Source organism: Triturus cristatus, chromosome 2_2 (genome assembly GCF_964204655.1).
Source record: "Triturus cristatus chromosome 2_2, aTriCri1.1, whole genome shotgun sequence".
NCBI lineage: Eukaryota > Metazoa > Chordata > Amphibia > Caudata > Salamandridae > Triturus > Triturus cristatus.
The window spans coordinates 70798910-71375625 of record NC_140582.1 but is presented as its reverse complement, the minus strand read 5'-3'; the positions used below and the strand labels follow the sequence as shown (position 1 = coordinate 71375625).

Genomic DNA, 576716 nt, shown 5'->3' with positions numbered 1-576716 from the left:
CAGACCTATTGGGAAAGCTCAATAGAATTAACTCCCATTAGCCACACTTAGGTAAGCTACAACTCTCTCAGCTTGCCTATGCAGTTGACATCGTCCTCTTAAGTCCAAGTAAGGTTGGTCTGACCAGACTATTAATCAAACTTTCTGAGTTTCTGTCCGCAAACAAGTTGGAAATCAACATATCCAAATCAAAAATAATGCTTTTTACCAACCGGTTAGCCCCACAACACAACATCTGGCTAGAAGGCAAACTATTGGAGAACGTATCCAGCTACAAGTATTTGGGACATTATATAGATAACAAGTTATCCTATTGTGAGCAGAAAAACTACATGACACAGCGAGCAAGTGCCTTAACATTTGCCTTCAGGTTGTTGGAAAAGAAACTGGGGGGGGCCATCACTAAGGCCGCTGCTCTCGGTTATAGCCGCCAAAACAGGCCAACCCTAACTTACGTCAGCGCTACTATGCATGGGAAAGAATCTGTGATTCTTAATAACCTAATAACAAGCATTTACAAAAAGGTTTTTCTCCTTCCCAGGACCGCCTCACCAGCGCAAATGCGCCTAGTATTCGGGTTAATAAACAAATCATTGGGTAGGCTTTATAAGTATATAAAGGTCTGGTACTAGATAAAACAAAACCCGGAGGAAAATAGCCTCAACGAATCACTATGGTTAGAACTGGAAAAGGATTAAAAAAATCACCGGACAACCAATTTCTGAACCATGCACTTAAAGCAACTCATACCGATGATCTCTAAAATAAAAATATGCCTTTTCCAACAGTCAAGTAAGCAATAAACAAAGCAGCAAAAATGTCATTCTTTGATATTGGATAAAAGCATTTTCTCCCAAATATCTCACTCATTGACGGTGATTAACAACTACAAAGTCCTTAAACCGGCAGCCTATATAAATTCTACATTCTCTTTCCAATTAAAAAGACAACTAATGGCACTGCGGTTCGGGAAGTTCCCTACGCTGGCAGATGCATCGCACTGGAAGCACAATGATTCAAAGGAGTGCCGTCTTTGTGGTAGTCAAAAAGAGGACCTTATTCATCATATATGTCACTGTAAGAAATTACAACCAGCACAAGTCACTTTCTTAAAGAGAGCTTTCTTGGATAGAGGAATAAGCTCCTGTAGAACCTCTGTCATTAGAGGATTAGCTCCATCCGACCCCCAAATGAACTGCAAACTGATAAAGTTTCCACATGCTCATGACCAAGCAGTGAAAGCAGAAGCACCTCAATGAGAAGCTATTCCCACCTCCTCGTGCAAAATCACTACTATAAAGAGAAGGAGATGACACAGTCGGTCATCACCGATTGCCTGAATTACCAAATTGGACTCCCTTCAGTGGTATTGCCAGTACAATTTTGTTAGTTAAGGGACTAAGAGACCTACACACGTAACTCACAGGCTGGAAGTAAATAATCAGACTGACACTGCAAATGTTCAGGGGACACTCACCTTTGGATTCCATCAGTTGCACCACCGGGGGTCTAGGACTACGGGTCCCAGCACTCTTTGCGGCTCCTCTGCCTGCAGCCAACGACGCTCCGCTGCACGTGGAGGTGCTTAAAAGCAGCGCGCCCTCCCGCAGCATGGGACGCTCATGGGCGTGCCAGGGCAGCGCCCGGAAGAGGCTGGGCTACCCCCTTGATATCCTGCCTTCCTGGAGGTTTGCACCTGCTTTCAGGTGACTTTTTCATGTACTTGTGTGGTGGTCATAGTCTGTAACTGCCTCAAAGGTCTGGTTCCTTGACTAAAAAATAACCTGGACTTTTTGACACTTGTGTTTTTCCTGTGTTCTCATTGTAAAAATGTCTTCTTGTCTATTCTTTAATCGATATTTAGGTCTAATGGGCAAGAGGAAAGCATGTGAGGGAGGATTGGATAAAGGATACAAAAAGAAGGCTAAGAAGGGCTAGAAAAAAGACCATCACGTTAACCAAGATACAGGGAGTGAGGTATTGGATAGAATTGATAATCTTTTGGTTGAGTGTGAAGGCATTCTTGATAGCACCCTTACCGACACTGTATTAAATAATAGTAACAGCCCCAGGCAAGCTGTGGGAAGTAACACTCCTAAAAAAAAGCGTATCCCTGATATGTTAAAAAAATTAACTGGGTGGGTTCCATCTCTAGAATCCCCAGGGGCCGCCTCTGTAAGTCAAAATGTTGTATAAGTTCCTTCACCCTCCTCTCAAAATGTTTTGACTGCCTTTCCTTGCAATAATAGATATGCCACTCTTTCAGAGCCCATAGTCTCAGTATCTAGCTCCCCAAGGACAGGGATTCAAGAACACAGGGAGATTGTAGTGATCAATCCTGGCTGTATCGTCTAGGAATTAGTTGCGACTGTTGAGGCCCAGCATATCCGGAATGATAAATGTCTCAGAAATCAGCAGACCTCAAAATACCCTACACACTCTTCCCAAGGGTCTATATCTACGCAGCTATTCAATCGAATGAGCCAAATTCAAGCCCTTAAAACCTCTGTTCTCAATCTTACTGATTCCTTATTCAAAGTATATTCAGCTGTCCAACAGGTTAAATCACAACTAAGAGACCATCCCACAAGTCAACCCCATTTAACGCAAGGTTTGGGACAAGTCAGGCAGCCCCCAATGCACATAACTGATCAGGACCTACATGGCCAGATGAGTCCAGCACTGATTCCCCAGACAACTAGCACTAGTATGGGGCATACTCACCCTGGTAGGGAGACCAAAAATGTGATCACTAATTAGAAACCTTTACATTTACCCAAGGCTCTCCCATTTCCTGTTACCCCTATTACCTCTGGTTATAATAGAACTATCCTACCACAGGGGACACATGGGGCTTCCAGTGCACTCGTAATACTGTGAACATGATAAATGTGCCAAAATGCCCAGCCGACCGATACACTGAGGATGAGAACTCGCTACGAAATAACAGCACTCAATGGAATCACCACGTAAGGGGCTGTCGGTCAGAAATCAGGGATTATATTATCAGGGCTAAACGATACACATTCCCTGAAGCCCCTTTGGATTACATTGCCCTAACACTCCCTCATTTCCGCCTAGCCGAGAACCTTGTGGACTTTGATATTCGCACCCAAGAACTCTCTTGTTCCAAAATTCACTTTAAATTTACCCCCCCTGATCAAATCACACGCCCAAGCTCATCACCTCTTAAGGAGATAGATTGAAGGTTGCTCCCACTCTGGTGACACAGGACACCCGTCTGTGAGGGCGTCATTATAGCTGACCCAACTTTGCCTCCCCCAGTACCAACTATAAAATCCATAACCCCGCTTAGTGTAGTGGGAGGGCCGAGCATCTTGGGAAATATGACCTCCAGGGGTAATGAGCATTCTGAGCATCATCTTATGACTTCCACATTAGAAGTAATGTCTTGGAACATAGCAGGACTTAGATCTAGGGGCGTATCATTCGAGTGGCAAACCTTTATTGAGCAGCAAGATATTTGCCTCTTCCAAGACACGTGGCTAGTGGATCCCCTTTTCCACCCAGGGTATTTAAATTATCATATTCCAGTCAGAAGGGGGGGCAAGGGTCATCCATCTGGGGGGCTCACAACCTGGGTTAGACAGGAGATCTGTTATAAAATCCGGGAGCTTCCAACCCAGAATACCGACATTCTCGCTATTCGGCTACAGGGGGGATCCCTTGGGAATATGGATGTTTACAACGTCTATGTTAGGGGGCTTAGTGGGGGGGAAGAGATCAGAAGTATTAGCAACTCTTGATGTCCTTTTAGATCAATGGTCTTGAGATTGTTTACTGATAGTTGCAGGGGACTTCAACTCGACATTTTAGCCCCTTGGCAGCAAGGATCAGGAACTTGCGATAGAGGGAGATGTCCAGTGGGGAATTTCTAGCTTTTAATTAGCACCCATCAGACAATGGTCAGATGTCGCAATCCAAATTAAAGCTATCGCCCTAGAGAAAGGATTGAGGGCGGCCAATGGAAGTACTCCCTCTGATAGGCATGGGGCTAATACCTTTAATAATGGCTGTTATGCTAGTCACATAGACTATTTGCTAATTCATCTAAAATTATGGCATGCCCTTCTAGTCATAGTAGTGAGGGATCGCATGGAAAGTGATCACAATCCATTAGATTCCACCTTTAAACTACTGACTCAACAAGAATATTTGCTGCCTGAGAATCATCTAATTACCCGTGACCTGGTTCCTACAAATGACCTGAGGCACCTCAAGTGGGAAATGGTTCAGAAGAAACCGGGTATTTTAGCTTTAATGGCGGTAGAAACTGAGCATACTCTGGCTAAACTAGAGGCCCTTTCCACTAGTCCTGACCCTCTATCATTGTACCAAATAACTGCACTACATCGCAATTTTTTACCAAGCTGCATTCTTATTTCACAAAAAAATGCAGGCCCAGGAGTACCTCTCAAAAACAGATGGCAGGATCTTAGATTGGCTTGTGCCAATAATTCCCAACGGTTCTGGAATCTGGTCAAATGGGGCAGGGGGGGCTACCGTCCCCAGCCACAGAATCATGTAGCTCAGGACCAATGGGTAGCTTATGTTGAATCCCAGTACGCAAACAGGCCTGAAGAAGCCAACACCATAGCACTCCCTCACAATTAGTACCTTGTCAAGGTCTTTACTGCAGCTGACGTTGATGTGGCCCTTAGTACAATCATGGAGGCAGGATGCCGGGGATTGACGGCATTCCTGCTGATATTTTCCTCAACAATAAGCCCTGGTGGAATAGGTACATCTTGAAATTGCTAATGCGATTGCCCTTGGGGCTCCTGTCCCTGATTCTTGGAGAGGGACAGAGATTATTCCATTATACAAAAAGGGTGACAAGTCCCTCTCAGGGAACTATAGGCCTATCAGCCTAATCGATTCTATCCAAAAGATGGATAAAGGAACATGAAATGTTCACCCCGCTACAGGCGGGCTTTCAGAACCACATCAGCAAGATCGACCAAGTATTTTGGTTCAGGCTATTACATTGGCGAACCGTGGTCTTAGGCAAGGGTAGCATGTATGCTGCCTTTGTCGACCTTAAGTCAGCTTTTGACCTAGTTTCGCGGAGTAGGCTTTGAGTTGGTTTGCAGGACCTAGGAATACCTCCTGAACTGATCTCCCTAATAGCGCACCTTCATGAAGACAACTTTGCCCAAATACGTTAAGGTAGACAGGGTAATGTCACGAGTACCTTTGCCGTAGCGAAGGAGGTATGCCAAGGATGTGTATTGGCCCCTACCTTATTTTCCCTTTTTATTAATGGGATTGCTGAGTTTTTATTATCGATTCCTACAGATGCTCCAGTCCTTGCAGGTTCTGCAATTCCCATTTTAATGTTCGCTGATGATACATTGATCATTTCTAAAACCCCTAGTGAATTACAGCGAGCTCTAACTCTCTTTGAAAACTTTTGCTCCCTACGGGGCCTAGAAATCAATGTGGTGAAAACAAAATTCATGACTTTTAACCAACATAGATCTTTTAAAGGAAGCATATTTTTAGACAAGAGGCCATTGGAACAAGTGAATGCATTCACCTATCTACGGGTTATCCTGCAAAAAGATATGAGATGGGGGCGCCAGATTGACACTGCTTCGTTAAAACACTGGCAATTATCAGGGGCTATAGACAGTGAGTTTAATGCCTCCCTGACTAAGCCAGTTAGCCCGATCTTACAAATTTATAATATGAAAGTGGTCAGCTCAGTGCTATACGGAGCAGAACTCTGGGGGTTCGAAAACCTATCTAAGTTATCACTCGCTGAAAACAGGTTCCTGAGAAACATCACCAACCTCCCCCAAAGAACCCCGGCCTTCCACTGTTACAAGATCCGGGCAGGAAAGCATTGGCGGATCTAGCTAGGCTGTGTCCCATCTTGTACTGGCGGAGAATATGGTGTTCTTTAGAACTGTCACCATACGCCGCAGGACTTAAAGTTGTAATCACGTCAGATTGGTTTCATAAAATCAGTTGTCTGAGAGCAATTAGAGCTTCCCTGGCGAGTATTGGTATGTCTGAGTTGTGGGAAAATCCATTGTGTTGCCAATTCCCCTCTAAAGAGATTATAAAAGAAAGATATTGGGAATTGGTTTACCACAACAGTCTCAGAGTTAGTGATAGTTCATAGGGCTTTTTTAACGGTCAAACCTTGGCCAAATCTAGAACGGTACTGGGACGTCATATCCAATCCCCTCGATCAGAGGTTGTACTTCCAATTCAGAGTGGGAACTTTGCCTTTAAGAACATACCCAGCAAAATTGGCCAAATCAGGCAATAGTAAATGAGCAAATGTCACTTTTGCAATGCACTGGATGAGTTTTTATGCCCACTGTTGGATTTAGCCCTTTTTTCAGGGTCATCCCTGAACTTTTTGCCTTCCTCCTAGCATTTTTTCTGACATGTTGTTGATGGTTTTAGGGATCTGGGCACTTTAGCACTGCTGTCCAGTGTAAAGTACGTATGCTCTCTGTGGTAAACATGGTAAGATAGCTCTACAACTGTTTGACATATCTAATTTACCTGTCAGTCCCTTGTAAAGTGGTATCTCAGATACCCAGGGCCGGTAAATTAAATGCTACTGGTGGGCTTGCAGCGCTGATTGCTCCACCCACCAAAGTAGCCTTTCAAACCTTTCTCACACCTCTGCCATTGCAGGGCCTGTGCGCGCAGTGTTACTGCTGCTGTGACATGGCATCTAAAGTGTGTGCCATGTCTGTGACCCCCCTTTTATTGCATGTCGGTCACCCCTAAGGTAGGCCCTAGCTAGCCCTATGGGCAGGGTGCATTGTAGGTAGAAGGTAGGACATGTACCTTAAGCGTGTGCAGGAAACTGCCACTAAAGCGGCAATAATGGGCTTGATAATATGCCCTTGTGAATTCCCATAGAAGCCCAGGTTCACACCAGAACCTGGGCTTCTATGGGAATTCTCACAGGCATATTATCAAGCCCATTATCGCCGCTTTAGCGGCAGTTTCCTGCTGCTAAATCGGCGATAATGTTATCGCCGTTCCTTGATAATATGGCCCCAGGAGACCTACAGATGTAACTCAAAGCCAGGCTGGAAGTAAATAAGCAGACTGACACCGCAACTGTTCAGTTTTATCACAAATGCACTTTACTTGTATTTTAGCATGCTCAGTTAGTAAAACAAGGAAGGAAGAGCAAAGTTTAATGTAAGTTCGACACATGTTGTATTTTGACTTTTAAATCAGATTCGTTTATACCCGTTGTTTTTTACACACTCCATTTATTAATTTTTATCTTGTAAAATGTTGAAATCCTTCTAAATTGTTGAGTGAAGGATTTTGACTTATGTAAAATCGTTATCGTTTTATCTAATTATACCATACACTTATATACATTATGCCTGGTTATGGCTGTTTCTTGCTCAGGATCGCATGAAAACCCATTATTGGGTGAGGCAGCCTTTTGTTGGGTGAAGCACTTAGTTATACATTACTAGGTCCAGTCTTTTAGTGACCTGTTGCTGGACAAGGCTACATTACAACCATCATATTACAGCAAACAAACGGGAAAAGTCTGTAGTGAATAATTAACACTATTTGTGAACAGATCACAGGTTGTGTATACTGTTCTCTGCAAAAAAAACAACTTAGCACTATCATATTGTTATGACAATTGGCACACTGTCAAATCTCCTTAGGCCTTAAAGACTTGTACACCAAGAGGCAATTAGTATGGGCATTTAGTGAGGCACTAAACCTTATAATATGAATTTTCATATAACAAGCAATGATGACATAACAAGGTGCTCATGAGGGAAGAAATCCCTTCCGAGAGTGTTGTATTAAGCCTGCAATAAAAAGCACCTAACCCTCATCCTGCTCATCAGATTCCATCCCTCCCACTTTTGCTAAACAACAAGCAAATTCTCTCTCAAAAAGGACATCTTGAGACAAGCGCACAAGGACTAGGTGTTCAAGTCTGCCACCAGGCCAGGGAGATGGCCCCTTTCAGCACAGCTTGCACCTGGGCCTCAGAGGAGCGCTATAAAGGACATTTCAAAGCACCACTGCATGGGAGACAAGCTCACCAGAACCACATTTCCCAGATGTCATGGGACCAGGGAGATGGACCCTTTCCTCACCGCTCGCACCTTGGCCTCAAAGGAGTGCTGTAAAGGACATTCCAGAGCACAGCTACGCGGGATGCGCAAGGGCCAAGGGGGGCCCATCCTGCGATAGGAAGAGGCAGGGCCACCCCATTGTCTCTATATAAAGGAATAAGCTTGGTAAGAGTTTTATGTCTACTTTTGAGGCCTAAAGGAAATACTCATCATATACTGTGACAAAATCCTAACTTTACTACTACTAAATGCTTTCTGTGAATACCAAAAGTAGTAAATTTAGGATTTTGTCTCAGATTATTTCTGTGAATCGAGCCCCCTATTCTGAATCAAGCGCCCGTAACCCTGACCCGCTACAGCCCGATTTAAAATCTTTAGAAAATCACACAAAAACCCTAGATGAGAACGTTCTCAGGATATTTTCGTGGAACATTGCAGGAGAATGTCAAAAATCTTAAATCCAGACTGGATTCGATTTAAAAAAAATTAGTAAAATTATAGTAAAATTTATCTTGATGAATCTTTAGGGGACTTTTACTTAAAAAAACAACCGTATTGCCTATATTATTTGGGTCAAAGATTTTAATATTACTTTATGTACGTTTTCGGGTACACTGGGTAATGGTTTTATCGGCAAACAAATGAAAAATGTAACACATTTTCCTCATTCTGTCTATGGCGAGGGACTGAATTAATTGCTGTAAAGTATAACCTAGTTTTTCCAAGTGATTTATGTGGTACTAGAAATGCATTTGTCCCAACTCTTATGGGGAATCAAGCAGGAAGTACTATCGATTATATATTCGTATTAGTTGAGTTATCTTCCCATTTAACTGAATTTGTGTATCTAGCAGCTGTGTAAGTGCTCATAAACCACTTTTTATCTATTGGATTCCATTATTAAAATGCCAAAGCCTCAAAGACCTGATAATATGAAGATTTCTAGGAACAAAGGATGAAAATTAAAATGGGAGAAAGTAGATCCAGGTGCTTTCAGCCAAACAATTGTTAAAGATTACATGGTTCCTATTATGGCAGCCCAGATCCAATCTCAATTTGCAGGTCCATTCTGAAAAATCTTATGTCTCCTGCTTCCCCCATCAGAAGTTGCTCTTTTGATGGTTTAATGCAGCACATTTGGCTTCCCATAGCAAACTGATGGTTGTGCTGAAAGGCCGCTCACGGGTAGTTTGTGAGGCCAAGAATGCCAGAACGATTTATGAACAGGCTTTCAAGGAAAGGAAATCCAAGATTAGGAATAAAGCATGGGACGATCGCATAATGGCGGGGAAATTAAGGCACAGTTCAAAATTTGTATGCCCATAGTATTGAGACTGTAATATCAGTGGATGCATGGATCTCTCACTTTACACATTTGTTTTTACTAGGACACACGTCCAAGTTACAAGGGTCTAATTGTATCTCAGCTTTTGAGTCCCCCTACAACATCCAAAATCCAGTTGAAATCCATGAGGTAATTGAAGCTATAAATCAGTGTATCCCAGGCAAGACTCCGGGACTGGACGGTGTTCCGTTTGATATTTTCAAGTCAAATATTTATTTGTGGGTCCCACTACTCACAAATGTATTTAGATCAATAATTCCTGCATCCTGGAAGACTGCCACTGTAGTCCCTATATTTAAAAAAGTGGACCAGTCCCAGTCAACTTTTTATGGACCGTTCTCCTTAATGGATTCTATAGCCAAGATCCTAGGCAGATTATTACTGTTCCACATTGAAGATTGGGCCCCTGCTAATAATAAGTTTCTGTTTGATGTCCAACTCAATTTCAGACCTGGCATAGGGTCAATCGAACAATGCCTAAATCTTTATTTAATAATGGGGAAGTATGCCAAGGCAAAAAAAGATTCTGTGCACTTTTTTGCTTTTATTGACCAAACAAGTGCCTTCAACCTTGTGAATCACTCTAAGCTATTGGAACTGATCAGTGAAATGGGAGTGGAGATTGAACTCCTAACTCTCATTAAGCGATTGCACAAAGATCTCATGGTAAGGGTGCATAATGACCCCTCAGGTGAATTCTCTCCCCACATTAATTCTACCCGGGGTGTTAGGCAAGGTTGCATCCTGCCCTTTTTACCTCTTCCTGCTATATATTAATGGGTTTAACAATCTTTTGGTGGAAAATAGAAAGCATGTGCCAAGTATGGAGAATTCGTCTAGACCCATTTAATTATACGCAGATGATGCAGTGTTGATTGCCCGCACAGCAAATGTCTATCACATCCTTTTAGACTTGTATTTTACATATATGAATAACATAAATCTTCAAACATACGATTCAAAGCATTATAAAAGACCTGTGACCACCCAAGCACTCAGTCAAATCACTTTAAAATGGGGATTCCTATTTAGCAAAGGTGAAGTATTTTAATTATGTAGGGATTCTTTTTAATTAGTCACTCAGTTGGACATCTCTTTTAATCCTTAGACTTCAGACTTTTAGTAGGAATAACGAGGCCATTTTTAGATTTGCCCATAAGTTAAAAAACAAACTAAATATAAAAATATTCAGTCTGCTGCCACCATCAGGATCCTGGATCCTGACGGGGCGGCGGTGGGGAAAGCAGTGATCAATAACGGCGGTGCCAATCCCGGCACCACTGTGCTGATCTTGACCTGCCTTTACTCCGACCTTTTCATGGCAGGAACCCCATCATGAAAAGGTCAGCGGAAAGGCAGGGAAGATGCACCAAACAGGGCCCCATGGCGAATTTGCCCATGAGGAGTTATCCATGGGGGAATACTTTGTCCCCTCCTCTGTGTGAACTGTTGTGAGTGCACTGTGTGCCATGCACGACATGGTGCATGGTACACAGTGCACTGATGTGCATATGGTGCTGCCACAATGGCAACATAAGCTTCATACTCTTTCAATGAGTCGAAGCATGCTGCCACCATAGCACCGCCAAAACAACACCTCCAGCCCGGCGGTGTACTCATAACATGATGGTCGAATTGCCATCATCTTGGCGACATTCTCCTGACCGCTGCAAAGGTGGTCTGGCAGTTGGACCACCAATCTCGGAATCGGCCCCCTATGTGTATCACAGTGGAAGCAAATGGTGCTGGTTTATGGGCTGGTACCCAGCCACAGCCTGGGCAAGTTAGAGCGGTGGGGGGCATTTCGACGGACGATGACGAGGGAAAATTAAATAAATGAATTTCCCCTCGTTGTCATCTGTCAAAATCCCCCCCACCCTGCCCCACTGCTTCATCGCTCTTACCTGTACGGGCTGGCTGCAGCTGCTGGTACCCTCCAACAAGCAGAAAACTGCTTCATTACTATCAATTTTGTGCTGTAAATCTACTCTTATATGTCATGAGGAACTTGGGATGTCATACTTGGAAGACTGGATCTGGTTAGCCCCTCTACTACTCTGGATCAAAATCTGGGGATCACCTGAGGTTGGCCTGACCAGAATCTGCATCACCGACTGCCTGTCACTTGCCAGGGTAGATCAAATATCATGGCTCTCATATCTGAAGGAATCATTTAAGAATTTAGGCCTACTGGATTTATATGAAAAGCCTCACAAGATCGGTCCAGAACAAAAGTCATGCGTCAAAGGACACTATTTGGAATACTGCATGAATATATATTTAGAAATGGCCCAGGCAAAATAAATAATTGTTAAATATGCCCAAGTGTCAACAACACGCAGTATAGAGACTTATTTAGGGTGCATTGTAAATTCCACACGTTTTTATTGGCTCACTCTTTTCAAGCTGTCCCCGCTGCTTTTCAAATATGCTTTTCCTACGCCTGGGGCCTAGAAACAGGACTTACCGCCTTGTGGGTGCAGTAATGTTTCAACGTGAAGTACTAGTCACTTAATTCCTTTTGCAGTTTGAAGTCAGCACCTAAATGTTCTTTCCTGGCCTCAATATTGTATAAATTAAATTTGAGACATTACAAGGAAAGGTTAATATTCCTGCAGTTCCTAGGATCCCTAGAAATGTGCTACCTGCTATAGAATTTTTAAAAATCAGCTTTTTACATCAGGAAAAGGTATTTATCCCACTAACGTATGATTCAACAGATGATTTTAAGTTTTACATGTGCACCTGAAACCTGATATCAGATATCCAACGTTATTAAAACTAATTTTATGGAAAATGTATGGATCCCAATACAGTATAACCTAACAGATGATTTTAAGTCATGTATGTGCACCTTTTTTCTAACGGACAAGCCCTTCATATCGTGAAAATGATATCTGCTGTGGCTTCCTGAGCTATCAAAGTAACTTTGCTTTCATTTTCTCGTGAACATCATTTCTTAAAACTGTACTTTAAGGAAATCAACTCAAATTGTGTTACATGGATATTGATTGCTGGAATTTTAATGTATGTTTTTTTTTTGCTTTTCGTGCTTTATGGCTCTGGCCGAATAAAGACTTGAATGACTTGACTTGACATCTTGAGACACACTGCTGTGGGGGTTTGTTTACTAATTACCTTGCCTTTGACTATTGCAAGAGAAACCAGATGACCCTCAGTTACATAGCTTCCTTTTAAGAATGTCAGGAGTTGAAAAAATATTTTGAGATAAGAAAGTAAAGTTCTTCTACAACCCTTCACTTTAAATAAAATATCATTTGTTTATTTCCTCAAAAAAGATGTGTGTGCTCCTTACACTGTTCAAGGACACCACAAAATTATTGAAACTGTGGGAATTTGTTTTTGTCCCTTGAAATCCCCCAAATTAACATGATGGCTGAGAATACTCATAAATGTGATCAACATGGATTTTTTGTTATCGTGAGTTGTGTAAATGTGGTTTCCTGGGTTTTTAATGACTTTAATGGCTGGCATAAGCGTTACCGTAAACAAGGGACAAATTAGTCTAATGAAATGAATTATTATTTTTCTCATTTCGCTTCTCCTGCACAGGTCCGAGCCAAGAGAATAAATAGACAAAGACCAGTGGGTCCTGTGTATGTCAAACATTTGAATATATGATTGAAGAAACATGTTCCATCCAAATCTTAAATTCTGCACAGAAAATCCTTGCTGGGAGTGATTTTCAAGAGTGGCGCATTGTGATGCAATATGCCCCACACCTACTTTGAAACTCTATCTTGATGGATTAAACCAGGCACGTAACCAAGAATATATGAGAGTTCTCATCTAAGGCAATAGTGATTTATTTTCTTCATTTTTTTTACATTTTCTGCCAAGGGCCCCTAAAAAATATTAAATGTGAAAAAAGTACAATTGTTACATTCAGTGAGTCTGGACAAGAGCATTTGCAATGCAAATATTGAACAAAATCAGATTTACATTAGAAGAGTAGACAATTTTAATGCAATCATCTTTATTCAATCAAACACAGGTAGATCATAAAAGATAGACACATTTAAAAAAATAAAATATTAAAAAGACAATAAATAAGCTATAGATTTAGCAAAGAAAGTATAAATACTAAAAAGATTTAAAACATTGCCACAGTATTTACTAAATCTGTGAAAAACAGTTCCACAATATAAATCTATTTAAAAACAATATCCCCAATGAATATACAAAAATACATTTGTTACTAAGAAACAGGTAGGCGATTTCAAATTCATCATGGCTCTGCAATATGTATTTAACAACTGCTTAATATTGCTCAAGTTATGATGAACCAATGTGTCATGGCTAATATTGATGAATTAATTGATGTACGAGCGCCAGACCAGAGGAAGCAATAGTTCACTGTAATTCTAGGTGATCACCGGCCGTACTCCTGTGATGCAGCCATCATCCATCGCCAAAACACTAAAGTCATATCTTCAGGTTTCTCCATAGCTGGTGACGCTTTACTGTTCAACGATTTCTAATGTACTCTGTTGGGATATGGTGCTTTAGCACTGAATGTTTATCAGAAAGGAAGATGGTGAGGGATCCTCCAAAAATGTTGTCAGTGATATCAGCCAAAGTGGTCAGAATCAAAGGCCAAAGAGATGGCACTTCAACTGGAACCTGAAAGGTGAGAGATACAAGGTCAGGTAGGTCAAGTAGGCAATTGGCCATTCTCACAATCTAGCAAGCAACGTGGAGGCACTGTGAGCTCATAGAACATCTTTTGCCTTGTTTCAAATGCTGGCTTGCAAATAATTTTAAGAACTTTAACCAAGGTGAAGGGGGAGTCAGCAGTGAAGAGATGATGCCTCTTCAAACACTGCAAGAGGTAAGGCAGTTCATAGAAATGTGCTGCCATTCAATATTGTATTCCAGCAGTTGCATTTTGTCTTCTGCAGTGACACACCCTCTCCTACAGAAGCTGCTTCACATAATTATCCCTTGAGTCCATAAAAAGGCAGTAGGTGTTTTGTAACCATACAGATTATTTTTAACAATGTGAGCCTGACCTGATAAACACCAGTCTTAGATTCAAAGGGACAAATACCGATACTTACTAATGAGCCCCGCTTGCATCTAAACCAGTTTTGCAGAATTATTTTGCTCTTCCCTTGAAATAACAAAGCATCCATAGTGAGATTAAAGCCAAACTCTTGGAGCCCTATTCTCACATGATGCTTCTCTGAGTTCATAAAAACAAAGTCCTTTTCTTCTAAAAAGGTACCACCCCTAATTTTCCCCCACATAGAAGCATTTCTTTGATGATGATCACTGCTTTGGACAACCCTTACCCGGACTCGCTCCTCCTCCAGCTCTCAGTATCTCCAGTGTCAGCTGGTGGGGCGTAAATACTGCACTGTGGCGGGCAAGCGTAGCGAGTGAGCCCGAACCACCTACGGGGGTTCGGGGGGGGTTCTCCTCCCACGAAACGTTTGAAAACAAGTGGGCAAATGGTGCATTTTCTGGCAAATTTGAGAGAGGTGGCTTGGCGAACACATCTCTGGGAGTAGCCAGACAAGTCTCTTTACACTTGCACAGATACATCACTCTCACTGCATTCACATAGGCACAATACTCACCCTGCACTCATAGACCCATTACTCACCCTTCCCTGACACATCACTAAGCCTGCATTCACCTCACACACACACACCTTTAACACATCCAGACTCCCTGCTCTTGCGAAGCACCTCACACATTCTTCTTTCAGAGTCAGGCATCTCACGCATCCGTGTTTCCTACATATGACCTTGATGTGCACCCATCTCTCACGTGCACCCATCTCACATACCCACCCACACGTGTCTCTTTCGCGGGTCCACGTCCGCTATTACCACACCATATTTCAAAACACACAAGCCTCACAAGAACACGTACAAACATATATCTCATAAATTCCACAACATCCCATCCATCTCTCTTTCACATATCCACGTACTTAAAAAATTTGCCATTTTGCACATCCGCGTAACACAAGCACCCCTTCACAACTGAGAGACCCCGCAACTTCCTTCTTTCACATATATATTACGCTTGCATACTTGGCACATTCAAACTCCCCAGAAGCACATACTTCATACATTCATAGAAACAATATCTATTAAGGGAATACAGTGACACATACGATTGATATAGTCAGATTCGCACATATCTGACACTGAATTGGCTCGCACAATTTAATTTACCTGCCAAGACACAGGCGCACATTCTGACCACCTCAGCCCCCCTTGTTGTGTACTCCCCATCACGCAATACCGGTTAAAAAACCGCAATGGGTAAATTCGAATCAGTGTGAATTGGAATTTGTGAAAGCCAGGCGCAAGTCCCTTTCCTGACACAGCAGCCTGCACAGCATTAAATGAACAAGAAAAGGGGGACTACTAGGGAAAAGTGTATCTGTACCCCCAAACTGGCAACCCCCAATCTAGTTACTTTATAGTATCATGAGACACCCTCAGCAACCCACCCTGGCCTCTGTGTTCATTTCAACCATCAGAACTTGGACCCTATTCCCAGCTCCACTCTCATGCCCTGTATGGTCTTTGGCACGTCTGTTTCTTATTCACAATACCCCAGCCCAAAATGCACATGCCATTTACCACCTTTGTTCGATCATCTTTTACAAGTGAAAGGTGGACGCGTTTTACTCACATGCCAGATGACGAAGAAGATGAGGGAGGTGCACAGCACCAGTTTCAGCATGTAGCAGAAGGCTGCAAAGGTGAAGGCCATGACGGTGGCTGCCAGCCCGCCGACGGGGGTGCGGGCATGGCCAGCGCAGACCCACAGCGGAAAAACTGCCCTCTGTGCCACTGTCCGACTCCACGCCCCGCTGCCAGATCCCACAGGTATCCTTCTTTGCTGGCAAAGCTCCCGTGGTGCACTTACTGTACAGATGCTGTAAGGGCTTCATTCACCTCAGTGCCCCTCCAGGTCCATCAGACCACAGTCCTCTGTTTGCAGACCCCGATAAATACTCTTTGGCCCACTCCTACCTCTGGCAGGAAAATAATTACCTTTCTATGTCTGCCTTCTCTTTCTTCTCTTCGTGCAGTCCAAGAATGGCTGGTGAGCGGGAGGTAGCCCTTTCGTTTGGAACATTCCCTTCTAGTCAGTAACTCCCACCAGGGCCGCCGTACCTCCTCTCGTTGCTGCGCAGTCCTGCACGATAATGCGGAGGGCTGCTATCTCTATTACTTCTGCTCACATCCCACCGCCACCAATTAGGCTTCATTTTCCTCACAGGGCAGGCCGGGAGCGCAGGCCTGGCCAGCCACGGCTGTGAGAAGAGGAGGAAGCCCTCTTAAACTAAGTGAGAAATGACCGGCAAAAGTTTCATTCCGAGCTGGTCAGCAGTAAAGCGCGCTGGAAGGTTCAAATTATATAACCACCTCAATTGACGAAGGGTAAAGGGTTATTCACATCAGCAAGTTAATTAACGCACTTCCAAGACACCTGTGGAAGGGAAACAAGCCCCAGTGAGTGCGTGGTCTCACTCTCAGCCAATCCAGACGCTGCATTAGCAGCACCAGGATTGGCTAGAGCAGGGATATTCCCCGCCCATAGGAGACCGGAGGCTGCCGCGCCTTGCTTGCTCTCCTAAGGGCAGGGAACTTCAACTCTTGGATTAAGGCAAGGGGAAGGCTAGTTACAGTGCGCATGTTCGGGCTGGTCATAAAAATGACCAGCCCAAAACCATGCCTGCGCACTGTATTGCTGGTGCTGGTGCTGGTGCTGCGGTGCGCTTGGCCTGGCTGTCACTCAAACACAGGAGTGCTGCAGCAGCCCTACCCCCTTCACGTCCGATTGCCTCATTGTGAGCCACTTTAGTGAGCCGCGGCCCGGTCGCGAATTAATTAAGATTACAGGCAATAACCGGAGCTGAGAACAATGAATGGGGCTGCATTAGTGAGGCAACGCCCCCTGCGCCCCAATGGACGCACCGCCACTGAGTATCTCCATGTCCATTGCTGGTTTCATGTTTTCCTAGATTTATTTTGCTCCTTTTCAACACAACCAACTGCAATGTAATTTAAAACAATAATCAAAGTTCTTCCGTCAGAAGTGTCTCTAGAATTATGAGACTATGAAGAGCCGATTGTACTCTTGAATGCCTAGTACAAAAATATTTTGGGACACTAATACCATGGACAAAATAGGGAGGGACAAAATATTAAATGGTAAATGCACAGAGGGACAGATACATTTACCTTTCATAACTCCGCATAAAAGAAGATATGTATATAGATTTTTGGTAAACATACGAGGAATTAGGTACAGAAAATCTATACATACTAACCTTTTGATATTTTGTCTCTTGTTACTTTGTCAATGATATCAGTGTCCCACAATAGCAATATTCAGGGGACATACTTAGAAGGCCAAATTAAGTGACACAGTGAAAAGTATGCCGCATAATGTAGTACATTCTGTGACACTACTATTTTGCTGTTTTATCTAACATTAATGCTATTTTGCAAAATGTTTTGCCTCTCTTGTGCCAGTATAGCACTTGGGAGAAGCAATCAGTTGAGAACTTAACGTTTGCCATGGCGAAGCACCATGTGTGATTTTTGATCATTCTAAACTAGCAATACATTTATTTGGGGAAATCTGCAATTTATGCAGCATAGGGTAGATTGTTTGACAAGTACAGCAAACCCCCAATTGTATGGAAGAAGCGCCTGGATACCTCCACGAGTGACAAGCAGCACTCTACAAATCCACCTTACATTTACATTACATTCCAGTGACCCCATCGATTAGTGATGGTTGGTTATGTGATCCTTTCAATCTGATAGTACTCACACTCTCACTCACATTGACAGAAAACAAAGCATCAAAATCTTACCTTATCCTACTTAGAAAGTATGTGGTCGCACAACTTGAGAGTGGTTTTCATAATTTGGATCATGTCCCTGAGCTGGTAGATAAAGAGATTGGAAACGAGAAGACTATTTAGACGTGACAACATGCATAACTTTTGACTTATCTTTCTAAAAAATGGCAAACTGTGGGCATTGCCAGTAAGTGACTGATCCCAGTGAATAGGATTTTTTTTCTCTGTTGCTCAAAGCCAATGCCAGGCAAATCATTTGCCTGGTTTGGAAGTTAAGATAGAAAAAGCTAAATTTTCTCCTAGGGTGAAAGGGAATTTTTGATCCAATAGTTTCTTGCTCGTCCTCAAATAGGATCAACCCCAGTGTACTTTGTTCTCTTCTCTCACAGAAGAGGTTAGTCTAGTAGTCAGAAGGGTGATTGTTTTAATTCATTCCTGTTTCCAGCAGGAGATAGCTTCCACCTCTGTTTATTTACACTGTGCACTAAAACCAGCTTTGAAGTTACAAAATCAGTTTTAGCTCTCAAAGGGTACCAATGGATGAGAGACAGGTTGAGTTCTACACCATTCCCTTCCTTGTGTTTCTGAGAATGGAGAGCAATTTCCATGGGTAGTTATTCCTGTGATATCTTGTGGATTTACTTTGATTTGTGAAGATGGAATGGAAGAGACAGAGTTTGAGAGAGCGGGCACATGAACTTGATGGAATAGAATTTTAAAGAAGACTCATGTTTCTCAGCTCTAAAGGTGTGTTACAGTGGTGTTACTTCTTCAAGCATATATGGATAATAAAAATGTAATAAGAAATATCAGCATTACCAAGACCATTGTCAACAAATGTGGCCTCTCATGAGTCTCGCAGAGATGGTAGTCACTAAAGGCTGCACGCCTCAAGAAACTAAAAAAACTTTAAAAAAAAGAATTTGTACAAGAAACAGCATACTATGTTCACTTTCTATTTTGGCATTTCACATCCTTAGCACCTTGTGTTTGCCTCCTTTAAAAGCAGAACTTTTGCTTTTGTGAGTAATGGATCAAAGATGCAGAAACAGTGAATAATGCAAAGCTGGCAGTGTACAAGTGTGCTGCTACCAGAAGTGTTCACTCTGCTCTTTACCCAAGAAATTGTGTATGTCTCTTTCTAAAGAATAGAGTTCCTACCTTATCTGATAAATACCATCCTGGCTCCCAAAGTTCTCATCTACCATTGACAGATCACTCACCTCCACTACATTGTAAAGAGCATCAAGAAAGATATTCCTGGGGGGAACTGCCAAGCAGCGTAAGATGGTGACCGCATTTTAAGCAAGCTCCGGGCCACTTCAGAGAATCCTGCTGAATCCGAACCTTAGGCTAACTTTTTTCATCCGTAAGCACCCATGCTGTGGCCCATATACTAACCCCCTTTGGCCCACCTGAGCCCATCCAGGGAGCCCAGGATGAGAGAGATAACTTTGGCGATCAACAGCCTGGGTGTGTGTACGACCTGCCTGGAGACGGCCTGCCAGTGACAAACATCACTTGAAGCTATGAACCCACAGTGGCGAACCCTCCTCTGCATTGAATCCTGGGGCAAGGAGAGAAGACAGCTGAGTGGCTGGGGTGTGGCACGAAGCCGCTTTCATTCCAATCGGTGGCCCAAATCAGTGAAACGGGTACCTTAGAGTAGAAGAGACGGACTGGGCACCACGTGTGGCCAGGGCTCCAAATGCAGCCTGGGCAAGCCGACTACGTGGTGACCTTTTCTCGATGCAAAACATCCATGTTGTGCCACCAATGCTTGTACCCATAGGCCTACCCATGCCCACGCAGGGATCCGGAGATCAGACAGAAAAGCTTTAGGCAAACAATGACCTGCCGGAAGACTGGCCTGCTGCCAATGTGCACAACCTGGAGCTGCAATCCCACAGCGGCGACCCACCTTTACCTCTGCATTGACTTTTGAGGACAGCGAGGGAGAGGAAACAGCCATATGGGAGGGGAGTGGTAGAAACCCCTTTCACTTTTAGGCAGCCACATCTGCTTATGACAGCCCAGCCGAATTGGTGGCTCAGAGTAGATAAGAAGGGATGGGCAGCATGAGCATCCAGGACTAAGATTGACGCTTAGGTGTGCCAGGACCCACATAAGATGTCTCGCCCCAAAGGTAGGAGATTGGGCACACAGCTTCACCCTCAGGATGTGATCTCCCTCTAGGAGCCGAGAATTCCTGGGAGACTGCTGCGGCCAATGGGGGGCAGGGATGGTCACACAAGCCCAGCCTTACTCCTCCCCTGATCGCTCTGGTGTCTCACGAGGACACCTCGATAGAGGAGTGGAGAGAGGGGGTGGCCCCAGCCCTTGGCCCACAAGATATGGCCTCACAGAGACAAGCACGGGCTGATGTCCCCTGCATTGGTTGTAGGGGGGACCCTCCTGTGCCCTTCCATCTGGTGTACCTGCCAGAGGGCATGGAGGACCAGTACCCCGAGAAATTCTCATGGTATAGTTCAGAACCTGGGTCCGGAATGGTGAGCTATCCGGTGAGAAAACCGGGGGGTCCTGAGCTTACCTGAGGCAGCGCCGGTGTGTGGTGAAAGCAACCTTCTGGTCTCGACATCGCTGTGGGCTGTTCCTGGCCTGCGTCTCCCTCCCGCCGCCGCGTTGGGCACTCTCGCGGCCGCGGTCGGAAGGGACTACAATTCCCGGCGTCCATCCCTTCACGGAAGATACCGCCCTCAGCCCGCCAACAGCGCCTGGAGGCGCTACAAAAACCCAGCTCACCCTCGGCGGAGCGGGGGTCCTGAGCTTACCTGAGGCAGCGCCGGTGTGTGGTGAAAGCAACCTTCTGGTCTCGACATCGCTGTGGGCTGTTCCTGGCCTGCGTCTCCCTCCCGCCGCCGCGTTGGGCACTCTCGCGGCCGCGGTCGGAAGGGACTACAATTCCCGGCGTCCATCCCTTCACGGAAGATACCGCCCTCAGCCCGCCAACAGCGCCTGGAGGCGCTACAAAAACCCAGCTCACCCTCGGCGGAGCGGGGGTCCTGAGCTTACCTGAGGCAGCGCCGGTGTGTGGTGAAAGCAACCTTCTGGTCTCGACATCGCTGTGGGCTGTTCCTGGCCTGCGTCTCCCTCCCGCCGCCGCGTTGGGCACTCTCGCGGCCGCGGTCGGAAGGGACTACAATTCCCGGCGTCCATCCCTTCACGGAAGATACCGCCCTCAGCCCGCCAACAGCGCCTGGAGGCGCTACAAAAACCCAGCTCACCCTCCGCCTCGCGGACGCGCGCGGGCGTCGCCGGGCAGAGCCCGGGCAGAGGGCGGGCCGTCTGTGGCCGTCAGGGGCCACAAGAGGCCGGGCCGGGCTACCCCACTGACATTTTCGCAACTGGATATATCAGCACTCAAGGTACTGTGACACAAGTCTGATATACATTTTAAATTCCTGACTTATCTTATGTGTCTGAATCGGTCGCCATTCTGAACTACAAGCTTATCGGTTATCCCCCCTCACAGCTCTGTGTCAACTAACACTTAAGGGATCAACTGTAAAATATTGCGCAATTGTGTGTACTTACACTTTGGTTGTAACTATGAAACGCAATGGTAAAAATGTTAGTCTATCTACCTCACGCCCAACAACTAGGCAACAGACTACAACTGCGCAACCCCTCCCAAGCTTGACAGCTATTGATAAAATGCTGCAGCAGACAATTGGAGCCGTGGCCTCGGCCATAGAAAATACAGAGCGGCGTTTATCAATTACCCCTGCAATTCCCCCTTCTTCTCAAATAGTGGAGGAAGTGTCAATTGCCACAACTAACGCCCTTGATCTTAATTCCTCTTTTATTTGTTCCTTCGCTGATCTACCCTGCGCACAGCCCATTATTAGTGATACGCACGCCTTCCAGGTTCCCAACTCCCCGCGTCACTCTCCTCCTAGTGGGGCTCCTGTGACTCGTAATTTAGTCAAGAAACCTAGGGTTAGGAAGAACAAAACACTAAGGAAGAATAAGCTTCTAATTAATTCCTCTGCACCGATCGATAGTTCTCCTACCCTGCCCCCCACGCAGGCTCCTCTGTGGGCCACTCATATGATTTTAGATCTCCAGGCCCATATCGAACATCTACTTGGTTCCCATTTTAAATCCCTCCTGTCTAGGTTGGATAGATTGGTCTCCACCATTAACAACGCCGGCTTTGGCAAAACCAAGCAGCCTACAGACTCCACAAACTCCCCCCCTTGTCCTGTTCTCGCCGACAACAACGTTTCCGCCGCCACTGAAACCTTCCCTGCTCCCACTCAAATAGTTGACATGATTGCCCCCGCTGCAACTATTTCTCTGACTAGGACTACAGACCCAGAAAATTCCAGAACACAGAGGGAGATTACCAATGTGGGGGAAAAATATCCAGACAGTCGAGCTAGAGATCATAGAAATACTCTTACTGAGGGACCTAACACTGCATTACCCTGTATTGACTTGCCACCTGAATCTCTCCCGTATGTTGTTGTGCTTGCTGGTGTTCCCCCCCTACCTAAAGGGAAGAACGAGGATTTCTCGGATCTAAAAAATAAATGTATACACTGGTTTAATTTAAACAGCCCCCTCCCCTACAACATCTCTGGAGAAATTTTGGGTGTTCGGAGACTAGATTGGATAGGGCCTACTCCTAAGTCCATCATAGGGAATTGTGTCATTGTCAATTTCAGACATCCACTTGCTGTAAATTACATCTGCAACAGGACACCCTTTAGACCTAACACTCAAATTATCCCACTACATCTGTCATATTTCTATCCAGCCCCACAGCACAGAGTAGGACAGATCAGGGGTATGAGCTGGGCAGGGGGCCAAAATAAATTGTACGCTAGATCAGTGGAAGAGACCCAGAATATGCCCTTGTTGTCGTTTTTTGCTCAAAAAATAGATTCAGTGTGTTGGAGGAGGTGGACTGACCAGTCGTGTACTCGAGACCTGTACCCCAACCTGACAAAGCTATGGGTGCCCAATCAGTTGTAGAAAAGGATAGATATGTGAGTGTAATTCCTGAATCTCTGCCAGTATCTTTTCCCCTGACCGCAAGAGTGGAAATAAAACAAACCACCCATGAAGACTTGGTTGTTCCCCCTGATGATCTTCTGTGTAATGTTAACCTTCTGGGCACCACAACAGCAACAAACCCTCAAACAACTGAAGTCTGCACAGATTCTACGCCTGGCGACCCAGTAAATAGGAATAGAGCACTAGGCGAGGGAATAAAAATATTGTCTTGGAATGTGGCAGGGATAAAAAACAAGTTATCTAACTTAGAATGGAGTGATTTTGTAGGTACTCATGACATCTGCCTTATGCAAGAAACGTGGGCCACCGAAGAAAATTCAAGGATTGGTTATGCCACTTTCGACACCTTGGCAACCACAAGTGGCAGAGGGAGGCCATCGGGTGGTCTTTCAACTTGGATAGGGACCCATTTGGGAGCCCAGGCAACCGTGATTCCAACTAACTCCCTGGATGTTCAATGCGTCCTCCTAACCCTAAAAGACAAACCATCGGTTGCTTTAATAAACGTCTATTCAAGGCCAGTCAAGAATGGCCAAGAATCTGGTGTAATAGATGCATTAAAGCATTTTATATTATCTCTAGACCCCCCACCGCAATTAATAATAGGAGGCGACCTTAACTGCCAATTTGAACCCCTTGAATCTCATAATACGGGCGAGCTAGACGAAGAAGACCAGTTCTGGCATATACGTGAACCACAGATGTCTCCTGTCAGAGCCTGGACTCCGCTCGTCCTTCAAATTAAATCTCTAACTCTTGCACTATCCCTAAGGGCCTGTAATGGGAGATTGGAACCCGATTGCCCAGGCCATCCCACGTTCAACAGACTAGGCCAAAAATCTAATATCGACTATATATTAATGGAAGCAAGACATTGGGGCAATTTATTAGAGTTTGAAATCCACCCCAGGCAAGATAGCGACCACAACGCCCTTGTTCTGACTCTGAAACCGGGTAGTTTTGGTCTAACTAACTCTCCTCCCAATTCAAATAGCCCTATACTCCCGGTACTCCTTTCTAATAATAGGAGGAGAATAAAATGGCCCTATTTTTGGAAATCCCCTGCTAAACTTGCGCAAGTATATCAGACAGCTTTGCCATCTCTTTCCGCAATGGGGGATGTAGGTATAGACAACTTGAGTGACCCAACTAAGATCCATACTCACTTAGTTAATAATCTGAGGGGCCTATTTAACCCAGTGGGAAATAAACATCACCAGCCTAGATCACACCCCTGGTATAAGGAACCTTGCAGAAAAGCAAAAAAGGACTTGCTCGCGGCAATCAAAGGTAACGACAGGACCAACATAAAGAAACTTCGTCTAGGCTATAAGAAGGCTATCGCCAGGGGGAAGATGGATTGGGAGGAGCAAAGATGGGAGGATCTAAGATTAGCTCTTATATGTAGAGATCCTAAGGCGTTTTGGGCCACTGTTAACTCTGACGGGAATGGGGTAGTACCATCCCTTGTTACTAACATAGCTCCACAAGTCTGGGAATCCCATTTTGGGGAACTGTATGGGGATTCGGAGGACCTTTCTGCTACAGACATGTCTCTCGAGTCTAGTTTGGTCAGAGGAATTGATTCTAGCATATCTAATGTTGAGATCCATCCACGCCCTTTTATTCCAGCACCTTCACATGTTTGCCAGCCTCAACCATCTTTGATGGGTGTAGCCACTCCTGTGACAGAACTTCCTGTGGCTATCACTCTTAAAGAAGTTGAAATCGCAATAAACAAGCTCCTTCCTAACAAAGCACCTGGCCTGGATAAATTACCACCGGACTTATTCCGCTCCCAACCAAAAATCTGGGCCCCGTATTTGGTGGTACTATTCAATTCCATTTTGACGGGGGCCGTTTTGCCAGACACTTGGTTGGGCGCGGAGATAGTTCCCATATTTAAAAAAGGCTGCCCATTGAAGCCGGCTAATTATAGACCAATTAGCCTTATCGACACCACCCAGAAACTAATGGGCAGGATTATCCTGGATAGAATACAGGAATGGTTGGACGATAACAACATCTTGACTACATTACAGGCAGGGTTCAGATCTGGGATTTCCACCATTGACCAGATCTTCCGGCTCCAGGTTCTATATTGGAAAAGTGTGAGAGTAGAGGGTGGCAGTCTCTACCTCATCTTTGTGGACCTGCGAGCTGCCTTTGATCTTGTCCCAAGAGAAAAACTATGGGAAGTCCTGGCAGAAATGGGTCTCCCACCCTACCTGTTGGATATCTTGACTAGATTTCACAGTGGTAATTACGCCCAGGTTAGATGCGGGAGACACGGCGATTTATCCTCACGTTTTCCCGTAAGGAAGGGAGTGCGCCAAGGATGCGTTTTGGCCCCAACATTGTTCAGCCTATACATTAATGGTCTTGTTACTCACCTGGCTGATGTCCCTAATAATGACGCCCCAAGATTGGCTACTGGTAGAGTGCCCGCTCTGATGTTTGCCGATGATACTTTGCTGATATCTAAAACATCATCGGGCATCCAGCGCATCTTGGATGGTTTCCTGGCATTCTGTACTTCCAGAGGCTTGGAGATTAATTTAGAAAAGACTAAATTCATGATCTTCAATCCTCCCAAACAGACTCGACCAAATCCTACCTTAAATGGCTCCCCCCTTGAGAGAGTCAGGACTTTTGTCTACCTTGGAATTACGTTGACCGAGAACTTTGATTGGGGACCTCAAATTGCTAAATCATGGCTGAGGCTGTCTCAAATAGCAGGGGGCCTTTGCAAAGTCCAGCAAGCCTCGGTATATAAACCAGCAGCTCCAGTAGCTGAAATATACCGATTGCAAGCTAGAACAGCTTCATTGTACGGGGCGGAGTTATGGGGTCATAAAAACATTGCCAAATTAACCCTGGCTGAGCAGGGCTTTATGAGAAGAATCGTTGGCCTTCCTGTAAGCACACCGCTCATCCCCCTACGCCTCGACCTGGGGCTAGAACCAATTGAAGACTTGGCAATTCTCCGACCCTTACTCTACTGGAAAAGGCTCTGGACGGTGCATGAACTGGCACCTTTCAGAGAAGAATTCCTAGAGGTCTGGCCATTAATTAAAAGTAAGAACATTCCATGGCTATCCCATATTAAGGCTTTCAGCATAAAGATCGGCAGGACCGATCTCTGGGAATTTCCGGAGGTAGCCTGCACACGGATTTCTAAATCTGATCTAAGAGGCCACATAAGGGAGCTGAGATTAGCAACCCTACATGGTTCAAGCTCTTTGGGGAAACTCACTAATGAGTTTCTCCTAGTAAAACTAGAAACAAGAGCAGAGGCCTTTCTTGATGTAATTTATCCGTCTCTTGCTAGGAAGCTTTATTTGCAGTTGAGGTATGGTACCTTACCACTTAGAGCATTTACTTGCAAATGGACAAGATCGGAAAATGCAGTCTGCCCGGCATGTAATCATAGCAGTGAAGATATATGTCATGTCTTGTTTTTCTGTCCTGCATACCACTCAATAAGGAAAAAGTGGCTCATTCCCATTTGCAAGAACTTAGGGTTTAGACACTGCATGCTCGCATGCAGGGTCTTAAGATATGATACTCACCCCCCAATTGTTTTTGCTATGTCTCGTTTTTTACATGGGTTCTGGCGCAGAAGGAAAAGTTTTCTTTAAACACTTTTGTCTTTTACCAAATGAGTCTTTTGATAACACTAGTTTAATACGTTTTTTAACTATTGTATTAACTTGACATTATTTATTGTTTTAAATGAAATGTGCAATTTTCTTGTTATTTATTCAGTGCTTTTATGGTCTCCGACCGAAATAAAGTTATCAAAATGAATGGTGAGCTATCCCCTTACTCCTGTTGGAATAAAAATTATTTTTCTGTATTGTTTTAGGTAAGTTAGCATTCGCTGCGCCATTTTGTGTGTAGGTGCCATTTTATATTTAGATCGAAAGTAATTTTAGCTATTTACGAGAAATGGCCTTCTCTAGGTTATGTTTCTTCAGAGTTGGGTTCTGTCACACTAATGAATGCACTGTTCTTATTAGTATATACCTTTCCTTTAGACATAAGCCTTCTCCCACTTGTCTAATGGCGGGCACAGGCAGATTAACCTTGAGAGATAGATAATGTGTGCCCGGCCTCGGAATCGAAACTTACTCCTTTGTAATTTACTGTCCAGCTGCATCTCTCTGGAAAATTCCTTGGTGGGCGTGTTTTTAGTCATTCTGAAATGTACATAATGTATTGTTATGCTTGCTGATGTCAGACTGTCTCTGCAACACTCTTAGCGACTGGGCAGACAGGGCTCCGCTCTGAGCGACCTCTGAATAAACTATTATTGGTTTGTATTCTCTACTGTCTGAAGGGCTCTTAATTTGTATTGCAGGCTGAGAGGTGGTCGTGAGTGACCCAAGTGACCCTAATCAGGCCACTTCCTTAATTTCATTCCGGAAAGAACACACAGGGCACTGGCCCACGGCCTCTGCCGGTGGCAACGCCTAGAGCCATTATCATTAGGGTACTGAACTTTGTGGGCAGAGACTCTATCCTGCAGCAGGCACACCACCATCCAGACATCCGTTGCACCGACTCCAGGGTTATACTCTTCCCAGATTACACAGCTAAAGTGCAGCTCCTTCGTAAATGTTTTTTAGAGGTGAAGTGGAAAGTCAGGGCTATGTACATTGAATATTTGCTGATGTACTTTGCCAAATTGAAAGTAATGTATCAGTGGGGAACCATTTTTTTTTTAGATCCCAGAAGAGGCCTGGGACTGTGCGGCAGAGAGCAAACAACTGTCCATATCAACAAAGGAGCCAATTACATCTCAGGAGACCGAAGGGGGTCAACCGCAGGAAATGCAGCAGACTGATAGGAGGCCAACTCTGATTATGACCGAAGGCAAACATAGAGCAGCATCCTCCAGAGCTCTGGTGATTACCGGGGAGGGGACCCTACTAGTCAATGATGAGACATTATTCAGCGGTATAGAGGAGGAGTTTGGTCCCCCTCCTTCCTTTCCTCCATGTAGAGCTACAAGTTCATTCTCATTCAATGATGGAGAAGAGACACATTGCCTCCCCGCTACACAGGATTATTGTGATTACTTTATTTTGATGTAGTATTACATTATATTGTATGTTGTTTCTATTGGGGTTTTTTGTTTTAGAGGTGGCAAATGCTTCTAATTTAGAAGTGTGGATTAGAGGGTTGTTGGGGGTAAAGTTGGGTACTTTAGGGTTGATTTTGGTCACAATACTACGCCTCAAGCAAGACACATTGCGGGGCCCCAGGCAAATGGGCTCAATGACCTGCCATGACCTCTGACAACAACACCATCCTCTACAAGCTATTGCCTTGGAATTTCAGTGGGTGGCTGGATAAAATAAAATGCACAACAGTCCTTCAACAGGTCCACAATCTGGGCACGATGGTTTCATTGTTGCAAGAGACACATTTTCTTGGGAATAGGGGTGACTTTTTGGAACACTATGGCTTTAATCATGCAGGGTTCACTAGGGGCTCCAGATGAGTTTCTTTTCCCCTGATGGTCGCCAACGCTATCTTATATGCCATGGATAGATATGTGGTGGTTACGGGCTTCCTTTATGGCATCCCATTGACAGTGGTGTCTGTGTATATTCTACCAACCCTGCAGGAAAACACAATGAAAGATCTGATGACAGTTATCACCTTGGGCCCGGATGAGGAGCTCATCGTAGGGGGGATTTCAATGATGTCATGTATCTACAACTTGATGTGAATAGAGGGGCTAGACCCTTGCACCATGGGCGGAGTCTCTGCGGCTTTGTAATCCATGGAGAGCAAAGAACCAGTCAGCATGTGAGTTCAGGTATTATTCCCACTACCATAGGTCACATTCAAGACTAGACTACTTCTTCCTACAGCTGCTGGACTCCAATAGCCTCCAGGAGCTACAATTCATGCAGGGGTACTGTTGGGCCAATCACTGATTGAATTAAAAATGGGGCTGGGGATGTGTAGGTCTAACAAGCACTTGAGCCTTCAGGCTGGGGTGGCTGAAGGATGTTAGGTTATAGGAACACATGAAGAAAAAGATAGAACTCAACTTAAGAGCAAACTCCACAACAGAGGTCTCCCTAATCATATTGTGGGAGGCGATGAAAGCAGGTCTTTGGGGGTAATAATAGCATACCCTGTGGGAGCAGAAAGAAAAGTACAGCACAGACAAGGCAGTCTGTGCAATTCTAATATCACCTTACCTAAATGAGAGACGATGAAAAACTTTGTCGTCTAGAGGCTACTAAGGAGGCCCTTTAACAGAAACTGATGACTCATATCAGGCACCAGTGTCTTATTTTTAAAAACAGAGAGTACGGATTTGGGGCAAGATGGGAAAATTGCTATACAGGCTTGCTACCATCTCTGGCAGACAGACTGTCCCATTGACGCGAGGGCTTGACGGTGAGGTGACTCATGGCAATACCTTCCGCCGGGCAGGGTGTAGCAAGAAACCCATAGCTGCGAACCTGGTCATGCTGAGGCTCTCCAGCAGTGGGAGGGTGAATTTGAAAGCTCACCTGTTGAAGTTGGAATTATTTGCAGCCTTGCAGGAGATGCAATCTGAGAAGGTGCCTCACTTTCTCATGATGGGTGAAGCTGCGGGGACAGCTTTGATACTTTGCTAAGATATCTGGAATGCCTCAGTGGTAGTCCTCCCCAAACCATATAGGCCACCTACAGACTGATCTCCCTCAGAAATATTTTAGTCAAAATAGTTACAAAGGCCTTAGTAACCAGGCTACTAAAATAGGTGAGAGCCCTAGTGCATTGCAATGAAAATGGTTTTATGCCAATCAGATGCACCAAGTCTTGTCTTAGAAGGCTACATATGGCCTTGGACCACATACATTGTCATTCTGACCACACAGACATGAGGCAACTGGACTTTGCTATCCTGGAAAAGATTCATTTTGGCCGTAAATTCCTTCAGTATGTGAGGCTGCTATACACGGAGCTATGGGCTAGGGTCAAAATGAACAGCATTTACTCACAGCTGTTCCAGATAGGCAGAGGCCAGCTGTCTCCTCTCCTGCTCACTCTTGCAATTGAACCACAGGCCAAATAGATTGTGGGGACGTGCAGGTGTGGGGCTTGAGGAAACGCGAAAAATTAGAGGACCGCATCTCTTTGTATGCAGACAATGTCCTCCTTTTTATCCAGCACCTAAACCAACCGATCCTACAGCTGATTTGCATTCTAAAAATCTACAAAGAAGTGTCAGTCCTGAGGGTGAACTGGGGGAATCAGCCACAATCCCTGTGATGAGTGCTCCTCCAGAGATACTTCCAGACTCCACGGCGATCTGGAGCATTTAAATACTTGGGGGCAGATTTATGTTTCCTGGCGCATCCCTGCAAATCAGCAGGGATGCGCCAGGAAAGATGCGTCACGCAAGTTTACCCTTGCGCCACCACAGATGCGCCGCATTTACAATGCAGCACATCATGGCGCAATGATAAACAGATGCGTGACGCATCTGATGGCGTAAGGGCGGCGCATTGCTGGAGTCGTGTCGCAAGCACGACGCAACCCCAGCAATGTTTAGGGGCTGCCCATACCTTACATGCTGCGTCATGCCTTACGCCTGCTTCAAGCAGGCGCAAGGTTTTGACGCAGCAGCATCGGAAAAGTGACTGAGTGAAATCTTGTAGATTTCACTGCGTCACTTTTCCGAAGCTTTTTCCGCTGGAACGCCCACCCTGCATACATTAAACCTGACACAGGTTTAATGTGGCGCAGGGCTTTACACCGTGACGCATCTCCATAGATGCGTCACGATGTAAATAGGGCGCAACGTGGCGCAGGGTTTACGCCGCCGCTGCGTCACAAAAGTGACGCAACGGCGGCGTAAAAGTGGCGCAACTCTAACATAAATCTGCCCTTTGGTGTTAGACCTGTCAGCCTTAGGGTGGTCTTTCCCCTATCTTTTTGCCTCCACATTCTGCTGAATCTTTTGTTGGCCGTAGGAATTTAAGCACTTTACCAATGCTAATCAGTGCTAAAAGGCATGTGCTTCTTCCCTAAACGGGCGTGCAAGTGCCATATACTCACATGACCAATTTAATTGACTTGTATGTCCCTTGTAAGGTGGTATACCATATACCTAGGTTCTGTAAATTTGTAGCTACTAGTGGGCTGCAACTCTGAATGCGCCAACAACAGAAGAAGCCTTTGAGACCTGTCAAAGGCCTGTCACTACAGTGCCTGTGCTTGCAGTTTACTGCCACTTAGACTTGGCATTTAAAACTACTTTCCAAGCCTTAAACTCCCCTTTTATCACATATAAGTCACCCCTAAGGTAGGCCCTAGGTAGGCCTAAGGGCAGGGTGTTATGTAAGTGAAAGGTAGGACATGTACTTTTATGGTTTGCATGTCTTGGTAGTGACAAACAGCATATTTCATTTTTCACTACTGTCTAAATTATGCAAATGGCACCTTTGCATCTCAGAAAAAGGTGATTAGGGCTAAAGCCCATGGCAATTATTATGGATTTTCAACACTGGCTAGATCCATAAAAGGTCAAGATCTGAAACCTATGGGAGCAGTTATGAAAGTCAAATTGTTGCCAACCCTTGTATATGGATTGGAGATAATGCTAGGTGATGAGGCTCCTCTGCTTGACAAATTGGCAATAAGAGCTTATAAACAAACCATCAGGCTACCTAGGTCGGCCTCACCTGCTCAACCCCGGTTAGAATTTTCACTTACAAAATAGTCACTTACCTAGCCGGCGGCATTTGTAAGGCTTTGTCATAAATTGTGTGATTAATTTACAACAGGGAAATGGCTCCCACAAAAAACATCTTGATAATAATATCAGGTCTTTGGAGTTGGGCGACCTTTGGAATTCTATGATCTCCGGTCAAAGTTTTAAAAGAGTTGTAAATAAGTTGACCAGATTGCAAAGCTGATCTGCGGATAAGGAAAAGCTGTCCAAACATCGTCATTGGTGGTTTGTGTTGAAATCTTATTCAATCCCAGTAGAATCGCTCCTGCTGACAGCACCTTTTAACAGGAAGGTCAAACAGTCATTTCTGGCCCTCAGATTTGGAGAGATACATACACTAGACCTCATGCCAAAATGGAGGATGTGTACCCTACCCGAAGTCCGGACCTGTTGTCTGTGTCATCAGGAGACGCAGACTTTGCTCCACATTATATGCATCTGCCCAATGCAGATGGACCAACGTAGAAGCCTATTAGGGTGAGCATTTCTTGACCTGGGAATCAGATCCTGTAGGACTGCACTTGTGGAGTCAATGGACCCAATTAATACAATGTTGATCATTAGATTAGTGCAGGTTTTTGGCTATAATTTAAAATCTTTAAACTGAGAAATTTTGAGTACTGAGTGAACTTGGGGAGTAGGAGGTCCTGGAACCTGATCCTAGGCCACGACAACCCCGGCTGTCTTTTAGGCAAATTTACATGAGCAGGTAAACTGCAAGGTCGGGCTGCTAGAGTCCCCCCTAGTGGCCATTCCCTATCCCGTCTTCCTAAGGAAATAATTTACTCAACCTGGCACTTTTGTCTTGCGCATTGGTACCTTAATAAAGCACTGTTTTGTCTTTAGGTACCATATTTGGCTGAAAACCATTGTCCACTTAGCAGAGTACCTACTGTCACTGCTTGAAGTTGTACACACGCACTTTAGCACCTATAGTGGTATATTTAGGAGTACGATAATTGGCAACGCCGCAAACTTTTAAACCTTATCCTAACCAGGGATATTGACGGTCCTTGATCAAGCCATCTCAACTTTTTTATCATCTGTATTTGGCATTTTCATCCCTATAGATAGGAAGGGTTGACGGAAAATGTAAAGACCCATAATATGATGTTTTATGGTTGAATGCTTTGTATTGTGTACTGTGCTGTGTTTATAGTTTCAATTGCCTACTAAACAATGTATATTCCACCCCCACTACTGTAGGGCCTACTCCTCTCATAGATTAGCATCAGGATTTCCTTAATATACTTTTTAAGCTATAATTCCTGTTGCTTTGATGTTACCCCCCATATCAATGGCAATTTTGGGTATGAGTACTAGGTTTCTGACCCAGCTCTCCAAAATTAGACACTTCTGGATCTTGAACTGAATCTCTGTTAGAAGGACTGCTGTGCTGCTTAAATTACTAATCTTTGGACTGTAGGTTTGGAAGGTCTGCCTTTCTCTTGTGTTGCCCTGCTGTCTGCTGCTCTGTGCTGAAGGAGAGCTGGACTCTGCCTTCCCTCCAAGTGATCTCCAAGGGCTTCTTGGCTTGCCTCCTGTTGCTTGAGACTCTGGGATATCAAAGTCTCTACTCCTACTAGTGCGCCTGAACCTACTGGAAGTGGACCAGATACTTGCAGCATAGAATTTGAAGCACCTTATGTTTGTGTGTAACAGAACCGGTGCATCAATCCGGTTTCTGGAGTAAAATCAGGACATCACATCGGAACCAGCACTTTGCCTCAAGAGATCGGCGCGTCAGGCAGCGTATCACCACCGCAGAAGCTTGGTGAAATTGATGCATCCCCTCCACTGCGTGGCAGAATCCGGTGCGACATATTGTTGGACACCTCTTGACTCCAGCACCCGTCTTCGGTACTGGCACATCGTCTTCACTACATGGAGCAGATCCTGAAATCTCACTAATTGCGATCAGGAAAGGTGCTTTGTTCACTGGGTCCTGCATGGGTTCTTCAGCTGGCCTGCGCTTCCATGTGATCAGCCTGAACTTTGACTTTGACCCAGCCCAGCTCAACTTAAAGTAACCTTTTTAGTGCTACTTGCTTCTAAGCACTTTACTGCATTTATGGCTTTAAAATTCAATATCTCAATGTCTGTACATTGAATTTTTATCATTTTGGTTTTGTTTTGTTTATGATATAATAGCCTATTTTTCCTCAACCTGTTTGGAGTCTTTTTGTAGTGTATTCATTGTGTTACTGTGTATGTGTGTGTTTTGCACAAATACGTTACACATTGCCTCTTTAGATAAGCCTCACTGCTCTGTGTAAACCTACCAGCGGGTGACCATAGGTTATCTTTTAGTGTGAATCTAGCTTACCCTGACAAGTATTATGGCTTCTGCTTGGACAGGGTGCATACATCTGCCAACCAGAAACTCAATTTCTAACACTTGAGCATGCGCATCTAAAGAGACCCACAGGAACGCTGGGACAGGAATATCATCCCTTTGACACACAAATTTAAGGGATATATGGTGAGATGGAGCTCCCTCCCTCGATCATGATGGGGTGTAAAGTCAGGGATATAGAGTTCTCAACTTTAATGTATCATCAGGTATCCTGTCAAGCAGTCATGCCGGAGGGGGGGGTGGGTGTAGGGGGGGGCGGTTGGGGGAAGGGTCATAGTAGGGGGTGGTTGTTTGAAGTTTGAACTTTGTTTGGCTGCTCCAATTTCACGGGGGTACTATCTGTGTGGGGACCCCGCGCCCTGCGAGTCTATACTATGCCTACGGGGGGCCGCCAGGGGGCGGGCCTCTAAGGATTATCCTGCAGGGTGACTGGGGGGAGCAACGATTTACCCATGTACTGTGGACTCATAGCTGGGAAATTTATGCGATGGAAATTGTATTTTGACATGCCCAGGCGGGGGATAGTAGTTGATTGTATTGTTTTCTGAGTGTTTAAATGCCAATAAAAATATTCAACAAAAAAAAAAATGATGGGGTGTAAAGTCCTCTTCAAAATGCTGGCCTTGCCAAAGCTGTTATATGTTTTGCAACACTACCCCCACAAAATCCCTACCCATTGGTTTACAACTCTACAGGCAAACATCAATAGCTACAAGTAGGGAGGATCGACGCTGTAAATCTCCCATAATAAGTGCATACAATCCCCTTATGATGGCAGACTAGGGGCAGTAGACATCATATTGTATTAGTGGGCAGTCCAGCTGCTTGCAGTTAATGAATGGATCTTTGGGATCAGGCGGATCCACCTACGATATTCAAGCAGACTTTCTTTACCAGGCAGGCAACAGAGTTTTGGGTGTATCGGAAGGCTCTCCTGCCCACTCTCCTGGCCATTTCAGTTATTCCTATGATTAGCTGGAAAGAGGCACTACAGTGGATACGATAGTGCAGGGTGCCCACTAGGAAGAAGCCACTGTGGATGAGTACATGGCTGTCGGAAACGGTAGGGCTCCCGGGCACAGAGATAAGTTGGGAATCCCTAAATTGGGAGATGTCTGGCAGACACACCATATGATGTTCTATGACGCACTCAAAGCTGAATAAACTTAACACAGATCCCAGTTCTTTCTTTACTTACAGAGCTAACATGCACTGGTTAGGTTTCTAGACACACAACAACTAGAATCGGCAAACAAATAAAAATACCTGGGTGTTCTACTAGATAACAATGGCTCCTTCAACCCTCACATGGAAGCACTTAAATTAAAAGGCAATGCAATAGCCTTACCCATTAAAACTTTTAAGAAAGTGATTGCCAGGCCCTCTCTGGGCCCTGTATTAGAGGTTATCCAAGCCAAACTCCTTCCAACGATAACCTACGGGACGAGGCAATGAGAGGAAGAGACGCCACTACTGTGGAAAAAATAATCACCAGTTTATTTAGAACAATCTTCAGCCTCCCAAAATACACCCCCCTCCCAAATAAGGATAGTGTTTGGGTTACAGAAGCAATCACTGGTCAGAAGGGGCATATTTATCAAATGCTGGAGGAAGATCAGAGGGGAAGAGCAAGATAAACTGAACTGGCAACTTTGGGTTGATCTATAACTCAGAAGGAACTCACCGGCAGGAACATATCTTATAGACTCCCTAAGTCAACTTGGCTTGGACAACTTATGGGCGACATCAGCGTCCCACACCAGCTTCAAGAAAGCAGTTACCAAGACCATCAAAGCACTGTCATTGGAAGAATATAAGGCTGCACTTTCAAAGGGAGCACACTGCTGGTACGTACTAAACAACTCTGTAGCAGCCACACCACAAAAATATGTTAGCGAAAGATTTACTATCCCTCTGAAAGAGAACATTTTAAAATACAGGATGGGTATAATGCTGATCTTACTATGTCTTTGCATAGCCGGCAAAATAAACAGAGTCACCTTTCTATCATTGAATGTCCAACATATGGGAGACCAATAAACCGACCCAGGTGCTTATTCCATCATAATGTCCTCATGTGTAAATATTCTATTCACCAATCTGCTTTACCTATGGGGCACTTTCCTATATCTCTCTTCACGGACTTATTTGGTGAAATCTTCTGCATGTTCATCTTTAGTGTATACTTTGACTGTTGCTCATCTTATGTTCCTTTGTGTCGCTACTGGACATGCGACACGTATACACAATATAATTTCATTGTATTAAAGAGAAAGTAAAGTCCTTATATCTTATGTTACTTGACTCCAACAATAGCATGCAATTGATAGCTGTCACGCTCTGTGGTTGATATGTGACTGGGTCACAGTTTCTGCTTTTTAGCGGGGAAAATTGGTTTTAGTAACCTTTAATCATTGAATATTAGTTTTTTGTCCCATGTAATTGGCCAGTTTGATTCAAACATATGTTTTATAATTTCTTCAGATTTACCCCACCCAACACATTTTTGCATTGCTATTGAATTATAAGTGGTCCTGATGAAGATGGTTTTATTTGATGACCCACCGAAACGTGTGTTGACCTACCTTTTACAGACGGGAATTTAGTTTGAGACACAAATCAAAGAAGAAACTGCTGTGATGTATCAGCATAGCGTAGTCACATTGTGAAGGGTTTTCATCTGACTTACTGGATCCCTTATATGTTTTCAAAGAGTTATTTGTATTATCTGTTGATGCAGTATGTATGATAGTATGGATGAGGCATGTGATGGGTATGAATGCATATTTGGTGATTGAGTGCGGGGTTATTCTCAGGCTAATGTTATGTTGGAATTGTTTCTTTCCCATGTGTATTATATATTTGTTCATATTGATACTGTGTTGTCTGTCCTATTCAGTCATGCTAGATTAACTGAGATACCAAGTCATTAATGAAACTTAGTACATGAAATATATTGAAGTATTGGCATTCTTGGACTATTCTATCTGTCTGTTGTTATGTTCTGTGTTTATTAATAAAAATGAACTTTCTGAAAAAGAGAAAAAGCAAAAACATTTTTTATAAATAATAAATACTGTTTTATGAAATCACTCCGGTCAAGTGAATATTTTGGGGACATGTTCTATGTATGGGCCTTAGTGGCCAGCCATATAAGCCCTGGAACAGAACTCCTTTCGTACATAATTTGCAAATGCAAAAACCTAGTAAAAGAATAACATCTACTCTTGCGCCCTCTTTTTATTCTATATGGGATCAATTCCTGCAGACAGGCAGCACTGATTTATCAAATCTGTCAACATGCAATTGACCTGTAGATTTACAAAATGTCTGAATATTGTAGAGAAGAGACTGAAGTTAGAACCATTCTAGCCCTGCACATCACACAACTCTAATAAGCATTACAATACAACCACACACAACAAAAGACTGCTTAGCAGAACGACCATCATAGGGGACACTCGTTCCCATGAATCTCATAAGCCTATTCTGCATAGCGGTACTTCGCACAAGACTTATCGATTTTTAGCCAAAGACTCACTAAATGGACATAATTGGACAAATAAGGCCCTTTTAACCTTCATTTTAACCTTGCTATTTAACACAATCAATCTTATTTAATCACTTATGCTATGTGTAGGCAACAGTTTTAATTAATCATGCATTATAACAACTACCAATTGACGGTTAGGCACAAGGCACACATATCAGTGCCCACAGAGCACAGCCCATTAGAAATCTGACTCATGATGACAGCTATTGTAGAAATTTTTATCTCTGAAATCGTGATCATCGGGTATCTTGGGACCAAGTACCCAACTGACAATATTTGGACAAAATCTGATTATAGACTCTACATCGAGGATTGCAGTTATTTTTCAGACATGTCAGGCCGTACAAGTAACCCTGAAGAAACTTTGGCTTCCCAGATTTCTATGTACCAGATTTATCATTTAAAGAGAATTAGTCTTTCCTTTTAGCGTCCCTTTGCGGCATACCCTTGAGTATAAGATATGGGTATGTCTAGGAACTAAAGTGGCATTCCTGAAGAAGGCATCTAGCACGCCAAAACGCGCATAGGGCAAATCAAGATTTTTTTTACAGCCACTTTTTTAGATTCATAATATTGTTTTTTGATTTATGCTTTTTTCCGCTATATCAAAATATTGGTATTTGTTGTTTGTTAAATGTTAATATTAATCATGTATTAATGTTTGCAATTATAAAGTGTCTCTCATGATACATCGTGGTCGTTGTAGTGATTTGTGTTTATTTCAAGAAAGGAATTTTTAACCGTTACATATAAATATATTTAATAAAATGAAAGTTTTAATCTTTTTGTGTTGTACACTGGTTCTCAATGTATATCAAATGGTTCTACAAATATAGGGCTTGAGATGTTCATTTAGCCTCTTAGTAGCCTAGGATTGTTATTGTTCATAATTGTATTTTCCCTGTCCTGGGTACTTTCAGTATTTTCGGGGGGTCCCTGTTTTTGACTTTAGCTATTGTAGGAAGGACAGATCTTGCTTATACAGAACTCTGGTGATAAACGTGCCAGACCTGCTAAACAAAATGAAGGAAAAATAGGAGTCAGAACTGTGGCCCTTGAACAACAGCAAATCGATTGAGGCAAACACTGGCAACTGGAGAATTGGAAATATTGCCTCACCTGAGATTAGACCAGGTTAAATACTTTCACAGAATGTATCACATCCCTGACAGGCTGTGGAGGATGCGGTGGGATAGCGGCCCTGAATGTGGCATGGGAATGCCGGGTGATTCAGGTGTATTGGAACCTACTTTTCTCCAACCTAGAAATGGTATGTCGATTTCTGATAGAACGCAACCCCATATTGCGAATCATAAAAGTATTCCCTGGATGGGATGGGTAAGGGGACACAAACTGATGGGTAGGATAGGTTGTGTGTTGGCTAAACATCACATAGCGGGCCATTGGAGATCCAGGGGCCCAAAATCTCAAAGTGGCTAAGAGGGATGGATTACCACTCTTTAGCTAAGGAAGCAGTGTATAGGTCCAGAGGATGCCCACAAAAGTATGATAGAATCTGGGGACAGTGAAAAATACTCAGAGCAGACAGCCCATAGGAGGGTCTTTGGGGAAAGTGCACAGTAGTCTGGGCCACAGACCCATCTATAGTTCACCGGACCGGTTGCAGTGGACTTAAGTGGGGCTACTTCATGTTATTCTAGAACTAAATCAGTTGTTGAGCAAGGGGAGCATGGGATGGATGACAATGCTGTCTTACAGTATTGTGATCTTAAAATTGTTAAAAACTCAAACAAAAGAATTTTAAAAAAGGAAGAAATTACTATCCAGCTACAGGACAAATCAACAAGAATTGCCTCTTGCCCAATAGCGGCTCATGAATCAGGGTGAAATGCAGCAATGAAACGCTACTAATCTGTTCACTTCACTGGCAAGGTAGCTGCGTGAGCGCTCTGCGCGCATGTGCTCTTACCTCTGTGATTTTTAATAACTTTTGTGTCTTATTTGTTTGTTTATCTGTTTTTAGATAGCGCCCCTTACCTGCACTTTAATTGGCCCCCGCACTGCCGTTTTGGCGGATTTGGCTCTGGGGTGGGTGACCTGTTCGTTTTGGCAGCCATCTTGGAGTGGGGTGTGTGGATAGAGGTGTCTCTACCCTCCAGCGCTTCAGTGCGCAGGAGCAGCCTGGGAACACCTACTTAAGGCGAGTCCCTCCTGAAACCGCCCCTGACAAGGTAGCTGCGTGAGCGCTCTGCGCGCATGTGCTCTTACCTCTGTGATTTTTAATAACTTTTGTGTCTTATTTGTTTGTTTATCTGTTTTTAGATAGCGCCCCTTACCTGCACTTTAATTGGCCCCCGCACTGCCGTTTTGGCGGATTTGGCTCTGGGGTGGGTGACCTGTTCGTTTTGGCAGCCATCTTGGAGTGGGGTGTGTGGATAGAGGTGTCTCTACCCTCCAGCGCTTCAGTGCGCAGGAGCAGCCTGGGAACACCTACTTAAGGCGAGTCCCTCCTGAAACCGCCCCTGACAAGGTAGCTGCGTGAGCGCTCTGCGCGCATGTGCTCTTACCTCTGTGATTTTTAATAACTTTTGTGTCTTATTTGTTTGTTTATCTGTTTTTAGATAGCGCCCCTTACCTGCACTTTAATTGGCCCCCGCACTGCCGTTTTGGCGGATTTGGCTCTGGGGTGGGTGACCTGTTCGTTTTGGCAGCCATCTTGGAGTGGGGTGTGTGGATAGAGGTGTCTCTACCCTCCAGCGCTTCAGTGCGCAGGAGCAGCCTGGGAACACCTACTTAAGGCGAGTCCCTCCTGAAACCGCCCCTGACAAGGTAGCTGCGTGAGCGCTCTGCGCGCATGTGCTCTTACCTCTGTGATTTTTAATAACTTTTGTGTCTTATTTGTTTGTTTATCTGTTTTTAGATAGCGCCCCTTACCTGCACTTTAATTGGCCCCCGCACTGCCGTTTTGGCGGATTTGGCTCTGGGGTGGGTGACCTGTTCGTTTTGGCAGCCATCTTGGAGTGGGGTGTGTGGATAGAGGTGTCTCTACCCTCCAGCGCTTCAGTGCGCAGGAGCAGCCTGGGAACACCTACTTAAAGCTCCTCCCCTAGCGCAGCGGGATCGCGCAGCGGGCGTGTCCTCGCGTGGCCGGAGTCGTGCCAGAGTCCTGCCCGTCTGCGCCCGTCCGCGCTAAGGACGCGCTGGACGTCGCGGTACTCTGTGCAAGGACTATCATACCATTCTGGGTCCACCATGCTGACGTACTCGCGGGATTGCCTGTTTGCCATCGGTCAGGTAAGCCGCTGCTGCACCCTTCTACCGGTACACCCATTGCGTGGCCCATATCATTGCCCTTGTAATGGGTGGGCTCTCGATTCTCCGCATCCTCTTCCAAGGTTTATTTCTTCGGAGACCCGCCGTACTACAGACACTCGCACTACTCTGAAGATCTTGAATTTAAACGTTAGGTCTGTGCTGAAACACTATCAGCATATTTATGACCTCATTAAGGAGGAAGCTCCAGACGTATTTGCCATGACGGAAACATGGCTACAGGACGCTGATACCGCTATTACTAATCTAGCCTGCCCACCCGGCTATTCTATGTATACTCTGAATAGGCTGTCTAGGGGTGGAGGTATCGCGTTAGTGGTAAAATCTATCTACCCTTGCGTCTGGGGTGCCCTAAACATCTCCGGGTGTGAAAGCGCCATGTTCAAGGTCTCTGTCAGCCCTGAGTTTACCCTGTCCGGGATGGTCGTCTATCGCCCACCCGGCAGTGATGTGGCGTTTAGAAATGCTTTCCCTGACACTGTTGGCCCTTTGGTCGCCGACTGTGCCAACTTCTCTATCATGGGTGACCTAAACCTACATTTCGACACCCTCTCCGGCCTGACAGTGCGTTCCATCTCTTCTGACCTGGAGGCCTTTCAACTTCCCCAGATGGTTTCCCAGCCTACCCATCTGGGGGGGCATATTTTGGATCCCCTGTTTACCAATCTGTTGGGGATTCAAACTACCTCTGTCTCTCCGGTGGAATGGACAGACCACTTTTTGGTGTCCATCCTCTGCCCGGTCTCGGCCACTCCTTCCATCTCTACGGCTAGAAGGGTCCAGAAGAGGGCTTGGAAAAAGCTTCGGCTAGAGGACTTTCATCGTCTTCTATTAGAGGAGCCGCTGGGTCCTTTGACGGATGTGGAAAGGGGGTATGACCTCTTCTGTTCATGGATAACTAGGGCCTTGGACTCTCTGATACCCATCGTTTCAACTAAAATCAATTCCGAGAGTCGAGTCCCTGGTACGATGGCACTCTTCGGGCCCTAAAGGGTGCCTGTAGACGAGCAGAGAGGGCTTGGAGGAAAACCTATGGGGCTGATCTAAAAGCTGCATACGCCAAGTCCGTTAAGCTTTACCATCGAGCTATCTGCCGAGCCCGTGCGGCTTTTTATGCCATCGAATTCCGGAACAGTCCGAATCCGTCAAAAGCTATCTTTAAGGCCGTAAAAGATCTCACAGCGAAGCGGACTACCTCTACGACCGTGAGCTCTCTTTCCCATTGTGAATCCCTTGCATCTTACTTCTTGGGGAAGGTCCAAGCTATATATAGGACATTCCCTAGCATAGGGTTCACTGAGGAAAGTATAAATGGGGTCCATCATCAGGCTACACTGCTTGTTTCCCCCCCCCCTTACCTTGGATGGTTTTGACAAACTTGCGCTGCAAGTCAAATCTGGGTCCCCATCCGATCCAGTAAGGCCTGCTCTCTTCCGAGATCAGGCTTTTATGGGGCGTACAGCCGTATGCTCCCTTGTCAACCTCTCCTTGGAAACGGGAACCGTTCCATCTAAGTGGAAACAAGCTGTGGTGTCCCCGATCATTAAAAAGCCCACCCTGGACCCTTCCAAGCCTGAGAGCTATCGCCCCATCTCGTTGTTACCCTGGCCAGCCAAAATCACGGAGGCCCACGTTAACCTGGCCCTGTCTGAACATCTGACTCGGACCAATGCCCTCGACCCCACACAAAACGGATTCCGTGCTGGGCACAGTACGGAAACTGCGCTACTTGTGATGGTGGAACACCTCCGGGCAAGGTTGGATGCTGGTCAAACGGCGGCGCTTATTTTGTTAGATCTTAGCGCCGCCTTTGATACGGTAGACCACAGCATCCTCCTGCGTCGGCTCGAGGAGACTGGCATTGGCGGTCAGGTGTTGCAATGGTTCCGCTCCTTTTTAGATGACCGCTCCTTCTGTGTTGCCATCCCTCCCTTCAAGTCCAACTACCAACCACTGGCCATGGGGGTTCCGCAAGGGTCCTCGCTGAGTCCCACGTTGTTTAATCTTTACGTGAGACCGCTGGCGGATGTCGCTAGGCAGTGGGGCCTTACTTTGGTCTCATATGCTGACAACACTCAGCTGGCGGTTACTCTCAGCGGGGATGCGGAGATTGAGGCCCCCAGGTTTCAGTCCGGACTGAAGGCGGTGGCTAGTTGGCTGACAGGCAACTGCCTTCAGCTAAACGCCACTAAAACAGAGGTGATGGTCGTTGGGAAGGGAATGGAGCTGTGGGGTGACCACTGGTGGCCCTCAGAGTTGGGACCTACTCCGATCCCGGTATCGGAAGTGAAAAATCTGGGGGTATGGCTGGATGCGGGCCTCTCCTTTGTAGGCCATACTAAAAGAACCGCGGCCTGTTGTTTCGGTCTCCTGAGGGGCTTGAGACCTGTTCTCAAGTTCTTTGACGCCCCGACCAGGCAGCTGGTGATCCAGGCTACTATCATCTCCCGCCTGGATTATGCCAGCTCTCTCCTGGCTGGGGCTAACCAGGCTGAACTAACCCGCTTACAACGGGTTCAGAATGCTGCGGCGAGGGCGATCGTTGGCTTGCCTAGATTTTGCTCAGTTACAGGTGTCCTTCGCTCCCTACACTGGCTTCCGGTTAGGAAGCGCATCCTCTTCAAGGTATTGTGCCTTGCTTTTAAAATCTTGCGAGGTACAGGCCCGGAAATCCTGTCGAGTTGTCTGTCTTTCTATGTCCCTGCCCGTAGCCTTCGCTCTCAGGGTCTGGCCCTTGCGGTGGTTCCCAGATTCAGGCTTAGCCGCATGGGAGGACGCTCGTTTAGGGTAATGGCTGCGTCAGCATGGAACTCCTTGCCTGTTGAAATCCGCTTGCTGGAGGACCTTCTGACTTTTCGGAGGGCCATAAAAACCTTTTTGTTTTAGCTGGCTCTTAGCATCTGTTTTTAGCCTGTGGTTGTGTTACGTGCTACCTTGTCTCTGCGCCGGGACGCTCCTTGGCTGGAGTATCTGTGCGCACAATAAATAGTCGTAACATAACATAACATAACATAACATAACTGTCAAAGTCAATCCTGCAGTTGTGCCAGCTGGAATTTCCCACAACTTTCGTTTTTATTGACTCACGTTCTACAAACTAGCATGGGATTTTCAGGCTGGCAGAAATACCTCAATATGGTGGGCTGTATGTCTGCCAGGGCAGTGGAGTACGTGACTCCACTGCCCTGTCCGAATGGAGTACATTATTGGATGGGCTGGCACATCCATCAACACTCCAATATTTCTGATGTTCAGTTTATAGAAATATCTATTCATACATATGTGCAATACCAGTGCAGAGTGTTATATTAACTAGTAAGAGCTGGGACTGCTGTTATGACTAACGTATTCTGAGAGAATCATGTTACATGATTCTGGATCGACAACTATTGGTTAAGGTAGGCACCTCTCTTCTACCTTTTTTGGTGCTGTTGCATTTCTTTAATCTATTCATCTAATCTGAGCATTTCATTGCCTTGCTTTTGTTAGCCAATAGTCATCTTCATCACCCCTGTTATAACCCACATTCAATGAGCAGAGACCTACACAGTTATTGGATTGCATAATTTAACAAACATTTGCAATACAATAGGTCTCTGTTTTGCAAGAGTTAAAGCTATTGACATTGTAAATGACAATGTCTTTTAGCTATGTGTTTTGGTTAGGAGTGTAGGAGATGTATGTGGTGTGGAGATGAATTTTGTGGGTTATATTCGAATTGTTAGTTGTGGAATTGTGTGGGATGGAATTGTGTGGTGTATTTGTGTAGTGGAATTATGTGGCATGGTGAATAGATAGGGGAGAGAAGGCCACAGATGCATAAAGAGGGAGCACATGTGTACGCAGGAGACACCAGAAGAAGAAGAGGAGAGCGTGGCTTTGAGGTACGAAATGTTTTAAAAGACACGGGAAAGAAACTGTGCTTGAAGAGTTGAAGTGAACCATATGAGAGAAGCAGTAACGGTGCATGAGAGAGCGAGAGAGAAGGGTGAGAGAGAGTATGAGAGGAAGAGAGATAGAGGTACGAGAAGAAGGGGTACCCATGGAGGGGAGGCAAGAGTTGTACCAGTGCAGAGTTTGAGGAGGTACAGGAAGGTAGCGTGTGAGAGCAGGCAGTATAGAGAGGAGACAGGGAGTGTGAGGGACGGATGTGAGAGGCGGTGGTATTGTGAGATGAGAGGGGGTAATGGAAGTGTGAGGGAGAGATGAGAGGAGCAGTGGGTGTGGGGGGAGAGATGACAGGGTTGGCGAAAGGGCAAGAGAGAGATGTAGTCGATTGGTATTGTTTGTTGTGGAATTGTGTGGCCTGGTGTGAAGTTGTGTAGTGGCATGGTGTGCTTTGGAATTATGTGGATAAAATTGAAGAGTGACGTTGGTGGCAGCAAATGGGAAGCCTATGGACAGACTGGAGCCCATGTAGTAGATGCATCATGTCTCGATTTAAGACAGCGCATGTGCTCCATCTAGAGCTGAGACCAAAAAAACATGACTTCATCCAGCTGTGTAGTTTACCATCTGGGAGATACCTGAATAGTGCTGCAATGCTTTGCTTGTACCGGCGCAAATGTGTTCTCTTCCGCATTCTCAGAGTGAGGCAAAGAGCAAGATAGAGTGACCAAGCAGATATTGTGGTTTATGAATCGGTGGTAGCAGTATGCCCGACAAAGAAAATGGCTGTGTGTACTTTCGCCACGATATAGGGGCAGTGGACAAAATTGTAGACGCAGAAATTATGAGTGTTAATAAATGTGCAACATGCCACCCTGCCCTTGGGAGAATGCCCATGAAAGCAGCACACATGTACAAATGTAATCCTAGGAAAATCAACTGTACATGTATTTATGGTATAATCCAATATAATAAAAGAAACACAGGTAGCAGGTGTTTTCAGATCAGATAACTTCGACGGTTACCAAAATGTTTATAGTGTAGTGCGTACAGTTTGCCACTCATTTCATACACATATGAACCTTTTGACCCACATTTACTTTCTAAGAAAAGTAGCTGATGTTCACATTTTATTGAACAGACGGCACACGGAGTGAGAGGCTGTTTCAGTGTGGGTCAGGCTATGCACTGAAAGTCCCTACCTGCAGATAGCCCAGGTGGGCAGTGGCCAGAGACAAATAATCGCTCACACTTTAAGTTCTACTGCAGTGTGAGGGGTTCAAGGCCACAGGAGTTAGAATCAGAGAATAATGAACAAGATCAGCCACAAAATAATTGAAACAAAACCCCCAGTAATGTGTGGCACCCCCAGCTGCCAGGGTGCATTATGCAGCTATCCAACACGATATCACTGTGATTTACCCAGCTGCGGTTAATGCTGAATTACGAGGCGCATAAACGGTTACCACAGTTGCCAGTTCATCACGCTCAGAAAGAAAAAGAATGGAATGTAGCAAGTTACTGTTTGGAGCATGCTTTGTGAAATAAACCCTGGCCTGTGACGAAGGGCCTATGTAGGATTAAAACACTGGTGGGTCTCTTAAAGGGGCGAGGAACCAAGTTCGCTCTATATAAACTGCCAGAAAAAAAAAGAAAACACCATAACTTGGCCTTGGAGTGCCCTGCCTGGGGAATATGTCCTTTTGTGTAACAACAGCATGTAAGTATCATAATTGCCTTGATTGTAAAATTATACAAGCCCATGAAGGGTAGAAACCTTTTCTAGTAGAGGACAATAAAAGTTAATGTCATTTGTGGTGAACACTGTAATGATGTACTCCGCATTATATTAGATAGTGCCTTGCTGTTATGCACAGTGTGCTGCACTGGAAAAAGAGCCACGCTTCCCAGCAACAATGAACATTATTGCTTCAAGCAGTGGGATCAGAGCAGACATTCCAGTGAAAACAGGAGTCAGACAAAACTGAGGTCTCTGCCCGGAGGGTGTGGGCAAATAGAGAGCCGGATAGGGAGCTGCCTCAGCACCTGCTTTTTAGAACTGATGGTGGACCGGTAAGACCCAGCCCACTTAAAGCCCTGGTTCTACATGATATTTATTTGTGCCTAGTATCTTCAAGAGTTGTAGCACCACTATGAAATGACAAAAATACAGCTACAAGAGCTATATATTAAAACACAAATTATTATTATTACGGTGTTCACGCTGTTAAACATGAACATGTGCGCAAAGTAAGAAGGAGGAGACCAGAAAGAGAGTACACGAGTAAACTGAATGTTCCTGCCGGGTGAGGATAAAACCTGCAGAGGAGAATGCAGCCCTGTGCAGCTTATACCCCAAGTTTCCCCATCTTGCTTGCAGCCCCTCTTAGTCCCATCTAAGATCTCACTGCCGTGTCTTATAGGCAGGCTTGCTTCCAATGAGATATGACTGAGCGCTTCTATTTGCTTTTAACAACTTGGAAGTAGTGTTTAAGCCAACATAGCATTGGGCGCTATCATAACTATGCTCTCCCTACAGAAAAAGTGTTTTTTAAACAACAGGACAACAGGCAGCGTGCTGTTGCAATTCCAATTTGTTTGTGAAACCGCTTACATCAATGAAGCAGCTGCAGTGAAGGAGCACACAGTAAACAACGGAAATGCCGCAAATGGAAATAAAGCCCCTGTGCCAGCAGAGTGTCAAGATAAAAGCACATGACAACAATAAAAAAACAAGCAGTTTCAAGATCCACGAGAAAGCGCGCCTGCACTCACTGTGTACAGCAGTGTTAACCAATGAAAAAAGTAGTCCCGAAATGAGTACCTAAAATGGCTGCTGTGTAAAGACATAAGTAATTGGGCTGTTCTCTCGGGAGGGTTCAGCACAGGAAGAGACGTGACATTTTAATGCAGTATAAATATTTGAAACTTATTTCAGAGGATCTGACTTTTGTTGTTTGGTATACGAACTCCAAATCCTATGCCTAACGATAACGCTATGCCCATCACTTGCCCACGACTGTTCTGTACTATAACCCAAACCCAATGCCCCTAATACTAACAGCATAATTTACCCACCCCTTTTCATAAACCTAAACCTAGTTCTAGCCAGCAAATGATTATTTAACCTTAATAATATCCTTTACCCTAACTCAGTATCATACCCATACTTTATCTCAGCCCTAAAGTTATCCCTAAGACTAACATTAAACAACAGCTGTTCCCTAACTTGCTAGATATACACAACCTAAAGTCTATCTCTATCCTTTATACTTACCTTAACCCTACACCTAAATTTAATGTATACCATAACTCTTATTCACACACACACAATGCATACACATACACACACACACATCTTCCCCAACCCCATCAGGTCCAGAAAGGCCACAAAGAATATGCCCAGCAATACCAATGACCAATGAAAATGGCCTTATCCACCATGGCCTCAGTATCACTCTGTCCCTAAATACAATGATCCTCACTGGCCTTGTCCTAGGCATAGAGTGGTATGTGTTGTTCTCTGCCCCTACAATGCAATCACACTGACTTACCCATGTTTCAGGGTGGGTTATTCACGTTGACCTCATGAAGGCCCCTCCACCTTGCGGAAAGAGAGGACAGGTAGTCCTGTGACACAACACACCAGGGCCAGTACCAGTTGCCTCCTGGCCAGGGACAGTCACTATTTCAGCAGCAGTTTTGAACACTGTAAGCTGTGTGCTATGGAATATGCATGCAGCCCTGTCCCTTTCCTCAATGTAACTATATTCTGTATTTTGTGGATGCAGAGCCCAGCCTTTACCCATGCCTGATGTTTGATCCTGAGCACCCCTCCACCCTTGAGTCCAGGGCCTGGTCTTAGACCCGGTATTATATTGAACATCCACATTCCTTAAGGTGAGTTGTGCTTCATCACTTTTATAGTCATGGGTAGTGCAAAGGAGGAATTAAAGGTTGAATTACTTGTCATTTATGGTGAATTTAAGAGGTTGTTGCATTTGGTATCATAAGCGCCTTCAAAAAAAAATTCCAAAACAAATTTCAACATTTCTTTGACAAATGTTATATACACATCAGGCACGAGAGGCTGCACTGCCCATCTATTTGATACATTTTTGTTTTCGGTGTTGTAGACTGCATAAGCATTAGACATATTTTTGCTTTTCTTTCTTGTAAACTTTTATCTAATTGTAAAACACACTTTTGTAAATGTGAACCGCTGGTGCTGAGGAAAGTTTGAAATATGAGACAGAAAGAGATACATGGTTCTTATCAGCTCAATAGCAAAAAGAGAACCCGTGTACTCTTCAAGCACTTGACGACATTCAAATGCATGAACTTTGGCACATGTTTGGAAGCCGATTACAATATCCTGCAAAGAGGGAGAGACAACTCACAGCATCAGGGAGACATTAACCAAACACAGCTATTTAGGACAAGAGATTCCATATTAGAAAGAAAGGCAAAAGATGGGGTTCGTGATTGGACCTTCAGTGTTTACAGCTGGCATTGGCCAATGACTCTCCACTACTAAAGTAAATATGTTCAGTGCCCAGAAATCATGATTTAAGGATACTCTTATACAACTATGCTGCAGTGTCCTTACCATGCGACTGAAGAAGCATTTTTGGACAATAAGATGATAGTTCAGTCAATATTTACTTTCCGTCACTAGTTTTCTCTCTAGCGTACACATGGAGGAACTGCAAGGACAGTTCAGTACCCAAGCCTTCTTTGAGACGAAGGAGTGAGATTTCTTCAGAAGAGGGCCTTATCCTTTCTTGCTCAAGTCCACTGTGCTGGGATTACACCAGATTCTGTTTTGTCCTTCAATCCTTGAGAACCCCCCCTGACATCAGGTAGAAACAGACAGCTCTGTTGTCTATTTAGTAGGCCTCTCTGAGTCATTTCAAAGACTTCACATAACTTTAAACCTTCCTCTGGTTTATCTGCTACATTGATTAAGCTTGAATTATCTTATTCAATCACTTGCATCTATCAGGAGAGATCACCTAAAGAGGCGCCTAACTATCCCTGATGAAATGCAGCAGTGGTCACCTGTACAAAGGAGCTATTTGTCTAGTTTCAGCTAACTTAGTCCTATTCTACTATGTGGAAGGCTTTCACTCTGATATGATTTGACTATCCATGGAGTAGATATTACACTTTTGGGTGGGAGGATGTGCTGAGTGAGCAATATTTCACCTGTCATCATTAATTTACTGTCAAGCTCCTTTAATTAAGTTACAAACCTAAACAGTGTACACTCAGATTCTCCTGAGTCCCATAGGATTTCCTTCTGAACATGTGTTTGTTCTGGTCGTACCGGGTGACATCTTACCTTAGGGTAATAGCTCCATGATTATTGTAAGGAATACACTTTATACTTACTGAATGGTTAGGAGTCAAGATGAACCGAGCAGATTCAAACATGCTTCGAAGGCAGGGCAAGATCAGCGCAGTATCATCACAGCTGGTCAGGCACTTACCAAGGCACCGGAAAATAAAACCCTAATATGGGAGTGAATTAAAGACAGTCCGAGTTAATAATAACCAGCAACTCCTGCCCACTCTATGAGAGTCTTACTTATAGAGGAGTATTCGTCTTTGATTCACTATACACACGTTTTCTTCTCCCACTTTGAAATAGCACTTAATGATTTGAGCGAAATGTTTGTTATGTTATGTTATGGTATATCTTCTGGACAGTGTAGAGATTTGTACTGGCCATGAATATGACTCAAAACAATGCAAAGGGGGGTGGTCGGAGCCAATAAAAGTCCAGTGCCTGGGCTCAGAAAGACTAATGCAAAAAGCAATGGAAGTACTGTTCCTTTCAGAAAGCAAAGAAGAAAAAAAGGTGGGCAAAGAAGGAGGAATCCTAAAGGATTATTTCTTGGTTACTTCACACATCCGTGAGGATATAACATATCAACGTTGGGTATTCTCCATGTAGGGCTAGCGCTGCAATGCGCTACGGGTCCCACAAAGGGTCGCTTTAGTGGAGACCTAGAGAATACCTTGTTCAAAAAGTTTAAAATTGGTTATCCAACCTAGAAAATAAATGAGAAAATAGAGAGACCACACGGTAAACAAATGTTTTGCATGCATGGTCCAATTTGTCACCCAACCAGGTTCGCTTTTCCAGCACACTGTATCATAGTGTCTCCAAAGGTAGATATGCACATGCTATTGTTGTCGCTGATCAGTTGCCACAATGTGAAAGAAGTGAAGCACAGGCTAGTGCATAGAATATAACAGCACAGGCAAGTAGACTTTGGTGTTACAGACAACATAAAACCAATCTGTGTTGGTTTTACACAGTGTATCATAAGTGATTAGTTACACTCAGGTGGGAGTGAAGGGTCTTACCCTTTGGATCAATCAATAATGCCCCACAGGTCAAAATCAGAGGGTAGCGCTCAGCTGCTAACTGTGAAAAGAGCAATGATACTCAGCATAAAGAAATAGTAAATCAAAGGGACCCAAATGTCCTTGGGGTGAAAAGAAAAAGAAAAACTGGGAGTTTTCAAGAGAAGCAACCGTACTCATGTGGTTTCTGCGCAGAGAGTGCAAAAGACGCACCTTCCTCAGATCACCTGGATAGAGACTGAGCAGAGGAGAAGAGACGCCTTTTAAAATGCAGGTAATTGGAGTTATTGTTCTCAGGTGGGGTGCATGCAGCCACGGGTAGGAATGATGACCAAATGGCCAATGAGGACAGGTGACAAGGGGCGATATTGATCCAATTGGAGCAAGCACCTCACGTGCTGGTGTAAGAGAGGTATCATCCCTCAGTGGTGGCAATCTCCGAATGTGTAGTGCTCAAATGCAGGTCAGCCAAAAGCCAACAAGGGTTTTTGAAAGGAGGCATCTTAGCAGTAAACTAAGTCAGTTAAATGTTTTCATAATGGACGGTAACGGTGGTAGAAAACTATGGTGCACCTAATTGCTCTCGCATATATTAACCATATCACCTGAATTTCAGCTCTTACCACAGGATTTTATCGTTCCCACCTTATTGTTGGTGGAGAGGCGGAAAATCCACTCCTGCTCCCTTCTGAAAAGGTTAACAGAGCTCCATGAGCTAGTTGATTCCCAAATCGTCCACCTGAGGTCATCTGGAAATTGGTTTGAGTCACAAAAGTGATTGCACATTTTTATAGTGCTGTGTCTGCAGCAAATATTGCTCCGATGCTCCATGATTCTTGTTTCAATAGCCCTCATGCTCATTCCACATAATGAAAGCCAGACAGGCAGGTGATCAGGGAAACACCGTTTTTTGTATTGCAGTTAGTGTGACATTTCTGCATCCAGGTGAATTTGGGACACAACTTGACCTCTTTGGAATGTTTAGTGCGTGGGTATACCCCATAGAACCTACAGGGATAGTGTCCTGTGACAGGCGGTGAGGCCCAAAAGCTTTTCTGCATGTGGGACTGTTGAACATGGGGTCTCATGTGTTCCAGAAGGTCCTTCAGGTATCTCTGGGTACACTTAAAAGTGAATTGTGGCTGTGGAATCTCTAGGGAGCCAGGGGCAGATTAAGAAGCCCCTGGCACCGCCGGTGCATCATGTTGCGTGATGCACCGGTGGCACAGCCTGCTAAGTGATATTTACAAAAACAGGTAAAGTTACCCTGTGTGACATAACCTGTGCTCGTAAATATCGCTCTTGTTCACGCAACTCTTTGCGTGTTAGGGGTGTAACATGGGTGTTGCTGTGGGTGTTCCCACGTAACACCCATGTCCACTGATGCATTTCCTGATTTACGAGAAATTGTAAATCTGGAAATGCGTCATAAAGCTATGCCACCCTAGGGGTAGCGAGGTACAATGAGGAGAAATGTATTAATTTCTACTCGTTTTTCCTCTTTCAATGTGTGCTGCATTCTACAGCACACATTGGAAAAGGAAATCACCTCAATTGATTGTTTTTGTGCTGGAAGGTACCCCTTCCTGCACAGAAACAATCTCTCCATGACGCAGGCATCCTTGCACCATGGTGCAAGGGTGCCTGCGCCGGTGCATGGCAGCAGTTTGTGCGCCATCGCAGGGGGAAGCACAGAGATGCGACAAATTGTTATAAATGTGTTGCATGCCTGTGCTTCGAAACTAATGCAACGCGGTACAGCAAAATGACTTGCGGCACTTTATTGTGTTCGTTTCTTGTAGGTCTGCCCCACAGTGCGTAAAATACCACAATGTTTCATGATTGAGCATTTGATCCGATTGGAGTTGGAGATGAAGGTGGTCACACAAGTGAGGACATCTTCAGTGGGGCTTGTGTTAGTCTCCAAGGGAACTTTCCTGTGATTGTTTTGTGCCATTTTCTCGGCTAATTTGATAATTCTGGATTTTAAAAACGTCATCCTAATTAGGGGCAGACGGTAGCACACCGACAAGGAACAACTAAGATGATTAGAATTCCATCACAGCCCTAAAGAAGCAATAAGTCCAGATAGCCAAGTATGGGGACATCTTAAAAGAGTACCTTAGAGCCAATATAGCACCCAACGGGCTCTTAGTGACTGCAGCACCACCCCTGTTTCTTGATGATATGATGTTCAGAGGAGAATAGTCACAAATTGCATGGAAATACACACATCACTGGCTCATTTTTATCATCAACATGGCCAAATTCCTGTCTGATGTACTCATCATCAAAATCAACATTGCCGGGATTGCACTGAAAGCTGGGATCAATAGCTCAGCATTCAATTCACGGCTCTCTGAGATCAATGCCCAGATGAACGACCAAAAGGATTACCTCATGCAGCAGAAGCTATCCAAGCTGCAGAAAGATATCCAGAGTTTTGACAAAGAGAAGGTGTTCCCCTATACAAGGGAAGATTGCTAACCTCCTGGAGGTGATCTCTCATCAGACGAAGGTTCTATCACATCTCCCAGGACACATCATTCTTCAAATAGCATTTTGAGTAAAGACAGTTGGGGCAGCAATGAGAACCGAAGGAGAAAGGTTCCCCTCACCATCCTTATATGGATATACAATGCTCCCCTTTTCACGACACCCACCAATGAGGCAGTCTGGATTCAGATGCCCCACCAACCACCACAGCCCTTCTTCCAACACCCCTTTCCCCAGGGCAGAGGAAGAAAAAGAGGAGGAAACACACAAGTGCATTGGAAGCAGCAAGAAACCAAGATGCAGAACAGGAGTCAGTCAGCCAAGGAAGACTAGTCATTAACCTCTCAAAGAAGTCTCTGACCGAAGACGAGATTTCAGTACTGCGCAAAGGCCTTGTATTCATGTCCACCTCTCTGGAAGACCAATTCAGCCTTGTAAGCAAACTTCACCAGTTCTTCCGCAAGATTCGCCTTCAGGCATTTTTTCAGGACAGGGCAATTCCTGACAGTGAGGACTCAGGACTACGGATTCCATTTAAGTTCACACCTACTGCAGCCCTTCAACAATATGTCATGCAGACAACGCAAATCGGTTAAAGCCTTGACTGAGGATCCTTTGATCATGATCAAATCAGCAGGGCGGAGCGATTGTTGTGATGGACACCACCGATTACAACCAAGAATGCCTACACCAGTTAGTGAATGGGAGATACTACCGCTCTATAAGCTCAGATCCAACTGAGACCTTGATGAAACAAATTCAATCCATGGTCATAATGGCGGAGGCACAAGATTGGATCACCAAACATTAAGCAGTGTTTCTGGTGAATACCCCACCAAGGATTCCTTACTTTTACATATTGCCCACAATACACAAGGAAAACAGCCCCCATACAGGAAGGCCAATCCTCTCCGGCATTGGATCTCTATTGAAACCTTTGAGTAAGTTCTGCGACCACTACCTTAAACCACTGGTCTCTAGGACCACCTTGTTCCTCAAAGACACCAGGGACATGCTGAACCTGATTGCTGACACCGTGATCGACAGGAAATCAACCTCCTTTTGACCATAGATGTAGAGGCGATGTACACCAACATCCCTCAAGACGCCACCAAAGAGGTCATTGAAGCCTGCCTCAGAACACAAACTTTGACAGCAGCAGCGTCGATCAACTTTATCACGAATGTGCCACAATAGCGTTGAGGATTAATTTTTTTAATTCAAGAACCAGATCTATCATCAGATACAAGGGACATCAATGGGCAGCACATTTGCTTCGAGCCTGGTCTGTCTATAAATGGCCCATTTTGAAGAACACATCTTTACTGACATGAATCCCTTTAATGCCAACATTTTAATGTGGCAACAATACACAGATAGCTTTCTGGTCTTCTGGAAAGGGGATAGCACCACATGCCAAGAATTTGGATGCTTGATCGGTGCTCTCAACCCGTACCTGAGACTCACCCAGTCTGCCTCAACAAGGCAGATATCATCCCTAGATTTGCGAATCTCCATTAAGGAAGGGAACCTATGCACTTAGACGTATAAAAAGACCACTCATTTCAACAGTCTTCTGTAATTTGATAGCCACCGTCTAAAAGCCCTACAGGAGAACTTGCCATATGGGCGTTTCTCTGTCTCCAGTGAAATTGCAGATCTTTGAAAGACTATGACACTCAAGCCAAAACTCTGAGTAGGAATCTGTCCTCCTGGAACTACCCATCCAGAGTTATCAAACGAGCTGAGAAAAGTACACAATACAATTAATGGGAGTCTCTTTTGGAGACCAACACAAGACCCACTAAATATGAACTTACTTGTGTCCTTATCTTCACCCCCAACAGCAATCGGATCAAATGCACAATCACGAAACATTGGGCTATTTTATACATTGGGTCCCTTGAGATTCCACAGCCACTGTTCCCTTTTAAGTGTACCCAGAACCTGAAGGACGTCCTGGTACACGCCAGACCCCGCATTCAACAGTCTTACATGCAGAACACCTTGTGGGCCTGACCACCTGTCACAAGACATTATCCCTGTGTGTCCCACAAGGTATGTCCACTCTTATAAACACTCCAAAGAGGTCAAGTTGGGTCCCCAGTTCACCTGGATTCGGAAAAGCCACACTAACTGCAATACAAAAAATTGCATCTACCTGATCACCTGCTAGTGTGGCCTTCATTGCGAGGTAATGACCACAAGAGCCATGGAACCAAGAATAATGGAGCACTGGAGCTTCATCCGCTGCAGACACAGCACTACAAAAATGAACTATCACTTTTGCGACTCCAATCACTCTCCAGATGACCTCCGGTGGACAATTTTGGAAGCACCTATCTCATGGAGCCCTGTTGACCTATCAGAAGGGAGCAACAGTGAATTTTCTGCCTCTCCACCAACAGTAAAGGTCTGAACAATTAAAACCCCTAGTGCAAGGTGTAATTCCCCAGTTAGCCCCCTGCAAAATCAGATACTCTCTTACTATGGATGTACTGACATTCTCTTCATACGTGGGATCTGATCCACCATATCACCACTGACACCATGTCACATATAGAACGTCCTGTTATGGAGTCTCACACACCACACTAAGCAGTGCTTATGATTCACATTTTGTGACTTGGAATGGGTGTCTTCTTCATTAACACAAATGTTGCTGTTGATACCAATGAGGCGGTACCCTCCAATAAGAAACATTTTACTGTCTTAGTCTACTGCTTTAGACGGCAGCTTACTAATACCATTGATGACTTTGGGCCAGCCTGCATCTGACCGCTACACACTCCAAGATGGCCACCACTGATGGATAATACTTCCGCTACACTAGCACGCAAGGGATTTACCCCTATTGGCTCCAGCGTACCCCTTCTCTTTTGCTCTTCTCCTCATTAGCCATTTGCCCAATAGCCATTTGATCATTCCTCCTTCTCACGGCCGAACACCCCACACCTGGGGCCATATTACTTCAATTACCCGTTCCACATATGTCCGCTTGCCTATTCTGTTATATTGTATGTACTAGTGTGTTTTTCACTTCTTTCACGTTGTGACGACTGATCAGCGCCAACAATAGCTTGCAAATGTCTACCTTTGGAGACACTATGATACAGTGATCTGGAAAAGAGATTCTGGTGGTGTATTGGATTGGACATGCAAAACATTTATTTACTGTGTGTTTTCTTTATTTTAGTCATTTATTTTCTAGGTTGGACGATCAATTTTAAACATTTTGAATCAGGTATTTTCTTCTAAGGGAATACCTACATTGCATATCACATCTTAGTTGTTGGGAATGGTTTCCATCCTTGTTTTAGGTCCGGAAGAAGCGTTGTGGATCCCTTTTAGGCCATTTGGAGCAAAAGATGTCAACCTGACCACACTCACAGATTTAGGTTACTTGGATACATCACACCCCTGTAGAAGCCCCTACCAAATTATGTTTTTTTAATCCTTTCAAGGGAACCATTACAATTAAAGTAAAGTTTGGTATCTCTTAGACAGTTTTAGTCTCCCTTCACTTCATTGCACATATTCACTTCACTCCTCACATTCAAAATGGCCTCACACAGGCACTTCGTGGGGTTGATAGGGCATTGCAGGGCCGGCCCTACGAGGAGCACGCCCACTATGATGCCTGACATTCTCATGGATGTGTGAGGGCACCAGGAAATAATCCTTAGGATTCCCTCTTCTTTGTCCGCCTTTCTTTGTTCTTTGCTTTTTGAGAGGAACAATACCTCAACTGCTTTTTGCATGAATATGACCTCACATCCACTGAATGGGGAGTAGCTCTAACGTGAAGAATACATTTTGGCTAAAGAATATCCATTGGGGCAATGAGTATAACCCTGACATGCAGCGGCTTCTAACGAGTCAGGTGGAGAGGAATTACCTTATGGAGTACATCTATGTCTGATTCTTAGTAGGTTGACTTTTACAGGGAGTAGGAGAACCATACCTGATTTTCCCAACTGGCTAATTCCAGTCCTGTGTACCCATAGTATAAAAAATAACTTTACTAATCACAGTGCAATTGGAATACGCAGTTCTATCCTTTTCTGACTTTGTGTTAAATTGACTTCCCCAGTGGTTCAATGCTGACCCTTGAGAGCACTAACCTCCACATTCTCTTGATGGTCGAAACCGGGAATCAGGAGGGCGAACTCCTCCCTTAAGGAGATGTGCCATTCTCTGTATGGGACTTGCTTCAGGATAGTCCCCAGGAACTGCAGAGAAAACAGTGAGAAACTTTAATGCAGTAATATAAACTTAAATGCAGTATCTACAGCTGACGTCTGGGTTCATTGACTTTGAGAAGAAGATAATGGTGTTCAAACTATGGCTAACAACAACCTCAGTAATGATGAACTAATATGAGGGCAGAAAACCCAGAGAACACATCCAGTGACGTTTAAATAGTGTGGTGTGAAATCAGTGGTCAGAAGAAACAGGAGATCTTCACAGTGTCCATGATTTACAAAAAACACACGCAACAAAAGCACGGTGCCCAGAAATTACTGTGAAAAGAGCAACATGCAGCCATCCAGACAGAAAGCAAATTGGGACTGTGCAACAATATCACATACTTGGTAGCAGAATGCAAATATATAGACTCTTCGATCACCAGTGTGGAGGCAGAATGTAAATTTAGTGTTAACAAAGGGGAAGACTGAACACAAAGAACAGAAATTGCATCTCAGGATCACAATAATAGCACAGTGGATTGTGATGACCTGGTCAAAAATACATAGTTATTGTGACTATCTGGGAATTAATAAGGAACCATGTAGGAGTGGGATAACCAAGGGATGAAAAGAGAAAGTCATAATGTGACCATCACAAGGTTGAACTGGAACAGTGACAGAGTGACAATTCAGATGAAGATAGGGAGCACTGATCATGTGCCAAGCCGACCGCAGAATATGAACATACTGATAATGTGAAAAGCAGTGGGCAGAGCAGGAAGATAAATATTGGGACAATCCATGGAAAAAAGAACTTTGTGCTAGTGTGACTATCCTGGGGACAAAGCAAACCAGAGTACCAGATTATCAGTGTGGGGCTACATTTGTAGCCCTGTGCAAGAACAGTCACATTTATGAGTAATGTATTAATCACTGCAGAGCCTGTAATTTACCTGGATAAAACATGGGTATAAAGCCTGATACATGCGGGACTAGGTGCAGTAAATACGTAATTCTTTATTTTCTGAGTGTCAACTTGGGCCAAAGAGGTTTTAATGCTGTTGGTAAATATTGTATCCTAGGGAAATGTCATGTACCAAGTTAAGCTTCTCCCTCTCTATGCCCAATCATAATCAAGGCATAGAAAGGATCATAATCCAGAGAAACAATAGGAATATTGTGAAAACATTGCAACAACGTAGCAGACCAGCACTATGAAGGGTCAATTTTATATCTGCATATATTCACTCTGAATGAGTGTTTATGCAAAACAATGAGTCAAGTGTCATGTGTGACATTCATTAGCAAATAATCCTTACTGAAACAGACTTGCATTTCCACTGTGCCAAGTCAAAGGTTCTTTCCGTTGAAGCTGAAATAGCAGTTGGCAAAAAGATATATATGTAAGTAGTGGCAAACAGCAAGACATATATCAAAGGCCATGGGCTTATATACCAAGCACTGGCAGAAGTAGAATCACACAATTAAAATGTGCAAAATGTGTCTCTTGGCTCAGTCTGACCTAGGAATTGATTTCAAGTTCATCGCTTATTCATGTGCCCTTGATGTTACTCTTAACTCCTTAAATAAGTTTACTACAGAGCTTCTGCCCTTCAGCATTTCGGCTGTCAGACGCAGCCTTGATCACATAGGGGATCACCATCATAATTTGGAGTTAAAAAGTGCATAAGTGCTCTAAAATTACATATACATAGAAAAATACTCCTTTACTTTATCGAAGACCAAAATGATTTAAAAAAATCATAACTCACCTAAATGAAATTATAGTTAGTAATTAAATCTAGCTAAAAACATATTAAAACACTTCGACATGATATTTGGTATACAAAGACTGAAATATGTCTTGTGTTTCAGAAAACAAGGGTGTCTAACCTAACAGTAATATGTATCAATTCATTTATTAACAGCGTAATATCACCAACTCTTCTAAATATCCCTCACTGTAAAATTTTCACATAGTAGGATGCAATTATGCAACATTTAAAACATTACTTTAAACTGCAACATATGGTTGGACCAGTGTCCTAATGTTTTCTTTCATATTAATTGCTATGAAATAAACTGTTCAGCCTTACTCATCATACAAACAATGTTATGCCCAAGTAGGCTAATCTAACCTACCGTGTACCCTAATACCTGCTTCTAATACAAAAGTAGAAAGAGCGTTTGGTGTTCATAAATTCTCTTCCGCATTGAGGCCACCTGGGGGATTTGTTTCAAGCTCAATAACTTACTTATTTTAACAATGCAGTATCACCACTTCCTCTAAAAGACCTGTTGCGGAAATAGGAAGTGTTATAATCGTGATGGCCTTGGATATATTGAAGAAGTATTTTTTCTATATTTATGGAATTTTTGAGCAAATATGCACTCTAAAACACTGACTCAAGATGCTGCTTCCTTAAGTGATCAAGCCTGCGTCTGACAGCTGAAGCACTTCATTGCAGAAGCTTTGTAATTAACTAATTTTTGTCTAACCAATGGTGTCAACGACTGTTAGAAATGGGTGTCTCTAGTTGGCACTGGCTGGCGCCACTGTCCAAATAGGGACCCTTCTTCCTAAATCAGGGTAACTGGGTCACCCCCTTTGACAGTCCCTGCTCAACCCTGCGTTAACGTAGCACGAGCAGTTAGGCCTATCTCAGAGGCAGTGTGTGAAGCGTTTATGGCCACATACAATAAGGCAGTAATGACACCACAAAAGGACACAACTCAGGTAGATATAGAAAAATAATATCTTTATCTCACAGTTTAACTCAAAACTCTCAAAGCGTTTCAAAAACTACAAGTCACGCCAACCCGTAGGGACTCAAAGAGACAACAACGTATTCACCCAAAGCGTGACACTGACTGAGTTCAGGGGCTGGGCCTACGCAACCCGTTGCGCACCAGATACCTGTCATTGGAAGGGAATACAGCACACAGCTTCTGGAAGAAGTGGAGACGGTGACAGGCGGACTCCCAGCGACCACAAGTCTTGGGGGGCTGAGGTCCGCAGCGTGCACTCACAGTGGTTCGGGCACTCAGGGACAGGTGGGCCCACAGTGGCAGCAGCGCGCGGCTGCGGCGGCCCGGGCTGGTGGTGGCGATGACTCTTGTCGTGCAGCTCCGTGGTGGGCTCCCAGCGGCAGCAGCTCTCTCTTAGCTGTGGCGGCCCACAGGAGAAATCCCAAGGATGCAAAGTTGTCAATGATGCGGGTGCTCACAGGCCACAGCTCCCTCTTAGCTGCGACAGCCCGCGGGGCAAATTATGAGGATGCAAAAATAGCACAGGGTGTGGGCACTCAGCGGCTACAGCTCTCTCTTGACAGCGGCGGCCCACGGGACAAATCACGATGATGCACAGTAGCAAAGGGTGTGGGCACTCAGCGGCTACAGCTCTCTCTTGGCTGCGGCGGCCCACAGGACAAATCACGATGATGCACAGTAGCAAAGGGTGTGGGCACTCACTGGCTACAGCTCTCTCTTGGCTAAGGCGGCCCACGGGACAAATCACGATGATGCACAGTAGCCAAGGGTGTAGGCACTCAGCGGCTACAGCTCTCTTTTGCCTGCGGCGGCCCACGGGACAAATCCCGAAGAGGCAAAGTGGCAAAAGGTGCGGGCACTCAGTGGCAGCAGCTCTCTCTCAGCTGCGGCGGTCCGCACAACAAAGGATGGTCTCGACCAGGCAGGCACAACGGTGGACGCTCAGCGGCCACAAATCTCTCTCAACTGCAGCGGTCCACGCAGATTCAGCTGAAGGTCCGAAGGTGCAGATTCAGGTGAGCGCTCAGCGGCGGCAGCTCTCTCTTAGCTGCAGCGGCCCACACGGATCCAGCGAAAGGTTTGAAGATACAGATGTAGGCGGGCTCCCAGCAGCGGCAGCTTTCTTTTGAGCTGCAGTGGCCCACACAGGTTTAGCCAAAAGTTTCAAAGGGTCAGAGTCAGGCAGGCGCTCAGCAGCGGCAGCTCTCTCGTAGCTGCAGCGGCCCGCACAGGTTCAGCAAAAGTTTAGAAAGTCTCAATTCCGATTCAGGCGGGCTCTCAGCGGCGGCAGCTCTCTCTTAGCTGCAACGGCCCGCGCAGGTTTAGCAAAAGTTCAGAAGTTCAGAAGTACCCAGTCCGCGGTCCTCACAGTAGAACTAGAGACTCCAGATTACTCGATGGAGGCCTCACCTGCAAGCAGAACACCACGCACAGGAATTCCGATGGCTGACAGGGTGAAGTCTAATGTCCCTGAGACTTCTGCAGGAGGCGCTCTCAATTTAGGCCCTCAGGCAGTTTCTTCGGCAAGCTTGATGAAAGTTGCAAAGTCCTTTCCTCTGTTCACTCGGACAGAGTTTCGTCTTGACATCCAGAAGGAACACTCCTGGACAAGGTTCCAGCGCAGCATTTTATACCTAAAAAGTCTTTGTTCTCTAAAGTCACAAATCACTCAGTCCAGTTAGAATCAGTTCAGTGCCCTTTCAGAATGAGGGGGTCTGCTATCAGACACCCAGTGGGAGGTGGAGCCATCATTCACCTTGCCAGTCACGGCCCTGTTCAGATCAAAGAGTCACCCCTCCCCATGCACTGAATACCGATCTCTTCTCTCCAGCCAGGTCTTACCCAGCTGGCCCTGCTGCTCCAAAACCAGACAGCCAATAGACATACTCGCAACAGCCTACAGTAAAGCTTAGGCAAGAAACTACCACGTTTTCAGGAAAGGTATATCAAAACATGTAATATATAAATGGTCCTTACTAGAAGGTGCCCCTCAATGTCCTCAGCATACACATATCAAACTCGAGGCTCCTATCAAGTTTTTAGGGCCCGATAGGATGATAGAAAGCAATCTTTAACCGGCCCATCCTGGCCTATGAGAATGGATCATTTTGCAGGAGCGACAGTGAAATGGAGGGTAACTCACTATTGAAACAGGCTACACTGATGTAGTTATTACAGTTATCCTTATTCATATAGTCATTTATATACAGGGAGCATTTGCGCTGTGGCACTGAGTAGCAGTGGCACGGCGCCCAGAACATCTAAATCCAGCCAATATAAAAGATAGGGAGAGTAGAGAGGAAGGGAGACCCACGCCAATGATGCCAGTTATAAGACGCGTCCCCTCCAGCTGAAATGTGGGTAGAACTAACCATCCCCTTGGGGGTTCGCATCACTAAGGCGGAAAAATCTGGACAGACCGTCAGCATTGGTGTGTTCTGTAACAGGTCGGTGTTCCACCGTCAAATCCATACCCTGTAGGGAAATGGACCACCTCAACAACTTAGGATTCTCACCCCTCATCTGCATCAACCATCTAAGGGACCTGTGGTCTGTTTGAACATGAAAGTGAGCCCCAAACAGGTATGGTCTCAACTTCTTCAGCGTTCAGACCACAGAAAATGCCTCAAGCTCAATAGCATTCCACTTCTGTTCCCGGGAAAGTAACCTCCTGCTTAGGAAGGCTACCGGTTGGTCCAGTCCCCCCTCCTTGATCTGTGACAGAACAGCCCCTATACCATGCTCTGAGGCGTCTGTCTGGACAAGAAATTCCTTTGAAACGTTGGGCGCCGGAAGCACAGGTGCGGTGCACATGGCAGTCTTCAGGGCGTCAAAAGCTTTCTGACAGGTGTCAGTCCAGTTAACCTTCTTTGGCTGCTTCTTAGAAGTCAGCTCAGTCAAGGGCGCAACAATGTTGCCATATCACTTGACAAACCTCATGTAGTACCCCGTGAGTCCTAAGAAGGCCCTCACCTGCGTCTGAGTCTTGGGGGGGTTCCCACGCCAGGATAATTTCAATTTTGGGCTGCAGGGGTGCCACCTGGCCGCTCCCCACCTGGTGCCCCAAACATGCTACAGAACCCTGCCCAATCTGGCACTTACTGGCTTTGATTGTGAGGCCTGCCCTCCGTAGTGCCATCAATATCTCCCAGAGGTGGCGCAGGTGGTCCTCCCAGGAGGAGCTAAACACCGCAATGTCATCTAGGTAGGCGGCACTGAAGTCTTCCAGCCCAACCAACACTGGGTTGACCAACCTCTGAAAGGTGGCAGGGGCATTCTTCATCCCACAGAGCATCACCCGGAACTGGTAATGCCCTTCAGGTGTGGAGAATGGTGACCTCTCCTTTGCTCCTTCGGTCAGGGCGATCTGCCAATACCCAGACGTTAAATCAAATGTGCTGAGGTATTTGGCAGCCCCCAACCGATCTACGAGCTCATCAGCTCTGGGATGGGGTGCGCGTCAGTCTTTGTGACTGAATTGAGGCCCCGGTAGTCCACACAGATCCAAAGTTTTGGGGTGGCACCAGGGGCTGCAGCTTTCGGGACCAGGACCAATGGGCTGGACCACGGGCTGCTACAGGACTCAATCACCCCAAGGGCAAACATTTTGGTAGCCTCGTCCTTAATGTAGGCCCTTACCCGGTCAGTCACTCGGTAAGCCTTAGGCTTAATGGGGGAACTGTCCCCGGTGTCCACGTCATGGACACACCAATCAGTGACACTAGGCACCAGGGAGAACAGATCACTGAATTGTCCCAACAGTTGGTGACAATCACCCTGATGCTCAGGGGTCAGTGTGGGGGAGAGGACCACACCTTCCACTGACCCATCTCACTCCCCAGCACACAGGAGGTAAGGAAGGGGCTCCATCCCAGCATCTGTGGCCAGAAGCATGCCCACTTCAGACCTCTCAAAGTGGGTCTTCAGGCGGTTAACATGTAGGACCCGCAAGGGGTTCCTGGGAGACTGCCAGTCCACCACGTAGGTAACAGGACTTTTGCGCTCCACCACTTCAAAGGGGCTGGTCCATTTATCCTGGAACGCACAGGGCTCCACTGGGGCCATGACCCAAACCTTTTTTTCCAGGCTGAAACTCAATCAGAGTGGCATTCTGATCGTGCCAGAGTTTCATCTCTTCCTGGCTGGCTTCCAGGTTTGCCTCAGCAAGTTTCCTGAAACGCCGAGTCTGGTTTCTGAAGACCAGCATGTAACTAAATACATCCTGGGGAGATTTCCTGGGAGATTGCTCCCAGTCTTCCTTGACCAGACTCAGAGGCCCTCTTACCGGGTGACCATAGAGTAGCTCAAAGGGACTGAACCCTAAGGACTTCTGTGACATCTCACGGTAGGCAAACAACAAGCATGGCAGGAGGACATCCCACTTATGCCTTATGGGTTCCCCTAGACCCATAATCATGCCCTTGAGGGTCTGGTTGAATCTCTCAACCAGCCCATTACCCTAGGGGTGGTAGGGAGTGGTGAACTTATATGTTACCCCACACTCCTCCCACAGAGACTTCATGTACTTGGAGATGAAATTAGTTCTCCTATCGGACACCACCTCCCTGGGGAATCCAACGTGGGGGAAAATCCCCATCAGTGCCCGTTCCAATACGTGGGCCATCACTGTCCTGAGGGGGATGGCCTCGGGGTACCGGGTGGCATGGTCGACCAAGACCAGGATGAACCTGTTGCCCATGGATGTTTTGGGATCCAGAGGCCCCACAATATCAATGCCCACTCTCTCGAATGGGGTAGTCACAACAGTAAAGGGCTGTAGGGGGGCCTTAATCTTCCCCCCACTTTTCCCACTTGCCTGGCAAGTCTCACTCGTCCTGCAGTGAGCATCTGCGCTCCTGCGCATCTGGGGCCAATAGAAGTGGGTGACCAGCCTCTCAAAGGTCTTGGTCTGCCCCAGATGTCCAACCAATGGTACATCATGAGCCAACCCCAGTAGGAAGGTCCTGAAGCGCTGGGGTACCACCAGCAGACGGGCTGACCCAGGCTCAGAAAACTTAGGCTCGCTGTAAAGGAGGTCATTCTCCCAATAGATCCAAAGTGACCCTGTCTGATCACCTGCTGCCTGGGCGGCGGCCTATCGCCGCACCCCCTCAAGAGAAGGGCAGGTTCTTCAGGCATGGCGTGCCTCACAACCACTTGAAGAGTTCCTTAGACCCCCCACTCAAAGGGAACCTGAGCCACCTCACACTGGCTCTCTGAGTTGTCTGCTGACATTACAGGACTGAACGCATGGGGGACAATCTGCTCTTTGGACACCAACCTGGAGCTGACAGCAGTCACACAAGCTCCTGTGTACCTCAGAGCTTCCACCCAATGGCCATTGATGGTCAACCACTGCCGGTACTTCTTAGTGTTATTGGGCAGTGTGGGGTTAGGGACCTTCTCAAAGTCTCCTAGCGAGACAAGGGTCAACTCTACGGGATCCCACCCACCTTGGACCTCCATCTCCTCCCCCCCAGGGCTACACTGGCAATCTGGCATGATGGTGCCCGGGGTGGTGCACGAGGGGGTGCATTGGGGTCCCTCTGGGGACACTGGGCATCATAATACCGGTGGCCCACTTGACCACACTTGAAACAAGTAAGCGGTTCCCTCTGAACAGGCCTACCTGTAGGGGACACTGGCTTCTTCTCAGGGGGAGGCTGTGACACCACTGCTTGGTTCCCTGGGGAATTACTTTGGGGCCGTTTCTGGAACTCCCTCGGCTTACCCTTGTCCCCCACCCTTCTCTGCTGGGGACCCTGCCCACCTCTGGTAAAGTCTCCCACAAAACCTTTGCGGACCAGGGTGCTCACCCAGCGGTATGTCTCCTCAGCAAGCTTCCCAGGGTTAGTCAGCATGCTATCAATCAAGTGCTGGCGAAGATCTGAAAAACAGTTACTAGAAAAATGCTCCCATGGAAAAAAATTGTATAACTGCTCAAAATTTTCCACTTTGCTACCTTTCACCCAGCGATCCATTGCTCTGCAGAAATAAGACACATATAAACCCATGTGGTACCCTCTAACTTCTTACAGGTTCTAAACATCTGCCTGTACATTTCTGGGGTCAAACCATAACCGGTCATCAAAGCTTCCTTCATATGGGCATACACCATCCTGCTCTCCTCAGGCAGGTCCAACAGGGTATCCCTACCATCACTCACAAAGCGTCCCGCGAACCCCGCTCCCCAATCCTTCTCATGGACCAGGTGGGACACCATTGCTATCTCATATGCGGCAAACCATTGCCCAATATCCTCACTCATGTGAAAATCCTTAATAACATGTTTAGGAATATAAACTCTACTCTCAGGAGTTCCTAAAGGTATGCTGCCACCAGAGGGGGAGACCAGGACACTCCTCGCCCTGATCTCTATCTCCCTCAACATTCTCTCATGCTCCATTTTCATTTTCTCAAGTTCAATTGACAATCGATTATTCTCAATGTCTAACTTCTGACCTTCCAATTTAGCCATCTCCAAACTATGCCTCTTATCTCTCTCCCTGTCCTCCAGCTCTTCTGGGGTCAGGCTCCTTTGGGATACACTAGTACCTGGATTGGAGGGTGTCTTATCCCCACCCCCCTCTACTGCATCGTCCGGCTGCCCTCCAGCGTTCTCTTCCTCATCCCTGGCGGACTCTCTCGCTTCCCACCAGGCCTTTAATGCCTGCTGGTACTCCTCCTTCCTAGAGATGCCTATCACAGGGACTGCGAATTGCTTACAAATTACTTCAGCTGTCTGGCAGTATAGGAATCTAATCTTTCCTCCTCAAAGGTGAGATCCTCCGAAGCATTGGAGATTGGCCTTCCTCTTCTAGCAGTACTCATGGCTGCTATCAACAATTCACTACTACGACAACCAACCAAACAATAAAAAAGAAATTTGTGGCTGCGCATGGTCTACACTCACCAGTGGTGTTTACCAGTTATTGTACGTGGATCATAAAGGTAAGTCCTGATCCTCACCGCTAACCGCCAATGTTAGAAATGGTTGGTCTCAAGTTGGCACTGGCTGGTACCACTGTCCAAATAGGGACCCTTCTTCCTAAGTCAGGGCAAGTGGGTCACCCCCTTTGACAACCCCTGCTCAACCCTGTGGTAACATAGCACGAGCAGTTAGGCCTATCTCAGAGGCAGTGTGTGAAACGTTATGGCCACGTACAATAAGGCAGTAATGACACCACAAAAGGACACAACTCAGGTAGATATAGAAAAATAATATCTTTAACTCACAGTTTAACTGAAAACTCTCAAAGCGTTTCAACAACTACAATTCACATCAACCCGTAGGGACTCAAAGAGACAACAATGTATTCACCCAAAGCGTGACACTGACTGAGTTCAGGGCCGCGGCCTACGCGACCCGTTGTGCACCAGATACCCGTCATTGGAAGGGAATACAGCACGCAGCTTCTGGAAGAAGTGGAGATGGTGACAGGCGGACTCCCAGTGACCACAAGTATTGGGGGCTGAGGTCTGCAGCGTGCACTCACAGTGGTTCGGGCACTCATGGACAGGCGGGTGCGCAGTGGCAGCAGCGCACAACTGCGGCGGCCCAGGCTGGCGGTGGCGATGACTCTCGCCGTGCAGGTCCGTGGTGGGCTCCCAGTGGCAGCAGCTCTCTCTTAGCTGCGGCGGCCCACAGGACAAATCCCAAAGATACAAAGTTGTCAATGGTGCGGGAGCTCAGTGGCCACAGCTCCCTCTTAGCTGCAGCGGCCCGTGAGGCAAATTATCTGGATGCAAAAATAGCACAGGGTGTGGGCACTCAGTGGCTACAGCTCTCTCTGGACTGTAGCGGCCCATGGGACAAATCACGATGATGCACAGTAGCAAAGGGTGTGGGCACTCAGAGGCTACAGCTCTCTCTTGGCTGCAGCGGCCCACGGGACAAATTACGATGATGCACAGTAGCAAAGGGTGTGGGCACTCAGCGGCTACAGCTCTCTCTTGGCTGTGGCAGCCCGAGGGACAAATCACGATGATGCACAGTAGCTAAAGGTGTGGGCACTCAGCGGCTACAGCTCTCTTTAGGCTGCGGTGGCCCACGGGACAAAACACAATGAGGCAAAGTGGCAAAGGGTGCGGGCACTCAGCGGCAGCAGCTCTATCTCAGCTGCGGCGGTCCACACGACAAAGGATGGTCTCGACCAGGCGGGCACCACGGTGGACGCTCAGTGGCCACAGCTCTCTCTCAACTGCAGCGGACCACGCAGATTCAGCGGAAGGTCCGAAGGTGCAGATTCAGGTGGGCACTTGAAGATAAAGATTTAGGCGGGCTCCCAGCGGCGGCAGCTTTCTTCTTAGCTGCAGCGGCCCACACAGGTTTTCCAAGAAGGTTCAAAGGGTCAGAGTCAGGCGGGCGCTCAGCGGCGGCAGCTCTCTCGTAGCTGCAGAGGCCCGCACAGGTTCAGCAAAAGTTTAGAAAGTCTCAATTCCGATTCAGGCGGGCTCTCAGCGGCGGCAGCTCTCTCTTAGCTGCAGTGGCCCACACAGGTTTAGCAAAAGTTCAGAAGTGCCCAGTCCGCGGTCCTCACAGTAGAACTAGAGGCTCCAGATTACTCGACAGAGGCCTCATCTACAAGCAGAACTCCTCGCACAGGAATTCCGACGGCTGATGGGGTGAAGTCTAATGTCCCTGAGACTTCTGCAGGAGGCACTCTCAATTTAGGCCCTCAGGTAGTTTCTTTGGCATGTTTGATGAGAGTTGCAAAGTCCTTTCCTCTGTTCACTCGGACAGAGTTTCGTCTTGACATCTAGAAGGAACACACCTGGACAAGGTTCCAGCGCAGCGTTTTATACCTAAAAAGTCTTTGTTCTCTAAAGTCACAAATCACTCGTTCCAGTTAGAACCAGTTTGGTGGGGTTGGGGAGCACCTGGTTTACGAGGCGACATCCTGCCCTTTCAGAATGAGGGGGTCTGCTATCAGACACCCAGTGGGAGGTGGAGCCATCATTCACCTTGCCAGGCACGGCCCTGCTCGGATCAAAGAGTCACCCCTCCCCATGTTCTGAATACTGATCTTTCTCTCCAGCCAGATCTGACCCAGCTGGCCCTGCTGCTCAAAAACCAGACTGCCAATACACATACTCACAACAGCCTACAGTAAAGCGTAGGCAAGAAACTACCATGGTTTCAGGAAAGGTATTTCAAAACATGTAATATATAAATGGTCCTTACTAGAAGTTACCCCTCAATGTCCTGAGCATATACATATCAAACTCGAGGCTCCTATCAGGTTCCTAGGGCCAGATAGGATGATAGAAAGCAATCTTTAACCGGACCATCCTACCCTATGAGAATGGATCGTTTCGCAGTAGCGACAGTGAAATGGAGGGTAACTCACTATTGAAACAGGCTACACCGATGTAGGTATTATAGTTATCCTTATTCATACAGTCATTTATATACAGGGAGCACTCGCGCTGTGGCGCTGAGTAGCAGTAGCACGGCGCCCAGAACATCTAAATCCAGCCAATATAAAAGATGGGGAGAGTAGAGAGGAAGGGAGACCCACGTCAATGATGCCATGTCTAACATCGGCTTTTCTGTTAAATGAGATAAGGGACCCAGACCCTGCATGAAGCTTCTGTCGATGCGGTTTGGAGCACGGCAGCTGCCAGCTACAAAAAAGACTGTGTATTACTTTCTTTTTTTCCCGTACGTTATACTGGCTTTTAGTCAGACCTCCTCATCCGCGGATCTATTGTGTCATATCAAACACATTCTCTTCTGCCCTCCAAAGCATTCATAGCTCTAGGCTAACTTCACTGTGAGTGATGACATTCTACTTTTTCACAAGGAGTACATCCATACACAAAGTATTTTCCTTTAGTTCCAGGGACTACTATGGGACTGTGGGCTTTTTGAGACCAAAACAATATTTTATGCTTTAGACTTGTTTTTTTACCTTGGTGAGTGCCTGGCATCTCCTCCCACAAAAAATGTTTTACAAAAACCATAAAAAAATACAAGCGTGGACAAAGCCTAAAAGCTAGTGGCGAACACCAGACTTATTGGCTTTTTCAATGCTTGTTTGAATGTGGTTATTGCTTATTTAAATTGTGTGCTCACAGGCTCGTTCTTTGGGGTCTCACCTTCTAAATATGCTATCAGCGGGGAGATCTTCATTGTGAGGAGTCTCGCTAGAAATTGGTAGTTTGCAGGAATCAGGTGCTTGAGAAGAGCCAAGACCGAGGTTCCCCTTTTAACATCTCAGCGGGGATAAGAAGAAATGACCTGAAAACCCACAACAAATTATTCAGAAAGTGATTATTTCATCAGGTCTTACTCTCTGGCCTTTAAAGCATTGGCAAATGCTACCTTGTTTTCTATACAGTCCACATTTTGGCTGTTTCTGTACAATGTAAGGAGTATGTCGTACTGATTACCAATTGACTGGAAATAAAACCATCAAATTCAGTAGGACAAAAGCTGAGTTGAATTCAAGATCTCCATGGGCAGGTTGTATAGAAATGCCAGCAGAGTACTTGGAAAGAGGGATCTGGTGGAATATGGTGAGGGTGGAATATGATACTCACTAGTAGTCTGATGAACAGGCTGTGCATTGGAAGGCCTTTAGCTGTGTAGATACAAAAGAAAGAAGCTGTGTCATGCTCAGTTCATAGAATACTGAGTAACACTTGCCAAAGGAAGCCCTATGGCTGAGACACACACGTATGACACATAGTAATACCTGCAAAGAAGAGGGTGGGGTGATGGGTGAAATTTCAATGATGCTCTAGAGGTCATAAGGATGCTTTGAGATCACTGAAGATACTGGCAAATGCAGTCCTACCACTAAGGGTGCTGCCAGTAGTCTGAAGTGCCTCAGTGGCCTGTGATACAACGCTCCTCCTCCCTCCCCCAGTGGTTTCTGTCAGGAATGACAGCTGCAGGAGGAGCTACCTAAGCTGTCCATCTTTAGCTGTAATTGAGTGGCAAAAAGACTCTAGTGGGATAAGAGAGGACGCCACAGGAGCCGTGGACGTGCTTTACATCCTGAATGGACGTTGTCATTCTGTGACAGCGGATACCCAGAAGAAAATAGGACTCCAGAACATGTTCTTGAATATCCATTTTCTAAAAATGTTAACGACCTGGGAGGTAGGCAACATAGGGGCACATAATGCCTGTTCTTTTCTGCTCAGGAATTCTAACACTGGTGACAAAGAAATGGACTATGATACCATCTGCCCAGGTCACTTGCACTTCAGCAACACATCCAATTGAAAATTGAGTGAGGAGAGACTGGAAATGCAGTCTGCAATTACAGGTACTCACCCCCAGATGCAAATATTCCTCCGAACCTTGGAGTCAGTCAAAATAATTATTTTCATTTACTCTCACTGAGCAGGCATCCATAAGTCAAGAGAGGGCCAATAACTAGCATTTTAGTCTGGATCTGAAGTCTGAAATGTTGAACCAGAAACATTGCAGAGAAAATAATAATGGCTAAAAGTAATTCCATGGAGAAATAAAATACATCCCTGTTGCGGTCGACAAAATTAAACATGTATAAATAGGTACCATACCCAGAAGGATGTGATCAGCATACCAGACAGATGTAACTCCATGGAGAGCAAGAGCACTCAAAGGTTTGAAGAGGAGCATTAGAGGCCCGAGTAGCCTCATGGAGTGTGGAAACCTGGGAGAGTTAGTACATTGCATTTAGGGGTTGAGAGCATTAACCAGACGAAGTACTGAAACCAACAGGAAAGTCACTCTATGGCTGGAAAACGGCAAAAAGTATTTAGGGAGCAGCAACATTGGCACAGGTATATATATCTCTAAAAGGAGAGCAAAAACTGTTGTTTGATAGAAGGACACCCATATACTATAGTAAATTAACCAAAACTCCTGAGCTAATGAACTGTTTTTTCACCTCATGCCAGATCATGACTATGTAAGAGGTGATCTGGGGAGCAGAGGAGAAAGCATTAACCACCTTCAATGATCGATCCCACAGTATCAATGAGTAGGATGCATAAGACTCACCACATTCTTGAAAATTGATGCTTGCTCTTTTATCCACAACAAGTAGCATCTGGCACAGAGCTGGCACAGATGAAGTATAGTCCTCTTCCGGCATGTAGCTCAAAATCTCTTCCCAAACTTCCTGCAAGAAAGAGCAACAAAAGCGTTATTTTTATCATTAGCATTTAGTAAGGCTGTGTTCCCACAGATAAACAGTCGTTGTCAGTGGGTGGGTTTTTGGCACCTTAGGTCATGTGTCACTTTGAATGTCCACCTCTCCTGAAGATGGGGCTACATTTAATTCTTCTCCTTTCCTATACCATTCCTTGGTGATGGTATCCAAGGCAGATGCCTAGTACTACACTGATGTAGCACCAACCCTATTTAATGCTACAATCTGTGGTTCTGCATCCAAGCAGAATAAACCCATTATTTGCAGAGAATGTGTGCAACATTTACCCTCCAAAATCTCTGCAAGTGAGCTGAACTTTGCAAATGATCTAATTATCTGCTGTTATCTTCATAGACTTATCTTTATGAATGTTCCAGAGTATGCAAAGCCATTGCTGGGCTGGGAATGCAAGACCCTGTTGATATGAAATATTGGTGCCTGATTTAACACATGGGGCAGGTAGCAAATATTAGATGCAAATTGAGGAGCAATGTTTTGCAAAATGACTGATGTACCATTCAGTCTCATTTCAAACTGGCTATTTATAATGAGATGCAAAACCTCCTGCCTCATTAAAATTAATGCGGTAGGATTTGATTAGCAATCTTCTAAGAATGCTGCAAACGCTGGGAATGAGGACTGCATGTGGCAGCCGACCTTCATCCCAGCAGCAGAGGACACAGCCTTTACATTGAGTCTTGAACCACGCTGTGCCTTAACAACGTGGTCCAAACCACAAATGCATCTTAACAATGCATTCCTTCACCACGCAAGTTATTACAATGATTTGCCTTTAGGAAAGCATTGTTGGACTAATGTTGGACTTTAAATCCAACACTTTCCCTACTGTTGCGCAGACTGGAGTTGGAATACTAAATTGTACTATTCCAAAGTCCAGCGCTTTCCCTAAGGCAAGTCATCGTAACGACTTGTGTGGTAAAGCAATGCATTTAAACATGCATTTGTGGTTAAGACCACGTGGTTAAGGCAGGACTGATAAATGCCTGCATGGTTCTCACAGACAACACTACAGCAGAGGGAGCTTTACTAAAACATGCTTGGATGTGAGGTGGAGGATAATGAACATCACCTGGGAATTCAGGAGCCTTTGGACATTCTGCAACATTTATATTTTCTACACTCCTAGTTAAATGACCCACCTTGTTTCACATCCTTCTCACTTACCTCATCAGTATTTCTATGGCATAATGCAATTTTATTGAGGAGCTGAGAGATTTGGATGCGGATGGTCTCTTCCTCAACATTTGATTTATGATCTGTGTGACTAGCACGCTGTAAAATATGGAAGAACAAGAGAAGTAAAGCAACATGTATTTTCCCATAATTCTCACTATGTTTTCTCTCCTCATGGAGGAACAGGAGATTAAAGAGTCAAAACATTACAACTTTCTAATCAAGGTTGTAAGCACAAAAAGACTCTCTTGGCTTAAATTCAAATGTGAAAGCAAAACCAATAGCCTCAAAAATGTAAATAAAAATGTATAAATGAGTGTATGCTCTCATGCTCCGCTCTGTAGAGTACAAATTATGCAGTCATTTGGAGGGGAGGGGTATTGCACTCATATACTGCCAAAATAACGGTGGACTCACAACACAGATTGGGCCACCACATGCACCCTCCCCCGACCAGTTAATAGGGAAGTATGTGCTACATTATGGGACTTCTTGCTCTCAATAAGGACAAAAGAATACCATGAGCTCCATTTTTGGGAAGCAGTGTTGATATGAAATACTGATTTGACGTATGTTTATGCTACTTTGTTCACGATTTGGTAGTTTGCCCTGTCAGGCATTTTAATGGTAAAGCTGGGTATGTAACAGAAAGGAACCCACTGGCTAATGCAGTGAAAATCACAGCATTTCAGTGCAGTGGCTGAATGCCCATGTGCCTTGCCAAATCACCCCAGACATTTCCCAGTTAGCCCCAGTAAAGTCTAATGGTCAGTAGGCTCCAACAGGGTAGTTTGTGTGGTAGGCCTCTGCACTGCCTGTGAGCACTGCTGTTGAGACCTGTGTGGAGCCAGTGCCATTCGCATAGTGTCTGAGCATTTTATTTCAGTGCATTCAAGCCAGTTAACATGTGCATCAGGTTAGCTAAGATGTGATCTATGTGTTCAATCATAATTGTTACAGTGCGATGCAACATAAGGAGATGCATCTGAATTATCCCCGGCATCAGGCCTGTGGTAAAAAACTATGGACAGAGTCTGGCTTATCTACTAGTTGTGCTTAATGTGAACCCAAGAGTACGACTAAGCATGTACTGCAGACACACTGGATTATGGCTTAGCCACATGAAGATGGATACCAGATGTCATCAGTGTTACCCAATCCCCACACATACTAGGAGCATGGACTTGAGCAATGCATCTTGGTACAACTACTCTCTAACATGGGTGCTTTGGCCAAGCTTGAGGAAGTCCTACCTGCTTAAAGTGATCAAGAAGGTCATGGCATGTTTGCTGTATGGAGGGATTGGTGAGACAATAAGTCACTGTGGCCTACTCTCCCAGACACACTGGCAAAGGCAAGTATTCTGCAGCCTTCAGACAACATGCTACCTCCCATTGCCTATGCTGCCACAGCATCGCCTGCAGCCCCACAAGCACTGGTGAAGGGCACTGATCCAACACCCATTCCTGGCCCCTAGTCAAATGACAGGTGTTTCCTCCAGCTACTACAGATAGGATCAACATGTAAGTGCCCTTAGGACTTGAGACGGTCCAAGAAAAGAGAAGAGGCTGAAGAAGAGCCCAATACAAAATCACACCTGAGACCTGTGGAAGAGGAGGGTAAAGAAGGAGAAAGAGAATAACTGAAGGATATTATCAGACCACTTTCTGATACTCATTGCTCACAACAGGGGATGATTTTGCACACCATAAGAGCAAGATGAAAGCCACAAAATGGTCAGAAGTGCCACAGTCCTACTCAAACCGGCTGCAATGACTAAAATTTGGGGACACAGACTCCACTTGCATTTGACATCACTAACTTGGACCCCACAGTAATAAGGGTACACTGTGTTAAACATTTTGCAATAATGGAAAAAACATAGATAAGGTATACTGTCAAAGTGAAAGCTACAAATAAATTTACTTAAGAGCACTTGGATGGTTTAGTTCATGTAATGGGCGTCCTGAAAGAACAAGACATGAAGAAAAGGCATGCACAGTGTTGGCACTGATGGTCAGCAGTTGAATTTCAGGGGCAAATGTAAGCAGATAGATGGAGCAAGGGAGACATTTAAACCAAGGAAGGGAGAAAGACGCTCTGGAGTGGAAGTGGGGGTATATTCGACTTAAATAGAGAACATGGAATGTCAAAGTGGGCCTATGGGAACTAAATAGAGGGACACAAGGTCTATATTCCACCACCAGGGGCAAATATGGGACACTGCAGATCTATATATATGGCATGGGAGCTACATTGGGGTACAAGGAGTCTAAAAGGTCCCCTCATTTATTTTGGACTCACTACAGTTGCTTTTCCCTAACACACTCACCTACACAAATATGTACATCTGCCACTTACTTGCTCTTTGGTGAGGAGGTTGTTTTTTTTAAGCACAGATTCAATCACAGCTCTTCTGTTCATATCATAATAACCTTTGGCTGTAAAACTGGAAATTAAACTTAAAGTAGCAAGAATAACCTAGAAAAAATGGTAAGCATGTTTCGTGAGAAACCCTTTTGGCATATAAATAGGATCAAATCCCACATTCTGGTGAGGGAGCAGCAAGGGAGTGTGAGGAAACCATACAATCTCTCCTTCCCTTTTGTTCACAGAGGAGAGAGATATACATTTTTTTATGTGTACCTTTGAAACAATATTGGAAAAGAGTTATTAAGAAAGCCTGAGAATGAAACTAGAGTCAATTTAATTAAACTGTTTTTACAGAGTGTCTGACCAAAGTGTGATTGAGGGAATAATCAAACGTTCCAGGTAGACTACACCTTCTATAGGTGCCTGGGACTTGGTAAAAGATTGCAAAACATTGCAAAATATGTCTAGGTAGGTTGCAACCAACAAAGAACCTCTCAGGACCTTGTATTGATTACAAAAACGCAAATGAGAATGAAAAATAGGCTGTGTATTCCACTACTGTGAAAAATGAAAACAACCTAAAGTAGTCAGTGCTTATTTTGTGCTGGTGATTTCCGGTGCTTAGCACTGTCACTTACTTTTCAGGGACGGGTCTACAAGCATCTGCACGACTGCACGTCGTCACATATGATGACATGATGTTATAATTACCAATACTAACTCAGTGAATCGGAGTCGGCGCAGAGTGTTGTTCTGGGTCTCCTGAGTTCCAGTGTGCTTCGGTTGAGTGTGAATGTGAGCCGGAGGAAAGTGATTACTGCACTCATTAATCATATAATGATACTGATGTGATGGCATCATGGCGGGGTCACGCGGCCCTTAGTTCAGTGGACTGTTGCCGGTGGTGGGCAGGAGCAGTACAGGGAGGGAGTCAGACACTGATTGGGTTGGATTTGGTTGTGTGCGCTGCACGCAGATTTCTTTCCGCTTGCCACCCCCGGCTCACCCACACCGCATTAGTTATCAGCCCGACCACGTTGAGAGCAGGCAGCGGCACCAGGCGGCCTATCAGGTAATAAAGGAAGTGCCCCGCAGCCCAGGCAGACAACGAGTGTAACCGTAAGTACTAAGCAGTCAGACATCATGCCACGCCACATGCAACATGCCCAGTGGTGCTGTTTCGGGCACCGGGGTAGCTCCGGTTCCATCCACAAGATTCGATGATGCACTGTTCCGGGCCCTGCCCCGGCTCATGGTACACATTTATTTAATACATCATTATATCACAATAGGGCCGGCAGGCCGGCAGGCCGGCGGTCGGCGGCCGGGGCTAAGTTGTTAAAGAAGGGAAGGCCCTGCCCGTTGAAGTATCCTCACAAGTTTCAAATTTGATGATGCATGCTCCTGCCTGGGCTCAGCCGGCTTGGCCTAGTAGCGGCCGCCGGCCGTGCGTACACAATATAGACCCCGGCCAACGGTACGCATTAATATATCACAATAGGGCCAACGCCGGGCAGTGTTAATGTTAAAGTCCTCGCCCAGCCCCCGCCTTTGAACTTAAACAGTTTACTGCTTAACAGTGGCTTAGTGGCTATCTGGGTCGGAGCCGGCACTGAGTGTTGTTCTGGCCTGGGTCTCCCGAGTCCCTGTATGTTTCGGTTGAGTGAGAATGTGAGCCTGTCACCAGAGCAAAGATTACTGCCATTCATTGATCATTCATTGATCATTTGATTGTATGTGATGGATGGCATCATGGCGGCGCTGCAGCCCTTAGTTCAGTGGACTGTTGCTAGTGGTGGGCGAAAGTCAGACACTGATTGGAGTGGATTTGGTTGTGCGCGCTGCGTGCAGATTTTTTTCCGCTTGCCACGCCCTGGCACATCCGCACCCCACGAGTTATCGGCCCGACCACGTTGAGGGCAGGGTAGCAGCACCAGGAGGCCAATCAGTTAATAAAGGCAGTGCCCCGCAGCCCTAGCCAACACGAGTGTAACCGTAAGTGCTAAGCAGTCAGACATCATGCCATGCCACATGCCCATTGCCAAACCAACGCAACCCATTTTTTTTTTTCAGCGTGGTGGTGTGTCGGGCACCTGGGGTAGATCCGGCTCCATCCACAAGATTCAATGACGGACTGTTCCTGCCCTGGTCCACAGTGCACATTAATTCAATATATCATTAGTATATCATAATAGGGCCGGCCGGGCGGCCACCGCCGGCTGGGGTTAAGTTGTTAATGCCACTAAGCATGCTGTTGTAGGGGCTGTGCAGCAGGCAACGCGGCGCATGCAGAATTTTTCTGATTGCCACGCCCCAGCACTTCCGAACCCCACGAGCCATCAGCCCGACAACATTGAGGTTGAGGGCAGGCAGGCAGCAGCACCAGGCAGAGTCTATATCATTATCCGGTAATAAATAAAGGCAGTGCCCCGTAGTTTTCTTTGTTTATTTATTTTTAGCAGAGGCTGGCAGAGCTGCATTGTCTACCACAGCAACACCTGGGGCTTAATTAAGTTTATTTATGCCTCTACTTTCTTCACTTTATTATTACTACCAGCCTGGTAGAAATAAAATAAAGTGAAGAAAGAGTACCAGCCGCAGAAGCATGGTAGCAAGAGGGAGGTCGGAGACAGGTGAAGTGCAGAATAACTTAGAAGAGAGTAGGGAGGAAGGGTAGAAAGCAGAGAGAGACAGAGGTAAAGAGGGGTGAGGTCAGATACAGAGAGAGAGATGAAGGAGCAATAGATGGGCAAGGAGAGACGGGAAGATATATAGAAAGACTGGTGTCGACAGTTGAGGGAGTTATAGGTCGGGAAAGACAATCAGAGTTAGAGGTAGATAGAGGGGTGGGGAGAGAGATTTAGTGAGAAAAATAGAAGCAAGTAAGAGAGAGCAAGAATACTGGGGTGGGACTTGGGAGGTGTGGGCCAGATTAATTGCCCACTTTGCCTTGAAGAATCTGTGGGTTACGTATACAACGTTGTGATCCTCATCCTCTCTTCGAATGCAAATGCCACCCGTTTATGAAATTTAAACCCTGGTGGCATCAGCCATGCATGGGTGCATTTGTATTCTGCCAAGAGAAGACTGCAGTGTTGTTTAGTACTAGGCAGCAAACAGCAGTAATTATGTACAAACTTGAACAAAATGTGCATTACTGATTTATAACTTCTAATAGTTTCCAAACGCAAGTAATGCACATAAGGTGATGACATCACATGGCAGTGGTGGCCACAGTTTGTGATTCACACTTGGGAATCTTGCACTGCTGTCACTGCTTCCTTTGAGTCTTGTTGTGTAACTGTTCTTTGCGTTAGGGAAACTTACACTCTTGTTGTCAAAGCTATACCTGTGTTATATGCTGCTGAAGCCAAAATGGTTGACTCTCTGAGGGAGAGGGCCCAGGGGTGCGCACCTGTGCTGGGTGCAAAGAGGTGGAGCACATGTACAAATATGGGTAGTTTTCCCTCCCACACATAGCTGTGTGTACAGGTGGCTGTGTGCATGTTGCCTGTGTGTGTTGGTTTGTGTATGGCTCGGGTGCTTTGAAGCTGAAAGTTGAAAGAGGGCATCGGAGAGAATCATATAAGTATCAGATATTGCCCCCATTTGTGCAACGAGATTGTCAGAATCATATGTTTTGAGCTGAATCCTCACCCTTTAATAAAGCATCCGCTACATTATGCTCCCAAACAGGGCATTACGTTACACGTCCGTGATTGTTCAACACCTTTGAGCGATTTTTGTAATTTTTAACACAAGGTTATGGTGAAAATGTACTCTATTTTACTCCAGAGAAAAAAAAATTCTCTGGTGTGGCCTGCAACAAAACTGGAGGCCTAAATATCTATGATACTTTAGGCGTCCAATTCTTACTCCCGAAAGTTATTACATTAAAGTTTCTTTTTCAAATGTGTAAGTTTGATATGTTAAATAAATAAGTCTACACAGGTGTTCAAGACAGAACATAGATGTAAAGTTATCTCTCGTAAATACACACCGTAGAAGTAGCCACAACACACAGATGTTGCAGGAAGCTCGGCGAACAATTCCTGCCAGCCAGTACAAGCAAGCATCTCTGGGATTGGCTCGAGCTAGCTTGCAGTTTCACTCTTACCATCAGCCGATAAGCAGGAATTCTACCACAGCACTGGATAGAGCAGGAAGTTGAGGCACTCTGGGTTGGTGAGTTTCGGATTGTGGAAAGATTTGGTTCATACAGTTCACCAACACCACTCAGCAAGCAGTGGTCTTCAAAATGCTCCACTGCAACATGCCTAATCGCACCCTCACCACCTCCACCAGAATGGGCAAGGCTCATTTGCTATGTCTGTCCTTATGACTTCAGTGATGCAACGTTGAGGGCAGCACCAACACTCTGAAAATGGTTCCAGCGCCACTGGCTTGCGTGCCTTTATTTGCCATTTTCATGCTTTCTGGCCTGGGTGCCTTTGTGTGACGTTTCCATGCTTCCTGGTCTGAGTACTTATGTGTGAGATTTCCATGTTTTCTGGCCAGGGTGCTTACGTGTGACATGTCCATGCTTTCTGGCATGGATGCCTATGTGTGACATTTCCACGATGTATGGCCTGTGTGCTTATGTGTTACATTCCCTCGATTGTGACATGTTTGCTTAAGTGTGACATTTCCACAATTAATGGCCTGGGTGCTTATGTGTGACATTTCTACAGTGTATGGACTGGGTGCTTACGTGTGACATTTCCATGCTTTCTGGCATGGATGCTTATGTGTGATATTTCCACGGTTTATGGCCTGGGTGCTTATGGGTGACATTTCCACAGTTTATGGCCTGGGTGTTTATGTGTGAATTTCTATGCTTTCTGTCCTGGTTGCTTATGTCAGGTCATCATTTGCGATTAACTATGCTTTGAAAGATAATACAGCGAAATATGTAATGTAAAATGTGTTGTGCATAATTTTGGTCTTTCTTTTTACAAAATGTTCTTGAGGGGAGAATTCCCCACCAAACACTTTTAGCAGTCTTTTAGCTCGCTGCGCTTGCTTGCTATGCACCGTATGGGGGCTGGTCTAACAAAACTTGCCAGGGCTGCTTTAGGTTCCCAGTCTGGCCTTGAGTGTTGATTAATTAATAATTTTTGTGAATCACAGTGTGTAACTAACTCTGCACACTGCCACCTCATCCTGCTTTTGCAGTAATACCAAAAGCCAAAACTTAAAAGTGATGCAAACTTTAAAGACTTTGTATATCTTTTGAGTGAGCGCTGCAGGGCAGGCAGGGGTATGAATTGGAAAAGGCCTGAATTTGGGTAGGCATAGTAGGATCCATTTGGGTTGTACTGCAAAAAAATATTAATTGTGCCTGTTACTTAGATGAATTGACATCACACTTCGCACATGTCTAGCGTGTTTTCGTTCACGTTGCTTCCCTAGAGTGTCACACACTGGACAGCAGAAGATTTCAAGCTACTTCACAAAATGTAAGCCCAAAGATGATGAGGAGCCTGCTAGCAACTTGCTAGAAAAGACCATGTACTTCCAATGGATGAAGGGAACAAGGAAGATGATGAAGTGTGATGGAAGGCTCTACATGAGAGTGACACCACTACTAGCAGCAGTGTTATTACCCCTACAGAAGGAAAGACACAACATAGTCCTCTTAGAGATGAGCAGCATCATGCGGTGGAGATTGCTACAGAGGCAGAGGAAACACCAAGCACTAGGAAACGGTTTGACATATCACTTAATCCACATTCAGACAGAGTTTTTAGGAAAGGCATTCTTCCTAAAGGTTGGAAAGATGACCAAAAAATGTATTTCCAACGCAAGCATCCATGGTTAATTGTTTAAGGCCCTAACCTTGGCTGTTCCGTGTGTTGCCAAATCTGTAATGTTGGTGCTGAGAAATACAGGGGAATTAAATTGTCCAAAGAATGGACTGAGTCTACTGTGAAGGCATATGGCACCAATATAGAACAACAGCAGAAATCATTGAGGAAAAAGATTGGAGAACATGCACAAAGCAAGGCTCATGTTGCAACTTTAAAAATCTTAGAAAATGCAAAGAAATAATTTATTGCAAGTAAATGCAAAAGCGCAATCTTTACAAATGTCAGCCAGAATATTCCAAATAGCTTATAAGGAAGCAAAGCAGAACAGGCCAGCGTATGGTTTTGAAACCGAGATAGAGTGCCACGAGTTGAATGGACCAGATATGGGGTGAATTTTGCACTCCAATGTAGCTTGGTCAAACATACAACGTCAAATATCCTCAGAAATGAAGAGGAAGATATTTGCCAAAATTATTGAACTTTTCCCAAAAGTAAGTCTTTTACTAGATGAAGCCAGTGCACTAAATATGAAAAGTTATTTAATTGTGTGCATGCGAATGCAGCTACCTGGCATGGACTCCCCAGCTAATATTTTGATGACCTCATTGAGCTGAGTGATTTGTCAGCTGACGTGATAGTAAAAAGTTTACTATCTGCACTAAAAAAAGATCCAGTTACCATAAGTGAGGACTTTTTCTCCAAATGCCTGGTTTCAGTTTCCTGTGATAGACCTTCAGTGATGTTAGGCCACCACAGTGGTGTTGTAAAGAGGTTGCAAGAAAAAATCTCTCCCAATATTGTAGCCTGGCACTGCTCAGCACATCGCCTGGAACTTGCCGTTCATGATGTCATAAAAGATATTGGCGCTACAAATCATTTCAAAAACGTAATTGATAAGCTGTATTCTCTATTTGCCACATCTGTTAAAAACCGTTTGGAGATAAAAGAATGTGCAGAATCTCTTGACATTCAGCTTTGCAGAATAGGTAGAATGTTAGATACTCGTTGGTTTGCATCAAGCTTCAGAACAGTGGAGGCTTTTTTGGAATGCTTATCCTGCTCTCTACAAACACTTTACTAGAGCAGCTGATGATGGTTCCCGTGAAAGTTCAACACAAAATATGTACACAGGCCTAGGAAGGTGGTTATCATCAATCCAGTTTGTTGCTAATCTTGGCCTGATGTATGATGCTCTTCAGGAGTTATCAGAGTTATCACTCGAGTTACTGAAACGTGACTCTATAATCACTGATGCTCATCGAGCTATTTGTCGGCAAATTGCAGTGTTTGAGACAATGGTAGATGGGCAAGGGAACCACTTCTCATAGTCTAAAAAGGGCATAGAAGAAATTATACTCCAAGGCGTGATGCTGCACAAAGGAAAGACCACTGACAAAATCATTGAACAGGGACAGTTTTTTCGTAGCCTTGCAGAAAATCTAAGACATCGTTTGTTGTCCACAGGAGGTACCAATTCTACTGAAAAAAAGGCTGAGTATGATACACTGATTAGCGAAGTGAAAGTTTTATACAAACAGTACTGGCTTGATAAACTACCTGTTCTTTATTTTGAACATGATATTGAGTCTCTGTGTAAAAGATTCAACATTGGCAGTCGAGAAACCATATGTGCTTACAGAGGGCCTTGTTTATGAGGCCATGCAACAGATTTGCGCTTCCGTTGCATCACTTTTTGTGACGCATCTGCGGCGTAAAACATGCCTCCTGTTGCGCCCTATTTAAAAAGTGACGCATCTAAGCAGATGCGTGATTTTGTAAACCCCAGCGCTACATTATACCTGCGCCAGCTATAATGTATGCAGGGTGGGCGTTCCCACGTAAGTAAGCATCGTAAATGTGACACAGTGAAATCTATGAGATTTCAGTGCGCCACTTCTAGGGTGCAAATGCATTAATATCTTATGCCTGCCTCACAGCAGGTGTAACACTGACGCTGGCCCTTTCACATGTGGCTTGCCCTATGTGAAAGGACACATTGCTGGAGTTGCGTCACTTTTGTGACACACCCCATCAATGCGTCACTTTTGCACCTACAGATACATCAGAAATACTGACGTATCTGTAACTCCTTGCGACATGATGCATCATACAGTAAATATGACGAATCCATCAGGTCGCATGGAGGGCGCACTGAGAAGTGACGCATCGCTGCTTTCACACAGCGATGCGTCTCTTCTCATAAATGAGGCCCAGAGAGTTTAAGGAATCAGGAGGAAAATAAATTCAAGGAGCTTTTGATGGCCTTAGACACTATTGCTATCAGTACTGCAGAATGTAAGCGGGGCTTTTCTCAAATGAATCTTATTTGCACATCTACAAGAGCATTGTTGCTCACTGAAACACCCTGTTCTTTAATGTTTTTAAATCTTGTTGGCCAACCATTGATGGGATTCAACCCCATCCCCTATGTTCAGTAATGGTTTGCAAAAGGACAAAGAGAAGCTGATGACACTAGGAGTAAAGCAAGGAAAGCGAAAGATTTGGAATGCACAAGCAATTTAGGTTGTGGGCTATTCTAGAAAAATAGATGCTAGCCAACTCCAACTGACAAAACACGTCATTGCAATGTTTTGAAAAAGTTAGGCTTTACTGTGTTTGGATATGTATTTATTGTTCTAGTTTATATAGGTTATTTATTTGCATTTATAACACTTTGTTGATAGTGTCAATTTATTTAATATTTTGTTATATTTATGTCTCTTCCTTGTTTGGATGTTATATTTTGTTATATTTTATATGTATTTTGTTGTTATAGGAGAATACTTTTTCGTTTTTCATTTTAGAACATGTATTTATTTGACTGTATTTATCTATATTTTAGTTATTTTGTCTTTATTTATTTATATTTTGCATGGCACTATGGTCATTTTACACTAATAGGTAGGACTTGAGATACAAATTTCAAACTGCCCAGCCATCTCCTATTCGTTTGGCTTAGGTGCTATTGGACTTTTTGGGGGAGATTACATTTTTCTGTGCTTTATTTTAAGATACAAATCTTCAATTTAAAAGTCATATTTTCAATATATGCCTCTTTTCTAATCTCTGTCCGTTCTGTGTGATACAGAACTACATTTGGAAACGCCAGTTAAGTTCCATGTTTTTTACTATTCTGAATGTCTAATAAATGCACATATAGTTCCAGGCCAGGGAGTAAGTTATAGTAACAAGCCCAATTGGTAATCATCTTTTTTAATTGTTTCTCTAAAAGTAATCGCATTAACGGAATACTAACTCTGCTATTTATGAATCCCAAACCCCTTCGGCCTCTGGAAGTGACAAAGTGACTCATTCAAGTGTATTTCATGATTGTATTCAGTTTATCTGTTTTGACTAGTGTTTTCACAACATTTTGGTTTATTTTGTCACATAAGTAATGTAAAAGTTGTATCTTTGATCTCATAGACTCTATTAACAAGCATTGGCATAGCCAATAGGTCTCGCTTTTGGGACCTTCTAAGTATTTAGTTATGCAGCACAATATTCTTGGTGCAACCACATCAACTGTTGTGTGGCTAAACACTTATAAGGTCCCAAAGGCGAGACCTATAGGCTATGCCAATGCTTGGTGTGGTTGTGTGTGGTTGTGTGTGTGTGTATGGTTGTGTGTGTGTGGTTGTGTGTGTGTGTGGTTGTGTGTGTGGTTGTGTGTGTGTGGTTGTGTGTGGGTGTGGTTGTGGGTACAGTTGTGGGTGCGGTTGTGGGTGTGTGTGTAGATGTGTGGTTGTGTGTGGTTGTGTGTGTGGTTGTGTGTGGTTGTGGTTGTGATTGTGTGTTTGGTTGGGTGTGTGTGGTTGTGTGTGTGTGTGTTGTTGTGTGTATGGTTGTGGTTGTGTGTGGTTGTGTGTGTGCTTGTGTGTGTGCTTGTGTGTGTGTGTGTGTGTGTGTGTGTGTGTGTGTGTGTGTGTGTGTGTGTGTGTGTGTGTGTGTGTGTGTGTGGGTTTGTGTTACTATCCTTGTGGGGACTTGGGTGTGATAACACACTCACGCTGTGGGGACTTGAGTGCACTGTGGGGACCTGAACCCAGGTCCCCACAAGGCAATGTCTTCTAAATGATAAAAAATGGCTTCAGGAACATCTGTGTCGATTTTTACAACTTTTGAAAAAATTGCCTTGTGGGGACCTGTGTTTCATCAAGTGTGTTTATATTTGTGCTCAGCTCTGCCCCCATAGACTGGAGATGGTACTGCAGTCTTAAACACACTTTGCATTTAAACACACTTTGCTCACCAGAATCTCATGCTAGCAGCAGAAAGGGCAGATATTTCAAAGGGAAAGCTGCATAGCCATGTGATTATTCAAATATTTTAATGAAAATTAACAATTTTTCTATTTAATAAAATACATTTTTTATTTACATGAAGCAATTTAATTTAGACTTTTTGTGTCTGAAAATTGTTTTTGGTTTTATAAATATTGCTAAAGGCAATTAGGGTCAGTTTCTAGCTCCAGGATACTTCACAATTGTCTTTTGATCTGTATCTGCAATAAAAGAATGATGGTACAAAATGGGGTGGTGATGGACGGAGCATCAGAACCAATCAAACACTCACACCCAGTCAACAGATCTGGGTTTGATCCATCACCGTTCTTTAGCCCACTCTGCCACTCCAGTTCAGACATGGCCATATGCAAATCAGTCTGACCCTGTGCCTCATGGGAACAGTCCAGCCCAAACTGCCAAGCCATGCCTTCCCTGGACCGGAAACAAGCTTCCTAGGACCGGTTTCTGGCATTTCAGCCGTCTTCAGCCAGGCTTGCTTGAATCCAGTGGCAACGTGAGCAAGGGACTCACGTCTGAGCAACCAAAAACTATGGATTTAGGCCCAGATCTCTGTACTGGGGTGAATGTATGACATTGTTCTGCATTCTGTCCATCAACTGTTGTTTTTGCATTTGTCACCCCGAGTGGGAAGGGTATGCCCAGACGTGGGTCCCTTGCTTTCCATGCCACTGGAATCAAGCTATCCTGGCTGAAGAGGGGTGAAACCCCGAAACCGGTCCTAGGATGCTTGTTTCTAGTCCAGGGAGGACCTGGCTTGGCAGTGCGGGCTGGACTGTTCACATGAGACACAGGGTCAAGACTGATTTGCATATGGCTGGGTTCAAACTGGAACGGCATGGTGAGCAAAAAAACGATGGATTTAGGCCCAGATCTCTGTACTGGGGTGAATGTATGACATTGTTCTGCATTCTGTCCATCAACTGTTGTTTTTCGGTCTCGCCTTGCTATCGCGTAAACGATCGCAAAGCGAGACTATTGTAAGGGGCTCCCAAAAGTGCTCCCAAAAGCGGATTGCATGGCAAGCACGCACACAATCACGCGCATCGTGCCGCCATGCAATGCATTTGGCATCGCACTTCAAAGGGTCCGCTCCCCCGCCTGGAATGCGCTCCCCCGCCCCCGCCAAGCGCGCGCGCGCCACTCTCCGCCGGGCTTGTCTTGTTAATGTATTTTTCCTGCCTGACTTTTCTGCTAGTGCTCTTTGTAATCTGTGTGGGCTGTGGGTGTCAGTTGGTGGTGTCTCCGCTGTAATGCATCTCTTGGATAATGCTGGATATTCAGTATTTCGTCACCTGCCATCACATCTCATGTTTCTAGGTTTCCACGTGGACTAACCTGGATTCTGCTGTATGGGCCCCAGCGGTGACTGTTCTCAGACGGCTCTTGAATTTGCCTCGATGTCATGTGCCCTTTATTTAATGCGTCATCAAAATCTCCATAACAACTGGTACTTTGTCTCCCTTGTTGGCGTTATTAACATTGATAGAGTACACAATCCAACCTATTTCTTACTGCTTGAGCATGTTTGATACGCCCAGGTTCCATAATGTCAGAGTCACCTTAATTTCTTTTGAGATGGAAATGTAAACCGGGCAGGCAGGTTTGCACTGTTGTGTCGGTCTTAGCTGATCATGGGCAACATGGATGCCCCTTAAATTCACTGAAGAGCACAGAGGTGATTCCGTTCCTAGTGCCAGCTGTACAGCCACCGACCTCGTGCATCTCTTACCCTTGCTGCACTTCCAGTCCTAGCTAAGAAGGCAATCCTGCCTACTTCTATTCGTTTCGAGTCTTATCAATTTTCTAAATTGTCTGCCTCCCACGCTTATCCCCCTCGACGTGTGTCTTCGGTGTGAGTGTGTTCATTTGCTGGGTTTGTTGCTTATTTTATTGCAGTGAGATCAGGTCCCGAGTTCTCCAGCCGGGCTCTCGGTGACCTGTGTTCCTCACTCTCGAACATTCGTTGTTGCCACGCGTAGTTGGGCCCAACATGCCCTGGTGCTTGGTTTGTGGCGCGCGCCGTTCGTTCTGCTGCTGTGCGCTGTCCTGAGACTCCTGAAATTGCACTCGCGCCAAGGAACGGTCAGTGGCGCACGTTGAATGCCGTCAAGCCTCGAGCGCACCGGCTCCACCTGCCACATTAACTTCCGATCGTTAGCCGAGTAATGATGGGAGGAAGCAATAGCGGGCCCCACTGCAGCTCAGTGGGACTACAGCGAGATGAAAGGCAGATGCGTCATGGCACGGTGAAGCCTAAATTTCAGCGGAGACTGTATGGAAGGCGGATTTTACTGGATGAGCGTGTTATCTTTCAAAAGAATACTCCCAGATTATATACATACATGTTGCGTGGGATACCCAATACACAAACATATCAACTGCACACTCAGCACATGCATTTTGTGTCAGAGAATGCTACCATGGAAAGGCTGGTGGGGAATTGCTCTGGGGGCCCATTGCTGGCCCCTGGGGGCGGTGGGGGGATTCACTTCGGGGGTACCTATGGTACCCCCCTACATTGACATGCACAAGGTGGCAGGCACTGCATGGCAATGCACAACATGGCACTTTGGCATTGCAGCGGGTGTTACTTACAGCAGCACCCACCGCTATGTCATGTCATGTCATGCTATGCATCATAATTAACGGTGCGGACCGCCGCAAGTCTGGCAGCCAGTCCCAGCACCGCCAGGGTGGCGGGCAGACTAAAGTCCACCCGCCATCCTAATAACCCCCTTAGTTCTTGGCAGATGGGTTACTCTATCCCAAGAGTGACAGATATCACAATGGCTCAAATATAAATCCCATAGGATATATTGGGATTTATTTTTCGGCGGACGTTACGTCCGTCACCGTTGTGATGAAGTAACCCATCTGCCAAGATCTAAATCAGGCCCTTGTTACTAACTAAATTGACATTCCCCTTGTTAGAAACAAAATATGCAAGCAAAATGAAAGGCTCTATTGGTGCGTGTAAAAATCAAAGACATTATCCCTGATACTGTATTAATGTAATCATATTCAGAAATCATTGTATTTCCCATAATTGGATGTTACTATAATCAATTTGTATTAACTAGTGGCAATAAAAGCATTTAGAACAGTTCATAACACGTGTAAAGGCAGAAATAAATGCTGTTAATATTTATTACCCAGTTCATGATACTCAATTTACTGAAGTAGGAAGGATGGCAGACCTGGGCCCAGATTTGTGAAAATGTAATGCAAGGCAGCACAGCAACCAAAGTTGCTGCATTGCACTGCATTGCATTAGAGGAAGAAAGCAAAAAGTTGCCATATTTACTAAGACATGGCACTCTCCAGCTTTCTCCCTAGCACTGATGCACAATCAGGCTGCCTTGAGCCATACACATCATAATGCAAAGGTGTCTGTCTAGCTTAGGAATTGTCCATAGATGTAGTGTACAGTGCACCCTGGTGATGCCCTTTGTAACGAGGTATGGAGGTGCTAGGGAACCTCAAGGCATACATCCTACAGCTGGGTGCAGTCAGACACTCCTGTCTCCAACAGGGAAAATCCTTGCCCCCTTTTAAACTCAGGCTAGATCTCTTCCTGCAGATGATGGCAAAGTGATGGCTTCAAAAAGCTGGCCTGACTTTCACTAAATGTAAATGTAAATGTAAATGTGATGTATTTGTATAGCGCGCAGCTACCCGGAGGCATCCCGGCGCTTGTACTCATACGGCTGTGGAACCCTTCCTGGTTTTTCCTATGAGATGTCCACTCCTGGGCACCCCAAGGTGAAAGCTGGGCATCCTTTGCGCTGTGGGGGCGCTGTTAACAGTGTATATGTGGCTGTACTCTTAACCCTTCACTGACTCTATAAGAATGAATTCTGACCTGTTAAAGGTGCACCATGATGCAGAGTGAGACAGTGTGCCATGTGTATATTATGGCTCCAGGGAAGGATACAGAGGGTTCCAGCAAAAGTGAAATGTGTTGAATTGTGTTGTGTGCTGGAGGGAATTCCGGTCCTATACCATCAGGATGTCTGGGTTCAGAGTCAGCTAGTGGTCTCATTTTCCAGCAAATTGTTTATTTCATATTATTGGTTTTACGATTCAACAGAAGTTTGTTTTTCTGGGATAATATTTGGTTTCCTGGTAGCAGTATTCACTCTCGTGGACTGGTGTGGTTAAGGAGATGTATTAGCCATTGTGAGATTTTGGTGCAAGCTGATTTAACGATGGGTGCTACAGTAACAGTAACAGGGCAAGTCTTCCCTTTGGTGGATTGTTTGCCAATGAACAATTATCACCTTAGAATATCCCCAGGCGTCAGACTGGATCCGGAAGATTTTTCGTCAGCAATACCCCTTGCGCGTCGCTAGGCGTCGTCTGCGGCTCCGCGTACGTCGTCGTGCGCCGGGATGACGTCGTCGGAGTACTTAGACGCCGCCCTCGCGCGCTGACGTCAGTTCTTGTACATAGCCTTCCGCGCCAGGAACGCAGAGCCATGCAAAGACCGACACTGGTGCCAAAAATAAAATCTAGGGGCCTGAAAAGGATAACCTTAACCCTAGATGTCAGTTCGCAGAACGGGGAGGATGGGTGGGTCGGTGAGGAATCTAACTAACTAATGTTTCTTACAGATACATCGTTACCGAAGGTAAGTAACTTGTTCATCTGAAAGAAACACGTTAGTTAGATTCCTCACCTTAGAATAGATACCCAAGCAATACCATCCCCGGTGGTGGGTCTGCGAACCAAGATCACACCAGAAAGTCCTGGAGGACAGAACGGCCAAAGAAGCCATCCCTCCGGACTTGGCTGTCGAGGCAATAATGCCTGGCAAACGTGTGTAGCGAAGCCCACGTTGCCGCCTGACAGATGTCCTGCAAAGGGAAACCCCGTCCAAAAGCAGTAGTAGCCGCTGTGGCCCGAGTAGAATGGGCGCGCAGCCCAACAGGAGGGTCCTTTTTTGCCAAGGAGTAACAAATTTTGATGCACAAAACGACCCACCGGGAGATGGTCCGTTTGTGCACAGCTTTCCCCTTCTTAGCACCCACGTATCCAACGAAAAGTTGGTCGTCCACCCGGAACTGTTTTGTGCGATCCAAATAAAAGGAGAGCGCACGTTTTGGGTCCAGACGGTGGAGCCTCTCTTCCTCTTTGGAAGGATGCGGAGGCGGAAAGAAGGTGGGCAAGGTGACAGACTGCCCAAGATGAAATGGAGTCACCACTTTCGGAAGAAAGGAGGGACGAGGCCGAAGGACAACCTTGTCCGGATGAACAGAGAGAAAAGGAGGTTTTGAAGATAAAGCCTGGAGCTCACTCACCCGTCTAGCCGAGGTGATGGCTACCAGAAAAGCAGTCTTAAGCGTCAGCAGACGAAGAGGACAATTATGAAGAGGCTCAAAGGGAGCACACATGAGAAATGTGAGAACAAGATTCAAGTCCCACTGAGGCATTACAAAAGGGACAGGAGGGAACGTGTGAGTAATGCCCTTTAGAAAGCGTGTAACTACAGGGGACTTGAAAAGAGAAGGCTGATCAGGAAGCTGCAAGAAGGCAGAGATGGCAGCAAGATAACCTTTCAGGGTGCCCAGGGCAGAGCCCTGCCGGGCCAAAGAAAGAAGAAAGAGGAGGACCTCAGAAAGAGGGTCGGAAAGGGGATCCACAGCCTTTGCTGTGCACCATGCCACAAATTTGTTCCACCGGCAGGCGTATACCGTCTTTGTGGAGGGACGCCTGGCTGCCAGAATGATATCACAGACTTCAGGAGGCAAGTCAAATGGCATCAACTGCCGCCGCTCAATCTCCACGCATGGAGGTGGAGGCTGGACAGGTTTGGGTGGAGGACCGTCCCCTGCTGCTGCGACAGAAGATCCTCCCGAAGGGGCAGACGTATCGGAGGATCGGTCAACATACTGAGTAGCTCGGGATACCAGTACCTTCGTGCCCAATCCGGAGCCACCAAGATGACTTGGGCCCGGTCGTGCCTGATCTTCTTCAGCACTCTGGGCAGAAGTGGTATAGGCGGAAAGGCGTACAACAGACCGCAACTCCACTCGTGACGAAAAGCGTCGCCGAGCGAGTGCCGCCTTGGAAATTCCAACGCGCAGAACTGCTGACATTGCGCGTTCTCTTCGGTGGCGAATAGATCTAATCAAGGCTCTCCCCACTGCTGAAAGAGACCTTGCGCCACTTCGGAGTTCAGACGCCATTCGTGATCCATCATGCACCGGCGGCTGAGTTCGTCTGCTCTGGCGTTCAGAGAGCCTGCCAGATGTTGAACCACTAGGGTGACGCCCTGGTGTTCCAGCCACGTCCAGAGGCGCAGGGCCTCCTGACAAAGGGTCCACGACCCCACCCCGCCCTGTTTGTTGCAATACCACATGGCGGTGGTGTTGTCCGTGAACACCTGCATGACACTTCCCCTGACAGAGGGAAGGAAGGCTTTCAGTGCAAGTCGGATCGCTCTCAACTCCAACAGGTTGATGTGGAGACGAGACTTCGCCGGAGACCAGAGGCCTCTGATCTCCGCCTCTCCCATATGGCCACCCCATCCCAGGAGGGATGCATCCGTCACTACGACATGCTCCGGTTGGGGAAGGGAGAGGCTTCTGCCCATGACCCAATCGCGGTCCGTGAGCCACCACTGCAACTGCTGTGCAGTGCCCTCCGAGATCAAGACATGGTCGGACAGGTTGCCGTGATGCTGGGCCCACTGAAACTTCAGGTCTCACTGCAGAGCCCGCATGCGCCGCCTGGCGTGATGCACTAGTAGGATGCAGGAGGCCATCAGCCCCAGAATCCGCAACACTAGCCTGACCGAAACCCAGGATAGAGGCCGAAAGATGGGAATCAGGGCCTGTATATCCCGGACCCGCTGTTCCGGTGGATAGACCCGGAACTGCGCCGAATCGAGAACCGCTCCGATGAAAAGGAGCTTCTGAGAGGGACTCAGGTGTGACTTCGGCACGTTGATGGAAAACCCCAGCAAATGCAGGAGATCCGCCGTAGTCTGGAGGTGGGAGACGACTGCCTGGGGCGAGCCCGCCTTCAACAACCAGTCGTCGAGATAGGGGAAGACTGGAACCCCTGATCTGCGCAGATGAGCTGCGACCACCGCCATCACTTTCGTGAACACCCGAGGGGCACTGGTGAGGCCGAAGGGGAGCACGGTAAACTGAAAGTGCTCTTGGCCCACCGTGAACCGCAGGTAACGCCGGAGGGCCGGCAGGACGGGGATGTGGAAATATGCGTCCTGCAAGTCCAACGCTACCATCCAGTCTCCGGGGTCTAGGGCAGCTAGAACCTGAGCCAAAGTCAACATCTTGAACCTTTCCTTCCGGAGGAAGGCATTGACATTCCAGAGGTCCAAGATAGGGCGTAGGCCCCCTTTGCCCTTCTTGGGAACCAGAAAGTAGTGGGAATAACAACCACGACCTACTTCTGGACTCGGAACGCACTCGACGGCCCCCTTGGCCAAGAGGGCCGAAACTTCCTCGTGGAGAAGATTCAAATGATCCCCCGAGATACGGTGGTGCTGCGGTGGCATGGCTGGAGGGGTCGTCTCGAAGGGGAGGGAGTAGCCCCTTCGGACGATTTGCAGCACCCACCTGTCCGATGTGATGGACCGCCAGTGGAGCAGGTGATGGCGAACTCTGCCGCCCACTGGCGTGGAATGGGCCTGAAAGCTCGGACTAGGAAGGCTTTGAGGCGTATGCTGCCGGGGTGGATGTGGGCTGACCTCGTCGTCCTCCATAACCGCCTCGTCGGAAACCACGTCCGCGACCGCGCGCAGGTTGGTTCTGCGGCTGGTGGCTAGGCGCACGTGAGGAGGCACCCCTTCCTTGGCCACGAAAGGGGCGAAAAGCGGAAGATTGCGACCGCGGGGCCAAGAGGCCCAAGGACTTGGCCGTAGCCCGGGAGTCCTTAAAGCGGTTCAGCGCACTGTCCGCTTTCTCGCCAAACAGGCGAGTGCCATCAAATGGCATGTCCATGAGAGTGCTCTGGACATCGCCCGAAAATGACGTGGACCGCAGCCAGGCGTGACGTCTAAGCGCCACTGTGGTAGAAATGGCCCTACCCAGCGAGTCCGTGGTGTCAAGCCCACAACGTATAGCCTGTCGCGCGGCATCCCTCCCATCGGCCATAGCCTGGGTAAGTTGTGTCCGGACCTCCTCCGGACACAGGGGCAGCGCGTCCTCCACCGTATCCCACAGAGAGTGGGAATAACGGTCCAAGAGACAAGCGGTGTTCAAAGACCGCAGTCCCAAACTAAGGGAAGAGAACAGCTTCTTGCCAAACTGTTCTAGTCTCTTGGAATCCCGGTCCGGCGGGGCGGTCGGGAAAGAGGATTGGGAGGTGGAGGCCTGGATAACCAGGCTCTCAGGGGTAGGGTGTTGGGACAGAAAACTGGGGTCGCCCGGAGCAGGGCGGTGGCGCCTGGCGACGTTCCTGTCCACAGGGGGAACTGTGGAGGGCTTGGACCAGGTGCCCTGCAGAACGTCAATGAGGGCCTCATTGAATTGCAGCAGAGGCTCAGTGGAGCTTGCTGCAGACTGAAGCACCTCAGTAAGGACGTTAGTCCTCACAGCCACGGCAGGCAGCTCGAGCCCAAGGGCTGCGGCCGCCTTGCGCAGCACCACAGAGAAAGCAGCGCCCTCCTCCGAAGCCACAGTCGGAGGAGAGACAAATCCAGTGTCTGGAGAGGTATCCAGGCCACTGGCCTCCCCCAGTTCATCTGCCCAGTCCTGGGACAGTTGAGCCTGAGCGGCCATAGGATCCTCGGATCCCTCCCAGTTGTCCCCATCATCCGACTCCTGGTATAGAGGAGAAAGTAACGGAGCCGGGCGGTAGACATAATGTGTCTCTAGCGGCGCCGATCTCGGCGTCCATCGACGCCGGACCGGCGCCGGGCCCGGAGCGGGACTGAACTGGGGTATGACGTCGAGCGGAGTCGACGTCGGCGTCGGGGGTGGTACCGGTGTCGACGCCGGCGGAGGAGGCGTGACGAGGTTGACCGGCATCGACGGGGACTCGAGAACGGGTCCCTCGGGCGCTTGCGGCGTCGAGGCCGGAGCCGTCAACGGCGCCGGGGCCGGAGCCACCGGCAGGCAAGGCAGCCCAGTCGGGTCCGCGGGGCCCGAAGGCGCACCAGCGGGCGCCGACGGCGGAGCCAGGTTCCTCATGGCCGAGAGGAAGGCACTGACTTCCGCCGGCGTCGCGTTAGTCCCAGGGACCGGAGGGTATGGGGACGGGCGCGGCACCTGCGGCTCCGCCGGAGCCGCGGGGGTGGAACCACCCTGACCCTCGGCCGAGTCGCGCGACCGGCGAGGGGAGTCCGAAGAGCGATGTCGCCTCTTGGACTTCTTGGAATGCTTCGACTTACCCGAAGACTTGGATCCCGACGACCGATGGTGACGTCGGCTGCGGCTCCGCGACCGATCCTTGGACCTCCTCCTGGACCGGGATCGAGAGGCGCGCGGAGCCGAGTGGCGAATCTCGAGGAGCTTACGGGACCGCTCCCATCTAGCCTTCGAGGTCAGGGCCTTGCAGTCCGAACACGACTCTGCGTCGTGATCGAGGCCCAAGCAGTAAAGGCACCGGCGGTGATGGTCCGTAACCGACATCAATCGGTTACAGTCCGTACAGGCTTTAAACCCAGGCATCCTACCGGCACCGGTGTAGAGACACGATCAAAAAGGATCAAAAAAGTTAGTCAAAAATTGACTAAAGGGGTAGCTCTCCCGGATCTGCGCTTACTGGCGCGGAAAAAAGAAGAACTGACGTCAGCGCGCGAGGGCGGCGTCTAAGTACTCCGACGACGTCATCCCGGCGCACGACGCCGACGACGGACGCGGAGCCGCAGACGACGCCTAGCGACGCGCAAGGGGTATTGCTGACGAAAAATCTTCCGGATCCAGTCTGACGCCTGGGGATATTCTAAGGTGAGGAATCTAACTAACGTGTTTCTTTCAGATACAAAGAGCACTTGCAGTAGAGAAAGCACTAAATGTGGAGGAGACTTCACCATTGGTAGATCCTCAAACATATATACGATTTAGTGGATAGCATTCTACAGTAGAATCTCATCCAGGTTCAGCGCCTCCTCCAAACATTGAAACATTTTCCATTATGACCCAACTCTAAATCAAACCTTTATTTTCAATGTTATACTTCTTTTAATGTCCCGAAGAGATAAGTAGATTTTTTAAGCAGAGCAGTACTGGAAAATACTACACGTTGTGGTGCAAGTGATATGCTTTTGATTAGAGCATTATTTGACTGTAGAGAGTTTTTGAAGTAAGTAAATCCAGGAGACCAAAGTGAAGTTAAAGTAACGTGGGTTTATTTCAATGAAGAAGTTTCCCAACTGCCAAGTCCAACTTACATCAGCTCACTCCCCAGCATTCTACAGTTCACTCCCAAGAGTTCCAAAGAGGAACCCTTGTCCCAGCAATACAGGGGTGGAACATACCAATGTATATAATGAGTAAAAAAAGGCAAAATAACTATATACAAGAAAGAGAAAGATATATATATATATATATATATTCACTGAAAAAACCATAGGTTTCACACATGTTATAGTTAGCGGAAATTTTACTGATAAAAAACCAATGAAATTGCCCCGTTATAGTTAGTGCTGGCAACTATAACTCACGCGACCGCAATCCTCTGCTGATGCTAATACTGTATTTAGACACTTATTTGCCCATGTCTTCTTCCATACATTTTTAGCTATACATAATTACAAATATTTTTTTTTATAAAGACACATATGTCATCAGCAGAAGATTGCGGTCGCGTGAGTTATAGTTGCCAGCACTAACTATAACGGGGCAATTTCATTGGTTTTTTATCAGTAAAATTTCCGCTAACTATAACATGTGTGAAACCTATGGTTTTTTCAGTGAATTTGCAAGGTTTTTTAAATGCTAATTCCTAACTATAACGTGTGTGAAACCTATGGTTTTTTCAGTGAATTTGAACGGTTTTTTAAATGCTAAGTTACTTTACGCCATTCGAGGCGTGCGCGCCCACTTAACGCAGTGCGTTCCGTGCACGGTTTTTATCAACTTTAATAAGCCCGGTACATTTGGTGGCCTTCGGCCACCAAAAGCACAGGGGGTGGGGTCAATGTGGATAGTGTTTTTTTTATTTCGATTTTATAATTTCATGTTGCGAAAATATAGTTTTTTTACTGTAGTAATAAGCCCTGTACATTTGGTGGCCTACGGCCACCAAAAGCACAGGGAGTGGGGTAAGTGTGGATAGTGTTTTTTTTATTTCTATTTTTTACCGTACGCTTACGGTAAGCGTACGGTAAGCGTACTCGGCGAAATTGCCGAAAAAAAAAAAAAAAACGTTTTTGCACTTGGGGGATGTTTGGGGACTCCCTCAACATGACTATGTGGGAGGGAGTTGTCAAAACAGCCCCGTAACATGTTTTTGGGCATCATGTTTGATAAATAACACTCAGTGCGAGAGACAAAATGGCGTACGCCGCTTCCTGGTTTCGGCCGATTCGAATGTTTACTAAGATCTAACAGCCAATCAGAATCGCGCTCGCGCACGCCACCGTACGCGTACCGTAAGCTTACCGTAAGCGTACGGTAAGCGTACCGTAAGCGGGCTCAGATATATATATTGATTTAAAGGCTATTTTCTCAGAATCTACTGAACAGATTTACACCAAACCTACAAAAGGCACTTCCTTGACCTACGGACTACCTCTCTGCCAAATTTCTAGTAATTCTGTTCAGCCGTTCGGGCTGTAGCTCGTTCTAAAGGTCCTATGGAAAAATGCATGGGAAAAACGCGTTTTGGGACCCCCCTTTTATCTCAGCCCCCGCTTGACGAATCCCCCCGAGACTTTCAGGGTAGGAGCGGAGCGTAGCGCCCCACCTATTTTGAGAAATTCGCGAGGATTCATCGACCGGCGCCAAAGTTATTCAAAATAGAATGTTGCGGATTTCCTATGGAAAAGGGGTCCTAACTATAACTACCTACTGGCGACCGCCAGTAGGTAATATATAAATATATATATATATATATATATATATATATATATATATATATATATATATATATACTTTTCAAAAGGAAGATTACAACAGTTTTCATCATCATAGGTATAGCACGACAGATGTAATTCTGATGACCGATTTTCAACTTTTGCAGTCTTCTCAAATAAAATCATTTAAACTTCATTGTCTAAATGTACGTATGTTTATGGTACAGTGGTGTGGCTTATTGTGGAGTGGCAAACTGTGGAACAGCGTACAGTGGAGTGGCATAAACTGGAGTGGCTTAGAGTAGAGTGGCATTGAGTGTAGCGACAGAGTAGAATAGCACAGAGTTGAGTGCCTTAGAGTGGAGCTGCTGGTTATAGTGTAATAGCGTAGAGTGGATAGGCGTAGAGTGGAGGAGTATAGAGTGAACTGGCATACAGTGGAGTGTCATAGAATAGAGTTTAATAGCGTACAGTGGATTAGCGCAGAGTAGAGTATCATATAGTGGAGTGAAATGGAATGGAATGCGTTGAGTATAATAGCATAGAGTGGAGTGCTGTAGAGTGGAGTAGCATGGAGTGGAATTGCTTGGGGAGGTATAGCATATAGTGTAGTGGCATACAGTTTAGTGGCATACAGTGGAGCGGCATACACTGTACTAGCATACAGTGGAATAGCGTACAGTGGAATAGTGTAGAGTGGGATGGCATATACTGAAGTGGCATAGAGGGGAGTGGCATGCAGTGGAATTGGGTAAAGTGTAATAGCGTAGAGTGGAGGGGGGTACAGCGGAGTGACATAGACTAGAGTGTCATAGAATGGAATGGGTTCGATTGTAATAGTGTGGAGTGAAGTACAGTGAAATGGGGTAGAGTGGACTGATGTACAGTGCATTAGAGTAGAGTGGAATAGCATGCAGTGGAGTGGCAGAGAGTACGGCACGTTACTTTAAACGTAGCGTGAAAGTGTGTGAATGGATGTAGATATGTGGCAGTGTAAATGGTAATTTTTGGTAGTAGATGTAAATAGTTTAAGTAGTGTTAAAGTTATGGATCTGACAATACTTACTTATATACTGTGCCTTGGTATACTATGGTAACATTGCAGTATAATGCGTTAAATACCAATAACAAGGTAGCATATGACTGGCTAGCAACTGTGTTTACAAAACATAACAGGCAGCTCTGTAGTTTTTAGCCCACTTTTGTTCCATTCTGGGTTAGGGCCTTAGATATAGATAAGTAGTGTTTTTTATTGTTGTACCCTACCTATTACCAATGTATTTGAGTAGTAAAAGGTAGTGAAAATTAATTTATATTTTTTGCTATATTTTTAAAACAGTTTATAGAGAACTATGCTAGAACAAACAAAGTACCACGGTAGTTCAGGAAAAAAATTACAACATTAAAAAAAAAATACAATGTAGTACACTATATTGGTGAAATATAATGCAGTACAGTGTGTTTAAAATTTACTACCAAATCTTTTATTTTTAAGTAGCATGTTAAAGTGCACTGTAGTACACCATATTTGCAAAATATAGTATACTACAGTGTATTGTAAAGTTTGTTACATATTTAATAAAAGAAAAAAAATTACTGCAGGTATGCCTAGGTAGGACTGCGGTGCTGTGATATTTTTTTAAATATTGAGTAACTTATAAATAATTTTTCCTACCTATTACCACTTTGTTAAAGTGGTAATAGGTAGGGAAAATATATAAAACCTAATACTTACCTATATCTAAGGCATAAATCAGAAAAGCTGAAGTGTACGTAAAAACAACATGGTTGCCTTTAAATTTTGTAAAGGCAGACATTAGCATTCACCACAGTACTTTCGCAAACTTTTGCGTAACTACAACAGCCACTGTTATCACAAAGTTAAAATGCCTTATAAATTTGAGAAATAGTTACCCTACTTATTTGTACTACCCAAAAGGATCATCTAAACACCATAATCTTTACTCCAGCCACATCAGTGCAGACGATTTTGTGCTACATGCAACACCAAAGTCTATGGAAATTACATTGGTGGAAAAACCTGTTTTGGGACCCTGTTTTTTTTCTGCACCCTCTTAATGAATTACCACAAAACTTGCCATCAATAGTCAATTTAGCTATAGGCTAGGAAAGTATTGTGGAGATTCATCAAATGGGAGCAAAGTTATTAGAAAGCAAAACTCCAAGGAATTCCTATCTCTGGGATTCCTAACTGGAACTACAAAGTGGCCACTGGCACTCTGAAATTTATATCTAGATGTATATATCTATATCTATCAAATTTTGCTGTTTTTTGGGAGGTTAGGCCCTAGCCCTCTTTCCTTTTTTGGTATGTTCTGGGGGTAATCCCAAGTCTCCCTTTTTAAGACAAAACCTACCTTTATCCCTAACTGCGCCCGAATCCTAAAATCACCCTTATCTTCCTTCACCTCTATCCATCCCTTGATCCTAAAATCACCTTTACGTCCCTAGACCTTATCCCTTATCCCTTAACCCTAAAATCCTCCTTACCTTGCTTTACCTCTTCCAACCCATTCACCCTAAGCTTAACCTTACCCTAACCTCCAATTACTTCTACCAGCCCTAACCCTAAAATCACTCACCTCTCTATACCGCTTCCAACCTCTTCACACTACACTTACACATTAACTCTAAAATCACCCTTACCTCCAATGACACATTAACCCTAAAATCACCTTTACCCTCAATATCTATACCTACTCAGTAACCCTAAAAACACCTTTAGCCTCCTTTTCCACTATGCACCTTGTAACCCTAAAATCACTCATAACCCCTTTACCTCTACTTACACCTTGACCCTGTTTCGTTCTTTAAAATAACATAACGCTATTTAAAAAAAATATACTTACCTGTGAAGTAAAGTACTGAGTGGTAAAGGATTCATGGTAAGAGTAAACATCTATTAGCATCATTTACCTGCGTATTACTTATTTGTGTGGTAAATAGTGATAGGTAATTGTCATGCCGGGTAAAAAGAAAATCATGGTAAACGTTAAATGTCTGAGACGGGCCCAGTTGGAGGAGATTTGACTGGTTGCTATGGGTACAGCCCTGTCAGCATAGGCCTGGACTTGTTTACTTAGGGGGATATTTACAAGCCCCTTGTGTCACCAGACTGTCACTTTTTTGTGACTCTCTAGTGGTGCAAATAACAATATCATATTTATGAGGCCACACAAACCCACAATGTGTGGCTTTGAATGGCCTCATAGCTATGGAGTAAGGCAAGGCAGCACAAATCGTTGAGTTGTCTTACTCTGCACTCAGGAGGCATTCCATCGGTTTTGCAGAATTTTCCCAGATTTACGAGAGCACGTAAACCTGGGGAAGTGCCAAAACCTTACGCCTCCTGAGGTGAGACGTAACAAGGAGAAATAACTTTATTGCTCCTGATTTTTTCCTCCACTTAGGATTATTTCTGTGCAGAATTGTGCCCCTTCCGGCAGAAAAACAATTCTGCTTACAACACAAGCACCCTTACACCATGGTGCAAGGACGCATGCATTGGAGATAGACTGCCAAAATGGTGCCAGTGCAGGTGGGAAGGACGGGAATGCACTGTATTGCATACATACGGTACATTCCTACCCTTTCGCTTTGACGTAGAGCAGTGCAGCAAGCTGACTTGCTTTGCTGCCGTACACCAAATCCCCATAAATAAGGGCCTTAATTTCTTGCACTTGCTACTGTGCACATTTAGGAGCATATTTACCAACATTTAACAATTTGTTTTCATCACAAAAGTGACGCAAACCAGCACAAAGTTTTTATTAATATTTACTTTCAAGTTTTGTGTTCGAAATTGCCTAAAAGTAATGTCATGCACTGCATTGCATTACTTAGCGTAAAGGGGCATTACATGGAATCACCCATGCTTTTTGACAAAAACCCTATTCACCAAAAATGTGAGACAGTATTGTGCATCAAAAATTAATATTGTTTGAAAGCAGGTGTTAAAAGGAGAAATATTTTCCTTTCAATTCTCTTTTCCGACTTTTCATGTGTGCTGCACTGTACAGCACACATACAAGGAAGTAAAAGTTTAAAAACTGGTCTGAGTATAGTATTTTGTACTGGAAGGGAATCCTTCCAGTACAAAGCTTATGCTAGACTCTCAATGCACCCTTGCATTTTGATGCAAAGGTGGCGCACAACAGCAAAATTCTGTGCCGGTGCTAGGTAGAGTGGAGGAGAGAGCCATTTCGCTGTAGATATGGTGCTCTCCTGCTCCTTTCGTGTCATGCAACAGAGCGCAGTACAGCATTTTTGCCACCCATAGGATGTTGTGACACAGCCATTGGATCATAATAACAAACATTGTGGCAGTAACTCCATACAGACAGCCATATCCCCCTGCTGCAGAACACTTGATCATGCAGTCAGGGCAGTCACGACGTGCAGGATATTTGTGTTACATATTTCTTACTGGTGGTCTGACAGTGAGATTGTGTGTGGCCTTCATCTCTTCATCCAGACATGTAAGTATCTTTCCCAGTTACTATGACCGGCCTAGGGCTATCTAGGCCAGCTGTGGTTTTATAAAGCTGCAGCCTGAACAACTTCTCAATAGCAATTTCAGAAGCACTCAGGCAGCGACTTTCATGCTCTGCAGAGGCCAGTTCAATTAACATCAGCACTACCAGGCAAGCGAGACACTTACAAGTACACACAGTATCACTAGAGATGACAGAGGTGGTCACCTGTAGCAGTAAGGACACTGACATCCAGATATATCCCCCAGAGACCCATGTACCGAGGTGTTCTCATACTCACAGCTAACTGAATCATGCACAGATTTTATAAAACAGACAAGAAGTAAAGTTCTTTTAGTGCATCCAGCTAGGGCCCTGTCACTGACTTGTGAAATGCTGAAATACACCTGTGGTCAACTCTAGGGTTCACTGCCACCCAGGTTTAGCAGAAAAAAAGCAGCCATTTGTTTTGCCATTCTGCAAGGTCAAAAGCTGTAGGTGAGAAAGAATTTGTGTAAAATTCTCAGTGTTCATTGGCAACATGGCAAATTGTTTTCAGTATTATCATCTTAGAAAGGGGAAGTGGGTTAATAACCTTCTTTTTTGGGGCAGAGGTTCACTAATTGCAACGTCCTTTTAGAGCTTTTCAATGCTCAAAAGTGGCTCATTTCTGATATGTATCTCTTTACATGCACTTCATTGCTTTGTTTTATTCACTATGAAGTGTTATCATTCAATGTGTCATATGTTTGGCATTAGAATGCCATTCATAGGAACACTGAAACCATAAACACTTCCCAGTCTCCCTTCAACCAGGCTTCCTGGGCCATAGTCACTGCCCCAAACTCAACAACGGCAAGCGCCTACCTGATGTACACTACTCATCCCCTCTATCACATCCAGATCAAGACATCATAGACATAGCACTTAATTCCAACCAGATATACGTCTTACTAAACACCACACACCCACAAACGACCAAACACATATCTCAACTCATGCTCATTAAAGCACATTATGTTGCCCACCAAGCTCCAGACATTGCAGACCTTATCACAGGCCACATTTTTGGTACATTCTTCAACCTTGAAACCTGGCCCCATTCTCACACATCCTATGCATCCTCTTACTTAGAGATTAAAATATTCAACATACCCATCATGCACATTACAAAGGAGGAAGCCTTGAGGACATCAACAAACCCTGCCTGGCCCTGCCACTTAGTAAAAAAACAAAATGAAATAATGAATGCTCTTAACACACCACTTCCCAGTGTACACAACCCAATTCAGCACCTTTTATCTCACCCAAAGATCTCTCCGATAGAGGAAAAAACATGACCTTCTCACTACTTCATCCAGTCAACACACTGTGCCATCCTCTTCAGTGACTTCAAACTCCCAGTCAAAGCACAAAGAAAGCATTTGACACCATTGTGAACCGCTTTGGGAAATTCATGGTTATTCAGTTTTCACCGAGCAATGCTATTCCAAAGGCCACATCCTCAATGTTGCCCTCTCAACATTGCCGACCATTCAGTACAAACCAACGGTTACCACTGAACTGGGTCAACAATATCCCTATCTTCATCAGCTTGCTTCACATTCAACGGACACATCAACGTCAGACCAAAACAGGGCAGCAAAACAGGGAAGCAAACACAGCTTATTGCTTTTAGAAAAAAAAAAAATTAAGCTTAGTTTAGCTAGATTGTCAGTTTATAAAATAAACTAGATTTAGATGTCGATCAGTTGCAAGACACAAATGAAATCAAAGCAAATGTTCTCTGCAGCCGTTCAGTGGGTGTCCATACACCCATACGAGTGCAACAGGGTACTGTACACACTATTTTTAACTGGCAAAAATGGGCTGACTTTTTTAATTATCTGTCATATAATTATGCTATCTCCCTTCATCTGGGTACTCCCCACTTTATAATGGCGGGATTTCTTGCATGTAGGAAGACAGCATAAAATCTTACAATTATAATGGACTCCCCTCATAAGGTGCCCTTAAACATTCTGCAAGTGTTTACACATATTATGTCAATAAACCGGAATTATTTTAATAATTTGCTATTGAGATGCTCTAATACCTTAAAGGAAATATAATGCAGAAAGATATATGGTTAACATATTTTAAATGTTCCAGGTATGTTCCTGAATGGGGCTGGCCTTTCTGGGAGTATGTGACTTTTAAAATGCTAGGATTCCTTGAAATTGCAATTGGTTTGAAAGCGACCCCATTATGACTGAGCACCCCAGTGCACAGCACGAGACAGCTACACTCAACAAAGGCAACTAGCACATTCCTTCACCTGTCCTGAGCTGTGAGGCACACCATTCCTTCAGCAGTAGCACAAAACAAAATGTAATCGATTTCATTAACATATCTATAGTTGCTGAGCAACTGCTCCCATCCCCCAGGCCCCACCAGAATCTCCAAGCATTGACAGGAAGATGCACTGTGCCTTTGGCCTCTCTGGAGCGGTGTAAAGCGAGCTCCACAGAGAAGTCTGGCAGGTGTATATATCCTGTCGGAAATAAGGGCTGTAGGCAGATAATTTTCAGGTACACGGCCACATGTTTGGAAACATTACTATTTGTATTTTAGCCTAACAAGCAGTTAAAAATGCATTTTGCTACTGCAGTGTGACGAAAATTTCAATTTTAAAACAGTGACCTCTTCAGTATGTTTCAACTAATATTACTGCTCTGAACAAAGTCGCAATGATTTTGTAACTGTAGGCAAATATTTGTTTAATTGATGGTGCAATCAGAAATACGTTAACATGCCAGCTAAGAATATATATTGCAAGCCACTGCGTTTCAAATTATTGTAATACACAAAAGCTACTTCGGTTTTAATTCAAATCTATGTCTAACCCCTAAACTGTTTAAAAAATGAAAATATTCGTAATCTTTATAATTACGCACATTCTCCTTGAATGAAAATGCCAGCACCATTGAGAGGAAAAAGAAAGAAAACATGGACAACTTATAAAAACATAGGTCGCATGCAATCCCCAGTTTTACTTTCTAGGTTTTATTATAGCATTCTACCTATTGCCCCCAACATACAGATATAGGGGCATATTTACCAAAACGTCACGCAGCACAGCAAGTCACCATGCTGCGCTGCATGGCTAGGGCAGGAATGCACCGTATTAAACATAATACTGCGTATTCCTTTCTTTTCTTAGTGCTGACGCCCAACAGGCTGCCTAGCACCAACGCAGTCGCCCTTGCACCATGATGCAAGAGTGCCTGCGCTATATTATTGATTGGGACACCTTCCTGTTCAAAAACAGTTCCCTGAGGCATATTCCTCTGTCTGTGTGTGCTGGAGAATGCAGCACACATAGAAAGAGGAAGTAGTGAGGAGAAACAAATATTTTTCTCCTCGTTACGCCTCTCTTGGGAAGGTGTATCATTCTGATGCATTGTGATGCATTCTCAGGTCTACCAGTAATGGTGAATCTGGGAATGCTTCAGAATCCCCTCTTGATTAAGCTCCATGTCGACCTTCCTAAGATGAGGTGAGGGCAGCTCTAGTACTGTGTATCAAAGATCATGCTATTTATACATTCTTCTAGTACTGCTGGCCCACTTTGTCCCTTAAGGTTCATCCTATTCTACACCTTCCCACTGCCCTACTTCTTGCATATTTCCCCATGCCTTCAATCATTTAACACACCTATTTTATTCTTTTACCATCTCGGTCTTCTTTCCACCTCCCTCGAACTCGTACTACTTCACAATTGCTATCTTCCGCCCCACACTTGCTTTCTACCTAGTGTCCATGCTAACACACTTCGTTCTTTACTTTACTTTTACACTATTCCTTCTTTCCCACGCCCTTGCACTCTTCCTTCTCGCGCCTGCCCTTGCACTCTTCCTTCTCGTGCCTGCCCTTGCACTCTTCCTTCTCTCGCCTGCCCTTGCACTCTTCCTTCTCTCGCCTGCCTTTGCACTCTTCCTTCTCTCGCCTGCCTTTGCACTCTTCCTTCTCTCGCCTGCCCTTGCACTCTTCCTTCTCTCGCCTGCCCTTGCACTCTTCCTTCTCTCGCCGGCCCTTGCACTCTTCCTTCTCTCGCCTGCCCTTGCACTCTTCCTTCTCTCGCCGGCCCTTGCACTCTTCCTTCTCTCGCCTGCCCTTGCACTCTTCCTTCTCTCGCCGGCCCTTGCACTCTTCCTTCTCTCGCCGGCCCTTGCACTCTTCCTTCTCTCGCCGGCCCTTGCACTCTTCCTTCTCTCGCCGGCCCTTGCACTCTAACTTCTCTCGCCGGCCCTTGCACTCTTCCTTCTCGCGCCTGCCCTTGCACTCTTCCTTCTCGCGCCTGCCCTTGCACTCTTCCTTCTCGCTCCTGCCCTTGCACTCTTCCTTCTCTCGCCTGCCCTTGCACTCTTCCTTCTCTCGCCTGCCCTTGCACTCTTCCTTCTCTCGCCTGCCCTTGCACTCTTCCTTCTCTCGCCTGCCCTTGCACTCTTCCTTCTTTTGCCTGCCTTTGCACTCTTCCTTCTCTCGCCTGCCCTTGCACTCTTCCTTCTCTCGCCGGCCCTTGCACTCTTCCTTCTCTCGCCGGCCCTTGCACTCTTCCTTCTCTCGCCTGCCCTTGCACTCTTCCTTCTTTTGCCTGCCTTTGCACTCTTCCTTCTCTCGCCTGCCCTTGCACTCTTCCTTCTCTTGCTTGCCCTTGTTCTCTTACTTTTCTTGCCTGCCCTTGCACAATATCCATCTGAAGTATGAGTGTAAGAAGAGAACGGAAGCATGCATTCCAGGACGTCTTGCTGACAAGTGGAAGCGTTTCCCCACAAAACACTGGAGGAATTGTTGAAGACCACAGCTGGTGACACTGTTAACCAGCTTCCCCGTCATATAAGGCAACATCCTGAGATCTGCTTCTGGAGAAACTGAGGACCTATTTGTATGGGGAGTCACCCTGTTGGATGAGAGACACATTGAAGGTGTCTCTGCCAGAGGAGTCTGCCCAGAGGAGAATCTAGCTCTAGCCCTGTGGAGTTGCTGCCCAGAAAGAAATGGACTAAGTTAGCCTACCAGCTATGATTGCTCAGGGACGCCTTTGGAAGGAGCAGACCTGCAGGACTCTGGGCTTAACCCTGTGCCTCTGTCTATGAGTGTGCATGCCTGGTTGTCTCTCCTGAGCTTTTAGGTGATCCTCGTTCCCCTTCTTGACATTGGAGTGATCTGTGGGGATGCTTGCAGGAACTGCACTGGACCTAGAATGTATGGTTTGTTCTTCACCTGTTGCAGGTCCTATCTGAGCCCTAAGGATTGCTACACCAAGAAACACTAACCCACATCCTGCAGTTCTATTCTGGGACTGAACTGCACTTCGCACTTGCAAGTGCACCTGTCATATCAGACCCTCGCTGTTGTGTTTGCCGTGGATACACAAGCCCAAATTCTAAAACCAATGTTAATCTTAAAATAGATTTCTGTTACTGGCTGCAAGAACATGTGAGTGGGGGCTGGTCTCTTCATTTGTGCAGTGTGTTTGCTGGACCTGTGAGGTTAAAACCTGCAGTGGCTAACTGGCTCACCTGTGACCATCTGCACTCTACTAAATGACTCCAGGGGGAGGCAGTAATAAGCAGTGATGCCTGACGGGTGCTCCGAGTGGCATCATCTCATGATGCAAATCACTGCACAGGCCGAATGTAACACGGCTTCTGTGTAAGCATGGGTTCAAGACTTAACATTGCCAGAGACCATCTTGTGAAATTAAAGTATGGTACTTTTATAGAGGCCAATGTGAAAGCAACATATTAAATAAACTGTACATGGCAGAACTTTAACATAATCCACATAACCAAATAAACAAGGGCGGAGCTACTATTAGTGCAGCACATGCTATGGTACCAAGGCCCTGTGGTGTGAAATATTCACTGTTTGTCAACTATGGCAAAGGACACGAAAATTATGCAATTCCTCAGCTTCGGCTTTTTTCCCCGCATAATTAAGGATCTGCTGCATTTGCCACACAATCCATCATCAGCTGCATATTGTGCATATTTTAACAAACCAATTTATTTCTAGCACAGCCGGATCCAAATTTACTATCTGCACATCTTGCAAAACCCTTCACAAAGGTTAATTGGTCATCTTTCAGTTTCTTATTAATGTATTTGGTTGTTAAACTGGTACTAATGTGGTGAAATCCTTGCTGAATCAGCATTACCATGTGTAAAAATTACAAAATAATGAAGTAGTGCTATTAAAAATGTGGCACTTTACCACATACGTTGCCTTTTCTGGCAGCATAATTTAACCAACCCTGCTGCATAATTTGGTGCTCCCTGCCACATAATTCCAGCGGCTCAGATTATGGCTGTTTTCCAACCCAACCATTGATAAGTGGAGGATGTTTTTCTTGCCTGCATCAGGGCTCAGGACAACTTTGCTACGCCATAGCAAATAAATTATTACCCCATCAAAATTCTATAAGAATGAGCCTGCTAAAAGTGCACTTGACTACCATTTGTCTTTATATTTAGAGAGTAGGCCATGAGCTGAAAACAAAGCAAATACATAAGTGATGTCCTTTTTAGACATATGTAAATATAGGTATTTGAGCACAGAAACGTCTTTCAAGCAAACACTATAACATTTAATTTTTACAGTGGTGGGATTGTAGTGTTGTGCTATGTTTCTACTAGGATTGGCAAATGCATGCGCTCTCATTAAACATCTGTGATATAACTCTCCCATGTGTTTTTTTAATGCACCTGCAGCTTGTGTGAATCTACTGCAATCTATGCTGAATTAAAAAGAAGGTAATGAACATGATTGTAAGTGCACCTAGCGCTTCGACGCCTCGTTAGGGGTAGTAAGCGCCACATAAATGCAATTACAATATAATACAGTACATGCGCATCCTAGTTGTGTAACCTTGCCATCAAAATCAACCAGTCTATGAATTTCCGAGTGTCTGTACTGTAGGGCCTCTGGAAGCACCTCCATCTTTTCTAAACAACCCTGCAGAACATTATTGCACACTTTACTTCAATGTGCGTGTGATATCTATGCGAGTCTGATTAAAAAACATTTTAACATTCACACCGGTCATTAAAAGGAGATGCATGATGTTCAGGATTCTTTCGAACTTGAAATCCTTGCTTTGAAATTCGGGCCTGTTAATAGCTAATCCTTTGAGAACAGGTGGTGTAAGTGTAAACACGACTCTGCAAAGACGAAGAAACAATTCCATGACAGGAAATGAATCGTCTCTTTTTTAACTCGCCCTTTCCTCTGTGTCTGGAGAGGGGACGAATACACTTGCTTGCCTGCAAACAAACTCAAGGCAAGGCTTCAGGATGGGCCACAGACTTGCAAATGCGCAATTACGCATAACAAAAGGCGCATTAGCAGGACAAGAGACCTGCGCGCTGACGGCTGCTGGAGTTCATTCCTCTTTCAACCTGGGGGATGGGCCCCTCATCAAAGAGCTCACCTTTCTGCAGAGGAGCGGCCTGAAGGCTGAAGCGCCCAAGCAGGGGCTTTCTCTGATCCAAGGCTTCTGGTCAGAATTATTTCCCAAATAAAACAATATATCTGTTTAGAAGTGCAAGTAGCAAACGCTTCCGAAGACGTTATTGCTGTAGCAGAAGTTATTTTAGAATTAAAGAATGTGTCTTTACCAGCTGCATCTATAAGGAGGTTGCAATGAGTGAGGATACATACGTCTGATGTCTTTCAATGTTTCTGAGCCCGTCGGAAGCTAATTTTCATCTATTATATCCAAAACTTTCCCATCCCAGTAACTCCTAAAACAATCAGTGAATAAAGTTCCACACCAATGATAACAGGTTAAGAGGCCTATTTTGTTCTTCACGCTTCGGTTTGAATCAATAGAGGCACTTTCTTTTAAAATGCAGGCTTATATTTTTCTTCAACGCAGATAGAATTTCTATTGTAATCAAACTTTTAAACATCACTAGTACATTTTAAAGTGAGCCATGTCCGAACACTGGGAAAGCTGTGTTTTCAAGTGAGTGTAAGTGCTCCATATAACATTGTACTGACTGCGTCCTGTAGACAGACGTGTCTATGTCCTCTGAGTGTTCTGTAAGGTGGTATGGTGGCACTGTATAACAAGCATTGGCAAAGTCAATAGGTCTCACATTTGTAACCTATTGACTTTTCCAGTGGTTTGTAGCTGAACTGAAGATCATGTGCGATGCACGACGCATGCACTAGCCTATAAAATGATTCCGACAATTTTCTGTCTTTTTAGTTAACAATCCAAGTTGAATCGGTAACTAAATAGACAATAAAACACCCAAAAGTATTTTTTTTAAAGCAGGCGGGCAGGATGAACAGAAGCAACACTGGGGAGTGCGGGGAAATGGCAAAGCAACACAGGGGAGGGGAATGGTGTAACGAAAATATAAATCCAGTATTTGTAAAGTGCACAGCTACCCATAGACATCCCAGTGCTGGGGCCGTCGGGAAGATTAAGCGAGCTATCGCCCAGAGTCACATGGTGCTGGGCTGACCTGCCGCCGGTGCCAGGGATTGAACCGTGATCCCCAGCGTCCGGTGTCAGTCGCCCTGGCCGCTGCACCACACCTCTTCCCTAACAAGTGGTGTAGTGGGGGGACGATTTATGAATGGGTTCTGTCCTATATTATCAGCATATATGCTGAGCGTTTACTTACCTTCCAGGTGCCTGCCGTAAAAAAAGGTAGGTTTGGCCATTATTGCTACGTTTGTTGTCTTGGATGCATTCGAGGATTATAATTGAGAAGGACAGTCTCTGTACTTCATCCTCTTTTGGTCTGCCTCAGAGTTAATTTGCATGTCATCTGAGAATAAGCTAATCTTATGTTCACACTCGAAAGGAATGCCTACTATATATGTGTTCTGCTTTATCACAGATGCTAGAGGCTCTATTTATAAAACTAAAAAAGAATGGAGATAGGGGCATCCATGTTGGGTCCCCCAAATGGGTTTCTTCTAGGAATCTCATGTCTATATTGTGTTTCTTAATTAGTGCCAACATTTTTGGTGTGTGGTTAGTGAGTTTAGCCCCCTGATCAATATTCAGTCATTTGCCACTGCGTGTCACAAACATAGTGATCTTCCTTATGTTTTTGGTCCCGTACACTACCTACCAAATTAAACATTGCTAAAGTCTTCATAGCAAGAAAAATTGCAAAAGCAAAAACTAAATAACCCAATGTTTTACACTTTGGATTGTTCCCCATTTCAAGTTATTGTTCGCTTTGATTATTCCTAAAATTAGGCTTCCTTCTGTCCTCTTCCATTTGGGAGGTTTATTGCCTGCTTTGACTCACACAAGAAGCAGACTTTCGTTCAATGTCCCTCAAAGTAAGTCAGAGGCCTATGAGGACTATCAAGCAAAAGCGAATCCGCTAGACGTTACGTAATCCTAATAACTATTGTTACTGCCTTCTCTTCACCAAGGTTGTGGACATAGAACCTGGAAGAGTGTAACCTGGCTAACCCCAAATTGTAGGTGTGTGTGTTCTGCCAGCTTTAAGAATATGTTTTCTTCATTTACTAGGATTTCCTTCCCACTGTATGCACTGTTTCTGTTCCTACATCCACGGATACTAACATATATTCTGCAATGTATGAATTTAGCAGTTAAAAAGGAAAGAAATGGATTGTTCTGTATAAAGGTTTCTGTTTCAAATTAGGCCTGAGCAAAATTTTAATTACGCCAGAGTAATTTCAGTAATTGTGCATTATTCTTGTGATGCAAAATCACGCCATTATGTTAGCTTGCGTAATTTTGGGCAACACGTCTACCCCAGGAGCACAGGAATAGCAAACTAAGACAGAGTGAGTGGCTACTGCTGTTTGTGTCAAGTAGCATTTAGTGCTGGATTATGCTTCTTGCATATTTACTCATAATTATGAGTAGTTTTGTGGTAATTACGGGTAATTATGCTGGGTTATGCCATCTAGGCCCACCCCTATTTAAAATCAGTATGTATGTCATATTTTACTAGCATGGCTGGCAGCAAAAACATATTTTTGCTTTTACATTATTAATGAATTTTGTATATTTTTAATTATCAATGGCGATTAATAATCTTTTTCACTTCGGAAATCAAAGCCTATCAGAATGTCATGTAAACAACTGCTTTTAATTCCATTTTGATTGAATTTGATTTTATAGAGAATATATGGTGTTGCTAGGCTTGGGTTGCAACCCCAAATAAATAAAGTTAAATTTGATCTGATCTGAAAGAACAGTTGAGGCAATATAACAGTACTCAAGATGTCGAATCCACTCCTTGATCCAGATATATAAATGTTTTGCTTTGCCCCAGCGTGGTGACACAGGGCAACACAAAACCTAAATTCAAAGCCATGCTAGGGCACCCTGCCTTGTTTTACACTGTGTAGTGGAGGCATTACATGAGTGGGTCGTGGGTATTCGCATGCATCCACGATTCATGCTGATGAATTCTCAGGTAGACCTAGGAATGCATCAGAATTGTACGCCTTCCCACCAGAGGCGTAAAAAGGAGAAATATAATTTTTTCTCCTCATTGTTTCCTCTTTCTAAGTGTTCTGCAGCACACTTAGGAAGAGGAAATGGTCTCTAAGGATTTCTTTTTGTGCAAGAAGGTGTCCTTTCCTACACAAAAACAACCCTGCCTATAAAGCAGGAACCCTTGCACTATGGTGCAAGGGTTCCTACTTTAGTGATAGGCACCACTGAGTGCACCAGTGCAAGAAGAGGACAGGAATGCACCATATCCTGATAGATATGGCACATTCCTGCCCTCTGCCTTTCACACAGTGCAGCGCAGCAAGGTGTCTTGCTCCATTGTGTAAATTGAAAAAATGATGAATCTCCCCCCTACTGCGAATCCATAAATGAGGAGCGGCTGCACAGGCCTTGAAGTCCAAAGACATCAAATTGGACATTTCCCCAAATTTGAAGTAAAGACAAAAAATAGGAATGAAGAAATATTGGTTCCATTGGAACCTAAGTCAATGGAGACATGGAAAAAAGGCCTATTGTCACCAACGGCCGAGTGCATTTCATACCCAATATGTCACTTTACATTGGGTCACAAGACTTTGTTTGGAACACAGAGTGCCCTAACTGATATTGGTGTCTCTGAACCGCAACAAAAAAAATAGAAATCCACTCTGGTGTCTGGGGGTGTTCACTTAAGGGATCTACTGAGCAGTATCCATTAGAAACCTACTTTAGCTGGAGAAGTTGACGCCAAAATTGTTTTTATGTAAGCCTTCTCATGGGGAAAAATGATTCCCAAGATAAATATGTCTCTACAAATGTTTTGAGGAAATATTCTCCTTTTTCTCAAAGCTATTGAAATCAGAAAACTTAGCAAAGTCGTATTTCCCCACCAGCAGAACAAAGGAATGTGCGACACTCAATAACAGGTGCAGAAGAATTTCATAACCAGTGCAAACTTCAGTTACAATTTTCATTCAATAGTTGGGCTGAGGCAAGAGGAAAAGACTATTTAAGGAGTGTGATGGAAGGCACAGTAGACTTATTGCAAATGTGTTGCAATTGTAACAAGCATTGGCATAGCCAATAGGTCTCGCCTTTGGGACCTTATAAGTGTTTAGCCATGCAACAGTTGCATAACTAAATACTTATAAGGTCCCAAAAGCGAGACATATTGGCAATGCAATGAGGCCCTGTGAAAGTGATCGCGATCAAACATCAAATTGGCCGTGCGGCCGCGAAAGTGAAAGTAATCGCGGTAAAGTGCGGCGCGCGCGCGCCCGTGCACATGCACTGTAGCTCTAGGCTGGCCTGGTAGCACTTTTTGGAGCCCTCTCAATAAGTCTCGCCAGACCAGCGCATGCGCTGGGTCAGGCGAGACCTAAAAAGTAGCAGGTCCTTCTGGGTAATCTGAAATCAAACTCATGCTCCAGGGAAGGCAAAGTCTCAGATGCCAAACCAGAGCATCAGTCTGTTTCAGACTTTCAGTGCTCTTCTGGCTGACTGTCAGTCCCCCTAAGCTCAGGTTCTCCAGTTCCTGGTGCAGCTTCTCACAAGCCCAGTGACACTTGTCAAGAAGTCCCTTGTTACCTCAGATTCTTCAGAAGCCAGAATGTCTTCTTATTTTTCCAGCTTGTAAGCCTCTTTGCTTTAAAATTAGTATTTCTTTACTGCAGACATTGACACATTTCTGAGTTACATACTCTTCTTATCACTGGGAGAACTCTTGGGACACGCCCGTAGTATTGTCAGAAGTCCTAACGTACCCAATATTGGTCAGGGCATCATGTGATGTGAAATTGTCGCAAAGAACATTTTCTGTTGCTTATGACAAAAATAATTGCAGGATATTTGCTGGATTAGTTGTAGCCTTCTCTTGTGCTTTTGCTTCTCGGGTCCCTCTCTACCAATTCCTAGCCAATAAAATGTTCATTAAAATGAAAAAAACATTGCATTTTTATTTTGTGCTGTATTTACAGTACAATCACACAATATTAGCTAGTCGCTAGATGTGGGGCAGTCAGGACTTGTTATATATTCTGCCTTATAATTAATAAGATGTGTAGAAGGCCTGATGTGATGCTCCACGTGTCCAATAAGGAGCTCATCTATCAGAGCAGCATTAGACAGAACTGCATGCTGAACTAATAAACACAGTGTAAAGAGCATATAAACAGGGCCACCAAAGGAAAGGAACTGTGGAGGAAAGATTCCCGTCAGGGTTCACCAAATTTTGCACCATGAATAGACTAATAATGCAGCAAAAAAAATGAGGCATCTTATGCAAATCAAAGCAAACTATGCAGCAACTTATTGAGCAATTTTGACATTGTGACTCACAATACAGTGTATATAGAAAATCCACAGGATACTCAGCCAATTCTGTTCACAATAATGGATGTTCTTATATGTGATACACAAACACCGTTTAATACATGCACACCATTTTATTAATGCTGTTCTTTCTACCTCTTAGATTACAATAGTTTCTGTAAAACATTTATGTTGCACATGGAAACATGCCTACGTGAACATACATACCGGTGATAAAATGTGCGCTTATTTCTGTTTAAAAATGTGTCTCGAGTTTATCCTGTGTTCATGTTATACAGCCGTTGGATGCACCTTTTTCCATTACGAAATATTACTATTACATATTTAGGTGTTTCGCTAGGAGGCACCATGACAGTGAAACCGTAAATCCTTTCAAAGAGATGTGATAAAGTAGGTATTATGTTCAAATCCAAGTGACCTTTCCTGTGCCATAATTTCTTTTTGTAATCTGAGCGCACTAAGGCCAGCAAAAATGAAATTAATAAAACAGGAGGTCAGAGGGCAAAAGAGTCTGAAGAAACCTTTCCTAAGGATGCCAGGTCTAACACGTGTTCTCTCAGCTGAATGTGGGAGAGCTACTTCACCCCTTGGGAGTTCTATTCACTAAGGGCAAAGAACCCAGAGAGTCCATCAGCAATGGCATGGTCTGTTCCAGAATGATGTTCCACCATAAAGTCCATTCCCTGTAGAGAAATGGACCACCTCCATAGTTGGGATTCTCACCCCTCAACTGCACTAACATTCTGAGGGCACTGTGGTCTGTCTGAACCCAGAAGTGAGTGTCAAACAGGTATGGTCTTAACTTCTTTATCGTCCAGACCAAAGCAAAGGCTTCCCTTTCTATTGCGCTCCACCTCTGTTCCCTGGGAAGTAGCCTCCTACTAATGAAGGCTACAGGCTGTTCCAGCTCTCTTCATTTAGCTGTGAGAGCACGCCCCCTACACCATTCTGTGGGGTGTCTGTCTTAACAATTAATTCTTTGGAGAAGTCTGGAGCCTTGAGCACAGGTGCCATGCACATGACCTCCTTCAGGGTGTGAAAAGCGTTCTGGCATGACTCTTTCCAGATCACATGATGTGGCTGCTTCCTAGAAGTCAGCTCTGTCAAGGGGGGTTTACAATGGTGCCATACCCCTGATGAATCTCCTGTACTAACCAGTGAGGCCTAAGAAGGCTCTCACTTCCGTCTGGCTCTTGGGGTGGTTCCCAAGCGAGAATGGCCCAATCTTGCCATCTCCCACTTTGTGACCCAAGTGGACCATAGAACCCTGTCAAATCTAGTGCTTTCTGACCCTCATAGTCAGGCCTGGACTCTGCAGAGCATGAAGCACTTCTCTGAGGTTGCACAGGTGTTTCTCTCAGCTAGAGCTGAAGACCACAATGTCATCTGGATAGCGGCATAGACGTTCTCCAAACCAGCCAGGACCTGATTCACCAACCTCTGAAAGGTGGCAGGGGCATTCTACAACAAGAGGGGCATGACCCCGAACTGGAAGATACCTTCTGGTGTAAAGAATGCAGATCTCTCTTTAGCCCCATTGGTCAAGGCAATCTGCCAATACCCCAATTTCAGATAAAATGTGCTGAGGAACTTGGCATCTTCAAGCCGATCTATGAGATCAGCTCTGGGGATGTGGAGTGCATCAGTCTTAGTGAACACATTGAGCCCATGGTAGTCCACACAGAGCCTAAGTTCAGGTGTGACACCTGGAGGGGCAGCCTTGGGAACCAACACCACTGGGCTGGACCATGGGCTCTTTGAGGGCTCAATTGCCTCTAATGCCAGCATCTTGTAGACTTACTCCTTAATGCTCACTCTCACCTTATCAGACAACCTGTAAAGTTTGTTCTGTACATGTGTGCTGTCCCCAGGATCAATATCATGGGGACGCCATTAAGTGAGTCTTGGGGTAAGGGAGAACAAATGAGGCAAACTGCCCCAGCAGCTGGCGGAAGTCTTCCTGTTAATCTAGGGTCAGTGTTGGGGAGAGGCTGACACATACACTGGCCCATCTTGCTCCATCATCCGTTACCAAGAGCATGGTGATCTCAGACCTCTCAAAGTGGGTCTTGAGGCAATTAACATTCAGGAACCTAAAGGGGTTCCTAGGAGTTTTAAGGTCACCCAAGTAGGTGACATCGCTCATGCGCTCCTTCACCTCACAGGGCCCAGACCAGTGGTCTTGCAGAGCACAGGGCTCCGCAGTCTCCATTACCCACACTTTTGGCTAGTCTGAAACCGATAGACAACAACAAATAGCATGGCATCAAGAGGATTCATATAACAATTCCTAGGCCAGCCACTGATAGCAGGAGCGACTTTGTTCCAACCACTGGCAATATGTCCACAAAGTTGGCCCGGCCTAGAACCTCTTAAGTTTGTTGATTAAGATAATCTGCAATACAACCCTTCAAAACCTAGCAGAAAGTGTATCGCCACAGCTCACCCAGAAGTGGTGTAACTCGTGAAGAATAACAATAGAAAAATGTGAGAAAATGAGAGGGCACCTCACGTATGCAACACCAGGAAGGCTGCCAGCTGGTTCTCGCTGGTATGCCCACGTTTTGTCATCATCGGTTGCCAACTCAATAAAAGAAGAAGGGAGTGTCCAGTAAAAACGAAAGGTGGAGAACAAAGATAGTTTTAGCAGAAAAACTTTGCTGTCCCCATAAGCAAAGAGTGAAAGTGAAGAAACCCAGTAGATTGCTAAGAACAAGATGTTCAGAGCAAAAGTAAAATTGAGGTAAAAACTCACTGTTAGATCAAAACCTTTACTCTCAACCAGTGAGTTCACTCAAAGTAAAAGCACTAAATGTCGCTAACCTTTTTAAAGAAGGCCAACATGTTTCATTGCCACTAATCTTTCGGCAATTTCATCAGGGCATCGAGGTTTTTTGCACTCGTTTCACTGGACATCCACTTTACTGTTTACAGAAGGGCTGTATAAAAAGCAGACAGGAAGACAAATAGATTAACTATTTTCTATTTATACTTCAATAAAAATTGGACCAACCATTCAAAGAATATACCAAACTGCTGGTTCCCATGCATATATTTACCATGTAAAGGCCGAGGACGTTCATACCAGCCTTCACAAAGCCAATCGGAATTATAGTTACTTTTCCATTTTCCGATTCTTTATAATGCGCTGCAACTAGCGCGTGTTCCACCTGTGGAAAAGGGAGGTTTCAATTCCTCATCAAGTCACAGTTCGCACTTCAGACGGCGATTCTTGGCAATTCTCTACCCCTTATATCGCCACCCCTTTCATTTTCGCCTCCGAAAGCCGAATGAACTTGGCTCCAACCAGTCGCATTATGGCCATACCAGTGTTTCATGTCTCCTGGCTAGTTTTCAGATTTTCCTGGACAAGTTTACGGAACCAGTCTATTAGGTTGCAAAGGGGTAGGATGTAGCTGACCACATCCTGGGGGACTCTCCCAGGAGCTTGCTCCCAGCCCTCATTTACCAAACCGAGAAGCTCTCTCCCAGTGTGCCCATACAGATGTTTAACACCTTTCTGCAGTTCCTCTTTGTATGCAAACAAAAGGCATGGCCTTAACCACCTCTACCTCATAACCTGATGCCAGGAATTATAGCAGAGTTGATAGGCCAGGATGGTATTCTTTTCCATTCCGCCCGCCTCCTTCTAGTAGGTCCTGCAGACAATACTTCATTCAGGTGGTCCACGGGCTGACATTGATCTAAGTCAGTGGCTTGATGCCTTGCTGGTCGGTACTGCTTCTTCTTCTACTCTGTAGGTCATTGGAGCAAGAATGTTTCTAGAGTCTGAGGGCTTATTAGAAGGCCTGACATGGAAAAGGTACGAGGACGCCCTGTGTAAAAAGAGCACTCAGCGATGGCAGGCGCAGTCTACTCGGAGTTCAGATGGAGATCAATTTTGCTGTTTCTTTTTAGCAGGAGGAGATGGTCTTTGATGTGAGTGTGTAAATCACAGAGCAGCCGTTTCTCTTTTTTATTTTTGCAGTTTTTCAGATCTTCCTTTGACAAGAGCTTTTTCCGAGGACCACCGAGGTTGACTCCAAAGCCAGGCAGTTAAGGACGTTTTGCATGTTTGCCTTTTTAACATGATATTTTTTATTAAGAGAAAATATTTTTAAAATGAAACAATTAGCCCTACCAAGTACCGTGCATCACAGTTTAGAGTTTCTTTTCAGTGTATGTCTCCACATCGCAGCAATGAAATGTTGCCAAGCTAATTTAGTAGCTTCTCTCTGGCTTCATATCGCTGAAGGTATTCTCAGCACGGTAGTCCTAGTGTATCTTAAATTCTGCTGGGTAAATTACACAAACATCAGATTAAAATTATCATGTACCATAAATAATGGGCAAAAATATCGTGGTACAGATAAATAGGGTGGGAAGTAAATTCACTTGTAATTACTTTAATTTTAATAAAATGTTTATGTAATATTTAATGCATCATTAATTGTGTATGTTGTTTAATTGTTATTTTATTTAAGTTTCATTTGTTAAATTTAATGGATATTTTAATTTTTACATTGATGTTAGTAATTAATACTATAGTAGTGGGCTGTTAGTTAAATTATAATTAATTTAATTTTTATGTTGAATATTTTTTTTACTATAAAATAAATATATATTTGATTAATAATTATGGGACTCATTACGATGGCAGTCGGGCAAGCATTTGACTGCCATCCTTTCTAGCAAGAGACCGTCCGACAAGGAGTCATCAGCTTCAAAAGCCCAATTGCGATACGACCATCATGTAGGGGTAAGAAACATGACTTTTACTATTGTGGCATGTGCTGAGGCCTGGAAAAGGGCTGCAGCACAAGCCAAAGTAGTAAAAGGATTTTTTTTAAACATCCATGCACGGTGCATGGATGTTTCAGGGGGCATCAACTGTACCAGTCTGCCCACATAGCGGAGGCACACTGAGGCTGTGCTAGGTGCCGCCAGAATCCATTTCTGACAGCTTTGTATGCCAGTAGAAAGTCCATGAAAAGGCTGTCGGAAACTGACATCTCAATTGCTACGGCGGTGCCTCTGCAGGCATGCCTTCATTGTAAGGATTAAGATCTGACTGCCGTGGCCCCGACGTGCTCCTCCAGCCTGTCGGATGTGGGGGACTTCCTCCCTGCCCAAATTGCTCCGACCATCGGTATTTTAATCTAGCAGTCAGATCTATAACCTTGATTTTTGTGCTACTTTATCATTCAAGTAGCATCCTGTGGATCTATTTTCTTCTTTGCACTAGGGCCCATGTCACCTTAGCTAGCGGAGTGTGCCGAGATTTGCCTACTCCGCGTTCCACGGAGAAGGCACATCTCTGCACACTCGGCAGCGGAGCGGAGTTGGCTAGCCCCCGCCTCCACCCCACCTATTAACAATTAATTCTAAATTAATTAAAAGTAAATTAAAAACCACTTACCTGTACTGCAGCGTCCCCAGGCTGCCCTCCTCCTCTTCCTCGCCGTCTCTGGTAATCCTTACAAAAACTGCACATGCGCACACGCCCACTCTTGCGCATTTCTCGCAAGAAATGCGCGGGTGCACGAGCATGCACAGTTTTCTCAAGGATCACCAGAGATGGCGAGGAAGAGGAGGAGGGCAGGCCGGGGACACCACAGTACAGGTAAATGGTTTTTAATTTACTTTTAATTAATATAGAATTCATTGTTAATTGTGGGGGGGGTGGGGGCGGGTGGTAGAGCTGAGCGGAGTTCCACAGAGTTTGTTCGCAACTCCGTGGACCTCCGCATAGCCCTGCTACGCCAACTACACCCAGGGTTAACATTACTACATTACTGCAGGCATCATAACACATGACAAGAGATATGGCATTTTTTTAATATAAAGTATGCATTGTGAAAGTGAATGGCTCTTACCACTTTTACCAATGTGAAGTTGTTGAAAGGAATCAAAGCAGTCATAATGAATGTCCTAGAACTTGAGGGGATGGAAGGCGTGGGGTGTTATGCTACCAACATTGCACATAAAACCTGGTCTGGAAGGAGGCAGTGACATCTGGTGGTCTCTCATTCACTTCTAGGCTTTCTACTGAGATAGACAAGTGTTCCAGTGTGAGGTGGTTCTGAGTGTGGGTGCTGGGATGAGAAGGCCCCTTGAATCGTGCACAGGTGATATCTCCTGCCTGAGTGCCCAGTTGAAGAAGAAACTGGTATCCTGACTTGTCTTCTGGTCTTGGTGTCATGGCAGAGGCTTAGGCCTGTGCCTGATAATATGAGGAACATATTCTGCCCTCTGAAGAGGCGCTTGGCCTCATAAACAGCGGACTACTGTCCCTGTCATGGGTGCATCACATAAAGCAGTGGTGGCACATGCCATATTTTTCACTATAGTGTATCCAGACCTTTTTTTGATTCAGAGAGCGCTCAGTTTACTAATCCCTATCATGTAAAGTTCCATTGTAAAGTCCAGTACATGGTACTGGCATTGAGTATGCATGTGGTGTTCAGGGCTTTTTTTGTGCATTAGTCTGAATGAGGTGACAAGACAGAGTGCATGACTTCTAGAAATTTGAAGTTGGTGCGTAAGTATAAATGCGAGTTATAACTATGATGTATAGTAATTGGAACGTGGTGCGCAAATTACAAATTGAAGTTATAACTCTAACTTTAGAATTTCTAATGTTTGTGTAGTTTGTTTGGTTTGTGTGCAAATAAAATCAAGTTCTCCTAACTATATCTTATCTTTAACCTGTGTTTCATTAAATGGAGTGTGGTACAGAACAGTGGAGGATAGTGTTGTAAAGTATACTTTTGTACAGTATAGTGTCGTAGAGTGGAGTAGAGTGGAATGAGGTACACTAAAGTGGCATAGAGCATAGTGGCGTGGAGTGGCAAACAGTGAAGTGGGGTAGAGTGGCAGACAGCAGAGTGGCATATAGTGGACTGATGTACAAAGGAACAGCGTATATGTAGAGTGGCATATAGTGGAGTGGAGTGGTATAGGGTGGGATGGCATACAGTGGAGAGTGGTACAGTGGAGTTGCATACAGTGGAATAGTGTAGAGTGGGTTTGCGTACAGTGGAGTGCCATAGATTGGAGTGTTGTACAGTGTAGTGGCATACATTGAAATAGCATATATTGGAATGCCATACAGTGCATTAGCGTACACTGAAGTATGATTGAGTAGACCCACATACAGTGTAGTGGCGTAGAATGGAATAGCGTAGAGTGGAGTGGCATAGAGTGGCAAGGCGTACAGTCGAGTAGTGTAGAGTGGACTTGCATAGAGTGGGGTGAGGTACAGTGTAGTGGCATAAAGTCGAGTAGCATAGAGTGGCGTGCAGTGGAATGGCATACAGCAGAATAGTATACACTGGAGTGTGGAAGAGTGGAATAGCGTAGACTACTGTTGAGTATAGTGAAGTAGCATAGAGTGGAGTGCCGTACAGTGGAGTAGTGTTTTGCTTAGAGGCATTAAGTCCAGTGATGTACAGTGGAGTGGCATATAGTGGAATAGCATAGAGTACAGGTTCATACAGTGGAATAGCTTAGACTGTAGTAGCTTAGAGTGTAGTGACATACAGTGAGGTGGCGTACAATGTAGTGTTGTACAGTGTAGTAGTATACAGTGGATTGTGGCATAGTGGAGGGGGGTATAGTGCTGTTGAGTATAGTTGAGTGCCGTGGCATCTAGTAGAATAGCGTAGAGTGATGTACCATGAAGTAGCACAGTGTGGAATGGCATAGAGTAGCATGATAGAATGTACTGTCAGAGTGGAGTAGCATACAGGGGAATGGCAGACAATGGAGAGGTGTCCAGTGGAGGGGGTACAGTAAAGTGGCATAGATTGGAGTATAATAGAATAATGGGGTGTATAGTATAATAGCATAAAGAGCAGAGTAGCATGGAGTGGCCTAGAGTGGAGTGAGGTGGAGTTTAGAAGAGTGGCATACAGAGGATTAGCGTACAGTGTAGTGGTGTATAATGATCTGATATAAAGTGGAATGGTGTAGAGTGGAATAGTGTAGAGTGGAGTGGTGTAAAGTGAGGTGTCAGAGTGGAGTGTGTTAATTGGAACAGACGTAGTGTGAAAGTGTGTGAATGAATGTAAATGTCACGTGGCAGGAATATACATTTTAATGTGTAAATGTTCATTTTTGGTAGCGGCCTAGAGTGGAGTGGGGTGGAGTACAGTGGAGTGGTGTATAGAGGATTAGCATACAGTGTAGTGGTGTATAATAGACTGACAAATTGGAATAGTGTAAATTGTGTATATAGCGCTAAGCTTATAACTTTAAAAAAATTTACTTATATATTGTGCCGCGTTATACCGTGGTATGTTCACGGAATACAACAGTACAGGGGCTTTGAAGTGCATATGTGATTTGCTAATTTCTGTGTTTACCAAAGGTAAAAAGCAGTCATGTAGTTTTTATTATAGTTTTGCTGGTTTCTGCAGTCTGTGTTTCACTGCATTCTAGGTTAGGGTGTTACTTATAGGTAAGTATTAGGTTTTATTCATGTTCACTATCCATTACCACTTTATTTAACTGGTAATAGATGGAGATTTCTTTAGACATTTCTATATATTCTATAGAAGTTTAGGGTGAACTGAACGTTTTTTTAAGTAGTGCAAAATTTTTCAGGTACTTGAATAATATTAACACTAATGAAAATAATTGTAGAAAACATTAAAAACGTAACAGAATTAGGTACATAAATAAAAATAACACAAATATACATTTCATACAAAAATAGATTATTTAAACAATAACAAACATAGGAAGAGATATATAATGTAAAACATGTAACAGCAAGTCAAAGAAACAGCAAAAATAAATTAGCCAACTCAAATTCAAATAAAAGTATGAAAAGTGTTTCGCTTGAAAGGTGTTACATTTATTATTCCTACTCAACATAAACAAACCCATTGAAAATATTGGACTTCGAACTCCGATCTAAGCAACAGTAAAGAAATGTGTGGATTTCGGAGAGGTTGAATTTAGTATTCCCACTCATATTTAAGCAACCCAAGAAAATATTTTGGACTTCAGAGAGGCTACGTTTACCACTCCAATCTAAGCAACAGTACGGAAAGTATTGGACTTCAGAAGGGTTGGAATTACTATTCCCACTCTGGTCTAGGCAAACGTAGGGAAGGTTTTGGATTTAGGGAGGGGAAATATATATTTAAAAACATAACATGATTAACCATATTTAAACTAAAAAATATATATTTGTCAAATTTAAATAAGATGCAAAATGTATTATAAATATACAAAATAAATGTATAAATAAATGAAATATTGAAATAAACATACATAGAATTCACTTATTTTGCCACCACTGAACAAATACAGCAAACACCAAAAAGATAAATTGAAATATAAATAAAACAAGAATACAATTAACATAAAAGAAAGATATAAAAATAATAAATGATAGATACAATATGGACTTGTTTATTAATATAATTACATATTTCTTATAAAGTAAAACGACAATTTTACATATTAAATAATCAAGGAAATAATTATATAATGATTTATAAATTAAATATTTATATAACATAAAACAAAGAAAACTATTTTAATTTAAATAATATCTCACTCTATTCCCCTACGAAACCATACAACATTCTACTAAATTATGGATGACTAATCCTACTATACAAAATGTAAATTATAAATCCAAAATTAAACCCAAATATATGAAAGAACAATTAAAAAATGTAAACATTTACATAAGAACCAATTAAGTATTTAATTTACCTTATATTACTTAACATTAAAAAGCAATTATTTAAAATGTATTTAACTTACCACCAGATTACCCTACAAACTAAATAACCGCTTCTAAATTACAAACTACTAATTACATTAAAAACTTACATTACTCAACGAAAATTACAAACGATATTAAAAAAAAACAGTTATACTAATATTATTAGTATATACATATTCAATTAAAATCAGTGTTTATTACAAATATAATATTAATTACAACTTTCTTCATAACAGTATTGTATAATGGTATGATAAAACCTGTATTCTTACTTTTGATATTCTGTCCCACTATATTTTTACAGAGGTGATATTTTTGACAGCATGTTTATGTCACATATTTTGGAATCAATATGTGTTTCATTGACCAGATTTAACATGCGCCCATTTTGAAAATGTCCCTTTTCACATAAAAAGTATAGTTATACAACTATAAGTGAATTTCTCTACTCCGGTAAAAAGAAATCACAAACCTAACTGAAAAATGTGTGTTTAAGACTATGTACAAAATACACACTGCTGAAAACATGTTTTTCAACTTTGTGAAGGACTCCTATCTTTAACATGGGCACATTTTAAGGATTCTTTTTGCACAAAAACAGCTAGTGCATGACTATCAAATCATGTTTCTCTTTTCCTGAACAAAGGATTTACCAGCCACTTTTAGGAAAACTAGTTGTATACCCCACACACCCCGATGTACAACATTTGGCCTCACCCCTCAAAAATGTTTTTGTTAACATTGCAAAAGACTCCTATAACTAAAGTAGGAGTATTCTGAGGTTTATATTCCAATGAAAAAGACAGCTGTACATCAGCCAAAGTAACTTTCTGTACACTTACACAAGGAGCATACAAGTTCAGTTTAGGAAAACAATTTGTAAGACTCTTGTATATGATTTGCCCTTCAAACAAGACCTTACACACTGAGAATGTCTGTTGTAGTTGACTTGGGCACTTCTGAGAAGGTGCTTTTTTCCATGAAGAAGTCTGTTGCACCACGCGGCCAAACTACCTTTCTCTACTCTGGTACAAAAAGCACAAGCCTGGTTTGATAATTTCTATTCTACACTCCAAATATAAAAGGTTGGTTCTCAAATGGATGTTTCAACTTTGTGAAAGTTTCCCATGTTTCACCGGGGCACATTTTGAGAATGTGTCTTTTACCATAAAAAGGCGGATGTAGCACTGCCAATGTGACGTTTTTCTACTCTTGCACAAAGGACAGGGCACCCCATTCTGGAAACCCACTTACAGATTTCATGGTTCCAAACACATTAAATATTTTAAGTTTGTTAAACAAGGTTTATGAACATATATACATACTTGTTGAGTGTGAGTCTGGGTAGCTAGAAAGAGCCCCAAGAGCAGTTAGAAGAAATTCTTTGAGAGAAACAAGAGCTTCACGAGGAGAGGACCATCACATTCTTGAATTATAGAGACAGAAATTATAAAGATGTGGTAGTTCTTAAATCTATTTCTCAATTGGAATAATCCTTAAAGGGTCGGAATGAATCAGGATGGGGAGTTTATTGCAATCAGAAATACAGTTTTATCGTCCTGATGGAGACTAGATTTCATAATATGGCAGCTAGAAAAGAGAATGAGAATTCAGATACTTTGAGTTTTAAGGAAGTGTGGACCTTCCTGGAGGTACACAGTTTAAATCAGTAAATGCTGTGCTTGAATTGGCATTGATAGATATGGGATAGTTCCAGTCTATCTCTGGTGGTTGCTTAAGTACCACTATTATCACATCACATCATCTCATGTGTATATATAAAGTACACAATCACACCTATGGATATCTTGGTGCTGACTACCATATGTTTATTGATATTCAAGTAAATGGTACTTATTGTATGAACCTTGCAAGTATGAAAGGCTAAGTGGAAACACGAGAATCCTAAGAGAGAGGTCAAACACGTACGTATCAGTCAGGAAGATTCATTCGTTTAATAAGCCGCCAGACCAATATGATCCGTGTGGGTTCTTCAACATCCCTATCATTACACACATCACTGTGGAGACTTGAGCATAACTATAATCGCACACTGTCTGTGTAATCTCTCTGTGCACACCTACAATCACACACTATCTCTGCGGGGATCTGTGCATCCCTATAATCACACACTATCTCTGTGGGGACCTGGGGTTGTCCATAATAACACACTTTCTCTGTGGGGACCTTGACATGTCTATAATCACATTCTATCTCTGTGGGGGCTTGTACATCCCTATAATCACACACTATATCTGTGGGAACCTAGGCATGTGTATAATCACACACTATCTCTGTGGGGACCGGGGCATGTTTATAATCACACACTATTTCTGTGGGATCTTGGACATATCTATATTCACACACATTCTCTTTGACGACCATGGTAATACTATAGTCACACACCATCTCTGTGGGGACCTGGACATCTCTATAATCACACACTATCTCTGTGGGGACCTGAGCATGTTAATAATCACGCACTATCTCTTTGGGGACAGTGGTAATGCTATAAGCACACACTATCTCTGGGGACCAGGACATCATTATAATCCATTACACACTGTCTTTGTGGGAAATTAAATATGAGTGCTATCACACACTATCTCTGTGGGGACCTGTGCTTCGCTATAATCCCACAATATCTCTGCAGGACTTGAGCATGACTATAATCACACACTATCTGTGACTCACTATAATCACAGATCATTTTTGCAGGGATCTGAGCATGACTTATATAAAACACCATTTCTCGAGGAACCTGAATATATCTATCATAACCCTCTTTATATAGGGAGTTGAGCATGACTATAATAACACTTTTTATATGGGGACCTGAAAATGATTGTAACCACACACTATCTCTGAGAGGACCTGGGTATATCTTTGATCACACTCTATCTCCATGGGACCGGGGCATGTCTTTAATCGCACACTATCTCTGCGGGAACCTGGGCATGTCTATAAGCACACACCTTCTCTTTGACGACCATGGTAATACTATAGTTAAACACCATCTCTGTGGGGACATGGACATATAATCACACACTATCTCTGTGGGAACCTGGGCACAGTAGGGGCCCGTTGTGGGAGTGCTAACGGGCGCTGATATGGGGCGGGGGAGGGGCAGGGTGGGCGGTAAGTATGGAGTACGGACTTTTAGAGGTAAGTAAACATAAAAAATAAAACAAATTTTGTTGCACGCGCCGCATCGCATTTGGCGATGCAGCACGTGCAACAAAATTCGTTTTATTTATTTATATGTTTACTTACCTCTAAACGTCCGTAATCCATACTTTACTACCCCCACCTTGCCCCTCCCCGCCCCACGTCAGCACCCGTTAGCACTCCCACGATGGGCCACTACTGCCTGGGCATGTGTATAATCACACAATATCTTGTGGGGACCAGGGCATGTCTATAATCACACACTATCTCTGTGGGGACCTGGACATACCTATAATCACACACTGTCTCTGTGAGGACCTGGGTATATCTTAAATCACACACTATCTCCGTGGGGACCTGGGCATGTCTTTAATCACACACCATCTCTGCAAGAACCCTGGCATGTCTATCATCACACACATTCTCTTTAATGACCATGATAATAGTATAGTCACACACCATCTCTGTGGGGACCTGGGCATGTGTATAATCACACACTATCTCTGTGGGGACCGCGGCATGTCTGTAATCACACACTATCTCTGTGGGGACCTGGACATCCCTATAATCACACACTATCTCTTTAGGGACAGTGGTAATGCTATAATCACACACTACCTCTACGGGGACCTGGACATCAAATATAATCCATGGCACACTATTCATTGTGGGGAAATAAACATGAGTGCTATCACACACTATCTCTGTGGGGACCTGTGCTTCACTATAATCCCACAATACCTCTGCAGGACTTGAGCATGACTATAATCACACACATCTGTGACTCCACCTCAGCATCACTATAATCGCAGACCATTTTTGCAGGAATCTGAGCATGACTAATATAATACACAATTTCTCCAGAAACCTGAATCTTTCTATCATAACCCGCTTTATCAAGTGAGTTGAGCATGACTATCATAATACTTTTTATATGGGGACCTGAAAATGATTGTAACCACACACTATCTGTGTGAGGTCCTGGGTCTATCTTTGATCACACTCTATCTCCGTTGGGATCTGGGGGAAGTCTTTAATCACACACTAGCTCTGCGGGATCCTGGGCAAGTCTTTAATCACACACTATCTCTGCGGGAACCTGGGCATGTCTATAATCACACACCTTCTCTTTGACGACCATAGTAATACTATAGTTAAACACCATCTCTTTGGGGACATGGACATATCTATAATAACACACTATCTCTGTGGGGACCTGGACATGTCAATAATCACACACTATCTCTGTGGGGACCTGGACATCCCTATATTCACACACTGTCTCTGTGAGGACCTGGGTATATCTTTAATCACACACTATCTCCGTGGAGACCTGGGAATGTCTTTATTCACACACCATCTCTGCAAGAACCTGGGCATGTCTATAATAACACACATTCTCTTTAATGACCATGATAATAGTATAATCACACACTATCTCTGTGGGGACCTGGACATCCCTATAATCACACACTACCTCTGTGGGGACCTGGAAATCACACACTATCTCTTTAGGGACAGTGGTAATGCTATAATCACACACTATCTCTGTGGCGACCTGGACATCAAATATAATCCTTGGCACACTATTCATTGTGGGGAAATAAGCATGAGTGCTATCACACACTATCTCTGTGGGGACCTGTGCTTCACTACAATCCCACAATACCTCTGCAGGACTTGAGCATTACTATAATCACACGTATATCTGTGACTCCACCTCATCATCACTATAATCACCATTTGTGATGGAATCTGAGCATGACTAATATAATACACAATTTCTCCAGGAACCTGAATCTTTCTATCACAACTCGCTTTATTTAGTGAGTTGAACATGACTATCATAACACTTTTTATATGGGGACTTGAATATGATTGTAACCACCCACTCTCTGAAGACTTGAACATAACTACAACTATACACTATCACTGAGGGGAACTTGAATATGAATATAATCACACTCTTTCTCTATGGGAATTTGAGACCGATTATAAGTAAATACTATATCTCTAGGAACCTGGACATGACTATAATATTCAGACACTATCTTTTGGATGATTCGAGCATGACTATAATGAGAGAGACCAGGGCATCAATATAATCATGCACTATCTCTGTGGGGGCTTGAAAATGACTATAACACACTACCTCTGTCAGCTCTAGAACATTTTGCACACCATATCTTGGGGGACTATTATTGTACAGCTATTCCAAGGTAATGATGAAGTAGATGCAAAAACAAAAGGGTAATCTCAATTTGGTGTTCCCATCTGACCACACTGCATGCTTTTTGGCCTTTACTGGAATTTAACTATTCATTGTTTTCTTATCCCTCAATGCTTGTGAGAACTCAGCAAAAGACTAGATATCTGTAAATCCCTTTACGTGGACTTTATACACTATATTTTTCTACTGAGAAATGCATTATCATTAAAATCATTTGCTGGATGCTCCTTGAACACAAAGAAGCATTCACATATGTTGACACTATCATGAAGCAAAGAAAAACAACATTTAGCCATTTGTTTGTGAATGTATTCATTCAGAAATGATAATTATTGAGTAAGTCCCCACAAGGATGGTAACACATGTTCAAGTCCCCACAAAGATGGTTCTGTGCACGCGATTAAATAGCAATATATTTGCAGATTTGAAGCAGGATCCTATATAATGAATTTTTTCTTAACATTTTTCTGTCATTGGTATGTTTTTAAAAGATTGGGAAAGGTTAGTCCCCACAAGGCAGGTGTTCACACATAGTCCCCACAAGGATGGTAACACGTGTAGTTGTGTGTGTGTGTGTGTGTGTGGTGTTTGGACAATCTAACGGATGAAAAATATTGTAGCTCAGAAACATCACGTCAATAATATCAGGACTTCAAATGTATTGCGGCCAGGAATATCAAAGGTCCAAATAGCATTTTTAGTATTGTTTTTAATACCGTTGCTAAAATATAAATTTAGTAAATATCATTGTCTATTACATTGTTTTTTTTTTTTGTTTTTTTAAACCTTTATTCGCATAAATCAGATACACAGCTATTCAGCCGACATCCCGGAGGTTCGGCAGCTAAACAAGCAACACGTGAAGTCCTCCATAGCTCTAATGCAGGAGAATGACAAAGGTCTCATTTTTGAAAACTACCTACAATAAACACAACAAGCAAGGCAGTATACACCACAAAGTCGTGCCAGTTTCCAGCGGGGGCGCGGCCCCATTTCCAACATCAAATCAAAGCCAACGATCGGGAGGATGAGGGAGAGCAGAGGCACTAACATTCTAACGGAGGTGCATCAGGAAAACCCAAGTCGGAAGTGAGGCTAGGGGGAAAGTGGCTCCTCCGGCGGTTCAATGGCAGGAGGCAGACATATGCCTCCCCTATATTGGTTCCAACTTCCCCATACCTTATGCCATTTCTTAGGCCTCACCCGTGCACTATACACCGTTTTCTCCCGAAACATGCTCCAGTCCATGTTGTCCTTCCATGCATCCAGGGTGGGCGGGCTATGGGATCCCCACAGTCGTGCTATATCTCGCTTAGCCACCATATTGCCTAGGGTCACCCATTGAGTCTGCGCTGCGTCATATTCCGTAGGACCCCACACATTCAAAAGACAGCGCCGCGCCTCTGGGTGCAGTACTATACCCGTGACCTCCTGCATCACCACGTGAATCCGCTTCCAAAAGTCCGCAATCACACCACACTCCCATATGATATGTAGGAAGGTGCCCACCATCCCGCAGCCCCTCTTGCATAACCCATCCTCGGAAAATCCCATATGAACCAGCCGGGGCCCAGTGACGTAGACTCTGTGCAGTATCTTAAGCTGGACCAACCGTAGTCTGGCGGGGATCGCGACCTCCTTAGGAGAGGAGACGGCGTATTGCCAATCTTCATCGTCCAGCTCAAGGCCGTCCCTAGTCCACTGATCCCGAACCCCCATGAGGAGGTCGGTCCGGACATTCACAAGCTTTTTGTAAATTAGGGAGATTGTGCTCCCCGGCATATGGCCGTCCAGGATCCGGTCCTCCAAGGGAGAGGACTCAGGCACCCTCTCCCCCTCAACGAGCACCGACCGCAGCGCATGGCGCACCTGCGCATACCGGAAATATTCCGTGCCCTCCAGCGCATATTCCGTCCGTAGTTCGTCAAACGACTTAATCCGCCCCTTGACCAGCAGGTCGCCCACCCGGGAGATGCCAATCAGGTCCCATTTCTCGAATCCTTTAGAGTGCCAAAGTTTCCCCAGCATATCTGAGTCATACAACGGAGTGGCGAGGGTGAGCCTATCTTTCCAGCCCAACGAGTTCGTGACTGTCTTCCACACATTCACCGCCACCTCGGTCGGCCCCGTGAGGGACCCAGCCGGGGGCCTCGAGTAAAGTGCTCTATAGTAGCCACCCCCACGCAGCAACCACCGGTCCATAGCGAAGCCGGGGCTAAGCGCCGGGCCGTAGACTCCATGGTTGATCGCACTCAGCTGGGAGGCCCAATAGTATCTTCTGATGTCGGGAAGCGCGATACCCCCATCGTACCAAGGAAGAGTTAGTTTTGCTATCGCTATACGCGGACGGCCGTCCCACAGCAGCGAGCGCTGGAGACTCTCGACCTCCCGAAAGTAGCTGGCCGGAACCAGCTCCTGGGTGTTCTGCAGGACATAGAGAAAACGGGGAAAAGACATCATTTTGAATAGCACAGCTCGGCCAAGGAGGGAAAGCGGCAGCCGCCGCCAGCCCGCTACATCTCGCCTCAGGGGCGCCAGCGGAGGGACCAGGTTCCTCTCATACCGTACCGTTGGGTCGGTGGAGATATAAATCCCAAGATACATGAAACCTTCCCGGGCGATCTGGATCGGGCAATTCCGCGGGGGAACCGGGACGTCTCCACACAAGGCATACAGATATGACTTCCCCCAGTTAATGGTTAGTCCCGAATTCCTCCCGAAGGAAGTCAAAATGTCGCAGATAACTATGAGGGTCTTCCGGGGTGAAGCGAGATAAAGCAGGATATCATCGGCATAGAGGGAGATGCGGTCCTCGTGGTCAGGTGACCAGCGAAGCCCCCTCACCTCCGGGTGCCATCGTATCCAGGCCGCCAGCGGCTCGAGAGCAAGAGCAAACAACAGCGGCGACAGAGGACAGCCCTGCCTGGTACCTCTCCCCAGCCCGAAAGGGCGGGACGCCCTACCGTTGACCGCAACCTGAGCGAGAGGCTCTTCATATAATAGCCTCACCCAGCCCATAAATCCGGGTCCAAAGCCGAATTTCGCAAGTGCAGCCCACAGGTATTCCCACTCTACCGTATCGAAAGCCATCGTTGCGTCAAGCGCTGCCACAATGGCCGGCTCCCGCATCGTCCCCACCCTTGCGATCACTCCGTGGATGCGCCTAAGGTTCAACGCGGTGTTACGATGCGGGATGAATCCGGATTGGTCAGGGTGGATCAGATCACCGATCACCCTGACCAAACGGTTAGCGAGGATTTTAGCGAGGATCTTCGGCTCGGCATTAAGGAGCGAGATCGGCCTATATGAGCTGCACCTGTTCCTGGGCTTACCATCTTTATGTATGACCACGATTGTTGCCAGGCGCTGGTCGCGTGGGAGGCATCCCGTCTCCCGCGCCTCCACGAACATAGCTCGCAAATGCGGAGCGATCTTATCTAGCCGGAGTTTGTAGAACTCAATTGGCAGGCCATTCGGGCCCGAGGCCTTGCCCGAACGTAACGAACGGATAGCCCCCGCGATTTCGTCGACTGTGATATCGCCATCAAGATCGTCCCTGTCTATGTCGGAAAGGCAAGGCAACGCAAGATCACGCAGGAGTTCACACGAATCCCCCACTGGCCTGCCCGACACGGAGGTATAGACCGTGTGGAAGTAATCCGCAAAGCACTGGACTATGCCATCCGGCTCCGCGACAACGACGCCATCCTCCGTCACGAGGTCTGGCACAACACGATTGACCCGCTCCTTTTTATCCAGCCACGCAATTAATTTCCCGGCCTTGTCCCCGACGTCGTACAGACGGCCCCGCTGTTCCCTACTCAAGGCTTTGGCCACGTCCGTCACAAGGGCCCTGTACTCCGACTGCTTGAGGGTCAAATTGTGCAGCGCCGCCGCCGTAACCTCCCCCTCCAATGACAGCTCCAATTCCGCGATCTCCGCCTCAATCTGGGCGACCTCCGCGTCTCGCCGACGCTTGGCCGCTACTATCAAGGAGAGGGCCTCTCCCCTAAGCACTGTTTTGAACGCTTCCCACAAAGACACAGCTGACGTGACCGAGCCGAGATTCTCCTGGAAGTAACGATCGACCGCCTTCAGCACCGCACTACGAGTCATAGGGTCCCTGAGATACCACGGGTTAATTGGGGCCACCCTACCCCCCATTCCTCTACCAACATCCATACAGATCCACACCGGCGAATGGTCAGAAATACCCCGTGCCATGTGCCTGGCCTCAGAGACAAAGGAGGCGTGTGCAGCTAGGGTAAGCACATAATCAATTCTGGAGAGACTGCCATGCGCCCCGGAATGGAAAGTGTATTGCCGCTGTGTGGGATGCAGTAGTCTCCAACAATCAACCAGTCCAAGAGTATCTACAAAGTCCGGAAGCCATTTCTGGGCCCCCCCCCGAGCTCCTCGGCGGGTGTCTGTCAAGCAATCCGGAGCCTACCGCATTAAAGTCGCCACCCACCACCAACATTCCCTCTGGGAGATCCAACAAAGTCCTCTCTAAGTCCGCAAGTGTGGAAGGTTGCAGTGCAGGAGGGACATAAACTGACACCAGGACCAGCGTCCTGCCCTCCCACCTCCCCGCTACAGCCGCAAAGCGTCCCCTATCGTCAACAGTAGTGGAGTCAACCTCAAAGGGCAGGGAGGACCTGACGAGTATTCCAGCCCCTCTAGACCCCGAGGAAAACCCGGAGTGTGCAACAAACTTGTAGCCTTTCCTATTGAGTGCATAGCACATGTTACCAATCAAGTGTGTCTCTTGCAATAAGACAATATCAGGGGTACATCTCTTCAGGAATTGCAGGACAATCCCACGCTTAATACGATCCCCCAAGCCATTTACATTCCAACTGAGTATTTTTAAGCCCCTACCCCCCATCCCAACATGTAAGGAGACCACCCCCCCGCATGGAACCGCACTAGAGTCACAGAAGCTTGCATCTTTACGCCTTGCATAACCAAAAACAACAACCCCAACAACAACCCCAATCCACCCCACACCCTGCACCCCTGCGTAAGCTCTAAAATGCCCCCCAACTTGCAGTGTACCTGTCGCCCCATACAAAGACTAATCTACAAAAAGAACCCCAGAGGAGGAAAAAGCTCCCATATTGCCCCCGCTACCCCCCGGATTTTCACCCTCCCGGGGGAACCGGAGATCTGGTACTGAAGTCCAGGCTCATTGTTCATCGCCGCCACCGTCTGCTCCACCGGAGCGTTCCACGTTAGTCCGTCCTTGGGGCAATGTGTCAAGCCAATCTCCGACCATGGCTGGTGATTCAAAAAAGAAAGTCCGCTCTTCGAACACCACACGCAACCTGGCCGGGAAGAGCATGGCATATTTCAGTCCCATCTCTCGTAGCCTCCTCTTGACCGCCAGGAAGCCTTGTCGTTGCTTCTGTACCATCTGGGTAAAGTCCGGATAGAAACTTACAGTGGTGTTCTGGAATAGCGTCGGGCCGGACACCCGCGATGCTTGCAGAATGGCATCACGGTCCCTGAAGTTAAAGATCCTGGCGACAATTGGCCTCGGAGGGGCCCCCACCTTGGGCCTCCCGCCAGGAACTCTGTGGGCCCTTTCAACCGTAAAAAACTTACTAAGGCCTTTGGGCGCCAGATGGATCACCACCAGGTCCTCCACAAACAGGTCCACTGACTGTTCCTCCGAAGTTTACGGGACCCCAATAATGCGCACGTTATTGCGCCTTGCGCGGCCCTCGAACTCTTCCAACCGTCGGGCAAAGTGATCATTTGCAGTCCGCAAGGTACGGACTTCCAGCTGAAGGCCGGAGACGTTGCCCAGGAGGCCTGCAGTCTTGAGGTCCAAGGACTGAACCCGCTCATTAGTTTTCCCCAGGTCTGCCCGAATCAGATTGACGTCGATCGATATGGCATCCACTTTATGCGCCAGGGTCTCAAATTGTTGTCCGATAGAGGACTTCATCCCCTCGATGGCCCCCATGATATCTTGCAGGGTTGGTTCCGCGGAGGGGGGCGACCCGTCCTTCGTGGCCTCCAGTGTCTGTCCCGATCCGCCCGGTGACCCCTTCTGGTGGGCATAGCGGTCCATGTTGTTAGTCTGGGTGTAGCCTCCCCGCCTGGTACTTTTGGGCTTCTGTTTTTCGGCGTCCGATTTACTCGACATCGCTATCTGCCGAGGGGACAATCTCTTTGCCCATACAGAGTAGACAACCGTGCAGCCAGTGACTGGCGCTACCCACGTCCAGGCCGGGCGCGGTGGAGACAGGAAAGCGAAAGCGAAAGTGAAAGTGAGGACACCTTCCTTCCGACGATTCGCCCCTCGCGTGGCCGCTGTTGGTCAATTAGTGCACGGGCACTGTGCCAACGCAAGTCCCGGGCACCTTCCGGGGAGTAGGCCACAAACTTCCAGGCAGTACAACTTCGGTCTCCGGTGGGCGATTTCGATCCGGACAACGGCTCTCGCCTCAGCAACGGCTCCCCTCCAATATTCCGGGCATCAAAAGCAGGATACTAGACAGGATATCTGCCGGAGGGAGCGAGGGTCTCGGGAGCTCTAGGCTCACGCGGCCATCTTGATCACGCGCTAAGCTCCTCCCCCTATTACATTGTTAATTATTATGTAATGTATTGCATTGTTCTATATCTGTGATTTTTTTATTTGGTTTTATTTTGATAATTTTATATTTTAGTAAACATATAAAATTTGTATTTTGAGTTATATAAATGTTTTTAAACAATTATTGAATTATTTTTTTAGGAGCAGGGTTTTGCATTATTAGGGTAGAAGGGTGAGATGAATTTTTTTATTTATTTATATTTAAAACAATTAATTAATTATTTGAAAGATATGCAAATTAATTGTGTTGAATTTTAAAATGCATTTTATTACAATGGTATTGCTTTTAAATTTTATATTAAGTATTATATATTTTAATGGAATATTGTTCTTTATAATTTAAATGTTTGGAAATATGAATTTATTTTAAGAAAATGTGTATTAAGTAGTATATTTGGTTTTGATTGGATGTTTAAATTATTAATATTACATTATTTTTCTGAAATTGTCATATTTGTAAAATAAGTCAAACATGTACAAAACATTATATAATAGTAAATGTCACACCTTAGTGTCCAACACTATCCTCAAGTTGCTTTAGATTGGAGTGGGACTAGTTAATGTTACCCCTTTAGTATACAACATTTTCCTCAAGGTTGTTTAGATTGGAATGGGAATAGTAAATGTCAGGATTTTAGTGTCCAACACTTTCCCCAAGTTGATTTGATTGGATCAGGAATAGTAAATGTCACCCCTTTAGGGTCCAACATTCCCCAAGTTGGTTTGGATTGCAGTGGGAATAGCAAATGTCACCCCTTTAGTGTCCAACACTTTCCTCGAGTTAGTTTAGATTGGAGTGGGAATAGTTAATGTTACCCCTTTAGTATCCAACACCTTCCTTAAGTTTGCTTAGATTGGAGTGGGAATAGTAAATGTTACTTTTTTATTGTGCAACACTTTCCCCAAATTGGTTTACATTCGAGTGGGAATAGTAAATGTCACGTCTTTATTGTCCAACATTTCACCCACATTGGGTTAGATTGGAGTGTGAATAGTAAGGGGGTCATTAGCATGGTGGCTGATCGCCACCGCCCGACCGTCAGTGGTGATCCACCCGTCAAAACACCCCGCCGGAAGGCCTGTTACCCCCACCACATTAGCATGGTGGGGGGTATCACGGCGGACAGAAAGACCATCTGCCGCTTTTCAGACGTTAAGCAATTGTCAAGATTGCCTATCGGGCAGAAAAGGCCCACAATATGGTGGCTGTGCCTTGCAGGCACCGCCATCCATATTATGATGATGGTGGTTTCATGCCTTTCCATGGCGGAGACTCTGCCATGGACAGGCATGCGGGAATCGCTTTGGGGGCCCGTTGTGGGCTCCTGGGGGTGTGGGGGGCTGTAGTTGGGGGGTACCCATGGTACCCCCTACATTGGCATACACAAGGTGGCAGGCACCACGCGGTGCCTGTCACGTTATGCATGCCAATGCACAACATGCATTTACAATATTGTGGCGGGTGCTGCTCATAGCACCGCCCGCCACAATGATGTATATGCGGGATGCGACCGTCACGGTGGCGGTCGCATCCTAATTGGCAGTGCGGGACGGCCGCACCACTGGCAGCCGGTCCCAGCACAGCTAGGGTGGCGGGCGGACTGAAGTCCACCCGCCAGCCTAATGAACCCCTAAGTGTCACCCCTTTAGTGTCCAACACTTTCCTCAAGTTGGTTTAGAATGGAGTGGGAATTATAAATGTCACCCCTTTAGTGTCCAACACTTTCCTTAGGTTGGTTTAGATTGGAGTGGAAATAGTAAAAGTTACCCCTTTAGTATCTGACACCTTCTTTCAGTTTGTTAAGTTGGAGTGGGAATAATAAATGTCACCCCTTTGGTGTCCAACACTTTCCTCAAGTTGGTTTAGATTAGAGTAGGGGTAGTAAATGTTACTTTTTAGTGTCCCAGAGTTGGTTTAGATTGGAGTGGCAATAGTAAATGTCACCCCTCTAGTGTTCAACATTTTTCTCAAGTTGGTTTAGATTGAAGTGGGAATAGTAAATGTTACCCCTTTAGTATATAAAACCTTCCTTACATTTGTGTTTAGAGTGTAATGGCAATAGTAAATGTCACCCCTTTAGTGTATAAGGTGAAGTAAATGTAAAACAAATTACATTTTTAAGTGTAAAAAAATGGAAGTACATCACATTTAATACATTTGTATAATGTACATTTTCAATTATTATTTTTCAATGATAACAATTTTTACACATTAATTAACTTTTTTAATATATTTTTAAACATTATTTTAACATGTTTTGTTAGTATAGATTCAATAATAGTATATATTTTATACTATTATTTTATTTATACTTTCCAATTTGTTGAACATTTTTACCGGATTGTTGTACATGTTTAACGTTTTTTAAGATTTATTACATTATTTTCACATAATTAAACATTTTTACTATATTTCCCATTGATTTTTATGGGGAGATAGTCTTTTTTAAGTTACATTTGATGGTCATTTTTGTATTGCTGCCTTCTATTTTGCAGCCTATTGGTGTTATTTTGGGTAATTTTTTCTGTAACTAAGTTGCTATTAAGTGCTGCTGTTCGTCAGAACAGCTAAGTCTTCTTTAAGGATTTTAAGGGTTTTGATGGTAGGGGGACATAGGATGCATGTTTAAAATCGTGGCATAGAGTTGTTTCTGAGTTCTTGGTCTGTAAAGATGTGTTTTTGATAGTGTTTTGCAGTTTTGTTGATTTGTGGTTTTTTTTCAATGCAATATTAATGTATGAATGTTTTATGTTAAATTAGGTGATGTTATTTATATTTTAATGATTAATTGTTATATATTTGTATATCTGAGACTGTAATCTATTATGCGGTGGGTCTTTAATGTTTCTTTTACAGGTTTTTGTTTCAAACTATTTTTGTGAGAGTTTGGAGTTTACATTTTTTTTAAAGGAAATCTGTTTTAGTTTATTCTAAACTCCTTGGGCCCGATTACGAAGGCGTGCCGATTTATTTCCGCCCGCCACCCTATTGGGGATTGGGACCACCCGACAGGCTGTCAGCGGTCCTGCAGTAGGCATTTTGATGCGACCGCCACTATGGTGGTTGCAATGCCTATATTTTTATTGCGGCCGGTGCTGCGGGCTGCAGCACCCTCCGCAATGCAAAAAAGGGACACTTTACATATCCCTGCACTACGTGGCAGGCACCATGTGATGCCTGCCACATGGTGCAGGTATATTTAGGAGGGCACAATAGGCCCCCTCAGGTCCCGTGTCTGGGGCCAGGGGGTAACGGGGGCCCACTAGGGACCCCCAATGTCCCTTTCTGCCAGCATTTTCATGGCCGGTTCTCCGCCATGAAAGGGCCGGCGGAAAGAAACATCATAATCCCTACGGCCATACCTGGTAGGCAGCACCACCATTGTAGGGACTACTAGCCCCTCCACCACACTGGGAACCCATCGGATGCATGGCGGTTGATGTTTCGGATCATCATCACAACGCCTGCCATCATAATGTGGCGGGTGGTGAATATAGTTCCGATGGCGATGAGAACGCTACCGACAGCCTGTCGGTGGCAGTCTCACAGCCATCGTTACCAGGCCCATGGTTTTTACTTAGATTTCCATTTTCTGGTTTCCTGTAGCGGTTCTTTTTTAAATACTTTTTGGATATTGTTTACAGAGCCTCCAGAATTTGGATTGTGTTGAGGGATTTCAATTGTATTGTTCATATGTGTGCATTTTTTGGGGGTGTTTATTACTATTTGAGTATTATCTTTTTTGTGGATGAGAATTTTTTGTTACGTGGAGCTACAGCTACAAAACAAAAAGTTTTATTTCTTACTTTTTTTAACAGTGGAAAATATGATACTGTATTGTGTTTGCTATGTGTATGTTATTATTATTATATGGAATTGTTTGGATTATATTTATTTGATGTAATGTATTGATCTTTTTCTAAGTTGGTTGGTTATTGTTAAATCTTTTTAAAGATATTTATCATATATATTTTATTATATCAGTATTTAATAACTTTGTTATTTTATATAATTGTTTTACTGATGTATACTTAAAGTAGTATTAAAAAGAAAAAGAATTTGGTTTGTTGGTTTTTGAAGATTTTGGTAGATTGATATTTTAATTTATACTCTGCCTTTGGCTATCATTTCTAAGAAATGTAGTCCTTTGTTATTTATGAAGAGTTTACATTTAAATTGTAGGATGTTGGACATTCTTGACGTTTTTTTGCTAAGTGTAGGGCCAATTCAGATTATTCTATTCTTAGTTCTTGGTAGCTTTGCAATGCTTTGATACATTTGTATAATGTAGGTTGAGTTCTGCCTAGTGTGGATCGAAAGGCATTGTGCCATCCTTCCACTGCGTTGTTTGTTTTGGCTTCCTGTACCAAGGGGCTGTCATAGACATTCCACCGTAGTATCTGGTACTTGGCTTGGCATCTGTGTCTGACGGATGCAATCTGCCAACCCAAGCATCTTCGAAATCGTCCTTTTGGGGACTAAAAGCCTGATTTTGATGTTGGTTGGACCACCACTGACAGGCAGTCGGTGCCGGTCCGACCGACTTTGGTCTGACCGTCGCATTATGATGCAGGCTATCAGATCCTTGTCTATCGGAGGGGAGACCATCGCCACCACCGGGATCAGTGATCCCAATGGGGTGGCAGTCGAAACTGCAAACCCTGAATAGTGGCAGTGCCAAGGCAGGCACCGCCGTCAGGATTACGATGTCCTTTTCCCTCAGCCTTTTCATGGCGGTGTGACCGCCATGAAAAGGCTGTCGTGAAGGGACTTTTGGGGACCCAAACTGGGCCCCCGTCCCTCATCAACCACTGCAAAGTGGCACTGGGGGCACATATAGTGCCCCCACACACATCAATGCACCACATGGTGCATTGCACAAGGGGCATGGATGTCCACAAAGTTCTCTTTTACACCGTAGCTTGTGCTGCAGCCCATGAAATGGGCCGCAGTGTAAAAGAGTACTTTCAGACTGCCAGAACGGCAGACGCATCCTGATTCAGTGGTCGGACCACCGACTGCTTGTTGGGCAGTCTCCTTATCGCTGCAATAACGGTCTGCGGTCCCACCTCTGACTACATAATAAGCTCCTAAATTTGTCTTTAGTTTGTTCGCAGAAAGGGCTTCCTATTTGTAAGTTAAGTAGTTGATTACTTCTGTGACAGGGACGTAGGTGCCATATTCTTTGATTAAAGTGATAATAACAGCCTTGTATGGCTGTGTGGGTGTATAGTTTTAAAATTGTTTGAATTGTAGCTTGCTCAAAGTCTATGATTATTTGCTGGGGGTAGTAATTATTTTTTTTGTCGTTGTATATAATTTAGGAGATCACAGTAGGTCCTGCTCTGTTGTTTGGTAGTAAAGCATACATGAAAGGGATAGTGGTGTTTTGCTATTCACCATGGATGGTGTATATCTGAGTGAATTATTTGGGAAACTCTTTGAAGGCCCCATCCATCATCTAGGTTTGGCATTAGGTAAGCTTCATTAAGTTGTTTGATCTAGATAAACTTAGGATTCATTTCATTTATTTAGATTGTCAAGTAAAATGAAGGGCTCCTTATTATGTGTTATTTTTTAATGGTCAGGTATGTGCAAGTCTTGTTATGTTATAGGGGCAGGTGGGGTTTTGCTAGTGGCTTTTTTATTGCATGAAAGTAAGCGTTTTAAAGTGAGGATAGGTTTTAGTTCTCCTGTTACATGTATGGGGACTTTGGAAAGTAAGTATTTAAGGATTTTGCTTGTAGATTCCTGGGACCTAGTGCTTGCCCCTCTGATGTCTTGTAAAATGTCTCAAACTTTTATGTCTGTCACATTTGGGGTTGGTTGTGTTCTTTAACATTAATTACAAAATTAACATTTGTAGTTGCCCTCCTGTAGCATGCATTTGAATAATATTTAGTACATTTACAATTTATAGATTCTGTTGAGGCACTTTCTTGGCTGCAGGTGTAGCCAATATAAATGTATTTTTCTTTCTGTGAAGCGATATATTTGGCCTCTCCTGTCAATGAATCTGTAAATAGTTTAACAGTGTAATTATATATTATAATTTGAGTCTTGCATCTTTGTTATTAATGTTAAAAATGCAGTTATTTGTTTTTTGTTTACCTTCTTGTATGTTTTGTTGAGATGTTTTGGACAGTTTTGCAGCTTTTCTTTTGAGCTCCTTTCAACATGAAGTGGGTGCTTAGTTTTCTGTTCAAAGAGAAAGAGAAGTTCTATTAATTAAATATGGTATTTTATTGCAAATTTCTCAAGGTTGAGGGAGTTATGTTTATTTTCAGCCGTTGGTTGGGGGATTTTTTAGTTTATTATTTATGCATACTTACTTTAGTATATATTGTTGGTGCTCTGTTATATTTAATATTTTATGGCAGTTTATCAGTTTGGAAGTTGGTTTTCTCTTCTTTTAGGTTATCTATGTAAAAAGATAAAAGTTATAGAGTGTATTATTATTTTTTTGTTAAATTATATTTTTCATTTTAATAACAGTTAATTTTTAGTTTAAATATAAGTATTACTTACTTGAATTTGTAGTTGTTGAGATTAATTATTTCTTTGTTAATCGTTTGTTGTGAGAATCTGGCAGAGTTTCCTTCTCTTGCAGCATTTGTCGTTTTTTAAAATCTGGTTGTTTTAATTAGTGTGCCTTTTATATTGTTGGTTTAATTGTTTGTTTGATTTTAATGGTTAAAGTTGCTCATACAATTATTTTATTGATTGGTTTAATATAGTTTGAATTTTTTCTTCAGTTGAATCCTTGTATGGTAAACGCTGTTTATGTTTTATTTTTGTAGTATAATATACAGTTTGTTTTATTTGTATATGAATTTAATGGTATGTATAGTAATGTGTGTTTTATAGCTAATAATAATTCTTTTGGTGTTTTAAATATATGTGTTTTAGGTGTATGACTGTTTTGAGGTGTATGATTAATTTTTGGTTAATGTAATATATTTCTATTTAATTATAGATGTTTATCAATTGTTCTGGGTTTTTTGAAGTAATTGTTTTATGTTAAAATTAGTTTTGGTGTGTATTTTGTAAGGATTTATTAGTTATGTTTGTGATAATATTGTGATCGATATTGTATGAATCAATATTTTTCACATTTCTATTTATATGCAGCGATATTTATGTTTCCAAATTGTTTGTTATCGGTAAATGTTGTCAACAATATTTTTGTGTTCAATATCAGTGCTTTTTATTGTTAGGTATATGGAGACAATATTTTTGTTCTCCATATTTAATTTCTGATATTTGTTTATCAATATTTTCTGGATCGATATTATGTCAGCGATCCAATCTACATATAGTAGTGTGTGTGTGTGCCCATTGTTTGCAACCCTCTAAAAATCACTTCTAGAGATGCCAATGTTCACCTCTCACCCCTCTCTTAGCCTCTCGCTTTCAAAATACATCTCTATTTACCTACCTCACCTCTCTTACTACTTTAATCATTTTACACTACCCCTGTTTCTCTACCTGTCATTACCTCCTCTCTCTGACACATCTCTGTCTGCCCTTCCTACTGCACTTCAATTCATCCCTTGGTCCTTATCTTTCTCCCAGTGTATTTATTGTCCTACCTCACCTCTGCCTCTTTCTACGTCAGTACTCACTCCTTTCTTCCCCTCTGTCCCGTATTCAGTATCAATCTCACCCTTCTCTAGATCATTTCTCTCCACTTCATTTAATTTCGCTAGCCTTCACTATTTCCCTCTCTTGCTCCTCACCACTCTCTTTACCTAATCTATCTTTCAGTACCACTTCTCATTTTGCCCCTCTTTCGACGCCAAAGCTGTCTCTCTATGGTCTATCTCTCTATGTTTTTCTGACTACCTCATATCTTTCTGCCTGTCTACTGCCACCTCTCTATTCCATTGCCTGCCTTTAGCTCACATTACACCTAGTATACCCTACTCCTCTCCTCCTTTCTGTCTGGAATTCCCACCTTCCTCTCATACCTTAAATCTCTCCCTACCACTCCTATCCCGTTACTTCATCTGTAGCTTCATTTTCCATCGACTTCACACAGATGCTAACCTTCTCTTTTTGCCTCTCTGTCCTCTTCTCTCTGTCGCCTGCCATTGGTCTTACACAGAGAAGTCAGGGATAAATATCTATCTACAGCAGTGCACACACATAAAGAGGAGAAGAGGAACCAGACTGGGGAAGAGAAAGGCAAAGATAAGTATCAGAGTTCATATGATGATAGAAGTACTCAGAACAGTGCTTAGATTTTTAGCATTGCTGCAACAACGCCATTCATGAAATGTGGCTCATTTGTGGTTACAGATATCTAGCACGTAAAGCTAAAATTTCAAGGACTATAGCATATATCCTACATTAATATTATGTAATATTCCACTAAACATCCACCAAGTCACCCTTTCATACAATGGGGGAAAAGCTCACCATTTAAACACTGAATCCCATGTAAATGTATATTGTTGCAAGTAAAAAAAGTCTATATAGAAGTGCAAAAAGAAATGGCTTTATCAATGCTAGTTCAATCATTATTTTGGTACTATTTGCCTGGCGGACACCAGGCAACTTAAGATTTTAACTCCTCTTGCATGCCCCTGTTTCTAAAAGTTCAAAGCATACTCCAATATTGGGTTGCCTAATAAGAGCTTTTAATGTCTGAAAATGGGTGATATATTAAAAGTTTTTTCAAACTGGGGTCCCCAAATTATGTCTTGCTCAGGGCCCCAAAAATTCTTAGGTGTCACTGAGTGCTAGAGGTGGGCTGACAAGCCCATTGCGCCAAAGACTGCATCAACAAATAGACACAGTAGGTCAGCAGTGGCCTCCAGGAATGGAGAGAATGTGCCAAAGGTGGCTTGTAAAGCTGGACACAGTACGCCAGCTTTGGCCTTACCAGTGATGTGTGCACGCATGGGGACAGCATTAAGGCAGCAGGTGAAGGGTCACTGGGGACCATCTTTGTAAAAGGTCCACTGGACACTAATTATAGCTATTAAATAATAAAACTGGAGGGGATGGGATGTGACCCTCTTTAGGTCTGACGCTAGCCAAGAACTTTTGATTTCACTAACATTTTATGCATAATATGTTTAATTAAAGTGGCATTCAGTCAGCCCTATGCTTCAATTGATTTGTTGCTGTGTCATTCACATATTTCCTCCGTCCACTACAGCATATAGCATGGTGCAATAAGTCTGCCCGCTTCAGCCATTCACTGAGTCAGGGCATTCTGTCCTTTCACAAGGAGCCCATGTAGTTCCTTCCAGTTCCAGGGACTCCTATGGAAATGTGTGGTTTTTTAGTTAAAAACATCTTTTCTGTGTTTTTTTTTTTTTGTTTTAGATTGATGAGGGTCCAGCAGTTTCTCCAACAATATTGTTTTGAAAGAAAGCATGAAAAACAAGCATTAACATCCAACACCAGGTCTATTGGCTTTACTAATGCCCATTTCTGGCTTGCACTAGAACCCACAGCGTTTTTGCTTACTTCACACTTTGATAGTGGCATGCCTATAACCTTCCTATGCCCTACTCTACTTTTACATTTACAAAAAAATAAAGCATGTACCAGAACAAAAACGTGTTACTTATTGCACCACTTTCACACTTCAGCAGTTTTCTTCACCACTTTCACACTTCAGCAGTTTTCTTCAAAAGACGGGTCGGCTAGGTTTGTCAGTATGTTTTGGTAATAGAGGTAGCTATAAACGCCACCAAAAATCGCCGCCAGTCATTGTTTTCACGTTCTTTTCCTCGAAACTGAAATTCGGGCAGCATATTTTTAAGAGTTAATCTCATCCACATGTAACCGCCTGCTTCCTTTACTCTCGTTTGCTCTCAGGTTGTCTAGAGAAACACGCGCCCATAACTTGCTTCACGCGCACAAATGCTTGTAATGGAGATTATGCAGTGAGTGTTTGGCGCGCGGCTGAGTATGAGCAGAGAGAGCTGCGTTCAAGGAGAGCTCGCCAAAAGGAGAGTTCCAAGCCCTGCCCTGCTGTGATAGCAGGTCCTTGGACCTTCCCTCTCTAGCTGTTCGATCAAAGTCTGTCACCTCACGACATCTTGAAGGACAGCAGCAACATGGCAGGCCGCGGGGAGTCCATCAAACAGGTTGAGAAACTCTTTGCTGCTGCTGAGAAGAAACGCCCCGAGGAGCTGCTGCTCACCTATAAGGGGGTCCTGTACCCCAGCCTCGTGTGCAGCCCCGAGACTTTCCAAGCCTTGGAAACTTTCGAAATGAGGGAAGGCGATTTGCTGGCGGTTTCCTACCCAAAATGCGGTGAGTAAATAGCCTCTTTCATTTTGTCGCGGAAGCTTTTATGTACCTCGCTCAACGAAAGTCAGATAACTTGGAGAAATGAAAGAGCAGGTCAGTTACAAGACTTTTATCAACGTTATCGTTCTTCGAGGTATATAATAATATCTGTAGTGAGGTACAGTGCCAGGCAGCATTCTTGCCTTGACACACGCCCGGTCTGAATGCACTCGGGATATGTCCTCGGTCGCCTTGAGAGGCCACACACATTATCTAGAAGCACTGCTGGTGTCTGCTTCATTCTGTTTCTTACGCACGAGACAGTGAAATGTGAGTTCTGTGTCCACGCCACAGTGCATGCTGGGGTCAAGACTCGTTGCCAGGTCCGCTATCAGTAAGTATGAAGCCGCACCTTAGTGTGCGCAAACAGAAAAAAACACACAAATGCAAGTGGTGTGTGTTCACCTGACACGAACTCATTGCACAACTGAACATATTGCTCGAGCCCATCGACGACCAGTAACCTGTAATCAGCCCACTGCAGCCCACACGCCATCCACGGTAGGCACCAGACACACGCACTAAAATCACTCCGCTCTCCACACAGGCTTCGCAGAATTCTAGATCACGCGCCCTACAGCGTGCCAACGGTTCTGTTCCCCTTTGCGGTCCTCTCCAGCCCATCACCACCATTCAACACTCTCTGGAGACCTACAGGCACCGACCAACCCACGAGTCATCAATTCCCAATGTTCCCCTCCTAAACATTTCAGTGTGTCCCAACTGAACACTCCTGAAATACACTAGTCGAGTCTTCTCCTACAGATTGGGCCCCTGCCAGTTATACCCTGCATTTATCACACCTACATTTGTATGGGAATCACTAAGAAATCGTTTTTTGAATTCTTTATTCAGTGTTTCATATATACTGCCAGAAAAAGAAAAAAAAATAGGAAAACAGCAGTTAAGGGGCACAGCAGGGATAACAAAATAACCTATATGTTCACTGGAGGGAGAGGGGAACGATTCTTCAGCACATCCACCTAAAGAACTATCATTATCACAAATGGCGATTAAGCAAATGGTTGTATGACGTTACAACGCATGCCATTACCTCGCATGCCGTTACAACGCAAATCTTTACCCCGACTTGCTGTTGGGGTGCGCTGGAAGTTGGAATAGATTAATTTACTATTCTAACTCCAGTGCGTGCAACAATAGGGAAGGTGTTGGAGTTAAATCCAACACCTTCTACACTCTGCAACAAGCCGTTCACGTTGTAACGACATGCGGGGTAAAGGCATGCGTTGTAATGCATGCGTTGTAACGGTTGTTTCCCAATTAAATAATTTTAACCTTATCCAGGTTACCCACTCACAAAGGGAACTCCTAGGGTATACCGTGAGGTATTTTTACTTTTCCACCTCGATCCCTGCTTTAGTCCAGATGAAAATTATCTAGTAACTCCCAAAATAGCTAAAGTAGTATCTACCTACTCTGGTGTGGATAGGTCACCGATAATGAAGCATGCCAGAATAAGTTGTGAGTGAGGCGACCTCGCCAGTATCTTTCGGATCCCTTAAGGAGACTCATCTAGAGGAATTAACACACAATAAAGTTTAGTATAGGTTAATTTCTGTGCTTAAGCACCATTTTTGATAATGATAACAAAGAACCTGCAAGAGTGACAAAAAGAGAAACTAAAGGCCCAATCACAAACCTGGCAGTATGAGGACCGCCAGACTCGCGGGGGCCCAGCAGTGGCGGTCCAACCACTGCCACACCAGTGGTCCGACTGCCCCATTACTCGTTAGGCAGTCGGACTGCCCTGGGACCACCAACGCGACCAGGGAACTGCTGTTCCCTTGAGGTGGCATGGCAGTCCTGAGGCCAAAATATGATTGCCGGGACCTGTGTGGCCCAGCCAAGCATATTACGAGTTTCCTCTCGGCCAGGGTTTACATGGAGGTTCTTACTCCATGTAAACCCTGGAGGAGAGGAAACAAAGGGGGCCCTACAGGGCCCCATGTGCCTCAACCGCAGGTGGATGCACAGGGAGGCATACCATGTGCTCCCCTAGGTGCATGCGCATAGATTCTTGCATGGCTTGGACATTCGACTCCATGCCCTGCAGGATCCTTGTAGTGCGGTCACATTGCAGTGCATTTTTCAAAGGCACCACCTTCTTTGAAAGAGGCACCGCTGCTGGACCACCACGCTGCTCGCCCGGTACACCATTTAAAAGTCATCATCTAGCGGGTGGGTGGCAGTGGCCTTCGGCGGAACGGTGGAGAGGCGGTTTGCACCACTGCGCAACCGCTCCGCCAAAAGTCGTAATCAGGCCCTAAGAGTAGAACTGTGGAAAGAAAGAGGTAAGAAGTGGAACCAAGAATAGGCAGCCTTGGGATTCAGCAAACAAGTCAGTCACAAGGGTATGGGAGGCTGAGAGCTTAGTCAAGGATGTTAAAAAGCAGGTATATCTGGAATTAAGGCAGAACAATTCCATCAGTTCTCCAGTTAGCATCACCCACAGCAACCCCTGTAATAACAACATGCATTGAGGACATAACATGAGAGGACTGACTTCATTATTGGCAGCGGTGGTATACCTAGGTGTGCAAGCATACAGGAGCAGCGTCTTCACCGTCAGTCCTGCCCAGTCTCTGGAGAAAAAGGAAGACTAGCGCTTGCTGATAATAGGATCTCTCTTCCTGAGGTGGGGGTAGACTATGTCAAAAGGTCCAGTTCCCCTGTTTAGGTCTAGCCCATCAGACTGGTTGTTGGAAAAAGATATATTGGTATCTTACCAGATCTTATCGTGGCTGAATGCACACCCATTGCTTACCATTGGTTGGCCCTATTGTCAGTCTCATTTGCTTGCTTCACATTCAATGGCTTGCCTATCTTTTGTCTGCACCTCTGCTGGTGCAAAGTGTCTTTATGTGTTTAAATCTGTTTATTGAAAGTAGATATTTTTTCCTTTTTCATTTTGCCAAGTACACATTGCAGTAGTTATTCAAGTGCTGGTTCGCATGGTACATAATGAAATACACATGAACATGGAAAGCAAACAGGGCAGTTCATTAATCGCAAGGTGTAAACTATACATATATATTGTAGTAGTAAGCAAGTGTTGCCGAACCCATTAGATAGGATACATAAAAGCATGGAATACAAAGTAAAAACATTTGTTGAATGGGTACACTGGTACGCCGCCAGCTAGTCAGCGGCAGAACAGTCCCTGCAATAAGTCATCAGATATGTTACTTTACACAGATTCATGTTTTTGCAACTGTTAAACTATGAGAACTCTAATTCAAGTTAACACACAAAAAGTCTCCACTGGATCTGTGGAGGAGGGAATTAGAGGCACAGGGGTTCTAGGAGCTGGCAGCCTCCACTATAACTGTTTACCACAAGAAGCCGCTCCTAGTGTGATAACCCAAACGAGTTACAGGAACGTCGTAAGTGTGGGCATCTCACAAAAAGTTGCGGACTGGTCTCACACACCACCTGGTGTCATGCTTCATCATTGACCAGTCCTCGCCCTCTAAAACCTTCGTTTGATAGAGGGCGGGCATACACTTGACGACAAGGATGCACTTTCTAAATGGTTAAGTGGGGGCCCGTGAGATTGTGAGTGGGGTTAAAAATCATTATAGTGGTCAAGAGTGATTTTAATGTGATTGACAACTATATGATATTAAAAATTATGTGTGACGGTGTATAGGGTATTTAGTGTCCCCTAACCGTCCTATGTGTGGTCAACATGTTTCTGCCATAATGGCCCTGTTGGGTCCGCGGCATTCATCAGGACCAAAGTATGAATGAGGGCTCCGTTCTCGGGAGGTTCGAGCAGACGCATAGGACACAGGCATTTTCTGCTCCGTGTTACAAAGTAACATAACGGTGGATTTCCCCCGTCCCTCTTCCCCCCCTTGGGACAAGTTGTCCAGCCAATTAGGGCTTCACCATTGGAAGCACCATAGGAAGTGAAGTGTGGCCTATGCTACACTCACGCAGTGGTAGTATCTTACCAACACCTGGTAAGAACGGAGCCCTCATTCATACTTTGGTCCTGATGAATGCCGTGGACCCAACAGGGCCATTATGGCAGAAACATGTTGACCACACATAGGACGGTTAGGGGACACTAAATACCCTATACACCGTCACACATAATTTTTAATATCATATAGTTGTCAATCACATTAAAATCACTCTTGACCACTATAATGATTTTTAACCCCACTCACAATCTCACGGGCCCCCACTTAACCATTTAGAAAGTGCATCCTTGTCGTCAAGTGTATGCCCGCCCTCTATCAAACGAAGGTTTTAGAGGGCGAGGACTGGTCAATGATGAAGCATGACACCAGGTGGTGTGTGAGACCAGTCCGCAACTTTTTGTGAGATGCCCACACTTACGACGTTCCTGTAACTCGTTTGGGTTATCACACTAGGAGCGGCTTCTTGTGGTAAACAACTCTAATTCAAGAACACAGCAGACCACACAGAAGTATAACTTAAGATTGCTCTATCCACCCTCCACTACTGGCGAGTGCTGTGCTTGATATCCGCACCAAGATCTTCTCAGAATGGGCGCGTGCGGGGGGCAGCTCGAAAATGAAAAAACACAAAAAGGTTTCAGTCCACACCTGTAGCACACCAGTTTTAGGCCTATGCCACAGCGTCAGTGGTGACGGACTATTCGTCTGCACAGGTAGTTTGTAAGTCAGTTAACATGGTGTCCCAGTAAGTGGCAATTTGGTATTTTCGCACGCCAAGCATGTTTTCCCTATGCATGGCTGTGCTGTGTGTGCCCAAGCAACCAACGTGCGATTCCAGGCCACAAACGGTGGGGGCATGGGGGATTTCCATCTTCGAGTAATAAGTCACTTGGCCACTATAAATCCTAGGTCTAGGAAGCGGGGGGTCACCCTATGTTTCTTGGGTCTGCGGTACAGTCCCAGAAGACAGATCTCCCATCTGTGTAGGTCCAGGCGTTCGGCGCAAGCGGATAAGGTGGATGCATGGAGCATAGTGCCTTTACATGTGTCCAGGGCTCGACTTGGGGTACCACGCGGGTGGACAGCGTCCCCCCACTTATTTTACCGGGAGCTCGATAACTGGAGCAAATGGAGCCACACATTCACTCTTTGGCCTCTCTGGGGAGAGATCGGAGCTCATTCAGAACGATGCTCACGCGCTGGCTTCTCTGATGCAATCGCATCTAAGTGGTCAGCAAGGGTAGGCAATGAGTCTGATGGTGCAAGCCACCTTTCGTGACGTCACTTCCTGTCGTGACATCAGAGTCCCCCCACCTCTTTTTTTAGGACTTGTGCCCTGCATGTGTCCTTCCACTGCTCACCTTTAATGGAACTACTTTTCCTTACTGCTTAAGCACTCCACGAGAGTGCATGTCAAGTTTATTTGTCAGATTTAATAATAAACTCCATTAACAAAATGCCCCGACACATTTTTTAAAACAATGCAGTACCATAAAACAACACGTTATCAGTCATAAAACAGTAGATAGAAGTCGTTATACACAAAAATTACAATATCTATGGTCACTGGGTGGGCAACACTTGATCATTAGCCGATGTTTACATTCTTATTAGCCATGCAGCATGAAAAATCTTAGCGACACTAACAACCACCACTTTGCAGGTGTTGGTTTTAGAAATTCTTGATGCACTTGCCCAGTTTGTTTAGCTCAATAGCTGACACATAGGCACAATCCATCTCACTCTAGGTTTGGAGTAAACGATACAGAAGAACAACAAGTGATCCTCTGATTTCTTACGGTAGCAGCATACTGGATACACCTTTGACTTCTCAACTCAAGGACATCCAGGATGTTGTGAAGATGGCGACTGGCATGACGCCATATCTAATCTATGGAGAGGTGTGGTGCAGCGGCCAGGGCAGCTGACTTCGGATCACAGGGTTCACGGTTCAATCCCTGGCTCCGGCGACAGCTCAGCACCATGTGACTCTGGTCAATAGCTCATTTAGTTTCCACGACTGCCCCCAGCGCCTTGAGACTTGTAAGGGTGAGTAGTTTGCGCTTTACAAATACGGATTTACATTTAAGCTTCATGTGAGTGCTAGATTGATATGATCTAGAAATTACTAAGGCTCAAACAGGTGTTATGAAGCAAAAAGGCTTTCGACTGATTGCCAAGAGCTACTGATGATTCTCTTTGTTCAACAGATTAGCCCAACTACCTTTGTTTAGAAATGGCAATCTAGGAGGAATGGATGACGGATCATGCCAGAAATTCCTCATAGCTAAGTCTGTCAAAGTCTTCTTAAACACCACAGTGCATCTGTTTTTTAACTGTCTCCCTGATGTGCTCCGCTCCCCTCTTCCGCTCTGTGTTGCTCTCTCATTTGTGTGATTTTCTCTCCCTGCTGCGCTTCTTTCTTTCAGATCTTAAGCACTCCACAAGTGCATTTGTTTTCCAGTTGTATCCATTGTGTGCTTATCACCCCTCTCCCTCTCTGTGTTGCTGTCTTGCATCCATGCACTTCTCTCCCACCGCTCTGCACCGCTCTCTCTCTGTGATTCCCTCCCCTGACCCTGTGCTTCCTGTTTCTCTCACTTGCCTATGGTGTCCTCTCCCAGTTATGCTTCCCCTCTGTGTGCTACTATTCCTCTTTCTCCCACACCTGCTCCTCTGTTACCCCCACCCACACCCCCAACACCTGCAATAACTTCATTTTTTCATTTACCCATCCAAGCGGTGTCCATCATCTTGGATCAAAATTCAAGTAAATGGGGCTGGTTTCAGTTAAATGATGCGACCTCCATCTAGATTTCTTTTTTTTCAAAAACCTTTATTGAGGAAGTTCAAGTCAAACACATTACATTGTGCTACAGAGCCGCTCAAATTTTCACAGTAAAGACCAAGTCAAAATATACAGATACAAGTCGCCTGCACCCTGCAAGAAACATTAACATGTTGAAGCTGAAAACGCTACATCTCTGCACAGAGTTCCCTAGCCACATGGAGATCATACAATCGGCAATGGCATTGGTTGGAAGCGCCACGGGACCGGGGAGGGCCAATAGGAAGGGGGGGGGCAGTCATCCGTCAACACCGGCGGCCGCCGCGGGCACAAGGCCGGCGGGGAGCGCGGGATAGGCAGCAGCACCGGGAGGGATACGGGAGTGGAGGTAGGTTACCAGAGGGCCCCAAATGTCAATGGGTCGGGACTTGGCGGGTAGTAAGTCCCAGAACTCCGTTAGCAGAGTCTGACACCGAGAAGCATCCTCCAGCCAGCTATCAACCTTAGGAGCAGGCCTGCGGCCCCAACACATAGCCACCCTACGCCTGGCCAGGACCAGCAGCATCGCTATCAGGCGCCGAGAAGCATCTGGACAGAATTTAACAAAACCAAGAAGGCAAAGGGAAGGGTCGGGATGCACTGTAGTGCTAGCAATGTCCGAGATGGTGGAGCACACACCCTGCCAGAAGTCGGAGACCTTAGGGCATAACCATGCCAAATGTGCAAAGTCCGCCACAGGGGCAGCGCAATGCGCACAAGCATCGTTTGGAATGAGCCCAAGCTTATGGAGCTGAGCGGGGGTGCGATACAGCCTGTGTAAATACTTAAAATGGATCAGACAAAGTCGGTAATTAGGTGACAGTTTCTTTGTCTGGTTGCAGCAGTATAGCCAGTCGGTCTGTGTTATAACCGTACCGAGATCTGCGCCCCACGCCTCCCGCGCGTGGTCTGTCGAATTAGAGGTGGACGCTAGAGTAAAAGCATAGAGTTTGGTGACCAGTTTATGTGGAGAAGAGGATGTGTATATGAAATCAAGGGCTGGCATAGTGGGTGGGGGATGAGGAAAAGTGGAGTGTAGTTTCCGACAAATAGTATGCAGCTGGTAGAATAGAAGCGTATCCATTGGGCCCGAGGAGTCAGGAAGTGAGTAAAAAGTGGTCCCTGGGTAGAGGTCCACCACCGTCCGCAAACCCAGACGCGTTGCATGTCTGGCCATGCCGGCAGGCTGGAGTGGGGAGAAATCAGGGTGGTTAACAAGTGGCATCGCATTTGCAGAGAGTAGGGGAAGATTGGAAAGCCAGCGAAGGCTGGACCAGGCCCAGCACAATGTCTCAACCGTGTCAACCTCCGCCCGTGGGCGCACCGCCGGCGCGAACAACGCCATGGACAAAGGCCAGGGGGATGCTATATCAGTCTCCACGGTAACATGAGGTTGATAAGGGGTAGGATGGATCCAGAAGTGCAGGAAACTAGCCTGGGCGCACAAGGCATAAATCTTAAAATCAGGAGCGCCCATACCTCCAGCAGACATAGGGAGCGTGAGGATATCGTATGCAACTCGTGGTTGCTTTCCTGCCCAGACGAGCAAGATAATTAAGGAACGTATTTTGCAAAAGAAATGAGTGGTGAGAGGGAAAGGAACGTTCAGAAATAGGTAGAGAAATTTTGGCAAGACCACAATCTTGGCGATGGCGATCCGGCCAGCCAGGGAAAGCGGAAGCCGGCTCCAAGTCGGAATCTTGGATTTCAACCAGTCAACTGCACAACCGAAGTTAGATCTCCACAGTACATCCAGGTCCCTACTCAACCAGATACCGAGATGGCGTGTGGGGCCAGAGGCCCACACAAACGGGAAGTCCGGTGTGAACGGCGTGGTGGCATCGGTTAAGGGAAACAGCACCAATTCGCTCCAGTTTACCTGAATACCCGAAAGTCCACCGAAGCGAATGACTTCCCGAACCAGGGGGCTGAGGTTTTCCTGAGGATGACGGACATATAAGGTAACATCGTTCGCATACATGGAGACAAGAAGGGAGCGGGCCGAAAAACCTATTCCCCTGTGCGTATGGTGCTGCCGGAGCCTGGCCATCAGAGGTTCCATTGCAAGGGCGAAAAGCATGGGCGATAGTGGGCAACCCTGCCGGGTGCCACGACCTGTGTTGATGGGGTCGGAAATATGGCCATTAATACTGAGACGTGCCGAGGGGTTGGTGTACAGAAGCCTGATCTTGCGAATAAACATTTCACTGAAGCCCATGCGTGGTAGGAGGTAAAAAAGAAAAGGTCACTCAAGCGTATCAAACGGTTTTGTGGCGTCCAGCAGGGCAGCCACCGCGGGGAGATTGGGATTGATTTGATGCAAAACTGAAAAGATTGTACAAAGTTTATGCGAGGTGGCTCTACCCAGAATGAAACCAGATTGATCTGGGAGGGCGATGAGGGGCATGAGTAAAAGGATTTTGTTGTCAGTGTTTATTAAAGAGAGGGGGCGGTAGGAATCGCGACGATCTGCAGGCTTGTCGGGTTTAAGAAGCAGAGTTATCATAGCCTCTCGGAGAGACTGAGAGAAAAGTCCAGTATCAAAGTATTCATTATACATAGCCGCCAAGTGTGGTACTAGGAGATCTGCATACATTTTATAGAATGAGGCCGGCAGGCCATCCAGACCAGGAGCCTTATCGCCGGGCAGGCCCCTGATGGCGGCGAGAATTTCTTCCTTAGAGAATGGTACGTCCAAAAACGATCTAGATTTTTTTTAAATGATTCTTTACAGCAGTGCCAAATTGCATTGGCAAATCCATTAGGTTACACTGGCGAGAGTACTGACTTTTCCATAGCTTGTTTTAGCTCATGTATTAGCCGAGATATTTTAATGGTACTAACATAATATGTTTGATATTCTTACTTATACGGCTTTCAGCCATCCCTCTTTATTTTTTTATTTTTTTTATTTTAAAAACTTTTTTTATTATTTTCAGAACAGTTACGACAGAAGACACTGATTCCAACCATTGCGTACAGGTCCTTTGACCGATTATTATCCAAATGCACAATCCCTCAATCAACCCCGGTGCTAATGTGCTGACACAGATTGCGGCTCTCCACCTCCCCACGACCCCGTCTGCCATTTCAACCGTCTGAGTCAGAGGAGTCCTCATCTGATAGCGATGGCGGGTCACATATTCCCCCCCTATACTTGCTCCAAGCCCCCCAAACCTTTTGCCACTTGCGGGGACATCCCCGCCTGATAAATACTGATCGCTCAGCGAACATGGCGACATCCATATCTCTCCTCCATTTAGACAGCAACGGCACCTCCACCGCTCCCCATTTTTGGGCTATGTTCCTTTTGGGCGTCATTATCCCCAACGTTACCCAGCTCTGCGCCTGACGATTGAGATCATTGGGTTCCCACACATTTAACAGACATCGCCGAGGCTCCGGTAACAACGAAACCCCGCTCGCCTGCGACATTGTACGCAGCACTCGCTTCCAGAAGTCTTGGATGACAGGGCATTCCCAGATAGTGTGATAAAAGCCCTCTTTATTTATTGATCTACCATTGTGTTATTCACATTTTTCTTCCTCCTACTGAAGCGTGCAGCATGAGGCAGCCTACATCAGCCATTAGCAAACATCACTTTGAGTTATGGCATTCTTCTCTTAAACAAGGAGCAGTCCCTTTAGAGGCAGGGACTACTATGGCATTGCATGCGTTTTGAAACCAAAACATATTTTTTCTTTTAGAAAATGTTTTGTTTTTAAAGATGGACAAGGCCCAGAAGCTTTCCCAACAATAAAGTCTTACAAAAACCATGACAAAACAAATAAGATTGAGAAAGCCAAAACACTAGATGCCATGGTCAGACCTATTGGCTTTGCCACTGCTTGTTTAACAAATTTTGTTATGACTTGGATTTAAAGCAATCATCAGAAAAAGCACACATAGTGTCGATAAACATCTCATTTTGGATGTCTTTGTATATCTGAGTACCTCGCGGACCATTGTTTAGGGCAAGTGTCTCAAACATTAACAATGCCAATTCCATTGCCCTCCTGCTGGTCGTTTTGGCTCAGGACAGGAACGGATCTTCTCATTAGAGCACAAGTGGGTCTGTGGCAAAGGAGGGTTTGCTACTTTAAGTTTCCACTGCTCAGATCTGTAGACGTCTGTTAAACAAATCTTGAATTACATATGGCTCAATCTCCGAATTGAAGAACGTTTTAGTGAAATATCGACTTTTACTTTGAAATGCTAACTCAAAAAGGAAGAGTGTTGTGAAAATGCATGCACAGAGTTTACCAGGTTACCACTACCTTTGTCCTGGCTAGGAGTAAGGCTATGGAGTGCCTTGTTCTGCAGAAAAGTTGCGAAACAATTATGTGAAGCTGGAGAAACATCAGTTGGAAGTTAAGCACCCTAGAGTTTGCAGGCATTTTATGGCTATCTAATGTGTTTGCTTGCTTATTTGTGACACAGTTGAGTGCAGACAATCCCAGTTGTAACACCTGTCTCCAGATTACCTATAGATTAGTGCCAGTACTCGTGCAACATCAAGATATTTGCGCAATACAAAGCAGCAGTAACAATGGGGCATATCAACAACAACCGGCGATAATTATCTCTAAGCGCACTTAGCGCTAGGATAATTATCGCCGGCTAGCGTGAATTTTTATCGCTGAGATAGCGTGCTATTAGCAACGCTTATCTCAAAAGCGATAAAAATCCCCAAGCTAACAGGCTAACGTGAGATTATCGTTGGAAACCCAGCGATAATCTCACGTTACCTTGTTGATAGGGACAGGCAAACTTAGCCATGATATCCTCCTTCCATAGGATATCATGGCTAAGTCAGAAAAATACCAGACGTAAAAAAGCAGCGTTAACCGCGGTTAGCGCTGCTTTTTTTGTCTCTAACAGGGTTAGCGACATTCTTGATAGGAGAAATGTCGCTTAGCGACATTTCTCCTATTATTTTACTCTGGAACGCCCCCTTTGCATCTCATTAGAGATGCAAGGGGAAGCGTAGAGTAAAAGGGTGCTAACATGCAAATTTGCATGTTAGCACCCTGTTGTTGATAGGGTGCTAGTTTTATCTCTGCTTTTTTGGCTTTTAAAGCCAAAAAAGCAGAGATAAAGCCCTTGTTGATATGCCCCAATGTTCTTTCCCCAAAGCTACTTCACACTGAAAGTTCGCAAAGCCGCAGTGCCAGAATGCTTTTTAGTGAGAAGGACCATTTTCCCTACTAATTTATGCGAAGGGGAAAAATTGGAGTGACCAATGAAAAGAGTGTAGGAATTGAACAACAATCAAATAAAAGTGTGACAAGGCATTGCGTGAAGCGCGATCGCTAAATGAAACCAGGCACAAACAAGGGGCAAGTAGAATATTGCGTGATGTTCCCATGAGTAACATGTAGTTGGCCAAAATTTACACAATTTTAGGTGGCTCAACCTTCACAGTGTGACATTGCATAGACATTCGTAATCAAGGCTATACCATCATGGAGGCCGATTCACCAAAATCCCTGGGGTAATGATTGTGACACGCCTTGCCCTTTTAACCACCTCCAGTTACATCACAGGAAGTGATATCATGCAAACCTTTACCCAATATCATCCTAGGAAGTGATGTTACATAAAAGTTTACTCTAATGACAGCATGAGAAGGGACGTTACTGCAGTCATAAATCATGCATTAAGTGCAAGGCTGATAAAGAGGTTAGGTACTGTCTGTATGATCTCCCTCTTACCTGATTCCCTCTCATCCAGCTGTTTCTTTTTGATCCATCTGCCTCTTTATCAACGCACCCACATCTTCCTCTCAGCCTTCTCTCAACTTGTTCCGTTTCTGTTTCTGCTCTCCCCTCTCTTGTAGCTGTCTGTCATCTGCATCTCACCTGTCAATCCTCGCTACCTCTCTCAGCTATTTGTATCTAAGCTGCTATTTCTTTATCACCGCAGACTCGCTCACTTGTCTCCCTCTTTCTAAGGTATCATATAACTTTCTCTGTTCCCCTTCACCTAGCTCATACTATCTCTCTTAAAAAAATTATTTCCCACCGGCCTCTCCCCTTTCACCCTTTCACTGAATTGTCTTTTTCACTTGTCTCCCTCACCTAACTCCTTATTCATTTTCCCACCTTCCTTACACCTCTCACTCCCTCCCCTCCTCTTTCCTTTTCTCACCTCTCTCTCTCTGTAATCTACCTTTCAGCCTTTATCTTCTACCAGTCCTTTTACCTACCTCTCTCTCATCTGCCTGTTACCTCTCTATTACCTCTCTAGACTATTTCCCCATTCTGTCAGCGGTCTCATTATGAATTTTTTCTCACCTGTCCATTCCCTCTCCGCTCAGATGTCTCTATTCCCTCTCACCTGTACACCCTCTTTCTCTGAGCTCTCTAATATCTAATATCAGTCTTCTATATCACCTTTCTTACATTTACTTCCTACTCTCCGTCTATTTCTCTTTAATCTGCTCACCTGTCTCTCGCCCAGCTCTTAGATGCCTCTTTTTCATCCTGGCCACTCTCTACAGTGTTTTTCTGGCCTGTCTCTTTGTTAGCCTTTTTCTCACACCTGTCTCCCCTCTATATTTCCATTGCACTTTTCTCTTTAACATGCCTCTCACATCTGTCTTTACCACTGTCTATTTGTCACCCCTCTGTCTTAAACTTCTCTCTGTCTGTCTCTATCTCTCCAGCATAGCTCTTCTAATCTATTGTATCTTTCTGATCAGTCTGTCACATCCAGGGCTAGACTGGCCGTAGTAGGCACCGGGCATTTCCCCGGTGGGCTGGAGGAGTGGTGGCCGGTTTTGTGCCCGTGGGGGCTGCTTTTTGTCACTGGGGGCCGGTTTTGCAGCAGTGTTGCAATATCAGCCCCCTGTAAGAAAAGCAGGAGCGGAGCATCTTGCCAGCACTCTCCCCCCCCCCCCCCCCCCGCCCGAATCCCAGGGTCGGACGACGAACAACAACCTGCCAGGGCTGGTCGCTGTTCCCAGTCCGGCCATGGTCACATCTCTGTCTTTCCCTGTCAGCAGTCTCGTTTTCTCCTATCTTAAACCTCTCTTGTCTCTCACACCTGTCTGTCTCTATCTCTCTAACATATGTCTCTTTATCTTCCCAACTCTCTCAGTTTTTTCTCTCTGTATCTCTCTCTCAAAAACACACACGCACACACAGTCACACACACACAAAGGCACACACACTTTTGCTTCTGTATCTGATCTATATTTTGCATCTTCTTCCTCTCTGCTGGCCCCTCTACTGCTCCCCCGTTCCTCTCTTATCACTTATTTTCTCTCTACTGTATTTACTCTCCACCTTGAGATGTCCAGAGATAGCAAGAGGCATGGAAGTGTCTTTTGTCCGGCCTTCTCAATCAGCAACAATGAATTGTTGCCCCTTTTGTTATCTTCAGTTTATCACCGTTCTGGGTTCTTGCTGGAGACGCTCGCTGCAAAAGCTGCTCAGCCCATGTACCACAGGTCACAAATGGTAACATTGTATTTCAGTGTAGTGTATTTCACTACTGGATGTTTTTTATGGTAGTCAGGGTTAATGTTGGCTGAGAGCGAACCATAATTTTTTTTAAAAGCCCAGTTTAGCACCCCTGAACCTACTTTAGAACTCCTAAAACAGGGGTCGCAAGTGTAGTTCCAGGGGTCACAAGAGGCAAGCTGGGGGTCGCAAATGCGACCCTTAAACGACGTCCATGGATATCATGGAAGATTTTCCATGAAAGACACTGCTGCCTCAATTTTGATCCGCAGTGCTGCGCTTAACATCATGTTAAACCAGAATTTGCACAGACTTGCTGATGACATCATCAGCGCACAATTGTTTGTAGATTTGGTGCTATGGAATGCTACCTCATTTGCAAAATTCAGTAAATATTTCTGTGGGCTGGTTCTCTGGTATTATTCACACATTTCCGCACTGTGCTTGTCACATAATGGAGAGCTGTGTTCATGAACTATTATAAATTGTCTTTCGCAGCAACAATGAGTATCTGGACTGAATTCAGGTATGTTCTTGGCGCCACAGCTCCAGCAGACTGCTAGAAATTTGTTTGTTTTAGTCAGTGCTTAATTTGTATAATATGAAGAGCCAGGGCTCTTACCAGGAGGCCACTGCAGCTTGCACCACCCATTGCACCTGTCATCACTGCCAAAACAACTACTAACCATCTCTCTTGCATGTTAATGTGACAGTTCAGATAATTCCAGGTCCCCAAAGCTAAAGGAATGGCTGGGGAGGCAGGTGTTAGTAATTTTATAATGTATATTGTTTTCCTAAATAACTGTGATACTACTCATCTCTAAATTACATGAGCAGCGCCACCTTGTGGCAGACTGCCCTAAGTGTGGTGTTGACAATTAGATGCCGGCGCCGAGCACCGGAAACCAATTAAGTGCCGGTGTTCTGCACCGGAAAGCTCCGGCTCAAATTAAGCACTGGTTTAGTAATGTTTTTATACACTCCCAAGCAAGCTGTGATGACAAATGTTTTTCTTAAGCCCTGCGTAAAACTCTGAAGGGTTGAGATGGTATTAGGAAGGGACGCTCGGTCCAGGTACACTGCACTCCCAGTGGATCTCATCATATCACTGGGAACTAAAACTATTCTCGCAGACTGGACAACAACGACAGCCCCAGTTCCTTTGATAAATGGTGTATCCTACTATGCTCGATCCAAGGTGCTGACAACGTACTTCACTCCAGATGTCATTCCTCCAACAGACCCAGATGTCTATGGTGTGCCTTAGACAAATACCTACAAGAAAACAAACCACCCTGAACTTAAGCCAGGACTCTAAGGTCCTCCAAGATTTCCAGACCCCACAGTGCCAAGAGTGCTTCCAACCCAGGCAGCCCACTTCCCCTCCACATCCTCCCTTACCTGTCTCTTTTTTTCATCTCTTCTTGTGTGTCTTTCCTACATTCTATCTCTCTTTCTCGATGAGCCAACTTATTTGCCAAGTTACACTCCGACCGATCCACGTTTCAAATGTACAATATTATTACTCTTAATATCTCACACTGTTTATGGTCCTTGCTATGACATAGGAGGTCTCCCAACATAACAATCAGACCTGGTGTTCTAGGACATTGTGTGCTCCAACTGTACTGTAACAGGAGTGTATCACATGCTGTTGTCACTTATTGTGTTCGTTTTACATGATAATACAAATTATTGAACAAAAAAAAGCAAGTGACGCTCAGCAAGGGGACTCATTCCCCCGAATAGAGACCTGCGGTCTGATGTTTGAAAGTTTGATTTTAAGACCTGGAAACAGGGGTATTTAGGGCCACATGTACGACCGTTTTTAGCTGCCACAAACGGAGATTTGCGAGTCACTATTAGAAAGAAGCATGCCAAGGGCGTCCCTTCCTAATAGCGAGTCGCAACACCATGTACAATTGTTTTGTAGCCGGAATGCGTTTGCAAAACAATCACATTTTAACACCTACTGCAAGTAGGTGGTAAGCCAGTCACAAACAGGAAGGGTTTCCCTTCCCTTTTGTGATTGGCAGTGAAAAAGTTTTAAAAGAGTAGGGCAGTGGTCCCATGGGCCACTGCCTACTCTTAAAAAATGAAACTGAAACGTTTCATTTTGTGTTTGAAACACATCTAGATTTCCTTTAAAAAACACGGGCTGCGTTTCAAAATAAAAAAGTTGCCCTATTTAAAAAGCAAACACAGACATGGGGGTCTGCTGTCTGCAGCAGGCCACCATTCCTGTGTTATTGCTCATTCCCAATGGGTTGCAAATTGGGACCTGCCTCATGAATATTGATAAGGCAGGTAATTTGCGACCCCGTTGGGAATCCTTAAATGTGTCTGAGACACATTAGTACAATTCCTTTTGCGACTTGCTAAAATTCGCAAATTGGGAGTTGCAAAGGAAAATGGTCGTACATGTGACCCCTAATTCATTGCAATTTCTGATTCACAAAATTGTTTGTGCAAAATATGATAATTACCAAATAGCAATGACATAATATTTGCCATAACTCAATAACAAATTCGTATTTGAGATTCATTTTTCGTTCCAAATTGTGAATCTTCAGTTGTAAATTGTGAGCATCACAGTGGGGTTACTAATGACAGCACAGACCCGGGAAATGTTTTAGATGCTGAAGGGCTACAGAAGTGCAAGCTAGGAGCCGCAGGTGTATGATGCCAGGAAAAGAAAAAACAAATTTAATGACAAAGAAATATGGGTAAAATACTGTGTTGCTGAAATTGAAAAAATATCTGGGGACGCCTCACTACAAGTCCCAGAAGCAACTATAAAATAAAAATGAAGAAGTATAAAAGACACAATTGATGCTTTTGGGGATACCTGTGGATTACCAATAGGGGTTGGGAGGAGATCCAAAAAAGATGGTATGATCTAGGGTGAAGAACCGAAGAAAAACTAACCAACAGGAGGCCTGAGGCTGCTGCAACATGTGGAGGAGGGTCCAGCAAAGATGCTCCATCAGCTGCTTTAGACCAATTGATTGAGTTCTTCACTTTGAAGAAGGATCTAGTGTTAGGATCTAGGGATCGGTTACACCTGAGCTATGTACTTCCCCAACAACTAGAAGCCACAATGGACAGAGAGGGTCAAGTGCAACACCGCGTGTCATATAGCGGTGTGTTAGTAGAAGTTCAAGATGTAAATGAAAGATGTATTTTAGATCATGTTTGTAAAATACTTGCTCTTTAACTTTGATATGATTCATTTTGATATTTTAATGAAGCCAGAGCAATGGCATACCTTTTGTTAACCAATACTGTAAAATTTATGACAAAATAATAATGGATTAGTATCAGGAAAATAATAGAACAGATTACTAAAATCTTATATCTTTGTCATTATTACCTCAAAAGCAGTTGCTTGTTACACCAACCGTGCATGCACTTCATTCAACAGCTCTTGAAGCATCCTGTCCTGGTGGCGGAGATCAAATAAGATATTCATCTGCATTGCCTAAGTCAGCAGAGGCTGATTCACCTGGCACGCCTTTCCTTATTGCAACATAGGCTACAGTTTTACAGCATGTGGCTAAACCATATTCTAGTGCGCCCCCACTCTTAAGCAGACAGCTACATCTTCTTTTCAGCAAACAAAGGGCCTCATTTATGGCATTTTGACATAGGACAGCGCAGCAAGGCACCTTGCTGTGCTGCCCTACGCCCAGGTGAAAGGACAGTAATGTGCACTATTTAAGCAATGTGGTGGACTCCTGTCCTTTCTGCCTGCGCAGGTGCAGTTTTGTCAGCCTCGCGCCAACGTAGGCACCCTTGCACCATAATCCTCCCTTGCAGGCAGGATTATTTTTGTGAAGGAAGGGGCACCTTCCTGTGCAAAAACAATCCTAAGAGGCGTTTTCCTCTTTCCATGTGTGCTGCAGGATGTCGCACACATAGGAAAAAGAAAAAAGCAGTGGAAATGAAGTTATTCCTCCTCGTTACGCCTCACCTTGGGAAGCATACGGATTTGGCATTTTCCCAGGTTTACATGTTTTTGTAAATCTCAGGCAGCATCAAATTCCATGGGCATTGCACAGGAAAACCCACCGCAACGGCCATGAAATGCCTCCCAGGCGCAGAGTAAGGCAATGCAGCGATTTGCGCTGTATCAGCTTAATCATGATTTATGAGGCCACTCAAAACCTCGCAGGGTGGCTTTGCATGCCTCCATAAATATTTATGAGAGCCCTGCATCACCCATGTACCACTTTACGTGGTGCGAAAGTTTTGCAAGGGCTCTCATGAATAAGCCCCTAAATGTTTATTCTATAACAGATCACGGATTCCTGTAAGCATAATTGTACCTCCTCTCCCTCACTCTTGATGGATTAAAGTATGGTGTTGTTATCCAAAGTCATAAGGAATGTACAATCTCACTGTGATATTATATCTACACATCTATCACTCCATATTATAAATTATAATATGATGTACTTTAATTAAACATGTATCCCTGCCAAACAACCAGACATCTCCAAACTCCTGTAGCAACACAGTTGTATTATTCGCAGTGACAAAAAATGTAAGAGTCATGTGCTTCCTGGAAAACATGCTACACTGTCAGTCATGAGGCATGAGGCATTACAAACCATCTGTTTTTGAGAAAGTGTCGGCTGTTGTGATTTTTAGAAATATACACAGTATCTGAGGGTGGACAAGTGAGGATATGTGTTCCATCCACACATTTAATAACATCTGGAAAATGTGCAAAAGTATAAAAACCTACCTTTGCAGTATGTAAATCAGCTGGGGTGGTAAGAAAAAAACATATATGCATTCAATATTTTTAGCATAATACTTAGAAAGTTTCTGTAAATTCTAGATGGAGCATTCTGTGATATCACACAGCAATTGCTACAGTGGACTGGTAGCTACCAGATGCAAGGAGATGAAGACTACACAATACTCGAATATGTGTAGGGATCCCCTCACTACGCTGGTTTTACCTGTCTAAAACATGCTGCAACTCTGCAATCATATTTTAATAACCTCTTTACTAAACCTGTACCGACAATAAGACTCCTTTGTTTGATCAAAAAAGGTCACCATTTGTCTGAAATGTCTCTCTCATCTCCTCTGCTGTGCTCTTAGAATGAGCATCCTTCTCACCATAGCATAGAATGCTGCCATTTTAAAAGTTTACAATGATTTTGGATGTCACTTAATATTTTGCACTAGGTTACCATCTGCTTCGAATTGATGCTAAATTGCAAGTCATTTGCTTCTTTTTAGGACTATTCCCAATTTGCAAATATTTAGTAAGGGCAGATTGAAAATTGGTAATTTTGTTTAGGAAATGCAAACACAAATTGCAAAATTAGGAAATTGGGAAATATCCAGTACATGCTGCACATTTAGCAAATCAACATTTAGCAATGCATCAATAACTTTCTTAGTTCTTTGATTGTATACAGTTGTTTTTTATGTTATGCATGGACCAAATGTTTTTGATGATGTATCGTGTCCTATGGATGATAAACTATAGTAACAATTGTCCTAGTATTTTATCAATCATTTATGAGATTCTAAATATTGTGGTTGGAGCATAATTGATTATTTTTTTTACATCAAAGTTATATCTGTTGTGCTTAAGTTGATAATTAAGCAACCATGTAGCGAAAGTTTGCATTTTAACAAGTCCAGAGGAAAAACTTTTGTGTTGGTTTGGCTGAACCCAATCCCCTGTGCCTTTATAAAAAGGAATTATTCTCTAAATTGTTGATGGATACATCAAATGGGGCCATTTTAATGGTTGCGAACCATTTTGCGAATAGTTTGCGATTAGCAAATCCTATGTACATCGTTTGCCTGATCACTAAATGAAGCATTTGCAATGCTAATCAGTTTGGCTTCTCTATCCCAAAATATGGTTTTAAGCTAAAGTAATGGCTGTGGAGGATGAGCATAGATAGAATTAGTGAGTGCTTATTTCCACACAGAAAGTGAATCTCGCACTGATTCAGACAATCACTGTAACCCTTAAGCACATGCTACTTATAGCGCTTAGATATGGCAACCTGTCAATATGCACCAGTAATCTCTAGTTCAAGCAAAGACCACAAATTCTAGGTTAGCCTTATGTTGGGACGGATAAGTCCTCTGCATGGTAAAGATGTGTATCCCTGCCCTGATTGCTCAAATGTACTGTTGTCTAATCCTGACTGTTTTGTCATAGGCAAACACAGATCATGTGTGTGCGCCATGACATAGACTTGGTTCAGGGATTGTGGCCTCTCCAGGAGTTAAGCAGCATAAGCGCAGTGGAGGCAATATACCGTGTAGTAATCAGTAGTAGTGAGCAGGACCTTCTTTAAACGTATCACTGGAATGAGGCCTACAAACTCACTCACCCTTTAAAAGTTCAGCTGCTCTGTGCTGAACTCGTCCTTGGCCTACACCAGGTACATGTGGAGTGCTGCATAGCGCAGGAGTAGGGACTCTGCATTGTGGTATGTGTGCCTGGGAAGGATAGAGTACAGGGGTAGAGCAGCACTGTGTATTACATATGGGATTAGCGCATGTGCTGAGTGTATGTATGATTGTAAGGAATGCATGACATGACAGATGTAGTGGTGCGCACTATATATATAATGAGAGCATGTGCAGGGTGTATGCATGCTTGCGTGAAGTATAATATAGGAAGGGTGAAGTGTTGTGCAGCGCACACATGGTGAGCGTTTGTGTGCTGGCAGTGTTTGTGTTTGTAAATAACACGCCCTGCTTAAATGAAGAAAAGTTTCAGTGCTGAACCGTGCACGCAGATTGAGTGTGTGTACTGAATGCATCTGTACATGTAAGGGTACAATGCATAGAGGTAACAGTGCTGGACCCAAGGTGTGTTATGAATATACACTGACTGAATGTGCTTGCAATGGCACATTATATGGAGGACCCTGTGTTCCATTTTAGGAAGCCCAGGCCTGCCTGGTGAAGACATGAGGAGGAGAAGAAACCCCTCAGACAGATTTGTGTATTGCTGCATCCTGTGTACTGGGTGGGGACACACTGGAAGGAAAAAGAAGAGACTCTCTTTACACTTCAAAAGACTTCTCTTTGATTCAGTGATTCATCACAAGAAAAGAGCCTGGACACATCTTAGGAAGTGAGAGGGGGCTGATCCGGGAATCATAAAGAGTAGGGCTGGGGCCTGGGATGAATCTTTTGATGCACATATTACTGTGGCTGATATCCAGGTATGAACTCTGGTCACTCCCATGAATTGTGCTGGGCACAATCAGCTTCTGAGTCATGCCTGCTGTGACAGACATCTTTCATAAAGAAAGAAGAAAAGGAGAAGTGCCCACTTCAAAAGAAGCAGAACACCAACATAAAACCTCAAAGACCCTAAATCACATTTGGTGTCTAGAAGAGGACTATAAGAAGGGCAGGTTGAGTCCCCAAAGATTTGTTATCTGCCAAGCAGCCAGAGAGGCTGTGTGAGAATGGGAAGCTCTGCAAGACTTCTGCCTATGACCAGGACTGGGGCCAAGGCCTGCTAGTCTCCAGGCTGGATGAGGGCACATCACCCAGAGAACAAAGACAACCTGCTGTGGAGCTTGGAGCACCAACGAATGGCTGCTTGCCAAGGCCAGTGTGCCCTGTGAGGAGGAGGAGAGCATTGGAGGGAGCAAGGTCCAGTGGGAGCCCTACTGTGAGGGGGATTGTGTTGTTGCTTCTGAATTTCATACTTTGTTGCATTTGTTGAGTTGGAAATAAAATAAAACTTTTCTTCTGAAAGTATTTGGCTGGACATTGATTTATTGTTTGTATTTTTTGTACTTTGAGCAGGGATGTGGAATTTAATAAAATATCTACTTGTCCATGGGGCAGGTTGCTTCCTAAATCTACTTGTCCTGTAACAAAATTCACTTGTCTCTTTTGTGTCATGTAATGCGCTGACAAGTTATGGCAGCAATCTCATTATACAAGAGCTTTGAAATAGCTTCTCTGATTATGTTAGGGCTCTTTCCATAGTAGGGTGGGAATACTAGCAATTCCCTTTTGTTGCTACGTTTCTGCAGATCTACATACTGGGGCTGAAGGTGATGGTAAGCAACAGTTCCAGGGTTGGAATGCCCTTTTGGGTCTGTGCAAACCTAGTAACTTGCATGTTTTAAGAGTTTTCACCAACTCTTCTCAAATGTTGTCCCATACTGAGAAAGTTTAGAAATTTACTCCTGACAATGGCAGACATAAACCTTCTTCCAGGGTTGGGAAAAAAGTGGTTGGAGGGAAAGCGAACTTGCAAACACTCAGATTTTTGCATGATCAAATCTACACCTGCATATTTGCTCATGCTAAAATGCAGTTCACAGATATTTTATAGGAGTACTATTTTTTGGCCTACGTCTGTAAAGTCTTGCAAATTCACAAAAGCTGTATATCTGCACTTAATGCAAGGACACGGGTGTACTTTTGAGACTTTATTTAATAATTGGGCCCCTAATTAGGTCTGGCGTTAACCACAACCATTTGTGTTTATTAAAATTCTATCTCTCTCTCTCTATATCGGCTAGCTTCACTGTGACTGAAAGCATTCCGTTATGTCACAAGGAGTAGTTTTGTTCAGTGCCAGGAACTACTTTGGCAATGTATGCTTTCTGAAACCAAACCAATTTTTGCTTTGCCAATGTTTGTTATAATGGTGAGGGCCTGGCAGATCCCACACCAAAAAGGTTTTACAAAAAAGATGCCAAAACAAGTCACACGTTGACAAAACCAAAAGGCTGACCAACAGTTTCAGCCCTGCTGGCTTTACCAATGCTTGTTTATTTTTATGTTCCCCATAATCTTATTAAAACTGGTCACACTGATTTTCCATTATGAATATTTTGGGAAATACTAGCATACATCAACACATTTTACTAAATGATGCTACAAACAAATGGTACCTATAATTTTACCGGTGTTTAGCTAAATGTTTTTGTATTTTTTTGTGAACATTTTATTTTGAAAGAAAAGAATCACCAATCTTGCTTTCGAGCTTCTGCAAATGTTTGCATCTAATAAGAGAGCATTCTGGGAGCATTATACATAGCTTCATATTGCTAAACATTAAAAATGTGAGTACACATTTTCATACTGGATCCACTGTCAGTAGAGCAGTCTGAGCTTACAGCATATACATAGAACGCTGACCCTAATAGTAAAGGTTTTGCATTAATGAACCATAAATACAAGTTTGAACAGCATTAACACATGGACACAAACAGTACCTTAACTGCAGGCAATGCCTTTCCCTGATCCATAATGTGTTACTGTAAACTGGCAGCCTAAGGGTTTGTGCTGTAGGGGGTTGGCCCTACTCATCCCAAGGACAAAATAGACATGAAAACTTGTTGCTCTTGACCCCAAACAATATGTCCAGGACGTTGGGATACAGGAATTCCACATCCCTGACTTTGAGTTATGAGTCGTGTCCACTAACCTGTATCTACATCCCCCCCCCCCAAGAGAGCGTTGACTGCTCGACCACAGCTACCACTGAGAGCCAAGTGCAGAGTGGGTACTTTGGCCAGTTAAGCAGGATCCATAGTAAAGCTTTATTTATCATTTTTAATATATGAAGAATGCCACATTAGTGACAATTCGTGCAGATCGTATTTGTAGCAAAATAAGGAAGTATCGCATGTATGTTATACTGGAGCAGTGAGAAAACATGACATTCAGTACAGTCCTAACCAATACCTGGGAGTTAATACCCATGAGCCAAACCAGTATGCAATATCATAGAATAAATTGAATTGCAGTGACCACAGTGGTCCTGGAGGGGTACAATACTCATCATGATCCAGTAGTACTAGCTTACAATAGCGGCATTAGAAATATCTATATAATATTGAGACGTGTGTCTCACAGAGCCAATCTTGGACAGTTGTGCTGGAGTGAAGTAAATAAGTGTGCAGGGGCTGCCAGATGTCTTGAGGACGAGGCATTGGCGGCTGCATCTGAGCATATAATTCACTAGTTGCGTCACAGCAGAAATGACTTTTAAACCATTATGCTATGATAGGGCAGTGGGCGCTTGCCCATTGTATCGCAATCTCACGCTTTGCACGGAGGAGTGCGATTGCGACAAACCAGCGGACCACCTTTGGGACATCGAGCACATATCCCAGTAACGTCAGCAGGGAGTCAGGTGTCATTGTCTTTTCAACCATCTGGGATATATGTACAAAAATGTCAGTCCAGTAACTACCTATGTGGGGCACATCCAAGCCACTTGTAGGAACTCTGCATCTACAGTGTTACATTTCGGGCAGGGCGATGAGCGGGTGGGGTCAATCCTAGCCTGGAGACTGGGAGTCTTGCAGATGTGTAGTAGGAATTTAAAATGTAGCAGTTTGTGTCTGTGGATATGGGAGACCAACTTGGTCTGCAAACAACCATAGAACCAGACGTCATCTGGCAAGCGGCACTGTAGGTCTTTCATCTATGCTTCCCGCAGATGGTCATTCGCGGTGGGCCACATATCAAGACAGGTTTAATACAGCTTTGAGACCAGGTGTTCATCAGCATCATCCTCAATTTGGCCAGTGAGCGGGGTGAAATCATATAGAGCGATAGGGTATGATGGGATGTGAGCACTTAAGGCACTCTGAATGCGATGCATAATAAGCCTGTCCAGCAGCGTAGCAACAGTAAAATGGTGTCTTCTGACCTGGAGATAGTGTGGCCCTCCGGCAACAAATCTCCAGTGGTATGTAATGTATATCGGCTTAGTGTCCGCTTGACAGTGGATTCTACCACTGGAGGGAGGCAACGATTGTCTGCAAGCGGCAGTGCAGATAAGTACAATCTCTCCATTCCCAATAGACGCTGTAACTGACACCATGCCCAGCATGCAGTGGAAATTGACTGAATGTCCTTGGGGTCTAAATGTTGTCCGGTGGGTAGGATGGCATTTAGGGGTATACAGCCAGCCAGGTTCCGATCGACTCATCATAAGAAAGACGAGTGTCCCTGTGGTACCAATGGTGCGTGTATTGACTGAGCTATCAAATAAAAAAGATGAAAATGGGGCAAATCTAAGCCTCCCCTTGCATAAGGAAGGAACAGCGCATGCCAACCAATTCGTGGCCTACGGCGGGCCCAGATCAACCGCAACATGAGACCCCCAAAGTGGCAAAGAAAGCTTTAGTGAGAGGAATGGGTATGTTATGAAACAAAGAAATCTAGGCAGGATAACTATTTTAATTATGCCCAGCTATCAATAATGGTAGTTTTATCCACCGTTCAATACAATAAATGTGAATATCGCAGATACTTAACCGTATCAGCGCGCCATTGCAGAGGGAAGTCAAATTGGAATTGCCAAGCAGCTGCTATCAAAGGAAATAGTTTGCACTTGCTCCAGTTAATTTGAAGTCCCAAATGCAGACCAAATCTTTAAATCTCCTGCATAATCGGGCACAAATCTGTGGCAGGGTATCAGAGGAAAAGCAGGATATCATCCGCATAAAGTGGTAGTAACAGCAGGCCAGTGTTAAACTGTAGCCCACGCCAAATGTATTTCTCTTGTAGGTGGCAGACTAACGGGTTCATCGCCATGATGAATAAGAATGGGGAGAGTGGGCACCCCTGTCTTGTGCTCCTAGCCAGCGAGAACACAGAAGTTAATGAACTGTTGGCATGAATGCAAGCAGTTGGGTGAGAATAGAGAAGCTTGATTAGGGATGTGAAGCTGCTGCAGATCGGAACATATTAATTCTCCCTACTTCCACGGACAGAGTAATTCCACAGTCATGCGCACATACACTCATCATACGCTAGGGCCCATCACACTAACATTCATTCTATTACTCTATCCACACTGAATATATGAGAGAAATCCTAAACAATCTGCGTCTAAACGAGGTCAATGCAACCTAAAGAAACTGTCTTGAGTCATGATTTAAAACATAGGAAATACATTTGAAACTCAATAAATGACAAAGAAATAACCACCCGACACTGTGATTCAAACAAAGGTCATCTTTTATCTAAATTAGTTCAAAGGAAAATCAATCAATAGCGAAAACATTATTCTCATAGTTACCTATTCTAGCTAAGTGTCATTTGGGTCAGGACAGGTCTCTCAGTAAAGTCTCCCGAGTCGCCGTCCTCTCAATCAGCGTCGATCCTCACGAGCATAGGTTCGGGAAGAAGTGGCCTTAGACCCTCTCTAGTCTAACGACATTTATAGGGAAACTAACAAAATAAAAGTAACAAACAAACTCTAAACGTCCGTTGAGCCGTTGAGCAGAGCGAGCAGGAAAGGATGTTGACTTGCAACATTTAGAAAATCTCCGCTCTCGAAAATCACAAAAATAAAAACACGGAAGAAGGAAGCTCAAGCTAGAAAATGTTACATCCATGAATGCTCTTCCTCAGAATCATAGTGAAGCCACCGCAAGTTTATCAGAGTTCATTGTGGCTTTATTCTTCTCCAAGGGCAACTGGCAGCATGCCTGGAGCTGCTGTCCTCACGGAAACTTTTAATACAGTCAGAGGCCGGAGTCAGGTGGTTTCTAACCATATTCAGCGAGGCCTCTCTTCACATTTCAGCAACTCAAATGCAGGCTGTAAATATCGGCCATCTTGGATTAGGCCAAAACGGACCATCTTAATTAAAAGAAATACAAAACAACGTTACTACATCGTAATGATTAAACAGTGTTAATTCCCACTAATACCCTTATGTGTATGTAATTAACTAGCCATCTGCAACATAAAGAAGCATTAAAAGCACGTTATTTAAAAGCGCAAACACGAAACAAATAGCACTGTAGCCACACATATTTATCACTGACTTAGTTCACGTATTAATAAAGCAACATAAATGCATTCCCGCGTGTAATTCTTTCATTAGTAATGTTGGTTAATCAGAAACTTGAACAAAATTAATAAATTAACAATTAATTATCAGTAATTTTAATTATGACATATAAACATAAACTGGAGTTTAAATCTAAATAAATTTTCAATAGAAAACCCTGCTCCAGCAATCCCCCCTTTGGTGATATATATCACCACATAAACCAACCCAAAAAAAAAATGTAGTCCCTATTTTTAGGAGAAATTGAAATGTCTTTTTACGACACTACACACCAGACTCTCTTTCATCATCCCTCTTCGACTCCAAGTAAACACTCTCCCTCAATTCTTCTAATTCTATTTCTTGTGGGTCTCTCTTTGACCTCTTTTGTTTCTTTTCAGTATTCTGTCTTATCATTTTCTTTTTCCCTCCCCTGTTTTTACAACACAAACACCCTAATCTAAGCATCAATAAAGCAACAATTACACATGTCAAAGGAAATAATATTTTACCAACAATGGTACTACCTATCTTAGCAATAAAACTCTTAACAGCAAGTAGCTTATTAGCCATTTTAGTCCAGATACTTTCAGCTTCCAGTGGTACTAATTCTTCATGCAAATCAGTAATATTTTTGATATAGACCTTTAGATCTCTGCTTTCATCAGGAATGTAAGTGCAACAATGTTGAACTTTCAGCATTCCACAAACTCCACCCTCTTTGGCCAATAGAATATCAAGGGCAAGTCGATTTTGCATAGACATGGCGCGTACGGCAATCATCTACGTATTTACCAAAAGAAACCCTCCAGCGGTACTTGCCTATAAGCGATCCACCACTGTTGACAGTTTCCGAATTCCATATGCATTTAATGAAATTCCCACTGCTGGAATTAAAGCTCCAAAAATATCTCCTACAATTTCTGACCAAGTTTCTCTCTTAAAGCGTGTTAGTAAATTAATGTGTTCTACATCTTCTATCTTATCTATATGAAAAATCTTTGGAAAGACCAGGCCAACATAACACGTGCCATACCAATGGTCAGGCAACCTGTAATAAGCCTTATTCCCACAAATATAATACACTCCCGGGAAAACTGGATCTTCTCCACCTTTAAAACCCCATCCTGTTGCAATAAAGTATGTATCATGACACTCACTAGTCCCAACGTAATAATTATCATATTGGGATTTATTTCTGGTAATGCATAGTTTACCCTTCTGTGGTGCATTCAAAGCCAAAGTTGGACTGGCCCCATTCCTCAACTCCTTTCCCATCTCAATATCCCATATTGTCTCACTCACTTTATATTTCCCTGCCTTCTCATGCATGCTCACTCTCCTTTTCTCTACCATGTCTAGGAAAGCCTTTTCTTCTTCTTTCAAGCTACAAGTTAAATTGTTTCTAAAAATGTAATCTAATGTTAATTCTTCTGTTTCAATAAAAATCTCACCAAAAATGTTAGCTTCTTTTGCAGGATTCATTTTCACATTCATAGATAATTGCCCAAAAATGTTATCCTTGTTAGACATCTCATAATCTATTTTCCCTAACAAATAAAAAACACTACTTAGCACACTACATGAAATCCCATACGTGGCTGGTAAATGATGATAAGTAACACCCTCTGAAACGGATGCAGGCAATTGCATACAAACGTAGCAATCCCTTACTTCCATTGTCTTTACGTATTCGTACAACAACTTTGAAAAAACATTACTAGAAAAATCATTAATCGATCTATCTTTATGTATGTAAATGTTACTACTTCTAGTTGGCACTACTTTCTGTGAACTCTTCCCTATATTAGTCATATTCTCAGTATGTATTCCAAAAGTGTCTATTGTAACCCTAAAGGTAACTAATAAAGCTAGTACACCCCATAACAGCATTAATAATCCTGTACAGCAGCAGCACATTCTACACCATCTTTTCAAGAAGGCACATCTACTTTTATTATTTTCTGTGTTAGCCATTTTACTACTTTGGCAGTGTCTTTTGACTTAGCCTCTTCTACTCCACTACCGAAACACTAGATTATTTCAAACAGCTAATTTAGATTTTCTTCTTTTCACTCTTCTCCAAGTGACTCCTTGAGTTCACTCAATTTGGATTTTCATCACTTTTTACTTCTTCTTCAGCAACATCAAATTGTATTAGATCTTCAATATCCTGAGCATCTGACTCTTCTCCAATGTCAGTCAAGATAACTTTCAGTACTCCCACTGTTTTCTCCTCCTCAACCACTTCTCGTAAGGTCCCCTCTGGATTTCCTTGACTCTCTGCCTCTTCACCTTCAGACAGTGCCACGTACGTCCATTCCGGTGACCTATACTTCTGGTTAGGTTTTCTGATTCTCTTGATCTCCTCTGGTTCTTTTGAGACCTTTGGTTTATCACCCTTTGCTTGATTCTGACTGGACACCTCGTTTACCTGTTCGGCTTTCGATGAACTTGAACTTGCACTTGCTCGTGTCAGTCTGTACCTTAGCCTCTTTATCTTGTTAGGCCAAAGATCTCCTCTTACACTCCTTTTCGGTCTCACTTCTTTATTATTTCTCTCTCCGATCCAAGTTCTCTTTCTCAGAACTCGACCCTCTGATTTCTCATTCTCACTTTCATCTGATTCTGTTTCATTTGCCTCTTGTTCCTCAACAATTCTCTTTTGCTCCACAGACTTCTTCCCCACCAATTGAGATTTCCCTGCTACTGTCCCTCCTCGGGTCTCCGACACGCAATCTTCTTGCTGCTTACTTGTCCCTTCACCTAGCTTATCAGAAATGTTCTCTACACCTCCTCGGGGGTCTTCCGCAATCTGTCCCTCTCTATCTCCTTCTGACCCTACTTCTTCAGAAGTAATCTCAGGTGGATCTTCAACCTCCTCATCTGATTCAGGTGTAGTCTCTGTGGATTTGTTTATTTCTCCTCTTTCCTCTCCACTGCTTGTTGGAACTTCAGGCACTCTTACAGAATCCGATCTCTCCTCTGAGGCTCTCAATGTTTCTCTTGAAGTCTCTCTCGGAATGAAAAAAAAATCACCTGACTCTGACTCTCTTTCTCCTTCCCCCCTTTCAGGATTCTTTTTTCTTCTCACTGGTTCAGTCTCCGCATCATCACTGGAATCTGACTCTTCAAAATACTCTTTACCAGTCCCATCCTTTGGATTCGGAACTCTCAGAGTATGACTTGCATGAACCCAGTTCTTCACACCAGCACACTTTACTGCAGTTGTCGTAGTCAAAATGACTTGTCTTGGCCTTCCCCACCTTGGAACCAAGCAATTTCTTCTTCTGTGCACCTTTATCCTCACCCAGTCCCCTGGACTCAGATCATGGGCTTGCTTCTTTTCAAGTGTGGTGGCGTCTTCTCCAACCTGGTGAAACACAGAATGAACTGTGTCAGCCAGGCCTTTACAGTAATCCAAAATCATGTCATCAGTTATTGTCATCAAGTTGTTGACAGGCACGAAAGCATGTCTCATCGCACGTCCCATCAATATTTCATGTGGACTCAACCCTGTGGTTCTATCTGGAGTAGACCTAATAGTCATTAGCACTAGAGGCAAGACATCAGGCCATTTCATTCCAGTGGCTAAACACATCTTACCAATTGGGTTTTTAATTGTGCCATTCATCTGCTCAACAACACCAGAAGCCTCTGGTCTGTATGCACAATGTAGCTTCTGCTGTATGCTCAATGCTTCACAAATTAAACCCATCAGCTCATTGTAGAAGTGTCCACCTCTGTCTGACTCAATTGTCACTGGGAACCCGTACCTAGGAATCAACTCTCTTAACAGTAACTTTGCCACTGTTATTCCATCATTCCTCCTAGTCGGATAGACCTCCACCCATCTTGAGAACAAACAGACTACCACTAGAACATACCTCAATCTGTTCACTTGGGGCATTTCAATGAAATCTATTTGCATTCTGGTAAAAGGACCTCCTTCTCTGCCTATTGTTCCTAGGCTCACCACTGTCTTTTTCCCAGTATTGAACTGCTGACAAATCAAACATCTCTGACAGATGCTCTCTGCAATCAGCCTGAACTTTGCAATGTACCAGGTTTGCTTAAAGGACCTAATCATTGCGTCCCTCCCCAGATGTCCCTGGCCATGATACATTCTTGCCATTGTTGATAGCATCGAGTTAGGCATGACTGGTCTTCCATCTCTATAGATCCAAACATGATCTGTCTCTCTTGGGGCACAACCTGCCTTGATCCAATCTCTCATTTCCTCATCTCCTGCTTCATCCTGCAACTGTTTCACTTCATCCCACGTTTCTAGGACATTAGTAAACATCACAGAACAAAAAGACATCTCCCTTTCTCGTCCCCGGTTAATCGAATGATTGTTCTTTGCACAATACTGTGCTATGTCATTAGCAAAACGATTACCAAGAGTAACAAAATCATCTCCTTGTCCATGAGCAGCACATAATTATGTTTATTTAACTATTAATTAGTTGATCATTAATATTAATACATCAATTCATAAATATTTATGGTAATTGTTTATTTTCATTTTGTGTGTGGGTTTTGGTTTTATCGGGGTTAACATAACATAATTTATGTTTATTTAACTATTAATTAGTTGATCATTAATATTAATACATCAATTCATAAATATTTATGGTAATTGTTTATTTTCATTTTGTGTGTGGGTTTTGGTTTTATCGGGGTAAAAACATGAATTATTACATACATTTAATCTTTTTTATTTCCTACTCTATAACACCACACAATTCACAACACACAACATCTGCAACATAAAGAAGCATTAAAAGCACGTTATTTAAAAGCGCAAACACGAAACAAATAGCACTGTAGCCACACATATTTAATTAATTCGCTCACTGACTTAGTTCACGTATTAATAAAGCAACATAAATGCATTCCCGCGTGTAATTCTTTCATTAGTAATGTTGGTTAATCAGAAACTTGAACAAAATTAATAATTAACAATTAATTATCAGTAATTTTAATTATGACATATAAACATAAACTGGAGTTTAAATCTAAATAAATTTTCAATAGAAAACCCTGCTCCAGCAATGCCACGCTGGAGGCCAAGTTTTTGAAGTGTTGCCTGCAGGTAAGGCAATTCAAGTGAATCAACGGTTTTCTCTGCTTCAAGCAAACCTACAGCTGCAGGGACATCGGGAGATGTTCTATTTACCACGGAAAACAACGTGCGTAGATTTGTGGAAATAGATTGGTGTGGAACGAAACCAGACTGGAGTGGAGAGATGATAGTTTCAAAAAGGAGAGATAATCTAGTGGCTAATGCCTTTGCAAGAATTTTATTATCAAAATTCAATAAATACAATGGCCTATAAGACTGACAATACAGTGTTTCCTTACTGGGTGTTAACAACAGGATCATAGTCGTCTTGCGTAGCTTGGGGAGAAGCATTCCAGTTTCAAGGGATTCAGCATACAGTTCTAGCAAACGTTTTATAAAATACCTCCGTGAGCCATCAGAGCCGGGGGCTTTTGACCCATCCATGGAGTCAATTGAGGAAATAATCTCCTCGACTGGTATTGGTTCGCTAAGTGCTGTGTAGAGGACAGCCAAACCATGGCAATCTCCGATAGATAATCTGCCAGATCGTTACCATCCTCCATGTATCTGGAGGTGTAAAGCTGAGAGTAATATCGTAGCAGTTCCATCAGGATCTCGCCACCATCTGAGGTTCGTGTAACACCCTCAAGTGTGATCTCTGATATGTAATCATTCCACCGCTGTGGGCAAAGCAATTTCGCCAATGTACAGCCCGAGCGCTCGCTCTTGTCATACCAGCGGGTCCTCACGAACTTCCAAAGGAACTGCACCTCGTGGTCAGCAACCTCATGAAATTCCTCCATTGCCTTAGCTCGAAGATGGAGCTTGTCATCCCCAAAACCCCCTGAGGTCATAGAATCATTATGCCGAAGGAGGCCTCCACTCAATCCAGGGAGCAACGTCTATCACACAGTATGCCGTACTGTTTAGCTATGTACATGCCTTGAATGTACGCCTTAAAGGCCTCTAAAGGGATGCCTGTGTGGTCACTGTTCCTTCGTTTATATCGAAATAGTCTGTGATGGCAGTTCGGAGTTCCTTGCAGAATGAAGATACTAAGGGGGCCTGACTAGGAAAGCGCCACACCCTCATCGCACCACTAGGAAGTGGGACATTTAGGACCACACAAACAGGAACATGGTCTGATAATGTGCGAGGTTGGCACCTCACTTCACCTAGCCAAGGTAGAGCTGAAAGGGAGAGGAACCAATAGTCCAGATGCAACCAGGTGCCATGAGGGGCAAAGTAGAAAGTGTGGCCCGGGAGCTGAGTGTGTCGATGGCGCCATGCATCTCTAAGAGAATACGAAGTACACGAATCACACAGAATGTGCGTGGCAAGGGTTTCTCCTCTCGGGGCAGCCGATGAGGAGTCCAACAGAAATTAGAAACATAAATTGAAATCACCCCAATCATGATGTGGTCTGTATCTATCCTATCAAGGATCTCCATCATGGCGTGAAAGAAATCGGGAGAGTCCACATTAGGTGCATAGATGCTAAGCGGCCAATCACGGCCACATATCTCCCCTCAGTATCAGAAACTGTCTAAAAGGGAGAAGGAGACCGAGTGATGGATCAGTATACATACTTGTGGGAGTATGAGCTGTAATTGATAAAATACCTATGTGGGCCCCACGGCAAAGCGTAGGTCGGGGTGGGAGCCTAAGGACAGGTGTGCCTCCTGTAAAAAGGCGACTGACCAAAGTATTGCAGCACCTGTTCGCCCTTATGGGGAGGGTTAATGCCGCTTATATTCCACATCGTGGTATCTCAAGACCACCAGCCACAGTATTATTAGCTATGGGCATACTCTAAGGAAGTCATATAGGACCTACAAATTGTAATATCATAAACAGTCTCACAATGTGGTTGTGCACTCTGAAACAGAAAAAGCAACCCCTTCACATCCGCCTTCACCCCACCCATCCCAGGCAAAACAACGCCCGGAGACAACCCCCAATGAACAAAACAGAAAAATACCCAAAATAGAGAGATAAACGATGCAGATACAGGATATCGAGTTGGAAATGTCGACATACACAAATATCGAGTTGGAAATGTCTTGCTGTAGAGATATCGACAGCAGGAACATCGTGGTCAAGAATATCGACTTGGAGGTAAGAAATATAATTTTTGAAAATATCAATGTCATTAATATCGTTTGCAAAAATATAGTTGTTTAAAATATCGATGTTTTAATTAGTGTTATGTATTTTAGTGTGTATCTTAAAGTATATGAACTATTATTTGTATAAGTATTGTTTTTGTTTTTGAAAATATCTGTTAAATTGTTAGTAGTTATTAATTTTATTTTAATTTAATTTTGCGTTTTTTAGTTTTATAGTGGGTTGTGGGAAGTAATTTAATTTTAATGAATTCATTATTATTTTTTATTTATTAGTATTTATTTTATTTAGATTTTATAGTGTTAATTGTGGGATTTAATTTATTATTACTTATTTATGAATTGTTTGTTAATTATTATTGATTAATTAATTGGTAATTATCTCAATTGTGTAATTTTTTTAGGAGCGAATTGTGGGTTTAAACGGAATAGGGTGGGAAGTAATTTAATTATAATAAATATTTTTTAACTATTAAATTTATGTAATTTATATTGTATAGTGTTAATTGTGGGCAATAATGTATTATTAATTATTTATTAATTGCTTGTTAATTATAATTAAATAATTGCTTGGTAATTAATATGTTAATTGTGTCTTTTTTTAGGAGCGGGTGGTAGGGTTTATAGGGGAATAGGGTGGGAAGTAATTTATTTATAATTAATTAATAATTATTTGTTCATTAATGTTAATTAATTAACTAAAATTTAAATATGGCTATTGTATAACTAATTTTAGATGTGAGTTGTGGCGTTTATAGGGGTAAAGAGTGGGAAGTAAATTCTATTAAATTAATTAATAAGTTGTTAATTGATATAAATTTATTAATGTAAAATTAGTTATGAAATTGTGTAATGATTTTTAGGTGTGGGTTGTGGTGTTTATTGGGGTAGACGGTGTAAAGTAATTTATGTTTATTTAACTATTAATTAGTTGATCATTAATATTAATACATCAATTCATAAATATTTATGGTAATTGTTTATTTTCATTTTGTGTGTGGGTTTTGGTTTTATCGGGGTAACGTTTGGGGAATAAATTAATTCATTTTCTGCTTTAACCCCTTGTGCGCTCATGACGGAACCACGCCGTCATGAGCCACGGACGGCGTGTGCTCATGACGGCGTGGTTCCGTCATGCTGCGGCCGTTGGCGGCCGCTCCTCCCACGCGGCTCTAATACCCCGCCTGTGCGGGCGAAAAAGAGAGTGGGCGGAGTCGTGACGGAACCACGCCGTCATGAGCACAGCTCGCCCGTGACTCAAGACGGCGTGGTTCTGTCATGAGCATGGCGGCGCCGCGCTCACCCCTCACCCCCCCAGCGCTGTGGCGGAATTCACGCCGCAGCGAAGGGGTTAATTTGTTTTTTAATTAATTATATTTTTTAATTGATAATTAACTATGTTAATTATGGAGGTCCATTTGTTTTTAAATTTAGATGTGTGTTGTGAATTGTGTGGTGTTATAGAGTAGGAAATAAAAAAGATTAAATGTATGTAATAATTCATGTTTTTGATTATAAATAATTTGTATTAAAAATAGTTATTTGTTTGTAAAAATCTTTTACATTTTTTTTAACTGATCTTTCTAGGTATTTGTTAGATCTTATTAACATTATAATGTGTTTCCATCTTTTTGTAAATTTTTAATATTTTTATATATGTTTTCTTTTTCTGTTTTTTTAAAAAGGTTTCTGTTGTAGTGGAAATTGTGTTTGTTTTTAATTTTGAACTGACTCCAATGGGAATAATAATTTTTACCCCTTGCTATCCAACACTTTCCCTACTGTTGCACTCACTGGAAGGTGACCATTTCACCGTTAGCACTAGCGCTAGCTGCGCTTTCTGCCTGTTTAATTGCTTTTTAAATACTCCCGTTTTCGTATTTTCTTTAATCTTTGTTATTTGCCTTGTTTTTAACTTGCTGCGACCCCCCTGGCCTCACTCTGCACTGTAAAAACCCCCCTTGGGGTCCACCACCACTGCCTTTGGCGGGTCCGGGATCACGGGGTACCTGGGACGAATCTAAGCGCCATCTTTGATTGGGCTCGGGCACTCGCGTACTCTCGCGAGATTTCGGCCTGCTGAGCCTACTTGAGGCAGTGAGAGACGGTAGGTCAGCCTGGAGAAGGTGACCATTTCACCGTTAGCACTAGCGCTAGCTGCGTTTTCTGCCTGTTTAATTGCTTTTTAAATACTCCCGTTTTCGTATTTTCTTTAATCTTTGTTATTTGCCTTGTTTTTAACTTGCTGCGACCCCCCTGGCCTCACTCTGCACTGTAAAAACCCCCCTTGGGGGCCACCACCACTGCCTTTGGCGGGTCCGGGATCACGGGGTACCTGGGACGAATCTAAGCGTAGATTTCGGCCTGCTGAGCCTACTTAAGCCTTCTATCAGCCGCGCAGCGGTGACGTGCAGCGGAGCGCCTTCATCGCGCCTGAGTCCAGCCAGAGTCCTGCCCGTCTGCGCTCGTCCGCGTCTCGGGAGTGGCAGGGGCAGGACAGAGAGGCGTGTATTTCTGTCTAGGCTGGCGATACCGGCGGGTAAAACTTTACGGTATGGTATACTACAGTGCGGCCGATTTACTCGCTTTGCACCCCTCTTGTGGCCAATGTCATCTTGCTTTTCCCGGCAGCCGGCTTTTCCGAAAAAGCTGTTCTACTTGTGGGTGGCGGCCTCTAACTTCCACCGGGATTGCGCCTGACACCACTCCGTCCCCGTTCCAATGTTACCTTCTTAACACTAGATCCCTGATTGGTCACTCCTTGGATATTTGGAACTTACTGTATAAAGCCAATATATCATGCTTATTCCTTACGGAGACTTGGCTGAGTGATTGTTCAACACCTGACCTTTCTAACGCCACCCCTCCAGAATATAACATCTTTAGAAGGGATAGAACATCTGGTAGAGGGGGAGGAGTAGCTCTTGTGGTTAATAAAAACATCTCCTGCGTAACCTTTCCAGTGGAGAACATTCAGGGCTGTGAAGCCTTAGGCTTCACCCTTCAGCTCTCCTCCCTCCAGGCTTGTACCGGGATTCTCTTGTATAGAGCCCCGGGGCCGACTGGGTCGTTTTTTGATGCACTGCAAGTTGCTCTCTCTGTCCCCTGTCTCAGATCAGAGCACTGCATGCTTCTTGGGGACCTCAATATCCATATGGATATTGTAGTGGACCCTGATGCAATGAAATTGAGTGATATTACTAATACCTTAGGTCTGTCCCCGTTTCTTCTAAAGCCAACGCATAATAAAGGCCATACTCTGGACCAGATCTTTTCTACTAAAACTATTGTGATAGAGGCCTCACAACCGGTACTCTGGTCTGACCATTTTCTGGTTTCTTTTTCGGTTCCCGTCGCAGCTCCCATCCGGGTGAGAGAATCTATACAGACTTCGCGCTCCTCGCGCCCTTTCCATCTTCTTTCGGCCGAGATGCTATCTGAGGCTCTTAATATCTTTCCTTGTCCTCTTTTGGGTACGTTGGAAGAGAATCTTCATCTCTTTCAGAGTTGGTTGACAGCAAGACTTCAGACCCTAGTTCCCGAAAAGAAGCAGAATAGTGGCGAACGCAGAATGTCTGCCCCGTGGTTCACCCCCCAGTTAAGGGAGCAGCGCCAAGGCTGTAAAAAGGCAGAGAGAGTCTGGCGACGGGCCTATGACCTGACTGAGAAAGCAAAATTTCGAGGATTGACTAAAGCCTATCATCAGTCAATTTGGAAGGAAAAAAAATCATACTTTGAGCGTCGAATTGATGAGGCTGAAAATGGTTGTAAGGAAATCTTTAAAGTTGTTTTGGATTTTATGCCCCCTGCTGTTTGCACTCCATCTCATATCCATTCTGAAGAATGGTTAAAACAGCTTGCAACTTTTTTTACGACTAAAATTACTACTATTCAAGCCTCTCTTCTCGACCCTAGCTCACATGTGGCCGCAGGTCTCTCGTCTCCCCCTGTTTCTAGGGAGAGTCTAGGCCCTTCTCTCACATTTTTTCCTCATCTTTGTCTTGACACCTCCCTTGAGCTTCTGTCTGGTTTGAAGTCCGGTTCTCCACTTGACCCGTGCCTAGCTAAACATCTGGGGAGGGTAGCACCTGTTTTAAATGCTCTACTGAATCCTCTCTTGAATTCTTCATTGAGTACAGGAGCGGTCCCACAAGCATGGAAACACGCCTTGATCCTGCCATTGATCAAGAAGCCTGCCCTGGACCCCCTCATCCATGCTAACTATAGACCTATCTCCCTTCTCCCTGCTTTGGCAAAGGTGGCCGAGAAATTTGTCCATCGGACGATTTCTAATTTCATTGAGGAACACGACCTGTTGCACGATACGCAATCTGGATTTCGTGCAAATTTCAGCACAGAGTCGGCCCTCTTAGAGGTCACGGATGCCATCAGGGAAGTTCTCGATTCGGGAGGAAGGGCTATGCTGATAATGTTAGATCTATCGGCGGCATTCGACACCGTCCCCCATGATCGCCTCCTTAAAAGACTCTGGGAGTGCGGCATTCAGGGAACGGTGTGGAGTTGGCTTAAATCTTTTCTAGCCGGCCGCCGACAAACGATCTGGGCGCCTCCTTTTTCCGCGGAAATGTCTCCGCTAGAGGTAGGGGTACCGCAGGGTTCCATTCTTAGCCCCACGCTATTTAATATCTTTATGGCTCCTCTGGCGGCAGTCGCGGAATCCTTTGGCGCCCAGGTCATATCTTACGCCGATGATACCCAGCTCCTGTTCACTTGTGACAGGGGCGGTACTTTCGATGGCGTACAGATCAAGGACTGCTTGGGGGCGGTCTTCGAGTGGTTCAGGTGTAACGGGCTTAAGTGCAATCCCGACAAGTCGGAGCTGCTCTTTTTTGGTTGCACCTGTGAACCAGATTGGAAAGCCTGGTGGCCTCAAGATTTATTTCCTCCTAACAGCGTGTCACTTAAAGCAAAAAACTTAGGAGTAATTGTGGACAATGAGCTGTCTTTTGGGCCACATATCTCGTGTCTCTCAGGTAAATGCTTCGGCATTTTACGTATGCTGAGAAAGTTCCTTCCTCTTCTGTCTCTTCAACATAGGAAGACTATTGTTCAGGCCTTGATTGGATCGCGTCTGGACTACGCAAATGCCCTTTTTCTGGGCCTTCCAAAATATCTGTTGACCCGTTTGCAAGTGGTCCAGAATTCGGCAGCCCGTGCTATTTACGGGCTCCCAAGAAGAGCCGGCGCTACGGCTCTTCTGAGAGACTTACACTGGCTGCCGATCACTAAAAGAATTCTTTTTAAGTGCCTGACTTTTGCCTTTAAGGCTCTACACGGCCCTTGCCCCAAGTACATAAGGAAACGTCTGTCCCGATATGTACCGGGCAGGGCCCTGAGATCATCTCTGTTATTCAAAATGACAGTCCCGGCCATTAAGCGTGCTAGGATGAGTGGCAGATCCTTCCGCTACTTAGTCCCGAAGGAGTGGAATGAACTACCACTCTCTCTCAAACAGGCCCCGAGTCTCCTTGCCTTTAGGAAGGAGCTGAAAACGTGGCTCTTTGCTAATTAAGTACTTTTGGATAACCTGTGTCTTTCTCTCTATTTTTCTTTGGCAGTCGCTATGTGTTGTTTCTATCTGTTATTGTTCTTCAGCAAAGCGCCGGGATGCTCCTTGGAGTAGCCGTGCGCTATAGAAGAAATAAATTAACATAACATAACATAACATAACTGGAGTGGGAATAGTAATTTTTATCCCTCCGCTATCCAACACTTTCCCTACTGTTGCAATCACTGGAATGGGAATAGTAATTTCAACCCCTAGGCTATCCAACACTTTCCCTACTGTTGCACTCACTGGAGTGGGAATAGTATTTTTTACCCCTCCGCTATCCAACACTTTCCCTACTGTTGCACCCACTGGAGTGGAAATAGTAATTTTTACTCCTCCGCTATCCTACACTTTCCCTACTGTTGCACTTACTGGTGTGGGAATAGTAATTTTTACCCCTCCGCTATCCAACACTTTAACTACTGTCGCACTCACTGGAGTGGGAATAGTATTTTTTACTCATCCGCTATTCAACACTTTCCCTACTGTTGCACTCACTGGAGTGGGAATAGTTATTTTTACCCCTCCGCTATCCAACACTTTCCCTACAGTTGCACTCAATGGAGTGCAAAATTTAAGTTTAAAGACTATTAAATATTTGAATATTTTAATTTACAATATAATGTTTTTTATAAAATGTTATGTTATAGGTTTCTGTATATATCTATATTTATTTGTAAATTTTTATAAATTTATAAAATGTAAAAATACATTAAAATTAATAGTTTATTCATTGTTTTAAAATAAATATATATATATTTTACATTTTATATATGTAAGTTTAATTTTTTTAAATTAAATTTATTTCTTATACTTGTTAAAATGTATATTAAATCTAAAAATCAATTTAAGTTAATTTTATTATTTAATATATTTAACATTATTTTATATATAAATAAAATATCGAAATTTTGTACATCTATATTTTTTACATAGATATATATTTTCTATATTTTTATACTTACCATTATAAATATAGGGTGTTGATATTTTTGACACCAATATTTATGACTCGATATTTGTGTGTGGGGATATTTTGGATGTCAGTGAACCAACAATTATAGATCGGGATAAAGAATATTTGTGAAGAAACATTTTAGAATTACTGGCCTAACAAAGTAACAAGGCATGTCCAGGCAGTCATCACGATGGTCCAAACAATCCCACCACCCAGAGAAGTCTTAATGAAGGAGCCGCAGCCTGGAGCAGTCATGGTGACAATGCCCTAGGAACAGATGCAAACTAAATTTATCGACACGGAAAGGGGAAGTGAAGTCCTGAGGCCAGAGCATACACAGTGTCGCACAATAGCATTGGTTAGTCTGCTGGGAAGAGATTTGAACTGTTGGTGGCCTGCAGGCCAGGGGTGGATCGCACTGGGTATCCTCCGGAAGTGTTCTGATGATCTTTACCATCTTTCTTGCAAAGTACCTGGGCATCCACAAGAGTGTCAAAGATTCCTCATTTCCCATGTACATCCACACGAAGTTGGGCATGTAAAGCATGGTGTACCGTAGTGCCATCGTCCTGAGCGAGGCCTTTACATCAGCAAACTTACAACGAGTTTCTTGAACCATCAAGGTGAAATCAGGATAGAACAAGACAGTAATGCCATGATATTGGACCTGATCGCCCTCACGCGCCAACCGAAGGGAGGTGTCTCTGTCTCTAAAGTTGAGTAGTTGCACGATGATGGGGCGTGACATCACCTCAGGGAGGGGGGCCTAGGGCCCAGCGATCGATGTGCTCGTTACACTAGGAAGGTGTTAGAGAATGCTTCACGACCAAACAAATCCACCAATAGGTTTTCAGCAAATAGGTCCATTTTACCGGTAGCCGTGGATTCTGCAATGGCTGTTATACATAGGTTATTGAGGCCTCCAGGTCCTTGTTCTTCAAAGCAATGGTCTTGATCTGACGTTCAAGCTTCTCCGGGTGCCTTGGAACAATGGTAGCCCTGTCCTCCAAAGCTGAAATGCATGCCTCAGCCCCCTTAATCCAGGCCTTCTGACACTCAAGGCGCTCAGCAACACCATCCAGTCTGCCCGATACGGCATTGAATTTAGTGTCCATGGCCTTAAACCCCACCCAGATTTCGGACATCAGGACCTCCACAGTAGCGGGTTGAGTGAATTCTACAGGGCCACCTGTTGCCCCCTGCCCCCATCATTTTGGGTGTAGCCGCTTCGTCCCGCTCCCTGGCACGCTCGAATAGCAGCTTGCACTATTTCGGGTCCGTGCGGCCCATGCGGATGGGGCTGAGGCTAGTAACACTGGATGAGGCCAGCAGGCGACACCTGCAGTGAGAAGGCAGCACTGCAGCAATTATGTACAAGAGCAGGGATTGTAGACCAGGAAGGGAATTGGAGCAATAGCAGTCACTCAAGTGAACAAGGCTGTGGGAGTCACAGCAATAAGTGTCATGAAGTACTCTGTTGGTACCTGGTTGTTGTGAACAACAAGGCCCAGGCCAAAGAATGGGAGGGCGCCCTGTAAGGCCAGGGGGGCCACAGCAATCCCGTAGTTGAAGGGAGAGTCAGGCCTTGCCTCCCTTGGAGCACAGAACCACAACAACGGGCCCTCCTACCCTCCTATCTGCCTCCCGCAGCCTAGGCCCAGAAGGTGCTACCACCCAACACCCCACCAAAGGCACAGCGGCTGCTCACCCGTCACCCTCAGGGCCTCCAGGCAAATCCAGGTAGCAGCATCACAGGCCACAGGAGCGGGCCGTCAATCGAAACAGGTAGGACAAGGCTGCTCAGGCTAGGCAAGTCCCGGACCATCTCGCGGCTCGAGTATGCCGCCGATCACGCCACACAGGACTGCCAGGAAACGTGGTAAATTACCACGTTTGAGGAAAATATTTTCTCCAAAGGTAAAATACAGTCACGAAAATTCACTACAATTGGTGAAGGAAACTCATGTTCAGAAAATTTCACCAATTGTAGTGAATTTTCGTGACTGTATTTTACCTTTGGAGAAAATATTTTCCTCAATCGTGGTGATTTACCGAAGAATTCCGGTTACTTTTGTCTGTACAAACTTGGAAATTTGAGGAGAATTGGTGTTTAAAGGCAAAGTGATTTAATGTCGAAATTGTGGGAATCGATAGGTTCTGTACCGGATTGGATTACCTTCCGATTTTTGCCCTGAGGAAGCCCGCTGTTGGGCGAAACGCATTGGCTGCATCTCTGCTGCTGTTCAACCTGCAACAATAAAAGAACCTAATTTCTTTCTATTTATCTGGACTCTAAATTGTTATATATAATTTTTATCCTTTGAAGGGTTGCCTCTCTGTGAAATGATTTTTTGGTGTTAAATGTGTATGGTCTTAGGACAGTGGACCAAAGAGGTGGGCAACCTGAATTCTACAAATCAATGATACTCTGTGTATAGGAGGGTAGTGCAGCTGTTGCTTTCCCCTACTGTCTATTCGCTGTATATATATATACACATGATCTAAATGAATGTATCTGGGCTCCAGGTGTCAGTGTTGGCAGAAACATAGGGCCTGATTCCGAGTTTGGCACAGTTGCGCCAACTTTCCACCAGCACAGCTGCGCCAAACCCGCACAGAGACCGCACGCCGTATTACAAGTTGAACTCGTGTACGGTCCTTCACCTTTCCCATGGCCGGTGACGTCCATGCCGTGCTGGAACATTGGGGGAACACAAACAGGGGGGCACATGTTGTGTTCCCCTGAATGTATCCCCTTGGCAGGGGGGACATAGGGGCCCTGGAGGGTCCCCTTTGTTCCTGCACCACCAGCCTTTTCATGGCTGTTCTCCAGCCATGAAATGGCTGGCAGTGCAGGAACTCGTAATATATACTCAGCAGGACTGCGAACATTGTGGAGCACCTCTGCCTCCGCCAGAGAACGACTGTTCCCTGGTGCAGCCGGTGGTCCTCCACCGCAATGACTTTTCAAGTCGTAATGTGGCAAACAGACCACCGCCACCACAAGTCCAACCGCCAGACTCGAACGCAGGCCCCTAGCTCTAGTTCTGGTAACTGTTAAACAAGATGTACACACCCTGCTTTGCCAATTTTTTTTCAGTGCCCAAGCACCAGCAAGATTTGCATGGCATCTATCTCTACAACCTTTCAAACCTACAACCCTAGGTTGGAGCTGTTGAAGGTAGCTCTCATCATTACAGTATAGCCCGCATGTGTTTCGACTGTAGATATTGTCAGATGCCGCTCCTTCTCTGCAGACTTCTTCAGTGATCCAAATTCAGGGTATCAAAGTGACCACAGAGATTGGAGGTGTGTTCATGAGGCCAACCGTGGGGGATAGTCTACTCAACAGCAATGAACCCTGTAACGTGGTCCCTGGAGATCACCCTGTCATACTCAAGTCTGAGCAGATACTGTGTGGACGTCACTGAAGCCAACCGCCTGGCTAAATGTGGGACACATGTGGGAAACCTTTAAGGTTTTAACTCCTTGCTTTTCATGAAGGGTAAGTTGGTATACACCCAGGGGGGATCAAGGGAGGAAGGAGCAGAGCATGGCTTAGTTAGTGACATTCAGGGGGTGTGAATCTCAGATTTCCCAACTAAAAAAGGAGTGGGCTGCAGGGTGGAGGGTGTAATGACCAAGGTTTGAGATGAACTGTGTCCATGAGGAACAGGGTCAGTACTGAAATTGCATTTGGTTGGCCTCTCTAGAGTGGCACAGTGGGTGAAAAGCAATACTTTTTGGAATGCTACCCTGAGCAATTGCCATTGGTTAGACTATTTGCAAGCATTCATCCCATCACCTTTTTGGTGTTTGAGTGCCAGGAGTATGCCTGGCAAGTTGAGAATGAAGCAGCTTTCCAAACCTACTACTGACAATATTTGCAAATTCCAAAAAGTACTACATTTGGACCAATTCACAGAGCACTTCTTTAGCTGTAGATTGTTACTTTTGTTGGTAAACCAGTCAATATATATATATTTAAGATCCTGATCCAAAAAATTTAAAGTTAAAACTCTTTGTGAAATGAGAATGATGAGAAAAACCACCACACACATAGCAGACCCAACTCAGGACCCCCAGACATAATTATCAAACCAAGAATGCATTTGAGGGATGTCACACTCCAATCACCCCCCGCTGAAGCCATGTCCCTGCCAGTTCAACCCGGGCCTGGTAATTCTTCCTGGGAACATGTGACTATGGTCATGTACAGCACCATGGCCTTGAGTCCCTGTCTGGGATCACTTATTTTAAATGTATTTTCACTGCACTCACTACTCTTCGTCTGTGCTAAAAAAGCAACTGGTAGAGTTGTCAAATAAGTGCATGTGAGCAAGTTCTTGTTCTTGTCTTTTACAAATCATTTTATCAAGTGGCTGATGTCCACACGTAGTTAGCCTGATTAGCAAATAGAGGAGCACACCAGAACTGAGCCATGGGTCTGGCTGGACTCCAAGAGTCCATGCACGAGCCAAGCCAATGTTTGCATGGATATCTTGCAAAAAACATAATTTAAAAACATAATACAATCTCTTCAAAATCCCCAAAAGAGGTTCTGTGAAATAACATATTGGCCATCATGGATAACACAGTTTTGACTGGTAGGGAAGCCGAGATTGATTTCAGTTTGTCTGGATGGATCTCTCTCTCTCTCTCTCTCTCTCTCTCTCTTTCTTTCTCTCTCTCTTGCTCTCACTCTCTCTCTCTCTCTCTCTTTTACATAAAAGGCCACTATTCATTGTTTGCTCACGACAATAACATCCGACACAAATATATTAGACCTGATGCAGGGACCCCCAGACCTAACTGCCAAGCCATGAATGCACATATTTGGGAGTTTCACACCCCAAATACCCCCTTCCCCCGAAGCTACAGCCCTGTGGAGGAGGGTACGGCACCTTCCTTCAGTCCTGCAAATAGTTAGAGTCTGCAGAGCTTAGCAAGTAACAAAGTTACAAAATAGTAGCTTGCTAGGCTTCTTTTATTTCCAAGCCTCTAGACAAACATCATCCTTAAAGCACCTCATAGCCACAAGACACCCTCAATCAATTCTTACCTCAAACATTCAAAAGTATACCCTCACTTCTCCAGGTGTGCAACCAGATCCCAAAGCTCACTTTTACTTTACAGTATCAATATTCAACTATGTACAGTGTGGTACAACCTCAAATACCAATGTCCACCACCTTCAAGGTGTCAGGCAAACTGTTACAGGCTCCTTACTCAGACATCCTCACACACATCTCAAAGACGAGAATACTTTATCCTCGACATTAAAAACAGCCCATTCTTACATCATGTTACACTCATCTGTATGTATAAGACACTTAACTGTATGATCACAGTACAACTCTCAACAATACAACCTCTGGTAGTATTCAACCAGGAAGCCTCACAGATCTGCACAAAACCTTGAGGCCCTGTATATTTTTTCAGAAACACACACACATGCTGATTTTATCAGAAACCCTCTCACCTTCACATACACATCAGAGACACAGACACACGTCTAACTGACAAGAGTTTGTGGAAACATCTAATGTTTATATTTTAAGACACCAATTGTGAAACCCAGTCCCACTAAATCCTCACTCTGAGGTACTCACAAACCCCTCACACCCATAAAGTCTAACTGACCCTCAGAAACATGCACTTGATGCTAAACTAGGAAACCTGCCTATAAAAACACATATAACCCCATGGATGACCACATTCACTGTCTGATGAAGATACACATACACAGTCAGGCAGTCACAGAAGCTAATGCTCTTCAACGTCTACATGAGCCCCCTCGCGGCCATCGCACGCCAACACAACCTCAACATAATCTCCTACGCCGACGACACCCAGCTGATCCTCTCCCTGACCAACGACCCCGCCGCCGCCAGAGCCAACCTACACGAAGGGATGAAAGAGGTAGCCGAGTGGATGACGACCAGCCGCCTGAAGCTGAACTCGGACAAGACGGAGGTCCTCATCCTGGGCTCCTCACCATCCGCCTGGGACGACTCCTGGTGGCCTCCCGCCCTGGGCACCGCACCCAAACCGACAGACCATGCACGCAACCTGGGCTTCATCCTGGACTCCTCCCTCTCCATGACCAGGCAAGTCAACGCCGTCTCCTCGCCGTGCTTCAACATCCTACGCATGCTACGGAAGATCTTCTGGTGGATCCCCACCGAGACCAGGAAGACCGTCACCCAGGCCCTCGTCACCAGCCGACTGGACTACGGCAACGCCCTCTACGCCGGTACCACCGCCAAGCTCCAGAAGAGACTCCAGCGGATCCAGAACGCCTCAGCCAGACTCATCCTCGACATCCCACGAACCAGCCACATCTCCGGACATCTGAGAGACCTGCACTGGCTCCCCGTCAACAAAAGAATCACCTTCCGCCTCCTCACCCACGCACACAAAGCCCTACACGACCAAGGCCCGAGCTACCTCAACAGCCGAGTCAACTTCCACGCTCCCAAACGCCACCTCCGATCAGCCAACCTCGCCCTCGCCGCCGTCCCCCGCATCCGAAGAGCGACTACAGGAGGAAGGTCCTTCTCCTACCTGGCCGCCAAGACCTGGAACTCCCTCCCGACCGACCTGCGCCTGACCCAAGACCACCTCTCCTTCAGGAAGAAGCTGAAGACATGGCTGTTCGAGCAGTAGCGGCACCCCCCCACCCCCAGCGCCTTGAGACCCTACGGGTATGTAGTGCGCTCTATAAATGTCATTGATTGATTGATTGATTGACATAAGTTCCCTGACAACCATACCCCTAGACAGCCACTGGCAACCCTATACACCTACACACAAGCCCCTTTACAGTTGGCCATGTACTGTAATACACAAGAACCAAAAATATATTTTTTTAAATTCTCCAGAGCTCCACCTACATCTCAAAACCCCACATATTCAGCCCTGCTCCCTACCAAAGTGCTACTGAAGCATACTGCCTACAGAACGGCACAGCTTTAAAGACCTACACGTGGCTTTACAGAACAAGCCATTCCTCCACAGACTAAGATCTACCCAACTAGGGCTGCATGCATCCTCAAACCTCTTTGAGGCAAATATACTGTCAATGAGTCATGGGAGAGGAAGCTTGATTCTGTGAGCTGAACCAGGCTGTTACTTCACTCTGTTGTAGTATTTTTTAAAGAGGTGAATCTTAAGCTCTCTCCTAAATTGGTGCAGGGTTAGGGCAGTTCTGATTGGCACAGGGAGAGTGGCGGATCCCCCACTAAGGTGGAGGAGCGTCGCTCCACTGCTTTCAGCAATGGAAATACAGGAAAAATAAAATGATAATAACTCGTTATTATCATTTTATTTGTTCCTGCTGCAGTGTCTTTGTGGGGTGAGGCTGCTCTCAGAGCAGGGGGGAGGAGTGGTGGGCACACTGTAAGTGCGCAATGACTGATTGGCCGGCCCTCTTGGGCCGGCCAAATGGTCATGCGTACTTTGCATGTTCTCCACCCAGGCTGCATTACAACCTGGGTGGAGAACATGCCCAGGGTCCCATTTCCTGGCTTAGTGCCGAACCACAGCGCTCAGACCAATCACAACGCTGCATTGCACCATTGTGATTATTCAGGGGAGCCTGGATGTGCTTCCTGTTACTGGCTGGGAGAGACGCAGCAAGAAAACGGAGCAGAGACGAGGCAACGACGGTGGAGGGACCGGCGAGGAGGTATGAATTTTTTTCCATCTTTTTTACAACTCTCATACCCCACCCGGCCACCCTTGAACCTTGCCGGCTGCCACTGCACAGGGATGTTGTTCCAGATACTCTGTTCATAAGTAGAGAACGCCTGTTGCCTTGCTTTTAATTTGTTTAACTTATTTGATTCCAATCTGATGGTGCCCAAACCTGGGTTTGCAGGGATCCACCTACATGGTGAGCATGGAAATCAGGTAAGCAGGGGTGCTCATTGCGATGGCTTTGTAAATGGTTGAGCTAATTTTGAAGCTGGTGGGGGCCAGCAAGGGGAGCTAATGGAATTCCATCTGGTATTCAAGATTTGGAGCTGTCTGTTCTTCAAACATCTGGACCGGGTGTATAATGCATGCTGTTAAGTAGTACAATTACACTGTGACTTCTTCAGTGCATGCCCTACAGCCATTTGATGTTTCGGTCACAAGTGAGCTACAGGGTAGCAAGTGGAGGGTGTGATGGTGAGCCTTCCATGGTGTGGTAATGAATTTACTATTATCTAATGATATTTGGGTCAGCTTTACATCATTCCAGTCCTGGTCCTCTACTTCAGTCCAGCTTTGAGGGTTGAGTACTCCCGGGAAGCTGATACTGGCTCAGATTTGGCTGACAAGCAGCTGCAGTGAGTCCACAATGGAGGTTGAAAAATTCTGCCTGGTGCAGTGTTGAGTATTTAATTAGCAGTATAAAGAGGTACTCTTTACAGTAAACAAAAGTAGCAGCTAATTAACTGCCGCTGACAATAAATAAATAGGGGCCTATTTACAAACCCATTGTGCCACAGGTGCGTCACTTTTTTTGACGCACTGGCGGCGCAATGGGCTTGGCCATATTTACTAGGCCACATAAAGTCACCCTGCGTGACTTTTCAAGGCCTTGTAGATATGGGCCCCTTTCAAGCATTACTCTGCAGGGGCTTCCATGGGTGTTGCAGTGGATGTTACCACGCAACATCCATGGAACTTGACGCATTCCCAGATTTACAACATTTTGAATGAATGAATCAGAATCCTTTGCCTCCCCAGGGGAGGCATGCGAATGGCGCAATGAGGAGAAATATTTCTCCTTGTTTTTTCCTCTTTCTATGAGTGCTGCATTCTGCAGCACGCATAGGAAGAGGAAAATGCAATTAATTACTGTTTTTGTGCAGGAAGGTGTGCCTTCCTGCACAAAAACAATCATTCCCCCAGCACAGGCACGATTGCAAATGATGCACGGGTGCCTACACTGACGCATGACAGCCAATTGTGCGCCAGCACAGGAGACAGTACAGGGATGTGTTGTATTGTTGTTAACACAACGCATCCCTGTGCTTTGAAAATGACACAGCATGGCGCAGCTAAATGGCTTGCGGCGCCATGCTGCATCTTTTTTCTGTAGATGAGGCCCCAATGTTTAGAAATTTGAAAGAAAGAAATTATTCTGAACTGAAAACTACAGTCCAGGTAGTGTCAAGGATTGTTCCGCTCCGATTACAATATCACAGTACTCATGTTTTTTCAAAGCAAAAAGTTGTTTCCCATAAATCAGAAGGTCCTTGTGCTAGTCCTGAGGAGACCTGTGGAATTCATAAAATGCGGAACACCCTGGAGGCTAACCCACCACGCAAGAATGCTCACAAGACCACAAATTAAATGAGGACACTTCTTATGGTGTTAAAGACTGGGACAACCATCATTGCCCATTTATGGTTTCCTAAAACATTTGTAAGAGTCTTACAAATGTTTTAGAAAACCATAAATGGACAATTACAGTAAGACCTCAGGCATAAAAACAGCTCTTATTATGCAAACTCAAAGCCTTGATCTGTGGATGAACTTTTGGCGCAGCTGTTTAAGTTGATGAAACCCTTTTTTCTACCTTTAATAAATGTATGCTTGTGAAAGACACATATCGTGGTGTCATAAGACTTCATAAAATCTCAACTGTCGCTGCAGTTTTTCAGTTGGGAATAATGAATTATGGGGCATATTATCAAGACAGGCGATAAAATTATCGCCGCCTTAGCGGCAGAAAACTGCCACTAAAACGGCGATAATGGGCTTGATAATATGCTCTATGGAATTCCAATTGAAGCCCATGTTAGATGTGAAGGACATCTAACATGGGCTTCAATTGGAATTCCATAGAGCATATTATCAAGCCCATTATCGCCGTTTTAGCGGCAGTTTTCTGCAGCTAAAGTGGCGATGATTTTATCGCCTGGCTTGATAATATGCCCCTAATTTCGCAATTTTATATATTCGGTTTACAGTTAGCAGCGATTAATTTGCTGCAAATGTTTTGTTGCCACAAAAATCTACATTTATGCGGATGAGAGAAATCTTTGCATTGTTCACTGTGTTTCCCACCATGCCCAGCGGCTACGGGGCGGGCCTGCTATGGCTTATGGTGTATTTAATTATGAGGTCAGTTTCTGCCTCAGAAACTTTGTTTTACTTTTCAGTTATGTTTTTCTTTTTGATATATCTCTTTCATGTTAACACTTTTGCTGGAGTACAGTTCCTCAACTGGCTGGTGGAGCTTTACAGGCAGCTGTGGTCTCCCCACAAAGGGCTCAGTGGCCACTGCTGAACTAAATATTATTTGCCTTTTTTCTTATATGTTTTTACTGCACTTAAAAAAAGAATGACTGTGCCGAATGCATGCACAAGTCTACTTGAATTCTGGGCTTGGGCAGGAGGTGATAAACGCAAAGCGGTTGTACAATGTGTTTGTGAAATAAGCCTGTGCTGTTTATTTATTCTGCCTTTCTTTTTGTGGCATTTATGTCGAATTATTCATGTTCAATAGGCATACATATTTTGCTCAATTCAAAATATTTGCCTCTTATAATGTCTTTGTGTTTTACCGAGAATTACATTTTGTGTTCAGCTATTTGTATCAGTTCTGTTTCCTATTTTGTCGCTTGAACATTGTGATAATATATTTCAGGCACTAACTGGACTTCCCAGCTCCTAAATGACATGGTGTACAGCATTGCAGGAAAGGAACCTCCACGAGAATTGCCATTGCTTGAATTCGGAACTCCAGACAAACTAGAGGTTGGTATCAAAACAGCAAAACTTGGTTTTGTAGTATTGAAATGGGTAATAGTGTTAGAATTATACTCTTTAGCACAAATCTAGGTGATTATCTGTTAAAATCCTTCTATATTGTATTTTCTGTGCTATCCAAGCCCAAGGCAACTCCTTCATGTGGCAGAACAGAAAAACGCCTCTATAGTGAATGGTATGATCATATGTGAGTTCTTTTGCCAATGACACATACATATATTGAACACTGGTGTTAAAGGTGCTGGGAACGATGGAACAAGATAGCTACAGAAATTGAACCCGATTGTTAAAGAGGCTGGGAATGGTGGAACAGGATATCCCATCCTTGTTCAGAAATTAGCTGCCCTAGTCAAATTACCTCAAAAATGAGGATTAGACCATTTAGCTGAGTCAAATATTGTTTCCTCCACTCTCTGACCATACATTACTAAACTCAAAACACAGATTTCCTTTATATGATCATATGCCTTTGGGACCTTATAGGAACAACATTCACAATTGTTGTGAAATGAGATGGGGTCCCCTTGTAAAGCATGGAATTGCTACCTGGAGACTGGGCTATCACATTTCGAATATCAGGTTGCTAAATTAAAAGAGGCTAGTTCACTATTTCACCAAGCACGATTGCTGGTTTTACAATATAAAGTAGCTAAGGATAACTCCTACTAACTGCACTTAAACCCACTTAACACTATCGCTTAGAAATAAGCTTGTTTGAAAGCAAGACATGTAATGGAACTATCACCCTTCATCCCTTATCTTCACTTTACCTGGGTTTACAATTTGTTACCACTATTTAGGGTTACCTTGGCATTCACTTAGAGTTATAGCAACCTATCCTCCACTTTGCATTTATACTTATTGCAGAGATCAGCACTACCATACGTAAAAGCTATGCTCATTTAGAAATTCGTTTTTAGGTCTCGCCTACGCAGTGCGGATGCGCTGCTAGGAAAAAGACGTTTTGTAATCGGTTCGCTTTCCGCCCTAAAAACGCGCACGCGTAGCATTGCTTTCAATGGCAACGTGTGCACGTTTGGCGATTCCCTTGCGGTGAGCGAGCTTTGGCGCCATGTGTTAGCAATTATCGCTCCTGTCACTACTCGCTCCCGCAAGGGACACGCTTTCCATTTTGCCGACACTTTTTTTGTTTTACTTTTAGCGCGAGGCGCGCGTGCTTGTTTTTTTTGAGGGGTGATAATCTCAGTGCATTGTGTCACATCTGTACCATCAGTGTGCACCCTCCGCGTGTGCTTAGTTTGTGGTAATGGAATCCGTACCTTGTGGACAGGGCACCACCGAGTAACAGATCATCAACAGTTTTATGAAGTTTCTTTTGCTGTGCTTCACTAAACTGTACTCCCTGGGTCGTCTTTCCCTCCTCGGGTCTGCCTTCAGTGTGGCAGCAGCTGTCTCTGCTATTCCGGGCCACGCAGCCTTTGTTCCTCACTGGGTGCAGTGCTCACTGCTCCGCACCAGTGCAGTTAACTGAGACAAGAACCACCCCTGCTGCCACCTGGTGCAGTGGGATACTAAGAAGAGGCACGACGCACTGACCTACCGGGCATTTCCCGTTGGGCTAGAGCCGGTTTCTGCCGCTTCCTCTCCTCTATCGGAAATGGGTTCCAGTTTACCGGAATAAGGCGCCCACTCTGCAAAACATCGATTTCTAGGAGAGTCAACCATCATACATCGATTGCTGTGTGGTTAACTCATCCACTGATGAAGGATTCAGATTCTCAACAGTTCTCCTAAGTAAAAAAAAACAAAAAAAACACACACACACACAAAAAACACACACACTGTTGTAGGTAAAACACGCTTGTTCTAAATAAAACACTAGTGCGCGCGGTGGTACTGTACTTCCAGGTAAACACACACACACACCTTTCTATAGGTTTCTATATGTTACAAGTACGTACCTCGCTTCCACCCCTCTCTTTCATCTCCCAAAAATGGAGATAACCATAAAAAACAGAAATGTTATACCTGCCTGAAAAGACCACGTTGGTTAATAGTGTTCAACATGTCATGGTCTGAAGTCACATTCAAAATGCCTGGGATTGTTTTTTCCACTAAGTTGGAACTGTTGTCAGCATGTTTCACAAATCCTTTCTTTTGACATTCTGTAAGTAAACTCTGGTAGTAGTGGTATGTTGATATCCTGGCCAAAAATGCTTTATGAACTAACACGCCTCTTGGAACGAAATTGAATGCACAAATTTATTTTCAAACTATTTAGGGGCCGATTCTCATCCGGGTCGGAAAGCTCTCCGACCGAGCCGGATCCGGAGTGTTTTCTGACCGAGCCGGAGTCCTGCAGTCCGACCAAGCGAGTACGATGCGGCCGTATGCTGCCAGACTCGGTTCGGTCGGACTCCCATAGAAGTCAATGGGAGCCGGTCGTACGACGCGTACATGGGCTCCCATTGACTGAATGGGTACGTCTCTCACAAGGGCGCCCCCTACTGTGGGTACGCGTCGGTGCCATCTGCACCGTACATGCCTGTGTTGGGGGGACCCTTGGGTCTCCCCCTGTGTCCGAGTTGTAGGGCTGCAGGTGTCAGGCGGTCCGACGCGGACCCCAAAGGCAACTTCCCGGACGTTTTGCGAGCCAGATTGTTCGGCTCGCACCGGCTGTCCGATGCGTGCATTGGACTGGCTCGGTCGTAAATCGCATCCATTGCACGCCACGGTTAGCTTACGGCTGAGACGTACGGAGCAGTTCGGACCTTGAAACGACTCGGTCGGTGAATTTCACGTAGCTCGCATCGTAATGGCTCGCTCATACAGCTGTACGAGTCGGGTGGAAAACACGCATACGGCTCGTAGTTTTTCCGGACGGATCGCGTTCGGTGCCCTTCCGACCCAGATCTGAATCGGCACCATAGTGTTTACAGTACATATCACATACTTAGAGTGGGCTTTGAGTCTGCCCTTGCTCAGGATTTGATGCCTTTGCTGTCTCTCAGGTAGTGGCTTTTGATTCGATGGTTTTCCTCCATGTTCTTGTGTTTGTCCACCAAGGGACAATTTAGTTCTAAAGTGTTCTCTTCTCATTGGATGCATTGTATTCCTGCATGATTTACCTGGGGGACATGTTTTGTTTCTGGGCATTTAATGGGAGTGCTTGTGTTTCCTTGGTCCCTCTCGATTTCTACTTCAGGAAAAAACAACTATTTATAGCCTAGAGTGACCATTATTGGCTTTGCCGTTGCTTGTTAATAGTGGCTACTAATGTCATGCATCGTGTCCAGGAGCTTGCTATGCTGTCAGGTAACTTGATATGCCCACTAGCACGTGAGTAGCTTGGCAACCGGAGTTAAAATTCGGCTCTCCCGGTTCTACAGACGACAAAGAGCTCCTCCAAAGTGACACGTAAGAAACACATAAAATATTTTGGGAAACAGTGATTTTCTCTGGCCAGCGTAAGCTGGTTTGCTTTTGGCACCCCAGTGGTGGCTTGGCATAGCTTCTGTACTTGTTGATTTAATTAAAACTTCGAAGATCTCGCCTACCCGTAGCCCTAGGCAAACGACAAAAACTACGGTCTTTTCTAGGTTTTTACCAAGCCTTTGCATATCAACTCATCTTTTTACAACACCTGTTTTCGTCAAATGTGCGTTATTTGCTGCCAACAAAACAAGTAAACAACATTATTTACAAATAATATGAAATCATTGGCCATATCTGTGTTAACCAAAAACCACTAGTGGAAGAGCTGTGTAAATGTAAACATCCTTAATGTAGTTGTCTTACATGCAGCCATAAGTTAATCAGTGCTTAGAAGCAGCAATACAATGTCCAGCTGTTTTCTCTGTTAACATAATACAAGTATCATATCTCCATATAGAACAAGCATTGGCATAGCCAATAGGTCTCACTTTTGGGACCTTATAAGTATTTAGTTATGCATCACAATATCATTGGTGCAACAACATAAACTGTTGCATGGCTAAACACTTAGAAGGTCCCAAAGGCGAGACCTATTGGCTATGCCAATGCTTGTTTAACAATATAACTGTACAGTCAAAAACATTTCTATTCCGATATGTCATACTTCAAAACAGCTGTATAACGTAAGATAAAATGTCATAAATAAAATGCAAAATGCCTCGCTGTACAACATCTATGAAAATGTTTTATTTTTTTTAATTCTGCTTAGAAGTGTAAATGCTTTAAAAAAAAAGCAAGCCTGTTAGCGTCAGAATTGAAGTAAATTTGGAGGAATGAACTCCATTCATAATGACTGATACAAAAATTGTGCAACAACAAAACATGGGGAAAAAAGTATTTATTTATATAATTTAGTATAGCGCTTCCTTACAAAGCACTGTACACACGTACATTAACAGTACACAATAGAGTACAGTAATTGTTTTAGCAACAACAATCGGTAAAACGGTAAGTCTGAAAACAGCAGGACAGTAAGCAATCCCTTAACGGTTCCTTAAGGAAGGAGCTCTCATTGAGTAAGGAAGTTGGTTCCACGAAAACTGAGCGAGTAATGTCATGAATGAAGTTAAGTTGGGAACAGAGAGATCGAGAAACAGGCAACAGACTTAAAGAGGTAGAATGCAAAGTGTGATTTTCAGAATAGGGAGAAATCAAGAACATAAACTAGGAGGAGACAAAAAGTGGTACCATTTAAAGACGATAAACTAAACGCTGAATTCAAACTAAGACAAGAAAGGTAGCCTAGGAAGTTGCCATGAATAAAGAAATGCTGATGAATGGAGAGAAAGAGGAGACAAACACAGGCGTTCTGAAAAGACTGACGTGGAATCGTTTGAGTTTAAGTATGTTGAAAAGACGGACGGACATGACAGGAAGTTTATGACTGACACAATCTGTGGGGCAAAGTCCAGAAAGGAGCTAAACAGAAAGCCCCGAATATGAGCAGATAACTAGTAAGGAATAGTTATAGGAGGAAAATAACAAGAAGTTGAATGGAATTGAAGGAATAAGCAGGTAAAAAGAAAATATCATTCTTACTTGGGTTCATGTTATGAAAAAGAGAACCCATCCATACCTCAATTGCTGTCAAGCTCGTGGCACAACCTTCCTTAAGTGAATGAGAAAAAGAAATTAAGATTTCCAGATCATCATCATGGAAATGAGAATCAATACCATGAGCAGAATTAGTAGAAAACAGAGGAATCGTATAAAGAAATAAAAGAAGCGGACCCAGTCCCGATCCTTGCAGGAACCCAAACTGAATTGAAGTAGTGCACAGAGAGGTAATCTTTCCAGGAAACCAAGAATATGCACTTGGAGCGATAAGAACACAAAGTTACAAAAGTGCCCCTAGTACACTAGATTAGAAGAGAAGATAGAGAAGAGAATAAGCCACCATGAAAAAACAGCAGAATGATCTAGAAGAACCTGTATAGAAGATTGTTTGTTATGACTTGCAGAAAATAGAAAATTAGATTCAGAGAGTTGAGTGGTTTCAATGGAGTAGCATAGACAAAAAACAGATTCTGCAGGGGATTGCAGATTATTAGTAAGTCTAAAGATCAAACATTGACAAAAATTATGGGATCCAATATTTTAGAAGCCTATGGAAACAGATACATTGGTCTGAACCTAGACAGATCAGTGGGATCTTTAGTAAAGGATGTTTGGTGGAAGATCTAAAGGAAGATGGACCCATTGCAGAGGAATGAGAAAGGGTAAGTAAAGAAACAATGGGGCATATCAACAAGGGATGTATCTCTGCTTTTTTGGCTTTAAAAGCCAAAAAAGCAGAGATAAAACTAGCACCCTATCAACAACAGGGTGCTAACACGCAAATTTGCATGTTAGCACCCTTTTACTCTACGCTTCCCCTTGCATCTCTAATGAGATGCAAAGGGGGCGTTCCAGAGTAAAATAATAGGAGAAATGTCGCTAAGCGACATTTCTCCTATCATCAAGAATGTCGCTAACCCTGTTAGAGACAAAAAAATCAGCGCTAACCGCGGTTAACGCTGCTTTTTTACGTCTGCTAATTTTCAGACTTAGCCATGATATCCTATGGAAGGAGGATATCATGGCTAAGTTTTCCTGTCCCTATCAACAAGGTAAAGTGAGATTATCGCTGGGTCTCCAGCGATAATCACACGTTAGCCTGTTAGCGTGTAGATTTTTATCGCTATTGAGATAAGCGTTGCTAATAGCACGCTATCTCAGCGATAAAAATTCACGCTAGCCGGCGATAATTATCCTCACGCTAAGAGCGCTGAGCGATAATTATCGCCGGTTGTTGTTGATATGCCCCCAAGTAAGGTACAAAGAGAGAAAGATCGATTTAACTGGTGTATTAGAAGCAGCATTCGAAGAAGAGGAAGTGAATTCTGCCTCAAAGGCAGGATGAAAAGAGTCTCAGTAGAGGGCACCCCATCCCCTGTCCAAAATGATCCGTTGCTTTGCACCATAAAGGAGCATGGTTTACACATACGAGTGGCCAAGACAGCTCATTGGTCTATTATTCCATCCCAAGAACCAAATGAATTACCCATCTCTAAATACAGTGACTTACAATGAAAGGTCTTGCTTTTCACATTCATGGACTCATGCAACATAAAGCTAGACATTTGAATATTGTTTTTTTGTTTTTGTTTTTATTAAGTTTTTATTGTATATGAAATTGGAATCATACATTGTGGAGAAGAAAAGGAAAAACAACCAAAAGAAAAATACAGGCTAATATACACACACATCCCAACTGGCAAGCCGTGGGTGTGTCACAGTAGTTTAGTACAATGCTCCACACATTACTGACACAGTCACAACCAGAGTACTACATAATATACACCGAGAGGTAATTAATTAATTGGATAGGACTGTAGGTATAACGTTAAAGGTTGCCAATAGTCTCTTGATTTGGATCCGGATGGAAGCTCTTCTTCATAGGTTTTCAAGGTGTCCTTACAATACACCATGTCGTGTATCCATTGCTTACATGAGGGGTGCTTTTTGCCATTCCAATACATAGATAGCCTTCGTTTAGCCAATAATAATGCAATCACACAGAATTTACAATTAGTGGATCTCAGATTGGGCACCAGACCTAGCAGACATATACGGATTGTACAATCAATTTGGGTTCCTAACACAGCGCTCAACGTTGTTGTTACAGTTTTCCAATAGTCACTAATATGTGAGCAATGCCATGCTAAGTGTAGAAAATCCGCCTCATCAGCACCACATCGTTTGCAGCACGCATCTGTGCGAAGGCCGCATTTTTTAAATTTGCCCGGTGTATGGTATGTTTGGTGCAAGTATTTATAATGAATAAGCCGTAAATTACCATTCAGTGTAAGTAGGTCAGTCAGGGCACAACACGTGGTCCATTCCTCTTCGAGAATGGGCGTATCTAAAACTATCAACCATCTATTACGTGCTTTGTATGTGTTATCTGCTATGTCAGCTTGCAATAAGACATATAGTTTGGTCACTAGGTGAATATTGTGCGGATTGATAATGATCATTTGTAATGCTTGAAGGACGGGTGGTTCTGCTGGAAATGTCGGATATAGATCTTTAATTGCACCTCGTAACCTGTGATATGTAAATTTGAAAAGAAGCGTTTGGTTGCTAATATATTGAAGGTCATCAGTTTCTATAAATACATGTTTTCATATAAATCTCCCATCTTGTCTATTCCAACCTGCTGCAGCAGTGTCATGCCCACTTTTTCCTGAGTCACCGAGATAGCTGGGTGTTGCGGCAGAGGTAACGCTGCTGCGTATAGCGGGAGTTTGTGCGCCAATTTCCCCATTTTCTGCCATGCCATATTTGTCATGCGGATGGTATCGATTTCTTGTTTCGGCACATGTGCTCGAGGTGTGGCAAAATATATTGAAGCAGAATTGGATGGGCGTCCCCGTCTTCGACTGCCGGATGTGGGAGGTATCTGATTGGATGGTACCAGAAATGCGCATATTGCGCCTGAGCACAAAGATAATAGAGCAGAAAGTCAGGGACCTTAAAACCACCTGTAGTGTATGAGAGTGTCAGCGCACGTAGTTCAATGCGGGCTTGTTTACCAGCCCAGATATGGCGGGTTACACTGGATGTCAGTCTTTGGAATACTGCTTTTGGTGGGGTTATTGGAATGTTATTAAATAGGTATAGAAATTGTGGTAGTATGACCATCTTTACTACAGCTATCCTGTCTGCCAGGGACAGAAGTAGATGTATCCATCTTTCTACCTTTTCTTCCAGTTTACTTATGGCAGTGCCATAGTTTGGTCGTATAACCTCTGCTGGATCTCTGTGGTACCAGAAGCCTAAGTATCTGACAGGGTCTGATTGCCACTCCAGTGGAAACTCCGCCGGGTGTGGCGTTGTAATTTCTGTCAGTGGGATGATGGTGGATTTACTTCAGTTTATTTGGAGTCCTGATTGCCTACCAAATTTAATGTATTCCAGTAGTAGGGGAGATAGGTTATCTTGTGGGTCACGGACATAAAGCATCATATCGTCAGCGTATAGGGAGATATTTATAGGGCGCTGTAAAAATCGCAATGCTGTGTGTTGGTCGAGCTGTCTAATTTTGCATGCCAGCAGTTCAAGAGCAATGGCGAATAGGAGGTGTGACAGGGGGCACCCCTGCCTAGTTCCTCATGTAATTTGTATTGTGTCCGAAACATATTGATTTACTTTAATACGTGCGACGGGCTTCATGTATAGGATGTTAATCCATTGTAACAGGATTGAGGGTAGACCCATTTTTTGTAGTACTGAGAATAGGTAGGACAATTCGACCGAATCAAGTGCCTTGGCGGCATCTAACAGTACCGCCGCCGCCTTGAGTTCTGGGTTGAGTTGATGGGAAAGTGTGAAGAGGGTGCGTATATTGTATGCCATAGAGCGATTTGGTATATATCTCGACTGATCTGGGAGTATAATGTTGGCCATGAACGGTTGCAAACGTGTGGCTATAAGTTTAGCTAGTATTTTGGTGTCTGTATTTATTAAAGAGAGTGGGCGGTACGACTCACAGTTCTCAGGGTCCTTATCGGGCTTCAGGAGGGCTATAATCATGGCCTCCCTAAGAGTGGGTGGGAGGATTTGTTTGTTGTGTGCATCGCCATACATTGCAACAAGGGGAGGTGCTAGAAGGTCAACATATGCCTTGTAAAATTCACTTGGGAACCTATCTGGGCCAGGTGCTTTTCCATTAGGCAGAGCTTTTATTATTTCCGTGACTTCTTCAACTGTAATTGGTGTGCTAGGTATTCACGCTGGTTATCTGATAACCAAGCTATGGCTATGTCCTCAATATATGCTAATATTTCAGTGCTGTGTTGTGTGTGGCATATAGTTCCCCATATGTGGACATAAAGGCTTGTAATATACCCTGAGTATCATATTTTAAGATACCTTGGGAATCTTTCACTTTCGTTACCGCTTGTGGTGTGCGTTCATAGCAGATTTTGTATGCTAGTACGTGCCCTGACCTGCCACCTTCCCCGTACGTTCTTGATATTGGTCTCTTTGTTACATATTTAAGCTCGCTATCTGCAAAGTCTGGTTATTCAGATAGAGTTTCACGGATAGTGGCTAATAAAGCAGCATTGTGGGTGTGTTCGTATTCCCGCTCTAGGTGCTGGAGTTTGTCTTCACATTTAGTGAGTTGGTTACGCATGTCTTTTAGAATGCCTGCAGTAGTATTAATGCATGCTCCCCATATGTTGGCCTTGAGTGCTTCCCACACTAAGCAGGTGTGGTCTACGGAGTGTTGATTGAATTGAAAATATTCCTCTATGGTATGTTGGATGGCAACGTAATATGATTCATCCAATAAGGCTTTGGCATTAAAACGCCAGATATATGGTGGCGGAATATAGTTGGGCAGGTCAACAGAAAGCAAGGCTGGGTTATGGTCTGATAGTGTCTTTGGCAAATGATGTATTTCGCATATCCAAGTACTTGCTACTGTGGTCGCGAGCCAGTAGTCTATGCGCGACCAGCTATTATGTATGGTGGCACTATGTGTAGCTGTCATTGTAAATGGATTTCACAGTCTCCACACATCTACCAAAATGAATTCCGCCATACTTTCCTGTAGTATTCTTACGGCCCGAGTATGCGGTTCTTTAGTGGCACCAGATCTATCAATGTCATCATGCCAGATTAAAGTCCCCTCCCCATAAGGTTTCCATCTCAGGCAACTCTCTTAATTTCTCCCGGATATGGGTGAAAAAAGCAGGGTTATCTATATTTGGACCATAGACATTCACTAATCGTAAGTGGTGACCTCTAAGGTGACCAGTTACAATGATATATCGGCCCACATCATCTGTCTGTGTGTGAGTCACAGTAAAGTTTCCACCTTTTTTCTCTAGGATCATAACTTCCCTGGAGTAGGATGAATATGATGATGTAAAAGTAGCTTCAGCCCATCTGTGTCCTAAGTGATGGTTGGTGGCTTTCATTAGGTGAGTTTCCTGCAGAAAGGCTATGCAGTGTCTATCAAGATATGCAAATATATGGCGTATTTTTTGGGGGTTACTGACGGGTTCACCTCACTGCTCATTGTGAAGGGTAAGAAACATCCTAACACATGGGAGTACTACCTGGTTGTGTACATGCGTCTATTAGCAGCCCAGTCGCTGCATTGTATTGCGTTGTGTAATTGCCTGAGAAATAAACTAACAGTTACCAAATCCCCCACCCACTTTAGCATCCCAATCATCCCAAAGACATACCCAATAGAACTAAGTGAACATCATATCAACTGTTACAGGGAGCACCCTAGGGGGGCCGCTAAGTGCTCACAGTAGCATCTGCAGAGGCGGACGTGGTCGGGTATTACGTATACAACATGGCCTCCATAGTACCAGAAAATATATGCAATCGTGGCGGCAGAGATAGACTTATTTAGGGATTGACTACTTCAAATGGGGAGGCAGCTCTCTCCATACAAAAAAACGTATTACTTTGTGTTCCACAGAATGATGCAACAGGCAACTTGCAAATGTCAATAGGAGACGTAACATAGGCACCATTAATATACAGTATTATGCTAAATTATATTTGTCCTGGTCATTACCAACTGATGACTACAGAATCACATCTTTATATACATATATCACTAAAGCAGTTATATGCTGAATATTCCACATTCGTACAGATTTACATCATGTGTGGTGTATAGAGAGTAGCGATGGAGGACCTACCCAGGCAGGCCCTATGCTGCAAGCATTGCGATTGAGTATCCAACACACATTAGTTACATTACCATGGGTTTATGCCTCATCAATCTGAGTCCGAAGCTGCGGTGGATCTACCTAGCGTTTTACGTTTAGTGGCAATCGTTTTAATGAAGTCTTGTGCGGCCTAGGGTGTGGTTAGTATCTTGGTGCGTCATCCGTGGGACACACGCAGTCTTTCTGGATAGAGCATGGCGTATTCCACTTCCATGTCATGTAGCTTCTTCTTCAAGGGCGCAAATTCCTTGCGAGCTGCCTATATGGACATCGTAAAATCGGGGTAGAAAGACACTGCATTGCCCTTATAGTTGATTTGTTGTTTTTCTGTAGCCAAGCGCAATATCGTGTCCCTATCACTGTAATTAAGGATCTGTGCTATAATAGGTCTTGGTGGGGCTCCTGGAATAGGCTTCAAAGTTAGAGTTCTGTGCGCCCGTTCAACAATGAGCATGGGGAGAAGGCCTCCATGCCAAATATCTTGCGCACCATGTCTTCCACATATGTCTCCATTCAGCCGGTGTTCGTGCTTTCTGGAATACCCGTAATGCGAACGTTGTTGTGTCGCGATCTTGCTTCCAAATCTTCGTTCTTGTTCTTAATAACTTCTAGTATTTTGTCCATCTCTAAGCATTTACGGGTGGTGGAGGGGGATTCGTCTTCAACTGCTGAGATTCGCAACTCTGAAACATCTAGACGCTCGTTCGCCATGCTTTTCGATTTTGGTTACCTTATTATCCACTCGTAACTAACGTAAGCGTGTCAATCTTGTTAGCTATGACCTGCAAGCTCTGTTGGATAGCTTATAAAGTATCCTTTAGTTTGGATTTTTTGGCATGGTCTGTATCAAGTTCAGTGTCAGAGTGGGTCGATGTCTCTCTAGGTGTGCGGCGGGTGTCAAAAGACAACTTAGGCTGCTGTGTATTGGGTTTGCCCATAGTTAGCAGAGAGGAGAGTAGTCGTTATAATAAGAAGTAGCAACCACTTAAGTAATCCGCAGTGCTTGATGAGGGTCTGTGGCGACCATGGCGTCTGACACCGAGCCGGGGGTTGAGGTAGTTGATGGCGTCCATCGCGTTTGCTTCCCGGACTGCAGTGGTGTTTACTGTAGGTCTTGTTACGCAGTATCGAAGCAGGCAGCAATGGAGATCAGAGTTCTGCGTGGAGTCCCGATATTAATAGTAAATGGCGGTTTACTGATGCAGCGCAGATTGTAGGCTTAAGGAAGGGGTTTCTGGAGACATGCACCACCCAGATTGTAGCGTAAAAGATCAGTCTAGGGCGCACTCCCTGATTTAGTCACCGGCAAGCTAATGGCAGTCCAGTTATTGCTCTGGAGCATGAAAAGTTGCAGTTATGGAGCAGTTGAGGCGCAAATCAGTGCAGTAATAGCCCACAGCAAACGTGAAAATGGCGGCCGGTAGTACAGCAATGCAGCCCTCTGCAGAGAGCACACGTGGGGCAGCTACACCAAGGCACAATGGCTGAACATCATTTACAATTGGCACTATTGTATCTGCTGCATATATGAATAACAGGTGGGGACTCTCAGGAGTTCGATGAAGGGCAAAGCACAGGAGTCAACACGTAGCTGTTTAGTCCGCCCGCGGCGCCTCGCGGTACCCTTAATTACACAAGTGTGGACAGACAGTACTGTACAGCTCCCAATAGGTCGCAGACCATGTCACCATATTTTGTCTACAGCTTTTGCGCACTCGTATCTTGTTAATAGCAGAGGAGGAGTCAATCAAGCAGTTGTGCAGTAGGTGCGCGGACTGCCGCATACGTTTCAACGGTACTGTGGGAGTCTTTACCGCGCCACATGGAACACGCTGTTACCTCCCTTCAAACGCCATGCAGTTTGTACAGGGGTATCGAGCTGGAGGTGATGACGGGCAGCAGTCCACATGGTACGCAAGTGACCGGATTATGAGTTATCTGCGCTGCTGCGTGGTATACAAGCAGGTACTCACGCGCCGTGGACAGTCACAGTTTGCTCTGGACAGTCCGATCAGCAACACAGCCCGCCGCCATTTTGTGCCGCATAGGATCACCGGCAGGTTTCTTCTGTTGTCGCAGATTTCTGCATCAATTACGGGCTTGTGTGCTTCCAGTATAGCACCACTGTGCAGCTACTGTGTTCCGCTGCGATATTTGACAATTTTCGCTCGTCAGATGCCGGCCAAACCGCTAGTTTTGTTAAGGATATTGGTCCCTACCAGCAGAGCGGCACTAACGTGCAGCCATTCCGTTGTGCGCCCTCTAGCGCCCCCCAGACATTTGAATATTGTTGCATAAATTCCAATACTTTTCCTGATGTGGTTAGCAATTACACTAGGCATTGAAGTAAGTAGAGATAGGGACCAAAGTGTGGTGATCTTTAACATATATGCACATAGGGTTCAGGGTGGATGCGCTTCGGAGACAATTCAGTTCCTAGCAGCATACCTGACTAAGTTTCGCTCAAGTTCATATCTGATTCTTGCCGGGGACTTTAATACTACACTTGAGCCTCTAGACATGGATGATATTGAAATCACTGCAGAGGAGGACAATCTTGGGCTATCCATCAGCTGGAGCTTCACCCAATCAATGATGGACTCAAACTGCTATTCAGTTGAAAGTGCTTTCCATTAAATTGGGGGTCCGGGCTACAATTACCTACTGTTGAACCCACTGGAGGTGGAATGGTACATTTTACCTCTCTGGTGTCCAACGCTTTCCCTGCTGTTGCACATATTGGAGTGGGAATGGTAAATGTTACCCTCCTGAGTCCAACGCATTCTCTACTGTTGCACCTACTGGAGTGGGAATAGTAACTTTTACCCCTGTGGTGTTCAACGCTTTCTCTACTGTTGCACAGACTGGAGTGGGAATAGTAAATGTTACCCCTGTGGAGTCCAAAGCTTTCCCTACTAATGCACCCAATGGAGGGAGAATAGTAAATTTTACCCCTCTGGTGTACAACGCTTTCCCTACTGTTGCACAGATTGATGTGGGAAAATTAACTGTTACTCCTCCTGAGTCCAACGCTTGCCCTACTATTGCACCTAGTGGAGTGAGAATAGTAAATTTTACACCTCTGGTGTCCAACGCTTACCCTACTGTTACACGGAATGGACTGGGAATAGTAAATTTTCCCCTCCAGTGTCCAGCGCTTTCCCTACTGTTGCACGGACTCGAATGAAATAGTAAATTTGGCCCCTTCTGAGTCCAATGCTTTTCCTACTGTTGCACAGATTGGAGTGGAAATAGTAAATGTTACCCCTCCTGAGTCCAACGCTTCCCTACTGTTCCACCAAATAGGAGTGGTAGTAGTAAATGGTTTCCCTCTGATGTCCAACGGTTTCCGTACTGTTGCACTGACTGGAGTGGGAATAGTTAATTTTACCACTCTGGTGTCCAACGCTGTCCCAGCTGTTGTACTGACTGGAGAGGGAATAGTAAATTGTGCCCCTCCTGAGTCCCGTGCTTTCTCTACTGTTGTATGGATTGGAATGGGAATAGTTTACATATTGTCCTTAGAGTTTAATAGTTCTATTAAAATTGTTTTAATATATATATATTATTATGTGCTTGTACATTTAATTTTAGATTTTGTATTTATGTAATTTTAAAGATAGTTTTAGTCAAACGTATTTTTGTTTTTTCTTTGCTTTTTATGTAAAATTAAATTGCCAATATTTAAAAAAAGTAGTTTATTTGTTAAATTTTTAATTTTTTGTATGTGCATGTAAATATATATATATTTATACTTGGTATATTATTACATTTAAAGAAAATTATAATATAAATTAAAAATAATAATTTTTAAACAGTTTCATGTGATATATGTGCATATATACACACATATATATTTGTAAATGTTAGTTAAAATATTTAATTTACATTATATTACTTGTTAAAATATGTAAGATTTACTACTTTTAAATATATATATAAATATATTAAAAAACAATATGTTTGTCTACATTTTTTCTCTATTAGTGTAAAACTATATTTTTGGGGGGGTATTTTGTACTTACCTGTATTTGTATAGGAAAACAATATTTTTGTGCTCGATATTTTGTATACTATATTTCTGTTGCACGATATTTCTGATTTCAATATTGTGTCAGGGAACCCTGTAAATCATTAACATTTAATAAACCTTTATAGTTTGATACTTAAAGATTCTCTGTCTTTTTTGTGGAGCCTAATGCACTTCATGTAGTATTGAATGTATTTATTTGTTGACCAGGCTCAGATATGGAACTAGATCCTTTGGATAATGCTTTATGGTCCCCAAAATTAGCACACGGTAAAGCGCTGACAGTGCTACACGTGATCTCAGCCAAAAAACTGACAAGTGATAATAGGAGATGAATGGTAATCTTTCCAACATGTTCGAACGCAAGATATAAGGTCTACAGATTTTAATCACCATTCCATCCTGAAGTCATCCTGTGCCCTAATTGTGTTTAGGCGCTTCAACGGACTGCATCTGTCCCAAGCAAACTTAAAAGCCAAATCCTCCTTCCCCACATTAAGGGTGAGAGTGCCACCTCAGTCTCAAGGACCAATGTGACTGACCGACTCTGTCAAAGACCCTTGCATCTACCCATCTAATTCTCCATCCCCCACCTTTAGACTTTATTCAGCTGTATATGATTTAATATGTATAGAATATCTGTAATGTTATATTTATTGTATTATCTACCATCCTCACCACCAATCTATCTAATCATTCTGGCGAAACTCAAAAGTGGAGCTGCAATACTATGCACTGCATTTCTTGTAGAAATGTGTTTCAGAATGTAAAAACAGCTTCAAAAGAATGGACACTTGATCATGTCAGGTTTATTTAATAGAAATAGGAAACGTAAACATCAAAATACCATTTGTCTTTTCTTTTCGGCAGAGGTTAGCCAAGCTTCAGTCTCCAAGAGTGTTCATAACACATCTTCACAACGATAACCTACCAGAGACAGTCTTTGTAAACAAAATAAAGGTGAGAGTACTTGTCAAATTATTTGCCAATCCTACCTGAATCTCAAATGCTTTGTGTGCCCTCACTCTTTAAAATAAGCACTGGCAAAGCCAATAGGTTTCACTCTTGCACTACCCAGAGCCATAAAAATGCCTGCTGCAGTGCAAAACAATTGAAAATGGATGTTTGTGTCTACAATGCATGGATAAGATATTGTTAAGTTTGCGGGTTAGGCCTATAAAGCAATCCTGCACATTGTCTTAAATTTTCCTCTTCCTGCACAATAAGATTTTACTGTGACCTTTTGCACATATTTGCGTGTGTGACAATGTTGGATTTGTTTCTCTGAACCTGCTTTGCTTACACATCTGGCTTCACACAACATTATCATGATGCCTTGAACACTTGAAAGCCTTCACGCTCACTGTACAAATGTTGTTCTATCTTCATCCTTGGTGGGATAGGGCTTTCTGCAAACCCATAACAATGCTAATCTATATATACATGTCAACGACACTTTTTATTGTAAATAAATAAGCATTTTGGGAGGTTAGCTAGAGGAGACATTTCTGCTGACATTGCAGTCCCTGCAAGCTGAGGCATCGCCAAGCAGCTGTCTAACATCTCTGTGAGGGGTGTCCATTTTGTGACCATGATGGGGTCCTACATTATGTACTGCCAGGTAATGGGTTGGATCATCCTGTCGGGGGATTCTTGGCTCTAGATACATACATATATACCTACACTAGACGCACTTAGAATAAGGATCACATAGTAGGTGTACGCCTGATTACTACCTTTGTTTTATATGCCTGCATATATACACTGTTTTAGCACCATAGTGGAACTATACCTGCTATTGACTATTTTGGTGCTTGTAATCCCTTTCGTATGCTCCTGTCTACTGATTATCGCAGCACATGTACTCTATACAAGAATAACATTGTTCAATAAAAATATTGAAAATGTCCCATTGTGTATTTTTGTATACTTCTCCAAGAACCAGAAGGCAAGACTTAGCGAAAGGGTTGTAAATCTGTTACCACGATCCCTGAGGGGTCAGGGTTGTCATGTTCAGTGGTTGCCGGAAACCATTTGCTCCCTGCATAGGTTAGGGAGGCTTATGGTCGCACTGTGAGCTGGGTGGTCTCCAGGTCAACATATACTGTGGGTTTGCATGGAGTCAGTCTAGGCACCTCACCCAAAGTTTATGTTGTCCATAAACACGCAGGTCCTACTCACTTAGTGGGAACTACAAGACAATATATAATGAAATATCTCACAACAGAGTGTACTTTTCAGATGTAAAATAGACTGATACATTATGAGGAAGTGTAATGATACACCCAAACAGCAAATAGACAGAAGGTAAAACTAAAATGCTCCTGTAGGCACATCCAAGAAGTGATTGACAATATCTCAAGCCAATGGTTGAAGGTTCCTGAGCCAGTGGGGGAAGGCGGCTACCAAAAGATCTCAAGAGTATGTATGGAATACAATATGTTTGCCATGAATGCTCCGGAGGTAGTTATAAATCGTAGGAGTTGTGGTGAAGGGCAAATTAATGTGTTTTTGAGCTTTCGTGCAGCCCTTGATGAAATAAAGATAGCATTTAATATAATTTTAATCAGGAAGTGATTTTTATAATCCATAGTCTTAAAAGGGTGACTGATAGTGGCTTCTCCTGTTCTGGGGAGTTGTGCTTGAAACTATATTCACGTTTTCTCACACAGTCTTACAAATTGCCTTTCCAGCTTGTTCTATTTTTTTGCCCATTCGTAAAGTAAATATTCACTGTGATAAATGTTAAAAATATTGCAGTTTTCTTTTTCATAAAATATTGTTTTTGAACTCTATGGTGTCTGGCCCTCTCATTCAAGTTAAATGCCTAACATACCCAATGCGAAATCAGCACTGCTTGTTATGTTCACCCAGGACCTGGAAGAGGAAACATTTTACGTAAGAAAGCCTAGGCTGGGGTCACGCAAATGCTAAAACAAGGCTGTGTAGTAAGTAGTGTAAGAAGAGCCTTTCAGGGTGGCCGAAAATTAGATTGACCACAAATTCAAATTTACAACAAACGCAAAGCTCCTGATGGGATTCTGGCCACATTTGTAACCTTTCTCAAGATAACTGAAATTTAAAACTCAGTGGAACCACTTCGGGTTATGAATACAGATTTTTTACTGTTTCCCTTTCACCTTTATCTGATGGTTTCACAAGTGCTAACTCTCTTGCTTTCTCATCTCTACTCTTGTATACTTTTTTTTTTTTAAATCTTTATTGTGTGGTGTTCACATTGTTAATTTTTTCCCAACAGACATTGGTTGTGTTTCGCAATCCAAAGGATGCAGCTGTCTCATATTTCCATTTCCAAAATAATAATCCTGCGCTTCCCAATTACGAGTCCTGGGATGGGTTTTTCGAATGCTTCATGAGTGGCAAAGGTATAGTTCTATTCAAAAACGTTAAATACCAAATATTGGAAAATGGTTTCATTCATGGTACTTCCAGTTAATGAGTACATGCTGTTATATTGCCCGCTGAACAATATCCACAGCCCGTGAAATTATGCGATTCTGCAGCTGAGTGCTTTCAGCATAATTATGTATTTACCACTCTTTCTTATGATTTGCATAGTTAAACAAAAATACATTTTATTGGTAGCTTTAATGAAAAAAACAAAGTTACTTAATAAGCATTGCAAAAGCTAATAGGCCTTATTTTTTAAACTTAATGGTGTTGCCAATGCTGTCTGATGATGTTGAAAAGTATCAGTGAAAAAGCACAATGCTTTTGCTGATGCTATTCAGCATCTGCCCAAACAAAAATGAAAGATGTGATGTGATGGTGCAGCCGCTGTCAGCAGACATGGCCTTCTACAGTCGTGAGCATGTGTTATCAGCCAGTCAGTCATAATAACTTCATTTCGCCACTACGAGTGGCATAAAAAGTATTCTGCAACAGTCAATCAATGACAATAAAAGCATTGTAGAGATGAAAATACATACAAATGCATAAAAAGCTATTAAAATCGTGTAATAGATACAAATCTTAAAACCAGCAGTTCATATGCGTGACTCCTCTTGCTGTGTGCACACATTCAGCCATATAAAATTGATCTCCTCATTCTTATAGCAGACAGCAAAAATGAAGCTACACAATAACACACAAAAGGGTTTGACAATAATTGGAGATAATACAAAGCTGGGCGACATTGTCTAAAATTGAGTTTATGTATAAGCGATAAGATATATTGTTTCCTTTCCACCAGCATATAAATTGCAGAAGAATACAAAATGGAGGTCATTCTGAGGGGATTGTCCATCATATGGACAGGGTGGCAGTGCATCAATGAAATATGTTATGGGAGGATACCCTAACAATATAGGGACCTATTTCAGCCGCAATTGCAAAAAAATATATATCTGTGTTGAAGGTTAGAAACAAATGTCAAATATGAAAAAACAGTGTTATCTATACTAGGTGTTAAGAAGTATTGTTCAACCGTGACATTGTTGTGATTCCTCTCCCACCTGTCTCTGCTCAATCTATCCAATAATTGGCCTTTCAATTCGTTTCCATATTTTAACCATCGTATGTTGTATACCCCAGCTAGATTCAGGCAATGATTTGTAATATCTCTAGTTAAATGTTAATGTTTCTTTCTTCCAAATTGAATGCCACAATAAAATATGTGAAATGCGGATCTGGTCCATAATATAAGGGAGCTTAAATTCGGAGTGACAGTTATAGAAAGAGCAAGATTGCCAAAGGCATCCCAACCTCTTTAAAAACCATCCTCTATGCGTTGAAGTCTGGATGCATCACTGGCCCCATATAGCCGCCCCATAAGTTGCGGCTGACACTTCCTCGCCTGATAGATCTTTTTTATGCTGTCAATTGGTTTCGATCCAAGTTTTTTTCTAAACCTAAAGAGGCCTCCAATATTTATTTCCATTTAGAGCCCCCCCATTAATCACCATGCTTTGCCGATTACTCTCCCTGTCAAATGTAACCCCCAAATAGTTAAAAGTATTCACAACCTCGAGCTTGCACCCTTCTAAATGCATTCTAAGGTATTTCTTGAACTTTGGGCCTGCCACAAGAACAAATGACTTGGATTCGTTGACTTTCAGGGCCAAGTTCCCCATACAATTTGAGTACCCCACTCTGAGCCTTGCAGTGCATTGCCAGTGCATACCAGCAGCACCGCATCATCTGCATAGAGGAATATGGGGACAACAGATGAATTAACAACAGGAACATCTTCAGTAGTTCCCTCCAAGGCCAGCTCTATGGCATTGGTGTATAACGCAAATAGAAAAGGGGCAAGGACGCATCACTGCCTCACTCCACGGGTGATAATAAAATGTCTTGTACACTCGCCCTCTCTGCCATACCGGACGCAAGCTGTGGCGTCAGTATACATCCCATGGATAAAATTAATAATCTGGGTGTCAGCTCCCATTTCTTCCATGATTTCCTACAGTTTAAAATGGACTACACAATCAAAAGTGCCCGACAGGTCCATAAAGGCTATGTAAAAATGTCCGACCTTCGCCGTTGTGTATTTAGCAATGATCAAGTTTAAGTTTAAGTACTGATCAATTGTCTCCTAAAACCATATTGCGAGGGGATTATTATTTTCCTTTCAGTGGCCCATTCCTCAAATCTATTTAAGAGTAGCTGGCCCGTTAATTTGACACTACTATCCAGTAAAGAAAACGGTCTGTAGTTTTTTGGGTTAGCCTTATCCCCTTTTTTATTAATAGGGATTATGACCGTCTTTTTCCAAGAGGATAAAATGCCCATATGTGGTGTTACATTAAAAACATTAGTGAGAAGTGGGGACCAAAGTTCCTAATTATCTAGGAAGAAATCTATCGGTACCCCATCGGGTCCTGGTGCTTTTAATTAACCCTGGGCGGACAACTACGCTACGCTAGCGTAGTTTGCGTAGTTTGTGCTACTCCGCGCTATGCGAATTGCATGTAGCACAGTGCAAAAATATGTAGCGTAGCGTAGTTGGCAATTTTTGCTCGCTCGCGGTCCTCAACGTCAAGTTGGCGACCGCAAGCAAGCAAAATGACATCCCGGCGAGAATTTTTCCTCGTTCACGATCAGCAACATCAAATTGCCGATCGCGAGCGTAGAAAATAAACCTCCCGGCGAGATTCTCAACGTGGGGAAGCCAGGTTTCTCATTGCGAGTGGTCGCGTATGCTCGCGACCGCTCGCTATGAGAAACTACCAGTCCGCGTTGAGAAAGCTGCTGCTTGAGTAAAAATCTACTAGAGCGGCAGAAAACGACAGCTCGCACTGTGCAAGATGCCGTTTTCAATGATTGCACAATGCGGACAAGCATCCTCCGGCACTGTGCAATCATCGCGAACAGTGCACTACGCAGTTCGCGTAGTGCTACGCGTATCTCGCGTAGTGCGAAGTGCACTTTGCATAGCTACGCGTAGCGCTACTACGCGAACTACGCCCAGGGTTACTTTTAATCTACGGCATTGTTTCAGTGCGTACTTCATTTCTCCCAAGGTGAATGGTGTAAAGCCTCTTATGGTGGACACTGATAAATCTATGGGCGGACTAGATGTGTCCCCAGGTTTCCCAAATACTGCTTCGAAGTGAGCCACCCAAGCATCCTCTGTGACATATGTTTCCAGATTGATATATGTGTCTTCTATTAAGAAGGGGGTATTGACTACACTCCAGAAGCCTTTACTATCTCACATTACTACTGTGCTTTGTAATTTCTTCCATGCCTCCTCTTTCAGTACCCTCAGTCTTGCTGACCTGGCTAATGTATATGTTTGCAGAGTGATCTCACTAAGGTGGTGTCTCATGGGGTAGTTATTAAAGCCACATGAAGTGATCTTAGGGTTTTGGAGCTGGCTTCATGAAACCACCGTACCTCCCTATGATTATTAAACAATTTTAGGTGAAATAAATTCTCTTTAACTTCCACTAGGATACGGTCAAAAGCTAATGTTATAGAATTACCAGTTGAGTTTAGATCTAGACATTTATCAATTTCCTGCCTCATTTTAAACACAACACCTGTACTGAGTTTTTGGGTATTAACTTTTTCCCATTTTAAAGTGACACCATTTTTCCTTCCAAGGTAAAGTATTCTGAGGAGGTTTTAATCTTTGGCCACATTGCATATTGCAGGTAATTGTCACGTGATCGTCAAAGGCATTGAAGGTAGTTTTTATATAAGAGAAATACACTCTAATAGATTCGGAGACCAAAATGTAATCAAACACTGAGTAATGAAACCCAGAGAAAAATCTAGGAGCTATCTGGCCCGTGTTAGTGTTACAAAAGTTAATTATTTCTAAGTTGAGGGTCATTAGCAGTTTGTTCAAAGTATTCCCATAAACATTATGCTGGAAATGAGGGGGACAATCCCCGTTGCCATCATTCATATCACACACAGAGGTAACCATCTTCCTGCAAATATGGGAATTAAAATCGCCCATCCAAACTACGTCGAGGTTTTTTTGGTGAGAATTCATGAGAGGACTGATATCCCTTTCCATGGGATCTAAGACTATTGCCATAATAACACCACAATTGTCATTATAGTATTTAATAATGATCCAGTCTCGCCCTTTATAAGCCTCACATATTAAGATATGGTAGTAGGATGAAGTAGCAATTTAAAAAAAATCTGAAATCCAGCTACATTAGATACTAAAGTTATTAATCCCCCACTATGACGACCAGTAGAATGCACCACGTGTGTCTGGTAAGAGGACTACCCATTTATATGGATATCATCAAATTCCCATTTTTCTTAGAAATATAAAATGTCCTTCTGTGTCACCATGGTTAACCAGTCAGAATTGGCTATTTTCTGGTTTTAGCACGCTATATTCCAAGACATGATTTTTAGAGACTCTTTTACTAGAACTGGATTCCCTGTACCACGTGGATTTATTGGTGTATTACTCAGCCAATCACGTGCTTCAAGGTCTCGTAGCAGCGGGAATCTATTGCTGAGTGGTATCGCAGGGTTCATTTGAACAGAACAATGGTTTGGGAACAGACTGAAGTTCGGGAGGGGGTGAGGGAGATTGAAGGAGTTCGGGTTAATGTATGCTGGTGCAATAATGCTACAGGGTTTGTAAAAATAACTTAATGGTAGTGCAAAGATATCGGTTTCCATCAATGGAATGTTGGGTAATATCTGCAATAGTTCACCCACCAGATACTGGTTGTTAAAATTAATAACAATGCAGTCTCCTCCTATTGTTTTCATTGAGGACCCCACGCACTTGACTCTTCTTGCATAATAAGATGCTGATATATGTTAATCCCACCAGTGTAAAATCTGGACACCCAATATAAAACCTTATGCATTAATTGCTCTGTTGAATCTAGTTGGTTAGATGTCAAAGTCAGGGCACCAGCTACAATGGTTACAAAAAGGCATGCAGCAGGGTGGAGGTCTAGAATCTCTCCATGTTTTGGCATGTGAATTCGCTGGTGGATCATATAGCTGTGATCAATTGTAGTGCTTACATCTCTGCGCTCATTAATCCCACTAGGGGCTACACCTCTGCCCAACCACCCCGGCCTTCTCTTTCGACACTCCCCTCTCATTACAGAAATATAATGGTGTGGTAATCTAGAGAGTAGAAAGTCAGTAGTCTCTCTACCCTCTGTTGGTTGAACACTGCGATAATTTACTCGATTTTCAGCCACAAGTGATGGTTGAATGGTCTGTGATCACAAAACGGAGACAGCACAGGATATGCGGCGTGGTGGCGGTGGTTGGGATTGCATACGAATGCCCTGAATCCCCTCCCCTAAACCAGAACCATGATCCCTTCAGGCAAGCATCGTAAGAGTCTCTTCTATTTTGGTCAATCTGGCTGTGATTGGCTGAAGATAGGTTGAGACAATTAGGTCAAGGGGATCATTAGAAGGGGATAGAACAGGCCAGGGAATAGTAGCTGAATCTCTTGCCACAACAGTATTCAGATTATTAAGACCATTAGGGTTTGCAGTCTTAACAGTTTTAGCCATTTTGGTTTGGGTAATTCTTTAGCCCTTCCACGCTTCCTTTTACTTGGTGGCTCCGCCTCTAAGGTCGAATCATTAGCAGAGGTTTTAGGAGAGCCAGATGAGGCAATGGCATAAGTGGCGATGGTTGTATTGCCGTTTAACGAGGGTGATGAGACAATCATATAAATCGATATCATAGCAGTTTTTACCTCTTCTAGTGAGAGGCGCCACTCCGTCAACTTCATCTCTTTTGAGAGCACGTCCACTGCTCTCATCAGGAAGGAATCCAAGGTGTTAGTTATTCTCCCTCCTGCATCTGTTGTTTTGGTCTTTTCTACTGGCCATGCCGTATCGCTATAAATTCTGTAGTTTTGGAAAGACGTTCACCCCGCAAAAATGAGCCCAGCTTAGATCAAAAGTTAGAGCCTAGCCTCTTCCGTGCGATGATGGGCGTGGACGGGCCCGCCCACACACACACACACACACACACACCCACACACACGCGCGAACACACATACACACACACACACACGCACACGCACACACACACACACACACACAATCATACTCCATTTCGGCCACCCTCTAGATTTACACCACAGTTGGCAGGAGACAATCTGGATATCTTTGGTGAAAATGTAACAAAAGATTTTAAACAACTGTATTATCAAGCCACTCAAAAGAAAAAGAAATTGAATCCAAAAAAGCTTTAATACACGAAACTGTGGCTCAACTACAAAAAGAAGAGGGTGTACTGGTAAAGCCCTCAGACAAAGGAGGAAATGTTGTGCTTTGGGGTCACGAATTGTATAAAAAAGGAACAATTCTTTGCAAGACTGGATGTGTGGAAACAGGAAGAACTTTTGAGCTGGGATGAGTACAAGTTCATCAAAAAGGAAAAAACAGTAATACCGGTCTTCTACATGCTCCCAAAGGTGCATAAGAGCACCACAACTCCACCAGGCAGACCGATAATTTCTTCATGTGGCAGTTTGTTTGAAAATGCATCGAAATATATTGACTGTTTTATAAACCCCATTGTAAGAACGCCAACTTCATTTATTAAAGACTCTACGGAGTTTCTTAAATGTATATTTGATTTTCGTTGGAATGAGACAACTATGACACTGGTGACTCTTGATATTTCCACTTTATACACCAGCATAAGACACACTGGTGATTTAAAAGCGACAGAATATTTTTTGAATAGGAGACCCATGAAATTTCTAAAGCACAATCAAATGATTTTAGAATTAATGGAGTGGTGCTTGACAAAGAACATATTTTTATTTGGTGAGGAACTTTTCCAACAGGAACAAGGGACGACGATGTGCACCTGCTTCACCCCCAGTTATGCTAATTTACATCTTTGCTGGTGGGAGGAGCAGGTGCTCGGTGGACCGCCCCGGAACAGGGGTCAGAACAGGTTTTATTGTGGGTTAGGTTCATAGATGATGTTTTCATGCTATGGCAGGGCACGGAAACGGACATAGAACTATTCATCATGGACCTTAACCAGAACACCAATAATCTTAAGTTTGTGGGGCAGTATAGTAAAACTACCATAGACTTTTTAGATATCAGGATAAAACCAGTGGGAGATAAACTAGAGACCACTGTTTTTAGAAAGGTCACAGCAGGCAATACTATTTTCCACGCGGGCAGTGCCCACCCTGCACCTCTCATTAGAAGCATACCTTTAGGGGAGTTCTATAGGGCACAGAGAGCGTGTAGTAGTCAGGAAGAATATTGCAGAATAGAACACGAAATGACAGCCAGATTCATTCAGAGAGGTTACTCACCAGATGCTATAAAAGGAGCAGCCACTAAAGCTAGGAATCTGGAGTGACATAAGGTATTATTCGAACCATCTAGAACCCAATAGAGGAAAAACGATAGAAAACAGCAGAAGGGACTGGAGAATCATAGATTTATAACAACGTTCAACATCAAGCATAAAGAGATCAGGTCCATTCTGAATAGACATTGGCATCGGATAAAGGATGATCCAATATTGGGCCCAAAAGTAAATAAACATCCAGATATAACCTATAGGAAGTCCAAATCATTAAAAGATCTGATTGTGATGAGCGAATATCAGGAGAGGAAGAGGGGAGCCCCTACTTGGCTCCAACAGAAACCAGGTTTTAAAAAATGTTTTAAATGCAAGGCGTGCCAATATGCCATGAATCGCACTGATTTTAGGACTTTTTTAAATAAAACCATTACCATCAAGAGTTTTTTAACCTGCAGATCAAGTTTTGTTGTTTACTTATTGCAATGCTCCTGTTCTAATATTTATATAGGAAGTACAACTTTACCTGTGTATAAGAGAATTTTGCAGCACGTAAATTAGCAGCACCCCAGAGCAATCATTAATCAGGATAGAGCTTATCCGATTGCAAGACATTTTGAAATCCATCATCAAAGTAACCCTTCTATCTCACAGTATAGCTGTATAGCAGAAATCCCCAGAAAAAGAAGAGGTGGGGATAGGGAGAAGGAACTCGGAAAATTAGAAACATATTTTATATTAGAGTTCAACAGGAAAGAACCTCATGGGTTGAATGTAGATGAGGACTTATACACCTGTTTATATTGAAAGGAAGATGGAAATAAGAGAATGAGGATGAGTCTGCACATAATGGAACCATTTGTTTTTTTAAATTTTATTTTTTGTAAGAACGTAATACAAGGGACCTGGCCACCAGAAATTGATGTAAAACAAATTTTTGTTGATGTAGTTATTTTATATTAAGTAGGATACAGTACAATTTTTTGGAGGTTAAATTGGAAGGAAATATAAGCCAGGAGAGACCTTTTAAATTAAGGGACATCAAGTGGTATTTTAAATAACTTTTTAAGTGTTTTTACTAAGTATATGAGATATGTTTTTTATAAAAAATCTTTTTTAAGAAAACAATATACTCTAAAGCACTTGCACTTTTAGTAGTCTAGTACTGTGGAAAAGTATTCAAGATTCAGGAAAAAATGAACTGATTCATGTTTGCTAAAGCACTGGCACTTTATTCAGAGGAGAATGTAATAGGAGATACCGTTTGTAATAGAAATAGTCTTCTTCCTGTATGTGCATTATAAAGTATATGAAGTTTATATTTTCTTGTATTGTTGAAATATAATATACTTACAAGCATTTGCACTTTAAAAGTCTAGCACTGAAGAAGAGTATATAGACTTCAGTTGAGAGGGAACTGATTGATTTATACTCAAGCACTGGCACTTTATTACTAAAATTGTACTGGACCAATATGCACTTGCACCTTTGTATAATAATCGTTAAAAAATATTTTGCACATGCACTTTGATTGATAAATTGACTGTCTAAAAATTGAATATATGGAACGGGCATTGAATTAAAAAACAGGGCAATGACGCAATTGGAAGTAAATCAACTAAAATACTGGGATGGGAACGCAAGTAATACATTTTTCTGCGAATCGTATGCCTCCAGATTTGTTGATCATATATATTAATAGTGTCCTACTGTTTTGCAAGTGAACATTTGATCTTTAAAAATTGTAATGAAGGACATGTAACAAGTAAACCTGTTCTTATAATCGTTATTCATTTATATAGACATGTTCAAAGATGGCAGCCGCTTTGCTAGTAAAAGAGGGCTGCATGATGGTCAATGTAAATTTAGTCCTTCGTTAATGTTCTCTATTGTAATGAATATTTTAATGAGAAAGAATTGGCGCTCTGGCATCGTGAACAAGGCAGCTTGAGACTGCCAAAACGCGTAGATGTAATCGTTACGAAATAAACTACCGAGTCACCAATACCTCTTGGAGTGCTGGATGATTGTTTTGACATACGATAATCTTATGCAAATATACATATATATATATATATATATATATATATATATATATACATATATATATATATATATATACACACACACACATATATATATATATATATATTACCTACTGGCGGTCGCCAGTAGGTAGTTATAGTTAGGACCACGTTTCCATAGGAAAACCTCAACATTCTATTTTGAATAACTTTGGCGCCGGTCGACGAATCCTCGCGAATTTCTCAAAATAGGTGGGGCGCTACGGTCCGCTCCTACCCTGAAAGTCTCGGGGGGATCCGTCAAGCGGGGGCTGAGATAAAAGGGGGGTCCCAAAACGCGTTTTTCCCATGCATTTTTCCATAGGACCTTTAGAACGACCTACAGCCCGAACGGCTGAACAGAATTACTAGAAATTTGGCAGAGAGGTAGTCCGTAGGTCAAGGAAGTGCCTTTTGTAGGTTTGGTGTAAATCAGTTCAGTAGATTTTGAGAAAATAGCCTTTAAATCAATATATATATCTGAGCCAGCTTACGGTACGCTTACCGTACGCTTACGGTAAGCGTACGGTGGCGTGCGCGAGCGCGATTCTGATTGGCTCTTAGATCTTAGTAAACATTCGAATCGGCCGAAACCAGGAAGCGGCGGCCGCCATTTTGTGTATTTCACTCTGAAAAAAAAGAGTGAAAACAAGGAAAGGGGGCAATGAGGAGAGTTACAGACCCCCTAACAATTGTAAGGGGGTCAAAGAAGGACAGAAAAGTACAAAAAAAACATTTATTGATTTTAAAAAAAATCACGGGGTACGCGTACGGTAAGCTCACGGTAAGCGTACGGTAAAAAAAATAAAAATAAATAAATGAAAATCAGATTTAAGAGTTTAGAAATTAGGGAGCTCTAAAAAGAGCTGTTGTGTTTATGGAGTCATTTTTTTAGTGGTACCTACAAGTAAGTACCGATGCAGAGTCTAAGGTTCAAGAGGAAGACTCTGTTCCCTTCATCATTGAAGTGCACACCATCTCCTCTATAAATGTCTTGCATGTCGTAACGCAAGTTGTTGTGGTAAATGGCACCCATACCATAGTCACGGAGGAAAGCAGAAACAGATTTGTTGACGTGCTTTCTTGCTTTGTCAATCTGTGGACAGAAATGATTGGACCAGTTCCATTTTTGCCTTTGGCATATGTTGGAAAACACAAAGGCAGTTTTAGGGAAAAGTGTAAACAGTTGTGCAAAGGTGTCCTTCATAAGCATTTCCAGACCTACCCCAGTCAAAGTGCCTAGGTCATTGCCACCACAGTGCACTATTATGAGGTCAGGGTGTTGGATTTGAATGAAGGATTTCACCAATGGCATCAATTGGTGCCACTTTAACCCTCTCTGACCAATCCATTTAATGTCTACATTTGGCAAAGCAAGGTCTCTCACCATATCTGTTTTCTCTGCAAACTTTTCACTCCAGAAGACATAGCTGTGCCCTACAATCCACACTGTGAACATCTTCAAAGGAGAACTGGATGCACTCAGGAGGTGTCTTTCAGTAGAATGGCAATATGAAAAGAAAGACAGTTTGGAAATGGAGGCATACATATTTTTTACAAAACAAAAAGAACTGATTGGCTGTTTCATACCATTCTAGAAAAAAAACTAGGCTGTATGTGAAAATTAATAGAAGCATGTTTTGTATTGGTACAAAAAAATGTGTAACCAAAGAACAGTACTATGGATTTGCAGTTAGGATTGAAAAGTCAAGCACTCTTGCTCTGTGGAATTGAAACATTGTGTGTCGAACTTCTGACCTAACTGCACACAGCAGTGTTCCATGAGCTGTTGCTATGGTAGCAGGCAGAAGTCAAGTTGGGGGAAGGGTACTAGGCAGAAGTCAAGTTGGGGGCAGGCTACTTTTGGAAAAGGGTTGGTTTTCAACCAATAGAAATGTGTCATTACATTTGAAAAAAAGGGGGAAGCACTGAGATTTGAAACTTACATGTATATGTGTGGAAAAATAGAGGGAAAGTTTGCCATTATCTGGTTCTGCTGAGAGGAGAGAGGTGTACAGAACAGAGATCCTGGCTCTGATAATCTGCTGTTTGAGTGACACATTTCTTTCACAACTAACTAATTTTAAAGGTGAGTTTACAGTTTGAGAGGGGATGTATGTGGTAACTTAAGAAATGAATAATAGAAATGGGAATTGTTTTTGTTGTAGTTACACATGGTGGATTCATAATGTGTCAGTCTGTAAAAGAGATTTTCACTTGGCCCGAAAAAAAAAGAGCAGTAAGTGTGCTTTCAAATTGGCAAAGAAATTTCGTTTTGGCACTAATGTGAAAACATGACTCTGTGTCCATAGAAGAATTATAGGCAGAAATTTATTGCGTCTTGCTCTGGTGATTTCACAGTTGCAGTAGATGGAAAAGAGGAGCGAATTTTTGGGGGAAGAAGCAGAGGCTTAGCACACACCCATGTGCTTGCCATGTATAGTCATGCACAGTAATTAGAAGCGAGTGGGGTTTTCAGGTTTAAGTCTGTAATGCAAATACATTCAGCATCACTAAGGCTGGTTGCTCCTGCTGGAGTGTAGGCAGTCACAGAGAATACACACGGTGGTGGTCTGAAAAAAAAACAGCTTGGACATGTGCATTTAAATAAATTTAAAAAAAAGGTTTCAGAATGTGTCAGTCTGTAAAAGTGATTTCAAAGTGTAAAAAGAGATTTTCACTTGGCCCAAAAAAAAAAGAGCAGTAAGTGTGCTTTCAAATTGGCAAAGAAATTTCGTTTTGGCACTAATGTGAAAACATGACTCTGTGTCCATAGAAGAATTATAGGCAGAAATTTATTGCGTCTTGCTCTGGTGATTTCACAGTTGCAGTAGATGGAAAAGAGGAGCGAATTTTTGGGGGAAGAAGCAGAGGCTTAGCACACACCCATGTGCTTGCCATGTATAGTCATGCACAGTAATTAGAAGCGAGTGGGGTTTTCAGGTTTAAGTCTGTAATGCAAATACATTCAGCATCACTAAGGCTGGTTGCCCCTGCTGGAGTGTAGGCAGTCACAGAGAATACACACGGTGGTGGTCTGAAAAAAAAACAGCTTGGACATGTGCATTTAAATAAATTTAAAAAAAAGGTTTCAGAATGTGTCAGTCTGTAAAAGTGATTTCAAAGTGTAAAAAGAGATTTTCACTTGGCCCAAAAAAAAAAGAGCAGTAAGTGTGCTTTCAAATTGGCAAAGAAATTTCGTTTTGGCACTAATGTGAAAACATGACTCTGTGTGCATAGAAGAATTATAGGCAGAAATTTATTGCGTCTTGCTCTGGTGATTTCACAGTTGCAGTAGATGGAAAAGAGGAGCGAATTTTTGGGGGAAGAAGCAGAGGCTTAGCACACACCCATGTGCTTGCCATGTATAGTCATGCACAGTAATTAGAAGCGAGTGGGGTTTTCAGGTTTAAGTCTGTAATGCAAATACATTCAGCATCACTAAGGCTGGTTGCCCCTGCTGGAGTGTAGGCAGTCACAGAGAATACACACGGTGGTGGTCTGAAAAAAAAACAGCTTGGACATGTGCATTTAAATAAATTTAAAAAAAAGGTTTCAGAATGTGTCAGTCTGTAAAAGTGATTTCAAAGTGTAAAAAGAGATTTTCACTTGGCCCAAAAAAAAAAGAGCAGTAAGTGTGCTTTCAAATTGGCAATGAAATTTCGTTTTGGCACTAATGTGAAAACATGACTCTGTGTGCATAGAAGAATTATAGGCAGAAATGTATTGCGTCTTGCTCTGGTGATTTCACAGTTGCAGTAGATGGAAAAGAGGAGCGAATTTTTGGGGGAAGAAGCAGAGGCTTAGCACACACCCATGTGCTTGCCATGTATAGTCATGTACAGTAATTAGAAGCGAGTGGGGTTTTCAGGTTTAAGTCTGTAATGCAAATACATTCAGCATCACTAAGGCTGGTTGCCCCTGCTGGAGTGTAGGCAGTCACAGAGAATACACACGGTGGTGGTCTGAAAAAAAAACAGCTTGGACATGTGCATTTAAATAAATTTAAAAAAAAGGTTTCAGAATGTGTCAGTCTGTAAAAGTGATTTCAAAGTGTAAAAAGAGATTTTCACTTGGCCCGAAAAAAAAAGAGCAGTAAGTGTGCTTTCAAATTGGCAAAGAAATTTCGTTTTGGCACTAATGTGAAAACATGACTCTGTGTGCATAGAAGAATTATAGGCAGAAATTTATTGCGTCTTGCTCTGGTGATTTCACAGTTGCAGTAGATGGAAAAGAGGAGCGAATTTTTGGGGGAAGAAGCAGAGGCTTAGCACACACCCATGTGCTTGCCATGTATAGTCATGCACAGTAATTAGAAGCGAGTGGGGTTTTCAGGTTTAAGTCTGTAATGCAAATACATTCAGCATCACTAAGGCTGGTTGCCCCTGCTGGAGTGTAGGCAGTCACAGAGAATACACACGGTGGTGGTCTGAAAAAAAAACAGCTTGGACATGTGCATTTAAATAAATTTAAAAAAAAGGTTTCAGAATGTGTCAGTCTGTAAAAGTGATTTCAAAGTGTAAAAAGAGATTTTCACTTGGCCCGAAAAAAAAAGAGCAGTAAGTGTGCTTTCAAATTGGCAAAGAAATTTCGTTTTGGCACTAATGTGAAAACATGACTCTGTGTGCATAGAAGAATTATAGGCAGAAATTTATTGCGTTTTGCTCTGGTGATTTCACAGTTGCAGTAGATGGAAAAGAGGAGCGAATTTTTGGGGGAAGAAGCAGAGGCTTAGCACACACCCATGTGCTTGCCATGTATAGTCATGCACAGTAATTAGAAGCGAGTGGGGTTTTCAGGTTTAAGTCTGTAATGCAAATACATTCAGCATCACTAAGGCTGGTTGCCCCTGCTGGAGTGTAGGCAGTCACAGAGAATACACACGGTGGTGGTCTGAAAAAAAACCAGCTTGGACATGTGCATTTAAATAAATTTAAAAAAAAGGTTTCAGAATGTGTCAGTCTGTAAAAGTGATTTCAAAGTGTAAAAAGAGATTATCACTTGGCCCGAAAAAAAAAGAGCAGTAAGTGTGCTTTCAAATTGGCAAAGAAATTTCGTTTTGGCACTAATGTGAAAACATGACTCTGTGTCCATAGAAGAATTATAGGCAGAAATTTATTGCGTTTTGCTCTGGTGATTTCACAGTTGCAGTAGATGGAAAAGAGGAGCGAATTTTTGGGGGAAGAAGCAGAGGCTTAGCACACACCCATGTGCTTGCCATGTATAGTCATGCACAGTAATTAGAAGCGAGTGGGGTTTTCAGGTTTAAGTCTGTAATGCAAATATATTCAGCATCACTAAGGCTGGTTGCCCCTGCTGGAGTGTAGGCAGTCACAGAGAATACACACGGTGGTGGAATGAAAAAAAAAAACAGGTTGGACATGTGCATTTAAATAAATTTAAAAAAAAGGTTTCAGAATGTGTCAGTCTGTAAAAGTGATTTCAAAGTGTAAAAAGAGATTTTCACTTGGCCCGAAAAAAAAAGTGCAGTAAGTGTGCTTTCAAATTGGCAAAGAAATTTCGTTTTGGCACTAATGTGATAACATGACTCTGTGTGCATAGAAGAATTATAGGCAGAAATTTATTGCGTCTTCCTCTGGTGATTTCACAGTTGCAGTAGATGGAAAAGAGGAGCGAATTTTTGGGGGAAAAAGCAGAGGCTTAGCACACACCCATGTGCTTGCCATGTATAGTCATGCACAGTAATTAGAAGCGAGTGGGGTTTTCAGGTTTAAGTCTGTAATGCAAATATATTCAGCATCACTAAGGCTGGTTGCCCCTGCTGGAGTGTAGGCAGTCACAGAGAATGCACACGGTGGTGATCTGAAAAAAAAAAAAAGCTTGGACATGTGCATTTAAATAAATTTTAAAAAAAGAGCAGTTTGTGTGCATTCAAAATGGCAAAGAAATTTCGTTTTGTGACTGTTGTGAAAAGAAATGTAGTAATATATTTAAATACAATAAAGGATTTTTTTTTTTAGTTTTTTTCAGGTATTGCTGAAGAACAGTGAACAAAATTTAAGATGCCTACAAAATCTCGAGTTCAAAAAACGCTAAAAAAAAAACTATATTTGAGGACAACTGGAGGACCAAAGTTAGTAGAAGATGCTGATGTTGGGAAAAAGAAAAAATCTTCTGGTAAGCAAAAAAAACAATTCCTAAACAAAATATTGAAAACAAACAAAAATGTACAAAATGTCTGTTCTCGGAAAAATGTAACAAAACCTACAGAACAGCAAAAAATTGAGGATTTAGTTAATGCAAATATACCTTCTGCAATTGAAAAGTTTAACATAAACAGAAAAACAGCATTTAAAGAGATACGTAGAAAAATGTTTCAGAGAAGAGTTATGTCCAATTTGATAAAGGATATAAAGAAATATAAGCAAAAGGCTAAATATTATAAGAGAAAAAAAGAAATTGAAGCCATTGCAGCAAAAGCATTAGAATTAAAAAGGAAACTATTCATATTAATTTTGAATAGGATGCGTACATTAGATAAAATGGTTAATGTACTGAAATCACAAAGCAAAAGCAAAAGAGTAGTGAACAGAACAAACTTTTGTAAAGTGTTTTTAGGAAAGTGGATGCATAGTTCAAGTAGTGAACCTTTTTTTAATGAAGAAAGCTATTTTCAAAGTAATAGTTTGCTGCATGCAGTTGACACCAGAGGTCGTTCATACGAAGTAAAAAATGGTTGCATAATGGAGAAGGAGATAATGGTTCCAAGAGATGAGGTACAAGTGATGGCAGATGAGGCAATGGGGAGACGTCCTAAAGCCCCAGTGTACACTTGGAATTGTAGTAGTATTTGCACTGTGCGTCAGGAATCTATTGACAGATTTCGAGAGTTTCTAAGAGAATATAGTAAAAAAAGTGTAAAACAAAAGATTAAGGTGCTTCAAAGTCTGGATCCATGCAGAGTGAGAGAGAATACTGGTTTGCAGGGTCATTCTCTTGCTTGTCTATCTAGAAAAGTGTGCAATAGTGTTTTCCATCATTTTAGGATGCTGGCTGTTCATCATACTGAAATGAGAAAGTTTGTGAGACGGTTGTATTTTGCCAAAAGTCCAGCAATAAAGTTAAATGAATTGAATAGGGCTCTGTTCCGAGGAACGGTATCAGATGTAGAGAAGGTTGTTGATGAAATTCAGTTTTGTTACTTTGGTCCTGAAGAAAACAGTGCAGAGAAGGACACAGTAAATGAGGCAGAAGTGGAAGAGAATGTAGAACCCTCTGTAAGTAACACATTTAATGATCACATAACAAAATTTGCAATAGTCTCTAATGAAAGACCAAATGTTACTTGTATTTGTTGCCGCAGAACTCATTATAGAAAACAAACTAGGAATGTTGATCTCTACAGAAAGAGTGAAAATGAAGATAATTATAAGTGGATGGATTTTGCCACATATATATTTCTTGAAAATTGTTTTGAATTGGGTGAAGATCAGCGTATTTGTAAATACTGCTACAACAAGTTAGAGGAAAATAGAATGCCGACCAGAGCTGTACATAATAATTTAGAATTGGATGCTATTCCTGCTGAACTTTCTGAATTAAATACATATGAGTCTATACTCATTCAATGTGTTCATCCGTTCCAGACCATAGTACGTATGGAGCCCAAAACTGGTAAATTACCTCCTTCAGATTTACTGAGAGGTTTAAAAGGTAGAGTGGTGTATTTGCCCTTGGATTTGAAAAAAAATATGGAAACTATTGATGCAGATACTTTGGAAACTGAACCATTAATTATTCTGGTTAATGGTGTCCCTACAAAGAATAAGAAGATTTGGCAGGAGCTGGTAGATGTGCGGAAAGTACAAAGAGCAAATTTGTATTTGAAAAAAAATAACAAATGGTATGAATCAATTTATATACAAGAAGAAGAAGAAGAAGAAGAAGATTTACAAGGAGACACAGAAACACCAACTGGACAAATTGAAAAAGTGGACAAGTCAAAGGAAGAAGAAATTTATGAACATTTTAGCATACATCCTCTCCATTCGAAAGAAGTTATGGGAGACAATATTGATCTCTTTCAGATGAAGAAAGCAAAAGGAAATCCCGTGAGTGTATGGGAGGAGAGCTTGGAAGCTCGATGTTTTCCCCAGCTGTTTCCTACAGGAAAAGGAGGACGATACGATGAACGTCCAGAACAGATTCCAGCTTCTGAGTATCGGACTACAAGACTATATGCTGAAGATCCCAGATTTCGACAAAGTATCCCTTATTTGTTCCATCTTTTATTTGAAAGCGACTTGTCTGCACTGTCTTATGCAGTAAATCACATTTTAAAAAGTGGAGTACATTTACAAAATGTGTCTGCTAAGGATTTTATGGAGAAAGTGCAGCACCGAGATGATCATTTGGAAACACAACTGATCAATCTGATGGCTTGTCAGCGTGGGACAAATGAATATTGGTACCGACGCCATGGTGAACTAAAATGCATGTTACGCAACTTAGGAACACCAACATGGTTCCTTACCCTAAGCTGCGCCGAGTACGCTTGGGATGATTTACTGGATTTTCTACGAGAGGCCAATTCAAACATTGAAAACATCGAATACAAGACAGCAGGAGAACTGTGCTCATTGGATCCGGTTAATGTTTGCAGATATTTCAATCATAGATTTGAGGCTATGATGTCCTTCATCTGCAATAAAAAAAATCCACCCCTTGGAGAAGTAGTGGATTTCTTTTGGAGAAAAGAGTACCAGGCAAGAGGTGATCCTCATATTCATATGCTGCTGTGGATCAAGGATGCCCCAAAGTTTGGAACAGATACTGATGAAGCAGTGTTATCTTACATTGAAGAATATGCAACATGTGCTATACCTAAAAGCACAGAAGAGAACAAGTTAAAGGAGCAAGTTCTACGTTTCCAAAGTCATCGGTGTGGAAAATACTGTCGACGGAAATACAAGAGCAAAGAAAAATACTACACTAAATGTCGATTTGGATTTCCTAGACCTGTTCTTACAAATGGAAGAGTCAACAGTTTTATGTCAGCTGTGAGACATACTATCACAAGAAAATCACCTAAGAATACCTACAACCTTAAAAGAAAAGAAGAATCAAAAAATATAAATGACTACAACCCAGTCATTTTATCCATGTGGAACGCTAACATGGATATACAGTATGTTGCTGACAATTCCATTGCTGTTGCTCGATATGTAACGTCTTACATTACGAAATCAGAAAAAACAGAATTGAAGGAAATGTGGGAAGAGATTTCTCACGAGAAGACTGTCAGTAAGAAGCTGTACAGTTTCAGTTTGAAGATGTTATCGCATCGAGAAATTGGATCCTACGAATGTTCAGATAGGTTATCTTCTGCAAGTCTCTACTCGAAGTCAAGAAGAATAATTTGGGCAAGTTTAGGCCTTGCAGCAATGAGAAATCGGGTACTGAAATCTGTTGGAGAAATTGAATATTTGGCTGAGAATGACCCAGAAAGTACAGACATATTGAAAACAAACATGTTGGACACATATTATCCCAAGAGAAGTCATCATCTGGAGAACATGTGTCTCTATGAAGTGCTGCAGAACTACATTTATTCACGGAAAGCTGCAGAAGACATCAACAGTGGAAAATATAAAGTTGTTGGTGAAGAAGGATGTTTGGTGAAGCAAACCAAAGGAAGTTTGATAAATCACCGGAAGCTGAGTTGCGACACTACCGACAAGAAAGAATTTTACTACTTGGCTCTTTTACAGTTGTTTAAACCATGGCGTACAGAGGATGAACTACTGGGAGAATTCCAGAGCTATGAAGATTCTTTTAATGCTTGCAAAGACAGCATACAATGCAGTACATTCTCAACTTATCTGCAAATGTTAAATGAAGAAATTGAACAGGAAACTACAATTGCAGCAGAAATAGCTAGAGACAGTTCTCAGGACAGCCAAAGTTCAGGAACATACAGTCAAGATCCCCTAGGACAACCAATCGTTGAAAATGAAGCATCAATAGCCATGAATGAAGTGGAAACGGCTATGAATCAAGCTCAAGAAGAATTTATAGACTTAGAAAATTTGGAAAGACAACTGAATCAAGAGCAGCAACAAATTTATGAAGAGATCAAAAACAAAATTGATCACGGATTTCTACATATCAAAAAAGAGTGCTCATGCACATCATTTCATCCAATCAGGATGTATGTAAGCGGACAAGCTGGCACTGGAAAAAGTTTCCTAATTAAAGTCATCAGAAGCTACCTAAAGCAAAAAACGGATTCTACTTTGTCTTGTGTGGTTACTGCTCCAACTGGGTTAGCAGCATATAACATAAAAGGAATCACCTTACATCGTTTGCTAATGTTACCAGTGGAGCATGAGAACAAAATACAATTCAACAAGCTAACTGGAGAAGCATCCTTAGAAGTGTCAAGAGTATTGAAGAAGATGCAAGTTCTCATTATTGATGAGGTGAGCATGGTATCAAACTTAATGCTTGCCTTTGTGCATTTAAGAATGCAGCAAATTTTGAAGACAGACTATGACGTGTTATTTGGTGGAAAACACGTCATAGTTTTTGGGGATCTTTTGCAACTTACTCCAGTTAAAGGACAACCAGTGTTTAATACTGTGACACATGAAGACACGAAGAAGTCATTGGGAAGCATTGGAAATACAAATATTTGGTCCTTCTTTGAGTACAAGGAACTTACAACTAATATGAGGCAAGCAAACGATGAAGAATATGGAAGTATTCTGAAAGATATCAGAATTGGACTACTCACAGAAGTTGGCAAAAAAGCATTACAGAGTCGGCTGTTACATAACTTATTTCCAAAGGAAGAAATAGTTGCAGAGAAAATATACAAGAATATTGCAGAAAACAAAAGTGTCATCTGCTTAATGCCAACTCTACGTGAATGCTCAATATTTAATGAGGAGCTTTTGAAATTGGAAAATGAAGACATCATGAAATTGGAAGCAGTGGACAAAATTGAGGATGGAAGAATTACTGTCACAGTAACAGGCAAACTGAAAAATAAATTGGACTCACTAGAGAAGAATATCTCCAAAACAGCAGGATTAGAAAAAAATCTATATGTTTGCATGAACTGTAGAGTGTTTTTAAGGAGAAATTTGGATGTTGAAAAAGGCTTAGTGAATGGAGCGATGGGAAGAGTTGTGGGTTTTATTAATTATCAGAAAAAAGATGGAATTGAATGTTTAAAAATAAAATTTGATCAGATAGAGGAAGTTAAAGACATTTGTCGTTGTTCAGTTCGTTTCATGCTTGTGAAAGACTTATATGTACGTAGGAAGCAGTTTCCGTTTTCACTAGCATATGCTGTAACTATCCACAAGTCTCAAGGATTGACTGTAGATTGTGCATTTGTGAACATTGGTTCAACTGTGTTCAAAGAAGGTATGGCATATGTAGCTTTGTCACGAGTCAAAACATTATCAGGTTTATTCATGATTGACTTTGATGATTCAAAAGTTAGTGCTGATACAAACTGTGTAAAGGAGTATAATAGATTAAGAAGAACCTATGCTCCTCATTTAGGTCAGTATCCTGTGTTGGAGAAACGTGTAGTTTCTCGTAAAAGGAGAAATGAGAATATCTGTAATGAAGATGTAGAGAAGAGGAAAAAAAAGAGGAGTGATGTAATTGCAAGCAAAAAGAATAAGGAAAATGAAGAACAGGTTGTAGGATGTCATTTTGAAAATAGCTCTGGTGTCAACTGCTACGCTAATGTAGTGCTGAATGTTGTATTTTATCTGGAAAGTTTGCAAGAGCAGATAATAGTAAATCAGGGAAAAAGATTCTGTTCAGAGCTCAGTCTCCTTTTTCAAAAGCTGAGTAAAGATAAAACTCAAATAGAAAGTGCTACTGACATTAGAAAACTTTTAGATGTATGTTCAGGACGAACACAGTTTTCTCAAAATGTACAGCAAGACGCACAGGAATTCTTGTTGTTTTTTCTTCAGGTAGTGGAAGAAGAAGGAGTTCCCATTGACATTTTTTTTGGTCTCTCTTATAAATGGGAACATAGTTGTGAAAATTGTTATAATATATGTGGCTCTATTGTTGATAATGAAAGGTTTATTTATTTGACATTGCCAGAGAGTAAAACAGTCACTTTTGCAAAATTAGTTAAAGATGCTAATCATAGCATGAAATGTGGTGAGTGTAATTCTGACATGTTTTCAACATTAATTTTAAGGGAATACGGACAGTATGTAATTTTAATGATGCAACGATGTAGAGCTGATGGTTCAAAATTGGATACTTTAATAAAGAAGTTTACAGGACAGCAATTATCAATTTCAGGAAAAACTTTTGTAACTGTTGCAATAATTTTCCATGATGGACCTACTGTTACTTCTGGACATTACACAGTTTATCTTAAATGTGAAAAAGGCTGGACACTGTGTAATGATTCCCAATTGATTTTCAAACAACGTTTGCCTTTTGATTTAGCAAATTCCTATCTAATCTTTCTGAAACCTAAATTTTAGAGAGACTTGGCAAGATCTGGACAAAATAATTTTACCATTTTACTGGATTACCATTGCAATTTTGTAGAAAAAATATTTTTTAAAATTATCATTTGGCCTAAAGGAAAGATAACCAATTGTAATGTGGACTTTTTAAATTTTTAATGCAATTTTGAAAAACCAATAATTTAGAGATAATCGGTAACTTCTGCACATTTTAAATTTTGGAATGCTATTGGACTGCCATTGGAAATTTTTACAAAAATGATTTAAAAAATTACTATTTGGCCATGTGGAAAAGTAACCAATTCTATTGTGGACTAAATAAATTATTCAAAAAATTTTTGTCAACCAAAATGTTACAGAGAATCGGTGAGATCTGGACAGATTAAACTTTAGAATTTTAATGGTTTTCCCTTGGAAATTTATTCCAGGGAAAAAAAAAAAATACAATTTGGCCTAAAGGAAATAAAATCAGATGTATTTTGGAGTTATTTGAGATATAATATTGTGATTATACTCCTGAAACAAAAATATCAGACGGTATTTTAAAGAAAAAAGTATTGTTTTTAGATGATATTTTTTTAGAATAATATGCATTTCTGTAATGATAAGTTTAAGTGAGAAGAGATTCTGGGCTTTTTTAATACAATCTTTGAGATTGTTATTTTTTTTTGCCCGCTGTAAAATGATGAATGCAATTGCTTTCACAATTTATAGTGAAATGCAATATATTCTGAAAACAGCAAAAATAAGGCAAAAATATTTTTTGGTAAAAAATGTAAATATGTGTACTGTATTATAAAATGGTTTAAAAATATTAATACTTTTTTCTTTTTTTTCAGATCGATATAGAAAATTTTCGTAAACTACAACCATTTAAAAAACTATTTTTTAAAAAAACAAATGAATAAATATTTTTTTCAGTGAGTATGGTAAGTCAATAGTAATAATTGTAGTCTCTCAAGGACCTTGTAATGTGAAAAATGATTTTTAGTGTTTTTTTTAAAAAATAAAAAAAAAGGTACGCTTACCGTACGCGTACGGTAAAAAAAAAAAAAAAGTTTTTTAAAAAAAATGTAAAAAAAAGATGAAAGATAAGGTTGGCTCTTAAAAGAACCGTTGTGTTCATGCAGGGACAGAGGAAAGGAACCATGGGAAAATCATTCAAAGCTACAAATGTGCTGATCTATTTTGTTATTCACTAGGGAAACACTGGTCTCCCTATAACAAATTAGAGCTTTACAAAATGTGCAATGAATATCAACCTTCCGAAATCGAGGGTTCATTTCCAGAGGGCCAGCAAAAGGAGATTCTCCCCCCACAGATGAAGGGCTCACCTGAGCTGCAGAAGAAGGAGTAAGCTCTGCAGGTGATGGTCCAGGCTGAGCTGCTGTGGATGTACTGGCTCGTCTTTCTGAAGAGTTACCTCCAAAAAGTTGAGCATGTGTCCTTTTGTGTACATCCTTGAGGTGCCTCATCATGGTGTGATTCCCAAAGGAATACTTCCTGTCAGGATTACCTCTAGAAAGTACACGCTTACACAGCTTGCAAGTAACTAAGGGTGCATTCACCTTTTGCTGGCCTTCTGGAAAAGTAAAATAATCCCAAACATAAGAAGGCTTTACTTTCCTCGCTCTCTGCCTCAAGACAGTGCTGCTGGTGCTAGCCTCACTCTCAGAAGAGCTCTGCTGTTCTGCCATCGTATCCCAAAGACAAACCAGCTCCTTCTCCCAAGGGATCACAAGCAGAAATGAGGGGAATGGGTGTGGTGTAGGAGAGTTCTAGAACTGAAAGTAGTTTCAACCAATCAAAAGTTGTGTTTCATGATCACATGACCTACCGTACGCTTACGGTACGCTTACGGTGCGCTTACGGCAAAAAGTACGCGTGCGCGTAAAAAAGACACGCGCTTGCGCGCATGCGCATAACAGTCATTTCCCGGCACTTCCGCGTAACGTGCGCGTGTTGCGTAAGCGCGCACGCGTCCCACGCGCAGTACGCGCGCTACGCAAAGTACGTAACTATACGCAAGCAGCGTAGATAGATTACGGACGTTGCGTGAACCGTACGCTTACCGTGAGCTTACGGTACGCGTACTATAAAAAAAAAAAAAAAAAAAAAAAAAAAAAAATCTAGAAATAAATTTTACTTGTTTATTTTAAAAAATTTATATAAAATAAATATTTAATGATTTTAAAAAATTAAGCATAGTCTTTATAAAAGGTAAAAAATTAAATTAAAAATATGTTTGAAAAAAATGAAGAAAAAAAAAAAAAAATTAGCATTTAAAAAACCTTGCAAATTCACTGAAAAAACCATGGGTTTCACACACGTTATAGTTAGGAATTAGCATTTAAAAAACCTTAGAAATTCACTGAAAAAACCATAGGTTTCACACACGTTATAGTTAGGAATTAGCATTTAAAAAACCTTAGAAATTCAGTGAAAAAACCATAGGTTTCACACACGTTATAGTTAGGAATTAGCATTTAAAAAACCTTAGAAATTCAGTGAAAAAACCATAGGTTTCACACATGTTATAGTTAGCTGGACATTTTACTCGTAAAAAACCAATGAAATTGCCCCGTTATAGTTAGTTCAGCTAACTATAACTCGCGCGCCCGCAATGCACTGCTGATGACGTCACATATTACATCACTCATGACATGGTCAGTGACATCACTCATGACATCACTGATGACATCTCAAATGACATCACTGATGACATCACTGATGACATCATCCTTGTGATAGAGTGGCAGACCTCCTCTCACCTTAATATAATCTTTGATACACACATTCAAAAATAGAGACTAAAAATTTCAAAACAATGGACATACCAATACCAGTTACAACAACCTCATCAGTAATTCAAAGATCCACATACACATCCACTCATTCACCAACAGTCCTACACAGTCACTCATACATGTACTCACTCATCATATGTACTCATACATCTATACATCCTGTTACACAATGCCACTCATCCATAGAGTTACTCACACACATAGTCACTCATGCTAAAAAAGAATAAAACATACATTTACTTGCATATACAGTAATACACACACCACCATACTTACTTCTACGGAAACTTACACATACTTAGTCTTTTAAACAATCACTTATAGAAACACATACTTATTCATACAGGAACTCTTTCAATCTCTCCCTCTCATATATACTCACATATATACACCAATACTCACATATACTAGTTTAAAACATATGTAGTTACTCCTGAAGACACTATTGAGACAGTCATTCACTCACTAACACACCCATACACACACTCATCCACCCATACAGTCCTGCACACATGCTGTCTTCAACACATACAAACAGTGAGTCACTCATTCATGCATCTATGCACTACGTAATACCCCCCACCGTACCATGCAGACACTCAGACTGATACTCAAAAAAACAACTAATAACCTATATAGACACCCATGTAGCTACTCACCAACCCATGCAGCCACTTATACACAAAGTGAGAGATACACTTAATCAGTCAGTTACACAATCAATTTTTCAAAAACAAATCATCCATTTAGACACTTATATACCCATTTATTCTTCCATCGACCTTGAGATATACATATATAAAACATATTTAATTTTCAGAAAAACCCACATTCACTGGATGATGTCATCAGTGATGTCATTTGAGATGTCATCAGTGATGTCATGAGTGATGTCACTGACCATGTCATGAGTGATGTAATATGTGACGTCATCAGCAGTGCATTGCGGGCGCGCGAGTTATAGTTAGCTGAACTAACTATAACGGGGCAATTTCATTGGTTTTTTACGAGTAAAATGTCCAGCTAACTATAACATGTGTGAAACCTATGGTTTTTTCACTGAATTTCTAAGGTTTTTTAAATGCTAATTCCTAACTATAACGTGTGTGAAACCTATGGTTTTTTCACTGAATATATATATATATATATATATCACCAAACAATCCTCCGAGTACAGGAGCCTCCAACCCTTCAGGGCGGCCTCTTAAACAGTGGGCACGGTTCAGCCCACAAATTCCATGAAGCAGCAAACCGACGCCCAATACTGGAGAAATTGCGTTTATTTCATGGCACAGCAGCACATAAAAGCTTCCTTTTCCTTACGCGTTTCGGCGATCAATGCCGCCTTGCTCACAGGTGAAAGCAATGTTCAAAACAAAGTGCATGCGTGCAAGCTTTAAATGTCTTTAAGTCACATGACCAGTTAATTCGAAATACATATCCCATAATGCAGGTTAAACTCAAATATGAATACAGGCTGGCAAATCCATTTCATGTTTTACCTGCACGATGTAAGTATTGAAATAAAGATGCAACTGGTTCAGTTTATCCATAGTTCTCGCAAAGTGCTCAGTTATTTACAAGTGCCATGTAAAAGCGCCCTTCTCCAGCACGATCTGAAAGGATATCCTCCTTCCAGAATCCCTTCCAAGCATTCTCACAGTTCGCTTTGTTCGCATTTCCTTGGTTAGGTCGTGAGAGGGCAAGTGGGTCATGCTCCCAATTTAAACATCACCAAACAATCCTCCGAGTACTGGAGCCTCCAACCCTTCAGGGCTGCTTCTTAAACAGTGGGCACGGAGCAGCCCACAAATTCCATGAACATGAAGCAGCAAACCGAGGCCCAATACTGGAGAAATTGCGTTTATTTCATGGCACAGCAGCACATAAAAGCTTCCTTTTCCTTACGCGTTTCGGCGATCAATGCCGCCTTGCTCACAGGTGAAAGCAATGTTCAAAACAAAGTGCATGCGTGCAAGCTTTAAATGTCTTTAAGTCACATGACCAGTTAATTCGAAATACATATCCCATAATGCAGGTTAAACTCAAATATGAATACAGGCTTGCAAATCCATTTCATGTTTTACTTGCACGATGTAAGTATTGAAATAAAGATGCAACTGGTTCAGTTTATCCATAGTTCTCGCAAAGTGCTCAGTTATTTACAAGTGCCATGTAAAAGCGCCCTTCTCCAGCACAATCTGAAAGGATATCCTCCTTCCAGAATCCCTTCCAAGCATTCTCACAGTTCGCTTCGTTCGCATTTCCTTGGTTAGGTCGTGAGAGGGCAAGTGGGTCATGCTCCCAATTTAAACATCACCAAACAATCCTCCGAGTACAGGAGCCTCCAACCCTTCAGGGCGGCCTCTTAAACAGTGGGCACGGATCAGCCCACAAATTCCATGAACATGAAGCAGCAAACCGAGGCCCAATACTGGAGAAATTGCGTTTATTTCATGGCACAGCAGCACATAAAAGCTTCCTTTTCCTTACGCGTTTCGGCGATCAATGCCGCCTTGCTCACAGGTGAAAGCAATGTTCAAAACAAAGTGCATGCGTGCAAGCTTTAAATGTCTTTAAGTCACATGACCAGTTAATTCGAAATACATATCCCATAATGCAGGTTAAACTCAAATATGAATACAGGCTGGCAAATCCATTTCATGTTTTACCTGCACGATGTAAGTATTGAAATAAAGATGCAACTGGTTCAGTTTATCCATAGTTCTCCCAAAGTGCTCAGTTATTTACAAGTGCCATGTAAAAGCGCCCTTCTCCAGCACGATCTGAAAGGATATCCTCCTTCCAGAATCCCTTCCAAGCATTCTCACAGTTCGCTTCGTTCGCATTTCCTTGGTTAGGTCGTGAGAGGGCAAATGGGTCATGCTCCCAATTTAAACATCACCAAACAATCCTCCCAGTACAGGAGCCTCCAACCCTTCAGGGCGGCCTCTTAAACAGTGGGCACGGATCAGCCCACAAATTCCATGAACATGAAGCAGCAAACCGAGGCCCAATACTGGAGAAATTGCGTTTATTTCATGGCACAGCAGCACATAAAAGCTTCCTTTTCCTTACGCGTTTCGGCGATCAATGCCGCCTTGCTCACAGGTGAAAGCAATGTTCAAAACAAAGTGCATGCGTGCAAGCTTTAAATGTCTTTAAGTCACATGACCAGTTAATTCGAAATACATATCCCATAATGCAGGTTAAACTCAAATATGAATACAGGCTGGCAAATCCATTTCATGTTTTACCTGCACGATGTAAGTATTGAAATAAAGATGCAACTGGTTCAGTTTATCCATAGTTCTCCCAAAGTGCTCAGTTATTTACAAGTGCCATGTAAAAGCGCCCTTCTCCAGCACGATCTGAAAGGATATCCTCCTTCCAGAATCCCTTCCAAGCATTCTCACAGTTCGCTTTGTTCGCATTTCCTTGGTTAGGTCGTGAGAGGGCAAGTGGGTCATGCTCCCAATTTAAACATCACCAAACAATCCTCCGAGTACTGGAGCATCCAACCCTTCAGGGCTGCCTCTTAAACAGTGGGCACGGAGCAGCCCACAAATTCCATGAACATGAAGCAGCAAACCGAGGCCCAATACTGGAGAAATTGCGTTTATTTCATGGCACAGCAGCACATAAAAGCTTCCTTTTCCTTACGCGTTTCGGCGATCAATGCCGCCTTGCTCACAGGTGAAAGCAATGTTCAAAACAAAGTGCATGCGTGCAAGCTTTAAATGTCTTTAAGTCACATGACCAGTTAATTCGAAATACATATCCCATAATGCAGGTTAAACTCAAATATGAATACAGGCTGGCAAATCCATTTCATGTTATACCTGCACGATGTAAGTATTGAAATAAAGATGCAACTGGTTCAGTTTATCCATAGTTCTCGCAAAGTGCTCAGTTATTTACAAGTGCCATGTAAAAGCGCCCTTCTCCAGCACGATCTGAAAGGATATCCTCCTTCCAGAATCCCTTCCAAGCATTCTCACAGTTCGCTTCGTTCGCATTTCCTTGGTTAGGTCGTGAGAGGGCAAGTGGGTCATGCTCCCAATTTAAACATCACCAAACAATCCTCTGAGTACAGGAGCCTCCAACCCTTCAGGGCGGCCTCTTAAACAGTGGGCACGGAGCAGCCCACAAATTCCATGAACATGAAGCAGCAAACCGAGGCCCAATACTGGAGAAATTGCGTTTATTTCATGGCACAGCAGTACATAAAAGCTTCCTTTTCCTTACACGTTTCGGCGATCAATGCCGCCTTGCTCACAGGTGAAAGCAATGTTCAAAACAAAGTGCATGCGTGCAAGCTTTAAATGTCTTTAAGTCACATGACCAGTTAATTCGAAATACATATCCCATAATGCAGGTTAAACTCAAATATGAATACAGGCTGGCAAATCCATTTCATGTTTTACCTGCACGATGTAAGTATTGAAATAAAGATGCAACTGGTTCAGTTTATCCATAGTTCTCGCAAAGTGCTCAGTTATTTACAAGTGCCATGTAAAAGCGCCCTTCTCCAGCACGATCTGAAAGGATATCCTCCTTCCAGAATCCCTTCCAAGCATTCTCACAAGAACGACGTTACCCCTTTGTCAGGCGCAATTGAAGCAGCGGATCTCTTTTGCCTGTAACAGCGACCCGATGAATTGTTACTACTGGAGGGAGAAGTAGAGCCTTTTTCCACTACGGATTTCACTGAACCAAACTACCATGACCAGAATGCACCAAGGCACACGCCCAGGGGGGCGGGACTATGTCAATAAAACCGCGAGTGCACAACGTGAAAGGCTGTTCTCCACCATTGCCGAAGCCAGTGATAAAGGGAATGACTCCTGAAACGCGTATGGCATTAAGCAGCAAAGAATGCGCTGGGATGACATTTGGGATTTAGCTGCTGCCTGCCAAAGAATAAAGTGGTTTACTTACACGTCGTGTGTGGGGTCTTCAAGCTCTGAGCGTTTTCGATTGGATATATAGTGGCCTGCTCTGGCCACGAAGACTCCCCACTGCAGACTGATGCAGGTCTGTGCACTCACACTGTCGGGTGCACAACAAGAACGACGTTACCCCTTTGTCAGGCGCAAGTGAAGCAGCGGATCGCTTTTGCCTGTAACAGCGACCCGATGGATTGTTACTACTGGAGGGAGAAGTAGAGCCTTTTTCCACTACGGATTTCACTGAACCAAACTACCATGACCAGAATGCACCAAGGCACACGCCCAGGGGGGCGGGACTATGTCAATAAAACCGCGAGTGCACAACGTGAAAGGCTGTTCTCCACCATTGCCGAAGCCAGTGAAAAAGTGAATGACTCCTGAAACGCGTATGGCGTTAAAAGGCAAAGAATGCGCTGGGATGACATTTGGGATTCAGCTGCTGCCTGCCAAAGAATAAAGTGGTTTACTTACACGTCGTGTGTGGGGTCTTCAAACTCTGAGCGTTTTCGATTGGATATATAGTGGCCTGCTCTGGCCACGAAGACTCCCCACTGCAGACGGATGCAGGTCTGTGCACTCACACTGTCGGGTGCACAACAAGAACGACGTTACCCCTTTGTCAGGCGCAAGTGAAGCAGCGGATCGCTTTTGCCTGTAACAGCGACCCGATGGATTGTTACTACTGGAGGGAGAAGTAGAGCCTTTTTCCACTACGGATTTCACTGAACCAAACTACCATGACCAGAATGCACCAAGGCACACGCCCAGGGGGGCGGGACTATGTCAATAAAACCGCGAGTGCACAACGTGAAAGGCTGTTCTCCACCATTGCCGAAGCCAGTGATAAAGGGAATGACTCCTGAAACGCGTATGGCATTAAGCAGCAAAGAATGCGCTGGGATGACATTTGGGATTTAGCTGCTGCCTGCCAAAGAATAAAGTGGTTTACTTACACGTCGTGTGTGGGGTCTTCAAGCTCTGAGCGTTTTCGATTGGAAATATAGTGGCCTGCTCTGGCCACGAAGACTCCCCACTGCAGACTGATGCAGGTCTGTGCACTCACACTGTCGGGTGCACAACAAGAACGACGTTACCCCTTTGTCAGGCGCAAGTGAAGCAGCGGATCGCTTTTGCCTGTAACAGCGACCCGATGGATTGTTACTACTGGAGGGAGAAGTAGAGCCTTTTTCCACTACGGATTTCACTGAACCAAACTACCATGACCAGAATGCACCAAGGCACACGCCCAGGGGGGCGGGACTATGTCAATAAAACCGCGAGTGCACAACGTGAAAGGCTGTTCTCCACCATTGCCGAAGCCAGTGAAAAAGTGAATGACTCCTGAAACGCGTATGGCGTTAAAAGGCAAAGAATGCGCTGGGATGACATTTGGGATTCAGCTGCTGCCTGCCAAAGAATAAAGTGGTTTACTTACACGTCGTGTGTGGGGTCTTCAAACTCTGAGCGTTTTCGATTGGATATATAGTGGCCTGCTCTGGCCACGAAGACTCCCCACTGCAGACGGATGCAGGTCTGTGCACTCACACTGTCGGGTGCACAACAAGAACGACGTTACCCCTTTGTCAGGCGCAAGTGAAGCAGCGGATCGCTTTTGCCTGTAACAGCGACCCGATGGATTGTTACTACTGGAGGGAGAAGTAGAGCCTTTTTCCACTACGGATTTCACTGAACCAAACTACCATGACCAGAATGCACCAAGGCACACGCCCAGGGGGGCGGGACCATGTCAATAAAACCGCGAGTGCACTACGTGAAAGGCTGTTCTCCACCATTGCCGAAGCCAGTGAAAAAGGGAATGACTCCTGAAACGCGTATGGCGTTAAACGGCAAAGAATGAGTTGGGATGACATTTGGGATTTAGCTGCTGCCTGCCAAAGAATAAAGTGGTTTACTTACACGTCGTGCGTGGGGTCTTCAAGCTCTGAGCGTTTTCGATTGTATATATATATATATATATATATATATATATATACATATACATATTGCAAAGATCGCTTTCTGTCTTGGTCCACAGAAAACCTCAGCACTCCAGTTTGGTTGCCAATTCATTTATTCTAGTTACTGCAGAGTCAAACTAATGCCAACACGCTTTGGTGCTTACTTGCACCTTTGACCACATTACAACAATCTTTTTTTTTACTTTTGTCAATGAAAGGGTTCAATAAACATCAACATAAACAGAGGCCTTCGACCTGCTTACTGAGCTTGACGGCCATATTGTAACGTTTTCATACTCGTTGAAAAACAATACTGATGTATATTTACAGTATAGGCAAAACATGAATACGGTAATGTCAACTCATTGGAAAGAACTTCCGTAATTGATATAATTCATACAATCGGCACAATTATACTGTGCGTCAAGTTTCAATTCATAGTTTTCCGTTGTTGTTCTCATGTTGCCAATGTATTAACCATGTGCATTTGTAAAAATAATGATGTTCAATTACGGCAATCAATACAGAGGAGTCAGCATTTTGAGTGTACCTTCGACACAATTAGTACAAACGTTTCAAGCATTTTACTGCCAGAATGATCAGTGTACAATCCATCAGTTGCCATCTAATTGTGGAAATGTGGATTTTCCTGGTCAGTTATGTCCCCTATCTTGGACCCCAACGGTTCTATGTGCATGTCACAAGTACATGTATGTTCCCTCCAGTTCCAGTTTTGATGACGCAAACACATGTGCGTCCACCGTCAACATGTCCTCTGTCAGATCCGCCATGAATGGGCTGGATATTCGCTTCCTAAGTATGAAAGGCCACCGACTTTATATGGCTCAGTTACTCCATTTTTACAGTTCAGGCGAGTAGGCCCGATTCTGTCCTCAAGCCTTTCCCTGCTCTCTACCTCTGACAGCTTCAGCTTGAGCTCGCATCTGTATCCATGAACTTTGTCCTACTCCCTGTGCGGCTAACGGTGCCTGCCTCGGCCAGTTTTGCCTGCCTGCCAAGAAACCGTATTTCACCTTCGAATTATCTGCTTCCCCCTCAGCCGATGCATTCCTGCCTAGTAGTTTAAGTAAACATTCTTCCAGTTACCAAGCAAAAAGGCCCATCTTCTCTGTCCTCATGCAAGTAATTCATAGCCCTGTTACCATGGAATATTCCTACCCCCTCGCATTTAGTGTAGACACCTAGACGCTTGTACATGCACGCACAGTCAGTATAGAATAGATTCTGTCCGAGAGTCCTTCTTTTATGGATAACATAGTTCTTTAAACATAGGATGTTAGATATGATTTGGGATTAGGTTGACTTGACCCCCCAGACTTCTTGTCTCCACATATAGAGCTAAATGTCAAGTCCCCGTCACCCCCTAGTTACACGTCAATTACACGTCATACTGCTGCGCGCACATCAATGCCAAGTATTATCTTATAGATCCACCTATGTATTACGTCATAACCAATCATGTTCCTTTCTACTCATTATTACACCCATTTTCGGTTACGCAAACCAAACGTCAATGTCCTTATCAATTGTTACGCCTACTGTATTCACTTCATTATAATGTATGTACTATAAAAGTTACTTCTTGTCAATAAAGTATGTACTTCACTTCCTGAACCCCCGTGGTGATGGAACTTGAAGCATCCGATTATAATCGACCACCGGAATAAAGTCCATTCCGAAACTCTAATATCACGGATTCTGCCTCTCATTTTACTGAGATATTTTATAATGTTTCTGTATCAAATTCAGTCCCGGTAAAGGAGAAATATTTACCACATGATGGCGCCCGAACAGGGACACTTTCTCATCTCACGCGCCGGCGGTGCGTTGCAGGCCCGGTCTCCTGCCACAGCTGGACGGACAATAACGCGTACCAGCAGGATTTCCTGTATCTCCCTCCGGTCAAGCGGGGGCGACTGAGACTGCGATCAACACCCAGACGAGGCGGTGAGAAGTGCGAAGTATCCCGACCAGAGCCTAGCTGAGAGAGCAAGATCCGAGGTATACAGAGACCCACCAGTCCGAAGTCAAGCCCAGTGTCCGACGAGTCGAGTCGAGTCGAGTCCAGTCCGGTTCAAGTTCAAGTTACTGAGGCCTTCCGTTTCCGAAGCTACCCGGTGAGTACCATTGCTGGGGAGGCATTTCTGACGTGCACATAGGTTGTGCCGGTCAAGACGGGTTTGGGTACACAAATCCGGTCTGCACTGTTTTAGCAGTGTATCTGTACTGTTTAGCAGTGTATCAAGTATTCCGAAGTATTCCGAAGTGTCTAGTTATTGTCTAGTTATTGTCGAAGATTAAGCTTGGTGATTAGTTATGCAGACGATCATCATTGTTGTTTCAGTTAAAGGTTTAATGTTTAATGTTTAAAGTGTTTAAGTATATCGTGGTATGAATGACTGTTCATTATCGTGTTTATTGTATTAAGTCTGTTCAAATTCAAGTATCAGGTCAAAATCAAGTATAAGGTCAGTTCTCAATATGCCGCTCTTTTCGAAATTAAGACAGATCACTACCAGAAAAGGGGTTCTCGAAGAAGCCGTCCCTATTCCTCCTAGGGACACTCCAGGGCACTTTATGTATCACAAACATGGCTTAGACGCTATATTATTTCTTGATTTATGGGTAGACTATACCAAGGGATTACCAGAAAGTCAGAGGTGGCCCACAGCGGGAACCTGGGATGCAGAGTGCATCATGAAAGTCGAGGAAGAGTTATGGAAAAGAAAAGTCAGACAGTCACAGAAAGACGCCGTTGAATTATGGCGTAAAGAATCACATAGACGAACAGAAAAAGCACGTAGACAGGAGGAGAAGAGTAAAGAGAATTCCAATAAAGTTCGAGAGAATCTATTAATTGAGGAAGGTATCCGAGTAAAATCAGAACAAGTAGACAGACAAAGAAATGCCCTTATGAATGGTATGTATCCCCTTCTGGCCGAAGGATTACCTAAGGCTACTCCAGAGACACCAAAAGACTTGCCAACCCCATTGTTCCCAATAAAGGTACATCCTAAGGGGCATCCTAGAACCGCAGAAGATGTTTTTCTTTCCTCATATTTAGATGACGCAGCTCCCGAGTATGCTAATTCCGCCCCACATAGACCGCATACCAGGGAGGTTCAACGCCAAGATCCAGTACCCGTATCCCTGCAGCAACAAATCGAGTCACAAGTTCCGGCAAGCACATCTGTTTCTGTATCCGCTCCTACAGCTACTTCTATGGCTGTGTCCACACCTATAGTTGCTGTGTCACGTTCGACGAATCCTTTCACACCCGACGCCCCAGACGGGGCCACGGGAGGTGCTACCAATATTTTTTCTACGCCACCTAGAATAAATAAACTTATTTTCCAAGAGTCAGCGCATTCACGTACACCCAAATTCGTAAGTGATCGTGCGCTTAAGGAACTTCTTATAGATTGTAGATATGACCCGGTGCCTGGAAAAGAGGACGAAATGACCCTAGCATCATTGCGTATCAGACGAGCCGCAGTGTATTTAGCGAAGTTACCAGGAATGACTGCGCATCTAGATAATATATATCATTTTGTCCAAACGGGGCGAGATCCAGAATGTATTTACAGAGCTATGGAATACCAGAAAGTAGAGATACAGGGGGAACTGTTACGTTTCCTCATAAACTGTGTGATCAGAAATCAAGACCGACCGGGGGTAGACCCGGAAGCAATGAAAATTCTTACAAGATGGAGCCAGAATATATCGGAAGGGAGACATGATAAACAAAACTGTATAATAGCCATGTGCCGAAAGATCCGTAAAGAAATAGAACGCCTACACGAAGAGCGATTAGAGGTAGACGAGTTCGAACAAAACGAGGAAGAAGGGTCAGGACTGCCCACAGGACAGTCAGACACCATAGCCTATGTAGGTAGAGGAAGATCTTGTAATAGGAATCAGACTAGATGTCATACTGACCCAATACGTCCAATATGTCTAGATAATAACAGGAATTTTCAAATACCTATAATTAATATAAGGTCTAACGAGCATTCGTTCCAAACCGCCGACAAACTACTCCGAGAACGAAGGGGTTATCATTTCCTCGATTCTATGGATGAACAAGATTTAGCCAGGGCAGCTGTCCATTGGGTGGACAGTCCCGGAAAATATAGTGATGATACAGTAGTACGCACATTTTTGAATCTTACCCCAGATGAACAAAGGTTAGCTGGGATTTATATGATTCAACAACTCATTATACTATATCGGAGTCAGCATTCGGACCCTGGTCCCTTGCCTGACATACTGACTGAATTACTTATGAATAAATGGAGAGGTCCAGGTACTGAATTAATTAAAGAAATTCTAGAATCAAGAAAGCAGTATATTCTTTTTGTATGTTCAGAACATGTTCCATTGTCCGTCAAGGAAAGAACTACGTATCACATAGATAGACAGAATCCCTTACGAGAAGTGCACCCAATAAAGGGTGAGGACAATCAGTTTAAACGCGTATTTGTATATACGCCCATATCGAAAATAGAATTGTTAGAAATGAAGAAAGTGGTACCCAGTCATGACAAAGACCCAGCGGGTTTTCACCGAGAAATTAAAGACATGTTACTCATGGGAGAGTATACCTACCCCGACATTATGACAATATTAAAGGTGTTGATGCCTGCTGGCATTTATGAGAAACTCAAGGAAAAAGAGTGGGAGATAGGTGATCAAAAGATAGAATGGTCAGCATTAGAAGCAGAAGAAAGGGCCCGAGGTCCAGGTTCGGGGCTTGGGGACAAAACTAAAGCACTACCAGGTCTACTAGTACAGGTACTGCCACGTTTATTAACTACGAAAAAGGAAGATTGGGGTACAATTTCAGCCTGTAAGCAGAAGCAAGATGAAGACACTAGTGATTACTATGCCCGATTTGAAAAATGTTTTGGTATAAATAGTGGCATAAAAGCAAGTAGCGAATCATACCCACATCTGTTTGTAACAAAATTAATAGAAAATGCTCTGCCCCCAGTAAAGAATAGAGTATTAAAATTCGAGAGTACCTGGCAAGGTAACACTCCAACACAAATGTTACAAATGTTACAGTACCACCACAATAGAATTAAAGAGGAACAAGAACATGAACACAGACGCATGAAAGACACGAAAATGAAAATGCTAGTTTCCCAGACAGTTCCAGCTGAAGGACATAAAAAGGGTATGACACATTCCGATTCAGCAGGACCTGTAAAAGGGACATGCAATTATTGTAAAAAGCCAGGTCATTACGTACACGATTGTCCAGTGCTAAAACATAATATCGCCATAGGTAAAACACAAGAAAGATCACGGCCACTAAGACAAGATCAGAATGAACAAGGAGCTACGCAGCATGCCCAGGCCATGCCAGCCGCACAACAGCCAATACAGTTTGTGCCAGCTGCACCACCGTTGCCTGTTGCTGCCACACAGACAACAACACGACAAATGTATCAGACTGCACAGTATGAATATCCGGAGTATCAACGTTACGCATGAACTAGCCTAGAGAGGGAAGTTGACTTACCCCTTATCGAGATTCCTGTAGATCAAGAAGGACCTTATGTACATAGTGAATTATTAGGTCAAGATAGAAAATTTTTACTCGATACAGGGGCAAGTCGAACAACTATAAAACGAAGTGAAGTCCCAGGGGCACCCCTCTCAGGCTCACAGAATATTTCCCTTGGTTTTTCAGGAAAACCTATTGTTAATGAAGTGTCACAACCTCTGCCACTTACGATAGGACCTTTGACCCGAACTACAGATTTATTGCTTACTAAATCATGTCCAGAAAACTTGTTAGGAATAAAAACGTTGAAAGCCCTAGGAGCCATAATATGTTGTTCTCCGGAAGGAGTAAGGTTGTTTTTACGTGATTTTAAAGGTCACTATGTATCTAGAGACATGGATCCCCGACTGCAGACTTTACCTACACATCTATGGGCACAAGGCCCTACTGATGTTGGTTGCATGAATATTACACCATATCGAGTCACACTAAAGGCAGGAGTGGTGCTACCACGAATGCGACAATACAAGTTACCACCAGATGCTGTAACGGCTTTACTACAAATCATTGACGAGCTCATTGCCCAAGGAGTAGTTGTAGAAACAGACTCCAATGTATGTAATTCACCGATAATTCCGATTCTTAAACGAACAGATCCTACAGCTCCGCCAGTATATCGATTGGTTATTGATCTGCGCGAGTTAAACAAATGCATTGTGCCACAATTTCCTGTGGTCCCAGATATCTCGTCATTATTGACAGCTATTGATTCCGAAGCAACATTCTTTACTGTAATTGATCTCAAAAACGCCTTTTTCAGCGTCCCAATAGATCCGGAAAGCCAATATTTGTTCGGATTTAGTTTAAATGGACGTAGCTTTAAATTCTCCCGCGCACCTCAAGGATTTACAGAAAGCCCCAGCATCTATAGCCAAGCACTGAAACGAGAACTTGACAGTATACACATGCCAGTTAACACTGCTCTGCTTCAATATGTCGATGATCTGCTGATCACCGCTAGAAGCGAACCCGAATGTGAGAAAGCATCACTGACAGTTTTACAATTTCTAGCCGAAAAAGGGCACAAGGTGTCCCCTTCTAAGCTGCAATTCTGTGTCCAGCAAGTTGTTTATCTTGGACACTCGCTGAACAAGGAGGGAAGGCAGCTTACACCCGACCGCATTCAGTTAATAGCTAACATGCCAATACCCAAGACACAAAAGGAGGTGCGGGCTTTCATAGGCCTCACTTCATACTGTAGACAGTGGATCCCGCAGTATGCATTTCTAGCAAAACCACTCATTCAATTGACAACACAGGAGGCAGCCACATCGACTGTTCTCCCTTGGACTCAGGAACACACACAAGCTTTTGAAAGCCTAAAGAAAGCTTTATGTCAAGCACCCGTTTTAGCAACGCCATGTTACAGAAAACAGTTTACACTTTTTGTTACAGAGCGCGAAGGTACTGCCTTGTCAGTACTCACACAGGAACAAGCAGGAGCACACAAACCATGTGCGTATTTTTCTAGTACATTAGATCCCATAGCTCAGGCTTTGCCTGCATGCCTAAAATCAGTAGCAGCAACAGCTTTAGCAATCAGACAAAGCGATGCCATAGTGTTAGGACATCCATTGACAGTTCAAGTACCCCACGCAGTAGAGGTTCTTGTAAATAGAACACAAACACAACACTTGACCGTAGCACGACTTACAGGGTATGAACTTACATTGTTTCAGCCACATATAGAAATAAGACGCTGTAACACATTGAATCCTGCCACACTTTTGCCAGTAACCGGAACAGACCCACTAGCCCATGACTGTATTGAAGTTATTACTGTAACAACAAAACCCAGACAAGACTTGACCGATGTTCCATTGTCAGATCCAGACTTGACATTTTATGTCGATGGTTCATGCATGAGAACAAGTACAGGAGAGTTAGTAGCCGCTTATGCAGTCACAACAGATACTGAAGTCATTGAAACTAATCGTATAAATACTTTGTCAGCTCAAGCCGCAGAGCTCATCGCTCTGACACAAGCCTGTATTCAAGCCACAAATAAAAAAGTCAACATATACACTGATTCACGTTATGCATTCGGAGTTGTACATGACTTCGGCGTGCTGTGGCGAGAGAGAGGTTATTTAACTTCCCACGGTGCCCACATTCAGCACGGACCCCTCATTCACGCATTATTAGATGCAATACATCTACCCACTGAAATATCAATTATGAAATGTAAGGCCCATACGAAGGTTACTGATATCATTTCCCAAGGCAATGATCTAGCCGACAGAACAGCTAAACTGACTGCTCAAACACAGACCCCCGACATGACAAAGACAATAGTCCCGACACCGACACATTGTATGACCGTTAAAGATCCTACTCTTGACGTAATTGACATACAGACACATGCTACACCAGACGAAATAAAGAAATGGACCGAGTTAGGAGGGATCCAAACGGACCAAGGATGGATGATGAAGGAAAGGTCTGTATGGTTCCTTCCTGATTCAATGGTCCAAGTCGTAATTAACACTATACATAGTCCGGCACATCTAGGAGAAAAAGCTATGCTAGACAGCATTCAACACATTTGGTTCAATAAACATTTACGAGCAGCAGCAAAACAAAAGGTCCGTACCTGTATGATCTGTTGCCAGTTCAACCCAGGAAAAAGTGTTCCCGTAGAACAGGGTGGATTTCATCCTCCTGATCACCCTTTTGAAGTCCTACAGATGGATTATATCCAGATGGAACGATGTCGAGGATTCAAATATGTTCTCGTAGTTGTCTGCGCTCTGTCCCGTTGGACAGAGGCGTACCCGGTTTCAGATTACACTGCCCCGACTACTGCCAAACAGTTGGTTCGAGAATTCTTCCCACGATACGGTTTACCACGTGTTGTCTACTCAGATAACGGCCAGCCGTTCTCATCCGAATTAATGAAACACGTTTCACTTCTGCTAGGATATCAGTGGAAATTCCACTGTGTCCGACATCCCGAGGCAGCAGGTCTCGTAGAAAGACATAATCAGACACTGAAAATCAGACTGTCCAAAATATGCAGAGAGAAAGGGGTCGACTGGATAGTAGCATTACCAGTTGCACTTTTTTACATGAGAATGGTAGCACACTCTAGAACAGGGCTATCCCCGTATGAGGTGATCTTCGGTAGACCACCGAATATGTGGGGGACGCCTATACCACGCAAAATAACTGATATTGACTGTAATATGCTGACAGATTACTTGGCTTCCTTGATGTCTGCACTACAATCTTCTCGTTCACAGGTAGCTGCAGCCTTTCCCGACAACACTGAGGTGAAACCCCATGACGTTGTTCCGGGTAATCTTGTCTTTGTGAGGAATTTCGACCGAAAGACTCAGCTGGAGCCCAGGTGGAAAGCACCCAAGTTGGTCCTGTTGACCACAAGAACAGCCGTGAAGATCGAGGGCCGCAAGGGCTGGATTCATTCAAGCCACATCAAGAAATTTCATGGACTATCTTCGGATATAGACACTGTGCCCTGCACTCCCTCACAGACTGATACAAAACTCCCTTTTGTTGAACCTAACAAATCTGAAAATTATAAACTAAAGCTTAGGCCCAACCAGTCGAGCAATTTGATTGTTTAAGTCCTCTCCAAGGTGAAGCGGTTGAATTGTCTCTGACATGTATCCCTTGGACCTGAGTAGAGAAAATACCCGAAAAATGTTGAAACGACAGGCGTATTGTAAATCACTGCGTAGCCACTGCATAGTGACATTATTAATTTTGTTTTTATTGAGTCTTTTAATAATTATTACAAGTATGTTGTTGCACATATATTACCCTATTTCTAGACATGTTTATAATGTTGCTGCTGAACATTCTTTTAGTGACTTACCTCCGCATGAATTGTCTTATAGACTTGCGCTGCGCAATAACACTTTCATTAGTATGTTACATCATTCCCATCAGACTAGTAATGCCACCAATTGTTGGGTGTGTGGCCGACTCCCTCCCTATCAGAATTATGAAGGAGTCCTGCCTTTCTTTCCACATCCATTTACACATAATGGCTCCTGTGGAGCATGGTTCAGTTTAATCAATTCCATAGACTCAGACACAGCAGTTTACCAAGATCATTGGATATGGGGAAACCTGAACCTAGTTTTACTCAAAGTCTGCTACCCTGACAAGGAGGGTCGCCCCAAAAGAACAGGAACTGATCTAGAAAATGAAGTATATGGATTAGGTAATTTTACACCTAATCTCATGATTCTAAATGTCGTATCCGAAGTTGAGCTAGTCTTACCCACCATGTCAGTATTCCCAGCAAAAGGTGAATTGTGTGTAAGAAAGGTTGGTTCCATACATATGGGCCATAGTAAATGCACTACTATGGTAGAATTCAGTGATCAAGGAAAATCTTCATTCAGAGCTTCTCGCCACTCCTACTTTATATGTGGTCAGACTGCATATATGCGTCTACCCCTAGATTGGGATGGTACCTGCTACATTGCATTCCTTTTGCCACCTGTTTTCCTAGCTCCTCCTGATTATTACAGAAATATTCATTTAGTACACAACAGAGAACGGAGAGATCTCCCCATTGTCGATTACACTGAGACGGCATGGGACAAGTATGTAGATTTTAATAAAGGCATCTTTCCCTATATAGGTACTGTTACTAATAGTAAGCTGATACGTAGATTAACTAGAACCCTTGAAGCAGTAGTGAATTAGACTATTTCCGCCTTAGGCAATTTAACGGAAGAGCAGTCTGCTATGCGGATTGTTGTGCTTCAAAATCGTCTTGTCCTTGACGTCATCCTGGCTGATAGGGGCGGAGCTTGTAGGGTCATCGGATCAAGCTGCTGCGTATTCATACCAGAAAATTCGCCATCTGTATATAAAGCCATCACTCGCCTTCATAAGATTGTAAGCCAGATACACCAGAACCCAGGCACTTGGACTTGGTCCAGTTGGTTTTGGAATGCGGTATCAGCCTGGGGATGGAGAGTTCTATCCTTCCTAGGTATTGGCCTTCTCATACTATTCAGTTGCTGTCTATGTCTACAATGTGGACCAGCGATTTGTGGTCTGTGTGCCACATCGTGTATCCCACATCAAGATTTTCATTCAAGATCCCGGAAGAAGAAAGAAGAACAAATGATGCTATATGAACAGATCAATGGATTGATGAAGATTGATATCTCTTGAAGGGCAAGTAGGGGACAAGGAGGGAATGTGGAAATGTGGATTTTCCTGGTCAGTTATGTCCCCTATCTTGGACCCCAACGGTTCTATGTGCATGTCACAAGTACATGTATGTTCCCTCCAGTTCCAGTTTTGATGACGCAAACACATGTGCGTCCACCGTCAACATGTCCTCTGTCAGATCCGCCATGAATGGGCTGGATATTCGCTTCCTAAGTATGAAAGGCCACCGACTTTATATGGCTCAGTTACTCCATTTTTACAGTTCAGGCGAGTAGGCCCGATTCTGTCCTCAAGCCTTTCCCTGCTCTCTACCTCTGACAGCTTCAGCTTGAGCTCGCATCTGTATCCATGAACTTTGTCCTACTCCCTGTGCGGCTAACGGTGCCTGCCTCGGCCAGTTTTGCCTGCCTGCCAAGAAACCGTATTTCACCTTCGAATTATCTGCTTCCCCCTCAGCCGATGCATTCCTGCCTAGTAGTTTAAGTAAACATTCTTCCAGTTACCAAGCAAAAAGGCCCATCTTCTCTGTCCTCATGCAAGTAATTCATAGCCCTGTTACCATGGAATATTCCTACCCCCTCGCATTTAGTGTAGACACCTAGACGCTTGTACATGCACGCACAGTCAGTATAGAATAGATTCTGTCCGAGAGTCCTTCTTTTATGGATAACATAGTTCTTTAAACATAGGATGTTAGATATGATTTGGGATTAGGTTGACTTGACCCCCCAGACTTCTTGTCTCCACATATAGAGCTAAATGTCAAGTCCCCGTCACCCCCTAGTTACACGTCAATTACACGTCATACTGCTGCGCGCGCATCAATGCCAAGTATTATCTTATAGATCCACCTATGTATTACGTCATAACCAATCATGTTCCTTTCTACTCATTATTACACCCATTTTCGGTTACGCAAACCAAACGTCAATGTCCTTATCAATTGTTACGCCTACTGTATTCACTTCATTATAATGTATGTACTATAAAAGTTACTTCTTGTCAATAAAGTATGTACTTCACTTCCTGAACCCCCGTGGTGATGGAACTTGAAGCATCCGATTATAATCGACCACCGGAATAAAGTCCATTCCGAAACTCTAATATCACGGATTCTGCCTCTCATTTTACTGAGCTATTTTATAATGTTTCTGTATCAAATTCAGTCCCGGTAAAGGAGAAATATTTACCACATAATTTCAATGTGAAATGTTATTGTGTGGTCTAACAAAAGCATCAAACAATTCTGCCCAAGTGGGCATACGCCTTGCTGTAATGCTTAGTGTAACCCCTGTGGGCTTATTCTTATGAAGGTCAAACAAGTGATTACCATTCAACCACACTGGCTACATCGTACTTCACTATCTTCTCACCGGTCAACGCTATTTATCTTGGTAGAGATAAGGCTGCTCTCCACTAAGCTGCATTCCGCTATCAGGTACTATTTTCCTGCTTGTTTAGGTGGATGTCCTCCTGTAAATGAACACAAAATAATGATCTGGTTAAAATGGATCTATTGTTCAAAAGAACCCTAAGTAAAAGACCAATTAAAAAACACTAGTATATTTAATTACATTGAAACCAACATGATCAATGATCTGGCAGCAGTACAGGCTAGAGATGTATAAAAAGTTCTTCATCAATATTTAAGCTCTGTGGCTCCTTGCTGTCCATTTATAGCATGTACATGGATTCTAGTCTTCTGAGCTCCTTTTCCTTGTCTCCATCTTTTTTTCTCTTCAATACACTGTTAATAACGCTATATTGCATCATTCTATGGTCACCACCATGCTTATTATGGAAATGTCGTGCCACTGGATAGCTCGAGTCATTATTTTTAATAGCTCTTAGGTGTTGTAGTATACGGCTGTGCACTGGAAGAATGGTACTACCAACATAGTATTTGGAACATGGATAACATAGGGTGTACACTGCGAATTCAGTTTTGTATGTAAGATTTTGTTTAATGCTCAAAGTGTTACAGAGCAGAGTTTTCACTTCTGTCAGATTCATCCCATTCTCACATGCTTTGCATTTACTGCACTTCTTAAATCCTGATTGCGGCTTCAGCCACATCGGCACTGATGTCACTCCTTCATTTCTAACCAGCAGGTCTCTCATGACTTCGCTTTTGTATATGTTATTTGTGGTCTCTTCGGAAATTCCTTGCCTACAACAGGGTCATTAAGAATCAAGTGCCAATGCTTAGTGAGAGCTTTCCTTAGCAAAATGTGTTTCTCATTGTATGTGGTTATGAATCTTACACCCTCATTGGGTTTGTCATTTTTCTAATATTTTCATCAGGAAATAAAATGTTTTCCCTTCTGTTTGGTAACTTTGCTATGCGCTTGTTCTAGTGTCTCTTGAGTGTACCCTGTTTGTTGGAGTCTTGTAAGGATCTCTGTTTCAGTTTGCTGATAATCTTCTTCTGTGTTGCAAATGAGTCTTGCCCTAAGCAATTCGCCAAACGTGATACCCTGTTTTAAAGTGTGTGGTTGGAAACTATTGGCATGCAGGATGCTGTTACCTGCAGTAGATATCCCGTACAGTGTTGTGGTCAGTTAAGAGCCTTTGACTTCTAGATGTACATCTAGAAAATTCATCTCTTTGTTACTGATTTTACAAGTGAAATTCAAATGTAAATAATTATCATTAATCCTTTTAACAAAAGCTCTAGCAGTAGTTTCGCTACCCTTCCAGAGTGCAAAAACATCGTCTATATACCTTGCCCATAGTAATATGAGCTCCATACATTCCTTAAGCTCAGGACCATGTAGCACCTTCTCCTCCCACCAGCCCATATGCAAATTAGCAAAGTTGGGGGCGAAGCAGGTGCCCATCGAAGTTCCTTGCAAGTGTTGAAATAGTTCACCGTTGAACCCAAAATATTGTACTGCAGACACCATTCCATCATCTTAAGGATCATCTCATTGTGTTTGTAGAATTTAATGGCTCTGGCTCTAAGAAAATGTTGTTTGGCCCCCAGACCATCTCTATGTCTGATGCTGGTATAGAGGGAGGTCACATGTAAAGCCATCATCAACATGTCATCCTCCCATACTACATCAAAGATGATCTTAAGGAACTCAGTGGTGTCCTTTATATAAGATGGAAGGTCACGAACAATGGGTTGTAAAAACTGAGCAATGTAACTGGAGGTATTTTCAAAAAGACTCTCATTGGCTGCTACTATGGGTTTACCAGGGGGTTTACCTTTATCTTTTTGTATCTTCGGAATAAGGTAAAACACCGGAATTCTGGGTGCCTCCTTACTCAAAAACTTACATTCATCCCAATTCAGCAGGTTTTCATCCTTTCATTCAACAAGTTGTTTTAGAAAACTCTCTTTCACTCTCTCGTACTCTATTCTGCCCACCGGTATATAGCATTGTCTGTTATTCAATTACGAGTAAGCCTCTTGCATGTACATATTTTTGTCCCAAAGGACAACATTACCACCTTTGTCTGAACTGGGGTGGCAGAGTGAGCTAAAGAATGATGATGGATTAAACCCAGAACAGTTGACTGGGGGTGAGTGCTTGCAATGTTCAACACTCCGTCCATCACCCCCTTTGGTTTAACATTACCACCTTTGTCAGAAAGTCTGTCTGCACAATTCTCAATTTTTTTATAACTTGTCTAAACATTTTATCTTGTCGGTCCCTAGTCTTCAGATGTATCATCCTTTGTATTTTTTCGATTTCACTGGACAACAAATCAGAAAAAACTTCTATGTCATCATTGATAATAGGTGGAATAAATCTAGATTGCACTCTAAAGTCAGTATTGCCTTCACCGATATTAATACCTGCAGTTTCTAATATAGTTCTTTCATTAAATTTGGTATTTCCCTCTTCAGTGTGTTCGAGGGAAAGGAGCACCCCCAAATCAAGGGTCTCTGTTGACGCATTTCAGGTTTCATTTTAAAGAATATTTTTTAATCTCAATTTACGGATAAACTTGTAGAGGTAACCCTCGTCTGTGCGGAATTTATGGACTTTCCTTTGTTTCACCCCTTCCTCATGTTTAGACATCCTCTGTTTCATTTCTTGCATGAAATGGGGTGGGTTTTTTTTGTTGTCGTCTTCGTTAATTTCTTCATTAATCTGTTTAATTTGCTCCAGTAGATTGCCTCGCTCCAGTTTAGCATACCTAATTAGAATCATCATCATTTTTACTGAGCTTTCAGGGTTGCATTCAACCCATTCCTAAATTAGATCAGGGTGTGGGTTTTCGTAACTGGGGTGATGGCATAATCCTTAACCCTCGTGGGATCCTGCCAACTTCAATATCCTTTTTAAGGGCCATCGCATCCCACCATTTAGAGATTTTGGCCCTGGTCAGTTTCTCAAGTTTCCTCAGATTGTTTAACAGAGATCCCTCTTTCACTCTACATGCAAGAGGCTTACACTTGTGTAAGTTTTTGAGTAAGGAGGCACCCAGAATTCCGGTAGACCCATAGTAGCAGCCAATGATAGTTTCTTTGAAAATACCTCCATTTGGGAGCAGAGCTTGCCAGGGCACAAGAAAGCCCCAGCTTGAACGCGCTCCACAAGCCATCAACCTTATCCGACACAAATTCTGACATTTTAGCAGACAAAACTGCACACCGAGACACGCACCCTGTAACCCAGGCTCGGGGTCTCTGATCGATGCCTTGAAGATCCTGCGGGGTGCACCTGGAGTGTGATGAGACATAGCAGCCTGGTGCTGGTCTGGAGGCCTCGGGGGAGTGGCCGAGGACGTGGTACGCGGTGCGGCAGAGCTGACGTCTCCCGACGTCCCTGCTGATTGGAGCTGCCGGCCTGGGCAGAGGTGCGTTGCGACCCCAGACCTGCAGTGCTTGCCTGCGCGGCCCTAGCACGGCCCTTGTGAGGCGGCTGTTCTGTGGCAAGTTGAAGATTGTATGACGCTGCTGCCAAGACCCAGGTAGGCAGAGCCTACCCACGTGCCAGGGACGGTGGCGGATTCAGATTTGAGCCTTCGGCCTAGATTGAATACACCGGTGTACACGTGCACCACTTTAGTGCACCTGGTGAGGACCGAGTGCTGCAGCAGCCTAGTTCTAGGGAGCACTGCTGACCCGGGAGAGCATGGTGAACAGCGTGGTGAACAGCGTCAGCTTGGAGGCACAGACTAAGGTGAGACTGGGCACCTAGATAGACTGGGCCTGTCGCGCTTTCCCCACCTGTGGCTTGACCTGGATTAAGGCATGATCACATGTTGGACTGTGGGCTTAACTGCACACCCTGGAAGGCAGCAAGGACTGAACTGAGGTGGGATCTGTCCCTTTCTCATGTACACAGGGAGTAGGCAATCGGCAATCAATATGCTCCATCAACCTACACTTTAGAAGTCATCCTAGAATGACGATTCTCCAATTATTAGGCAGAGAGAAACTTGATTTCATTAAAGACAGATGGAGGCTAACATTATGGAAATACTTTTATTTGCTGCCCAAACATGCAGTCCTTTAACCCCTTCCATGCCCATGACGGAACGGTTCCGTCATGAGCATCGGTTGCGCTGTGCTCATGACGGAACCGTTCCGTCATGGCCCCGCCCGCGCTCGAACCCTTCAGCACCGCGGGGGAATTCCCGCCGCGCTGAAGGGGTTAAAGAATGTTAATACATCATAAAAACATAGAATGTTCATAACATCATAAGAAGACAGAGCACACTCCCATCTTCCTCTTTTGTTCACTGCTCCTGACACAGCTAAGTATCTCTTAAAATACGTGACACAATTGCTTGTTTATTGTACTATTTTAATATAATTTGCTTGTTTATTGTATTGTTTTAATACAATGTATATACTTATTATTATGTTTTTTATATCACCACTTCTTCAACTAATTTAGCTTTTACTGCCTTCAATATTTCGTTAATACCTGTATTAACCTTTCCTTTACAGTCTCCATTCTACCCTGTCCAATTTATGGTGGGTATCTTTATCAGTTTTATCGATCGTGTTTTATGATCATTTTCTTCACCTCTGTTATATTTCATGCATAGACATGCTTGTTTTCCCACTCGTCGGCTCTGCATCACGTCGCGCAATGTTCGCTGTCTAATTAATTCATTTAAGCAGTTCAGTGGCTTCTCTATTCCTTGTAATTTATTGTTTTTCCAAGTGTGTTGCCCGTGCTTACTCATCCACAACACAAGTGAGCTCACTGCATACTCTGCATTGGGAGAATAAGCATCTACCCATTGAGTGGGGGTGGGGGTGGCTCCAGAATGGTGATTAAGGAGAGCCATACCACCTTTGCGGACAAATGTAGGCAATTCAGTCTATGGCATAGGCGCAGATAGAAAGCTCCCTGTGGACTGTACGCCCCAGTGCCCGACCGTGTGTGGCGCCAAGTAGGTGAAGCAGACTGACGTCCTTGGCCTTCTGCGTACTGCACTTGATAAAAACGCAATCAGTGAGGTGACATATAGTGATTGGGCTCAAATCACAATGGGCAAGGTGGACAGAACACAGCCCAAGCTGCAATTTGAGCAGCGAAAATCAAGGAGCAAAAAAACAGCGATACCCATGTGGGTGAAGATCTAGGGGGCTGGAAGAAGAACCCGCTGGAGTACTGCACCAAATACTTACAGCCATGCAAAAGAGCCTGTCCACCATAGACAGGAAGATTGATTCACTGTCCTATCGTATGGACCGCATGTCCGAGAAACTCGATAAACATGCTGAACGTCTCGATATTGCGGGGATGCGAATAACTGAAGTAGAGGAAACACAAACAGAGGCAGACTCTGTGGGAAGCTCCTCTCTGTCATACAGGACAAGACTGAAGACTTAAAAGCCAGGTCAAGAAGAAGCAATATTAGAATCACTGGCCTTCCGAATCAACGCCCACAGGCAATATGGAGGTTTTCATCGAGAAACTACTGGTTACGCTGTTGGGCCGAGATTCTTTCTCCCCTATGTTTGTTGTTGAGCAAGCGCACTGCTCCCTTTGACCTAGGCCCCCCCGGGTGCACTGCTGGCCCCATCATTGCTAAACTCCTAAATTATAGAGACCGAGACTCGGCATTACGACAGGCAAGAGAAATAAGGGATTTGCAATGTGAGGGCGCAGCGATTTTGCTATATCTGGACTTCACCATGGAAGTGCAGGAGGCTAGACAACAGTTTGCACCCCTGAAGAAGAGGCACAGAGAAAACACATCTTGGAATATTCAATGCTTTACCCTGCCAGGCTTAGAGTCATCATGCACGGAGAGCCTAGGATATTCCTAGACCCCAAATCTCTACAGAAAGCTCTCAAAGACTACGGTAAATCAGTTGCAAGAAACGATGAAACGGAAAAACTATCTGAGGCTACGGGGGATGTACTTGATGAGCAAGACTAACAAGTAGATCTGGTGTGAACCCACTACGGCATGTAACAGGTGGAAATGAAGATCGCACCGAGACGTCTACTGCCAAAGAGGCCTAGTCCTAACTCCCACGAAAGGGCAAGGAGACATTACAGTTTGTACGTTAATGCCTGCATGTGTTCAATATGTTTATATCTACCACCATCTAGGCCCATTAATGCGAAGATACTGCCAGAAGCCAGACAAATGGCAGTCTACGTGGGAGGCACTCGGTGCACACATTGATTTTTATTCAATTTTGTCATAAGCTAAATGTCTACTATTGGATTAGATGGCTTCACCAGATCTACTCTGATGTGGAGTACTAGGTGGTGAAGAGGCAACATCCGCCCCTGCATGTTACCCACTAAACTGCCAGGATGCCAGAAATGTTTTGAGTTGGGGGGGGGACTTCGTTCGTGTCAATTTGGGGGTGACATGGAGGGGGAGAGAAGTTTTGTTGATTCAAGATAATGATCACAGTGTACTTAATGGTTGTATATGTGCCTATGGGAGGGAGACACTACAATTAAAGATATGGTGTAGTAAGTCAGTCAACATTCGTTCAGATTTGGAAAGTAAAAACTATCATAGTGCCAGGCCAGACTAGAAAGGTGAAATTCCTCACATGGAATGTGAGGGGCCTTAGCGACTTCAGAAAAGTACGAAAGTACTAGCTTATCTCACTAGACATGGTTTTGACATTGCACTCCTACAGGAGACCCACTTGCCCATAGATAGTAAATTGCTTACACACAGGCGATTACATGAACATTTTCATGCGGCCTGCTTTTCCACGCATGCAAGGGGGGTACTCACTTGGGTCAACCCTAAGTCTGATATCACCCTAGAGGCTATTGAGTCAGACAATTTGGGGCAGGTATGTCATTTCTAGGTGCAGGGGGCGGAGTATGGACTTACTGGTCGCTAATACATATGGCCCAAATTATGAAAGCCCGCAATTTTTCAGAGACATGCTGGATAGATTGCGACGAGTCACTTCCATTCAGCTATTCTGGGGTGGGGATTTCAATTGTACCCCAGACCCGACTCTGGATCGCTCGCTGAATTCTTGAAAAACTACTTCCTGAGCTTGAGCGAGAGACGTTAGCAGGAGGGGATGATCTGAACAACGAAGAATACAAAAAGACATTAGAGGAATACCACGAAGTTGTAGATAGCAAGATCAAACATATGGGAAAGTATGCGACAGCTAAGACATACGGGGAAGGTGAGAGACCTGGGGCGACTCTGGCAGCACTGCAGTGAGGCAGGAGGGAGACTGCAGGAGTATCTGAACTACACTCAGTGACAGGGGAAACAATTAGAGACCCAACAGGCATAGACGATAGATTTAGACAGTACTACTCGGAGCTGTATTGTTCCAAAGGGTCAACTGATAACGCAGCAATACTAGAGTACCTAGAATACATCAAACTACCGTGGCTGACAGATGTACATAGGGAATACCTTATGAGACCGCTGGAATCGCGGGAAATTCTCACTGCCTTAAAGATTATGCGCTCCAGTAGCGCGCCTGGTTTAGATGGCCTTACTGTCGCCTTCTACAAGTAGTTTAAAGTCATCCTGCTGCTGCACTTGACTACCCTGTTCGGGGAGAGAGGTGAGCAAGGGGAGATGCCCCTCTCTATGCAGGAGGCATTGATAGCTAGCCTACTGAAACCAAACAAACCTACTAACGAGTGCTCATCGTACAGACCCCTCTCGCTTCTTCAATGTCCATACTAAACTTTTCGCTAAAGTGTTGGCTATTAGCATAGCTCCGCTGGTATCACAACTGGTTGGGCCTGAGCAGGCTGGATTCGTCTCGGAGCGTACTCTGACATACAACCTATGTACGGTTTTTGGGGCGATACAACACACGGAACCAGAGATCAAAGCGGCAGCGGTCTTCCTTGACGCTGAGAATGCCTTTGATTCCGTGGAATGGTCGTTCATGTCAGAAGTATTGCGAAGGATGGGCTTTGGGGAAGTCTTTTTCGAACTAGTGGCGATATTATATCATGCCCCTACATCCAAGATCAGGGTTGGAGATCTGATGACAGCCCCGATTACAATTTCCAGAGGCACTCGTCAGGGTTGCCCGTTATCCCCATTTTTTTACGCCTTAGTAGCTGAACCGCTGGCCTGTGTGCTCAGAGAATATCACGGGCATAGGGAGATTAGGTTCCCAAGATATAACCTGATTGTCTCTGCTTATGCCGACGACGTGCTTCTGTACATCTGAGACCCTGAAATAAATCTGTCCCCAGTTCTGAGGGAGGTAGTGCACTATGGGGAATTTTCTGGTCTCAAAATAAATTGGACAAAATCCACAATTTTTCCGCTGATGCCGATCATGGAGCCCATTGAATTGGAATTCCCTCTCACTTTGACTACTGATTCTTTTTTTTGTTTGTTTTTTGCAGAGTTTTATATAGCGCGAACTTGACCCGCATCGAGTATCAGAGCGCTTTACATATCACCAGTTACATTACATGAGGACACATTTTTTTTTGTTAGGCACGGGGAGATTAAGTGATTTGCCCAGAATCACTGGATGTTCAGCGTCATTGTCGAGACTTGAACCCAGTTCCCCAGATTCGAGGTCGACCGCCCTACCCCTTAGGCCAACTCCTCCCGCCAACTGATTGGGTACGTTACCTGGGAATACAGGTGCATACTAACTCAAAAATAGTTTTCATAGAGAACTACGGAAAGGCAATTGCCAAATTGGAAGATGAGGTGGAGCTCTGGATTCGCTAGCCTTTGCCACCCCTGGGCCGTATTTCCCTTATGAAAATGGTGGTGCTGCCCAGATTTGTATTCTTGTTCCTCAATGTACCTATGGTCCTCCCCTCACATTTCTTTAAGGCCGTTAAATCACTATTGGTAAAATTGGTATGGGCAGGTAAACAGCCTCGAGCACAATGGAATGTTCTTACTCTCCCTTATTCCAAGGGGGGATTAGGGGCTCCGGATTTAGAGCTTTATTACAGGGTGCCACAATGCTCACATGCCTACCACTGGGTACACCAGGATGGTTCCCTGCTTCACCTACAAATTGGAAAGGTGGCATCTAGGTGGCCCCTCTCTCGAACTTAATGTTCAAAGCCCCATCTAGGAGAGTGGGTATATTGGACTCTATTAATGCCACAATACATGCTTGGCACAATCTACTGAAAAGACAAGCGTGTACAGTTTTATACTCTCCTCTGACGCTGCTGGAGTGGTGCCATTGGTTACCAATCTGCGCAGAAAAAGAGGTTGTTGGGGCTCTAGGAACACTTCAGATAACTAAAATAGGAGACTTGTTTCAGGATAGTATGGCTTTTAAATGGGCTGAGATCGAAGCAGAAGATCACAATGCGACTCCGCTGGCGCGTTTTTACTTTTACAGGGTTACACATGCCCTCTGTGATTTACTCGGAGAAGACATGCTGGAACCGCCAGAGTTCGCCCCCTTATCTTTTATTCTGCAAGCTAAGTTCCCAAATAAAACGGTGACCATAATATATAGAATAATGCAAGAAGAACGTAAAAGTGTGTATACTGAAATGAGGCTGGAATGGCAAAATGACCTAGACGTGGCCCTTGACGATGTTACATGGCGTTACTGTTGTGAATCTACGCAGCGCATTTCCCTGAATGGTAGACATTGACCTATTCAGTTTAAATTTCGAACCATAATATATTTTACCCCAGTACGGCTCCATAGATACGGCCTCCGGGAATACGTTGAATGTGAGAGATGCAGAACCAATCCAGCGGGGTTCATGCACCTTGCCTGGACATGCCCAGACATAGCTCATTTCTGGACGTTAATATTTCTAAAGCTAAGCCACATTATAGGATTCTCCCTCCCCCCAGACCTGCTGTTGGCTCTCCGGGGCCATTCTAGGCTGCTGCGGACAGAGGCGTGGCGACTGGTGGACATGGGCCTACTTGGTAGCGAAACGCAGAATAGCAATGAAGTGGGATACTAGAACAAGCACATAGCAAAGTTACCAAATTGAGAAGGGAAGACACTTTATTTTCTGATGAAAATATTCGAAAAAAAGACAAACCCAATGAGGGTGTAAGATTCATAACCACGTACAATGAGAAACACATTTTGCTAAGGAAAGCTCTCACTTTGCATTGGCACTTGATTCTTAATGACCCTGTTGTAGGCAAGGAATTTCCGAAGAGACCACAAATTACATATACAAAAGCAGAGTCATGAGAGACCTGCTGGTTAGAAATGAAGGAGTGACATCAGTGCCGATGTGGCTGAAGCCGCAACCAGGATTTAAGAACTGCAGTAAATGCAAAGCATGTGAGCTTGGGATGAATCATACAGAAGTGAAAACTCTGCTCGGTAAAACTTGGAGAGTAAAACAAAATCCGACTTGCAAAACTGAATTTGCAGTGTATACCCTATGTTGTCCATGTTCCAAATACTATGTTGGTTGTACCATTCTTCCAGTGCACAGCCGTATACTACAACACCTAAGAGCTATTAAAAATAATGACTTGAGCTGTCCAGTAGCATGACATTTCCATAAAAAGCATGGTGGTGACCATGGAATGATGCAATATAGCATTATTGACAGTGTACCGAAGAGAAAAAGAGATGGAGACAGGGAAAGGGCGCTCAGAAGACTAGAGTTCATGTACATTCTAGAAATGGACAGCAAGGAGCCACAGGGCTTAAATATTGATGAAGAACTTTTCATCCATCTCTAGCCTGTACTGCTGCCAGATCATTGATCATGTTGGTTTTAATGTAATTATATATACCAGTGTTTTTTAATTGGTCTTTGACTTAGTGTTCTTTTGAACAATAGATGCATTTTAACCAGATCATTATTTTGTGTTCATTTACAGGAGGACATCCACCTAAAGAAGCAGGAAAATAGTTCCTGATAGGGGAATGCAGCTTAGTGGAGAGGGGAAGATCGTGAAGCACGATGTAGCCAGTGTGGTTGAATGGTGATCGCTTATTTGACTTTCATAAGAATAAGCCCACAGGGGCCGCACTAAGCACTACAGCGAGGCATATTCCCACTTGGGCAGAATTGTTTGAGGCTTATATTAGGCCACACAATAACACTTCACATCAAAATTAGATGAGGACTGACAGACTGTACACTGACCATTCTGGCCGTAAACCGCTTTAAACTTTTGTGCTAATTTTGTCGAAGGTACACTCAATATGCTGACTCCTCTTTATTGATTGTCATAATGGAACATGCTAATTTTAACAAATGCACTTGGTTAATACATTGGCAACATGAGAACAACAACGGTAAACTATGAACTGAAACTTGAGGCACAGTCTAATTATGTTGCGATTGTATGAATGATATCAATTACGGAAGTTCTTTCCAATGAGTTGACATTGCTATATTCACGTTTTGCCTATACTGTAAATATACAACAGTATTGTTTTTCAATGAGTATGAAAACGTTCCAATATGGCCGTCAAGCTCAGTGAGCAGGTCGAAGTCCTCTGTTTATGTTGATGTTTATTGAACATTTTCATTTACAGAAGTATAGGAGAAGATTGTTGTAATGTGGTCAATGTCGTGACAAAGGTGCAAGTAAGCACTGAAACGCGTTGGCATTTGTTTAACCCTACAATAACGAGATTAAATTAAACTGGAGTGCTGAGGTTTTCGGTGGACCAAGACAGAAAGCGATCTTTGCAATTTCTGCATCGCGTGGCGAAGCGCTGGAAACTCTGCACCACCGGCGGTCAGGAAGCCGGAAAGAAACTCGTCGATACCATGTGGATATATATATATATATATCTACCATGTCTTGCGCCAGCACAATAAAATAAGGAAACAGCACCGAACTGGAGTCCGTTTCCCGTCTGCTTGCGAGCAGCTGTGGGAGCCTTGGTGCAACTGATTTCTCCTGAGAGCGCATGTCATCTGAGACTTGTTTGGGATATAAAAATAAAATATATATATATATATATATATATATATATATATATATGCCATACAAAACGAACATTGTGAGGCCCAATACCGCAGCTCAGGTTGCCACACGGTCCAACAGCGTCTGCTTCCCTTTACCTAACGTTTCGGCTGATTGCCTTGCTCACAGGTGGAAACGTTTCGGCTGATTGCCTTGCTCACAGGTGGAAGAAGACACCAACGTGTGCTTGGGCGTGTTTTAAAATAGATTTTAATCACGTGACTCAGCTCTTTAAACATCATCTCCCATAGTGCAGTATTATTTATGGTTGTAACAATGGAAGTCCTCAAATCAAACCTTGTGGTATGTTGATTCTCGATATCTGCACTGATGTTCAAGTGGTTGAATGTAATCAAAGCTGTCAAGTGTTAAGCCGCAGTGTTTCCTTTCTGCGTGCGACCGGCAGAAACCGTCTCCTGTAGCACGATCATCGCAGGAATCATCCTGCTAGAATCCCTTCCACACGCATTCCGTTTTTGCTCATTAGCATGTCCTCCGTAGGTCGGGTGCGTGAGTGAGTCGGGCTCCTCCATTCACATACAAAACAAAGTCTCTCGTTTCCGGAGCCCCAGACCCTTCAGGGCGGCCTCAAAGAAATGGGCACGAGCAACCCACAAAGCATTTGCCATACAAAACGAACATTGTGAGGCCCAATACCGCAGCTCAGGTTGCCACACAGTCCAACAGCGTCTGCTTCCCTTTACCTAACGTTTCGGCTGATTGCCTTGCTCACAGGTGGAAACGTTTCGGCTGATTGCCTTGCTCACAGGTGGAAGAAGACACCAACGTGTGCTTGGGCGTGTTTTAAAATAGATTTTAATCACGTGACTCAGCTCTTTAAACATCATCTCCCATAGTGCAGTATTATTTATGGTTGTAACAATGGAAGTCCTCAAATCAAACCTTGTGGTATGTTGATTCTCGATATCTGCACTGATGTTCAAGTGGTTGAATGTAATCAAAGCTGTCAAGTGTTAAGCCGCAGTGTTTCCTTTCTGCGTGCGACCGGCAGAAACCGTCTCCTGTAGCACGATCATCGCAGGAATCATCCTGCTAGAATCCCTTCCACACGCATTCCGTTTTTGCTCATTAGCATGTCCTCCGTAGGTCGGGTGCGTGAGTGAGTCGGGCTCCTCCATTCACATACAAAACAAAGTCTCTCGTTTCCGGAGCCCCAGACCCTTCAGGGCGGCCTCAAAGAAATGAGCACGAGCAACCCACAAAGCATTTGCCATACAAAACGAACATTGTGAGGCCCAATACCGCAGCTCGGGTTGCCACACGGTCCAACAGCGTCTGCTTCCCTTTACCTAACGTTTCGGCTGATTGCCTTGCTCACAGGTGGAAACGTTTCGGCTGATTGCCTTGCTCACAGGTGGAAGAAGACACCAACGTGTGCTTGGGCGTGTTTTAAAATAGATTTTAATCACGTGACTCAGCTCTTTAAACATCATCTCCCATAGTGCAGTATTATTTATGGTTGTAACAATGGAAGTCCTCAAATCAAACCTTGTGGTATGTTGATTCTCGATATCTGCACTGATGTTCAAGTGGTTGAATGTAATCAAAGCTGTCAAGTGTTAAGCCGCAGTGTTTCCTTTCTGCGTGCGACCGGCAGAAACCGTCTCCTGTAGCACGATCATCGCAGGAATCATCCTGCTAGAATCCCTGGCAACCTGAGCTGCGGTATTGGGCCTCACAATGTTCGTTTTGTATGGCAAATGCTTTGTGGGTTGCTCGTGCCCATTTCTTTGAGGCCGCCCTGAAGGGTCTGGGACTCCGGAAACGAGAGACTTTGTTTTGTGTATATATATATATATATATAAATATATATATATATATATATATATTCACTGAAAAAACCATAGGTTTCACACACGTTATAGTTAGCTGGACATTTCTCTCGTCAAAAACCATTGAAATTCCCCCGTTATAGTTCAGCTAACTATAACTCGCGCACCCGCAATCCACTGCTGATGACGTCACATATTACATCACTCATGACATGGTCAGTGACATCACTCATGACATCACTGATGACATCTCAAATGACATCACTGATGACATCACTGATGACGTCATCAATGTGATAAATTACCACATCTTCTCACACCCTTATAAAACCTTTGATATACCAACTCAAAATTACAGAGTTCCATTCTCATATCCATAAATAATGCAATACCAATAACTGCATACCCACATATTAACTTTTAGGTCTTCATACACCTCCACACACTCACCTGTAAAGTCACTCATAGTTACAGTCACTCCATAAAAAAGTATCATATGAATTTATACACACACATATATAGACACTCACACACTACCAATCATCCATAGAGGTACTCTCACACCTAGTCATTCATACAAATAATCACACTGCCATTTACTCACCTATGCAGTTATACACACTCAAGTTCACTTGCTCACAAAAATAGTATCACATTCTTATGCTCTATTAGAATCATTGACAAAAGCACACACTCATCCATACAGTCACTGTCACAATCACACACTCTCACATCTAGCCACTTATATACTCTTACACACATATATACTGCCTTTCACATATGTAGTTACTCACAAATGTACCACTGAGATATACATTCAATCCATAACACAGCCATACATACACTCACTCAACCATACAGTCCATCACAGATGCACTTTTAAAAACATCCACTCATAGAATCACCCACTCACTCATCTATGCACAGAGTCACACACACCTTACCCACACAAACACTCAGGAATTCATACAGATACTGAGACAAGCAATCAACAACTCATATAGACACTTATATAGCTATTCACAAAACCATGCCGCCACTTATACACCAACACACAGACACATACAAACATTTATACAGTTTAGTCACTAGTCTGAAGTAAGATGCAGTTAAACGACTCACTTATCGAGTCAGTTACGCAACACAGAAAATCATCCCTTTACACACTTGTACACCCACTCATTCTTTAACAGGCCTTTCCCTATATATATAAAAGATATTGAAAATTTTAAGAAAATCACACATTCACTGGATGACGTCATCAGTGATGTCATCAGTGATGTCATTTGAGATGTCATCAGTGATGTCATGAGTGATGTCACTGACCATGTCATGAGTGATGTAATATGTGACGTCATCAGCAGTGGATTGCGGGTGCGCGAGTTATAGTTAGCTGAACTAACTATAACGGGGGAATTTCAATGGTTTTTTATGAGAGAAATGTCCAGCTAACTATAACGTGTGTGAAACCTATGTTTTTTTCAGTGAATTTGCAAGGTTTTTTAAATGCTAATTCCTAACTATAACGTGTGTGAAACCTATGGTTTTTTCATTGAATTTGCAATGTTTTTTAAATGCTAATTCCTAAATATAACGTGTGTGAAACCTATGGTTTTTTCTGTGAATTTGCATGTTTTTTTAAATCCTAATTCCTAACTATAATGTGTGTGAAACCTATGGTTTTTTTCATTGAATTTACTTGGTTTTTTACATCTTTTTCTTTTTCTTTTTCTTTTTTCCTTTAAACACTATGCTACCTATGTATATATTCATGGATTTAATGCATTATTCAATATAGAAAGATTCACCTTTTTGAAATAAATGGTTAGATATAGTTGTATAACATAGTTTATATCTTCAACAAACCTTTATCTTTTTTTAAAAAAAATGTTTTACCGTAAGCTTACCGTACGCGCACCCCGCGATTTTTTTAAAAAAATTTAAAATGTATTTTTCATACTTTTGGGACCTTCTTGGACCCCCTGACAAACACTAGGGGGTCTGCAACTCTCTTCGTTGCTCCCTTTTCACATTCTCCACCTTTGTTTATCAGTGTGAGACACACAAAGTGGCGGCCGACACTTCCTGATTTCGACCGATTCGAATGTTTACAGTCATGTAACCACCAATCAGAATTAAGCTCGCGCACGGCAGCGTGCGCGTACGGTAAGCTTACCGTACGCGCTCGGAGCGTGCCTATAGATATATATATTGATTTAAATGCTATTTTCTCAGGAAATGCTGAACAGATTTAGACCAGACCTGCAAAAGGCACATCCCTGACCTGAGGACTACCTCTCTGCCAAATTTCAAGTAATTCTGTTCAGCCATTCGGGCTGTAGCTTGGGCTAAAGGTCCTATGGAAAAATGCATGGGGAAAACACGTTTTGGGACCCCCCCCTTTTTCTCAGCCCCCGCTTGACGAATCTCCCCGAGACTTTCAGGGTAGGAGCGGAGCGGAGCGCCCCATCTATTTTGAAAATTTCGCGAAGATTCGTCAATCGGCGCCAAAGTTATTCAAAATAGAATGTTGCGGATTTCCTATGGAAACACGGTCCTAACTATAACTATCTACTGGCGACCGCCAGTAGATTATATATATATATATATATATATATATATATATATATATATATATATATATATATATATATATATATATATATATATATTCACTGAAAAAACCATAGGTTTCACACACGTTATAGTTAGGAATTAGCATTTAAAAAACCTTAGAAATTCAGTGAAAAAACCATAGGTTTCACACATGTTATAGTTAGCTGGACATTTTACTCTTAAAAAACCAATGAAATTGCCCCGTTATAGTTAGTTCAGCTAACTATAACTCGCGCGCCCGCAATGCACTGCTGATGACGTCACATATTACATCACTCATGACATGGTCAGTGACATCACTCATGACATCACTGATGACATCTCAAATGACATCACTGATGACATCACTGATGACATCATCCAGTGAATGTGTGTTTTTCTGAAAATTAAATATGTTTTATATATGTGTATCTCAAGGTCGATGGAAGAATAAATGGGTATATAAGTGTCTAAATGGATGATTTGTTTTTGAAAAATTGATTGTGTTACTGACTGATTAAGTGTATCTCTCACTTTGTGTATAAGTGGCTGCATGGGTTGGTGAGTAGCTACATGGGTGTCTATATAGGTTATTAGTTGTTTTTTTGAGTATCAGTCTGAGTGTCTGTATGGTACGGTGGGGGGTATTACGTAGTGCATAGATGCATGAATGAGTGACTCACTGTTTGTATGTGTTGAAGACAGCATGTGTGCAGGACTGTATGGGTGGATGAGTGTGTGTATGGGTGTGTTAGTGAGTGAATGACTGTCTCAATAGTGTCTTCAGGAGTAACTACATATGTTTTTAACTAGTATATGTGACTATTGGTGTATATATGTGAGTATATGTGAGAGGGAGAGATTGAAAGAGTTCCTGTATGAATAAGTATGTGTTTCTATAAGTGATTGTTTAAAAGACTAAGTATGTGTAAGTTTCCGTAGAAGTAAGTATGGTGGTGTGTGTATTACTGTATATGCAAGTAAATGTATGTTTTATTCTTTATTAGCATGAGTGACTATGTGTGTGAGTAACTCTATGGATGAGTGGCATTGTGTAACAGGATGTATAGATGTATGAGTACATATGATGAGTGAGTACATGTATGAGTGACTGTATAGGACTGTTGGTGAATGAGTGGATGTGTATGTGGATCTTAGAATTACTGAAGAGGTTGTTGTAACTGGTATTGGTTTGTCCATTGTTTTGAAATTTTTAGTCTCTATTTTTGAATGTGTGTATCAAAGCTTATATTAAGGTGAGAGGAGGTCTGCCACTCTATCACAAGGATGATGTCATCAGTGATGTCATCAGTGATGTCATTTGAGATGTCATCAGTGATGTCATGAGTGATGTCACTGACCATGTCATGAGTGATGTAATATGTGACGTCATCAGCAGTGCATTGCGGGCGCGCGAGTTATAGTTAGCTGAACTAACTATAACGGGGCAATTTCATTGGTTTTTTACGAGTAAAATGTCCAGCTAACTATAACATGTGTGAAACCTATGGTTTTTTCACTGGATTTCTAAGGTTTTTTAAATGCTAATTCCTAACTATAACATGTGTGAAACCTATGGTTTTTTCAGTGAATTTCTAAGGTTTTTTAAATGCTAATTCCTAACTATAACGTGTGTGAAACCCATGGTTTTTTCAGTGAATTTGCAAGGTTTTTTAAATGCTAATTCCTAACTATAACGTGTGTGAAACCCATGGTTTTTTCAGTGAATTTGCAAGGTTTTTTAAATGCTATTTTTTTTTTTATTCTTCATTTTTTTCAAACATATTTTTAATTTAATTTTCTTATCTTTTATAAAGACTATGCTTAAATTTTTAAAATCCTTAAATATTTTTTTTATATATATTTTTTAAAATAAACATGTAAAATTTATTTCCAGTTTTTTTTTTTTTTTTTTTTTTTTTTTTTTATAGTACGCGTACCGTAAGCTCACGGTAAGCGTACGGTTTACGCAACGCCCGTAATCTATCTACGCTGCTTGCGTATAGTTACGTACTTTGCGTAGCCGCGCGTACTGCGCGTGGGACGCGTGCGCGCTTACGCAACACGCGTACGTTACGCGGAAGTGCCGGGGAGTGACTGTTATGCGCATGCGCGCAAGCGCGTGTCTTTTTTACGCGCACGCGTACTTTTTGCCGTAAGCGTACCGTAAGCGTACCGTAAGCGTACGGTAGGTCATGTGATCTTGAAACACAACTTTTGATTGGTTGAAACTACTTTCAGTTCTAGAACTCTCCTACACCACACCCATTCCCCTCATTTCTGCTTGTGATCCCTTGGGAGAAGGAGCTGGTTTGTCTTTGGGATACGATGGCAGAACAGCAGAGCTCTTCTGAGAGTGAGGCTAGCACCAGCAGCACTGTCTTGAGGCAGAGAGCGAGGAAAGTAAAGCCTTCTTATGTTTGGGATTATTTTACTTTTCCAGAAGGCCAGCAAAAGGTGAATGCACCCTTAGTTACTTGCAAGCTGTGTAAGCGTGTACTTTCTAGAGGTAATCCTAACAGGAAGTATTCCTTTGGGAATCACACCATGAAGAGACACCTCCAGGATGTACACAGAAGGACACATGGTCATCTTTTTGGAGGTAACTCTTCAGAAAGACGAGCCAGTACATCCACAGCAGCTCAGCCTGGACCATCACCTGCAGGGCAGACTCCTTCTTCTGCAGGTCAGGTGAGCCCTTCATCTGTGGGGGGAGAATCTCCTTTTGCTGGCCCTCTGGAAATTAACCCTCGGTTTGCGAGGGTTGAAGTACGGTGCGCCACTTGTCACGATCTAATTACTTATAGGGAGACCAGTGTTTCCCTGGTGAACAGTAAAATAGATCAGCACACTTGTCGTACCGTCTAATATTCCCAATCTTTCTTTCCTCTGTCCCTGCATGAACACAACGGTTCTTTTAAGAGCCAACCTTATCTTTCATCTTTTTTTTACATATGTTTTTAAAAACTTTTTTTTATTTTTTTTTACCGTACGCGTACGGTAAGCGTACCTTTTTTTTTATTTTTTAAAAAAAACACTAAAAATCATTTATCACATTAGAAGGTCCTTGAGAGACTACAATTATTATTATTGACTTACCATACTCACTCAAAAAAATATTTATTCATTTGTTTTTTAAAAAATAGTTTTTAAAATGAAAATCTCTTTTTACAATTTGAAATCACTTTTACAGACTGACACATTCTGAAACCTTTTTTTTAAATTTATTTAAATGCACATGTCCAAGCTGGTTTTTTTTCAGACCACCACCGTGTGTATTCTCTGTGACTGCCTACACTCCAGCAGGGGCAACCAGCCTTAGTGATGCTGAATGTATTTGCATTACAGACTTAAACCTGAAAACCCCACTCGCTTCTAATTACTGTGCATGACTATACATGGCAAGCACATGGGTGTGTGCTAAGGCTCTGCTTCTTCCCCCAAAAATTCGCTCCTCTTTTCCATCTACTGCAACTGTGAAATCACCAGAGCAAGACGCAATAAATCTCTGCCTATAATTCTTCTATGCACACAGAGTCATGTTTTCACATTAGTGCCAAAACGAAATTTCTTTGCCAATTTGAAAGCACACTTACTGCTCTTTTTTTTTCGGGCCAAGTGAAAATCTCTTTTTACAATTTGAAATCACTTTTACAGACTGACACATTCTGAAACCTTTTTTTTAAATTTATTTAAATGCACATGTCCAAGCTGTTTTTTTTTCAGACCACCACCGTGTGTATTCTCTGTGACTGCCTACACTCCAGCAGGGGCAACCAGCCTTAGTGATGCTGAATGTATTTGCATTACAGACTTAAACCTGAAAACCCCACTCGCTTCTAATTACTGTGCATGACTATACATGGCAAGCACATGGGTGTGTGCTAAGCCTCTGCTTCTTCCCCCAAAAATTCGCTCCCCCTTTCCATCTACTGCAACTGTGAAATCACCAGAGCAAGACGCAATAAATCTCTGCCTATAATTCTTCTATGCACACAGAGTCATGTTTTCACATTAGTGCCAAAACGAAATTTCTTTGCCAATTTGAAAGCACACTTACTGCTCTTTTTTTTTCGGGCCAAGTGAAAATCTCTTTTTACAATTTGAAATCACTTTTACAGACTGACACATTCTGAATCCTTTTTTTTAAAATTTATTTAAATGCACATGTCCAAGCTGGTTTTTTTTCAGACCACCACCGTGTGTATTCTCTGTGACTGCCTACACTCCAGCAGGGGCAACCAGCCTTAGTGATGCTGAATGTATTTGCATTACAGACTTAAACCTGAAAACCCCACTCGCTTCTAATTACTGTGCATGACTATACATGGCAAGCACATGGGTGTGTGCTAAGCCTCTGCTTCTTCCCCCAAAAATTCGCTCCCCCTTTCCATCTACTGCAACTGTGAAATCACCAGAGCAAGACGCAATAAATCTCTGCCTATAATTCTTCTATGCACACAGAGTCATGTTTTCACATTAGTGCCAAAACGAAATTTCTTTGCCAATTTGAAAGCACACTTACTGCTCTTTTTTTTTCGGGCCAAGTGAAAATCTCTTTTTACAATTTGAAATCACTTTTACAGACTGACACATTCTGAAACCTTTTTTTTAAATTTATTTAAATGCACATGTCCAAGCTGTTTTTTTTTCAGACCACCACCGTGTGTATTCTCTGTGACTGCCTACACTCCAGCAGGGGCAACCAGCCTTAGTGATGCTGAATGTATTTGCATTACAGACTTAAACCTGAAAACCCCACTCGCTTCTAATTACTGTGCATGACTATACATGGCAAGCACATGGGTGTGTGCTAAGCCTCTGCTTCTTCCCCCAAAAATTCGCTCCCCCTTTCCATCTACTGCAAATGTGAAATCACCAGAGCAAGACGCAATAAATCTCTGCCTATAATTCTTCTATGCACACAGAGTCATGTTTTCACATTAGTGCCAAAACGAAATTTCTTTGCCAATTTGAAAGCACACTTACTGCTCTTTTTTTTTCGGGCCAAGTGAAAATCTCTTTTTACAATTTGAAATCACTTTTACAGACTGACACATTCTGAAACCTTTTTTTAAAATTTATTTAAATGCACATGTCCAAGCTGTTTTTTTTTCAGACCACCACCGTGTGTATTCTCTGTGACTGCCTACACTCCAGCAGGGGCAACCAGCCTTAGTGATGCTGAATGTATTTGCATTACAGACTTAAACCTGAAAACCCCACTCGCTTCTAATTACTGTGCATGACTATACATGGCAAGCACATGGGTGTGTGCTAAGCCTCTGCTTCTTCCCCCAAAAATTCGCTCCTCTTTTCCATCTACTGCAACTGTGAAATCACCAGAGCAAGACGCAATAAATCTCTGCCTATAATTCTTCTATGCACACAGAGTCATGTTTTCACATTAGTGCCAAAACGAAATTTCTTTGCCAATTTGAAAGCACACTTACTGCTCTTTTTTTTTCGGGCCAAGTGAAAATCTCTTTTTACAATTTGAAATCACTTTTACAGACTGACACATTCTGAATCCTTTTTTTTAAAATTTATTTAAATGCACATGTCCAAGCTGGTTTTTTTTCAGACCACCACCGTGTGTATTCTCTGTGACTGCCTACACTCCAGCAGGGGCAACCAGCCTTAGTGATGCTGAATGTATTTGCATTACAGACTTAAACCTGAAAACCCCACTCGCTTCTAATTACTGTGCATGACTATACATGGCAAGCACATGGGTGTGTGCTAAGCCTCTGCTTCTTCCCCCAAAAATTCGCTCCCCCTTTCCATCTACTGCAACTGTGAAATCACCAGAGCAAGACGCAATAAATCTCTGCCTATAATTCTTCTATGCACACAGAGTCATGTTTTCACATTAGTGCCAAAACAAAATTTCTTTGCCAATTTGAAAGCACACTTACTGCTCTTTTTTTTTCGGGCCAAGTGAAAATCACTTTTACAGACTGACACATTATGAAACCACCATGTGTAACTACAACAAAAACAATTCCCATTTCTATTATTCATTTCTTAAGTTACCACATACATCCCCTCTCAAACTGTAAACTCACCTTTAAAATTAGTTAGTTGTGAAAGAAATGTGACACTCAAACAGCAGATTATCAGAGCCAGGATCTCTGTTCTCTACACCTCTCTCCTCTCAGCAGAACCAGATAATGGCAAACTTTCCCTCTATTTTTCCACACATATACATGTAAGTTTCAAATCTCAGTGCTTCCCCCTTTTTTTCAAATGTAATGACACATTTCTATTGGTTGAAAACCAACCCTTTTCCAAAAGTACCCTGCCCCCAACTTGACTTCTGCCTAGTACCCTTCCCCCAACTTGACTTCTGCCTGCTGCCATAGCAACAGCTCATGGAACACTGCTGTGTGCAGTTAGGTCAGAAGTTCGACACACAATGTTTCAATTCCACAGAGCAAGAGTGCTTGACTTTTCAAACCTAACAGCAAATCCATAGTACTGTTCTTTGGTTACACATTTTTTTGTACCAGTACAAAACATGCTTCTTTTAATTTTCACATACAGCCTAGTTTTTTTTCTAGAATGGTATGAAACAGCCAATCAGTTCTTTTTGTTTTGTAAAAAATATGTATGCCTCCATTTCCAAACTGTCTTTCTTTTCATATTGCCATTCTACTGAAAGACACCTCCTGAGTGCATCCAGTTCTCCTTTGAAGATGTTCACAGTGTGGATTGTAGGGCACAGCTATGTCTTCTGGAGTGAAAAGTTTGCAGAGAAAACAGATATGGTGAGAGACCTTGCTTTGCCAAATGTAGACATTAAATGGATTGGTCAGAGAGGGTTAAAGTGGCACCAATTGATGCCATTGGTGAAATCCTTCATTCAAATCCAACACCCTGACCTCATAATAGTGCACTGTGGTGGCAATGACCTAGGCACTTTGACTGGGGTAGGTCTGGAAATGCTTATGAAGGACACCTTTGCACAACTGTTTACACTTTTCCCTAAAACTGCCTTTGTGTTTTCCAACATATGCCAAAGGCAAAAATGGAACTGGTCCAATCATTTCTGTCCGCAGATTGACAAAGCAAGAAAGCACGTCAACAAATCTGTTTCTGCTTTCCTCCGTGACTATGGTATGGGTGCCATTTACCACAACAACTTGCGTTACGACATGCAAGACATTTATAGAGGAGATGGTGTGCACTTCAATGATGAAGGGAACAGAGTCTTCCTCTTGAACCTTAGACTCTGCATCGGTACTTACTTGTAGGTACCACTAAAAAAATGACTCCATAAACACAACAGCTCTTTTTAGAGCTCCCTAATTTCTAAACTCTTAAATCTGCTTTTCATTTATTTATTTATTTATTTTTTTACCGTACGCTTACCGTAAGCTTACCGTACGCGTACCCCGTGATTTTTTTTAAAATCAATAAATGTTTTTTTTGTACTTTTCTGTCCTTCTTTGACCCCCTTACAATTGTTAGGGGGTCTGTAACTCTCCTCATTGCCCCCTTTCCTTGTTTTCACTCTTTTTTTTCAGAGTGAAATACACAAAATGGCGGCCGCCGCTTCCTGGTTTCGGCCGATTCGAATGTTTACTAAGATCTAAGAGCCAATCAGAATCGCGCTCGCGCACGCCACCGTACGCTTACCGTAAGCGTACGGTAAGCGTACCGTAAGCGGGCTCAGATATATATATTGATTTAAAGGCTATTTTCTCAGAATCTACTGAACAGATTTACACCAAACCTACAAAAGGCACTTCCTTGACCTAGGGACTACCTCTCTGCCAAATTTTGAGTAATTCTGTTCAGCCGTTCGGGCTGTAGCTCGTTCTAAAGGTCCTATGGAAAAATGCATGGGAAAAACGCGTTTTGGGACCCCCCTTTTATCTCAGCCCCCGCTTGACGGATCCCCCCGAGACTTTCAGGGTAGGAGCGGAGCGTAGCGCCCCACCTATTTTGAGAAATTCGCGAGGATTCGTCGACCGGCGCCAAAGTTATTCAAAATAGAATGTTGAGGTTTTCCTATGGAAACGTGGTCCTAACTATAACTACCTACTGGCGACCGCCAGTAGGTAATATATATGTATATATATATATATATATATATATATATATATATATATATATATATATATATATATATATATATATATATATATATATATATATATATATATATGTGTGTATATATATATATATATATATATTACCTACTGGCGGTCGCCAGTAGGTAGTTATAGTTAGGACCACGTTTCCATAGGAAAACCTCAACATTCTATTTTGAATAACTTTGGCGCCGGTCGACGAATCCTCGCGAATTTCTCAAAATAGGTGGGGCGCTACGCTCCGCTCCTACCCTGAAAGTCTCGGGGGGATCCGTCAAGCGGGGGCTGAGATAAAAGGGGGGTCCCAAAACGCGTTTTTCCCATGCATTTTTCCATAGGACCTTTAGAACAAGCTACAGCCCGAACGGCTGAACAGAATTACTCAAAATTTGGCAGAGAGGTAGTCCCTAGGTCAAGGAAGTGCCTTTTGTAGGTTTGGTGTAAATCTGTTCAGTAGATTCTGAGAAAATAGCCTTTAAATCAATATATATATCTGAGCCCGCTTACGGTACGCTTACCGTACGCTTACGGTAAGCGTACGGTGGCGTGCGCGAGCGCGATTCTGATTGGCTCTTAGATCTTAGTAAACATTCGAATCGGCCGAAACCAGGAAGCGGCGGCCGCCATTTTCTGTGTTTCACTCTGAAAAAAAAAGAGTGAAAACAAGAAAAGGGGGCAATGAGGAGAGTTACAGACCCCCTTACATTTGTGAGGGGGTCAAAGAAGGACTGTAAAGTACAAAACAAACATTTATTGATTTTTAAAAAAAATCACGGGGTACGCGTACGGTAAGCTTACGGTAAGCGTACGGAAGAAACATGGCGTGCGCGAAGGAGATTCTGATTGGCCCATAGATCTTAGTAAACATTCGAATCGGCCGAAACCAGGAAGCGGCGGCCGCCATTTTGTGTGTTTCACTCAGAAAAAAAACAGAGAAAACAAGGAAAGGGGGCAATGAGGAGAGTTACAGACCCCCTAACATTTGTAAGGGGGTCAAAGAAGGACAGAAAAGTACAAAAAAAACATTTATTGATTTTAAAAAAAATCACGGGGTACGCGTACCGTAAGCTTACGGTAAGCGTACGGTAAAAAAAATAAAAATAAATAAATGAAAAGCAGATTTAAGAGTTTAGAAATTAGGGAGCTCTAAAAAGAGCTGTTGTGTTTATGAAGTCATTTTTTAAGTGGTACCTACAAGTAAGTACCGATGCAGAGTCTAAGGTTCAAGAGGAAGACTCTGTTCCCTTCATCATTGAAGTGCACACCATCTCCTCTATAAATGTCTTGCATGTCATAACGCAAGTTGTTGTGGTAAATGGCACCCATACCATAGTCACGGAGGAAAGCAGAAACAGATTTGTTGACGTGCTTTCTTGCTTTGTCAATCTGCGGACAGAAATGATAGGACCAGTTCCATTTTTGCCTTTGGCATATGTTGGAAAACACAAAGGCAGTTTTAGGGAAAAGTGTAAACAGTTGTGCAAAGGTGTCCTTCATAAGCATTTCCAGACCTACCCCAGTCAAAGTGCCTAGGTCATTGCCACCACAGTGCACTATTATGAGGTCAGGGTGTTGGATTTGAATGAAGGATTTCACCAATGGCATCAATTGGTGCCACTTTAACCCTCTCTGACCAATCCATTTAATGTCTACATTTGGCAAAGCAAGGTCTCTCATCATACCTGTTTTCTCTGCAAACTTTTCACTCCAGAAGACATAGCTGTGCCCTACAATCCACACTGTGAACATCTTCAAAGGAGAACTGGATGCACTCAGGAGGTGTCTTTCAGTAGAATGGCAATATGAAAAGAAAGACAGTTTGGAAATGGAGGCATACATATTTTTTTCAAAACAAAAAGAACTGATTGGCTGTTTCATACCATTCTAGAATAAAAACTAGGCTGTATGTGTAAATTAATAGAAGCATGTTTTGTATTGGTACAAAAAAATGTGTAACCAAAGAACAGTACTATGGATTTGCTGTAAGGTTTGAAAAGTCAAGCACTCTTGCTCTGTGGAATTGAAACATTGTGTGTCGAACTTCTGACCTAACTCTACACAGCAGTGTTCCATGAGCTGTTGCTATGGTAGCAGGCAGAAGTCAAGTTGGGGGAAGGGTACTAGGCAGAAGTCAAGTTGGGGGAAGGGTACTTTTGGAAAAGGGTTGGTTTTCAACCAATAGAAATGTGTGATTACATTTGAAAAAAAGGGGGAAGCACTGAGATTTGAAACTTACATGTATATGTGTGGAAAAATAGAGGGAAAGTTTGCCATTATCTGGTTCTGCTGAGAGGAGAGAGGTGAACACAACAGAGATCCTGGCTCTGATAATCTGCTGTTTGAGTGTCACATTTCTTTCACAACTAACTAATTTTAAAGGTGAGTTTACAGTTTGAGAGGGGATGTATGTGGTAACTTAAGAAATGAATAATAGAAATGGGAATTGTTTTTGTTGTAGTTACACATGGTGGTTTCATAATGTGTCAGTCTGTAAAAGTGATTTACACTTGCCCCGAAAAAAAAAAGAGCAGTAAGTGTGCTTTCAAATTGGCAAAGAAATTTCGTTTTGGGACTAATGTGAAAACATGACTCTGTGTGCATAGAAGAATTATAGGCAGAGATTTATTGCGTCTTGCTCTGGTGATTTCACAGTTGCATTAGATGGAAAGGGGGAGCGAATTTTTGGGGGAAGAAGCAGAGTCTTAGCACACACCCATGTGCTTGCCATGTATAGTCATGCACAGTATTTAGAAGCGAGTGGGGTTTTCAGGTTTAAGTCTGTAATGCAAATACATTCAGCATCACTAAGGCTGGTTGCCCTTGCTGGAGTGTAGGCAGTCACAGAGAATACACATGGTGGTGGTCTGAAAAAACAGCTTGGACATGTGCATTTAAATAAATCAAAAAAAGTGGTTTTATAATGTGTCAGTCTGTAAAAGTGATTTCCAATTGTAAAAAGTGATTTTCACTTGGCCCGAAAAAAAAAGAGCAGTAAGTGTGCTTTCAAAATGGCAAAGAAATTTCGTTTTGGGACTAATGTGAAAACATGACTCTGTGTGCATAGAGGAATTATAGGCAGAGATTTATTGCGTCTTGCTCTGGTGATTTCACAGTTGCATTAGATGGAAAGGGGGAGCGAATTTTTGGGGGAAGAAGCAGAGTCTTAGCACACACCCATGTGCTTGCCATGTATAGTCATGCACAGTATTTAGAAGCGAGTGGGGTTTTCAGGTTTAAGTCTGTAATGCAAATACATTCAGCATCACTAAGGCTGGTTGCCCTTGCTGGAGTGTAGGCAGTCACAGAGAATACACATGGTGGTGGTCTGAAAAAAACAGCTTGGACAAGTGCAATTAAATAAATTAAAAAAAAAGGTTTCATAATGTGTCAGTCTGTAAAAGTGATTTTCACTTGCCCCGAAAAAAAAAAGAGCAGTAAGTGTGCTTTAAAAATGGCAAAGAGATTTCGTTTAGGGACTAATGTGAAAACATGACTCTGTGTGCATAGAGGAATTATAGGCAGAGATTTATTGCGTCTTGCTCTGGTGATTTCACAGTTGCATTAGATGGAAAGGGGGAGCGAATTTTTGGGGGAAGAAGCAGAGTCTTAGCACACACTCATGTGCTTGCCATGTATAGTCACGCACAGTATTTAGAAGCGAGTGGGGTTTTCAGGTTTAAGTCTGTAATGCAAATACATTCAGCATCACTAAGGCTGGTTGCCCTTGCTGGAGTGTAGGCAGTCACAGAGAATACACATGGTGGTGGTCTGAAAAAACAGCTTGGACATGTGCATTTAAATAAATCAAAAAAAGTGGTTTCATAATGTGTCAGTCTGTAAAAGTGATTTCCAATTGTAAAAAGTGATTTTCACTTGGCCCGAAAAAAAAAGAGCAGTAAGTGTGCTTTCAAAATGGCAAAGAAATTTCGTTTTGGGACTAATGTGAAAACATGACTCTGTGTGCATAGAGGAATTATAGGCAGAGATTTATTGCGTCTTGCTCTGGTGATTTCACAGTTGCATTAGATGGAAAGGGGGGCGAATTTTTGGGGGAAGAAGCAGAGTCTTAGCACACACCCATGTGCTTGCCATGTATAGTCATGCACAGTATTTAGAAGCGAGTGGGGTTTTCAGGTTTAAGTCTGTAATGCAAATACATTCAGCATCACTAAGGCTGGTTGCCCTTGCTGGAGTGTAGGCAGTCACAGAGAATACACATGGTGGTGGTCTGAAAAAACAGCTTGGACATGTGCAATTAAATAAATTAAAAAAAAAGGTTTCATAATGTGTCAGTCTGTAAAAGTGATTTTCACTTGCCCCGAAAAAAAAAAGAGCAGTAAGTGTGCTTTAAAAATGGCAAAGAAATTTCGTTTTGGGACTAATGTGAAAACATGACTCTGTGTGCATAGAGGAATTATAGGCAGAGATTTATTGCGTCGTGCTCTGGTGATTTCACAGTTGCATTAGATGGAAAGGGGGAGCGAATTTTTGGGGGAAGAAGCAGAGTCTTAGCACACACCCATGTGCTTGCCATGTATAGTCATGCACAGTATTTAGAAGCGAGTGGGGTTTTCAGGTTTAAGTCTGTAATGCAAATACATTCAGCATCACTAAGGCTGGTTGCCCTTGCTGGAGTGTAGGCAGTCACAGAGAATACACATGGTGGTGGTCTGAAAAAACAGCTTGGACATGTGCATTTAAATAAATCAAAAAAAGTGGTTTCATAATGTGTCAGTCTGTAAAAGTGATTTCCAATTGTAAAAAGTGATTTTCACTTGGCCCGAAAAAAAAAGAGCAGTAAGTGTGCTTTAAAAATGGCAAAGAAATTTCGTTTTGGGACTAATGTGAAAACATGACTCTGTGTGCATAGAGGAATTATAGGCAGAGATTTATTGCGTCTTGCTCTGGTGATTTCACAGTTGCATTAGATGGAAAGGGGGAGCGAATTTTTGGGGGAAGAAGCAGAGTCTTAGCACACACCCATGTGCTTGCCATGTATAGTCATGCACAGTATTTAGAAGCGAGTGGGGTTTTCAGGTTTAAGTCTGTAATGCAAATACATTCAGCATCACTAAGGCTGGTTGCCCTTGCTGGAGTGTAGGCAGTCACAGAGAATACACATGGTGGTGGTCTGAAAAAACAGCTTGGACATGTGCATTTAAATAAATCAAAAAAAGTGGTTTTATAATGTGTCAGTCTGTAAAAGTGATTTCCAAGTGTAAAAAGTGATTTTCACTTGGCCCGAAAAAAAAAGAGCAGTAAGTGTGCTTTCAAAATGGCAAAGAAATTTCGTTTTGGGACTAATGTGAAAAAATGACTCTGTGTGTATAGAGGAATTATAGGCAGAGATTTATTGCGTCTTGCTCTGGTGATTTCACAGTTGCATTAGATGGAAAGGGGGAGCGAATTTTTGGGGGAAGAAGCAGAGTCTTAGCACACACCCATGTGCTTGCCATGTATAGTCATGCACAGTATTTACAAGTGAGTGGGGTTTTCAGGTTTAAGTCTGTAATGCAAATACATTCAGCATCACTAAGGCTGGTTGCCCTTGCTGGAGTGTAGGCAGTCACCGCGAATACACATGGTGGTGGTCTGAAAAAAACAGCTTGGACAAGTGCAATTAAATAAATTAAAAAAAAAGGTTTCATAATGTGTCAGTCTGTAAAAGTGATTTTCACTTGCCCCGAAAAAAAAAAGAGCAGTAAGTGTGCTTTAAAAATGGCAAAGAAATTTCGTTTTGGGACTAATGTGAAAACATGACTCTGTGTGCATAGAGGAATTATAGGCAGAGATTTATTGCGTCTTGCGCTGGTGATTTCACAGTTGCATTAGATGGAAAGGGGGAGTGAATTTTTGGGGGAAGAAGCAGAGTCTTAGCACACACCCATGTGCTTGCCGTGTATAGTCATGCACAGTATTTAGAAGCGAGTGGGGTTTTCAGGTTTCAGTCTGTAATGCAAATACATTGAGCTTCACTAAGGCTGGTTGCCCTTGCTGGAGTGTAGCACTCTGGACATGGGCTTTTTAAAAAATCTGAAAAGTGGTTTCATAATGTGACAGTTTGTAAAAGAGATTTTCACTTGCCCAAAAAAAAGAGCAGTTTGTGTGCATTCAAATTGGCAAAGAAATTTTGTTTTGTGACTATTGTGAAAAGAAATGTAGTAATATATTTAAATACAATAAAGGATTTTTTTTAGTTTTTTTCAGGTATTGCTGAAGAACAGTGAACAAAATTTAAGATGCCTACAAAATCTCGAGTTCAAAAAACGCTAAAAAAAAACTATATTTGAAGACAACTGGAGGACCAAAGTTAGTAGAAGATGCTCATGTTGGGAAAAAGAAAAAATCTTCTGGTAAGCAGAAAAAAGAATTTCTTAAAAAAATATTCAAAACAAAGAAAAATGTACAATATGTCTGTCCAGGGAAGAATGTAACAAAACGAAGAGAACAGCAAAAAATTGAGAATTTAGTTAATGCAAATATACCTTCTGCAACTGAAAAGTTTTACATAAACAGAAAAACAGCGTTTAAAGAGATACGTAGAAAAATGTTTCAGAGAAGAGTTATGTCCAATTTGATAAAGGATGTGAAGAAATATAAGCAAAAGGCAAAATATTACAAGAGAAAAAAAGAAATTGAAGCCATTGCAGCAAAAGCATTAGAATTAAAAAGGAAACTATTCATATTAATTTTGAATAGGATGCGTACATTAGATAAAATGGTTAATGTACTGAAATCACAAAGCAAAAGCAAAAGAGTAGTGAACAGAACAAACTTTTGTAAAGTGTTTTTAGGAAAGTGGATGCATAGTTCAAGTAGTGAACCTTTTTTTAATGAAGAGAGCTATTTTCAAAGTAATAGTTTGCTGCATGCAGTTGACACCAGAGGTCGTTCATACGAAGTAAAAAATGGTTGCATAATGGAGAAGGAGATAATGGTTCCAAGAGATGAGGTACAAGTGATGGCAGATGAGGCAATGGGGAGACGTCCTAAAGCCCCAGTGTACACTTGGAATTGTAGTAGTATTTGCACTGTGCGTCAGGAATCTATTGACAGATTTCGAGAGTTTCTAAGAGAATATAGTAAAAAAAGTGTAAAACAGAAGATTAAGGTGCTTCAAAGTCTGGATCCATGCAGAGTGAGAGAGAATACTGGTTTGCAGGGTCATTCTCTGGCTTGTCTATCTAGAAAAGTGTGCAATAGTGTTTTCCATCATTTTAGGATGCTGGCTGTTCATCATACTGAAATGAGAAAGTTTGTGAGACGGTTGTATTTTGCCAAAAGTCCAGCAATAAAGTTAAATGAATTGAATAGGGCTCTGTTCCGAGGAACGGTATCAGATGTAGAGAAGGTTGTTGATGAAATTCAGTTTTGTTACTTTGGTCCTGAACAAAACAGTGCAGAGAAGGACACAGTAAATGAGGAAGAAGTGGAAGAGAATGTAGAACCTTCTGTAAGTAAGACATTTAATGATCACATAACAAAATTTGCAATAGTCTCTAATGAAAGACCAAATGTTACTTGTATTTGTTGCCGCAGAACTCATTATAGAAAACAAACTAGGAATGTTGATCTCTACAGAAAGAGTGAAAATGAAGATAATTATAAGTGGATGGATTTTGCCACATATATATTTCTTGAAAATTGTTTTGAATTGGGTGAAGATCAGCGTATTTGTAAATACTGTTACAACAAGTTAGAGGAAAATAGAATGCCGACCAGAGCTGTACATAATAATTTAGAATTGGATGCTATTCCTGCTGAACTTTCTGAATTAAATACATACGAGTCTATACTCATTCAATGTGTTCATCCGTTCCAGACCATAGTACGTATGGAGCCCAAAACTGGTAAATTACCTCCTTCAGATTTACTGAGAGGTTTAAAAGGTAGAGTGGTGTATTTGCCCTTGGATTTGAAAAAAAATATGGAAACTATTGATGCGGATACTTTGGAAACTGAACCATTAATTATTCTGGTTAATGGTGTACCTACAAAGAATAAGAAGATTTGGCAGGAGCTGGTAGATGTGCGGAAAGTACAAAGAGCAAATTTGTATTTGAAAAAAAATAACAAATGGTATGAATCAATTTATATAGAAGAAGACGAAGATTTTCAAGAAGACACAGAAACACCAACTGGACAAATTGAAAAAGTGGACAAGACAAAGGAAGAAGAAATTTATGAACATTTTAGCATACATCCTCTTCATTCGAAAGAAGTTATGGGAGACAATATTGATCTCTTTCAGATGAAGAAAGCAAAAGGAACTCCCGTGAGTGTATGGGAGGAGAGCTTGGAAGCTCGATGTTTTCCCCAGCTGTTTCCTACGGGAAAAGGAGGACGATACGATGAACGTCCAGAACAGATTCCAGCTTCAGAGTATCGGACTACAAGACTATATGCTGAAGATCCCAGATTTCGACAAAGTATTCCTTATTTGTTTCATCTTTTATTTGAAAGCGACTTGTCTGCACTGTCTTATGCAGTAAATCACATTTTAAAAAGTGGAGTACATTTACAAAATGTGTCTGCTAAGGATTTTATGGAGAAAGTGCAGCACCGAGATGATCATTTGGAAACACAACTGATCAATCTGATGGCTTGTCAGCGTGGGACAAATGAATATTGGTACCGACGCCATGGTGAACTAAAATGTATGTTACGCAATTTAGGAACACCAACATGGTTCCTTACCCTAAGCTGTGCCGAGTACGCTTGGGAAGATTTACTGGATTTTCTACGAGAGGCCAATTCAAACATTAAAAACATCGAATACAAGACAGCAGGAGAACTGTGCTCATTGGATCCGGTTAATGTTTGCAGATATTTCAATCATAGATTTGAGGCTATGATGTCCTTCATCTGCAATAAAAAAATCCACCCCTTGGAGAAGTAGTGGATTTCTTTTGGAGAAAAGAGTACCAGGCAAGAGGTGCTCCTCATATTCATATGCTGTTGTGGATCAAGGATGCCCCAAAGTTTGGAACAGATACTGATGAAGCAGTGTTATCTTACATTGAAGAATATGCAACATGTGGTATACCAAAAAGCACAGAAGAGAACAAGTTAAAGGAGCAAGTTTTACGTTTCCAAAGTCATCGGTGTGGAAAATACTGTCGACGGAAATACAAGAGCAAAGAAAAATACTACACTAAATGTCGATTTGGATTTCCTAGACCTGTTCTTTCAAATGGAAGAGTAAACAGTTTTATGTCAGCTGTGAGACATACTATCACAAGAAAATCACCTAAGAATACCTACAACCTTAAAAGAAAAGAAGAATCAAAAAATATAAATGACTACAACCCAGTCATTTTATCCATGTGGAACGCTAACATGGATATACAGTATGTAGCTGACAATTCCATTGCTGTTGCACGATATGTAACGTCTTACATTACGAAATCAGAAAAAACAGAATTGAAGGAAATGTGGGAAGAGATTTCTCACGAGAAAACTGTCAGTAAGAAGCTGTACAGTTTCAGTTTGAAGATGTTATCGCATCGAGAAATTGGATCCTACGAATGTTCAGATAGGTTATCTTCTGCAAGTCTCTACTCGAAGTCAAGAAGAATAATTTGGGCAAGTTTAGGCCTTGCAGCAATGAGAAATCGGGTACTGAAATCTGTTGGAGAAATTGAATATTTGGCCGAGAATGACCCAGAAAGTACAGATATATTGAAAACAAACATGTTGGACACATATTATCCCAAGAGAAGTCATCATCTGGAGAACATGTGTCTCTATGAAGTGTTGCAGAACTACGCTTATTCACGGAAAGCTGCAGAAGACATTAATAATGGAAAATATAAAGTTGTTGGTGAAGAAGGATGTTTGGTGAAGCAAAGCAAAGGAAGTTTGATAAATCATCGGAAGCTGAGTTGCGACACTACCGACAAGAAAGAATTTTACTACTTGGCTCTTTTACAGTTGTTTAAACCATGGCGTACAGAGGATGAACTACTGGGAGAATTTCAAAGCTATGAGGATTCATTTAATGCTTGCAAAGACAGCATACAATGCAATACATTCACAACTTATCTGCAAATGTTAAATGAAGAAATTGAACAGGAAACTACAATTGCAGCAGAAATAGCTAGAGACAGTTCTCAGGACAGCCAAAGTTCAGGAACACACAGTCAAGATCCCCTAGGACAACCAATCGTTGAAAATGAAGCATCAATAGCCATGAATGAAGTGGAAACAGCTATGAATCAAGCTCAAGAAGAATTTATAGACTTAGAAAATTTGGAAAGACAACTGAATCAAGAGCAGCAACAAATTTATGAAGAGATCAAAAACAAAATTGATCACGGATTTCTACATGTAAAAAAAGAGTGCTCATGCACATCATTTCATCCAATCAGGATGTATGTAAGCGGACAAGCTGGCACTGGAAAAAGTTTCCTAATTAAAGTCATCAGAAGCTATCTAAAGCAAAAAACGGATTCTACTTTGTCTTGTGTGGTTACTGCTCCAACTGGGTTAGCAGCATATAACATAAAAGGAATCACCTTACATCGTTTGCTAATGTTACCAGTGGAGCATGAGAACAAAATACAATTCAACAAGCTAACTGGAGAAGCATCCTTGGAAGTTTCACGAGTATTGAAGAAGATGCAAGTTCTCATTATTGATGAGGTGAGCATGGTATCAAACTTAATGCTTGCCTTTGTGCATTTAAGAATGCAGCAAATTTTGAAGACAGACTATGACGTGTTATTTGGTGGAAAACACGTCATAGTTTTTGGAGATCTTTTGCAACTTACTCCAGTTAAAGGACAACCAGTGTTTAATACTGTGACACATGAAGACACGAAGAAGTCATTGGGAAGTATCGGTAATACAAATATTTGGTCCTTCTTTGAGTACAAGGAACTTACAACTAATATGAGGCAAGCAAACGATGAAGAATATGGAAGTATTCTGAAAGATATCAGGATTGGACTACTCACAGAAGCTGGCAAAAAAGCATTACAGACTCGGCTGCTACATAATTTATTTCCAAAGGAAGAAATAGTTGCAGAGAAGATATACAAGAACATTGCAGAAAACAAAAGTGTCATCTGCTTAATGCCTACTCTACGTGAATGCTCAATATTCAATGAGGAGCTTTTGAAATTGGAAAAGGAAGAGATCAGGAAATTGGAAGCAGTGGACAAAATTGAGGATGGAAGAATTACTGTCACAGTAACAGGCAAACTGAAAAATAAATTGGACTCACTAGAGAAGAACATCTCCAAAACAGCTGGATTAGAAAAAAATCTATATGTTTGCATGAACTGTAGAGTGTTTTTAAGGAGAAATTTGGATGTTGAGAAAGGTTTAGTTAATGGAGCGATGGGAAGAGTTGTGGGTTTTATTAATTATCAGAAAAAAGAAGGAATTGAATGTTTAAAAATAAAATTTGATCAGATAGATGAAGTTAAAGATATTTGTCGTTGTACAGTTCGTTTTATGCTTGTGAAAGACTTATATGTACGTAGGAAGCAGTTTCCGTTTTCTCTAGCATATGCTGTAACTATTCACAAGTCTCAAGGATTGACTGTAGATTGTGCATTTGTGAACATTGGTTCAACTGTGTTCAAAGAAGGTATGGCATATGTTGCTTTGTCACGAGCCAAAACATTATCAGGTTTATTCATGATAGACTTTGAAGAATCAAAAGTTAGTGCTGATACAAATTGTGTAAAGGAGTATAATAGATTAAGAAGAAGCTATGCTCCTCATTTAGGTCAGTATCCTGTGTTGGAGAAACGTGTAGTTTCTCGTAAAAGAAAAAATGAGAATATCTGTAGTGAAGATGTAGAGAAGAGGAAAAAAAAGAGGAGTGATGTAATTGCAAGCAAAAAGAAAAAGGAAAATGAAGAACAGGTTGTAGGATGTCATTTTGAAAATAGCTCTGGTGTCAACTGCTACGCAAATGTAGTGCTGAATGTTGCATTTTATCTGGAAAGTTTGCAAGAGCAGATAATAGTAAATCAGGGAAAAAGATTCTGTTCAGAGCTGAGTCTCCTTTTTCAAAAGCTGAGTAAAGATAAAACTCAAATAGTAAGTGCTACTGACATTAGAAAACTTTTAGATGTATGTTCAGGACGAACACAGTTTTCTCAAAATGAACAGCAAGATGCACATGAATTTTTGATGTATTTTCTTCAGGTAGTGGAAGAAGAAGGAGTTCCCATTGACATTTTTTTTGGTCTCTCTTATAAATGGGAACATAGTTGTGATAATTGTTATAATATATGTGGCTCTATTGTTGATAATGAAAGGTTTATTTATTTGACATTGCCAGAGAGTAAAACAGTCACTTTTGCAAAATTAGTTAAAGATGCTAATCATAGCATGAAATGTGGTGAGTGTAATTCTGACATGTTTTCAACATTAATTTTAAAGGAATACGGACAGTATGTAATTTTAATGATGCAACGATGTAGAGCTGATGGTTCAAAATTGGATACTTTAATAAAGAAGTTTACAGGACAGCAATTATCAATTTCAGGAAAAACTTTTGTAACTGTTGCAATAATTTTCCATGATGGACCTACTGTTACTTCTGGACATTACACAGTTTATCTAAAATGTGAAAAAGGCTGGACACTGTGTAATGATTCCCAATTGATTTTCAAACAACGTTTGCCTTTTGATTTAGCAAATTCCTATCTAATCTTCCTGAAACCTAAATTTTAGAGAGACTTGGCAAGATCTGGACAAAATAATTTTACCATTTTACTGGATTACCATTGCAATTTTGTAAAAAAAAGATTTTTAAAATTATCATTTGGCCTAATGGAAAGATAACCAATTGTAATGTGGACTTTTTTAATTTTTAATGCAATTTTGAAAAACCAATAATTTAGAGATTATCGGTAACTTCTGCACATTTTAAATTTTGGAATGTTATTGGACTGCCATTGGAAATTTTTTCAAAAATGATTTAAAAAATTACTATTTGGCCATGTGGAAAAGTAACCAATTCTATTGTGGACTAAATAAATTATTCAAAAAATTTTCGTGAACCAAAATGTTACAGAGAATCGGTGAGATCTGGACAAATTAAACTTTAGAATTTTATTGGATTTCCGTAGGAAATTTATTCCAAAAAAAAAATTAAAATTACTATTTGGCCTAAAGGAAATGAAATCAGATGTATTTTGGAGTTATTTGAGATATAATATTGTGATTATAGTTCTGAAACAAACATATCAGACGGTATTTTAAAGAAATAAGTATTGGTATTAGATGATATTTTTTTACAATATTATGCATTTCTATAATGTTAAGTTTAATTAAAAAAAGAATCAGGGCTTTTTTAATACAATCTTTGTGATTGGTATTTTTTTTTGCCCGCTGTAAAATGATGAATGCAATTGCTTTCACAATTTATAGTGAAATGCAATATATTCTGAAAACAGCAAAAATAAGGCAAAAAGATTTATTTTTTGGTAAAAAATGTAAATATGTGTACTGTATTATAAAATGTTTAAAAAATATTAATACTTTTTTCTTTTTTTCCAGATAGATATAGAAAATTTTCGAAAACTACAAACATTTTTAAAACTATTTTTAAAAAAAAAAAATGAATAAATATTTTTTCAGTGAGTATGGTAAGTCAATAATAATAATTGTAGTCTCTCAAGGACAATGTAATGTGATAAATGATTTTTAGTGTTTTTTTTAAAAAATAAAAAAAAAGTACGCGCACCGTACGCGTACGGTAAAAAAAAATAAAAAAAAGTTTTTAAAAACATATGTAAAAAAAAGATGAAAGATAAGGTTGGCTCTTAAAAGAACCGTTGTGTTCATGCAGGGACAGAGGAAAGGAAGCATGGGAAAATTATTCAAAGCGACAAATGTGCTGATCTATTTTGTTGTTCACTAGGGAAACACTGGTCTCCCTATGGCAAATTAGATCTTTACAAAATGTGCAATGAATATCAACCTTCCGAAATCGAGGGTTCATTTCCAGAGGGCCAGCAAAAGGAGATTCTCCCCCCACAGATGAAGGGCTCACCTGACCTGCAGAAGAAGGAGTAAGCCCTGCAGGTGATGGTCCAGGCTGAGCTGCTGTGGATGTACTGGCTCGTCTTTCTGAAGAGTTACCTCCAAAAAGATGACCATGTGTCCTTCTGTGTACATCCTGGAGGTGTCTCTTCATGGTGTGATTCCCAAAGGAATACTTCCTGTTAGGATTACCTCTAGAAAGTACACGCTGACACAGCTTGCAAGTAACTAAGGGTGCATTCACCTTTTGCTGGCCTTCTGGAAAAGTAAAATAATCCCAAACATAAGAAGGCTTTTGTTTCCTCGATCTCTGCCTCAAGACAGTGCTGCTAGTGCTAGCCTCACTCTCAGAAGAGCTCTGCTGTTCTGCCATCGTATCCCAAAGACAAACCAGCTCCTTCTCCCAAGGGATCACAAGCAGAAATGAGGGGAATGGGTGTGGTGTAGGAGAGTTCTAGAACTGAAAGTAGTTTCAACCAATCAAAAGTTGTGTTTCAAGATCACATGACCTACCGTACGCTTACGGTACGCTTACGGTACGCTTACGGCAAAAAGTACGCGTGCGCGTAAAAAAGACACGCGCTTGCGCGCATGCGCATAACAGTCACTCCCCGGCACTTCCGCGTAACGTGCGCGTGTGGCGTAAGCGCGCACGCGTCCCACGCGCAGTACGCGCGGCTACGCAAAGTGCGTAACTATACGCAAGCAGCGTAGATAGATTACGGACGTTGCGTAAACCGTACGCTTACCGTGAGCTTACGGTACGCGTACCAAAAAAAATTTTAAAAAACAAAAAAGAACTGGAAATAAATTTAACATGTTTATTTTAAAAAATATATTAAAAAAAATATTTAAGGATTTTAAAAATTAAAGCATAGTCTTTATAAAAGGTAAGTAAATTAAATTAAAAATATGTTTGAAAAAATTGAAGAATAAAAATAACGGGGCAATTTCATTGGTTTTTTACGAGTAAAATGTCCAGCTAACTATAACATGTGTGAAACCTATGGTTTTTTCACTGAATATATATATATATATATATATATATATATATATATATATATATTCACTGAAAAAACCATGGGTTTCACACACGTTATAGTTAGGAATTAGCATTTAAAAAACCTTTGAAATTCAGTGAAAAAACCATAGGTTTCACACACGTTATAGTTAGGAATTAGCATTTAAAAAACCTTAGAAATTCAGTGAAAAAACCATAGGTTTCACACATGTTATAGTTAGCTGGACATTTTACTCGTAAAAAACCAATGAAATTGCCCCGTTATAGTTAGTTCAGCTAACTATAACTCGCGCGCCCGCAATGCACTGCTGATGACGTCACATATTACATCACTCATGACATGGTCAGTGACATCACTCATGACATCACTGATGACATCTCAAATGACATCACTGATGACATCACTGATGACATCATCCAGTGAATGTGGGTTTTTCTGAAAATTAAATATGTTTTATATATGTATATCTCAAGGTCAATGGAAGAATAAATGGGTATATAAGTGTCTAAATGGATGATTTGTTTTTGAAAAATTGATTGTTTAACTGACTGATTAAGTGTATCATAGTGAATACATGTTTTAGTGAGTAATGTTTAAATATGTATATATCTGTATCAGTCTCTCACTTTGTGTATAAGTGGCTGCATGGGTTGGTGAGTAGATACATGGGTGTCTATATAGGTTATTAGTTGGTTTTTTGAGTATCAGTCTGAGTGTCTGCATGGTTCGGTGGGGGGTATTACGTAGTGCATAGGTGTATGAATGAGTGACTCACTGTTTGTATGTGTTGAACACAGCATGTGTGCAGGACTGTATGGGTGGATGAGTGTGTGCATGGATGTGTTATTGAGTGAATGACTGTCTCAATAGTGTCTTTATTAGTAACTACATATGTTTTAAACTAGTATATGTGACTATTGGTGTATATATGTGAGTATATGTGAGAGTGAGAGATTGAAAGAGTTCTTGTATGAATAAGTATGTGTTTCTATAAGTGATTGTTTAAAAGACTAAGTATGTGTAAGTTTCCGTAGAAGTAAGTGTGGTGGTGTGTGTATAACTGTATATGCAAGTAAATGTATGTTTGATTCTTTGTTAGCATGAGTGACTATGTGTGTGAGTAACTCTATGGATGAGTGGCATTGTGTAACAGGATGTATAGGTGTATGAGTACATATGATGAGTGAGTACATGTATGAGTGACTGAATTGGACTGTTGGTGAATGAGTGGATGTGTATGTGGATCTTAGAATTACTGAAAAGGTTATTTAAACTGGTATTGGTATGTCCATTTTTTTGAATATTGTAGTTTCTATTTTTGAATGTGTGTGTCAAAGGTTATATTAGGGGAAGAGGAGGTCTGCCACTCTATCACAAGGATGATGTCATCAGTGATGTCATCAGTGATGTCATTTGAGATGTCATCAGTGATGTCATGAGTGATGTCACTGACCATGTCATGAGTGATGTAATATGTGACGTCATCAGCAGTGCATTGCGGGCGCGCGAGTTATAGTTAGCTGAACTAACTATAACGGGGCAATTTCATTGGTTTTTTACGAGTAAAATGTCCAGCTAACTATAACATGTGTGAAACCTATGGTTTTTTCACTGAATTTCTAAGGTTTTTTAAATGCTAATTCCTAACTATAACGTGTGTGAAACCTATGGTTTTTTCACTGAATTTCAAAGGTTTTTTAAATGCTAATTCCTAACTATAACGTGTGTGAAACCCATGGTTTTTTCAGTGAATTTGCAAGGTTTTTTAAATGCTAATTCCTAACTATAACGTGTGTGAAACCCATGGTTTTTTCAGTGAATTTGCAAGGTTTTTTAAATGCTATTTTTTTTTTTATTCTTCATTTTTTTCAAACATATTTTTAATTTAATTTTCTTATCTTTTATAAAGACTATGCTTAAATTTTTAAAATCCTTAAATATTTTTTTTATATATATTTTTTAAAATAAACATGTAAAATTTATTTCCAGTTTTTTTTTTTTTTTTTTTATTTTTTTTTATAGTATGCGTACCGTAAGCTCACGGTAAGCGTACGGTTTACGCAACGCCCGTAATCTATCTACGCTGCTTGCGTATAGTTACGTACTTTGCGTAGCCGCGCGTACTGCGCGTGGGACGCGTGCGCGCTTACGCAACACGCGTACGTTACGCGGAAGTGCCGGGGAGTGACTGTTATGCGCATGCGCGCAAGCGCGTGTCTTTTTTACGCGTACTTTTTGCCGTAAGCGTACCGTAAGCGTACCGTAAGCGTACGGTAGGTCATGTGATCTTGAAACACAACTTTTGATTGGTTGAAACTACTTTCAGTTCTAGAACTCTCCTACACCACACCCATTCCCCTCATTTCTGCTTGTGATCCCTTGGGAGAAGGAGCTGGTTTGTCTTTGGGATACGATGGCAGAACAGCAGAGCTCTTCTGAGAGTGAGGCTAGCACCAGCAGCACTGTCTTGAGGCAGAGAGCGAGGAAAGTAAAGCCTTCTTATGTTTGGGATTATTTTACTTTTCCAGAAGGCCAGCAAAAGGTGAATGCACCCTTAGTTACTTGCAAGCTGTGTAAGCGTGTACTTTCTAGAGGTAATCCTAACAGGAAGTATTCCTTTGGGAATCACACCATGAAGAGACACCTCCAGGATGTACACAGAAGGACACATGGTCATCTTTTTGGAGGTAACTCTTCAGAAAGACGAGCCAGTACATCCACAGCAGCTCAGCCTGGACCATCACCTGCAGGGCAGACTCCTTCTTCTGCAGGTCAGGTGAGCCCTTCATCTGTGGGGGGAGAATCTCCTTTTGCTGGCCCTCTGGAAATTAACCCTCGGTTTGCGAGGGTTGAAGTACGGTGCGCCACTTGTCACGATCTAATTACTTATAGGGAGACCAGTGTTTCCCTGGTGAACAGTAAAATAGATCAGCACACTTGTCGTACCGTCTAATATTCCCAATCTTTCTTTCCTCTGTCCCTGCATGAACACAACGGTTCTTTTAAGAGCCAACCTTATCTTTCATCTTTTTTTTACATATGTTTTTAAAAACTTTTTTTTATTTTTTTTTACCGTACGCGTACGGTAAGCGTACCTTTTTTTTTATTTTTTAAAAAAAACACTAAAAATCATTTATCACATTAGAAGGTCCTTGAGAGACTACAATTATTATTATTGACTTACCATACTCACTCAAAAAAATATTTATTCATTTGTTTTTTAAAAAAATAGTTTTTAAAATGAAAATCTCTTTTTACAATTTGAAATCACTTTTACAGACTGACACATTCTGAAACCTTTTTTTTAAATTTATTTAAATGCACATGTCCAAGCTGTTTTTTTTTCAGACCACCACCGTGTGTATTCTCTGTGACTGCCTACACTCCAGCAGGGGCAACCAGCCTTAGTGATGCTGAATGTATTTGCATTACAGACTTAAACCTGAAAACCCCACTCGCTTCTAATTACTGTGCATGACTATACATGGCAAGCACATGGGTGTGTGCTAAGCCTCTGCTTCTTCCCCCAAAAAATTCGCTCCTCTTTTCCATCTACTGCAACTGTGAAATCACCAGAGCAAGACGCAATAAATCTCTGCCTATAATTCTTCTATGCACACAGAGTCATGTTTTCACATTAGTGCCAAAACGAAATTTCTTTGCCAATTTGAAAGCACACTTACTGCTCTTTTTTTTTCGGGCCAAGTGAAAATCTCTTTTTACAATTTGAAATCACTTTTACAGACTGACACATTCTGAAACCTTTTTTTTAAATTTATTTAAATGCACATGTCCAAGCTGTTTTTTTTTCAGACCACCACCGTGTGTATTCTCTGTGACTGCCTACACTCCAGCAGGGGCAACCAGCCTTAGTGATGCTGAATGTATTTGCATTACAGACTTAAACCTGAAAACCCCACTCGCTTCTAATTACTGTGCATGACTATACATGGCAAGCACATGGGTGTGTGCTAAGCCTCTGCTTCTTCCCCCAAAAATTCGCTCCCCCTTTCCATCTACTGCAACTGTGAAATCACCAGAGCAAGACGCAATAAATCTCTGCCTATAATTCTTCTATGCACACAGAGTCATGTTTTCACATTAGTGCCAAAACGAAATTTCTTTGCCAATTTGAAAGCACACTTACTGCTCTTTTTTTTTCGGGCCAAGTGAAAATCTCTTTTTACAATTTGAAATCACTTTTACAGACTGACACATTCTGAATCCTTTTTTTTTAAATTTATTTAAATGCACATGTCCAAGCTGTTTTTTTTTCAGACCACCACCGTGTGTATTCTCTGTGACTGCCTACACTCCAGCAGGGGCAACCAGCCTTAGTGATGCTGAATGTATTTGCATTACAGACTTAAACCTGAAAACCCCACTCGCTTCTAATTACTGTGCATGACTATACATGGCAAGCACATGGGTGTGTGCTAAGCCTCTGCTTCTTCCCCCAAAAATTCGCTCCCCCTTTCCATCTACTGCAACTGTGAAATCACCAGAGCAAGACGCAATAAATCTCTGCCTATAATTCTTCTATGCACACAGAGTCATGTTTTCACATTAGTGCCAAAACGAAATTTCTTTGCCAATTTGAAAGCACACTTACTGCTCTTTTTTTTTCGGGCCAAGTGAAAATCTCTTTTTACAATTTGAAATCACTTTTACAGACTGACACATTCTGAAACCTTTTTTTTAAATTTATTTAAATGCACATGTCCAAGCTGTTTTTTTTTCAGACCACCACCGTGTGTATTCTCTGTGACTGCCTACACTCCAGCAGGGGCAACCAGCCTTAGTGATGCTGAATGTATTTGCATTACAGACTTAAACCTGAAAACCCCACTCGCTTCTAATTACTGTGCATGACTATACATGGCAAGCACATGGGTGTGTGCTAAGCCTCTGCTTCTTCCCCCAAAAATTCGCTCCCCCTTTCCATCTACTGCAACTGTGAAATCACCAGAGCAAGACGCAATAAATCTCTGCCTATAATTCTTCTATGCACACAGAGTCATGTTTTCACATTAGTGCCAAAACGAAATTTCTTTGCCAATTTGAAAGCACACTTACTGCTCTTTTTTTTTCGGGCCAAGTGAAAATCTCTTTTTACAATTTGAAATCACTTTTACAGATTGACACATTCTGAAACCTTTTTTTTAAATTTATTTAAATGCACATGTCCAAGCTGTTTTTTTTTCAGACCACCACCGTGTGTATTCTCTGTGACTGCCTACACTCCAGCAGGGGCAACCAGCCTTAGTGATGCTGAATGTATTTGCATTACAGACTTAAACCTGAAAACCCCACTCGCTTCTAATTACTGTGCATGACTATACATGGCAAGCACATGGGTGTGTGCTAAGCCTCTGCTTCTTCCCCCAAAAATTCGCTCCCCCTTTCCATCTACTGCAAATGTGAAATCACCAGAGCAAGACGCAATAAATCTCTGCCTATAATTCTTCTATGCACACAGAGTCATGTTTTCACATTAGTGCCAAAACGAAATTTCTTTGCCAATTTGAAAGCACACTTACTGCTCTTTTTTTTTCGGGCCAAGTGAAAATCTCTTTTTACAATTTGAAATCACTTTTACAGACTGACACATTCTGAAACCTTTTTTTTAAATTTATTTAAATGCACATGTCCAAGCTGTTTTTTTTTCAGACCACCACCGTGTGTATTCTCTGTGACTGCCTACACTCCAGCAGGGGCAACCAGCCTTAGTGATGCTGAATGTATTTGTATTACAGACTTAAACCTGAAAACCCCACTCGCTTCTAATTACTGTGCATGACTATACATGGCAAGCACATGGGTGTGTGCTAAGCCTCTGCTTCTTCCCCCAAAAATTCGCTCCTCTTTTCCATCTACTGCAACTGTGAAATCACCAGAGCAAGACGCAATAAATCTCTGCCTATAATTCTTCTATGCACACAGAGTCATGTTTTCACATTAGTGCCAAAACGAAATTTCTTTGCCAATTTGAAAGCACACTTACTGCTCTTTTTTTTTCGGACCAAGTAAAAATCTCTTTTTACAATTTGAAATCACTTTTACAGACTGACACATTCTGAATCCTTTTTTTTAAAATTTATTTAAATGCACATGTCCAAGCTGTTTTTTTTTCAGACCACCACCGTGTGTATTCTCTGTGACTGCCTACACTCCAGCAGGGGCAACCAGCCTTAGTGATGCTGAATGTATTTGCATTACAGACTTAAACCTGAAAACCCCACTCGCTTCTAATTACTGTGCATGACTATACATGGCAAGCACATGGGTGTGTGCTAAGCCTCTGCTTCTTCCCCCAAAAATTCGCTCCCCCTTTCCATCTACTGCAACTGTGAAATCACCAGAGCAAGACGCAATAAATCTCTGCCTATAATTCTTCTATGCACACAGAGTCATGTTTTCACATTAGTGCCAAAACGAAATTTCTTTGCCAATTTGAAAGCACACTTACTGCTCTTTTTTTTTCGGGCCAAGTGAAAATCACTTTTACAGACTGACACATTATGAAACCACCATGTGTAACTACAACAAAAACAATTCCCATTTCTATTATTCATTTCTTAAGTTACCACATACATCCCCTCTCAAACTGTAAACTCACCTTTAAAATTAGTTAGTTGTGAAAGAAATGTGACACTCAAACAGCAGATTATCAGAGCCAGGATCTCTGTTCTCTACACCTCTCTCCTCTCAGCAGAACCAGATAATGGCAAACTTTCCCTCTATTTTTCCACACATATACATGTAAGTTTCAAATCTCAGTGCTTCCCCCTTTTTTTCAAATGTAATGACACATTTCTATTGGTTGAAAACCAACCCTTTTCCAAAAGTACCCTGCCCCCAACTTGACTTCTGCCTAGTACCCTTCCCCCAACTTGACTTCTGCCTGCTGCCATAGCAACAGCTCATGGAACACTGCTGTGTGCAGTTAGGTCAGAAGTTCGACACACAATGTTTCAATTCCACAGAGCAAGAGTGCTTGACTTTTCAAACCTAACAGCAAATCCATAGTACTGTTCTTTGGTTACACATTTTTTTGTACCAATACAAAACATGCTTCTTTTAATTTTCACATACAGCCTAGTTTTTTTTCTAGAATGGTATGAAACAGCCAATCAGTTCTTTTTGTTTTGTAAAAAATATGTATGCCTCCATTTCCAAACTGTCTTTCTTTTCATATTGCCATTCTACTGAAAGACACCTCCTGAGTGCATCCAGTTCTCCTTTGAAGATGTTCACAGTGTGGATTGTAGGGCACAGCTATGTCTTCTGGAGTGAAAAGTTTGCAGAGAAAACAGATATGGTGAGAGACCTTGCTTTGCCAAATGTAGACATTAAATGGATTGGTCAGAGAGGGTTAAAGTGGCACCAATTGATGCCATTGGTGAAATCCTTCATTCAAATCCAACACCCTGACCTCATAATAGTGCACTGTGGTGGCAATGACCTAGGCACTTTGACTGGGGTAGGTCTGGAAATGCTTATGAAGGACACCTTTGCACAACTGTTTACACTTTTCCCTAAAACTGCCTTTGTGTTTTCCAACATATGCCAAAGGCAAAAATGGAACTGGTCCAATCATTTCTGTCCGCAGATTGACAAAGCAAGAAAGCACGTCAACAAATCTGTTTCTGCTTTCCTCCGTGACTATGGTATGGGTGCCATTTACCACAACAACTTGCGTTACGACATGCAAGACATTTATAGAGGAGATGGTGTGCACTTCAATGATGAAGGGAACAGAGTCTTCCTCTTGAACCTTAGACTCTGCATCGGTACTTACTTGTAGGTACCACTAAAAAAATGACTCCATAAACACAACAGCTCTTTTTAGAGCTCCCTAATTTCTAAACTCTTAAATCTGCTTTTCATTTATTTATTTTTTTTTTTTTTTACCGTACGCTTACCGTAAGCTTACCGTACGCGTACCCCGTGATTTTTTTTAAAATCAATAAATGTTTTTTTTGTACTTTTCTGTCCTTCTTTGACCCCCTTACAATTGTTAGGGGGTCTGTAACTCTCCTCATTGCCCCCTTTCCTTGTTTTCACTCTTTTTTTTCAGAGTGAAATACACAAAATGGCGGCCGCCGCTTCCTGGTTTCGGCCGATTCGAATGTTTACTAAGATCTAAGAGCCAATCAGAATCGCGCTCGCGCACGCCACCGTACGCTTACCGTAAGCGTACGGTAAGCGTACCGTAAGCGGGCTCAGATATATATATTGATTTAAAGGCTATTTTCTCAGAATCTACTGAACAGATTTACACCAAACCTACAAAACGCACTTCCTTGACCTAGGGACTACCTCTCTGCCAAATTTTGAGTAATTCTGTTCAGCCGTTCGGGCTGTAGCTCGTTCTAAAGGTCCTATGGAAAAATGCATGGGAAAAACGCGTTTTGGGACCCCCCTTTTATCTCAGCCCCCGCTTGACGGATCCCCCCGAGACTTTCAGGGTAGGAGCGGAGCGTAGCGCCCCACCTATTTTGAGAAATTCGCGAGGATTCGTCGACCGGCGCCAAAGTTATTCAAAATAGAATGTTGAGGTTTGCCTATGGAAACGTGGTCCTAACTATAACTACCTACTGGCGACCGCCAGTAGGTAATATATATATATATATATATATATATATACAATCTCCAAAGTACCCAACGTACAAGGAGCACTCGAACGGCAACATGCTCGTGAAGAGCCTTTATGGTATACAATCCGCCAGCAGAACGATAACTTTAAGCAGTTCAATTAACCATGGATGCCTGACGTGTTTCGAAGTGTCCCCACTTTTCTTCAGAGGCTTTGGCAATTGAAGGCGCATAGGACACGGCCCTCATCATTTAAATGCTCCAATGCATGCCCTGGATGGGACGCTCTGCTGCGACTAGCAGAGCACTATGGGCCTTGTAGTGTCCTTTGTCTCCAGATGGAGCGCGCAATGTTGCTGCTGTGACATTCATAGCCCCCAGATGGGCCTCGGTGTGTCGGTGGATATGCTAAATCCGTTGCTGCCCCACGAAGTCGGCCTGCTCGATAACATACCGTGTGGCCCCCAAATCCTGGGGTGGTGCTCCTTTGCGGCAGGGTGTGACGCGTATTTATCCAACTTGCTTGAGATCGATCAAATCAACAGCATTTGAGCCTGATCTCTTAATCTGTACCACAACCACATATATGTGCCCAGCAAAGCTCTCTAAGATGGGTCTTTGACAGTATGTTCGTTAGAATGCTGTGTCCCAAGTGTATCCTAGGCCCATGTCAGTTAAAAGTAACCTAATGTAGGTCAGCCATTTTATCTTATTACCCTGATGTAGGGCCACTATCTCATTAAAGGCACAATGATAGCTATCAAGTGCCGGGGTGGGTCTCAGTCTGCGCCAATATTCAATTGGACTAAGGTTGGCCTTATTTGAGATTGCTTTTACACCAATATCCCAGTGCAGGGGGAGAATGGAAGTGCTCTTGGGTAAATTAAAAATAGATATTAAGAAATTGTTTTCTCCAGTGGTCAGGGTTGCAAGCCCCATGTGACCCCATATTTCAGCCTCATACAGGGCACTCCCTACTGCCTTGGACTGATAGATACTGAGAACTTAGGAAATCTAAGTCATAAAAAAACCCCTTTGGGTAAATCAACACTTCACGTATCACACTTACACATGGAACCTCATGTCACCAGTATGATAACTATAGGACAGAATGATATGAATAGACCATATATAAAAAAAATTACAAATTTATTCAATAAACAAAGGTACAGATGTCAATAAAAACGGTGTTCATACAAGTATGAAAAATATGTAGTCCCTGTCTGAACTACATACAGAACAAAACAATAAAATAAACAATAAAAAAAAATTTGGGCAGAGACCTTAACATACTATTGAGAATTGGGAAAGACCGGTAGGGAAAATGATTCCAAATCTTAGAAGGGTGCTACTGAATCAAAAACAGATCAATTGTAATAGTTTCGAGCATTATTTCATGAAACATGTAGAATACAATTGTCCACATAGATTTGAAGTAAACTCTTCTCCTCAGTGCATCGACGCGTTTCGGTGGGCATTAGTTTAAAGCTATCATCTTCTTCAGGAAAAACACATAAAATTCCCAACAACAACATAAAAATCTTAAGGAATGTATTAATAGGGAGGGTGTAGCCTCCAGATAAACACGCACAACCAAACGATTCAGGTGCCAATAGTTCCAGATACCTTCAGCAGATAAAAAAGGGGTAAACTTTTAGATGCAGCGTCCTTTTCATACATTCATTTGATCCCAAATATTTCTATCCGGCACTGTCTTACAGCATAATCACCCGGATGATGTCGGGAACTCGAGATCTGCAAAATGAGCGAGTCGGTGTTTATAACATATCCACTAGTTTAAATCGCTCGTGAGGTTAAAAACAGTCCCAGAACAGGATCTGTATATGGCCGGGGGCTCACCTACGGGGTATACGCCTCCGTGGATTCGTAATTTTGCGATTCCTTATTTTGGGTGTGGGTTTTTGTGTGCTACATTGCACACTGCCTGTTGAAGCTTTCCATGAAGCTAAGATCTCAGCTCCCTCCAAGATTGCCTTGGTGAGTTTATTCAGATACTTTGCCGAGTTATCGATATATACAATGAAGAGGTCCCCAGGGATTTTGCCTGCCCTGTAGCTTTTCCCAGGACAAGACTCATGATTGCTTTTCTAATTGTTTTTAGGTGTGTAGTGAGAACCGGTTCTAAACCAGAACTCCTTGGGCTATCTGTTTCTGGGTTTGAGTAGACTGCCTCACCTACCATGTCATAGAGTGCCAAGAAGAGTCCCCACCATATCTGGGGTTGAATATGATTGTTCATGAATCCATGATCAGGTTGTCTCCCATTGGTCTCGAACATGAGTTCCCAAAGATGGGAGTCCCATGACCTCTGTGTTTTCTATTGGACTTCCTTGTACTGAGCCTTCCTAGCCCTCATAAAGTTGAAATTCCCAGTTATCAAGGCCAAGAGCAGATCCCTCTTGGCTACTCTACAGTCTTTATTAAACCACAAATTGCTGGGTTTGGTGGTGGGGCGGAACCTACTTTAGTTGGACTGCAAGTGGTCACTGACAGTGGCAAATAAAGACTAGTGTATATCCTGAATATTCCAGTTTCTCGGAGCAGGATTATTCAGGTTGTCTATGTGGCATAGGGCATTGGAGGGGGACTCATTTATACTATCTAAGATCTTGGGCTGAATAGCGACTCAGGACCATTTCAGGGTGCGCCTGGTGTTTGCTGGCCCAATATCCCTATTAAGGGACACTGGAGAGGGCTTGTGATGTCATTTGTTATCGGCCATTGTGCATTGAATAGCATTATGGTCACTATTTGGCCTTGTAACCACCCTCATATCTACCACTTTGCTCAAGAGGTGTAAAGATACAATTACATAATCGATCCTACTACATTGACCATGCATATTATAGGTGTGATTAGCAGAAGGATCCAACTTGGTGCGACCATTGTAGGCTCGCAGGCCACAGGACAGTGTGAGTGAAAGTAACTGGAAGGCTACCTCCGTGCACCTCTTAATGGGCGGTATGTCCAACAGTGGGATACCCCACTTTTCATTCTCAGCCTCACCAATGGGGATGCTGAAATCACCTAGGGGCTCAAAGATAGTATGAAAATCTCCCCTGACTAACAGGGGATCATTAGCATTAAAGCTGTCCCTAAGTGCCAGAAAATGCTTACGTATTGGAGACTACCCTGACCCTCCAACCCCTCTATCATAGATGGTGTATATATACAATGGGCCTCTACCCTTCCTGGTTCCACAGATGCTCTGTATTTCGGAAGAGGGTACTTCAAGGGATCTCATGCCTACACTTAATGAAAGACGAGCCCATATTATTAGGCCACAGGCTGGTTGGCCGCTGCCAGTATGTTGCACTGGGTTATAGAAATTCGAGTAGCACACCTTAAAAACTGGCTCCACACACCCTGTCTCCTGCAGTAAGCAAATGTCAAATTGGTCAATAAACTTTCTCCATTCAGGATCACCTAATTTATTTTTTAGGCCTGCAACATTCCAGGACAAGATGTAAAAGTGTTTAGTACTGTTGCAACCTTCTGTAGCCTGTGTAGTAAGAGATAACTCGTCTATATGTGTGTCTCACCTGGATGATTTTTGGGAGACAAACCCATTTCCTGATTGGGCCTCTCATAGATGCTAGATGGAGGGTTCGAGCTGAGACAGTTAATTGCAGATGCCTCCAATTCTTCCCTATCAGTTGCAACTGCTAGGGGAAAGTGGATTGCTTTTGTGATCGTATTTAGGGGGCGAAGTTTATGCTGGACTGCAGAGCCCAGAGAGAGATTTTTGTGTAAGCCCAAACACACAAGGTCTTCCACCAGATGTCTGAGCCTTACTTTGAGCTCAATGAAATACCGATTTGTTGCTGAGGGATCGTGAGATCTCCTGGCATTGACTGTATGAATTAGTGAGAGACATTTGTGAACATGTCTTATAAATAGGGTACATTTATTTTTGAGGGATTCCTCATCCTCTTTTACCCCAACAGTTAGCTTTGGAACATTGGTCAGGAAGACACTGGGAAGCTGCCAATTATTTTACTAGAACCCCTGTTACAAACAAGCCCATCCTTTTTAATTGGGGCCTCACATGAGTGTGAGTGTAATGACCTGAGATAGGCAGTCTGACAAGTGTCCCTGGGGCCGTAGATGTAAAGGGGTAAGCCCCTTGTGATCTACTAGATACAGCTAAGCGGGCGTAGGAGTTAATTTCGAGATGGGATTGCTTGTGGCTTTTACTTCCTCCACTGAGTGCTTTATTATCTTTTGCGCGTTTGTGCCTATTTCGTTCATCAGTAAGAGAGGTACAGGAGGGATTGGGGAGAGTATTTGGAGCATTGCCCCTTGGAATACTTTCAGGGAGTTTCTGTGGACATAGTACCACAACTTCATTAACTAGGGCCACCACTTGGGCCCTCAAATCTCTGACCTCTAGTTGTAAATTCTTAACCATGGTAGACATTTCATCAAACCCCAAGACTCTCTTATACAGACCCTTGCAAGAAGAACAAACCACATTTGCCTCAGCTAGTATTCATTCCATTAACTTTTTTGGGGCGCTACAAGATCAGAAAGATCCTCATATCTGTTTTTGCAAGCAATAGCGGGTTCCAATGGGGAGTAGAACGGAGATTCTCCCAGTTCATAAGCCGAAGAGGGCTCATCCGAAGCCTTACTAGTAACACTGGACGTAGAAGCGTCAGAGTCTGCAGATGCTCCAGCGGGTCTCAGAGATGAATATTTAGATTTGTAAAAAAAATGGGAGCAATTTTTACAGATGCTTTTGCTTTGGGTTGTGGCCTGCCTTTGTCCCCCTAATAGAGATTCAACGTCCTCTATCAAATTGTCAATATCCTCAATGGTTGCAAGCCTCTGCGATGTGTCAGATGTAGCAGAGGTCGTGGTTTTGAGCTTTTGGACATTTTCCCAGCCAGAGTCTCCACAGCTTTTCTCTTACCCGTGGCGCAGGAGCAATATTGCTGCAACAGGCGGTAAATTACCCTTTTCTGCTTCTTCTCGATAAGGCAGGCATTAGATATGTGGCCCAGCCCAGTCTCGATTGGCCGAGACGGACGTAGATGGGCCCTCCCGGGCTCGCCCGGTGCTATGGGAGGGCGCTCTGCCCTTTATAGCACTGTGGAAAATGCGGGACTGGTGGGGCTGATAGTGGGCCTCATCCTCACCCTCAAAGTATCATGGGACTTGTGGTCCTTAGTCCCCAGCAACAAGAGTTCATGATCCTGCGCTGCAGTAGGGCACTCTTTGCTTTATACCGCTATTGAAAATGTGGGACAGTTGGTGCTGAGAGTGGGCCTTCTCTTTGCCCTCAAAATATCATGGGACTTGTGGTCCTTAGTCTCCAGCAACAGCGTTCGTGATCCCACGCTGTGAGAGGGCGCTCTACCCTTTATAACACTTTGGAAAATATTGGACAGGTTGTGCTGAGAACGGGCCTCCTCCTCACCCTCAAAGTATCATGGGGCTTGTGGTGCTTAGTCCACAGCAACAGCATTCATGATCAACAGTAGAGTGGCGAGTTATAGTTAGTGCTGTGTGGTTAGCGAGCTGAAAACAGTGTGTATAATGGAATAATGAAGTGCTGGCTATAATAATGTAATGGTGGTGCATACATTATGAATTTCAGGTATAACTATTACTTTTAAATTTGTTATTTATGTGTACTTTAAGTTTGGTTTGCATAGGAAGAAGAAATAAAGTTATAGTAATTTAAATATGGTTCATACATTAGAAATTAGAGGCATGACTATAACTTAAGAATGTTTAATGGTTGTGTTGCTTAAGTTTGGTTTGTACAGGAAGAATAAATAATGTTTTGCTCACCTTAACTAAGTTTTAACCTTTGTTTTTTTCATTTAATTTTAATGTTTTTTTGTTTTTAATAAAAATGTGTTTCAAATTTTAGAGTCCAGTATCGTCAAGTGGAGTGCTGTGATATGGAGTGTCATACAGTACAGTGGAGGATAATGTCGTACAGTGTAGTGTCACTCAGTGTAGTGTCGTAGAGTGGAGTGGAGTAGAGCAGAATGGAGTAGCGTATAGTGGAGTAAAGTGTTTAACAGTGGAGTGGCGACTCCTAGAATGCAGTGGAGTGGAGTGCCTGTATCATAGTGTAGAGTTGAGCTAAGTGTTGTAATTGGATTGGGGTATCATAGAGTGCAGTGGACTACTGTCTCGTAAAGTGTCGAAAGTATTGTAAAGTAAAGTAGAGTGCTGCACAGTGGAGTGTCCTGGGATAGAGTGGAGTACAAAGTTGTACTGTGTATTGTATGGGGATAGAGTGGAGTAGAGTCTTGTAGAGTGGCATAGACTGTAGTAAAGTTTTGTAAAATGGAGTTGAATAGAGTATAGGAGAGTGCCTTAGAGTGGAGTGGTGTAGAGTGGAGTGTTGAACAGTGGCATAGAGTGAGGTAAAGTATTGTATAGTGGAGTAGAGTGAAGTGAGTTGAGTGGATTCGTGTTGGATAGAGTGGAGTTAATTGTCAGAGAATGAGGTTTTATGCTGTAGAGAAGAGTGGCATGGAGTGGAGTAGAGTGGCCTGGCGTAGTACACAGTGGAGTAAAGTGTCATAGAGTGGAGTGGTGTGTTGTGCAGCAGAGTGGTCTGGCAAGTTGTACAGTCTTGGAAAAGTATAATAGAGTAGAGAACACCAGAGTGCCACAGAGTGGATTACAGCGTTATAGAGTGGAGTAGAGTAGAGTGCGGTACAGTGTGGTAGAGTGAAGTGGCATAATAGAGTAGCATAGAGTAGAGTAGTGTACAGTGGATTGGAGTGGTAGAGTAGAGTGGAGTAATGTGTCATAGAGTCAAGTGTAGTAAAGTGGAGTGGAGTAGCTTAGAGTGAGTTGCGTAGAGTGTCATGGGACCATTCCTTATCTTTCTCCCAGATCCCTTCGCTCTTCTAACTCTCTGCTGGTGATGATTCTACAGCACTTGGGGCTGTGATTGACATTTCTATCTTTAAAAGGTTGCTTAAAACGTGGCTTTTCAGGTCTGCGTTTTAACTCCATGACTTCGAGGGTCTGTGCCTACTACAGCACCAAGATGCTCTTTGTGTAGCTATTACGCTTTCTAAACCCCTTAAACATACAGTGGAATAGAGTATCATACAGTGCAGTACACTAGAGTGCTGTAGACTGGCAGTGACAGGAGTACATTGTTGTACAGTGGAGTGCTATAGAGAGGAGTATAATTTGGTAGAGTAGAGGGGTGTAGACTGTCATTCGCTGGAATACAGTGTTGATGTGTGGAGTACAGAGGAGTGGTGTGCAGTGGAGTTCGGTAGAGTGGAGTGGCATACACTGGAATACCATAAGGTGGAGTGGCATACAGTGGAGTTGTGTACAGTGGAGCGGCGTACACTGGAGGTATGTAGAGTGGAGTCACATAGAGTGGAATGAGTTAGAGTATAGTGGCATAGAGTGGAGTGGTGTAGGGTGGAGTGGCAAACAGTTGAGTAGCATACAGTGGAATATGTCTACTGGAGTGGCGTACAGTGGAGTGGCGTACAGTGGAATTTCATAGATGGTGACCATTTTTCCACCTATGGAAAACATATCTTCCTTCCAAACCTGATATGTTGGCTTATCCAACATATCTAAGTTTATTTTGTTTTCCAAACAACCAAAGGGTCTTTAAGAGAAAAACTATATGATGCATAATTCAATGTAATATTGGGAAATTATTTTTTGTCACTTTTACTAGTACCGCGATATTTGCTAGAAAGTACCGTTGTACTACCATGGTATTCAGTACAAATACACATATACAATGGCATATCCCTACCACTACTACAAGGACTGTTTTCATGGAGTGCTCAAGGAAAAAGATCAAAAAAGAGTGCCAGAAAAGCACTCATGAAAGTATAGAAGGAGCCTATCAGAGAGGTGTTAAAGAGGCTGTGCTCTATGGGAGGGACAAATACATGCTGAATGCTAAAACAACAAAAGCCAGCAATTAGAAAGTAAGCATATGCGATTGTCAAAACAGAAAGCCAATGACTAGCAATGGGTGGAATGCATTTTTAGGTAAGTGTCAGCATGTCCCCATTATGCCTTTGCAACCAAACAGCTGCACATCTGCGTGATGGCAGACCCTTTCCAAGGTTTACTGGTCACCTTTCAGCTGCTGGTATTTGGGTGTTAAACTGATAGTTGTGAGGTGGGACGTTTCCCTAGACTGTATGAATGTGTTTCAAAATTGCAAATTGATGGATCATCGGTGCAGCAGAATGTGCCTCATATTTGATGAATAATTTAATCAAACCTGCTCAATAAATTGTCTTTAAATGTTGCATAATTTCTGTGTCCCTCACAATATCTTAGGGAAAAGAATAATGTAATACTTCCTTATATTATTGACTAACTGACAAAAATAACAATATGTCCCCCTTACGTCCTGGCCACGTTGGATCACTTCGATACACCCGACCTTCATAGACGACCTGCTTAATTGCTCTATTCTAATGACATTTTCTGGGTTCGGAACTCTGATTCGAAAAAAACCCACACATTTTCTAGTACCGCCCACATGAGAATGGAGAATCATGCTACTGTGGATAAGTGTAAATATATAAAAGGACTCTTCAATTTAATCTAGTACATCTTTATTTCGACTACACAAAGTCACAAAAGAAAAGCATAGAATTTAAAACAAAGCATTAACGAATTTCCAATGTACAAAAAATACATCTTTAAAAACAATATTAACCAAGAGATTAAAATTATCAGTGTTGCCTGAAGAGAATATCAACTAAGAAACTCATCCAACGTTTGAATAATCATGTACAGCGGGGATGATCTCATTATACCATTAAACTTCTTCTGATATTCCACATTGCAGCTAGGAATTTACTAACAGCAAAAACAGTTAGTGGAGATAAATCAGATTTTAGTATTCGATAAGCATCCAGATGTTTCCTAAAACCTCATTTTTTACATAGGGGGACAATCCACTTTTTCCTGGGCTTCATATACGAAGGACAAAAAAACATTACATGAATATCGTTTTCTGGCTTCTCAATACAGGCGGGACAATTTATAGTAGTTGGTGGGTGCCATCTACTCGTAAGAGCTCTAATTGGAAGGGAATTGTGTCTCCATTGGAGAAATAATTTCCTGAGACCAATAGGATTGATATCATTCAACACTGTCTCCAACTTATAATAATCTTTCATTAATAAAAATTAACTTGTCATTGAGCCCAGTTTATCACTCAGTAACCATGCAGACAGATTACTATCATAATACATACTGACCAGGTCTTTACGGGATATAGTTCTGCAAGCCTCTTCTGGATTTGTCCACAAAAGTGAACACCCCAACCTATCAGACTCATCCTTTATATATTTTAACCATGGGAGTTTTTGAATAGTTGGATATTTTAATAGTTCCAAAAATTCTTGCCTATAAATAGTAAGTTCAGGTGTTACCCATAAACGCCTCCAAAAAGTTAGGGGCTTTAGACCTAGTTCCTCCTTTATAGATCTAATTCCTAGGTCAAGCCTGAGAGGAAGAAGGGGAGAACTAATAGGAAGGGATAGTAAATTCCTAAGGAATTTATTTTCCGTGGCAACGATTGCAGGGGCACAATTGTGTCCCCACAATTCGGCGCCATAAACTACTGCCCCTCTAGCCTGCATTTTATAAATCTCAAGTGGCGGACCAATAGGTTGTATATGAGATTTATTCCAAAGTTTAATAATCCCCCCGCTTTTTGCATTAACTTTAGTTGAGATTTAATCTGATGTTGGGTCCAAACCAAATTTTCATTCAGGGTCAGTCCCAAATACTCAAACATCTGAACTCTTTCCAAGCTGACACCGTCTATAACCGGATTAGGGCGAGATGTCTTTGGGGGATTAAAAATCATAAACTTTGTTTTAGCCGTGTTTATTTCCAACCCCCGATCATGACAAAAAGAGACAAAACCATCTAAAACTCGCTGGATACCCATTGGGGACTTAGCAAGTAACAGGGTATCATCAGCGAACATAATCGCTGATATCCCTGTACCAGCGAGCTTTGGTGCGTCTCTATTAGGGACCGCGTTCAAATGGGAGATAACTCCATTTACATAGAGACAGTACAGGGTTGGTGCCAAGACACAACCCTGCCTGACCCCCCTATTAACGGGGAAGCTGGATGACAGATTTCCTTCTCTCCCACACCTGACATTAGCAAAGTTGTGACTATGAAGTCGTATTATAATATCCAATAAGGGGGGTGGAATTCCTAGCTCCCGTAAAACAGCCCATAGCTTCATGCGTGGTACCAAATCAAAGGCAGCACGCAGGCATTAAGTAGCCGAGAGAGGTGGAGTCGGGAAGAGGACCCAGGTGCGGTGAGTGATGGTTTGGCAAAGCACACTGGTACTCACAGTCCCAACGGTAATTGTTCCTTTTAAAAAGCAGTCGTGCCTGAGCAATAGCCGGTCAGCTCCTCCAGGGAAGTTTCAGGATGAATAAAGTTAAAAGCGATGTCCTAGCCTACGAGGGGCACCTTCAATTAGTAATTTGACAAAAACAAACAGTTATATGATTGGTTATATGTATCCAACCTGCAACAAATTAATCTGTTTGTATGCATGAAGAAACATAAATGGCAATGGGTATATCTATCCAAGCGTACTCTGTGCACCGCAAGAAAATATAAAGCAATTTTATAGGATCTCTTAGTTTGTTTGGTACTAAATTATAGCACAGTATCAGTGTAGAGAGTTAGGACATAAGCACACAATGCCTAAGGCCACATGAATAGTTTATCAGACCAACAATGAATAGTTAGCCTCAGTCACTGTGAAACAACTACATCACAAAATGCTCATTGTATAGGTTTCATAGTTCAGTACAAACCGCACTAGCACTCTGTGGGGATCTTTAGGACGGATGTAGGGTAGGACAGTCTCATTAGGTGTCAGCCCCTGAGACAATCTTAAGAACAAGCATTTGCAATGCAATAGGTCTCGTATTTGGGAGAGTTAGAGCTATTGGCATAGTAAATGACAATGTCTTTTACCTATGTATTTTGGTTTGGAGTGTAGTGGATGTATGTGGTGTGGAGTGGAATTATGTAGGTTGTAGTGGAATTGTTAGTTGTGGAAAAGCTAGATATGCTGGTCACAATGCTGCTACTGAAACATAGAGCAAAACCTTCAATCAGTGTTTAATTTATGCCGGTGGTTCCAGCACTCATTTTTGGGGACTGGAACTTATTTTTTATTTTTAGACTTTGGTCAAGAGATAAAAAGGTTGACAAGCGAAGAAGAGATGGCAATCCCAGCGCTAGGTGGAACCGGTAACTGGCTTCCAAGAAAAACGTTTGGACCCAGCACTTACGCTTTTATAAATTAAGGACTGCCTATGTGGTGTGTCGCATTAAAACATTTCTGGATGCCTAGGCAATCCTGATTAAAAGATAGCTTTGACAGATCACCGCTGCAGAAAGAAAACTTGCTCACTAGGCAAGCAAAATGTTTGAGGTATTTATTTTAATACATATCATAGCAACCATGTGCATGGCGCAGGATAAAATGTCAAAATCATAGTAAAAATGCAGATATTATGCTCCTATATCAATTAATGAATTAATTTATGTTGCCCCTTCCGTAATAGATCACGTTGTAATGCATCTCGTGGCAACTCAAGCATGTGGGGTTTACCACAGAGACCAAATAAGAGCCACGCAACCATTCAAAATCAAAATATATGACAAGCAAAAGAGGAAAATACCGATTTTAAGTCTTTTCCTGCTGTGATAAAGATAATACACGTTTTAATGTGCCCCACATTGAGAATTATCCACAAGGGCTTAACTTTATTTCTATTCCTACTGATCTAATTGCCTGGCATTTATCAACCCCATATCAACAACTGGCTGGGCAGTGCTTAATTTGAGCCGGTGGTTGCCGGCACTTATTTTCCGCATCAGATATTCGTTGAGAGCAAAAGAGGGACAACATACAAATCAGAAAGATGGAGACCGACGAAGTTGGAAAAAAACATCACAAAGGGAGAAAGCAGGAACCTGAAGAGTGAAATTAAGGGACAGGGAGTGGTAGTGAAATGAAGAGATAAACGTTTCATTGCACCGGCCGCTGCCTTTGCAGCAAGAGCTTCAGGCACCACTCTTTCATTTAAAATTAAGCACTGGCTGAGGGCATCACACCTGTGATCTTCAGGTTACACACAATTTTCTACATTGGATACACAAGTCTACTGAGCTAGCTATGCAAATAAGAGTGCATACATTTGCCGGTTTGGAAATTGTGACCATGACAACAGGGGAAGTGTGAAGAACATTGTGGAAACAGAATCGGATGCCAGCAAGACAGAATATAAACATAACAAAGGCATTTTGAAGAAAAATTAACAGAGCAAATAAAAAGGCAGAATAAGAGACGTTGAAAGGATCACAGCGGTGGGATGCAAGAAAGGAAGGATGGCGCACTAGGCTTGATGCAGAATCAAGATGGTGATTGTTTAGGGGCGGAGTTAGTCGTCTGGGGTAGAAATGTAAGACCCCATGGCTGTTTCCTCTAGTGCTCTGAACAGTAACATTTATGATTCACAGGTTCAGGTCTCCAAGCAACCATTCCCATGAATTTTAATGTTTTCATTCGAGTGAGGAACATGACTGCAATAACTCAATCAAGAATCCATCTATTGTGAGTTACAAAGCCAATCAGAAGTTACAACAAAATCTCTGCAGTGGATTAAAAACTGCATTATTTTAGATCAGAATTCCAACAAATAACGCTATATATGAGGTTGCTCAGTATAGGCGAGAGGGTCGAGGAGGGCAGATCGTCCTGGCTCCCAGTACATTACTGGCATTGCACCCTATTGTGTTTCCATGACCAGGCCTGGTTTGAAATTCTTGCTCCCCTCTGTGTAAACCATTGGTAAGTTTAAGAGCAGGAAGAGAAGCTTGCATGTCATGAAGCACAGCTCCCGGTGCACAATCCCTGGGAGCTGAGGCAGAGATGTCACATTTACTTCAGAAAAGCAGTGCAGCTGACAGAGCTTCACCTCAGTGACAGCTTAATGCTTCACAGACTTCAATTCGATTAACTTTGATCGCTGCAAGACCTTTCCTACCTTCCTCCTTTAGAAGATTGATTTAATTCCAGCATCCTTTCCTGAAGGATTGGAGCCCCAAACGTTAAAGACAGCGAGGCACTGTCAATCTCTTCTGCTTTTGATGCACCGCATTGTTATGTGCAACAAAAAGGAGGTGTTTTGGTTGAGCAAGTAGTACAAGTGGAGCAACCCTGCTGGCAGAACACGCACAGGCAGCAACAGGCGCAGCCTAATGACGTCAGAGCGTCTCATCGTCAACACATAAAGAATACGAACAAGCCTTAGAAAAATGTTTAAATGTAGGCAAACATACACAGTGCGTGTAACAAGAGGGAGAGAGAGGACTAGAAAGCTAGTCCATGTCCCCGAGGGATTATATGTGATTAAACAAAGAAGACTAGCTTAAGTTGACCAAAGTGATGCAGTACTCAAAGTAGTTCTGTTACAGACACCTTGTAGGTGTATTCATGAAGCCCTCACCCACCAACCTAGTTGGTGGCATGCTTCATCATCGGGCCCACCCAGTGACACCTAGTATGTCCCGGGTGTGCTACGACGCCTGATTACAGCGGAGCTGGTATATTGCTGAGAGTGCAGTGAGGTTGGGTGAATTGTGATTTAAAACGGCTTGGTGGTGGTCCCAGTACCCGAGGGTAAATTAAATTTTAATAACTGGGCCGACACCAGCGGTTAAAAGTAAGGCTACAGGACGTGTAAGGGTGGAGAGTTACTGCCCCCTGCGTCCTTCAGATGGTCGACATGTTTCAGCCAGTGCCTTAGAGTACTCTGGCTTTCCTCAGGACCGTTTTTAAAAGGGTGTGGTGAAAATAAAACAGACTTAGTGTTGTGGTACAGACTATGTGATACACTCACTAAGGCGTTTTTCTATGTGTGAGAGGGGGATTCCCTTCTCATGCATACGCTTTGGGTTACCTGTTGTCCCGTCGGCGGGACAACAGGTACAAGACAGGCACTGACCAGAAAGACTGGTCATCCCCTTACCGCTTCCCTCCAGGAAGCCTTGGCTAATAACCCAAAGCGTAGTGAGTGTATCACATAGTCTGTACCACAACACTAAGTCTGTTTTATTTTCACCACACCCTTTTAAAAACGGTCCTGAGGAAAGCCAGAGTACTCTAAGGCACTGGCTGAAACATGTCGACCATCTGAAGGACGCAGGGGGCAGTAACTCTCCACCCTTACACGTCCTGTAGCCTTACTTTTAACCGCTGGTGTCGGCCCAGTTATTAAAATTTAATTTACCCTCGGGTACTGGGACCACCACCAAGCCGTTTTAAATCACAATTCACCCAACCTCACTGCACTCTCAGCAATATACCAGCTCCGCTGTAATCAGGCGTCGTAGCACACCCAGGACATACTAGGTGTCACTGGGTGGGCCCGATGATGAAGCATGCCACCAACTAGGTTGGTGGGTGAGGGCTTCATGAATACACCTACAAGGTGTCTGTGACAGAACTACTTTGAGTACTGCATCACTTTGGTCAACTTAAGCTAGTCTTCTTTGTTTAATCAAACATACACAGTGACCACGATAGAAAAGAAAAAAGATTTCTTCCCACATTTTTGCTGTTAAATCATAATTGTTTTTAAAACAGCAATGTGACCGCATCATAATGTATTATGTGCATGTTTCAACAGATCATCAACTGCAGACCTTGTAGGGCAACTCGTGCATTCATGCTTATGGAGGACAGGGATGAACCTTGAGGTGTGAGAAGGATTTCAGCATACAGTGCGACACGAGGTAGTTGGGGGGGAAAAGATAAAGCACTAATATATCAATACCCTTATTCATTAGAAAATTCCTATTTTCAATTTGAGTCTTCTGCAGAACCTTCAGTATTTTGGCTCCGATCAAGTGCTGCACTTGGTGGTCCCTAGGGGGAGGACGATCGGCTGGGATGTTGTCGTCGCACTTTGTGTGACGGTGGGAATATCGGCCGGCTGGCCTGCTGGGCGGCTCGCTGTAAGGTGGGCTGACTGGTGGTCTGACTGGATGGCGATTTTTTGCGTGGGTTGGCATACAAAAAAAAAAAAATTAGCTCATAAGTAATATAACAAAACTTTTAGGGGCCTCATTGGGACCTTGGTTCCAATGGTACAAATTGGCACAAAACACTTTTGCTCTGCTTTTTGTGATAGCTGTGTGTTTGCGTCAAGAGCTAATTGCTCTCGTATTCTTAGGGTTTGCTTTTTAATTTGCTACACAGTATAAACTGGTGGTAAAATGGAGTGCAAAACAGGTGAAAAAATGTGTGACTAAAATCATTACATTGAAAAACCTTACACAGAACTTGTACATTTTGAAGAGTTGCACAAACAAAAAGACAGAGCTTACGCATTCAGACCCACACACAGTGCATGTCTTTATTGAGAATTGGATAGATGCAAAATACATGACGCTTTCATAATACTGTCAATAACATCACAATGCATGCTGTGATATGTCAAAAGCAAGAAGCTCCTTAGCTTAGGGAACATCCTAGGGAAGTCACAACCTAGTCATGATGAACAATATGAGGAACATTAAATGGGCTGCCATAGAGTATAATGAAAATGCATTAAAACATATTTCGGCAGACTCTTCTTGGCACTCGGCCTTTTTAAAACACACATGAATTCCCCCCGCTCCAGACTCGAGATTCCTGGTGCACCATTCAAAGAGATTCGGTTTTTTCCCCGAAATCGAGGACTGGAAGAGCAATGCACCAGAAATCTCAAGAATGGTTCAATTCAAACTGTTGTTCTAAAAAAACTAGCCTCCTCCAAGCTATCAAGTTGGGCAGTAGAGATGAGGTAAAAAAGACTAAGGGGCCGATTAGAATGGCGGGCGGACCCTAGTGGTGCTGGGATCGTCTGCCAGTGCTTCGGCGGTCCCACACCGGCAATTAGGATGCCACCGTGGCGGTGGCATCCTCCATTCCCAGCATTGTGGCGGGCAGTACTCACAGGACCGCCCGCCACAATGCTGGGAATGCACATCGTGCATTGGCATGCACAGGGTGACAGGCACCGCACGGTGCCTGCCACTTTGTCCGTGCCAATGCAGGGGGGTACCATAGGTAACCCCCATGTGCCCCCCCACCCCTCCAACATCCTGGGGGCCCGCAATGAGCCCCCAACTGCAAAATCCGCATGCCGTTGCCGTCACGGAAAGGCTGCGTTCCGCTCCCATGGTAATATGGAGGGCGGTGTCTAGCAGACACCGCCACCATATTCAACCCTTTTCCGCCCGGTCGACTCATCAACCGGGTGGAAAAGCAGCGGACGGTCTTCCCGTCCGCCGCGGTACCCCCGCCATCATGATACGGCGGGGGGGAAACAGGAGGCGGGCGGGGGATGATGTCGGGCGGATCGCCACCGCCATGCGGGCGGTGGCGATCCGCCCGACATCATAATAGACCCATAAATCTTTATATAGAAAAGCTATTCGGGAAGCGAAAAAGGAATACGAGGTAGCGACCATGAAGAAGATTCTTTATGCAGCTCTTTAGGCATTTAGTTTCACATTAATGTAGGAGGGGACACAATAAGCCAGCGACCCGCATTGCTTTTTCAGTGACTGATACCGCAGCAGCCCTTAAGGCCCAGACACCAGGGAAGGCAGCAGGCTTGGATAAGGTTCCAATTGATCTCTAATACTGACATATACTGAAGGTATGCTAACCTGGCTATTTAGGGATGTCAGCTTCTCGACTTACTTATGGTGGAAATAGTGCATCACTTCCTAGTGCCTCGTCCACCCCAAAAGCTCTGACCAGATCTAAAATTGCTAGCATCCTAAATTTCAGAGATAGAGACCTAGCACCTCAATTAACAAAAGAGAAGAAAGAATTTCTGTACAGGGGGTCCAAAATATTGCTGTATTTTGCTACGGCGGTACAAGAAGCCCTCGGGGCATATTCAACAGTGAAGAAAAAGCTTCAACAGATGGAAATCCTGTCTGCCTTGCTTTACCCTGCAAGACTACTCATCACACACCAAGGCAAACAGAAGATATTCTTGGCGCCCTCTGGAAGCCACGACACTCCTGAAAAACTGGAAAACACGCCCAAACCCTCACAACACCTTAACGAAGAGGATCACTGACATTGTTAGACTATGACCCAGAATGAATACAGAGCAGAACACATCCTAACTGACTGTTACCAAGATACCAATAGATATAATCCGAGATGAGAAAACTCAATATAAAAATCTGTAAACCGGACCTATTACAAATGTTATCAACTACTCACTCTTCCCAAGGACTACTTCTCCCTCCTCTGAATGAGACTCCTGAGTAGTCCCTTGGTCATTACACCCAAAACCATGCAGTCGAGCCGGGCAGTGATAAACTCCATTTGGTTTGCCGCATTTGATATTGGTTTAGTAAATATGTTTCAAATATTGTTTTGTGAAACTAATGCTTGGAGGGAGGTAGGATGAGATATTACTGTTCGCCAGCGTGCTGATGTGGGTGGCAGATGGGAGAAAATTAATGTACCAATAAATGTACATGTGTACCATGACTTAACAGCACCACATGCCTCTAGATTACTATCCCAAAATAACATTTACATAATATTAGACAACATGTATAAACACAGTTTAGCAGCCACAACCAATCGGCAACTGCCCCCCAATAGAACAGGAATGTTGTTTCCTAATTTAGAATGTGTGGGGACTAAAAAAACAGAAAAATGCAGCAAGTTTCAGCGTAAATACAACAGCACAAGGCTGGCATTATCCTATTACAGGAATCACACCTCACTCCCAGTGATCGGCTTTTATTCAAAAGATGGGCGAGACTCTGCTTTACATTCTCATACTCGGCCTATGCCAGAGGCGTTGCCATAGTTACAATATGCAGACCTCCATTCCACCCACTAAGATCAGTGAATGCTAACATGGGAAAATACATTATTGTACAAAGTACACTGGCCAGTACACAGGTGACCCTGGCTAACACCTGTGGCCCTAATAATGATGACACTCAGGGCCATATTATCAAGGAACGGCGATAACATTATCGCCGCTTTAGCAGCAGGAGACTGCCGCTAAAGCGGCGATAATGGGCCTGATCAGGGGGCATATCAACAAGGGCTTTATCTCTGCTTTTTTGGCTTTAAAAGCCAAAAAAGCAGAGATAAAACTAGCGCCCTATCAACAACAGGGTGCTAACACGCAAATTTGCATGTTAGCACCCTTTTACTCTACGCTTCCCCTTGCATCTCTAATGAGATGCAAAGGGGGCGTTCCAGAGTAAAATAATAGGAGAAATGTCGCTAAGCGACATTTCTCCTATTATCAAGAATGTCGCTAACCCTGTTAGAGACAAAAAAAGCAGCGCTAACCGCGGTTAACGCTGCTTTTTTACGTCTGCTAATTTTCAGACTTAGCCATGATATCCTATGGAAGGAGGATATCATGGCTAAGTTTGCCTGTCCCTATCAACAAGGTAACGTGTGATTATCGCTGGGTTTCCAGCGATAATCTCACGTTAGCCTGTTAGCGTGTAAATTTTTATCGCTATTGAGATAAGCGTTGCTAATAGCACGCTATCTCAGCGATAAAAATTCACGCTAGCCGGCGATAATTATCCTCACGCTAAGAGCGCTGAGCGATAATTATCGCCGGTTGTTGTTGATATGCCCCTATATGCCCTTGTGAATTCCCATAGAAGCCCAGGTTCACACCAGAACATGGGCTTCTATGGGAATTCTCTGCGGCATATTATCAAGCCCATTATCGCTGCTTTAGCGGCAGTTTCTGCTGCTAAAGCGGCGATAATGTTATCGCCGTTCCTTGATAATACAGCCCCAAGTTATTTAATGAGCTGAGGGGTAAATCTCAAGTGATGGCCCCCCCAAGATACTACATTGGGGGGAAGATATCACCATAACACTAGAGCTACAGATGGGTAGATCACTTATTCCATCTAGGGGAAGTAGAGCTGCGGTTTAAACCATAATAGGAATTATCTCCGTAAACGAACTCTTAGATGTCTGGAGACTCAGACATGATAATCAGAAGGAAGTGACATACTATATAGCCACACATAACATGTGGCCCAGATTAGATTATTGGTTAGTCACAAGAGATGTAAGGATGTGGACCATGCATGCAGAACACTTAGCCCGCACTTTATCATACTATTCTCCTATCATATTATGTCTTGCAATAATAAGGACGACCAGAAGTGCAAGACTGTGGGGCTTATCCCCCGGGGTTACTGTTGGATAAAATGTTTAAAGAAGAAACACGTACTATAATTCAATAATATTTTGAGAACAATCAAGGGTCAGTGAAAGAGGTTGCCTTTAAAGTAGTGCTCAGAGATCAATGAATTGTGAAGTATCATGGTTTCATAAAAAAGCTACGGCCCTTCCTAGAGACCATAGAATGAGAATTGATATAATTAGAATCAGCCCTTGAGCAGCAAGATAATGCAAAGAATAGAAAGAAATTTAGAAGCAAGTTATCAGAATATAATTAAATTAATGAACAGGAAGCAAATTAGCTAGGTCAATATGCTGTAGTACGTGCATATGGGTAGGGATAAAGACCTGTGAAAACACTGGACACCGTTATTTAAAAACCCTGGCCTCCGAATAATGTGACCTGCATTAATGACACAAGTGGAGACCCCATATACAAAGTAGATGCCATTGAGGAAAATTCCTAAACTATTATAAGGCATTAACCTCATCACAGTATAAAAATGACCCGGCACACATTCATGACTACCTAGAAGATTCTTCGATCGCTTGGTTGAGCAATGTTCACAAAGAGATCCTCACAAAAAAGACTACAGTAGGAACACCTGTAAACCTAGTTGAGACCTGGGTGAAATATTTAGAGCAATCAACAACGTCTCAACAGGTTACATTTAAATAGGCAGTTTTGTAAAAAAATTGTAAATTAGAAAAGCAGCGAAGAAGGGAGACATACACTGCTGTTCTTTGAATATTTGTAACGCTCTATATTTGTAAAGTTCAGATACATCAATAGTTATGTCAGCACTATTATCAATATATGTAGGTGTAACCCAAATAAAGGGCATGCACATACGTGCTTGTGCAAAGAGTGATCGGCACTAGTGACACGTGAAGCGGGGTGAAGAAACAGCAAATAAACAGCGCAAAAAAGGTATTATATCAAAAAAAGATGGTTACAAAATAATATTTGAACAGGATGCCTAAAAATTAATGCAATCTTTTTATGCAACCATCAAGGCTCCAAAACATATGGGGGCATATCATCAACGAGGCGATAAAAAATTATCGCCGCTTTTGCGTCCGTTTTCGGGCGAAAAGCGGCGATAATTTTATCGCCTAATCAGCAAAGGTCACGCTATTGCGTGAAACCTTGCATTATCGCCTGAAATCTGAACGCCCAGGGCGTTCCTGCCCTGACATGACTGAAGAAATGTCGCTAAGCGACATTTCTCCTATCATCAAGCCCCACGCTATGAAGCATAGAGACAAAAAAAGTAGCGATAACCCCTGTTATCGCTACTTTTCTTACACCTGCTTCAAGACTGACTTAGCCATGATAGCCTATGGAAGGTGGATATCATGGCTGTTTGTCTTGCACTATCAACAAGCTAACGCAAAACTTTGTGAGATTATCGCTGAATTTCCAGCGATAATCTCACGTTTGGCAGTTAGCTCTAGGATTTTTATCGCTTTTGAGATAAGCGTTGCTAATAGCACGCTATCTCAGCGATAAAAATCCACGTTAGCCGGCAATAATTATCCTTAGCGATAATTATCGCCGGTCCTTGATGATATGCCCCATGGTGTTCGGCTGCATATGGCCTCCTGACCTAATCGAGCTGAACAACTATCCTACGAACACCATATCCGACTGCAACCAGTGCTGTAGTCGGATATGGTGTTCTTAGGCCCTGGCTGTCGTCGGATTAGGTGTTCATAGGATAGTCATTTGACACAATTAGGTCAGGAGGCCATATGCAGCCAAACATTGAGCTTGGATGTAATTAGTAGCAGCCACGAGGATGGGATACTCAGGCAAATGTACAGCAGCTTCGTATAGCAAGATGTTTTCAGTTTGTTCCTAGTCGGGTTGTCCATGAAGACGGATAGAGTGATTTCGACTTTATTTTTCCCCTGAAGAAGGGACCTCCATGTCCCGAAATGCATTGGGCACAACGCTTACTCAACTCGAGTTTATTGACATGTATTGTTTATGAGCTCTATCACAAAAGCAACGGCTTGCGGAAATAACATCTTGTGATATTCCAACGGAATTATATGATGAACTACTTCCGGAGGACTTCTGCCCTAAAGACATATGGGCCGCATTCCGACACTTTTTACACCATGACAGAAGTCGAAAATAACTGGATGTGTAGTGCAAGAACGAATATTCAAGTGAATAGATGACAATTGTATATGTAGGAGCATTGTGACTATGCTGAACGTAAGAACAATGTAACTGTGACATGGTACACTGTTGAATTTATTGTCTATTGTTATATAAACCTAAACAAACAACAATAATAATTTTGGGCAACCACGCAATGGCTGGCTTGCCAGGATCTGCCTGTCATCTCTCTAAATACCTCAGCCCCATCAAATGAAGATAATGACCCAAAGGTGTTTGTTTCTGGCTTATTATTAGTTTTACCAATTTGATTTAACAAAAAAAAAAACTCTGATTACAAGATTAACAAAGGAAAAACTAAAATTGAAATTATGAAGTGGAGGAAAATCTCCAAAGATATCTTGTCACATGGGAAAAATTCCCTTTGACACTACCACTTGGGAAATGTTGTGCAGAACTTCATACAACAATGCATTTATTTATTTTCTGTCTAGCTCCGCTTCTGGTAGGGGGTTCAGCAATAACATAGCTAAGAGAGCTTTAAAATCTATCACTACCCGCACTGGTTAGTTTGTAAACATAAATAGGTGCTGGGCTCTCGTCAGGAGGCAGCTTGCACCAGCCCATTTCTCCTGTTAGCACTGCCTAAAACAGACCCAACTACTAACCCATTGAAGCAGGGAGAGGATATGGCATAATGGCCAGAGCGGCCGACTGGGGACCCAGTTTCGAGTTTCGGCGTCAGCTCAACATCCCGTGATTCTGGGCAAATCACTTAGGGCCTTATTTATGAAAACTGTTGCATCCCTGCGTGAAAACAGAGATGCGGCAGTTTTTACTGCGCCCTCCTTGCGACATGACGGATGCGTCATATTTACTGTATGACACATAATGTCGCAAGGAATGACAGATACGGCAGTATTACTGACATCTGTTGGCGCAAAACTGATGCATTGTTGGGGTGTGTCAGAAGCGTAATGCAACTTCAGCAATGCAGGAGGATGGCTATGAATATAGCACTGTGTCACCCTTAGGTTTTGACGCAATGGCGTCCTAGAAGTGGCGCACTGAAATCTAATAGATTTCAATGCGCCATTTCTACGAGGCTTTGATGCGGGGAAATGCCCACCCTGCATACATTATACCTGACGCAGGTATAATGTAGAGCAGGGGTTTACAAAGTGACGCATCTGCATAGCTGCGTCACTTCGTAAATATGGAGCAATATGGCGCATTATTTACGCCACCTCAGCATCACAAAAAGTGATGCAACGGCAGCGCAAATGTGACGCAAGGGCTCATAAATAAGGCCCTTAATCTTCCCTTAAATGAATGTGTCCTTAACTGGTTCTCATGAAAAGTGCAGGTGTTGATGATTAAGTGCAAGTACTCCGGAAACCACTGGCTCAAATTAAGCACCCGGTGATGCTGACCTTATCTTCCTTTACTGTTAATAGTGATTGCACATTGGAGGAGATCTTGCCTAAATAAAATCTGAAACTTTCTCCATTTAGGCATGATTTAGTGAGGGTAAGGCCACGCGCTAAAGACAAAAAAGGAAAACGTGTCTTTTTTTTAGGGCATTTATAGATCTTAGAAACGCCGTTGACATTTGGGCAAAGTCATTGGAACTACTTTTGTAATTGGAGGCCGACCATACCATTGGCATCTGTGAAAGTGGTGTTTGCAGAAATATCTGTGTGTGTGTGCCTGTGGTAGGATTGTGTAGTTGTCCTTTTGAGTGCAGGTGTTCAGCACTCATATTCAGCTCAGAAAGGGCACTTTCATAAAGATGCTCAAGATTACATCAGCAGTTCTCTCAACGCCCCCTAGCGCTATAGGCCACCATATGATGAGCTGTTATTGTGGGCTGCTTCGCGCAGTTTGAACTTGTGACACAAAAGATCATAATCTGTGCTACAACTGCTTCTTGTAATGAGTGGTAAATGGGCCTATACAACACGAGACCCTATCAAACTTAACTCGTGGTGAGGCTCTGCTCCAATACCATTAAGGTGTAGCCGCCACTGTACCATGCCCTGATATGCGCAATTGCTGCACTCAATGATAAAAACTCCACTAAGGTGGAATGTCACCTTGGGCATACCTTTCTGCTCCTTTTCCAGTTACTTGGGCGGTGTCTCAGGTGTGGCCCTATTCACCTATCTTGTTTAACCTTTATTTTAGGTAATGCTGCCCTATGACATCTGCTGTCTAATACCTCAAGGAGGCAGGTGGAAATGTCATATTTATGAAGTTTGATCGACGGCATGATCATTTTGGCATACACCTGAATTTAGTTTGAATACATTTCTTTTACCATACTCCACCAAGCAAAAAAGTATGGTGGAATGATAGCCCTGAGTATTAAAGAGAGTCTCGAGAGGTGGTCAGGATTTACTAGAGCGCCTCCTCCTTCAGCAGGTTGGGATTGGTATTTAACAGGTCTCTGAGCTAGTCCACACGGGTTTGGGAGGCAAGGGGGGCATTGACGCAAGTGACACAAGGAGTGAATGATTTGAAACCTCAGTTTTGAACGTGGGTGTTAACCTAATTTCTAATTTCTAATTTAAAATACTTGTAAAGCGCAGCATACACCTTGCGGTTTCTTGGCGCTGGGGAGATCGGCAACTGAGGTGAAAACAAGGAGACCGGGGAAAGAAGAAAGGGAAATTTGAAGGGGTTTAAATGGGGAAGGCTTGGTTAAAAAGGAACGTTTTCAGATCTCTGCGAAAGGGGAGATACTGGGTGGCAGACCGGAGGTGGTCAGGGAGTGAGTTCCAGAAGGTTGGAGCTAGGGTGGAGAAATTAGCCCCGCCCCACTTTTTGCGAGTGAAGCGAGGGATCTGGAGGAGGGACCTGGAGGAAGATCGAAGTTCTCTTGTGGGTAAATAGGACTTGATTAGTGAGGAGATGAAGGCAGGGGCGGAGCCCTGGCGGGCCTGGAAGACCATGCACCCGATCTTGAATAGGGCCCGTTCCTTTATGGGGAGCCAGTGAAGCTCTCTAAGAAGGGGGGTGGAGTGGTGATAACGAGGGAGGCCGTACACAAGCCGAGCTGCTTGATTCTGAACGGTCTGGAGTCTACGCAAGCTGGAAGCGGGGATACCGTGATAAAGAGCGTTTGCGTAGTCCAATTTTGATATCACGAGTGCGGCCATAATAATCTTAAGTGCTTGGGGGGAAAAGAAGCGGGAGACAGTGCGGATAGTGCGAAGAGAAAGGAAGCAGGAGGACACCACAGAACTGATTTGTGAGTGGAGAGTGAGTTGGTTGTTTATTTTGACACCAAGTGTTTTGACTGTGGTGGAGGGGGTCGGTGCAGGGCCAAGAGAAGGGGGCCAGAAGAGAGAGTTCCAGGGACTGGATGAACCACCGGTGAGAACCAGCTCGGTTTTATCCGGGTTCAGCTTAAGGTGGTTGTGGTTCATCCAGTCACTGATGAATGTCAGGGTTGACTGGAAATTGGAGACCGAGAGAGGAGAGGGGGACAGATCAAAGATGAGCTGGAGGTCATCCGCGTAGTTATAGACGGTGACCTCCAGCTGCTGTAGTGCAAAGATGAGAGGAAAGATGTAAAGGTTGAAAAGTAAGGGGGAAAGCGAGGATCCCTGGGGAACACCGCAAGTGACAGGAAGGGGAGTGGCCGTGAAGTCGCCTAACCGGACCGCCTGAGTGCGTTCCCTCAGAAAGGAGGAGAGCCAGATCAGAGCCGATCCCCCGATACCGGCCGCCTTGACACGGGTGAGTAGGATGGTGTGGTCCACCGTGTCAAAGGCGGCGGAAAGATCAAGGAGGACCAGTGCCTGGTGTTTATTTTCGTCCATACCCTTTCTGAGTTTGTCCAAGACTGAGACCACGACTGACTCGGTCGAATGCCTGGGACGGAATCCGGCTTGGCGGGAAGCCAGTCCCCCGTTTGCCTCCACATGGGCGCTGAGCACCGCGGTAACATGGCGTTCCATCACCTTGCCCAGGAAGGGTAGCAGGGAGATGGGGCGATAGCTAGCCGAGATAGAAGAGTCAGCGCCAGCTTTCTTCAGGATGGGCACTATGGTAGCTGCTTTAAGCGAATAGGGCACTACGCCCTGTGCCAGGGAGCTGTTGCATCAGCATACAAAGGAAAAGCCACAAGGGTTACAAGATGGGGGCCAGAACTGAGTAGAATTCATTCTGTGGAGGTTCTCCAGATGAGCGAGACACTCATCAAAGCAGCGAATGAGAGCTCCCTGCTCTTAGGCAAATGTTACGCTCTACTTCCACTTGGGGTGGATAGTGTTATCGAATGAGTTGGAACTTATGAATTAATTGTCCTGGTTGAAACTTGGGATAGAGCTTGAGTATGAGTTACTTTGCTCTGAAACTTTCAACATTTTTGGGTTGTGGTCCTGGAGGAGGCGAAGTATGTTGGACATTGAGACTGTTCCTATTTCTGGAGTCTCTTGAGGCATTAACTAGACAAGCTCAGCTTGTCATCAAGAAAGCTTTGATTCTCAGATAAATAGTGGTGAGGATTCAATGTGCCTTATTATTTAATCAGTCAATCGAGTGGCATTTATATAGCACAGCTTTTCACCCGAGAGGGTCTCCAGGCACTTATTGCTTTAAGTAGTTGCTTGGAATTTAAAGTGTCAGTGGGCTTGGAGCCGTACCTTGATCACATTGGCCAGGTGTTTTTCTGGTCACCTAGATGGCCAAATGAGGCGATTCTGATGGTACTTGCCTTTGAGCTGGGCAGTTGAAGGTATATTTTCATTTGCTTCTTTATGTGTGCCCATGGCATGCTGTTTACAGGTGTAGCTGGTTAAAGTTGTTATTTATAAAAAGAAAATTGTACAGAACACCACAAACCAACTAGGCTCATCTTGAGTCTTAAAGCCCAGTACGTTGTTAGTAATTTGTCAAAACGTTCAGTAGAGGTTTTTAAAATACAGATGCTTATTGTATAGGGACTGTGTTCTTTCTAGACTCTTGATGACTATATTTTCTTTGATTATGTTTTATCTTGAAATGCATCTTGTCTAAATGTGGACACTGACTCAGATAATACTGCTCCACGCTCGGATTATGCCTCTTCTCTTTTTTTCAAAGGATGGCCAGGAACATTTGGAAATTAAATACTAGAAAGAGAGAAATGCCCACTTCCGGATCACTGCCGCACACAATGCCCACAGTCTATTGGCTCACGGAACTCCCACCCTCTCATGAACCCATAGTAAGGAGCCTTTGAGTGACTGTGGGTGCTGACCTCACCTTTCGACACCAGATTAATTTGGCAGTGAAAAGTTCTTCCAGTCGAATGAAAATCATAAGAATAATTTTTCAATTCTTATAATTCCTTTACCACCAGGTACAGGCAACTGTAACCATGTTTTTCTCCCATCTGGACTGCTTACCCAGCTCTCTTCTCCACAACAAATTCAGAACATGGCACCAAGATTCTTTATAAATCTACATTTCTTGGGACCATATCAACACAGACCTAGGTGCCCTTCACTTTTAGCATAACCCTCTGCCTGCCCATCATGTCTTATATGGAATATAACCCTTCTTCTTCCACTTACCATTCCAGAGGAAATCTTCATTCTGAAACTCACCTCTGAATCAAAATCCTAAACTAAAGTAAATCCTGCAGTGCCTTAAAATATTTGGAACACAATCCCAGCTCAGATCAGAAACCTTCACGACCATCTAGCCTTTTGCAAAGCACTACAATTATGTATGTTTCTATACACCTGAAGCACATCACGTTTACATGCTTACACTACGTAAGACCTATATTCTTTTTTTTCTGTGTTCAAATATTTGATTATATATGGAAAAAAAGAAATACAATCAAGATAAACAGCGATACATAAATACCAAAAATTGATGCATACAAGTAAAAGTTGAAAAGTTACAAAGAGTTACATGACAGAAAGTACTTTACCTAGGATGATAATGTAAGTTCTATATTCTTTTAATCACCTTATGATATTTGGGTTCATTGTGTGTTATGAAGATGTATTGTAATATGTCTGATGGTGGTAGGTATGTGTGGGGGATTTATTTGACGCTGTAAGGAGTTGAGGAAGTTGTGGATTAAGTAATTTAATTAGGTTTTTGTATGATAGTGTTTTTAATTGCTTGTAGGGGGCATCCATGAGTAAACATGCTCTGACAGAGTGACTGAAATGGTGCATGGAACTTAAGTATAACCTATCCAAGTAAAAACCATATGAGATATTTTAGAAATCTAAGGCAAAACATTCTTAAAGTTGCAAAAACAGGATTCTCAACAACACAGGATTCGGAAAAGTTAATTTCCCAAATGTATAAAAAAACGTTTTGCAATTCAAATTGCAAAAGGGGTTTACCAACTCATTCCGACTCAGAATTTGGAAGTGACGTGAAAGGAGAGCACCCTCTTAATTACAAATCTTAATAAGATGTATCAATGGTTTCTGACTGCAATTGCAATCACAACCCATTGAAATGTTAGTCGAAGGAAGTGGTAACAGATTGGCAAAGGCAAATCTGTCCCCAGTGGACAGTTTACCCCTATAAGACTTGTTTCGGGCAACCTCAGAAGGAGCATGCAGTGCTTCAGGGAACAACTGATTGCTCCCCATCCCCCTCCCTTCACCCCCGATGTCTTCGAAAACAAGATTTTTGTTTTAGCATATGCTCCTTTAAGGAGCATGGGGTGTTTTAAAAATTGTTTTCATGTTTGAAAATGCAAACACATTTCCTTTCGTTGCACTCCACTGTCCTCGTGTTTGTTTATTAGGCACGTCATTATGTGACCATGTGCGAGTGGGGATTTTAAGACAAGACCTATTGGCACATAAGGGTATTGCAAAATTAGGGGCAGGTTGTAAACATCAGTGCGCAAATTGTGACCACTATTTGTAGCCTGTCTCTTCGGGCCCCAAGGAAGGATACAGCTTAATGAGATAGCAGATGAATAAGAAAAAAAAACGAAGGAAGTTAAAAGTCTATTGAAGAAGCAAACAACACATTTTTTAACAATTCAGATAGAGTAAAATATATCAAAATGTCGCCTTTGCCTAAGTTGTCTTCCTCTTTAGTTTGTTCCCTTCTAAATTCTACTGAATCTGGTGATACAGCCACCCGGGGGAAGAAAGCTCCAAGACCTGAATGGAAGGTGTGAGAGATTGATAACATTAAGTGATAGCACTTCCGGACTTTGTTTATATTATCAGGTAATTGCAATAAAAAAACCTAAGAGAGCTGGTACAACCTGGATCCGATTGTGAAAAAAAGGACTGATAACACCCTGGCCTTCCTGCATGATCTACTGGGGTGCGTCTGTAAGTACACAACCCCACAACAATTAGAAAGATAAAATATAAAACTTTACATGTTTTTTAAAAGTGGGGATGAATATTAATATACCACCCTTATTCCCAGTGTCGGTGCTGTTTATTACACCTGATAACTAAGGATACCCCGGGTACGTTATTTATCAGGTACGATAAATAGCACCTAGTCTTGGGGAATAATATGGGGGTTTTGGTGCCTGATGCACCAAACTCTGCATTATACAGCAATTACCGTACACTTTCCCCCAGATAAATTTCAGCAAGTTAAAGCTGCAGAAATTACACAAATGGTGAGGCTTTAAATGCACTCAGTAAATTCCACGAGCAATTAATACCACCCAGCTCGGAATTCTGACCCATGTACAAACAGGAGTTTGCTAAGGGGTCTGAAAACATCCACCCACTCATAATCAGGGTCTTAAAGTCTTGTACAGCTCTAATTTTGACTCAGTTGAAGCCTCTTCATGTGTTTGGATATGTGTGTGGACGAAAGTACTACGGAATTGGCCACACTTCAGTGAATGAATTTCAATTGTGTTTTAACACTTTCAAGGCGATAGTGGATTCTGATCTATGCACACAAACACCTCCAAGATTCAAGCATCACCAAATGAGGCTGACTCTTTCACAAAATATGGCAGGTTTAGGTGGCTAACCATGGGATTTTTAGATTGATCGCACTACCTCCCCTAGGATGAGGCGTTTGTAAAGAGGTTATTTTCTTCCGTAGAAGTGAAGAAGGTGAGCAGTCAAACAATCGATTTTTTAATATCGACCTACAGTAACATCGAGTTTTAATATCGTAGGGACAGAATATCGATGTCAAGAATATCGGTGACCCCGAATTTTGACCTTAAGGTAAGTAATATCGTTTTTTTTATATCGAAGTTAGTAATATCGAAGTAAGTAATATCGCTAGCAAAAATATTGTTGTTAATAATATCGATATTTATATTAGTGTTATGTATTTTAGTATGTATTTTATATGTATGTTTAACATTTTTTGTAATGTATTTTTATTATTTTTAAATATATGTATTAAATGTTTAGAAATTAGTAAATTTTGAGTTTTATTATCAGCGCGGGTTGTGGGTTTATAGACGAATAGGGTGGGAAGTAATTTAATTATAATTAATTAATTGATACGTTTTTATTTATTGTTATTGATTATTAATTTATTTTTAATTAATTAGTAATTGGTAATTTATTTTTATTAATTGATTAATTTATCAGTATATTACTTATAATTTTTTTTAATTGTATTTATTGTTATTGTTAATTAATTTATTGTTAATTAATTATTAATTGGAAATACATTTTTATTATTTGATTAATTGATAATTACATTAATTATGTTAATTTGTATGTGTAGCGGGTTGTGGGTTTATGGGGGGATAGGGTGGGAAGTAATTTAATGTTATTTAAGGAAATATTAATTTAATTTTATTGGTATTTATTATTAGTTTTTTAGTTAATTAATTTTTAATATGTTATTTATTTTACAAAAATTATTTAATGAATAAGTATGTTAATTTAACCCCTACGCTATCCTACATTTTCAACACTGTTGCACTCTCTGGAGTGGGAATAGTAATTTTAACCCCTACACTATCAAACACTTTCCCTACTGTTGCACTTACTGGAGTGGGAATAGTAATTTTAACTCCTACGCTATCCAACACTTTCTCTACTGTTGCACTCACTGGAGTGGGAATAGTAATTTTTTCCCCAACGCTATCCAACACTTTCCCTACTGTTACACTCACTGGTGTGGGAATAGTAATTTTTACCCCTACGCTATCCAACATTTTCCCTACTATTGCACTGTTTGGAGTTGGAATAGTAATTTTATTACCTCCACTATCTAATAATTTTTGTACTATTTTAGTTAATGAAGTATATAATTAATATTAAAAAGTTTCAAAATATTTTTACATTTTTTTATATATATTTATTTAATTTGTATTTATATTATTGTGTTATGTGTATAGATGTATTTATAATTAATTTGATTTTTTTTTAATAAGTTATTAAAATAATTATAAAAAATTATTAGTAAGCATATATATAATATATGTATATGTTTAGTTAATTTTAACATATATATATTACTAATAATTTTTAAACATTTTAAAATATTTGTGACTGTTTATTTTAATTATATGAATTATTTACATTATTTTTTTAACTTAAATAAAAAAACAATATTTTTAACAACGATATTTTTAACTTCGATATTTTTTTCTTGATATTTTTGTACTTAGCATAATGTAGATAGGATGTCGATATTCTTGTGTCGATATTTCTGTAGGTCGATATTCCGACCTTCAATATTCTGTCGGTGATTAAGAAAGTGGATTCATATTTGGGGTGGGTAACTACCACCTTAAGGAATAATGGGGCCGATTCTGATCTCGCTGGGAAAAGGCTCCGTCCGACTCGGATCTGGAGGGTTTTCCAACCGACTCGTGCTCCGGGGCTCCGGGGCTCCGAGCGCCCAAGTACGATGTGAACAAGCGCTGATGGACATGGGTCGTTCGGAGCTCCATTGAAGTCAATGATAGCCTGTTGTACGACGCGTACATAGACTCCCATTGATGAAAAAGATACGTTGCGCACAAATGCGTCCCCTGTAGTGGGGGCGCGTCTGTGCCACCCGCACCATACATGCATGGGTAGGGGGTCCCTAGGGTCCCCCCCTGTGATCGACTCGTAAGGCTACGGGTGAAGGGGGGTCCGGCGCGGACCCCCGAAGACCCAAAGAGCGTTTATGTGGCAGAGGCTCAGACTCGATCCGCCTGTCCGAATCGTGCATCGTACTGGCTCGGTCGTAAATCGCCTCCCTTTTACGGCAAGGTTTGCTTAAGGACGAGACGTACAGAGCGGTTCGGACCCGGAAACGATCCGGTCGCCGAATTTCACGTTGCTCGCATCGTACTTGCTCGCTCGTACAGCTGTACGAGTCGGACGGAAAACACGCGTACGGCTTGTACTTTTACCGGCCGGATCGCATTTGGAGTCCTTCCGAGCGAGATCGGAATCAGCCCCTTTGTGTCAGGGTGAAACCTCAAAGTCACTTAATTAACCTGAGCTCAGCCTCCTGGTAGCTATGGAGCAGAGACGACAAGCTTAACATACGTCAATGTATAAAGTATTTATGCAGTTCCAAAACAGTAATAACATCAAAACACCAAGTGAAAAATATCCCAAACTCAATTATAAAAATAAACTACAATTTAATAAACAATATGACAACAACAAAATATTCCAATACGGGGAACCACAGATATTAATTTTTTAAGTTTTAAGTAGAAATAGCGCCAAAAGCCACTAATCACCAATGATAGTTTATGGAAGCGGTAGATCAGGACCTAGATGTTAATTTAGGCTGAAGCCCTGATTGAATACATCATTGTGGTTGGGACTGATTCAGCGGAAAACTTACCAATTTTTATCTTACTACCACATATCAATTTCATCTGCTTTACAACTGGTCCCACAAACCTTAGTCTCTTCCTTATCATTTTAAATTATTCACCATCCGAATCATCAACCTTGGTCCTCCAATGGATCTTTTGTTGAGCTAACAGAGACTTGGATAATTGGAGAATGTGAGGCAATTTCTCTATGAAGACCTGGAATAAAGAAATGCCAAATACATACAAATATCATCACCAATATAGTGTTATCATAATATCCAACAATACCTTAGACAAGAAAATATAACTCCAAGAAATGACATACTAGATAGAAAACATTTATCTAAAGCCTCAATTTGAATGGTCAGAACATTAAATCACATTTCATAATTAAATGTAATAGCAATCCATTAGCACAAATAGCCATGTAATTCAATACAGATTCAATAAGAAGATTTACTGATTGTAAAGAGAGAGAGAAAAACATGGGAAAAATCGAGATTTAGCATTTAGATCATACAAACCAGATATAGTCAAGAGATTGTCGATCCCTGATCAAGTTCCAATTACATCAGAACTGTAGCATACCATGCCACAAAAAAAGAGTCACTTAACCCTACAGCCGATCATTTCCTGCTCAACTTTACCAGCCGGCTAAGTGCAGGTACGAATCAGTCAGGAAAGTTCAGTTCAATGATTTGGCATTAGGGGAAATCAAAGATCAGTCTGACAGCATGACAGGCAGGGAAAACGGAAAATGACAGCCAGCCCCGACTCCTCCTCCAAGGGGCAATTATACTTCCACGGGTTCACGGTTTACGCCCACAAAGTATCCTTTCAATAAACCCATATGGTTTCCATTGGTTGTTCACAGTGGGCTGCTCATGGAGTGACCAATACCTCACTAAGACATCCGGAAGCATTGAGTAATCCTTTTTCAAATTAATCAAATTCAATTATATTATATTTCCATCCTTTCCTTGGAAGTAAGAAACTTTACTTTATTCACTTTATTCACAGTCTGTCCGTTCCCAGACACTCTCTCTGGGTTTGCAATAGTATTGATACATTTCTGTCAAATGTGTTTCTGAATCAAAAGTGTTTCCATTGTTTTAGAATACAGAAAAGAAACTTCACAAAAAGTTCTCACAGCGTCTAAAGTGACCATGTCAGCTAGATTCTGCCTTTCAAGCAAGAGTAGAAGAGAAAAGCATTTGAGGCCTTCATGAATTTTAGCTAAATCATAACCACGTTATGATTAATAAAATTAATTAATTAATAACATTTATTAATGATTAACACATTAATAGTCATATATCATCTTTTTAATAGATTCAATCATTATATTTCTCCTAGGTTTATATGTCAATAATAGGCACTATGACAAAAATCTTTTGCATGTTTATCATTTTCAAAGCAAATATTTACGTGTCATTCGGAAGTTCACGTTTTTATCACACAACATTAGAAAACTACAGATTTCATACTATCGGGTTTTTCTGAATTAAGCATTTTAATCATTTCAGTTGTTTCATTCATGTAGACATATCATTTTGACACATTCTAAAAGTTATCCTCAGCACTCCTCTATGTTGACTAAGTTTAGTTTCTCAAACACGTGATTATAGGCATATGTAAAAATCATTGTTTTCTCTCTAGTTGTTTACGTTTTCACAAATCCCATGTTTTCAAACCCTTCTGCATGCTTTTACGATGCAGTATGAAATCTCACGTTTTTCGTCTTAGCCACTTGACATGTTTAAATCAAACCAGTTGTCGTAAATTTCATTTAATACTGAAAATTGATAGAGGCAACCGTCATTTGACTTTTACGCTCCATTAGGGCCAAGTGAAAGTCTGGAAGTCAAAAATTTCTAAAATGTTTTGAAGTTCCACTTCAGAAATGAGCTTTGTCACTCTTTGAAGAAAAATCCTGCCAGAGTGGGCTCCCGCTGAAATTGTAGCTGCCGCTATGGAACTAAAGGCCGGATACTTGAAGCAGGTTAGAGTCCCAAAACAGAGTGGGACTTGATTGTTTTTTTGGTGGTCCGGGGACCTTTGAGCGAGACAAAGCTAAAATCCAATCCAAGCTGTGAAAAAGGTTCCACATTTTTCTCCGGTACCCAAACAACCACACAAGTACAATTCTAATGCTCCCAGGATGCTAGGGGAAGGAAGGCACTTAGAGACTCTAGGGGTGTCAGGCAGAGGCCAGCAGCAAATTCCAGTCCAGGTCCGGTTGCCACTGTTCAGATGGACACTTCAGGTAAAAGGTCTCTTGCAGCTTGTTGTGTCCCTGTAGCCACACAAAAGGTTAGCCAACTGACCCTCTGAGTCCACTTCTTTGTCCTGGGTATAGGAGGAATCAGTGCCAGTCCTTCAGGGTTCCTCTCAGGTCACAGGCAGCAGGCCCAGCCCTCTTCTGCTCTTCCTGCAGGTCCAGTATGTTCTAAGGTGGGTAACTTGGGGTGCCACATTTAAGCCTGGCACCAGCTAGTAAATGGGGGTGAGATCTGGCAACTCCCTAACTAATGCAATATAATTCCACAGGGTTACCCTATCCACTTTTTCAGCAGTTCCTGGTTACCCTATTGCAAACAATCCCACAGTTAGGGAGAGGCACAGGTCGACGTCCCCCCATCTGGCACCACAGTAGGCCACTAATTTGACCCAGTTCACCCACGCTTTGGGCTTGATGGTCCTGTGGAGACTGAAACACCCCTAAGACAGGCAGTATTCCTACTTTGTGGGGGTCCATGAATCCTTTTCCCGAATAGATTATGTGTTAATTACCAGCCACAGAAGTGGTGGCAGCTCAAGAAGCGGAATACCTAGCCCACGGAATACCTGACCACTCTCCCCTCAGGCTTACCTAGGGACATGAGGAGACAGGACAGGGGGATGGCAGGGGCTGGAGACTTAGCGCCTGGGAGTTGCAGGTTATGACATTAGTAGAGAAGTTGAGGGCGGCATCTAAGCTGCATTTTTCAAAGAATGTTGGTACGGTGGACACTGTGGGAGGTGTATAAAACATTCCTGAGGGACAAAGCCCAGCCCAGGAAATAGGTAATGGGCTCAGAGAGTAGAAGAACAGGAAAAAGAGATTGCAGAAAGGGAGACAAGGTATCTAACGACTATAGCGGAGGAAGATTTGAGGCTCCTAGAGTTAAGGAAAGAGGAATACAAGATGGTGACCTCAGAGGCAGCAAAGAACCAATATAAGGCACAGCAAAAATGGCTAAATTAGGTAGGAGACAAGTCTGGAGGCTTACTGGCTTGGCTCAGTCAGAGAGAGCAAGTTTCGAGATGGGTTGGAGAGATCAGGTCAGAATTTGCCCGTTACTTTCATAAGTTGTATGACGGACTGCAGTTAGCAGACGAGCGGGGGATAACTGATTTTCTGGCTGGGCTGTGTCTATGAGTTTTGTTGACAGGGCAACCCTTGATGAGGAACTCTCACTGAAGGAGATCACAGATGCCATGGCAAGAATGTTCAGTGGGAAATCATCGGGGCCCAATGGCTTCCCCTCAAAACTACAAAAGTCTCTCTGCGGTCACTCATCCCCATATGCTCACTATGCTTAAAGGGACCTTTGCAGAAGGTACACTGCCACCAGATCTCTACCATGCCACAATAGTTGTAAACCAAAGCCTGCAAACTGTAACACCTGTGTAGTACCTATCGGCCCATTTGCTCTTCAACATAGAGGGAAAGGTGGTCACTAAGTACTGGCCAACCGATTGATAGACCCAATCTCTCACTTAGTGCATATAGACCAATCGGGTTTCATGCTGGGGAGAGCGACCTGGCATAACTTGCGAAGACTGAATAACTGGATAAACGTGGTGGGGAAAACACAGGAGCCGCTAGCCATCTTGTCACTAGACGCTGAAAAAGCGTTCGACTCCATGGACTGCATTTATCTTCACCGGACAATGCGGGCCTTTTGATTTGGTCCCAATTTCTGTAAATGGGTTGTGCTCCTCTATAAAGCTCCTACAGCAGCAGTCAGAGTCAATGGGTTTCTGTTGATCCCCTTAACCTTGAGCCACAGCACTAGGCAGCGGTGCCCAATTCTCCCCTTCTATTTGCACTGTGTATAGAGCTCCTGGGCTGCTGGGTGTGGGTGAGGGTGGGAGTTACAGGATTACCTGAGGTAATGGGTCAAGGGAAAACAAATTACCCAGACAATGTTTTGCTGTACTTCTCAGACCCTTGGATCTCCATTACTACAGTCCTTGCAGTGTTCCAAGCCTTTGAAAGGTATTCAGGGTATAAAATAAACTGGATGGACTATATATTGTATACTGTTGCCTCCTGGGAGTTGTTGGGGGACTTCTGTTGTAATTTGTAGGTGTGGAGGGATGGGTTTCTTTTTGTTTTTTGTTTTCCCCTGTGTATCCACTTTTTATTGGTAAAATTAAGTATTGGGAAATAACAGGAGATACAGTGACGTGCAAGTCCAGCTTATAACCATACAGTGATACAAACGTTGATTATGATACATGTTCCCTGTTTCTGTCTCCACTTACTTGGCAGCCGAATCTGGCCCTGAGGAAAATTCGTGGATCCCGCTGCCTGCCATTGTGTCCCTGCTGCCTGTTTCCTGTTGCCGTCCCGGTCTCCCGCTGCCGCATTTCCATCTCGCGCAGCCGCAGTGGGGAGACCGGTTCACAAGACCACAAGACCCAGGTGCCCTAGCGGTCACGAACCACGTGACCGAGCGTTGCGCGCCAGGAGGCGCTTAAAATCACGGTGCTGCTGCGGCAGAGCGGGTTCCCTGTTTCTGTCTCCACTTACTTGGCAGCCGAATCTGGCCCTGAGGAAAATTCGTGGATCCCGCTGCCTGCCATTGTTTCCCTGCTGCCTGTTGCCTGTTGCCATCCCGGTCTCCCGCCGCTGCATTTCCATCTCGCGCGGCCGCAGTGGGGAGACCGGTTCACAAGACCACAAGACCCAGGTGCCCTAGCGGTCACGAACCACGTGACCGAGCGTTGCGCGCCAGGAGGCGCTTAAAATCACGGTGCTGCTCCCGCGTCGCGGGATCGCGCGCGGGTAGCGCCGGGAGAAGCCCGGGACAAGGGCGGGACCGTCTGTGGCCGTCCGGGGCCGGAGGAGGCTGGGCTGGGGCCCACCCCCTAAAGTTTATCGAAGCGTATCCCTGCTCACCCAGGACCCTATTGACAAGGTATTACTGTTGTACTGTCTAGGAGGCTGACCTGGCACCTGAATTATGGGGAAAAAAGTCATCACGAAGAAACGATCTATGGAACTGCAGACCAAAGATACTAAGGTCCCCTTGCCGAGCCTGACTGCGATCGATAGGATGTTGCAGAAAACCATAGGCGTTGTTGTAACTGCCATAGAGAGCACAGAGAGGCGTTTATCACTTCCCCCCAACATGCGCCTAGCTTCGCTAAATCCTTCCTCCAATGAACAGCCAATAGTTTCACCTGGATCCACATTTCTGGACTCTTATGTAGGGCTTCCAGGAGTTGAGGGAAGCCACAATATCCCATTCTCAAAAAATCCTTCTCCCGTAATATCACTCTCTGCAACAAGTGTAACTAGTGCGCCACATATATCAATTGCACAGCACCAGGATACATCTGTAGAGATACATGGTTTAGCAACTGAATCAGCGGCCACGGAGGACCTAGCCCTCTCCCTCTGTACGTCATTGAACAAGAGTGGGAGCCTTACTGCTTTAGATAGGTCCCCACCCTTGCTAGCAAATGGGAATATCAGTCACCCAAATCACAATGACATGAGGCCATATAGAGAGCCACCCTTAACGATCAATACCCCACTTCCCAAAACGACTAATAGACGTATTGCTAATCGAGTAAGAACTGGTGGGGCTTCGAAGAGGAAAATAATAGAAGCGGTACAAAAAGGGAGGGAACCAAAATTATTTAAAACCCAAGATTTGGAAATCCCTAAGCAAAGACCTCCCATAAAAAGGATACCTGTAAGGCCTAATGATAACCAAGGGCGATCTACCCAAATCATTACAGGCAGTCCTACTGGAACCATAACTCCTGCTTCTATTGAGGGTGTCTATGGGTCACTGGCACATATAGAGCACATTGTTAGGTCAATGATTTTGCCAGTCCTTGAAAGGATCAAATTGGTAGATGAAAATCTGGAGAAATTGGAACAGTTAACTCTGGATAATTTTACTTCCCTAAAGAACCTGATAAAGGTAGAAGTCAGAGGGAGACCAGAGAACTTACCACTATCCAATGCTGATTCTGCAAGCACCATAAGTGCTGGAAGTGCTGTAAGTGCGGTATCGATAGTACAACCAACAAAGGTACTAAATTGTAAAGGTCTGAATTGTAATAAACAAAAGTTAGAAAAACGTGCTAAAAGTCCAACATCTAGTGCAGGGAAGCTCATGAAAGAAAGAGCTGTCATACCACAAAGCACAGAAAAAACAACACATAAGCACGAAGGAAGTATAAAAACCCCTTTGGTAACAATTGACCTACCACCAGATTCACTACCCTATACAATTGCACTCACTGGCGTCCCTGAACTGAAGAATGGGAAATCAGAATCCTACCAAGAGTTAAAGAATAAAGTGTTATTCTGGTTGAACACGAACAGGCCGATCCCTAGATATTTAAATGGGGAGATATTGTTTGTCAGAAGGGTTGGCTGGATAGGTAGGAAGGTAAAAGACATACAAGGAGACACGATTATAGTTAATTTCAGGGATAGAAACGTAGTGGCACTAGTTTGTAATGATGAATATTATAACGACAAGGGCCCTATTAGAATTAAAAATCTTAATTACTTTTATAGTGAGAAGGCTACCCGTACATATAAACGCCGGGTAAACACGGCATATGAAGCTATGCCGTGGGGGCCTGACAACTATTTTCAGATACCCACAAATAATCGCTTTTCAGAGCTATATGGGTTAGACGAGACAAACTGACTTGAAGAAAGTTATGATAAAGAGGATGATATAATTGTCAAACCCATTAAGGCAACTATGGATGGATGTATTACTAGGGACATAGCCAAACAGGATAATAACCCAATCCTGCAAATAGAAGTGGGGAATAACAATCCACCAATAACAAGAACTGGTGAAGTTACAAATATAGACTTGAGCCAACCTGACAGTACCAAGGAAGTTGTGGTCAAATTAATTTCTTGGAATATTGCTGGTATAAAGAAAAATCTGTCTGATCCTGCATGGCATAATTACATCAGCAATGCGGATCTCATCTTGTTCCAAGAAACATGGGGAGTAGAACACTTTTTTAAAGTAGGTTACAGGTCATTTCATATAGCAGCATCACATTTAAATAAAGGTAGACCATCTGGTGGTCTGATAATCTGGGCAAGAATCACGCTGGGCATTGACTTTACACAAGTGGATTCTAATAGCCCTGATATTTTGGCTATAAAATTTAATGACACTAAAGGACGGGCAATCTGTATTATTAATATTTACAATAGACCCCATCCGTCAAATAAAGAATCAGACACAATAGCCCAACTAGACGGTTTCATTCGTAGTTTAGATCATAAAACTATGTTGATTATAGGAGGAGACCTTAATAGGAGTTTTGAACCCATTACGGGGTTAGATGATATCCATGGAGAAGAAGACAAGGCCTATAACATCCCTAGCATTGACGCAAATTATATAACACCTTGCACAAATAGTTCATTGCAGATGCTAAGATTGATTATGGAACATGGCCTACGCTCTTGTAATGGTCGACTCCCTTCTGATTGCCCAAGCAAACCGACCTTTGAAAGAGGCTGTTCTACTAGCCATCTCGATTACATATTGGTCTCCTTGAATCTATGGCCAATGCTCATAGATCTGAATGTGGATAACCGTATTGAAAGCGACCACTTTCCTCTTTCTTTGACTATCACTGGCTCATTGTTCATGTTCCCTAAGGTATTGATACCTAGTGATTACATTTCCATTCATGAGCCCTTGGAGTCCAACAATTGCAGGTCTCTAAAATGGCCTGCTGTAATGGGTAATGTTGATACAATTAGAGAAATCTATGTACTTTATGTAAAACTTATGTCGTCCTTAGTTAACATCAATACTGAGGAACACTCGGTATCATTAGTACATAGGAATTTGATGCAGCAACTTAGAAAAATCCTCTCAAAAGAGGTCAACAAAGGCCAAGCCTGTCGGATTAACCGGCCTAAGGAGGGTCTTTGGTATAACAAAGCCTGCCGGCAGGCTAAATTAGAACTAATAAAGGCTATAAAAGGGAAGCAAATAAATATCCTGAGAGAAAAAAGAACATTTTATAAAAATACTATTTTATTTGCAAAAAGATCATGGGATGAACAAGTTTGGGTAGATCTACTCCAAGCTTGTAAATCAAAAGACCAAACGTTGTTCTGGAACCTTATAGCAAAGGGCACCAAAGAAGGTGTGCAATCCAGAGATAGGTTTCTAGAAGAAAAAGTCTGGGTTAAACACTTCTCCACATTGTACTCATGTGAAGGGGAGGAGGAAGGAATAACAAATGAATACCTAGGGCAAAACACTTGTGATACAACGCTAACATTTAGCCTGGCAGATACCATACTAGCCATTAATTCAGTTAAACAAGGTAAAGCCCCAGGACCAGACAAAATCCCTGGGGACCTCTGGAAACACGAGAACAATCTGTGGGCGCCCTATATTAATTTACTTAGCAATGATATTGCAAGAGGTGCCCCAATTCCAGAAACCTGGCAGGGTGCAGAAATTGTGACCATTTTTAAGAAGGGGGATAGATCCAACCCATCAAACTATAGACCTATCAGTTTGATAGATGTCTTTCAAAAAATTTATGCGCGTCAACTTCTCAATAAATTGAATATGTGGATTGAGGATCACTCTATTTTTACCAAATACCAGGCAGGTTTAAGAGCCAAAATTAGTACAGTAGACCAGGTTTTTAGATTTTTATGTTTAACATGGAAATACATTAATATAAGGAAATCCCATCTATACGTAGCCTTCGTGGACCTTAAAGCGGCCTTCGATTTGGTTCCCAGGGGGCAGTTATGGAAAAGGCTGAGGGATATGGGCGCCCCTGGGGACATCTGCCAACAATTGATTAGGCTACACGAGGGTAATTATGCAAGAGTAAGGTGGGGGCCTAATGGAGAGCTATCGGAGAGAATAAATATAAAGAGAGGTGTCCGACAAGGTTGCGTTTTGGCACCAACCCTTTTCTCTCTCTACGTAAATCCCTGACACCCTCTTGGGCTGCGAGCATGACTCTCCCAAGTTGTGTGGTCAAGCCGTTCCGGCCTTATTATTTGCGGATGACACGATTTTAATCTCCCAGACGCCTAATGGACTACAAAATCTCCTGAATAAATTTCGGGCCTACTGTTGAGATAAAAACCTTGAAATTTATGCTTCCAAAACTAAAGTTATGACGATTAACCCCCACAGAGGGTTTAATAAAGTCTTCAATGTAAATAAGGAAAAGATTGAACAAGTGAATAATTTTAAATATCTGGGTATTACCCTCGATACTAAAATGAACTGGAAACCGCAAATAGAAAAATCGAGGTTAACATTAATACAAAATAAAGCCCCTATAATCAGGAAGTTTAAAAGTAGCCCTACTAAAGCAATATCACCTGCTATTGAACTTTTTAAATACAAAGTTCAATCAGCTACCCTATACGGGGCAGAATTATGGGGCCATGTACCACGAGATTCTTTCTCAGCCCAAGAAAACAGTTTTTTCAGGCAACTTTTAGCGATCCCGGGCTGCACCCCTCTTGTCCCGTTATTTTGGGATTTGAATATACGTCGCTTGGACGATCAAGCCCATTTACGCCCATTACTGTACTGGGTGCGCCTGTGGTCAACCGATGAGCTTGCAGACTACAGAGATGCATTGAAGGAAATAATTCAAATAAAGAATGCTACTCGGTTGGTTTGGATAGCGTATATTGAAAACTGGTTCACAAAGTTGGGCTTACGCAACTTTTGGACAGATCCTGATTCTCTTACCAATTCTTCCAAAAAATTTCTGAAGGACACATATTGGGACTATATTTATAACTCTGTATTACATAACCCCAAACTTGGATCACTGACCCTTAAATTTTTGAATTTTAAATGTGGAACCAAATTCGAACATTTTATGGATGAAATTGAACCCCCCTTGGCTAAATCACTGTATTTAAAGTATCGCTATGGCATTTTGCAACTCAGTTTTAGAACATCAAAGTGGGCGCCCAACAATAATAATAATAAATCTGACCTGTGTAAATTGTGCGATATGGACGCAAAGGAGGATGAGACCCATGTCCTATTTATATGCCCTGCATATATGCGGGCAAGGATAAAATGGATCAAACCTATTTGCCTAAACTTGGGTCTTCGGCGTGTCCAGGATGGGGAAAGAATATTTAAGGGCGACACATCACAGAGTATAGTATTTAGCCTGAGTCGTTTTTTATTCAATGTTGCGATAATTAGGAAAAGGAATGGTCAAAAAATGTAATGGTATTATCATCATGCCTGGTTCTTAAAAATTTTTACTCTTATTTTAAATGGTTGGTAAACCAACATTGTGTACAAATTAATATTTAAAACTTTTTATATTGTATATTGTATTTATGTATGGATTATTTGTACCCACTAGAAATGCTGCACTTTGTCATAATGATTGTTTTTATATTGTACGGTACTCTTTTATGGTTATTATAACCGAAATAAAGAATTGAATGAATGATACATGTACCAATAGCAAACAATACTTATATATAATATTTTAGAGAGCTGGAAAAGAGAAGAGAGAATAAGCTATAGAAAGAAGAAAGTAAAGAGATGAAGGGAAGAAGGACAGAGAAAAACAAGGGAAGAAAGACGTAAACTACTAAGCAAAGAAGAAAGAGAGAGGGAGTGGGATGGGGAGGGAGGGAGGATTAGTAAGTACAATGACAGTAATGAGGAAGAAGCAAGAGTCTAAGTGAACTATGAGGGAAGGGGGGCATCTTGCAAAAAGGGAGAGAATATAAGAAGAAAAGTGTCTAAATTGTAAATGATCTTTTCATATGATGCGGTCTTGTACTTCTCTGAAAGCCAATCTCCATGTGACGGCAATTGTGGAGAGCACCAATGTCGCAAAATACAGCTGTAAGGACAGTGACGAGTAATCAAAGAGCATGGTAGGTCAATTTGGGAATGTCGATAAGTCATGGAGGAGAATTAGGGGGTCTTGAGAGTGGCAAGGGCAAATCAATAGTTTCCTGGAGCTTGGACTCTATGGACATCCAGAAGTGGTGTATGGTGGGACAGTCCAGCAAAATATGGACAATATCACACGAGGCATAATCACATCGACAACAGGGAGAATGAGGGTCCAATGCCAGCCCTAGAGATTTGTTAAAAAGACTGTGGGGCATATTATCAAGAACGGCGTTAATATTATCGCTGCTTTAGTGGCAGGAAACTGCAGCTAAAGCGGCGATAATGGGCTTGATAATATGCTCTGGAGAATTCCCATAACAGCCCAGATTCTGGTGTGAACCTGGGCTTCTATGGGAATTCACAAGGGGATATTATCAAGCCCATTATCGCCGCTTTATCGGCAGTTTCCTGCCGCTAAAGCGGCGATGATTTTAACGCCGTTCTTGATAATATCCCCCGAAGTTTCATCCATGCCTCACAGACTCCTTGTTCTAGGGCCTCCAAAAATTCTGTCCAGTCTTCCTCCTCACATTCCACCTGCAGACGAGCCTGCCAGGTCGTCTTGAGGCTAGTCAAATGTGGCTGAGAATAAAGATGACGAATCAGGAGGTTATATAATCCAGACATCACGCCTTTAAACTGACCCCAAGTGTTGAGGTAAGAGAGTACCGGGGAACAGGGAATGGTCCAGGATTGGGGACCCAATTTGCACAGCAGACAATGATGTAATTGTATATATTGCCATTGTTGGGTAGGCGGCAAGTCAAATTTATCCCATAGCATCTCAAAGGACTTGAGTTCACCCCCAGAGATCAAGTGCGTAAGAGTCAAAATCCCAGCTCTGCGCCAAGGGCCCCGGTCAAGCAGGGTCCCTCCTATGTTAATGCTTGCATTATTCCAGATGGGCGCTTTGTCATGAAGTTGCACGTCCACTGCAAAAAAATCTTGTGGGCCTGCATACAGGCAGCGTACATAGCTTTCAGCATGGGATGCAGGCAGTTGGCAGCATTGGGGCAAGAAAGGTAGAGGGCCTGTAATCCCAACAATGCCTCCAGGAGGCTGCGTTCGATCATAACCCAAAGTGGAGGGTCTTGGACCTGAGGGTGGATGCATGCAACTTGTGCCAAATGTAAGGTTAAATATTTATGTTCTACAGAGGGCAGGCCTTATCTCACTGAGCCCCAGATGAAAGCCTTTATGGTCTTATCTATCTGACGGAGGGACAAGAGGGATATTAATTGGGGAAGCATGCCTAACAAGTACGTAATTCGGGGAAGGGTAACCATTTTCACCACTTGAGTCCGTTCCCAGAGAGAGAGATTTAGGTGGGACCACTTCGCAAAGTACAGTTGCATTTGCTCCATTATGGGTCTAGGTTATCCGCCACCATGCCTTCCAGGCCCCTATTTATTAGAATGCCCAGATACCTAAGGCGGTAATTCTTCCACTGAAATGGATAATCGGCTGTGGCTGCGCAGGTGGTGATCCGCGACACCAGCAAGGCCTCGTTCTTTTTTTAGTTCACTTTGCAGCCAGATAATACGGCGAAGGCATCTATAGTCTTCACCACCGCAGGGATGGAGGAGGGCAAGGCTGACAAGGTAAGTAAAATGTCATCTGCATATAGATACAATGTCGAGGGACCTCTGGGTGTTGGAATACTTATTATCCAATCTGATTGGTGCATGGACGCGGCTTAAGGTTCCATTGCAAGGGGAAATAACAGATGGAAGAATGGGCAACCTTGGCGAGTACCCCTACGGACCGGGAAGGGGTCAGACAGAAATTCCCCACAATTGACTTGCACCGATAGGGAATCATAGAGCCATCTCACTCTGGAGATGAAGTCTTCACCAAGGCTGCATTTCCAGAGCGTGGCAAACAAATAGTCCCATTCTATCCTGTCAAAGGCCCTTTCTGCATCCAACGACAGTGCCAAGGCCTCATCCGGAAGGTCCGCTGATATCCAGACTGCATGAGCTAGCATGTAGGACAAACCCCGCTTGCGAATGGTGAATAAGATAGGGAAGGACTCACTTAAGGTGGGTTGCTGGAATGCTTGCCACTATCTTGACGTCCCCATTGAGCAAGGGTATGGGGTGATACTTCCACGAAGGAGAAGATCTTTTCCTGGTTTGGATAGGACCAAAACCAGTGCCCTGTCGGACAATATACCCAAGGAGCATGAGTGGTCAGCCTCAGCGACTGCCTCATAGACAAGATCCACTACCTCAGATTTGGTCCATTTGTAGAACTCTGCCAGGAAATTATCTTCCCCCGGGGCTTTGTGATAGGTTAATTGCGAGATGGCCTGCTCTATCTCCTCCTTGGTGTCCTCGACCTGAAGCGGCAGCTTGCCGTACTCTGAGAGGCAAGGTAAGTGAATGTCTTCTAGGAAGGTGTTTATCTGTTTCTTGAATAATTTGCGGGAGTAAAGGGTCTTGTAGTAGGATGCTAACGCATCTGCAATTTCCTGCGGCTTGGTGACCAGCACCTCTGATTCGGTAATGATAGCAGGAATGATCTATCCTTTCTCCCTCTGCTTGAGCTGCACCGTCAAAAGACACCCCGCCTTCTCTCCTTGCTCATAGTGCCAGTATTTCAGGGTCCATAGCGCATACTCGGCTTTAGAGGTGGAGGGGTATTGAGGTCCACGTGTGCGTTCCCAAGGCTGCGCCTGGTGATAGTAGAAGGGTGGTCCGTTTAAGGATGCATGAGGTGGGCTACATCCGCTTTTTAGAACTTTCTGACACTCCTCCCTCTGTTTTTTGGACAAGGCTGTATCCCTCATCAGCTGTCCCCTGATAGTCACCTTCGCTGCTGTCCACAATGTCAGGGCAGAGGCGACTGAACCCTCATTGTTCACCCGGTAAGTATGCATTTGGGCTGTAAGCGGTGTCTTGCCTACTGGGGGGTTGTATCGGGATAAGTTGAGATGCCAGGACTTGCAAATTGACGGCAACAGATCCAGACCAGCCTCTAGGATAATAGGTAAGTGGTCCGAAAGTGCGCCCTCTGATATTGAGGTCTCACAGAAAACAAGAAGTAAATGGTGGCATCAGGAAAAAATCCAACTGTGATTGCGTTCCATGGACTGGGGACAAATATGTGTATTTCCGGTCTGTCAGATGCAAAAGACGCCATACGTCGCTGAGGCCCTGATCAGCTACAAGATCTCTTAGGAGGGCTCTGTCTGCGTTATTAGATACATTAATTGGGCTGGTGCGGTCCAAGACTGCATCTTGGGCCAAATTCCAATCTCTGCCCATCAGGATGTTGATAATATCTGTCTCCTTCAATACTCGCATGAGTTGAAGAAGGAAGGCACGCTTCAAACCCATCGGCGCATACACTGAACCGATGCATAAAACCATACCATTAATCTTTAATTTGGCAAACATATAACAACCCTTCGGATCAACCCGAGTATTAAGCAATACGTGGGATAACATTTTCCGAATCAGGATGGATACACCATGTTTCCATGGGGTTGGTAAGTTGTCTGCCACTCTCAGAGGACAACAACTGTGTATCTCTTTGCCACACCTAATCCCTCCGAAGCTTCTCCACTTCTTTTTTGGTAAGGTGCGTCTCCTGCAGAAGAGCTATGTCAGCGTGTTTGGAGTTGAGATAGGAAGAAACTTTTTACACTTTATGTAACGTGTAAGTCCATTCCAGGAAAGAATGTGCAAGTGTGTGTTCATGGTTATGGAGATCACAAGGTTCAAAGGGAGAGTCAGAGGGTCGTAAGTGCGCGGGAATGTTAGTCAGATCCTGTTAGCAATATATGGGTTGTTGTTGAAAGGGTAGACCAGAGCAGACAAGAGTAAAGGGGGGAAGCAATAAAGAAAATGTGCAAAAGAAAGGATAGGAAAAGGTGGTTTAACTGAAACAGAAGAGATGCAGGAAAAGGAGGCAAGGAAGAATTATGGTGGTGAAAGAAAAGAAAAGGGATGGGTTCTGATATCTAGGCATTGAAATAACACAGGATAAAATGCATTTTCTGGATAGAAATCTAGAAGTAACCCTCTAGGAATACCAGATGAACGTGGATCGTTGGAGATTATTTCCACTGCCATTGCTGGGAAGGGATGCCATCTTCAAGATGGTCACACTCCCTAAATTGCTCTACATTATGCAGAACACCACATTTGGCTGCACCCTGGGACAAGCTCGTTTTAGTCTGGGTGAATAAGCTCCAGGAGGAATTGGGCATATCTAGCTGACAAGATTTTGTCCAATATTTTGCACTGTATAGCGGTACAGTATAGCGATTGGGCAGTAGGAAGACACACAGGTAGGGTCTCACTTTGGTTAGGGAAGAGACCCCAGTATGGACTCTCAAAGAGAGAATGGTAACTCGTCCAGTTGCAGTTCCTCATTGTACATAGCAGCAAGTCGGGTTGCCAAACTACTAGCGTAAGTGCTGTAGTATTCTATGCGGACACCATCAAGGCCGGAGGTCTTGTTCCTAGCCAGGTCTGGGATCACCTGTTTAACATCTGCACGTGTTATCACAGCATCCAAAGTGTCGCAAAGGGATGTAAGATCCTATGATAGTATCAGCAACATTCACAGGCAAGAATGGATCCACTATGTTCTCTTCACCAATTACTCCGATCATTTATAACCCTGATTTTCCCCCGGGGCTCGTGACCCTCATTTCCGGGGCTGGAATAATTGCGATCCTTCTTCACTAGATGATCTTTACTTGGGCAGTAAGACACGCTCTTGGGAGGCAATGCAGGAAGGGTGGCTTCTGGATGGAGTAGATTACTTCCGACTTACACAACTGTAAATTTGGGCTGGTTCCAAGGAAGCACGCGATGGCCCACTGGAAACTACATTCATGAACAAAGTACTCCGGAAAGGGAATAACTTGACTACCACTCACACTCTTACACATAGGTCCCAAAACTAAATAAAGTTACACAAAGGTGCCGATTACGATCCGGTAAAAACCGGGTACGAACCGTCGGTCGGGGCGTTTTCTCCGTCCGACTCGTACCCGGTCGTAAAACTTTACAAACATGGAATTACGATTCGCACGGAAACACCATTTCCGTACGAATCGTAAAAAACACCGACCGACGAAAATATACATACGAATGTGATCCGGGAATGCTGCGACGTGACGTCGGGACGCTTTCAGGCAGCGTTTCACGACCCAGGAACCACGATTCGAACCGACAGCAGTCCGGACGGCAATATTTTCACGGCACCCAAAAAGTGCCGGAAAAGCGAAGTACGTCGCGAAACGACCAGAGTAGGTGGCCCGGTACGCGCCAACCCCCCCCAGCCCCCGTACGTACGCGCCGACCCCCCCCAGCCCCCGTACGTACGCGCCGACCCCCCCCAGCCCCAGTACGTACGCGCCGACCCCCCCAGCCCCCGTACGTACGCGCCGACCCCCCCCAGCCCCCGTACGTTCGAGTCGTACCCCCCCGTGTATGTACACCCGTGTACGTGTCGAACCCCCTGTGTATGTACACCCGTGTACGTTCGAGTTGTACCCCCACCCGTGTATGTACACCCGTGTACGTGTTGAACCCCCCGTGTATGTACACCCGTGTACGTGTCGAACCCCCGTGTATGTACACCCGTGTACGTGTCGAACCCCCCCGTGTATGTACACCCTTGTACGTGTCGAACCCCCCGTGTATGTACACCCGTGTACGTTCGAGTCGTACCCCCAGCCGTGTATGTACACCCGTGTACGTGTCGAACCCCCCGTGTATGTACACCCGTGTACGTGTCGAACCCCCCGTGTATGTACACCCGTGTACGTGTCGAACCCCCCGTGTATGTACACCCTTGTACGTGTCGAACCCCCGTGTATGTACACCCGTGTACGTTCGAGTCGTACCCCCAGCCGTGTATGTACACCCGTGTACGTGTCGAACCCCCCTGTGTATGTACACCCTTGTACGTGTCGAACCCCCCGTGTATGTACACCCGTGTACGTTCGAGTCGTACCCCCAGCCGTGTATGTACGGTGCGTACCCCCATACACGGGGGGGTTCGACACGTACAAGGGTGTACATACACGGGGGGTTCGACACGTACACGGGTGTACATACACGGAGGTTCGACACGTACACGGGTGTACATACACGGGGGGGGTTCGACACGTACACGGGTGTACATACACGGCTGGGGGTACGACTCGAACGTACACGGGTGTACATACACGGGGGGGTTCGACACGTACAAGGGTGTACATACACGGGGGGTTCGACACGTACACGGGTGTACATACACGGGGGTTCGACACGTACAAGGGTGTACATACACGGGGGGGTACGACTCGAACGTACGGGGGCTGGGGGGGTACGACTCGAACGTACAGGGGCTGGGGGGGTACGACTCGAACGTACGGGGGCTGGGGGGGTCGGCGCGTACATACGGGGGCTGGGGGGGGGTCGGCGCGTACATACGGGGGCTGGGGGGGGGTCGGCGCGTATGCGGGCACATGTCTCCATGGTTGCTATGGGAGTTCGGTGCGGACGGTGTTTTTTCCATACGGTTGTAACATCGGACGCACGGGATGGATCGTAATTCCGCGGTCGGACTTCACTTTTCACATTTGTACGGTAAATCGTCCGTGGACGTGTCGGACACATTTTCCGACCCGAGGACGTGTGGGGAATCATTCCCAATGCGATTCGTATGGACTTTTTACCATGCGAATCATAATTGGCAGTTTGTACGGCACTTGTACGATTCGTACGGTAAAAAGACCGGATACGAGTCGTACGGGGAATTTTTTTACCGGATCGTAATCGGCACCAAAGTATTTGGAGAGAGACCTTGGTCGAGAGACACCAGATTACACATGGAACAGAATTGGGCAGAGGACAAAAACTATTTCCATGTATACCATGCATAAAGTGGATGCATATAAATAACTCACTAGATAGTATCTATCCCCTACATGGCTTCAGCCACTGTTCAGCAGCCCAACGACTTGCTGGCACAACTGTGGCGAGAGAGGCATGCTTTCCATGTAAATTCTCTCAAGCTTACTGCAAAGCTGTCATCTCACGCATTAGAGCCATAATGGGGTTACCGATGCCTTTACAACCACTATTGATATTGCTGGCTGACTCCTGGGAGAACACTGAATACCCTCTAAACACACCCCATGAGAAGCTTTATTACTGATCTCCTGATTTTGATACTATTGGTGCTCACCCAATTCTGGAAGCAACCTATCAGTCCTCCATTAAACATTTGGGGGAGGGGGGCACTATGGATGATTTATGCACTAACTTCAATGCTCCATGAAAGCATGGACAAATTTGAGACTACATGGCTACCTTTCGAAACATTCATGAAATGGGACACATTGATGGAAACTGATCCCAGCCGGGTCCCAGAACTGATCCGAATAGCTGAACTTCACATAATTAAGTCAAATTCAAGCAGTTCCTCCGATGCAGACACCCCTTTCTAGACCTTGTGACAATGTGTACTCGTGTAGCTCACTGTGTTTCATGCATGTTATATATGCAGTGACTGTAATGTTATGAAGAAAATCAAAATAAAATGGTTAAAAAGTCAATCTTATCTGCACAGGACTTGTCAAGGTTGTTTGGAAGGTAATATTTGGAAAAGTGAATGGTTAAAAATGGGAATGTGATCTGTTCCTCAATAGTGCGTTTGAAGAATGCGATTCAGTTTGATGGTCACTGCTCCACATTAAGCTGACAGATTATGTTTTTACATTTCAGTTTCCTACGGCTCTTATTTTGACCACGCCATTGCTTGGAATAAGCGTATAGACGACGAGAATGTCATGATTGTAATGTTCGAAGATATGAAAAAGGTATTTTTGCTTTTGTGATAATGTATTTGCATGAGGTACATAGTAAATGATTTGTGATTAAAATTCACTGATTTAATTTAAAAGTAAATGTCCAGTCATGTTTTAATAAAGGGTAACTGTCTTCACAACAATCTCCTCCCCACTATGAACATTTTCATCATCCCTTCTTATAGCATTGATGCTTCTAAATGCCCACATTTCATTTTTATGACTGAACTTTTTTAGTCTCAGTATCCCCCAGCAACAGTACTGTTAGAATGCCATAGTTCCAATCCTCCCAGTTAACGGTGTATCCATGACCAATAAGAACAAAATTTGGTAGGATCAAAGACTCAATTTTGTATGGAGTCTTTTCTGAGTTTGCTCAAATTGGTCAGGGGAGGGGACAAATGTGTCAGAAAAGAGTGTGAAAATGACTTTAATATGGAGTGTTTTGGAAATCTTATACAGGACACAGAAATGGAGAGTGTGATGTTTACCACTTCAGAGACTGTGATGTATCACTGTCATGTATGAAAGACTTACACGCATTATAAGTTGGCAGTATTTGTCATATATAATGGAGTTGCATGGCCTGGCAGGTCAAGATGATGGTCGATCTTCACTAGAGCTCCCAATCAGCCGCACATAATCCATATGACTCATGGGTGCTGACGGGAGTCTGTACAGCAAGACAGGAGCATTTCCAGAAGTAGCACCTCGCCCTGGGGCAGCGACAACCGGCCAGGCCGCGGCCAGTGAGGCCCGTGATGAAGATGGCAGCAACGCAGCGCAGGAGCTGAGTTCAGAGCAGCACGGCGTGAATGAGCACCCACTGAAGGCAAATGGGGGGCTCTGGCGAGGGCTCCAGCGGTCCCGGAAGTTGGAGGCGGGTCCTCCCACCCTCTGCAGAAGGCGCAAGAGGACGCCAGAGACAAAGAGACAGTCAACCTGCAGAGGTGGGGGCCCAGAATGGCTCCCCGATCCCCTCTGCACCTGTTTGGAGAGGGTTTGCCAGTTCTCCCCGCTGGCGCTGCACTATTCTCCTTCTTGGGGCCCCCCTCGCTTAGAAACTGTTGGAATCCCCAGGCCTGGAGGCGAGGCTGGCACCGGCCGGTGAGGGGACTCTCTCCGTGCCCAGCAGGCCTGGACATAACGCCCCAGGTCGGGGCTTGCCACAACATGAGGAGGTGTACAGTTGGACCGAACTGAACTAGGCTTATGGGGGTTCACAGCTGCAGGTGCTACCCACCTCACAGACTGGTGGAACAAGCAAGCTGTTGAACACCGCCTCCTCCATTCGGCTAGCATGCCCTTGTGGCCTACCTCGCCTGCTTTGACAGGAGGCTGCCTGGCTCGCCCGGTTGTCTCTCATCGAGCGACTGCGCTGGACCACGCTGCTTAACCATGGGCCATGATAAATCTGCAGAAATCCCAGAGCAATCCAAGATAGATAAATACCCATCCCCAATTTCGGGACCCCGTAGATCCTAAGACCCAGCAGCCACCTTGCAGGCCTACTCTCCAATGGAAGACACCAGAGTTATCTTACTGGCAATCCAGACTTCCCGAATGGTGCTCGAGTCAAAAATTGGTGAGGTGGGGTTTGAAGTGTTTCTCCTGCAACAAGATCTTCGCGGTGTGGCGGATAGGGTCACAGAGGCCGAGGAACAAGTCTCAGCGGTGGAAGACCTCCAAGCCATGGTTTCCAGGCAGGTAGCTTCAATTAAACTTTTGGAAGAACATGCCGAGGACGTGGATAACAGAGTCTGATGCTGCAGTCTTCACTTTGTGGGCTTTCCGGAAGGCACACAGGGCTTGCCCCTGGAGCTTTTCCTGGAGGGCTGGCTCACCTCGTGGCTATCACCCTCCTAATTATCTTCCTGCTTCGTGATCGTGAGAGCCCACAGGTCTCTGGTGCCTAGATCCCCCCACAGCCCCTCCTCCCCCCAGAAGATACATCTTGCCCAAATATTGTTAAAATTCTTAATTAGAGAGACCGTGCTAGAATCCTGCAAGCGGCCATGAAAACAGGGAACCCCATCCAACAAATCATGATATTCTCAGACTACACTCGTCATTTTCAACAGGTTTGAAAATTCTACAATAAAGTTAAAGCAAAATGTGGGCAATGAACTTGCGATATATGCTGATGTTACCCACACGACTGAAGATCATTCACAACTCCAAGTCCATTTTTTTAACACTCCCGAATCTGCTTGGAACTGGGCGAAGGAGTAAAGGGCCCTGACAACCAATCCGGTGGGCTCATGGGGGCCACTAGTTGAGTAGTCTCCTCCTGGGGGGCACACTGGGCGCCCTGTCAGACGCCAAAAGTTATGACCAGGGGACTGCAAGAAATCAGCCCTGGACTCCTATCTAGAGACAGTGGATCCACACTTTGGGGCCTGGCTCCGCAGTTCGAATGGGACATTCACCAAAGCAGCTGACCCGACGGCCGACGTCCTGCAAACCGGTAAATAGACATAATATCGAAAAAATAATATCGAACAACAAGAATATCGAAGTTAAAATATCGAGATAACATTAATATCGAAGTGTAGAATATCGAGGTAAGTAATATCGTTTTTTTTGTGTTTAGTAAAATATCGAAGTATGAAATATCGATGTAGTAATATCGTCTGAAGATAATATCGATTGAATAGTTTTGTTAGAAATATCGAAATATAATATATATATTGTTTAAAATGTGTATTTAGTGTATATTTAATAAGTAAATTGTTTAATTATATGTATAAATACTTTATTAAAGTTTAAAATATAATTAATAGTGTTAAGTAATTTATAGTATGATATGTTTTAGGAGCGGGATGTTGGGTTATTAGGGGATAAGGGTGGGGAGTGTTTTAAAAATATTAGTGTAAAATCAGATAATAATTTAAAAATATTAAATAATAAATAATTATGAATAGTAAATTGTAATGAAATTTCTAAATTAAATATTTATAATTTAGAAAATTATAAAGAAATTATATATATTTTTTAGGAGCGGGATGTTGGGTTATTAGGGGATAAGGGTGGGGAGTGTTTTAAAAATATTAGTGTAAAATCAGATAATAATTTAAAAATATTAAATAATAAATAATTATGAATATTAAATTGTAATGAAATTTCAAAATTAAATATTTATAATTTAGAAAATAATAAAGAAATTATATATATTTTTTAGGAGCGGGATGTTGGGTTATTAGGGGATAAGGGTGGGGAGTGTTTAAAAAATGTTATTGTAAAATCAGATAATAATGTAAAAATATTTAATAATCAAGATTTCGAAATTTCAAAATTTCAATAAAAATTCGAAATTATATAATTTGAAATTATAATGAAATTTAAATTTTGTTTTATGAGTGGGATGTAGGGTTATTAGTGTATAAGGGTGGGGAGTGTATTAAAAAGATTACTGTAAAATTGGATAATAAGGTATAAATATTAATACTAAAGAATTAGAAATGTTAAAATTTAAATGTAATTTTGACAATGTTTTAAAAAAAAATTCAAATTAATTTCGAAATAATTTTTTTGTTTCATGGTTGGGAATTTGGGTTATTAGGGTGTAAGGGTGTGGATTGTATTTTAATAATTATTACAAAATTATAGATTAATAAATAAATATTTAATTTGGAATAAGTCAAATTTGTGAACATTTTATGTCAAAATCTAATTATATAATTTACATTGGAAATTATAATTTCAATATTTATGTTGTATTTATGGGTGGGATGTGTGTATATTAGGGGAGAAGGGTGGGGTGTAATTTTTTAAAATAATATTGTAAACATAGATCATAAAAAAATTCAATTTATTAGTAAATATTGTGAATTCTAACATTTTAATTAAAAATTATAATTAAATAATTGTATATTTGCAATTTATATGGAAAACATATTGTACATATTTATTTTGGAATTAGGGTTAATATGGGATAGGGGTGGGTATTGTAACTATAGTATTGTTAAATTTAATAGTTTTTAAATGATATCTCATAGTTAATAAATGTAGATTATTAATATTTTAAGTGATGTTATAACCAGCACCTTGTCTCAGTTTGATCTTTCTGGAGCAGGAATATTAAATTTAATTGGGTTAGTCTCCAGCACCTTCCCTGAGTTTATGTTAACTGGAGTGGGAATAGTAAATTATATAGGGTTACTGTCCAGCACCTTTCTTGAGTTTATGTTAATTGGAGTGGGAATAGTAAATTATATAGGGTTACTGTCCAGCACCTTTCCTGACTTAATGTTAACTGGAGTGGGAATATTAAATTATATAGGGTTACTATATAGCACCTTCCTTGACTTTATGTTAACTGGAGTGGGAATAGTAAATTATATATGGTTACTGTCCAGCACCTTTCCTGAGTTTATGTTAACTGGAGTGGGAATAGTAAATTATATAGGGTTACTGTCCAGCACCTTCCTTGACTTTATGTTAACTGGAGTGGGAATAGTAAATTATATAGGGTTACTGGCCAGCACCTTTCCTGAGTTTATGTTAACTGGAGTGGGAATAGGAAATTATATAGGGTTAGTGTCCAGCATCTTCTCTGACTTTATGTTAACTGGAGTGGGAATAGTAAATTATATAGGGTTACTGTCCACCACCTTCTCAGAATTTATGTTAACTGGAGTGGGAATAGTAAATTATATAGGGTTACTGTCAAGCATTTTCTCTGAATTTATGTTAACTGGAGTGGGAATAGTTAATTATATAGGGTTACTGTCCAGCACCTTCCTTGAGTTTTTGTTAACTGGAGTGGGAATAGTAAATTATATAGGGTTACTGTCCAGCACCTTCCTTGACTTTATGTTAACTGGAGTGGGAATAGTAAATGATATAGGGTTACTGTCCAGCACCTTTCCTGACTTTATGTTAACTGGAGTGGGAATAGTAAATTATATAGGGTTAGTGTCCAGCAGTTTTCCTAACTTTAATGTAGGTGAAATGGGAATAGTAATTTGTATAGGGTTAGTGTGCTGAATGTATATGTATTGTGTTAATGAAGTATGTTTTTGGATTAAATGTTGGAAAAAAATGTGATTATTTACATTTTTAAACAATTAAATTAGCTACATTATATATGTGAGAGTTATAAATTATGAAATCCAATGACACATTTTATATTTTTAGATAATCTTTATTTTTGTTGAAGAAAGTAGACAGATTATTTTTTTTTTATTTACAGAATGGAGTATACATTAGTAGACATACAGCAAATATGCATTAATTTGTGTCTTTTTGCAATGTTTTAAGGAAAATAAAATGTATTGATATTATCACATTTTATAACAGAAGTATTGATAATTACAAAAAAACATACATAACATTTATTACTTTTTAACATTGTTTGCAAATAAACATATTCTTACAGTATTCATATCATAATGTTTTTGTTGGCTATATACATAAAAAAAATCATTGCATATTTAATTTCTGAAGAATATTGTTTCATTTTTTTTTGTTGTTGTACATAATTAGTACATGACAAAAAGTATATTTTTATGCTATGTATTTTTAATGATGATTAATAATATTATTGTAGGAAATGTTAATATTATTAATTTTTATATTTTATAATTATATGAAATAAATTGTTTTGCAACATGTACATTTTGTAAATAATTTTTAAATAATAAAAACATTTTATTATAGTTTGTACAGTTGTGAAAAAAAATACTGTATTATAATCATAATAATAATGTATTTATAATTATTATGAATATAATTTTTTAAGGTATTGTTTATTACAAAATAATTTTCAAAAAATTTAGATACATTTATGTTATATTTATATATGATTATAATGTTTTAATGTATTTACACTGATTTAATTAGGGACTTTCATTTGAATGGGATTATTTTGTAACCGCTTCATGTTATTTTGGGTCATTTTGGACTGAGGAAGCTCGCGGTTGGAAGCTGCGTCGCGTTGAGCAAGGTAAGGGGTGTTTTAAGTATTAAGTGTTATTAAATACTTATGTTTAGGGTAGTTAGGATGTTTATAGTGTATTGATAGATAAATTAAAATGTTTTGGGTGTTTTTGACGTGTTAGTAATGATTTAGTTACGTCTGGTTGTTTACTGGTTGTGACGTAGTTTTCGAAGTAAATATTGTGATTAAATATGTGTTGTTTTGAAATGATGTAATTGTATTTATTAAATGTATTTGGGTGTGATTGTGTGGGTGGGTATGTTTTGTTCTGTTTTTCAGGTAAATGTTGATCGATGTTTTTTCGAAGACCAAGACGCGTTTTTTTTTTTTAAAGTGTGTGTTACTTGATTTAAGTAATAATGTTAACACACTTTTTAACTTTTTACGGGATTTCATGGAGCGTTTATTTTGATTTTTCACTTCTTTTCGGGTTTTTGAGGGTTTGGATATTATGATGGAAAGAGAGACGTTATTTTTTTTTTTTTTACAGTGTGTTTTAGTTAATGAAACTAATAAAGTTATCACACTGTTTTTTTCACCGGGATTTCCAGGAGCGTTTGTTACTATCTTGACCTATTTTTCGGGTTTTTGAGGGTTTCACGTTTTTGGATTTGTCGAGGATGGATTTACATTGGATGTGTTGATATTTTTATTTTTGGTGCGGCAAATTTTTTATTATTACTATGGATTGACATAGAAATGGAAGGAGTATTACTTGGTGGAATTCATCTTGTATGGCTACATCAATGGTAAGTTATATTTTGTTATAATTTGGGTGGGAAATCTTATTATAGTTTATTGTTATATATATTATATATACAGAAATAATATTTAATTGTACAGATATATTTTCTATATGAAAATGAAATGTATCTGACAATTATATATTATTTAGGAAAATATAGTATTAATATATGATTGCAATTGTTTATTGTATTGACCTATTTCATTTATTAGCTGTGTGTATGTTAATTATAAAATGCTTTTGGCTATTAGTGATAGGTAGTCTAGGCCACTTGTTGATGGGTATAGGTTTACTTGACTTTGTAGTAGATCAAACATTTGTTTGGTTTGTTTAGTTAATTTAGGACCTATTTGAGTAACAGATTGTTGCATCCGTAATTCTTGGTAGCTTTGTTCTTTTTGTAGAGATTCCAGGAGTTTTTGTAGGGTAGGTTTCCCTCTGCTTGTAGTTGCTTGGAAGGCATTATGCCATCCTTCAACACTATTGTTTGTTTTGGATTGTTTATTTAAGGTACTCAGGTATACATTCCACCAAGGAATGTGGAACTTTGGTTGTCTTCTATGTCCTGATCGATGTAATCTTCCCACCCAGGTGTCCTCAAAGTAGTCTAGGAGTTGGCTTAATTTGTCTTCGTTCTTTTTGTAATAGGGACTTTCTATTAGAATATTATAGTGTTCTGCTACATCTGTTACAGGTACGTATGCTAGTGCTATTAGTTTTTTAACCTGGTAGGCAAAAGTACTATCTGTAGCATATTGTACACTTAGGGTGGACTTTTGCAGATGTCTCCATAGACTCTGGTTAAAATGATAATAGCAACCTTGGATTGCTGTGTGTGGATAATTTTTTAGTATTGAATTGATCATGGCTAATTCGAAATCAATAATTATTTTTTGTGGGAAATAATTATTGGTTTCTTCTTTAATTTTGGTTAATATTTCTATGTATGTTGTTTGCTGTTTATTTGGTAAGAGGGCATAGATGAATGGAATGTTAGAATGTTGGTACAATCCATGCACTGTGTACAGCTGGTAAAATGGTTTTGGACAAACTTTAAAAGTTCCATCCATCATCCAAGTGTCACATTGTTGTAATTTCACTAAATTGTTTGCAGTAGCAAACATAATTATTCTTTTCTCAGGGGATTTGTTGTCAAAAAAAATAAATGGTTCATTAGTGTGAGTTATGCTTAATTCTGGGGGAATGATTACTGTATCAAATGTTTTAGGGGTAGGTAAAGTTTTGGTAGTTAGTTTTTTTTGTCTAGCTATAGTTCTTTTTAAACAATCAATTGGGGGTAATTGCGCTGATGCATGGTGTGGTATTTTTATTAATTGTTCTTTGAGTATTTGGGTGGTGGGTTTATCAGTGCTAGTACTTGCTTCTTTAATGTTTTCAAGAGCATTTCTAACTTCTATCTCTGTAATATTGGGGGGGTGATTATGTTCTTTTACAGAAAGAACAGTGGTTTCTTTTGTAATAGCTCTACCATAGCATTTGTTTGAGTAGTATTTGCTACATTTCCAAAACATTTTCAGACCACTTTGCTTTTCTTGTGTATATACATAACCCATATAACATAGCAACATTTTATTTTTTTGAGACGTTATAAATTCAGCACCTTCAGTCATGTTGTTCTGTATTATGCTAGGGGAGATGAAAAAATATTTTGTAAATATAAACAATGTTATCGATATTTTAAATATATTTACATTTTAGTGAATATACTTACAATGTATAATTTGATGTGTTGAAAGATGTTAATTAGCTGACTTCAAGCTTTCAGTTTAATCTTGGAGATAGATTTTCTGTTGATAAGAGAAAAAAATTTGTTAATAGTTGGATACATTTTTTTGAATGTGCTACTGTTTTAAGGGGAAAGTAACATTCTGGCTGCGTATTTTAGGCTGTTTAATTTATGAGGTTTATATACTTACTTATTTCTTTGGTCCAGTAGGTGATTGTGTAGAAGGTAGTTTTGGATGGTTCAGTGGTTTTCTGTAGAGGAGACAAATAAGGAATAAATATTTTTTAGAATTATTTTTTTATTTAATAGTTGTAGGTGGGTAGGAAAAAGTAAAACAATACTTACATTGATTAATATTAGAGTTGTGGGTGTGTCCAAAATATTTCTGTCTTTTTAGAAGGTATCTATAGAGGCGAAATGAATGTAATTAAATGAAGTGTAGTACATTCATTTATAGAAATAGTTTCAGCTGTAGCATTCTAGATTAGTTGCTTTATAAACAGAGTTTAACTTACTTTCTGTAGTTGTTAAATTTTGTTTTGGACTGTAATTCTTCTTTCAGGAAACAGTTGAGTAGAGTTTCGTCTTATTTCTTCTTTTCAGTTTGTAGTGTGAAAGAGATGTTGAAATGTAGTGTTTTTATAGTGTGCAATTAATTAGTTGCTTCATTTCATTGGTTTAATTTGAAATGTGAGCATGTCATTGGTCCACCTTAATTTTTTTTTTCTTTTCTGGCTGTTTGTTTCCTTGTAAGGGAAACGCTAATTAGCAACTTATTAGTAGTAAGTCATTGTTTATTTGTAGTATTAAATGCTTTAAAGATATTTTTAAATGTGGTTTAATGCATGTATAATAATTATAAAATTATTTATGTAGTGAAATGTATTCATATTGTTTATGGAATGTTTATTTTTAAATGTATGTGTTTGAACGAAAATTTTAATGTTATTTACGTGTTTTATTATGTATTGCAATGTTAATGTATGTGTTGTGCTTAAAGTATATTTTCTTCATAGTTTTTTAGATAGTCGATATTGTGAAATATTCTATATTTTGGTTGTCTATATTTCTGGTTTCGATAATTTTGTCATTTACATTGTCATTTAAGAGTAGACGATAATTTTGTTAACGATATTTTTAACTTCGATATAATGATATACGATATTTTGTTAAGACGATATTGTGTACTCGATATTTTTGTATTTTGTTTAATAAGTATGGTGAGTCGATAATATTGTAGTCGATAATTTAGCAACGATATTTTAAGTAGTCGATATTTTGGTAATCGATATTATGTCAGTGATCCCTGCAAACCATCAGTGGGCCAGATAGACATGGCTTAATGCCTCCCCAAAATTCCATTTGTTCGTTCAAATCACTTTATTCAATTAATTTAAAATCATAAAAGCACAATACACAACTGACATACAAAATAAATACAAACATACAGACAAAAATATATAAACAATCCTTCATATGAAATTCATTATGACTAAAATCACAGCCCTTTAAATGTATATAATAATATTTAAGTATCTAGACAATAATCAAGTGACAAATGTCTGTTTTTCTTTAGCCTCATAGCAGCAACCAAAAAACACGCAATATTAAAAATATCCCATGGAGTATTCAATGTCTGGAGATAAAGTAACGCTGGTCTAACCTGCAGGAAACCCCTTCCTCTCAGGATAGGAATTATATACTTCTTGCGTATATCAATATAAAAAGGACAAAATATCATAAAATAGAGGGTATTCTGGGGAGAAAAATTATCACAATGACAAGGAGCCGCATACTCGGGATTACACCACTCCTGGAAATCACCTAATAAAAAAGGAACCAAATTAAAACGAAACCTAGTTAAAACCCAACGATGGAGGGGCTTATTTACTATTACCAAATAGGGTTCAATACAGGTATTCGTATTTGTTAAAAAATGGGCCCTGACTAAGGGTTTATGCAACTCAGATTCTTCCCTTTCCGCAGACAATAAATTCTTAAAGTTAGTTTTCACCCACAGCACATCCTCCTTCCGAATCTTTTCAGGAGCTTCAAATAGCTCTGGCTGCCCCAATTTGGTCAACATACGTTTAACGTAAGACAACCACTTGATCTTGTTAGACTTATCTAGATGAACACAGTCTCGTAGGATCTCATGATTTAAAGTCAATTCAGGGTTTATCCATGTTTTGAGCCAGCAGAGCAACGGAGCTAAGCTAAAAATATCAGAGATATAACCGATCCCCAGTTCCTGATGTATCGAAAAGACTGGAGTAGATTGTGGAACTGATAAGAGACTGCGTAAAAATTTATTTTCGGCTATTTGAATATCAGGCTGTTCTTTAAAGCCCCATATAGAGGAACCATAGGCCGCAATTGCCACACACTTTGCACTATATATTTTCAGTATGCTCTCAATCGGTCTGGCCCCCAGACGCTTTCCAAACCCCATTAGTCCTAGGGTAGATCGAGTAATAGAATTCTTTTTAGTTTTCTGTTGGGGTATCCAAGAAAACCTCTCATCAAAAACAACCCCTAGGTAGGTGAAGGAAGAGACCGAGGTCACTTCCAACCCATTACAATAAAAAGAATGGGTTTTTCTCGCTCTGCGACCAGATGACAAAATGTGGGACTTATCATTATTTACTACCAAGTCCAGCGACTGCATGTGGGCCCCAAAGGCATCTAGGAGCCGCTGGAGACCTACCGCCGTACGTGCTAAAAGGACAGCGTCATCCGCGTATAGGAGAACCGGAATAGGACAGTCTCCTACACGCTGGATATCTAGAGACAATTCCATTCTTACAGACCATGTCGGAATGATCACAGGCGGTGACTTACATCTAACTTCGAGTTTGTTGAGTTTTGGGGGAGAGGGTGGCAGTTGCTTCTAAGGGGAAGTGTGGGGTGAAGGGTTGGTTGGGGGTTTTAAAATGTTTACCATGGTTGCTGGTTTAATCTTTCTTCCTTTTGTGTTAACATTTATGAGGTTTTTCTGTTTGACACAGCACCAGAGTGTCCATTACATGCACAAGGCTTGCACTTTATCCATACCATGGCCTACCTCACTAGCAGCCAAATGGGTACAAAAGACAAGTAGGCACCCACCACACTAGCTTCCTCGCTCGCTATGGGCTAATTTACGTTGATGACATGGAACGTCAACGGTCTTAACGACCGAATCAAGAGAGGGGCAGCACTCTGCTTTACCCCAACCTGGCATTCCTTCTCCTGCAAGAGACCTATTGATTGGGTACTGACAGCCCCTTCCTGGCGAGACATGGGTTTGAAATACTTTACCTGGATAGGTACACGCAGGGAGACTGGGGATGCAGGTACTTCTTCACAAGACATTACCCTTTGTGGTCTCACAGGTACACCTCGACTCCCTGTGCCGGTACGTGGTGGTGGAGGGCACTTCCAAGGGCTGCATACATCAGTTTATCAGTGTGTACGTCCCCCCACTATGGCACACAGCACCATGGACAACCTGCAGATGCAAACCCTGCGAATCCCTCATGGGAGGTGATTTCAAAGACATAATGATCCCTGAGATTGACTCCATGGGGCTGGGCACTTGCAGAGGTAGGGAGGGGAGGGAGGTGCATGTATGGACGGAGGGTCTGAGTCTCTATGGTGCACGGAGAGTGTGGAACCCCAGGGCCGCACCATACTCCCACCTCGCCGCGGTGCAACGATCTATTTCCCGCATCAACCTAATCCAGCTCCCGACCTCAGACCTCACATATACCAAAGGTTCACAGATACTACTCTGTGGCATTTTGAATCATGCTCCGGTGACTCTCACCTTTGGTCGGCAGCTACAATGTGGAGACTCAATTGCTGGCATCTGCAGGGCACTGACTTCAGGGATTACTTAGCCCAACAACTGAGGGAATATTACAAAAGGAATCAGGGCACTGCAACCTCCCCAGGCACCCTATGGATGGCCGGTAAGGCTGCCTTGCAAGGACTGGTGAGATCCTGCTTGAGGGGAAAGTAATGATCCACTCGTCAACAAATGACCAATTAAGAGTCCTCCATAATTGAATGTAAGGGGTACATGGTCAATTCTGAGCACCACTCGTTGGCACTGAAGAGGATATTGCATCAACAATTAGCGTTTGAAGTGGCCCGCCAATGCTGGCTAGCATGAACACAAAGGGTTTACGAGTGGCAGACAAATCTGTTAAGCTCCTTTATTGGCTGGCAGTGAGAGAGACAGCCTCTCAGTTTGTTCCCTCAATTGAGACTGGGGGCTGAGTAGGGGCGGAGAAGGGCGAGGACATAGTGGCCGCATTTGCAGACTACTTCCATAAATGATATGCCGCTCGAGAACAACACCCAAGGGAGGCAGCTACCCCACTTGTGACAGATATTCCCATGCCACAACTAATGGGGAGCGAAAGAGCAGACGTGGACCCCACCCTCAGGATTGAAGAAATTACTTTGGCCCTTTGGGACATGAACTCAGGGGAAGACCACTGGGCTAGACAGGTTCCCTATGCATTACTACAAATTTCTCCAGAAACAACTGGCCCATATCTACTAACCCTCTATCAGGAGGTGGTTGGCATTAAACACTTTCCCTCCAGAACTTGATTTTGCGACAGTAATAGTCTTACCTAAACCAGACCGACCCGAACAGAAGTGCATCCGATCACCCAATATCGCTGATTAAAAAGATGAAAATCTATGCCAAAATTCTGGCCAGTCACTTACTTAAAGTCCTTCCACTCTTGATCCACCCAGGCCAATGTGGATTTATGCCTAAGAGGAGCACTAGGCATTGTCTTCGCAGAGTACGCATGGCCCTGAATCGCCTAGTGCTGTTGGGGGACCGAACCACCTTTCTATTAGATTTTGAGAAGGCCTTTGACTCTGTCAATTGGGCCTTCCTGGACAAAGTGCTGGCGATGGTGTGCCTGGACCCCAGATTTCAATCACTAGTTCTGTTTCTGTACTCCAACCCCAGGGACCAGCCCCTTGTGCAATTGGCCATGGCACCTGTCAGGGATGTCTCCTATCCCCGCTCCTCTTTGCCCTAGTTATAGAGCCTGTGGCAGGTTGGGTCAGATGCAACGCGCAGGTCTGGGGGTTTGACTGGGGCATAGAGACCGAGGACCGCATTGCGACGTATGCGGAAGATGTTCTTCTATACATCTCCTGGCAGTCTGTCACGATCCCACGATTGTTACAGATGCTCACCCTATTGGGCGACGCCTCAGAACTACTAATTAATTGCCCTAAATTGGTCCTGGTACCCTGACGGGTCTTGAGGAAGGTTCAAGGTGGCAGTCTCCACTCACAGTGCGCAGGCTCTGTTTCGCATACCTGGTTATACACATAGCTCTAGAACCAAGTTGCACCTGGAGTCTTAACATACAGCCCCTATTGACCCAATTCATGACGAATCTTAGCAGATGGGGGAAGTTGCCCCTTAATGTCTTAGGTCGTATAGCCCTGTTTAAAACGACTGTACTGCCCCGTCTGCTCTGCACCTTGCAAAACTACCCCCTGGTCTTGCCACATCAATGGTTTCATAACCTCTACTCTAAGATATGTGAATTTCTATGGTTGAACCGCCGAGCTCGCTTTGCCTTTGGGAAATGCACTTGGTTTGGTTGGAAAATCTTTATTAAAAACATTTAAAACATTTCTGTACACAATAGTCTAAAATGATTTACATATAAAATAACACTAACATAGTTAAATACAATACATGTTGGAGAACCCTTAAACATTAAATATTTGCGGCTTCCTCTCCTTGCCTAACACCAGGTAGCTAAAAAATTGTAATCCGGCTTAGCAAATGTCTGAATATTAAAGCCTACTACATGGATTCCATACAGTGTAATCATCATAAATGTAAGAGTTTGTAACGTTTTCTAATAACTAGTGCACTCTTAATAAAATGTAACACTGCATGACAAATATCCAGAGAAGGCAGTTTCTGTAAAAATTCCAGACCGGACTGGAAGTGTCTAATGTTTGCCCTGCGCAACTCCGGTACTAAAATAAAGGATCTTGGAACTGGTTATAATGGTCAAAACAGAATAAAGCGACAAGTGCTCTGGTTCACTGGATTATCACAATGACAAGGGGCTAAATAATGCTGCCAAACTCATTGAGGCAGGAAAGCAACTTTAAAATGAATTAAAGTCTATCTAAAAAGCGTAAGGTAGGATAGGTAAATAGACATAGTTTTATTCTTCTGACAGTTGACACCTGTAGATAATTCTCAATAGTCTGGATTGTCTGCGCTCTCAATAATCTATCATCCAAATGGACTCAGAGAAACGTTGCTTCACAATCTCCTTGCAACCTGCACCAAAGTTTTGCGGGTTGGAAAACGTTTCCCTTAGACCCAATTTTTGAAAGGTTCTTTTTAAATATGCAAACCAAGGTATCCTGTTAGCCTCATCTAAGGATAAGCAAGTATTAATGCATGTTCTTACCAATACATCCTCCAGATTCTGCCAACATTTATTCCACAAAAGGAGTGGGGTTATACCGATATGATGTCAACCCAATTCCTCATGGCAAACAAAATTAGTAGACTTCTTGGGAATGGCGAGCAGTCTACGAGTAAAACAATTTTCCATCAGTTGGAGTGCATCTGCTTTGTAATACCACCAGACTCCCGCACCATAAAGGACTGCTGAGATACATTTTGTTTTATATAGGGTTATCATTTCGGCTTTCAGTGGATGTTTTAGTATCCGTGCAAATCAGAAAATGGCCTTGATGTTCCTGCCAAATTATTGTGTTTTCACCAAAAGGAGGGGCCAATTCACAGAACTGATCTTAGACAAAATCCTAAACTTACTACTTTTGGTATCCAAGGCATTTAGTAGTAGTAAAGTTAGTCTTTTGTCTCAAGTTAGCATTTTGTCTTAAGTTGGTATTTTGTCCTAAGTTAGGATTTTGTCTTAAATTAGGATTTGTCTTAAATTAGTATTTTGCCTTAAATTAGTATTTTGCCTTAAATAGGATTTTGTCTTAAATTAGGATTTTGTCTTAAATTAGGATTTTGTCTTAAGTTAGGATTTTGTCTTAAGTTTTGGTCTTAAGACAAAATACTAACTTTAGCGCTTTTATGATTTGTTTTATAATAAGTATTCATTAGCATATTTTTTACAGTAGTGCCCGCAGCACATTATCTTAAACAATCGCAGCTGTGTGGCTTGCCCAACTCTATTTCAACATCTGTCTATGTTTTATTTTTTTCAACACAGCGGCATGCCGCCCCTAATCGGCATAAATGGTGTCTGCGGTTTTCTTTTTCTGAACAGCTGTTACACAGCGCGGTGCCCAATTCACATCCGCCACACATTCTCTGCTCTTTGCTGGCAATGCTCGCTGTCCTCCCCTTTTTCTCACCAGCTCACTCCTTCTCCTCGTGGATGCTTCCTCCTCCCTCTTGCATTAAATCCTTGGGTATCACTGGGCGACTTCTCTCGGCAAGTAATACCAACATTAATGGGTTCACTGCACCTTGGTCCGCCTCTCGCCACAGGTGGGAGGGAGTCTGTTGCACTGCCACTGGTCGCATCTGCGGGGGATCGCATGCAGGAATTTGGGGAGATGATATCCTGGACTCATGTGGTCATGGGACGCTATAAAGGACATTGTAAACGGACCTAATTGAGGACTGTTTGACTTGTTGCAAATAATGTAGCACAGGAACGCATTTTTTCCATGATATCATTCTTCATTCCTTACGTTTTGTAAGATGGCGCTATAGGTAGTTCTGTTTTCTGCCGCTTCAATAATGGTCGCCTTGTAGTACACTCAGAACACAGTGAAAGGACGTTTGCACACCCATGGACCTGATTGGCCGACATACTCCAGTACTTAAAGGGGCTGGTCTTTAGAGCCAAACTCACAGCTAATTTGGCATGGTTTCCTCTGAGCTTCAATAAAAGGTGAGGAGCCCTCGGTGTGCACATTCAGACATCACAACGCTGACCTTGTGAACCAACTTCAACTGTGAAAAAGTGTCACACATCAAAAAGAAAACCTAAACAGCGACTAAAAAACTCAAAATGAATGTGGAGTAATGAGGCTACCGCCTCGGTATCCAAAAACTCATCTCTGTCAGAAGGCATCTGACAAACGAAGACAAGACACAGCAGTCAGTGTGCACATCCAGTGTAACGATGCAGGTTCGCCCACTCTGGCTAGGCAGGGCTAAAGACGGCCGTCTGCGCTTAGCAGCAACTTAAGTAGTTAGCGATCATGTGGCTTTGCCGTTATGCTGGACTCTGTCTCTTTGAAAGGCACTCTCTGTCTGCTGCTCTTCCTCTCCCTGGTCTAAGTTATGCCTCTGCCTTCCACTATCCATTTCTCTCCTCACCTCCCCTTTCATATGTCTGCCTCTTTTCATGCAGTCTTCGTCTCCTCCTGTCAATCATCACCCTTTCATGTCCATTTGTCTCCCTCCCTGTCTCTGTCGCTCTCCCATTGTTTCTTTTCATGACTTGATTGCCTGGCATGGATTTCTCATTAACTTGCTCTCTTCACAATGCTTTTTGTTTTCTTTCCATAGTTGTTGCTTCTTTGTCCTATTGCTCATTGCTTGCACCCACCCGCTCACCTCCTGTCATTGTTATTTGACCCCCTGCCCCGTTGCTGCTTATCCTCCCATCTTTGTTGCTTGTCCTGTGGCTCCCCATATGTAAAAGCAATATAACACCGCCAGCACTACCCGTGTCATAGCACTTATTTCTGACATAGTGTGCTGAGTCACACAATACATTGCTTCTAGGCACAGGCTTTCCACAAAATATATTACCCACATATGTAACACAATATGTAACACGTAGGTAAAAAACATTGTCATTTCCATTGCCAATAGCTCAAACTCTCGCAAATGTGAGACCTATTTCATTGCAAATGCTTGTTTAAAAATTTGGACTATAATAGCCAACCTCCAGAACTCAGGAATGGGGCCAGCCAGGGCTTTAAGTGGTCCGGGTCTCACTGGTGCTGAGCACCGGAAATTTTTTAAAGGGGACCTCGAAACGGGTCTATATGGGGCTCTGTTTTGTGCCTTGGCACAGGCGGTTAATTTTTTCCTGGAGTGCAGTGACCGCAGGCACATCAATGTGCCCTGCTCACTTCTCACTCATGGAGAAGTTACGACATGACATCATGCCAGGTGAGGGTTGTAGGGGAAGGGAAATCCTTTAAAGAGAGTCATTTTCACTCTGGATTTCCCTTCTCTTTTTGGAACTCAGTAGCAGCAACAATGTCGTGGTGTCACTAGGGCTTTAAGTGGAAGCTTTTTCAATATTATACACAAGCCATAGTTGCTGCTTATTTATCTGTTGCAACTAAGAACAATTGACAAAGTCAATAGTCCTGACTTGTTGTAGGTGTAATGTAACTTGTTGTATCGTATATCTGGATGCAATTACAGAAACAGCAAAATACAAGTTGGCGGCACACCATGCTAAGCACAGATTTTTAGCTTACGTGTTTTTAAGCCACGCCCTTAATTACATTGGCCACACCCCTTTGAGAGACCCTCCAGTTTTTTCATCCCACGTAAAGCCCTGGGGCCAGCTACAGCGCTCCGTAATATGTTTGTTAACATGGGAGCCCATAGTTGAACATTGGATTTAAAAAAGTCAACTGGCAGCCCATTTGGTCCAGGCGCTTTCCCGGGAGCGGACTGCTTAATAGCCAAGACTACTTCACTTAGTTCTATGGAGGTGGTGAAGCTCTGTTGGAACCGGTTCTTGGGCATAATTACTACTTGGTGCGGCCTAAACTCGTGAGCACCTTTCACTTGGCTGGAAAACTCAGATAAAATGTCTCACCCACTCATCTTCCGCGATCAAAGATTTAACCTTTCGCCTGTCATGATCGAAAAAGAAAAGGATGGTTAACTACCTCCCAAAACCTAGTGCTGTCCCTTAACGTTGCTGCAGCTGAAAGGTCCTCCCAGCTTTTGGTTCTTATCTCCATTTTCCTTTCTTCTATTATAGCCTTATAGCCCGCCGTAGCGGGCTATACCGGCTGTTAAAGGCCCGCTGCAGCGTTAAAGGCCCGAGCCGAAGGCGAGGGACTTTAACAAAGCAGAGGGACTTTAAAAGCCGGTATAGCCCTGCTATGAAGGGCTATAAGGCTATTAGAACATTCTGCCATTAGAGGGCAGAATGTTCTAACAAAACAAAGCCTTCAGGGAGCGCGAGGGGATTCAAATCCCCTCAGGCTCCCTGAAGTCTTTGTTCACAGCCAGAGCTGTGAACAAAGACACATTGGAATGTTGGCGCTCCGGGCTTATACCAGCCATTATAAGCCCGGAGCACTCCATTGTTTTCAATGGAGCTCCCAACATTCCAATGTTCTAATATGACCTTATATTAATGTCCAGCATTTTGAACATCAAGTAAGGATCGTGGGTTTCCTTTAAGTGTAGACTTCAAGCATTTATGGGCAGCTGTGCAGGCAGAACTAAACTATCAATGTAATGGTGTGTCTGATTTACTTATCTGAAAATGATCTACATAAATGACCAATCTTTGTCAATATAGTAGAGTGGTTAACTTTGTCCGATAGACAGGCTGAAACGGATTTCATATTTTCTTTAATTATTATTGGATTAAACATCACCGGATCAAATTTATCCCACTTTACTCCCAGCCCTTTGTTTTTTTAATATAACTCACAGCCTTTTCCCCAGAGTCCTTTTTTAAACTACATTTTAATGTAATTAGTCAGCGGGCTATGATCACTAAAACATTTTGAGACAATTTTAAAATCCAAAACAAGTGAGAAGAATTCCGCAGATATCAATATAAAATCAACACTGCTTCCTGTGAAGGTAGGAGTGTTGGCGTTCCCTTACCAGGTTGTCACATGTAAAGACTAATTCATATTTTAATATTAGAGTAGTCAGGGCATCACCTAGCGTTGTGTGTCTATAATCTGACCTATTATCTCCATTGTCAACAGAAAAATCACAGAGTTGTCTATCATCCAAGTGGCGTAGCGAAATATTAAAATGGCCCACCCATATCAATGCAAATTAAAGTTCTCCAAAAATGTGGCCAAATCCGCAATTATATTGCACACACGATGGTTAAAAACATTTTAATATAGAAATTGAGCAATAAAATATCAGGCTCCTTAATAAAGGATATCAAAGAAAATAAAAAATGGGGTGAGGACCATTCTAGTGAAATATGAGAGACAGGTATTTGGATAGAGACAAAAATAGCAAGGCCACCCCCTGCCCTCCCGGCGGAGCATGAAAGTGCTGATTGAAACAAGGCATAATAACCATCAATATAAAAAGGCTCTATCATCCAAGTTTCCTGAATACAGAAAATGATTTTTACTTTGTATGGGCACCCACAATATTCCAGGAAACCAGGGTCAAACCTTTGTCAACTCCTTAGGGTCTGAATCTTTATTAGAGGGGTTGATGTCAAGGCCAAGCTGTGTTTCCTCTAGCTGACTCTCTAAACTAGCAGAACACCTGTGTCTCCTTCTGAGGTGTTTTGCTTGATAACGGGAGGGAGTCAATCAATGATGCCCTGATCACTTAGAGGCTCAAAACGGTTTGACAGAGGTACACTTGCTTGGTGTTGTGCATATGATGGAATAACTTGCACTTTCAGAACTGTTGGGGGGTTGGGTTGGCTAGGGAATAAAGGTTTATAGAAGAAACGGAGCGGCTGAGCTTGGATCCCCTCGTGATTTTTTACTAAGTGGTTCAAACGTTATAACAAGATTTGTACAAATCCTGGGTCTTTAAAATTAATCACCATGCAATCTTCCTTTAAGGTCTTTTTAGAGTAGCTGATCCAGCTAACTCTCCTGGAGTACAAGATTTTATTCTTCAAGTCTGCTTGGAATCTAGACTTTGCATGTAACCAATGTCGGTCTTGCGCATTAGTGCCTCAGTGTCTTCGCCTTTCCCCAAGAGTCGGGGTGGAACTTTCTCCAGTGTCACCAAATAAGGAGTGCTCTCGGCTGGCAGATGCAAAGGTCCTTCTTTCACACTTTCTAGTAGATTTACATATTCAGGGTCCCCTACCCTAGGCGTATCGATGAGGTTTACCCCTAATTTATGCTGCTCATGTTGGGTAACTATGCACTGAGTATCTTCACGAGGTGCACTTTCCACTTAAGAAGTAGAAGGTCTTTTGGCAGAATACCGGACTGGTTAGACTGTTTCCACACCGTGGCTGCTAGGTGTTTTTGCGCATGTCATCTGAGAAAATGAAATAATAGCTTGGTTCATCTCAGCTTTAATTAGTGTTGTACTCTTGCCCTCCAATTTAATATGGAAGTCACTTAATAAGGAGCCTATCTTAGCTACAAACTCTTCCAATTGGTCTCTCCCAGGGATCTCATGACTTTATGTCGTTGCAACATTTTCTTGGTTTTGTTTGGATCCTTCAAAATGACTTGGTTTATTCCTTTTTTGGGCTACATTTATTTTGTGTCTAATCTTCGCTTTCCTTCTTTTTTTGGGGTGGAGGAGAGCTTGTTAACAAGGAGGTCTCTACTCTTAAAGGGTTTGTCAATATCATTCTTGAGCTTACATCTCTTGGTACCTGAACACCCAGGGCCAATTGCATGTTGCCGTATGGGCTTAAAGTAGGGGTAGAAGTTGAGAGGCTGTCCTTCTGCTATTATCAACAATCAAAATTGGCTCTAAAGGGTTTTTTTGTGCCAGCTTTTGTGCTGCGTCAATTCTTTCTTCCACTTCTTCCAACTCTGGGGTGATGACCCCCATAAGCCTGGATAAGTAGTTAGCAATTGATGACTGTGAAGGAGAATGGCCACTACCTTTTTTGCTGGAGGGGACAACTTTTCTTTTCCCCATACTGATTAAAATATCAGGTGCGCCTTACCTTCCACAATAGTAGAGGCCCTCAACCCGTATTCCGAAATACTCGGTCCAAGAGAGGTGGCCCAGCCTGGCCTCTTCTCGCCAATGACGGGCAAAGACTGGCCCGGTCTTGGCCCACGTACGCGCCTGGGCATGTGCCTGGGCGCATCCCGTGTGCGTTCTGCACCTTAGAGGCTATGGGTGCTTTTTGCGTGTTAGTACAGCTGTGCCCTGCCACCTTAGAGAGAGGAATTCTGTGGGACGAAGTCGCACCCCGGGAACAGCCAGGAATGAAGAGTGCAGCGAGATTTGAGTATCCCACGCTGCGGGGACCTTGACGCGCTTTTAGTAAGTTAGTGCAGCTGTGCTCCACCTCCTTAGTGAGAGGGTTCCTGGGGGACGAAGCCCCACCCCAGGAATAGCCAGGAATGAGAGCGCTGTGAGATTTGAGCATCCTTTGAAGCGCTTGTGCGTGAGTGCAGCTCTGCCCCACCTCCTTAGTAAGAGGACTCCTGGGGAATGAAGTCCCACCCAGGAATAACCAGGAATTTAGAGTGTGGCAAGAGTACTTAATCGACCTGGGATGTTGGACTGAGTATGGCAGACATCCGTCTCTACTATTGGGTAGCTCACCAACAAGTGGTCAACGGGGGCTGGAGGGACCCTGTGTTCTGGCTGGAGGTGGCCACCCTAGGCTTAGATAACATCAGGGGCATGCTGTACGGGAGCCCCATCCTATCTCGCCTCCCTGAACCCACGAGAGTGGTCCTCCTGACTTGGCGCTCAGCGCTGAAATGGACCGGCTGCAACAAAAAGATTACACTTGAGACCCCTCTATGGACAGGGAGATAGCTAAGTCATGTTTCCACCCTGCCGGGGTTTGGGGAATGGGACAGAATAGAACTCTCCACTGTGGGAGACATTGGGCAGGGCTCACACATTAAAACCTTTCAGAAACTACAAGAGGAATATGATCTACATAGATACCTTCAGTTATGCCATGCCCTTCAAGATTCCCTTCAAAACATCCCCGAATATAGCCCCATAGAATCCCAAATCCTCATGGGGCTCATTGAAGGTAAGGGGATCTCTCAGATCTATAAATCCCTCATACTTAACTCTCCAGATTTGCTTACACCTCTGAAGTCCCGATGGGAACAATGGGTGGGCCCCCTGGATGTTGCCTACTGGGGGATGCCTGAACGTCCGCGAAGGTATAGGTCATGTCATCAGGGTTCTGACTCATCCAACTTAATTATTTACAATTGACTTACAAAACACCAGTACGGCTCTGGCACGCCTGCACCCTGGGGTGCTGGCGATGCTCAGAGTCACACGCTCACTTCTACCAGAGTTCTCCCAGATAATCCAATAGCAAACAACCTTCATCATTCTTACCAGGGTGATCGGGAGGCCAACAGATTTCTCTCCCAGGGTCGCACTGCTGGGAGTCCTAGATCAGATCAGTGACAATGTTGGGGATAGAACCCTGGTAGGGATCGAGACAGCCCTAGCTAAAAGAGATTTTGCTAAATTCTGGAAAGCAGCCTTTCCTCCACCACTGACTGCTTGGAAGAAGACGATGGACTGGTACGCTACACGGGAAAAAGTTGTCTATATGTCCCGGGGCTGTCCTAAGCAACATGGCAGGATATAGGGGACACAGATGACGTTTTGTGGGATGACTTAAAATGTAGCCGGCTTGTAATGCTTTGCCCTGTGCAACCCCAAGATCACCATTGAATCAATTTAAGTGATTAGGTAACACTGTGGCCATATGTCAAAATAATAAAATCCAGTTTATGAAAATAAAAAATCCGAAGGAACCCACTGACTTCCTGCCAGTGAAGCGGCTAATGCTGCATTTTTCTCTTCTTATCAGTTAATCCCTCTAATGTGGAGTTTCCCTGTCGGGCCCGCAAAACTGGATTACTGCACTGTTTGACTACAAACTGGTGCTTTTCTATGACATGGCTATGACTATCCTCCCATCCTGTGAAGATGACATGCCCTTACCACAATATCAAGAAAACAGAACAAGTAGTTCAAGCTGAGAAATATTCAACACAATACTTTACTGACTCCTAAAGAGAAATGAAACTGAAAAGGAGGGCTTTATGAATTTCCTTATTATTTAATGGAAATGATTTGAATTTATTTCATATTTCAAAACATAATTTTACGCAAAGACATTTCTTTTGTTGCGCTAAGGTCTTATATACAAAAAATTTTTTACAAAACATATATTACAATAGCAAACAACTAATAATCCCCTGGAAACAAATAGAAAATATGTACAAACATCATCAAACACTCATGGCCATTATACTCATGCATACACAGCAAACATACAAAAAATATCAAAAACAAAGTCCTTGTGGTGACCTTCTTTCCCTTGTACCATCAATTACAACTCAGTTTGAATGTTCAAAAAAACATTTCATTATTACATTACCCACAATGAATATAACCAATTGTTTTTTAGACTTTACAAAAAAGAAAATTTTTGAAAGCGGTGCAACACAAGGAGAATGAGAACTGGTCAACCACAATATCAAACATATTACACCAGACATAGTCCAAGCACCTTCTTGTTGGAAAGAGAATTTTCCCAGACATTCTCTTCCATTTTCAAGTGCCTTGAAACGATTCCAAAGGCAATTATGTGCATTATAGTTAAATTCTTTTTATTGATATAAATGTGTTTAAACACTGAACTACAACGAGTTGCCGCTGACAGTCTGCAAAAATATGAGTGTACCTCGTTTTAAACAACCCCCTGACTAAGTTATTTCCTTTACAGAATACGTTACGATTTTTCTTTGTGCACATTTGGGGCCGATAAAGAGCTAAATGATGAATCAAAGTTTGCAACCCAGGCTGCTCAACAAATCAATACATTTAAATAACGTGAAGAACTTTAGAATCCACAAAGAAGACAGAGAGTGCTTACGTTTTCAAACCATAAAGGTTTATTAAAGGATAAAATGTTTACAGAAGGCAAAATCATCAAGTTAGTGTCAAATCAATAATCAATGTATGAATGTATTAGTTAATATGGAGTTCAAACCAATCATAGTCATACACGTAAGAGGAGTTCCCTTCTCTGCTCTAAGCTATCTCAAAAGTGGACAAAGCATTTCTGCACGTTCTGTTCTACTCTGCATTAGCTTAAACCACACAATACTATAATTTGCGACACCTGCACATAGGACCCATAAAACAATCCAATCATATTAGAGTGAAAAGATACAGTCTTGAGCTCATTAGTTCTCAAAATCCTCCACAATATAGCCTTATAGGCCGCCGTAGCGGGCTATACCGGCTACTAAAGACCCGAGCCAAAGGGGAGGGCCTTTAACAATGGAACGGGACTTTAATAGCTGGTATAGCCCAGCTATAAGGGCTATAAGGCTATTAGAATATTCTGCCACTAGAGGGCAGAATGTTCTAACAAATAAAACAAAGGCTTCTCGGAGACCGTGGGGGTTTAAATACCCTTGGGCTCCGAGAGGCCTTTGTGAAAACAACATTGGAATGTGACTTGGCGGGCCTTTACCGGCCCGTAGAAGCACGGAGAACTCCATTGTCTTCAATAGAGTGCTCCACATTCTAATGTTCCAATACAGCTTCTCTAAGGGTCCTTCAAATGTAACTTTATCTGTAACAAAACGAGATACATGGGGCCAGCCTGAATTCTGCAGCTGTACTCTTGCAACCGATTATAACATTCTTTAGTTATCACATAAAAGAAAGTGTTTCACATGAGAAGGAAAGCAAAGGAAGATCTTGTTTGATAATTTGGACTCCAGCTTTACATAGAAATAAAACGGACATGTCTCACAAAGTAAAATCGCAACCAATGTTAGACATTTTAAAATGCAGGTCTACATTAGCTGTGGTCAATCTCAACGTGAATGATGCACAGTTAATAGCATTTACAATTTTACATGTTAATGTTAAATAAATGCAAAAACATTCATTATGAAAAAAACATCGGATGCATGAGTATTTGTTAATACCTAAAGTGAAGGAGACAGCATGCTAACAACCCCACGTTTTTAGAATCTCTTGCCTTGCTCTGTTGTGTGGCAGTTTCTTGGACTAGTTCTCTACTTCTTGATTTGTGTGTTGTAACCTACAAAGATTTCAGGTATTTGGGGCATGCTAGTTCTCTCAATTCTCCAGACAGGAGCTTGAACAATGGGGCCATGTCTTTTGAAAGTTGTCACCTTGGTGTTGTATGGACATGGTTATGTTCTCCATTCCCTGAATTTCCCAAAGCTAGTGTGCCCAGGCTCTATAGTTGGTTGTCTTATCTGTGCCCCAAACTGAGATGATAGCTTGCTTAGCAGTGCATAGTGCTAGGGACATTAGCGTTCCCTTTGGTGATTGTGAGGGATACGTCTGTTTACAGCAGATTCCAAGGATGACGTAAGTTGGAAACCTTGGGATCGGAGTTTGAATTATACAAGTTTCAACGCTTTATTCGACAGCATGTCATAAAAGCGCAAGAACATCCTAACAATACTATAAATACTATAATAAAATACAATATATATATTTTTAAAAGCTCATTAAATCATGATGCTGGCGAATAGTTTTTTTTTTTTTAAAGAAACATCATCAATAATATAAAATCGATTCAAAAAGATAAAATCTTAATTTTTCTTAAAATTAATCATACAACATTTGGTGTCAAGAATTCATTGGTCAGTTTCTAAAGATTTTAAGGTGCGAGAGCGTATTATCCAGGCCCACCCTAAAAATTTTGCAACAGCGATGGCCAAACACGGTGTGCAATCGGATTCAAGAATTCTTAGGGCCTCCTTATACCTACGTGTTCCCAGATTTGTACACACTGGTTTTAGCCACCTATAGCGTGGAATAATGCACAGGGGACATACAAACAACAAATGACCTATGTCCTCGATCAGATCTTTGCAGTAGGTACACTTATTGTCCTGGGTAGATGACCATCTTTGGGTAAATGATTTTACAGGAAGGGACCCAATTCTAAACTGAAAGTACAGTTTTCTATCGATGGTCCTTTCTATAATGTCCCAATATGCCTCGCAAAAGGGTATAGATTTGATGTTGAGAAAACGACCCGTTAAAATGGCATTTTGGCCAGAGCTAAAGGCAGATGACAAGGTCATATCCCAGTACATTTTTTTAAGAATTGACTTAGATGGGAAACTTGAACCATTTGAGTCATTCCATAAATGTCCTAATTCCAATTTTATTAACAGTTCTCTAATTTCCTTGAGCCATGAGATGGAGTTTGAATTATGGTATTGATGTCATTTGGTACTGACTCATAATATCATGGTAATTCCGGGCAATGCCAAAGCAAGGGTGATAGTCTACTGGGGTGATTGCATTTCAACCAACACTCTTCTGACTTTGAAGGATTTCATGCTTTTTATGTCTCACTGGGTCAAATACCAATATATTGGATTGTTTACTGCTGAATCTATGCCATGGACACATGTGCAGGTAGTGCACACTCTAAAATATAGTTTCTTGCTCTCTTTCTGTGTGAGCAGTCTCCCAATCTGTAGTTCCTATCTTTTCTGACCTAGTGTTTTCTCAGTGGATATTGTTGGAGATAGGAACTTGAACTTGTCTGAGAGGCGTTGCTTATCGTTTTCTTTCATGATCAGCCACTTGTCAAAAGTGTGAGTGGTCTACTTGAGTGGTGTATGTCTACCTCATGTATAACCCAATGTCTTATGTATAGGTATTGTAATTTTTCTGCCTCAAGTAGGCCATACTCTCTCTTGAGCTGTTTGAATTGTGTTATACCAGCAGAGTCGAAGAGGCAACCCATGCAGTTACAGCTCCGCTCGTTTCAGCTGCAAAACACATCATCTTTGCCAGCGAGGTGATGGTGAGGAAGAGAGCCCTCTCTTTTCTATCCCTCTGTCCTATACCACCAAGGTAGCTTGTGTCACTGAGGAAGAATGTCACCCACAGGATTTATGCTTTGGAAGGCAAGGGACCCTCCTTAAATGGATGCCTGCTATTAAGTCTGTGAAACCTCAGCTGTTTACGAATTCAGGTCTTAACCACTTCACCATGCATCTTACTTGAACGGCTTGATAGTAGTGCATGATGTTTCAGATGCCCAGGCCTGCTCTTCAGGGCCATGGCTTCACTTCACCTTGGCAGAAATGTTCAATGCTGCCTTGTTGTTTTATTTAATATCATTGGGCGGTTGTAGTGGGAGAGCCTGGAAAACAAACAGGAGCTTTGGTAATGTCATTTTGACCACATCTACTCTGCCAATGAATGAAAGGCCATGGCCAGGATTGTAATTTGCACCATATTGCTTGGGTTAGCTTTATGTAGTTAATAATATGTATTGTGTTTTTCTTTGCGGTTGCAGTTTGAATCCCCAGATATGTAATGGAGTGCAGACCTGACTATAGGAATCTAACTTTGCAGCTGGGTGTGTTAGTTCTGCAAAACTGGTATATTTAGAATGTATGATCCTTGCAGATTCAAGCTAAGCTCTGAAACCACCAGGGTATCCTGCATTGTGTCAACTAACACTAATAGTGATCTTATTGGGACTCTAAGGAACACCAAGACATCATCAGCATACATGTATAGTTTATGTGTCTCCCCCTATTTTGATACCTATTTTGTTACATACAGCAAAGAGGAGGGAAGAAAGGGGGCACCACAGCCTTGTACCCCTGCATATATCAAGGGCTCTCAAACCATGTATTTCTATCCTCAACCTGGTGCTTGAACTGTTGTAGAGGCTGAATATCCATCTGCAAAAAATTAGGCCAAAAACAAACGCTACAAGGATCTCCCTTAGATAGGACCAGTGTACCCTATCAAACACTTTTGCAGTATCTATTGCTATCAGGAGTGTATTTTACTCTGTTCTCTTAATGTTGTCAATGATGTGGGTGGTCTGTTTGGTGTTAGGGTGGCAATATCTGATTTGGATGAACATGCATTGGTCAGGATCCTCCAGACATAAGGGGATTTAGGGGCACATGCATCAACATAGACAATAGCAATTCTTTAATTGCGATTATTAAGGAATCGCAATTAAAGAATTGTTATTGCTTATGCATGTAGGAATCGCATACAATTTTGCAATTCTTACAAATTCCTTAATTGCAACTCGCAAATTGCGAGTCGCAATTAAGGACTTGATTCCCGTTCATTCCTATGGGCCCAGAGGAACACTCGCAAATTAGTACCAATAGATACTCGGACATTACGCATGCAATTTCAAGGGTGCAAGGGTTCCAAAAGGATACCCTGTTGCACCCCTGAATTGATAATTTAACCACATGTTGCGCACACACATGCCCCAAGGGCATGTGTGTGTGTAACATGTGACTTTGAATTCAAAGAAATCAAAAATTACCACCAACTTTAGATTGATGGTAAATTGTGATTCATATTAGCGAAATCGCAAATTTTTTTTGTTTAATGCATTGCATTTAAAGAATCGAAATTTTCGATTCCTTAAATACAATCGCAATTTAATTAGTCGCACATTTAGCGATCACTTAAATAGCAATTTTTGCATTTGGGATGATGCATCCCAAATGCAAAAATACCGGTCGCAAAGGGGCAGAGTCTGCCCATTTTCGACCGGTTTTTAGGTTGATGCATGGGGCCCTTAGTCTTTGTGCTAGCTTACTCATGAATATATTAGCATCTACAATGAGAAGAAAAGTTAGCTTGCATGATGAACAATTTGTGTGATTTTTGCCATGTTTAGGTATTATCATTGTTGATGCTTCCTGCATGGAGTCTGGCATCGGCCCCCAGTCTCTGCAAACTAGCTGAAGAGGCAAGTTAAAAGGGGTGTCAATGGCTGGTAGACTACTGCAGAGGACTTTGGTGAAAAGGGCCTGGGGATTCATTTGTTTGTCTGGGGTGTAGCTATGCTGGACATTATTTCTTCCAGCTGGTAGGGTATCTAAGGGATACTGCCTGGACTTTCGCAAGCTTTGTCAAATTAGTCTTGGAAAAATAGTCATGAATCTGAATTAGAGGTTTTGTCTTGGCTGCGTATAGGATTTTATGCTGGTCTTCAGATTCACTTAGTCAGGTGGAGCTGTCTTCAGATTTCCATGAGATCATTTCCCTACTTACTTTTGCTCTCAGCTTACATGTGAGTATCTTTCCCACTTTGTTGTCGTCTCCATAATACTTTTGTTTAGTACAAAGCAGTGCATAGTCAGCCTATCTGTGGCCTGTATTTTGACTTGGGCTCCAAGTGCTAGTATTTTGTACCACACTTTTTTATATATATATTTATTTTAATGCAGCAAAAATACAAAAAATAAATTCAACCACTAAAACAGAAAGCTCACCGCGAGCGTCCTTGCATTTTTGGACATTTAGGAATCCACTTATCATCAGCAGCTGCATGACAGCTAGTTCCCCGACACATTTAACATATGTTGATTATATTGAAGTAATTGTTATACCTCACCACTCTCTCGTGCTGTTCCCGGGATTCATCCTTTCAGTATTACACTTGTTACAAGTATAAATCTCCAAAAGGTGACTCGACCCACATCCCAACAGGAATTGAGTCGTGCATGCAGTCCTAGCTCCCGAAGCTCATTAATTTATAGTAGATTTTATTTATTTGCTTAGATTATTTCTAATCATGCCCATTGTGTTCTTTTTCAGATAACAAGTAATGTTTCGATGGGCTCCAAATATCTGTCAGGCGTGATGATGTGGGAAGTGGTTCAGTATAAATGTCCAGTGCATTGTTACAATAAATCAAGTCCGCCACCCAGTAGGACACTGTGGTCGGAGAGCTCTTACTCCATCTAATGACAATTCTACTGCTCGGGCAGCAGGCAAACTAAGGCCACAAAATGTCTCTCTGGCTTCAGACGTTTTACACATACCCCATCAGTACTAGTTTTGCAGACATCTCAATCTTTTTTTTTATCACAAAGGGTACAGAAGAATAGATGGCCTCAATTACATACATGAAGTTTGTACTCCCCATCCAACATAAGAAGGAAATGAAGAAAAGAAAAAGAAAGATGATAGAAAGAGAAAAAAGAAAGAGAGTGTATATATAAGAAAACTCAAACAAAACGGTCCCATATACAGTCTACTTTTTGTAAGGATAGTATGTCTCAAACTCTAGCCAATGCGTGCTCCCTCTCATATATGTTCTTCATGAGAGCCCACCATTCAGAAAAGACAGGTGGATTAGGCGAGATCCATGCTCTTGCAATGCAAAGGCGAACGGCGACTAAGGCGATATAAAAAAAGATCCCATATGTCAATCAACACTCTCTTTAAGACATAACATGATCTCCTTGTTAGTAGGAAGGAAATCATAGCCCAAGCGATGACCAATAAACTGTATTACTTTTCCCCAAAAAGTATGTAACATAGTGCAGGTACAGAACATATGAACGATATCGGCTGCTACCATTCCACACTTTGAGCATCGAGTCCTATCTCCCCCATCGCTCTGTTCCTTTTTATCCCATTTCTTTATCCTTTCTGGTGTATAATAGAGCATGCAAATAGTTCGAAATTGTTGCAGTTTTAGACTAATAGAATGGATAGAGTGATATAGAATAACTAAAGTAGTGACAATTTCTGTGTGAGCCATAGTTGTGCCTAAAGCTTGACTCCATTTAACAGCTAAGCGTTGAGTATCATCACTCCTAAATTGACAGAGTTGTAAATAAATTGTACTAACAGGTGATTTGAATTTAAGATTTAGAAAACATGTCAATAATTCATGAGAGTGTGGTGATTGCATCGGTTGTCATTTTAAAAAGTAATCCCTTATTTGTAGGTATTTTCAAAACAGTTGTTGTGGAAGATTATAAGCAGATTGTAAAGACACAAACGTTTGGAAGCCATCAGTATCATAAAGCTGGCCTAGCCATTCGATCCAGTGATTTTCCCACCGCAGAGCGGTGGAGCCATGAAATACGTCCGGGAGAGTAGTATTGTTCCATATAGTTGGAAGTATGCATGTTGCGCTAGGTCTCCAGGGAGCAGTGATCAAGAATTTCGTGCCATATACGTACCGTGTCCCTAGCGGTCTTAAATCAGACTCTTTTATAGTAGTTTGGATCATAAAATATAGAAAAATATTTAAACGTGACCTTTCTTCTCTCCCTTATATTGCTCCATTGCATTTAACATTCCCGCCTTGATATCAATCCTCCAGTCTAGTCAGCCTTATATTTCTCAATTGGTGTTTAACGTTCCATTCAATTGTGTCCATCAATGGCGGGTCAGGCAGTAGAGAGGAGAAAGGAGACTATAGCTTATTTTTACTGGCCATTGATGCTTGTCTATGCCTAGCATAGAGTTTAATAGCCAAAAGACTGGACCGAGTGAGGAACCTTGTATTTAGGCTGGCCATCACAGTTGTTAGTTTAGAGAGCTCCACCATAGAGACCTCTCCTTAATGGGAAGGAAATATTTTATCAGCCTTGTACCAATGGTTGCTATAGACGGCCTAGACTATCTAATAGTATATCTCTAAACTCGGAAAGCAAAATACCCACTTTGTGAATGGCTACTAAAGAATCATCCAATCTAATGTGTGGTTGTTTTCCAGCCCAGATGAAGGTCAAAAGAATTGCTGTCTAAAAAATACCTGCATCAAGAAAATGGGAATATTAAGAAATAAGCATAAGAACTGAAACAAAAACACAATTTTGATGCCCACTATTCTCCCTGCAATGGATATTGGCAGACCCTGTCACCTGGAGAGCTTTTCTTGTAGTTTGAGCAGGGGCAGACCATAATTCTCTTTTACATCTACAGAGGTGTCTCCTGTATTTGTTTTGCTAAGGAGCAAACTACCTTCTCACTCCATGTGAGCAGAAAATTGAGGGAAGAGGTCTAGGAGTGACTTCAGCCATTATGATCATGACAGACTTATCCCAGTTAATCTGCAAGCCTGATACACTGCCAACATAATGCATGAATTCCTTATTATTGGGAGGGAGAACGTTTTCATCTGGATGTTTCACATACTATGTGAATTCTGCTTAGTGTCCTTATGCAGAAAAGTTGTGGTTGCTTTGAATTGGTAAAAAAGAAAAATAATTTGCCCTTATAGTTTACTTTTAGTTTAGCTAGGTATAGCATTGCATAGTCTATTTCTTTTTGTTGCATTTTCTTTTTGACCTAGATCAAAACTTCACGAGCCTCATGAACAGCAACTACTAACTTTAGGTCTCCTTTCTCCCTAAGTATCTACAGCGTTCTCCATAAGATTAATAATTATTATATATCCCTATTATGTGCTGGGAGGCACCAAAGTTGGAGGGTGAGGCACCACCGAGCGATGTGCCCTTTTTACGACGGAGACAAAAACATTCAAACAAGGACTTCAACATTTTTTTAACACACTGTGGCATGAGGGCTGTGTTAGTCTATTCCGGTAGTCCCAATATGCGAAGGATACAGGCCTCAAGCTTGCTTCTAAGTCTCCATTGTTTGCTCACATAGTTTCCATTTCATTCTCCTATCATTGCATATTCTTTCATTGTTATTACCGCCTCTTCCGTCTTCCCGTTCCATTCCTTATCAATGAGCAGCTCTTCAGCTCCTGCAGAAGTCTATTACCTAGCAGAGGTCAAACACTACCCCCAATATGGTGCTGCCTACTCGGCACGCATAAAGGGGGAAGTGCATCACCACAACAGTCTATTCTTTTTCTGCGATGCAATCCAGATTTCCTATCAAGGTCGGGTAAGTTGTTTTAATTCTTACTTATTATTCCTTTGTGACTTGCTATAGCAATCACGCTGCTTTATGTGGTTGGCTCAGCAGGCATTTGTCTTCTCTGTGGGCAGTGGCACTGAGGGTCCTGATGTCCGTTTTCGGACCCTACTGTTTCAGCCTTTTTTCTTGTTGCGCCCCCCTGATTGTACTGTTTTTCTGCTTGCGGGCACTTCCTGTTTGTCGGCGCCCCCGTGAGAGGTCGGGGGCCACAAGACTTACTTTCCTTAGAAATGGGTCCGATGCAGGAAGTGCCTGTATTCATGATTGTAGTCATGGAGCCTGCTGCTTCTAGCTCTGAGTGGGTTTCCACAGTGGATGCGCTGCACCTTCTTATCAATGAGGCTGTGGAGGTTGCATTCAGGGCACAGGAGGCTGATGGACCTCCTGCTAAAGTTCCTCGCCCTGCTCCACTGGCTGATATTGTTGATCCTGATGAAGAGGATGGCAGGAGGGGTCGCTTTGTGCAGGGATTTGAGCTTTCTGACTTGTTTACCCATGTCAGGGAAAATCTGGCTTTCTCTTCGCCTGTGATGGATAGGTTGGAGGCTGATTTTTTTTTACTCAGTATCATCCAACTGATCCTGACTCTTTACCTTTGCATGGTGCTGTCCGCAAGGTGCTGGCCCATGAATGTCGAGAAGTTGATAAATCTGCTTTTCCTTACTTTTTGTGTAAACGTTACACTTTGGAGGGGATTTCAGAGGAGTTCCCTCAGTCTGTCAAGGTGGATAATTTGATTGCTGGCCTTTCTTCCCACAGCATGGTTCTTTCAGATGATGCCATTCCTTCCAACCCCGTCAACAAGAAGGTGAAGGGTGCCGTGAAGAAGTCGTACACCGCCTTCAATTTTTCCGTTAGGGCTACTGCCTATACCAAATATATGGCTTAGTCCCTGATGAAGGATTTCCAGGCTCTGGCTCTTCTGTGGAGTGAAGGGGGGGGGGGGTGCTTCTTCTCCCATGGCTCTATTGGAGCTCCAGGTTTGCTACCTGGACATCTCCTTCTATAACTTGTGTGCGGCTGCTGCGGCATCAGAGGCTTTCATTGCTGCTCGTCACCATATCTGAATGCAGACTTGGAAGGCGGAGGCCTCACAGAAGTCTATCCTTCTCAAGTTGCCGTTTGAAGGTTCCAACGTGTTTGGCCTCAAGCTGGAAGAACTGGTAAAGCAGTCAGCAGAGAATCAGAAGCTGGTGGCTAACATTTGGACTCCCTTTTAGGGTGGGGGGTTTGATTATCGCCACGCTTTTTCCTTTCTTCCAACCAGTGGTCCTCAACAGCCCTTTTGTGGCAGGGGTCATGGCTGGGGGGGCCCCGTGGAGGTGACAAATCCCAGTCCCATTCCGGTGGTGCTTCCTCCACTCCTTCTCCAAAGCAGTGACTGTAGGAGAGTAGGATCTGCTTCACATGGGAACCCCCACTTTTTGCTGGTGTTTCACTGCTTTTCAACCTTAGTCTGGCTGTGGCACTGCTAATCAGGACCACAGCCTCGCTGCTTCCTCTCTAAAATGGTTCCCATGTACATTAGGTACATATCTAATTCGATTCTGGAGTGCCTTATAAGCCCCTAGTATATGGTGCACTATGTACCTAGGGCATAGGTACCTCAGAGGCCTACCAGGGGCTGAAGCATATATTATGCCACCCCTGGGAAGCACTCCAAAATGACACCACAGGTCTGCTACTGCAGCCTGGGTAAGGGTGTGCTTGCACCCCTTACAGTGGTATAGGCTACCTATATCCACACATATATACAGACACATATAAACCTATAAGCCACTCCTATGGCAGGCCTTGACAATCCCGAAGGCAGAGTGCTTGGTTTTGTGTGAGAGGGTGCCCAAGCATGAGCTGAGCCTCTCTGCAGCTTTTGGAAATACTTCCTTATGGCTGTTCTGTGATACAGCCATACCATATACTCTTAAGTGCATTATAACCTCGCGGTAAATGCTAACATTGGAATGGCTGCATCAAAACATGTTGTGTTTGGTGTCAAACATCTAGGGGAAACTACCCCCCCCCCCCCCTGCCAGTCCTGGTGCGGGGGCAGCATTCCACCCTTCTAGAGGGAGAGACATGTTCACACTGGTCAAACCCGGTAGGACTTTCCTGAGCCCTGGCATCACAAAATGGATGCCTCTGCCACAGACACATGTCTGGCCTCCTGCAGCTGACCGAAACTCTGGCAGGGGAGGCCTGGACAATAGGTTTCCTGTCGAAAGGAGGTGTAACCACCTCCCCAGACAGGCTGATGTGTATTGGGGCTGGGCGGGAGCACTCTCTGGTGCTTGAAGTCCTGCACTGGGGGCACATTTGGTGTCCCTGTGTACAGTCCAGTTCAAACCGGTTGCAGGGGCTACCTGCCCCTGCTCTGGCGCAAAACTGGACAAAGGAAATGGGTGTAACCACCCCTCTTTCCAAGTCGACCCATAGGTGGGGCCTTAGAGTTAGTCCATCCCCTAAACTTGGTATAAGTATAGGAACCCAGTCCCTATGACTTTGGATTACCCTGGACGAAACTCTGCAACATATATCCTGGACCTTTGACATTCTATTTCGACTAGAAGACTGAAGAAATCTCCCTTGGGGTCAAGGAGTGACTCCCCTGCTTGGCAGGCACCAAAGAAGCAACTGACCGGTCTGCATCGCTGAAGCTCCCGTCGGACGCCGAAGTCTTTGCATCACCAGAGGTGGATTTTCAGACTTCCCCGAGGCTACCCTGAGTCCACAGCAAAGCTGAGGCCCATGGCTATCGTGGGTGACTTGGAACCGTGACTCCTGGACACCGCAAACTTTTGCAGCAACACTATCTTCCTGGTCCTCCTCGAAGTTGTGCTTTGGGCTCCGAGTAGCCCCAGCCTAGAGCATCTCCTGCACCAGAGATTGTGGGCCTCCACTCCACGAGTGACCCGTGGGCCCATTTCAAGTGCGACCGCTCGAGGCTCCTTCGCGATCACTAGCCTGTTGGCTAGCAAGTCCCCACGAAGGCAACTCCTCTTCTTCCCGGGCTTTCCTGGTTGCTCCAGATGTGCCCTGACTTACCTTCGCTCGGTGGGTCCCTCAGACCTTGCTGGTCTGCACCGCAGTCCTTTCTCTAAATTCCAGTGACTTGCCGTTGCCAAGGCTTGTTGGGTACAACTGGTCGCCGACACTGCAGCACTCGACAGACTTTGTGGGACAGCTCGAATCCGGCTCATGGACTTCGTCGACGCCTCATGGACCTCGTGGCTGAAGAGTCAAGACACCCATCAACTCACCTGAAGCACCTGACATCTGTGGGCATCGGTCTATCCTGCCCTCGGTCACTGGCAAGTGACCCAGACTCTGTCCCCTCTGCTGTCAGGTTCCTTCCTTCCTCGATCCAGGCTTGGATCCATCCGGACACTTCTCCTCTTCACGGCAGTGGCACTTCCTGAGCAGCTTCCATTAAAATAGACGACGCGACCCAACACCAAAAGACACCTATGCACCCGGCTTCCCTGGGTGAGGTAACTCGAGTACTCTGTGGCTCCCGTGGGTGCTAGCCCTAGAACTGTCCAAGTCCAAAATGGTTTTGTCCTGAGTCCATTCTAAGTGTCCTTTATCTTTAGATTTCCAACCGTGACATTGTCCATAGAAGATAACGGGAACCCGCGGCTGTGTTCTCACACCGCACACGGCCCCCGTGGGTCCCCTGTGTCACTACCTTGGGTGGCTCCTTAGGGTCCCAGCGATTCTACAGGCTCTAGGCCTTGTGTCTAGTTCAGTCGGGGTTCTTATACCACTTTTTTGGTACATGGTTTGGTACGCCCCTAGGGCCCAAACGTGTATTTGTGCTATCACAGATGCTTGCTCACTTGTAAACTAAGTACTTCGAACTCTAGCCTCATAAAGAGACTAGAGGGGTGTATTTTATCTTAAATACATATATTTTAAATATATACCTGGTGTGGTTGTCCTTTCATTTGATCATTCAAGAGATTATAGACTGGTAAAACAAGCTGCTTTACATTCCTTCAAGACTTAGTCTGAAGGCTGCTCTCCATAGCTACCACTAGGATAGCTTTCAATAAAGGTTGTCTTTAACCTATCACCATAAGGGGTTGTTTGGACTGATACAAGGTGCCCACTAGAACTAGTGGACAGCATATATCAAGCTTACTTCTCACAGTGACTATACACCTTTTCCAGTTGGAAGTCGCCTTCACTTCTTTTGTCAGCACTGGCAGGGTCTTTCCGATGCCTTGATGGTTAGGCTGATGACCTCTGGTTACCGGATCAAATTTTCATCTCACCCTGCTCCGATGTGCAAGGAAACTCCTCTGCCAGGGAATCCCCTGAGGCAGGTGTCTTTGCTGTAGGACGTTTGGCTTCTCTTGGAGAAGGCAGCGATCTTGGAGGTTCCCCCCCCGGAACGGGGGCTGGGCTTTTATTACATTCTTTTTCTGGTCTCAAAGAAGGATATTTACTACTGACTTGTGCCCCACGTTGGATCTGAAGGGGGTGAATCTACTCATTCCTCAACGTTGTTTCAAAATGGTAACTTTGCAATCGATCCTTCAGCTGGTACACCGGGGTGCTTTCTCACCTCCCACGTCCTGATGGATGCCTACCTGCATGTTCCCATCCATCCAGTGGATCAGCAGTTTTTGCGCTTTTCGGTGGGCTCCCGGCACTTCCAGGTGCTTCCTTTTGGCTTTTCATCAGCGCCAAGGGTTTTCATGAAGTTCTGGCCCTCCCTGGTGGGTATTCTCCATTCATGGGGCATTCAGGTTTCCTTACCTTGATGATTGGCTGATTGTTTCTCCTTCTTTCTCTCAGGCAAAGGAGGATGTTCATCAGGTCTGTCATCTGCTGGATTCTTTTGGGCTCCTCATAAACCACAGAATGTCCTCCTTTCAGCCCCCCTAGTCTTTGAAGTTCCTCAGAGCCCTCTTCCGGATGGATCTGGGGATGGTATTCCTGTCTCCGGAAGGACAATTGACTCAGTTCCAGCATCTCTCCTGGGTACTGTCCCAGTCTCAGGTGTTTACCCAGCTCTGGCTGGAGAATCAGGGGGGATTGCCTCCATACTGCATGTCCTCCCCTGAGCCTGTCTCCATTAGTATCCCCTCTTGCATCACATTCTGCTCCACTGGGATCCTGCTTCTCAGGCCTATGAGGCTCTCATACTGTGTCTCCGGAGATTTGGGATTCCCTTCAGTGGTGGTTGTCCCCTCACAATCTCTCCAGGGGTTTTGATCTTCTCCCTCCTCCTTCCTTGGAGGTCTTGTCGACCGATGCCAGTGCCATTAGCTGGGGAGCGGTTCTGGGGGATTCCAAGGACCAGGGCCAGTGGTCCCGTTTCGAGCCTCTCCAGTCCTCGAACTGGCGAAAATTGATGGAGGGTTGGAAATCCCTTCTTTGGTTTGCCCCCCGCCTTCAGGAATGGGCTGTTTTTATTCAGTCCGACAACCAAGTTGTTCATGCCTATGTCAACCGGTAGCAGGGAATGCACAGTTCTTTGTTTCTCCTTTCCCAAAAGATTGAGCTGTGGGCTAAAAGGAATATCCTTTCTCTCTCAGCAGTCTATCTTCCGGGTAGGGAGAATGGGCCTGTGGAATCTTTAAGCCAGGTGTTTCCCTCATCAGTGACTATGTGTCTGTCTCCCCTTCTTTTGTGGTGGATTTTCTCCAGGTTCGTCCTTCCCTGGCTGGATTTGTTTGCCTCAACGGAGACAGCCCTTCTACTTAATTTTTACAGCAGGTTCCCAGGCTGTTGGCCTGGGTGATCGATGCTTTCTCCGTAGCCTGGTCCCAGGAGCTCCTGTTCATCTTCCTCCCCTTTCCCTTAATTCCCAAGGTCCTCAGGAAGATTCGGGTGGATCGGGCAGAGGTTCTTCTGGTTGTTCCAGAGTGGTCCCAGAGGTCCTGGTTTCCCCTTCTTCTGGATTTGGTGGTGTGTCCCCATTGTCAGTTTCCCCTGTACCCCTCTCCGATGCGTGCTCCTCTTCTCATCACATCTTCTCTCCTTTGTCTTCATCTGGGGGTCTTGCACTTGACAGGTTGGATTTGTTGGATCAGGGTTGTTCGCTTGAGGTGGCTCCGAGCATTTAGTTGTCATGCAGGCCTTCGACCCTGAGCTCTCATGGTTGGCATTGGATGAACTTTCACTCCTGGTGTCATGGGAAGGGTCTGCCTTATTCTTCCTGTGATCCTGTCAGGGCGTTCTACTTTTTGAGGGATGGTTTTGTCATGGGTCTGGCTGTCTCCACTCTCCGTGCCCTGCTGTCTCTACTTCCGGGGCTCTGCTGTGGCTCCTGTCTCTCCCTTGGTGTCTTGCCTTTTGCACAGTTTTTTATTCCGGCGTCCTGTCTCCTGCTCTCCAATTCCTACTTGGGATCTTTCCTTGGTGCTTCAGGCATTTACTGGTCTTCCGTTCGAACCCCTATTTTCCGTTGAACTTAAGTTTCTTTTGGCTAAGGTTCTTTTTTTGGTGGCCATTTCTTCTTGCCAACGGGTTGGTGAGCTTGGGGCTTTGCTGGCTTCTCCACCTTTCTTACTTTTTTGCCCAGACAATGTGAATTTGTGTCCTAGTCCGTTTTTTCTTCCCAAGGTCTTGCCTGACTTCCACTGTCAGGAGGATATTGTCCTTCTTGTCTTTTTTTCTCAATCAATCAATCAATCAATCAGGATTTTGTAGAGTGCACTACTCACCTGTTAGGGTCTCAAGGCACTGAGAGATAGGTGTGAGCAGCTCTGTTGGGATCAGTCGAAGGGCCAGGTCTAGAGGTCTTTCCTGAAGTGGTGAAGTGTCAGACTTCATCAAAGGTGCAGGGGGAGATCGTTCCAGGTCTTGGCTGCAAGAAGGGAGAAGGACCTTCTGCCCACTCTGCTCCTATGGAAGCGTGGGACAGTGGCAAGGAAGAGGTAGGCAGAGCGGAGGTTTCTCTTGGGAGTGTGGAAGGAAAGGCGGTCGTTGAGATATTGAGGTCCGATGTTGTGGAGGGCATTGTAGGCGTGGGTGAGCAGCTTGAAAGTTATTTTTCTTTCAATGGGGAGCCAATGGAGGTCGCTGACGTGTTGGGTGATGTGGTTGTGCGGGGAGGTTCTTGTTGATTCCCGCATAGAGGCCTGACCTGTCTTCTCCCAAGAAGGAGGTTCTCCATTCTATGGATGTGCTGTGGGCCCTTCGTATCTATGTGTATCGTACCTGTGATTTTCGGAAGGTGGATTCCTTATTTGTTACCTGCTGTCTCTTTGGGTTGGGTCTCAAGCCTTCCTTGTCCACTTTGACTCGATGGGTGAAGTGTGTGGTTCTCTTGTCCTGCGAGGTTGCTTGATGTCCTCTTCCTTTTCCTGTCCAGGGGCACTCCACTTAGGGGGATTTCCTGGCATGCCTGTGGCTCTTCGTTTGGCAGCACGCATGGAAGCGAGATATGAAAGTCCTCACTCCAAACACTAGAACGATTCACATTTTAGTGTTTCTGGCGGAAGTCAACGTTGACTGACGTACTTCCGGGTTTCGGGCATCGAGAGCCTACCGTTCCTTGGGCGTCCCTTGACTTCATTTACCTAATCGTCCAGGCAGCTGGGGAAGTGATACTTTCCCGGTGGCGGCAGTGATATCCCTCTACTCCGGTCCTGGTGGTGTTTTCCCCTGGCCTTTTCAGCAGCTGCAGCATTTCCAGGCAACTCCGGTCACGGCGGCAATCTCTCTTGGGGTTTTGGCACCAGCTGCAATTCCTCATGACTCTGGCTGCAGTGGTGAGTTCTAGTCACTCTATGAATTATTCCTGGGCTGCGGCCGTGATTCTTTTTTATTCCGGCAGCAGCAGCAGCAATCCGTCGCAAACCCTGGCTGCGGCGGTGAATTCTAGTTCCCCATGTAGTTCTTGGGTCGAGGCGGTGTCTGGGAGAACCTTACTTAATACTCCCTAGAATAAGAACAAAAATAAATAAAAAAAGAAAGCAAATTAGTTCTCCACTGTGAATCGAGTTCAAATAAAATGATACATAAAGAGAGCTATACTTATATGCAGAGCTGTCCTTATCTGCAGAGTGGCCCTTTTCTGTGACGACCAGCCTCCTTTCGTTGCCTTTGAATTTTACCCCTGCAAATAAAAGGGGACATCATTATACTTTTTGGTTCTATTTCTCAGTCCTAATCAATTAGCATGAATATCATAAGAACTGCTTTACCACTTACCTGAAGACTCTCCTAAACTCTATGCTCTAGACTGTGGTAGGTGTGTTTCTCTCATTACAGTTAACTTTGTTCCCTATTGTTATTTAACCCCCAGCCTCTAAAGCACTGTCACACCATCTCTCTCTCACCACAGAAGATACATTCAACAACCAGTTGAGCAAGGACCAGATGGAAGAAGGGAATTCATGAGGTAGTTTAGTAATAAAAAACCTATTATTAATACAGTCTCCTCCCCTGTCTGTCAAATACTTATGTTATCTTCTGCCTTCTTTTCAGAGTATTTCCAAACCTTTGAGTCCTGTGCCTGAACTGAGAAACACTGGTCATCACTTTCCTTGTGTTATTTTCCCTTCTTCCCTCAGTCTACCACTGGTGCTTTGACATAGTTGGGTGCGGTGAGCGACTGGTGGGGTGTAGGGACCTATCATCCCTTCATATTGCTCCTGCGGAGCTGTATGTAACCTTGACATTTCTTCATCCTGGGCCATTTTTAAGGGTGCCTTATTACATAATATTTGTAATGCTGCTAAATGGACCTCTCCCCACACATTTGTTTCCCATTATGTTCATAAGTTGGGGATGGCGGCTTCTGCTGCTTTTGGCGCTCACATTTTGTCTGCTGTACATGATTTGTGATTTGTACTGTTTTGCTTTTGTAATTAAACTGACCTGTTGGTTTTTGCTGCATCCTTCTGGCCTTTGTGTTTCAATCACCATGCTCTTGAGTATGGGCTCATTGATAAGGAATGGGATGGGAAGGTGGATGAGGAGGTAATGCACGGTTACTCACTGGTAATCTTCATTACTCTGAGTCCTGGTCTTCCCGTCCATTCATGAGCCCATTCATGAGCCCATCCATGAGCCCATCCCTCCATTCCTGTTTCCCGCGATTGTTTTGTGTTTCTCTTTTTCTTGGGTTTCTTTGGTATTCTCAGGCTGTCGTGGTGATGCACTTCACCCTTTATGCATGCCGGGTAGGCAGCGGCACATTGGAAGAAGTGTTTGATCACTGCAAGGTTATAGGTTTCTGCAGGAGCAGACAAACTGCTCATTGATAAGGAATGGAACTCGGAATAATGAAGATTAACGGTGAGTCACCAGGCATTCTTGTCTTCTGCATGGGAGAGTCGTTGTGTTGCCATGTCTGTTTGCTCATCTATGTTTGTCCACCATCTTTTTAATTTTGTCCAGTCGGTCAGATCAATAGTTTAGAGGCCTTTTGTCTTTTCAGAGAGAAGGTCCTTGAGGTCATCCTTCTCCACTTCTTCCTCTACTCTCTCTAGTTCAGTTGGAGCATGCCCCTGCTTGCCCAGAAAAGGCCTTGAGGTCCGCCTCCCATCAAGTGACTATTTAGTTTGTTTTTGGACCGCCTTGCACATTATTAGCAGCCTCTTTCAGTATTTCGTGCTCATGAATTCCAAATATGGCAGTGGCACTAGGCTTCGGTGTTTTCCTTTCCGAGCAGGCCCAGGGTTTAATAACACTGCCACTGCACTAGGGGATACGGCAATAAGCCTAGTCGCAAGGCGAAGCACCAGCCTGTGGGGCAGTGAAGCACGCACCTGCCCCTACTGGCACCAGGTAAGCACCTCTATTTCTTTTGTACACAATGAATGGGAACCATGACCATTACGTCATTTGGGGGTCGCCAGGTGTAGCAACTGAGACCACTGGCATGGCCCTTGCAACCTCAGTCACTGCCCTTGTGATTCTTGACTTAAAGGGGGCAAAGGCACTCCCAGGAACAGAGGAACAGGTGCATTTGACTGTGCAAAACAATGCTCCAGAGGCTCTTCGTGCAATAACCACACTCCACACTGTTACTTGAAGCATAAAAGGCCATTTTATTAGGACACGGTTGCAACACTTAAAACTTTATTAAACATTACATAAATGGAACTATAACTCTTAACATAAACCATACAGTTTCATTCTCCCTTTGCCATTCTCAAACACCATCTCATCTGCTTCACCCCTCCCCTTTCACTCTCTGACCTCCTTCCATATCCCCATTCTCTCCTTCACTTGCCCTCCAGACATCCTCCCTTGAATTTCCTTACTTGCTCATTGCATCCCGCGCACCGCCATCAGTCACCTGTGCACCCCCCCCCCCCGAGGGGTGGATCCACCTGTATGTGACTAATCACCCCTCCAAAGTACCGTCTATGCCCTGCAACATGTCCCGAACTGGTAACGTTGTAGTTGATCTACACCCGTACCCCCCTTCTACAACAAATAGGGTAGGTGGGGGAATAACTTTTATTAACCCTTCCCTTCCGGTGGTGCTTGGTGTCAGGAAGTGGCTGAATTCTCCTCTCCTGACACCTATATAGCCCTGCCTACTCCGGCCCCTTGCCCTAGCTGTCCCTAGCCCCCCATCTTGTCCTTCTGGTGTTGCACGAAATACCCCGGGGAAGACAGGCCTGCGGCCCTCACTTCTCCCGGGGACCAGCAGTGGCAGCATGCCTTGAGATTGTAACAGTTGCAACTTGCAACTCTTACAATTGGCCTGATCAGCTGAAATACATTTCCCAGGCCTCAGACAGCCTCAAGTTGGCCTAGGGACTTTCAACATTGCCCAGATTGAACTGCACAGAAGTTGTTGTGTGTAAATTCGGGCCACCTTTGCTGTTCTGATATGCAACCTGTCAAGATGGCACACAATTTAGAAGAGTCACAATACGTGTTTTTATTTCTCATTCTATAGTCATACCAGCACACGTTTAGTTTTACTGCAAAATTACATTTTAAACCATCCTATTTCAGGCATTTTCTTTCGGTTTTCTTTCAAGTTTGTGCGAGAGAGAAAGTGAGTTTTCCAGACCAACAAGAACCCGAGTGTGGGCTGCATATCAAGTTTGATGTGTATGTATTGAGTAGTCAGTATGGAGATATTTTGCTACAAACTCTGCATCACAGCTCAGATTGGAGATTGTCAAGTAATTAATTAGCTGAGCAAATAAACTGAGTGGTGTATTTCTCTGCTTCATGCCTGCACTGGTGCAGATTAATTTCGCTAAAGGTAAGCTCTAGCCAGAGTCAGTCACACTGGGGGCACGGTCACTGCAGCCAATTACAGATATGGGCTGAGCTTTCATCCTTATTGAACTCTTCTCTTGTTGCCCAGGTAACTGGTCTGGCCCCTAAGCAAATAAGCAGGATCTTCCCCAGTCTCTAAACACACCTTCAGCTGTTCCTGCCTCCTGACAACCAATCCTATCAGTAGATGTCCAGAATTTATAGTGGCCTCGTTGCGCAGAATGCCTCAATTCTTATTTGCCTCTATTGAAAGAACAACATGGGTGTGCTTTAATTGAATGTGGCCTATAGATAATCGTAAAGCCAAAGGTTTAAACAGTTATAAAATCAATCATATTGCCTGTACCTCCCAAGTCATGGTTACGTGGCACAAAGCCTGTTTAAAACATCCCCAACAGGATTATGCTCAAAATGGAGGTGATCTTTATCATCATGGCCCAGTGTACCGCACCCAGCATTCCTTGAAATGGATCAAAGTCTACTGTTAATATCCCCCCCCCCCAAAAAAAAAATACAGCAGAATCCTCCTTTAACTCTTTGAGTGCTGCGATTAAAGATACATTCAATGAGTTTGCTATATCAACATTCTTACAATTAAAGTTATTATGGCAGAAATTCATAAGTACAATGGTCGAGCTGGTACAAGGGGGCAAGCATATCATTTGAAAATAAAGCGAGAGAAGAAAAATATTGGTTCCTTATATTCATTTTAAAGTGACCCTTTTTCTACTTACAGGATTTGGTTGCTGCAACTACACAAATAGCAGATTTCTTCGGGCTACGTTTGACTAAAGAGCAAATCGAATTCATTGCAGAGAAAGGCAGCTTCAAAGCTATGAAAGAAAAATCTAATGAGACACATGGCAAAATGGGCTCAGTCCTTTTTAGAAAAGGTACATTTATATGAATATATTTCAATTTATTTGACTCAGTAATTGTATGTGAAAATACAATTGAAGCTAGAAAAGGAGAAGTGAAAGAGAAAGTGAATGCTATTCTGGAATATTCGAGTGTGAATCAGTTGTGTTGTTGGAGAACCGGTGTTTCTCTAGGAGGCTAGGTGTGTCCTTGATCCTTTTGTGAACCCATATTCTTGGAAGTTTACTACTGAACATCGACACCAACAATATCATGATACAAGAAAATCGAGGACAGAATATCGAGGGATAACTTTCGAAAGGTAAGTGCATACAGAGAAGCATAAATTTACTATTCCTAACTCCTCGTGTATGTACCTTGAAGATATATGCATCATCTAAGTACATGTATGTGGAGTTAGGTATAGAAAATCTAGACTTACTAACCAGTCAATATTTTATTTTTGATATTCTGTCCTCGATACTGTGTCCAATAAATAGTGTGGTTTCGATATTCAGCGGGCAGACCATTTTTGAATAATCCAATGTTCCTGTTCACCTGCTGACTCCAGATTTTTTCATTAGAGCAGAGCACACAACCAATTGCAGGAGGCTTGATTCAAAAAATATGTTGGTGCAGTAGTAGTTTCATCACATTGTTTATTTTAAGCAGTGACGATGGGTCTCATTGCTTTCCTCAAATTATCTATATAAAAGAGCATTTAATGTGCATGATGTTTCATTTACTTAACTACCTATACAATATCCTGCAAGCCGCCAGGTGGAGATGGGTGATATATTTTTTAAATGTTAGCATTATTTTGCTTCTTGATTTCAAACAACTGGTGCAGAAACAAAGGAGAAGCAACAGTGTGGCGAAGAGATGCATATGGTAAGAACTGAAACACATGCTGCTATTCCCGGCAAAGATGAAGGTTATTGCGAAGTGTCATTCTCATTTTTTCACGATACCTTAAAGAATATTGGCAGTGGCTGGAGAAGAACTTTGATGGCTGGTGTTAGGAATGGGGTAATTAATTTATTAATTTGGGAGGGAAGTACCCCAACTAAATTAATATATCCACACTAGTTAGATCAAAACACTTCTGAGGCTATCCTCAGCGAAGTGTGTGAATATTTTAAGTTGTATTTACAATTTCAGAGTGAAGGATACAACACAATAACATTTCCCAAATCCAATTTAGAAAAATGTAGTGAGCAATAAATACATCAAAAGTATTAAAATATGTCAATGGTAACCAAATATATGATATTTTAATGTTTTAAGGGAAAAAGTGCCAAGGAAAAGTAAAGTGCCAATCAAAAGTCAATGTTCACATTTCATGTCGACCAGCTTACAGCGGAGGTCTAATATTCCAAGCAGGTTATCTCAGTCAAAGACTGTAGCTTTTTTATGTTTCAAGCAGAGTACAGTGACGGACAACGGCGGACAAGGTGACCGCACTTTCCTGCTGAGACCCTTTGTGTGGAGATCAACAGTTATTCAGATTGGGTGTGCATTGACCACTCCAGCACCTGCCGTTGTTTGGTGCTAACTGCAACGCAGAGGAATGCTGAACCCAAGATATGGAGTGGTGCACCACCTGATGTGTAAACAAAGTTGTTTTTGAAAAAGTCTTATAGTCTTGCTTAGATTTTCTCAAACAGTCTTATATTTGCAAAAAATCAAATTTCAGGAAATTGTCAGCCAACGCGTTTCATTCATAACAATGAACTTCTTCAGGGCATGAGATTATGTGGCGTCTTGTATAAAATTAGGCGTGTATTGTGGGCTGTGTGGGCCTCCTTGATAAGGGCTCGCAATCTGTTAGGACACGGTATCTGCAGCCTTCTGCTCCGTCCAGTGATATCGCTTTTTGAAAAACAACTTTGTTTACACATCAGGTGGTGCACCACTCCATATCTTGGGTTCAGCTTTTTTATGTTTACCTGGAATTCAAGCCTAGCTAAACCTCTCATGATATGCATGTGGTCGTAATAAAGTAAACACCAATCATAAAAAGAAGGAGATGAAAAGATCATAAACAACAAGGCAATGTAACAATGACAGTTAACCATGGTATCAAGTTCAGGAAAAAATCTGACCTGGTACAATCAAGCAATATTAATATTTAACATAACAGAACGTATTCTTATCAGCCATTAAAAAGTTAAGGTATAACTTCTGGCTCAGTGGAAAGGGGAGACCAAGAAGAGATGACCTTCACAGAAGTTCCTCCTTACCAGTTAATATATATACATGCGCGAACTATTAGTAGAAGGGTCAGGGAACCAATAGTTTGGCATTCGGTAAAGTTGTGTGATATTTGCAGTTATTCAAGCCTAGCTAAACCTCTCATGATATGCATGTGGTCGTAATAAAGTAAACACCAATCATAAAAAGAAGGAGATGAAAAGATCATAAACAACAAGGCAATGTAACAATGACAGTTAACCATGGTATCAAGTTCAGGAAAAAATCTGACCTGGTACAATCAAGCAATATTAATATTTAACATAACAGAACGTATTCTTATCAGCCATTAAAAAGTTAAGGTATAACTTCTGGCTCAGTGGAAAGGGGAGACCAAGAAGAGATGACCTTCACAGAAGTTCCTCCTTACCAGTTAATATATATACATGCGCGAACTATTAGTAGAAGGGTCAGGGAACCAATAGTTTGGCATTCGGTAAAGTTGTGTGATATTTGCAGTTATTTCGGCTATTGGCACTGATCATGGATCATTTGTGATGAAGGCAAAGACGATAGTATCGAGTGTGGTGTGTAGGTTGCATTACATGTGTGAAAAATTGATCAAGGTAGCAGGGTGAGGGGAGATGGGGGAAAGCAGAGAGTGTGCTACTGGGTGTTGTATCTCTGGTGTCAACCTGCCATCAGACCTCACGGACCAGCATTAGTATTAGCATTCAGGAAAAGAGCGACCATATCTGGAGGTATACAGTAGTTCTGTCTTGTGCTTTATGGATGAGTCTCTCATAGGAGCCAGTTGACTAAATCTCCGTTATCCATTCATCATGAGTAGGGAGGTGTAGCGAACGCAAATAATGGAGGATGCACTTCCTTGTAGACATGAGCACTGTAGCAAGCAAGCGTTGGTCATGGAGAGTCAAGGAACAGGAGGTCAGTCACGTCATGAAGGACGATCAGCTGTTGCAAATGGGGCAGCGGTATCAGAATGGTCTCATTGAGGGTATTTCCTAGCTCATGCCAAAGTCAGAGAATGTGCAGGCAATCATGTAAGACGTAAACAATGTTGCATACCTCTTAATTACATCTACAGCAGTTTGAGTGGTGGAGTAAACCAACTGAATTCAGTTTTTGTGGTGTCCATTATCAATCGTGGAGTGTCTCGACGAGACAAATTAGGGTACCTGAGTGTGAAAAACAAGTAATGAAAATAGTATAAACCTACCGGCTGGAAGTGAAAGAGAAATAGCCTGGTTAGCAGAGAAGTGGGAAGCTGGAAACAGGAAGAGAAGGAGAGGGGGTCACTGGCATCTGAAACAAAGGAAATTAAGGAAGAGCTGATCTTTAAGGTAGGAATGGGAAAGAGCATGGAGGAGAAAAGGAACAGATGATGGTGTGATGAGGGAGAAAGCAGAAAGAAGCTGGAGAAAGCAGAAAGAAGCGGGACAACTGAGAAGAAAAGCAAGGAACAAGTCAAGGAACTTGAGGACGGAATGATGAGGGTGAACCCAGTGGACAACATGGAGTACACAAATTCCATCCCTTCAGTTGACTGGGGCCTAGAGGCAGGGAAAACAGAATGGAGCTGACTCGGAGGCACACAAGTGGTCCAGGAGTGGTGGACTCCACCGACAGATGCGTTTTTTCCCACCACAGTTCAGGAGGAATGTGGCCTAACCGGGTGAGTGGCCTGATACAATTGTTTCAGTGTGTTGGTGGTTAAACACAAGTCTTGGTGTGAGGATATTGTCATATTTGCTGACATTCTTCTCCTTCTCCCACACATTTCTGGGTGATAAACAACTTGTGAAAAGAACTGTATCAAACACTGGGAGCCATGCATAGACAGCCGCGACAATTCTTCTTACATGTATTTTTCATTCGGGGTATATCAGACACCCAAAGGGTTCCGTTTGTGTCAATCACTCACTCTATTGCACTTCAGAATAACACGCACAAACCTGGTGAAAGGGTTAGGAAAGCAAATCTAACAAGAATGTAATACTTATGTCTTTTCCCAAAGATTGTCAGTGGCACACCGTGGAAGACCAAGGAGAAAAAAAAATGTATTTTGTGTATCCCTGCATCTCCCAGAAGTTGAAGTTATCATATCAACTATATTGAACCTATAGAAATACATTTATCAATACAAATAAATGGCAAATATAAACCAAATATCTATAACAAAGCCTCCGAAGCATTATTTCCGTCCTTCCCTTCACACTGGGTACGGCTACCATTTTGACTACCTGTATTCTACTCTATAATGAAAGGTGGAGTTTGCGTAGTCTAGTGTGGCTCATGCAGTAAGTAGGCCGATATTATCAGATACTGCCTTCTCCAACCCACTATTAAGGTGCACACAAGATATCAGAGTTGTTCCCATCTCAGTGGGAAAGGATAGTCAATTATGAATGCCATGTTCATCTCTCTCGACATGGGTAAGGCTTCATTTTTAGTCCATTTGAAATATACCCAAGTATAGCTGTGAAGTCTGTAATGGTTGACATGTGCAATGAAAGAGAGTGCTGAAGGTCTGTGAGCCTAAGCAAGAGTTCATCTGCGTACAACAGTATCTTAAGGGGCCTGCAGGGGTAGGTACCCCTATGAACAAGGCTGACTGGCGAATGTCTCCTGCCAGGAAGATTGTATCTTCTAATGGAAGTCAAAATCTTCCAGAGGGGCAAAATCCAAGGCTAGGGCCAGCGAGGATCCCTCAGTCGCAGACATCATTGTCAAGCTTCCACTGAAAGTGTTGGTTTTGACACCAAAAGCTCAAACCTGGCAAACCTGGCAAACCTGACTTTTGTAATCACTGAGGTCACTTTGCGAGTCAGGTTTGATTTGCCGCTTCACCACAGTTCAATGTTTTACCTTCAGGCTTAGTCACCTTTTTTAAAAGTCAATATCTTCTGGTGGGACAAGGCTGGAGGCTGTAGCTGGGCAAGGCTCCACAATATCAGACACATGTGCAGCTAGGACCTGGTGAATCAGTTTTCAGTGCAGCAAAATGTTCTAGACAGGACAAAACTTATTTTTTCATTTTACCTACCTTGAGTGCGACCTCTCTTGGCAGGCCTCAGCTACTTGTATAGAAAAATTAGTAAGGGTCTGATTACGATCTTGACAGACAAAGTTACTCTGTCACAAACATGATGGATATCCTGTCCGCCAAATTACAATTCCATTTTACCCTATGGAACTTGTAACATGGCGGACAGGATATCTGTCACATTTATGATGCCAAATCCCATCCGCCAAGATCGTAATCAGGCCCTTGGTCCTACTCTTCCTCAAATGTTGGGAAAGTTATTTATAAGTCAGCCCTGCAGCCCTGGCACCTGAGAGCAGGTTTATAAGCATTAGTTCACTCTACGGCTAGGAATCCTGCTCTGTCCAGTCATCTACAGTCAACTGGTACTCTATTGAGTCAGGAGTTTTTCTTTTTTTTGTGTACCTGAAGTAGCCAAACAGGAGGCTAACCACTTAACTCTTGGAGAGTGGATCCAGTTCCTAAGCCCCGGCAGAATTCAGGAGTCCTTAAGTGAGTTCTCTTCCTTCAGCAGGAGTCATAGGAGTTCTTCCAGCATGGCCTTCTTTTTCAGGTGGAGTTTTCCCAGGTCAAGTAAGGGTCCAAGAAGATGGTGGTTGAGGTTCCAGATATATCTGGTGCACTAGTCAGTGACTGGAGGAATCTGTCCACCCAGTCTTATCTATTTTCTTGCAGCACTTTCTCTTTACGTAACTGTAAAATTACACAGAAGCCCCTGTTTCAATATGACAGATCCCGTCTGCTATCAGACAGGCTTTTCTTCAGCTCTTGGCCACTCCTCTATTTAGATGTGCTCTCCTCCCACCTGAGAGGTTCCAAATTGGTTCTTCCTCTACTGTAACTGGAACCTGGCTGTCTGGGAATATCATAGGAATGAATAGGAAACGTCACCCCCCGCCCCCAGTATCTCCAAGTCAAAAGATATAATGGTAAAGCTACCCGTTGTTCCTATTTACTCCAGGATTTCTAATCTTTGCATAATGGTCAGCAATTAACATCCATCTGCTTTTCCAAGGCTCAGGGGAAGGATATTGTCCTCTGACCTAGAGTCGTAAACTCTCTCAGTCAAGGATGTGTATTCAAGCTGTGAAAGGCCTGAGAGACAAAACAGGTTTTAGACCAGTTTCGGCATACATAAGACATTTTTGTTAAGTTACCTTTCCACTTACTGTATCAAAAAATCCGATATTTTTCACCATTATTTCAGATTTTGAAAATGAAGTAAGAAATAACTTTGAAGCATTCCTCCATCATTTGCCTAGGCGGAGAAAGAAAATCAAACGTTTGAATCTCATCTAGGCCTGGTCAAGAAAAAGTCAAGCAAAGACTACGTAGTGAAAAACCTTCTGGGTTTTATTACAATGTGAGAGCACACTAACCACAATATGTAGTAGTGTTCTCGTTTCTGTTATTTACACTACGGACAAACAAGGCATGGCTTAGGGGAAATTTATGAATATATTAAAAAGCTGTTCCTACATGGCAAAGGCGTTTTCCCCTGCCATATGTCACTGCTGTGCTTTTAAATTTCAGCTCAGCGCAGCGCACCTCGTAGATATATATGTTAGCCCTATAAGCTGGTGTTATAAATACACACTGTAGAACTTCCACCATCACAGTTCAGGTCAGCTACTGTCACCTGATGGACAATTAAGGCTAGTTTCCCTCTCTGTCTATTGTCCAGGAGTGCTTAAGGTGATTCTACAACTGCATACATCCAGAGCCCATAGAGGCTGGGTCTCCACCTGAGTGAGGTTCCCGAGAGACTTTTAGGCATTGCCTCAGATACTTTCCATGCTGCTGCCCAAATGCTAAGACTTGACTGTGCGGCACCTGATGATCATTCCTGATGGATCAAAACTCCCACACACCCAGAATATTTATGTTCTGATTTGTCTGAGACCCCTGCTTGAAGTGTCACTCCTGCCTGTTTTTACAATTATTTTTCAATGTTGGACCATAACGATGGTGCGGTGAGCATTTGAAAATTGTGTCTACAAGAGAAGAATAGTAGAAATAAATGTTTATTTAGACCTTCCTCTTTCAAACATTGTAAATGAACCAAAATAATTGAAGCGCATTACATTTCCTAAGAAAACAACAACAACGAAACATTATTATTTAAATATTGTAAGATTTTTGTGCATTCCTCCTTAGTAGGTATAAGATAGCATCCAAAAGCTATTGTCATATCCAGAAATCTCATTTGTACTAATAAACTGTATACAAGATCACAAGATAAGGTAGCCATTGGTAGAAATGAATTTAAGATAAAGACACCAACAAGCACAAAATAAAAAACAACCTAATACAGTATGAGAAAATGGTACATGTTGTATTAAGAAATCACCAACAATAGCTTCCTGTAAATTTTAATCTTGTGGTATATGAAGGAAATGAATATAGGGGGTTTAGACCTAGCCTAAATTTAAATATAACTTCCCAGATTCCCTTAACAGGAATATTTAACATATAATGAAATAAAATAGCAGTGCCTAAAGTATTAAGCTATAGGAATGCACATCCATTTATTCCTAGGTATTCTTCATCCATCTTAAGTGGTTCTTCCAGAGCTACTCATTTCATTTCACATTTTCATATTAAAATGAGCGCATTGGAATTATCTTACCAAGATTAAAAATGTTTCCTGATCCTTAAGATTCATTTTCAGGTTGAATTTGTCAAGATTAATTCACTATAATTTAATTTATGCCAGCCCACGGCAAAAACCTTACGTTGTTCTGGACAGTGCAGTCTTACCACATGGGCCCACTGGGCAGTTGCCGGGGGGCCCCACGAGTACAGGGGCCCCATGCAGACCAGAATTTAACACTAAGTTTCCATTAAACATTTTTATTTCTGTGATGGTTGTGTAGGCAGGGCCCAGTGCACTGCTTTGTCCGGGGGACTATAATGCTGTTAAGACGACCCTGGTTCTGGATGTGCTAAAGGACCGAAGATCATAAGAGATCGGATTGCGGCTTGTAACTACCACTCTGAGACTCCTAGTTCTAATTTAACGTCTTGGATCATTGCACAAGAAGGGGGGTTTAACAAGGGTTTCCAGAAACTACTTTCTAACTTGTCCCAGTTACCTTTAGGATCCAAATTTAAGAGTAACCGAGAAATAAGTATCGAAAATGCATTGAGAAAACTCTTGCACAGTTTGAACATTTGTTGAACAACACAGGCAAGGACAGGAAACCCAAAGAGCATCTTCTAAAACGTGTATAGGTAGGTATGTGGCCCCTATCCGCATCCATCCCATAAGGGAGCTGAGTATCAGAAAGTAAACTAGGACTTCAGCAAACTGTCACCAGCCTAACAAATCTTTTGTTAACTTTATATCTGTTGAGGACATTTTCACATGTCCTCTTTTGATGTTGCCCATTGTGCCACATCCCTGTTATAGTGTGCAATCTCTCTCTGTGTTACAAAGTATGACTATTTTGCCCTTAGCTAAGAATAGTGTAAAATGAACAGCTTTTAAAAAATGTTGTTCTTTATTTTGAATGTTGATAAACATACATTCTATGTCAGTTGTAACATCATGTTTACACAGATTAAGTATCTATCCACTAATTCGTGCCAGTATTCGCTATCTTAGGACACATCAATGTTAACTGATATAATGTGACGTTTTCAGATCGAAATTGAAGACAAATTTGCTGTTTACTGGGGTACAATCTGTGTGACATCAACAGAGGCATATGCATTCTGCGTAAATGATTAAATCAAATGAGTTCAGATTCAGATTCAGATTCAGAAACAGCTTATTCGATTTTAAAAACAAAACCATAAAAGCACACATATATTACAATTAATTCAAAGAAGCAGACTTTAAGGGTTAAAATATCAACATTTTAAAAATAATCTAATTCATGGAGATCCTGATTCTAATAATAGTTTTTAGGAACATTGAGACCGAAGAAATAAGAAATTCATCATCTAACATTTGTAATCTGACCAACGCCACTCTACATTGTCTCAACCCTAGCTTTTTTAAAACAGGTCGAAGAATACTTTTTCTCGGTTCTGAATAATATTTACAAAAAAGAATACAGTGAAGGGAAGATTGAACAGAGACCTGATCACAGGGACAAGGAATAAGTTCCTTGAGCCAACAATTCTTCTCAGGAAAAGTGACCAGTCTAAAAAAGATGTCAGCCCTAAAGCGAGACAACAACATACGAGAATAGAAGCTGGGGACTAGTTTCAAATATGGTTGGATACCTTGGTTTTTAATAAGTAGATGATTGGCCATAACAGAGCTCTTGCATTTCTCTGACAACCAGCGTTGCTCTGATAGGAAATGCAGGCAGGTTTGCTTAAGCTTCTTTCTTGATAAGGTCATCATGCTATCTGGAGAGTCAAAGAACTCCGGGTGGCCCAACTCCATAAAGAAGTTCCTTAGGTAATTAAACCATGAAATTTTCAGGACTCCATCCAGGCCTAGACAATCCTTAATTATATCCCTGTTCAGGCCTGTCTCAGTTCCAGACCAAACTTTATGCCACAACAAGATGGGCTCCAATTTGATAAGATCTACAATGTAAGGCACACCCAGCTCTTGGTGACAGACATAGGAAGAAGTGGACCCCGGCACAGCCAGTAAGTAACGCAAAAAATCATTCTGACAGATCTGAATCTGAATACTTGGGGTATTCACTATCCCCCAAATTCCTGCGCCATATAGTGCTATTGATACACACTTAGACCTATAGATATCAAGCAGGACTGGTACCGGGCGGCCTCCAACCTTGTTTGAAAAATGTTTAACCGCCCCAATTGCTCGCGAGAATGCTAGTTTTCGGGATTCACCTGCTGCTGTCCAAGTTCCCTTTTTATCAAAAGTAATACCTAAATACGAAAAAGTATTTACAGTCTCGATTTTCGTGTTAGATAAAAATGAATTACAGCTAAGATTCTTCTTTTTTGTGCAGCACATGTTAAAAGTTTTGCTTATGTTAATCTTTAGGCCTCTACTACCCATATACTCCGAAAAGCTAGTAATCGATCTCTGGAGACCGATTTGGGTCCGGGCCATGATTACAGCATCGTCTGCATATAAAAGAATGGGGATATAGGAGTTACCAATTTTAGGATAATCCTGCTTATCTTCCAAGAGGTGAGACGCGACCGAATTAATGTATAAATTAAATAAAAAAGGAGCTAAAATGCAGCCTTGTCTCACGCCCTTTTCTATGGGAAATTTGGAAGTGCAGTCCCCCTTGTCCCCGTAGCGTACCCTTGCGCCCGCCTCCCGATATAATTCTCTAATGAATATTAGGAGGTTTGGGTCCACTCCCATATCCTGCATGGTTAGCCAGAGTTTGTTGTGGTTGATACAGTCGAAGGCCGAACTTAAGTCCACAAATGTTAGAAATAAGTTCTCTTTTTTCGCCTCGACGTATTTGGCTACTAGGAGTGCTAGATTCAAGCCTTGCTCTATTGTTCCTAGGCCTTCCCTAAAACCATATTGAAATTGGGAGAGAGTACCTGTATCATCCACCCATGTTTGCAATTTATTAAGTATGACTCTCCCCGCGATCTTCATGAGTGAGTCAAGTAAGGAGATCGGTCTGTAGCATTTCGGTAAATTGCGATCTCCTTTCTTGAAAATAGGTACCACGATGGCTTCCTGCCAAGTCTTTGGGAAGCCCGCTTTAGTAAAGCTGTTAAGGACATTGGTTAAAAGTGGGGCCCATAACTTACTATTGGCCTTAAAAACATCTACGGGAATTCCATCCGGACCCGGGGCCTTTCCCGCTGGGCTCTTTTTGATGGCTATCAGAACTTCCTCCATAGTAAAATCAACATTTATTGGATAGGGTACTACATCCTGATTACCTGAGTTTAACCCCCTCTCTGTCTCCACCTGGAAGTCCTCTGTGTAAAGCTCCCGAAAAAAAGTCACCCAACCCTCTTCTGAGATAGGTGTTACGATAGAGTCTGTTCGATCATTGGAAAAAAAAGGAGCATTCACCGCTTTCCAAAAAGCGGTATTATTTTTAGATTTACAGGTTTCCCAAAGAGTTCTCCAAACTTCCTGTTTAATTTGTTTTTTCCTTTTTTTAACTGCCTGTTGGTAGGCAAGTCTGGCTGATCTAACTTCAGCCATTACCTTGGGATCTCTTTTTAGTTGTGCCATTAAATGAGCATGGGTCTTGCTACACTCTCTATCAAACCATCTCTTGGTTTTATTTGCCCCAGAATTCAGTGGTCTCGTAAGTAGCTTTTTAATTTCCTCTGAAATTCTAAGGAATGCATCATTGACTTTAAAAGGCTCAACGTACTCTGTGAGACAGGTATTAAATTCCTCTTCCTTAGCACGAATTAAATTTCCTAGGAAGGCCACTGGTTCCACTTTGTCCCATTTTAGGGTGTAACCGTTCTTCCTTACGAGTTCTAGTCTAAAATCGTAAAGGGTCTGGATCGTAGTAGCAATGTTGTTTTTACCCCTCATTATGGTAAGGGACATAGTAAGCGGTAAGTGATCACTCATTGCTACCTCGCAAGTTTCAAACGCGAGGATATAATGAAGGTAACGTTTAGATATTAGCATAAAGTCAATTGTTGATTTGCAACCCCGTCCAATGAATGTAGGGTTAAACGGGACTGATGGAGAGCATAATTCATTCACAAAGCCCAAGTTCAGGGAGAAAAGTATATCATTAAGGTGTTTTCCCAAAAGTGTATGGGAAAAATGTGTCACAGGAACACCATCCATCTCTCCCAGACCACATACATCTTGGTCACTCAATGGGCATAGGAAGTAGTTAAAATCACCCATCCAGATCACACAACTGTCAGAAAGTTCTCTTTCATCTATGTTTTTAAGGGTCTCGTATAATTCTTTGAAAGTCGAGGGCCATAAATCTTTCGGTATATTATTATAGAAATTTATCAGATTTAAATGTTGTTTGCCCCCCAGCGTTATATGCAAGATCTGGTAGAAAATGGAATCAGAAAAGAAAGAAATCTTAATTTCTTTTAAACAATTTGAGACATAAGTGCAAAGGCCTCCTTTATTTCTCCCTCTCGAAGTGTGTATAGCTGGCGTGTGATAGGTGCGATAACCATTCATATGAATAGGATCGACCGTCCAGCATTCCTGGAGACAAATAATCGAGAACCGTTTTACAAAGGAAATACAGTTTGTGTCGCCTAGCCTAGAAGACAGCCCTGCGACATTCCAGGACAAAAATGTGATAGGAAGACCTATATCGCCCTCTGACGATAAAGTCACAGTCGGAGTTACACAGGGAACCACAATTTTAGAAGATCCACTGTTCGGCAGTGTGAGATGGTCGATTGTTTCATCACCCGTAATGTTAATGGGGATGGTTTCAGAGTTGTTCTCTAAGGAAGTTGGCAATTGTACAGGCCGTAAGTCAGTCAGAGAAGTTGACTTATCACCGGCTGCGACTTCCCCTACATATTCAGGGACGTTAGAATTTAGGGGTAGTCAGTCGACCATATCCAGACAGCTGTACCTGTTTGACATTGGAATGGTCTCCAGCCAACCTTGATTAGTTGTAGGCGGTATACCTCTTTCCCGGTTAATATATGTTTTTGCCCTCCCAACCTGTTCCCACGTGCTGTTGGTTGGTTGGTAAGGATAAAAATAAGCAAGAGGTAATGGAATGATGTTTGTATTGGGCAGGAAAGGTTGTGCATGCTGGATATATTTTACGGCTTGAGTGTCCTTAAAATTAACAACTATGCAATCTCCCGGTATATCTTTACTCCTTCTGCCCACCCAGCTAACTCTCCGAACAAATACAATTTTTGTGTGGATATGAGGAGGGAGAGGTCGATTAATGTTGAGCCAGTGCATTGTTTTGTTCCTCAATTCAAGATAGGACTCATTAGATTTTCTTTCCAAACCAGGTACTCCCGTCAATATGATAACAAAGGGTGAGGATTCTGGTGGGAGATCTAAGATAGGTAATTTAGGGACAACATCTTGAATAAAATCAGTTCTATTTTCTAGTACATTTTTATCTTGCATAGTGACATTATTGGTTTTTGTATTAGCTTCCAAAGATTTCTGCGGGGGCTTAACTCCTATATATGAGTTTTGGAGGCCACTAATACTTGTTGTATTTTCAATACAGGCTATGTTTTCACATTTGTCCCGGGATGATCCCACATGCCGGTCCGTTAGGGGCAAAGACAAGGAAGGAGGAGTTTTCTCTTTTGGGTTACTTGCAGGATTGGGGAGAAGAGAGTGTTCGTGAAGCTCCCTAAGTAAATCTGTCTTCAGAGATTGGTTGTATTCTAGGTTAATAGAGGCAGACTGTTCTAGTTTCTTAAGACGCTCCTCTATCTTGGTGAGTCTGTCCAGGATCGGACGGATTGAATTTTCAAAAACTTCCATTATTTTGGAGTAAAACCCATCATCTAGTTGCCTAGTTAAGTCTGAGGTGACTTCATTCAAGGGATGGTCAGCAGCGCCCAGAGTAATAATAGGCGCATTTGGTATATTTTAATTTTTCGACACTCTGGGTTGACTCCCCTTTTTTGCTTGCGGAGCAGCCTTATTTTTTGGTTTTGCTCCTAAAATTAAAGCAGTAGAGGAAGAAAGAGAAGTAGCCTCAGAGGTTGCATGTAATTGTGCACGAGTAGAAACACCTTCGGTTTGATTGTTGGCAGCGTTAACCGAAGTGGTTACAGACCTAGTAGACCTTCTGGCATCTCTGCACTTATTACTTTCCAAAGTTAAATCCGTACTGAGGTCTACACTTTCAGTCTCACTAGTCAAACAGTCAGTTGAAATAGGTTTAGTAAAGTTTACCACAAGTGTAACAGATGAAGCGATTTTCCCTAGAGATGAACGTTTGGTTGTAAAGGGATCCAGCGATAAACGACGCTCAGTAAGGTCTATCTCTCGTTCTAATATGTTTGCAGCTCTAACAATAAAATTATCCAGAGTTCCTGCCATAGAAGTACCAGCTACGGTACTTTTGATCCTAGACATTCCTCCCACCAATTTCGATGTGATGATCACAATAGGATACACTTAATAAGATATAAGAGGGGTGGCCCAGCCCAGTGTCTCCAGTCTCGAACGGCCTCAAACGGCCCGCTCTTAGCCCGGTCTTCGCCCCGAGCTTAGTCCCGCGCGCGTCCCGCTAGCGCGTGGGAACGAAGTTATGCAATAAAGACAAAAGGGCGGAAAGGGAGGAGCCGGGAAGAGGAGACAGCTGCGCTCACCGCCAAGCAGCCTGGTCCTCGCAGTCCCGGTTTAGGATGGTAATGGTCCGGTGAGTATCACCCCCAATGCAGCATAGCGTCCTCGTGGAGAGCCCACAGTAGTCCGACAGCAGTTGCAAGCCTACGAGCGGCTCCCGCGAAGCGGGGGCCGCGAGGCGTCAAGTACCTTCCGAGGGAGGAGCCGGGAAGAGGAGACAGCTGCGCTCACCGCCAAGCAGCCTGGTCCTCGCAGTCCCGGTTTAGGATGGTAATGGTCCGGTGAGTATCACCCCCAATGCAGCAAAGCGTCCTCGTGGAGAGCCCACAGTAGTCCGACAGCAGTTGCAAGCCTACGAGCGGCAAATGAGTTTAAATTTAACATTGCTAGAAGCTCTTCGCATCATCTTCTTTGCCTTATTTCATTCCCATTGTATGAAGATGATAAGTCCTCTACTAAACAGAAAAACCCTACTATGCTCTAAGCTGTCTTTAGATTGGACAAAAGCATGCCTCTATGCGTTCTGGAAAAGTTATGCTCTGCAATAACTTAAATCAAACAATTCTAACATTTGCTACACAATGCTTTACCTAGATATACAATACACCTGACATGAAACAAGATGGCACCCAAACGTTAGCCATATTAAACACAGTTAATAGCATTGCGTGTCTTCATGTTAATGTCGATATAATGCAAAAACATTTAATATGGTAAAAACCTTATCACTCCTTTACATTGTCCAATGTGTAGAAGGGTGGAAAGTATGAATGATATTGGTGGAAACGTAAGGGTCGTCCCCCATGAAGCCCTGGCTGCATTAAGCAGTCTATGGTGTTGCAAGAAGTGTTGCAAGAAATGTCCTATATTAACCGTGTAGACAAGCTGTGAATTTTCCAATGTGATGTCCACCTTCATTAAACAAATCACCCATTGTGATACAGCCTCCCCGTTTCCAGGCCATCATATCATTTCTCTCGCTGGTCTTCTGCACTTGTGTAGAAGTCAAAGTGGGGCCTGTGGTCCATAAACGATATTAGCTTTATCTTTGTTGCGGAGTTTATTCCAGATGAGTAATGCCATCCGTACTAATTTCATCTTGCTTTTAACTCATGACCCACCCCCACCTTCTAGTGCATGCATCAACCGCCTGGACCCACACCTTCTTAATTTCCCGTTGGAGCGTGCCTGCCCTGCTATCTGCAGCACCTCTAGCCCTGTAGAAAAATGTTCTACGGATCCTATACTTGTGTGCTGGGATGCTAGCATTTATAAATTCCGAAAGTCTACTCAAGTTCTGCCTCTGATGTGCAGGCACAATCAAAGCTTAAAACCTTCCAGTAGCCCTGTTCCTAGCATCCTTCATGAAGGACCACAACACCACACTGCTTGAGGACAGGAGAAGAGTTGCGCCGAGTGCCTGAATGAAATGGAAGTCCGTTCTAGGGGCCTCGAATATGCCAGCATAACCCTACATTGGAAGAAGACAAAGGTACTCAACAACTAAATCCTTGATGGATTTTGGAAGGTGAGATTATAAAACAATTGAAATATTTTGTGGAATGCCAGTATCTAGTACATGGCTGACGCCAAGGGCCCCATTAGTATGGCGGGCGGACTTTGTCCGCCCGCCATACCCTCGGGAAACGGGACCGCCCGCTGAAGGTGCAGCGGTCCCACACTCCAGATTAGGATGCGCCCGCCACACTGGCGGGCGCATGGTGCATCTGCAAAGTTGCGGCGGGCGGTGCAGAGAGCACCGCCCGCCGCAATGCCACAATTATGATGAGTTTGACCTTCTCCCAAAATTGATCTATTTTTAAGCATCACTAAATTAAGTGTATGAAATCTCTCCACCTGCCTTTCTTCTTCAGGCTAATGTTTATGTAGTATGATCTGTCTAATATTTGTAGCCTTACTAATATGAATCCTGCCGTAATCACGACCTCGCCTGGATACTGAAATGCCTGGTCCCATTACGACTCACCAAGGGTTCTCAACTCTCCCGCCCATGTGGCTTCCTTACATCTAAAATGTCAGCTGCAATATCCCAGACATTATGTAGATTAGCGAGCCCACATGCTTTCCTAGACATTGAGACCAAATCCTGCTCTTTATGGCTGTACACGCATGTGCTTGTTCTGTGTTCTTTATGTGTATGGCTGGTATATGTCTAAGTCATCATAAGTGCTACAAAAGTTCTGTCTCCACTAGATCATGGTTGAGACATAGCTGCTTAAAGCCCTTAAACCATTTAGTCCCTAGCTTTCTCGTAGCCTTGATATCCCCATCAGATACCATTTGACAGAACCCAGTAGTTTACCAATTTCAGGTAGATTGTCACCAGACCACAGGAACTCATTGTTTGTCAGGTGTCCTATGTGCTCTTTCCACTGCTGACAATTTACGGTCTGATTTATATTATGACGGACGGCCTGTTGTTACGCCCTGGGGAAGGAGTAGATTGCTCTGCCCCCATATAGTGGAGGTACTGCCCGCCAAAGCAGGCAGTCATAGCCGTAATTTATAATGCTTTGGCAGGCACCGCCATCACGGCAGTTCCTGTCAATGCATTTCACGGTAGGATACATGGCTGCCGCAGCATGACACGGCACTGCACATGTTTTCTTTTTTAATACAGGATTCTCTTTTTAAAAATAAACAAGTCATCACCCATGGCGAGGGGACCATTATTTGCATTTTACTCTCCCTCAATGCCAGGATTTGCCTGGTAGTGATGGGCAGTAAAAGCAAGCATTGGCAAAGCGTATGCCTCGAAATCCGGTTCCCCCTCATCCTTCATTCAATCATCCTGCCATCTTCAGACCCAAGATAGCGGGAGTAGAAGGCATCTTGATCAATGCCCGCTCCCTGGTCAAAAATAAAATAATGTTCAGGGAGATGGTCCTGGATAGAAAGCCTGCCCTAGTGTTTATTACTGAAACCTGGGCTAAAGACTCATCTGGTCCAGATCTGACTGAAGCGGTTCCGGAAGGTTATTGCCTGGCCAGACTGGACAGACAGGGTCTAGTGGGAGGGGGGATAGCTATCCTCTTTAAAGATCACCTGCATTGTCACACAGTACCTTTACTCGATTTTCCGGATGGCGTGCAGGCTTTTTACTTTATGGTAAAGGAAGGGCAATGCCCTCTCTTTAATGGAATGCTCCTGTATCGACCTCCTGGCCCGAGGATTGATTTTACACATAATCTCCTCCAGCTTTTGGAACCCTACTTTGGTCGAGACAACTTCTCCATTCTAGGGGACTTCAACTATCAACTAGAACGGCCTGACTTATCTGATACTTCCTGTCTTACTGAAGCCCTGGCGTCCTGTGGACTCACGCAGCGTGTCCGCGGGGCTACCCACCGTGGAGGTCACATTCTAGATGGCATTTTTTCTAATGATCATCGTTTGACCGTCAAGGATCCGGTACATGTGTCATGGTCCGATCACCTTGCGGTCCCATTTCTTTTAGAATGCCCTCTGATGGATGGAAGTAAAATAGGGAAACATACAGTGGGAGCTGGCAGAAATTTTAGGAATATTAGTAATGATTCCCTTTCACCATGGGCTGTCAGTCTTTCCACTACAGGCTTGGATAGCGTCCAGACCGCGGTTGGTCATTTTGAACAGGTCATCACCGAGGCCCTGAATGAATTGGCCCCGTTACAGACCCGCCGTCGAGCTAGGAAGAGACCCTCTGCCCCCTGGTACTCGGAATCCCTCAGACTCCTCAGGCAAGAAGTGAGGAGGATGGAGAGGCTCTGGCATGCAAGTTGGGATCTCAAGAACAAGGAAGCTCACAAACTCCTGGTCAGGAAATATAAGGCTGAGATTGTGCAGGCCAAACAAGAGTACTTTGTGGCCACGACAACTTCGCTCTCCTCGTCGAAGGAGCTTTTTAGAATCGTTGACTCTTTAGTCAACCTACATACACCTGACCCTGTTGTACCCTCACAAGATCTATGTGATAAAATCGCTTTCTTTTTTCACACCAAAATACAGGATATCTACCGGGCTCTTGAGATACAAAGAGCCTCGATCAGTGGGTCCTCTGCTCCGGCTGAGATGAATAGGACCACCTCAGACAGCTCCCCATCGAGCACTTTGAATTCCTTTTCCCCGCTGGCCTTACAAGATCTGGAGATCCTGCTTAATAAAACCAAATCTGGCTCCCCCCTAGACACCTGTCCTCTGAAGATTATTAAGCAGTGTAGGGAAACCCTCTTACCGCCCCTACTAGAAATTATGAATCTAGCTATGAGGGACGGTGTCTTCCCCCTGGAATGGAAGAGTGCAGTAGTCAAACCCTTGCTAAAGAAGCCTTCCCTGGATCCAGAGGTTCTAAATAACTTCCGTCCTATCTCACTGCTTCCAGACCCTTCGAAGATGCTTGAGGCACATCTTAACAAGCATCTCGCCGCCTTTGTGGAAGGCTCGGGCTGCTTGGACTTCTCCCAGCATGGATTCAGGAGGGAATTCAGTACTGAGTCGGCCCTCACTATTGTGCTTGATAAGATCCGCACTAGAGTGGATGGGGGCCAGACCACCCTCCTGGTCCTGTTAGATCTAACTGCGGCCTTTGATACCCTCTCCCCCTCGGTACTTACATATCGATTGAGGGAGGTGGGAGTAAGGGACGCAGCTTTAGATCTACTAACCTCCTTCCTTGAAGGAAGGGAAGGAAGGGAACAAAGAGTTCCTATCTCCATCCCGACCGGTGCTATGTGGGGTCCCGCAGGGGTCGGCTCTCAGCCCGACCCTATTTAACATCCACTAGCCAGATTAATTAGATCTTTCGGGATGGAGGTAGTCTCCTATGCAGATGACACCCAAATCCTCGTCTCTCTTTCCCTTTCAGATGTACCTACTGCCTCCAATTTTAGATCTTGTATGGAGGCAGTTGGTCAGTGGATGGTTCAGAACTCACTTAAACTGAATGGGGAGAAGACTGAGGTGATGGTGTTTGGAGGGACATGGGCGGTCAGGTTAGTAGAACCATCTCTACCTGTTGGGGCTTAATTCACACCCTGCGAAGAATTAGGAAATACCTCTCCCTGCAGTCCAGAAAGCAGATAGTTGTCGCTCTTATCGGCTCGCGACTGGACTACTGTAATGCGCTGTATGCGGGGCTAAATAGGAGCCTACTACAGCGCTTGCAAGTAGTCCAGAATGCCGCAGCCAGATTTGTTCTGGATGCTCCGAGACGTTTCTCGGCCACGTTGGCCAGGAAAACGCTGCATTGGCTACCGGTAGAGCACAGAGTACGGTTCAAAGTCTTATGTATGACTTACACAGTCATTGCAAGGAATAGCGACATGGGAGTTGGTTCTATCATTTCCCACTATATACCTGGAAGGGACCTGCGTTCCTCCAGGAAACTGCTCCTGACAGTCCCCCGTGTACGAAGAGCCAAGTGGGGTGGTAGGGCTTTCTCCACTTTGGCGCCTAAATGGTGGAATGATCTTCCTTTGGATCTTAGGTCCCTACCCTCCCTACAGATATTCCGAAGTGCCCTTAAAACTCGCCTCTTCTTGCAAGCCTATGTGTAAGGTTATCCATTCTTTTTATCTCTGTTTTGTTAGGCGCCTTGATACCTGCGGGTTATTGTCTTGCGCAATATAAATTCTCTATCATCATCATCATCATCATCTTGCCTATACAAGAGCTTCTGGCTTTGGCAAGATGGTTTTGCCATGTTTTACACCAGTGTGGCTGCTGTTCAGCATGGCTAAAAGTTAGTGGTGTGGACTGTCCTAAAGTGGAGTGGGGGGAATAGAGTGTCGTACACTGTATTTGTTGGACTACAGTGTTGTAGAGTGCAGTAGGGGGAGTAGAAAGGTGTAGAGTTCAGTAGAGGGGAGTAGAGTTCAGCAGTCCAGTGGCAGAGAGTGTCATAGAGTGGAGTGTCATAGAGTGTTGTCATAGAGTGGAGTGGGGTAGAGTGGAGTGGGGTGGAATAGGGTGGAGTGGGTTGAAGTGGATTGAGATAGTGTGTGGATATTAGTGGCATGGTTTAGATTGGTTTGGGGTGGGGTGGATTGGATTGGGGTGGGGTGGATTGGATTAGAGTAGGGTGGTTTGGAGTGGGGTGAATTAGAGTGGAGTGGAGGGGTGGATTGGATTGGACTGGAGGAGGGTGAATTGGATTGAGTGGGGTGGGTTGGATTGGAGTGGGGTGAATTGGAGAGTGGTGGGCTAGAAAGATTGGATTGAGTGAGGTTACTGAACTGTGGTGGGGTTGACTGGATTGGGGTAAAGTAGGGTGGATTGGAGAAGAGTGAGGTAGATTGGACTGCAGTGGAGTGGGGTGGATTGGAGTGGGGTGGATTGGATAGGGTGGTTTAGATTGGTGTGGGGTGGACTGAAATGGGGTGGGGTGGAGTAGATTCGATTGGGGAGGGGTGGACTGGAGTGGGGTGAATTGTAGACTAATGGATTGGATTGGACTGGAGTGGGGTGGAATGGAGTAAGGTGGAATGGAGTGAGGTGAATTGGAGTGGGGTGAATTGGATTGGTATGGGGTGGAATGGAAAGGAGTAGTTTGGATTGCAGTGGAGTGGATTGAATTGGAGTCAGGTGGATTGATTGGGGTCGATTGGATAGAGGTTGATTGGATTAGGGTGGGGTGAACTTGATTGTGGTGGAGTGGATTGGACTGATTTTGTGGGTTGTAGTGGGGTAGATTGGATTTGGCTTTATTGGGGGTGGATGGGAGTGAGGTGAATTGGATTGGGGTGAGGTGGATTGGATTGGGGTGAGGTGGATTGAAGTGGGCTGGATTGGAGTGGGGCAGATTGTTTTGAATTGGTGTGGGGCAGCTTGTTTTGGATTAGAGTGGGGCAGATTGTTTGGATTTGAGTGGGGCAGATTGAATGGGCAAGATTGTTTTGAATTGGAGAGGGGCAGGTTGTTTTGGATTGGAATGGGGTGGATTGGAGTGGGGTGGATTGGATTGGAGTGGGGTGGATTTTGGAAGGAGTGGAGTGGATTGGATTGGCGTGAGGTGGATTGGATTAGAGTGGGGCAGATTAGAGTGGGACAGATTGGAGTAGAGCAGATTGGAGTGGGGCAGATTGGAGCGGGGTAGATTATTTTGGATTGGAATGGGGAAGACTGGAGTTGGATGGTGAAGTGGGGCTGATTGTTTTGGATTGGAGTGGGCAGATTGTTTTGGATTGGAACGGGCCAGTTGGAGTTGGGTGGATTAGAGTGGGGCAGACTGTTTTGGATTGGAGTAGGGTGGACTGGAGTGGGACAGACTGGAGGGGGCAAATTGTTTTTTATTGGAGTTGAATGGATTGGAGTGGGGCAGACTGGAGTTGGGCATACTGTGTTAGATTGGAGTGCAGCAGATTGTTTTAGATAAGAGTGGAGCAGATTGTTTTGGATTGGAGTGGGCAGATTGTTTTGGATTGGAGTGGCGCAGATTGGAGTAGGGCAGATTATTTTGGAGTGGGGCAGATTGTTTTGTATTGGAATGGGGCAGATTGTTTTGGATTGGAGTGGGGCAGATTGTTTTGGATTGGAGTGGGGTGTGGTGGGAGCATTGGAGTGTGATGGATTGGAGTGCAGTGGAATTGGGGTGTACTGCACGATTATGTGTTAAAGCATAATTTCAGAAATTACAAATAAAATAGAAACAATGTCTCTATGCAATAAAATAATCCTCATCTTTTGAGAACAGCGCCCGAGCAAACGCAAAAGAAAACATGAGTGTAAAGTGAGAAAAGACGACTAGGCAGAATATAAGAAAGTTTACTTTAGAATATAAATCTTTGCAATTTTGTTTGTCTTGCTGGGCACATATTTGCCAGTCACAAAGCCTCTGTTTGCAGGGTCCTAAAAGTTAAACAGAACAAAATGGTACCTCAGTCACGTCGGAAGCAGTGGATGGGCACTGATTAAGTTGAATCAATCAGTGCTTGGTCCCTGTTCCTGAGAGGAATGGAAAGGATGTTAGGCCTGGCTTGACAAATTATGAGACTTTAAAGAAGAGTGCCACGCAAACCAACAAATGGTAAGCGATGGGCTCACTTCAAGCCTTTTTTGTTAACAACAGCGTCTCACAAGTGAGACACATGTGCTACTCATGTTCTTGCTTACTCGACCTTAAAAATGGCTATATGTTTGCACAACTTGATTAGGGGGCAGACATATAGCCTTTTTTTTCCAACTGCCTTTAATTCGTTGACCCATCTGAGAGGTTTGGATATGGCGGTGGTGGAGTAGTAACCGCTGTAGCCAAACCTAAGGTCTGCCTGCATATAAATTTTGCGGGCGGACCATTATGTTGGCAGTATGTATACTACGTCCCCGTTGCGAAGGAGTATACATACTGCCACATATGAATCAGGCCCTTAGTCTGTTGGGCTATAACATGTCCAGAATCAATAACTCCACTTATTTATATAGTTTAATAAGTTAATTATCTTACTAATTCTGTAAATTATTTCATTATTTTTATCAAGTGATTAGATTAATTTAATGTATTACGATTTGATTTTTATATTATTATCATTATTGAAGAGTTTTTGTGGAGCACACGGCAACCCAATAATTGGGTTTCTTATCGCTGACAGGACTTGTGAGAAGATAGCCTGTTTAAGTGAAAAGATGAGTTTTGATTTGTCCTAAGGTGAATCCGTAGAGTTCCACAGTTTGGGAACAAGAAATGCAGACAAATTACCCCCACCTCTTACTCTCTTGATTCTGCAGACAGCAAAGAGAGATATGTTGTTTGATCTCAAATCTCTAGTAGCACTGTAGAGGGTAATGAGATGCCAAAGGATACGAGGACCAGATGTGTGTTTTACCCTATGAGCAATACATAATGCCTTAAAATGAATTATGTTGTTTATTGGCAGCCAATGAATTTTGACAAAAGTTGGGCATGCTGACTGCATTAGCCAGCAGTACTCGAACCGTGGCATTTTGGATAACTTGCAGCTTCTTTGTGACAGATAGAGGGCTGCCTAAAAAGAGAGAGCTGCCATGGTCTAAACAAGACCAATATTCTACGTGTTTCCATAGGAAGCCACTTAAGCATCTTCCTAAGTGCTCTGGGAAGGCCGAAGTACGTAGCCGCAACTTTCTTAGCCTGGGAGGTCATGGTAAGTTCTTTGTCTAATGTGACCCCAAGGCTTTTCATTTCTGGTTTGGGGCGGGGTGGGGTGGCGCTCACCCAAACATGGGGGCCAGAAAAGTTGATCCCATAATGACAGATTATTTCCAATTGCCATGACCTCTATTTTGTCACCATTTAACTTAAAGCAGCTGGTTGCCATCCAGCTGATCACCTACTCCAAATAAAGGCTGAGTCTTTCAGATGTAAAGACTATATCGGTGACAAGGACCAACGATCTGAATATTGTCCCTATACAACACCATGGTGAAACCTAGGAAAACAATTATGTCTGATAGAGAGCGGAAGTACAGATTAAAGAGGGTAAGGCTCAGAGAGGAGCCCTGTGGCACTCCGCATTTGATCTGATGAGTCACTGATAGAAAGGGCCTTTCACTAAATTGAAAGCGCCTATTTTTTAAAAACAAAACCAGACATTTTAAGGAGCTACCTTTAATATCTGCTGCTTCCAGTCTATGTATTCGGATGGAATGGGAGACTGTTGAAAGCTGCACTCAAATCAAGAAGAATGAGCGCAGCCAACCCCCCCCTGATCCAGGACCTTTTTAGGTTCCTCTGTGGCTAGCAAAAGAGCCGTCTCTGTACTACAGCCAGTTCGAAAACCAGTTTGCGTGGGTTGTAGTATATCATTAGATTCTAGAAAATCAGTAAGCAGGACATTTATCATTTTTTCCAGGATTTTACTGACACCTGGAAGTAAAGAAATGATTCTATAGTTTATGATTTGATCTGGGTCTAATGAAGGTTTCTTAAGTAAAGGGCGAATTATCGCATGTTTTCATGAGTCAGGAACACAGCAGCATTCTACGGATGAATTGTAGATGTCTGTTATGGCAGACAGTATGGTGTCGTCCCCTTTTGAAAGAATATCATGGGAGCAGGGTCCAGCGGAGAGCTATAGTCACGGTATTGTTTCTACTTAGGGGCCGATTCCGATCCTGGAAAAACCGGGTACGAATCGTCGGACGGAGCGTTTTCTCCGTCCGATTCGTACCCGGGAAAACCACCTTACAAACCCACAAGTACGATTCGTACAGAAACACCATTTCCGTACGAATCGTAAAAAACACCGACCGGCTAAAATATACCCACAATTCCGATCCGGGACACCGCGTACGCGACAATCGCACGGAGTCAGGCAGCGTTTTACGGACCAGCAAGTACGATTCGTACCCACAGCACTTCGCCCGGCAATATTTTTACGGGACCCAAAAAGGGCCGGAAAAGCTAAGTACGCCACGATGCACGGCGAAAAGGGGGCCCGGTACGCACCGTACCCCCATCCCTACACTTTCGCACCATACCCCCAGCCCCCCCATGTCCGCGCCGTACCCCAGCACCCCCCCATGTCCGCGCCGTACCCCAACCCCTCATATGTACGGTGCGTACCCTCACCCCCCGTATGTACGGTGCGTACCCCCACCCCAGTATGTACGGTGCGTACTCCCACCCCCGTATGTACGGTACATACCCCCACCCCCCCGTATGTACGGTGCGTACCCCCACCCCAGTATGTACAGTGCGTACTCCCACCCCCGTATGTACGGTGCGTACCCCCAGCGCCACGCGCTGGGGGTACGCACCGTACATACGGGGGGTGGGGGTACGCTTCGTACCTACGGGGGTGGGGGTACCCTCCGTACCTACGGGGTGGGGTGGGGGTACGCTCCGTACCTACGGGGGGTGGGGGTACGCTCCGTACCTACGGGGGTGGGGTGGGGGTACAGCGCGTACAGGGGGGGCTGGGGGTACGGCACGTACGGGGGGGCTGGGGGTATGGTGCGTACTTGGGGGGTGGGCTGGGGGGGTGTTCGGGGCGTATGCGGGCACATGTTTGGACGTCTCCATGGTTGCTATGGGAGTTCGCTGCGTACGGTGTTTTTTCCATACGGTTGTGCATTCGGACGGACGGGACGGATCGTACTTGCGCGCTCAGACTTCAGTTTCCCGATTCGTACGTAAAACTGTCCGGGGACGTGTCGGACACTTTTTCCGACCCAAGGACGTGTCGGGGAATTTTCCCAATGCGATTCGTATGGATTTTTTAACATACGAATCGTACTTGCCAGTTTGTACGGGACTTGTACGATTCGTACGTAAAAAAATCCGGATACGATTCGTACGGGGAATATTTTTAACGGATCGGAATCGGCACCTTAGTTGTGGAAAGGTTGAGCGTTCAAACTTGGATTTCTGGACTAATACACTGCCATTGGTTTTGATGTCAAGATCTGATGGTCCCAACATTGTATTATAAAGGAGCCTGACTTTTCCAAGAAAGTAACTGGCTAGTTGCTCATAACGTTCTTCAGAAGGGCAAGGACTAGCTCCTGTGGTGTTAAGTTTTAAAAAAAAGAGTTGACCATGGGGTAAATTTCTTTAGAGGGATGTAGGGACTGTCTGATTTTAGCAGCAAAGCCCTCTAGCCTGGCTCTACGAATAGAGTCCTGATATTTTTTCAAGACTTGTTAATGTTTGCTTACTTGTGTCATCATTATGGCATCTCCATTTCCATCTCTTACACTCTTTTTTTAATTCCCTTCTCTCTTCCGTAAACCATTTGACATTGTCCCTAACTCAATGTTGCTTGCACATTTTCAAAGGGATTACCATCTCCAACATAGTGCTAATCATTCCTTAAAGACTGAGTAGGAAGTGGAGAATTCACTGTCTAAACCTGGAGCAGAACCATGCAAGTCTGCTTCCCATCTAGTGATATCCAGTTTGGACTATTGCCTAATGAGCATTGATAGTGGTATTTTGGGTTTAAGCTCTACTGTTTTGGGGTAGAAAACCGAATTAGGATTAACAAGTGATCTGACCAAGAAACTGGCAAACTGGTACCGTCATGTTGGAAATATTTGTAAAGATTGGATCCTGTATATGACGCTTAGAATGTGTGGGGGACTTGACCAATTGGGAGAGCTATATCGCTAACAGGTCTTGTCTTAGGTTGCTAGCTTGGGTGCATGTATCATCATCTAAATTAATATTCGCCCACTAACGTAAAGTTAGCTGGCTGAAGACTATGTGAGGCTACAGTGTCTGGCATGGCCTGCACAAACTCCGAAATTATTAGTATTATTATTTGTATTATTTTTATTATTATGTAATATTTATTGTTTCTAGTAATAATTTGATTAACTGTTTAGTGGGATGTTGGCCTTGAAAGAGTGCAGGGGGAAGTGTTTTACTATCCATTTCATATGTGTTTATAATTTACTTACTTTTTTCATGTTAATGTGTTCATTTGATTTTTAACTATGCAAATTATTCATTTGATTTTAAAAATATCGCAAATTATCATTATTTAATTAAATGATTGATTGTGTAGATTATTTAATTGTTTTAATATTGTTATATAATCATTAAATGTATTCTCTGTCAGTATTTATATATACTAATTAATTTTATAGTTTTTTAAAATAATTTGTACTGCCAATTTTTTCTGATATTTCTTTTTTTGTGAGTTGCTGGGTTTTAGGGTAGTAGGTACAATTGTTTTGAATATATATTTTTAAAAATATTGTAATTAGCAAATAATATTTTATTTATAATCTTAATTTGTAATGCAGCCTTAAATTGTAATTATTTATATTATTATGTTATTTATAAAAAGATTTTATATTTTTGAATAGATTTGCTGAAATAAATGTGTATGGGCCACATGTATCAATCAAAGTTGCGTTTGTAAACAGGCCAATTCACATAATCGGCCCGTTTGTTGATACAAACCAGGCTTTTAACATGTGTCAAAACCCATTTTGCGATGCGGTAACCTGTTACCGAATCGCAACATGGGTTTGCGATTCGGTATTTGGGAGGGGCATGTTTAGGGCATTCCTTCCAAATAGCGAATCCTAATGGTATGTATGAATGGTTTGTGACCATGAATGCAGTCGCCAAACATTTGCATTTTACCACCTACCTCAAGTGGGTGGTAACCCATTGGCAAATGGGAAAGGGTGCCCAAGGACCCCTTCCCCTTTGGGAATGGTTGTAAAAACGTTTTTTAAGATCAGGCATGGGTCCCATGGACAACTGCCTGCTCTTAAAAAATGAAAAGAAATCTTTTTTTTTTTTTTTTTTTAAACACAACCAATTTTCCTTCAAGGAAAATGAGCTGCATTTAAAAAAAAAGATTGCTTCATTTAAAAGCAATCATGGACATGGTGGTCTGCTGCAGATTGCGATCTACCTCATTAATATTAATGAGGTAGGTTGATTTGCGAACCCCTAGTAATCAGTATATGAAACTCTTGGAGTTTCATACATTGGAAATTGCGATTACCTAATTGCGATTATCAGAATATTGCAATTAGGTAATCTCAATTTCCAATTTTGATACAGGTGGCCCTATGTTCTTTATCTATATTTAGTTCGTTGTTTTTAGTTTTCTTAATATAGGATTGGTCATTGTAAATCTGAACCCTTCAAACTTTTCAGCACTTTCCCTACTGGTGCTCAGGTTGGAGTGGGAATATTAAATCTGAGCCATCCGAAGTCCAATACTTTTTCTGTTGCTGAGATTGGAAAGGGGATGGTAAATCTGACCCCTCCAAATTCCATAACTTCCTCTACTGTTGCTTAGGTTGGAGTTGGAATAGTAAGTCTGACCACTTCAAAGTCCAACACTTTCCTTGCTGTTGCTTACGTGGGAGCAGAAGTAGTAAATCGGGCTCATCCAAAGGACCAACATTGCTCAGTCTCCAGGAACTGGCCATTCATAGGTTGCTGAAACATTCAATAGTCATTATATAAATAGGCCTCTGTTATTATGATGAAAATCAAGACAATGATTTTGGGAAGATGCCACAAACTGAGGAGACGCTTCAGAGGTAACAACAAGCCTCTTGAACAAGAGTCTTCATTTGACTACCATGTCTAAGATTCTTGAATTCCCTGACATAGGCACCTCATATTAAAAAGGTGTCACTAGTATCGACACAAATTTAAAATGTTTTCAAGCCTATCAAGAATAAGCATGGTGGTTTATCTATGGAAGTGATAAAAACGTTTATGACACAAACAACATTAGTTTCTGTCACGTTTGGTATTGACTTGTTGAGATATTGAAAAACTAGGAAAATTTAAATTGTAAAAAAACAGGTTCTAGAGAGGTATACTGCAGCTTGGCCCAGGTCACACATGAGACTCTTGAGCTTGGATTTGGACACTAATCATATTGCTGAATTCAGACTTAGACCCAGTACAAGAAAGAAAGGGCAGCAAACAGGAAGGAAGGAAGATGTGAACAAGAGAAAAAACAGAGACAAAGGGATAAAACACATGAAATATTATCTGCCAGAGTGAGGTAAAGAGACAGGAAGTGCAGAGTGGTGAAAGAATGAGACATGAGTTGGAATCAAGACTTGATATTTTGCAACTCTGGCATTCGGTGGTGCTGGCGGCCATGGACACTGACTTCTGTGGAGCACTGGGGCCCGACGCCCAACAATATTTCAGCTAAGGGGCTCCTGAAAGTACATAAAAGCATTGGCTTTGCGCGGGAGCAGAGGCACCAGTAGAGCAAGTTCTTTCTAATATATTTAGAGGTACTCAGTTGCTTGTATTGCTGCTAAACAGCATGACCACAGTAGGGACCAGGATTTCAGTTGGGCAATGGCACATCCCCCACACTCCATATGGATTCCCATTGTGTTGACCAGCAAGGTTTTAATAGTTTCTTTCTTTTAGAGCAGTGTTTATGCCTGCACATTAGCAATGGAATTCTTACATCTGCGCATGAAATGCCAGCTTTCCCTTTCACCACTGCATTGATTAACCTTTGAATGCTTCCACGAATAAAAGCTAAACATCAAAAATGAAAACGTAATTTTTTAAAAACTTTTTCCATAGTTGCCAAGTGGCCGGAGTGACACCTTCAGATAGTCTTGGCTTTTCAGACACCACACTTGTATACGTCTTGAACTTCTAGTTTCCTTGTAAAATTGCAAGTAGATCAGCTATAAGCCAAGACTGCTTGAAGGATTCACATACGACTTTAGGTGGTGTGGGAATATTGTTTTTTTAATTTTAGATAGTGGTCTAGTCCATTTGCAATACGGTAACTGCATGATTCGCATATAAAACAAAACAAACCGTTTTTTTTCTTTTATGGAAGTGCACTCTTTCATTTACATCATGTTTAAAAACAAGCATTTCCATAGCCATTTGTTTTGACTTTTGAATTGTATTGAGAGAAAGTAGTTTCACAAACCTTCACTAGCAGCAGGACAGGTGCAGGAGGGGCAGCAATAGTGCATGCTTTTCTAGCATAAGCAGATTCGAAAAATGGGAGTGTGAGTGACAGTGCATGAGCGCCACAGTGTCAGTGTGTGAGTGTGTGTTTGAGAGTGTGTAGGAACAAGAGTGTGTTGAGAGAGAGTCTATGTGATTCTGTCAGTGTCTGAGAGTGTGTAGTTATGTGAACATGTGTCAATGTCTGAGAGGTTGTAAGACTGGGTATTAGAGGGCGAGTGTGAGAGTAAGCGTGTGAGTGAGTGTGTGAGACTATTTGTGTGGGAGCGTGTGTATATGTTATGGATGGCAGTGTGCTGCTGGTCCTGGCATACTGAAGGTAATTGTTGGCGTATGGAGGAGGGCACCCCAGGCATTTCTGTGGTGAACAAATTATCTATGGCAAAGTGCAGGCCCTGGCTTATCAGAAGCAATTCTAGTCATATGGGTGCACTCATTGCAAAATGCTAGTGCTGACATATTGGAGGTAATTCTAAGTATAAGAAAAGACACCCATGATAGGCAAAATTCTGGTACTTGCATGCTAGGGATAATTTTAACTAAAGGGCATGTTTGTCACATTTGGGGACTACCATGACAAAATGCTAGCTCTGGCAAACTGGATGTAATAGTAATACTAATAATAATGCTTTATTCGGTTTTCCAAGAACCATCAAAGTATATAACAATACAAAATGTGAAATTAATAAAAACAGGTACGTTCCATTTGATTAAACTTTACAAATTGATTATACAACCATACAATTCACATTAGATACACAGTTATTACAACAGTAATTGTATAAGTACAATATCATGCTTTTGGAAGTGACAGCGCAAAAGAGAAATGTCATAAAAACTAAGTGCAAAAAAGCAAATGTATAACACTATGCAGTCACAATTGAAGTCTGAGAAAGCATATGAAGTGTACACTAATTAAACATCAGGATATTAAGGGTATACATTAGAAATCACACTGCTTCGGTTGTGTAAAATTTGCTTACATCAGACGTTCAATAAAAATGTACTAACGGCAAAGACTATTAAAGGAGATGTGTCACTGTATAAAACTCTCTGGGCTATGAGGTATCTAGTCAAACCCAATTTTCTACAAACTGGCCAAATCCATTTGCAGCTACTCTGGACAAAAAACCATAACATGTACCTCTGACTCATCTTTGAGACCACAAGCTGGACAAAGGCTTTTTCCCATTTGTTTGTAAATGGTCTCAACAGGAGGGTACCTAGCCGAAAATGAACATACAGACTCTCGGCTGCTGGCTGGGAAACAGAATCCAAAAAGGGCTTAAAGCAAGGGTAGAGCTTGAACTCCAAGAACTTGTTAGTCAAATGACCCTTAGTCCCGCTACTTATATATCGTTCATAGATGTATACCCAGAGCGAGATTTCAGATCATTGAGCTCAATTCTACAGAGGGAATTCATCTTGTCCCACAGTCTCTGAAGACCCCACCTGCTGCACCAATCAAAATAAATTTGACCCAAGGTACATTTTTTAGCGAATCTCTATAATCACTAAGTTCGGTTGTGGATTGAAGGCAAAACCAATACATAAGGGGTTTAAATGCTGCCAATTACTGGATGTAATTCTGACATAAAGTATGAGCCAATGGCAAAATGTGAAAAAGATTAAGTCTGCTCCTGGGGAGGATCAACTTTCCTTGGCACACCGTTAAAATAGGGCCCTTTCTAAGCATATGACATTCTAGCAAATGTATTTGTAAATAGTCCTTTAAACTACAATATTTGATCCAATTTTTTCACGTTTTTCTCAATGGAGAACCCCTGATCCGTTCCAGAAAAATTATGTCTTGCTCACTGGAGTATGGGAAAAATAATATTACACCCCACCACTTTCAGAGATCGCCAGACCACCCTGGTGAGTAGACGAGCTTGGGAGCAGAAAGGGTAGTGTATGAGCAGATGGGGCAGCGTGTGTACTGAGGGGGCAGGAGCAGAGGTATGGAAAAGGAAATGACAGTATTGTCCATTCATAAAATTAATCCATATTAACTGGTCTACACTTGGCGGGTAGGATCGCACTGACCAGATGGAGTTCATTTTGAATTGAACAGAGGAACTGAAAGATCACACAATTGAAGGGACAGACAAATGCTGCCAAGAAGGGTATCTGCTTAGAAACTAACTGCAAATAATAATCTTTTAAGGACAGACAATCATCACTGTAAACCTTCGAGTGAATATGACTCTACTGCCCATTATACTGTTCTGAATCTCCAAGCCGCAAAACATTGGTCTAAGAAAATACGCTTAATTACAAATAGTGCAAGGACAAACAATTATCACGATAAACTTCTGATTGGACACAACTTTACTGTCCTGAATATTGCTCTAAATCAGTTGACCTAAACGCATTGGCTTGAGAAAGAACGAACTTTAACATATATTGTAAGCCCTGAAGAAGTCCGTTTGTGGACGAAACGAGTTGGCGGTTGCAAAAAAACGTTTTTAAAAGATTAAGAAAATCGAATAAAGGATAAAAACAAAATCATCTGATGACATCGATCTTTCTTTGGAAAAACAGTTGTGTCAAATATTACTGTCTATGTATTATACATGATTAATTCTTTATAAGTGTGCAGAGCTGTCTGTTTTTGGTCTACAATTCCTGCCCATTTTATTTGAGGTTTTTTCCAGTGAGCTGTTGCAGGTCTCGCTTTTTAATATAATTCCCTTTGGATGGGCAACAATGGTTTTCGATTTAAGATGTTCCATTTGAGACGTTTTATATTGGACGTGATCAGATGATCCACCATGCTTTTGGAGCGGGTTTAGTCGTCCATGACAAACTTATGGTCTGTGGACTGGCAATATGCTAACTGAAAAGAATGGGAGGGGTGATAAAGGGACCAAGGCTAGAGCATTTCAGTGATACATTAGCCACAGTAGGGCGTGAAGCTTGCTCAGATGATCTGAGCTGTTTACCAGGGAAGCTTACATGAGATTAAAGACAGGTTTTGGAATACACAGACATCAACCATATTGCTAGAGGAAGGGATTAGCCCTAGAATTTGGAAATATCTAGAAACGAATGATGATATATCTGTGAAACCCTGTCTGGGAAATGTTATAACTACAAAATTGCTCCAAGTATATAACATTCAGATTGGTTGGACTGCCACAAAAAAGGTAGACAGACTGCTCCAACTAAAACAATAAGTACCTATATCAGGAGATTGTTTCTATGACTGTGAGAGTATGGAGAATATCAGACATTTGGGGCCTCATTTACAATATTTTGACGCACGACAGCACAGCAAGCCTTCCTGCTGCGCTGCCGTGCATCAAAATAAAAGGGCAGGAATGTGCCGTGTCTATAAGATACGGCGCATTCCTGTGCTTCTCCCCTGCGCCAATGCACAAACAGGGTGCCTGCGCTGAGGGGATGATTGTTTTTGTGCACGAAAAGACACCTTCCTGCACAAAAACAATCATTAAAGACATTTTCCTCTTTCTATGCGTGCTGCATTCTTCAGCACGCATAGAAAGAGGAAAAAACAAGAAGAAATAAAAGTATTTCTTCTCATTGCGCCTATTTACGCCTCCCCTGGGGAGGCGTAGGATTCTGACGCATTCCCAGGTTCACAAATTGTTATAAATCTGGGGATGCGTCAAGTTCCATGAATGTTACGTGGGAACACCTACAGCAACACCATTGGAACGCCCCTTTCACACAGAGTTATGTGTGAAAGGGAAACATATTTACAAAGCCATGAAAACTCACGCAGGGTGACTCTTCATGGCCTTGTAAATATGGGAAATCCCATTGCGCTGCTGGTGCTTCAATAAAAGTGTCGCACCAACTGCTCAATGGGCTTGGAAATAAGCCCTTTGATGCTTTTTGCCCACTGTATAAAGATCCAAGTAGAAAATTGTTAATTTCAGTTCAAGATGCCTCAATACTGTGTTGTTTGATGAGAACCACAATATGAGGTTTACAGCTATATAGCAGTCACCTACAAAAATCACAAAAGACATTGGGATCGATTTACAAATTGCATTTTATAGTACGTAAAGTAGTACTACAGTAGTACTACACATGTAATAAAAAATACAGTTCACAAACATACACCCGGAGATCTCCACCTATGCCTCTACCATATTTGTGTGCGGAGTCCCCACCAAGGTGGCAGAAATCTCTGCAGATATGGGTATATGTTTTAGTAGTAAATGTGGCAGGGATCAGGCGAGTGGTAGAAGCATGGGGAATAATTACTACAAAACACGTGGGGTGTAGGGAAATTTAAGGAGGGCTTGGGAGGGAATTTTGATTACAAAATAGACATCCACAAAAAGTCAGACCATTATAATTCACAAAATACACTTCTAGTTACTACAGCCTTAAAAGTGTTGTAATAGGCTCAAATGTACTTCTGTCCAGCTTTTCAGTGAGTGGATCACCACACATTTCCTACCACTGCTACTGCAACACATTTTCATAGAAAGCAAGGAAGGAATGGAATTAAAGTAACACCCCATAGAAACTAATATCGCATTAATTAAAGGTATATATATACATATATATATATATATATATATTTAATCGTGCCTGAAAGATGCCGTTTTTTCCATGAGTCAAATACTTTGAAAACACTTGCGATATGGACTAAACTCACCTGCCTGCTTTAAAGATTTCAGGTAGACATCAGTGCTTCTGCAAAAGACATTACCACCGAGGTAAAAACTCCTCTTTGGATTGCCAGTTCATAATTGAGAAAATTTGCACAGTGCACTATGGGAATGGTAGTGCTGGTAAATGCAGTCACGTGATACACCTTTCAAATTACACCCGAGCGCACCTGGGCGCTTGTGTTCCTGTCCGTGATCGAGGCAACAAGCTGAGACGTTGGGCAAAAAGGAAACAGGCACTTTGAAAAGACTCTAGAAATAAAGCAACTTTCAAGGTATTGGGCCTCACATCGTTTTTCTTGCCAGTGTAGTGTTTGTGGGCTGCTCCGTGCCCATGCAGTGAGGCCACCCTGAAGGGCCTGGGGCTCTGGAAACGGGGGGACGTTGTTGCTTCTTCATGATGTTAATTGAGGAGCCTGGCTCACTTGCGCCTTCCAACCCACGAAGGGATGACTACTTAGTAAATGGAATGGCGCGCGGAAGGGATTTAAAGGGGGATGATTTCCTGCTTTAATCGTGCCTGAAAGATACCGTTTTTTCCATGAGTCAAATACTTTGAAAACACTTGCGATGTGGACTAAACTCACCTGCCTGCTTTAAAGACGATTCCAGGTAGACATCAGTGCTTGTGCAACAGACATTACCACCGAGGTGAAAAAACATCTTTGGATTGCCAGTTCATAATTGAGAAAATTTGCACAGTGCACTATGGGAACGGTAGTGCTGGTAAATGCAGTCACGTGATACACCTTTCAAATTACGCCCGAGCGCACCTGGACGCTTGTGTTCCTGTCCGTGATCAAGGCAACAAGCTGAAACGTTGGGCAAAACAGGCACTTTGAAAAGACTCTAGAAATAAAGCAACTTTCAAGGTATTGGGCCTCACATCGTTTTTCTTGCCAGTGTGGTGTTTGTGGGCTGCTCCGTGCCCACGCAGTGAGGCCACCCTGAAGGGCCTGGGGCTCCGGAAACGGGGGGACACTGTTGCTTCTTCATGATATATATATATATATATATATATATATATATATATATATATATATATATATACTTAGCCGATACACGGCATGATTATAGATCACATTTGCGCCATAATTGTGGCTCTTAAGGTGGTGCTTGCTTATTAATGCCGATATACGGCTTTATACTATTTCAGTTAGCGCCACCCTGTTTGAATCATGAGAATGTCTAGATTTCATTTTGCAATATGATAAATGAAATTACTGAATGTATTATATATTTATTTACATCAGAAGGCTGATATAGCGTTAGACATTTGGATTTAGCCACTTTATGCATGTTTTAAGATGGCGCCTGTGATAGAACAGAGAAACTATTGTCCTATGTTGATTTTCGTTTTGATCTGCATCATGTGACCGGATGTTGATGATTTCAAATGCCGGTGGTTAGCACGCAATATTGTAACATTGGAGAAAGGCAGTTGCCACAACGCGTCATGTTAACTGTTGGCTGCATGAATTAAAATTTGGATAAAGATAAAGACCCCTGCAAGTGCTTTTCCAGAACGGTATAAGGAGAAGGAATGAGCACGCATAATATACGTGGTTGCACCTCCGCGTTATAGCACCCGTCAGAGAGTGCGTTGGTCCAAGGTGCAGTGGAGCAGGATATATAAAAATACATACATACATACATGTGTGTATGTATATATATATATATATATATTCACTGAAAAAACCATAGGTTTCAGGGGCGTTATAGTTAGCTGGACTTTTCACTCGTACAAAACCATAGAAATTCCCCCGTTATAGTTTGTTCAGCTAACTATAACTCGCGCGCCCGCAATGCACTGCTGATGACGTCAAATATTACATCACTCATGACATGGTCAGTGACATCACTTATGACATCGCTGATGACATCTCAAATGACATCACTGATGACATCACTGATGACATCATCCAGTGAATGTGTGTTTTTCTGAAAATTACATATGTTTTATATATGTATATCTCAAGGTCGATGGAAGAATAAATGGATATATAAGTGTCTAAATGGATGATTTGTTTTTGAAAAATTGATTGTATAACTGACTGATTAAGTGTATCTTAGTGAATACATGGCTTAGTGAGTAATGTTTAAATATGTCAATATCTGTATCAGTCTCTCACTTTGTGTATAAGTGGCTGCATGGGTTGGTGAGTAGCTACATGAGTGTCTATATAGGTTATTAGTTGTTTTTTTGAGTATCAGTATAAGTGTCTGATGTCTGTATGGTTCGGCGGGGGGTATTACGTAGTGCATAGGTGCATGAATGAGTGACTCACTGTTTGTATGTGTTGAAGACAGCATGTGTGCAGGACTGTATGGGTGGATGAGTGTGTGCATGGGTGTGTTAGTGAGTGAATGACTGTCTCAATAGTGTCTCTATGAGTAACTACATATGTTTTAAACTAGTATATGTGACTATTGGTGTATATAAGTGAGTATATGTGAGAGTGAGAGATTGAAAGAGTTCCTGTATGAATAAGTATGTGTTTCTATAAGTGATTGTTAAAAAGACTAAGTATGTGTAAGTTTCGGTATAAGTAAGTGTGGTGGTGTGTGTATAACTGTATATGCAGGTAAACGGATGTTTGATTCTTTATTAGCATGAGTGACTATGTGTGTGAGTAACTTTATGGATGAGTGGCGTTGTGTAACAGGATGTATAGGTGTATGAGTACATATGATGAGTGAGTACATGTATGAGTGACTGTATAGGAATGTTGGTGACTGAGTGGATGTGGATGTGGATCTTACAATTACTGAATAGGTTGTTGTAACTGGTATTGGTATGTCCATTGTTTTGAAAATTTTAATTTCCATTTTTGAATGTGTGTATCAAAGGTTATATTAGGGGGAGAGGAGGTCTGCCACTCTATCACAAGGATGATGTCATCAGTGATGTCATGAGTGATGTCATGAGTGATGTCACTGACCATGTCATGAGTGATGTAATATGTGACGTCATCAGCAGTGCATTGCGGGCGCGCGAGTTATAGTTAGCTGAACTAACTATAACGGGGGAATTTCTATGGTTTTGTACGAGTGAAAAGTCCAGCTAACTATAACGCCCCGGAAACCTATGGTTTTTTCAGTGAATTTCTAAGGTTTTTAAATGCTAATTCCTAGCTATAACGTGCCTGAAACCTATGTTTTTTTCTGTGAATTTCAAAGGTTTTTTAAATGCTAATTTCTAGCTATGCCTACAGAGATAGGACATGTGAAGAAAGAAGGAAAAACGCACAGAAAGAAAAAAAAGAAATGCAGAAAGAAGCAACAGAAGTCCTCAAAGACGAAGAAAAGTGCAGGAAGAAGTATAACGTGCAGAAAGAACAAACAGAAGAGCAGAAACAAGCCTTGTTGCAAAATCATCCTGTACCCTCAACTTTTTCAGACGGATACTGGTGGTAACGGAGTCTGACTAACCAGTCCTAGAGCCAGTGCTATGTTAAAAGACACTCAGAATACAGTGAAAACACCTACATACACTAGGGCACACTATGTGTTGGGGTCCCCCTGTGATTAGCATGACCTCCTCTGTAAGCCCCTAGTATATAATAGGGCAGGGGATTAAAACTACCTCTTAAAACGCTCCACAGGGCGTGTTTGAACATGTCACCTCATGCCCCGTCCCCTCCCTTCCCCACTGTGTAAACATGCCCTGTAGCCATTTTAAGTTGGGAGATTAAGTCCCCTTGAATCCTGAGGGTCCAACTAGACCACTAGGTACCTCCAGTAAGTGCCACAGAGCTGCGTTGCAGAGAGGTGTAAAAAGTGGCATGGCCTGCACCACCTCTCTGCAACGCAGAGCAGTGGTGCTTACTGGAAGCACCTGGTGGGCTAGTTAGACCCCAGGGTCCCTCAGGATTGAAAGGGAATTATTTCCCCAACTTAAAAATGCGCCACAGGGCCTGTGGGCGTTCTGAGTTGAGAGATTAAGTCCCCTTGAATCCTATGGGTCCCTAGGGTCAAACTAGCCCACTAGATACGTCCAGTAAGCGCCACAGAGCTGCGTTGCATGGAGGTGTAAAAAGGGGCGTGGCCTCAGAACACCTGTCTGCAACGCAGCTCCCTGGCGCATACTGGAGATACCTGTTGGGCTAGTTGACCCTCAGGGACCCTCAGTATTGAAGGGGAATTAATTCCTCAACTTACAACTGGCCAGGGGGCGCGTCTGCAGAGTGCTGCAAGGAGGGGGCGTGGCCTCCGGCGCGATGCCGGTCTTTTATTTACAGGGGTGTGGAATTTTCCAAATAATCTAGTTGTCCAAGGGACAAAATGCCACTGAGATATACATGTCCTGTAAAATCCACTTGTCGTACCTACCCCCGTTCCACATCAAACCTAAGGGCTCCGGCTGACAGAGAAACATTAATATATTTTTGCTTTATTAAAATCAGTAAACCATTGAATGCTGTGCAATAATAATACTAAAGGAAAACTTGTCAAGCGATATTATCGCGTCCCTGCCCCCCTGCGCCCCCTCCCCTTAACCCTGACGGCAATTCTTTTATTTCTATTCCCCTACATTTCAAACCATACGTAATGTACTAATTTACCGTCACCCTTGTAAAAACGTATGGGTGGGATATAAAAGGTGTCAGCCAGCATGCCTCCTGCCATTTCCCCCTCACTTTTGCAGCTGGCCAGACGTGAGCCCTACGTTCCTTGCGAATCGGTAAGTTGTATCGAAAAAGAAACATCAAAGTTGGGAGCTTCCTTTAATAATAAGAATCGTTTTTTCGCCAAATGTACCCTCTTTGCAACATTAATCAATTGTGTAATGTATATTTGTCGGTGTGTTTACGCAGTTATGGGCTGAAAGTTAATAGCTCACTATTCTATATTAGGAGTTTAAGTTATAAATTGCAAGTCACCAACGGATGTCTCTTTTGAAAGCATTAATCTGCAGATCTGTTCCCATCCTATGCACTCTGTAATCGACTTCGTACATGTTCTTTGCAGTAGGCATATTAACCCTCTGCACTAACTTCACCGAGGTCACAACCTCAACTATACAAAACACGGATCTTTTCGCCAAATGTACCCTCTTTGCAACATTAATCAATTTTGTAATGTATATTTGTCGGTGTGTTTATGCAGTTCTGGGCTGAAAGTTAATAGTTCACTATTCTATATTAGGACTTTAAGTTATAAAGTGCAAGTCACCAACGGATGTCTCTTTTGAAAGCATTAATCTGCAGATCTGTTTCCATCCTATGCACTCTGTAATCGACTTCGTACATGTTCTTTGCAGCTGGCATATTAACCCTTTGCACTAACTTCACCGAGGTCACAACCTCAACTATACAAAACACGGATCTCTTTCCAGGATGGTAATTCATCACACAAGTTTCCTACACATTTCTGTGAGGCCTGGTAATTGCCGGCGGAAAGAAACGCTGCAGCAGGTGCTTCGAAAGCTTTTAGTGCTGGTTGCGCCGTGTGCGACAATGTTTTTTTGCCCACAAGCCAAAGGAGTGAAAGTGTAGGAGTCACATGTCACCCATACTGGTAGGCAGTAGTTTAAGAGTGCTTGGTGTGGAGAAGCACAAACGCAGAGTCAAAAAAGAAACAGCAAAGTTGGGAGCTTCCTTTAATAATAAGAATCGTTTTTTCGCCGAATGTACCCTCTTTGCAACATTAATCAATTTTGTAATGTATATTTGTCGGTGTGTTTATGCAGTTCTGGGCTGAAAGTTAATAGTTCACTATTCTATATTAGGACTTTAAGTTATAAATTGCAAGTCACCAACGGATGTCTCTTTTGAAAGCATTAATCTGCAGATCTGTTTCCATCTGCGGTATGAAGGCTCCGGACCCGCGATGTTAAACCCGCGTTGCGATGGCAGCGCGTGAATCTGAATTCGTTGTAATGGGTGTTTCCCCCATGAAGCGGTGGTAGCGCAGCGCGCCTGCTTGCGATACGCTTTTTTGACGTCCTCATCTGAGGCGCCGAGGCGGGCCAGTCCTAGGCTTTTGTACTAATTAATCTACCCATGCACGGTTGCTAAAAATATAAATTAAAGAAAATCGCAGCACCTCCGTCACAATATCACACAATTCAAGCAGGCAAAACTGCTTATTTTACCTGAATGCTTATTGGAAGCCTTGTGGCGGCCACGGACTGCTGCTTGCAGAAGCTGAGTGACGTTTCACTCCCCCAGCCAATCACTGGCTAGAGCCCAGTCATGGGCTGCTAGCCAATCAGATGCCGCCAAAGGCTCTCTGCAAGCTTCGGATTGGCTGTGAGCCCCAGAGTGCCCACAGCCTGTTGTTTTAACATGATTAAAACGTGATTAATGTCTACATGTCCGTCGGACATAAATAGACAATAAATCTTCTTGCCCGTCAATATAAACAACATGGTTTGGGCGTCGGGCGATATGATTCCCCCACCCCATTCTCTCACACATGGTTCGTGATATCACAGAAGAAGGCTTTTTCACATGGTAAAATCACCTTAGAACACACCACAATTCCTAAAATGAGTATGGTACCATCAACAAATGATTTATAATGTAACTGAAGTCTTAAAACCTTCTATTAACTGCAATATTTTTAATGAGGTGCTATCATGTATATTGGTCCCAAGATGGCTGCCAACACTTCTTGGATGACGTACTGACAGCCAATCAGATCTCACGATGAGATGTGTGGTTAGGCTCCGCCCAGATATGTGTATGATTTTACTTTTGATTTTCTCAGGAACTACTGAACAGATTGACACCATATATGCAAAAGGCACATGCCTTACCTGAGGACTACCTCTTTGCCAAATTTCAAGTAATTCTGTTCAGCCGTTCGGGCTGTACCTTGGACTAAAGGTCCCTATGGAAAATTGCATGGGGAAAACGCGTTTTGGGACCCCCCTTTTTTCTCAGCCCCCGCTTGACGAATCCCCCCGAGACTTTCAGGGTAGGAGCGGAGCGGAGCGCCCCACCTATTTTGAAAATTTCACGAGGATTCCACAACCGGCGCCAAAGTTATTCCAAATAGAATGTTGCGGATTTCCTATGGAAACACGGTCCTAACTATAACTATCTACTGGCGACCGCCAGTAGATAATATATATATATATTCACTGAAAAAACCATAGGTTTCACACATGTTATAGTTAGCGGAAATTTTACTGATAAAAAACCAATGAAATTGCCCCGTTATAGTTAGTGCTGGCAACTATAACTCACGCGACCGCAATCCTCTGCTGATGCTAATACTGTATTTAGACACTTATTTGCCCATGTCTTCTTCCATACATTTTTAGCTATACATATATTACAAATATTTTTTTTTATAAAGACACATATGTCATCAGCAGAAGATTGCGGTCGCGTGAGTTATAGTTGCCAGCACTAACTATAACGGGGCAATTTCATTGGTTTTTTATCAGTACAATTTCCGCTAACTATAACATGTGTGAAACCTATGGTTTTTTCAGTGAATTTGCAAGGTTTTTTAAATGCTAATTCCTAACTATAACGTGTGTGAAACCTATGGTTTTTTCAGTGAATTTGTACGTTTTTTTAAATGCTAAGTTACTTTACGCCATTCGAGGCGTGCGCGCCCACTTAACGCAGTTCGTTCCGTGCACGGTTTTTATCAACTTTAATAAGCCCTGTACATTTGGTGGCCTTCGGCCACCAAAAGCACAGGGGGAGGGGTCAATGTGGATAGTGTTTTTTTTATTTCGATTTTATAATTTCATGTTTTTTTTATACAGTAATAAGCCCTGTACATTTGGTGGCCTTCGGCCACCAAAAGCACAGGGGGTGGGGTAAGTGTTGAGAGTGTTTTTGGAATCGATAAGCCCTGTACATTTGGTGCCCTGCGGCGACTAAAAGCACAGGGGGTGGGGTAAATGTGGATAGTGTTTTTTTTATTTCTATTTCATTACCGTACGCTTACGGTAAGCGTACGGTAAGCGTACGGTAAGCGTACTCGGCGAAATTGCCGAAAAAAAAATATAACCGTTTTTGCTCTTGGGGGATGTTTGGGGACTCCCTCAACATGACTGTGTGGGAGGGAGTTGTCAAAACAGCCCCGTAACATGTTTTTGGGCATCATGTTTGATAAATAACACTCAGTGCGAGAGACAAAATGGCGGACGCCGCTTCCTGGTTTCGACCGATTCGAATGTTTACTAAGATCTAAGAGCCAATCAGAATCGCGCTCGCGCACGCCACCGTACGCGTACGGTAAGCGTACGGTAAGCGTACCGTAAGCGGGCTCAGATATATATATTGATTTAAAGGCTATTTTCTCAGAATCTACTGAACAGATTTACACCAAACCTACAAAAGGCACTTCCTTGACCTAGGGACTACCTCTCTGCCAAATTTCTAGTAATTCTGTTCAGCCGTTCGGGCTGTAGCTCTGTCTAAAGGTCCTATGGAAAAATGCATGGGAAAAACGCGTTTTGGGACCCCCCTTTTATCTCAGCCCCCGCTTGACGAATCCCCCCGAGACTTTCAGGGTAGGAGCGGAGCGTAGCGCCCCACCTATTTTGAGAAATTCGCGAGGATTCATCGACCGGCGCCAAAGTTATTCAAAATAGAATGTTGCGGATTTCCTATGGAAAAGGGGTCCTAACTATAACTACCTACTGGCGACCGCCAGTAGGTAATATATATATATATATATATATATATATATATATATATTCACTGAAAAAAACATAGGTTTCAGACACGTTATAGCTAGGAATTAGCATTTAAAAAACCTTAGAAATTCACTGAAAAAACCATAGGTTTCAGGGGCGATATAGTTAGCTGGACTTTTCACTCATACAAACCCATAGAAATTCCCCCGTTATAGTTAGTTCAGCCAACTATAACTCGTGCGCCCGCAATGCACTGCTGATGACGTCACGTATTACATCACTCATGACATGGTCAGTGACATCACTCATGACATCACTGATGACATCTCAAATGACATCACTGATGACATCATCCAGTGAATGTGTGTTTTTCTGAAAATTATATATGTTTTATATATGTATATCTCAAGGTCGATGGAAGAATAAATGGGTATATAAATGTCTAAATGGATGATTTGTTTTTGAAAAATTGATTGTATTACTGACTGATTAAGTGTATCTTAGTGAGTAATGTTTAAATATGTAAATATCTGTATCAGTCTCTCACTTTGTGTATAAGGGGCTGCATGGGTTGGTGAGTAGCTACATGAGTGTCTATATAGGTTATTAGTTGATTTTTTGAGTATCAGTATGAGTGTCTGATGTCTGTATGGTTCGGTGGGGGGTATTACGTAGTGCATAGGTGCATGAATGAGTGACTCACTGTTTGTATGTGTTGAAGACAGCATGTGTGCAGGACTGTATGGGTGGATGAGTGTGTGCATGGGTGTGTTAGTGAGTGAATTACTGTCTCAATAGTGTCTCTATGAGTAACTACATATGTTTTAAACTAGTATATGTGACTATTGGTGTATATAAGTGAGTATATGTGAGAGTGAGAGATTGAAAGAGTTCCTGTATGAATAAGTATGTGTTTCTATAAGTGATTGTTTAAAAGACTAAGTATGTGTAAGTTTCTGTAGAAGTAAGTGTGGTGGTGTGTGTATAACTGAATATGCAGGTAAACAGATGTTTGATTCTTTATTAGCATGAGTGACTACGTGTGTGAGTATTTTTATGGATGAGTGGCATTGTGTAACAGAATGTATAGGTGTATGAATACATATGATGAGTGAGTGCATGTATGAGTGACTGCATAGGACTGTTGGTGAATGAGTGGATGTGTATGTGGATCTTACAATTACTGAATAGGTTGTTGTAACTGGTATTGGTATGTACATTGTTTTGAACATTTTAATTTCTATTTTTGAATGCGTGTATGGAAGGTTATATTAGGGGGAGAGGAGGTCTGCCACTCTATCACAAGGATGATGTCATCAGTGATGTCATGAGTGATGTCACTGACCATGTCATGAGTGATGTAATACGTGACATCATCAGCAGTGCATTGCGGGCGCGCGAGTTATAGTTAGCTGAACTAACTATAACGGGGGAATTTCTATGGTTTTGTACGAGTGAAAAGTCCAGCTAACTATATCGCCCCTGAAACCTATGGTTTTTTCAATTAATTTCTAAGGTTTTTTAAATGCTAATTCCTAGCTATAACGTGCCTGAAACTCATGGTTTTTTCAGTGAATTTCAATGGTTTTTTAAATGCTAATTTCTAACTATGCCTACAGAGATAGGACATGTGAAGAAAGAAGGAAAAACGCACAGAAAGAAAAAAAACAAATGCAGAAAGAAGCAACAGAAGTCCTCAAAGACGAAGAAAAGTGCAGGAAGAAATATAACATGCAGAAAGAACAAACAGAAGAGCAGAAAGAAGCCTTGTTGCAAAATCATCCTGTACCCTCAACTTTTTCAGACGGATACTGGTGGTAACTGAGTCTGCCTAAGCAGTCCTAGAGCCAGTGCTATGTTAAAAGACACTCAGAATACAGTGAAAACACCTACATACACTAGGGCACACTATGCGTTGGGGTCCCCCTGTGATTAGCATGACCTCCTCTGTAAGCCCCTAGTGTATAATAGGGCAGGGGATTAAAACTACCTCTTAAAATGCACCACAGGGCGTGTTTGAACACGTCACCTAATGCCCCGTCCCCTCCCTTCCCCACTGTGTAAACACACCCTGTAGCCATTTTAAGTTGGAAGACTAAGTCCCCTTGAATCCTGAGGGTCCCTAGGGTCCAACTAGACCACTAGGTACCTCCAGTAAGCGCCACAGAGCTGCGTTGCAGAGAGGTGTAAAAAGTGGCACGGCCTGCACCACCTCTCTGCAACGCAGAGCAGTGGTGCTTACTGGAATCACCTGCTGGGCTAGTTGGACCCCAGGGTCCCTCAGGATTAAAAAGGGAATTATTTCCCCAACTTAAAAACGCGCCACAGGGCGTGTTTGCACACGTCACCTCAGGCCCCGTCCCCTCCCTTCACCACTGTGTAAACGCGCCCTGTGGCCGTTCTGAGTTGAGAGATTAAGTCCCCTTGAATCCTAAGGGTCCCTAGGGTCAAACTAGCCCACTAGGTACCTCCAGTAAGCGCCACAGAGCTGCGTTGCATGGAGGTGTAAAAAGTGGCGTGGCCTCAGAACACCTGTCTGCAACGCAGCTCCCTGGCGCATACTGGAGATACCTGTTGGGCTAGTTGGCCCTCAGGGACCCTCAGTATTGAAGGGGAATTAATTCCTCAACTTACAACTGGCCAGGGGGCACGTTTGCAGAGTGTTGCAAGGAGGGGGCATGGCCTCCGGCGCGATGCCGGTCTTTTATTTATTTATTTTTAAGAAGGAGGGCTGTGTGGCCCCCTATCTTTTTCTAATTTATTAGCCCCGGGGACCCCATCCCCCAGGGCCTGCACCCTAATGTTTTTTGTTGAAAAAAATTAATTTGGCCCTCCCAAGGCCTTAATCGACCCCAACCCCCGGGTCATGGCCTTTTTTTTTTTTTTTTTTTTATTCTTTAGGAGGGGGCTGTGTTGCTGGACAAACCGTATGTACCTATCACCATGACGATTTGTGTGATATTCATTAAAAGGCGACTATGCATACAATGAATCCACGTAGAATGTATTCACACAGCTAGTGAAGCTCTGACATGTCTGACACCCTACCGTGCCTAATCCCGGCGCCCCCGCTGGTGGGTACTCTCCAAGTAGACACCCTTGTCGTTTATTTATACAAACATGGGTAGCTATTGACGGGCACATTTAATACACATGCACACCAAACCATTCAAAGGGGATTCGACAAAAATTCGACCAAACTATGCAAGAAACCCCATCACGGTTAATAAAACACACATCCACCGCCGGATGTGTAATACTTTTTATTTTACTCTCTGGAAAGGAGACAAACCTCACTTGAGAGTCACAGCGTGCTCCTGGCTGAGCCCAATGCTGTGTTACACCCACCATTGCCTGCCGAGTGCCACACACCTCTGTGTTGTATTCCACCATGTGGTGCTTATGCTATGACACTCTCTAGCCCATGTGCACTGTAACACCACCCCGTGAATATGTCATGCCACACTTGCCTTCGCACGGGTTATATTGCCCCATCTAACGTGCCTTCCTCGATGCCTATGTTATAAAGCACAGCGCTATGCCATACTTATTACAATCTGGGATCCATATCTTTGTCACAGTGCATATGCAATGTTACACTAACCAGCACATATTTTATATTACAACTTTAGAGACTACTTAGGTTACACAACACTGCCCTGTGCATATTACACTCCAAGGCGCATATCACATAGCAAGCGCTAGTGCCTGTGCTATCTCGCGCTCTCCAATGAATCTGTCATTGCGCACAATGTATTGCATATTATATTTCACGCCCCGGTTCATCTTATATCACACATTTTGGTGCATAGTTTATTCCATATACTATATCTAGTTTTCAATTTCAATCGTGCTCTCAGGACAATGTTCTATATAACACTGCGTCCACCTACCCTTTTCACGGGCATTACATTTTGCGATGGGGGGTGGAAGGTCAGGGGATGTTTCTGCCAAGTGAGCCTGGAGTCACAGTCCCAAACGTTCTCTTCTTCCTGAATAAAAGTGAGATTATGCTGCATACTTGTTCATATTTTAAGTAGTTCGCACAGACACACATTTTAAAAACAATAAAGTTCCTAATACCCACCTTCTATGAACAGTTAGCTTGCTGCCCCATCCACCTCCTCCCTATCTTCTGTTGTCTGAATCCATGGACTAGCCTCCTCCCTCCTGCCATGCATGGTCTGATGTGCTGCCACTGCCCTCCATTTAGCATGATGTACCAGTCCACTCCTCCTGCCCTCCATTGCCCAATTCTATGGGCAATCATTGACCTCCTGCTTAGCCTCTGTGCTTAGCTTGCTGCCCCTATTCTCCTTCCCCCTGCCCTCTGTGGTAAATAAAATTCCTTTACCGGGACTTAATTTGATACAGAAACATAATAAAATAGCTCAGTAAAATGAGAGGCAGAATCCGTGGTATTAGAGGTTCGGAATGGGCTTTATTCCAATGCACGATTATAATCGGTTGCTCCAAGTTCCATCACCACGGGGGTTCAGGAAGTGAAGTACATACATTATTGACATGAAATGACTTTTATAGATCATACATTACAATGAAGCGAATGCAGTAGGCGTAACAATTGATAAGGAAAAATGACGATTTATCTGCGTAACCAAAAAATGGGTGTAATAAGGAGTAAAAAGGAACGTAATTGGTTATGATGTCACATATAGGTGGATCCATAAGATAATACTTGGCATAGATGCGCGTGCAGCAACATGACGTGTAATTGACGTGTAACTAGGGGGTGAAGGGGACTTGACATTTAGCTCTACATGTGGAGACAAGAAGTCTGGGGGGTCAAGTCAACCTAATCCCAAATCATATCTAACATCCTATGTTTAAAGAACTATGTTATCCACGAAAGAAGGACTCTCGAACAGAATCTATTCTATACTGACTGTGCGTGCGTGTACAAGCATCTAAGTGTCTACACTAAATGCGAGGGGATAGGAATATTCCATGGTAACAGGGCTATGAATTACTTGCATGAGGACAGAGAAGCCGGGCCTTTTGCTTGGTAACTGGAAGAATGTTTACTTAAACTACTAGGCAGGAATGCATCGGCTGAGGGGGAAGCAGATAATTCGAAGGTGAAATACAGTTCTTGGCAGAGAATAGGCTGATGTCAGGCTTCGTGAGCCGCGCAGAGAATGAGACAAAGTTCATGGTCACAGATGCAGGCTCAGACTGGAGCTTTCAGAGGCAGAAGGCAAGAAGAGTTTGATGACAGAATCAGGGCCTACTTGCCTGGACTGCAAAATGGAGTAACTGAACCATATAAAGCCGGTGGCCTTTCATATTTAGGAATGGAATATCCGGCCTATTCATGGCGGATCTGACAGAGGACATGTTGACGGTGGACGCACATGTATTTGCGTCTTCATAACTGGAACTGGAGGAAACATACATGTACTTGTAACATGCACATAGAACCGTTGGGGTCCAAGATAGGGGACATAACTGACCAGAAAAATCCATATTTCCACATTCCCTCCTTGTCCCCTACTTGCCCGTCAAAAGATATCAATCTTCATTAATCCATTGATCTGTTCATATAGCATCATTTGTTCTTCTTTCTTCTTCCGGGATCTTGAATGAAAATCTTGATGTGGAATGCACGATGTGGCACACAGACCACAGATCGCTGGTCCACATTGTAGACATAGACAGCAACTGAATAGTATGAGAAGGCCAATACCTAGGAAGGATAGAACTCTCCATCCCCAGGCTGATATCACACTCCAAAACCAACTGGACCAAGTCCAAGTGCCTGGGCTCTGGTGTATCTGGTTTACAATCTTATGAAGGCGAGTTATGGCTTTATATACTGATGGCGAATTTTCTGGTATGAATACGCAGCAGCTTGATCCGATGACCCTACAAGCTCCGCCCCTATCAGCCAGGATGACGTCAAGGACAAGACGATTTTGAAGCACAACAATCCGCATAGCAGACTGCTCTTCTGTTAAATTGCCTAAGGCGGAAATAGTTTCATTCACTACTGCTTCAAGGGTTCTAGTTAATCTACGTATCAGCTTACTATTAGTAACAGTACCTATATAGGGAAAGATGCCTTTATTGAAATCTGTGTATTTTTCCCATGCTGTTTCAGTGTAATCGACAATTGGGAGATCTCTCCGCTCTCTGTTGTGTACTAAATGAATATTTCTATAATAATCAGGAGGAGCTAGGAAAACAGGTGGCAAAAGGAATGCAATGTAGCAGGTACCATCCCAATCTAGAGGTAGACGCATATATGCGGTCTGACCACATATAAAGTAGGAGTGGCGAGAAGCTCTAAATGAAGATTTGCCTTGATCACTGAATTCTACTATAGTAGTGCATTTACTATGGCCCATATGTATGGAACCAACCTTTCTTACACACAATTCACCCTTCGCTGGGAATACTGACATGGTGGGTAAGACTAGTTCAACTTCGGATACGACATTTAGAATCATGAGATTAGGTGTAAAATTACCTAATCCATATACTTCATTTTCTAGATCAGTTCCTGTTCTTTTGGGGCGACCCTCCTTGTCAGGGTAGCAGACCTTGAGTAAAACTAGGTTCAGGTTTCCCCATACCCACTGATCTTGGTAAACTGCTGTGTCTGAGTCTATGGAATTGATTAAACTAAACCATGCTCCACAGGAGCCATTATGTGTAAATGGGTGTGGAAAGAATGGCAGGACTCCTTCATAATTCTGATAGGGAGGGAGCCGACCACACACCCAACAATTGGTGGCATTACTAGTCTGATGGGAATGATGTAACATACTAATGAAAGTGTTATTGCGCAGCGCAAGTCTATAAGACAATTCATGCGGCGGTAGGTCACTAAAAGAATGTTCTGCGGTAACATTGTAAACGTTTCTGTCAATAGGGTAATATATGTGCAACAATATACTTGCAGTAATTATTAAAAGACTTAAGGAAAACAAGATTATTAATGTCACTATGCAATGGCTACGCAGTGATTTACAATACGCCTGTCGTTTCAACATTTTCCGCGACTGTCCATGATTCAGGTCTAGAGGATACATGTCAGAGACAAATTCAACCGCTTCACCTTGGAGAGGACTTAAACAATCAAATTGTCTGACGTTCTAGGCCTCAATTTTACTTTATAGAGTTCGGTTTTAGTCTTTTCAACCAAAGGAAGTTTTGAATCAGTCTGTGAGGGAGTGCAGGGCACAATGTCTATATCCGAGGATAGTCCATGAAATTTCTTGATATGACTTGAATGAATCCAGCCCTTGCGGCCCTCGATCTTCACGGCTGTCCTTGTAGTGAGCAGAACCAACTTGGGTGTCTTCCACCTGGGCTCCAGCTGAGTCTTTCGGTCGAAATTTCTCACAAATACGAGATCACCCGGAACTACGTCATGGGGTTTCACCTCAGTGTTGTCGGGAAAGGCTGCAGCTACCTGTGAACGACAAGATTGTAGTGCAGACATCAAGGAAGCCAAGTAATCTGTCAGCATATTACAGTCAACATCAGTTATTTTGCGTGGTATAGGCGTCCCCCACATATTTGGTGGTCTGCCAAAGATCACCTCATACGGGGATAGCCCTGTTCGAGAGTGTGCTACCATTCTCATGTAAAAGAGTGCAACTGGTAACGCTACTATCCAGTCGACACCTTTCTCTCTGCATATTTTGGACAATCTGATTTTCAGTATCTGATTATGTCTTTCTACGAGACCTGCTGCCTCGGGGTGTCGGACACAGTGGAATCTCCACTGATAACCTAACAAAAGTGAAACGTGTTTCATTAATTCGGATGAGAACGGCTGGCCGTTATCTGAGTAGACAACACGTGGTAAACCGTATCGTGGGAAGAATTCTCGAACCAACTGTTTGGCAGTAGTCGGGGCAGTGTAATCTGAAACCGGGTATGCCTCCGTCCAACGGGACAGAGCGCAGACAACTACGAGAACATATTTGAATCCTCGACATCGTTCCATCTGGATATAATCCATCTGGAGGGCTTCAAAAGGGTGATCAGGAGGATGAAATCCACCCTGTTCTACGGGAACGCTTTTTCCTGGGTTAAACTGACAACAGATCATACAGGTACGGACCTTTTGTTTGGCTGCTGCTCGCAAATGTTTATTGAACCAAATGTGTTGAATGCTGTCTAGCATAGCTTTTTCTCCGAGATGTGCTGGACTATGTGTAGTGTTAATTATAACTTGGACCATTGAATCAGGAAGGAACCACACAGACTTTTCCTTCATCATCCATCCTTGGTCCGTTTGGATCCCTCCTAATTCAGTCCATTTCTTTATTTCGTCTGGTGTAGCATGTGTCTGTATGTCAATTACGTCAAGAGTAGGATCTTTAACTGTCATACACTGTGTCGGTGTCGGGACTATTGTCTTTATCATGTCGGGGGTTTGAGTTTGAGCAGTCTGTTTAGCTGTTCTGTCGGCTAGATCATTGCCTTGGGAAATGATATCAGTAACCTTCGTATGAGCCTTACATTTCATAATTGATATTGCAGTGGGTCGATGTATTGCATCTAATAAGGCATGAATGAGGGGTCCGTGCTGAATGTGGGCACCGTGGGAAGTTAAATAACCTCTCTCTCGCCACAGCACGCCGAAGTCATGTACAACTCCGAATGCATAACGTGAATCAGTGTATATGTTGACTTTTTTATTCGTGGCTTGAATACAGGCTTGTGTCAGAGCGATGAGCTCTGCGGCTTGAGCTGACAAAGTATTTATACGATTAGTTTCAATGACTTCGGTATCTGTTGTGACTGCGTAAGCGGCCACTAACTCTCCTGTACTTGTTCTCATACATGAACCATCTACATACAATGTCAGGTCTGGATCTGACAATGGGACATCGGTTAAGTCTTGTCTGGGTTTTGTCGTTATAGTAATAACTTCAATACAGTCATGAGCTAGTGGGTCTGTTCCGGTTACTGGCAAAAGTGTGGCAGGATTCAATGTGTTACAGCGTCTGATTTCTATATGTGGCTGAAACAGTGTAAGTTCGTACCCTGTAAGTCGCGCTATAGTCAAGTGTTGTGTTTGCGTTCTATTTACAAGAACCTCTACTGCGTGTGGCACTTGAACTGTCAATGGATGTCCTAACACTATGGCATCGCTTTGTCTGATTGCTAAAGCTGTCGCTGCCACTGATTTTAGGCATGCAGGCAAAGCCTGAGCTACGGGATCTAATGTACTAGAAAAATAAGCACATGGTTTGTGTGCTCCTGCTTGTTCCTGTGTGAGTACGGACAAGGCAGTACCTTCGCGTTCTGTAACAAAAAGTGTAAACTGTTTTCTGTACCATGGCGTTGCTAAAACAGGTGCTTGACATAAAGCTTTCTTTAGGCTTTCAAAAGCTTGTGTATGTTCCTGAGTCCAAGGGAGAACAGTCGATGTGGCTGCCTCCTGTGTTGTCAACTGAATGAGTGGTTTTGCTAGAAATGCGTACTGAGGGATCCACTGCCTGCAATATGAAGTGAGACCTATGAAAGCCCGCACCTCCTTTTGTGTCTTGGGTGTTGGCATGTTAGCTATTAACTGAATGCGGTCCGGTGTAAGCTGCCTTCCCTCCTTGGACAGCGAGTGTCCAAGATAAACAACTCGCTGGACACAGAATTGCAGCTTAGAAGGGGACACCTTGTGCCCCTTTTCGGCTAGAAATTGTAAAACTGTCAGTGATGCTTTTTCACATTCCGGTTCGCTTCTCGCGGTGATCAGCAGATCATCGACATATTGAAGCAGAGCAGTGTTAACTGGCATGTGGATACTGTCTAGTTCTCGTTTCAGTGCTTGGCTATAGATGCTGGGGCTTTCTGTAAATCCTTGAGGTGCGCGTGAGAATTTAAAGCTACGTCCATTTAAACTAAATCCGAACAAATATTGGCTTTCCGGATCTATTGGGACGCTGAAAAAGGCATTCTTGAGATCAATTATAGTAAAGAATGTTGCTTCGGAATCAATAGCTGTCAGTAATGACGAGATATCTGGGACCACAGGGAATTGTGGCACAATGCATTTGTTTAACTCGCGCAGATCAATAACCAATCGATAGACTGGCGGGGCCTTTGGATCTGTTCGTTTAAGAATCGGAATTATCGGTGAATTACATACATTGGAGTCTGTTTCCACAACTACTCCTTGGGCAATGAGCTCGTCAATGATTTGTAGTAAAGCCACTACAGCATCTGGTGGTAACTTGTATTGTCGCATTCGTGGTAGCACCACTCCTGTCTTTAATGTGACTCGATATGGTGTAATATTCATGCATCCAACATCAGTAGGGCCTTGTGCCCATAGATGTGTAGGTACAGTCTGCAGTCGGGGATCCATGTCTCTAGACACATAGTGACCTTTAAAATCACGTAAAAACAACCTTACTCCTTCCGGAGAACAACATATTATGGCTCCTAGAGCTTTCAATGTTTTTATTCCTAGCAAGTTTTCTGGACATGATTTAGTAAGCAATAAATCTGTAGTTCGGGTCAGAGGTCCTATCGTAAGTGGAAGAGGCTGTGATACTTCATTAACAATAGGTTTTCCTGAAAAACCAAGGGAAATATTCTGTGAGCCTGAGAGGGGTGCCCCTGGAACTTCACTACGTTTTATAGTTGTTCGACTTGCCCCTGTATCGAGTAAAAATTTTCTATCTTGGCCTAATAATTCACTATGTACATAAGGTCCTTCTTGATCTACAGGGATCTCGATAAGGGGTAAGTCAACTTCCCTCTCTAGGCTTTTTCATGCGTAACGCTGGTACTCAGGATATTCATACTGTGCGGTCTGATACATTTGTCGTGTTGTTGTCTGTGTGGCAGCAACAGGCAGCGCTGGTGCAGCTGGCACAAACTGTATTGGCTGTTGTGCGGCTGGCATGGCCTGGGCATGCTGCAGAGCTCCTTGTTCATTCTGATCTTGTCTGAGTGGCCGTGATCTTTCTTGTGTTTTACCTATGGCGATATTATGTTTTAAAACTGGACAGTCGTGTACGTAATGACCTGGCTTTTTACAATAATTGCATGTCCCTTTTACAGGTCCTGCTGAATCGGAATGTGTCATACCCTTTTTATGTCCTTCAGCTGGAACTGTCTGGGAAACTAGCATTTTCATTTTCGTGTCTTTCATGCGTCTGTGTTCATGTTCTTGTTCCTCTCTAATTCTATTGTGATGGTACTGTAACATTTGTAACATTTGTGATGGAGTGTTACCTTGCCAGGTACTCTCGAATTTTAATACTCTATTCTTTACTGGGGGCAGGGCATTTTCTACTAATTTTGTTACAAACAGATGTGGGTATGATTCGCTACTTGCTTTTAGGCCACTATTTATACCAAAACATTTTTCAAATCGGGCATAGTAATCACTAGTGTCTTCATCTTGCTTCTGCTTACAGGCTGAAATTGTACCCCAATCTTCCTTTTTCGTAGTTAATAAACGTGGTAGTACCTGTACTAATAAACCTGGTAGTGCTTTAGTTTTATCCCCAAGTCCTGCTCCTGCAGTTCGGGCCTTTTCTTCCGCTTCTAACACTGACCATTCTATCTTTTGGTCTCCTACCTCCCACTCTTTTTCCTTGAGTTTCTCATAAATACCAGCAGGCATCAATACCTTTAATATTGTCATAATGTCGGGATAGGTATACTCTCCCATGAGTAACATGTCTTTAATTTCTCGGTGAAAACCCGCTGGATCTTTGTCATGACTGGGTACCACTTTCTTCATTTGTAACAATTCTATTTTTGATATGGGCGTATATACAAATACGCGCTTAAACTCGTTGTCCTCGCCCTTTATTGGGTGCACTTCTCGTAAGGGATTCTGTCTATCCATGTAATACGTGGTTCTTTCCTTGACGGGTAATGAGACACGGTCTGAACATACAAAAAGAATATACTGCTTTCTTGATTCTAGAATTTCTTTAATTAATTTAGTACCTGAACCTCTCCATTTATTCATAAGCAATTCAGTCAATATGTCAGGTAAGGGACCAGGGTCCGAACGCTGACTCCGATATAGTATAATGAGTTGTTGAATCATATAAATCCCAACTAACCTCTGTTCATCTGGGGTGAGATTCAAAAATGTGCGTGCTACTGTATTATCACTATATTTTCCGGGACTGTCCACCCAATGGACAGCTGCCCTGGCTAAATCTTGTTCATCCATAGAATCGAGAAAATGATAACCCCTTCGTTCTCGGAGTAGTTTGTCGGCGGTTTGGAACGAATACTCGTTAGACCTTATATTAATTATAGGTATTTGGAAATTCCTGTTATTATCTGGACATATCGGACGTATCGAGTCAGTAAGACATCTATTACTATTACAAGATCTTCCTCTACCTACATAGGCTATGGTGTCCGACTGTCTCGCGGGCAGTCCTGACCCTTCTTCCTCGCTTTGTTCGAACTCGTCTACCTCTAATCTCTCTTCGTGTAGGCGTTCTATTTCTTTACGGATCTTTCGGCACATGGCTATTATACAATTTTGCTTATCATGTCTCCCTTCTGATATATTCTGGCTCCATCTGGTAAGAATTTGCATTGCTTCCGGGTTTACCCCCGGTCGGTCTTGATTTCTGATCACACAATTTATGAGGAAACGTAACAGTTCCCCCTGTATCTCTACTTTCTGGTATTCCATAGCTCTGTTAATACATTCTGGATCTCGCCCTGTTTGGACAAAATGATATATTTTATCTAGATGCGCAGTCATTCCTGGTAACTTCCCTAAATACACTGCGGCTCGTCTGATACGCAATGATGCCAGGGTCATTTCGTCCTCTTTACCGGGCACAGGGTCATATCTGCAATCTATAAGAAGTTCCTTCAGCGTACGGGCACTTATGAGTTTGGGTGTACGTGAATGTGCCGACTCCTGAAAAGTAAGTTTATTTATTCTGGGTGGCGTAGAAAGAATGTTACTAGCACCTCCCGTAGCCCCATCTGGGGTGTCGGGTGTGAAAGGATTCGTTGAACGTGACACAGCTATAGAAGCAGCTGTAGGAACGGATGTAGAAACAGATGTGCTTGCCGGAACTTGTGACACGATCTGTTGCTGTAGGGATACGGGCACTGGATCTTGGCGTTGAACCTCCCTGATAGGCGGTCTATGTGGGGCAGAATTAGCATACTCGGGAGCTGCGTCATCTAAATATGAAGAAAGAAAAACATCTTCTGCGGTTCTAGGATGCCCCTTAGGATGTACCTTTATTGGGAATAATGGGGGTGGCAAGTCTTTCGGTATCTCTGGAGTAGCCTTAGGTAATCCTTCGGCCAGAAGGGGATACATACCATTCATAAGGGCATTCCTTTGTCTATCTACTTGTTCTGATTTCACTCGGATACCCTCCTCAATTAATAGATTTTCTCGGACTTTATTAGAATTCTCTTTACTCTTCTCTTCCTGTCTACGTGCTTTTTCTGTTCGTCTATGTGATTCCTTACGCCATAATTCAATGGCATCTTTCTGTGACTGTCTGACTTTCCTTTTCCATAACTCTTCTTCTACTTTCATGATGCACTCTGCATCCCAGGTTCCCGCTGTGGGCCACCTCTGACTTTCTGGTAATTCCTTGGTGTAGTCTACCCATAAATCAAGAAATAATATAGCATCTAAGCCATGTTTATGATACATGAAGTACCCTGGAGTGTCCCTAGGAGGAATAGGAACGGCTTCTTCGAGTACCCCTTTTCTTGTAGTGATCTGTCTTAGTTTCGAAAAGAGCGGCATATTGAGAACTGATCTGATACTTAATCTTGAACATACTTAGTACAAAAGCACAATAATGAACAACCATTCATACCACAATATGCAGGACGTTTAACACATTAAACATTAAACATTCTTAACCTTTAACTGAAACAACAATGATGATCGTCTGCATAACTAATCACCAAGCATAATTCTTGACAATAACTAGATACTTCGGAAATACTTGATATACTGCTAAACAGTACAGATACACTGCTAAAACAGTGCAGACCGGATTTGTGTACCCAAACCCGTCTTGACCGGCACAACCTATGTGCACGTCAGAAATGCCTCCCCAGTAATGGTACTCACCGGGTAGCTTCGGAAACGGAAGGCCTCGGAAACCGGACTTGGACCGGACTGGACTCGACTCGACTCGTCGGAAACTGGACTCGACTTGGGACTTCGGAAACTGGTGGGCCTCTGTATACCTCGGATCTTGCTCTCTCAGCTAGGCTCTGGTCGGGATACTTCGCACTTCTCACCGCCTCGTCTGGGTGTTGATCGCAGCCTCAGTCGCCCCCGCTTGACCGGAGGGAGATACAGGAAATCCTGCTGGTACGCGTTATTGTCCGTCCAGCTGTGGCAGGAGACCGGGCCTGCAACTCACCGCCGGCGCGTGAGATGAGAAAGTGTCCCTATTCGGGCGCCATTCATGTGGTAAATAAAATTCCTTTACCGGGACTTAATTTGATACAGAAACATAATAAAATAGCTCAGTAAAATGAGAGGCAGAATCCGTGGTATTAGAGGTTCGGAATGGGCTTTATTCCAATGCACGATTATAATCGGTTGCTCCAAGTTCCATCACCACGGGGGTTCAGGAAGTGAAGTACATACATTATTGACATGAAATGACTTTTATAGATCATACATTACAATGAAGCGAATGCAGTAGGCGTAACAATTGATAAGGAAAAATGACGATTTATCTGCGTAACCAAAAAATGGGTGTAATAAGGAGTAAAAAGGAACGTAATTGGTTATGATGTCACATATAGGTGGATCCATAAGATAATACTTGGCATAGATGCGCGTGCAGCAACATGACGTGTAATTGACGTGTAACTAGGGGGTGAAGGGGACTTGACATTTAGCTCTACATGTGGAGACAAGAAGTCTGGGGGGTCAAGTCAACCTAATCCCAAATCATATCTAACATCCTATGTTTAAAGAACTATGTTATCCACGAAAGAAGGACTCTCGAACAGAATCTATTCTATACTGACTGTGCGTGCGTGTACAAGCGTCTAAGTGTCTACACTAAATGCGAGGGGATAGGAATATTCCATGGTAACAGGGCTATGAATTACTTGCATGAGGACAGAGAAGCCGGGCCTTTTGCTTGGTAACTGGAAGAATGTTTACTTAAACTACTAGGCAGGAATGCATCGGCTGAGGGGGAAGCAGATAATTCGAAGGTGAAATACAGTTCTTGGCAGAGAATAGGCTGATGTCAGGCTTCGTGAGCCGCGCAGAGAATGAGACAAAGTTCATGGTCACAGATGCAGGCTCAGACTGGAGCTTTCAGAGGCAGAAGGCAAGAAGAGTTTGATGACAGAATCAGGGCCTACTTGCCTGGACTGCAAAATGGAGTAACTGAACCATATAAAGCCGGTGGCCTTTCATATTTAGGAATGGAATATCCGGCCTATTCATGGCGGATCTGACAGAGGACATGTTGACGGTGGACGCACATGTATTTGCGTCTTCATAACTGGAACTGGAGGAAACATACATGTACTTGTAACATGCACATAGAACCGTTGGGGTCCAAGATAGGGGACATAACTGACCAGAAAAATCCATATTTCCACACCTCCGATGTCTTTGTGCATACCCATGCTCCATCCTTTTTGACCACCATGTTCCATGGACCTGCCACTCCTATCTACTCTGAGTGTTGGGGTGAGCTGCCACTCCCCTCCCACCTGCCTAGCATTGTCAGATGACTGTAACCTGTCCCTGCCACCTCCACCCTGCCTGTCCACATGCCATGCCCCTATCCCCTTCCTCCTGTCCTTCATGGTCCATTTTACTGCCACACCCTTCTGCCCTCCCTGGTCTGTTGTGCTGCAACTGCTCCTCCTGCCTGCCCCGCGCGGTCTGTTGTGAGGCCCCTTCCCCTGAACTCTCTTGTCTGTGCCCAGGTCCTGACCCTCCCTTCTATCCTCCATGGTCCTTTGTGCATGCCCCTATACCCTCCTTCTTGCCCATCATAGCCATTGTGCTGCCACTAACCCTCCCGCTTGCCATGCATGGTCTTCTGTGCTGCCATGGCCCCTCCCACCTTCCCTGTGTGGTCAGCTAGCTGCTCCTGACCCCCTCCCACCTTCCCTCCATGGTCTGTGTGTATGCCATCAGTCTCACTGTTGCTCTCCATGGTGTGTCTTGTTTCTAGTGCCCATCCTGCCTGACCTCCATGGTCATCTTGCTGCTCCTGCCCTACCCCCTTGCCCCCAGCCCTCTGTTTCCATGTGCAGACCCCTATTCCCTCCTTCCTGGCTTGTCGGTTCCATTGTAATGCCCCTGATCCGTCCCTCCTGCCCTTTATGGTCTGTTATGCTGCAGCTTTCTCTCCTGTCTGTCTATTATGGTCAGCTAGCTACCATTGCCTCTTTCCCCTCTGTTGTCTGTTGTCCATGTGCATGGTCCTGTCCCCTCCCTATTGCTTTCTATGGATTGTTTTGCTGCACTCCCGTCCCGCATGCCCTGTGTGGTGTATTGTGCTGCTGCAAACCCTGATGCCTGCCCTGTAGGGTCAGTTTGGTGCACCTCTCAATGTCCCTCCTGTCCTCTGTTATCCGAGTCCATGTCCCTACCCCAATTCCTCCTGCCTACCATGATCCAATGTACCATACTTGCGAACATTTTGAACTTGGTAAGAGAGAGATTTTGAAATAAAACTGGGGTATTGATTTTCCCCTTTGAGTTACATTGAAAAAGAGAAGATTGTAGACAGGAACCAGATCAAGTAAAGCCCATTTGAGCTTAAAAACATTGGACGTTTCCTGGCTGAAACGGGTCTGTTGGCATGTATGGTTGTATGACCACTGCCTCTTCCTTCTGCCCACAATGGTCTATTACATCACCACAGCCTCTCTTGTCAGTCCTGTATTGTTGGTTTGTAGCCCCTGCCCCCCTTTCCACTGCCCTCCATAGTCTGTTGTGCTGCCACTGCCCTTCCTGCCTGCCTAGTGTGGTCAAATTGTTGCCTCTGCACTCTCCTACCTGCCTTCAATTTTCAGAGTCCGTGCCCCTGGCCTCTGCCTCTCAACAGTATCCCAATGAACAACTAGATTGCTAACATTCTATATTTATTACAAAAGTGTGGACTGCCTGACGTCATCTTGATGTAATCAAAACTGTAATGCCTAGAGCATATCCTTTAGAAATTACATATATGAGATGGTCTTATTTGCATCAAAATTATGGTTAGTGCTCTAAAAAACTAAAATGAGGACATATTTTCTGAGTTTTCAAATAGCGACAAAGAACTTTTAAATTATTTGTAATCTTAGTTTTTTTATCCAGTTGAACACTTGATTAAATGTTGCATCCAAGGGTAGAGGGTGTGGTGTTACTTCCAGAGCTGCAGACTTTGCAACTGGGGAACCAGGTTGGAGTTTCTGCTTCAGCACAACATTCTGTGATTCTGGTCAAATCACTTAATCTCCCCATGTCTACAACCAAAATGAATTTGATCTTGTGTGATGTAACCAATGCTCATGTAAAGCACTCCAATACCTGACAAGTCTGCACTATATAAAACTGGAAATACACAAAAAATAAGTGTTTTGCACACTTCTGTCATTGGGCTACATTTGGGCTACATTTGGGTGATATTTGGGCTACATTTGGGCTCTTTTGTCTCTGGTGGCCATTTTAGGAGATTTATTTGTTATGAAGTTTCCTAATTTCCTCATTTACTGCAGTCTCCTCAGTAGGAAATGCTTTCAGTTTTTTACTTTGATTCCATCAAGAAGGTATTCAGATATGTCACACATGTGCCATAAATTCAGAATGTTAGCACTCTAGTTGCTCATTAGATCACTGTAGTAAAGCTTCTGCTCACCAGGCAAATCTGCTGCTGGTATTGAAAGGGCATGTTTCAGTCTGCATGTCAGAATTTTTTTATGAAATAAAAGAGGATTTCAGAAGTCAAAATGTGTTTTTCTTTCTGCAGCACTAATCATAATTTATATGGCAAAATGAACCCCCTCATTTTGTTCCTTTGTAAATTAAATGTTTTAAGTGTTACCACTTTATTCCAATCAAGATGGCTTCAGGTGTGCCATACTTTTGTCATAAGTAAGACTGTTAGCGCTCTAGTTGTTCTTTAGAACACTCTGGGAAGCTGCAGTAGAACACAAAGGAATCAACTGACAGTCTCTGCCCTTGTTGGATGTACATGTTTTACTGAGAATGTCAGACTTCATTCCCACATGACTGAGAAAGATAATGTGAATTTACAGTAAATATGCTCTCAGTTTAGCTTATAGATCACCTTCCAAACTTCTGTGGGAAAAGCATGAGAAAATAGTTTTCTCTAAAACATGGTTCATGATATCACAGCAGAAGGCTTTTTCACATGGTAAAATCACCTTAGAACACACCACAATTCCTTAAATGAGTATGGTACCATCAACAAATGATTTATAATGTAACTAAAGTCTTAAAACCTTTTATTAACTGCAATGCTTTTTAATGAGGTGCTATTATGTATATTGGTCCCAAGATGGCTGCCAACACTTCTTGGATGAAGTGCTGACAGCCAATCAGATCTCAGGATGAGATGTGTGGTTAGGCTCCACCCAGATATATATATGATTTTACTTTTGATTTTCTCAGGAACTACTGAACAGATTGACTCCATATATGCAAAAGGCACATCCCTGAGCTGAGGACTACTTCTTTGCCAAATTTCAAGTAATTCTGTTCAGCCGTTCGGCTGTACCTTGGACTAAAGGTCCCTATGGAAAATTGCAGGGGGAAAACGCGTTTTGGGGCCCCCCTTTTTTCTCAGCCCCCGCTTGACGAATCCCCCCGAGACTTTCAGGGTAGGAGCGGAGCGGAGCGCCCCACCTATTTTGAAAATTTTGCGAGGATTCGTCAACCGGCGCCAAAGTTATTCCAAATAGAATGTTGCGGATTTCCTATGGAAACACGGTCCTAACTATAACTATCTACTGGCGACCGCCAGTAGATAAATTTTCCATAGGGACCTTTAGTCCAAGGTACAGCCCGAACATTCAGAATTTATGGAAAATGTGTGACACATCTGAATGCCTTCTTGATGGAATAAAAGTAAAAAACTGAAAGTATTTCCTACTGAGGAGACTGCAGTAAATGAGGAAATTAGGAAACTTCATAACAAATAAATCTCCCAAGATGGCCACCAGAGACAAAAGAGCCCAAATGTAGCCCAAATGTAGCCCAATGACAGAACGTCCCAGAGTGTTCTTAAGATCAACTAGAGCGCTTACTGTCTTACTTATGACAAAAGTATGGCATACCTGAAGCCATCTTGATTGGAATAAACTGGTAACACTTAAAACATTTAATTTAAAAAGGAACACAATGAGGGGGTTCATTTTGCCATAGAAATTATGATTAGTGCTGAAGAAAGAAAAATTAGGGCATATTTTGAGTGACTTCTCAAATTCTCTTCTATTTCATTAAAAAATTCTGATATGCAGACTGAAACATGCACTTCTAATACTAGCAGCAGACTTCCGTGGTGAGCAGTAGCTTTACTACAGTGATCTAATGAGCAACTAGAGTGCTAACATTCAGAATTTATGGCAAATGTGTGACATATCTGAATACCTTCTTGATGGAATCAAAGTAAAAAACTGAAAGCATTTCCTACTGAGGAGACTGCAGTAAATGAGGAAATTAGGAAACTTCATAACAAATAAATCTCCTAAAATGGCCACCAGAGACAAAAGAGCCCAAATGTAGCCCAAATGTAGCCCAAATATCACCCAAATGTAGCCCAAATGTAGCCCAATGACAGAAGTGTGCAAAACACTTATTTTTTGTGTATTTCCAGTTTTATATAGTGCAGACTTGTCAGGTATTGGAGTGCTTTACATGAGCATTGGTTACATCACACAAGATCAAATTCATTTTGGTTGTGCACATGGGGAGATTAAGTGATTTGACCAGAATCACAGAATGTTGTGCTGAAGCAGAAACTCCAACCTGGTTCCCCAGTTGCAAAGTCTGCAGCTCTGGAAGTAACACCACACCCTCTCCCCTTGGATGCAACATTTAATCAAGTGGTCAACTGGATAAAAAAACTAAGATTACAAATAATTTAAAAGTTCTTTGTCGCTATTTGAAAACTCAGAAAATATGTCCTCATTTCAGTTTTTTAGAGCACTAACCATAATTTTGATGCAAATAAGACCATCTCATATATGTAATTTCTAAAGGAAATGCTCTAGGCATTACAGTTTTGATTACATCAAGATGACGTCAGGCAGTCCACACTTTTGTAATAAATATAGAATGTTAGCAATCTAGTTGTTCATTGGGATACTGTTGAGAGGCAGAGGCCAGGGGCACGGACTCTGAAAATTGAAGGCAGGTAGGAGAGTGCAGAGGCAACAATTTGACCACACTAGGCAGGCAGGAAGGGCAGTGGCAGCACAACAGACTATGGAGGGCAGTGGAAAGGGGGGCAGGGGCTACAAACCAACAATACAGGACTGACAAGAGAGGCTGTGGTGATGTAATAGACCATTGTGGGCAGAAGGAAGAGGCAGTGGTCATACAACCATACTTGCCAACAGACCCGTTTCAGCCAGGAAACGTCCAATGTTTTTTAAGCTCAAATGGGCTTTACTTGATCTGGTTCCTGTCTACAATCTTCTCTTTTTCAATGTAACTCAAAGGGGAAAATCAATACCCCAGTTTTATTTCAAAATCTCCCTCTTACCAAGTTCAAAATGTTCGCAAGTATGGTACATTGGATCATGGTAGGCAGGAGGAATTGGGGTAGGGACATGGACTCGGATAACAGAGGACAGGAGGGACATTGAGAGGTGCACCAAACTGACCCTACAGGGCAGGCATCAGGGTTTACAGCAGCACAATACACCACACAGGGCATGCGGGACGGGAGTGCAGCACAACAATCCATAGAAAGCAACAGGACCATGCACATGGACAACAGACAACAGAGGGGAAAGAGGCAATGGTAGCTAGCTGACCATAATGGACAGACAGGAGAGAAAGCTGCAGCATAACAGACCATAAAGGGCAGGAGGGACGGATCAGGGGCATTACAATGGAACCGACAAGCCAGGAAGGAGGGAATAGGGGTCTGCACATGGAAACAGAGGGCTGGGGGCAAGGGGGTAGGGCAGGAGCAGCAAGATGACCATGGAGGTCAGGCAGGATGGGCACTAGAAACAAGACACACCATGGAGAGCAACATTGAGACTGATGGCATACACACAGACCATGGAGGGAAGGTGGGAGGGGGTCAGGAGCAGCTAGCTGACCACACAGGGAAGGTGGGAGGGGCCATGGCAGCACAGAAGACCATGCATGGCAAGCGGGAGGGTTAGTGGCAGCACAATGGCTATGATGGGCAAGAAGGAGGGTGCAGGGGCATGCACAAAGGACCATGGAGGATAGAAGGGAGGGTCAGGACCTGGGCACAGACAAGAGAGTTCAGGGGAAGGGGCCTCACAACAGACCGCGCGGGGCAGGCAGGAGGAGCAGTTGCAGCACAACAGACCAGGGAGGGCAGAAGGGTGTGGCAGTAAAATGGACCATGAAGGACAGGAGGAAGGGGATAGGGGCATGGCATGTGGACAGGCAGGGTGGAGGTGGCAGGGACAGGTTACAGTCATCTGACAATGCTAGGCAGGTGGGAGGGGAGTGGCAGCTCAACAGAACACTCAGAATAGATAGGAGTGGCAGGTCCATGGAACATGGTGGTCAAAAAGGATGGAGCAGGGGCATGCACAAAGACATCGGAGGGCAGGGGGAAGGAGAATAGGGGCAGCAAGCTAAGCACAGAGGCTAAGCAGGAGGTCAATGATTGCCCATAGAATTGGGCAATGGAGGGCAGGAGGAGTGGACTGGTACATCATGCTAAATGGAGGGCAGTGGCAGCACATCAGACCATGCATGGCAGGAGGGAGGAGGCTAGTCCATGGATTCAGACAACAGAGGATAGGGAGGAGGTGCATGGGGCAGCAAGCTAACTGTTCATAGAAGGTGGGTATTAGGAACTTTATTGTTTTTAAAATGTGTGTCTGTGCGAACTACTTAAAATATGAACAAGTATGCAGCATAATCTCACTTTTATTGAGGAAGAAGAGAACGTTTGGGACTGTGACTCCGGGCTCACTTGGCAGAAACATCCCCTGACCTTCCACCCCCCATCGCAAAATGTAATGCCCGTGAAAAGGGTAGGTGGATGCAGTGTTATATAGAACATAGTCCTGAGAGCACGATTGAAAATGAAAACTAGATATAGTATATGGTATAAACTATGCACCAAAATGTGTGATATAAGATGAACCGGGGCGTGAAATATAATATGCAATACATTGTGCGCAATGACAGATTCATTGGAGAGCGCGAGATAGCACAGGCACTAGCGCTTGCTATGTGATATGCGCCTTGGAGTGTAATATGCACAGGGCAGTGTTGTGTAACCTAAGTAGTCTCTAAAGTTGTAATATAAAATATGTGCTGGGTAGTGTAACATTGCATATGCACTGTGACAAAGATATGGATCCCAGATTGTAATAAGTATGGCATAGCGCTGTGCTTTATAACATAGGCATCGAGGAAGGCACGTTAGATGGGGCAATATAACCCGTGCGAAGGCAAGTGTGGCATGACATATTCACGGGGTGGTGTTACAGTGCACATGGGCTAGAGAGTGTCATAGCATAAGCACTAGATGGTGGAATACAACACAGAGGTGTGTGGCTCTCGGCAGGCAATGGTGGGTGTAACACAGCATTGGGCTCAGCCAGGAGCACGCTGTGACTCTCAAGTGAGGTTTGTCTCCTTTCCAGAGAGTAAAATAAAAAGTATTACACATCCGGCGGTGGATGTGTGTTTTATTAACCATGAGGGGGTTTTTGCATAGTTTGGTCGAATTTTTGTCGAATCCCCTTTGAATGGTTTGGTGTGCATGTGTATTAAATGTGCCCGTCAATAGCTACCCATGTTTGTATAAATAAACGACAAGGGTGTCTACTTGGAGAGTACCCACCAGCGGGGGCGCCGGGATTAGGCACGGTAGGGTGTCAGACATGTCAGAGCTTCACTAGCGGTGCGAATACATTCTACGTGGATTCATTGTATGCATAGTCGCCTTTTAATGAATATCACGCAAATCGTCATGGTGATAGGTACATACGGTTTGTCCAGCAACACAGCCCCCCTCCTAAAGAATAAAAAAAAAAAAAAGGCCATTACCCGGGGGTTGGGGTCCCCGGGGACGATTAAGGCCTTGGGAGGGCCAAATTAATTTTTTTCAACAAAAAAAATTAGGGTGCATGAAGTACTGGGTATTTTAGTCCCAGCGGTGCAGGGGCACACACCCTATGACTTCTGGGTTTCACCCTGTTCCGGACCTACAGAAACACAGAGTCTTCTAGGTGAAGTCAAAGATTTGTTTATTGGCTGCAGACCAATGACAGGTATCCTAGAAGTACAACAGCGTGTATGTTCTCAGGAGACTGCTGAAAATCATAGGAACGGGTTTCTCCTTAAGTACAAAATATCATGCTCCAGGCACACATTCCTTGGTTTACGATATGGCCATATAAAGGTATACATTACAAATGAAAAAGCAGAGTCATGATGACCATCCCACATTCCAGTTTGGCCAGCCCACAATGATTTACACAGTAAGGTTCAGATCCCATATCGGATGCCAATAGACCCCCCAATAAACATGAGCATCTCCTGTTTTGGGAAACAAGTCATAAAGCAGGAACAAGCAGGTGTGGAAGAGATTAGCCGGGGGATTGTATAGAATGAAAGGGTTTTATGACGGGTCAAGCCCTGATGCTAATCACAGGTGGACGGAGGAAGGGGAGCTCGTGAGACCGGTTTGACCTGGGGCAGCAGAGCCAGCTGCCCAGGTCACAGAGAAGTCAAAGGAGAAGCCCATGTACTGTGAGGCCCGTATTTACTCCATTATAGCCTATGTGAGGGCAATGACAAGATGGCCACTGCTTCCAAAATGGAACCCGCGTAGTGAAGCAGAATAACGTGTACGCAGTGCATTCATAGCTAGAACGATATATAAAGCACTCGTAAATGCCGCATTTACCATTTGCGGTTTGTTAATACCAAGATAGACAGGGGTAGGGCCCTGTTCCCTACGCGGTCCCGAATATTAAAGTACGACAGACCCTCCTTTTGCCCTTACATAGGCAATCACTATACTCATCTTAATCCGAGTCTAGGTCAATGTTCACAAAGTCATGGAGATGTTGCTGTAGCATCATCCTATTACTTAGCTCGTCCCTCGATACAGGTTTCCTTACACATAAGGTAGCACAAAGGCCACATACCGCAGGAGCACACTGTATGCACAGACAGAACAGGAAAAGAATGGCTAAGATCATTCCAATGACCATCAGAACTTTCCAACCCCAGGCAGATATCAATTCCCAGAACCACCCCACCAGTGACCAATCTCCCTTATCCACGTGTATGGATTCAGATATTTTATGGAGTTTGGAGATGGCTTGATACACTGTTGGAGCATTATCTGGTATGAAAATGCAGCAACTGGATTGGATGACCTTGCATACCCCACCGCGGTCTGCAAGGATAACGTCTAGAACCATGCGGTTCTGCAGAGTCATAAGGCGATCCGCTTGGAGCTCAGCGGTCAGATTACTAAGGGCACCAGCCGTTACATTGACAGTGGATTCAACCACACGAGTCAGCTGTCTCAGGTTCCTACTATTGACCATAGGTCCCCAAAACGGCAGGAAACCCAAGAAGAAGTCTCCCGCTTCCTGACCGGCAGTATCCTCCTTACTAATCACACCTCTCACAACTCTGGTCTTGTGATAGTCAGAGGCGGCAGTAAATGTCGGCGGTAGCAAGTTCGCAATATAACATGTGCCCGAGAAATCAGGGGGCAGCCATGTATATGCTCGGTCATTACAGATGAAATATGTGCCCTTGGCAGCCAAAAACGCAGGGGAAAACTGCGACGGGAAAGTGTACGTTTCAGTACAGTCACTTCTTCCCAGTTGAGCTCTAGGATTCTGACCATTACCCTGTAAGCAGAACCGACCCATGTGGGGTACGACCCAGATTGGAGATGAGATTTTTCGCTGCCTTTCACCCAGACTAATACTATACCCCGTCGCGTTCCATCCTACATAAGGTCTCAACTCTTCTTTGGGAATGGATGAGTATGCATCGATATCCCTACTCATATCGGCAACTCCTTTCATCAAAGCCTTATTATTGGTGATAGGTCTGATGGAACGCGGTTGGCGAGGGGAGTATGTATCTAGAGCATAGAGAAACATGGTTTGGAATGCCCATGACGATCCATTGTAACTGTACGGCAGCACCAGGTAGGGAATACCCTTGTTAATGGTATGTGGCATTAACCCACACACCCAGCAATTGGTCGTATTCATTACCAGTTGGTGCTGGTGCAAGAGCTGGATAAACGAGTTATTTACAAACTCTGATCGTCTGGTCTGTTCGTGCTCAGGCAAAGGGTGAAAAGAGTGAGAGGAGGCAGTAGAAAGAGGTATAGGCTGTTCAGTGGGTTCAATGGGCTTTTGAGCGGAGAAAAACACAAATCCTACAATAAACATTGTTATGCTACACAATGTAAAAAGGCACAAAAAGACAAAACATTTACTTTTTACAATTCTGCACATCCTTGCGTTAAAGTTCATTTCCTCAATCGGTCTCTCCATCTTAAAAAACTCTATCCTCTACTCGGGCCGCTCGCGGTGGATGAGTTTCTTCTGCTAAGGAGTACGCCTGTCAGTCCAGGGAAACGCCCTAGACCAACCAGAACCGTTGACCTAGCGTCTTCGGCCTGTACCCCAAAGTCTTGGCACCGCGACCCTGCGGCAGAACCCGGATGGTGGTTCGAAAAACAAAAATCAAGAAAGTCCTTCAGATGGGAGAGTAAAAAATGTCAAAAAGGAAATAGTAAGGAAATCTTTATTTGTCCATGGGCCTTGGTCTCAAATTATAGCGGAGACGGCCAGGTGCTGTTTGGTCTTGAAACAAAAGTTCAGGCTCAGTGGTGTCCAGTCGATTTGATGGTGGCACAGTTTCTTGCAGAATATTGTCACTCTCTTGGTCTGAAACTGTGTCTTTTAAGCGTGCGTCACTGAATGGTACAAAACGAGGTACAGTGTCTGTCTCAGAGTCGGCGATACTCTCCTTGACCCACTGGTCATATGGCAGAGGCAAGGGGACTACTTTACAGTGGGTACCATGGATCCAGTGCTTCTTTCCTTTCACTCGCACTGCTGATCTTGTCGAAAGAAGAACGAGATGAGGGCCGATCCAGCGAGGCTCGTCGTTGCTCTTGCGCTGGAAATTTCGGACTAGCACCCACGTACCAGGGTTGATAGGGTGTCCAGGAGGTTCAGAGGCTTGGGGAAGAGTATCATGTACCTGTTGGTGCAAAACACGCAGTTTAACAGTCAAATCATACAGGTAATCGAGCAGTACTGGATGTTCTATCTCACTGAACTTCATGGGCCTCGGTACACCCCATACATTGGCCGGGCGGCCAAAGACAACCTCGTAAGGGCTAAGCCCCACTCGTGAGTGTATGGTCATTCTGGTGGACAGGAGTGCTAAAGGCAGAGCGTCAGGCCATTTAAGACCGGTGCTCGCCTGGATTTTGGCCAGCTTGAGCTTTAAGGCTCCATTGTAGCGTTCTACTAATCCAGCTGATTGGGGGTGATTTGCAGCATGGAACTTCTGCTTTATCCCTAGCCCTTCACATACATTCTTCATCACCTTACCCACAAACTCACTTCCATTATCACACCACACCATTCTTGGCATCCCAAACCTAGGGAAAAATTCCTTCACAAGGGCTTTGGCTGTGGATAGGGCAGTGTTATCTTTCAGAGGATAAGCCTCTATCCATTTTGAGAAAGCACAAACAACCACCAGTACATATTTCAGGTTGTTGCGCCTTTCCATGTGAATAAAGTCCAGCTGCAAAACTTCGAATGGACATGATGGGGGTGCAAAGTGACCAGCTGGAGTTGGGGTTCCCCTACCAGGGTTGTACTTCAAGCATACTATGCAATTCTTGACCACATTCTCTGCACACTTGGGAATCCCAGCATTCTGCCATACTGGAGCCAACAACTTGCATATACCTTTCGTACTGATATGTGCCATTCCATGTGCCATAGTAACCACTGGAAGCACATACGCGTCAGGCAACAACCATCGCCTATGTTCTGTCAGATCAATCCAACAACCATTCTCATCCAACTTACCCATACTTTCTCTCCACTTGCTTAACTCTTCCTCTGTGGCTTCAGCTTGAAGCGACTTCACACTCTCTATTGTGTTCTCACACATTCCCACATCATTAACCCATCTTGCGGGGCCTGCAACATACATTCTAGTCTTCACATTCTGTGCTGTTTCTTTCGCGGTCTCATCAGCAAACGCATTTCCATGTCCAACATCATCTGTGACTTTCCTGTGCGCACTGCATTTCATGATCGCAACTTGCAATGGTAGGGTCAGTGACTCAAGGAGATCATTCACCAACTTGCCATTCTGAATTTTAGCTCCATGCGACGTCAGGAACCCACGCTCCTTCCACAGTCGCCCAAAATTATGAGCCACGCCAAAGGCGTACTGGCTATCTGTGTATATATTCACTCTCATTCCCTCAGACAACACGCATGCTCTCGTGAGGGCGATTAATTCTGCTGCTTGGGCCGAATTATGTGGCACTCGGGCAGTTTCCACGACCGTATGCAAAGTCGTGATAGCATATGCAGCAGTCGTGTCACCATTAGGGAGCTTGAAGCATGAACCATCTACCCATAAAGTGCCATCACACTCAGTCAGGGGAGTATCTTTTAGATCTACTCTCCCTTTCGTCTCTTCTTCTGTTCTGAACAGACAGTCATGTTGCTCAATCTCATCTGAGTCTGCTGGAATTGGCAACAATGTAGCTGGATTCAGCGTATTGCATCTTTTTATGTGTATGTGATTTGCTAACAGTGTAAGTTCATAACCTGATAATCGCGCACTAGTCAAGTGTTGTGTCTTGGTCCTATTTAATAATGTGTCTACAGCGTGTGGAACCATAACAATCAATGTATTGTCCATTACCAAACCAGCAGATTGTCGGATAGACATCGCTGCAGCAGCTGTCGCTCTCAGACAGCTTGGCAATGCCCTCGCTACAGGGTCCAAGGTTGATGAAAAATATGCGCATGGGCGCGGTCTGTCGCCAAAAGGCTGTGTTAACACTGACAACGCACATCCATCTTTCTCGTGAACATACAATGTAAAAGGCTTACTGTAGTCGGGGGTACCCAACACAGGAGCTGAACATAATGCATTACGCAATTCCACAAAACTTCTCTGGCACTCTTCAGACCATGGGATAGGATTCGGTGTGTCTTTGCATGTTAAGGCTACCAAAGGTTTTGCCAGCAAGGAAAAACTAGGGATCCAATGCCTACAGTATGAAGTGATGCCCAAGAAAGCACGCACTTCTCTCTGTGTCTTTGGCACACTCAACTGTGCAATGGCTTGAATTCTTTCTGGGGTCAGTTTCCTTCCCTCCTTCGATAAGAGATGACCTAAGTAGGTCACTTCTTGTCGACAATATTGCAGCTTAGAGAGAGACACTTTGTGATGGAAAGCAGAGAAATGGCGCAACAGTGACAATGTGGCTTCTTTACAAATCTTCTCAGTATCCGCAGCGATCAGTAAATCGTCAACGTACTGAATGAGGATAGCGCCACTAGGTAAAACAAGTGCATCAAGCTGCGCTTTCAAAGCCTGACTGTATATGGACGGACTTTCACAGTAGCCCTGGGGAGCGCGTTTGAAGCGGAAGCTTCGGCCTCCCAAACTAAAACCAAAAATGTCTCTGCTCTCTTCTGCAATTGGGATACTAAAGAAAGCATTCTTTAAATCAATCACTGAAAACCATGCAGCAGAGGCTGGAATCATCGTTAACAAGGCAGTTATGTCGGGGACAACCGGAAACTGTGGCACAACAATCTTATTAACCTCTCTAAGATCAATCACAAATCTGTAAACAGGTGGCTGTGAAGGATCCGTTCGTTTTAAGACAGGTAAAATCGGACTATTGCAAACGTTGCCTCTTGTCTCTTCAATCACACCCTTATTAATCAAGTCGCTGACAATGTCTAACAATGCTTTCTGCCCTTCATTAGAGATCTTGTACTGGGGAATACGTGGCAGTCTGACATTAGCCTTTAAAGTCACCACGTATGGCGGTATCTCCAAGAGGCCCACATCATTGGGACCAGTAGCCCAAAGGGCATCCGGAAGGGATGACAATTCAGGTGGCATTGTATTTTTGGACAAGTACATTGGGGAAATCACTTTCTTGCCTAATGTGAGTTGTACTCCTGAAGGAGAACAATACAGTGTAGCGTGTAATCTTTTCAACAAATCTAATCCCAGCAAATTCTCACCACAACCTGTTGTCAGAATCAGGGGTGCTTTCAGCTCGCAAGGTCCAACAGAAAGTGACATGGGACTAGAAATCGGATTCCTAACTGGGGCGCCAGAAAAACCTACCGAAACATTTATATCGCCAGACAAAGGTGCGCCAGGGAGTTTTGAATGCATGATTGAACTCTTTGCAGCACCAGTGTCTAGCAGAAAAGGCTCCGTTACATTTGCTGTAGTTACCTCAACATACGGTCCACTCTGATCCACTGGCACTGAAACAACTCCCTCTCTCTGTCTATGGCTGTCCTAGTAATCATTACTTTCTGCATCACCGTCCTCTGCATAATAATCATTATTATAATACTGGGCCGTATTACTAATCGCGTTAGCTTGCTGATCAAAGCTATTGATGGTACTTTGAGGCGGCAGAGGACGCGCATTCTGGGGAGCATTTCCACGCCCTCTGCCTCTAGGAGCTTGCTGACCACCCCTACCTCTTGTACCATACATATTACCATTCCGCTGCATTAATTTAGGGCAACTATATTTAAAATGACCTTCCTCTTTGCAGTATGAACATTGGTTGGGACCTACAGGGACACGTGGTTGATAATACCCGTTCACTTGCTGGTTATTCTGAAACTGTTGGGGTTGGTGATAGACACCTTGGGGTTGTCTATAATTATTCTGACCTCCACGTGGCGGATAGGCCTGCTGTAAAAGGACCTTTGTCTTTAGTTCCTTCGTTTTCTTCTCTGTTCTATCTTTCTCGTCTTTATCTCTATTTTCATAATACTGTGCAGTAGCCAGTATTTGCGCTGAAGAAGAAACAGCCCAAGAACTTTCTGAATCTTTTAACTTTTTACACAGGTCAGGGAGTAAATTCTGCACAAACTTATCCACAAACAGCCGCTGGCCACCCTCAGTACTCATATCCTGCCCACTGTGATCAATAAACGTTTCTTCAAACCTAGTAAAGAAGTCTGACACTGTCTCATCTTTCTTCTGCTTGCATGCAGATAACTTGTCCCAATTTACGCGCATCGCAGGCATTATTGTCTTCATATACGTGATGATTCTACCAGGCAGTTCAGCTACTAAAGGTTCTGGTTTCGCACCACCAGTTTGTCTAGCATCAGCAGCAACAATGTTAGCCCATGTATCCCCTAGTTCTGCATTGTGATCTACATTACGAATTGATCCCCATAGAGGCTGTGGAACAACATTACCAAACAACATGTCTATGTCGGCCAGATTCATAATGCATGACCCTGCCGTCTGTGACAACTCTTTATAATAACCTGCTGGGTTTTTAAGGGGATCAGGCAAGGACTGCTTAAGCGCTAACACCTCAGAGCGCTTCCATGGAACATGCACCCAAACACGCTGGAAATGCGCTGCCACAGCGGGGTTACCACCTGCAGCTGCAACCGCTTCCTTCCATACCGGGGGAACTTCTCTCATAGGGTATTGTCGCGCTTTTACCTCTTTCCCCACAAGGACATCTTGTTCAAACAATGACTGTTGACAATCATCATTCCTGAAGGACAATACAACCGCAACTGCTTTATCTACTCCGCGGTCCACAATTATACCAGTTCCAAAATCGAACCTCACTCTACACAATTCCTGCGGGTTCGGATTTTTACCACTATCCTCCAATTCTTCACAGAGAATTTCGCACATTTTCTCGAACACATATCTCTGTTTCGGGGCATCCCATTGATGGAAAACGTTGACAACTGATTCCACATTATACAGTGAAGGGAAAACGATCCATCTACGCGCCATGTTATCTATTACCTTTTTCTCATCGGGGTTAGGCAATTGGCTGCGCAATTGCTTACGCTGTAAACCAGGAGTCGCACCAGATGACTCAAAGAGAGGAGACATTAATGTAGTAACCACATTAGCTAAGCGCTGTCGCGCCGAAGGAGAAGCTGAGGCGAGAACAGGGGGAAAAACAGAGGGAAGAAAAGAGGATGTAGAGACAGGTACTGGAGTGGTGGAAGGAAGAGTGTCAAGGGAGGCAGCTGCTGTATTAGGCAAAGTCGCAGAAAGTGCGGGGGCAGTTGGAAGCACAACTGGCGGTCCTTGAGAGGGCTGCGCTACATGGATAAGAGCCGGCTGCAAAGCAACTGGCGGTTGCGGCAAGGCTTGCAATATATTCACTGGAGGTGGCATATTTACAAGCTGGGGAGGCGCCGTGGCATTTTGAGCATATGGGGGTGGCGAACTCAACAAATGTGACATCAGGGGATCTTTCTCCTTTTCTTCTAACCCATTCTGCTTAGAATGTGGTAAAGCTGGGTAACATTTGTCAATCCCTAACTTGCGCTGCCTGTGCAATTGCTCACTCATCTGCTCCTCTTCATTGTCTTTAAATTGTACAGCTGCTTGCATTACTGTCATACCTTTCTCTCTCTTATTCTTTTTCGCTACCTTAATTTCCTTTTGTTTGGCTTCCTTTCGCCATAAGCGGAAAGAGTCAAACATCGCCGGCCGGGCTTTCTTCTTAAACAATTTAATTTCCAAATTATCTAAAATATCGGTATCAAAACTACCATTTAGGGGCCATTTTAAAACACCATCTTTCCTGGTGTAGTGGATCCACACTTCGTTATATGCAATGGGGCCTACACCATGTTTTACATAGAGCTCATAAGTTGGAGTTCCAACCGGAGGAACCGGACATGATTCCTCTAGCTGGAAATCCTTTCCACCACCCAAACAGAATAATCTACCAAATAGTCCAGAACCAGGCATCTTTGCTCACTAGTCTAGATCCAAACGTCAAAGGATTATCGATTACGATATTCTCGTGAATACACGAGTCCTCTGGTTTTGGCGTTTGCAAACTCCAAAGTACCAAATTACCAAATCAAACGATCCCGAAGGATACCAAAAACAAATGGGAGACGCTCCACTTATACTTAACTGAATATTGCTGATCGATGGCGTCACCAGAAGACTCTCTCGATTGTTTCGCTCTCTCAAATTTGTCAAGGGTCCAAAACAGGTCGATTAATCAGGGCAGCAGTCCTTCGTAGCCGTCGGGACGCGGAGAACCTCGCAGAAAAGACTTTCGGACCACGTCGACATGCAGGGGTCGATGAAGTGGCGGCCTTCCTCCGGAATTTCCACACGAAGCTCCTCACGAACCTCTGGCTTGGACTGGTACCGCTGAAATCGTCCCGAGTTGGGCGCCAAACTGAAGTACTGGGTATTTTAGTCCCAGCGGTGCAGGGGCACACACCCTATGACTTCTGGGTTTCACCCTGTTCCGGACCTACAGAAACACAGAGTCTTCTAGGTGAAGTCAAAGATTTGTTTATTGGCTGCAGACCAATGACAGGTATCCTAGAAGTACAACAGCGTGTATGTTCTCAGGAGACTGCTGAAAATCATAGGAACGGGTTTCTCCTTAAGTACAAAATATCATGCTCCAGGCACACATTCCTTGGTTTACGATATGGCCATATAAAGGTATACATTACAAATGAAAAAGCAGAGTCATGATGACCATCCCACATTCCAGTTCGGCCAGCCCACAATGATTTACACAGTAAGGTTCAGATCCCACATCGGATGTCAATAGACCCCCCAATAAACATGAGCATCTCCTGTTTTGGGAAACAAGTCATAAAGCAGGAACAAGCAGGTGTGGAAGAGATTAGCCGGGGGATTGTATAGAATGAAAGGGTTTTATGACGGGTCAAGCCCTGATGCTAATCACAGGTGGACGGAGGAAGGGGAGCTCGTGAGACCGGTTTGACCTGGGGCAGCAGAGCCAGCTGCCCAGGTCACAGAGAAGTCAAAGGAGAAGCCCATGTACTGTGAGGCCCGTATTTACTCCATTATAGCCTATGTGAGGGCAATGACAAGATGGCCACTGCTTCCAAAATGGAACCCGCGTAGTGAAGCAGAATAACGTGTACGCAGTGCATTCATAGCTAGAACGATATATAAAGCACTCGTAAATGCCGCATTTACCATTTGCGGTTTGTTAATACCAAGATAGACAGGGGTAGGGCCCTGTTCCCTACGCGGTCCCGAATATTAAAGTACGACATGCAGGCCCTGGGGGATGGGGTCCCCAGGGCTAATAAATTAGAAAAAGATAGGGGGCCACACAGCCCTCCTTCTTAAAAATAAATAAATAAAAGACCGGCATCGCGCCGGAGGCCATGCCCCCTCCTTGCAGCACTCTGAAAACGCGCCCCCTGGCCAGTTGTAAGTTGAGGAATTAATTCCCCTTCAATACTTAGGGTCCCTGAGGGCCAACTAGCCCAACAGGTATCTCCAGTATGCGCCAGGGAGCTGCGTTGCAGACAGATGTTCTGAGGCCACGCCACTTTTTACACCTCCATGCAACGCAGCTCTGTGGCGCTTACTGGAGGTACCTAGTGGGCTGGTTTGACCCTAGGGACCCTTAGGATTCAAGGGGACTTAATCTCTCAACTCAGAACGGCCACAGGGCGCGTTTACACAGTGGTGAAGGGAGGGGACGGGGCCTGAGGTGAAGTGGGCAAACACGCCCTGTGGCGCGTTTTTAAGCTGGGGAAATAATTCCCTTTCAAACCTGAGGGACCCTGGGGTCCAACTAGCCCACCAGGTGCTTCCAGTAAGCACCACGCTCTGCGTTGCAGAGAGGTGGTGCAGGCCGTGCCACTTTTTACACCTCCATGCAACGCAGCTCTGTGGCACTTACTGGAGGTACCTAGTGGTCTAGTTGGACCCTAGGGACCCTCAGGATTCAAGGGGACTTAATCTCCCAAATTAAAATGGCTACAGGTTGTGTTTACACAGTGGGGAAGGGAGGGGACGGGGCATGAGGTGACGTGTTCAAACACGCCCTGTGGTGCGTTTTAAGAGGTAGTTTTAATCCCCTGCCCTATTATACACTAGGGGCTTACAGAGGAGGTCATGCTAATCACAGGGGGACCCCAACGCATAGTGTGCCCTAGTGTATGTAGGTGTTTTCACTGTATTCTGAGTGTCTTTTAACATAGCACTGGCTCTAGGACTGCTTAGGCAGACTCAGTTACCACCAGTATCCGTCTGAAAAAGTTGAGGGTACAGGATGATTTTGCAACAAGGCTTCTTTCTGCTCTTCTGTTTGTTCTTTCTGCATGTTATATTTCTTCCTGCACTTTTCTTCGTCTTTGAGGACTTCTGTTGCTTCTTTCTGCATTTGTTTTTTTTCTTTCTGTGCGTTATTCCTTCTTTCTTCACATGTCCTATCTCTGTAGGCATAGTTAGAAATTAGCATTTAAAAAACCTTTGAAATTCACTGAAAAAACCATAGGTTTCAGGCACGTTATAGCTAGGAATTAGCATTTAAAAAACCTTAGAAATTCACTGAAAAAACCATAGGTTTCAGGGGCGATATAGTTAGCTGGACTTTTCACTCGTACAAAACCATAGAAATTCCCCCGTTATAGTTAGTTCAGCTAACTATAACTCGCGCGCCCGCAATGCACTGCTGATGACGTCACGTATTACATCACTCATGACATGGTCAGTGACATCACTCATGACATCACTGATGACATCATCCTTGTGATAGAGTGGCAGACCTCCTCTCCCCCTAATATAACCTTTCATACACACATTCAAAAATAGAAATTAAAATTTTCAAAACAATGTACATACCAATACCAGTTACAACAACCTATTCAGTAATTGTAAGATCCACATCCACATCCACTCATTCACCAACAGTCCTATGCAGTCACTCATACATGCACTCACTCATCATATGTATTCATACACCTATACATTCTGTTACACAACGCCACTCATCCATAAAGTTACTCACAGACGTAGTCACTCATGCTAATAAAGAATCAAACATCCGTTTACCTGCATATTCAGTTATACACACACCACCACACTTACTTCTACAGAAACTTACACATACTTAGTCTTTTAAACAATCACTTATAGAAACACATACTTATTCATACAGGAACTCTTTCAATCTCTCACTCTCACATATACTCACTTATATACACCAATAGTCACATATACTAGTTTAAAACATATGTAGTTACTCATAGAGACACTATTGAGACAGTCATTCACTCACTAACACACCCATGCACACACTCATCCACCCATACAGTCCTGCACACATGCTGTCTTCAACACATACAAACAGTGAGTCACTCATTCATGCACCTATGCACTACTTAATACCCGCCACCGAACCATAGAGACATCAGACACTCATACTGATACTCAAAAAAACAACTAATAACCTATATAGACACTCATGTAGCTACTCACCAACCCATGCAGCCACTTATACACAAAGTGAGAGACTGATACAGATATTTACATATTTAAACATTACTCACTAAGATACACTTAATCAGTCAGTAATACAATCAATTTTTCAAAAACAAATCATCCATTTAGACATTTATATACCCATTTATTCTTCCATCGACCTTGAGATGTACGTATATAAAACATATATAATTTTCAGAAAAACACACATTCACTGGATGATGTCATCAGTGATGTCATTTGAGATGTCATCAGTGATGTCATGAGTGATGTCACTGACCATGTCATGAGTGATGTAATACGTGACGTCATCAGCAGTGCATTGCGGGCGCGCGAGTTATAGTTAGCTGAACTAACTATAACGGGGGAATTTCTATGGTTTTGTACGAGTGAAAAGTCCAGCTAACTATATCGTCCCTGAAACCTATGGTTTTTTCAGTGAATTTCTAAGGTTTTTTAAATGCTAATTCCTAGCTATAACGTGCCTGAAACCTATGGTTTTTTCAGTGAAAATATATATATATATATATATATGTGTGTGTATATATATATATAGAGTAAAATAAAAAGTATTACACATCCGGCGGTGGATGTGTGTTTTATTAACCGTGAGGGGGTTTCTTGCATAGTTTGGTCGAATTTTTGTCGAATCCCCTTTGAATGGTTTGGTGTGCATGTGTATTAAATGTGCCCGTCAATAGCTACCCATGTTTGTATAAATAAACGACAAGGGTGTCTACTTGGAGAGTACCCACCAGCGGGGGCGCCGGGATTAGGCACGGTAGGGTGTCAGACATGTCAGAGCTTCACTAGCGGTGTGAATACATTCTACGTGGATTCATTGTATGCATAGTCGCCTTTTAATGAATATCACGCAAATCGTCATGGTGATAGGTACATACGGTTTGTCCAGCAACACAGCCCCCCTCCTAAAGAATAAAAAAAAAGACACTCCAGACTCAATGCCACAACACTCTATGCCACAACAATGTACACCACGATACTTTACGCTACGACACTCTATGCCATGACACTGAACTCCCGATGCTCTACAATACAACACCTCAGGACACAACACTCTATGACACTCCACTCTACACCACTCCACTCTACTCTGTTCTATGACACTCTACTCCACTCTATGACAATCTACACCCCTCTACTCTACCACACTTTACTCCACTCTATGACACTCCACTCTACAACACTCTACTCCACTAGAAGCTACTATACAACACTATACTCCACTCTACTCCACTACCTCTACTACCTCTATGCCATTCCACCCCACTTTACTCCACTCTACTGTATGACACACTACTCCACTCTACACCACTCCACTTTACACCACTCTATGCCACGCGACTCTACGACATTCTATGTCCCTCCACTCTACCACTCTCTATTCTACTCTGTGCCACTCCACTCTACTCCACTGTATGCCACGCCACTCTATGACACTTTCCAACACTCTACGACACTCCACTCTAGGACACTTCACTCTATGATACTTTACTCCACTCTACTCTACTCCACTGCATGCCACTCTACTCTACAACACTCTGCTACACTCTATGCCCCTACACTCCACTCTACAATACTCTACTCCACTACATGCCTCTGTATGACACTCTAGTCCACTACATGACACTCTACCCAACTCTCTCTATGCCACTCCACTACCCTTTGCTCCTCTCTACTCTGTGATACACTACTCCACTCTACTCCACTAATCCACTCCGCTTTACACCACCCAACTCCACAATAGTCTATCACATTTCACTCTATGTCACTCTACCCTACACTACTCAACAACACTGTACTCCAGTCTATGTACTCTACTCTACAACACCTTCAGACACTCTATGACAAGCTTTTCCTCTCTATGCACCTCCACTTTATGCCCATCTACTACACTCTTCTCTATGATACGCCACTACCCTGTATGACATGGCACTCCACTCTACGACACTCTCCTTCACCCTATGCATCTCCACTCCACAACACTCTACTAAACCCTATGCCACTCTACAACACTCTACTCCACTCTATGGCCCTACACTCCACTCTACAACACTCTGCTCCACTCTGTGCCACTGCATGACATTCTACTCCACTCTATGCCACTCTAATCTAAGTAACTCCCACTATGCCACTCTATCCCACTTTACTCCACTATACTCTATGACACACTACTCAACTTTATGCCACTCAACTCTATGATACTCTATGCCACTCCACTCTATGACCCTCTAATCTACACTATGCCACTCCACTCTATAACATTCTACTCCACTCTATGCCACTCACCTCTACTCCACTCTGTGACACAATCCAATGCTCTACGCCACCCCATTCAATTCCACTCCATGTGCCACTCCAATTTCCCACTCTACACGCCACTTCAATTTATGACACTTTACTCAACTCTATGCTATGCCATTCGACACCACTCTACTGTACCACATAATTGCACTTTACCCCTCTCTATGCCACTGTAACACACTTCTCTCTACACCTCGACACTCTACGAAACTCTATGCACCTCCACTTTACAACACTCTACTACACTCCATGCCACTCCATGACACTCTGCTCCACTGTATGCCCCTCCACTTTATGCCACTCTACTACACTGTATAACACTCTACGACATGCCACTCCACTCTACAGCATGCCACTTCACCCTACTCCACTCTATACCACTTCACTCTACAACATTGTATTCCACTCTATGCCACTCTACAGCACTCTACTCGATGACACTCCACTCTACGACATGCCACTCAATGACACTTCACTGAAGGACACTCCACTCTATAACACCCCACTCTATGATACTCCATTGTATGCCACTCCACTCTACAACACTCAACACAACTCTCTCCATGGCACTCCACCACACTTTACCCCACTCTACTCTATTACACACTACTCAACTGTACTCCACTAATCCACTCTTTACCAATTGACTCTACAACACTCTATGCCACTTCATGACATTCTGCTCCACTCTATGCCCCTCCACTCTGCCACTCTACTACACTGTATTACTACCACATGCCACTTCACTACTCTCTACGACACGCCACTCCACTCTATGACATGGAACTCCACTCTACAGCATTCACCTCCACTCTACGACACTCTACTCCACCCTACTCCACTCTAAACCACTTCACTCTACACCACTCTACTCCACTCTATGCCACTCTACAACACACTACTTGATGACACTCCACTCAATGACACTTCACTGAACGACACTCCACTCTATGACACCCCACTCTATGATACTCCACTGTATGCCACTCCACTCTACGACACTCAACATAACTCTCTCCATACCTCTCCACTACACTTTAGTCCACTCTACTCTATGACACACTACTCGACTCTACTCCACTAATCCACTCAACGGCAATTGACTCTACAACACTCTATGCCATTTTGCTCTGCCACACTTTACGACACTCTACGCCACTCCACTATATAACACAGTACTCCTGTGAATGCCACTCCTCTCTAAAGCACTTTGAAGCATTCTATGGCATGCTATTCCACACTGTGCCTCTCCACTCTACACCACCTACTACACTGTATGAGATGCTACGACACGCCACACCACTTCTCTCTTTGACACACCACTCCACTGTATGACATGTCACTACGCTTCATGATGCTTTACTCCACTCTACGCTTTGCCACTTCACTCTACTCCACTGTATAACACCTCACCCCAGTCTAAGCCACTGTAAGCCACTCCAAGCTATGCCGCTACACTTTACGACACTCTACTACACTCTATGCCACTCTACGACACGCTACTCTGTGTATGCTCCTCCAATGTATGCTATTCTACTACACTATTCGATATGCTATGACACGCCACTCCACTCCTTTCGACGTAGTGTGGCTAGCAAGTTGACATCACTGTGTATGAAGGTGCCGAGTTATATATAACTTAGTTATAACTATATCTTTAGAATTTCCAAGGTTTGTGTAGTTTAAGTTGGTTTTGTTTACACAAAATTAAGAAAGTTTTCCTAACTATAACTTACAATTAACCTTTGGTTTTTTTACATTCAAGATAGATAGATAGATAGATAGATAGATAGATAGATAGATAGATAGATAGATAGATAGATAGATAGATAGATAGATAGATAGATATCTCAGTGATGTGGCAGTTATCTTTCCTAGTGTTGGCTCTGCCCTGCCCCTGAATCTGACAGGAGGGATCACTCTGCTGGGATGAGTCTGTAACCACCTCCCGCACAACGCATGCACAATTTGCCTTAGGTCAAACACAATAGTAATGCATCCGATAGGTCAGGTTAGTTTTATAGTAGTGGGATCTTTCAGGATAAGAGTAGAAGCAGTTTTGTTGAAGGGATCCCTCGCTGAGGTCTTTTAAGAGGAATGGCTGTGCAGAACTAATAGATTTCTTCAAGTGTAAAAGTGTCAGCTACCCAAGTATACTATTTAGAGGAACTCTGGTCAAGCAGGCGGTGGCTGTAGATCTGCCTCAACTGTACTTGGAGATTGTGCATCAGACATATTAAGAGGGGCAGTCAAAAGGCAAATGCAAGAAGACTTGAATGGTCAATTCTAGAATGTGAGAAGTAGACACAATGGAGCAATGATAGATTATGGTGGATTGAGAAAAGATTAACATGACCATCATTAAATATGACTATGATATATGGGACAATAAAAGGTAAATATAACGTTTTAATGTTTATAAAGCAAGTACCCTTACAGGTCTATAGTCTAGTTGTTAGCACGAACGCTCACACAATTTTTAGAGACATGACCCTACAAACACCCTACAGCAAGAGTCCACCCATGAGCATCCCAGAACGGCAGTGGTGCAAGCCAGGAATAGGTGCTTTAAAGTGAGATAGGATTAAAGCTAAAAAAGCTTCAGAAACAGCTACAAAAATATATTCATTATTGGTTGGTCACCAGAGAGAAATTCAGTTTTTATTATCCTGTGTTTAGACTATGCGTCCCTTTCAATTACCGGAACACCACCCTCTTTCGTCTTTCCACAAGCAGTTCTCAAACTTTATTTCTTCTGAGTAGCCAGGGTTGCCTCAGTGTGCATGATCAGCATTTAGCGATGACTTGTGGCGCCATCTGCTTATTCCCAGTCACTTCTGCCAAGATTTCTGCACCCTCATTATCAGAATAGAAACAAAAGTATTAGTTTTAAATGGAGAAAACTGTGTCACTTCCACAAATATCCGGGAATCCAAGGGTGAACAAATACATTTTGAATTAAGAAGTGTCGCTGGCAAAACAAGAGAACGAGTAAGGGTATTTCACAGATGTGTTTTAGCTACTCAGATAGCCTAACGGTTTCTCCCCTTGCTGTTCAGAAACTGTAATCATATTTACTCCATATTGTGCCATTATCTAAAAGAACTTTTGCTGCTTCCTACATTTTTGAACCATATTTGATTTTTTTTCAATTTGAATACATTTAACATAGACTGGTCTTTATTGTGCGACAGTGTTGGACATTCACAATAACCATATTTAGTTACAAATGATATATAAGAAAGAGAGGGCAGCGGATCAACTTGGAAGTGCGGGAGACTTACGAACCTGCCACTACCGCCGAGAGCCACTTGCTAGTACTTACCTGAACCTAACTGGGCAGAATCCCAGCCGCCATTCCCGAGAGTCAATCCTGGGCACATATTGTTTAACTGTCCTGACGCTTTGGTCGCCACCGTCGAGAGTCAATCCTGGGCATTGGAAACCGCGCCACCGCTCCGGGGGACTATAGCTCCCGGCAGGCCTCGCGGCGGCGCGTGGAGGTGACGCAACACGTGCCAGCGAGCGCTTCCAGGCAGCATAAAGGGAGAAGGAGCCCCGCGTCGCGGGACGCGAGCGGGACGTCCGGGGCGAAGCCCGGGCAAAGGGCGGGCCCTCTACGGCCCTCATCGGCAGGAGGAGGCAGGGGCAGGGCCAGAAATGCCACAGGATTCATTTCTGTTATCATTCCTTAAGTAAGCCTAGCCTATATAAGATCTTATTTACATTTGTACTTGCGTTCTTCTTTAACATTTGTCATATTATAAGCTATGCCTAAAAAACTTGTTGGAGCTCAACAAAACAAGATTAACAATTACCTTGTTCAGACCGTACAGAAGATTAATATGCAAAGGAGGGAGTTATTGGGGCTGAGCCAATCTCCTGATTTGCTTTGTCTGTCTCCACCCACACTTGTTACTACTTTGACTGATGAAATTACCATGCAAGATGTTTATAGTGCAGCCACGATCGTTGACACTACTTCCCAAGTCACACCTGGCACTCCGGATAATGCAAACCCGGCTTCTGAGGGCTTGCTCGTTGAGGGCAATGCAGATAACTACAATGATAATGATTCTGACCAAGATACACAGTCTCAGGTCTCTGTTCTCGACCAATCTTCTATGGGTCACGCAGCCAGACCTAAACGACAATGTACAAAGATTCCTCTAAAGCGGGGTGGGTTACGCTCAGGGACAAAACGGAAGAGGGCTACTACCCCAAAATGCAAACAAGTGACTCACTTTGAGGATCATCCTATCTGTTCAATTGAAGAAGTCCTTCTTGATAAAATTGCAGATCTCATTGAGATTAAAATCAACATCATTGTTAAACCTCTCATATCCAAGATTGATAAACTGCAAGCAGAGGTTAAGAAGCTGGGTGGTCTCCAAAATACAGTTGCAAGTGGTATTGAAAATATAACTACGTTAGTTACTCATTTGAGCAATAATTCTAGGGGAGTTGTCGCCGGAAGCGATATGGGTGTTGGAGAAGGAATAGAACTACTTGGGGAGAATCCATCGCCATCAACTTTGACTGCTATTATTGAGGGCTCTACGCTACCATGTTCTCCAACAAACCCAACCCCTTCGGCTAATATTCCCCCAGTGCAAACACAAGTACAAGCCCAAACTTTTACTACGGATCCTCTGCAATTTATTGTTGAAGCCACACCTGTGGTCTTAGTCCTCGCAAATGTCCCTCCGCTGGAAAGAGGCATAGCGGAAAGTTCTAATTCACTGTGTAGCAAAGCCCTACATTGGCTAACTAGTAATATGCGGCTAGCTCCAGGGGGACAGCATCACCTAGTAAGTGTAATTAAATCAGCAACTAGGGTTCCCTGGCTGGGAAATCGGCCAAAAAAATTTAAAGGTGACTGTGTGGCTGTGAGCTTTCTAAATCAATACGTTCTTCCCAATATTCTTGCAAACATCTTTCCTCCCCAACGAAGACAAGGCACCGTGGTCCCCCTCACTTTGAAATTCTTTTATGGGGAACAGCAGAATGTATCCATCCCAAGGACTCCTGCCCCAGGGTGGAATACCAACTGGGATTCTCACTTCAGATGGGGACAAGACTTAAGGAACAACGCACCAGTTCATCGTCATCAACCTTTTATGCTTAACCCTGTTACACAGCCCTTAGAACTGTTTAACCGCTTTGCGCCACTATCTTTTATGGACCAAAATGACTGACTTTTGCCAAGTCAAGACAATGATGTGGAGGGACCACACCCTGCTCTTGGTTTGTCAGCTCAGTCCTCTGCAGGCGCCAGGGTCTGCAGAATTATGAGCTGGAACATTGCTGGGCTTAGAATCAAATTTAAAGATAAGAACTGGTTGGACAAAATCAGGAATTATGACATTCTCGCTTTTCAGGAAACTTGGGAAACGTTAGATTGCTTGGCCTTAGATGGCTATTCTCATTTTTTTGTACCTGCAGTCCCCAGCAAAGCAGGAAGAGCAAGGGGCGGGTTGGCTGTATATATTTCACTTGACGTTAAAGGTAAACCTAGACATATTAAGTCTAAATCTAAAAATTGCTTAGTGGTTGAACTGACTTCACCAAATTGTAATTCTATTTTACTCGTTCATTTTTATAATTCCCCGGCCAGTCAATTTCCTAACGAGCATTTGTTATCCCTAGAGGATCTCTTATCCACTCACATTGAGAACAGTTCCTATGGGTATGAGGGGATCCTTATGGGAGATTTTAACATTCATCCTTGCCAGGCGGGTTGTCAAAGGGAAGCTGAGAATTTTTTTTCTTATTCCTCCTCGCCGCATTTTGAACACACACCAAACGGAGAGGTTTTGGAATTGCTCTTGGCTACCCTCAACCTTCATGAATCATGTACCTGCTCAAATGATCTGAGGTTACCGACATACGTGGGTAATGATTCCGGCACAATTATTGATTATATTTTTGTATCTTTAAGAGTTCTACCTGAAGTACTTGCCTATAAGGTAGAAACTTCTGTTTTTAGTGATCACAACCCTGTGATTTTAGAGGTTTTAGCTCAAGGAGTCTTGGGAAATAGGAAGATGGACACACTGTGTGCGACAGATCTTGTGCTAAGAGATCAAAACCGGAGGCTCAAATGGGATCAAGTTACTCCAATAACCTTTTTACAGGAAACTATGGCCAAAGTCGCTGGCGAAATTGCCATCTGTTTAGACAATAAAAACCCTAGTGTCACTATGGTCGAGGCCTTTAGTGTTATTTGCCACCAAGTCAACTTAGATTTGACTGTAAAGGCAAAGTTTAATAAACCAAAGGGCCCCAAATGATTTGATACAAACTGTTCTAAGGCCCATTCAACTCTTCTTAAGGCCCTAAAGTTTAAACCTAGAGACAGAGTGCTGATAGCGTTATTGAGGAAACAATATAACCTAGCTATCAGGAAGAGGAAATCTGAGATAAAAGACGAGGCCTGGAATGATTTGCTACTGCCCGAGATACAGAAAGATAGTGTTAAATTTTGGGCAGTTATAAATCACCCATATTTTGTGGGATTAGATAATCAGAGAGCTGACTGCATTATCCCAGATGAACAGTGGGTGACACATTTTAGCAATATCTATAGTCATACTTATACCACTACAGAATGCGAAACACCTCTTCTAAAACCGTTAACTCACATCTCTCCCTTTACTCAGGAAGAGGTGAAACAAGCAATTAAAGACACACTCTGTAAAAAGGCACCGGGGCCAGATGGGGTCCCTGCAGACTTTTTTAAGAGCGCTCCTGAACTTAGCTCAAAAATTTTAACTAATATTTTTAATGCTACAAGGGAATTTATTTTCCCTTCTAGCTGGGCAAATTCGACCATTGTGCCAATCTTCAAGAAAGGACAGAGGACAGACCCGGCCTGTTATAGGCCAATCTCTCTCATTGACTCGAGTGTTAAAATCTTGGGGAGAGTCCTCTTAGGTAGATTGACCCTGATTTTAGAAAGCAAGGGTATTTTATCTAATGCACAATATGGCTTTAGAGCCAATAGAGGAACCTTAGATCAGTGCCTAAACCTAGAATTAATTTTAAATAAATATGTAATCGCCAAGGGGGGCTCATTGTACATGGCCTTTATGGACCTCTCCTCAGCTTTTGACCTGGTCAACAGGTCAAGGCTGTGGGGGATCCTTTTGGCCATGGGCCTTGACCCCCCTTTGGTCGAATACTTAACTGAGCTACATAAGGATCTTATGACTTCAGTTAGAGTCACTAGGGAAGGAAGATGTACTTGTCATTTTAGGTCAGAGAGGGGGGTTAGGAAAGGGTGTATACTTGCCCCCCTCCTCTTCACCCTATACATTAATGACCTTGAGGCAGTAATGTCAACATCCCATAGTGACATCCCGCGTGCAGGTGAGACAAAGATACCTGTCCTCCTGTACGCGGATGATGCCGTTCTTCTAGCACGCTCTGGAGTTGCGTTGAACAAACTTCTTTTATCTTTTGGAGTTTTTATGTCATCACTGGACATGAAAATTAATACAGAAAAATCACATGTAATGATTGCTGGACCCGCAGGCAGGAAAAGAAAGTCGCTAACATTTTACTGTGCGGGGAAGGAGGTTAAGAGAGTCCCTTCTTTTCCATACCTAGGTGTGACTTTTGATGAAAAGGGCACTTGGGGCCCCCAGCTTTTGGTCAAAAGCAGCGCTGTTGCTAGAGCGGCCGCAGGGCTGCTAGGTTTTGCTAAAAAACTGGGCGCCCGCCCCATGGAAATCATCATCAAAGTTTATAAAGCAAAATGTTTGTCAGTCGCCCAGTATGGCTCTGTTATCTGGGGATATACTAGCTCTGCCAAAATACAGAATGTAGAAAACAAATTTTTGAGATCTCTGCTTTCTGTTCCCCAATCAACCCCGACCTTTGCATTGCATACAGAGTTAGGCTTGGGCTATATATCTGACACTTTAAAACTAGCCCCAGTGATTGGTTGGATAAAAACCTGGCTTAACCAGGAGCTTACTCTAAATCATATTATTTTAAAAGATTGTTTAGCCCTGGACAGAGCTCTTAACATCCCTTGGGTAAGATATGTGAAAACTCAGCTTATTTTAGCAGGCCGCCCGGAGCTCTTTTCATCTCCAGATGGAATAACTCATGAAGATCTAAAATCAGTCAAAAATATTCTGACAAATTTATATGCCCTGGAGAGGGAAGCAATAGAGCTAAAAAAAAACCATGGTAAGGAAACACTGTATGCTTTCCTCTGCTCCAGGAATGGAATCATACCTCCTTTTGGTAACAAATTCTTATCATCACTTTCTCTTAACGAGATTTCGCTTTGATTTAATTCATTTGGACTAGACCTGATGATGCTGTACCATGTGACTGTGATCATTTTTCAACACAGGACACGATGCATTTTATTATGTTTTGCGGTCATTATATTGAGATCAGAAAAAGATATTTGTTCCCTATTTTATGTAATCAGGGCTTTATTCAGGTAAAACCAGCCCTGTTGTTTTTGCAACTTCTTCCTAATATGAAAGTAGCTTTTTCTGTCGCTAGTTTTCTAGTTGCAGGAGCACGCTTAAATAAGCATCGCACAAGGTACAGGCACCTTATCCCTGAAAAATGAATTTCCTCTTCTCTCATTTATTTGAATGAGTTGTGTTTTAATAAACCCTTCTTTTTATCTTTTTTAAATATTTATGTATGTTTCACTGTAAAATTTAGTGTCTTCTATAATGATTGTTTGTAAAATTTTGTGATCTGACGAAATGGTGACATGTATTTTTGCTCGTTCTTTTATGATTTTTAATAATCGAATAAAGATAATTGACTGACTAACTTGGAAGTGCGCATTCAGGAGCAGTATATATGATAAAATGAACTATTTGCTATCTCTTTGAGTCCAGTTATTTTAGATATACCCGTAGCGTGTTATCTGGGAACCCCAGATTTAACTAAACTTCTTGTTACTCCCCTGCTAGTATAAACCACTTTTTCTGCAGTAATGCATCAATCCACCCTGTCCTTAAACAGTGTCAGTATTGGACTTTACTATTTGTGATCTACGTCGCTTTTGACCACTAGGAGGAATAGATGGATAAACACGTTTTAAATCTGGGTACCACTTGCTCCCCCATTATTTACAGTAGGATGATGGGTGCCTCAGGTCAGAGTGACATTCCCAGTATGTTTCCAATTTTCTTATGATTTGAATTAAGTAGTTCTCTGCTATTGTGCAATCCCAGAGTGTGAATGAATGTGCCTACTTGTCTGCAACCCTAAAGGCAAATATGGCTGCTGATCTGCCCAAAATCCTATCTTTAAATTGTTGTTCCTTCATAATGAGCCATGAAGTTGATAAAAGGCAGTGTGTTGTTACTATGTAAAACCTGAGCTCATGTCATTGCCAACTGCATATAAATGTTTATGTTCTTTGTCTTCAAAGGAGATATTGGGGATTGGAAGAACCATTTCTCTGAAGCGCAAAGCCAGGAAATGGATGCAAAGTTTGAAGAATGTCTAGCAGGAACAAAACTAGGAGAAAAGATGTCATACAATGTCTACTGCAAGGCCTAACGCATGGGGCAGAGCTGCTAGCCATGAGCACTTCAATAATGTGACAAGTTTTTAATGATATAATCATCCACCACTGATAATTTAATTTACAAGTTATGTTTACAGGTCAGCGTAATTACTTTATTTTCCTACTTAGCACTTATAAAAGGATATTAATTATAGTTTTCACAAGCCTTCTTGAATCGTTAGAACACAAATAATAAACAAATTATTACATTTTCCACATTTACATTCAAATACATTTAAAAATGTAATCATATTTTCATTAAAGTACCCATTATGTCTAGTGTATTAGACCAAGTTCGCAACCTGTCCAGATCTGTTCCAGGTGAAAACTGATCTCACATCACGGTCTTCGTTCAAATTGATATAATATCTTTGATCATACCAGAGATAGGCAATGAAGTACCGTGTACATGAAATTTTCAAACTCAAGAAATAATATTCTGAGATGTGTAAATACTATGCTATGGCAATCATTAATTTAGATTTAAGATAATGCATCAGAATGCTGGCAGTGTTATGAATAAGATTCAGATTCAATATGTCCATCCACGATATACAAAAACTGTCATATTCAATTTAATCCCAACAAGATTGTTCATCAATTTCTGCAAATAATCCCTGGAAGTTAGAAAATTTGCATCCTGACAGACTAGAATTTTAACTTGAGGTGACATCTGTACCACCAGATCTTTTATTGCTTTATCCAGCATATCAACGAACCATCTTGCTTTTATAGAGATTTAGTTAAAAGTTGATACGGCTGAGTTTAAGTATATCTTTACTTGAGGTTTGGGGTAACTCCCTCGCGAACACATTGATCAAGGGTTCAAGTAAATTACTTGAGATCAGTAATACTTGCAGACTAGACTACTATCCAAGGATGTAACGTGAAAATAAATGTGAACTATATTGACAATGTTACAAAAACCCAATTGCTCTTTGGATGGTACAAGACCGAGTGTAATAAAGGGAAAAAAACAAAAAATATATATATATTTTTTAAACTTAATGAGTTCCTTAGGATCTACAGAAATGTAATAAAGCACTGCACACTATTAAATACGCCTTCATCTTGGCTCTTCTTTCATCTTCCTACACTATTTTTCTATCATGTAGTACATGCCAGTTTTCTGCCATTGATAAACCAATTAACGTTGTATCATGAACTGCCAGAAGACATAACCTGTGTCTAACGTGGATTAATTTTTAGATTGTCAGTGGGCAAAAAGTAGAAAGGATAGGCACTTACTTGACTATAAGGATATCATCTGATAAATATTATACTTTTAACTCCAATTTCAATGGAAAAATGTGCCCCCTCCAATTCTGAGCCCAGGTAATAAATGCAGATTGAATAGAGAGGGGCAAGCACCATTTGCCCCCCGCTGTAAATCATTTTTCACTCTGCCCATTTATTTATAACAATCCTTGATCCTGCATAAAATTGACTAATAAACATTAGGAGTTTGAATTGTGCAACACGGGTCTATAGCTTCCAGAAAGAAAGTTCCAATATAATTTGTCAAAAGAGTTTATAAAGCCCAGGAATGAACATGGATGGGCCTGGTTAGCCCACAGCAAAATTGCTGCTGTATTGTCCATCATGGACGCACTTTTACTGCACCAACTCTGGATTAGCAGGATAAGTGCAGAGAACTCAGTGGACTTCGAGAGTTCACCATTCAATATTTCAGTTTCGATTTTTGAAGTGGGATTGGGGGGGACATTGCACTATTAAAAGGCTAAAGACTGATGGCCCATCACCCTTCTTTCGCACTGGACTCCGGCATGAGACTATTTTAATAATTTATTTGTGGATTTATATAGGGCAAACACAGTCCGAAGGGTGTTAGACTGTTTCCATCAGCATCAGAATATGTTTCACATTTATTTATTTCCCGGCATGGAGAGCTTACAAGGTTTGCCAAGTATCCCAGGGTGTTGAGCCAAGGCCAGGATTCAAACATGGTTCCTCAGTTCCAAGGTTGGCAGCTCTAGCCATAAGCCACTCCTCCTTGCATATTCAATATTCTGGGAATTTGAAAATTCATTGCCATTCCATCAAACAGTATCTTGATCTAAGAGGCATAGTAACACAGATAGGTTTTAAAAAGAAAAGAGCACAATCAGTATTTAGATGTGCTTGTTACCTTGACAATTGTGTTAACATAAGATAATCCCTCTTTCTTGGGGAAAAATAACAATTAATAAGTATCATTACTAACATACCTTTCATATGTACCATCTGTAGTTCAGTATGATTACAATTGTACTAGGTATAACCTGTATGCCATTTAATGAGCCATATACCAACATTTTAGCAATAGCCATAGCTAATCCACCATTTGTGAATCCGCTTAGGCTACATACAGCAGAACGTATAATATTTGACTGCCTCTAAATGAAAATAGGGTCAAGAATCCAGGTCTCTTGAAGCCAGTTGAAAGTGTGGTCCTTCAGGTAATTAGCAAACTAATTAGGAGAAGTTACTTGTATGCAAACTTACCAATATTCCAGGACACACACATTATTTTAGAAAAATCTCAAATTGCTAAAGGTTAGATGGGCCATGACTATGTAGAGAAGCTACAGCTTGGGGGAAGTTCTGTTTATCTCCTCATTTCTGTTCCTTTGTGCTGATATCCACCCAATTCAGTCAATGATCTTCATACACAGGGCGTGGCTAAGTAACATGGCTGACAGGACGCGAGCCTCCGAGCTTCAGGCCGGCCTGGCCCAAAATCCTGCATCATCCATTTTACAGTTTTAACTGATGCCCAAGCATACCACAGACATGGCAGCTGTGACTGGGGGTAAGATCGACACTGATGTTTGGCCCCCACTGCAGCCAGAGGCCGACTGACCCACAGAGGCCTGCTGAGAATGCAAGGAGACAGGCCTGGCTCAGCATGACTCATAGCCAGCCATTCCCACTTTGGGCCATTGGGTGCTGCCTGGTCCACCACGGCGCTGGAAGAACTCTTTGGCATGCCGGCTCGTCCAGTGAAGATGTCAACGAACAGGAGGAGACAGTTTCGGGAGCCTGTGGTTCCGGGCAGCTGCCCCGGACTCGTCAAGGGCGGTCTTGACGATGCTGAGAGGGTCCCCGTGGTGTGTTGGACTGCCGAGCTGGGCCGCCTGAGGGCAGTGAATGGCCTGCAGCGCTACTTATTGGGTGAGCACCCGCTGCAGTGCAGGTTGGCGCTGGACTGTGGCTCCGGAGCTGGCGGCCCCGGCGGACTTCCCTGCACAATCAGGAGGCAGCCGGGACTGCTAACTGAGCTGCGACTGGCCTATGACACTCCTTGGGAGGCTTTGCAATGGGACCCCCGTGTGGGGACAGAGGGGTCCATGAGTCTCTTACACTGCCCAGCACGCCTAGGGACCAGATAGACACTTGGCATCTTCCCCAAAACATCTGGTTGAGGAGCTCCTGTGCATAGTAAGAGGAGCCTGAAAGACATCAGCGCTGGCCTGAGTGCTCTGCACATGCAGGAGGCTGCTGGGGACGACCCTTTGGACTGTGGCTGGACCAGGGCCCTCGGCCCTCCCTCTCCAGGGTCAAGGATCACTGGACCCCTGTGTCTGGAGAGTGGGGCCTGTGAGACAACAGCACTGACCAGAGCGCCCTGGAGCCATTAGGATTCTCAGCAATTTCCCTTGGGGAGCTGCTTGTGGGGCCCTTGTGTGTAGTGAGTGGGGCCTGCGAGACACCAGCGCTACTCTGCCTGCCCTGGGGCTGGTGAGAGGCAGGCCCCCTGGGTCCCCTGATCTGCCGACTCCATCTCACATGCTGCAGAAGGCGGAGAGAAAAGGAGTGATTAGGGCCGGGCTGCTTGAGAGAAACACATTAGGGGCACTGCCTGCCTGCTGTTGAGTATTGGTTCATGCCTGTCCTTACTCCGAGGAGATGCACAAGTGGGGAGAGAGGCCTTTCCATGATACAGGCCCGGGTGCTGTCCCCCAACTCTGCTGGACTCTGGGTGGACGTCTTGAGTATTGGGGGGCTCTCTGTGGCCTGCCTGGTACACTGACCATCCAGGAATCTCTAGCGTGAGAGCAATAGGTGAGGGGCCTCTCCATGGCTGCTGGAGCTGGGTGGCAGGAGCAAGCCGTTCATGGACCAGGGTCTCAGAACTGTGGCTGCATAGGTTGGTGAGCGCTGCTGGTGGTCATACCCGAGTAGCCAAGCTGGTGGGCAAGGGAGTGCACTCTCATGTGAAGAACATGGGCAAGGACAGGCTGGCATGCTGCCACCCTGCCAATACCATCACACAATACACAAGCCCATGACAGCAGCCCCAGAGACTTACAAGGCAGAGTGGGGCGGAAAATGCAGAGGGGTCTCCCAAGAGGGAGCAGGTGCCCATCAGGGCAGAACTGCTAGCTTCCATACAGGGATCTCAGTCTGTTCTGAAAAATAAAATTGAAACTGTCTCTATTGACATCAGTCTCTTTCGGGCTGATCTATGGATAGTGGCGGATAAGGTCACAACAGCAGATGGTAACATAGAGGCGTTGCAGGGGGAGGTTGAGGCTCTTAAACGTCAGATGGCGCAGCTGTCCACAGTCTGTGGGAAGCTCAAAGCCGAGTTGAGGAAGCTGAGGGTCACTCCCGAAGCTCCAATATTTGTGTACTGGGATTCCTGGAGAGGGTGGAGGGGACCTTGGTGTAATATATCCTAGAGAACTGGGTGAGAAAGGAGCTCCACCCACAGGGACTGTTGGATGTCTTTGTGGTGGAGCGGGCCGTCAGAGCCCTGGTGCCCCCTTGTTGTCGGGGTCACCGCGGAGGGCGTTCATCGCCAAGATCCCAAATTACAGTGATAGAGAATGCCTCTTCCGTGCCTCCCTTGACTTCAGTCGTCTCCAGATCAGCTTTGTGGAGATGCCCCGATTTTGCCAATTGAGATAAATCCTTGTAATTGCGTGTCTGTTATCACAGTGGGTCGAGGCATATCCCACCAGGAACTGTGATAGCCTAACTGTTGCCAAGCTACTGTTGCTGGAGTTGATACCGCGATTCGGGCTGCCATTTTTTCCTGAATCTGATCATGGAACACACTTCAAGAGCGAGGTAATGCAGTTGATATGTACAGCTTAAGGGATTGTCCAGAGTTTCCACTGTAGTTACAGACCCAAACCATCAAGTTTTGTCGATTGAGTGAACAGGAGCATCAAAGCTAAACTGGCCCAGGCTTGCATTTCTACATCATTGAAATGGCTTGAAGCTCTTCCCTTGGTATGTATGAGCATCCAAAATATTCCTTGCAAAAGTACTGGGCTTTTGCTGCATGAAGTGTTGATGGGGAGAGCCATGCTAATAGCCTCTGTCCTGGCCACTGCTCTGAATATCACAGATGACCTGGTCCTCATGTAATGCAAAGGATTGTTTGATGTGGTGCGTTCTATCTCTCATCAGGTTGACGCTGCTACTAGGGCCATTCAAAGGTCTACAGGGCATGACCTGAACACTGGCAATTGGAATAACATCATAAGTCCTGTCCAGAAGTCCTGTTTGGAGGAGCATTGGAGAGGACCTACCATGTGATCTTGGTTACCGACACTGCTGTCAAGTGTGCTGGTCTACCAAACTGGATTCACGTCTCTCACACCAAGCAGGCAAGGCATATGTGGGAAGAAGGAGTGCACATATTCATTAATTCCTTAAGTCACCCTAGGCTTGAGGTGCCCGAGGTATCAGAAGAAGAGGAAGTCCAGGCTGAGGCTCTGTGGACTCCACCAGACGAGCACAACTCAGAGCGACAGGACAAGAGGGCTGTTGTCCCAGAAACTTCTGTGATGCCCACCACTAGACTGGGAATACGCATTCACCAGGACAGTGAAAACACATGGACGGCTGAGGCTAATCTGCCGCAGTCAATTTCAAAAGGAGTGGAGTTTGGTGTAGAACATGGAGGCTTCACATCAGATAGTGAGTCTGCTTCATTAGAGCCAGAAATTTTGAGCACATCAACAGCTTAGCTGAAGACAGCTGGCTGCAAGCTGTAGCTACTCTAAAAAGACTGTTGACACCAAAGAAGAGTGAAGAGACCAGAGACTATCAGGGAAAATAGGGAATTAGATGAGCAGAAACAGAGTGATCAGACTGACATTGTAGATGAAAGTTTGGATTTGACTTATACTAAGCGACCCAGATGAGAAAGAAAGATCAATCGGAAGTATTCAAGTCCAGACTGGACATACCTTGCCAGAATCAAGTTCGACTCTGATGACTGCCTGACTGACATTGATGAGCCACCCTGAAACGAGAATACATCAGAACAGAAGTCTATACTTGCTTATTATTGACAGAAGTCAAAAGGAACGGTAGAGAGTTAGGGTAACAGTCACATGACAATAGCTCCTTTAGGCCCCGGAGGACACAGAAAAAAATCCCTTTGAGCTAGATTAGAGATGATAGGGTAGTGCCTAGAGGACTAACCTTACTTAAGGATTTCCTTGATCTTTACTAGATGGAGACTGAAACAGGATGGCTACTGGCATGGCTGCTTAAACGAGAGAAACCTCCCCTGTTGATTCTGTCCTTGATCCACCCAGACAGAACTGGCGTAGCAGGTCAACTTGGGATAAATGCTTTATTAAGGGATCATCTGGCTTGGGTGTAGGGAGCGCCTGCTGAGGACACACTGAATGGGATGTTAGCCTTTCTGGATTGGGTTGATGTGCCCTGGCTTACATAGGCCCACAGAGAGGGACTAGAGGGGGAGATAAGGGATGAAGAAATATTAACAGCCATACATGATATGGCCTGTGGAAAGTGACCGGATCCTGATGGTCTCCCGGTGGAGTATTATGAGTTTTACTCCGATTTACTGGTCCCCCGGCTCCTGGAGACGTTTTTGAAGGCCTAGCATTGAGGGACAGTGCCTCAGCCTATGTGCGAGGCCTTCATTGTCATGAGACCTAAGCCAGAAAAAAGACCTGAGAGACCCGAGGTCCTTTAGGTCACTATCCATACTGGATGTTGATACGAAAAGGTTTTTGAAACAGCTCATGACAAGATTGTGGCGCATAGTGACATACCTGGTAGGTGACGACCAATGTGCGTTTATGCCGGGACGGGGTACCCATATGAACCTCCTGTGCCTGTCCCACATGATTCACTCAGTTCAGGGGACAGACATAAAAGCTGCACTAGTGAAACTGGATATTGAAAAAGCCTTTGACACCCTGAGCTCGGAGTATCTGTGGGAGGTGTTGAGACGCATAGGATTTGGGCCAGTCTTCTTGTCCTGGGTGCAACTGCTGTACACCACACCCACTGCTAGGGTGGTGACTGGGAACGTAGTGTCTGAGATTCTCCAAATAGGGAGGGCTGTCCCAGTCATCACTCTTCTTTGCCTTGGCGATGGCGCCACTGGCAGTGCGCCTAAGACAGGACCTTAGGGACTGGGGTATACGTGTCAGAAACACCATCCATATTGCGTCGATGAATGCCAACTATACCCTCCTTTACTTGAGCCGACCAGAGGACTCGATGCCGGTGATGTTGGGAATAATCGAGGACTTCGGACGGGTGTCAGGGCTACACATCAACAGACATAAGACGGTCCTCATTCCTTTGGCAGGGCTAGTGGCTCAGCCGAAGATGGACCTCTCTTAGGTGCAGCAACCCAGGGAAAATGAGAGGCTCTGGTATTTGGGAATCCAAATAGCGCAAGCCCCGGGTCCTCAGTATGACCTCAATATGGGCTGGGTTATTAACAATTAGAACACTCTACCGGTCTCTGTGATGGGCAGAGTGGCTTTAAGTAAAATGCTCCTGCAGTACGTGTCATTATGGTGTGTAGTAGAACATAGTAATAGGGAGAAGTGTCTGCTGGCTGGCACAGTGGAGGAAAGTGACCTCCCCAAGCTATTGATGGACGGCATGAGGGTGCCGGTGGACAGCCCATATATAGTGAGATAGGTGTCGAACTTCTGGGAACTGGCGATAAAAAGAGTATTGGGAAGAATGAAATTAAATGAAATGAAACGTAGATTTATAAAGCTCGAATTGCTGCCCTGAGGCGTCCAAGCGCTACCTGAAGAGTGTAGTCAATTGTCAGAGGCGATCAGCAGGGGGTTAGTTGTGGACATTAAAAAGAAAGGTCTTTAATTGCTTACGAAAGGAGAGTAGATTAGGGTTAGACCCGAGTTGAAGGGGGAGGAGGTTCCACGACCTAGCGGCGTTATAGGAGAACATCCTGCCACTAGCTCTCGCTCTCCTGATTCTGGGAACTGTAGCCAAAAAGGCCTGGCCGGAGTGAAGATGTTTCGTAGGGTGGTGCTATGTGACTAGTTCACGGCTGATTAGCGGACCTTTGTGCCAGAATGCTTGATGGGATATGCACATTGCCTTGAAGGCAATTCTTTGCCGAACCGGCAGCCAGTGCAGGCTACTCAGCCCAGGTTTTGCTGACAGTCTCCGTGGCAGCTGGAGCAATGTGCGGGCAGCGCAGTTTTGGACAATCTGCAGCTTGCGCAGTGTGTAGTCGGGGGCACCAAGATACAGGGCGTTGTTAAAGTCCAGTCGAGACTGGATCAGGCCTTGAACAGCAACTTGCTTGGCCTCCATAGGTAGAAGTGGGAGCACTTTTTTCAGCATCCTGAGGAGGCCAAAACAAGTTCAGAAAGCCTGATAGCCTGGGTGTCAAAGGTTAAGGCTTTGTCCAGCCATACCCCCAAGCTTTTTATGTTGTCCTTGCGTACAGGGGGGGTGCCTAGGCATGGAGGACAGAGGGAGTCTAAAAACGTTGGAACAGCGGGGCCCATAAGCATCAGCTCAGTTTTATCCCCATTGAGCTTAAGGGAGGATCTCGTCATCCAGCCTTTTACTTTCTCCAAACATTTCCTTAGTCCCATTTGTGCAGATTGGCCGTCCTCCTGTGCCAGGGATACCACAAGCTGAGTGTCGTCCGCATATGAAATGATCTTAATGCCAAACGGACGAACAACCTCAGCTAGTGGCCTCATAGATGTTAAATAGCGCAGGGCTTAGCGAGGAGCCCTGCGGAACCCCACAGCTCAGGGCTTTCTCGAGGAGACTGTATTTCCCTCAAAGATCTGAAAGGACCTGTCACTCAGAAAGGATTTGAGCCAGAGTATTGCCTTGCCTGAGATTCCAACCTCAGAAAGGCGACACAACAGCACGTCGTGACTAACCGTGTCGAATGCTGCGCTCAAATCGAGGAGGACCACTGCCACTGATCTGCCTCGATCCAAGATCCTTCTGGTTTCCTCGGTGACAGCTGGTAAGGCAGTCTCGGTCCCATGTCTAGGTCGAAAACCCGTTTGGGTGACATCCAGCAGCTGGTTATTCTCCAGAAAGTCCATCAGATGTATATTGATGTGCTTCTCTAAGATTTTGCTCCCCTAGGGGAGCAGGGAAATGGGGCGGTAGTTGCTAAAGTCGCCAGGATCAAGGTTCGGTTTCTTCAGCAGTGCACGTACCATAGCCTGCTTCCAGGGGAGTGGGACTATACCGGAGGCAATGGAGGCATTGAGGAGGTTCTTGATGGTGGGGAGAACAACCTGAATTACCGAGATCATTGCCTCCGGTGGAGCTGGGTCACATGGTGAGCCTGATTTTACTTGCCGTGCTAGAGATTCCAGGGAGTCCTGATCTAACAAGGGAAAATGTTCCAAGGTAGCCGTTGGTTGAGGGGGGCCTCCACCGGGCTTGGCCATGTATGAGCAGCGGGGTGAGAATCCATGGCAGGAAAAGAGGAGTAGATTTGGAGGACTTTTTGATGGAAAAATTCTGCAAGGTTGTTGCAGTGAGCTAACGTTTTACATGGAAGCGTAGAGGGTGGTGGAGGTTTTGTGAGGCTCTTTACTATATGAAAGATTTCTTTGGGTTTCGATTTTGCCCGCATGATTTGTGTAGAGAAATAGGTTGCTTGAGCAATTTCTACCTCATCTTTGTAGGCTCTAATCGCTTCTCTATATAGGATTTTATCGTCCAAGGAGAAATCTAAGCGCCACCGTCTTTCTAGTTTTCTGCAGTGCCGCTTTTGTTCCCTGAGTTCCTTAGAAAACCAGGGGGCAGTTTTTTGAGAACGCTTCATAGTGATTTTACGGAGGGGGAGTGTGGCCTGCAGAGAATTCGAGATCCACTCTTCATAATCCTGGTTAGCAGCGCCGGGATCCGCGTTAGGAAGGGGACGGGAGGTAATAAGGCTGTTGGACCAGGACTCCACTGGGAGTCTAGTCCAATTTCTAACGTTCTTTACAATGGGGGTTAAGTGAGGTGGCTTGCGAATAGACCATGTAAGAGGGACAAGAGAATGGTCGGTCCACGGAAGACAAATAGGTTGCCCAGCCTTGAGCTCAATACAATTGCTGAACACTGTGTCCAAAAGATGGCCCTTGATGTGGGTGGCTGAATTGACCAGCTGCTCCAATTGTAAAGCCGCTAAATTGTTCGCCAACTCAATGGCGGTATGGTCATAGGCGGCATCAAAATGGAGTTTCAGATCACCTAGCAATGTATAGTTGGCCAAAGTAGTGACTGACTCGGCCAGGGTCGATGGAAGAGTCTTGTGAAATTGCTTTGGGGGGCCCGGTGGTCGGTATATCAGGGTGCCTGAGAAACAGTTATTGGGGGAGAAATCAATGTTGAATGTGAGGCTTTCGCAGTCAGGGATTGAATCGGAAGTGCATCGACAAAGGAGCTGCTCTTTATATATTATTGCCAGGCCGCCTCCTCTCCCAACAGCTCGATCCTTCCGCGTAATTTGGAAGCCCGGTGGCAAAGCTGATACAATATCAGGATCGGAATCTGGCGTCAGCCAGGTTTCTGTTAGGAAGACTACATCTGGCCTAAGCTCTTCCAGCATGAGAGCAATTTCCGTCCTGTGTTTTGGTAGAGACCTACAATTTAGAAGTAGCATGGTGTAGTCCTGCTTACTGTCATGTGGCTGGGTAGTATTAAGCTTATGTTTGCATGAGGGACAGACCGCAGGCAAATCCAGCGCATGAAATGAGTGCAGACAGTCTAATTCCCCAGTAGTCCGCATACTAAGTAAGAACTCAGAGCTGTAATACCTTATCTGTTGAAAGGAGGATGCAGGGGCTGTGGCCTCTGGTCTCGAACGGTCGCGGATGGGCGCAGACGGGCTTGCCTTTAGCGCGCCTTCGGAAGACCCCCCTATGTTCGACTTCTCCCTCTCTGGTGGCTGAAGCGTTTTCAGCACATATAGTCATTGATGGATATTTCCCAATGGATGGCGGGTAGCTGCCAGAAAATAGGGGATCTGTATCTGAATGGCTCCCTTGTCACTATGGAAGAGGCTGGTTGCCGGTGGATCCGGGACAGTTCCTGCAATACGCTAGACTAGGGTGAACAGCAAAACATACAAGATGATGGACGGAATGTTGCACATTGGAAAACATTCATCCCCAGTCACAGATCTGGGTTTAATCCATTGTTATTTTGCTCACCACGCCACCCCAGTTCAGACATGGCCATATGCAAATCAGTCTTGACCCTGTGCCTCATGGGAACAGTCCAGCCCGAACTGCCAAGCCATGTCTTCCCTGGACCAGAATCAAGCATCCTAGGACCGGTTTCAGGGTTTTACCCCTCTTCAGCCAGGATAGCTTGACTCCAGTGGCGTAGTGAGCATGGGACCCACGTCTGGGCATACCCTTCCCACATAGGGCGAACAGCAAAACACACAAGATGATGGACGGAATGTTGCACATTGGCAAAACATTTACCCCCAGTCACATATCTGGGTTTAATCCATCGTTATTTTGCTCACCACGCCACCCCAGTTCAGACATGGCCATATGCAAATCAGTCTTGACCCGGTGCCTCATGGAAACAGTCTAGCCCGAACTGCCATGCCATGTCTTCCCTGGACCAGAATCAAGCATCCTAGGACCAGTTTCGGGGTTTCAGCCCTCTTCAGCCAGGATAGCCTGACTCCAGTGGCGTACTGAGCACTGGACCCACGTCTGGGCATACCCTTCCCACATAGGGCGAACAGCAAAACACACAAGATGATGGACGGAATGTTGCACATTGGCAAAACATTCACCCCCAGTCACAGATGTGGGTTTAATCCATTGTTATTTTACTCACCACGCCACCCCAGTTCAGACATGGCCATATGCAAATCAGTCTTGACCCTGTGCCTCGTGGGAACAGTCCAGCCCGAACTGCCAAGCCGTGTCTTCCCTGGACCAGAATCAAGCATCCTAGGACCGGTTTCGGGGTTTCACCCCTCTTCAGCCAGGATAGCTTGACTCCAGTGGCGTAGTGAGCACGGGACCCACGTCTGGACATACCCTTCCCACATAGGGCGAACAGCAAAACACACAAGATGATGGACGGAATGTTGCACATTGGCAAAACATTCACCCCCAGTCAAAGATCTGCGTTTAATCCATCATTATTTTGCTCACCACGCCACCCCAGTTCAGATATGGCCATATGCAAATCAGTCTTGACCCTGTGCCTCATGGGAACAGTCCAGCCCAAACTGCCAAGCCATGTCTTCCCTGGACCAGAATCAAGCATCCTAGGACCGGTTTCGGGGTTTCAGCCCTCTTCAGCCAGGATAGCCTGACTCCAGTGGTGTACTGAGCACAGGACCCACGTCTGGGCATACCCTTCCCACATAGGGCGAACAGCAAAACACACAAGATGATGGACGGAATGTTGCACATTGGCAAAACATTCACCCCCAGTCACAGATGTGCTTTTAATCCATTGTTATTTTGCTCACCACGCCACTCCAGTTCAGACATGTCCATATGCAAATCAGTCTTGACCCTGTGCCTCATGGGAACAGTCTAGCTCGAACTGCTAAGCCATGTCTTCCCTGGACCAGAATCAAGCATCCTAGGACCGGTTTCGGGGTTTCACCCCTCTTCAGCCAGGATAGCTTGACTCCAGTGGCGTAGTGAGCACGGGACCCACGTCTGAGCATACTCTTCCCACATAGGGCGAACAGCAAAACACACAAGATGATGGACGGAATGTTGCACATTGGCAAAACATTCACCCCCAGTCACAGATCTGGGTTTAATCCATCGTTATTTTGCTCACCAGACTAGGGTGACCAGATTCTCAAAACAAAAAACGTGGACAGGTCATAGACATAGAAGTAGGACTACGGTTTGCAGTAACCATCGACATAAAAGTAGGACTATTTGACAGCTGTCATAGACATAGAAAAGGGACTACAATGACAGCTACCTCCACAGACTGAGATGAAGCATTACAGATGACAAATCAGAGGTCTTTCATTGGCAGTAACCATTAATTCCATTTAAACAGACTTTGCCTCAACATTTGCTATAGTTGGTGACCACCCTTTCCTTGAAATTCCAATGTATGTTTTCTTATTAAATAAGTATATATATATATATATATATATATATTATGACTGTTAACTGTGAACAATAAAGAAAATAGCACAATTGAGGAGGAGTTCGTGCTCTCTTGTTTTCGCCGCGAGGAAGTGAACGGTTGCCTTACCCAAAAAAGTGGTAATGTTGCTGTTGCTGCTTGAAGATTCGACCCACAACTTGTGTTTTTTTGTCTGTATGTGCTCCTTTATATTAGACTTTCCACCATGGCCAACGGAGAATGTAGATTTGCAGATCTTGCCGAAAACATTGGCATAACTGTTCCCGACCTTGCTCAGAAAGGGAAAGATCTTTGCTTCTCCTCACTGACGGAACACTTTCGCTTAGGCATCTCTCCGGTAGGTAGCTAGCTATCCTTTCTGTGTTTTAATTTGGAGAAGAAAAAAAAGTCATGTAACTATGACACATAATGACAAAAAACTGGATCCAAGTTTCATATAATAAAAGTTACGTTTACGCACATAGCAAACACATTCTTCTTTTCAAAATATCCATAAAGGGACAAAATAGGGCCCATAAGTTAGAAACATTTCAGAAGGGAGCATTCATCAGCATTGTTGAAAATACTTGCAGCAATGTCTTGAACTTTGAAGATAAAAATCAGATGAAAAATGTCCAAGAAGTTATTTTTACCATTTTGCCAGTTGTGTGATCATCCTTGCCAATTGGAGATTCTGGTATCAAATACCAAAGTGCAGTAAAGTATTGCCAACTTAGAAGCTCAATTTATGATTGGAAAAAGCATTTTGAGATGTTACTATTGTTCAATTTTTTAATTAGTTAAGGTATCAGCGATTAATTTGATGGTTTAAGGAGAAGCAGTCAAATCAGACAACTGATTTCCACCTAATATACTGGTGTTACATGAGAACAATATTGTAGATCCAAGTACAAAAGGAAAGGGCATGTTGAAGATTTCTTTTAGGCTGAGGAACGCCATGCTGCTTGAGCCTTTGGGTGTTTTGAGTAACCGAATTTTGAAAAAGCTTAACGTAATTCAATATTGTTTGGCATCATGAAGGCTTGAAATAGCTGAAGTTGGATGGAAGGATTTCCTGAACAGGAGGCCCCAAAATATGTCTCGCCCAGAGCTCCAAAAGTCCTCACTAATAAATGAAAAGCTGGAATCATACAAAAGCCTTCACAAGAAAAACACCCTATACAAACGTACAAGACCACTCTATGTACCCAACTTTACAATTCAAAGACAATGCTTCAACATTCAGAAATTGCCCAACCACCATGCAGAACCAATCAAAGTATTCCTAAAAACAAATAGTATATTTCATTTGATAGCATCACATTCCTAAAAACAAATAGTATATTTCATTTGATAGCAGCACTGTAATTGCCCTATATCTAAAAATATCAATGCTCGTTGAACGGACTTGTCTGAAGCTACGGAGATCGGTTGAACTACCATTTTTGTGCATGTTATATTGTTATTGTTGGTACTTGTAGATTTACCTTTCTAAACAATAAAAAAAACTTGACTACTTGTAGTCAAGTTTTTTTATTGGTTAGAAAGGTAAAACTACAAGTACCAACAACTACATGCACAAAAATGGGAGTTCAACGGTCTTGAGTGACTGCATACTATATGCCCAACAGGAGAATAAACTGAAATATTAAAGCTCCCTCATATTGGCCTACAAAATGATGCCATTTAAAAAGCCTAGAACAGGTTAATAGCTTCAATGTACTGCAAAAAAAGCTAAAAAGTTGCCCCAAGCCAGAAGACGAAAAGAGAAAGCGGAAGAAGAAAGGGAAAGGGAGATAAAAAGGAAATAACATGGAGAAACAAAATTTAAAAAATGTGATGCTGACTGTGGATATGATGGCGGTTGTTTATGAAAAATGTAATAAAAACAATTTTTAAAAAAAGACCAAAAAGAATAAAAAAACTACAGCCCTGAAAAAAATGACGTCACCCAGCACCCGGATATTTGCAAATTGCACTCATTGGTAAGCAGAATTTATTAGGTTGCTGGGCATCGCTCCAGGTACTTACTGTTTATTAGACTTGACTACTACTACATACTTTTGCAATTATACGTTTGACTTACCCTAAATATTATGTCATGTTCGTTAACCTGGTCTTTCCTGTGAATTGGTTCCACCTTGCCCTTGCGTCTCCCACAAACAATTGTTTTGTCCACGACAGAGAGTTTTTCGTACCATTGTAGAGCTACCAGAGTAAGCCATTTGCTTTCTTATTACTGCTTTTGTAGTTGAAAAGCGTGTCTTATATAACTGTGTCAGAACTGCCGGCTCGGTCAGGGATTACATTGCTTGTATTGGGAGCTGCGATTACATGTATTTAAACATTTAAACTTTATTGTTCATGGCCCTAACTGTTTAAAGTAATAATAAAAGCAGAGACACTGAGCACATATCCTGTGATTCAGTGATGAAGTTAAATCCTTGTGTTGCCCCTCGCCCCACGTCAGAAGACGAAAAGGGAAAGAGGAAGAAGGAAGCGAAAGGGAGACAAAAGGAAAGTAAATAACATGGAGAAACAAAATTAAAAAACGGGCATTAAAATACTCACGTTGTGGGCTTGCAGGCTGGGAGGGCAAGTCTTGTTTGGCTTCAGAAAGATCCTGGCTGAGGCAGCTCTGATGTAGAGGCAGGGTCCTAACTGTGCTGGTAGGGCTGGGGAAGCGTCACGAAGGTTAGTTTCCATTTTCGCTGCTGCTGGATTCTGTTGTAGTCCCTTGCTCGCTTTAAGGCAGAGCAGGGTCATACTGGTTGCTGGATGAATCTTGCTGCAGGCGGTAAAAGCAGGGTTGTGCTGGTCACAGGTGGTTCTAACCAGCTGTTGTGCCGATGGCTGGCACGATGACGTAGAGTTAAAATAGATGACTACTCCATGGACTTGACATCTTTCATTACCCCTTTTGGAAGTCACGCGTCTTCCTTTTGGTTTAATTTCTGCTGCATCTGTTTTTCAGAGGGCAATGGAAGATGTGTTGAAGTGTGTGGAAGGAGTCAAGATTTATCAAGATGATGTCTTGATCCATGGCTCCTGACAAATTGAACATGATGTAAGGTTAAGGTCCGTGGTGGAACGTTTTCGTGAGAGACGTCTAACACTTTGTGAGGATAAATGCAAATTTAATCTTAAAGAGATTGACTATCTGAGCCATCGGTTGACGAGTGACGGTGTTAGACCCAAAGAACGTATGGTGAAGACCATTGATGATCTCCCAGTTTCCCAATCCAGAGATGACCTAGTGACCTTCTTGGGTATGGCTGAGTACTACAACAAGTTTGTGCCTCGCTTTGCCAGCCGCACCTATGCCCTTAGGTCTCTCCTGAAGAAAGGAGTAAAGTTTTCCTGGTCGTGTCAGTGTCAGCTGGAGTTTGAGGGGATTAAGAAAGCTCTCAGTGCCGCACCTTCTTTACAAAGCTTTGACACCTCCTCGGAATCCATCCTTGTCACTGATGCGAGCTCGAAAGGTCTGGGAGCTGTAATGAAACAAACAAAGGATGGGAAGGAAGAAACTATCATGTTTCTTTCAAGAGCTCTTGTTAGCCCGGAACTACTATACTTCGTGATTGAAAAAGAGGCCCTTTGCATATTCTGGGCCATCAAGAAGCTCAAGAAGTTTCTTTGGGGTAGCTCCTTTGTTGTCTATTCGGACCACAAACCACTTAAAGACCTGTTTTGCAAGAAGGGACTTGATGCCGTCTCATCTCGGTTTTGCAAATGGGTCATAGCGCTCCAAGACTTTGATTTGTAGTAAAATATATTCCGGGTGTAGACAATAAGGTTGCTGATTGTCTCTCTCGATTAGTACCCAATTACTCCATTGATCTTGACCCTGAAGACACATGGGAAATTGATAGCTTCAAAGAATGCATTGAAAGACGATAGTATCCTACTTGAAGTATGCAGTCTTGTGTCTGATGGATGGTCAGGCATCAAGAACCTATCTGAAGGTGCACAAAAATTTTAGAATGTGAGGTATGAACTGTCGCTCTGTAATGACCATTTGTGGAGAGAAACACGTCTTTCCCCTCCATCCTCTCTCCGAGAGAATATTGTTCACTTAGCACATGATGGTCACCAGGGCATCTCCAAAACCAAGGAGAGGGTCCGTTTACATTTTTGGTGGCCTGGGGTCGACATTCTTGTTGAAAGGTTGGTCAGAGACTGCTCGGTGTGCAGAGTGAGTGACAAAGTTTGCAAAACCAGGACTTAACCCATGGTAGTTCGTGAACCTCCTTCTAGATGTTGGCAACATGTTGCTCTTGACCTCGTCGGTCCTGTCTCCTCCAAGACAGGTCAATCGTACGTCCTGGTTCTCATAGACATGTACTCTAGATGGCCAGAGGTCAAGATCACTCAAACTGTTGAAACAAGAGGTGTCATTAGATTTCAAGAAAACCTTTTCTCCAGAGAGGGTCTCCCTGAATCTCTATTGACGGACAATGGAGTGCAACTTGTCTCAAGAGAGATGGAAGACTTTTGGCTAAGAAAGGAATTGTCTTACAAACATTGTTCTCTCTACCACCCAGAATGTAATGGGATGGTGGATAGATTCAACCTTGTTCTCAAAGAATCAATTCAACTAGCCAAGGAACAAGGTCGCGACTGGAGGGCTGCTATGCTGGAGAGGGTAATATCTTAGCGTTTAACCCACCACTCTACTACTGAGAAAGTTCCCTTTGAATTCTTTAGAGGACTCACTCCTAACACGCAACTCTTTCAATCCTGGATGAGAGCGAAAGGATCTAAAATTTATGTTCCCGAAGATCCCCAATGGAAAGCTCGTCAAGCCCTCAAGTCAACTAAAAGAAAAGCTAACTTTGATGTGAGACACGCAGTGGCTCGTACCTTGGCTAAAGTAGGTGATCACGTGAGAGTGAGACTTCCACAAAAATCTGGGTGTACCAAGTCCTCTTCCCCTTGTAACTAAACTATTTCTCAACACTGTAAAACTTCATGATGGCAGAATCTGGAATTTAGGTAGAATTGCACTTCTACGTCCTTCTCCTTCCCTTGTTGCTCATACCTGAGTTGTTTCTCCCAAAATTGTTTCTCCTCTGCGTAAGAGCACTCGTGCACGTAAAACTTCGGAAAAACTGTATGACTATGTTTTGAACTAAATGCTTCTTTATTGATCTTTCTTTTGTAATGGGGGGAAGGTGTGTAGTATTTGCCTATGTGCTGCTTCCCAGAAACCTCCTCCCTCCTATCCTCGTTAGTAGAACATGCATTGATACAGTTCCAGAATGTACAGCTATGCTTGGTGCCTAGCTACAATGTACTTGTGTCAGTTGCTGCTGGGTGATCTGTGGATAGGAAGCTATTTTCAGATGTATGTATAAAGAAGATCATTCCTTTAATCACCTGGTCTTTGGTACTTCTTCACACTATTGCATTGCAAATGCTTGTTATTTAATGCAGTTTTATATAGCGCAAGCTTTACCCAAAGGTGTCAAAGTGCTTTACAAAAGAACCAGGTAACTTACAAAAGGTACACAAGATAGACTAAACACACTAACAAGTTACATATATACAGTTACAGGTACACAAGATAGGCTGATCACGCTAAAAAGTTACATATATGCAGTTACAACGCTAACAAGTTGCATATATATATTGTAAAAAATATAAAAGGTGTCAGCGTTAGGTTATAACAGGAGTAAAATACATATTTACAAAGTTGACCTCCTGTGAGTGCCAGGTAAATTACAAAAGGTACACAAGATAGACTAAACACGCTAACAAGTTACATATATACATTTACAGGTACACAGGATAAGCTGAACACGCTAACAAGTTACATATATGCAGTTACAATGCTAACATGTTCCATATTTATATTGTAAAAAATGTTAAAGGTGTTAGCGTTAGGTTGAAACAGGAGTAAAATATATATTTACAAACTTGACCTCAAGTGAGTGCTAGATGGTCGTAATGGTCAAGAAATGGGTTGTTATTCCAGGAAGTGTCTTTGGAGGAGGAGAGTTTTAAGATCTCTTTTGAAGGTCCGGAAAGAGGTGGTAATTTGGAGGGATGGAGGAACTGAGTTCCTGATTCTGGTCACATTACCAGAGAAGGATTGAGCCATAAATCTTTCCCTTTTGAAGGTAGGAGGTTCGAGCAGTAAGTTTTCTGCATTGCGTTAAGGTCTAGAGCCTCCTGAGAATTTGAGTTTATTAGCCAGATAGCATGGGGTGGAGGTGTGCAAGGCTTTGTGGGTGATACATGCAGTCTTGTAAATTAACCTTGCTTTGATAGGAAGCCAATGAAGAGACAACAGTATGGGTGTGATGTGATAATTTCTTTTGGCCCCATATACAAAGCGAGCTGCTGAGTGGAGGGTGGATTTTAGAGAGGAAAGGCGGGATTTGGGGAGTTGCAGTAGTCCAATCAGGAAAGAACCAATGAGTGGACCAAGGTTTTTAGGTCTTGTTCAGAAACAAAGCGCTGAACCCCCCAGAGAAGGCACAGTTGGTACTGTGCATTCTTGACAATGGTATTGGTATGGGACTGTAAGTTGAGCCTTTTATCTAAGATGATGCCTAGAGATTTGGCACAGTCAACAATGATAGGCTTGTTGTTGGGAATGTTCAGATTGCTCATCCAAGATTGGATAGGAGGAGGAGATAGTGAGGGCGAGAGGAGTAGGAATTCTGTTTTGGAAGGATTCAGTATTAGTTGATGAGTAGACAGCCAGTGGTGGATGGAGTTGAGAGTGGTGTTAAGGATTAAAATTTCATGAGTGGAAGAAACCTTTCGGTACATTTGGCTGTCATCGGCACATAGGTGCTAATCGGCTAATCGGCACATAGGTGCTAATGGATGTTTTAGGAGATTACCCAGCGGTTCAATGTAGAAGTTGAACAGTGTGGGTGCGAGGATCGAGCCTTGAGGGACACCTTGTCCAACAGCCATTGAAGTGGAGAGACAGCTATTTTGATAATCTGGGATCTGCCCGAGAGTAATGATTCGAACCATTTGAGCACTGTGCCTCCAAAACTCATTCTTAGCTTTAAAGTGTTCAAAAGAGTGTTGTGATTAACAGTGTCTAAGGCTGCGGATTGGTCATGAAGGATCAGGAGACAACATTCACCAGAGTCAAGTACTCGTAGGGCATTATGGATCACTTAAAGTCGTGAAGTTTCGGTACTGCAACCCTTGGGAAAAACCAGATTGGAATTCGTCAAGGAGGGAGTTGACCTTGATATGTTTGGAAAGCTGCTTTGCCACACAACTTTCTATACTTTTAGCAAGAAAAGGAAGGTTGGTGATAGGGTGAAAGTTGTTGAGATCTTTTCCATCAGCAGACGGTTTCTTAAGAAGTGGGGTAGCCTGTCTTGTTTTAAAGGCAGCAGGAAGGGAGACTTGGTTGAGGAAGAGGTTTATCAAACTGGTCCAGTAGGAGAGTGTGTGGGTGCAAAAGTCAATGGCAATGTCACTGGGGATGGGATCGAAGGGATGGTTAGAGGGTTCAGGTTCTAGAATACTTTCAAGGATGGCCGTTTCGGTGATGACGTCAAAGTTCTGCCACAGGACTAGGGATTTGCGGTCCTCAGAGGGGGTAGGATAGGTAACCTGATCCACAAGTGATTTTACTTTTTCATCAAAGAATACTGCAAATTCTGCCGCTATCTTGGGGTGGTCGTCAAATATGGTGGGGGAGGGAGAGATGTTGGTGCTTTTGATAATGTCGAATAAAATTTTAGGTCTATTTTTGGCGGAATCTAGGAGGGTTCTGAAGTGCATCGCTTTTTCATGGAAGATGTGCCTGTGGTAACAGGATCTTGCGAGGCGGAGGTTGGATAGATTGGTGGTGGAAGGAGAATGTCTCCATAATTTCTCAAGGTCCCTCAAGTGTTTTCTTTCTTTGTAGAGGAACCTATTGAACCACGGAGCAGAAGGAGTAGGTCTTTTCTTTTTACTTTGCAGTGGAGCGACATTCTCAATTACAGCTGATAGACTGGTGTGCCATTCAGTGGACAGGTCGCTGACATCAGAGTAGGGGTCTAAGATTAGAAGAGAGCTCAAAGCTGTGTTGCATAAAATTTCCAGGTTGATGTTTTTGATGTTGTGGAAAAAAGGTAGTAGTTCTTTTAGGTTGGCCAAGAGTAACAGAATGAGATAGGTGCAGAGCGAAGGTGATTAGGAAGTGGTCAGACCAGTCTACTGGTATAGGATCAACAGCAGTTAGCATATCTACTTTGGAGATAACAAGGTAAAGAATGGAGTCCTTAGAGTGCGTCGGTTTTGTGTTATGTTGAACAAGATCACTTCCTAAGAGGCAAGTCTGTTGGCCGCTGATTCTTCCAGATTGCCCCAGTGAAGATTAAAGTATCCAATAAAACTCTGTTTGTCGCTTTGCGAGTATTGGTCGCTCACAAAGTCAGTGAATTCCTCAGAGAAGGCAGAGCTGTCACCAGGCGGGTGATAGATGGTATGAGACCTGACATCGGAGTTTTGCTGTGTTTGAAACTCCAGACAAAAGCATTCGAAGGAACGGAAATAGATACTGGGAAAAGCTTTGAGATGAAGGGAGTTCCTGAGGATAACTCGTACACCTCCCCAACTTTATCTTCTCTATCGTTCCTGAGAATGGAATAGTCAGTGGGTAGCAGAAGATCAAAAGAAGTATGAGAAGTGTTGTTGAGCCAGGTCTCAGTGAGGAAAAGTATATCCAGGTTGTAAAGATTAATGATGTCTGGAATTTCCAACTTGTGTTTGTTCGCGGATCGATAGTTGTGTAGCAGACAACAAGCCTCTGAGATGACTGTTTTGGTGAGGGCGAGTCAGTGCTTTTAGGGGTGATAGGGATAATGTTCCTGAGAATAGGTGACTGGATTGAAGATGGTCGATGTTTGGTGCCGGTGTGGGCGATGTTTGGTATAGTGCAGTGATTAGTGTTAGCTGGTGAGGAGAAGGTGTGGGGGTTGGAGTTGGAAGAATTGTAGCTAGCCAATAGGTTGAAAATGTCAGTTGGTGACAGATTGTGTGAGGCTTTTTTGGGGTATGGGAGCGGGGTACTCCTCTGGAGTTTTGGGATGTGAGTGCTCGCCAAAGGGAGTAGGGAGCTGGGAATAGTGGAAATTGTAGTATTTAGGTGGGAGATGGTAGGTTCAAGGTGGGAGATAGAAGAGTTGAGAAGTCCTAGTTTATTTTCTAGGGAGAGCAGAGCTGGAAACGGAATGTTTGGTTGTTCGATGGGTTCAGAGGAGGGTTCAACGTGAGAGGGAGAGCATGGAGAGGGGGTGGATGTAGGAATAAAGAATGGAGGGAGACTCATCAAGAGATGTTGATTGGAAGTACTTGTGGGTGCAGCTGAGGAGGAGAGAGAATTATCTGTGCATACATTGAATAAAATAAAAGTATTGACTTCTAGCTGAGGAAGAGAAAGGTGAAGTCTGGAGTGGGAGGAAAGAGGGGAAGGGAAAAGTGGGACATAGGAAGGCAGAAAGTCAAGGGGAGAGAAGAGGGAAAGGCGGAGAAGGTGCGCAGGCTGGGTGTAGTGAGTGTATGGGGGCTGGAAACCATCACAAAAAGGATGGTAGCCCCGCTTGGTGGTTATAGAAAATGTAAAGTTCTGCTAGGTTAGGGGAAAAGGGGGGGAGGGAGTAGGTTGTCAGAAGGGGATAGTAGTTCAAGCAGCAATTCTGGAGTGTTTGGGGGTGGAGAGAAATGAAAGAGGCTTGCCCAGGATTCATACAAAAGGGAGAGGGGGAAGGGGAAGAGGGGAGGGGAAGAAGGGAGAGCAAAAGGTGGAAAAGTCACTGTGAGAGCTGGGAAGTCAGGATATTGGAAAGATGGATTGGATAGGGGATAGTTAACCCGGCGAGCGGGGAGATTTCTAGAAGATTTCCAGGCTGGTAAAGGGGTGTGGATGAGGAAGCAGTGGCTGGGAAGGAGTGTTGAGGGTAGTATCCCAGATGGGGAAGGTGGGATTGGGGGGAGGGGAAGCAAGGGTGAAGGAGGGGAACGGGCTGCCAGGGAAACGGCTGTGCCCCAAGGGAGGACTGCAAGCAGGTGTCCTGGAGGGTAAGGCGAGGCGGAGGAGAATTGAGGGAGGAGTTAGATGAAGGCTGCGAAATGGTGTTCCGGTGGATAAGGGGATGCAAGAAAGAATTGAGAGAGGAGTTAGGAGAGGAGTCTGGAGAAATAGGAATGCCAGGGATGGAGAGCAGGGATGGAAATAGATGGTCAAAAAGGTAGAGATAAGTGTCTTTGGCTAGGATTAGGACTTTGCCGTTGTTGTAAAGTGAGATAGTGAGTGAGCCATCGAAACAAGCTGAAGGGGAGATTTTTAGTTGGTGCCCATGTGGGATTGAGAAAGAGGAAGTAACATTGAGTGAGTTGTTGAAAATGGTGGTCCAGGATGAGGTGTTGCGGGTGAAGAACATGAGATCGGTTATGAGTCTCCCATAACAACCACTATGGTATTGGTCAACGAAAAAGGAATCGGGAAATTGTTCAAGGGTGTTGTGTTTGAATCTTTTTGCTGATGCTTTGGACAAATTGGGGAGACAATGATTTTGAAACAGTTGGCTCCAGCCTTCACTCGTTTGGACGACATATTTGTAAGATGGAGAGGATGAAGTGAAGGAGATAGAGGGGAAGAAGAGACCGCTATGAATGAAGTGAAAGCGAGTAGAAGCAGAAGGAGGAGATAGAACATTATTCAGGAAAAATTAAGTACGTAAGGTGACCGGGGGAAAGGGCAAGGAATAGAACCCATTGAAGATAAGGGCACAGTGATGTAGCTGAGCCTCCAGGGCCAGAAACATAACAGTTGGGGCACGTTGCTTCAGCTAAGCTTCTGTAGAATAAGAAGAGGGGGCACAGGGAGGGTCTTAGGGAAAGACCATTGATGTTTGTGTTGATACCGCAAAATCTGCCCAGGTAGGAGGTCACAACATCAGAGGTGAATCATATACCAGAGATGAGGGAAAAATGAGAGCAAAGAAAAATAGGTAAGATGCAGCTGTATTATAGTGAGTATCAGTTGTGGGGGGAGACTTGTTGCTGCATCTGACCATCGGCAGTGAAGGAAGAGGGGACACAGGTAGAATCTTTGGGGGGAAACCATGACGCTTAGGTAAGATAAATAGGATACAAAGATGAGTACATAAATAAATCAATAAGATGCGTCCATGTAGGAGGTGCCCTGCTACAAGTCGTGCTCTGGCTGCTGGTTAGGCTCTTCCAGTTAAGAAGGCAGCTCTAGTTGGAGCTGAAATCACTGGGGAGAACACGTGGTGTTTGAGGTTAATGCCAGACCCAAGAGAAGTGGGCGGGAGCAATGGGAGAAACTCAGGGACGCTAAGGATAACAGATTGCAGCAACAACAGAAAATCGCAGGGAATGCAACCAGGGAACGATGTTTGGGTGAGGAAGACAGCGTGTGCCACAAATGCGTGAAAATCTTATCAGAAAATGAAACAGTAAGCGCAGAAGAACACTTTAAACGTGCAAAATAGTGATGTCAGTGTACAATACCAGATTTTTGCATAAATCAGTTCAAGCAGCCAAACCAGAATTTGCCCAGGGTTGTTATGTTCCATATAGGTACTCTAATATAGGCCTTGGTAATACCATACACCTTCACCTACATTACCTCCCTTATACTACCAGTAACAAGCTTTTAGGATTGAACCTTTACCTAGTTCTAGCCCTGGGCGCAGAAGGAGGGTTTTCCCTGAACAATAGCGTCCTATAACTTATCAATAGACTCACACAGTATGAATGAATATTCATAAGGGTTCTTGGAAACCATGCAGGGGCTACACCACCTGCATAATATCAATGTACAAGATTCATCCTATACATCATCTTCAAATCCAACAATGGCTAATACAAGAAACAAGGGACAAAGGAACCCTAGATACTTTCTGTATAACTACAGCACATCTTACTAGGGTTAAACAGAGGAGATCGAGACATCCCAGGCGACACACTGACCAGAGACGCTGAGGCTCCTTCATGCAGACGCTCCAGCTGACAGTGGTCTAGCACATCCCTCACAGGGTGTCCAACTAGAGACCAGGACGGGGTCCCACACTCTCGCACTTCAGGTAATGGGGTTAGACTAAATCCTAGAGGGATTCTTGGCTTCACACCTACTCATATGCTAGGTACACTTAGGTACATCTAGATAGGCATCTCTTTTATCATGCATTTTATATTCATGATTATTGCAAGATGGTAAAACTGTACTATCCTTTTATATTTACTGTACTGCTAATCATATATATCTGCTACTGTCCAACGGTTATGACAGCACTTCTATTTTACACTAGAAGAACAACTGTGCAATAAATTCTTATTGTAACACGCCCAACTGTTTCTACTGTGTAACTCTCTGAGACCAAATAAGTGAGCACGAGTGACTGAGCGAAAAGTAGTATATTGTTTCCACGATCCTTAGGGATCAGGGTTGTCATGTTCTGAGGTTGCCAGAAACTATTCTCTCTCCGATAAGAGGAGATTCCAGTGGAACGGTGAGCTAGCTAATGCAAACAGGTTAACATTCTCGGTGACGGTGCTCGGAACCAGTCTGCCTCCAAACCCACAGTTTATGTTATCCAAACGTGCAGATCCTGCATGGGTAATATAGGAACTACATGACAGGGTAGGCAGAAGACACAGAGCAAGCAATAAAAACACCATTGATGTGTAAACACATTGCCTGCACAGGGAGCCATCATGATAGGCAGGCAGAATCGTCTTGTAGAGAAAAGCTACCGGCAACGATAGATTATCACAGGGAATACAACAGGGGATCAATGTTAAGGTGAGGTAGGCAGAGTGTGCCACAGATGCCTGCAAGGTCTTTTAAGCAAATGAAAAAATATGAGAAACGCATTAAATGTGCAAAAAAATGATGTTCGTGTACAGTACTAGGTTTTAGCGTAAATATGATAAAGCACCAAACCTGTATTAGCTTAGGATAGGCAGAAGCTGCAAAGCAGGCAATAAAAAACAGCATCAACATGGAAACACAGAGCCTGCACATGGAACCAACAAAGGTATAAGATAGGGTCTAGCATCACAACTAGCGTCAAAAGCTGAGAGTTTCACATATATGCAGAACTTAAGTGGAAAATATAACCTGGGAATTTTTGGAGAAGCAAGCTCAAAAAAGTAAACCTTAATGTAACGAAAATGTATACCCTACATACTTCTATAGACCCCATTTCAAATGATATTAGGCTCCACACATACGATGCTTGAATTGTCCTGTTATGTTTATCTGAGCACTGGGGTACTCTTGATCTCTCGTATTAGGTCCTGGAATAAAACCAGATTTGGGTTGGTCGCAAGTTCTCGCCAGTTGAGGAATTCCAAATCTCATTGCTCCTGCTTCTTAAATTTAGGGCAATAGAATGATTTTCTTTTTTCGGTGGGGGGAAAACAACCAGAATAAATACGTAGTTGTTAGGAACATTTTTTATAACTTTTTACATAATACTCTACTCTGCAACACTGCACACTCCGCCACAAAACTGTATGCCACTCTACTCTGCACTACTGCAATCTATGCCACGGCACTCTGCAGCACTCCACTGAATGCCACTGCACTCAATGCCGCTCACTCTGTGCCACTATACTATACTCTGCACCACTCTATGCCACTGCACTTTACGCCACTCAACTCTGCACCACTCTATGCCACCCTACTCTGCACCACTGCACTATATGTAACTGTATTCTACATCACTGTGCTCTATGTCAGTGCTGAGACAGAATATCGAGTTGGAAATGTCCACACACAAATATCGAGTTGGAAATATTGTGATTCAGAAATATCGACAGCAAGAATATAGTGGTCAAGAATATCAAATTTAAGGTAAGAAATATCGTTTATAAAGATATAGAAGTCATTAATATTGTTTGCAAATATCAATTTTTTTAATTAGTGTTATGTATTTTAGTTTGTATTTAAAAAAATTTTTGTAGAAGTATTGTGTATATTTTTTAATATATGTGTTACATTTTTAATAGTTATGAATTTTATTTTAATTAAATGTTGCATTTTTTTGTTTTGTAGCGGGTTGTGGGTTTATAGGGGAATAGGGTGGGAAGTAATTTATTTATAATAAATAATACATTATTTATTGGTTAATTATTATTAATTAATTAATAATTAATTATGGTAATTGTGTAATTATTTTTAGGTGTGGGTTGTGGGGTTTATAGGCGTAAAGGGTGGGAAGTAATTTATTTTTGATTAATTAATAATTAGTTGTTAACTTATAATAATTAATTGCTTGGAAATTAATTATGGAAATTGTGCTATTAATTTTAGGTGTGGGTTGTGGGGTTTATAGGGCTAAAGGGTGGAAAGTAATTTTTGTTTAATTAATTAAAAATTAGTTGATCATTATTAATTAATTTATATTTAATTAGGGTATTTGTTTATATTATTGTGTGTGTGGGTTTTATTGTTATAGGGGTACAGTGTGGGGAGTAAATTAATTTTACTTACTCGATAAATAGTTGTTAAAATACTATACATTTTTTAATTGAAAATAAGTTTAATTGTGTAATTAATTTTTTCACAGTTTAATTTGAACTGTGGGTTGTGGGGACTATTGGGTAAAGTATGGGAAGTTAAACCATTTTTATGAGTTTTAATTTGTTTTTTAATTAATAATATATCTTTAATTGTGTTGTGTCTGTCTTGTGTCCTCCTGTGGACACCGTAGTGTTTATCGCAATGTGCGTGTCCCTGCGAGGATACCGTATCGCTGTCCACCTCACCAGCTGTCAGTTACTGATGACAGTTGACAGCTGGTGATTGGGAGAGGCTGCTGTGACTTGCGCTCCACGTTCGGAGCTGTGTTGGCGAAATAAATAAAGAACTAACTTCTACACTTCCGGCATCCACTTTGTTCTTTACAAAGTGGCGACGAGCGCCAACACCGGAACCCACAGTCGGAGTACATTAATCCGACGTGAAGAAAATAATACTTACAGAAAAAGAAATAAAGGAGGAAAACCAAGCGGAAAAGTTGAGGAGAATTCTGTAAGAAATAAGCAGCTGCAAGAATAGAAGGAAAAAAAAAAACAAGGTTCGTGACAATTTAATACATGAAGAAATTAATAAGAAGTTTGCGTGTAGGAAAAATCTACCAAGAAATTAACTGCGGTGTGATTTAAGGAATGTTTCTGACTGACTAGAATAACGAGTGAGGCGTATGGAGCAAATGCCAGTTGGAATTCAGCATGTTTGAGGAGAAACGCCGCACCAGTTAATGATCTACGGAACGTGACAGTTTAACGGACCCAACTGTCAGCTGGAGCAGTGTCACGAAGAATGCAAATTGGGGTGTGACGCATTACGCACAGACGCGTAAGGGAAACCCACTGGAATTCAGAGAAGCTGCCCAGCCTACGAGGTGACGCACTACGCTTCAATACGTGCGGCCATTTTGGATCTGCAAATTGATAAACAAAAGAGTGTGTCTGATTGCCTAGGCAACGCGCACACGCACGCATATGGAAAAAAAACCCGTAGTACAAGGTCGGTTAGAATAACAAGTAACCGGCAACAAACAAGGAACTACAAATATAGCGCTGGTCAATTGGAAGTTAATAAAAATAAATAAATAAGGCAGATCTGGGATTTTTTGCAGAAATATTAAGGAACACTATATATAAAAAAAAAAAACATATACAGTGAAAATTAAAGAGCAAGTACATTTGGTCAAGCATGGCATCAGGCTACTTATGGAATCTCTCTCCTCCACAATCATTCCTACCAGGTAAGGGTGAACCAATACTAAAATGGGAAGAATGGAGGGAGTATTTTAACAACTACATCTCACAGTTTGATGATGACGATGAATTTACTCCTAAAAAAAGTACAAACTCCTATTGCATTGTCTTGGAGCTGGAGGAATAAAGGTGTACAACAGCATTAACAAGAAAACAAGAGGGGAGGGAGAGGATGATGTTTACGCTAACGCAATTGATGACTTAAATGCGTACTAAAAACCAAATGTGTGCTTCGGTGTGGATAGGTACAAATTCTTCCACAGGAAGCAGGGAAAAGAAGAGTCAGTCGACAACTATGTGTCTGCGCTTAAAGAATTAGCACTAAACTGTCATTTCGGGAATTTACACGACGAGTTCATAAGAGATCAAATTGTGATGCAGGGGTCAAATGCTGACATCCAGGACAGTCTCTGGGCTAAAGGGGAGTATCCACTCCAAAACATAATAGACGTTGCCAGAAAATCAGAGTTAACTGGTCGTTGCGCAAAGTCCGTCATAGCTGAAAGCAACGAGAAAAAAGAGAGTGGTACCGTCAGCAAAGTGACACATGTTAAGCAAAATTCAAAATACACATGGAACAAAACAGCAAAAAACATGAACAATAAACCAATGGATAACGGAGCAAGGCGTTGCTATAGATGCAGAGACAATTCGCATTGGGCAGATGACAGGAAGTGTCCTGCGCGAGGTGTAAAGTGCACATACTGTGGTGTCATTGGGCATTTCCAAAAGGCATGTCGTAGACGCAAAGCACGCACTGTGAAAAACATCAATGAAGCAGAAGCTTACGAGCATGATGCATCAGAAGAAGACGACATCAACATGTGTGTCCTCAGCATCGAAGAAGAGCACATAAATGAGGTCAGCACTGGTGGCGTGACTAAAAAGAAGAAACCTATATGCAATATGGCCATCGGAGGCGTCGATATCAGCATTGTTGCCGATTCAGGCTCACCCTATACGATTGTGAACAAGAAGGTATGGGAAGAAAAATTCACACCACGTATTGGTAGCCACCTTGAAAAAGCAGACATACTGATAAAGTCATTTACTGGAGAACCAATTAACGTATGTGGGTACAGAAAACTAAACTTTGCGTACAAGGGAAGGGAGTCAGAAGGAAAACTCTATGTATCTGCTGTTGGTCCATCAGTGCTGGGATGGATGGACCAAGGAAATTTGAGCATCATCCTTGACCTGAGCAAATCTGACCCCGTCCTAGTGATCCAAGACACAAATGACTATGGCAAATCTATCTTACTCAAGTACCCTAATGTTTTTAAAGACAAAATTGGAGCACTCAAGGGGTACCAAAATAAAATTATAGTTAAACCTAATGCAACACCAGTAGTACACAAGACCCGCAACCTACCATTTGCAATAAAAGACGAAGTGAAAATGCAAATTGAGAAACTCCTGAAGGAAGGCATAATTGAACAGGTGGAGGCCAGCGAATGGGTTGCGCCATTAGTCGTAGCAAAACGTCCAAACGGAAAATTGAGACTATGTGTGGACCTACGTGACTTGAACAAAAATATAATAGTTGAACAATTTCCATTACCCAAAATAAGTGAAATGTTAGCTAACACGAAAGGAGTGAAATGGTTTTCAACTATCGACTTAAAATCGGCGTACCACCAGGTACCTTTGCATCGCGAAAGCAAAAAACTCACAGCGTTCATTACACCCTTTGGGTGTTACCAATTTACTAGAGTACCATTTGGGTTGGCATCCGCAGCAGCGATGTTCCAAAGACTAATGAATAACATTTTTAAGGGAGTTACAGGCATTCTGATGTTTCAGGATGACATCCTAGTCATGGGCAAATCTAAGGAGGAGCACAATGATAAAGTAGAACAAGTACTAGGAATCTTGGCAGAGCACAGTAAATGCAAATTTGCGTGTGAGTCTGTGAATTATCTAGGGCACGAGATCAATGGGAATGGAATCTACCCGAAAAAGGACTTAATGGATGCAATTAAGAACTCTCCAGTACCCAAAAACAAGGAGGAGTTGAGGTCTTTTCTAGGCCTTGTTGAATTTTATGCAAAGTTCATAAAGAACTTCTCCGAGAAAACATATGAACTTCGACAACAACTGAAGATAAAAAGTGAATTCAATTGGAATGTCACGTGTCAAGAAGCATTCAACTCAATTAAAAATGATTTGTGCAATGCAATACCCCTACAAGGTTTTGACCCTTCACTCAGTAACACCATCACAACTGATGCTAGTTCGAAGGGACTTGGAGCCGTACTGACTCAAAAAGACGACAGAGGTGTACAATATACCATTGCATTCGCATCACGGTCATTGACTCCTACAGAGGAAAAATTCTCTGTTATCGAACGTGAGGCATTGGAATGTGTGTGGGCCTTGGAGCACTATCGGAATTATGTGTGGGGAACCAAAGTCACACTGTGCACGGACCATAAGCCACTCACTAAGGTGTTCACAACAAAAGGCTTGTATTCGGCATCGCCTAGACTGGCACGCTTATCTGTATGCCTTTTTGACTTTAATTACAGCATGGAATATGTACCAGGAGTGAAAAACGTTGTTGCCGACTACTTGAGCAGATTGCCTGTGAAGAGAACCAAGACAACACAACAGAAGTGGAGGAGTACTGTATAGCCAGCCTGGATGACAATCTTCAGGGAATTTCAAAGGAAGAATGGCTTGCAGAACAAGAAAAGGACAAAGACATCGATCAAGTAATCAAGATGTTAGAAGGAGAGTGGACACACAAAAACAAACTCTCTGAAACGATGAGATATTATTACGAAGTAAAAGAAGAACTATCACATGAAAATGATTTGCTATTGAGGGGCAGTATAGTGGTTCCTCCAGTCACGTTAAGGAAAGATATTCTTCAAATATGTCACGAGGGACATTTAGGCATAGTTAAGAGTAAAAGAAGAGTCAAAGAAAATTACTGGTGGCCTGGGGTCAGCATAGACGTAGAAAGAATGGTCAGGAACTGCAACATGTGTCAGCAATCCGACAAGACTCAAGTAACACTTAGACCACCTTTGCACCCCATTGTTTGCCCAGCTATGCCATGGGAAAGAGTGGGGATAGATATTATGGGCCCCATAATGGAAAAGGATGAGCAGTGGTACATAATTGTAATTATAGACCATTTTACCAAATGGCCTGAACTCAAGTTTACAGTTAAACCAGATTCAAAGACTGTGGTTGAGTTTTTGGATTCTGTATTTACACGAGAAGGGCTCCCAAAACAAATAACCAGCGACAATGGACCACAGTTCATGTCAGATATATTCAGAGCCTACACTTCTAGAAACCAAATCGTGCACAAAACTACATCGGTGTACCACCCAGCCGGAAATGGCGCTGTGGAATGCTTCAATAGAGTACTAAAGGGCATTATCCAGCTGTCCAACAACAATAGACTGTGCTGGAAAAAAGAGATCCTTAAAACATTATGGGCCTACAGAATCACGCCATGTGACTCTACTGGCCACAGTCCATTCGTACTCATGCGAGGTAGAACACCACTCTCTAGAGACAATGTGGGTTGGACTTTAGCAGCAAAAAGAGTGCACTGGACTATTGACCAAGTAAGAAGGAAAGTTGAGCTTGGGCAGAACAAAACCAAAAATAGGTATGACCTCAAACACGGTTGTAAAGAAGTGCAACTCTCTATCGAAGACACTGTAAAAGTGAAGAGAAGTGGTCACGTTGGGAAGGGTCAGAACAAGTTCTCCCCACCCCTAATTGTTAACAAGGTGTATTGTAACTCTGCTCTCTTGAGCGATGGTAAGGTGTGGCACCTCTCTGCCCTCTCTGTATGTAAGCCCACTTCAGAAGTTCGCACCAACATGCGCAGTGAGTTATATGGCGGAGAACAAGCCAGTGTCAACAAGCACCACAATTCCCTGTCAGACTTGTCCGACAGCGAAACCATGCATGACCCACTCTCATCTCACACTGAGGCATTCAACCCGGTGGCACACACCCCTAATGTTGTAGCTCGTGCTGCCACCACTGGCGCGGACTCAGGGAGAGTAGTCAGGGTTTTGCCACCAACTCCTAGGCACAATGAGTCACGACCGTTCAGTACCAGCAGGTGTGGTAGAAGGATATTACCTACGGCGAAACTTAGCGATTACATTTGTGATTAAGTATTTTGTTAAGCTATGCTATGTTATTGATTGATTTTGTTAATTCGGGGGAAGATGTGTTGTGTCTGTCTTGTGTCCTCCTGTGGACACCGTAGTGTTTATCGCAATGTGCGTGTCCCTGCGAGGACACCGTATCGCTGTCCACCTCACCAGCTGTCAGTTACTGATGACAGTTGACAGCTGGTGATTGGGAGCGGCTGCTGTGACTTGCGCTCCACGTTCGGAGCTGTGTTGGCGAAATAAATAAAGAACTAACTTCTACACTTCCGGCATCCACTTTGTTCTTTACAAATCGGTAATTAATTATGTTAGTTGAGGAAGTACATTTTTTTTAAATGTATATGTGAGTTGTGAATTGTTTGGTATTATAGCCTAGGAAATAAAAAAAAGTACATTTATGTAATAATTTATGTATTTGTTTCTTAATAATTTTTAATTAAAAATATTTATTTGTTTGGAAATTGTTTTTTATTTTATTTAATATAGTATTTTTAGGTATTTGGTATATGTATTTAACATTATAATATGTTTAAAAAAAAAAAATTAAATATATTTGTATTTGAATTTGTAACATAGTTATATTTTTTTAATTAATTTGTTTTTTGAATATTGTTATTGTGGTTAAAATGTTGTTTCTTTTTAATTTTGAACTGACTGGAGTGAAAATATTAGTTGTTAATCCCCTGAAACCCACCACTTTCCTTTCTGTTGCACTCACTGGAGAGGGAAAAGTAATTTTTACCCCTCCGCTATCCAGCACTTTCCCTACTGTTGCACTCACTGGAGTTGGACTAGTATTTTTTACCCATCCACTATCTAACACTTTCCCTACTGTTGCACTAACTGGACTTGGAATAGTAATTTTTCCCCTCCGCTATCCAACATTTTCTCTACTGTTGCACTAACTGGAGTGGGAATAGTATTTTTTACCCCTCCGCTATCCAACACGTTCCCTATTGTTGCACTCATTGGGGTGGGAATAGTAATTTTTACCCCTCCGCTATCCAATACTTTCCCTACTGTTGTACTCACCGGGGTGGGAAAACACACTTTTACCCCACCGCTAGCCAACACTTATTCTACTGTTGCATTTAGTGGCGTGGGAATAGTAATTTTTACCCCTCCGCTATCCAACACTTTCTCTACTGTTGCACTCTTTGGAGTGGGAACAGTAATGTTTGCCCCACTGCTATCCAACACTTTCCCTACTGTTGCGCTCACTGGAGTTGGAATAGCAAATGTTAACCCTTTGCTATCAAACACTTTCCCTATTGCTGCACTCACTGGAGTGGCAATAGTAATTTTTATACCTCTGCTATCCAACACTTTCCCTACTGTTGCACTCACTGGAGTGGGAATAGTAATTTTTACTCCTCCACTATCCAACACTTTCCCTACACACACTGGAGTGGCATGGTAATTTCTACCCCCCGTATCCAACACTTTCCCTACTGTTGGGCTCACTGGAGTGGGAATAGTAATTTTTACCCCTCCGCTATCCAACACTTTCCCTACTGTTGCACTCACAGGAGTAGGAATAGTAATTTTTAACCCTCCGCTATCCAACACTTTCCCTACTGTTGCACTAACTGGAGTGGGAATAGTAATTTTTACCCCTCCGCTATCCAACACTTTCCCTCTGTTGCACTCACTGGAGTGGGAATAGTAATTTTTACCCCTCCGCTATCCAACACTTTCCATACACTCACTGGAGTGGTAATGGTGATTTCTACCCCTCCGTATCCAACACCATCCATACTATTGGACTCACTGGAGTGGGAATAGTAATTTCTACCCCTCCGCTATCCAACGCTTTCCCTACTGTTGCACTCACAGGAGTAGGAATAGTAATTTTTACCCCTCCACTATCTAACACTTTCCCTCTGTTGCACTCACTGGAGTGGGAATAGTAATTTGTACCCCTGCGGTATCCAACACATTCCCTACACTCACTGGAGTGGTAGTGGTAATTTCTACCCCTCCGTATCCAACCCTTTCCCTACTGTTGGACTCACTGGAGTGAGAATAGTAATTTTTATCCCTCCCTTATCCAACACTTTCCCTACTGTTGCACTCAGTGGAGTGGGAAATTTATATATATATATATATATATATATATATATAAATATATATATATCCCAACAAAGCACACGCTAAACATCAGCAGCGTGAAACCGGCCACACCAGCGTGCTTTTAAAATCTTTTATTCCAGGCAGAACAGCATATTCCAGGCAGAACAGCATGACGCGTTTCGAGGTGAAATACCTCTTAATCATATGCATAGTTGAAAGGGTGGGATCGTCAGCTTATTTTAAACGTAGCTTAAACATTGAAAAAGGACCAATGTCCATTCATTTAAAGAGGCAGTCCAGTTTATCAATTTTCGATACATTATCCGTGGTTACGATGTCGAGTACTTCTCTTATTCTATCACCACAATACAAGAAAGTTTCTTTTCAAATATTTCAGAGTTCACCGTAACTTAAGTACTTCTTGTATTTCCTTGTTTTCTTAACGGACTACACAGCCCACAATGCCTCCTAATTAATCTCCAATCTTTGAACTTGGCAAAACTTCCCAAATGTCACTGTTTGTCAAGAATGCTTCTAAAGCCTTTAATTGGTAGAGTACCTTGTTATGGCTGCATCCGATGACCGCAGTGACACTGTACAAATTCCACAACCACCCTAGTTTCAACCCGTTCTTCCTTGCCTTCATGGAGTAAAGTTCATCTGCACGACGTGCTTCAGGGAAATCCCTTTCGCAGACTCTGGCTGATTCAAGTGTTCACATCCTCGGTGAGGTGGGCCTCTCACAGGGGCCCTTCCATTCAACTTTCGTCCGTTACAAGTGTTTCAGCCGGCGGGCGCTCCTTTTATAAATCAAAACACAATCTGACAAACAGAGCTCCACAGCCTTTTGAGTCGGGGCCGGTCCCAGGTGTGTCAGACACCTCATTAATCCCAACAAAGCACACGCTAAACATCAGCAGCGTGAAACCGGCCACACCACGCTGGTGTGACCGAGGATGTGAACACTTGAATCAGCCAGAGTCTGTGAAAGGGATTTCCCTGAAGCACGTCGTGCAGATGAACTTTACTCCATGAAGGCAAGGAAGAACGGGTTGAAACTAGGGTGGTTGTGGAATTTGTACAGTGTCACTGCGGTCATCGGATGCAGCCATAACAAGGTACTCTACCAATTAAAGGCTTTAGAAGCATTCTTGACAAACAGTGACATTTGGGAAGTTTTGCCAAGTTCAAAGATTGGAGATTAATTAGGAGGCATTGTGGGCTGTGTAGTCCGTTAAGAAAACAAGGAAATACAAGAAGTACTTAAGTTACGGTGAACTCTGAAATATTTGAAAAGAAACTTTCTTGTATTGTGGTGATAGAATAAGAGAAGTACTCGACATCGTAACCACGGATAATGTATCGAAAATTGATAAACTGGACTGCCTCTTTAAATGAATGGACATTGGTCCTTTTTCAATGTTTAAGCTACGTTTAAAATAAGCTGACGATCCCACCCTTTCAACTATGCATATGATTAAGAGGTATTTCACCTCGAAACGCGTCATGCTGTTCTGCCTGGAATATGCTGTTCTGCCTGGAATAAAAGATTTTAAAAGCACGCTGGTGTGGCCGGTTTCACGCTGCTGATGTTTAGCGTGTGCTTTGTTGGGATTTATGAGGTGTCTGACACACCTGGGACCGGCCCCGACTCAAAAGGCTGTGGAGCTCTGTTTGTCAGATTGTGTTTTGATATATATATATATATATATATATATATATACATATAAAAAGCGTAAGCCATTTGAAAAAGGTATACTCACCGAAACGCGTCATGCCAGGCAATAAAGCAACCTCCTGAAACCCCTGCTGTGTCCCTCAGATTCCTTCCTGGTGAAGTTATCCTATTTTCATATAGTTGCGTACTAGCCCCTGGTGCGCTATGAGGTGACCCGTCCATAAAGTGTCCGGAGACTCATGGGCAAAATCGAAGGTGTGTCAAGAGATTGGCTGCTCCGAGACCGCCACATCCAAAGACTGCATTGGACTGCTGCGGAAATGCGGTCCGTGATTGCACGGAGAGATGGAAGGCACTTAACTCCTGTCTCCGGTTCAGTATGACTTGGACTCATTTGGCTGGGCGTTTGGGGGCCAAGGAGGAGACATATTGCCAAACACTCGACTTGCATCTTTATGCGCACCAACCCAGATTTTGCAAGTTTTAATCTTCAGCGCTTATTCAAGCAATTTGTGGACCGATTGAGGACAATGTGCCAAGCAAGCCACCATGGTGCATGCTGGGTGTTGCAGTTCACAGATGTGAGCTGTAGCCAATTGTCACACACAATAAACGGCCCAGCTGACCTGCCACCAATGGGGATCAAGTAACCATTTTAAATCTGCTTTGAAAGCTACAGCCTAGTGTTAAGGCATTTCAAAAAGGTATACTCACCGAAACGGGTCATGCCAGGCAATAAAACAACCTCCTGAAACCCCTGCTTTGTCCCTCAGATTCCTTTCTGGTGAAGTTATCCTGTTTTGATATATATAAAGACAACTACTTTTTTGCAAAGTAGTTCAAGGACACAGTGGGGAAAACGAAGGAACCTTTTATTCACAGGTTGAAAACATGGTATAATGCATTTCGGCTTCCTAGCCTTCATCAGACGCCATATCAACTGGTTTTCACCTCCTCCCTCCTTTAAATTTACTCCGGCATTCCCATTGGGAAAACAGCTGACCCTGCTCCAATTAGGGCAACTGCAGTCAAATGCCAGACTATAGCTCCCAGCATGCACATTGATGATAAGTACCGAACAGTGTCGAGCTGAAAAAAAACACAGGATTCAGGACATTTCACTCGTATAAAACCAGAGAAATTCAGCATTTATAGTTAGTAGAGCTAACTATAACTCACTCCCCCGCAATGCACTGCTGACGATGTCACTTATTACATCACTCATGACATGGTCAGTGATATCACTGATGACATCTCAAATGACATCACAGATGACATCATCCAGTGACTGAGTGTTTCTAAAAAAATCAATATATATATGTCAAGGTGTATTGAAGAATGAGTGGGTGTATGAGTGTCTGAATGGATGATTTAGTGGGTGCATGACTGACAGTATAAGTGAGTGATCAAACGTGTCTTAGTGAATGCATGGGTAAATGATTAATCTGTGTGAATGTCTGTATCAGCCAGTCAGTTAGTGTGTAAGTGGCTGGATGGGTTTTTGAGTAGCTACATCAGTGTCTATATGGGATAATTATTGGTTGTCCGAGTACCTGTATGGGTGCCTGAGTATCTGTGTGGGTGGGTGGGGGGTGTGACTCCCTGTACAGATGTGTGAGTGGGTGATTAACTAGGTGTATGGGTTTATGAGTGTGTGTTAGGGACTGTATGAGTGAGTGAGTGAATGTAGTATAGTTGTGTTGGTGAGTGAATGGATGTCTCAGTGGTATATGTGTAAGCAACTACATAGGTGAAAGGCAGCATATGTGAGTGTTGGAGTATATAAGTGAGTATATGTGACAGTGAGTGATTGTGACAGTGGCTGCATGGATAAGTGTGTGCTCATGCCAGTAATTGTTGAAGAGAGTATGGATTTGATACTATTTGTAGGAATAAGTGAGATGGTGTGTGTATAACTGTATGGGTAAGTAAATGGCAGTGTAATTAATTATTTGGGTGACTGACTATGTGTTTGAGTAACTCTTTGGATAAGTGGCAATGTGTGAATGTCTTTATGGGTGTATGAGTGGATATATCAGTGGCTTTATTAATGAATGGCTGCGTGTATGAGTGACTGTATGGGTTAGTGAGTGGATGTGTGTGTAGCTGTATGAATCACTGAGCAGGTATGCACAAACTGCTATTGGTCTGTCTATGGTTTTGATATTGGTAGTCTGTATTTTAGAGTGGGTGTATCAAATGCTGTATTAGGGTGCGAGGAGGTGCATCAGATGATCACGTGGATGCTGTCATCAGTGATATCACTGACCATGTGATGAGTGATGTAATATATGACGTCATCAGCAATGCATTGCGGGGGAGCAAGTTATAGTTAGCTCCACTAACTATAACAGCCGAATTTCTCTGGTTTTATATGAGTGAAATGTCCAACTAACTATAACGTCCCTGCAACCTGTGTTTTTTTCTGTGTATTTCTAAGGTTTTTTAAATGCTAATCCCTAACTAGAACGTCCCTAAAACCTTTGTTTTTTTCAGTGAATTTCTAAGGTTTTTTAAATGCTAGTCCCTAAATATAACGTCGCTGAAACATCTGTTTTTTTCAGTGAATTGCTAAGGTTTTTTAAATGCTAATTTCCAACTATGCCTACATAGGTAGGACATGTGCAGAAAAAGGAAGAAAGGCGCAGAAAGGACCAAGAGAAGTGCAGAAAGAGGCAAGAGAGATGCAGAAAGAGGAAGAAAGGTGCAGAAAGAAACAAGATAAATGCAGAAAGAGGCAACAGAAGTCCAGAAAGAGGAAGTAAGGTGCAGAAAGAAGCAAGAGATGTACAGAAAGAACCAACAGAAGAGAAGTAACAGGTCTACTTTGACTGTACCTTACAACAGACTCATACAAAGTACCCTAGTTACTAATCCTTCTCCAAAGATGTCTTAAACCTCACTTTTCTCTTGAAGGTTCACTATTAATCGACTGCTCAGAATGTTAGGCCACCAAATATAAAACAGCAATCCTAAGCATATCGCTGTTGTAAGTTTGAACAAGTTTTTGAAGGTATGCATGTGTGTCTATTCTTTTACCTAGTGACATGTTAAATGTAAATAAACATACAAACACTTGAATACCTGTGTTTCAAACAGCATACTCTGTAAATATATGTAAAAAGGTCTATGCATTTCTTTCTGCTCACAATACAGGGCACATGGGTATTAAATAGTATATTTGAGGGGCTCTATAACACATATATACATAAGACATGTTTGCCTGTGCAACCGAATGACAGAGCAGAATTGGGAAGATTTGATCACCCATAGGAGAAGTTACCCACTTTTTGAGCTACAATCTTCAGATGCATAACACATGTAAGAAGACAAACACAAGTAGACATATACCTCAGTCACAAGAGCACACAGACATTTAAACGTGATAGCTTGCACTTCCCATTTAAGTACAGAAAGAGGTGACAGAAGTTCAGAAAGAAGCAAGAGAGTTGCAGAAACAGGCAAAAGAGGTGCAGAAAGAGGGAACAGGGGTGCAGATAGAGGCAAGAGGGTACAGAAATTTGCAAGAGAGGTGCAGAAATTTGCAAGAGCAGTGCAGTAAGAACCAACAGAGGTGCAGAAGGAGTCAAGAGGGGTGCATAAAGGGATAAGAGAAGTGCAGAAAGAAGCAACGGAGGTGCAGAAGGAGACAAGATAACTGCATAAAGAGGCAGGAGAGATGCAGAAAGAGGCAATATAGGGTGCAGCAAAAGGGAAGAGGGGTGCAGAAAGAGGCAATAGAGGTTCAGAAAGAGGGAAGAAGGTTGCAGAAAGAGGCAAGAGGAGTGTAGAAAGAAGCAAAAGAAGTGCAGAAAGAAGCAAGAGAAGTGCAGAAAGAAGCAACAGGGGTACTGAAGGAGGCAAGGGGGGTGCAGAAAGAGGCAAGAGGAATGCCGAAAAAAGCAAGAGCGGTCTAGAAAGAAGCAAGAGCAGTATAGAAAGAACCAACAGAGGTGCAAAAAGAGGCAAGGGGGTACAGAAACGGGTAGGAGAAGTGTACAAAGAGGCAAGTGAGATACAGAAAGAGGCAGGAGGGGGTGGAGAAAGAAGGAAGAGAAGTGCAGAAAGAAGCAACAGAGGTGCTGAAAGAGACACGAAGGGTGCAGAAAGAGTCAAGAGAAGTACAGAAAGAAGCAACAGAGGTACAGAAAGAGGCAAGAGTGGTGCAGAAAGACGGAAGAGAGGTGTAGAAAGAGGCAAGAGAGTTGCACAAAGAGGGAAGCAGGGTGCAGAAAGAGGCAAGACGGGTGCAGAAAGAAGCAAGAGAGGTGCAGAAAGAGGCAAGAGAGGTGCAGAAACAGGCAAGAGAATTGCTGAAAGAAGCAATAGAGGTGTAGAAAGAAGCTAGAGAAGTGCAGAAAGAGACAAGTGAGGTGCAGAAAGAGGGAAGACGAGTGCAGAAAGAGACAACTGAGGTGCAGAAAGAAGCAAGACAGGTGCAGAAAGAAGCATGAGAAGTGCAGACTGAAGCAACAAGGGTGCAGAAAGAGGCAAGAGAAGTGCAGAAAAAAGCAACGGAGGTGCAGGAGACAAGATAACTGCATAAAGAGGCAGGAGAGATGCAGAAAGAGGCAATATAGGGTGCAGCAAAAGGGAAGAGGGGTGCAGAAAGAGGCAATAGAGGTTCAGAAAGAGGGAGGAAGGTTGCAGAAAGAGGCAAGAGGAGTGCAGAAAGAAGCAAACGAAGCAAGAAAAGTGCAGAAAGAAGCAACAGGGGTACAGAAGGAGGCAAGAGAGGTGCAGATGAGGGTGCACAAAGAAGCAATAGGGGTGCAGAAAGAAGCAACAGAGGGGCAGAAAGAGGCAAAAGAAGGGTAGAAAGAAGCAACAGAGGTACAGAAACAGGCAGGAGAGGTGCAGAAAGAAGAAACGGATGTGCAGAAAGAGGCAAAATGGGTGCAGAAAGACGCAAGAGAAGTGCAGAAAGAAGCAACAGGGGTACAGAAAGAGGCAAGAGTGGTGCAGAAAGAAGCAACAGGGGTACAGAAAGAGGCAAGAGTGGTGCAGAAAGAGGGAAGAGAGGTATAGAAAGAGGCAAGAGAGTTGCAGAAAGAGGGAAGAGGGATGCAGACAAAGGCAAGAGGGGTGCAGAAAGAAGTGATGTGCAGAAAGACGAAAGAGAATTGCAGAAAGAGGCAAGAGAGGTGCAGAAACAGGCAAGAGAAGTGTAGAAAGAGGCAAGAGAGGTGCAGAAGGAGGCAAGAGAAGTGAAGAAAGAGGCAAGAGAATTGCAGAAAGAGCCAAGTGAGGTGCAGAAGGAGGGATCAGCACTGCAGAAAGAGGCAAAAGGGGTACAGAAAGAGGGAACAGATGGGCAGACTGAGGCTAGAGAGGTGCAGAAAGAAGCAAGAGGGTGCACAAAGAAGCAAGAGGGGTGAAGGAAGAAGCAACAGAGGTGCAGAAAGAGGCAAGAGAATGGTAGAAAGGGGCAAGAGAAGTGCAGAAACAGGCAGGAGAGGTGCAGAAAGAAGCAACAGAGTGGCAGAAAGAGGCAAGAGGGGTGCAGAAAGAGGCAAGAGAAGTGCAGAAATAAGCAACAGAGATGCAGAAAGAGGCAAGAGAAGTGTAGAAAGAGGCAAGAAAGGTACAGAAACAGGCAGGAGAGGTGCAGAAATAGGTGACAGGGGTGCAGAAAGAGGCAAGAGGAGTACAGGAAGAAGCAAGTGAGGAGCAGAAGAGGCAACAGAGGTGAAGAAAGAGGCAAGAGAGGAGCAGAAAGTGGAAGTGATGAGTAGAAAGAGACAAAAGAAGTGCGGGAAAAAAAGATGCAGCAAGAAGCAACAGAAATGCAGAAAGAGGCAAAAGAGGCGCAGAAAGAAGCAAGATTGGTTTGCACACCATTAGTACCAATTTAATACCCACATTAAGCAATAAGTAATAGGTGATCATTCTAGGTTTGCAGAGGGCCTTCCACCATGCTGTAACACTTGTCGCTCTATTTTGGGTAGCGTTTGAGCAGTTTGAGCTAGAAACAAGGTTTTTTTTGTTCAAATCTTCAGATTATGCAGCAGATGATGGATTATGTGGCAAATGCGGCCAAAGAATAATTGTGCAAAAGTTGGTGCAGCCAAACAGTCGAATAATTCCAGTGGCCCTGCTCATACCTCCGACTATGTCCAGAAGTGCTCTACATAATTCTTATACACTAAATACCACATACTTTCTATCCTCATAATTTCACTGCAGAATATAACGAATAATTCCGCTACACACAACGTACATCGACACCACTCCAAAAACATTAGTAAAAAACGTTTACATTTACAATGCCAATAGCCGTAACTTTCACAAATGCGAGACCTATTACATTTCAAATGCTTCTTTAACTAGTAGTCGCGTTGCAGAGTGGTGGAGAAAGGGGGCGCTGACCAGCACTCAGGAATTACGCTGCGTAGGACTTACAGGAGGTACCAGGAAGGCTTTTTGCCCCCAAAGTCCCTCAGGAGTAAAATGGACTTCTTTCCCCAACCAGTAGTGAGCAATGAGGCGCGTTTGCAGAGAAGTGGAGAAAGGGTGGCGTGACCTCCAAAGACGTCTTAGCAAGCCCACTGTATGGGACTTACTGGAGGTAACAGGAGGGGTACTTGGCCCCCAAGGACATTCGTTGGGGCCAACTACCCCTTCTATTACCTCCAGTAAGTCCCACACAGCAGGATTGCAAAGTTCTCATAGCAGGCCATGCCCCCTTTGCCTACCACTCCGCAAACGTGCTCCCTGGCGCACTCTTGGTTGGGGATTGAAGTCCCCTTCGCTGCTGGAGGTCCTTAGGGCCCAACTAGCCTACCTTTTACCTCCAGTAAGCCCCACACACTGGGATTGCTGAGTGGTGGACAGAGTCCACGCCCCCTTTCTCCACCACTCTGTAAACACACCTCCTAGCTCGCTCTTGGTTGGGGGATAAAGTCCCCTTGCCTCCTGAGGGTCCCTCAGGGCCAACTAGCCCTCCTATTATCTCTAGTAAGCCCCACACAGCTGGATTGTTGAGAGGTGGTCCAAGGCCACGCCGCCTTTTTAGAACACTATGCAAACACAGCTCCTGGCGTACTGCTGCTTGGGTGATGAAGTCCACTTTAGTCCTGAAGTCCTCAGGACACAAAGGGACCTCATCGCCCCACCAGCAGTGGGCCAAGAAGCGCGTTTGCAGAGTGGTGTAAAAAGGGGCATGGCCTCGGACCACCTCTCAGCAATCCTACTGTGTGGGGCTTTCTGGAGGTACCTGGTGGGCTAGGTGGCCCCTAAGGACCCTTAGTATTCAAGGGGACTAAATCCTCCAATCATCAACGCACCAGGAGGTGCGTTTGCACAGTGGTGCAGGGAGGGGGGGGCTTCCTGCGAGATGTCAGCTTTTTTTTTATTTGGGTTTTGGAGAGGGGTTGTGTGGCCCTTCCTTCCCTTAATTATTTTTGGGTCTGAACATTATTTGTTTTTTGCTTTTTTTTAAACGGGAAGGGGGCCATGCGGTCCCCTTCCCATGGGCGATTTTGGCCCTGTGGACCCCATCACCTGGGGCATGGCCACATATTAAAAAAATGTTAAAATACATTTTTAGGAGGTGGGCCACGCAGCCCCCTTCCTCAGGCCATTATTGGCCCGGGTTACCCTATCCCCAGGGCTTTGCCTCATTCTTTTTTTAAATGTATTATTTTTTATTTAGTGAGGGGGCCGGGAGGCCCCCTTTCCCTGGGCCACTATTGGCCCCGGGGACCCCATCCCCAGGGGCTTGCCCACACGTTGGGGAGCACGGTGGAGCCCCAATGTCCCCGCGGTCCCAGCCAGCTCCCCACCTCCTGCAGGAGTCGGTATTGCTTTTGGACAAGGGGAGCTGCTGACATGCAGCTCCCCTTATCAAAAAGCAATCTGCTTCTCTTCGTGGAAGCAAAAGCAGGTTTCCTGCTCTTGCTTCCATGAAGCGAAGCATAGTTTGCAATGACAGGGTGGGAACAATGCCCTGGAGAGGTGGCGGTCCCCGAGGCAGCGTGGGGGGCAGGAGCCCCCCCACACCTTTAATTTTAGAAAATAGCCCCGGGGAGGTGGCAGTTCCCGGGGCTGCAGGGGGCTGTGTGCTCCCCTACATGTAATTAACATGGCCCCGGGGAGGTGGCAGTCCCCGAGGCTGCGGGGGCTCCCGCAGGCCCCCACACTATATTTTATGATTGCATCCGGGACCTGGCCTACCCGGGGGCTGATTCAACGAAGCGGGGGAGACCGCGCTTAGTTTTTTAAATTTTTTTTATTTTTGGCTGGATTCAAACACCCAGTGCAAATTCTGTCAATATGTTTTTTTGAAGGCTTTTTTGAGCCTGGGGTACCTGTGGGACCCCCTGAGCAGGCCGAGGGGGTCAGGGTGTTTCTACCCTTTTCTAGTTTTTTGTCTGTTTTTTACTGTGTTCTTGTGACTCAGTTTTACCGAGTCACAAGATGGCTGCCAACACTTCTTGATTTGGAGTGTGGAAAGCCAATCAAAATGAAGCTCGTGCTCGGGAGGGTTCGCGAATCCTCCTCGACCACCAGATATTGATATTTTTTATTTTTGAATTTCTCAGGAACTACTGAATGGATTTACACCATTTAAAAAAAAAGAATGCTTTCTGAAACCAAGATCTACCTTTTTTCCAAATTTGGTGTAATTCCGTTGAGTAGTTCGGGCTGTAGCTCTATCTAAAGTTTCCTATGGAAATTAACATGGAAAACACGCGTTTTGGGACCCCCCTTTTTTCTCGGCCCCCACTCGACGAATCTCCCCAAAACTTCCAAGAAAGGAGCTGACCTGAGCGAACCATTAGTTTTAAAACTTTCGTGAAGATTCGTCACACGGCGAATCAATAAACGCTTTTCCTATGGAAACTAGGTCCTAACTATAACTACCTACTAGCCACCGCCAGTAGGTAATATATATATACTACAACACAAAAAGATGATGGACGGAATGTTGAACATTGTCAAACATTCACCCCCAGTCACAGATCTGTGTTTAATCCAGCATTCTTTAGCTCACCATGCCACCCCAGTTTCGACATAGCCATATGCAAATCAGTCTTGACCCTGTGCCTCATGGGAACAGTCCAGACCGAACTGCCAGGCCATGTCTTCCCTGGACAGGAATCAAGCATCCTAGGACCGGTTTCGGGCTTTCAGCCCTCATCAGCCATGATAGCTTGACTCCAGTGGTGTAGTGAGCACGGGACCCACGTCTGGGCATACCCTTCCCACTTAGGGTGAAAATGCAACACAAAAAGATGATGGACGGAATGTTGAACATTGTAAAACATTCCCCCCAGTCACAGATCTGGGTTTAATCCATCGTTATTTTGCTCACCACGCCACCCCAGTTCAGACATAGCCATATGCAAATCAGTCTTGACCCTGTGCCTCATGGGAACAGTCCAGACCGAACTGCCAGGCATGGCTTCCCTGGACAGGAATCAAGCTTCCTAGGACCGGTTTCGGGCTTTCAGCCCTCATCAGCCAGGATAGCTGGACTCCAGTGGCGTAGTGAGCACGGGACAGATGTTTGGGGGTGAATGTTTGACAATGTTCAGCCATTGCAGTTGCATTTTCACCCTAAGTGGGAAGGGTAAGCCCAGACGTGGGTCCCGTGCTCACTACACTATATGTCACTCTACTCTGCACCACTTCACTCTTTTCTGCACCACTGCACTCTACGCCCTGCATTCTTCCACACAACACTGTAATGTACGCCACTGCATTCGAAGACCCTGCATTATAGACCACTGAATTCTGTGCTGCTGCACTCTACCACTTTATTCTGCAACACTTTAAGCCAATGCACTCTACACCAGTCTACTCTACACCACTCCATTGTATGCCACTCTATGCGTCTCCACTCTATGCCACTCCAATTCAAGACACTTTGTGCCGCCCCACTCTACTCCACTCTTCGCCATTCCACTCTAGAAAACTCCATGCCACTCTCCTCTACGGTACTATTTTTTAGCCATGCTGAACAGCAACCTTGCTTGTGTACATTATTTCTAAAGCACATTGGCAAAGCCAATAGCTCTTGCATAGGTGAGACCCATTGATTTGCCAATGCTTGTTTGCACATGACATGAGGTGCCACAGGCTGGGGGCCTACTGGACTGGGGTGGTGCAGATGCTCTGGGAGGTCATGGGTGCTAGGTTGGAACTAACAGTTCGCCATTACCTTCTCTGCCTCTTTACTAATCCCCAAAACAGGGAGGAAGATAATGCATCGATTTGCTTTGCTGGGGCTAGTGTTAGCTAGGTGGTGCATTGGGATTCACAAGATATGACCGGACCCCACCCCCCCCATACCTCAAATGGCTGACCGACCTACAGGAGTGGACTGTGGCCGAGAAGTATAGACTGAAAAGGGTGAGGACTGAAGAGAATGCGGAGCATGACCTACAGATATGAGGTGGGATGGTGGAGCAATTGGAGGGTGTGGAATGGGAGAATGGTGATCCCCGTCAGGTATCCCCTGATGCAGAAGTGGAAACCCCTTAGGAGGGAGTGGGTTCTTGGAGAAGTGCTAAGATAATGAGGGACTGCGCTTCCCCTCTGGGTAGCGACTGATGAAGTAAGTATCCACTTGGCCTGTGGTCCAGGACTGAGACACCATATGGCATAGACTGTAGGAATGTCTTCTGCTATACATGTCTTTCTTATGTAAAATGATAATAAAAGCTATTTTTAAAAAAGGATTTCCTTGATCTGCTGTAGATTAATATGGCGCAGTAACACTACAGGATTTTAATTGTAAGATTAACTTCTGTTTCCATGCTCAGGTGGCTGTTGGATGTTCATTTACTGGGTGGGGTGATCCCTCAAATTACAGTAAACTCTACCTTTGAATCCATAGTTAGGCCTTGCTCTGCGAGTAAGGTATCTCACCTTGTCCAGCATGAGAGTGTGTATGGTTATAATGTTTATTATCAAATGTTAGCAGAATATGTGAAGGTTATGGAAGTGGAGAATTGCTATGTCTGCTCCTACCTTACAGCCTCTGCAGGTGAGGGAGCATCTAACCCTGTCTTATTCCTTCTCTTCTTCCGTGTTCCTGAATCTTTTCTATCACCAAAATTCTATTAAATTGTTTATTTCAACTTTGATGATCCACTAGAGAAAGTATCAACTGTTCATGGTGAAAATCTATATTTGTGCACTACTAAACATATTTCTCGTTCTTATCAGGGATTTAAGTCAAGAGATCAGCGTGAGTATATAATAAAATTCTTCACCCCAGTCACTAATGAGAGCCTTACTAGCCAGAGCATGCATGATGTAACCTGCAAAATAAACCATGATGAGAAGGTGTTCATAGACTAACTGAATGAAAGGATAATGATAAATGAAGTAAGGGGAGAAGGAAAGACCAGTGCTGAACATGCTTTTAGAAAAGCAACCCTGAAGGAACCGCCTCCTAGGTTGAACGTTGAAGTTACTAAGAAGGGATCCTTATGCGTTATACGACATCCCGAGGAGAATGAGACAACTAAGAGATTGGGATGGAGTGAATACGAACATAATTATTTGGTAAAGGGAACGACTTTCTCAAAATTAGAGACCAGCATAAAAGGGATCTATTATGTGTGTGGTAAGTCACCTTCTTTTCAGCTGTCACATAACGGGACAGGTAGCTGTTATGCAGCCTTAGTTTTCCTCAGAATATATCATCTCAATGAGTTAGAGTTTTCTCTAGAACAAATTATCACAAGAGGTAAACATAGCTTTAAGCAGATCCTTGGTGATATCTTTGGAACGCTCATTCCACTGAGAGGATTGGTACTGAATAACGTAAACATCAGAAGATTATCCACATTAGTTCACTAGCTTGTCTCTAAAACAGCAGGTGCTTTGGCAGTGATAAATAAGGATATGCTTGCAATGAAAGCTATGATTATGCAAAGTCGCCTTCCGTTGGACTTGCTCCTCACAAAGGAGGGCGGAGTTTGCAAAGTCATCCATGCTCCGGAATGCTGTGTGTAGATCCCATGCATACTTAAGCAGCTTGATAACTATATTATTAACATCACAAATATATAGCATGAACTAATAGAGCAGGAAGAGTCAGGTGCCTGGGAAGGATTAGGATACTTGTTTGTGTACACTGGAAAGGGTTTTGTCAAGATAGGCGAATGGCTAGGTAGTGTAGGTGGAGCATTTGTGCATTTCTGCCGGTTTCCTTGAGACTTTGCAAAGGAATTTCATCTTATTCTGGTATGAATTGTGGGTTTAAGAAGCCGTCAGCAACGAGAGGAAGAAAGAGAAAGAGACTTGATTTACTGGTTGAAGTGACTGTTATAATGTCTATTCCCTGCCTACTCTTTCACCGCTTATCTTTCCTTCCCTTCCTATTCATCCTGCAGTGGATTTTCCCTGAATCCTGTCACGAGCTGTTCCCGCTGTCACCAACATTCCACTGTCAGCTGTTGATGGCTGCCCCTGCTGTAAGCTGAGGTGGTTTGAGGCTGTGAGACGGAATGAAGAAGCTATTTACCAACAGGGAGGGCTCTAGGGTGGTGCGATCTGTGCCACCGCACCGGGTACTGACTTGGGGTGACAAATGCAAAAACAACAGTTGATGGACAGAATGCAGAACAATGTCATACATTCACCCCAGTACAGAGATCTGGGCCTAAATCCATTGTTTTTTTGCTCACCATGCCATTCCAGTTTGAACCCAGCCATATGCAAATCAGTCTTGACCCTGTGCCTCATGGGAACAGTCCAGCCCGAACTGCCAAGCCAGGTCCTCCCAGGACTGGAAACAAGCATCCTAGGACCGGTTTCAGTGTTTCACCCCTCTGTTTCACCCCTCTTTAGCCAGGATAGCTTGATTCCAGTGGCATGGAGAGCACAGACCACGTCTGGGCATACCCGTCCCACTCGGGGGACAAATGCAAAAACAACAGTTGATCGACAGAATGCAGAACAATGCCTCCTAGGACCGGTTTCAGGGTTTCACCCCTCTTCAGCCAGGATAGCTTGATTCCAGTGGCACAGTGAGCCCGGGACCCACGTCTGGGCATACCCGGCGCACTTAGGGCGAGAACGCAAAAGACACACAATTGATGGACGGAATGCAGAACAAATCAAAACATTTACCCCCAGTCAAGAGATCTGGGTTTAATCCATCATTCTTTTGCTCACCATGCCACCCCAGTTTAGACCTGGCCATATGCAAATCAGTCTGACCCTGTGCCTCATGAGAACAGTCCAGCCCAAACTGCCAAGCCATGTCTTCCCTGGACCGGAAACAAGCATCCTGTGACCGGTTTCTGGCTAATCAGCCGTCATCAGCCAGGCTAGCTTGAATCCAGTGGCAAAGTGAGCAAGGGACCCACGTCTCGGATTACCCTGCCAACTTAGGGTGAACAAAGCAAAACCAAAGGGGATGATGAACGGAGTGTTGAACATTGCAAGCACTCACCCCCAGTCAACTGATCTGGGTTTAATTCATCATCATTCTTTAGCTCACTCCGCCACCCCAGTTCAGACATGGCCATATGCAAATCAGTGTGACCCTTGACCCTTCTTAGGCAGGTCGCTCCCCACGCCGCACAGCACCGCTTGTGTGTCCTGCCCTTAGCCCAAGCTGCCGCTGCTGAGGAGAGTTCGAGACCCTCCTCCACCCGCAGGCTGCCACCTGCGCCTCATCCCTGGTGGCCAGTGGTAGGCCATAGGTAGGTTTTGTCTTGCTGTAATTGTCTTGCTTCCTATTTGTTTTGTACTGTAAATTGCCTTATTGTTAGCGTTTCTTCCTCCTTGGGCCCCGTTTTTCAATCTGTTCCCTGTGTCCCTTTGCCCCTGTCTCCTCTGTAATTGTATCTGTTTTGCCTTATTTTTCATTGCTTCTTCCCCCGTTTTCATTCTGTGCTCTGTGGCCCTTTGCCCGTCTCCTCCGTAATTGTATCTGTTTTGCCTTTTTTGCTTAGCGCTCCTTCCTCCTTGTTCCCGGTTTTTCATTCTGTGCCCCGTGCCCCTTTGCCCCTGTCTCCTCCGTAATTGTATCTGTTTTGCCTTATTTGTTTAGTGTTTCTTCCCCTGTTTTTATTCTGTGCCCTGTGCCCCCTTCCCTTCTGTTCCTTCGCCTTTCTGGCCCCTGTTTTCCACCGCTGCTTCCCGTGCGGCCCCGCCCCCCACATGCCCATTCGTCCGCTCCCTCCTCCCAGCTGCCTCCTTACTCCCCTTCTTATGGCGGCCGCAGTGGGCACGCCACTGGCGTGCCGAAGGTGCAACTAAGGCAAGCCCGTCTGCGCCCATCCGCGCCTGGACCGTGCCCAGCGCCAGAACCCCTGGCCCCTGCAAACACCATGACGCCCACCTCTGCTACGATGCCAGGACGCTCCACGCACTCAACACAGGACGCCCACACACCTGCTTACTGGCTGCCCCGAAACGCACCCAAGGACCCTTCTCCTGCCGGAACTGCAGCTTCACCAGCATCCGACCCGCCAACCCAACCACCATGGAAAGAACCCAAATACCTCAGATGCATTCTTCTCAACACCCGCTCCGCCCGCAAACATGCCGTTGAACTCTGGGACCTACTCGACTCAACCTCTCCAGACCTCGCCTTCCTGACGGAGACCTGGCTGAACGCCTCCTCTGCACCTGACATCGCCATAGCCATCCCGGACGGCTACAAGATCTCCCGCAAAGACCGCACCAACGGAGTAGGAGGAGGAATCGCCATCGTCCACAGGAACACTCTCAGAGTCTCGACCAACACCGACGACACCCTCAGCACCGCCGAACACCTACACTTCCAGATCCACACTGATCCCAACACCACCCTCAGACGAACCCTCGTCTACAGACCCCCCCGGACCCCGACCACAGTTCAGCGACTCCATCGCCGACTTCGTCAGCACACATGCCCTCGCCTCCATGGACTATATCCTCCTCGGGGAAGTGAACTTCCACCTCGAGAACAACAACGACACCAACTCCACCACCCTGATCGACAACCTCGCCAACCTCGGACTCAGACAACTCGTCACAACACCCACCCACTTCGCCGGCCACACGCTTAACCCACGTCTCCTTCAACCACACCACCGAACTCCACTGGACAGACCATCGCTGAATCCACTTCACCTTCTGGAAACCCACCATGCACCACCGCACCTAACAGATCCCCCGGCGCTGCTGGAGCAAAGTCACCGAAGACCAGCTAACCACCACCCTCGCCCGGAGCCCACCCGCCGACCCCGACACCGCCGCCTGCAACCTCAGACAGTGGATCGACGACTGCGCCAACACCGTCGCCCCGATCAAGAAACCCTCCAACAGTCACACCAGCAAGAAAGCCAGCTGGTTCACTGAAGACCTCCAGGCCTCCAAGCAAACCTGCCGAAAGCTAGAAAACAAATGGCACCGTGAACTAACACCGGACAGCTACACAGCCCACAAGAACGCCACCCACAGACACCACCACCTCATCAGATCCGCCAAAAGGGCCTCCTTCAAAGACCACCTAGACAACAACGCACACAACAGCAAAGAGCTCTTCAACATCGTGAAAGAACTCTCCAACCCCAGCTCCAACACCAACGACATCCCACCTTCGCAAGACCTGTGCGACTCCCTTGCCACCTTCTTACATCGCAAGATCGCAGACATCCACGACAGCTTCATTACCACGACCGCCCCGTCAACCACCGAGACCTCCGTCCCACGACCATCATCCGCACCGACCATCTGCTCTCCTGGACCAACATAAACGACGACGACACCATCAAAATCATGAACCCCATCCATTCCGGATCTCCGTCAGACCCATGTCCACACCACATCTTCAAGAAATCCAGCACCACCATCGCACCCCATCTCCAGAAAGCCATCAACATTTCCTTCAAGAGAGCAACCTTCCCGGAGAGCTGGAAGCACGCCGAGATCAACCCCTTACTCAAAAAACCCAAGGCGGACCCCAAGGACATCAAGAACATCCCGGCCCATCTCCCTGCTACCGTCAACAAACAACTGACCCGCTACCTCGAGGAGAACAGCATCCTGGACCCGTCCCAGTCCGGGTTCTGCAGCAACCACATCACCGAAACGGCCCTCATCGCCGCCACCGATGACATCAGGGCCCTGCTAGACAACGGAGAAACCGCGGCCCTCATCCTCCTGGACCTGTCAGCACACTATGCACACACCTCCATGACGCTGGGATCCAAGAGAAGGCCCTGGACTGGACCACATCCTTCCTCTCCGGCAGAACCCAGAGCGTCCGCCTCCCACCTTTCCGCTCCAAAGCCACCGAGATCATCTGCGGAAAACCCCATGGCTCATCCATCAGCCCAACACTGTTTAACATCTACATGGCACCGCTCGCCCACGTCGCCCGACTGCAAGACCTCAACATCATCTCCTACTCCGACAACACCCAGCTGATCCTCTCCCTCACCAAGGCCCCCACACCGCCAAAACCAACCTCCACAAAGGAGTGAAAGCCGTCTCCAAGTGGATAAAGAACAGCCGACTGAAGCTAAACTCAGGCAAGACGGAAGTCCTCATCCTCGGATCCACCCCCTCAGCCTGGGATGACTCCTGGTGGACGACCGCACTGGGAACAGCTCCAACACCCACCGACCACGCACGCAACCTAGGGTTCCTCCTCGACTCCACCCTCTCCATGACTAAACAGGTCAACACCGTCTCATCCTCCTGCTTCAACACCCTCCACATGCTCCGCAAGATCTACAAGTGGATCCCCACCGAAACCAGAAGAACGGTCACCCAGGCCCTCCTCAGCAGCAGGTTGGACTATGGAAACGCCCTCTATGCAGGAGCCTCGGCCAAACTCCTGAAACGACTTCAACGCATTCAGAACGCCTCTGCACGCCTGATCCTCAACATCCCCCGCCGCAGCCACATCACACCCCACCTGAGAGACCTGCACTGGCTCCCCGTCAACAAGAGGATAACCTTCAAGCTCCTCACCAACGCACACAAGGCACTCCACAACACCGGACCAGTGTACCTCAACAGATGAATCAGCTTCTACACCCCCACCCGCCAGCTTCGCTCCGCCGACCTCGCCCTCGCTGCAGTCCCCCGCATACGAAGAGCCCCCTCCGGCGGCAGATCGTTCTCCCACCTCGCCGCCAAGACCTGGACCACCCTCCCCATCCCCCTACGGCAGAGCCAAGACCTGCTGACCTTCAGAAAACTCCTCAAGACCTGGCTTTTCAAGCAGTAGCAGCATTCCCCCCCCCCCCCAGTGCCTTGAGACCCTCACGGGTAAGTAGTGCGCATTACAAATGTATTGATTGATTGATTGATTGCCTCATGGGAGCAGTCCAGCCCAAACAGCCAAGCCATGTCTTCCCTGGACTGGAAACAAGCATCCTAGGACCGGTTTCTGGCTAATCAGCCGTGATCAGCAAGGCTGGCTTGAATCCAGTGGCAAAGTGAGCAAGAGACCCACGTCTGGGCATACCCTGCCAACTTAGGGCAAACAAAGCAAAGCACTACTACAGCTACAGAGGATCTCGACTAGCACTAGATCTGCACTGATTGAAACAACCAGAAAGAGGAGCCTGTCAGTGGCTGTAGGTCATAAGGGAGAGAATTCCAAAGGTTAGATGTCACATGCCTGAAAGATCTCTCACCCCAGCGACACAGTTTTATTCTATGTTCCATCACATTTTTCCTGGAAGCTGCTCTTAAAGCCCTTTGGGGCACATACCGCTGGAAGGTTGCCTCAAGATAATTAAGGCTCATCTATATATATTGTTTTATACGCTTTGCAAAGAGATTTAACCATAGCCTTTTTCTTACCAGTAGCTAATGAAGTTTACATAATTCTGCATTAAAAGATTGATATTTGAATTTGAAGTGGTATCTCTTCAGAGAAATACAGTAATCGTAGAAGGTAAGATTTATTGTACATCAAAGGTGTTCCTAACAAAAACGAACGGTCTTCCAAGTGTCTCAGCTGACTTATCATGAACATTCTAAAGTGCACTCCCACGGATTCTGAAAGTTCTATGGGACAAGGGACTATGAAACAAAGGAGGGGTGCAGCTGGGAGAGTTACCAACTACATAAAATAAAGACAATGACAAAGAATGGAGATAATATATATATATATTTCTATAGATAATTGTCTTTAATCTCATGTTTTTCCATCTGGAAGGAAATGTTTGGAACCAGGTTTACGACCTCTCAACAAACAAAATTGAGAGCACCAAGTAACTGCATTGGGGGTGATGTGATAGGACCAACACATATTCTTAATAGATTGAACATAGGGTTTGGTAGAAATCATAGCTAACTGTAAAGCTTCCTTAATCAACCTCTTACTCCGATCCACCAGTCCATTAGCACGAGGACAATATAAAGGGGTAGTCACACGTTTAATGGCTAAAATCTGGAGGAATTCTTTCTTTTCTTCCGAAACAAGTTGTACCCCATTATAATGAGAGTAAATGGAATCCCTTCCCTAGTGAATACTTCAGACAGGAAAGAAATGAGTTGTGGTATCAATATGCTTTACAAACTTGATAGTAATCCATTTAGAAAAGTAATCAACTAAAACAGGTATGAATTTCTCATGTAATCCCGTCACTTGTGAAGGGCCAATAATCCCTAAACCCAACTTTTTCCATGGTTTAATAGGAACTTCCACAGTTTGTAAAGGGGCTCTTCTAGTACATTTAGTTGTATCACTTAGACTGCAAGCGCTACAATTTTTAACCAGTTTTTCTATTATGGCGTCCATGTACGGAAACCAGTAACCCGACCTAAATTTTCTCTTGGTGAGGTCCTTACCTAGATGACCTTCATGTGCGAGAACACAAATGTATTCCCTCAACTTCTCAGGAGGAACAAATTTGTCTGATTTAAGAGCATTGTTCTCTTCAATTGACAATTCTTCCTTAACATTCTAAAAAGGTTGTAGTTCCTTAGATAATACACTACACTTATTCAGCCAGCCACTCACAATCTTCTCCTTGGTCGATTTTAGAGTGACATCATCAGACATGTTTCTCCCAGTCAGATTGCATAATGACAACATGTAAAACCGCCAGTTCTTCCGCATGATCCTCACTTAGCTTTTGAATGGAAAGACGAGACAGACAATCAGCCTAAGTATTTTTCGCTCCTGGCAGGTATATCACTTTAAAGTTAAAACTTTGTAAGTAAATCAACCACTTACTAATCCTTGATGTGGTTTTCTCGATATCTTTCTTTGCAAAAACGGAAATGAGGGGCTAATGATCAGTTCTGGTTTCAAAAGGTAAACCCCAGAGAAATTACTTAAAATGAGTGATGGCCCAGAAACACGACAATGCTTCATTTTCTATTGTTGAATAATTCACTTCTGCTTCCTTGAGGGTCCTGGACGCAAATGCAACGATTCTTTCTTTTACCCCTAACGCTTGAGAAAGAGACGCTCCCAACCCTCTATTGTTTGCGTCAGTGGTAAGAATAGTATCCCTTTTACTGTCAAAACTACCAATGAAAGGCGCTGAAATTATGGCTTTCTTAACTTCATTAAAATTGGCCATAGGTTTAGGCAACCAAACAAATTGAGTGTTTTTTAAAATAAATCTCTCATGGATTAAACCAAGTTTGAAAAATTATTTATAAACTTGGACATGTATTAAGCCAATCCCAAAAAAAGATTTAACTTCATCTTTATTAGTGGGAATGGGGGCTCTAGAAATTGATTCAATTAAGTCCATTTTTGGCTCGATTCCCTCATTGGACAGGGTATGACCTAAAAACTCTACTGATGCCACTCCAATTTTACATTTGTTTTTCTTTAGTGTAAGGCCAGCACATCTTAGTTTGTTCAATACTTTCCTCAAATTATGATTGTGTTCCTCCTCACTTGCACCATATATGAGGATGTCATCTAGAATACAAACTGTTTTATCCACTCCTTCCAGAACATGCTGCTTTACCCTCTGGAATGCTGCCACAGCAGAAGCAAGGCCGGACAGCATTCTCAAGAATTTGTAATTTCCGAAAGGAGTGGTAAAAGCAGTAACGATCTGAGAATCGGGGTGAAGGGCAACCTGATGATATGCTGAAGAAAGATCTAGAACAGAAAAGTATTTAGCGTCATGTATCACACTCAGCATCTCATTTATTTTAGGAAGAGGATGCCTATCAATCCATATGCTGGCAGTAAGACTCCTTAAATCTACACACATGTGAATATTATTACCTTCCTTCTTTGATGTACTAACAATGGGTGCCAACCATTCAGATCTCTCTATTGGTATAATTATACCTTGTTCCTGTAATTTCTTACGTTCTTTCTTTAATGGCTCCTGCATAAGTAAAGGAATGGAACGGGTTTTGTGTACTATGGGAACTGCATCAGACGTAAGTTTGGTTTTATGTAAGTAATTTTAAGCATGCCATTTTCTCTACTAATACATCAGGAAATTCCTCACATATGTCCTCACCCACTAAAGTCTGATCTACTAGAAGAACCTGCTCTTCATTGTTGGGATCTAACTTGATCCCCAGATCTCTTTTATGTTTCCAACCTAACAGGTTGCATCCTTTTTCCGTAATGTATGCTTTACCTATTGTGTGTCTATTCTTAAAAGAAATTCTCATTTTTATCATTCCCTTCAAAGGAATGGGATCTTTTTTAAACTCTTGTGGATTTATGTCAGGTTTTTCTAGAACATATTCCTCTTCTCTGAAAATGACATTAAATATACTGTGGTCAATCAACATGTAGGGTGAACCCGAGTCAGCATAAACAGTGATCGATTTCCCATCTAACTGTATCTCACATGAGGCATACTTGACTTTGTCATCCTCCTCATGACCATGAACTTGGAAAATGCATTTTTTCCGTCTTTATTTCCTGGGACATCTTCAGTATGGATAATATGTACTCCTCTACTTGTAGTACTTGCTTTGCACATTTTAGTGAAATGTCCTGTCTTTTTGCACTTCCTACAGTTTACACTTCTAGCTGGGAATGTTAAGTTATTAGCAAGATGATTTAGATTCCCACATCCATATAATTTTACATTGTCATTCTTAAACTTTGACTCCCCAAATTGCTTACCCTGTTGTACTTCTTGTACACTTGTTCAGAATTTCCTACAAGACTCACATCCTTCTCCTCCCTCCCACTATCTTTACTGATGTTCATCTCTTTCACGCAGAATGCAGTATGTTCAATGCTTTTAGCTATATGAATAGCTTCCTCCAAGTTAGGATTATTAGTGAGGAATCTCTCTTGAACCTTGTGATCATTGGTACAATGGACTAACTAACCTCTAATAAGGGAATCTGTTAATACTCCAAACTCACATGTGACCAACAAAACTCTAAGCGTTGCTATATAAAAGGTAACTTTTTCACTCTTTCCTTGGACTCTACTGAAAATCTATGCCTTTCAAGTACGACATTCATTCTTTCCTTGGAATTAACACCCGATTTCCTTAGTGTTGTAGTATATACACTTTTATCTGCACTTTCCTCCCCTTCAACAATATCATATAAATCCTCATTCACTTTTCTTCCCTGAAAAACCAAATTATGCAATAAAATGTGTTGTTTCCTAATTGAGGAAAACATTTCCCCCCATGGCAATAAAATAGGAATGCAAAATCTTTACCCAACTATTCCATGGAATTTCTGGTTCTCCTTCTTCATTTAAAAATGGAGGAGGTTGACTCATGTTCATTGCAGCCATGGTGGAAACAAACAAGGTAGTGAAAACAACTGAGGGGATATAAATTGGCAAAATGAAGAACAAAAATCAGTCTTTATGACAGCGTAAGATTTTCTTTGATGTAACCAAAATAAACTGCCCAACTATGAAGGAGAGCAAAAGTTGCAGAACTAAACTCAATTGTGTGATAAAGAGTGCTGTAAAAGCAAAATATGGTTCCTTGTAATAGAAACTTACGCTCTGTAGATCAGGCTGTGCCCATCAGCAAAAATAGGCAATAAGCAGAATTAAATAAAGTAATTGAGACCAATAATTCCAAGCAGCAAGGATCACACAAAAACAACACAGCAGGAGACAGGAACTCTGTAGATAAAGCTGTGCCCGTCAGCGAAGAGAAGCACTAACCATGATAAAAAGTACAAGAGTGTAATGATTCCTCACAGCAGGAAAATGAAGCTGTGCACGTCAGCGAAGAGAGGCACCCTACAGATATAATTAAACTAATGGAGTGTAAGAACTCCTCAGAGCAGGATATGAAGCTCTGTAGTAGAAGCTGTGCTCCTCAGCAAAGAGAGGCACCTCACAGGGTTAATTATTTTAATGGCTCTTACTGATTCCTCACAGCAGAAACCTGACGCTCTGAGGTGAAGCTGTGCCCGTCAGCGAAGAGAGGCACCTCATAGGGATAATTATTTTAATTGACAATGTAAACAAACAGAAATTAGCCAAAGGCGGCAGAGACGGACAACTGGCAAGCAGCTCCGTGAAGGAAACGCTAGATGAAGCACTGTTTACATAAGGACGTTAATGCTAAAAGAAATGACTTGCAACTGTCTTGTAAATCCAGAAGGTGGAGCAGTCAAAACTAAATAGGTTAAAGAAAAGGAAGCAAGCTGTGCCTGTCAGCGCAGATGACAGCTGGCAGGCAACTCCGAGTAAAACAAGGGAAAGCGGAGCGGGATACTGCTCAGAGCACACAGCAGGAGCTGCGCTGAAAACAGTAGCTTCACAAAGCAGAAATCAGCTGTGCCTGTCAGCGTAAAAGAAAGCTGGCAGGCAGTTCCGGAGAAGACGACACAGGTGCAGGGCAGAATGCACTAACTGGAAAGTAAAATTGCAGGCAACACTCCAGCTCACGAGTCACCAATAAATGGTGCAGAGACAGAATATTGAGTAAAAAATATTGAGTTGCACAAATATCGAGTCATTACTATCGTGATTCAGAAATATCGACAGTAAGAATATTGTGGTCAAGAATATCCCCTTAAGGTAAGTAATATCGATTTTAAAAATATCGAAGTGTTTAATATTGTTTGCAAAAATATAGTTCTTAAAAATTGCATTTTTTTTATGTTATGTAATTTAGTATATATTTTATATGTATGTGATGTATATTTTTTTAATAGGAATTGTTTGTATTTTTAATATATGTGTTAAATGTTTAGTATTTATTAATTTTTTATTTGAATTTTGCGTTTTTAGTTTCGTAGCCCGGTTGTGGGTTTATAGGGGAATAGGTTGGGAAGTAATTTAATTATATTAAATGTATTCATTATTTTTTTATTTATTGATATTTGTTTAATTGAGATGCTATAGTGTTAAATGTGTAAAGTAATTTACTATTAATTATTAATCGGTTGCTAATTAATTTTGATTAATTAATTGGTAATTAATTATGGTAATTGTGTAATTAATTTTAGCTGTGTGTTGTGGTGTTTATAGGTGTAAAGGGTGGGAAGTAATTTATTTTTAATTTATGAATTAATAATTGGATGTTAATTAATTGTAATTAATTAATTGGTAAGTAATTATGGTAATTGTGTAATCAATTGTAGGTGTGTTGTGGTGTTTATAGGTGTAAAGTGTAGGAAGTTATTTATTTTTAATTGATGAATTAATAATTGGATGTTAGTTAATTTTAATTAATTGCTAATGGTAATTGAGTAATTAATTTTAGGTGTGTGTTGTGGTGTTTATAGGAGTAAAGGGTGGGAAGTAATTTGTATTTGAATTAATATATAGTTGTTAATTAATGTTAATAATTTGATATTTATTTTGGATAATTGTTTATTTTTGTGAGTGTTGTTTTTACTTTTAAAAGGTGAAAGGGTGGTTTTTAAATATATTTTAATTATTGTATTATTAGTTGTTAATAGTAATAGTTTTTAATTTAAATTAGTTGTAAATGTGTTTTATTATTTTATAGTTTAATTTAGGTGTGTGTTGTGGATATATTATAGTGTTAAAGAGTGTGTAGTCAATTAATGTTTTCTAGTATTTTTATTATTAATAATTGTTAATTGATTAATAATTATATTAATTATGGAAGAAAAAGTAATTAAACATGTTAAAGTGTTTTGTTATGGGTGTGGTTTTATAGAGTAGGAAATAAAATTAATACATTTATGTATTAATTTTGTGGTTTGTAAATATTTTCTAGTTTAAAAGAATAATTTTTTATAAATGTATTTTATTTTACATATTATTTGTAGGTTTTTGTTATAAGTAATTAATATTATATTATGTTTTCTTTTTATATAATTTAATATATTTGATTTTTCATTGTTTAAATATTGTTTATTTATTTTTATGATTTTTTTTCATTTGTAATATTTTTTATTTATGTTTAACTATTTGAGTGTGAATAGTAATTTTTGTCTCTCCGCTATCCAACACTTTCCCTATTGCTGCACTCACTGGAGTGGGATTAGTAATTTTTACCCATACACTATCTAACACTTTCCCTACTGTTGCACTTACTGGAGATGGAATAGTAATTTTTACCCCTCTGCTATCCAAACTTTCTCTACTGTTGCCCTCACTGGAGTGGGAAAAGTAATTTTTACCCCTCCGCTATCCAGTACTTTCCCTACTGTTGCACTTACTGGAGTTGGAATAGTAAATTTTACCCATCCACTATCTAACACTTTCCCTACTGTTGCACTCACTGAAGTTGGAATAGCAATTTTTACCACTCCGCTATCCAAACTTTCTCTACGGTTGCCCTCACTGGAGTGGGAACAGTAATTTTTACCCCTCTGCTATCCAGCACTTTCATTACTATTGCACTAATTGGAATGGGAATAGTAATTTTTACCCCTTCGTTATCCAATACTTTCCCTACTGTTGTACTCACCGGAGTGTGAATACAAATTTTTACCCCTCCGCTATCCAACACTTAGCCTACTGTTGCATTCAGTGGAGTGGGAATAGTAATTTTTGCCCCACCGCTATCCAACACTTTCCCTACTGTTGCTCTCACTGGAGTGGGAATAGTACATTTTACCAGTTTGCTATCCAACAATTTTCCTATTGTTTCACTCACTGGAGTTAGAATAGTAATTTTTACCCCTCTGCTATACAACACTTTCCCTACTGTTGCACTCACTGGAGTGTGATTAGTAATTTTAACCCCTCCGCTATCCAACACTTTCCCTACTGTTGTTCTCACCGGAGTGGGAATACACATTTTTATCCCTCCGCTATCCAACACTTATCCTACTGTTGCATTCAGAGGAGTGGGATTAGTAATTTTTAGCTCTCCGCTATCCAGCTTTTTCCCTACTGTTGCACTCACTGGAGTTGGAATAGTAATTTTTACCCATCTACTATCCAAACTTTCTCCACTGTTGCCCTCATTGGAGTGGGAATAGTAATTTTTACCCCTCCGCTATCCAACACTTTCCCCACTGTTGCACTCACTGGAATGGGAATAGTAATTTTTCCCCTCTGCTATCTAACTCTTTCCCTACTGTTGCACTCACTGGAGTGGGAATAGTAATTTTTAATTCACCGCTATCCAGCACTTTCTCTACTGTTGCACTCACTGAAGTTGGAATAGTGATTTTTACCCATCCACTATCTAACACTTTCCCTACTGTTGCACTCACTGGAGTTGGAATAGTGATTTTTACCGCTCCGCAATCCAAACATTCTCTACTGTTGCCCTCACTGGAAGGGGAATAGTAATTTTTACCCCTCCACTATCCAACACTTTCCCTACAGTTGCACTCACTGGAATGAGAATAGTAATTTTTACCTCTCCACGATCCAATACTTTCCCTACTGTTGTTCTCACCGGAGTGGGAATACAAATTTTCACCCCTCCGCTATCCAACACTTTCCCTACTGTTGCATTCAGTGGAGTAGGAATAGTAATTTTTGCCCCACCGCTATCCAACACTTTCCCTACTGTTGCTCCCACTGGAGTGGGAATAGTCAATTTTACCCCTCCGCTATCCAACACTTTCCCTACTGTTGTACTCACTGGAGTTGGAATAGTAATTTTGACCCCTTCGCTATCCAGCACTTTTCCTATTGTTGCACTCACTGGAGTGGAAATAGCAATTTTTACCCTTCTGCTATAACACTGATACTACTGTTGCACTCACTGGAGTGGGGATAGTAATTTTCACCCCCCCCCCCCCCACTATCCAACAATTTCTCTACTGTTGCTCTCACAGGAGTGGGAATAGTAATTTTTACCCCTCCGCTAGCCAACACTTTCCCGACTGTTGCTCTCACTGGAGTGGGAATAGTAATTTTTACCCCTCCGTTATCCAACACTTTACCTACAGTTGCACTCAAAGTTGAAATAGTAAATTCAATTCCTCCGGTACTCAACACTTACCCTACTTTTGCAGTCAGTGGAGTGGGAATAGTGTTTTGTTTTTTTCAACAACAAATTTTTATTGATTGTCCAGTGTACCAAATGGGCGAAGCCCAGCGAGGATAATACAAATTTAATGTATGAGATAAAAACCAAAGGTACATTGTATAGAGCCCCATGAGGTTGCAAAACAACAAACTACAAAACTACAAAGAAGCACCATTCACACATGTATAGTATTGCAGGTACATTATATATAAATTTTCAGCCACAGAAAGTCCAAAGCAGTGCACTAAACAGGTGAATTGCTCACCACCAATCTTTCAATGGGGTCACGGGTTGCAGCCAGCGACAGTGGGGGCAGGTCAATTCCCAATGAGAACAGATCTTTCCATGTTTCTGTGGGCACCCTCTCACCTGAAAAACTACAATTTTGGCAGTCATGCATCTGTCCATTGCCTTTTTCCAGTTAGTTACACAGGGCAGGGATGGGTCTTTCCATTGTTGTGCTACGTCCCTTTTGGCTAAGGTGAGGCCCAGGAATAAAAGATGTTGCTTGTAGCGGTTCCCCCGTATGTCGTCTGTGCTATGTAATAGCACCACTCTGGGGTCAAGCAGAATAGTCCAGGTCAGGATGTTACGCTAGTCTAAAACGACTGGATTGCAGTTCAGCTCCACACTGTATGTAAAAAAGAGCCATTGTCGGCTCGGCAGCGGAGGCATATGGGGGACTGGATTGTGCCCATTTTCCATAACCTTTTGCGAGTGCAATACACCCTATGGAAGTACTTAAACTGAATGAGTCTATATCTGGTGGACACCACAGCATACCAAGGGCTAGCCTGGGCTTCGGCCCAGTCATAGTCCGTGAGAGCCGGCAGGTCAGCTGCCCAAGCCACACTGGTTTTGTGGATAGTGGTTTTGGTGTATGTATTGAGTGTTTGGTAAATTTACCTGATTTTGTGATCCCCGATGTACCCCATTAGTAGGCGGCCTTCCAACAGATTGAACTCTGGCAGGGTCTCTAGGCGTCGAATCAGTGGGTCCCAAGCATGTCGGAGCTGCAAATAATGGTGGAACTGGGATTTATGAAGATCATAATCCGATTGCAGCCTTTGAAAGGATTTAAGGGTAGTGCCCTGCATGACATCCCCAAGGGTGGAAATCCCTATAAGGTCCCATTTATGAAACCCACACAGCGTGGAAGTGGGCCGGAGAAAAGTGCCGTGCCAAAGAGGAGTAGAGCCTGTTAACTTACCCCACCATCCCATGGACCTAACCGCCCACCTCCAAATCTGTATGACAGTCCGACAAGCAGGGGGAAGGGAGTCTAATGATGCGGTATTGTACAGGAGGTGCAGCAAGGGGGTGCCAGCCATGGAAACACGCTAGACTGCATAGGCCGGGGCCTGCTGGGACCCATGCCACCATTCATTAATCACCAGAAGGTGTGAGGCGGAGTAGTAAGAGTAGATATCGGCCGCTGCGATGCCCCCGCAGTACGTAGATTGTGTACACGTAGAAAGCGCGACCCGGATCGCCCCCCTGCCATAGAAACCTGTTCAGAAGTGCATTGAGATGGGTGAACCATGAAGAGGGGATGGGGTGGGGAAAGTTTTGAAGCTAATACAGTGAGCGTGGTAGGGACACCATTTGAAAAATCACGGACCTACCGTACAAAGGCAATGGTAACTGGGACCAAATCGTCGTCTCATTACGGACCACTGGGAGCAGTGGAGCGATATTATGTGTCCAGGAGACCGTGGGACACAGCGAGATATAAACCCCCACGTTCTTGAAGGCCATGTCAGCAATAACCAAAGCCGAAGCCCAGACCTGAATCCTCTGTTCCCTGTGAATAGGAAAAAGTATGGATTTGGATGGATTACCGTTAAGCCCAGTGGTTTCCCCAAAGACTCGAAGAATTTCGAGGATCCGGGGCCCCGAGTCCCACGGATCCGACAAGCAGAAAAGAGCGTCGTCTGCATAAAGTGCTATTCTATCGGCGTATTCCTGTGTCAAGTCTAGCCCCCGAATGAGGGGATCTTGGCATACCCAGGTCACCAGGGGCTCTATCGCGAAGGCAAACAAGAGAGGGGATAGGGGGCATCCCTGCCTTGTGCCCCGGCGGATGGAAAAGGGGGAGGAACTGTATCCTGCGGCGTGCACTGATGCAGTGAGGTCCGTAAACAGCAGCCATGTATATGCTATGAATCGAGGACCTAGATTTATGGCCTCGAGGAGCTTGAAGAGGTAAAGTCCAGCTCAGGGTGTCAAACGCTTTATCAATATCAGCGAGTAAGACGGCCGCCGGACGACCTAGGCCAGGCGCTCCCGCAATAGCAATGTGGACAAGCCTAATGTTGTGTCTAGTGGAGCGCTGTGGCATGAAGCCAGACTGGTTGGGTTGCACGAGGTCTGAACTGCAAGAGCGGAGGCGGTCGGCCAGGACTTTCCCCAGGAGCTCAGACTCAAAATTCAGCAATAAAATAGGACGATATGAGGCTGGGTCCTCGGGAGGACGACAGGGTTTAAGAAACACCACAATTTCAGCATGACGCCAATCCGATGGCACAATACGCTGTTCTAAGGCTTCATGCAATGCCTTGAGCAGGTGCAGGCCCAAGATCGTCATAAGTGGGTGTAGAAAGTCACTGGGAAAGACATTTGGGCCTGGGGCCTTACCTGGGTGTATATTTGCTAAATCCTCCTGAAGGTCCTCAATCGTTATGGGGCTATCAAGTAGGTCACATGCTTGATCGGATAATCTGTGGGGAGGAATGTCTCAAAGGAAGTCATCAATGAGAGGTTCGGCTATCACCTCCCTTTCTCGATAGAGATCTGAATAAAACATGGCAAAAGCCTGGACTACCGCTTTGGGGAGAGGTGCATAAAGTACCATCTGGGGCCCGAAGAAGAGGAACCTGTGTCGGGGTAGCTGTAGCCTGACATGGGCGATGGAGCATTTGGCTGGACTTGTCTCCCCATTGGTAGATTCGATGCTGGGTTGCCAGCCATGCCTCCTTGGCCCCGTCGGTGAGAAGCTGATGGATTAGTTGTTGGACATGCAACAAATTACTCCGTGATCTAGGGTCTGATCCTTCCAACATTTGTGACTCTAACTGACCTTGGCGGTCCTCTAATTCCAACACCTGCGCTAGGCGCCTCAGTTTTTCACCTGTATGAAAGCTGATGTCGACCCCCCTGATCGTATGTTTGAGAGCCTCCCATATCGTTATGTGTGATGGAGATGAACCCACATTAAACTAAAAATATTCCGTAATAGCGAGTCGTATTGCCTCTCGGTACTGAGCGTCTCGAAAAAGCCATGGGGATATACGCCACCTGTATGGAGTTCATTGGACCCGCAGGCGCAGTTTAATTTGAACGGGCGAGTGGTCGGAGAGGCCTCTAGGCAAAATCGAGGAATGCGCTAGTCCATGGGCATAGTTGTGAGGAAGAAAAATGTAGTCGAGCCGCAACAGTGTGGGATGAACTGCCGACGCGTAAGAAAACCCAGATTCTATGAAGTGTAGTATGCGCCACGAGTCGGACCCGTCCAGCGTGTGGGCAAGTATATTCAACTTGGAAATAGGGGGGGATCTGTTAGACGGCGCCACGCGCCTTCTATCTTCGGGGGTCATGGTGTCATTCCAGTCGCCGCCAAGGATCGTCAAGCCCCCAGGAAGGTCACCCCATAGCTATGTGATTTTGTCTGCGAATGTTTGGCCCAACGGAGGGGGGCGTAAATGCTCCCTATCGTCATTTGCTCTCCTGCCACTGTACATGAAATTATGGTAAAGCGCCCACCTGGGCCAGCCAGTGGTTGGAAACTTGAATCGGGACACAGCAGTGAACTAGGACCGCCGTGCCCCATGCACCTTGTTTGAATCCAGAATGGTAGACGGTGTCAAAGCCAAACCTGTAGAGGCAAGGGACCATGTTGCCCAGGAGATGTGTCTCCTGCAGTAGAAAAACATCCTCATCATAGCACTTTGCTAAATGGAGTACCGCCCCCGCTTAACTTTGTTCAGCAGCCCCCTGACATTCCAGGAAATTATGTTTAGTTCTCCCACAGGAGTGTTGCCTATGTGGTGTGTCATCACCCAGTGTTCCACTCCATGTCAGTTAGTGCAGTGTCTGTGGCATGCTGTGTGACGGTGCGTAAAACATTAAAAACTGTTGAAAACTCGGAACCTCCCACCCACCTCCCCCCATCCCCATACTTCCAAAAACAAGGAGTACCTGTCATGGTGGAGACATACTGCAGGCCCCAAACGTGAAGACCGAAGTAGTCCCTCCAAAAGAGCCCACCCAACCCAACATTATAAAACATAACTCAAAATGTCTAAGGGCGTGGACTGTCTGCCTTGGCCCGGAGCCAGGGTGAGGGACCCCAGTACCTCAGTGTCCAATATCTCGATGGACAGGCCAGCAGCCACCACATGGAGCTGAGGGAATACCAGGATCTGCATCAGTCAGTGGTTTCAGGCTGATCTTGGACCCTCCAGTTGGAACGGGATCTGTGCCGCTGTCTCTACGTGCCTGTTTTGTCGGCCCCTGTGGGACCCCTGCGAAGAGTCCGAGTCCACCGGTGGTGGCGAATGTGGTTTGAGGTGACGCCTCTGGTCCATCCACGCGAACACCTCCTCAGGAGAATCGAAGAAGTGGGTCTTGGCATTGAAGATGACTTTCATTCTGGTGGGAAACATTAGCGCAAGGACAGATTCAGTTCCCGGAGCCTACATTTGGCCGCCACAAATGATTGGCACTGCTACTGTACCAATCTGGTATAGTCAGGGAATACGTTAATCGTGTGAGTCATAGACCATTTTGTCCTTGTATGCTAGGGCGAATCATAGGATGGCGTCGCGGTCAGCGTAATTGAGGAACCGGGCAATCACAAGCCGGGGGCGCTCACCAGAAGGCAGACCCTTAGCCAAGGCGTAGTGGGCCCTCTCGATCACGAAGCAAGAGGACATGAACTCGGGAGGCAGCAGAGATTTGAGCCAGTCTAACAGAAAATCGTCCATGGATGTGCCCTAACAGCCCTCCGGGAAACCCACAAGACAGATGTTCTTATGCCGTGCCCTGCCCTCGGCATCCTCGACCCGCAAGGCCAACTCTTTTGTGACCACAGTGAGTTTGTCGACCTTCTTTTGCAGGGTGGTCACCGTGTCTTCTACTGTGGAGACTCTAGTTTCCGCCTCAGTGAGCCTGTCTACGGCCTTACGAAGGTCTTGGCGTAGGAAAGATACCTCTGATCCAACCGCCCCGATCTGGGCTTCGAGCACGGTCCGAGATTGGGTGATGGCCACTAGCAGGGCAGCGTTGTTTGGGCAAGAGCCCTCAGGGCTCTCCTTTCCTGAGCCTAAGGTGGTATAATGGTCCATCGTGGTTTGCCTGGGGCAGCCGCTCTGATTGTCCTTGTCCATGGTAGGAGGAGGAAGCAGGCAGAGATATGAGGCAGAAAACTTATGGTGGAGGCAGGTGAGTCAGAGAGGTCCGGGCACCCCTCCGCAGTGCCGTCCACTCGTGTCCCGCAGATGAGGGTCCTCCAGGAGTGTCCTGCCTCGCCTCACGGATTCTGACCTCCCTCACAGCAAGCCGCATCGGGCCTAGCCCAGTCGCTTCTGCTGCCTGGGGAGGACAGCTAAGAAGACCCCCTAAAGGGACCAAACTCGCCAGACCTCCGACCCTGGCATCCACCCCGGCCAAGCGCACACAAGGATCTTCTGAGTCGGGCCCCTCCACAGCTGCACACCGACTCAGGCCGTCCCACAGGAGTCACGGGTGGCAGCGCAGAACCTACAATGTGAGCCCCAAGGACTGCCGCGGCGCCACACCTGCGTGCCCCCCAGGGGCTCTCGGATCTTCCCGCACGTGTAAGTGTGGCCTCAAGTCAACCACGGGGTGGAGGGGAAGAGAAGCCCCACTGAGCCGGACAGCAATCCCGTCCCAGGGCCAAGCGCTCCTCCGGTCTACCACCACGGCAGCAGGGGACCCAGTCAACGTTCAGAGCCCCCCAGCCAGGAGCAGAGAGCTGTAGGTATTGAGCCTCCAGGAGAGGAAGGAGACGCCCGTCCTCAGAGCACCTCAAGCAAAGCAGGCCTTAGCAATCCCGGACTCCGTCTGCAGGGGGCCCCGCCCAATCCCGAGGCCTCACCGGTGTCTTGGTCCGCCGGCAGGGGAGGGAACTCCCAAATGCTTCCCGGCCATGAGCCGCAGCACCGGCAGACTCCCGGCCCAGCAACTCAATCCCGTCGCCACCAGCCCGCGGCCCCCAGGCGCATGAGGCCACAGCCCGCTCCGCACTCCACGCCCCCACCACTCAGACCGCGGCCGTGTCAGTGCCGGGCCCAGCTTACCGGTATCGCAGGGTGTCAGCAGAGGGGCGGGTTACGACCAAGCCGCACCAAAGGGGGCCCCGGCCAGAAACAGCAGTACACTGCTGGATTACGGCCACAAGGATAGCGCGGCAGCAGAGTCCCACCGCCGTCAGCCAGTGACGCCTCTGGCGCGTGCGACCACAGCTGGCCTCACGCTCCGCTTCCCCTCCTCCTAGACAGCAAGATTGTCGGCGCAGGTCCCAGCCCGATATACACTTCTAGGCCAAATGCGGGTCCCAGAATGAATGACGGAGGCAACACGGATTGCCCATCGGTCCGTGACAAGCACTGGGGTCAGGATAAGCTACGGATAATGGCTCGCATGGGCTCCGACCGACGGAGCTCTAACAAGCCACGTATGCCATGCTTGGCCTCCAAGCCACACTCCCCGGGAATAGTGTTTTTTACCCATTAGCTATACAACACTTTCCCTACTGTTGCACTGATTGTATTGTGAGATTTAAGTTTAAATATTTTTTAATAGTTTAATGTTTTAATTTATTATAAATTCTTGTTTTTTTATATTTAATAGATATTATTTTATATTTATATAAAAGTCAATATTTTTTACATCTATATCTTTAGTCAATATTTTTGTGCTTACCTGTTCAAGTATAGGAGTGGACATTTTTGTTGCCTACATTTTTTACTCTATATTTTTTATATCGATGTTGTGTCAGTGAACCCAATAAATCTAGTGGGCTTGAACTCCACAGCACAAGAGGTCATGGCAATAAAACAGGAAGCAACACCCACTGTAGAAGAACTCAACTAATATTCAAAACTGAGAATCAACAAGTTGGAAATAACTGACTGTGAAAGCTGGAAATCATAGATTACAGGTGTTGAAACACCAGTTGTCCCCTGCACAGCTCTGGAACTCGTCGCCAAATTGAAGTGGTATCTCTTCAAAGAAATACAGGAATCGTAGATGGTAAGAAGATTTATTGTACATCAAAGGTGTTCCCAACAAAAACGGTCTTCCAAGTGTCTCAGATGACTCTTCATGAATATTCTGACAGGCACTCCCACGGGTTCTGAGTGTCCTATAGGACAAGGGACTATGACACAAAGGAGAGGGACAGCTGGAGGAGATACCAACTACATAAAATAAAGTCAATGACTAAGAATGGAGATTTTATATATATATATATTCACTTAAAAAACCATAGGTTTCACACATGTTATAGTTAGGTGGACATTTCACTCGTAAAAAACCAATGAAATTCCCCCGTTATAGTTAGTTCAGATAACTATAACTCGCGCGCCCGCAATCCACTGCTCATGACGTCACATATTACATCACTCATGACATGGTCAGTGGCATCACTCATGACATCACTGATGACATCATCCTTTTGATAGAGTGGCGGTCGCGCGAGTTATAGTTATCTGAACTAACTATAACGGGGGAATTTCATTGTTTTTTTACGAGTGAAATGTCCACCTAACTATAACATGTGTGAAACCTATGGTTTTTTAAGTGAATTTGCAAGGTTTTTTAAATGCTAATTCCTAACTATAACGTGTGTGAAACATATGGTTTTTTCAGTGAATTTGTACGGTTTTTTAAATGCTAAGTTATGTATTTATTATTATAGTTTTTATATATTTATTTTACAATTAACTACGTATAAAATATATATATTTTTTAATGGTTTTTCACCGTGCGCGCACGGTGAGCGTACCCCACGATCTTTTTGAAAAAAAATTAAAATGTTTTTTTCTGCCTTCGTGGTCCTTCAGGGACCCACTGACAAAGGCTAGGGGGTCAGGAACTCTCTACCCTGCCCCCTTTTCATGTTCGCCACCTTCCTTTTTCACTCTCGCACTCAAAACAAACAAAATGGCGGCCGACACTTCCTGATTTCGACAGATTTGATCGTTGACTGACATGTAACCACCAATCAGAATTACGCTTGCGCACGTTAGGGTGCGCGCACCGTGCGCGCACGTTGCGCGCACACTGCGCGGCTATAGATATTTATGTACTTTAACTGCAATTTCTCAGGAACTACTGAACAGATTGACTCCATATATGCAAAAGGCACATCCCTGACCTGAGGACTACCTCTTTGCCAAATTTCAAGTAATTCTGTTAAGCCGTTCGGGCTGTACCTTCGACTAAAGGTCCTATGGGAAAACGCGTTTTGGGACCCCCCTTTTTTCTCGGCCCCCGCTTGACGAATCCCCCCGAGACTTTCAGGGTAGGAGCTGAGCGGAGCGCCCCTTTAGTTTTGAAAATTTCGCGAGGATTCGTCAACCGGCGCCAAAGTTATTCAAAATAGAATTTTGAGATTTCCTATGGAATCACGGTCCTAACTATAACTATCTACTGGCGACCGCCAGTAGATTATATATATATATATATATATATATATATATATATATATATATATATTTATATACACACACATACAGAAAAGGAAATTAGGCGAGCAGACGCATTTTGGACTACCTGCTGTGCAATGAGCTCATATCTATAGCAGATATTAAAAATTAGGAAAAATCTGCGGGTGGAAGTTTTTCAACCAAATTGCACCTTTGCAAACTATATGTCCTATTGTTTATAAATTTATATTATGACATTTTATAACAAGTATGTATTTATGCTAGCCTCGCAATAATTAAATAGTGTATCGGTTTATTTTTCCATTTAAACAAGATTCCAATAATAAGAGAGATCGGGGGTGGACTTTTTCTCCTTAATTGGTACGTACACCTGCATAGTTATGTTTTTTTTTACTGATATGGAATTTGATTGTGGGTGCGGATTTTTACTACCTGGAATGTATATTTGCATAATTATGAGTTTTATTGTTTGTGAATTTTATTGTGAAAGTTTTATGATGCTTGCATTTGTATACAACACTTTTATGTGACTGAAGAGTAACAAATAAAGGTATTATTGATTGACCTCGAGAACTCTTGTAAAATAAGTTTAATTAATGGCCAGACAAAGGGCATTACACTAGTCCAGTCGAGATAAAATTAGTGCTGATACATCAGTTTTCCGAGAAGCCAAACTTATGTAAGGAAACATTTTCCTGGGCATTCTCAGGATATGTGAACAATATGACATAACAGAATTTACTTGTTTTGTGAAAGCAAGAGAGTAGTCAAAGACTACACCCAGGTTTCTAGTCGATTTAACTGGAGCAGAAAGAATACCTAATATCCGAGGACACCCAGAAGCATACCAGATTTTAGCTTTGTCTCTGTCTTCTCAACATTCAGCTGCAGACAATTGTCAGCCATCCAAACACTGACTTTGCGCATACAGTTTTGAAAGTTAATAGCGGCCCACTAGATGTTGTCAGTTATAGTGACAACTATCTGGGTATCATCTGCATAAGAGAAGACAGATAAGCCAAAAGATCTAATCAAGGATGCTAGAGTGGAGGAGTATACATTAAACAGTGGCACCCTGCAAGGCAAAGAGAAGGGTTTTGAGCAATATGATTGCAAATCACAGTTGTTACCTACCCGATAAAAAAGATTGTAACAGCTGCAGAGCTTTGCTTTTGATCTCTAACTGGGCAAAACGGGTCACTAACACAGAGTGGCTCACGGTGTCAAATGCAGCAGAGAGATCTAATAATATAAGCGCAGCTGAGCTGCCCTTATCCACTGTGTTTCTGTTATCATTGGTTACCACTGAAAGAGCCGACTCATGCTGTGACCACTTCTGAACCCAGATTGTGACAGAGCCAATAAACCAATAAACCACGCTTGCTATTGCAGTTGACATTTCCATATTCAATGGCCTCTCAACGTTTTGCCAGTAAAGGCAGTAAAGAAATAGGGCAATAATGTTTTAGCTCATTGGGATTAGCAGATGGTTTCTTAATAAGAGGAATTATCCTCGACTCCTTCAAAATACTAGGAAATAGACTCAAAAATCCATTAAATATCAGTGTAAAATTCTAAGAAATAATCTCAGAAATCAGCTGTAGTATACACAGCAGACAAGGGTCAGAAGACGAACACGATTTAGTCATCAGGCTGAAATGAATAATTTGTTGTTCCGTAAAGGGAGAACTTTTTTCTAGTAATAAATTGCTATCTGGTGGATTTCCTGCATTGAGATCATGAACATCTTTTACCTACCCGAGTGAATTCTTCATAGATTGTACTGATCTTAGTTTGGCGGAAGCTTGCTAGTTCATCACAGAAAACCTGAGTGAATCCTTAGTAAGGGGAATTAGCATGTCTCCAAAGAAGCATGACTACCGAATAGAGCTCCTTAGCAGGATTTTTCACATTTTTTACGGAGTTTTATATAGCGCAAACTTGACCCGGAGTGATCGGGTATCAGAGCGCTTTACATAGCAGCAGTTGCGTTATATGAGGACACATTCATTTTTGTTAGGCACGGGGAGATTAAGTGATTTCCCCAGAATCACAGGATGTTTAGCGTCATTGCCGAGACTCAAACCCAGTTCCCCAGATTCTAGGTCGATCGCCCTAGCCATTAGGCCAACTACTTTCCCCTACTGCATTTCCTATTTTTAGCGTGAAGTATTATGTTTTTTCTTCTATGATGGTAAGTTTTATATTCTCAAATCATTGGCGTACATTTCTCTCTTTCTGCCAAACTGTAATCTTTCCTCCAAATTTTTTCTTGTCTACGATATTTCAGTTTCAAAAGTCTGAGCGTGTCAGAAAGCCAGGGCGCCGAAAGAAGAGCTCACCTAGTTCTAATCTCTCTAACTTGTGAGACAGAATTTAGTGCCTCAGTGAGCCAACCCTTATAAGCCCTGCTTCCTCTACATCTAAAGGGCAGTAAATAGGAACATTGACCAGAGCTGTACTAACAATAAAATTATTGCATTGATTCCATGCATGCATATGGCTGCCAGATGTGGTGGCCGTGAGAACATTAGCTAATCTCAGAGTTTTGAGATAGATTAAAAGCAATAGTCATATGATCTGACCAAGTCAGAGGAAAACATTCTTTAGGGCAAAGGTTTGAGAAATGTGTAAAAATGTCATCAAGTTGGTGCTCTGCTGAATGAGTCGAGGCATTTACCAATTGAGTAAAACCAAAACCTGACATGGTATCCATGACTGTTGCTGTACCTTTACTGTTAAAAAGTTCAAAACTGAAATTAAAATCTTCCAAATCAGTAAAATATGATTAGTCCAGTAATGTTCAAAAAGATGCCCTACATTAAATGCAAAGTCTGCTCACCTCCCAGGAGGACGATAAACCAAACCTCGTGACCAAGTAAAATTTGCATAGATAACATTTATTTTTTAAAAGGGCTTCAAAGCACCCTCAAGTAAAGGCCTCAACAGTGCAGCAAAATGTGTCACCTAAGACCATGACAAGTCAGCCCTCTTCTTTATTAGTTTGGTCAAGTATTGATATGGTATGGCTTTTAGGAATCGCTATGACTGTATCTAGACCAAGTTTCAGTTACAAACATGATACCCAGACTGTGGGATAGAACACATGCATGAAATTTAAATGTATTTCTTACTGCACATCTGACAGTGATCAGGAAGACTAACAGACTGGCTTCCACTAACTTAGTATCAACCACAGAGGATACATCTAAAGTGGCGGGACACGTGAAATGTTGGAGTGACTTAAATCATCTTAGGAAAGAAGGGGCTACAGAAATTAGACTGAGCACAAGATAGCGAAAAGTGCAAAATGTAAAAGCATAAACTCAAAATTCATAAAGGGATGACCCCTCCAATATGGCATCTAAAGTGGTATGGAGCAAGGCACCTCCATAAATCGGCATGAAGTGCTGTACAAGGAAACAAAAAGCACAGCTGTTCCCAGGAACAGATAACAGGAATAGGCAATCACAATACAATGGGCCCTCTGAAGGACTAATGACTCAGCAAATACCCAGCACAGGGCGTGGCCTACAACCATTATCTGAATCCCATTAAACACTGGCAGATTATTTCCCTGAGCCTAGCTGGTATTGGATGCTGGGTGTAGCCTTTTACCTTGTCCTCAGTGCTGTCTACCCACTTGACATGGCCTCTGCCCATAACTTGTGTGGTTTAGGTACAGGACATAGCATTTGGCAATGCCCTGCACCTAGTCTTCATGCTCTCAATGGCGGTACGATGCAGGCAATGGCTGGGCATTGGGAACAGAAATAATCTTTGGCAAAGCCCTCTGCCCAGACCTCCTAATCCCAATTCCCACTTGGTATGACCTCATTACTGATCTGTGGAACTGTCCAATATCAAACTTCGTATACTCATTTATTTTCATTAACGATTTATGACACTAATCAGTTTTGTATTGCACATGAGTACCCGGAATTGTGTCCTGGAACTGAGAAGCAAAGTTGAGTAGCCAAAATATGTAGAACTTCATCCGTCCTGTAAGAAAGAAAAGCCATGCTTCCAAGTTTTTCTTGAAATGGAGGTGATCACCTATAAGACTTATTTTAATGGGAATCTTTGTTTCATTGTTGAGCAGAAACATGGAAAATGGTGAAGCTACCACTGGGTGCCTTATGGATTAGGGAAACAGAACAAGTAATGCTGATGTCGACAAGATAATCCTCTTTCTGGAATGAATATAAGGAAGACATTTTGATTGAAGAAGTTACGGTTCCCTACGATGAGAGATACAGTAAGCCAAGCAGATGCTTTTGAAAATTAGCCTTTACCCAACTGGGAGCCAGTGTAAGGCAGCCATTGGTACTGATATGCGAGCTCTAAATGGCAAACTACGGATCACAAAATTGCTTCGTGCACGGTGTGCAATCTAGCCAGAAAGAATAAAGGCAAACCTAAATACAGTTGTACAGACATGAAAGTACAATAGCCTGAACCTTGCCTTGAAGATATGGCTAAGAAGTGGGGTAAACTTTACAAAAATGTGAATGTAGAAAAAAACACATTATTTATCTAAGTACTAATAGGCAAACAAGCATTGGCATAGTCAATAGGTCTCGCCTTTGGGACCTTATAAGTGTTTAGCCATGCAACAGTTGCATAACTAAACACTTATAAGGTCCCAAAAGCGATCAAACATCAAAGCGGCCGCGAAAGTGAAAGTAATAGCGGTAAAGCGCGACGCGGGCGCACGCCCGCGCACATGCACTGTAGGTCTAGGCTGGCCTGGTAGCACTTTTTGGAGCCCTCACAAAATGTCTCGCCAGACCAGCGCATGCGCTGGGTCAGGCGAGACCTAACAAGAATCAAATACGAACCCACTATACCGGCAAGAGAATATAAACCAGAGTGTCTTGGAGTTCTACGCAAACCTCTACAGTAGCTGGCTGAGGCAGGGCGAGGGAACTATCAGGGAATATTTAGCGATTATCCCACTTCCCAAAATAAGGGCAGAGGAGGCAGAAACGTTAGGAGCCCCTGTAGACATAAAAGAGGTAGGAGCAGCTATTAAGGGACTAGCTAGAGGCAAAACACCTGGCACAGACGTGTTCCCTGAAGAGTTTTATGCTGCCTATGCACAGGAACTGGCATCCAGACTGGTAGGCTTCTTTGGAGAGGCAATGGATGAAGGTCACCTCCCCAATACCACCCAGGAGGTTCTGATCGTTCCTCTCCTCAAACCTGGTAAATCCCCCTGGAGTGCTGCGCTTAAAGACTCCTATCCATGCTGAACTAGACTTTAAGATTCTCAGTAGGATACTAGCAACTAGGATTCAGGTGTTAATGACTGACCTCATACACCCGGATCAAGCGGGATTAATCCCAGGCCGATATACTAATATAGGCAACTCCTAGCGCTTATGGAAGCATATGGCAAGCTAGGGGAGGAGGGAGAGGTCTTTGCTGTCGATATTAAAAAAGGCCTTTGATAGCCTTCAATGGGAGTTTCAGTATGGGGTCATGAGAAGAATGCAGCGGGAACAAGGCTTCTTGAAATGGGTTGAGCTGCTCTACACAAGCTCTTGGGTCGGATCAGAACGGGCCGCACCATCTCAGAACAATGTGGATTGGAGCGAGGTACGAGACAGGAATGTCCCCACTCTCTACTGTTGTTTGCCCTGGCTATGGAACCGCTGGCATGTCTTGCCGAGACAGGCACAAAGTTCCGTGGGATACGCCCAGGGAACAGAGTCCACCATAAAGCGCTATACACTGATGACCTGCTGATGTTCTTGGGGAACACAGGAGAAGACTTGCCTGGTGCTAAGGAACTGATTAAGGCATTTGGAGAAATGTCAAGTTTACAAATTAACTGGCTAAACTCTTGACTTTTCCCGTTGACAAAAGACCTCCCCACGGAACTGAGAAAGCTCCAATGGAAACACAGATGCCTGGAATAGCTAATGGTGAAAATACACCACTCCCCCCCCCCCCGATATACTTAAGGATAATATGAGGGCGGCCGTACGATCTTTGAAGACCAGCATAGAGTTTTGGAAAGGCCTCCCACTGTCATTAGCGGAGAGGGTGGCGCTTTTAAAAATGGTGGCACTACCACGATTGCTCTACTTTTTCAATATTCTTCCAATATGGATACCCCCAAGGTGGCATATCGACTTACATTCCTTAGTGTCGAATTTCTTGTGGGGCACCGGACGAAGACGGGTAGCGCTGAAAACAATGCAGCGTCCGACTGCAGAGGGGGGCCTTGCAGTCTCCGACTTCGAACGATATTACCTTGTTGGCCAAGTACAATGGTTTGCCTGCTGGCTGCAAGATCAGCAGTCGCATATACGCAAAGTGGGACCGTTTACACCAGACTTAAACATATTATTGAAGATGTTGGTGCAGGTAGGTAGGACTTCGGTAGATGATGCCGGAGAAGTACAAGTGGTACGACGTGGTTGGAGACGCTGTCTGCAAAAGACGCAAACACGATTCCCCTACTCATCTGACCTCCCAATAACAATACTATTACTACCACATGGAGGACAATGAGAGGGCCTAGGAGACACTGGATACAAGTGGGGGCATCACAACAGGGCACTCATCCAATTTGAAGACTTTAGAGAGGGCTTCGATCTCCCTCACGGTCATTTCCTATTGCACGGGGGGATGGTGGCGACGATGTGCAAACACTCAGGGGGGAATGACCCAACCTCAACATCTTGATACTTGCAGATACATCCATATGGGGGGGGGGGGGGGTACTAGAACCTGTCATGTGTCTCTACAAAGCACTGGGTAGGGGTACCCTTCAACCGCTGACTGTTCTCTGAGATAGATGGACAGAGGACCAGAATAACCCTCTGGAAGACAAAGACTGGGAAACTATATCGACCGGGACCCCATAGATCTCGAGGAATGCCCGTTTCCGATTAACTTCTTCATACTACGCAGGGCATACCTCACCCCGGTACGAATTAACTAATTTTTCCACAAGAAGGACACGAAATGCCCAAGCAGGACGCTTCTGATGCACATTCCATCTTTATCAGATCCAATCTCCTGCCAATGCTGTAGTATATTCATCTGGAGTGTTTTGCTTTTCTGAGAGCTACTATTTCACAGCATACCAGATCAGGCTGTGTCATTTGTAAGGGTGGGCGACAATTTCTGTTCCGCTCGCAGAAATTGCGAAATTTCGACATTTTTGCGTTCCACGCAGAACGCGAAAATGTTGAAACTTCCGTGATCCGCGAGGCAACGGAAATTCTCGCCCACCCTTGGCTAGGCAGGTGTGCTTTCTTCCAATATCTACCGTCAGCAATTTGCTGTAAGGAGGTCTGTGCATCCATGGGTTTCTTGAGCGCAATCCCTGTGTAGTTCCTGAGGTTATGTCTCCTCATCTGCTGCTCTGGTCGG

At 43.3% G+C, this 576716-nt stretch overlaps 1 protein-coding gene across 1 annotated transcript; it reads left to right on the top strand.

Moving 5' to 3' along the window:
- Positions 1-147762: 147762 nt before the first annotated feature.
- Positions 147763-498343, top strand: LOC146861870 (sulfotransferase 6B1-like). Its single transcript, XM_085641040.1, has 7 exons — positions 147763-148196; positions 199669-199778; positions 215892-215981; positions 218281-218407; positions 361347-361441; positions 406429-406585; positions 497147-498343. Exons 1-7 carry the CDS (start codon positions 147998-148000, stop codon positions 497275-497277), a joined length of 909 nt encoding a protein of 302 aa, XP_085497166.1. The 5' UTR covers positions 147763-147997; the 3' UTR covers positions 497278-498343.
- The last annotated feature ends 78373 nt before the right edge of the window (positions 498344-576716 follow it).

Coding starts and splice junctions, on each gene's coding strand:
- LOC146861870 (XM_085641040.1), top strand. CDS start 147,998: ATGGCAGGCCGCGGGGAGTCCATCAAACAGGTTGAGAAACTCTTTGCT. Junction 215,982..218,280: donor TCTTTGTAAACAAAATAAAG/GTGAGAGTACTT, acceptor TTTTCCCAACAG/ACATTGGTTGTGTTTCGCAA. Junction 406,586..497,146: donor CTCAGTCCTTTTTAGAAAAG/GTACATTTATAT, acceptor TTGTCTTCAAAG/GAGATATTGGGGATTGGAAG.